Source organism: Musca domestica, unplaced genomic scaffold (genome assembly GCF_030504385.1).
Source record: "Musca domestica strain aabys unplaced genomic scaffold, Musca_domestica.polishedcontigs.V.1.1 39, whole genome shotgun sequence".
NCBI lineage: Eukaryota > Metazoa > Arthropoda > Insecta > Diptera > Muscidae > Musca > Musca domestica.
In genome coordinates, this window is record NW_026712326.1 from 2,148,337 (window position 1) to 2,582,487 (window position 434,151).

At 35.5% G+C, this 434,151-nt stretch overlaps 7 protein-coding genes and 1 long non-coding RNA gene across 11 annotated transcripts; 4 read left to right on the forward strand and 4 right to left on the reverse strand.

Annotated features, from left to right (window-relative positions):
• Positions 1 to 31,826: 31,826 nt before the first annotated feature.
• Positions 31,827 to 344,487, reverse strand: LOC101899607 (maternal protein pumilio). The gene is made up of 8 exons (XM_059126457.1): positions 343,554 to 344,487; positions 338,264 to 339,049; positions 282,949 to 283,169; positions 278,888 to 279,023; positions 267,221 to 267,339; positions 237,402 to 237,690; positions 237,241 to 237,336; positions 31,827 to 32,044 (listed from the first exon to the last, which is right to left on the reverse strand). Exons 1-8 carry the CDS (start codon positions 343,800 to 343,802, stop codon positions 32,039 to 32,041), a joined length of 1,902 nt encoding a protein of 633 aa, XP_058982440.1. The 5' UTR covers positions 343,803 to 344,487; the 3' UTR covers positions 31,827 to 32,038.
• On the forward strand, positions 81,249 to 88,939 carry LOC131804094 (uncharacterized protein DDB_G0271670-like). Of its 2 annotated transcripts, none has more exons than XM_059126459.1 (2): positions 81,249 to 81,325; positions 86,916 to 88,939. In XM_059126459.1, exon 2 carries the CDS (start codon positions 87,007 to 87,009, stop codon positions 88,699 to 88,701), a length of 1,695 nt encoding a protein of 564 aa, XP_058982442.1. In that variant the 5' UTR covers positions 81,249 to 81,325; positions 86,916 to 87,006; the 3' UTR covers positions 88,702 to 88,939. The 2 variants fall into 2 exon arrangements, with proteins under 2 accessions (XP_058982442.1, XP_058982441.1); XM_059126458.1 differs by lacking the exon at positions 81,249 to 81,325 and adding an exon at positions 81,333 to 84,130.
• A 21,949-nt stretch (positions 344,488 to 366,436) lies between the features above and the next one.
• LOC131804096 (uncharacterized) lies at positions 366,437 to 369,410 on the reverse strand. Its single transcript, XM_059126463.1, has 2 exons — positions 369,099 to 369,410; positions 366,437 to 366,757 (listed from the first exon to the last, which is right to left on the reverse strand). Exons 1-2 carry the CDS (start codon positions 369,361 to 369,363, stop codon positions 366,552 to 366,554), a joined length of 471 nt encoding a protein of 156 aa, XP_058982446.1. The 5' UTR covers positions 369,364 to 369,410; the 3' UTR covers positions 366,437 to 366,551.
• A 3,033-nt stretch (positions 369,411 to 372,443) lies between these two features.
• Positions 372,444 to 377,197, reverse strand: LOC101891363 (chromosomal protein D1). Of its 2 annotated transcripts, XM_059126460.1 has the most exons (4): positions 376,963 to 377,197; positions 376,308 to 376,898; positions 375,839 to 376,018; positions 372,444 to 373,531 (listed from the first exon to the last, which is right to left on the reverse strand). In XM_059126460.1, exons 2-4 carry the CDS (start codon positions 376,690 to 376,692, stop codon positions 373,083 to 373,085), a joined length of 1,014 nt encoding a protein of 337 aa, XP_058982443.1. In that variant the 5' UTR covers positions 376,693 to 376,898; positions 376,963 to 377,197; the 3' UTR covers positions 372,444 to 373,082. The 2 variants fall into 2 exon arrangements, with proteins under 2 accessions (XP_058982443.1, XP_058982444.1); XM_059126461.1 differs by lacking the exon at positions 375,839 to 376,018 and having other exon boundaries at positions 376,963 to 377,191.
• A 2,086-nt stretch (positions 377,198 to 379,283) lies between these two features.
• LOC101890848 (activating signal cointegrator 1 complex subunit 3) lies at positions 379,284 to 405,061 on the forward strand. The gene is made up of 9 exons (XM_005187914.4): positions 379,284 to 379,725; positions 379,796 to 381,459; positions 383,674 to 384,372; positions 384,434 to 385,671; positions 387,164 to 388,040; positions 397,894 to 398,902; positions 399,014 to 399,182; positions 403,880 to 404,293; positions 404,350 to 405,061. Exons 1-9 carry the CDS (start codon positions 379,580 to 379,582, stop codon positions 404,662 to 404,664), a joined length of 6,531 nt encoding a protein of 2,176 aa, XP_005187971.1. The 5' UTR covers positions 379,284 to 379,579; the 3' UTR covers positions 404,665 to 405,061.
• LOC131804097 (uncharacterized) lies at positions 392,476 to 394,324 on the reverse strand. The gene is made up of 3 exons (XR_009342895.1): positions 394,154 to 394,324; positions 393,990 to 394,081; positions 392,476 to 392,498 (listed from the first exon to the last, which is right to left on the reverse strand). It is a non-coding gene; the product is annotated as an uncharacterized LOC131804097 (long non-coding RNA).
• A 2,242-nt stretch (positions 405,062 to 407,303) lies between the features above and the next one.
• LOC101890675 (ficolin-1) lies at positions 407,304 to 410,152 on the forward strand. The gene is made up of 6 exons (XM_005187913.4): positions 407,304 to 407,450; positions 407,515 to 407,597; positions 407,667 to 407,683; positions 407,746 to 407,791; positions 409,254 to 409,796; positions 409,971 to 410,152. The coding sequence occupies exons 1-6, from the start codon at positions 407,352 to 407,354 to the stop codon at positions 410,089 to 410,091; spliced, it is 909 nt and encodes a 302-aa protein (XP_005187970.1). The 5' UTR covers positions 407,304 to 407,351; the 3' UTR covers positions 410,092 to 410,152.
• A 1,333-nt stretch (positions 410,153 to 411,485) lies between these two features.
• LOC101890384 (cardioactive peptide) lies at positions 411,486 to 412,934 on the forward strand. Of its 2 annotated transcripts, none has more exons than XM_005187911.4 (3): positions 411,486 to 412,181; positions 412,253 to 412,319; positions 412,379 to 412,934. In XM_005187911.4, the coding sequence occupies exons 1-3, from the start codon at positions 412,095 to 412,097 to the stop codon at positions 412,699 to 412,701; spliced, it is 477 nt and encodes a 158-aa protein (XP_005187968.1). In that variant the 5' UTR covers positions 411,486 to 412,094; the 3' UTR covers positions 412,702 to 412,934. The 2 variants fall into 2 exon arrangements, with proteins under 2 accessions (XP_005187968.1, XP_005187969.1); XM_005187912.4 differs by having other exon boundaries at positions 411,489 to 412,181; positions 412,256 to 412,319.
• Positions 412,935 to 434,151: the final 21,217 nt, after the last annotated feature.

Genomic DNA, 434,151 nt, shown 5'->3' on the forward strand with positions numbered 1-434,151 from the left:
AAAATGAAAAATGAAGCCAAAAAAAAAAAAAAAAAAAAAAAAAAAAACAGCAGAAAAAAACTAACTTCGTGATGATAGCCCACAAAAATTGGAAAAAGAAATAATCGACTTTAAAAGTTCAATAAACTCTGCGCTTAGTTACTAAAACGAAAATTGCGTTTAATTCGATTAGAAACTGGCAAACAAAAGGAAATTGAAGAGGGAGAAAAAATAGGCAAAGAAAGAAAAAAAAAAGTTTCGCATCTTAGCTACAAAATTTTGCCTAACAACAAACGTTGCTAGAAAAACAGAGTTTAAAACCCACAGCTATAATAGTCTTGAAACCTCTAAGAGAAAAGAAAAAGAAGAAGTTCATGTTCTTTGATCCAATGGAAGATTGTTGATATTTGGCCAGGCAGACAACCAAGAAGACCCAATAATCATTAGGGCGTAGGAAATTTGTTTTTTTTTGTCTTGATTCGGCCATTATGCCATCCCACCACCACTATCTAGCTCTTCTATCCACCGATCGTAATTATGACCATTATTACCTTTGTTATGGCCACATTTTCTATGAATAAATGATGAAAATAAAGCAGCAAACGCTTATGAAAAAATCAACAGGCTCCATAACTTCCAAATCGGAGTGGGGGGAATCAATCACAGTTTTTTGATGATTTCGATTTTGTTGATTTTTCGATTTGAATCGTTTCTTGAAACGCTTCACTAAAGTGCCATAAATTGTGTGTGCGAGTGTGTGTGTGTTATATTTTTTGTGCGTGTGCCGTGTGCTTTGATTAATTGAATTATTAATGAAAATTTAATCTACCCTCCAAGACAGGGCGCGCGCTGTTATGGCCAAACAGTAATAGCCATTAAATCGATAAAGCTTACCAGTGTTTAAATGTCTTGACCTGACCATATCTTTTCCAGTCACGCCATCTGGTTTTCTAATTGCTAACAGAAAGAATGGGGGGGGGGGGGGATAAGGGAGTCACCACCATTTATTGCTTCTTCTTTGAGAAATGAAAAGTGTTAAAATATATGTGATAGCTTGCGATAATTTTTAAATTCGGATAGTGCCAATGGGAAGCAATTCAAAATATGCCCTTAAACAAAATTCAAGAAAAAAAAAAAAAAATAGAAAATCAAAAAAAAAAAAAACAAGTTAAAAAACAATAAGTTCGACCGGGCCGTAATTTAAACACCCTCCAGCATTTGGAACGAATTTGGAAATTTTCAAAAAAAAAAAAAAAAAACAATTAAATCCCTAAATTTGTTAAAAATTTGAAAAATACCGAATATAGCCGTTATATTCGGGTCTATACGATGTTGACCTACATAGGCATTGTTTGTCATAAGCCATTACCATATTCAAAATCGGAACTTGAAATAAACGGTGAATAATGTAGCTAAAATCATCAAAATGTCGTATATAGGGAGGTACCGTTATATCGGAGCTGTGCGAAGACCTGGATCAGCATAGGCAATTTTCTGTCACCGGTTGTAGCATCCATTACGAACTTCAAATACGACATCTCAAACAATTTCGGTGGGTATTGTACCCAAAATTGTCAAAATGCCGAATATAGGGAGATACCGATATATGGGGTCTATACGAAGACGATGACCTGCATAGACAATATTCTGTCACAGACTGTAGTTCCCATTACGAACTCTAAATACCAAATTTAAAACAATTCCGGTAAATAAGTCGCTAAAATCATCAAAATACCGAATATCGGGAGGTACCGTTATATGGGGGCTATACGAAGACGTGAACCGGCACAGATAATTTTCTGTCTTAGACTGTAGTATCCATTTCGAACTTCAAATACCAAATTTGAAACCATTCCGGGGAATAATGTCGCTAAAATCATAAAAAATCCGAATATCGGGAGGTACCGTTATATGGGGGCTATATGAAAACGTGGACCTACATCACCCATTTACGAACTTAACCTGCCTACTGGAAAAATAAATATGTTTGCAAAATGTTCTCAGTGGTTTAGCCCACATATGTATACCCTTAGCCAATGCCCTTTTAAAGGAGTGGGTCGATTAATTCCATATTCGATACAGATCTCTGATTAGCCATTGTGGGGAAGGCACAAGAAGATGTGGGCCGATGTCTATCATGTTTACACCAAATCTAGTGTTGGACAAGAAATTGGGTGGCTTAAAATTTGAAGAGAATCGGATGCTCATTTCTAATTATATGAGGGTTTTTTTATTCAAAATGTTGACCCCTTTGTAGGGGAGGTACCAAAAGTGATGGACCGATATATTCCATCTTCACACCATAAATTGTGCTGGAGGTGAAATTGCGATGTTTGAAATTTAAAGAGAATCGAATGCTTATTTCGAATTTGATGACCGTTTTGTTATTTAAAAATTTTACCCCTTTGTAGGAGAGGTAACAGAAGGTGTGGGCCGATATCTGTCATAATCACACCAAATCTAGCGTTGGACCAGAAATAGAGATGTTTAAAATTTGAAGAGAATCGGATGCTCATTTCGAATTATGTGAGGGTTTTTTTTATTCAAAATGTTGAACCCTTTGTAGGGGAGGTACTAGAAGTAGTTGACGGGAATATACCATCTTTCCACCAAATCTAGTGTTAGAGGAGATATTCTTATTTCGGATTTTATGAGCGTTTTCTTATTGAAAATGCTTATTTTGGCGTTTTATGAGCTTCATGGTTACTCAAAATATAAGCCTGTTTGAAGGGGAGGTACCAGAAGGAGTGGGTAGATATATTCCATTTTACTACCTGATCTGGTGTTGGTAGAAATATTGCGATGTTTGAAATTTAAAGAGAATCGAATGCTTAATTCGGATCTTATGAGCGTTTTCTTATTGAAAATTTTGACCGCCTTCGTAGTGGTGGTACCAGAAGTAGTGGGCCGAGAAGTCCCAACTTTCCACAAGATCTTGTGTTTGTAGAAATATTGGGAAGCGTGAAATTTAAAGAGTATCAAATGCTTATTTTAGCGTTTTGTGATATTTATGGATATTCAAAATTTTGACCCGTTGTGGGGGAGGTGCCCTCCTACTGGCACCTCCCCCACAACGGGTCAAAATTTTGAGTATCCATAAATATCACAAAACGCTAAAATAAGCATTTGATATCTCTATCAACTTCAAAGCAGATGTTGCATTACTAAAAATATTAGGATGTGTAAAATTTTTAGGGAATCAAATGCTTATTTTAGCATTTTATGAGCTGCATGGTTATTTAAAATATAAGCCTGTTTGAAGGGGAGGAACCAGAAGGAGTGGGTCGATATATTCCATTTAAATTTTTACCGCCTTTGTAGTGGAGGTAGCAGAAGTAGTGGGCCGATATGTCCCAACTTTCAATCAGATCTTGTGTTTGTAGAAATATTGGGAAGCGTGATATTTGAAAAGAATCAAATGCTTATTTTAGCGTTTTGTGATATTTATGGATATTCAAAATTTTGACCCGTTGTGGGGGAGGTACCAGTAGGAGTGGGCCGATATCTATCAACTTCAAAGCAGATGTTGCATTGCTAAAAATATTTGGTTGTGTAAAAATTTTTAGAGAATCAGTTGCTTATTTCGAATTTTATGAGCTTTATGTTATTCAAAATACTGACCTCTTTGAAGGAGAGGTGCCACAAGGAGTGGGTCGATATATTCCATTTTCCCACCTAATCTGGTGTTGGTAGAAATATTGGGTTGTACGGTGATTGAAGGTGATCAGATGTTTATTTCCGCGTTTTATGAGCATCTTGCTTATTAAAAAGTTGTGATCCGTTGTGGGAGAGGTACCAGTAGGTGTGGGCCGATATCTAGCATATTCCCACTAAATCTTGTGTTGGGATGTTTGAAATTTTAAGAGAATCGGATGTTTATTTCGTATCTTATATCAGAAGTAGTTGACCGATATATTCAATCTTCACGCCAAATCTTGTGCTGGAGGAGATATTGCGATGTTTGAAATTTCAAGAAAATTGAATTCGTATTTCGGTGTTTATGAGCGACTTTTTATTCAAAATTTTGACCACCTTTGTAGTGGAGGTACCAGAAGTAGTGGGCCGATAAGTCCTAACTTTCCACCAGATCTTGTCTTAGTAATAATATTGGACTGTGTGAAATGTGAAGAGAATCCGGTGATTATTTCGAATTTTATGAGCTTCATGAATATTCAAAATGTTGACCCTTTGTGGGGGAGGTACCAGAAGGAGGGGAACGATATATTCCAACACCGGACCAGACCTTGGGTAAATAAAAATATTGTGATGTTTGTAATTTGAAGTGAACCGGATGCTTATTTTTTTCTTTTATGACCGTTTTGATTATTCAAAACTTTGACCCATTGTGGGGGAGATACCCGAAGGAATTGTGTGATCTCTACCGTTTTTATAACAGATCCCGTGCTTATGGAAATATTCAGATGTGCCAAGTCTAAATGGAATCGGATGTTAATTTTGCGTTTTATGATACTTTATGGATATTTAAAATTTTTACCTTTTGTGGGGGAGGTACTAGAAGGAGTGGAACGACATACTCTTACATCTTAGCACCATATCTTGGGTTTATAAAAATATTGGGATGTGTGAAATTTGAAGGCAATCGGTCTCTTACATCACATTTTATAAAGGTTATAATTATTTAAAGTTTTGATAAAACTTTGTGTTGGGGGTACCAGAAGGAGTGGACCAATATTGCACATTTCCGAACTCGATCTAAGTTTGACACAAATATTACGATGTATCAAGTTTGTACCAAATCGCATACTCCCTTCGAAAGTTACCGGGCGCACCAGCCAGCCAGCCAGCCAGCCAGCCAGCCAGCCAGACAGACGGACTGACGGAAATCGCTAGATCGACTCCAAATGCCCTGAAACGGATTTGGTCCAAAGAGACCTAGGCACGTTCTGACCTTATCAAATGATATATACCCTCTCTAGTCATATAGCTAAGGGTGTAAAGACCTATGGTCTAAACCCGTTTTTTTCTTTGAGCACATTTTGGCCATATCACATGACTTAGAGTGTAAACAATTAGCAGAATTTTGGCCATGAGCAGGACTGATTGAAAATGGCAGATTCAGAATATTTTCACAGGCAGAGCCACAGTATACTATTCTTACAAATTATGGCAATGCCATGGACTTTCTGAACATTTTCTCGGCAGAGCTTTTAAAGTCATAATCGCATTTGTAACCACCATCATTTTTCTACCTATTTTCCTGAATGTCAGGCCACTTCATGTGCCGTAAGTATCTCAATTATTTTATCAAAAAATGTCACATTTTAAAACGGCTGGCACCTCCGCCTGGCAGAATATTTGTCAAATTCGTAGAATGGCATAAGTACCCATTCCACCAAAAAAGAAAAAAATTGAAAAAAAAAACATGCGAGGCGACGATGATGTTGATGATGAAACCCATGTTAAATTCTGCGGAACCGAGTCTTTTGTGGTTTGGCCGGAGGAGACAACCTATTTCAGGGTTTCACCAAAAAAAAAAAAAAAAACCAACCAACGCGCAATATGCGCCGCTTCTGAATGAGGTGTAATTAAAGCCTGAAGTAATTAAAATTATTACTAATGTTTTGGAACAAGCCACAACAACAGCAGCAGCAAAAACAACCACAACAACAACAATGTGAATAAAATATTTTTGATGGTGATGATAGCTTTGAAATTCTAAACATAAAAATCCTAACGCATGACACAATGGATGGTTACATGCACGCATGCCTATGGTTCACAGTACATTCATACACCTCACGCTCACTCTCTTGGTTCCCATTTCCCCCCTGCCCATCGATCATCCTCTGCTGCTGATCATGTGAAATGATGAATGAGTATATCAACCTGTTTCCGAACATAAATGCGAACATTTAGCCAAATACAAAATGAAAAAAAAAACAGAGCCGGAGAAAAACAAATTAAATTAGAAAATTACAACAACAAAAAATAATAATAATAATAGTAATAACAACAAAAAACAGAGGAAAGTCAGAAACTCCATAGCTAAACAGGTGCAATGACCGACCAAACATAATTGTAATAAAAGAGGCGAGCGAGCATCAAGCGCGAACTCCACGCTTCCATAGTAGATGGAAAAATAAAAAAAAACACACACACACACATATCATAGCCCCGCCATACCATGCCAAGCCATTGCTCTGAACGCCCTGCTCTTGAATATGACTCAAGGAGGGATGTATAGGGGGGAAATTTTGAGGAAGTAGACGGATGTCAACATAGACGTTTTGCTTTAGTTTTCCGTAACATAATCACCAGCAACAGCTCAGGGTGGACAAAGAGAGAGAGAGAGAGAGAGAGAGAGAGAGGGGGGGGAGGATGGGTTTCCATCTAAACTTTGTTGAATACACCAAAAGCCAGCTAGACAGACAACAGCAAGCAGTTAGCAGCATTAAATAGCCCCGGGAAGAGTTACGTAAAAAAGAATGACGTTGACGCTACAAAAAAAGCAAAAGAAGCTCCAACTACCAAGAATGCCAGGCTACACCTTTCTTTTGAAATTCTGCTATCGTTTTTGTTCAGCTTTTGTTTTTTGTTGCTGTGGTCTTGTAATGCGCAAGAGTAACTGAACTTGACATTCGATGCATTGTGGAAGTGGCAAGTGGCGAAACAATGCAGCAACCGTGGCAGCAGCGGCGGCAGCAACTTTGCTTCTGGAAAATAATGAACTTTGCGATGATGAGCCAGCCAGCAAACCAGCCAGCCAGCCAACCATTGTTGTTGTTATTCGCTTTTTGTTTTGCTTTTAGTTTAAGTTTTTGTCTTGACTGAAACAGCTCCCTTTTTATAATGTCATGGTTCAGATAATATCTTAACCAAGTAATTGCAAATAACAACAAATAAAGTTAAAATGGCTAAAACTTTGGTTGTAACAAGAAATTGGTGTTGATTTCATCAAAAGATGCGCCAGGTACAATGGCGGGTAAACTTTATTCGAAAAAAAAAATAATAAATAAATGAAAAAATAAAACAAAAATAAAATTGTAAATAAATTACACTGTGCAACAAAAATTCAATTTTTTCAATAATTACGGGGGAAACCCAGCAGTTTTTGAAAGTAGAGCTAAGATGTAAAAAAAACAGCTAAGTTCGGACGGGCCGAATTTTTAATACCCTCCATCATTTTGAAGGATCTGAATAATTTCAAGAAAATCCATCGAAAAATGTCACATGAATGAAAACCGATATATGGAGGACCGATATATACGTGGGCCTGCATAATTAATTTTTAAAAGGCTGTAGTATCGATTCCGAACTTCAAATACGAAATTTGAAACAATTCCGTCGAATAATGTCGTTAATATCATTAAATTTGAAACAATTCCGTTGAATAATCAAAATACCGGATAAAGGGAGGTACCGTTATATTTGAGCTATACGAAGACGTGGACCTGCATGACAATTTTCCGGCATAGGTTGTGATACTCATTACTACTTCAAATAAGAAATTTAAAACAATTCCAGTCAAAAGTGTCACTAAAATCATCAAAATTCCGAATTTCGGGGATAACGTTACATGGGGGCTATACGATATGGTGGATCTATATAGACAATTCTCTTCCAGGGGTAAAGTGCTCTGGAGGAACTTCAGACAATTTCATAAAAACTGTTGCTACAAAAATCAAAATACCGGAAATCGGGAGGGGGATATACGATATCTTGGACCTATATACAGGGTTGCCCATATTCGACGGACCTTTGGGCCCTTTGGGCCCATTCCAATCGACGAGGCATGTCCGCAGGCAACATTCTTTGCATCAATTGAATTTTGTATGGGAACAAATGCAAATCAATGCGAATAATCCGTTGTAAAGTGGACCGAGTCATGCCCAACTGCTGAGAACGGCGTTTTTGGGATGTTCTTGGGGACCTCTCAACATTGGCACGTACGGCAGCGATATTTTCGGCCGTTCGCCTTGGTCGACTTTTATGTGGCCTCTTCGGATTAGAAAGAGCCTTACCAGTCGAAAATTTTTCGTATAAACGCTTAATGGTGTTCTTAGAAGGCGCACTTCTCACATTTTTTAATGATTTAAAATCACGTTAAGTTTTCACAATTGACTTTTTCTGTTGAATGTAATTTTCAACTATATCAGAGCGCTCGCGTGGCGTGTATTGGTTCATGGTAAAAATCTGCTTGGACTGACGCTTCAAGCGCGGTATGTCATTAAGCGATGTGACATCTCTGTCAAAAGTTATGGCGTTGCCAGATGGGTTCGTCGAATATGGGCAACCCTCTAGATAATTCTCTTACAGGCAGTAAAGTACACACAAAGAACTCCTTTTGTACAATTTTAGATAATTCCATTGAAAAACGTGCCTAAAATCGTCAAAATGCCAAATATCGCGGGCGATACGACATCGTGGAATGATATAACCCACCTTCGGACTTGAACTGCCTGCACACAAAATACTGATCTGTACTGTATTTTCAAAAAAAAAATATATTTTTTTTGCACAAAAAGGGTTTGCTTCAACTTTGCAAATCCTAATATTTGCGTCAGTTCTAGGTCAGGTGCAAAAATGGACAATATCGGTCCACTCCCCCGACAAATGGTAAAAGTTTTGAATAATTATAACTTTTATAAAATATGATGTAAGAATCCGATTGTCTTCAAATTTCACACATTCCAATATTTTTATAAACCTAAGATCTGGTGCTACGATGGAAAATATCGGTCCACGCCTTCTGATACTTCCCCCACAAAGGGTCAACATTTTGAGTATTCATGAAGCTCATAAAACACGAAATTAACATCCGATACCACTCAGACTTGGCACATCTCAATACTTCCATCAACACAGGATCTGTTATATAAACGGCAAAGATCGGACAATTCCTTCTGGTACCGCCTCCACAAAGGTTCAAAGTTGTGAATAACCAAAACGTTTATAAAATCCGAAATAAGCATTAGGTTCTCTTTATATTTCACACAACCTATTTATTCTACAAACACAAGATCTGTTGTAAAGATGGGCTACATCGGTCCACTCCTCTCGGTACCTCCCCCCACAAAGGCTCAAAATCTTGAATATCCATGAAGCTCATACAACGCGAAATTAAAATCCGATTACATTAAGACTTGGTACATTTCAATATTTCCATCAACCCACGATCTGTTATAAATATGGTAGAGATCGGACAATTTTTGCTGGAACCTCCCCAAAATATGTTGAAAAATAAAACGCCAAGGAAAAAAGCGAAATAACCATCCAACCCCCTTCAAATTCCAAACAATTGCTAATACGAGATATGTTTGTGAAGATGATATATGTCCCACAAAGGGTCACAATTTCCAATATTGGGTGAGGGTACATATCCGTCGGCAAAATCGACTGATACCCTTTTAACTTGTTTTTCTATAATTTTACTCTGCAATACCCAGTATCGGTTGTGGAAAATCCAAAGTGGACTTGATAGGCCTCGTTTGCGGTTCAAAACCCCAAAGAGGTTTCGGTTTCTTAGGCCAAACGTATTTAAGGCCCCAAAACCTCTCACTTTTTTAAACCTCAAGAATTTTTGAATAATTTACATTTGTTGTCTAATGCCATTATAAATCGTCTTTTTATGCTACCTACCATCATCTCTTGTCGGCGATTATTATACGTCATCTATAATTACATTTGTGGTAATTATAGGCGTAATTCGAATTGTTGTTGTTGCTACTGCTGTTATTGTTATTTTTTGTTGTATTTTCATACGTTTTTTGACTACGCACATCTTTACAATTAGTTTTAATGGCCAATTGTTAGGCCGTGGGCCTTTATCACACTACAACAGCACTAGGGAGGAGGGGGAGGTTGGTCGTAAACAAAAGACTAATTTTCTGTGGGCCTAGTAATTATGGAGCGTCGCAGCACAAAGCGCTCTTTGAATTCGATGTACCTTTTTAAATTGAAATAATTTTTTAAATATTTTTGTAATTATTTCACAAAAAAGAGGCGTACATAATTATTTTAACAAATTATGATTTTCGAAACAACAATAATAACAACAAAGGCAACTTGTGTACACGTGTGGAAGAAATGAGCTAAATATTCTTTTTTTTTATCTTGACAAACCTTCAAAGGGTTTCGCTATACTTTTAAAGCAAAAAAATCTTACATGAAGGTAGCCATAGGTTTTTTTTGTTTTGGAAATCTATACCAAAAATTCCTAAATATTATCCATGAGGATTAATAATTTTTTGATTTTATTTTCAAGTATTCCTGGCAAAGCAAAATTGTCCTGCGAAATTCAATTTGGAAAATTGTACATTTATGGTACAAAAGTAGTACCAAAAATGTATAATATGTGAAAGAAGTTGAGCTAGAAAAAGTGGGGTTTTTGGAATTTAGTACAAAAAAAAGTACTAAATATTGTACTGTTATACCGAATATTCTCTTTTCTTGGAACAATTTTCTGCCTGACGTTGCCAATAACTTTCTAAAAAAAAATAAAATGGTACCAGTAGTACTAAATTCGAAGGAGTTGAGCTACAATTCTTCAAAATGACGTATCCGTCACGGATGGTGTAAAGAGGCGCCATGTTTTGAAATTCGAGTTTAAAGGGTACAAAATGTACTAATCGGCACAAAATGATGCAGTACTTTTTTAAAGCGATCTATAAGTGCTAGAATTTTTTAATTTTGTACAAGAGCCACCCTTATGTTCCAAAAATGTTCCAAAATGGATGTCAAGCAAGATTTTCTAACATTCTTACATTACGGGTACGAAAAGTACTCAGTGCCTAGCTAGAACTTTGAAATTTTTTATAGTGACCATATTAATGAGACGAGGTGAAATAGGAAGTTTTTTTGGAACCTAAGACTTAGTGGTACAAAAAGTACTAAAAGGTACAACATTATTGTTTGGCCGTCGACAAGAGGCTTGAGATTTTCTACCCTGGGTATGCCCAACACCGGCTACGCGAAGTCATTTTTTAAGCTTCTCTTAAGTAACCAGCCTTCGTCCCGTACTTTAGATTTTTCGACCGGGTTCAAGGACCCATATCTCCGGATCCAAGAAAGATAATAACACACATTGTCACATTTTAAAATGGTTGTAGTGTCAACTATAATTTGGCATATGTTTCGTAGACTCAAAGTCTTTTTCGACTTTTGTGAGATTTTTTAAAACATCCAGGTCTAAAAATCGACAAATTTGATACATCTCCCGAAAAGTTATAAGTTATTGTGATTACTTTTTGATAGGTATTTTTATAAGCTTTCAAAAGTCACCTATCATCGAAATCGGTTTAGTGAATCCGGAACTAACCCGGGTCTTGAACCCGGATCTTGGATCAAATCTCCGATTTTGAAAAGGTTATAGTGTCAACTATAGTTTAGCATAAATTTCGTGAACACTCAAAATGGGTGCCTTTTTCGACTTTCGGGGGATTTTACAAAATATCCGAATCCAAAAAATCGATAATTTAGATACATATCCCGAAAAGCTTTAAAATTTTTTTAGATTGTGATCACTTTTTGGAAAGCTTTTTTCATTAGTTTTCAAATGTCACCCATCGTCCATATCGGTTTAGTGAATCCGGAACTAACCCGGGTCTTGAACCCGGATCTTGGGTCAAATCTCCGATTTTGAAAAGGTTATAGTGTCAACTATAGTTTGGCATAAAATTCGGGAACACTCAAAATTGGTCCTTTTTCAACTTTTGGGGGATTTTTCAAAATATCCGGGTCCAAATAAATCGATAATTTGGATACATTTCCCGAAAAGTTTTAAAATACCCTATCTTGAGAGGATTCTTCATTAGCTTTCAAATGACACCCATCGTCCATATCGGTTTAGTGGATCCGGATCTAACCCAGTTCTTGGACCCGGATTTTTGGGTCAAATATCTGAAAATAACACATATTTTCGCATTTTGAAAAGGGTTATAGTGTCAACTATAGTTTAGCATAAATTGCGTGAACACTCAAAATGTGTTCTTTTCCGACTTTCGGGGCATTTTTTAAAATATACGAATCCAAAAAATCGATAATTTAGATACATATCCCGAAAAGTTTTAAAACACCATATCTTGTGACCACTTGAGAGGATTTATCATTAGCTTTCAAATGACACCCATCGTACAGTTTAGTGGATCCGGATCTAACCCGGTTCTTGGACCCGGAGTTTTTGGTCAAATATCTGATAATAACACATATTGTGATATTTTGAAAAGGTTATAGTTTCAACTGTAATTTGGCATTTATATTTCGCGGACTCTCAAAATGGGTCCTTTTTCGACTTTTGGGGGATTTTTCAAAATATCCGGGTCCAAAAATCGATAATTTAGATACATATCCCGAAAAGCTTTAAAACACCATTTCTTTTGACCACTTGAGAGGATTTTTCATTAGCTTTCAAATGACACCCATCATCCATATCGATTTAGTGGATCCGGATCTAACCCGGTTCTTGGACCCGGATTTTTGGGTCAAATATCTGATAATAACACATATTGTGGCATTTTGAAAAGGTTATAGTTTCAACTATAATCTGACATATATTTCTTGGATGACACCTTTACGACTCTTGTGAGATTTTTTAAAATATCAGGATCCAAAATATCGATCATTTCAATACGTCCTCCGAAAAATTTTTAAAATCCCTATCTTGTGAAACTTGTTGCATATGTTTTTTCATTGGCTTTCAAATGACAACTATCGTCCGTATCGGTTTAGTGGGGCCGGATCTAACCCGGGTCCTGAACTTTGGGTCAAATATCTAGGTAAATGGGTCCGACCCCCAAGAAAAAAAATACTCTCTCGGATTCAAGCTGTAAATACTCTGGAAAATGTTTTTAAAAAATCAGAGAGTTTCTACTAAAGCGGAGTTAAGCCGAGGCCCATCCCTGCGTGCATCGATCGATCGATTTCTGGAAATTCATACTTCAAACCTACGAAAAGTACTAACATTTACTAAATTGCTGTTGGGCGTTTGAAATGAGGTAGAAGTGTGAAATTTTGGAAGAGGCGCTCATTACTAACGAGAAGGGCGGGATGTTTTAAGAAATTGGTACTTGGAGGTATAAAATATACTAAAACGTACAATATTGTTATCGTGTGGTCGGTAACAAGTGAATGTTTCAAATTTTGCAGAAGCGTAACGCAAGGCAGAAAAAAAGCTATTAAAAACAGCTCGTACTTTGAAATTTTGTGTGAGGGTTTGGCGAAGAGATTTGGATAAGTTACGTACGAAGCTTTAATATTTTTCATCAGGGTCAACTTGGGGTAAAGTTCTACAAGGTGTCTTTGTGCAATCACTGAAAGCCCGAACTCTTGCTGCGAAGAGGTAAAAAAAGCCTGGGATTTAAAAAGTTAATACCTCAAGGCAAAAAAATGTACTAAAAGGTACATAATTATTTGGAGCAGCTGGGACACTGGAATTTTGCATGAGGGTCACTCTGTGTTGAGAGTTGGGATTTTCGGAAATACCTACTTCAAGCGTACAAAAGGTACGAAAAGGTACAACATTGAACAATATTTTAAAATTTAAATACTTTTGTTGAGGATCACTTTTTGAGGAATTCTACTACTTCCAATGATCCTTTGGTAAAAAATTCTTTACAACCCATATTTGTAGCTCCAAAAAATACCTTTCAAATCAAAACCCTCAGTTCATATCGAACTAATACCTCCTTATCATGGAATTTGCCTCATGGCTGTAAGTGTTTCCCCGGGATCCAGGTAAGAGGAAGAGGATGTAAGAGACAAAAAAAAAAAACAACCACTTTACCCTTGTCACACAACGACAACACAGACGGTTTCCGTTTCCTGGCATCGAACCGTTAGTTTTCGCTCGATATTCAACAAAGACCGAACCTGCCATACATGTGTTACCACACCGAATATTAAGGTAAAGAAGGAAAAAACGAAAGAAAAAAATATGAAAAATACTTGAAGACGAAAAAAATATTCCAAAAATAGCAGCAACAACAACAAATCCCTAGCCATTTAGCGGAAAGCTTATTTTTTGCTAATATTTCTGGTTGTCTGGCTGTTCTGGTCGATTAAAGTGTCTGACATTCTTTCCACAACTTTGGTTATCTCTTCTTACTTATCCACCCTCCCACACTCCCACACACACACTCACATGAACATAGTTACGGTGATGAACACACGTGGATATTATCGATATTGTGTCGTTGTTGTTGCTGTATTATTTGGCATGTTTAACATATGCAAGAATGTATCCCCTCCCCTGCAACAAAATATAGCACTTTGTTACTTCCGGTTTTTTGGAGGATGGGTTCGTGGAATTTTCTTTTCGCTTTTATGAAAGGCTAAAGTAACTCTTATCTTTTGCCATTTTCCTCAGAGGAAGACATTTTCCTAGACGATAAGAGAGGTTAAACGCCAAATTCAAGGATATTTTCCAAGGAGGGGGCAAACTAGTCCTGTTGCCTTCTCCACACGCAAAGAAGGGAAGAAAGAAAAATGACGACAGACACTTTTTGGAAGGATACATTAATGGCGACATTATTTACTCCATTTAGCATAAAACCAATCTGACATGAAAATATGTTCAAATTTGTTGCTATTTTTTTTTTCTTGGCAGGCGATTGACTTAGGGAAAATTTAAGAATTAAGAAATAAATGTTCGAAACGCCTGGAAATATGCTTTAGTTTTGTAAAATTAATAACTTTTTGCAGTCTTGAAAATGAAAAATGTTCTAAAAATCACCGTTTGGGGGGAGTCAAGTGGATCCATAAAAATATTTTGACAATGGTTGTAGGACTTACGATCAGTTGGATCTTTCAAAAATATTAAAAAAAACTAAGTTTGTGCTCAAAAGGTACGGTCCAGTAAAAGTAGTTATCAAACTATTAGAGACAGCTCGAAATTTTTGGGAAGGAATCTTTAACTTTTGATATATATATATATATATATATATATATATATATATATATATATATATATATATATATATATATATATATTTTTTTTTTTTTGAAAATGTATGGAGTTTTGAAAAAAGAGAAAATGTAAGAAAATCTGAATGATATTTTGAAAATTGAAAACGCTTAAAGGTCTATAGGATTTTGAAAAAAAACAAATAAATAAAAAATGTGGAGGTCTCTAAGATTCATGAAAATGTTTCGAAGGCTATTGAATTCTTGACAGTGTTTTTCGTTGAAATATTTTAGAAAATGTTAGGATATATGTTTTATTTTAAAATATATTTGGAGGTGTGGTGGGATCTTTTGAAAATATTTCTAAAAAATTCTTTCGTTTCGTAAAAAAAATGTCTTTGAGATTTACTGAAAATATTTGGAGGTCCATGGAAACCTTAAAAAATATTCTAAAAAAAAAATGTTTAGAAATCTGTTGATCCTTTTTTTAGATTGAAGGTCTTTGGGATATTAAAAAAAGTATTTCGAAGTAATCTTCGTTTGGAGGTCTGTGGGATCTTAGGAAAATATTTGCAAAAATTCATGTTTGGAGGTCATTTTTGGTGCCATTGAAAAATAAACTTAATCGATGGTCTTTTAGTCATTTAAAAATTATCTTAAAAAATACCTTAGAAAACAATTGCTTAAAATCTACGACTCACGGTCGGTATGTCCTCTGAAAATGTTTATGAAATATTACCGCTTCTTGAGGCCATTCCATTTAAATATATTCTTAAGAAATTCATGATTAGATTTCTATGAGTAATTTTTAATATATTTTTAAAAATTCATTTTATTATTTTAAGAATATTCTTAAAAAAAAATCCAAGATTTTAAAAAAGAGTTTGAAAAATATTCGAAAAAAATCCACATATCTACCTACAGCAATTCGTTGAGAAATAATTTAAAAAAAAATGTATTTTGTAACTCCAGTTGTCCTTTGAAAAATATTCTAAAAAAATTTGGACCATTAAAAACTATATGTAAGAAATCCACGCTTAATCCATTTTATAATTTTAACAAAATCCTTAAAAATCCACATTTGTAGCTCAATAGGTCCTACGAAAAATATTCTAAAAAATCTCGTTGGGTTCTTTGAGAAATAATTTTAATAAATCCATGTTGCTCCCTAAAAACAGTTTTCTTAAAAATGCAATTTGATCATTTGAGAAATATCCTCAAAAACCCACGATGCTTCTTAGAATATATCTCAAACAAACTTACGTTGATCCTATGAAAAATATTTTTAAAAATGTCAAGTTGGGTTATGTGAGAAATAATTTGTAAAGAGCCACTTTGTAGCTCCAGTATCCAGTCCTTTGAAAAATATTCTAAAAAATCCACGTTAGATCCTTTGAGAAATTATATTAAAAGAAATTATATTAAAAGCTCTTCTGGTCCTTTGAAATTTTTTCCAAAAAAATCCATGTTGGGTCCTTTGAGAAATAATTAATAAAAAATCCAGGCTGGTAGCTCCAGAGGTCCTCCAAAAAATTATCTTTAAATCCACATTTGTCCTCTGAGGATATTCATAAAAATATACGTCTTTTTTTCAAAAAAAAAAAAAATAAATAAATAAAAATAAATAAATAAATAAAATAAAAACACCCCCACAAAATATCAGAAATATTCTTAAAAAATCCAGATTGGTTCTTTGAGAAATAATTTAGAAACAAGTATTTTTAATAAATATTCGAAAAAAATCTGCATTCGAAAAAATCTGCATTGGGTCTTTTGAGAAATATTTATAAAAATTCTATATTGGTAGCTCCAAAATTCATTCAAAATATATTCACATTTGTCCTCTTAAAATATCCATACAAAAATCGAAGTCTGTTTTATTTTAATATTCTTAAGAAAATCCATGTTGGATCTTGAGAAATATCCATAAAAAATGCAACTTGGTCCTTTGGAAAAAAATTTAAAAAAAATCCAAGTTGAGAAATATTTTTATAAAATGTGGTCAGTGGTCTTTGAAGAACATTCTAAAACTCCACGTGTGTTGCATCACTAGTCATTTGAAAATGTCCTTAAAAATCTTTATTTTTTTGAAAAAAAAAAAATCTTAAAAATAAGTTTTGGTTCTTTGATAAATTTTCTTACACTATCGACCTTGGTTCTTTGAAAAATATTATTAAAAAACTTCCTGTTTGTAGCGCAAGTTGTCATTTAGATAATATTCTCAGAATATTCACCTTGGTCTTTTGTGAAATATCGAGAAAAAAATCTACGTTTGTAGTTCAGTACTTCTTTGAGAAATAAATATTAGAAAAAATCAAGGTTTGTAGCTCTAGTGGTAAAAAAAGTATCTTCTACAGCCAAATATTTAAAAAAAATCAAGCTGATCATGTGGAGAAATACATTAAAATTCTAAAAAATCCAATATGAAGCTGCAATGGTCTCTTAAAAAATATTCCTACAAATCCATGTTGGTCCAAGACAAAATACCCTTTGGTCCTTTGAAAAAATTATTAAAATTTCACGTTTTTAGCTCTGGTGATAGTTTGAAAAATGTTCGAAAAATTCTAAAAAAAAATCCTAAAAAATTCAGGTTTGGCTCCAGTGGTGCCTTTACAAATATTTTTTTTTTTCTAAATCACATTCGGAAGATTTAAAAAAATATTCGTAAAACCAAACTTTAAAATATCTGGTTTTCATTACAAAAAAAAAAAAATAAAATAAAATAAAATAAAAATCAATTGAAAATGTACATATTTGTTTATTTATTTTTTTTTATTTATTTATTTGTCTAATTTTTTTGTGAAAGTTAAGTACAGCTATTAACAAAAACCAACCACAATCAATAACACACATTGCCTTTTCACAAAACCAAACCAAATCAAAAAAACTGTTACTAACAACAATAGTTAGTAACCCAATACTTAATTGAAAATAAGATCTCAATGAACTATTGAATGTTATGGCTATTTAGGGATTTGTCTTTCTGCATGTGAGTGTGTGTGCATGTGTGTGTGTGTGTAGCGTAATTATGTTTCACTTTTAGTTTCAATACCTTTTTACGCTTTTCACAATCCAATCCAATCTAATTGTTAACGTTACTAGACACGGCGTCATATGTTTAAAAAAAGTAGAAGTAGAAAACCACATCACATGGGATTGTATTACCAAGGTCTTGGTGAATGACAAGAAAAGCGGAAAGCTGAAAAAAGGAGAGGGGGAAACAAAATAGAAAACGGAAAAAAAGAAGGCAGTCCAACCAAGTCAATGTCTTGTCAGGCAGTCAGTCAAATGGCAAATACAAAAAAAATGAACGAAATACAATTTTTAGTAGTCGTTAATGTGGAAATGGTAAGGAATCGAAGATACAGTGGCGCCCAAGTAGATTATAACATATAGAGCATATGTTCCGCTATGAAAATGAGAGCCTTTATATCCATTTTTAACTAGAAAAAATGTTTGATATTCGTTATGAAGAGCTGGCGAACAATACATTTTCTAGAAAGAAATACCCCGAAGGACCATTTTGTATTTTATACAGGGAAGAGAAAAAATAGGTTCGGATTTCTTAGAGAACATTTAAAGAAATCCGTTAAGGTCTTATTTGTCTGGTCCCTAATTTTTCCTGGCAATTACACAAATACAGTGTGAGATAAAAAAACTGCAACCAACTTACGACTCCTGTCATTTCTCATTTCGAGGTAGAAAAAAAAAAATACCTCGAAGGACCATTTTGTATTTCAAATGGGAAATAGAAAAAATAGGTTCAGATTTTTTAGAGAATATTTAAAGAAATCCCTTAGGGATTGGATCTGGTCCCTAATTTTTCGGGTTGATTACACAAATACAGGGTGAGATGAAAAAACTGCAAACTGCAACTTCAGAATGCTATCATTGCTAAGCCACTTGTCCGACAGCTGTTAAAATTATACCAGTGATAGCTCATTATAATATTTACAAATGTACAAAAGCATTTTGGTGAGAATTTTCCAGAAAAAAAGTTATTCGTGATGGAATTCAAGCGTGGTAGTGTGATTTCTTTATATTTGGCTGGAAAACCTCAAATAGCTATCGTTAGAGCACTCCAGAATTTAAATGTGAATAAATCTTTTGTGTCTCGTACCATAGCTCGTTGCCGTGATACTGGTAGCCCGTAGCCTGACGTCAAGGAAGTGGACGGAAGAAAACAGCAGCAACATCAGCAGAAATGCTTCGAAAAGTAAAGAAGCAACTTGATCGAAACCCGCATCGCAGTGGCCGAAAAATGGCTCGTGAGCTGAACATATCGCAATATTCCATTCGGCAAATATTGAAAAATCCGCTCGGGGCAAAAAGTGCACGGACTTACACCGCAACAGAAAAAAATTAGACTCAGAAGAGCTAAAGAGTTGCTTCGCTTGGCCGAAAGTGGTGAACTACCGAATTTGCTTTTCTCCGCTCCGATGAGAAAACATTCGTTGTCCAGCAGTTTGTAAACAAACAAAATGATCCGCTCGTGTTTACTTGCCAAAGAGGTCAGCTGAAAATGTGCACCTTCGGTTGGCCACAAGAACTCAAGCGACGGCCATGGTGATGGTGTGGGCCGCCATAACAGCCGATGGTCGCTCTCCGCTCGTTTAATTAATCGACCGTGCCATCAGAATAAATGCCGAATATTATCGCGAAAATATTCTGGAGGGTGTATAAAAGGCTTGGGCACACAAACAATTTGGCCGCAGACCTTGGTCATTCCAACAGGACCCAGAACCATCACCAGCACTCAGTACGTGCCACCCAAGAATGGTTACAAAATGAGGTTCCTTGCTTCATTTCCAGCGCACAATGGCCACCAACATCTCCGGATACCAAGCCGTTGGACTATTGTGTCTGGAGTATTTTGGAAAGCAAGGTTGGCACTAAAAAATACCAAAGTGTCGATCACCTCAAGGAAGCACTTTGCCGGGAAGGGGCCAAAATACCGCATAGCAACATTCGGACAGCATGTGACGGTTTCAAGGCCATTATTCGTGCCAAAGGTGACCAATTCGAACAAATCTCAACTTATTCTAAAATTTGATGCTATTTCCGACATTTTTTACTTTCATCAATAAAATAAAAAAAAAAAATCATGGCAGTTTTTTTTATCTCACCCTGTATAATATAATCCTTCTCGAAGTGATTTTTTTGGTAAAAAGTATAAAAATGTCTCGGTCGGGTTTAGTGAAAATCGATTCAGAATTGGATATGCCTCCGAGATATTAGTTCCCTCTGAGTTATTCTTCCCAAATTATAACTGCTCTAAAGCCAGATGTTAATAGGTGGTATGATCTGCTTGAAATAAATTCCTTTGTTACGGGAGCTCTACAAAATATTCTGAAATTTGATGCTATTTCCGACCGATTTTTTGCTTTCATTCAATAAAATTAAAAAAAAGTAAAAATAATGGCGTTTGACCTTGTTGCAGTTTTTTTTATGTCACTCTGTATGCACGCAGTAATTCGCTGTGAACAGAAGTGCCCTAATCTCCATTTTTTAAATTTTAAAAATGTTTGATATTCCGAAAAAAAATCATAAAGAAATGAATTTATTTAACAAATGACATCGAAGGACCAATTTGCATTTCATACAGGAAAAGGAAAAGGGGGCTTCGAATCTTTAAGAGAATATTTGTGGAAATCCCTTAGTGTCTTCTTTGGTTGGTCCCTAATTTATCCTGGCGATTACAAAAATTTGTTATATTTCAAAAAAAAAAAAAAAAATAAATAAATAAATAAAATAAAATAAATAAAAAATTAAAGAAATTAAAAAAATAAAAAATATCATCTCGAAGGACCAAATTGAATTTTTTTATTTATAAGCCTGTGAGTGACCCATGAAACCAAATTTCGACTTCCACACCGATTTTCCATTATCTCATCCCAAAGACTTTTCAAAATTCCCCCTTTCGATCTATTTTAGTGAATATTCACTGTAGAATATACTATATTATCGATATGAAAGTAAAATATATTTTGTTGCTATTGTTGTTGTTGTTGCAGTACTGCTGTTGTTGTTGATGCAATGATATTTGATTTTCATAAATTGAAAAATAATCAAACACGATTCAAGTTTCTTAATACGATTGTATTACAGTCATGTCGTCGTCTGCTCCCCGACACTATTGAACATATGTTGGCTATGTTGTATGAGGAAATTTATAAGAAATTGTGGGGAGGTGTATGGAGGAAAAAAATCAAGAAGAAGAGGAGAAGTCTACCAAAATGGGAATAATATAGAAAACAAAGACAAGAAAAAAGAAACAATGAAAATCGATATAAATATTGAAGACATCAGTATATGTAAAGGAAAAAAATTATAACAGAAGACAATCATCAAGAGACACTAAAAAAAATGGAAATAGTTGCAGAACTAATTTACAAAGGTTCAATGGAGGGTAGTTATTTACAAAAAAATAATTTTCAAAAGACCAATCGAGCTAGAAAAAGCAATTCTCAAAATTTTAAAAAATATATATATTTAATAAATTATAAAATTAATTATTAAAAATATATTATAAATTGCTTTTGAATTAATTTTCAGAAGATAAATAGGTCTACAGAGTTCGATTTTTTTTCAAGGATCACTTCAGGTTAAAATATTGACCTTTTAAAGATTTTTTATTTTTTTATTATATAGATTTTTTATGTTTTTAGAAATATAGTGGAGGTGCAAACAAAGGATTACTTAACCATAGAGATAAATTTCTCCTAAAAGAATTCCAAAGTGGTCCTTTGACAAGTATTAAAAAAACATGTTGATTTCTTTGACAAATAATTGTGAAAAATCCATGCATCCATCCATGATTGACAAAAATCTTAAAAAAGTCACTTTCGACATTTTAGAAATATCCTTAAAAAATCAACGCTGGTCCTTTAGAAAATATCTTAAACAAATTTAAAAAAAAATAAAAAATAAATATATAATTTTTTTTTTGTAAAAAATGTCACACTGAGACCTTTGGGAAATGATTCACAAAAAATTCACTTTATTAGCTCCAATGGAGCTCTTTTGAAACATGTTCTAAAAAATCCCCTTTGGGTCCTTTGAGAAATAATATAAAAATTGCTTATTTGTAGCACAGGAGGTCCTTTAAAAAAATTCACATTGGCCCTTTTTAAATATCCATATAAAATATTTGGTCCTTTGAGAAATAATATTAAAAAAATCCATATTTGCTCCTTTAAGAAATATACTTAAAAATAATTAATGTTTCTTCTTCCAGTGGTCCTTTAAAAATATTCTAAAAAAACCTTTGAGAAAAAATATTAGGCAAGTTGGTCCTTTGAGAAATATTCTTAAAAAATTCAATTTGGTTGTTTGAGAAATATCCTTAAAAATAATTCATGTTTTTATCTCCAGCGGTCATTTAAAAAAAATCAACATTTGTGGCACAAGAAGTCCTTTAGAAAATGTCCTTAAAAATCATCCTTTTCTTGTTCGAGAATTTTCGTTTTACAAAACCAACCAACTTCCATTCCTCAGAATATTTTTCTAAGATTAGTTTTCAAGGATCAAAGTGGATATTTTAAGAATATTTATCTGACTGATTGACTGACGGACTTATTTGACGATTCATCAACGCTCAGACGAAACGGCTGAACCAAGAATCTTAATATTTTGCGAGAGGGTCACTCTTGGTCCGAAGGGGTCAGATAAGGCTAGCATTTTGGAAATTCGACCTACAACGGTACGAATAGTATTAAAAGGTACTAAATACCTTTGTATTTGAAGAAGCCGTAGAGCTAGAACTCTTAAATTTGGAATGAGAGCCACTGAAAGAGTGTATGATAAATGTACCAAAGGGTTTTTGGAAATTCGCACTACAAGTGTACAAAAAGTACTAAAATGTACTACATTTGGTACAATTCCGTAATATGTGAACGATTAGTGCTAAAAACTTCAAATTTGAAATGGGAATAAAGGTTGAGGAATAATTCGGAATGACGGTCAATGATGGAGTGTACGATAGATGTACCAAAGGGTTTTTGGAAACTCGCATTATAAGTGCACGAAAAGTACTAAAATGTACTACATTTAGTACCAATTCCATAACATGTGCTAAAAACTTAAAATTTGAAATGGTAATAAAGGTTGAGGAATAGAGACAATGTAAGAGGGTCGTTTTTAAAGTGTGTACTCATGCATACGAAGAGTACTAAACGGTACTAAATTTAGTGCAAATTGAATTTGGAGGAACGGGTGGAGCTGGAATCATGAAATTCAAAATTACTGGCGGAGTGTGTGTAGGAATGGGATTTGGAAGTAGTTTTCGGAACTTGTATTTATGTGTACGAAAAGTACGAAGTGGTACTAAATTTGGTACAATTTAGATTTGTGTGAACCGATAGAGCTGGAATGCTGAAATTGGGAAATAGGATTACGGGCCTCAGTTTTTTTCTATAGAAAAAAATCGGGCCTCAGTCAATGAGGCATTTTTTTCTATAGAAAAAAATCGGGCCTCAGTCAATGAGGCATTTTTTTCTATAGAAAAAAATCGGGCCTCAGTCAATGAGGCATTTTTTTCTATAGAAAAAAATCGGGCCTCAGTCAATGAGGCATTTTTTTCTATAGAAAAAAATCGGGCCTCAGTCAATGAGGCATTTTTTTCTATAGAAAAAAATCGGGCCTCAGTCAATGAGGCATTTTTTTCTATAGAAAAAAATCTGGCCTCAGTCAGTGAGGCATTTTTTTCTATAGAAAAAAATCTGGCCTCAGTCAGTGAGGCATTTTTTTCTATAGAAAAAAATCTGGCCTCAGTCAGTGAGGCATTTTTTTCTATAGAAAAAAATCTGGCCTCAGTCAGTGAGGCATTTTTTTCTATAGAAAAAAATCTGGCCTCAGTCAGTGAGGCATTTTTTTCTATAGAAAAAAATCTGGCCTCAGTCAGTGAGGCATTTTTTTCTATAGAAAAAAATCTGGCCTCAGTCAGTGAGGCATTTTTTTCTATAGAAAACAAATCGGGCCTCAGTCAGTGAGGCATTTTTTTTTTCTATAGAAAAAAAATCGGGCCTCAGTTGATGAGGCATTTTTTTTTCTATAGAAAAAAATCGGGCCTCAGTTGATGAGGCATTTTTTTCTATAGAAAAAAATCGGGCCCCAGTTGATGAGGCATTTTTTTTTTCTATAGAAAAAAATCTGGCCTCAGTCAGTGAGGCATTTTTTCTATATGAGTGGAGCTTTAATTCTGGATTATCCCATCGTACCATTTTTTCTCTCACTGTACCCTAGCAAAACCAACAACTTCAAACTCCATCTATCTCTAATGGTAATAGAAGACACTCTCGCGAAGAATATCGTAAAAGAAAACAAGTAAGAAAACTTGGCAACAACAACAAATCATATAAACTAAACTAAAACAACAACAACAAACATTTTCAATTCACTGAGCAATGAACGAAATTTGATCTTTGGCAAAAATGGAAATGATAAACTTGGCTCGCTGGTTGGCTGCTTGGTTGATGGAAGTTGGATGGATGGATGAATGGGTGAGGTGATGGACTGCTGTTGTTGCTGGGAAGAGTTCGTTTATAATGTGCAGACTTACATATGTTTTGTAACAAAAACAAGCAAACATCCACACACACACACACACACAAATTTACAACTCCCATCATTTTCTGAGCTTCTTCATCATATTTCGCAGGAAGAAGCTGGACGGACGTCATCAGTCCAATAAACTTCTTCAGTTTCAGTGTTTTCAGAGCAGCATATCGAATTTATTGTGGAAAAAAGCAGGGTTGCCATCCACTACAAAGGAAATTAATAATTTTTTTTTGCAAAACAAGAAAATGCAGATTGAAGGAAAAACTAGAAAAATATTAGAATTTTTTTCATGACTGAAAATTTTCATAAATGAAAAAATCCACCCTCCTCCAGGATTTTTTTTTTTTTTTTTTTTGAAGAAAAATTCATCCTCTTTCCCCGATGACAGATTAATAGCCAGTACCTGGGTTTTTACATTTTTTTTTTCATTTTTTTAAGGATCTGCAGATAGATTTAATAAAAAAGGACTATCCTTAGGTGTTGACGGCATTTTTTTTTAGATAGAAAATAATCTGTCCTCGGGATCCGAATACGTTTTTCTAAGGAGAAAATCTGCCCTTAGAACTCCGGGATTTTTTTTTTTTTTGAAAAAAAAAAATCTATCCTCCTCCCCCGAGTACAAATTAATAACCAGAACCTGGTTTCTTTCCATTTTTTTATTTTTTTAAAATTTAATAAAAAAGACTATCGTTAGGTACTGAAGGCATTTTTTTCGGTAGAAAATAATCTGTCCTCGGGATCCGAATATGTTTTTCTAAGGAGAAAATCTGTCCTAAGGATTCTAGATTTTTTTTTTTTGTTTTTTGAAGAAAAATTCATCCTCTTCCCCCGATTACAAATTAATAACCAGAACCAGGGTTTTTCCATCTTTTTCATTTTTTCAAGGCCTGAAGATAGATTATATAAAAAAGACTATCCTTAGGTATTGAAGGATTTTTTTTCGGCAGAAAATAATCTGTTCTCGGGATCCGAACACGTTTTTCTAAAGAGAAAATCTGCCCTTTTGACCTAGGATTTTTTTTTTTTAGAAAAATTCATCCTCTTCCCCCCATTACAAATTAATAGTCAGTACCTGGGTTTTTCCATTTTTTCAAGAATTGAAGATAGATTTAATAAAAAAAATATCCTTAAGTCCTGAAGGCATTTTTTCGGTAAAAAATAGTCTGTCCTCGGGATCCGAATACGTTTTTCTACGAAGAAAATCTGCCCTCAAAACCTGAGGCAATTTTTTCGATAAATAAATCAAGAATAGTGGCCAACTCTAACCAAATATTTGAAGCCGAGAAAATTGGTCGGTTACTGTTTTCTAAAAAAACACCAATTTTGAGCCATTTTTTTAGAAAAAAAGTTTGCCCCTGGATATGGGAAAAAAACCGAACAATTTTCTCCTCATCAAATATTTTCGACCAATTTTGATATTTGGTCAAATTTGGTCTCTTTTCCATTCATATAAAACCCATGTACAGATGTGTGTGTAACAATGAAAGCACGAAAGCAAGAAAAACGGAAGGAAGGAAGGAACTAACAAATAGCAATGGGTGTGTGTAAATCTATGTTGGAGATGGACCAAAATGCAAAACTATGTATTCAGATTACAGAGAGAGCGTAAAGGGAAAGGAGAAAAGAGAAAGGGGATGAGCGAGCTATGATGATGATGGAAAAAAAACTACAATCGCATAAATAAAAGCTGGTGTTGTCATTCAAATGCATATTAATCACTTTATATTTGCCAAACGAAAAAGACAACAGCTACGACGAGACGTTACAATCGCAAAGGATATACGGCGGGTGTTTTGAAAAAAAAATCGGAAATCTTATGAAAATCAAATCGGTCGAACAAATGTGAAATAGAAAAAAAAAATACAATCATCATTTGCCCAAGTGAGCGTAATGCGCTGAATAAAGTGTAACATTCTGCCAAGTCTGTCGATAAGTGCAACGAGACAAAGCAAGGACCTTTTCTAATTTCTTGGCATTGCTGCAGCAAAGCGTCAAAGGATTTGACGTTAAAACTTTAGTTTGTAAAACAAAAAAATGAACAAATATGTCTTCATTTATTTATGGATTTTTATTGGAATCTATGGTGCAGCCATTGAGGCGGGTGATGCCGATGAACAGTGAGTAACAAAATCTTAAAATATGAGAAAAAAAATCCTGGAAACGATTTTTTCTGTGGAAAAAAAATCCACAGTCCTGAGGACCGTTTTTTTTCTATAGAAAAATATGAGGCCGGATTTTTTTCTATAGAGAAAAAATGCCTCATCGACTGAGGCCGGATTTTTTTTCTATAGAAAAAAAAGCCTCATTAACTGAGGCCGAATTTTTTTTCTATAGAAAAAAAAGCCTCATTAACTGAGGCCGGATTTTTTTTCTATAGAAAAAAAAGCCTCATTAACTGAGGCCGGATTTTTTTTCTATAGAAAAAAAAGTCTCATTAACTGAGGCCGGATTTTTTTTCTATAGAAAAAAAAGTCTCATTAACTGAGGCCGGATTTTTTTTCTATAGAAAAAAAAGCCTCCTTAACTGAGGCCGGATTTTTTTTCTATAGAAAAAAAAGCCTCATTAACTGAGGCCGGATTTTTTTTCTATAGAAAAAAATTCTCAGTCCTGAAAACTGATTTTTTTCTATAGAAAAAAATTCTTTAGTCCTGAGGACCGCTTTTTTCTATAGAAAAAAAATTCCCCAGTCCTGAGTATCGATCTTTTTTTATAGAGCAAAATTCCTCAGTCCTTAGGACCGTTTTTTTTTCTATAGAAAAAAGTTCCTCAGTCCTTAGGAGCCATTATTTTCTATAGAAATAAAATTCCCCAGTCCTGAGGATCGTTTTTTTTTCTGTAGAAAAAAATTGCTCAGTCCGCCTGATATTTTTCTATACAAAAAAATTCCAGAATTTTTTATTTTTCTGCACTCACTCTTTCTCTCTCTCTCTCTCTCTCCCTTACAGTGTCCACATCAAATTGCATATGCCCAAATCGGGAGGTCGAAAATCTGTCCCACATCGCCATCCATTGAGGCACAAAAAGAATCCCCATCCGCCGCCGCCACCGCCCCATCATGGACATGCCCATATCTCAGCAATACCCACCCCCTTGGATATGACGGGCATTGGGGCAGGTACTGGACCCGGATTAACTCATGTCTTTCATGAAAGTTCCCATAATTATCCGCAATATTTACATGGTCATCAGTCGCCGAAACAATCCAGCATTCACGAACTGGATACTGGTGGCAATGAGTATTACACCACTGCTGATGGCAGTCCAATTGGTGAGGGAGGTGGCAGTGAGGGTGGTACCGCTGATGAAAATGCTGATTTTTTGTTAAATGAATATTTGTCTTCAAATTTTGCCTCCTTCCCCCAACCCACAACCTTTGAGGGTGAAATAATGTCCCAGCCATCGCCAACGAGTATGGCGGGTGCCAGCGAGCTGGCCTATCACCGGCAAAGAGTACGTGAAGCGTCACCCACAGCAACGAGCAGCAGCTATCACAATACTCTTCATCAGCCGTATTTGCATCCGCATCAACATCATCAGCACCATTATGACACTGTGTCCGCTAATGTGATTGCGGCTGATCAGGAGCAGGAATTGCAAGACAATGAGGTCTTGGGATCTCTGGGCCATACGACTACATCGCTGCTGGGCAATACGGCAGCCGAATGGTCCTCTACCATCAACAGTCATTTAGCTAAGCCACCCACCAGGACGGCATATTCCATAGCAGCTAAGGCAATGAAAAATGAGCAGTTGCTAAAGCAAATCATGCAACAACAGCAGCAACAACAAAAACATCCTTTGTCATCGTTTCCTTATCAACCGGAAATTGCAAATACCGTTGCTGGGACGACATCGGCCCATCTGAGGACAACTGCCAAGGACAAATACCGGGATGACAAATTACCACAAATTCTGATGGGTGGAGATGGCGGCCTGGACTCAATGACGGGCTATGACGATGTAGATTTGGTCACGGCCTATAGTGGTCAGCCGGCTAAAACCGAAATCAGTGGAGAAGGGGGCGATGGCATTAAGGCCTTAACGGTGGATGACATATGGTCCCAGTTACAGCGACAATATCTCAACAGATATACGCCTCAGGCCCAGCCGACGGTAAGAGGTGCTGGCTCGACGACCAGGAAACGTAAACGGAATTCGCAGAAATTAAAGACCAAGAAAAGGCAACACCAGCATCATCATAGTATACGGTCAACACCACCATCATCCTCCCTCCTCTCAACGTCTTCCTCATCATCATCCTCCTCCTCTTCTTTTCCCATTTTAAAATTTGACAATAATCATCAGCGATATAATCAAGAAGAGACACAGGCATCAAAACCGCTGTCATCGGGTAAAACCTACATTTCCTACACACCATACAGTTCATCCTCGCTGACCACTTTCCCCTCATATGGATCATCAGCATCACTGGCATCATCATCCCTGGCAGGGGATTCTGATTTATTTGATGGCCGGCGACCAAGTCGTCCCTATCACAGTTTCAACAAAGCCTCCCATTTTCAAAGCGACGATGATGAGGATGAGGAAAACTCACAGGCTGAGGATGAAGACAACAACACCAGCACCAATCCCGATGACGAAGATGAAACCAATGATGAGTTGACCATTCACAACTATCAGCAATCCGCTGAAGATGATGATACTACATCCAGTGATGAATTATTGCGCTACAAAAAATTTGGCAATAATCGCAGTCATCGCCAGAGTAGTCCATCGTCTTATGGCCAGACGAGTCAACGAGTCAGCACTCCGCACAATTATTTTGATTTATATGCTTCATATAGTACACCAGTAGCTGCTGCCACCATAGCAACGCATCCGAATGTGCTGGTGTCCACCTATCATCCCAATTTGTATCACGGCCAGTCGGCCACCATCACTCCCTCTTCCCAATCTTCATCCTCTTCTTCTTCTTCGGCTCCAAGTGACACGGTGGCCGGGCATGAATCAACTTCCTATCAATGGCGTGAACAACAACATTATCCATCCGCCGCCTATCAGACATATCAGCAACAATATAACCACCTCCACCAGAACAAACGTCCCCAGCAGCAACAGTTACAGTATCAGCCGGCCAGCAGTAATGCCTTACATTTGCCCAAGGCAACACAGGCCACAATTGTAGGGACAAAATCATCCTCCCCCACAGCGAGTGCAACACCAGCCACATCTGCCATATCGGCAAATGAGCAACGCTATAAGAAACGCAAAAATCGTTTGAAATCAAAACGCAATCGTATTGTGGTGACTTAAAATGGATTTTTGGAGTGGGGTACAGTACAAAAAGTACTGTATACACAGGATCTATTTGGTCCTTCGAGCTATCTATTGTTGTTAGATTTAAGTTATTTTCCAATGGGTTACGGGCGCTTTAGAAGTAAAATTCCCAAAAATTATTTGTTATACGAGTCATAGGCTCTTAGGTTGCTACCGAATATCAGAACATAAAAAAATATTTATTTATTAAAAAAATTAATAAAAAAAAATTAAAAAATTATTTAATTATTTTCAAAAATTGCGGGGGGGGGAGAAAATTCCTCAGCCTGATGACCGATTTTTTTCTATAGAAAAAAAAAATCCTCAGTCCTGAGATCGATTTTATCTATAGCAAAAAAATCCTCAGTCCTAAATAGCGAAAAAAAATCCTAAAATTTTATAGAACAAAATTTCTCAGTCCGACCGACTTTTTTCTATAGAAAAAAAAAAAAAATCCTCAGTCATGAGGATCGATTTTTTTCTATAGAAAAAAATTCCTCAGTCCTGAGGATCGATTTTTTTCTATAGAAAAAAATTCCTCAATCCTGAGGATCGATTTTTTTCTATAGAAAAAAATTCCTCAATCCTGAGGATCGATTTTTTTCTATAGAAAAAAATTCCTCAATCATGAGGATCGATGTTTTTCTATAGAAAAAAATTCTTCAATCCTGAGGATCGATGTTTTTCTATAGAAAAAAAAAATCCTCAGTCCTGAGGACCGATTTTTTTCTATAGAAAAAAAAAATCCTCAGTCCTGAGGACCGATTTTTTTCTATAGAAAAAAATTCCTCAGCCCGGAGGACCGATTTTTTTCTATAGAAAAAAATTCCTCAGCCCGGAGGACCGATTTTTTTCTATAGAAAAAAATTCCTCAGCCCGGAGGACCGATTTTTTTCTATAGAAAAAAATTCCTCAGCCCGGAGGACCGATTTTTTTCTATAGAAAAAAATTCCTCAGTCCTGAGGAGCGATTTTTTTCTATAGAAAAAAATTCCTCAGTCCTGAGGAGCGATTTTTTTTCTATAGAAAAAAATTCCCCAGCCCTGAGGACCAATTTTTTTTCTATAGAAAAAAATCCTCAGTCCTGAGGACCAATTTTTATTTCTATAGAAAAAAAATCCTCAGTTCTGATGACCGATTTTTTTCTATCATCAGCCCTCATTTCTCAGTACTGCGGACCAGTTTTTTGTCGAAAACTTTAACTCTCAAGCGAGTCACTAAAGGGGTGTTCTAGTTCTTTTTTTGGAATGATTTTTTTTCTATAGAAAAAAATCGGTCCTCATGACAGAGGATTATTTTCTATAGAAAAAAATCAGGACTGAGGATTTTTTTCTATAGCAAAAAATCGGTCCTCAGGACTGAGGATTTTTTTCTATAGCAAAAAATCGGTCCTCAGGACTGAGGATTTTTTTCTATAGCAAAAAATCGGTCCTCAGGACTGAGGATTTTTTTCTATAGCAAAAAATCGGTCCTCGGGACTGAGGATTTTTTTCTATAGCAAAAAATCGGTCCTCAGGACTGAGGAATTTTTTTCTATAAAAAAAATCGGTCCTAAGGACTGAGGAATTTTTTTTTTATAAAAAAATCGGTCCTCAGGACTGAGGAATTTTTTCTATATTTCTCTTTTTTGTCGAAAATTTTAACTCTCAAGCGAGTCAATAAAGGGGTGTTCTGGTTCTTTTTTCAAATATGTATAATTTCACCCTGTGCCATAACCAGTCTGGGTTGTGGAAAAGTGGACTAGATAGTACTCGTTTTTGGATCAAACCCCTAAAAATAGAGTATGGATTCTTCGGCCAAATGTTGTTAAGGTAAATTTGAAGTTGTGACGGTATACAAAGGTACCTCTATCGTTTCAGATTTATTTCGTATTATTTGGAATAGAGTTTTGAAATTTTCTAGGGATCTTTGGATTACATCCAGAATCATGGATACTGAAAATGGGTCATATCGATAAACTTTTTGGAACAGTTAACCTTGGAAGGATAATTCCGATTTCAAGTATTTTTTTACGTTTAGAGAAACTCATTCAGATGAAGAACGCAATTGTTAAGAACGCAATTCCTGTCTAGGAACTAACTGGTTCCTTGAGTTGCAGGGAATTCACTGAGTTTAAAGGAACTCATTGGATTCATAGGGACTCGGGGAGTTCACAGGAACAAACAAAGTTCATAGCAACTCATTTAGTTCAGAGAAACTTCACCAATTTACAGGATGTCATAGAGTATGTGGAGTTTCTACGAGCTCATAAATTTCGCATAAACTTCATGGAGTTTGAGTGATGGCATGTAGGTCCTACGAGCCTTTAGATGTCTAGAATAACTTACCGGCTATTTGAACAATAAATATTTGTTTTTAAATATTTTCATACCTGGAAAGAGAAAATGCAAATAAAAGTTAGCAAAATGTTTCAAATTTCTGGATTAAATCATAAAAGTGAGAATTATTTGTAAGACTATCGATATTCCAAAACCAGTTCATTTTTTTCAAAAATAAAAAAATCAGCCCCAGGGTCTCCTTTATTCAAATGACTCAAGCATTCACAAATATACCCCAGTCCCGTCTTTCATTCCCAACCATTCATCCCCCAGTCATTGCAGCCTACCCACGCAAGCAATGTCCTTCGGCCAGAGGATAATAAATATAGAACGTGCCGAAATACAAAACTTTGGGGAGAATAAATCAAAATTGGAAAATGGATAACAGACCAGACAGAAATATAAGCCGGGTGATAACGCCAGCAAAAAAAAAAAAAACAAACCAGGGAAAATATGATGCAAACAATGGGCGACCCTAAAGCGATGCATTAAATTGTGTAAAGACAAGAAATAATGACTGGCCAATGAAAAAGGAAAGGCAGGGAACGATAAAAATTATCAAATTAACAGCATAGACGAAACAAAGCACGACGCAAAAAAGGCTAATAAATTAACATCAATATTTAATACAAGTTTAATATTACAATAACGATAAATTACTCGTATTTTAATTATGTTCTTGTGATTGTCGTTCTCTTCCCCCCTAAACCACCATTGAATGCAATAAAACTCGAATGGCAGACACATGAACCAAATAGATGTGCATTTAGAACATCTAATGTTTCAAGTGCTCCACACCCCCTTTTTAATCCATCCTCCCATTTAATTTAGGACAACCGATACCATATGCCAACTCATTTGCAGTCATTCAAAAAGATGACATCAACTTCTCCCAGAAGAAAGTACAAACTGTGATGCGCAAAATGAAGAGTATGCCATTTAAATGTTTTGTCTATTGGCTGGCGCTGTTGCATTTTTTGCATTATCTCAACATGACAGCTGGCAAAGGGAAGCACTTGGAGAGTGATTGAAATTTTATAAAAGAAAACAAAAATAGGAACACTAATCTGTTTCAAGGGTAGGCCAATGAGTTGGCAGAAACTAATTGGGTTCAGTAGAACTAATTGGGTTCACGGGAACTAATTCAGTTCGTAGGAACTCACTGAGTTCACAGGAACTCCTTCAGTTCACAGGAACTCATTTGGTTCACAGGAAGTCCATGCCGTCACAGGAACTCCTTGAATTCACAGAATCTCCTTGAGTTCACAGGAACTCCACGAGTTCACAGGAACTACCTGAGTTCAGAGGAACTCATTCAGTTCACAGGAACTCCTTGAGTTCACACGAACTTCTTGAGTTCACAGGAACTCATCGATTTCACAGGAACTCCTTGAGTCCACAGGAACTCATGGAGTTCACAGGAACTCCTTGAGTTCACAGGAATTCCTTGAGTTCATGGAGTTCACAGGAACTCATTGAGGTAATAAGAAGTCTCTGAGTTCACAGGAACTCGTTGAGGTCACACCAACTTCACAGGAACTTTATAAGTTCATAGGAAACAATTGGGGAAATAGGAATTCATTGAGTTCACAGCAACTCCCTGAGCTCACAGGAACTCAGTGAATTCATAGGAAGTCTTTGAGTTCAATAGGAACTCCTTGACTTCACAGGAACTTCTTAAGTTTACAGGAATTTATTGAGTTCATGGAGTTCACAGGAATTCCTTGAGTTCGTGGAGTTCACAGGAACTCATTGAGGTAATAAGAAGTCTCTGAGTTCACAGGAACTCGTTGAGGTCACACCAACTTCACAGGAACTTTATAAGTTCATAGGAAACAATTGGGGAAATAGGAATTCATTGAGTTCACAGGAACTCCTTGAGTTCACAGGAACTCCTTGAGTTCACAGGAACTCCTTGAGTTCACAGGAACTCCCTGAGTTCATAGGAACTCCCTGAGTGAGGAAATATTTGAGTTCGCAGGAACTCCATGCGTTCACAGGAATAAATTGAGTTGACAGGAACTCATTGAGGTCATAGGAACTCCATGAGTTCTCAGGAGCTCCATGAGTTCTCGGGAACTCCATGAGTTCACAGGAACTCCCTGAGTTCACAGGAACTCCCTGAGTTCACAGGAACTCCCTGAATTCACAGGGACTCCCTGAATTTACAGGGACTCATTGAGTTCTATTGAATCAGAATAAATGCGCAATGGAATATTGAAAAGTATTGCTTTTATTGAGACAATATTTTATATTAATATAAAATTTATTTTCTATGACAAAGAAAGACTTCAAGGATTATTTGATTAAATAATAATGTTGAATTAAAGTAGTTATATGCAAAGTATTCTCAACATGCCTCCTCAACATATTATTTCTTCAATTGTATACAATGCCCATATTGGTAAAACAAAATATATGTTTTGGTTTGGGTACAGGTTTTGTAAGGGCATCCGCAATCATTTCTTTCGTTGATAAATAGCTTAACTTGACAGTCCCATCTTGTATCTTCTCCTTTATGAAGTGGTACTTGTAGTGTATATGTTTTGTTCTAGAATGGTGAGCACCAAATTCTGCCATTTTTTGTGCACTTTGAGAATCGGTGTTTATTATTATGGATTCCTCATTAGGAAAACCAATTTCTGCCAGCAGGTAACTCAAGTACGAGGCTTCTTTAGCCGCTTCCGTAAGAGCTACATATTCAGCCTCAGCACTGGATGTTGCAACTACTTTCTGTTTTTTAGATTCCCAAGAGATCACTCCTCCTGCTAGAATAAAACAAAATCCAGATTGAGATTTTCTATCATTGACATCTTGCGCCCAATTTGCATCACAAAAACCCTCGATAGGAGCTGACGTTTTCTTGTAAGAAATAACTGCATTTCTTGTAGTACTAAGATATCTTACTACTTGTAAAGCAGCAGAATAATGTTGTTTCCTCGGATCTGTTGAAAATTGCGATAACATATTAACAGCACACGTAATATCTGGCCTACTGTGCAGTGATATGTATAATAAATGTCCTATTAATTCTTGATATTGCTTTTCGTCAACTTTTTCTTTTTCTCCTGCAACTTGCGGTTCCTTTTCTAACTTCATATTAGCTATCATGGGCATCTTGACTGGTTTGCATTTCTCTAAATTATATTTCGTTACTAACAGTTTTATGTATCCTGATTGTGATATTGAAATTTCATTTTTCTTTACATATACTTCAAGACCAATGCAATGTTTTGGAATACCCATGTCTCGGATATTAAATTTTGACTGAAGTGTCTTAACAAATTTTTCTGTCAATATCTTGTTATTACACGCAATGACTATATCGTCAACATAGAGTGCAACAATCATGCAAGATTCTGCATTGTTGATGTAATACATACACTGGTCATACTTTGATCGGTTTAAACCAAACTCTAAAATTATAGCATCAATACATTTAAACCATTGTCTTCCAGATTGTTTGAGTCCATAGATAGATTTTTGTAACTTGCATACCTTATGTTTTGTTGCCTCTTCTACAAACATCTCTGGCTGCTCCATGTAGATTTCTTCGTCTAATGTTCCGTTTAAAAATGCTGAAGATACATCTAGTTGCCGTAGTTGAAGATTATGCTCCGCTGAAAGAGCATAAATCAATCTCAATGATGTCTGTCTTACAACCGGAGCAAACGTATCCACATAATCTATACCCATAACTTGGGAGTATCCTTTGGCGACCAGTCTTGCTTTGCGTTTTTCTACTGTTCCATCAGGTCTAATTTTTGATTTAAAGACCCATCTGCAACCAACAGCTTTTCTTCCTTCTGGTAAGTCACTTAATGTCCATGTTTTGTTTTTCATCAATGATGCGTATTCTTCATTAATAGCTTCATTCCATTCGGCAGCATGGTTTGATGATAATGCTTCTTTAATTGATCTTGGGTCCATACTTTTTTCATCAACCATATGGGACGATTCATTATTTTTCCTAAATGACCATGACCTTAGTCGATGTTTAATGGATTCAAGTGGTTCTTGACTGTTCGTTCCAACAGATTTGGTGTTATTGTTATCAGGTTTATCTGGCTTCTGATTGATTTTTTCTTTGGAAATTTCTATGTCAAACTCCTTATCATCACGTTCCAAAAGCCCGTCGTTTGATTCTTGCTCATCATCATTTGATATTTCATTATTAATATTGTCAAGAGTTTTGATTTCAAATTCATAAAATAAATCAGTATCAGCTTTTTTTGTATTCTTGAATAACTCGTTTTCGATGAATCTTACATCACAGCTCTTTATAACATTTTTGGTGCCCGGTCTCCACAACCGATATGACTTTGATTCATTTGAGTATCCCACTAATATATACTCATTACTTCTTGCTTCCCATTTGGATTTAGACTTCTTATTTAGGGCAAATGCTTTACATCCTATTTGCCGCAGATGTTTCACGCACGGTCTCTTACCTGTCCACAATTCTTCAGGGGTTTTTCCATTATTTAAATTTGTTGGACATCGATTTCTAATATATGCTGATGTATTTATAATTTCAGCCCACAAAGAAGTCGGTAGATCAGCCTCTAACATATAACAGCGACCCATCTCGACTAACGTCCGATTCATACGTTCGGCAACTCCATTCTGCTGTGGGGTGTATTCTACAGTAAGCTGACGATGAATACCACAATCTTTCAAGAACTTTGAAAATTTTTCGCTGACTAATTCTTTGGCATTATCACTTCGCAATATCTTAATTCTCTTTCCAGTCTCATTTTCTACAATTGCCTTAAATTCCTTAAAAGCCTCTAAATATTGATCTTTATGTCTGAGAAAATAGACAAAAACTTTTCGTGAGAAATCATCGATGAATGTTGCAAAATAAAGGCTTCTTCCCATTGACTCACACCTCATTGGACCACATAGGTCTGTATGAATAAGTTGCAACACATCGGTGGATGATTTTTCATTCTTTCGGGGAAAAGATTTTCTTGTTTGTTTTCCACGAATGCACGCTTCACAATCAATTTTTATTGTCTTCAAGCTAGGTAATCCTTTCACCATTTGAAAAGATGATAGCTTACTCAGATCTTTGCAGTTTAAATGACCATAACGCCCATGCCATAATTTAAACTCATTTTCAGCACTTTTACTCACAGAATTTGCGGCTATCTCCTTTTCAAATATGTTGACAGTATATATGCTATTTTTCTTACAGCCTTCTATCAGGATATTGCCCTTTCGCATAATAAATGCCTTATTTTCTTCCATTACTACTTTGCAACCTGAATCAGTGGCCTTACTGGTAGACAAGAGATTGTGCTTTAAATCTGGTACATATAAGACGTTATTTAAGTAAATGGCCTTTTCTCCGCTAACATTTACACAAATCGCCACTTTCCCTATGCCTTTGATATCTATTCCTTTATCATCCGCTAACTTGACGTTTCCAGTATAGCTCGTGTCAAGATTAAGAAAAAGAGATTTATCATTGCACATGTGTGATGATGCGCCACTATCTATTACCCATTCCTGTTTAGATCTGACAAAATATGCATTTTCTGTAGCGCCCAAAGAATTTTCCTTGTCTTCACTGGATCTTGAGTTCCATTCAATAGATATTTTCGCTCTGCAGTCTTTAGCCTTGTGTCCTTTTTTCTTACACCGAAAACATGTTATTGTCTTTTTGTACCTACCTTCCATTAGATTTGGGTTGTAATTCGGATACGTTTCTGCCTTCTTCTTGAAATGCTTTGCTTTCATTGCAGCATCTTGGCTTACTTCAACTTTTTCGCCAATTTCAAGCAACCTTGCCTTCAAGACATCAAGTTTTGGAAATTCGTTAGCAGTATCAACAGCCGCCTTAACGGCTGAAAATTTATCTGGTAACGCATCGACAATTACAACAGCTTGCAGATCTTCATCGAGTTCAACCCCCATTTCCGATATTGATGATGAACACGTTTCAAACTCGATAAAAAACTCAGAAATAGTTTGATTATCCGACATTTTCAAGTTCAGCAGTTTCCTATAACACTCAATTTTTTTTCTTGTTGTTTTGCGGTCGTATGTATCTTGAAGATGCTTCCACATTTCGCTTGACGTTTTTATATTCCTTACCGTGTTCACTATATTCGGTTCCAATGCTATCAAAATCTCGGCTCTTGCATCCATATCCTTTTCGATAAACCTTTGTAAAACTTCCATTTTTTCTTCAAATTCAGCTCGTTGTTCGTTTGTAGGATTTCTGGGGAGACTGCCTATATTTGGTGCTTTATCCACTCCCAACACAATGTTAAGCAGTCTGTTTTTGTGCAAAACAGCTTCCATCTGTGTCTTCCAGGTCAAATAATTATTTCCGTTGAATAACGGAATACGGCCATTATACGATGTCATTATTTGTTCTTCAGCACGAGATCTTAACTCACACAACCCAAAAATTGAATATATTTGTTCTCACCAAATTATTGTTTAAATTAATCCTTCAGATTTTTCCTTATATCCCCGTTATGGCGCTGGGCCCATAACCTATTGAATCAGAATAAATGCGCAATGGAATATTGAAAAGTATTGCTTTTATTGAGACAAAGAAAGACTTCAAGGATTATTTGATTAAATAATAATGTTGAATTAAAGTAGTTATATGCAAAGTATTCTCAACAAGTTCATATAAACTCAGTGGTACTTCAAAGGAAGTGACTGAAGTTCCAAAAGGAGTTCATTAGAACCCTTTGAGGCTCGTGGGACCAGGCTGAGTCCACTTCAAAGCGTTGAGTTCAATGAGTTCACTAGAACTCATGCGTGTTTTCCATCATCCCAAAAGAAAAAGGAGACATATGTCAAAAAATACAATACAGTATGAAGTCCTTGGAGAGTTGTTGGGGGAGAGGGGATAGGCCCTCCGTACTTAGAATGTGTGTGAGTGCACATTGAGAAATTTAATTGTGTACATCATACGAGTCTTATGACTTTTGCTTCCACAATCAACATGCTGGCTCATTTCATTTTTACCCACTCACTTTGTCCTCCTCCCCCCTCTTCGGAAAACAGCTATGTTTTTCTTCCCCCTCCCCCATTTTCACCCCAGCAATCAATAAAGACGACGACATTTGGCATATATGTGACATCCAACCCGAAAAATGTGACACCACCTACTACTATCCATATCACATAAAACACCCACAGAGAGCATTGGATTTTGATACATGCGAACGAATGATGTCAACTAACTAACGAACTAACTAACTAATAATGATGACGAGAGTGGAGGTCAAGCTGCCAGGGGAAGCGGTATTGTAACTCTGAACCACTAATCATTCAATGGTTGGCGTGGTGGCGGGGGGTCGTCACTGGATTAAGAAGTCGTCGTCTATCGTCGAGAAGGCGTTAAAGGTTACGACTCCGAATATCTCATATAACAACAATGCGATAGTGGAACAGCTCAATTTCATTTGTGAGTGGGTAATAAAATTAACGGGAACATATGTTGACCTATAATGCGTAATAAAGAGAGCGGCAGTCAATTGCTAATGTGGCGATGATATTGACGGCGGAAATCGAGGTGGAGTTGAAAGTGAATGTTCGGGGGGATTTCGAACGCAGGAAGGAGGGAGGTATATTTATTGTTTGACTTTGGCTTAACGTGGCAAATTAATTGTACATTTTTGTTAATAAAGATATCCAAATATCGTGTGACAGGGAGAGGGGGAAGAGGGTCTAGCATATGGACAACTGGAAATGAATTGGGCCTCATGGGGTTCCTGTGAACTCATGAAGTTCCTGGGGACTCAGGAAGTTTCTGTGTACTCAAGGAGTTGCTGTGAACTCGGGGAGTTCCTGAGAACTGATAGAGATCTTCTGAAGTCAGGGAGTTCCTGTGAATTCAGGGAGTTCCTGTGAACTCATGGAGTTCCTGTGAACTCGGTGAGTTTCTGTGAACTCCTGGAGTTCCTGTAAACTCATGGAGTTCCTGTGAACTCACGGAGTTCCTTTGAACTCCTGGAGTTCCTGTAAACTCATGGAGTTCCTGTAAACTCATGGAGTTCCTATAAACTCAATAATTCCATGTGAACTCAATGAGTTCCGGTGAACTCAGTGAGTTCCAGTGAACTCAGTGAGTTCCAGTGTACTCAGTGAGTTCCAGTGTACTCAGTCAGTTCCTGTGAACTTAATGAGTCCCTGTGAACTTAGCGGGTTCCTGTGAACTCAGGGTGTTTCTACAAACTCAAGGAATTCTTGTGCACTCAGGGAAATCCTGTGTACTCCACGTGATCCTTAGAACTTAAAAAGATCATGTGAGCTCCTATCAACTCAGGAGGATACCTGTCAACGAGTTCATATGAACTCACTGAGTAATTAAGACCAAGTTCAGTGAGTTCTTGTGAACTCAGGGAGTTTCTGTTAACTCAGGGAGTTCCCGTGAATTCAGTGAGTTCCTGTAAACTCAAGGAGTTTCTGTCAACTCAAGAATTTGTATGAACTCATGGAGTTCCTCTGAACTGGCGGAGTTCCTATGAGCTCGTGGTATTCCTATGAACTCGCGGAGTTTCTACGAACTCGCGGATTTCCTACGAACTCGCGGAATTCCTATGAACTCAGGAAGTTCCTGTGAACTCAGTAAATTCCTATAAACTCATGGAGTTCCTGTGAACTCCTGGAGTTTCTGTGAACTTATGGAGTTCTTGTGAACTCATGGAGTTCCTGTGAACTCATGGAGTTCTTATGAACTCGCGGAGTTCCTATGAACTCAGGGAGTTCCTGTGAACTCAGTAAATTCCTGTGAACTCGTGAAGTTCCTGTGAACTCATGGAGTTTCTGTGAACTTATGGATTTCTTGTGAACTCATGGAGTTCCTGTGAATTCGGTGAGTTCCTATGAACTCAAGGAGTTCCTATGAACTCAGGGAGTTTCTGTAAACTCAAGGAGTTTCTGTGAACTCAAGAAGTTCCTGTGAACTCAAGGAATTCTAGTGAACTCGCGGAGTTCCTATGAACTCGCGGAGTTCCTATGAACTCGGGGAGTTCCTATGAACTTAGGGAGTTCCTATGAACTCAGGGAGTTCCTGTGAACTCAGGGAGTTTCTGTGAACTCAGGGAGTTCCTGTGAACTGATGGAGTTCCTGTGAACTTATGAAGTTCCTGTGAAACACAGTGAGTTCATGTGAACTCAGGAAGTTCCTGTGAACTCAAGGAGTTCTTGTGAACTCAGTGAGTTCCTGTGAAGTCAGTGTGTTACTGTGAACTCAGTGAGTTCCTGTGAACTCAAAGAGTTCTTGCGAACCTAACGAGTTCCGGTGAACTAAGTCAGTCCTTGTGAACTCAAGGAGTTCCTCCGTTCTTCAATATTCATTGAATTAGCTTATGTCTTTGTTGGGTTCCTATTTGATCAGGGAGTTACACACTATTTTCCTTGACTAACTTTTGCTAATCACACACCATGATATTTTAAGGAACAATATCCCTTTACAAAACCTCAAACCCGCCCAACAATAACTGACATATGCAGATCTAAGTATATTTGTTTGTTGGTTCTTTGGTGTTGAGTGCTGATATATGTATGTCCTCACGTTGGCTGTTTACATGAATATTTGATGACTTTTTGGATGGCGTTGGTGGTGGTGGTGGTGTTTGGTGTCGACATTTGTGGGACATGTCATTTTCGTCAAAAACCCTTTCACAACTATGGGGGTAATGATATTACACACACACACCCACCCAGGGTGTGTGTGCTGGCGATGATGACAACTGCTTTTCACTACAAAACCCCTGCCCTCCTCCTCCAGTCCACCACTCAAATCGTAAAATCATCAGCAAAGGTATGACCAACCATTGTGCATATTTGAGGCTTAGTTAGTGAATTCGTTGTCATCTCCGATTCCCATGGGGGGGAATGGATGTGGACAGAGTCAACAACAGAGTGTCGCTAAAGGCGACACACCTTGGCTGCAATACGCACACACTCACACACATCTCTACATTTCCAACGTAAATAACGTATAATTTTGCAATTAATGAAATTTTAAATACTTGAGAACTTTACGCTGATGATGACGAGGACGATGACGAGTGGTGGCATTACTGTGTTCACTCTTATAATATAAGCAGCTTTCTCTGTGTGTGTGTGTGTAACAGACCCCCTCCCCTCCCCTGCTGTGTGCGACGCAAGCAAACCGCACACAAAACACCTTTACCTAACACGCTTTTAATTGTATTAATGTTATTAACTCGATTATTTCAAAGGTGTTACACGCTGTGTGTGCGTAAGAAGGGAGAATTGGTGGGGCGGGGAGGGGAATGGACGCCTGAATATTCATATGATGGACGTTGAAAGTTTTGGAAAATTGACGCTGACACTAGAGTTTAGTGTGTTAATAATGACCCCAGGGAAATTTCCAAATGTTGAGCTGTTAATTAGGTCAGGTGGTGCAGGGAATACGCGAATGAGGGCGGGGAGGGGGAGATTGGTATAATTTTGGATTTGCTGTCATTTTTTTTTTTTTGTGTTTTTTTGAAGGGTGGAGGATGATTATCAAAATAGTCATAGAAAATTGGAAGCCAGAGAAAAGCTATAGGGTATCTTCAAATAAAAAATCCAAAAATTGAGCTTCTGATTAAAATTCTGTAACTTTGGGGATCGGAAGTAATGACTCAAAATATTCCTTTGGAAGAATTTTTAAAAATTCCTACTAAAAACGGTGTCGATGAAAAGTACCTAAAACTTTGTTTTTGGCGTTCAATTCTAGACTTCTGAAATTAAAATCTTGAAATGTTGCACATAGGTCACCAGGGGGCAGAGGCATTAGGATAAGAGGTTGGTTTCAGAAATTTGTACAAAAAAGTACTGAATAGTGTACTGCTAGAGTTAGATATCGGCCATCTTCGCAGGAGATATTGTGTTGATAGAAATATTGTTGTTTCGGGTTTGAAAGGAATCGGATACAATATTTATGGCTAACCTAAATTTTGACATATTGTGGAAGAGGTATCAGAAGGAGCAGAACGATACATCCGATCTTCACACGAGATTGGGTGTTAGTAAAAATATTGTGATATGTGAAATTTGGAGAGAATCGGATGCTCATTTCCAATTTTCTGAGAAATATAATTTTTCCCATTTGCCCATTTTGCATTTTTTGAGAGATATAATTATTCGAAATTTTGACCCGTTGTGGGGGAGGTACCAGAAGATGTGGTCCGATATATCCCATCTTCACACCAGATCTTGTGTTATCAAAAATGTTGGGATTTGTGAATTTTTAAGAGGAACGGGTGCTTATTTCGCATTTTCTGAGAAATATAATTATTAAAAAATTTTGACCCGTTGTGGGGGAGGTACCAGAATCAGGGGTCCATATATATCCCATCTTCACACGAAAACTTCTGTTATAAGAAATTTTGGGTTTTATGGAATTTGAAAAGAAACGGATGCTAATTTCGCATTGCATGGGAGTTACAATTATTAAAAAAATTGACCCGTTGTGGGGGAGGCACCAGAAGCAAGGGTCCGATATATCCCATCTTCACGCCAGATCTTCTTTTATAAGAAATTCTGGGATTTATGGAATTTGAAAGAAACGGATGCTTATTTCGCATTGCATGGGAGTTACAATTATTAAAAAAGTTTGACCCGTTGTTGTGGGGGAGGTACAAGAAGCAGGGGTTCGATATATCCTATGTTCAGACCAGATCTTGTGTTATCAAAAATGTTGGGATTTGTGAATTTTAAAGAGGAACGGATGCTTATTTCGCATTTTATGAGAGATGTAATTATTCGAAATGTTGACCCTTTGTGGGGGAGGTAACAGAAGGAGTGCCCCAATATATCCGGTGTGTGAAATTTGAAGATAATCGGACTCTTATTTTATATTTTATACGAATTATAATTATTTAAGATTTTGACCCGTTGTGGGGAGAAGGTACGAGAAGGAGTGGGCCAATAATGCCCATTTGCGCACCTTGACTAGGACTGATAGAATTATTAAATTTTCGAAGTTTGCCCGAAATTGGAGGATCCCTTCCTTTTCTATATTGACAATTTCAAAATTTTCAATTTGAATTTTGACCTTTTGTGGGAGAGGTGCCAGACGGAGTGCACCGATATTGCCCATCTCCGAACTTGATCTAGGTTTGACAATAATATTACGATGTACCAAATTCGGAGCAAATTAGGTACTATCTTGAAGTGTTACCGTGGGCACAAGCCATACAGACAGATAGATGGACGGACGAACGGACACCGCTAGATCGACTCCAAACGGATTTAAGGAAACAGAACCATGGAAAGAAATTTCTATGAAGCACTTTTTGGCTGTATCAAACGATGGCTCTGTAGCCATATGGCTGAGGGCTATAAAAAGGAAAGAGGGGGAACAGGCTTGAAATGTTTTCCCTACATCGAAAATATTCCTCCCCTTTCAAGACCAGGATATTCCTCCAGGAATAATACTTTTTCTTCTTAATTTTATATTTCTGCTGATGGTGATGAATTAACCAATGCCCTTTTGCTGCTTCTAACATTTGGAATCCCCTTCCCTCCCCTCTCGCACATACTTCGGCACATATTCAATTATTTCGTACAAATTACTTGGAATATCTCTCGGTCTACTACTCCTTTTTCTGTCTTCCCTGGAAACTTTTCGAGAACAATAGAAGTAATCAAGTCCTTGGAGTATTAAAGAAATTATAAAACATGGACACACACAGATACGTACACTCACATACAACATGTGCCTATGGCAGGAAATCAAGTGGAAAGGGGGGAAGGAGTTACGCTGGACGGCTGGAAAAGAAATATGCCCAATAATCCAAATGCGTAGAGTCATAAGGAGTAAAGGGGGAACGGGGAGAGGAAAGGAATGGGCTTCAACTTGATGAATACGTGCATAGACATATGAAAAAAAGCCAAAGGATAATCTAATTAATGGGCCACCCGCATGATGATGAGAATACCGATGATGACAGCACAGCTATGCCAAGGAAAGGGGTGACGACGACGATGATGATGACTGAAAAATAGCCGAGGGATTTATGTGAGGAAGCATTAATTTAATTATAATCTAAACAATGACACTGACGACAGCAGCAGAATTTGGGTGCAGCAGCAGCTGTGGCAGCTAGGCACAGGGGGTGGGCAGCCAGTAATATGACACCAAGTCAATTCATAATCGCCATCAGTTAAAGGGGTCTTAACATTTTTGTCATTCCTTTTATTGTTTTGCTCTTATGCCATCATCATTGTCCTTTTTTGTGTCCGCGCTGTATTCTAGGTAGAGTTAAATAAATAGAAATGCTAAAAATGTAATGGACACCAATTGTTTGGGCTAGTTCCCTTTTTTTTCAATTATACTAATGAACAATTGACCTATTTTATTATTGCGGCAGTTTGCAGTAGTTGGCTGATATTTTTTGATGATAGGATTTCATGGGAACTCATAAAAGCCGCTTAAAATATTTGATTTTTTTTTTTTCTAGGAAAAAACACCACAAAATCCTTAAAAAAAAATCAATTTAAGCTAAAAATATTTTTTCCATCAAAAAAAATAATTAAGATTATAAAACTTACACTGTGCAACACAAAATATAATTATGGGGAAAATACAGCAGATTATGAAAGTAGAGTTAAAAAAAGGAAGACACCTGTATCGGCGTTTTGAAAGTTTACATCGCAAAGTAACCCCAACAGGGGGTGCAAGTTTCCTCCTCTTTCATACTTTTGGAAATTTTTGGATTAAGATTCCTCGAAATTCGAGCTTTTAGGTATATAGTGCCTTCAGCAATATTTCAGATAAAAATACTAAAAATAATTTGGTAAAAAATTGAAAAAATCCAAATAGTCAACAAAGGGGTCTTTTTGGTCCCTTTTCTGAAAAATGCGTAAAAAACTCCCTTTAAACGACAACCTGGCAAGTCAAAATATTCTACAAAATTATTTGCCATAAAATTCTACTATAGGTCCCAAAAGCCGTCAAGTGTCTAAAACCTAAACGCCAGAAATTTATATGTACTTAAAACAAATTTTAGCGTTAGAGCCTGTGTGAGTTTATTCGAAAATGTCCAACAAGTCTTCATTTTAGAAGTTTGACATAGAAGACGAAAATATTCTTCATCAAATTTTACTACTAGTCATCAAAGAAAAGAAATCTCTATTTCGATTCCATGCCAAAATATTTGTTGCATCAATGTTCCCAAATTTCCCGAAAAATATTCCCTCATTTTGTTTTCTTTAATTTTTTCCCGGACTTTTTTCGATTTATCTCCTGAAAATAGCACAAAACTTCATTTTAGGCGAAAAGTGTCTGAAGAAGAAACATTCTGCACAGAATTTTACTATAAATTTCAGAATAAACCATACATCTATGTACAATAGTTTTCATAAAAAATACATTCGAAATTTCTGTACAAGTGAAAATTATATGTTTGCCTTTTTTAATGTTGTAAAGACTAACTTTATGTGAGTTTGTGCAAAAATCTCCGACAAAACATCATTTTAGAAGGATGACCTTAAAGATGGAAATATTTTTCATTAAATTTCACCATTAGTCATCAAAGAAAAGAAATCTCTATTTCGATTCCATGCCAAAATATTTGTTGCATCAATGTTCCCAAATGTCCCGAAAAATATTCCCTCATTTTGTTTTCTTCAATTTTTTCCCGGACTTTTTTCGATTTAACGCCTGAAAGTCTCATAAAATTTCATTTTAGGCAGAAAGTGTCAGAAGGGAAACATTCTACACAGTATTTTACTATAAATCTCAGAATAGACCATACATCTAGGTGCAATAGTTTTCATAAAAAATTACATTCGAAATTTCTATACAAGTGAAAATTATGTGTTGGCTTTTTTTACTGTTTTATAGCCTGACCTTATGTGAGTTAGTGCAAAAATCTACGACAAAGCATCATTTTAGAAGGTCGACCTTAAAGACGAAAGTATTCCTCATCAAATTTGACTATAAGTCACCAAAGAAAAAAAATCGTTATTTCCACTGCATATCAAAAAAAAAAAAAAAAGAACGATCCAAGTTCCTAAAAAAAAAATTCCCTGATTTTTTGATCAATTTTTTCTTAGACTTTTTTCGATTTAACGCCTGAAAGTAACATAAAATTTCGTTTTAGGCAAAGGTTATCAAAAGAAGAAATATTCTATACAAAATTTCACCATAAATCTCAGAATAAACCATATATCTTGGTGCAATAGTTTTTACGGAAACTACATTCAAAATGTATGTAATAAAAGTGAAAATTATGTCTTGGCTTTTTTGTGCTGTTAATTTAACACGTATCCAATCCGAGTCAAAATCTCCCTTTATACTTCATTTTTTTTGGGGAAAGTGTCAAAGTAAGAATTAATCTAGATCAAATTTCATAGTGAATCTCTGAATAAAAGAAATGTGTATATTCAATTTGTACCGCAGAAAAAAATCACAGATTTCGATTTATATTAGAAACGCGTTAAAGTAACAGTAAAAAGTTAAACGCGTATTTCGATGGTAATTTCCTTAAAAATTATTAAACCTAGATAACGATTATAGGAAAATGTTTCATATGTCAACCCTAGGAACCCGCAGTGACAATATTATCAAAATTTAAGTATTCAGCTCATTTGCTTCACCAAATATCAAATTAAGTAACATTTAGTACGAATATTCAAAACTTTTCACATCTCTCCATTTTTGACACCAAGAGTGACCCAAAATTAGTACTTTTCGTACAATTATAATACGCATTTGCAAAACTCAGAACTATCCGAACAGCAGATACCAACAGAGACCTCATTATCAAATTTCAGGATTTCAGCTTTATACCTTCACTCAATACCAAATTTAGTTATATTAAGTACTTTTCGCATAATTTTAGTACTCTAATGCAAAATTGTTCCATATCTCAATTCTAGACACCAATAGTTATGGCAATATAAAATTTCACACTCCATAACCTCAACCGATTCAAAATTTACTACTATTTAGCATTTTTTGTAAAATTATAGTTACACATTTCCAAAACCACCTCCATATCTCAGTCCCAGATATCAACAGAGATCTCAACATCGCGATTCCAGCTCTATACCTTGTCCCAATATCCAATTTAGTACCACTTGGTAATTTCGAACAATTATAGTACACATTTCCAAGACCATCACCATATGTCAATTCCAGACACCAAAAGAGACGTGAATATCAAATTTGAAGACTACAGCCCCAATCCTTCACCCAATACCAAATTTAGCGGCATTGAGTACTTTGCGTACTCCTAAACCGTCAAATCTCAAACACAGATACCATCAGTAATCTAAATATCAAATTTCAGAATTTTATCTCTGTCCCTTCAACCAATACCAAATTTAGTACCATTCTGTAATTTTCGTACAAATTTAGGTGCAATTTCCAAACCAAACCGAACCTAACACCAAATTTCAGATTTCAAGCACTATCTGTTTATCCAATACAAAATTGTACCAAATATAGTACTATTTAGTACTTTTAATGCACTTGTAGTACACTTTTCTAAAACCAACTCTTTATCACAAACTTCCACAAACAAAATTTTAAAATTTCAGCCTAAAAAAAAATTCCGTTCTAAATCAAATTGTTCCAAAATGTTGGTACAATTTAGTGCAGCTCGCACACTTAGTACACGTTTTCAAAATCACATTTATAAACCAAAACTTATTTTCCAACCTTGATTTTCATATCAAGTTTCAAGTTTTTAGCTCTATCCGTTTACATAATACCAAATGCTACCCATTTAGATGTTCAGTGCGACTTTAGAACTTTTCGTAACCTTAAAGTTCAAATTTCCAAACACCCTTTGGTACATCTATCCTGCACTCCATCAGTGACTCTCATTCTAAATTTCAAAATTCTAACTCATTTACACAACTTTACGAACCAAGACTTCCACTCGTGCAACATTTAAAAATTCCAGCTTCAGCCGTTTCATCTGGACGTTGATTCGAGATCAGTTAGTCAGTTATTTCACTACTCTGTTGGTAACTTGTAGTGAAATTTGATGAGGCATATTTTTGTCTCTGGCGTCATTTTTCTAAGACGATACCTTAAAGTGCGTTTTATTACTCGTATATATGAACTCCTGGCATTCAGGTAAGATTTAATGCCAAATAATTTTGTAGAATATTTTGCCAAATTTTCAAAAACAAGGACCAAAAAGATCCCTTTTATCACTTGCACCAAAATAATCCTTGTATTATTATCTGCGCTATTGCCGAAGACAATATGTAGCTAACATGCACTGATTCCGAAAAATCTTAATCCGAAAGGATGGAAGAGGAGAGGTCCTCTATTTAGGTTACTGTGCGATGTAAACTATCAAAACTCCGATACAAATGTCTTCTACTTTTATACCCTCCACCATACTATGGAGGGTATATTATTATTCCCTCAACCATACTACGGAGGGTATATTAACTTTGTCATTCCGCTTGAAACTCCTCGAAATACTCATGTCAAACCCAACAAAGTATACATATTCTTGATCAGCGTAAAATTTTAAGTCGATTTAGGGATGTCCGTCTGTCTGTTCGCCTGTCTGTCTGTTGTAACCACGCTATCTTTCGAACGAATTGAGATAGAAGGCTAACATTTTGTACACATGTTTCTTTTGCCAGAAGGCAGGTTAAGTTCGTAAATGGGCCACGTAGGTCCACTTTTTCATATACTCCCTATATATCAGTACCTCCCTATATTCGGTATTTTGACGATTTTAGCGACATTATTCATCGGAATTGTTTCAAATTTGTTCGTAATGGGTACTATAGCCTATGACAGAAAATTGTCTGTGCAGGTCCACGTCTTCGTATAGCCCCCTTATAACGGTACCACCCAATATTCGGTATTTTAATGATTTCAGTGACATTATTAACCGGAATTGTTTTAAATTTGGTATTTGTAGTTCGAAATGGATACTACAGCCTATAACAGAAAATTGTCAGTGCAGGTCCACGTCTTAGTATGGCCCCCTTATAACGGTATCTCCCAATATTCGGTATTTTGATGATTTCAGCGACGTTATTAACCGGAATTGTTTCAAATTTGGTATTTGAAGTTCGTTATATGAACTACAGACAGAAAATTGTCTGTGCGAGTCCAGGTCTTCGCATAGGCCCCATATATCAGTACCTCCCTATATTCGGTATTTTGATGATTTTAGCGACATTATTCACCGGAATTGTTTCAAAATTGGTACTTGAAGTTCGTAATGAATACTACAGTCCAAGATAAAAAATTGTCTGTACAAGTCCATGTCTTCGTAAAGCCCCCATATAACGGTAACTCCCTATATTCGGTATTTTGATGATTTTAACGACATTATTCACGGGAATTTTTTCAAATTTGGTACTTGAAGTTAAAAATGGATACTACACCCTAAGACTGAAAATTGTCTGTGCAGGTCTACGTCTTCGTATAGCCCCCATATAACGGCAGCTCCCTATATTCGGTATTTTGAAGATTTTAGCGACATCATTCTCCGGAATTGCTTCAAAATTGGTATTTGAAGTTCGTTATGGGAACTACAGTCTGTGACAGAAAATTGTCTGTACGGGTCCAGGTCTTCGTATAGGCCCCATATATCGGTACCTCCCTATATTCGGTATTTTGACGATTTTAGGTCAATACCCACCGAAATTGTTTGAGATGTGGTATTTGAAGTTCGTAATGAATGCTACAGCCTGTGACAGAAAATTGTCTATGCTGGTCCAGGTCTTCGCACAGCTACGATATAACGGTACCTCCCTCTATACGATATTTTTATGATTTTAGCTACATTATTCACCGTTTATTTCAAGTTTCGAATTTGAATATGGTAATGGCTTATGACAAACAATGCTTATGTAGGTCCACGTCGTATAGACCCCAATATAACGGCTATATTCGGTATTTTTAAAAATTTTAACATAATTTTTTTTTTAAGGATTTTATTTTTTTGAAAATTTCCAAATTCGTTCCATACTGTGGAGGGTATTTAAAGTTCGGCCCGGCCGAACTTACTGCTTTTTAACTTATTAGCTCTACTTTCATAATCTGCTGTATTTTCCCGTATTTATTTTTAGTGTTACACAGTATTATTTTTCGAGGTCAAAAAATAAATTTCGATTTTTTTATTTTTCAAGGGTAACCAAATATGGAAATTAATTGGTTATATTTCTTACCCCTAACTCCATGGGAAAAAATACCTCAGTCGCTTTTATTCCTAAGAAAACAAATACCTTACCCAATTAAGGACTAGAGACTAAAATTCCCGACACTTTTATTTTCCCATATCATTGCTACATTCCCGCCTTCCCCCTACCTTCTCCCTTAGTCCTTCCACATAAACAATTACAATATATATTTTTTGTCAAATCATTCCAAAAGGATATTTCTTTCGCTCCTTCGAAATATTTCATAATTAATTGTGTTTTTCTAATGCCGATGTTACAGATGTTACAACGAAAATATTTTTGCAGCTGGAATAGCTGCTGATGTTGTTGTTGTGTTTTTGTTGGATGTCTTACAAATTGTTGCTGCTAACTAAATATTGTTGTTGCTGTTATTATTATTATCATTATAATTGTTGGCATTTTATTTCAAGTGTATATTATTATTATTATTGTTGTTGTTGTTATTATTATTGTTATTGTATACAAATATGGCTGCTGCCAACACATTGTTGGCGTTGTTGTGTGTGATGACCGACCAACCAGCTGTTGTTGCCAGGATTTTCAAGTGTTGGGTAAATATTCCTTGTTCACAATAGTTGGGATACAATGAACTGTGAAGGATCAGGGGGAGGGGACAAGGCAAGGTGGAAGGGGAGGGAATTGGGAAGGGGAAGTTGGGAAGCGAACGCAACAATTACACATGTTCGTATTTGTTCATTGTCAGACACAACGACACAGATACATTTATGTATATTTTTATACACACACACACACTCAGATTCACATGTGCGGTTGTGTGTGTGTGAAATACAAATACTTAGCCAAGAAGCAGAACAGCAACAACAACTTATTGCTTTGTAGTGCAAATATAAGAAGCAAAGCAAGCGACGAGTGTATGCACGCAGCATTAAAGGACGAATGAATGCTAGCTGTGATCTAATAGAAATGCAAATACGATTGGAGGATAGGAGGAGGAGGAGGGCAGAACGATAGAACAAATACAACAAATGCTATGAGAGATGGAGTATTTATTTATAATAGCTTACTTCATATGTGGATGGCGCGGCATATCTCAGCTCACATTTCAAGTTCAGTGTTAAAAGGATACGAGGGGTAGTTGGAAAAGTTGAGAATGGAATCAAATAAAAATAATAAAAATATAATTACAGGAAAAAAACCAGGAAGGTTATGAAAGTATAGATAAAAAAGAAGAGAAGGGCAGCGGCGTTTTAAAATTTTAAATCGCAAAGTAATCGAAGTAGATGGGAAAGTTCCCCCCTCTTAACAGTTTTGAAAATTTTAAGATTCCTTAGAATCTGTTGATTTTAGATATTTAGTGTCTTCAGCCATATTGCTGATAGAAATACGAGGAATATTGCGGTAAAATATTTTAACCTTAAAAAGTGTCAACAAAAGGGCCTTTTTGGTTCTTTTTTTCGAATATATGCTTAGAAGCTTCCTTTAAACGGCAACGAAGCTTCCTTTGTCACAAAATTCTACTATAGGTCTTAGAAGACGTCAAGAGTCTAAACCGTACCTGATTTTAGGATAAAAGCTGTACTTTATGCGAGTTTATGCACAAAACTCCTACAAAGCATCATTTTCGAAGGATGATATCAAAGACAAAAATATTCTTCATCAATAAAAGAGATTTGTATATCCACTGCATATCAAAACAAGTTAGAGAATAGTTAGTTCGGCCGGGCCGAACTTTGAATACCCTCCACCCTCCAATTTGGAAAAAAAATCTGTTGAAATCTTAAAAATACCGAATATAGCCTTTATATTGGGGTTTATACGACGTGGACCTACAGTGGCACTGTTTGTTATAAGGCATTACCATATTCATACGGAGACGTGGACCTGCATAGAGAATTTTCTGTCACAGACTTTAGTAACCATTACGAACTTTAAATACCACATTTCAAACAATTTCGGTGAGTATTGTACCTAAAATCGTCAAAATTCCGAACATAGGGAGGTAGGGTAGGGTAGGGCCTATACGAAGAACTGGACTTGCACAAACGATTTTCTGTTACAGACTGTAGTTCCCATTACGAACTCTAAATACGTAATTTGAAACTACTCTGGTGAATAATGACGCTAAAATCATCAAATTACCGAATATTGGGAGGTACCCTTGTACCGGGGCTATACGAAGACGTGGACCTACACAGACAATTTTCTGTCTTAGGCTGTAGTATCCATTACGAACTCCAAATACAAAATTTGAAATGATTCCGGTAAGTAATGTCGCTAAAACCACCAAAATACCGTATATGGGGGTAGCGTTATATGGGGACTACACGAAGACGTGGACCTGTACGGATAATTTTCTGTCACAGGCTGTAGTATCTATTTCGAACTCCAAATACCAAATTTGACACAATTCCGGTAAATAATGTCTCTAAAATAAGCAAAATACCGAATATCGGGAGGTACCGTTATATGGGGGCTATACTAAAACGTGGACCTACATGGACCATTTTCAATATCAAAAATCCTGCAGACATAACATACATTTGAGTAACATTTTATCAATCTACATCAATTCGTTCGGAAGCTAGAGTGATTTCCACAGACGAATAGACGGACGGACATCGCTAAATCGACACTTTGTGGGGTCTAAAATGTTTATTTCGAGGTGTTACAAACGGAGTGACAAACTTAATATACCCTACATACTATGGTGGAGGGTGTAAAAAATATGTGCATCAAAGTTCTCAGAAAAAAAATGGCTTTTCGAGTTGAAGGCAGAAAGTCCATAAATTTAGGCGAAAGGTGTCTAAAAAGGAAATATTCTACACTAAACTCCACTATAAACTTTAGAATAAACCTCAACAACCTAGGTACAATAGATTTTATTTAAATTACATCCAAAATTCAGACCCTAAAATGAAAATTATGTTTTTGCTTTTTTATTGTCAATTCAAAAAAAATATCCAATCTGTTTCAAAATCTCCGTTTATACCTTATTTTTTGGGAAAGTGTCAAAGGAAGAATTATTTAGATCATATGTTATTGTATGTCTCTGAAATAATATATTAAAAAAAAAAAAAAACAATCGTGTTTTAGTCCTTAAATAATCTGTGAATTCAGGACATTCGTATAAGGATTTCAATTGCAAATTCGTCCTAACCTTGATCCAAGTTCATTGACCAAATGCTTAAAGCAGTACTTTTTCGTTTTTCCATCCAACATTGATGTTCTAAACAACCCCCAAACGCAAAACATACCATTAAACAAAAAAACCCGACTTTCGAATGATTATCCATCGTCAGAATACAGTTGCTGGCCAGAATTTGACAAATATTTGCATGGCTTGCAATGTGTGTTCTGCTGACAACGATATACGATGAGGCCCATGCCTGTGAATCAAGTGGTGGTATCTGGCAATGAAAATAATAAACCTCATCAAACTCCAAATCCGAAACTCTTAAATCTTCTGCATGTGTGTTTACTCAACTTTGTTTGCCATCAAAAAGAGGTGTAGATTCACACCTTACAACAATCAAAAATCTGGGTAGAATCTAAGTTCGTAAGGCCACTCAATAGATGTCAACAATTAATATGCCCCATATTCTTGCCCTTCGGAAACTATTTATCCAGTCACTATGTCGTATAAGTATTAAGTTTCCTAAAAAAAAATAATCATACGTTCGATAGTCCAATAATTATTGTTAATCATACTCCTAGATGTAATTTGCCCAGAATTTGTCTCCGAATCGTAATTAGCTCTAGAGTTTATATTTTGTTTCTTTAAATATCGGATGACATTCAAATACACCCCATTCGAAAATATTCGAATATCCGATATATGCGAATATGCATCATTTACACAAAATAACAAGTGAAAAAGCAGTAAGTTCGGACGGGCCGAACTTTGAATACCCTCCACCATTTGGAACGAATTAGAACATTTTCAAAAAAAAAAAAATAAATAAAATAAAATCCATTAAAAATTCTGTTAAAATCTTTAAAATAACTAATATCGGAAGGTGCCTACATATGGGGGGATAAACGATATTGTGGACCTATATGGACAAATCTATTTTGGGGGGTAAAGCACTCACAAAAGAACTCCTTGTGTAGAATTTCGGACAATTCTGTTGAAAAATGTGGCTAAACTCATTAAAATACCGAATATCGTGGGAAACTGTTATATGGGGGCTATACAATATCGTGGACCTACATAGATAATTATCTTCCAGGGGATAAAGTACTCACAAAGAACTCCTTGTGTGGATTTTCAGACAATACTATTGGAAAATGTGGCTAAAATCATCAATATACCGAATATCGGGTACCGTTGTATAGGGGTTTATACGATATTGTGTACCTATATGGACCATTCCCTATCAGGGGATAAAGTGCTCACAAAGAACTCTTTGTGTGGAATTTCAGACAATTCCGTTAAAAAATATGTAAAATCATCTAAATACCGAATATCGGGGGTACCGTTATCTGAGGGATATACGATATCGTGGACCTATATAGACAATTCTCTCTCAGGGGATAAAATACTCACAAGGGACTTCTTGTGTGGAATTTCAGACAATTCCATTGAAAAATGCGGCTAACATCATCAAAATACCGAATATTGGGGGGTACCGTTATATGGGGGCTATACGATATCGTGGCCCATTTTCAAACTTGACCTGCCTGCGGACAAAAGATAGATCTGTGCAAAATTTTAGCTTCCTATCTTAATTCGTTTAGACTGTAGCGTGATTACCACAGACGGACGGACAGACGGACTTCGTCGTCTTAGAATTTTACGCTGATCAAGAATATATATACTTTGTTGGGTCTAAAATGATTATTTCGATGAGTTACAAACGGAATGACGAACTTAATATACCTTCCATACTATGTATGGTGGAGGGTATAATAAACATACGCTCTGTGGACCAATATTTATTATCAGTTATACGATCAGTAGGCCCAAACTGCCATATGGCTAGAGAGGGTATATAACATTCGATACGGCCAAAACGCGTTTAGTTATGGTTTTGGGCCCTAGGTCTCTTTAGACCAAATCCGTTTCAGGACATTTGGAGTTGATCTAGCGATGTCCGTTCGTCCGTCTGTCTAGGTGGTACGCACGATAACTCTCAAAGGGAGTATCCGATTTGGTCCAAACATACCACATCGTAATATTATTATCAAACTTAGATCGAGTTTGGATGTGGGCACTATCGGTCCACTCCTTTTGCTACCACACCAACTAAAGGGTGAATATTTCACATTACTCGAAATTAAAATCCGACTCCATTAGGACTTGCAACATCTCAATATTTCGATCAACACAGGATCTGTTATAAAGATGGTAGAGATCCGACCATTCTTTCTGGTACCTTCCCCACAAAGGGTCAAAATTTTGAATAACCAAAACGATCAAAAAATTCGAAATAAGCATCCGGTTCTCTTCAAATTTTACACATCATATTATTTCTACTAACATAAGTTCTGCTGTGAAAATGAGATATATCGACGCACTCTTCTGGTACCTCCCCAACAAAGGGTCAATATTTTGATTATCCATGAAACTTATAAAGCGTAAAATTAACATCCGATTCCATTCAGATCTGGTACATCTCAATATTTCTATCAAAACAAAATCTGTTATAAAGATCGTAGAGACCGGACAATTACTTCTGGTACCTCTCCCACAAATTGTCAAGCTTTGAATAACCAAAACGATCATTAAATACGAAATAAGCATCCGGTTATCTTCATATATCACACATATCATTATTTCTACGAACACAAGATCTGCTGTGAAGATCTGATATATCGGTCATCTCCTCCCTTTGTCCGGTCAAAATTTTGGATATCCATGAAGCTCATAAATCCCGAAATTAACATCTGATTTTATACAGACTTGGTATATCTCAATATTTATATCAACAAACTATCTCTTATAAAATGGTAGAGATTGGACCATTGTTCTGGTATCTCCCCCACAAAGGGTCAACATTACTAATGACCAAAACGATTATAAAATCTGAAATAAGCATTAGGTTCTCTTCATGCTTTACGCATCCCATTTTTTCTGCCAATACAAGATCTACTGTGAAGATTGGATATACCGGTCAACTCCTTGTGGCACCTTCCCCTTTTATTTATATAAGAAAAATCCTCAGGAAACTAAGGCTGATTTTTTTCTAAAGAGAAAAACTCCTCGGGAAACTGAGACTGAGTTTTTTCTATAGAAAGATCAGTTGAAGTATGAAAATGGAATACTTCGATAGACTACATCTGGTACCTCACGCACCTCAAAAATTGTCACATATCTCTTATGAAGTGAAGGCAGTACTCAGTATAGTCCGAACCTCGGACATCGAAAAAATTTATATCACATTTATTTAGGGCCGATACGAAATGAACAATATTGGCCCATTCCTTCAGAACCTACTCCATAGAGGATCAGTCGTTTGAATAATCATAACAGAAGTCAAAATATATGTCATTAATCGAACATTGCCTGAGGGTATACCTCTGTCGGCAAAATCGACTGATACTCTATATCTTGTTAAAAATAAAATTTCAAGGACAACTGCAAAACGTGTATTTTTTTAAAAGTAACTTTCCATAGACATTGCTGCAATTTGTATTTTTGCGAATACTTCCTCAAGGACTCTAAAAGACTAGGATTACTCTAAATACATTTGTAAGAACCGCAGCAAAACTTGGGATGTTTTAAAAATATTAATTTAGGTCGACAAGAAAACGTGTTTTTTTAGCAATCCTCTTTGAAAAAACTCAAAAATCTTCATTTTTAAAACATATTGTTTCGAATTTCAATTTGAAAAGGCCTTATGGTGGTATACGCATTATTTCCAGAAAATAATAATCATACGCTCTGAAGACCAATAATTATTATCAGTCATACGACAAGCTGGCCTTTGTATTGAAATGCTCACCGAGTAATGAAAAACTGCCAAAAACTCAGTTTTAAAAATGAATTCGGACTTATATTTTCAAATCTCATTTATGAAGCCTTTTTCAAAAGTGTTTACCAATTTCAATTTATGTACGCCTACAATTGTCTGCAATTGACTTAATTGTTTACTTTCAAAATTTCTCAAGTGAACTTTATAGTCCTTTCCTAAGGACCCCAAGCAAACCCTCACCCTCATTGCTTTTCTGAACCATAAAAAAATGGAAATTCCATTCAAGTAATGGGAATATTTCATTACATTCTTGTTACATGCAGCAAATCGAATTTCACTTCATTGGCTTTGAAGCTGCTGCTCCTCTGCTCCTGCTCCTCCTGCTCCACATGCTGCACATCCAATGCATCCTTTTAACGAAGCAATACAATTATGCTCAACAAAATGAGTCTAATAACTCGGGCAAATGAAGTTAAGTCTCGTAACACATTTATTTATATGTGCAACTTAAATTGCAATCATATTCCTTACAACAACAACAAATACAACAACAACAAATATAACAACAACAAATACAACAAGGACAACAACATGTACAATTTCCCTCCTATATGGAAACAATTGATTTAAATGATGTTCTAGAATTTCTTTATTGTCCTCCAGCTGCCCTCCTCACTTCATCTGTGTTTAACACTTCACTTCACGTAGTTCCTTCAACGAATGGCAATTCACAGAGCATTTGCTGCCTTTCTGACTCTCCCCATCCTTCTATGCAAAACAAAGCAGTCCATTTGGTTTTGATATCATTTCAGTTTATTCCTCTCCTTCCCCTTGTAATGCATTTTCGTATTATTTATTTTTATACCCTCCACCATAGTATGGAGGATATATTAGGTTTGTCATTCCGTTTGTAACACCTCGTAATACACATTTTAGACCCCACAAAGTATGTATATATTCTTCATCAGCATAAAATTCTATGTCGATTTAGCGATGTCCGTCCGTCTATCCGTCTGTAGAAATAACTCTAGCTTCCGAACGAATTGAAGTAGATTGATAAAATTTTGCTCAAATGTATGTCATGTCTGCAGGACTTTTGGTATTGAAAATGGGCCATGTAGGTCCACGTTTTGGTATAGCCCCCATATAACGGTACCTCTCGATATTCGATATTTTAACGATTTTAGCGACATTTTTCACCGGAATTATTTCAAATTTTGTATTTGAAGTTCGTAAATGATACTACAGCCTAAGACAGAAAATTTTCTGTGCAGATCCACGTCTTCGTAGAGCTCCCATATAAAGGTACTTCCCGATATTCGGTACATTGATTTTATCGACATTTTAACCAATTTTTTTTTTTTAAGTTTCGCATTTGAATATTGTAATGGCTTTTGACAAATGTTACCTACGCAGGTTCATGTCGTCGTATAGACCCCTATTACGTTAGCTACATTTGATATTTTTAAGATTTTAACAGAATTTTTTAACGGATTTTATTGTTTTTGAGAATTGCCAAATTCGTTCCAAATGATGGAGGGTATTCAAATTTCGGCCCGGCCGAACTTACAGCTTCTTGTTGTTTTTCCTATTTATATGTTGATGTTCTTTCCCTTTTTGGTTGGAAATGAACTCATGTCATAGGAAAAGGCTTTCAGACAGTTGGATAACAGCACTGGGCACCAGAAAAATTAATTAAAGGGAAAATACTGCAGATTATAAAAGTAGGACAAAAAGTAGGCACCTGTATCGGTGTTTTGAAAGTTTACATCAAAAAGTAACCAAAACTTAAGGGTATATATCCCCACTTCAGCACATTTGAAAATTATTGAATTCAAATTCCTCGGAATCCGTGCATTTTAGGCATATGGTGTCTTCGGCAATATCAAAGATAACATTACGAGGATTATTTTGATCGAAAATTTTGACCCTTGAGCAAATAAATAAAGGGGTCTTTTTGGTCTTTTTTTTTTAAATATGGTTAAAAACTCCCTTTAAACGGCAACATAGCAAGACAAAATATTCTACAAAATAATTTACCAGAAAATTCTACTATGGGTCCTAGAAAATATCAAGGATCTAAATCTTACAGAAACGTCAGCAATATCCCGGAAATATTAACAGTAAAAAAAGCAAACTCATACCTTTTGCTGCTAGTACATACATTTCGAATGTGATTTTCATAAAAATTATTGAACCTAGATATTCGGTTTATTCTGAGATTCATGGTGAAATCTTGCGTAGAATATTTCTTCTTTTTCGAAAAAATTAGGAAATATTTTCGATTTTCAATTTTTTTTTTTTTTTTTTGGAATTTTGATGCAGATATATTTTGATATACAAAGAAAGAGGAGATTTCTTTTCTTTGATGACTAATAGTAAAATTTGATGGGGAATATTTCATCCTCTGACACTTTTTCCAAAAAAAACAAATATAGGGGAAGATTTTGACTCGGAATGGATACATGTTAAATTAACAGAACAAAAAAGCAAAGACATAATTTTCACTTTTACTGCATACATTTCGAATGTGATTTTCATAAAAACTACTGAACCTAGATATTCGATTTATTCTGAGATTCATGGTGAAATCTTGCGTAGAATATTTCTTCTTTTGACAGGTTCCGCCCAAAACAAATCTTAATGTTAATTTCAGGCGCCAACTCGAAAAAAATTTGAGGAAAAATTAATAAAAAAAAAAAATTAGGAAATGTTCTGGTTTTTTTTTTTTTTTGGAATTTTGATGCACTTATATTATAATATACAAAGGAAGTGGAGATTTCTTTTCTTTGGTGGCTAATAGTAAAATTTGATGGGGAATATTTCTTCCTCTGGCACTTTTCCCAAAAAGTTAAAAATAGGGAAAGATTTTGACTCGGAATGAATACGTGTTAAATAACCAACACAAAGAAGCAAAGACAAATTTTATACTTTTACTGCATAAATTTCAAATGTGATTTCCATAAAAACTATTGAACTTTCATATCCGGTTTATTCTGAGATTAATAGTGAAATTTTGTGTAGAATATTTCTCCTTTTGACAAGTTCCGCCTAAAACGAAATTTCATGTTACTTTCAGCCGTCAACTCGAAAAAAAGTCAGGGGGAAAATTGATCAAAAAAAAGTTAGGAAATATTTTCGGATGTTTTTGGTGAACATTGAGGCGAATATTTTTTTGATATACATTGGAAATAGAGATTTCTTCTTTTTGATGACTTACAGTAAAATTTTATGAGGAAAATTTCTTCCCCTGACACCTTTCCCAAAAAATGAAGTGTAAAGGTAGATTTTCACTCTGATTAAATACTGGTAAATAAACAGCACAAAAAAGCAACGACACACAATTCTCACTTTTAGTACTTAAACTTTGACTGTAATTCTCAACAAAACTATTGCACCTAAATATATGGTTAATTCTGAGACTTGTGATGAAATTTTGTATAGAATATTTCTTCTTTTGACAACTTTCGCCTAAAATAAAATTTTATGCTACTTTCAGGTGCCAACTCGAAAAAGTTCGAGGAAAAATTTATGAAAACATTAGCAAATTTTCCTTTTTTTTAACATAAATTCAAATATTTTTTTTTTTTGATATACATTTGAAATAGCGATTTATTTTCTTTGCAGAATTAGGGTTAAAATTTTGTGAAAGAAAATTATCCTCTTGTTTTTATCTGCAATAATGCGGAAGGCACTGTTTACCTGAAATGCACACACTTCGAGGAATCTTAATCCGAAAATTTAAAAAAAAAAAATGTGGAAGATGGCTAAACTTGCCTCCTCAGTTTAGGTTACTTTTCGATGTAAACTTTCAAAACGCCAATGCACGTGTCTTCTTTATTTAGCTCTATTTTCATAATCTGCTAAATTTTCCTCACAATTATTAAAAAAAATAATTGAATTTGACGTCCAGTGCACTTGGAATTTTTTGAAGGCGACTTAAAAAAAATATATATTTTTAAAGGCACAAAAAATTGGATTTTTTGAAAAATAATTCTAAGGACAACAGCAAAATTCAGATTTTTTTTTTTTAATTTTTTTCCACAAAAAATCATTAAATTTATATTTTTAAGAATATTTCTTCAAGGACCCTAAAAGAACAAGGGTTTTTCAAGACATATTTTTTAAGGGTCACAACAAAAGGTGGATGTTTTAGAAATTTTGATTTAAGGACAAGAACAAAATGTGGATTTTTTAGGAATACTTTTTCAAGGACATCAACAAAAGCTAGAGATTTTAAAAAGATAATAGCGAATGCCTTGAAAAAAGATTTTTACCAGGATAACGAGAAAATTTTGAAATTATATTTTAATGGCTTCAAAAAAGCGTTGATTTTTTTAGAATTTTTTTGATGGCCAAAGCAAAACCTGCTTTTTTTAAGTAATATTTCTTTCCAAGACAAAAAATATTTCAAGAATATTACTTTAAAAAAAACCTTACTGTTTTTAAATATACCTCTTAAAGGGCCATAATAAAACAAGGGGGTTTTCAAAATAGCAAAAATGCAAGTACGAAACGAGATTTTTTTAGAAATACTATTTAAGAACTTCAAAAAACCCTTGAGATTTAAAAAATATTGTTTCGAAGACTCCAGCAAATAGTGAATGTTATAAAAAAAAACATTTTTACCAGGATTACAAGGGGAAGTGCATTTTTTAATATTTTTTGCAAAAAAAGTTGATTTTTTATTTTTTTATTTATTAATTATTTATCATTTTTATTTCTTTATTTATTTATTAATTATTTATTTATTTATTAATTATTTATCATTTTTATTTATTTATTTATTTATTTATTTTTTTTTTTTGAAGACCACAAAAAAAACCTGACGTTTTTAAAGTATTAAAGGAACATTTCTTCAAGGACCAAAGACAAAATGTGGATGTTTTAAGAATATTTCTTCAAGGGGAAGAGTAAAGAAGAATTTTTTAAATATGCTTCTTCAAGGACAACAAAACGACAATTTTTTCAGAATAGCTTTCTAAGGATAACAAGTTAAAAAGGCCCGGCCGAACTTTTAATACCCTCCACCATTTGCAACGAATTTGGAAAGTTTTAAAAAATAAAATCCTTAAAAAATTCTGTTAAAATTTTAAAAATACCGAATATAGCCGTTATATTGGGGTCTATACGATGTGGACCTACATAGGCATTGTTTGCCATAAGTCATTACTATATTCAAATTCGAAACTTGAAATAAACGGTGAATAATGTAGCTAAACTCATCAAATCCTTATCCTTATATACGATGTTATAAGGAGGTGCCGTTAAATTGGAGCTGTGCGAAGACCTGGACCAGTATAGACAATTTTCTGTCACAGGCTGTAACATCCATTACGAACTTCAAATACCACATCTCAAACAATTTCGGTGGGTATTGTACCTAAAATCGTCAAAATACCGAATATAGGGAGGTACTGATATATGGGTTCGTTATGGGGCCGAAGACCTGGACCCGCACAGACAATTTTCTGTCACAGACTGTAGTTCCCATAACGAACTTCAAATACCAATTTTGAAACAATTCCGGTGTATAATGTCGCTAAAATCATCAAAATACCGAATATCGGGAGGTACCGTTATATGGGGGCTATACGAAGACGTGGACCTGCACAGACAATTTTCGGTCTTACAGTGTAGTATCCATTTTTTTTCAAATACCAAATTTGAAACAATTCCCGTGAATAATGGCGCTAAAATCATAAAAATACCGAATATAGGGAGGTGCCGTTATATGGGGGCTATATGAAAACGTGGACCTACATGGCCCATTTACGAACTTAACCTGCCTACTGGAAAAATAAACAAGTGTGCAAAATTTTAGCCATCTATCTCAATTCATTCGAAAGATAGCGTGATTACAACGGACAGACAGACGGATAGACAGACAGACGGACATCACTAAATCGACTTAGAATTTTACGCTGATCAAGAATATATATACTTTGTTGGGTCTGAAATGAGTATTTCGAGGAGTTACAAACGGAATGACAAAGTGAATATAACCTCCATAGTATGGTGGAGGGTATAAAAAGAAAATACCCATTTTTTCTACAGTACTCAAGGTCTGGATTTTATTCAATATTTCTAAGAAAATTAAGATTTAAAACCAAAAAAAAAAAAAAAAAGATTAAAAAAATCAAGGAATATACAAGGATTCTTACAAAGGAGTGATTGTTTAAAAATATAATTTTAAGGACGACAATGAACCTTGGGTTTCTGTGGATTATATTACCCTAACAAACGAGAATATTTTTAAAAATTGTCTTCCACAACAATCAAAATAATGTGGACTTATTGAAAAAAAATTTCAAGGGACCTCAGCTAACTGTAGATTTTTCAACTAATATTAATTACGAACTATAACAAAAAGGTAAATTTTTCAAATTTATTTTCCAAGGACAACAACAGCTCGGGGATTTTTGTAATACAATTTTTCAAGGGCACCAACAAAACGGGTTATTTTCTCAATATTTTTAGGACCAACAAACAAAAAAACGTAGAATTTTCAAAAACATTTTTCAGGGACCAGTGGTTTCTTATATCCTCAGTCATATGGCAAAAGAATGGTATATATCATTTGATATGGCCAAAACCTTTGATACTTTTTAACTTGTTTTATTTTTTATTATTTTATTCAAAGGCCTTAGCAAACGTGGATCTTTTTCTAAATATTCCTTAGGGGCTACAATACTACAGGCATTTAAAAAAATCTTTATAGGACCTTAGCAGATCCTATATTATTCTTAAAAAATTTTAAACAACCCCAACATTTGTTAATAAAACTTCGTAGGATATTCAACTTAGATTATTTAATACAACATACATATGTAAATGTTGATATAAGTTTTTGCAATATTCTTTGCATGTGTGTGTGTGGAACAACTTGTATACAAAACTTTGTTTACTCAGAGCTATCATTGACATCCATCCTTCACTCATCCATTCACCCACACACACACGCATGGACATATGCCTTCTGGTGTTCAGCACCCTCTAAATCAAATAGAAATTGAAACGAGAAGTAGCCCTGCAACACATATCACAGTTTTTGGACATGAAGTCAAGGGTTTCACAATCTGCTGCTGGTCGTTGGCAAATAAAGTTCAAATGCAACTTTAACTAGGGACATGTCGATGATGATGGTTGCGGATGAGAGGATGATGATGATGATGACGAGGATGGAAGGTGTGATCTGCAAATATTGGGCGGTTAGCTGCAATTCGAATGCAATGCCATGTTGAAATCTTCATTTAAAGGTTAACGGCCATGTTTGTTGGCCAAACATGAAGGAGGGTGGGTGGTGGCGGAGATAAGGTAGAGGGTTTCCCCAAAAGTTCTACAACATCAAATTCAAATATTTTCATTGCCTCTTGTGTTGTTCCAAGCAACAACCACCTCCAGTTTAACATTTGCGCCCACGTTGTTTACGTTGTATGCGTTCTGTGTGGGCATATATTTGAGTTTTCAATTTGTCAAGTGTCAATGACCAGCAGCAGGACCAATTCGACAGGAATATAGGGGAGAAGTTTGAATGAATAAGTTCCCGTTTGGAAATTCTTGAGAAGAGTTCATTGATTTTGACAACGGAATATGAAAGGTTAAATGGGATTTTTAGGGAATATTTTCGAAGGATAAGATTTGGACTATATTGACTGCGTCCTACACTTTATATGAGAGAAGTGCGAAGTCTGAATGGAATCGGATATTAATTTCGCGTTTTATGGGCTTCATGGATATTTAAAATGTTGACCTTTTCTGGGGGAGGTACCAGAAGAAGAGGACCGATGTATCCCATTTTCACACAGATTGTGTGTTAGCATAATTAATGGGATGTGTGAAATATGAAGAGAACCAGAACCAGATAAGATGGAGTGTATCGGTCCACTCCTTCTGGTACCTCCCACACAAACGGTCAAAATTATAACGATTCCATTCAGACTTGGTACATCGAACTGTTTCTACTCACACAAGATTCGCTGTGAAGATGGAATATATCGGTCCACTCCTTCTGGAATCTCCACACAAAAGCTCAAAATTTTAAATATCCATGAAGCTCATAGCACGCGGAATATATATCCGATTCCATTCAGACTTGGCACATCTCAATATTTCTATTAGCACAAGATCTGTTATAAAGATGATACAGATCGGACCCATTGCTTCTTCCATTCGGCAAATACTCGGGGTAAAGCCATTGAAATTCCAAAAAGTGCAAGAACTTACACCGCAACAGAAAGAAAATAGACTCGAAAGAGCTAAAGAGTTGCTCCGCTTGGCCGAAGGTGGTGAACTGTCGAATCTGCTTTTCTCCGATGAGAAAACATTCGCCGTCCAGCAGTTTGTAAGCAAACAAAATGAACACGATCATTTTGTTTGCTTACAAACTGCCAAAGAGGTCAGCTGGAAATGTGCACCTTCGGATGGCCACCAGAACTCAAGCACCGGTGCCGGCGCCGACCATGGTGATGGTGTGGGCCGCCATAACAGCAGATGGTCGCTCTCCGCTCGTATTAATCGACCGCGGCATCAGAATAAATGCCGAATATTATCTCGAAAATATTCTGGAGGGTGTAATAAAGCTTTGGGCCCGCAAACATTTTGGCTGCAAACCTTGGACATTCCAACAGGACTCCGCACAATCGCACTCAGCACGCCCCACTTAATAATGGTTACAAAATGAGGTTCCTCGCTTCATTTCCAGGGCACAATGCCCACCAAAATCTCCGGATACCAATTTGTGTCTAGAGTATTTTGGAAAGCAAGGTTGGCACTAAAAAATACCAATACCGATCACCCCAAGCAAGCGTTTCGCCGGGAATAAGCCAAAATACCGCAGAGCAACTTTCAGGCAGCGTGTGACGGTTTCATTGGCCGTTTGAAGGTCATAATTCGTGCCAAAGGTGACCAATTCGAACAAATCTGAACTTATTTTAAATTTGATGATATTGCCGACATTTTTTTGTTTTCATTCAATAAAATTGAAAAAAAAAATAAAAATTATGGCGTTTGACTTTGCTGCAGTTTTTTTTATCTCATCCTGTATATACGTGGGTCCCCCAAAAAGACTACTATGTTGACTGGCGTAAGGTATAAGATGCCTTATCAAATTTATCCTCGTATTGCTATCTATAAAATTGTGGAAGACACTATGTAGCTAAAGTGAACGGAATTCAAAGAATCTTCCAACTAAAATTTCCAAATCTGTTAAAGAGGAACTGGCACCCTCTATCTTAGTTACATTGCGATGCTAACTTTCAAAACACCGATACACGTGTTTGCTTTTGTTGTTAACTCCACTTTCATAATCTGCTTTATTTTTCCCTTAATTATTTTTGTGTTACACAGTGTAATAGTTCTGTCAATTATTACTGTATAAGGACATTTTCGAGGGACTATGTGAGCTCTCAAGGTGCCATTTTTTCCAAAATTTTTTTAAAGGTTACAAAGGTTAAAAGTTGTAAACATATTTAGAAAGTTTTTTTGACAATTAAAAAACCCTCATACTATTCTATCACAAATTTCTGAGAATTTTTGAAATATTAAAAAATAATCTTCAGTATAAAAAAAAAACTGTTGTACAGCCAGACGAAAAGAAGCAGCACGGGATATATTTCAAAAGTTTTTCTTTTTTAAAAAATAATATTCAAAAATATTTAAAAAAGCTCTTAATTTGTTCCCCATATTTTAGCTAGAGAACTTCATATATTTTCCCAATAAACAAAATGCACAATTAGTTCTCTATCAATAACTGTCAACATTTAATACTATCCCAATAATATTCCAATATTTGATGCCGAATTTCAGCTGTAGTGCAGCAGCAGCAGCAGCAGCAGTGTGACACTTCAATTCATTTATTCGACCATTTCTCGTCTGCAGTTGGTCAACAACAAACAATTAAAACATTGCCATTGCGGATTTATTTTTTTTAGAATTGCATTTGAAATGTTAAGCAAAGAATGTTGCTGCCTGCCTAAACCCCCTTCTTCTTTTCCAGTCATTACTCCTTCCCATCCTACTACACTCTCTTGCCTTAAAAAAATAGTTTTAAATTTCAAATACAATTATTTTCAATTGTTTTCGTTTTAAAGCCAATATAAATATTTTATTTGTTAATTGGAATCGTTGTTGTTGCTGTTGTTGGTTTTTTTGTATTTTTTTGCTGACATTCAGTGTGATGGAGAAATTCATTTAAATTTTGTTTACCAATTTGTTACGCAAAGATAGAGAGAGAGAGAGAGGCTTTAAAAATAAAATTAAATGAAAATTGTTGTGGCACAATTTGGACGATAGTAAAACTATGGCCACATTCAAATATTGATTAGATTTTTTTTCTCTAGTTGGAAATAAATTTTTCTTTAAAATTTTAATATGTTTTAAACCGGTAGACCAGAAACCTGATGATTTTTTAATTTTATTTTTTGAGTTATTTTTTTAAGAAATATTTTTTACACAGACCAAAATCGAAAATTTAAAGATTTTTGAAACAAGGAAAATTAGGAGCATAACTTCTAAATTTAAACAGGACCCACAAGCCATAAAACGAGGATGATTAAAAAGGGTTAACTGACCACAAAAAGTGAGTTTTTTGAGCCTAAAGACAGACCCTATGTAAAGACAGACCCATGTAAATTTAAAAACCACAACACTTAGAGTTTTAAAAACGTTTTCCAGGACCCACAAACAGCGAAACCTTGGTTTTTTAGAAACGTCTTTTCCAAGACATACAGACCACAAAATTAAATTTATTTATTCAAACATTTACACAAAGATCCACACAGAACACAAGGCCTGCATTTTGGCATTTGGCTTTCAAAAGATCCAAAACCCAAGAAAAATTGATTTTTGAAAAATATTTTTCAATAACACACAAGCAATGAGAATTAATTTTTTTTTTTACGAATAATTTCAATGATCTAATGAACACAAAAATGGTTATTTTAGAAATAGTTTTTCAAGGATCCATATTTGTTAACAATATTGTTAGGAGTAGCCAAAGGGCAAGATACCTGAATTATTTTTCCTTAGAATATCTTTTTAATAACAGAGATCATCAATATTTTTACAATAATGATTTTTTAAGGATAATTTTCAAGGACCAGCTGGCATCAAAACGTGTTTTTTAGAGCCTTTTTCCAAACCACAGAATTTTGAATATTTCAGGAATGATTTGTTAAGTACCCACAGACCACGAAATTTTAATTTTTGAAGACAATTTTTATAAGGACCGATAATCCTTCAAACATGTTTTTTTTTTTTTTTTTTTTTTTTTTGAAGAATAATTCTTCAACGACCAACCGGCAAAACCTATTCAAGGACTCAAAACCCACGAAATTTTGAATATTTTAGAAATATTTTTTGATGTACCCAAAGACCACGAAATTTTAGTTTTTGAAGAAAATTTTTACAAGGATCCATGGTGCTGCAATTGTGAATTGTTAAGAATATCTTTTTAAGCACCTACAGACAACAAAATCTGGAATAAAATTTGCTTCTCAAGGACATATAAAATGTGGATGTTTCAAAAACCTTTATATGTTCCAAAAACAAAAAGGCAGGAATATTGGTAGGGAAAAACGAACAGTCATAGCATTACTCATTCTGCTACCTCCCCCACAAGATGTCAACATTTTTAAAGAAAATAATTTAATGCACGGAGAGGCAAAGGATAATCCGACTTTGCTCCAACTTTGCAAATCATGATATTTGCATCAGTGCTAGGTCAGATGAGAAAATTGAGATAAAAAAAACAGCAACAAAGAAAAATGCCATAATTTTTACAATTTTTTTTTAATTTTATTAAATGAAACCAAAACATGTCGGAAATTGTGTGTAATATTCGGCATTTATTCTGATGCCACGGTCGATTTATACGAGCGGAGAGCTACCATCGGCTGTTATGGCGGCCCACACCATCACCATGGTCTTGAGTTCCAATGGCCAACCGAAGGTGCACATTTTCAGCTGACCTCTTTGGTAAGTAAACACGATCATTTTGTTTGTTTACAAACTGCTGAACAACAAATGTTTTCTCATCGGCCAAGCGAAGCAACTCTTCAGCTCTTTCGAGACTATTTTCTTTCTCTGCTGTTGCGGTGTAAGTTCCTGCACTTTTTGGAATTTCAATGGCATTACCCCTAGCTCATTTTTCAATATTTGACGAATGGAATATTGCGATGTGTTCAGTTCACGAGCCATTTTGCGGCCACTGCGACGCGAGTTTCGATCAAGTCGCTTCTTTACTTTTCGAACTATTTCTGCTGATGTTGCAACGCTATCAGTATCACGTAACGAACGATGGTACGAGACACAAAAGATGTATTCATGATATTTAAGGGATCATCTTTTCCAGCACCAACAGACCATCGAATGTCGATATTTTAAAAAAAATATATAAACAATGATTTCTTAGGACCTACACATACTAAAACATAAATTTTCATGGTTTCTGATCTCATAAAAGGGGTATTAAATGTTAAAAGCAAATGTTCCAGGACCCATAAAAAATGAAATTCTAATGTTTAAAACTGTTTTTCTAGAACATTTAAAACGTGGACTTTTTAAATAAATTTTTCTCCAGGCTATAAACCAGGAATTTTTAAAAATATTTTTTTCAATTGCGCGGATATCGGGGCCCTAAAATTTTGAAAAAGACTCCAAAACATAAAGAGAGCGTAATTATTGTTAAATTAATTTTTTGAAGGATTTTTATAGCTTCACTCATATGGCTAGAGAGGGTATACAACATTTGATATGGCCAAAACGTGTCAGGACCAACTCCAGGACATTTGGAGTCGATCTAGCGATGTCCATCTGTATGTCTGGCTTCCTGGATAACTCCCGATTGATCGAAACTTGGTACATTACAATATTATCTCAAAATTAGACCAGCACCGGAGATGGGCAATATCGGTCAACACCTTCCGGTAACTCTACCAACAACCGTCAGCATTATCTAAGAAATTTTTTGCTGCACAGAAAGAAAAAGGATAATCCGATTGTGCTCTAACTTTCCAAATTCTTATATTTGCATCAATGCTAGGTCAGGTGCGAAATTCGACAATATCGGTCCACTCCATCAAGTACCTCCCCACAAAGGTTCAAAATTTTTAATAATTACAACTCTCATAAAATGTGACTTAAGAGTCCGATTATCTTCAAATTTTACACATTCCAATATTTTTGTTAACTCAAGGTCTGGTGCTAAGATAGAATATATCTGTCTACTCCTTCTGATACCTTCCCCACAAAAGTTCGAAATATCCAAAAAATATATATATTTTCTACACAGAACGAGAAAGGATAATCCGCTTTGCAAATCCTAATATTTGTATCAGTGCTAAGTCAGTTGCGAAATTCGACAAGTACCTCCCAACAAAGGTTCAAAATTTTGAAAAATTATGACTCTTATAAAATGTAATGCATAAGTCCGATTGTCTCCAAATTACATAGATCAAAATATTTTTTAAAAACCCAAGGACTGGAATGAAGATGAAATATAACGGTCAACTCCTCCTGGTACCTCTGCCACAAAAGGGTCAGCATTTTGAATATCCACGAAGCTCATAAGACAAGAAATTAACATCAGATTCCATTCAGACTTGGTACATCCCAATGCGAACATCAATTCGAGATGTGTAAAAAAGATCGGACCATTTCTTCTGGTACCTCTCCCACATAGGGCTCAAGATGTTGAAAAACAAAACGCCCAAAGGAAGCAAAATATCACTCATACAAACTATTTTGCTAGCACACTGCCTGTTGTAAAGATGGTAAATATCTGCGGACCCCTTCTGGTATCTCAACCACAAAACGTTACAATATTCAGTACTTTTATCTGTCATAACTTGCGAAGCAAGCCAGCGGTTCCTTACAACTTGTTGTACCTAAATATTTCTCTCAAACAGAAACCTGACATGAATATGGAATTTGTGATTCCGCATATAAAATTGGATATAATTGTTCGATTTCCTTCGACCATATCCAGAACCTCAAGCACACTTCAAAATTTTTTAAAAATTATCACATACCTCACATAAGCTGAAGGAAGTTACCAATATATTCCAAAGTCTACGTCGCAATATTTATATCATATTTACTTAGGCCCGATACAAAATGGACAATATTGGCCCATTTCTTCGGAACCTAATCCATAGAGGGTCAACAATTTGAGTTTTCATAACAGATGTCAAAATATATTTAAATAATCGAACATTGACTTAGGGTATAGATCTGCCGGCAAAACCGGCTGATAATTTTTAATTTGTTTTAATTGAACAATGGCAAAGAATTTTCGAAAAAAAAAACATATTTCAATGTCAATCATTTTTGGTAAAATTTTTTTCCATAAGGAAAGGAACCACAAAAGAAAGAAAATTTTAATTTATTATTACATTTTTAAAAATTCAAGACACAATTTCAATTCTCATTCCAAAAAAAAAAAAAACTATGGACAGACATACAGAGGTCGATTTTCGATTTCGCAAACTGCATATTTATCTGACACTTCCAGTTGAGTTCATTTATTGTTATTTACATTTTTCATATTTAAGGATTTATTATGGAAATATTGTTGTTATTATTTTTATTGTTGTTGTTATTGTATCCATTGTATCTTGAGTAAATATTACTATATTTCTATATATATTTATCATTGAGTATTAAAATAACAACAGCAACAATAATAACTAACGCATCAAGGCAAGCAATACTCTCTGGATGAGTCATAAATATGAAAGGATTATGGAAGGACAACGAAAACGATGACGACGATAAAGAAGTAGTTAGAGCAGAGCAGAGAAGAGAAGCCTTGTACAATGACATTGTTTTGGAAATGAATATTCTTTGTTTGTGTGTGTGTGTGTGTATCTCAATTTATATCTCTGCTAAGGAATGTAAATGTTTTGGCTGCTCCAAATAAATTGTTATACAAATGAAACGAAAAAAAATCCGGAAAAATGTCAAAGGACCTGCCAATGGTTCATGATTGCATTTCTAAATAGTTATAGATAGCTATGAATGTTTAATCGTAATATCCTCCTTTGCATGAGCCATAATAAAAGTCCATCACATATCCTTTGGCTTGGCCAGTATTTAGTCTGGCCTATCTATCTTTCTCTAGACTCTAGAGCAGGGCTAGGCAGAGAGCCTGAAAACTTTTTTGTGATTGTATGTGTTTTGAAATAACAAAATATTGCAAGTGTTTTATTGCCTCTCTTTACAGAGTGAGAAATAATTGGTTATTTTAAATTTTCAACTTCAAATTTTCTGTTTTCAAAACAACCTCGTTGGTAAAAAATTAATATTGTGACAGACAATTCGGAGATATATTTGTAGAATTATTTCAATTAGGATTCATTTTAAAATTAAAAAATATATAAGTTGACATTTTCAGAAATTTTATATAATTTTGATGTTATTTTTATTTAATAATTTCGGACATAACATGCTAACCATTTAAGTTGACCCTTTAAAAAGTAATACCGATTTCCACAGGCCGGCATACGCAAATAGTCGTAGAATTTAATGCTGATCAGAAACTCATTTCCTGCGATGGGTTCTAAAAGATTATTTGTATGAATTACAAACAGAATGATAAACATCACATCTTGCTATTTTTTCCTAAAATTGACTAAGACTGTAAATGTCATTTCATAGAAATCGGGGGTATGAAAATGTCTACTAATTTAGAAGGACAATTAATTTGTCGGTCAATATGAAATGAATTCCTACTCCTAACATGTGAATCCTTATACAAATTTTGTCAAAAATAAATCAATCAAATATATACATCTTAACAGTTGTAATTTTTATACTTTCGGAAATATTTGTTTCAAATATGTAGTAAGATATATTTATGTCATCCAATATTTCTTACGGTGTATTCATAAAAATATCCGACAGCACCTTCCTCATCGACTGCTCGAATAAAACTAAATATTCTCCGAAAACCAATTTGACATAAAATTCAAAACAAGTTATTTTTTACAGTTGTGTTGGTGAACACACAGATATCCCAAGGGATACTCTTTGCCTAGCCTTGCTCTAGAGCAGGGCAAGGCAGAGAGCCTCAAAAATTTTTTGTGATTGTATGTGTTTTGAAATAACAAAATATTGCAAGTGTTTTTTTGCCTCTCTTTGCACAGTGAGAAATATTTTGTTGGCTTTTTTTGATTTTTATATTTCGGGTTTCATAGCAAATTAAACTTTTCAACTCATTAAAAAAAAAACGATGTTATATTAAAACTATTAAATAAACTATAAATTATTTTGTAAGAGAATAGATAACACGAATGATGCAAAAAATATTTAATTAAAAAAAAAATATTTTCATAAAGTTTTATCAAATTATGGAAATGAAAATTATTAAAATAATGATAATAATATGAGTAATAACAATTTGTGTGGAGAACTAAATGATATATAGAACCTTTCTTATTCACTATCGAAATGAAACTGAAAATACTTCTTTGTGTGACCAAATCAAAACCCAAATTAGTCCATGGCCATCTTTGTCACACCTGTTTCAGAAATAAAAATTAAATATTCAAAAGTGTTGAAAAGTGCATTTGATTTGAACCAAATATTGCAAAGCCAATAAAAAATTCAATTAAAGAAGAAAAATCTTTAAAGCTCCCTGAAAATGTGTAGTATGTTACATTTATGTACACAATTATTTCTTACGGTGCATTCATAAAAATATCCGACAGCACATTCCTCGTCGACTGCTCGAACAATACTAAATATTCTCCCAAAACCATTTTGACAGAAAACTCAAAACAAGTTATTTTTTACAATTGTGTTGGTGAACACACAGACATCCCAAGGGATACTCTTTGCCTAGCCCTGCTCTAGAGAAAGAGTAGACTCTATTTGCCTTTTGCAATTAAATTCTGTCTATGTGTAGGTAGGTGTTTGTCTGACGGCTGGTGTTAATATTATAAAATATATTAAATAAATATTTTGTCATATGACAATCACATCAAAAGTCCGAACCTAGACATTTATTTGGAATTTTTTTTTAAGGATATCTTCTACAAGTGTTGCACTTGCAGTTTTGTGCAGAAGAATGTGTGTGTATTCGAAATTGATGACTTGATTAAATATTGATATGGTAATTACATTTGGGGAAGAGGGAAAATATAAAAAAATATTTGAAATTTTCGTTTACAAATATATATATATATATATATATATATATATATATATATATATATATATATATATATATATATATATATATATATATATATATATATATATATATAGAAATATTTTGAAGACACGATTAAATGGGAAATGTATAAATAATAAGGGTGTCTCAGGCAAATTTTATAATTTTCGCCCTTCAAAGTGTCATTCTTTAACATTTAAAAAATTGTTATTGTTCGCCGGTAGGAGGTACGCAGTTTGTAAAAATTATTTTACCAAAATAGTAAAATTTTTGCGATTTTGGGTCACAAAAATGCCCTAAAAAATAGTCAACTGTAAAGAGATAAATGGATAAATTTTCTGATAGGGTCTGTAAGTGATGCAAAGACAACAACCCGCCTTCGACCAGTTCGATCGACCGAAAATATCGCAAATGTACGCAATGATGTAGCTCAAAATCCATCCACCTCAATTCGACACTGAGCTCAAATTGGTGTCCCAAAATCCACTGTGCAGCGAATTTTGACTGCAAAGTTCAACTAGATCAGTAACTGAACATGGACATCGAAGGGAGTTCGTTAATTGGATATTGAATAGACAACATGAAAATGCTGATTTTGCCAAAAAATCATCTTCAGAAACGAGGGCAAATCTGTTGCATTTGGGGTGAGGCCGGACGTAACTTATGACTTTTTTACTCTAAGAAACCTGGATTTTTAGGAAATAATTTTTAGAGGCTTATAATACTTAAATGTGGATTTTATAGCGGAATCTAAGACTTAGAAGTGCATTTTTTAGGAATATTTTCTGAAGGACCAGCAGGCCTTGTGCGATTCACGAGAAACAAATGCATCTTCAACGTGTCACTGTGTGGTGTGGGTTTTGGGCTGGATAAAAAATAATATTAACAAGTTAAAAAGTAGTAAATTCGGCCGGGTCGAACTTTGAATACCCTCTACTACCATTTGGAACAAATTTGAAAATTTAAAAAAAAAAAAATAGAATCCGTTAAAAATTCTGTTTGAATTTAAAAAAAAAAAAAACACATAGAGTATTGTACCTAAAATCGTCAAAATACCGAATATAGGGAGGTACTGATATATGGGACCCATACGAAGACCTGGACCTCCAAAGAGAATTTTCTGTCAGAGACTGTAGTTCCCAATACGAACTCTAAATACCAAATTTGAAACAATTCCGGTGAATAATGTTGCTGAAATCATCAAAAAACAGAATATCAAGAGGTAACGTTGTATGGGGGCTATACGAAGACTTGGACGTGCATACAAAAATTTTTATTTCGAATTCAAATACGAAATTTTAAATAATTACGGTAAATAATGTCTCAAAAATCATGAAAACACCGAATATCGGGAGGTACTGTTATATGGGCGCTATACGAAAACGTGGACCGACATGGCCCATTTACGAATCTAACCTTCCTACTGGTTAACAATGCACGTATCCAAAATTTTAGCCTTCTATCTTAATTCGTTCGAAAGACAGGCAGACAAACGGACAGACAGACAGAGAGACGGACATCGCCAGATCATCTTAGAATTTTACGCTGATCCAGAATATACATATACTTTGTGGGGTCTATTATGAATATTTCGAGGAGTTACAAACGGAACGACAAAGTTAATATACCCTCCATAAAATGGTGGAGGGTATAAAAATAGTTTTTAGACGCTATTAAAGCTTTGGGTGGTCTGTGGCTAATATTAATAAATATCCATGGGAGCGTATGATTTATGTTACATACGCATTGGGTTCCGAGATTATATTTTAAAATGTCAAAAAACTTGTAAACATGGACTTTGCGGATACAGGGTGAGATGAAAAAACTGCAACCAACTTCAGATTGCTTTCATTTCTAAGTCACTAAGTCCGACAGCTGTTAAAATTATTCCAGTGACAACTCATTATATCGTAAGCGTACAAAAGCATTTTGGTGAGAATTTTCCAGAAAAAAAGTTTTTCGTGATGGAATTCAAGCGTGATAGTGTGATTTCTTTAAATTTGGCAGAAAAATCACAAGTGGCTATCGTTAGAGCACTCCAGCATTTAAATGTGAATAAAACTTTTGTGTCTCGTACAATCGCTCGTGACCGTGATACTGGTAGCGTAGGCCGAAGTCAAGGAAGTGAACGTGGACGGAAGAAAACAGCAACATCAGCAGAAATGCAACGAAAAGTAAAGAAGCGACTTAATCGAAACCCTCGTCGCAGTGGCCGAAAAATGGCTCGTGTGCTGAATATATCGCAATATTCCATTCGGCCAATATTGAAAAATGAGCTCGGGGTAAAGCCATTGAAATTCCAAAAAGTGCAAGAACTTACACCGCAACAGAAAGAAAATATACTGAAAACAGCTAAAGAGTTTCTTGGCTTGGCCGAAAGTGGTGAACTGCCGAATTTGGTTTTCTACGATGAGAAAACATTCGTTGTCGAGCAGTTTGTAAACAAACAAAATGATCGGGTTTTACTTGCCAAAGAGGTCAGCTGAAAATGTGCACCTTCGGTTGGCTAACAGAACTCAAGGGCCGCCATAACAGCCGATGGTCGCTCTCTGCTCGTATAAATCGACCGTGGGCATCAGAATATATGCCGAATATTATCGCAAAAATATTCTGGAGGATGTATTAAAGCCTTGGGCACGCAAACATTTTGGCCGCAGACTTTGGACAATCCAACAGGACTCATTCATCGCACTCAGGACTCATTCATCGCACACAATGGCCACCAAAATCTCCGGATATCAATCCGTTGGACTGTTATGTTTGGTGTATTTTGGAAAGCAAGGTTGGCATGGCACTAAAAAAATACCAAAGTGTCGATCACCTCAAGCAAGCGCTTCGCCGGGAATTGGCCAAAATACCGCAGAGCAACATTCGGACAGCCTGTGATGGTTTCATTGGCCGTTTGAAGACCATAATTCGTGCCAAAGGTGACCAATTCGAACAAATTTAAAGTTGTTCTAAAATTTGATGCTATTTCCGACATCTTATTTCAACAAAATTTAAAAAAAAACATGTAAAAATTATGGCGTTTGACCATGATGCAGTTTTTTTATTTCACCCTGTATACCCATATTTTAGGGTTAAAACCGTATTTCGTTCGAGTTTGTGCTATAATCTCCAGAAAATCATCATTTTAGCATGCCTTCAAAGACAAAAATATTTTTCATCAAATTTCACAAAGAACAGAAGTCTCCATTTCCATTGTATGCCAGAAATATTTTTGAATCAATGTTCCGAAAAAAAAAATAGCGAAACGCCAGGATTTCACATTTTAGGGTTATAGCCGTAGTTTATTTAAGTTTGTGCCAAAATCTCCAATAAGGCATCATTTTAGAAGGATGACTTCAAAGACAAAAATATTCTCCATCAATATTTACTATAAGCCATCAAGAAACAGAAGTCTCTATTTTCAGTGTATATCAAAAATATTTTGGAATCAATGTTCCGAAAAAATACAAAAAATATTTCTTAAATTTTTTATGAATATTTCTCCGGGCTTTTTTTCGTTCAGAAGCCTGAATGTGACATAAAATTTCATTTTATGCGCAAGGTGTCAAAAGAAGAAATATTCTTCACAAAATTTCACTATATATCTCAGAATAAACTATATACTTAGCGACAATGGTTTTTATAAAAATTGTATTTAAAATTATGCACTAAAAGAAAAAATATTTTTGATTAATTTTTCCTCAGACTTTTTTTCGATTTAACGCCTGAAAGTAACATAATTTTTCATTTTAGGTGCAATGTGTCAAAAGAAGAAATATTCTATGCGAAATTTTACTATAGATCTCAGAATATACCATATATTTAGGTACAATAGATTCTATGAAAATTACATTCAGAATTTATGGACTAAAAGAGAAAATTATGTCTTTCCTTTTTTCCACTGTTAATTTGACACATATTCAATCCAAGACAAAATCTCCCTCTAAACTTCATTTTTTGGGAAAAATGTCAAAGTAAGAATTATTCTACATCGAATTTCATTCTGAGTCTCTGAATACAAGAAATTTGTATAGCTAATATATACCATAAGAAATCGAATAAATTCTTGGATAATAAAAAGCTTAGTCTTTGACGATTTATATAATTAAATCCATGGCGTTATTCCGTTCGCATGATTAACATTAATTCTGTAGCGTGGAGCGTATGATAAATATAATTTCTCAATATTAATCATACGCGCCATACCACATGAAAGTGGATTGAATAAACTTGGAACTCGACATCTCCACTTATTTGAAATCCATTTCCGAAAATAAAACGCTGCCAAAAATTCTTGGAACACCTTTTGCAATACTATGTCATAAATACTCATTTACTCTCCTCCTTCCTCAATTTTTCAAGAAGTACCATAACGTCAAAAATGTGGACCTTGTTGGGTGAGGAAGACATGTAGCCCTTGAAGTTTTTGACGAATTAATTCAGAAAATCTATGATTATGGTGTAATCCCGTTCGTATGATTAACATTAATTCTATAGCTTGCGGCGTATAATAAATATATTTTCCAATATTAATCATACGCACCTGAAATTTGATTGAATATACTTCGTACTCAACATCTCCACTAATTTTAAATCCGTTTCCCATAATTAAACACCACCAAATGTGTTCGGAACATAATTTGCAACTTAATGTCCTGAATATGCATATGTCCATCTCGTTTCTCAAGAAGTACAAGAACATCATAAAGACGCCTCAACTTTCTTTCTTTTCCCATCGACAATGAAATGGAGCAATTAGCAATGCACGGAATAGATTTGCTACAACCCATTCCACCATCGCACCCCACCATTCACCCACGAAAATTGGTCCTTGAAACTATTCCACAAACACAGCATCTGCAGACTGACTGACTACCTTGACCCCTGAACTTCCAGCAATCTGGCCACCCACTCTCTCCCACTCTCTCTCCCCCTCCTCCCTCTCTCTCCCCCTCCTCCCTCTCTCTCCCCCTCCTCCCTCTCTCTCCCCAACTCCCAGCTAACAAATTGCAGCTGTTTAGTTTTGGCTTTTCACCCGAAACATAATAGTCATTATTTATTCAGAGCGAAGGAGCGAAGCAGCCAGGGTAAGATATGCTTAAATACCATCTCATTATCTTTTCAAGGTGCTGATGATGCTGAGAGATGCGAGAACGTTAAGCAGGAAGTTTAAGAGCAAATTTTCAGTTACTGGAATATTTTATGGCATGGCATGAAAGAAAAGAAACGAAAAGAAGAAAAAAATGCCATGGCCTGGAATGTTTGGCTGACAAATTGCCATTAACACTTTGTTTGCTAACCGCATCAAGAGCGTAGCACATAAAAACAGGCTGACTTACTCTCTCTCTCTCACCCCTCTCACCGTGAGAAATCTAACATGGTTAGAAATTTGTCACACTTGCCACCAATTTGTTATCTTTTGACTGAATATTGTACACCTTTTTCTTCATGGCAGCGAAAACATGTGGAAAATGAATGAATGAATAAAAAAATTAGTGATGGCGAGTCGTGAAAAGTTTGCCAAAACTTGAAGAGGGAGGTGGATTTTCCAACATTCCTTATCTTGTGGCTGCAACACAGCCATCTCCTCCCAAACAGCTGCTGGTAATGGCGGTAGACACAACAATTTGCCATTGAGTATCCTGGCTGTCTGTCTGTTTGTCCTGAATTCCATTTCCGCCAAAAAAAAAAGTTATTTTCTGCAGAGTCGCTTCGTTTCAGGGACAGAAAACAGGGAGGAGGATATTTAGGACATTTAAAAAAAAATATAAGTCGGTTTAGCCGACAGATATACCCTCAGCCTATATTCGATTATTTAAATATATTTTGACTTCTGTTATGTGTAACGCCCAAAAGTCATGCTTTCGTTTTTGGGGTACATTATTATTTTAAATACCATTTAGAAAGAAGTATACTTAAAATACAACATTGGAACCCCTGGTGGCAAATGGCGGAACTACGCAAAACTGTCAGATTGGGATCAGCTGCTGTCATGAGAAAACAACAATCGTTGTCCAGCCAAAAAGGTATAAAAGGAGACGCATTTCACACAATCGAGATCAGTCTTCTGTTGATGGCTGGTAAGTCAAGTGTGATTGGGAGGAAGAAAAGGCGCGCAACCTCGGTTGAATTGAGTCTTAGTAAGCCAAACAATAAGCCTTGACTATTTGTGGTGACTGGACTGGACTGAACGCAGGGTCAAGTGAGGGTTGTAGCAATACTCCCTATTCTTCGGGCTGCGTTGACGGCGACTGAACGCAGGGTCAAGTGAGGGTTGTAGCAATACTCCCTATTCTTCGGGCTGCATTGACGGCGACTGAACGCAGGGTCAAGTGAGGGTTGTAGCAATACTCCCTATTCTTCGGGCTGCGTTGACGGCGACTGAACGCAGGGTCAAGTGAGGGTTGTAGCAATACTCCCTATTCTTCGGGCTGCGTTGACGGCGACTGAACGCAGGGTCAAGTGAGGGTTGTAGCAATACTCCCTATTCTTCGGGCTGCGTTGACGGCGACTGAACGCAGGGTCAAGTGAGGGTTGTAGCAATACTCCCTATTCTTCGGGCTGCGTTGACGGCGACTGAACGCAGGGTCGAGTGAGGGCTGTAGCAATACTCCCTATTCTTCGGGCTGCGTTGACGGCGACTGACGTACTCATCGGGCTGCTGCTGTGCCAAAGCTGCCGCCACCCGATTCGTCGTGCGCGTATTCATCAGGCCGCCGCTGTGCCAAGCTGCCGCCACTACTACTCGCCGCTGACGTATTCATCGGGCCGCCGCTGTGCCAAAGCCGCCGCCACCCTATTCGCCGCTCGCCTATTCATCGGGCCGCCGCTGTGCCAAAGCCGCCGCCACCCTATTCGTCGCTCGCCTATTCATCGGGCCGCCGCCGTGCCAAGCTGCCGCCACTACTATTCGTCGCTCGCCTATTCATCGGGCCGCCGCTGTGCCAAGCTGCCGCCACTCTATTCGTCGCTCGCCTATTCATCGGGCCGCCGCTGTGCCAAGCTGCCACCACTGCTACCCGTTTATTAACATTTCGACTGAACTTTGTGATTTAGTGTTCTTCGTAAAACGTTCTGAACGTGATTTTATTGTGTTTAGTGTAGTGTTTAGTGTTATTTAAGGAAATAAATTTATAACGTGTTAAGAAAATATTTTTGCTTCGCTCTCTCTCTCTTTATGTCCTAACAAATAAATTTTTGTGACGACTCTGGCCCCCGCTGAACCTACCCCAGCTTCAAAGTGAAAACACGTCGTCACAATGGCGCCCGAGCAGGGACTATAAAAGAGAGAAAGAATAAATAAATGAGTGAACAATAATTAGACAAATACAGATGAAAACCCAGTGAAAAAAAAAAAAAAACAGTTAAAAAAAAAAAAAAAAAAAAAAAAAAAAAAAAAAAAAAAAATGTCAAACGAAAAGACAATGTTGAAGGTCTCCTGGGCCTATATGCTAAAGCAAGAAGACTTGGTAACATATCTTACTGAATTCAATCTTGATCCAGTTGGAAAAGTGGACGATCTCCGAAAAAGATGGGCTAAATTTCTCCACAACGACCATGAAGCCGATGTATACAGACGGCTTATAGAGTTGCAGAACAAACATGAAAGTACCAGTCCGACCAAATCGCCGACATTGCGAGCCGTCACAAAACAACCCCTTATAACCGTAACACCGTGTGGAGCAGAAGCAATAGTATTATCCCCAATAAAAACAGAGTACGCCCTTCCCCACATTTCCGCGGAAAGGTCACATGGAGAGTCAAGCACAGGGGTAACAAACGATCAAAAAGTACAGAAGATGTCGCCAACAAACCCCGAATATGGATTTCAAAAAGATTCTCCGCCCAAGCCATCCAATAATTCGTCGTTACTCGTAATTCTCGACCAAATCCGAAAATGGAATATTACTTTTGAAAATGGAATGGACCCTATTGGATTCGTAGAACGTGTAGAAGAAATGGCTGAAGTGTACATCGTGGAATTGAATAAAATAATTAAAGTAATGCCAGAGTTGTTACGAGGTAAAGCTTTAATCTGGCTAAGGAACAACAACCGACACTGGACTACCTGGAACGAATTTAAGAGTGATTTTCTGAAATTCTTTTTGCCACCGAGATACTTTGAGAAATTGGAGGATGAAATTAGGAGAAGGATACAGCGTAATAAGGAGCCGTTTAAGGAATATGTACTCTCTATACAGCATCTTATGCAGCACACCAATATGACCGAAGAACAAAAATTGGAACGAATTTTTAGAAACGCGCATTCGGATTATCAATGGTACATTCGCCGTAAAGACTTTACCACACTTTCGGAATTGATCTCCTTGGCAGACGAACTCGAAAGCATACCAAATAATTCTCGGTCAGAACAGCCTCGAAATCAACAAAACTATAATCGACGTGCGGACAACTCTAGAAATAACCTGTATTGCACCAATCAAGGTGACCAAGTGCTAAACGAAAGCTCATCCAATCCAGAAACGCAGCAGGATGAACCCCCGGCAAAGAAGAGTAACCAGAATGTTACATCATTGCAATGTGAAGAATATCGCCTTACTGCAACTGTCTTAATAGAGGGGAAAGCTATTAAAGCAACTGTCGACACTGGTGCCACTAGCTGTTTTATAAAAAGAGAATTTGCGGAAAAAATCAAGAAAAGGTTTACTTATTCACGGCATGAGGCAAATGTTATCCTCGCAGACGGCACCACGGTGAACATCACAAGATCAACAGTGTTACCTGTTACATTTGGAAACCAAAGCTCAGATGTTACATTTCTCATCATGCCGCAATTCAAGGAAAACATCATATTGGGATTGGAATTTCTAAAACAGTTCCACACGACCATTCACTGCGCCGGTATAAGTGTCAAATTAAGTAAGCCAACCACCTCAACGGAGCATTGTACCGTGGCTATAGGAGAGGAAACCCCATCAAAAGAGGTAATAGATACAATGACAGCTACGAATAATGTATCCCCCAGACCTAAATTCTTAAACGATGAATTGAGTAAAACGCAATGTGAGATCGTTGAAAATTTTCTGGCACAGGAACTCCCTAAGTTCCAACAATTAAATGGCCTATCGTCAATAGCTGAACATAAGATTGTAATGACCGACGATCGACCCATTAAATTAAGATATGCTCCGCGAAATCCTGCAATGCAAGCCGTGATTAATGCCGAAGTGAGAAAGCTCGAAGAACGAGGATGTATAGAGCCGTCTACAAGCCCATACTGTTTCCCCATCACATTAGTCAGAAAGAAAAATGGGAATTGGAGAACTTGTATGGATTTTCGCCAATTGAATAAACGTTCTGTTCCAGATGCCTACCCTTTACCCCGCATCGACACAATACTGAATCGACTACGGGATGCCAAATACGTGAGTAGCCTGGACCTTAAAGACGGATATTGGCAAATACCTATGGCGAAGGAGAGCAGAAAATACACGGCCTTTGCGGTAGCTGGTAAAGGTCTATATCAGTGGAAAGTGATGCCTTTCGGTTTGCATTCAGCACCGGCAACCTTCCAACGGGCATTAGATAGTGTGATTGGGCCTGAAATGGACCCCCACGCTTTTGCATACCTTGACGATATCATCGTCATTGGAAAAACGTTTGAGGAACACTTGCGGAACTTGAGAGAAGTGTTCAGAAGATTGCGATCAGCTAACCTGAGAATAAACATTGAGAAATGCGAATTTTTCAGGAAAGAAACGAAGTATTTAGGCCATGTTGTGAGTAGCGAGGGAATAAAGACGGATCCAGATAAAGTTGCCGCAATAGTGGAAATGAAACCTCCAACATCGGTAAAGGAGGTACGAAGATTTCTTGGAGTAGCATCTTGGTACCGAAGATTTGTCCCACAGTTTGCAACAATTTCACAACCATTGACTAGTCTTCTTAAAAAGGGAAAACATTGGAAATGGGGTCCCGAACAACAAGAAGCATTCTCAGACCTAAAAGCAAAGTTAACTGAAGCCCCCGTTCTGGCTTGTCCGGATTTCACAAAGACGTTCATATTGCAAACTGATGCCAGCAACTATGGCCTTGGAGCAGTTCTAACACAGGAGTTAGATAACGTGGAACGTGTCATAGCCTACGCCAGCAGACATTTAAAACAGGCTGAAAAGAACTACTCAGCGACTGAAAGGGAATGTCTAGCCATACTGTGGGGCATCAGACACATGAGACCCTATTTAGAGGGTTACCAGTTTATAGTTATTACCGATCATTTGGCCCTAAAATGGTTAAATTCTATTGAAAGCCCTACAGGTCGACTCGCACGTTGGGCTCTCGAGCTACAGCAATATAATTTTTTGATCAGATACCGTAGAGGAAAACAGAACGTTGTGGCAGATGCGCTTTCGAGAACACCTTTGGAAACGTTAGACCTAGCCACAGTAAAATATGACACCAGTCCGTGCCCATGGCTAGAAAAGTTGAAGGAAACCATAACCAAGAATCCGAAGAAGTATCCAGACTATACAATCATTGAGGGAAATGTTTATCGACATTTTCCCAAGCAAATAAACGATGAAGATTGCACACCATGGAAGCTGTGTGTGCCCACCGGATCAAGGATTCAGGTCCTTAGAGAAAATCATGACAGTGTCACCGGAGGTCATTTGGGAGTGCGAAAGACTAGCAACAAGGTGGCGAACCGATATTTTTGGCCTGGTATGTTCCAGGACATCAAACGTTATGTCCAGCAGTGCGAATGTTGCCAAAAATATAAAGTCAGCCAACAGAAACCAGCAGGGGAAATGTTGATAAGAATCCCGGAGGAACCATGGGCCACTATTTGTGCGGACTTCGTAGGACCCCTACCGCGATCTAAGCACGGTAACTCAATGCTACTCGTTATTATGGATAGATTCTCAAAATGGACGGAGTTGGTTCCATTGCGGAAGGCTACGACAGAGGGATTAATAAAGGCATGCAGAGAAAGAATTATTTCTAGATATGGGGTTCCAAAAATATTGATAACCGATAACGGAACCCAATTCACTAGCAACCAATTCGAAAAATTCCTAGCAGAAATGGGTATAAAGCATCAACTTACGGCTCCTTACACCCCGCAAGAGAACCCTACTGAAAGGACAAATCGGACAGTGAAAACAATGATAGCACAAGTTTCGAAACAACATAATACATGGGACGATAGGCTGCCCGAAATAATGTTAGCCATAAACACTAGTGCATCAGAATCCACTGGATATTCGCCGGCATACCTGACACAAGGAAGAGAACCGCGACTGCCCCAGGCATTATATGATCAGCTCACAACAGGAACTGGTGCTAGAATAGTCTTACCAGAAGACCGTGCCCAGGAGTTGAAAGAAATATTTAAGATAGTGCGTCGAAACTTGGCAAAAGCATCTCAAAACCAGCGGAGACAGTACAACCTTAGACGACGAGTTTGGAAACCAAAGATTGGGGAGCAAGTTCTAGTTCGTCTACATCCTCAGTCGAAGGCCGTCGAAAATTTCGCCGCCAAACTAGCGCCCAAATACGGAGGGCCGTTTGTCGTACAAAAATTCCAATCTCCAGTAATCGTTGTAGTCCGAGGAAAAGACAACATCACCCGCGTCGCGCACTTAAGTGAAATTAAGCCTTTTTATGAAGAACAAAATTAAATTGTAGACATAGAAGTAGAATGTTGATTGTAGTTCCACTTACGTTTATGTGATGCCATTTCATTATAATTTCTTATTTTATTTTTAGACATTAAATTGACAATACCCAAACTAATCAGTGTCCTAATATAAGCCCATACTTCAAAGACCATCGCAATTCTCAAAATTTCAACATCACGATGGAGCAAGATAGCCCCAACACGAAAAAATTCAAACGGGCGAAGGAGAAATTTCGAGCTCATCTGGAACAAGTCGAGGCTCAAAGGCGAAGGACAATATTTTTAGACGAAGGTCCTAGTACCAGCCGAAAGAGGAGAACAAATCAATACCGTAAGCCCAATCCAAGAAAGGGTAGCAGTCAATCCTCATCGCCCCAGCACCAAATATTTTACCGAATGTGCAGCACAACCCCGAATGACGTTCCACAGCAAAAGTGTAACACGACCGAAAACAACAGCGACGATATCAATGAAACTGACTCTTTGAACGAGGAAACCCAGCCTAGTAGTGACGTCCCGCGTACACCAACCTACGCCCCGTGTTTTGGTTCGCCAAATAGCTTTAAGCCGGCTTCCGATGTGCTCTCAACACCCACTTCAAGGTGCTCAGAAATGCCTGTTACACCGGGTAAAGAATGGTGTCGTGACTCAGATGACGCATCAACTCTTCCTCGGCCCAATATGGAGGAGTCGGGTGAATCTCAATCAAATTTCGAAATGGATGAAGAATGTCGGCGTATGTTTTACGGTTACTTAGAAACCTCAGTGACTCGGCGAGCACAGTCACCCTTATCCTCGAATAATTCCTCGCTGGATGAGTCGGATAACGAAGATCAACGTTCCTCGTCTCCGCCAAAAAAGTATGGTCTGGGATTTGTCCGTCAGAAAGATAGCCAATACAAATATCTCGGATTTCGCTGTTATGAGAGAACAGTTACTGTGCAGCTTTTGGTCCCCGACTCCGGGGAAAATCCAATATATGAAATAACCAACCCACCGCCGGATAATCATCGTACGCCCTCACCCACACCCGCGATAGGGGAAGAGATCAACACCGAAGATATCCATTCAATATCCAACACCTCACACAAACATGAGGAGGTTCCTACTTCATCCTCACATGCTTTCGCACATTTAGAAGAAGACTCCAGATCGACCGCAAGTAGTTTTGTGACAGTTTCCGAAGATCCTAGTTCTGAGTGGTGGACCCAATGGCAGACGCTGGTTGGTGTTCCTCCATCATCACCGCTATATAACATAACCGAACAAGCAAATCTGTTGCATAGTGATGACGTACAAATTCCATCGCAATCCAATGCTGCCGTCATATCGGACGATCACAGGTCCCCCAACGTGAAGGAAGATAAATCATTACCAGGAACGCCGGGACACGTTGTCGAACTGTCATCACCATCGATATCTTCCCGATCGTCATCCTCATCCTCATCAGCCTCGTCGTCTTTATCGTCATCCTCATCCTCATCAGCCTCGTCGTCTTCATCATCATCCACAAGCCAAACGATGACACCTCATCAGCCAACATTGTGTAGCAGTCAACCTTCCATCGATGAAGTGTTTATACCCAGTAAGGAGAATAATAGCACACCAAGTACAATCAAATTGCCAGTCACTGAAATCCCAACTGAGTCAACGCCATCGTCCTCGACAGACAATCCCGTGAACGATAACACATTTCTCGAACTGCCAAATTATCCCGAAAACCTACAAATCCGTATCGAGAAGTTTAAAAACAATTGGAAAAAGGGACACAAACTGAAGCGAATTGTTAAACAAGATGGCAAGCAGTACCGCATAATAATATCAGCAGACGGGGTAGTGAAGGTATCTCTCCGAACTTCTGCAATTGGTCTCTAACATACCTTCCTATTCGACCGAGATATAGTCGAACCAAAGTGCCCATGTCGGAGAAATAAAAGGTTACATAACACCCTAGGGCTTCCTGGCTATTGAAACCCAATAGCAATAGAGAAAGCAAATCAAGGAATCAAAAATCAGAGGGAGGAAGAGATGCCATGTAACGCCCAAAAGTCATGCTTTCGTTTTTGGGGTACATTATTATTTTAAATACCATTTAGAAAGAAGTATACTTAAAATACAACATTGGAACCCCTGGTGGCAAATGGCGGAACTACGCAAAACTGTCAGATTGGGATCAGCTGCTGTCATGAGAAAACAACAATCGTTGTCCAGCCAAAAAGGTATAAAAGGAGACGCATTTCACACAATCGAGATCAGTCTTCTGTTGATGGCTGGTAAGTCAAGTGTGATTGGGAGGAAGAAAAGGCGCGCAACCTCGGTTGAATTGAGTCTTAGTAAGCCAAACAATAAGCCTTGACTATTTGTGGTGACTGGACTGGACTGAACGCAGGGTCAAGTGAGGGTTGTAGCAATACTCCCTATTCTTCGGGCTGCGTTGACGGCGACTGAACGCAGGGTCAAGTGAGGGTTGTAGCAATACTCCCTATTCTTCGGGCTGCATTGACGGCGACTGAACGCAGGGTCAAGTGAGGGTTGTAGCAATACTCCCTATTCTTCGGGCTGCGTTGACGGCGACTGAACGCAGGGTCAAGTGAGGGTTGTAGCAATACTCCCTATTCTTCGGGCTGCGTTGACGGCGACTGAACGCAGGGTCAAGTGAGGGTTGTAGCAATACTCCCTATTCTTCGGGCTGCGTTGACGGCGACTGAACGCAGGGTCAAGTGAGGGTTGTAGCAATACTCCCTATTCTTCGGGCTGCGTTGACGGCGACTGAACGCAGGGTCGAGTGAGGGCTGTAGCAATACTCCCTATTCTTCGGGCTGCGTTGACGGCGACTGACGTACTCATCGGGCTGCTGCTGTGCCAAAGCTGCCGCCACCCGATTCGTCGTGCGCGTATTCATCAGGCCGCCGCCGTGCCAAGCTGCCGCCACTACTATTCGTCGCTCGCCTATTCATCGGGCCGCCGCTGTGCCAAGCTGCCGCCACTACTACTCGCCGCTGACGTATTCATCGGGCCGCCGCTGTGCCAAAGCCGCCGCCACCCTATTCGCCGCTCGCCTATTCATCGGGCCGCCGCTGTGCCAAAGCCGCCGCCACCCTATTCGTCGCTCGCCTATTCATCGGGCCGCCGCCGTGCCAAGCTGCCGCCACTACTATTCGTCGCTCGCCTATTCATCGGGCCGCCGCTGTGCCAAGCTGCCGCCACTCTATTCGTCGCTCGCCTATTCATCGGGCCGCCGCTGTGCCAAGCTGCCACCACTGCTACCCGTTTATTAACATTTCGACTGAACTTTGTGATTTAGTGTTCTTCGTAAAACGTTCTGAACGTGATTTTATTGTGTTTAGTGTAGTGTTTAGTGTTATTTAAGGAAATAAATTTATAACGTGTTAAGAAAATATTTTTGCTTCGCTCTCTCTCTCTTTATGTCCTAACAAATAAATTTTTGTGACGACTCTGGCCCCCGCTGAACCTACCCCAGCTTCAAAGTGAAAACACGTCGTCACATATGATTATTCAAATTGTTGACCCTCTATGGAGTAGGTTCCAAAGGAATGGACCTAAATAAATATGATATAAATATTGTGGCGTGTCAGGTTTGACCCTTTGGTTAATCAAAACTTTGACCCTTTGTGGGGGAGGTGCCAGAAGCAATGGTCCGATCTCTACCATCTTTATAACAGATCTTGTGTTGATGGATATATTGAGATGCACCAAGTCTGAATGGAATCGGATGTAAATTTCGCGTTTTATGAGCCTCATGAGTATTCAAAATTTCGACCCTTTTGTGGGGAGGTACTAGAAGGAGTGGTCTGATATATCCGATCTTAACAGCAGATCTTGGGTTAATAGAAATAATGGTATGTGCGAAATTTGAAGAGAATTAGATGCTTATTTCGCACTTTACGAGAGTTATAGTTATCAAAAACGTTGACCCTTTGTGGGGAAGGTACTTGATGGAGTGGACCGATGTTGTCCATTTTCGCACATGACTCAGCACTGATGCAAATATTAGGATTTGCAAAATTGGAGCTAAATCGGAGTATCTTTTATCTTTCTATGCAGTAAAACATTTTTTGAAATTTTCGACCTTTTATGGAGGAGGTCCCAGTATGAGTGGATATTGCCCATTTCCGAACTCAATCTAAATTTCACAATAATATTACGATGTTCCGAGTTTGGACCAATTCAGAGGCTCCCTTGAGAGTTCTCGTGCTCATCAGCCAGCCAGACAGACAGATGGGCGGACGGACATCGCTAGATCGACTCCAAATGTCTTGAAACGGAGTTGATCCAAAGAGACCTAGGGTCTAAAATCGTTATTTCGATGAGGCACGTTTTGGTCGTATCAAATGATTTATACCCTCTCTAGCCATATGCCTGGGGGTATAAAAAAATCAGAGGTCGAACTTAGAATTTGGCAATTTTCCAAAAATTGTCGTGAAACCAATGACCATTTTCCAAAATTAATTCCTACGCCACTATCCGCCACACTAAGGAGGCTTTGTGTTTTGAATTTTCACACATTTAGGAAAAATGGATTCTAGGCAAGGATATGATTCAGGAAGAATACAATTTTGCCAATTTTGCCAATTTTTTTTTTTCTTAGAAGGATCCTTATGGGGTGACCTAGCCATCACATCACTTACTTAGTTTTTTCCTAATAACCATATCTAAGGTTATAAGGTTTTTTTATCCTACTAGGAAAAAATAACTAAATGCTTTGTTAAGACCATTTTAGAGATAGTTAGGCTACTCTATGAGGATCCTTCTAAAAATAAAAATAAAAAAAAATAAGGAAAATAGTATTTTTTCTGGTCTTAAGAAAGTAATTTTAAGCCACGGTCCCCCACGCACTGTTCCATCAAATATTTTTGATGAAAATATTTAGGACGGATCAGGAAAAACCCCGGACTCTTACCAAGGATATAATCAAGAAAAAATATTCAAAGTCTATTCTTTTAAGTAAGATCTAAAATTTCAATGAAAATCCAAGCCATTCCCAAATCGCCCTACAGAAAAAACAACATCTACGCCACTGTCTCCCAAAATCGCCAAGGAGGCTTTATGTAAATTTTGTTTTTTGTCAGATAATTTTGTTCTCTTTTTTTCTTTTTTGGTCTGAAAAATTGCCTGTTGTGATGCTGCATAAATTAGTCAAGAGCAAATAAATATTAAAGAAAGTAACGAAATGATGTACCATGGAGTGGAATGAATAACATTCAGGACGAAGGAGACGACACTTTAATCTGATCTTAAATTTGGCCAACAGAGGCAAGCAAACGAATTTGCCACGAAGTTCTGTTGCTTTGGCTTGATTTTAATTTTCTTGGAAATTTTTTGCAATTTCAACAACGAAAAAAATAATACAAATTCGAGTGGGGAAATTTTTTTTTCTCAGGGGAACTTACACATTTTTATCTTGGCAATGTAATAATCCAGATTTGTTTGCTTACCTGCAAGAAAAAAGAAGAAAAAAAAACAAATATTTGAAAATTAACTGTAAATATAAACTGGGTGATTTAATAAAAAGCTAAATAAACTGGAATGGGATTCAATGGCGTATAATTGATATTAATTCAAGGAGATATGGTGGTGCGTATAAGTAATATTAGTAAAAAATAATGTTAAAGGGAGGATGTTTGGGCGCATAAATAATATTAATAATAAAACGTATACGCCACGGATGTCTGCTGGGGAAGAGATTCTTAAATTTTCTCTTTTTTTCGTAAAATGTCTCATAGCTTTTAAAAATATGTTTTCCCACATTTGACATTGATTTTCATTTAATGAAATTATAAATTCATTTAACCTTCATCAATTTCCAAAAAAAAAAAACCCGAACCCACAAAAGGATACCTTTAGAAGCCAAAAGCGTTTTAACCCTCTTCACAATAAAAATTCAATATATTCCTGGTTTGAACGACCCCCCCCCCCCCCCCCCCCCATTCACCATGAAATCTTTTCAAATGAAATCTCTGATTCAGTTATTCCAAAAGAGATTTGTTCACATAGCTCAGTGGAGAAATCGCTACACTTTATCTTCCTTTGTGGCTGGAGTCCTCTCTTTGACTCTTTGGCTGGGTGGATAGCTGACTGACTGCCTTGACAGTGATTGATGTATCCTTATCAATTATGTTAAACATAAGCTTTTTATTACTTCGGGCTGGTTTCTCCTCACCCCCTCTTCCAGGAAGATATTTTTTTTTTGTTATTCTTATGACATGGAGTAATATTTATTGCAAAAAATTGTGGTTGTACCTTTGGAGGAAAATACCTAAAAAATAAGTTTAAAAATTTCCCGGGTCATATAAGATATTGAGATATGTTTATGTGTGGTGTAAAATGGAGTCTGCTAAAATAACTCCAAAAAATTCACAAAAACACATAAAAGTATCAGTCGTTTTTTCCGACAGATGTATACCCTCAGCCAATGTTCGATTATTTAAATATATTTTGACTTCTGTTATAAATATTCAAACGATTGACCTTCTATGGAGTAGGTTCCGAAAGAATGGGCGAATATGGGCCATTTCGTATCGGACATAAATAAATATAATATAAAAATAGCAACGTGACAGGTTTGGTGCAAATATTAAGATGCCACTTCTGAATGTAATCGGATGTTAATTTTGCGTTTTATGAGCTTCATGTTTATTCAAAATGTTGACCCTTTGTGGGGGAGGTACCAAAAGAAGTGGTCCGATATAATCCATCTTCACAACAGATATTGTTTAAGCAGAAACAAAGAGATGTGTGAAATATGAAGAGAACCGGAGGCTCTTTTGTGGCTTTTGTGATCGTTTTGGTTATTCAAAACTTTGACCCTTTGTGAGGGAGGTACCAGAAGGAATGATCCGATATCTACCATCGTTATAACAGATTTTGAGTTGATGGAAATATTGAGATGTGCCAAGTCGGAATAGAATCGGATGTAAATTTCGAGTTTTATGAGCTTCATGAATATTCAAAATGTTGACCCTTTGTGTGAGAGGTACCAGAAGGAGTGGTCAGATGTATCCCATCTGCATAACAGATCTTGTGTTACTAGAAACAATGAGATGTGTGAAATAGGAAGAGAACCGGAGGCTTTATTGTGGCCCTTTGTGGGGGAGGTACTAGAAGATGTGGTCCTATCTCTACCATCTTTATAACAGATCTTGTGTTGATTTAAATATTGAGATTTGAAAAATCTGAACGGAATCGAATGTCAATTTCGCGTCATTGATATTCAATAATTAGACCCTTTGTGGGGGAGGTGCCAGAAGGAGTGCTCCGATATATCCCGTTTTCACAGCAGTTCTTGTGTTAGTAGAAATAATGATATGTGTGAAATGTGAAGAGAACCGGATGCTCATTTCGGATTTTATTATCGTTTTGTTTATTCAAAACTTTGACTACCTCTCCCAGTACCAGCAGAAGGAATGGTTCGATCTCTACCATCTTCATAACAGATCTTGTGCTGATAGAAATATTGGGATGTGCCAAGTCTGAATGGTTGGATGTAAAGATGTTAATTTCGCATTTTATGAGTTTCAAGGATATTCAAAATTTAGACCCTTTTGGGGGGGAGGTACTAGAAGGTGTGGATCAATATATAGTCCATCTTCGAACCCAATCTAAGTTTGACAATAATATTACAATGTACCAAGTTTGGACCAGATCGGATACTCCATTCGAGTATCGTGCGCATCAGCCAGCCATACAGCCGGACGGACATGGCTATATCGACTCCAAATATCCTGAAACGGATTTGATCCAAAAAGACCTAGTATCTAATATCGTTATTTCGATAAGGTATGATCTAGCCATATGGCTGTCGTGCTTTTGCAAGAATACATTATATCTCCATAGTAGATCTTAGGTTGCCTTACGTTTGTTTATTTAATATATTGATCCGTTAGAAGGAGTGGGCCGATATATCCCATCTTATTCAAGATTTTGATCTTTTTGGAGGAGGTACCAGAAGGTTTTAGCCGGTGTATCTTATGTTCATATAGTATAGTTGTTATAGTTAAAACATTGGGTTGTGCGAAATTTAAATGGGAATCTGATGCATATTTTGCTTTTATGAGCGTTTTAGATATTCCAGATATTGAACCTTTGTGCGAAGATATTGAAAGGAGTGGTCCGCTATATCCCATCTTCACATCAGATTTTGTTTTTGTAGAAATATTGCGATGTGCGAAGTTTGAAAATAATAGGATGCTTCTTTCACATTTTATGAGCGTTTTAGTTATTGAAAATTTTTACCCTGTGGAAGGAGTTGTCCGCTATATTCCATCTCTACACCAGATTTTGCAGCAGTACATTTCTCATGTTACGAACGTTTTAGATATTCCAAATTTGGACCCGTTGTGGGCCTAGTCCGATCTTGTCCATTCTCGCACCCGATCTTACAGTAATTCAAATATCAGGATTTGAAGTTTGAACAAAATCCCATTATCCGTTCTCTTCCTTTGCGGTAAATTATTTTCTATGAAAATTTTGACCATTTGTGGGGGAGGTACCAGAAGGAGTGGACCGATGTTGACCATCTCCGAATTCGATGTAATTTTGACAAAAACATTACGATCAACTCCAAATGTCCTGAAACGGCTTTGGTCCGAAGAGACCTAGGGTCTAAAACTGTTATTGCCACTAGGCACGTTTTGATCGTATCAACTGATACATGTCCCCTCAGCTATATGGCTGAGAGTATAAATATCCTCCAAATATTTTTGATCCCTGAGAATATAATTTAAAAAAATTAAAGTTTATCTTTGGAAAATTTCGCTCTATTTTAATTCTGTAAACAAACCAATTCATTAATAAACTATTTTCTAGATATAAATAAAAGAAAAAATGTTCTTTTAAAATTTAAAAAGAACAAATTTTTAAAATTTGGCTTATAAAAATTTATCTTCAATATATTTGTAATTTGTTGACTTAAATTTCCAAAGAATAGAAACATTTTACAGCAAATATTGCCAAAATTTCTTTTATTTCCATCATCAATTTGGCTAGGACACACACAGTGTCGACTCAGTTTTGTTTCTTGGCTTTCTGAACATGTTATTTTTGTTCTGCTGGTCCTAAATCTTATGTATTTTTAAATGGCAATTAATATTGCATTACAAATCACAGCTTCGATTTTCGTTTTTTGTGCTGCGAACTTGGCCAAAAAACACATGGTGCTTCTTCTTCCGTTTCAAATCTATTCAATTCCTTTTGAAGTTTTTTTTTTTTTTTGCCTCCTCACACACCATATAACAAGTGTTTGAGTGTGTGTGTGTGTGTTTGTATTTCAACGGCTTTTTTGCGTCTTATGCCTTTGGGTATCAATTTTCATAAATAATTTAGGCATATATTTGTTTCATCTCTCATAAAGCAAAACATATGTGACGACACACAAGACGCAGATACGCACAATTGTGTGCGTGTGCTCTTGCTGTTATATCCTCCACCATAGTATGGAGGGTATATTAAATTTGTCATTCCGTTTGTAACACCTCGAAATACACATTTTAGACCCCACAAAGTATATATATTCTGGATCGGCATGAAATTCTATGTCGATTTAGCGATTTCCGTCAGACTATCCCTCTGTCCGTCCGTTGAAATCGTTGAAATCACTCTAGCTTCCGAAAGAAATGTAGTAGGTTGATAAAATTTTACTTAAATGTGTATTATGGCTGCAGGACTTTTGGTATTGAAAATGAGTGATATAGGTCCACGTTTTGGTACAGCCGCCATATAATGGTACCTCCCTTTTTTCGGTATATTGGTGATTTAAGCGACATTATTCATCGGAATTGTTTCAAATTTAGTATTTGAAGTTCGCAAAGGATGCTACAGCCTATGACAGAAAATTGTCTGTACGGGGCCACGTCTTCGTATAGCCCCCATATAATGGTACCTCCATTTTTCGATATTTTGGTGATTTAAGCGACATTATTCACCGGAATTGTTTCAAATTTGGTATTTGAAGTTCGTAACGGATACTACAGCCTAAGGCAGAAAATTGTCTGTACAGGTCCACGTCTTCGTATAGCCCCCATATATAACGGTACCACCCGATATTCGGTATTTTGATGATTTTAGCGACATTATTCACTGGAATTGTTTCAAATTTGGTATTTGAAGTTCGTAACGGATGCTACAGCCTATGACAGAAAATTGTCTGTGCATGTCCACGTCTTCATATAGCTCCTATATAACGGTACCTCCTGATATTCGGTACTTTCATGATTTTAGCGACATTATTCACCGGAATTGTTTCAAATTTGGTATTTGATGTTCGTAATGGGTTCTACAGCTTACGACAGAAAATTGTCTGTGCATGTACGCGTCTTCATATAGCCCCCATATAATATCAGGAGGTATATTCGGTACTTTCATGATTTAAGCGACATTATTCACCGGAATTGTTTCAAATTTGGTATTTGAAGTTCGTAACGGATGCTACAGCCTATGACAGAAAATTCTCTATGCATGTCCTCGCCTTCCTATAGCCCCCATAAAACGGTACCTCCCGATATTCGGTATTTTGATGATTTGTGCGACATTATTTACCGGAATTGTTTCAAATTTGGTATTTGAAGTTCGTAACGGATGCTACAGCCTATGATAGAAAATTGTCTGTGCAGGCCCACGTCTTCGTATAGCCTCCATATAACGGTTCCTCCCGATATTCGGTATTTTGATGATTCTAGCGACATTATTCACCGGAATTGTTCCAAAATTAATATTTAAAGTTCGTAATAGATGCTACGGCTTAAGACAGAAAATGGGCCATGCAGGTCCACGTCTTCGTATAGCGCCCATATATAGCGGTACCTCCCGTTATTCGGTATTTTGATGATTTTCGCGACATTATTCACCGGAATTGTTTCAAATTTGGTCTTTGAAGTTCGTTATGGGTACTACAGCCTATGACAGAAATTTGTCTGTGCAGGTCCATGTCTTTGTATAGCCCCCATGTAACGGTACCTCCCGATATTCGGTATTTTGATGATTTTAGCGACATTATTCACCGGAATTGTTTAAAATTTGGTATTTGAAGTTTGTTATGGGTAATACAGCCTATGACAGAAAATTGTGTGTACGGGTCCACGTCTTCGTATAGCCTCCATATAACGATACCTCCCGATATACGGTATTTTGATGATTTTCGCGACATTATTGACCAGAATTGTTTCAAATTTGGTATTTGAAGTTCGTAACAGATACTACAGCCTATGACAGAAAATAGTCTGTGCAGGTCCACGTTTTCGTATAGCCGTCATATAACGGTACATCCCGATATTCTATATTTTGATGATTTTAGCGACATTATTTACTGGAATTGTTTAAACTTTGGTATTTGAAGTTCGTAACGGATACTACAGCCTATGACAGAAAATTGTATGCGCAGGTCCAAGTCTTGGTATAGCCCCCATATATAACGGTACCTCCCGATATTCGGTATTTTGATGATTTAAGCGACATTATTCACCGAATTTTTTTATTCACATTTCGAATATGAATATTGTAATGGTTTAATGGACTAAAGTTGCCGATGCAGGCCCACGTGGTTGTATAGACCCTAATATAACGTCTTCGGTATTTTTAAGATTTTAATAGAATTTTAAACGATTTTTTTTTTTAAATTGGCAAAATCGTTCCAAAGGTGGAGGGTATTCAAAAATCGACCCGGCTGAACTTACAGCTTTTTTACTTGTTTTTTTTTTTTTTTCAATTGAATTTTGAATTTGTAGGCTTTTATATAAAATTATATTTTGAAAGTATTCTCTGAATTCTCCATTCTTTCTCTACTGGATCTTCAAATAAATACTCGTCAAAATTCCTGAAATATACTGACATTCATTCAAATGCAGCGACTATTTTCCTTTCGGTGGTCTTTGCAAAAAATGGATTCAATTCCCTTTTGCATCGCAATATCCTTTTTGTAGGGCGCACATTTTTTTCTTTTTCCCAGTAGGTGTACTTAATTCTGGTCCCATGTCATGTCATACTCATATGTGGCGTGTGTATGTTTATGCTAAGTACTTTTTAATTTTATTCCTCTCCGTATGTGTTTGTTTTTCATGTATTTTCATGTATTTGAGCTGCCTTGTCTTCTTACAATTGACAACTTCGGCAATAATAAAAATCCTGACAGAAGAAATGTGTCAAAATTCCCCCAAGCAATTTTTGCTCTGGAGGAACAGTAGAGCAGGCATTGACATGTGCGTGCATACTGATTGATATATGTAAAGGACATGATGTCCTTTTGATTACAAGGACTTCTTCTAAACATTAATCAATATCGGGGATTCTCTATGGAATTGATTTTTTTTTTTTTCAAAATGTTTTTTAAAGATCCTTTGATATTTTTGATACTTCTCAAGGATAATTCTTCAGAATAATTCTCAAGGATCCTTAAACACAGAAACGTGAATTTTTAAGAATGATTTTGCGTTTTTCATTTTTCAAAAACTTTTTGATATTAAGAGAAGGATTCATTATATCCTCAGCCATATGGCTATAGAGGAGGTACATTTATATAATTTGAAACGGAAAAAACGTGCCGAAATCAAAAAAACGGTTCTAGACAATAGGTCCATTTGGACCGAATCTATTTCAGGAAATTTAGAGTCGATCTGGGGGTGTCTGACCGTCTGTCTGGCTGGTTGGTGGGCACGATAACTCTCGTGGGGAGTATCTGACTTGAGCAAAACTGGGTACATTGCAATATCATTATAAAACTTAGATCGAGTTCGGAGATGGAGCCTATGGAACCACTCCTTCTGGTATGTCCCGCGCATTTTCCAAGAAAATATTTTACTGCGTAGGAAGAGAAAGGAGAATTCAATTTGCTCTAACCTTGCAAATCCTAATATTTGCATTAATGCTAGGTCAGGTGCGAAAATTGACAATATCGGCCCGCTCCGTCAGGTACCTCCGCCATCAAAGGTTCAAATTTTTGAATAATTTTAACTCTCATAAAATGTGATGTGAGAGTTCGATTGTCTTCAAATTAAATATATCACAAAATTTTTAACTAACCCAAGGTCTAGTGTGAAGATGGAATATATAGGTCCACTCCTCCTGGGTACTACCCCCACAAAGGTTCAAAATTTTTAATATTCATGAAGCTCATAAAAAGCGAAATTAACGGTTCCTATTGTACCTCTCCCACAAAGGGTCAAATTTTTGAATCACCAAAACGGTTATAAAATCCAAAATAAGCATCCGTTTCTCCTTATATTTCACACATTCCATTATTTCTTCTCACATAATATCTGCTGTGAAGATGAGATATATCGGTCCACTGCTTCTGGTGTCTCCCCCTCAAAGGGTCAAAATTTTGCATATCCATGAAGCTCATAAAACGAGAGATTAAAATCCGATTCCATTCAGACTTGAGACATCTCAACATTTTCATCAACACAACAACTCATATAAAGATGGTAGAGATCGGACCACTCCTTCTAGTACCTCCCCCACAAAGGGTAAAAATTTTGAATATCCATGAAGCTCATAAAACGCAAAATTAATATCCGATTCCATTCAGGTACCTACCACAAAGGGTCAAAAATTTGAATAACCAAAACGATAATAAAATCCGAAATAATCATCCGGTTCTCTACAAATTTCACACATACAAACATTTTTGCTAACACAAGATCTGTTGAGAACATATATATATATATATATATATATATATATATATATATATATATATATATATATATATGTATATATATATATATATATATATATATATATATATATATATATATATATATATATATATATATATATATATATCTACGAATCCCTTTCTGATACTTCATCCACAAAGGCTCACAATTTTCAATAATTTTATCGGTCATAACTTGCGAAACAAGTCAGAGATTCTTTACAACGTGCTATATCTAAATACTTCCCTCAACCAGAAACCTGATATGAATTTATATTTATTTTTGCTAACACAAGATCTGTACCTCCCCCACAAAGGGTAAAAATTTTGAATATCCATGAAGCTCATAAAACGCAAAATTAATATCCGATTCCATTCAGGTACCTACCACAAAGGGTCAAAAATTTGAATAACCAAAACGATAATAAAATCCGAAATAATCATCCGGTTCTCTACAAATTTCACACATACAAACATTTTTGCTAACACAAGATCTGTTGAGAACATATATATATATATATATATATATATATATATATATATATATATATATATATATATATATATATGTATATATATATATATATATATATATATATATATATATATATATATATATATATATATATATATATATATATATATATATATATCTACGAATACTTTTTTTTTACTTCATCCACAAAGGCTCACAATTTTCAATAATTTTATCGGTCATAACTTGCGAAACAAGTCAGAGATTCTTTACAACGTGCTATATCTAAATACTTCCCTCAACCAGAAACCTGATATGAATTTATATTTATTTCGCATAAAATTGAATATAAGTGTTCGATTATATATCAGGTTCCTCACGCGCATTTTAACATTTTCGAAAAATTATAGTATAACTCATATAAAGTGAAGGAAGTAGTCGATATAGTCCAAGCCTGGCACTTCGCAATATTTATATCATATTTATTTAGGACCGATAGAAAATGGACAATATTGGGCCAATCCTTTGGTACCTACCCTATAGAGGGTCAACAATTTGAATATTCCTAACAGATGTCAAGTATTATTTAAATAATCAAAACCGAGCGATACTTTTAAACTTGTTTTAATTTCTTTTGGCACCCAGCCCTCTTTACTTTTATTTGATGGCACGGGCCAAGACAATATTAGCTGCCTATCAATTTATTTGATTTAAAAAAAATAAATCTAGTATATTATCCTGGTATATGCCATCAAATGTAAGTACTGAGAGGTCGTGAATATTTAACTCGTGTTCTTCTAATGCATGGATATATAAGTTCCAGTTAAGAAACCAACTACATTCATTTGACCTATTTTTTTTGTCTTATTCAACAAAAACCCCCGAAAGTAGGCTAAGGTCGCCTTGCTCTGATTTTTACTTTGCCTAAGATTTTTTTTCTATTTTTTTTTTCTTTTTTTGTTAATTTCCATTAAAAATAAATCGAAATGAATCATTTTTGTCATATTCCTAAGTTATTTATAAATATTTTGATGTCTTGCGAAACAACTGTGGCACCTCAGCAGGTGTGGTGTTGTTATAAATAAAAATCTGGTGACAAAATGTATATATATGTATAAAATATATCGATGAGCATGATTAGTTGATTCTTTCAATAGATTATCCCACAAAAACAAGATGTTATTCTTGGGTCTCGTCTTTGAAAAAATATTTTGTGACAGATGTATGTAGGTGTCTCATTAGACGGCGAAAATTAATTAGTTAGAAACACACAATGTATACAGCAGAGGTGAGCTATGACGACGATTGGGGTGAGGAAAATTTGGTCAAGACAATGAGTAAAATATTTTAAGACCATTTTTCTTCAAGGACTAAGAAGGACTAAAATTAAAAAAAACATGTATAAACTGAAATAAAAAGGATCAGTCGGTTTTGCCGATAAATGGATACCCCAGCCAAGGTTCCATTATTTAAATATATTTTGACTTGCGTTATTATTATTTAAATTGTTGATCCTCTGTGGAATATGTTCCAAAGGAATGGGCCAATATTGCCTATTTCGTAACGGACCTAAATAAATTTGATATAAATATTGCGACGTGCCAATCGACTACTTCCTTCACTTTACATGATATATGTAAGATATAATCGACCGAATTATTCCATTTTTATACCCCCACCATATGGAGGGTATATTAAGTTCGTCATTCCGTTTGTAGCTCATCGAAATAATAATTTTAGACCCTACAAAGTATATATATTCTTGATCAGCGTAAAATTCTAAGATTTAGCCCATCCGTCCGTATTTTGTGTGCAGGCAAGTTCGAAAATGGGCTATATCGGCCCACAATATGGTATAGCCCCCCTTATAACGATACCCTGCGATATTCGGCATTTTGATGATTGTAGTCAAAATCTATCTATGAAATTGTCTGAAAATCGACAAAAGGAGCTCCTTCTGAGTACTTTGCCCACTGGAAAAGTATTGTCTATATAGCTCCGAGATATCGTAAATTCCCCCATATAGCTGTACCTACCGATAATCGGTATTTTAATGATTTTAGCCACATTTTTTAATGGAATTGTCCGAAATTCTACACAAGTTCTCTCTAGTTCTCTGTATGTACTTTACTCCCTGAAAGAGAATTGTCTATATAAGTCCACGATATCGAATAGCCCCCAAACAATGATGCCCCCGATATTCGGCATTTTGATGATTTTTGCCACATTTTTCAATGGAATAGTCGGAAAATCAACACAAGGAATTCCCTCTGAGTACTGGAAGGCATTTATCTTTACAGATCTACGTTTTAGTACAGCACTCATGTAACGCTACACCGAGAAATTCGGCATTTCCAGGATTTTTGCGACCTTTTTCAATGGAGTAGTCGGAAAATCCACAAAAGTTGTTCCCTCTGTTCACAGGTCACAGTTCACACGTCTAGGTTTTAGTACAGCACCCATATAACGCTACCCCGAGATATTCGGTATTTCCAGGATTTTCGCGACATTATTCACCGGAATTGCGTCAAATTTCATATTTGAAGTTCGTAATGGGCACTACAACATATGACGGGAAATTGTCTATAGGTCCACGTCTACATATAGCTCACATATAACTGCACCACCGAATTCGGTATTTTCAGGATTTTCGTGACATTATTCACCGGAATTGCGTAATATTTTGTATTTAAAGTTCGGAATCGTTACTACAGTCTATCAGAAAAAAAAATACTTATCCAGCACCATGTCTTCGTATAGTCCCCATATATAGATTTTCATTTGTGCGGTATATTTAGACGGATTTTTTTTGAAAAATTTCAAGTTTCTTCCGAATGGTGGGGGGTATAAAAAGTTCGGCACGGCCGAACATAGCTACCTGTCATACTTCATCTAATATTGGTATGGGCATATTGGTATTGGATTTGTGAAATTTGAAGTGTTTTGGATTTTTATTTCGCTTTCTTTGAGCGTGGGGGGTGAGGTGCCAGAAGAAAGGGTGCGATCTCTACCATCTTTATAGCATATCTTATGAATGGAATCGGACGACCCTTTGTGGGGTAGGAAGACCCTTTGTGGGTTAATAAAATATTGGGATGTGGGAAATTTAAAGACAATCGGACTCTTATAACACATTGTATTAGAGCTATAATTATTCAAAATTTTGACCCTTTGTGGGGGAGGTATTTTTGATCGGTTCGGATCCCCCACAAAAGGTCGAAATTTTCAAAAAATATTTTTGGCACAGAAAGAGAATCGATAATTCGATTTTTCTCCAACTTTGCAAATCCTAATATTTGAGGCAGTGCTAGGTCAGGTGCGAAAATTGACACTATTGGTCCACTCCATAAAGTATCTTCCCCATAACAAGTCAATATTTTGAATAATTACAACTCTTGTAAAACATGATGTAAGAGTCCCATTGTCTTCAAATTTCACACATCCCAATATTTTTATAAACCCAAGATTTGGCGTTAAAATGGAATATATCGGTCCACTTCTTCCGGTACCTCGCCCACAAAATTTCGAAATTTTTAATATCCATTTAGCTTATAAAACATGAAATTAACATCCGATTCCAGTTAGACTTTTCACATCTAAATATTTCCACTAACACAAGATTTGTTAAAAAGATAGTAGAGAACGGAGTGGTACCTCCCACATAATGGGTGAAAGTTTTGAATAACAAAAGCGATCATAAAATCCGAAATAAGCTTCCGGATTTCTTCAAATTAAACACATCATAATATTTTTATTAATCCAAGGTCTGGTGTGAATATGGGATATATCGATCCTCCCCTTCTGATACTTCCTCCACAGAGATTAAAAATTTTAAGTATCCATGAAGCTCATTAAGCGGGAAATTAACATCCGATTCCATTCAAACTTGGCACATCTCAATATTTCCATTAACACAAGATTTGTTATAGGTAGGGATCGGACCATTTCTAACTGCCCCACATAGGGTTCAAGATGTTGAAAAACAAAACGCACAAAGAAAGCGAAATAAACATCCAACACTCCTCAAATTTTACACATACAAACATTTTTGCTAATAAAAGATCTGTTGTGAAGATGACATACATCTGCGAGCCCCTTCTTCTATCTTACCCACAAATGGTCAAAATTTCGATACTTTTATCTGTCTTAACTTAAAAAATATCACATGTGCACAATTGAAGGAAGTAACCAACCTCTTACCAGGTTACCCCATATTTATATCGTTTTTATTTAGGTCCGATACAAAATAGACAATATTGACCCATTCCCTCTGAACCCAACCCTCAGGGTCAACAATTTGAATAATCATAACAGAAGTCAATGACTGAGGGTATTATTTTGTCGACAGAACCGATTGATACATTTTAACTTGTTTCCATGGAAAAATGCCCTCTAGACAACAAAGCTTGAGAAATTTCATGTAGGAAAAAAACTCATTTTAACTTAGATTTGGTTTTTCGAGCAGAACAAATTTTTGAATTTAGTTTTTTTTTTTTTTTTTTTTTTTTTTTTTTTTTTTGAAGAATTCTGCGATTTTTCAATCTGGAAAAATCCCTAATACTGTCCTAATGTACTTTTAACATTCCAAATATATGTACGTCTTTGAGTTTATACCTCACTCTTAACATTTATATGGCCTCTCAAACGATAGCATAAACCATACATGTATCTATGTGTGAATGTGAGTATATCTTTGTATGTTCACAAAATATGTGTTAAAATCATGTTTTACTTTAATGGTCATAAATTCTATTGCTTGTGTGGTAGCTGGCCGGTATTTTTATATTCCCTGGTCGTATAGGAATGTGTGTGTGTGTGTGTGTACCATAAAGAACCTGATGACTTGAACGTTGCTCTTGTCTCTCATCGTCGTCGTTGTCGGTGGTTTACACATTGTTGTGTGTGAATAACGATGACTATCAAACAGCCTCGGCGACGAGTAATACCCTTCGTCCAAGGGTATGCCGATGAGAGCGGCATTCATGATGTATGGCTGTGTAACCATAACCGTTTCCGGTGTGCAATGATGGCAAGAGCTTTATGTTGGCGGAGATATGTTTTCTTATGTGTATGCAAGTGTATGAGTGCGTGTATGTGTGTGTGTGTGTGTGCGTTTATGCTGCATTTTAAACATCAACCTTAACCAAAGAAACTTTAGCGGTTTTCTTCCGGTATTTATAGGTATTTTTATGGCTGGTGTGCACAACCAGCAGCAACAAAAAACAAAAAACACAAGGAATTCTCTTGATATGCTGTTTTTTAAAGCTTCTATCAATGTGTTATGCTGTTGTTGTTGCTGCTGCTGCTGGTGTTTGATTGTATGTGAGCTGTGTAAAAATGATGTAAGCTTTTATTCTTTATTATTTGCTTTGCCAATGTTACAACCAACCAACATCTTATGAATAATGTTTTTATGTTTAACATGTTTATGTATTTGGTTGTTGTTGTTGTCGGGTTATTTTTTGTTGTTTCTTCAAATGTCCATAAATATTTTTATTATCGTTAGGAAGGTACAATGAATCAATTTTCTTCAAGTTATGAGAGATATTTCTTTTTTAAATTTCAAAATGACAGTTAAAAAAGGAGAACTACAATGTAGTAGGGAAATAGGATGGGGAGGATGATAATGAGGATTTGTAGCTGAAGAGTAAAGAGAGTTTTTAACAATATTTTAAAAAACGGTCGCAAAAGAACAATTTTTTTTTTTTTTGACTCGTGGGAGGTTTAAAATTTTCCAAAAAATAAAAAAAAATATATTCTTCGCATTTATTGATCTGCAATATTGCCAAAGACACTTTATACCTAAAATGCATGGATTTAGAGGAATCTGAATCTGAAAATTTCCAAAAGTGTAGAAGAGGGGGAACTTGACCCATCTCTTCATGTTATTTTGTGGTGCAAACTTTTAAAACGCCGACATACGTGTCTTCTTTTTTAGCTCTACTTTTAGAATCAGCTGGATTTTTCCGTAATTATTGAAAAAATAATCGGATACTTTCATCGAGAGTTATTGTGCACACCAGGCAGACAGACGGATAGACACTCCTAGATCGACTTCAAATGTCCCGAAACTGATTTTGTTCAAAGAAATCGAGGCCTAAACCCATTACTTCGATGAGACATGACTTTAAATACAAACTCTTCAGAACTGCAGGGACTATGTTTATCTAAGATTATATTTTTGTTGCAGAAAAACTCTTGAGACGCTGAGAATATTTTTTTTTTAATGCTTCAGTCCGCTGAGGATTGTTTAGTTTTTTATTTATTTTATTTGAAAAATACAAATATTCAAGCCTACAAGGACCTACATGGTCCAAAGAAATCTAGGCCTAAACCCGTTACTTAGATGAGACATGACGATCTTTTTTTTTTCAAACCCCGGATAATTACTTTAAATACAAACTCTTCAGAACTGCAGGCACTACGTTTATCTAAGATTACCTTTTTGTTGCAGAAATGCTCTTGAGGCGCTGAAGATTGTTTAGTTTTTTTCCTTTTTTTTTTTTTTTTTTTTGAAAAATACAAATATTCAATCCTACAAGGACTCTCTTTTTTTAATAAGGAATAGCAAAATTTTGATCCGCTTGGCGATTTTTTTATAAAACAAGTAAAAAAGCTTTAGGGTCGGTCGGGCCGAACTTTGAATGCCCTCCACCATTTGGAACGAATTTGGCAATTCTTAAAAACGATAAAATCCTTTAAAAAAAATCTGTTAAAATCTTAAAAATACCGAATGTAGCTGTTACTGTTTGGGTCTATACGACGATGTCTGTCACAGACTGTAGTTCCCATTACTAACTTCAAATATAAATTATAAATATACCGAATATCGGGAGGTACCGTTATATGGGGACTATACCAAAACAAGGAACTACATGGCCCAATACCAAAAGTCTTGCAGGCATAATATACATTTGAGTGAAATTTTATCAATCTACTTCAAATCGTTCGGAAGCTAGAGTGATTTCCACAGACGGACATAGAATAGAATCGACATAGAATTTTATGCTGTTCAAGAATATATATACTTTGTGGGGTCTGAATTGTATATTTCGAGGGGTTGCAAACGGAATGACAAACTTAATATATATCCTCCATACTATTGTGGGGGGTAAAGAAAGGTATTCATCGTCCTGGAATTTTTCTGTGAAAAATATTTTTTTGTATGGAAACAATTCTTTAGGCCCCTGAAATTACTTTTCTTAAAAAAAAAAACTTCTGCAGCTTCCAAAGAATTACTATTTTTAATTGGAATTAATCCTAAGGTCTTAGGACCTTCAGGATTTCATTTTTGCTATAAGAAATTATGCCCTAAAAAATATTTTTCAATGAAAAAAGTGCCGATCTCTCCCTTCTCAGCCCCACTGAAATTACGTTTTCTTTAATTCTGTTTTCTATAATTTTCTCTTAAAAAACATGTTTTTAGCGACAGAAAATCGTTGTTTTCTATAGATTCCTAGTCTCTGTGGGGACATTTTTTAATGGTCCCCGTCATCCTGAGACTGGAATTAGTTATTTTTTGATTAGTATTTTTTATAAAAAAAATCCTCAGATCCTATGTCCTTCAGGATTACTCGGAAAACTACTGCGTAAAAGAAAACCGTTATATGGGGACTATACGAAGACGTGAACCTGCTTACGAAATTTTTTGTCAGAGGCTGTAGTACCCATTACGAACATCAAACACAGAATTTAAAACAATTCCACTGAATAATGCACTAAATTCATCAAAATACCGAATATCGGGAAGTGCCGTTATATGGGGGCTATACGAAGACGAGGACCTGCATACGCTGTATTCCCCATTAAAATCTTTCAATACGAAATTTAAAACGATTCCGGTAAATAATGTTGTTAAAATCATCAATATAAGGGTATCGGAAGGTATCGGGAGGGCTATACGAAAACGTAGACCGATGTGGCCCATTTACGAACTTAACCTGCCTACTGGTAAACTATGTATACAGAAAATTCCAAAATTTAATCCGATTGGATATTATTTGTATTTTTTAATAAAATAAGTTTTCATTATCCTGCGATTTTTCAGTGAATTTTTTTTTTTATGGAAACAATTGTTCAGGCTCCTGAAATTGCCTTTTCTGAGAAAAAAAAACTTTGGAAGGTTCCAAAGAATTACTATATTTAAAGAGAAAAATTCTCAGGTCTTAGGTTCTTCAGGATTAAATGTTTGCTACAAGAAAAAATATCCATTCCCTAAAAACAAATTTTTAACAGGAAACTAATAAACTAGGCTCTGAAGTTTATTTGTATTCGAGAGACTGTGAGAAAAAGTAAAAAAAAAAAAATATGGCGCCTAAAGTAATATTATAAAAATTCCACTCGACCAGATTAGTTATGTTCAATAACAAGCCCAAGGACAGGAATGGAAATAAGACAGACAGCAAGCGTACATGTCTCAAAAAATCAACTTCAGCTCCCTGAATGAGGTTTACTTGTTTTCTATAGAAAAAAATCAACCTCAGATCCGGTCGGAGGTTTACTTTTTTCTGTAGAAAAGAAAGCAACCTCAGCTCTGGTCTAAGGTTTACCTTTTTCTATAGAAAAAAAATCAAACTCAGCTCCGTCTGAGATTTACTTTATTTCTTTAGAAAAAAATCAACCTCAACTCTGGTTTGAGCAGCTACAGTCTGAGGTTTGTTTGGTTCTATAGAATAAATTCTCATGTTCCTTCTACAAATTTTCTTTAAAATATGCAATTCTTGATTTCTGGAGACTTTTAGTATTTCAAAAAAAAATTCTTTACACTTTTCAGTACTCAGTTATTTAGTCTTCTTAGTCTTCAATTATTTAGTCACCTTAAAAAGGTATGGCATGCTTTTAGGCGTCATGCACATATACCAGCGACTTCTCTAAACGTTGTTTATTTTTTTTCTTTTATTTCCATTTTTTTTATTTTTGATAATCTATTTTTAATTAAAAACAACACTATTACCGGAAGTCAAACATTAATCTAAATTTCAACAATGCAATTTTTAATTAAACTTGGCAAATAAATGTCAGCAGAACAGAGCCGGGAACGACCAACCGACCGCAAAAACATAAAACATACAGGAGGCGCTTCCTACTACAATTCTCGAGGTGACACAAGGCGTATTCGTATTGAACCGAATCCGAGCAGCAACAGCAGCAGGAAAAAAAGGACAGAAAGAGAGAGGGGAGAGAGTGAGTGAGGAAAAAAATTGAATTGTTAACTGAAAATGTCAACAATTCACATAGCAATGCAATTTAATTGTTATTTCAACACTGACGACCAATGATGATTGGTAGTCTGAAAACCGCACAACACAAAACACCCAAGTGGATGTGTGAATATATGTGAGTGTGTCCGAGCCAAAAACAGGAACAGAAAAAGTCAAATGTCAACAAACAGGACATTCAATCAATAATATTACGATATGGGTAACCCACGTTGATGTTGACAACAACGACTGTCACTGCGATATTTTTGTTTTCCAATTTTTCTGTCATTTTTTTTCAACTGAAAACCACAATAAAAACCCATACGAATACCGTTCTCTGTTTTGAAGTGTGGCTATGTCCATGTGTGCGTGTGTGTTCAAATGATTGAGTCCAATTTTTGAACAATTGCTGTAAACGGGATTGTGGTGAGAAAAAATAGGCCAATCTTGTTTTTGTTGTTGTTGTCTCACAATTGAACCTCAAATACCCAGACCCGAATAGAAAACCAACTGTTAACTACAAGAGTCCAACCAAAATGTACGCTCACTCTGTTGGCCACAGCATTTGTTGGTAGCACCAAGCAACAAATAGGCCAAACAAAAAAATAGTTATGACAACGAATGTGATGAAGAGGGCCTGAACCAAAAAAAAAAACGGAATCACAGAAGTCAATAGCAACAATTTATTGTTTCTTTTTTAGTGTCGAAAGCAAGGACTTCTCTCGAAAGTGTTAGAAAATGGATTATATAAAGATCGCAGGTTGAATCTTTCTACAGGAAAACAGAGTCCTTATGGAAGTTATGAATTTTTCAATAGCTGTAGAAGATTTTCTATAGAAAAAAGTAAACCTCAGACGGAGAACTGAGGTTGATTTTTTTCTATAGAAAAAAAGTAAACCTCAGACGGAGAACTGAGGTTGAATTTTTTCTATAGAAAAAAGTAAGCCTCAGTGCGGGAACTGAGGTTGATTTTTTTCTATAGAAAAAAGTAAGCCTCAGTGCGGGAACTGAGGTTGATTTTTTTCTATAGAAAAAAGTAAGCCTCAGTGCGGGAACTGAGGTTGATTTTTTTCTATAGAAAAAAGTAAGCCTCAGTGCGGGAACTGAGGTTGATTTTTTTTCTATAGAAAAAAGTAAGCCTCAGTGCGGGAACTGAGGTTGATTTTTTTCTATAGAAAAAAGTAAGCCACAGTGCGGGAACTGAGGTTGATTTTTTTCTATAGAAAAAAGTAAGCCTCAGTGCGGGAACTGAGGTTGATTTTTTTCTATAGAAAAAAGTAAGCCTCAGTGCGGGAACTGAGGTTCATTTTTTTCTATAGAAAAAAGTAAGCCTCAGTGCGGGAACTGAGGTTGATTTTTTTCTATTTCTATAGAAAAAAGTAAACCTCAGAAGGAGAACTGAGGTTGATTTTTTTCTATTTCTATAGAAAAAAGTAAATCTCCGACGTAGAACTGAGTCTGTAGAAAAAGTAAACCTCAGACGGAGAACTGAGTTTGATTTTTTTTTTCTATAGAAAAAAGTAAGCCACAGACCGCAGCTATGCGCGGAGAACTGATGTTCATTTTTTTCTACAGAAAAAATTACACCTCAGTTGGGGAAATGAGGTTGATTTTTTTCTATAGAAAATCTTCCTCAGCTATTGAAAAATTCGTAACTTCCGTAAGGACTTCAGTTGCAAACTTGTGGTGTCTTATGTTGGGCGCCATCTTCGTACTTTAAATAATTTCACAGGCAACATTAATTTTCGTTATCCTAAATCGTTGGCAATGTCTTTAGACTCTTTAAAACGGGTGTAAACCGTGGGATTTATGTTGGGCGCCATCTTCCGACCTTCAATTATTTCTCATTAAATTTTCAACTTCCTCAGCCTAAATCGTTGGCAGTGTAATTTCCCTATTCAAGTCTGTCGTAAACCTGTGGGGACTTACGTTGGGCGCCATTTTCTGACCTTCAAAAATTTCACGGGCAACTGTCAGTTACCTCAGCCCCACGCTTATTTCAAGTTCCTCACCCCAAATCGTTCGGATTGTCTTTCTCCTATGCAAATCTGTTGTAAACATGTGGTGACTTCTGTTGGGCGCCATTATCCGACTTTCTATAATTTCGCAGGTAACTTCAACTTCTTCTGCCCAAATCGTTGGCATTGTCTTTTTCCCCATTCAAGTGTACGACAGACATATCTGTGGGGACATATGTTGGGCGTCATTCTCCGACTTTTAATAATTTCCCAGCTTCCTTTGGCCAAATTGCTGGCGCCTTCTTCCGTCGTTCACTAATTTCATAGCTATATTTCAACTTCCTCAGCCCAAGTCGTTGGCTTTGTCTTTGTCCAATTCAAGTCTATAGGGGCTTATGGAGACTAATGTTGGGTGCCATTTTCCGATCTTCACTAATTTCCCAGACAACTTTCATTGTTCTCGTCCTAAATCGTTGGCATTATCTTTAGCCTCTTCAAATGGGTTTTAAACTGTTGGGACCTATGTTGGGCGCCATCTTCTGACCTTCTCTAATTCCCAGATATCTTTTAAGTACCTTTAGATCAAATCGTTGGCATTGTCTTTCCCCTGTTCAAATCTGTTATAAAACTGTGGAGATTTATGTTAATAATTTCTCAAGAAACGTTCAAGTTTGGCATTGTGTTTCCTTTCCTTATGTTGGGCGCCATCTTCCGTCGTTCACTAAGTTCACAGACATTTACCAAATTCCCCAGCCAAAATCATTGGCATTGTCCTTCCCCTAAAAAAAACATGTTGAAAACTTGTGGGAACTTATGGTGGGCGCCATCTTTCGACATTCACTAATTGCACAGGTAACATTCAAATCGGTTGTAATCCTGTGGAGACTCATGTTGGGCCCCTTTTTTCTCAGCCCAAACGGTTGACATTGTGTTTCCTTAGTTCAAATCAATTATAAACCTATGGGGACATATTTTAGGTACCATCTTTCGACTTTCACGAACTCCCCAGGTAACTTTCAACTTCATCTGCCCAAATTGTTGGAATTATCTTCCCTCTATTCAAGCTGTGGTAAACTTGTGGGGCCTTATGTTGGTCGCCATCTTCAGACTTTCACTAATTTTACAGGCAACTATCAACTCCCGCAACTTGTTGGCATTGTCTCTTCCCCCTTTATCTGTCGAGAATCTGTGGTGATTTATGTTGGGAGCCATATTCCGACCATCACTAAGTTATTGGCAATTGTGTATAGCCCAAATTTATTTTCCAACATCATTTTCCTGTCGTAAGACCTGCAATTGAGCATAACTTATCTAATTGAGTGGATTTTTGTTAACCGCACGTTGGGCGCCATCCTTATTTTTGACTATGAATCCCTCGATTTTTTTTAAGCCAATTTTTAGATATATTTTCCCTTAAGGGTTATGTTGGGCGCCATTGTCCGACCTTTAATAATATCATATTCACTTTTCCACATTCCCATCCCTGATTGTTGCCAAGTTATTAATCCTATTTAAATCTCAATATGGGATGTTCATTGACCTAAACGTTTTCTAACCAGAGAATATTTGATTACAACGATTAATCCTGTCTCCTAAGCTACAGGCAATATTAGCTTCTTCAATTGTGAACTCTGATCGGGTAGAATTTTTTTTTGTTTTTTTTTTTTTTTTTTTTGAAAGCCATTTTCAGGATAAATTTTTTCTTAAGGATTATATTGGGCGCCATTTTCCGACCTTTACTAATATCATATATACATTTCAGCACTCCCATCCCTGATTGTTGCCAAGTTATTAATCCTATTTAAATCTCCTGAAATCAATCCCGGATATTCATTGACCTAAACGTTTCTTAACCAGAGAATATTTGATTACAACGATTAATCCTGTGTCCTAAGCTACAGGCAATATTAGCTTCTTCAATTGTTAACTCTTCCTCTGTTTTTTTTTTCTTTTTTTTGGGGGGGTGGGGTAAACTATGATCCTGGTGTTAATGAACTCTTCTCAAGACTCTCTCTTCACCTTCCAAATATCAAATCTAAGGAAGAAAACAAAAACAAAAAATTAAAATACTTCCTTTTATTCCCGCTCAACATTTGTGTTGATTCAAACAAGTTCAGCCTCCTTATGGCCAGGAAACCACACCACAAACATTGGCAGACCTCCTTTTCGCACCCCTTGGAAACCAATTCAGCCATGTGTGTGCGTAATGCCTGTGGCTTAAACTGAATGTGCCGCCATTGTTTTCTTGGCAAAGACCTGATGATGATGAAAGTAAACCAAGAAAAGAAACGTTTTATATTTTTTGGGTCGTCAAACAACCACCCACCAATTGGGCTAGAAAAAAATTCCATCCTAACCATGTTGAGGCCTGAGCCCATTGCTCCTTTTTCAGATTTTTATGTGTGAGTGTGGATGGAAGCATAAACCTACATTTTCGATAATAACACCAACCTGTTGTTGGCTTAAATGCTCCCTCCATACTATGGAGGGTATATTAATTTTGTCATTCGGTTTGTAACTCCTCGAAATACTCATGTCAGACCCAACAAAGTATATATATTCTTGATCAGCGTAAAATTCTAAGACGATATAGCCATGTCCGTCTGTCTGTGTGTCTATCTGTCTGTCCGTCTGTCTGTTGTAATCACGCTATCTTTCGAATGAATTGAGATAGATGGCTAAAATTTTGAACACATGTTTATTTTTCCAATAGGCAGGTTAAGTTCGTGAATGAGCCATGTAGGTCCACGTCTTCGTATAGCCTTCATATAAAGGTACCTCCCGATATTCGGTATTTTGATGATTTTAGCGACATTATTCACCGGAATTGTTTCAAAATTGGCATTTGAAGGTCGAAAAGTTCCTAAGACAGAAAATTGTCTGTGCAAGTCCACGTCTTCGTATAGCCTCCATATAACGGTACCTCCCGATATTTGGTATTTTGATGATTTTAGCGACATTATTAACCGGAATTATTTCAAATTTGGTATTTGAAGTTCGAAATGAATACTACACCCTTAGACGGAAAATTGTCTGTGCTGGTCCACGTCTTCGTATTGCCCCCATATTACGGTACCTCCCGATATTCGGTATTTTTATGATTTTAGCGACATTATTCACCGGAATTGTTTCAAATTTGATATTTGAAGTTCGTAGTGAATACTACACCAGAAGGCAGAAATTTGTCGGCGGAGGTCTACGTCTTGGTATAGCCCCCATATAACGGTACCTCCCGATATTCAGTATTTTCATGATTTTAGCGACATTATTCACCGGAATTGTTTCAAATTTGGTATTTGAAGTTCGAAATGGATACTACACCCTAAGACGGAAAATTGTCTGTGCAAGTCCACGTCTTCGTAAGTCCACGTCTTCGTAAGTCTTCGCAAGTCCACGTCTTCTTCTGTACCTCCCTATATTCGGTATTTTGATGATTTTAGCGTCATTATTGACCGGAATTGTTTCAAATTACGAATTTAGATTTCGTAGTGGGAACTACAGTCTGTGACAGAAAATTTTTTGTGCAGGTCCAGGTCTTCGTATAGGCCCCATATATCAGTACCTCCCTATATTCGGTATTTTGACGATTTTAAGTACAATACCCACGAAATTTGAACTTCGTAATGGATGCTAGAGCCTGTGACAGAAAATTGTCTATGCAGGTTCAGGTCTTCGTATAGCCTCCATATAACAGTACCTCCCGATATTCGGAATTTTGATGATTTTAGCTACATTATTCACCGTTTATTTCAAGTTTCGAATTTGAATGCGCCAATGGCTTATGACAAACAATGCCTATGTAGGTTCACGTTGTATAGACCCCAATATAACGGCTATATTCGGTATTTTTAAAATTTTAACAGATTTTTTTAAGGATTTTATTTTTTGAAAATTTCCAAGTTCGTTCTAAATGGTGGAGGGTATTCAAAGTTTGGTCCGGCGGAATTTACTGCTTTCTAACTTGTTGTTTTATTTCTTGTTGTTTTTGTGCTTTTTATTATTATTGCTGTTGATGAGGACAATGATAACGATGACGACTAGCACTCTAAGGATGATGATGATGATGGTGGTAGAGGTGGTGGTTGGTGCTACTCTTTACTGGTGCCAACTCCTTTGCGGTTGTTGTCGTCGTCGATGTTGTTGCTGTTGCTATTCTTTCCAGTCAACTTCATTAACAAGGAAGTTTACAACAGATTTCTGTTGAGGTTTTTCGAAAATGTTGTCGTTGTTGCAATGTTGATCCTTTAACAATTCCCATATTACAGGGATTTTAGACAACGAACCTAGCTACATACCTACCAATGTGCTCTGTCATATGTCGAACTCTGCAGTACCTCTCCTGCTCCTTTTTTCTCTCTCCCTCCCTCCATCCCTCTCTAAATACGTTTCAAAACCACTAGGAATCTTCATACATTGTGTGGGGGCTGTGTGTGCCTGTTGTCTCCAGAGTTTTACCGGTTACCACTTTTATCACCCACCCCTTCTCACTCTCCCCTTACATACTACACTTGGCAAAACCACAACATAGACCAACTAACTTGCAATGCTAGAAAAGGCTGGCTGATGGCCTAACTGACTGCCTAACTGACTAAAACACCCACACACACACTCTTACCCTCCCCATGCAGTTATTTGTTTGTTGGCCTGCACATGAAAACTTGAACCTTAATCCTATTCAAAGATTATGGCTTTAAAATCTCGACAAATGTTTCAGTGTGCGTGTGTGTGTCGGGGTGTGGTTTTGGTTCTAAATGAAACCCGTGTTTTGTGGGTGGGATGTCATCTTCTCCGGCTGCTGTCGTTGCAAGTGTTAGAATGTTGTCTTTTGGGAGCCCACATATTGAAATCAAGGCTTTTTATTTTATGCGACGGAGGCGGGTTGGGTTGGGCAGATTTTGTGATTTTAATAGTGTTTAATTAAGAGGAACACAATGTGGAGGCTTTGATTTTTTTCTTCGATGGGCCTAAAAGTATGCACCAAGAATTACATTTATAACTAAAATCTGATATCATACCCCCGAGGGTATTGGGAAATCGAAATATCTTCCAAACATCTCGGAGAAGTCGGATGTTTAAACATTGAAAAACATTGATTTTATTCTGACAACCCCAAAAGTATGCACCAGACATTACATTTATACCCAAAATCTGAAGTCATACCCCCAGGAGTATTGGGAAATATCTTCCAAACATCTCATACATGTCTTGGGTTTTTTAATTTTAAGGCATTGATTTTTTTCTTCGATGAGCCTAAAAGTATGCACCAGACATTACATTTATACCCAAAATCTGAAAATGATATCCCCAGAGTATTAAGAAATCGAAGAATATCTTCCAAACATATCAGAAACGTCATGGGTTTTTAAATTTTAAGGCATTGATTTTTTCTTCGATCTTATCTTATCTTAAAAGTGATACCCCAACGAATTGGGAAATCGAAATATCTCCCATATATCTCAGACATGTCATGGGTTTTTACATTGTAAGGCATTGATTTTTTCTTCGACGAGCCTAAAAGTAGGCAACATACATTAAATGTATACCTAAAATCTTTAAAGCGATACCCCAACGTTTTGGGAAATCGAAATATCTCCAATATATATCTCAGACTTGACGGGGGCATAAACAATAAAAAACCTTGATTCTATTCCGTTAACCCTAAAAGTATGCACCATACAATGTATTTGTTTCTAAAATATAAAAAAAACAATACCGAAGAACTTTAAATTGATATATCTCCGATATGCCGGCGTGTTTTATTTCTGGCTGGTGTGCACGATAACTCTCGAAGGGAGTAAGGGAGGATTTGGTAAAAAATTGGAATATTGTAATATTATTGTCAACCTTTGATCGAGTTCGTAGATGGGCACCTGCCCTTCTGGTACCTGCCAACAACAGGGCAAAATTCTCAAAAAAAAAAAAAAAATAAATATTTTCTGCACAGACAGTGAAAGAATAATCCGATTAAGCTCCAACTTTGCAAATCCTAATATTTGCATCAGTGCTAGGTCAGGAGCGAAAATGGACAATATCGCTTCACTCCATCAAGTACCTCTTCCCACAACGAGTCAATTTTTTTGAATAATTCCAACTCTCATAAAATGGGAAATAAGAATCAGGTTCTGTTTAAATTACACATATCCCAAATATTTCTTCCAACACCAGATCTGGTGGGAAGATGGGATATATCGGGCCACTCATTCTGGCCCGATATATCCTCCCACACAAAGGGTAAAAATTCTGTAGATCCTTGAAGCTCATAAAACGCCAAATTATTATCCGATTCCATTCAGACTTCGAACATCTCAATATTTCCAGCAACGCTAGATCTGTTATAAAAATGTTTGAGGTCGGAGACCAAGTCTTCTGGTACCTCCTGAATAACCAAAACGATCATAAAATCCGAAATAAGCATCCGATTGTCTTCATATTTCACACACCCTATTACTTCCACTAACACTAGATATGCTGTGAGGATGGGATATATCGGTCGACTCCTTCAGGTACCTCCCTCACAAAGGGTCGAAATTTTGAATATCCATGAAGCTCATAAAAAGTCAGATTTACTTCCGATTCCATTCGGACTTCGAACATTTCAATACCTCCATTAACACAAAATCTGTTATAAAGATGGTAGAGATCGGACCATTCCTTGTGGTACTATCCCCACAAAGGGTCAAAAATTTGAATAACCAAAGCGATTAAAAAAACCCTAAATAAGCATTCGATTCTTTTCATATTTCACACACCTAATTATTTCTTCTAACACAAGATATGCTGTGAGGATGGGATATTTCGGTCCACTCCTTCTGGTACCTCTCCCACAAAAGGGTCAAAATTTTGAATATCAATGAAGCTCATAAAAAGCGAGATTAACATCCGATTCCATTAAGACTTCGAACATCTCAATACCTCCATCAACACAAAATCTGTTATAAAGATGGTAGAGATCAGACCAATGCTTCTGGTACCTCCCCCACAAAGAATCAAAAATTTGAATAACCAAAGCGATCATAAAATCGGAAATAAGCACCCGGTTCACCTTATATTTCACACACCCAATTATTTCTACTAACACTAAAACTGATACGTAGATAGAATGCATCGAACCACTCCTCGTGGTACCTCCCCCACAAAGGCTTGAAATTTTGAAAATCCATGAAGCTCATAAAGAGTCAGATTAACATCCGATTCCATTCAGACTTGGTACATCTCAATATTTCCATCAACACAAGATTTGTTCTAAAGATGGTAGAGATCGGACCATTCCTTCTGGTACTTTCCCCACAAAGGGTCAAAAATTTGAATGACCAAAGCGATCATAAAATCGGAAATAAGCACCTGGTTCGCTTTATATTTCACACAACCCATTATTTCTTCTAACACAAGATATGCTGTGAGGATGGGATATATCGGCCCACTCCTTCTGGCACCTCTCCCACAAAAGGGTCGAAATTTTGAATATCCATGAAGCTCTTAAAAATCCAGATTAACATCCGATTCCATTCAGTCTTGGTACATCTCAATACTTCCAACAACACAAAATCTGTTATAAAGATGGTAGAGATCAGACCATTTCTTCTGCTACCTCCCCCACAAAAGGTTCAAGATTTTGAAAAAAAAAAAAAAAAACAAAACGCTCAAAGAAAGCGGAATTTCACATATCCAAATATTTTTGCTAATGCAGGATCTGCTGAGAACATGATATATATCTGCGAACCCCTTCTGGAACCTCAGGCACATTTTAACATTTTCTAAAAATCATGACATATCTGAAGGTATATATTCCAAACCTGGCACGCCACAATATTTATATCCATTTGAATGATCATAACAGGTGTCAAAATATGTTTAAATAATCGAACATTAGCATCGCCTGATTTTTTTAACTTTTTTTAATATAAAACCCAACACCTAATTGAAATATCGAAGATTTAACCATTTTTTATTTTTTCTATGGGCCTAAAAGTATGCTCCATATATTGCATTTTTTCTAAAAATCTTAAAAGCCACACCAAGCTTTTGGAAAATAGATATATCTTCGAAAACTCTTGGACATGTCGGGGTGTTTGACTTTGCGAGGCTTTGATTTCAATTTTTTCTTTCTGTGCCCCCAAAAGTATGCATTACACATTGAATTTATACTAAATAATAAGCTCATTTGAAAACAAAATATGTTTGGTGGGCTTCATTTTAAAGCGAATAAATAAATAAATCGACAATCGAAAAAAAATAAACCTGAAAGTATGCACCATATTTTTTTTTAAATATAAAATGCAACACCTAGTTGAAATATCCCGGACATGTCGGCGTCTTTTATATCTGTTTTTTATAATACCTTTTTAAAAAATTTTTTCAATGGGCCTAAAAGTATGCTCCTTATATTGCATTTCTTTTTCTTAAAATTCTGAAAGGACCTAGGTATTGGACAATAGATATGTCTTCGAAACATCCTACAAATGGCGGGGTGTATGACATTTCAAGGCTCTGATTAGATTTTTTCTCTGCCCCTAAAATTATGCAGCACCCATTAAATTTATATTCATATAATGAGCTCATTTGAAAGTAAAATAGGATAATTAAATTGACTGTTTGTTGAGCTTCATTTAAAATCCAATAATTAAATAAATCGACAATCGAAAAAAAAAAATTTGACCTCCAAACATTTATTTTTTTTTTTTTTTGTAAATTCCTTGGAAATATTTTTTCAAAATATTCCAACATTTATTTATTATGAAATTATGCTTTTAATTACGAAACCAAATTTTTATATTGGAATTACCAACAATAAAATATGATCCAGGTCCCAACAACCTCATAACAGGAGGAGGCAGCCAGGGTATCACCAACAGCAGCCGCTGTAATAACAATACCAACAATATGAAATATCCCGGACATGTCAGCGTCTTTTATATTTGTTTTTTATAATATTTTTTTAAAAAAAATTATTTTTTCAATGGGCCTAAAAGTATGCTCCATATATTGCATTTTTTTTTTTTCTTAAAATTCTAAAAGGACCAAGCTATTGGAAAATAGATATGTCTTCGAAACATCCTACAAATGTCGGAGTGTTTGACATTGCAAGGCTCTGATTAAATTTTTTTTTTCTGCCCCCAAAAGTATGCATCACACATTGAATTTATACTAAATAATAAGCTCATTTGAAAACAAAATATGAAAATTACATTGACTGTTTGGTGGGCTTCATTTTAAATCCAATAATTAAACAAATCGGCAATCAAAACAAATTTATTTGAAAAAAAATTGACCACCAAATATATATATTTTTTTTTTGTAAATTCCTTGGAAATATTTTCAAAATATTCCAACATTTATTTATTATGAAATTATGCTTTTAATTACAAAACCAAATTTTTATATTGGAATTACCAACAATAAAATATCAAACAGGTCCCAATAAACCTCTTAACAGGAGGAGGCAGCCAGGGTATCATCAACAGCAGCCGCTGTAATAACAATACCAACAAAAATCACAACCGCACAATTGCGGTCCATCCATCCACCGACCGACCGACCAACCAACCAACACCGTTCGTATTGGATGTAAAATAATAAGGGAAAATTGTGTTTTAATCAATTCTAATTTGTGGCAAAATAATTATTTTTTTGGTCAAAAAGTTCATTAAACAACACATGTCACAAATGATAAATGAGAGCAGGAGAGCAAGTGAATGGGGTAGGTCAATGGCGTATGTTCGACCATGTGTATTTGTTTGACTTTTTAAAATATGACTCCAAAATGTTTCCCAAAATAAATACCATGTGTAATGTAATAAATAACAATCAGCAATAATAATGACAACAACAACAGCAATACATCAGCATAAGTTGACAAACCTCATTGGAAAACATGCGTAAATCGCGGCCTGCTCGCCCCCCACTTCCACTTTGTGGAAAAAATCAGCTCTCCATAAAAACATAATTTGCATAATTTATATTGTCAAGATTCCAAAAACAATATTTTTGGGTTATGAACACACACACACAGGCATACACATGTTTGGAGGAATATCCTTTAATGATGTGGTCGGTCTCAATACCGTCCCTCGCTCATGAAAACAAATGATTTAAATTTGAAACCAATAAATTATTATTTAACAAATTCAATTTTGTAATTTTAATTATTTGAATCAATATATGAACTGGGAGTAGGTGCAAAACGGGATAAGTCACAATATCGAAAAAAAAAATTTTAAAAAATGACCCTATTGTCTTTCGACGACCCATTGCCAATGTGTGACTTTAATGACCCTCACTGGCAAGAGGTGACCTTAATTTCCCCTATGACATATAGGCGACCTTAAGGTCCCCCATGACATATAGGCGACCTTAAGGTCCCCTATGACATATAGGCGACTTTAAAGCCCCCTATGACATAAAGGCGACCTTAAGGTCCCCTATGACATATAGGCGACCTTAAGGTCCCCTGTGACATATAGGTGACCCTATGACATATAGGCGACCTAAAGGTTCCCTATGAAATATAGGCGACCTTAAGGTTCCCTATGAAATATAGGCGACCTTAAGGTCCCCTATGACACATAGGCGACCCTTATTTCCCCTATGACATATAGGCGACCTTAAGGTCCCTTATGACATATAGGCGACCTCAAGGTCCCCTATGACATATAGGTAACCTCAACATCAGCAGAAATGGTTCAAAAAGTAAAGTAGCGACTTGATCGAAACCCACATCGCAATGGCCGAAAAATGCATCGTGAGCTGAACACATCGCAATATTCCATTCGGCAAATATTGAAAAATAAGCTCGGGGTAAAGCCATTGCAATCCCTAAAAGTGCAAGCACTCACATCGCAACAGAAAGAAAATAGAAAATAGACTAAAGAGTTGCTTCGCTTGGCCGAAAGTGGTGAACTGCCGAATTTGGTTTTCTCCGATGAGAAAACGTTCGTTGTCCAGTAAACCAACAAAATGATCGTGTTTACTTGCCAAAGAGGTCAGCTGAAAATGTGCACCTTCGGTTGGCCACCAGAACTCAAGCGCCAGCCATGGTGATGGTATGGGCCGCCACAACAGCCGATGGTCGCTCTCCGCTCGTATTAATCGACCATGGCATCAGAATAAATACCGAATATTATCGCGAAAATATTCTGGAGGGTGTATTAAAACCTTGGACATGCAAACATTTTGGCCTCAGACCTTGATCATTCCAAGAGGACTCAGCACCATCGCACTCAGCACGCGCCACCCAAACATGGTTACAAAATGAGGTTCCTCGCTTTATTTCCAGCGCACAATTGCAACCAAAATCTTCGGATACCAATGCGTTGGACTATTGTATCTGGAGTATTTTGGAAAGCAAGGTCGGCACTAAAAAATACCAGTGTCGTTTACCTCAAGCAAGCGCTTCGCCGGGAATGGAACAAAATAACCCAGAGCAACATTCGGGCAGCGTGTGACGGTTTCATTGGCCGTTCGAAGGCCATAATTCATGACAAAGGTGACCAATTCGAACAAATCTAAACTTATTCTAAAATTTGATGTTATTTCCGAAATTTTTTGCTTTCATTCAAAACAAAAAAAAAATAGTTTAAAAAAAATGTCTGAGGGTGACCTTAAGGCCCCTATTGTCTATGGGAGATTTAAGGTCCCCCATTCTCTATAGGTGACCCATATTATCTATGGGCGACCTTTAGGTCCCCTATTGTCAATAGGTGACTTTAGGTCCCCTATTGTCAATAGATGACTTTTAGGTCCCCTGTTGTCAATAGGTGACCAATTCTTTATAAGTTACCCTAAGATCCTCCCCATTATCCTTTGTTAACTTGGCCGAATCACACTTTATATAAGTTTTACTGTATATTGCATACTTTTAGGCAAACAATTGTTATTATACTCTACAACACTATATGTTGGGGGTATTATAAGTTTGATTGAGCCAATTATGTAACACCTCGAAATTTTGGTTTCCCACATAAGGTAGTTTATATGGATTTTCCTGTCTCACCGAGCTGAGTCGATCTAGCTATGTATGTCCGTCCGTCCGTCTGTACATCTGTCAATGTTAATCAGAATAAAATCCTATTGCTTTTGGAGGTGATCGCGTAATATTTAGGCGTTGAAAAGGACCAATTTCCACCATTTTCCTGATGTTGCAGTTGCTCGACAGGTCGCAATTATAGACCAATCGAAGCGGAAGTTAGCATGTAGCTGGAACTTAGGGCTGGGCAGAAGCTATCCAATTTTGATGGCCATCGGGTAATATTTAGAGGGTGAAATAGACCATAACATTTGGGTTAAATAAAATTCAAAACTCGCATGGAGTTATATACTCAAAAGGCGAACTTCTGGCGTTTATGCTGATTTCGTTGACGAATATAGCCAAATATCGTGGACAAGCAAATCGTATAGATGGGATAGATCTTGCGATCGCAAATATTTAATGAAACAAAAACAGAAAAAATGTCCTGATCACACAATTGATGCCAATCGACACGCCTGAGAAGAGTGTTAAGGACAGGGAAGAATTCTAGCATTTTTGGATGACCATTGGATTATATTCAGCACGATGGAGCGTAAATATTGGGCAAATGTCCCTGGTCAAAATGCTAAGGGTAGTATCTGTTCCGTGACATAATTTCAAAAGCGAAATCTTCCAAAATGGATTTGAACATAAGGGGGTTTCTACCATATTGTTGTGTTGTAGGATATCACATCGTCGGCCCCACACGACTGTTTTTTTATAAATTTATTTTTCTTACCTCAAATTATTCCAAAATTTGAATAGCAAATATGATGCTTACCTGAAATGGAAATAAAAAAAACAAAATTAAAATATTTAATTGCAATTAAGGAAATGGTTTATAAATCGGTCTAAGTCAATTATGCTGAAATAGGGTTACATGTAAATCTATTTCGACCATTGGCCTTGCCATTAACCGTTGATAATATAATTCAAATAAATTCCTAGAATTTTCTAGGTCTCAGGATTCATAAAATTTATATTTAATTGAACAAAACCTGTACTGGCTGTAACAAATGCAGTGAGTGATGCATGCTTTAAGGAGCACATATTTCGTCCAAATTTAGGACTTTCATTTCTGACTCATAAAAAAGGTAAAAACAACAAGTTAAAAAGCAGTAAGTTCGGCCGGGCCGAACTTTTAATACCCTCCACCATTTGCAACGAATTTGGAAATTTTCAAAAAATAAAATCCTTAAGAAATTCTGTTAAAATTTTAAAAATACCGAATATAGCCGTTATTTTGGGGTCTATACGACGTGGACATACATAGGCATTGTTTGTCATAAGCCATTACCATATTCAAATTCGAAACTTGAAATAAACGGTGAATAATGTAGCTAAAATCATCAAATTACCGAATATCGGGAGGTACCGTTATATGGGGGCTACACGAAGACGTGGACCTGCACGGATAATTTTCCGTCTTAGGGTGTAGTATCCATTTTGAACTTCAAATACCAAATTTGAAACAATTCCGGTGAATAATGTCGCTAAAATCATAAAAATACCGAATATAGGGAGGTACCGTTATATGGGGGCTATATGAAGACGTGGACCTGCACAGACAATTTTCTGTCTTAGGGTATAGTATCCATTTTGAACTTCAAATACCAAATTTGAAACAATTCCTGTGAATAATGTCGCTAAAATCATCAAATTACCGAATATCGGGAGGTACCGTTATATGGGGGCTACACGAAGACGTGGACCTGCACGGATAATTTTCCGTCTTAGGGTGTAGTATCCATTTTGAACTTCAAATACCAAATTTGAAACAATTCCGGTGAATAATGTCGCTAAAATCATAAAAATACCGAATATAGGGAGGTACCGTTATATGGGGGCTATATGAAAACGTGGACCTACATGGCCCATTTACGAAAAATAAACATGTGTGCAAAATTTTAGCCACTTATCTCAATTCATTCGAAAGATAGCGTGATTACAACAGACAGACAGACGGACAGACAGACAGACAGACAGACGGACATCGCTAAATCGACTTAGAATTTTACGCTGATCAAGAATATATATACTTTGTTGGGTCTGATATGAGTATTTCGAGGAGTTACAAACGGAATGACAAAGTTAATATACCCTCCATAGTATGGTGGAGGGTATAAAAAAGAATTTAAGTTTCTGGTGAACATTTAAATAATGTGAACAACTCTAATTTAGAATTCAATCATTTCAATTTTTAATTCAAATCATACGATGAACCTCAAATATTCAAAAAAAAAATCTTAACTTAAATCTGTTCTCTATTTTATTCACAATTGCCAGATTAATTGTATTTCGAATGAAAAATAAAATCTCATCATAAGACAAGATAAAGGGGTTTCCTTTACCATTTTCCATTTTTTACCTCTCCTTCTGATTTAAATATGTCCTACACTCCCCTACCCCTGATTCCCTCAATTCAATTTGGCCCCGGCCTGTTGCATATTAATTAAATGAAAAAAAAACTCATTTTGATGGCATCGCAGCATCGCCCCACCGATATTGCACTTTATGTTTAACAAATTGAATTTTATCATTACAATTTACCTTCACACAAAGTTACTTTTGTTGTTGCCATTGTTGTTTTTTGTTGGTAGGTGGTGGCTTTTATATTTCATTATTATTTTTTCAATTCAATTTTTATTTTCAATTTGTCTTCTTTGCTTTTGTTTATGTCAATCGATACAAACAACAATCATTCAAAGTTGTAACAGAATTGTGTGTTGTACAACAGCAGCAGCAATTGTTGTTGTTGTTGTCTGTATGAAGAAAATTAATTAGCAACATGTCCACCACTGCAAACAACAAATCATTGCAATTAAAGGTAACTGAATTAGAAATATGTGTGTGTGTGTGTTGGTGACACGATGAGGAGTAATGTAATTGTATCGAATTGGATTGTTTTGCAATGAAATGTGCGATATGGAGGGAGGAAATAAGTGAAAAAAATAAGCAGAGTTATAATAACACTGTGTAACACAAAAAAAAAAGTATTTCAGAGGAAATCCAACAAATTACACTGGGCAACAAAATTATTATTACTTTTTTTTTCAAAAACTTTGAGGAAAATCCAGCAGATTTTGAAAGTAGAGCTAAATAGAGGAGACGCGTGTAGCGGCTATTTTAAAGTTTACATCGAAAAGTAGCCAAAGTAGAGGGGGCAAGTTTATGAAAATATTTTTGAAAATAAAATCAGATTTAAACCAGCAACCCAAACGAGCGGTTGTGTTTTATTTCTCAGGAGTGAGATTTGGAACTGATCTCAACACAGAGTGTTTGGTTTCTCTTCTCATTCACATGCATTTAAGGTATATAGTTTCCTCGGCAATATTGCAAATAAAAATATACCGAACAAGTTTCAAGAAATGGGTCTTTTCAGTCATTTTTTACAATATGGTTAAAAACTCGAAAATATCATTAAAACGGCGAAAATATGGCTAAAAACTTACACAAAACAGTAACGTAGCAAGTCAAAATATTCTACAAAATTATTTGTCATAAAATTCTACTATAGGTCCTAGACGACGTCAATGTAGATCAACAAAATATTTACATCAATGTTCCAACAAAAGTATATATTTGCTAATTTTTTGATAATTTTTTCCTGGCCTTTTTTTGATTTTACCTCCCTCGAAACTTGGTGGGGGAGGTACCAGACGGAGTAGACCGATATATTCTATCTTCACACCAGACCTTGGATTAATAAAAATATTGTTATGTGTGTAATTTGTGGAGAACCGGATGCTTATTTTGGATTTTATGATCGGTTTGCTCATTCAAAATTATTAACCTTTCTGGGGAAGGTAGCCGAAGGAATGGTCCTATCCCTACCATCTTTATAACAGATCTTGCGTTGATGGAAATATTGAGATGTGCCAAGTCTAAATGGAATCGGATGTTAATTTCATGTTTTAAGAGCGTCAGGGATATTCAAAATGTTGACCCTTTGTGGGGGAGGTACTTGATGGAGTGGCCCTAGCACTGATGTAAATATTAGGATATACAAAGTTGGAGCAAAATCGGATTATTTTTTCTCTAAATTATTTTTTTGAAAATGTTAACATTTTGTGGGCAGGTGCCAGATGGAACGGACCGATATTGCCCATCTTCGAACTCGATCTAAGTTTGATAATAATATTACGATGTATCAAGTTTGGACCAAATCGGATACTCCCTTCGAGAGTTATCGTGCGCACCAGTCAGCCAGACATACAGAGGGACGGACGAACGCACGGATATTGCGAGATCGTCTCCAAATGCCCTAACGGATTTGGTCCAAAGAGACCTTGGGTCTAAAACCGTTATTTCGATGAGGCACGTTTAGGCTGCATCAAATGAAATATACCTTCTCAAGCCATATGGCTGAGGGTATAATGACCAAAATACCAAATATCGGGAGGTACCGTTAAATTGGGGCTATACCAATTGGTGGACCTGTAGCCAATATTTCTTGCAAGGAGAGAACAGACCAACCAAGAACCCCAATCGTCAAGTTTCATCTAGTTTGGTTGGAAATTGTGACAGAAACCTTCAAAATACCGAAAATCGGGAGGTACGGTTGTATGGGACCCATACCAAATAGAAGACCTGAATCGAACATTTCTTGCAAGGAGAGAACAGATCTACCGAGGACCCAAATTGTCAATTTTCAGTTGATTTAGTTGAAAATTGCGGCAGAAATCTCAAAAATACCGAATGTCTAGAGGTATCGTTGTGTGGGCGCTATACCAATTAGTGGACATATAGCTGATAAATTGTGCAAGGAGACAACAGACCTTTCAAGAACCCCAAATGCCAAGATTTATCTAATATGGTCGGAAATTAGGCAGAATCCTTTAAAATACTGAAAATCGGGAGGTACCATCACATGGTAGGTACACCAATTAGTGGACCTGTAGCGAATATTTTTTTGCAAAGAGAGCACACACCAACCGAGAACCCCAATTGTGAGGTTTCAACTAATTTAGTTAGAAATTGAGGCAGAAACCTTCAAAATACCGAAAATCGGGAGGTATCGTTATATGGGGGCTATACCTATTAGTGGACCTGTATCGAATATTTTTTGCCAGGAGAGAACAGATCTACCGAGAACCCCAATTGTCAAGTTTCATTTAATTTGGTGGGAAATTGTGGCAGAAGCCTTCAAAATACCGAAAATCGAGAGGTACCGTTATATGGGAGCTATACCAATTAGTGGACCTGTAGCGAATATTTTTTGCAAGAACAGAACACACCTTCCGAGTACCTCAATTGTCTAGTTTCACCTAATTTTGTGGGAAATTGTGGCAGAAGCCTTAAAAATACCGAAAATCGGGAGGTACAGTTATATGGGCGCTATACCAATTAGTGGACCTGTAGCGAATATTTTTTGCAGAGAGAAAAAAAGGCCTACCAAGAACCCCAATTGTCGAATTTCATCGAATTTGGTTGGAAATTGTGGCAGAAACCTCCAAAATGCCGAAAACCGGGAGGTACGGTTATATGGGGGCTATAACAATTAGTGAACCTAAATCGAACATTTTTGGCAAAGAGAGAACAGACCTACCGAGAACCCCAATTGTCAAGTTTCATTTAATTTGGAGGGAAATTGTGGCAGAAGAGTTCAAAATACCGAAAATCGGGAGGTACTGTTATATGGGGGCTATACCAACCTGTGGACCTGTAGCGAACATTTTCTGCAATAATGGTACAAACCTTTAAAGAACCCCAAATGTCAAGTTTCGGTTAATTTGATTGGAATTTGTGGCAGAAACCTTCAAAATACCGAAAATCGGGAGGTACGCTTATAAGGGCGCGATACCAATTAGTGGACCTGCAGCGAATATTTTTTGTAAAGATAAGACAGAGCTATCGAGGACCCCAATTGTCAAGATTCATCAAATGTGGTTGGAAATTGTGACAGAAACCTTCAAAATACCGAAAATCGGAAGGTGATGATACATGGGCGACTATAGCAAATAGTGGACCTGTAGTGAATATTTTTGCAAGGAAAGAAGAGACCTGCCAAAAATGTCAATTGTCAAGATTCATCAAATTTGGTTGGAAATTTGTCTTAAATCATCAAAATACCGAAAATCGGTAATTACGGTTATATAGGGGCTATACCTAAACGTGAACCTGTAGCAAATATTTTTTACCAGGAGAAACTAGACATACGCAGTATCCCTAATGTCGAGTTTCATCTAATTTGGTTGGAAATTATGGCATAAATATGGCATAAATACCGAAAATCTGGAGGTATCGTTATATGGGGGCTGTACCTAAACATAGACCCACCATATAGCCCATTTTCAATACCAATCATCCTGCACATAATATAAGCCTTTGTGCCAAATTTCAAAGCTCTCTCTTGTTTTTCAGGACAATAATAGTCCTCCATAAAAATATATTTTCCTAACCGAAAAAATATTTGGTCCCTGCGTGCCCCCATTTCCCCACTTTGGCCAAAAATTGCATTATCACGATATGCTCCAATTGAATATCCGGTAAAAATAAATTAATTGAAATCAAGGAATAAAGTGACAACGGGAGTATAGTAAAATAAACACTACCACTCACTCGCCTGTTTTAAGTGGAACGCATAGTCATTTATCATGTCCTCTTTTTGCTGCTGAAGCATTTGATGACTGACTATCAGTCGTTAGTGTTGCTTTGCTCTGTTTTTTTTTTTTTAGGGAAACTTTATTCGATATTTACACAAAGGTGGTAGGTAGGTAGCATGCGGGCAGAGTAGTTAAGGGCTTTTTTTTGCTCTTCTCTTGTTGCCGATTTCTTTACAGTCAATTGCATTTTTAATCGCTTCTGGAAAAGATATCCTTGCACTTTTACTCTGGCCAGTTACACTGAAATGGAGTAGCTAGCTGTACACCCACCTTAAATAGTATCTGATGATAACGATGATGACGATACCATTTTGTTCTGCTCCTTTTTTCCAGGATTTTGTTTAACATTTTCGATTGAAAATTGTTGTTGTTTTTGTTTTTCTTGTTTCATTTTTAGCAAGCTACTATGTCAATTTGATTTGTTCTGTCCTCCCCCCTCCACACTCCTCCAAGTTGGTATCCTAACCGCAAGCCTGGGTGTATAGCCTTGACGCCCTTCGTTTTGTGTTCCACCCATACACCCACCCACCAGCCAAACAAACAACTTCAACAAATCGATACTGTCAAATGTTCGTTGCATTCTAAGGACTTCGGTTGTTGTTGTTGCTATTGTTGTATCCTTTGTTGGCCCCAACGAAGCAGAGAAGCAAAGAAGTATGACTGTGAGAAGTGTTGTTCTGTGAAAGTGTTTCCGTTTCTAAGTGAATGTTTCCGAGAGGAAGAGAGCGAGCAAGCGAAGTAGCGAGCGAAGGATGCTGCTTTAAATTTGATTGGTTTGGGTGTTGGTTTTTTGTTTCTTTTGTTTCGATTATTTCAAGTATTTGCTCTAAATACTTTAGAATCGATACATTGTTGAGGCGGAATTGGAAAACTGGAGACGTGTTGCATTTCTTGGGGGTTTGCGCGAAATGAGTTTTCGTAATGTGGCCACATTTGCTTACTAAATTCATTAGAAGGTAATGATGAAGTCCTTACCACACACACATTTGCTTACTAAATACATTACAAGGTATTGATGAAGTCCTTACCATACGGAGTCGTGAGAAAAAGAGTCCTCGGCATAAATTAGGTAACCACATTTCATTTTTCAATGAATTACTTATTAATGACAACACCTTACCCTTTTCATTACCATAGTGTCCATATGTAATAGGTTACTTATTGTTGAGTTGAAATGGAGGACTGAAGAAGATTGGCATGACATTGAAATAGAAAAATTCCTAGAGTAATTTTGTTAACCATAGGTGATTACTGAATGCATTACTAAGTAATGGCAAAAGCATCACCTTATATTTTCATAAAAAATAGCTCTCTCTCTTGAAATGGAGGACTAAAGAAGATTTGCATAGTTTTGAAATAAAAAAAATTGCTAGAAAAATTTGTTAATCATAAGTGATTACTGAGTGCATTATTAAGTAATGGCAAAATCACCACCTTGTGTTTTCATAAGAAATAGCTCTCTCTCTCTCTCTCGAAATGGAGGACTGAAAAAGATTGGCATGGCATTGAACTAGAAAAATTCCTAGAGGAATTTTGTTAACCGTAAGTGATTATTGAATACATTACTAAGTAATGTTTTAAAAAAATAGCTCTCTCTCTCTTGAAATGAAGGACTGAAGAAAAATTGCATGACTTTGAAATAGAAAAAAATCTTAGAGAAATTTTGTTAATCATAAGTGATTACTGAATGCATTATTAAGTAATGGCAAAATCATCACCTTATGCTTTCATAAGAAATAGCTCTCTCTCTCTCTCTCTCTCTCTCTCTTGAAATGGAGGACTGAAGAAGATTTGCATGACTTTGAGTAAAGCAAACTCCTAGAGAAATTTTGTTAATCATAAGTGATTACTGAATGCATTATTTAGTAATGGCAAAATCATCACAAAAAATAACTCTCACGGCAGAAATTTGCAACCACATTTCATACTTCAATGAATTATTAGCAGGTAATGACAACTCATTACCATTGTCATTACTAGGGTGTTCATGGGTAATTAGTTACCCATAATCGACTGAAAATGGTAAACTAGGGAACATAGGAAACTTGTTTGAACTAGGAAACAATCTTAGGAAAAAATAGTAAATCGCGCCAAGCCATTATTCAATGCATTACCAGGTTGTTCGTAGGCAATTGATTACCGATAATCAATTCAAAATGAAAAATTTTAGAACATTTTTCTGTAGATTTCGAAATGAATTTCCGTATGCAAAAAGAAAAAAAATTCCAGTGAACATTTGTTAGCCATAAGTGATTATTGAATGCATTACAAAGTAATGAAAAAGTCCTCACCTTTTGTTTTCATATAAAATAGGTCCCTCGACAGAAATTACTGTCAAGGATCATCAAGGCCAAAAACGTGGACTTTTTAAACAATTTTTTTCAGGAATAATCAGAGCCATTTAAGACATTTTTTTCAAGGATCATCAGGAAAATATTGCTTAAAAATTACATTTTTCTGGCTCCGATGATCCTTGAAAAATATTTTTTAAAAATTCCACATTTCTGATTCTTGAAAAATATTGTTGAAAAAATTCACGTCTCTGACTCTGATGATCCTTGAAAATTTTTTTAAAAATACACTTTTTTGGTTAAAATTTCGTTTTTCAATGAAATATTTACTTAATGACAACTGTCACTACCAGGGTATTCCCACATTAGATATTACTCACTCTCGAACTGAAGTGGAGAACTAGAAATGTGTAGTCCTTCACGGGTTTGAAATGAGAGTAATAAGTGGCTTGACATAGAACAACATTTTAAACTTAGTTTATCACAAATCATCAAAAATTTGATAAATACTTTTCATATTCCATGAATTGCTATGTAAAGACAATTCATTACCTTTCTTATTACCAAGGAGCTCAAATAATTACAATTTCACAGACATTTTCCTATACAGAGAATATATTCGATTCTTAAAAAAAATTGAAACAAATTCCGAGACCAACAACTTTTCTATTTTGTAAAGCCAATTTCCTAATTTTCTAAGAAGTGCTACCCTTTTCCTCCTGCCGTTGGCCCTTCAAACTTTATGCCCCGCATTAATTTCCAATTTTTAAAGTTGACCAAAATTTTGCCGCATACAATTGTTGTTTGTGTGTGTGTGTGTTTTCAACATTAACAGCCCAGCTTGTGTCCCCAATTTGCACCACAATTGCCACAATTGGTAATGCAATTGCTTTTTCTTCGCGCTGCAGCATCGTGTATTTTACTTCATAACATTTTAAAACAAATTAATTTTTATTCTTTTCGGGATGGTAGGTTCGTTCTTCCCAATTTTCAAGATTTCTTTTTCGGTCATTTGGCCAGCAATACAATATGCTAACCGTCGCAGTGGCATGGTATTTTCCCAATTTAAAGTAATTAAATTTTCATATTCAAGAAACGGCAATACGGGCAGGAATAAAGGAGCAGATGGAATTCGTTTTCTTTGGAAAAGATTTCAAGAAAAACCTAAAGAAAAAAATATCGTCAGAGGGACATATGATTTATTTATTTGTGGCATCTTCAGTATCGGACTGTAGATTCTTTAAAAAATATTCAACAAAATCCACATCGAGTGGTTAGGAAAATTTCTTAAAAAATCCCTTATTTCAGGTCTCTTGGTCCTTAAAAAATACTATGTTAAAATGAACAATTGTTGATCTGCAGGACTTTCAAAAATAGATTTTAAAAAACCACGATGATAGTTGGTCCTTGAAAAAATATTCTGTTGGTCCTTAAAAATTATTCTTTCTTGCTATGTTGGTCCTTAAAAAAATTTTCTGTTGGTGCTTGAAAAAATTTTACTTAAAAATCCACGATTATTGCTCTGTTGGTCCTTGAAAAAAATATTTTTTAAAAAACCACGATTATTGCTCTGCTGGTCCTTGAAAAATATTCTTTATAAATCCACAATTATTGCTCTGTTGGTCGTTGAACAAATATTCTCTAAAAATCCACGATTATTGCTCTGTTGATCCTCGGAAAAGATTATTAAAAAATCCACGATTATTGCTTTTGGTCCTTGAAAAAATATTCATTAAAAATCCACGATTATTGCTCTGTTGGTCCTTGAAAAAAAAAATCTTTAAAAATCCACGATTATTGCTCCGTTGATCCTTGAAAAAATATTTTTTAAAAATCCACGATTATTGCTATGTTGGTGCTTGAAAAAAAAATATTCTATAAAAAAATATTCTATAAAAATCCACGATTATTGCACGGCTGGTCCTTAAAAACTTATTTTTTAAAAATTCACGAATACCTCTCAATTTTTCCTTAAAAAATATTCTTTAAAAAATCCGCGATTATTGCTCTTGGTTTTTGAAAAAATATTCTTTAAAAATCCAGGATTATTGATCTGTTGGTCCTTGCAAAAATGTTCCCCAAAAACTCAGGATTATTCCTCTGTTGGTCCTTGGGAAAATATTTTTTAAAAATCCACGATTATTGTTCGGTTGGTCCTTGAAAACTATTCTTTTAAAATCCACGATTATTGCTCTGTTGGTCCTTGAAAAAATATTTTTTAAAAATTCACGATTATTGCTCTGTTGGTCCTTGAAAACTATTCTTTTAAAATCCACGATTATTGTTCTGTTGGTCCTTGAAAAAATATTCTTTAAAAATCCACGATTATTGCTCTGTTGGTCCTTGAAAAAATATTCCTTAAAAATCCACGATTATTGCTCTTTTGGTCCTTGAAAAAATATTCTTCAAAAATCCACGATTATTAGCCTGCTTGCCCTTGAAAAAATATTCCTTAGTTATCCTCGATTATTGCTCTGTTGGTCCTTGAAAAATATTCTTAAAAAATCCACGATTATTGCTCTGTTGGTCCTTGAAAAAATATTCTTTAAAAATCCACGATTATTGCTCTGTTGGTCCTTGAAAAAATATTTTTTAAAAATCCACGATTATTGTTCGGTTGGTCCTTGAAAACTATTCTTTTAAAATCCACGATTATTGCTCTGTTGGTCCTTGAAAAAATATTTTTTAAAAATTCACGATTATTGCTCTGTTGGTCCTTGAAAAAATATTCCTTAAATATCCACGATTATTGCTCTGTTGGTCCTTAAAAAAATATTCTTCAAAAATCCACGATTATTAGCCTGCTTGCCCTTGAAAAAATATTCCTTAGGAATCCTCGATTATTGCTCTGTTGGTCCTTGAAAAAATATTCTTTAAAAATACACGATTATTGCTCTGTTGGTCCTTGAAAAAATATTCTTTAAAAATCCACGATTATTGCTCTGTTGGTCCTTGAAAAAATATTCCTTAGGAATCCTCGATTATTGCTCTGTTGGTCCTTGAAAAAATATTCTTTAAAAATCCACGATTATTGCTCTGTTGGTCCTTGAAAAAAATTCTCTTTAAAAATCCACGATTATTGCTCTGTTGGTCCTTGAAAAAATGTTCTTTAAAAATCCACGATTATTGGTCCTTGAAAAAATATTCTTTAAAAATCCACGATTATTGGTCCTTGAAAAAATATTCTTTAAAAATCCACGATTATTGGTCCTTGAAAAAATATTCTTTAAAAATCCACGATAATTGGTCCTTGAAAAAATATTCTTTAAAAATCCACGGTTATTGGTCCTTGGAAAAATATTCTTTAAAAATCCAAGATTATTGCTCTGTTGGTCTTTGAAAAAATATTCTTTAAAAATCCATGAGTATTGCTCTGTTGGTCCTTGAAAAATGTTCCTTTTTTCAAAAATCCACGATTCTTGCTCTGTTGGTCCTTGAAAAAATATCATTTAAAAATCAAAGATTACTACCTTGGTCTTTGAAAAAATATTTAAAAATACACGCTTATCTGAAAATATTCTTTAAAAAATCCACGATTATTGCTCTGTTGGTCCTTTCAAAAAAATTATCTAAAATCACAGGTAACTGCTCTTTTGCTTTAAAAATCCAGGATTATTGGTCGTTGGGCCTTTGAAAAATATTTCGAAAAATCCTAATTATAATTGTACCGTTGGTCCCTAAATCTATACTTTAAAAAACCAACAATATAACACTTCAGCAACATATTTTTCCGGAAGAGAAGCTATTTAACTTAACTGTTATAAATGTGTTATACAGGGTCTTGTATCTATTAAAGAATTCTGAATATTTTTCAAGAGCAACGGAAATTCTCTTCGGAGCATTTAATTATTTTACTTCAAAAGAGAAAACTCCTCTTTAAGTTTATACGTATAAGAGTTTTTATGTTATACAAATAATCCTGCATTGAATTATCCTAAAAGGATAAATAAACAAAAATGACAAAACAAAGCTCTTTTGAATTTCAAGAGTAAAACTTAAACTGTTGCATTTACGGCATAAAAGAAGAGACAAATTCCAGCGCATAGCTAGATGTCCTTTGAAAGGAAATAGAACAATAATAAAAAAAATACCATGGAAGAATGAAGAAAAGGAAAACAACAAAACCACATTCCAGACAATAACTGTTGAATATTTTATTAGCATGCTGTGACGAGACGTAGTTTTTGTCATTTTTCTTTGGAAATACTTCAAATTGTGATGAAGGGGCGAATTGGAATCCACATTGTCTTAAAAGTCCTAAAAAGATTTTTTTTTTTTTGAATTCTGCTTTTGAATATATTCTCAAAGAACCCAATATGTCCTTAACGCCTCATAAAATCGCAAAATTACGTCATCCTTTTGTGTTGTGAAATGTCATCCTGGGTGGAAGAAAAAGAAAAAATAAAAGTAAACAAGGGAGTGTAGTGTAGTGCAAGCCAACACCCGGCTGTTGTGGGAAACTTTCACTGAAATTGATTTTTCCTTGACGTTGTGTTTTCTTTTCGATTATTTGCCCACACCAGCCAGAAGGAAAATGGAAAATAATAAAATGAAGGACCTGCGCAGTGGCCATGCCTGGCGACTACTCCCCAAAGAGACTTTGGCCCCAAGAGAAATAAATGATAAGGACTGCACCCAATATGACTCTCTCTCTCTGGTGGCATGGGAGCTATAACTCTCGCATGATTACGAAGTTATATCCCCGTTCACCCTTTTCTTTTTCGCATTTCACAAAAATTGTTGCTTTCGTTTGTGGACCTCCCTACCCTCGCCTAAAGACGAAACACAAAAATCGACCCCCACCAAACGGAAATTGCAACAAGTAGTTTTCAAAAACGCCGACAAAGATTTTTATCATTTCAGTTATAAATTAAAGGCAATGACGTTGTGTCAGCAACAATATCAAAAGTAATAAAAAATCGTATCCAGCAGACTGGTGATATATATGTGGTGTACATACATATCTATGTGTGGCTAGATAGACTGTGGGTGTTAAATCAATAAAATTTAATGGGTTCATTTCGTTGCACTTTGTCTTTAAGGAAATTCAATTTAAAAGGAGATTTTTAAGGATAATTTTGAGAGGACCAATGGACCAAAAATCGTCAAATCAAGGATCAACGGACCATTAACAATGAATATTTGAAGAATCTTCTTTCAAGGACCAAGAGAATATTTTCCAAAGGACCCACAGAGCAATAATCTTGGGTTGATATAGGATCAACAGGTCAATTATCCTTGATTTGTAAAAAATATTTTTTTCAAGGATCATCAGACCAATAATTGTGGATTTATAAAAAAAACGGATTTTCAAGGACCAACGGAGCAATAAGCGTGGATTTTTAAAAACTATTTTTTCATGGACCGACGAAGCAATAATCGTGGATTTTTAATGAATATTTTTTCAAGGACCAATAGAGCAACAATCGTGGATTATCCAATAATGGATTTTCAAGGACCAACAGAGCAACAATCGTGGATTATCCAATAATGGATTTTCAACGACCAACAGACCAATAATCGGGATTTTTAAATAATATTTTTCAAGAACCAACAGAAAATTTTCCCAAAGGACCCACAGAGCAATAATCGTAGATTTTTAAAGAATAATTCTCCAAGGACTAACAGACCAATAATCGAGGATTTTTAAAGAAAATCTTTTAAAAGACCAAAAGAATATTTTTCCAATCGGCAAGATAATATTTTTCCAAGGACCAAGATAATATTCGTGGATTATTAAGGAATATTTTTCAAGGACCAATAATCTTGGATTCTTAGAGAATATTTTTCAAGGACCAATAATTGTGGATTTTTAAGGGATATTTTTCAAGGACCAAGAATCGTGGATTCTTCATTTTTCAGGGATCAACAGACCAAAAATCTAGGAATTTTCAAGAATAGGTTTTCAAGGACCCACAGGTCATTAATCGTGGATTTTTAAAGAACAGATTTCCAAGGACCAACAAAATATTTTTCCAAGTACCCACAGAGCAATAATCCTGGATTTTTAAAGACTTTTTTTCAAGGACCAACAGAATATTTTTTCAAGGACCGATAGAGCAATAATCGTGGATTTTTTAAGAACAGTTTTTCAAGTACTAACAGGCCAATAATCGAGGATACTTTGACAGAACCAGTAATCGTGCTTTTGAAAGAAAAAATCTTCGAGGACCAATATTTTTTCGAGGACTATTAGGAATAGTTTTTAAACGCTAACAGAAAAATAATCGAGGATTTTTAAAAAATATTTTTCCAAGGACCGACAGAGCAGTAATCCTGGATTTAAAAAAAAAAATCAAGGACCGAGAGAGCAATAATCGTGGATTTTTAAAGAAGATTTTCAAGGACCAACAGACGAATAATCGAGGATATGGTTTGAAAGAATATTTTTTCAAAGGACCAACAGACCAATACACCTGGATTTTAAATAAATATTTTTGCAAGGACCAACTCAAATCAACTATACCGGGTTCTTAAAGAATATATTTTAAGGATCAAACCACGGTTAATCGTGGATTTTTTAAAAATATATATTTATCAATGACCAACGGATCAATTATCCTTATTATTATTATTATCGGACCAACAGAACAGTACACCTGGATTTTCAATGAATAATTTTTTAAGGACCAAGAGCAATAATTCTGGATCTTTAAAGGATATTTTTTCAAGGACCAACAGATTAATAATCAAGGATTTTTAGAAAAAGTTTTCTCAAGGATCAACAGAGCCATAATCGTGGATATTTTAAGAATATTTTTTCAAGGACCGACAGAGCAATAATCGTGGATTTTTACAGAATATTTTTTCGAAGGATCAACCGACCTATACACCTGGGTTTTAAATAAATATTTTTTCACGGACCAACGCATCAGTTATCCTGAAGTTTTAAAGAATTTTTCTCAAGGACCAACAGACCAATAATCCTGAATTTTTAAAGAATATTTTCTGAGGGACCTACAGACCAAAAATAGTAGATTTTTAAAGAATATTTTCCAGGATCTAGAGACCAATAATCGTGGATTTTTTAAAGAATAGATTTTCAAGGACTAACAGAGCCATAATCGTGGATATTTTAAGAATATTTTTTCAAGGACCGACAGAGCAATAATCGTGGATTTTTACAGAATAGTTTTTCAAGGACTAATAGACCAACAATCGAGGATATTATGCGGATTTGAAAGAATATTTTTTCACGGACCAACAGAACAGTACACCTGGATTTTCAATGAATAATTTTTTAAGGACCAAGAGCAATAATTCTGGATCTTTAAAGGATATTTTTTCAAGGACCAACAGATTAATATTCAAGGATTTTTAGAAAAAGTTTTCTCAAGGATCAACAGAATAATAAGCGTGGATTTTTAAAGAATATTTTTCAAGGACCAACAGAACAATTATCGAGAATTTTTAAAGAATATTTTTTTCAAGGACCAACAGACCAGTACACCTGGACTTTCAATAAATAATTTTTAGGACCAAGAGCAATAATCCTGGAGTTTTAAAGGATTTTTTTCAAGGACCAACAGATCAATAATCAAGGATTTTTAGAAAAAGTTTTCTCAAACACCAACAGAATAATAAGCGTGGATTTTTAAAGAATATTTTTCAAGGACCAACAGACCAATTATCGAGAATTTTTAAATATTTTTTCAAGGACCAACTGAATATTTTTTAAGGACCATCTATAATCGCGGATTTTTAACGAACATTTTTTAAAGGACCAACAGAGCAATAATCGAGGATTTTTAAGGAATATTTTGTTAAGAACAAACTGACCAATAATCGTGGATTTTTAAAGAATTGGATTTCAAAGACCATCGGACAAATAATCTTGGATTTTGAAAAAATTGGATTTTAATGACCAGCAGACCAATAATTGTGGATTTTTAAAGAATTGGATTTAAAGGACTAATAATCGTGGATTTAAAAAAAATATATATTTTTTAAGGACCAGCAGAGTGGTGGTGGATTTTTTAAAGACTGACCCATTATCCTAAATTTTTAAAGCATATTTTTTTAATGATTTTTTAAAGGTCCAATAAACAAACAATCGTGGATTTTGAGGGGATATTTTTTAAGGACCAACAGACCAATAATCGTGGACTTTTAAAGAATATTTTCCAAGGACCAAAAGGGGGCAATAGCATGGCTTTTTAAGAGCATTTTTGAAGCATAGAGATGTTTTAGAACATTTTTGTCGAATTTTAGGAATAATTTTGTATCGGTAACTACCACATACATTGTTATCTTGGCATAAACGACCTATAATATCCTGATTTATTTTTTAAACTTTATCTGCCAAAATTATATAAAAAAAAAAACATATTTTTTAATTGAAAAAATATATTGCCCCCATTTCTCTATCAAAACATTTCAAAAATCTCAAACACATTTCTCCATGAGAGTTATTTGCACTTCAAGGAAACCAGACAATTAAATTATAATTACAAATGTCGATAATGACGACGATGATGAGGATGATGTCATTTCAATGGCAATTCAAATAATGTCCAAGTGTCATTTATGGTGTGAACACAAATAGGCCTATATAAATATGTATACATTTATTTATCGCAATAAATATACGTCATAAATAAGAAGAGAAATGGTTTTGGGGTAGATAGGCAATGGGAGGAAAATACGTTGGAGTTTTGTCAAATAAAAAATATATTTAAGACACATCCACGAAAAAAATATATCAAAAATACCATGTTTGGTCCTTTGAAAAAAAATCTTAATGACAATTAGGAAAAATGTGAGGGATTTTTATCATATAAAAAAACATATTAAAAAAATTAAGAAAAAATATACAAAAAATGCCAGGGTTGTTCTTATGAAAAACATTCTTAATAATCATATGTTTAAAAAGTGGACCAATATTGTCCTCTTTCTTTACCAAAAATTCTAGATGTAATCCAAAAGCATGTGTAAAATTTCAAAGTTTTATACAAAATGCTAAGAAATATATCTCAAATGATCAGGGTTCTCTTGTATATGGTAAACATTTTATAAAAGCCTTAACAAAACTTGGCCAAAACACCCCTTGAAAAAAAAACCCTCACAAAATAGCCTTAAAAGATCCACGATTTTTTCCTGATATTCCCTCAGATTATACTGGAAAATATTTAATTTAATCCCTGATGGTCATTCACAAAATATTTATAAAATGTGCATGATTATATCCCTGAAGGTCCATGACAAAATATGCTTAAAAATCAACTATTATATTCTTGATGGTTCTTTATATAATATCCTTCAAAAACCCACGATTATATCCTTGAAGGTCCTTTACAAAATGCTCTTAAAAATCCACGATTATGCCAGCGACGATTTCTTACAACATATACCTAAAAATCGAATATTATTTTATTGATGGTCCTTTTCAAAACATCCTTAGAAATGCAACGGATTAGGGATATATCCATGTTCACTGAACATCCTTGAAAAACAACGATTATATCCCTTTAGGGGACCGTCGAAAAAAAATATTTCGAGGTCTTTTGATCCTCAAAAAAAAAAAAAAAATCAAAGTTCATAGGTCTTGTGGTCCTTAGAAAAAAAATCAAGGTCCTAAGTACTCAGAAAAAAAAATCAGTCCATACATGGGATGTTTTGGTCCTTTGAAAACGAATTCACAGTGATGATGGTCCTTCCCAAGAAAACATCCTTGAAAAATCCATAATTATATATCTGATTGTCCTTTTTTAATATATCCTTAAAAATCAACGATTATACTCCTACTGACCTATGACAAAAAAGCCTTAAAAATCAAATAATTTATTTCTGATTGATCTTCATGAAATATTCTTCAAAAATCCACGAAAATATCCTTGAAAGTCCTTTACAAAAAAATATCCTCAAATAATCAACAATTATAGCAATAATGGTCACTCATAAAATATCCTTAAAAAATTCTCCATTTTATTTCCGATGGTCCTTTAGTTTATACAGCAAAATTCCCACGATTGTGTCCTTGATTATCCCTCGAGATATTTCCTTAAAAAAAGTCCCTCATGGTTCTTCAAATAATATCCCAAAAAAATCCAAAATTATATCCCTAATATATAACCATCAAAAGGATTCCTAAAAATCCTGAAGGACCTTCACAAAATATCTTTGAAAAAATCACAATTATGTCCGTGATTGCACCTCACAAAATATCCTCAAATAACCAACCATTATATCGGTAATGGTTTCTTACAACATAACCTTAAAATCCACGAGCTGATTCCTGATGGTCCTTCATATTATACCGCAAATTCTCCACGATTATAGCCCTGGTCATCCCTCGAGATATTTCTTAAAAAATATATATATATTAGTTCCTTAGAAAAATATTCTTAAAAACCAAAATTACATCCCTGGGATATATCCTTCAAAAATATTGTGAAAAATCTAAGATTACCTAGAAAATGGCATTTAAAAAAATGTCCTTAAAGGACTCATAAAAATATATCTAGTTCTGCAGAAAGTGTTTCTCTCCAGTCTTTTAAAATTCCTCCAATTTCCGACCTAAAATACAAACATTACGTTCCGTAATACCATATTGTCTTTGGCGACATCGCTGGGATTTGATTTCCTTACGTTTATCCATATGTGAGTGTGTGTGCGAACGTGTGTTTGTTTGTAATTTTCGGCATTAATAATTTGAGGTTATGTCTCAAAATTTTAGAATAGAAGATTTTCAATGAATGACGAATGATTGTTGATGTTCTAATTATGTTGATTGGGGTTTATCTGTCTGCGTGCGTGCGAGTGTGTGTGTGTGTGTTTATTGTTCTTGTTGGTCTAATTAAAATTACATTATTTTGTTATGTTGCATAAAATGTAAGCACACACACAAACACATATGTATCTGCGGCAAGCATCAAAATCAGCAGCATAAGTATGGCCACACAATAGTTCCCACGGTATCTGAATATGCTGGTTTATGGCTGCATTGTTGTATGTAATGGGAACAGTAGAGGAATTAGTTCATTGGGACCACTCAACATTAAAATTAGATAAGGAGATAGGTATGAGGGGGACCTATATTGCAGATTTATTAATCCTTGTTAAAAATCCACGTTTGGTCCTTTGACAAAATGTTCACATTAGGCCCTCTAAAAATATTTTTGAAATTAAGCGTATGGTTCCTTGAAAAAAAAACTTTTACTTCCACATTAGAGGACAAGTAAGTTCCTCGGAAAATATTCTTAAGATTTTACGATAAGTCCTTTAACAAATAGTTTGTTAAATTTCCACTTCTAATCCTTCGAGATTTCCTTCTTAAAAATCAAAGTTTAGTCCTTTGAAAAATGTTCTTAAAAATTCACATTAGGCCTTCTACAAATATTTTTAAAATTAAGAGTTTAATTCTTTGTAAAAAATACCTTAAAATCCTCATTGGAGGACCTATAAGTCCCTCAGAAAATATTCTTAAGATTTTACGAAGATTTTTCTGAAAAGTCTATATTTCGTCCTTGAAAAAAAATATTCTTGAATTCCACCTTTAGTACTTTTAGGAATATTTCTTCAAGAATCAACGGCTCATATACATGAATTGCAAGGAATATTTTACAACAACCGGCAGAAATGTTTGGAGGTTCTTTAAAAAAAATAATATTCTTAAAAATGCACATTTAAAACTTCAGTGATCCTTCGAAACTTGTTGCAAAAAAAATCCATGTCCGTTGGTATGTGGGTATTTTGAAAAATAATCCTAATTTATCCACGTTCCGAGGTCTGGGTCTCCTATAAAGAATAAATATTCTAATAATGACCAAGATTTGAGGTTCCTGAGTCTTTTTTAAAGCATGTTTCGAGGTCAATAGTTCCTTTAAAATGTTCTGAAGAATCCACATTTCGATATCAGAGGGGTCCTTTGAAAAATATTTCTAGAAAACCACGTTCATAGGTCCAAAGTTTCCTTAAAAAATCTCGGGTTTCGATATCTGTGGATCGTCTTAAATTTGTTTATAAAAAATCCTTATTTCAAGGACTATGAATCATTCTTGAAAAAAATTCCTAAAAAATCCAAGTTTTTTATCCTATGAAAATATTTCTAGAAAACCACGTTTACAGGTTCAATGATCCTTGGGAAAATATTAAAAAAATTGGGGTTAGAGATCTGTGGATCGTCTTCAAATAGTTTATAAAAAATCCTTATTCCAACGGGCTATGGATCCTTTTTAAAATACTTATTTCAAGGACTATTATTTATTTTTCGATCGTTTGGGTCCTTTGAAAAATATTTTTAGAAAAATATTCTTTAAAAAAATCTCGGGTTTCGAAATCTGTGGATCGTCTTCAAATTGTTTATAAAAAATTCTTATCTCGAGGGCTATGGATCCTTCTTGGAAAAAATACTTAGCAAATCCAAGGTTTTTTGGTCTGTGGTTCGCTTAAAGCTACTAGAAAAGATTTACCTTTGGAGTCCTTAGAAAGGAAGGTCAGAAGAAAGAATTCCCATGACGACATTTGTGTGCCTTTAAAAAATTCAAGAAAGGACGTTTGTTTGTCCTCCATAATATCTACTTTCGGAGGTTTAGTGATCCTTAGAAAAAATTAACATTTGGACATCTGTTGGTCAGAAAAATAATCCATGTATGGACTTCTTTTTATCTTTAGAAAAAATCCACGTTAGAGTTTTTTGGATAGTCAGAAAAAAGACGTGATCGAATGTATTTTGATCCTTTGAAAAAATCTAAGTTTGTACGCATTGTGTGGACCAAAAGAGCCTTAAGGCTCCTATAAGAGATTTAACTTTGGAGTTCTTAGAAAGAAACGCCTGTAGGTGTGTTAGTCGGAAAAAAAAATCCCATAGAGACGTTGGTGTGCCTTTAGGAAAAGTCAAAGCATGGACGTACGTTTATCCTCAAAAATATCCACCTTTGGAGATGTACTGATCCTGCAAAGAAACTAACATTTGAGCATCTGTTGGTCCTTAGAAAAAATCCATGTGTTTTGATCCTCAGTCATTAGAAGTAAACCAAGTTTGGAGTTCTTTTGATCTTTAGAAAAAAAAAGGCATGATCGGATGTATTTTGGTACTTTATACGTCTCGTGTGGACCAAGAGTTGGAGGCCCATTGCTTCTTGGAAAAATGTTTTTCTGTCGTTTAAAGATTCGCTTTTAAAATCTTCTTGGACCTCATAAAAACCACTTTTGAAGCTATATTAGTTCTACGTTTGAAGGTCTTTGGCGCTTAGATCAAAAATTCACGAAAGGAAGTTTTTTAGTCCTTAAAAAAATCTAGATTTGGAATTCTGTTGATCCTGGAAAAAAGAATGCATGTTTGGAAGTCTTTGATTATCAAGAAAACAACAAAGTTTAAATGTCGATTTATCCTTAGAAAAAAATTCACGCTGGGAGTTCGTTTGATCCTTAGTAAAAATACATGATGGGACGAAATTTGGGCCTTTGAAAAGTTCTAGGTTTGTACGCCCTCTGCAGACCAAAAGACCTTCAACTTGGAAAAAAATCCAAGTTTGAATACCTTGAGGGTTCCCGTTCTCTTGGACCCACGTTTGAAGCTCTATTAATTCTACGTTGAAAGATCTTTTGGTCAACGTTAGAAGGTCTTTTGGTCCTTAGAGAAATTTGCATTTGAAGCTCTGTTAATCCTTGCAAAAAAAGGGCATGTTTGACAGTCTTTGGTGCTTAAGAAAAATAAACGTCTGATTTTTAGAATTAATCTACGTTTGAATAACTTTTGGTCCTTTACATTTTGAAGTATATTGGACGTAATTGCTCTGCAAGTCCTTAGAAAAAAATCCCCCAAACGCTTGGGGTGTTTTGGACCTGTTTGGGATGTTTTGGACCTCTGAAAAAGAATTTGCAGTGAGAGGTCTGTTGGTTTTTCTGAAAAAAAGTAGTTTTGGAGCTATGTTGATCCTTTAAAAATTTTCAAATATTGGTCTGTTGGTCCTTGGGAAAGAAATTAGTTCTGGAATTATGTGGATCCTTTAAAATTCTTCAAAAATCAATCTGTTGGTCATGAAGGTTTTGGAGCTATGTTGGTTTTAAACAATTCTAGCAGATTGTGTTTAAAAAAGGACACTTTGTAGGTCGTTTAGGTCTTGAAACAACGAGGTCTATTGGTTCACCGTAGGAAAAAAAAATTGACGTAAAGAAGTTGTCTGATTCTTGGAAAAAAAACATCGTAATAAAGCGGACATTTTGGTCCTTGGGAAAAATGCAATTTTTGAACTATTAGAATCCTTTAAAAATTTTCAAATATTGATTAAAAAATTATAATCCTCATCGGATTATAATTTTTTAATCGGTCCTTTTGGGGTCCTGTATGTTCTTAGAACCAAATTCAGTTTTGAAGTTATATTGGTCCTTAAAAATGTTCAAATACTGTATGGAAGGAAAAAATAAACTTTGTAGGTTGGTTGGTCCTTAGAGAAATCGAAGTAAGGGCCTCTATTAATCCTTGGAATCAATTCACATTTAGAGATTTATTTCTACATGAAAGATATCGACATAAGGATGTCTGCTGGTCCCCTTCACTGTAGAAAAAAATGACGTTAGTATGTCCGTTGGTTCTTAAAAAAAAACATAACAAAGCGGCTCGTTTGGTACTTGGGAAAAAACAGTTTTGGAACTATGTGGATCCTTGAAACATTTTCAAATATTTTTCTGTTGGCTCTGTATGTCCGAAGGACCAAATTCAGTTAAGAAATTATATTAGTCCGTAAAAAATCATCAAACATTCAATAATATTGAAAGTCATATTAAAAAGTTAATTTTGTCGGTTAGTCCTTAGAAAATAATCGAGGTAAGGACCAATATTAATCCTTGGAAAAAATGCACATTTAGAGATTTATTTTTATAGGGAAAATATCGACGTGAGGATGTCGGCTAGTCTATTCCACCGTCGAAAAAAATAAAAAAAAAAAAACATCGTAACAAAGCGGACCTTTTGGTCCTTGGAAAAATTTCATTTTTAGAATTATGTGGATAGTTTACAATTTTTCATAAATTTTTCCGTCGGTCCTGTATGTCCTTATAATAAAATTCAGTTGAGAAAACATATTAGTTTTTAAAAAATCTTGAAATATTGCATGGAAGTCATTTAAAAAGTACATGTTGTAGGTCGGATGGTGCCTGGAAAAAATTGAAGTAAGGATCTTTAAAAATTCACATTTTGAAATCCATTTCATCGCAGAAAAAATTGATGTAAGGATGTCGATTGGTCCTTAGAAAAAAATGGCGTGTCTTTAGGAAAAAATTGAAATTTTGGAACTATGTCGATCCGACCAAAATTTTCAAATATTGCTCTGTTGATCCTGTATGTCCTTTGGACGAAATTCAGTTTTGAAATTATATTGGTCCTTAAAAGTTTGTCCAAAAACGGTATGGAAATTATTTAAAAATTGTACACTTTGCAAAAATCACATTTAGAGATTTATTTCTCCGTAGAAAAAATCGACTAAAGGATATTTGCTGGAGGTCTTTTGATCCTTAGAAAAAAAAACAAGTTCGAATATCCTTTAGTTCTTAGAAAAACGATCAAGTTCCATAGGTCTTGTGCCGCTTAGAAATTCACCATTGGAGGTTTTAGAAAAAAAAATCAGTTTTGAAAGCCTATAAGTCCTTAGAAAAGATCCTTGACTGAAATATTTTGGTCCTTTGAAAAACAATTCTAGGTTAAAGGTCCATTGGTCGTTCTGAAAAATTTTACTTTCGAAGCTATATGGCTCCTTACAACAATTTTTGGAATATTGGTCTTTTGGTCCTGTTTTCATTAAAGATAAATGCTGACCCCTTAAAAATGTAGACTTCTGTTGGATGGTCTTAAGAATATAATGAAATATAGATTAATTTGTAAAAAATATAACCAACTCTAATGACCCAATTTCAATTAAAATTTTATTGAAAATATATAATTGAGGGCGTAATAATATTTTCACCCACACTGTAGCCCAGGTACAATCATTTGTAATGCAGAATTATCTCAATCTCTTTTGGGATTTCCATGTAGTTTACAATAGAACAATTATAATAATGATGATGATGATAATGATAATGCTAACAACAACAACAAAAATAGCAATAACAACAACAACAACAACAATAGCAATAACAACAATTACAACCACACCACCGGCGTTATTCATAATGATGTTATCTACATTGAATGATTTATTCGACAATACGAAACCAGGGCAGTGACGCCTATGCAAGTTAGGCATGCCACCTCCAACAGCAATTGCCCTGAATATCCCTTAATTAACTTATATCTGTCTGTCTGTCTGCCAGTTCGTCCCCATACAATATTTATTGATAAAATTTTGAAAATTCTAAAATTTGAATATCTTCTTTCACTCTCTCTTTGTGTGTGTGTGTGCGTTTAGCAGTGGTGGTGGAAGGATTCCCATCAATTGCCATTGAATATTTTATTGGGCCGAAGCCAAGAGCTAAGTGTTAATCATGTAATTTGATTTTGTGTCAGGGTTTAACTATAACAACTATAAATTTCATTATTATTGATGTTGTTGTAATGATTGTTGTAATGTTTATTTAAATTGAAATTTGATGTCATGGGCCGGCTGTCATGTTAGGATTTCCAAATCAGACCACACGCATTTGAATGGACGCAGGTACGCTCGCATTGTGGATAGGCGGCTCTGCTGGCCAATTCCAGACATAAATTGTGGCGAGTTTTAATTAAAATTCAAATTTCATATCAAAACAACAATTAATTGATATGTGTGAAGAATTGATTTGTACGCCAGGGTGATGATGACGAGTAGTTTTTGTTGCCATTTTGGTTGGCAGAATTCCAAAAATAAAAAAATTTAATTGGGCAGCAAAAGTAAGGCGAGGAAAGAAAACCTATGCATTTTTTTGTCAAAATTGTGACCTTTGTGCCTCATCGAAATAATGGTTTTAGACTCTAGGTCTCTTTGGACAAAATCCGTTTCAGGACAATTGGAGTCGATCTAGCGATGTCCGTTTGTCTGGCTGGTTGGTGCACACCATAACTGTAGAAGGGAGTATCCGATTTGGTTCAGACTTGGTACATCGTAATATTATTGTCTAACTTAGATCGAGTTCACAGATGGGCAATATCAGTCCACACCTCCTCCTAAAACTCTCCCCTCCCCCATAAAATGTCGAAATTTTCAAAGAAAATATATTATTGTACAGAAAGAGAAAGCATGATCCGATTTCGCTCCAACTTTGCAAATCTTAATATTTAAATCAGTTCTACGTCAGGTGCGAAAATGGACAATATCGGTTCACTCCATCAAGTACCTCCCCCACAGAAGGGTCAAAATTTTGAATAATTATAACTCTTATAAAATGTGATGTAAGAGCCTGACTGTCTTCAGATTTCACACATCCCAATATTTTTGTTAACCCAAAATCTGCTGTGAAGATGGAATATATCGGACCACTCCTTCTGGTACCTCCCCCACAAAAGGTCGAAATTTTCAAAAAAATATTCGCTGCACAGAAAGAGAAAGAATACTCCGATTTTGCTCCAACTTTGCAAATCTTAATATTTGCGTCAGTTCAAGGTCAGGTGCGAAAATGAACAATATCGGTCCACTCCATCAGGTACCTCCCCCACAAAGGATCAACATTTTTAATAATTATAACTCTTATAAAATGTGATGTAAGAGTCCGATTGTCCTCAAATTGCACACATCCCAATATTTTTATTAGCCTAAGGTCTGGTGTGAAGATGGGATATATCGGTCCACTCCTTCTAGTACCTCCCCCACAAAAGTTCGAAATTTTCAAAAAAAGATTTTACTGCACAGAAAGTGAAAGAATACTCCGATTTTGCTCCAACTTTGCAAATCCTAATATTTGCGTCAGTTCTATGTCAGGTGCAAAAATGGACAATATCGGTCCACTCCATCAAGTACCTCCCCCACAAAAGGTCAAAATTTTGAATAATTAAAACTCTTATAAAGTGAAATGTAAGAGCCTGACTGTATTTAAAATTACACACATCCCAATATTTTTATTAACCCGAGGTCTGGTGTGAAGATGAAATATATCGGTCCACTCTTTGTGCTACCTACCCCACAAGGGTCAAAATTTAGAATAACCATGAAGCTCATAAAACTCGAAATTTACATCCGATTTCCTTCAGACTTGATACATCTCAATATTTCCATCATCACAAGATCTGTAAGAAAGATGATAGAGATCGGCCCATGCCTTCTGGTACCTCCCCCCAAAAGGGTCAAAGTTTAAATCCGAAATAAGCATCCGGTTCTCATCAAATTTCACACATCCCATCATTTCCACTATCAAAAGATCTGCTGTGAAGATGGTACAGATCGGACCATTCCTTCTGGTACCTCCCCCACAAAGGGTAATAATTTTGAATATCCATGTAGCTTATAAAACGCGAAATTAAAACCCGATTCCATTCAGACTTGGTACATCTCAATATAATTATCAACACACGATATGTTAAAAAAATTGTGGAGATCGGACCATTCCTTCTTGTACCTCCCCCACAAAGGGTTAAAGTTTTGAATAAGCAAAGCGATTACAAAATCCGAAATAAGCATTCGGTTCCCTTCATATTCCACATATCCCATTATTTCTATTAACACAAGATCTGCAGTGAAGATGGTGTATATCGGTCAACTCCTTCTGGTAACTCTCCCACAAAGTGTCAACATTTTGAATATCCATGAAGCTCATAAAAACGCGAAATAAACATCAGATTCCAATCAGACTTGGTACATCTCAATACTTCCATCAACACAAAATTTGTCTTAAAGATGGAGTAGATCGGACCATTCCTTCTGGTACCTCCCCCACAGAGGGTCAACATTTTGAATAACCAAAACGATCATAAAATCCGAAATAAGCATCCGACTCTCTTCATATTTCACGCATCCCATTATTTCTTCTTATACAAGATCTGCTGTGAATATGGAATATATCGGTCCACTTCTTATGGTACCTCCCCCACAAAGGGTCAAAATTTTGAATAACCATGAAGCTCCTAAAACGCGAAATTAACATCCGATTCCATTCAGACTTGGCACATCTCAATATTTCTGTCACAACAAGATCTGTCATAAAGATGGCAGAGATCGGACCATTCCTTCTTGTACCTCCCCCACAAAGGGTTAAAGTTTTGAATAAGCAAAGCGATTACAAAATCCAAAATAAGCATTCGGTTCCCTTCATATTTCTCACATCCCATTATTTCTATTAACACAAGATCTGCTGTGAAGATGGTGTATATCGGTCCACTCTTTCTGGTACCTCCCTCACAAAGGGTCGAAATTTTGAAAATCCATGAAGCTCATAAAAAGTCAGATTAACATCCGATTCCATTCAGACTTGGTTCATCTCAATATTTCCTTCAACACAAGAGCTGTTATAAAGATCATAGAGATCGGACCATTTCTTCGGATACCTCCCACACAAAGGTTCAAATTTTTGAATAACCAAAACGATCATAAAATTCGAAATAAGCTTTCGGTTCCCATCATATTTCACACATCCCATTATTTCTACTAACACAACGTCTGTTCTGAAGATTATATATTAGCGAAACCCTTCTGGTACCTCACCCACAAAGGGTCACAGTTGTCAACACTTATATTTGTCATAATCGAAACAAGTCAGCGATACTTTACAACTTCCTATATCTAAATATTTTTCTCAACCAGGAACCTGAGATGAATATTGAATTTATCGGAATTTATGATTTCGCAAAAAATTGGATATAAATGTTCGATTTTCTTGTAATTTTACCCATACCAATATTTTTATCTGCATTAGATGAAGTATGAATATGGAATACTTCGGTCGGATATCTGGTACCTGACGCACATTTTAAACATTTTCTAAAAATTATCACATATCCCATATAAAGTAAAGGAAGTAGTCGGTATAGTCCAAACCTGGCACGCCGCATAATTTATATCATATTTATTTAGGTCCGATTCGAAATGGACAATATTGGCCCATTCCTTCGCAACCTACTCCATAGAGGGTCAAACATTTAAATAATCATAACAGAAGTCAAAATATATTTAAATAATTAATATTGGCTGAGGGTATACATGTCTCGGCAAAACCGACAGACCTTTTTCAAATTGCTTTTTTTTAATTTGACCCTCAAACTCAATCTATAAATAAAACCCATACACCCACATATATCCACCTTCGGAAAAATGTAACGTGAAACATTAATCAATGCCTAATTAATGGTCATCTTGTCTATTTTTCTTGTGCCAAAAAATTAGTTTTCATCATCAGCAAATTGACACCAAGGACGCACACACACACCAACGCAATATTTTTCTGAGTGGGTGTTGAAGAGGAGGGGTGCCGGCAGCCTTGGCAAATGTCCCTCACCAATTGTTATTGGAACTAAAAATTTCTTCTAAAATATTGACACACATTCAATTAACGTCAATATTTTAATTAGGAGATATTGTTGAGAAGAGGTGGTGATGATGGTGGTGGGGTAGCAAAGAGAGAGGAAAACAAGTATTGGCAATAAATATTGATGTCCATAAATTAAAAACGTCTAATTAACAACAATGACAATAATAATAACAACAACAACAAGGGTAACATTTGTTTGTTACAAATTAGAAAATAAACAAGTGATTAATTGTGATATTGAATAATGAGAAATTATTTGAATCCATTCACAGCGATTCGAAACCCACACACACATATACATACAAGACAAGACACAAGTATGCGATTACTTGAGATTAAAAATTGTAGAAAGAGAGAAAAGGTAAAGAGGGATTCTTCTCAAAATGTTAACCTTTTGTGAGGAGGTACCAGAAGAAATGGTCTGAAATATTTCATACTCAAATCAGATCTCTGGTTGAGAGAAATTTTTAGATATACCAAGTTCGGAAAGAATCGTTGACTTGTTTTGCAAGTTATGAGAGATTGCTTTAGAGAGTATAAGAAATTGTAATATCTGAGGGTATTTAAACAAAAAATTTTCAAGGGCCAAGGTGTCAATAAAACGAAATTTCGAAAGGTTGTCTTTGAGGCGACTAAGGGTATTTCCAACAGGACCAACATTTCCCCAAACAAGGCTTTTTCGAGTATATTTTTGCAAGAAACAACAGGACTCAAAACGACAGTTTTTACAGATTTTTTTATATATTCTTTTTATATATTTCTAAGGATATTTTTTACAGGACCAACAACAGCCATCTTACTAGAATTTTTAAGGATATTTTTCAAAGTAGCAATAGAACTGAAAACTAATTTTTCAATAGATTTTTTGAAAGGTATTTTCCAAATAAGCAACAGAACTTAAAATTATTTTTGTAATAATTTTTTTTCTAAGGACTTCTTGAAAAATATTTTAAATAATCAACAGCTCTTCCACCCACAATTTTTTTAGAGAAACAATAAACCAGGGATTTCGATTTTTTAACATCTTTTAGATATTTCCAATGTATGTCTAAGGACTATTTTTCAAAGAACCAATAGCTCTACAAAAAGAGGATTTCTAACGATATTTTTCCAAAGGACCAAGGGCTCTCCAATCGTGGATTTTCGAAGATGTTTTAAAAAAAAATCAAAGGTTTTTCTTAATATGTTATATAAAATATATTTCTAATGAATATTGTTGAAATGTCCAGATGTTTTAGGCATTTTCTTCAAAAGAACTACATAACTTCAAACTAGGATTCTTCAAAATGCCATTTTTGACTATTTAATAAAAATTCTTTGAATAATTTTTGAAGAACATTTCCCTAAGGGACATTTTTGAACAGAATTTTTTTAAATACTTTTCCAACATATTTCTAAGGATATATTTCGAAGAATCAAGAGCTCTCCAAAAGATTGTTTTTTTAGGATATCTTTCAGAGAAACAACGGAACTCAAAACGAAATTTTTAACAGATATATTTTTAATATTTTTTTAAGGATATATATCAAAGGATCAACAGCTCTCTAAACGGGCATTTCAAGCATATTTTTCAAAGGGTCAATAGCTCTTCAATTGAAATTTTTAAAGAGTGTTTTATTTATATTATGCCATAATATGTGTAAGGATAGTTTTCAAAGGACCAATAGCTCTCCAAATAGAATTTTCAAGGATATTTTTCAAAGAAAAGAAAAATAGACATTAAAACATTTAATATATGTAAGTCCAACAAATTTAATTAAAGGATATTTTTCAAAGCGCCATCACTTTTCCAAAGCAAAATTTTTAAGGATATTTTTTAATTTCCATTTTATTTTTCAAAAAAAAATCTAAATTACATTACAGAAAAAAATTATAAAATTTTTTTTTCATATGTTTTTAACATATTTCAAAGGAACAACAGCTTTGCAAACGAAGATTTTTTTAAATATTTTTCAAAGAAAAAAAAAAACAGAACTCAAATCAAAATTTTTTTTAACAGTTTTTTTATATATCGGGGATTTCAAGGATATTTTTCAAAGGGTCAATACCTTCTTAAATGAAATTTTTTTAACAGAGTTTTATTTATATTTTGCCAAAATATTTCTAAGTATATTTTTCAAATGATCAAAGGACTTTCTCCAATGTAGAAATTTCAAGGATATTTTTCAAAGAAAAAAAATTATCAAAATGTCATTTTTAAATAGGTTTTTTATATGTTTCCAACACATTTAAAAGGATATTTTTCAAAGGACCAACAGTTCTCCAAAGTAGAATTTTCTAGGATATATTAAAAAAAAAATAAATAAAAATTAAAATACAGACTTCAAAATTACATTTTTTAATAGTTTTTTTATATGTTTCCAACATATTTTAAAGGATATTTCTCAAAGAACCAACCGTTATCCAAACGAAGATTTTAGGGATATTTTTCAAAGGAAAAATATAATTCAAATAAAATATTCAAATAAATTGAAAATGAAATTGTTAAGGATTCCTGAAACGTATTGCTTCTTTAAATGAAGAAATTTTATAAAAATCGTTTTTTGTGACCCCGAAAAATATGTGTAAATATTCAGAATTTGCGGCTCTGGGTCTTGAAAATTTATTTAAAAAAAAAACCAGGCAGATTTTCTCTCAAAAATGAATTTTTCACAAAAGATCCACATGTGTTTATGCCCTTAATTATACCCTCAGTCACATGGCTAGAGGGGCATGTACAATTTCATACGACCAAAACGTGCCTCACCGTAATAATGGTTTTAGATCCTAGGTCTGTATGCACCAAATCCGTTTCAGGACATTTGGCGCCGATCTAGCTATGGCTGGTTGATGCACACGAGTAGAACTCCCTGGAAGGGAGTATACGATTTGGTCTAAACTTGGTACATCGTAATATTATTATCAAACCTAGATCAAGTTCAGAGATGGACAATATCGGTCCACTCCTTCTGGTCCTCCCCCACAAAAGGTCGAAATTTTCAAAAGAAAATTTTTTACTGCACAGAAATAGAAAGGATAATCCTATTTTTTTCCAACTTTGCAAAACTTATATTTGCATCAGTGCTAGGTTAGGTGCAAAAATGGACAGTATCGGTCCACTCCTTCTGGTACCTCCCCCACAAAAGGTTATACATGTTGAATATCAATGAAGCTCGAAATTAATATCCGATTTCATTCAGAGTTGGTAGGTCTCAATATTTCCACCTCATCCACAGAGGGATTACATTTATATATGCCATGAATTTGTACTACATTAATCATCGAGGACTTTAACAAAGTCTCCCCCAAATAAATTTTTATATATTTTGTTTTTAATTTTTTGTTTAAACTCACCCTCCAAAAAAAATATTGACACTAACCAAATATATACAGTAGTACTGTAGTATAGCATCTAAAATAATTGCTGATGATGATTTTACAGTTAATATTAAAAAAGTTTGCATACCTGTAAATAAACAAAAAGAAACGTGTAAATATTATTTCCATTATTAATAAATAATTGCATGAAAATAAATATTCAAACATAAACTAAAAATAATAATAATATTTGTTTCGAGTTGTCGGGTTTTTTTTTACTCGAATGTGTATTTATTTTTTTGGCGGTGGTGGTGGTAAGCCGCCAACATATCATTGAGGCAATAACTGGACGGGCATTTAAAACAAACTTAATAATTTCATTTGTAGTTCAAATATCCACTTCAATTTATTTATAAACAAGAATAAACATATGTTTATACAAATGTATGTAGTTTAATATATACATGAAATTAATTGAGGTCATTTGGGATTGTTGTTACGATTTTGTTTTTTCATTGAGGGAGAAAATCGTTTGTCGGAAGGGAAAAAACAGGAGCAACACAAAAATTTAAGGCTTGCGATTTTTCAAGAGGTACATTTTAATGAGTTAATAAGAGAGAGACAGATGGAAGAAAATAAAAAAAATTCTTACAAATGTTTAAAAAATATTTTTAAAAATACAGCGTTCTTATAAAGTGGGCAAGAAAATTCTGCGGATGTACGAAGAGGTCGAGGTGGACCAAAGTTTATTAGAAATGGTAAATCTAGTCAGAAAATTGAGTGCCATGTGGAGGCAGGCCATGGAAAATTAGATGAGATTAAAAATAATATCCATGTCTATTTTAGTTTTTGAAAAAATATTTTTTAAAAATCCACGTCTGGTTTAGTTTTTGAAAAAATATTTTTAAAAATTAACGTCCGTTTTAGTCTTTGAAAAAATATTTTTTAAAAATCCCCGTTTATTGTAGTTTTTGAAAAAACATTTTTTTAAAATCCACGTCGAATTTAGTATTTGAAAAAAAAAAATTTAAATCCACGTCGAATTAAGTCTTTGAAAAAATATTTTTTAAAAATCCACGTCGAATTAAGTCTTTGAAAAAATATTTTTTAAAAATCCACGTCGAATTAAGTCTTTGAAAAAATATTTTTTAAAAATCCCCGTTTATTGTAGTCTTTGAAAAAAACATTTTTTTTAAAAAAATCCACGTCGAATTTATTCTTTGAAAAAAAAAATTTTTAAAAATCCACGTCGAATTAAGTCTTTGAAAAAAAAATTTTTAAAAATCCACGTCGAATTAAGTCTTTGAAAAAATATTTTTTTAAAAATCCACGTTTATTGTAGTCTTTGAAAAAAACATTTTTTAAAAATCCACGTTTATTGTAGTCTTTGAAAAAATATTTTTTTAAAAATCCACGTTTATTGTAGTCTTTGAAAAAAACATTTTTTAAAAATCCACGTCGAATTTATTCTTTGAAAAAAAAAATTTTAAAAATCCACGTCGAATTAAGTCTTTGAAAAAAATATTTTTTAAAAATCCACGTCGAATTAAGTCTTTGAAAAAATATTTTTTTAAAAATCCACGTTTATTGTAGTCTTTGAAAAAATATTTTTTTAAAAATCCACGTTTATTGTAGTCTTTGAAAAAAACATTTTTTAAAAATCCACGTCGAATTTATTCTTTGAAAAAAAAATTTTTAAAAATCCACGTCGAATTAAGTCTTTGAAAAAAATATTTTTTAAAAATCCACGTCGAATTAAGTCTTTGAAAAAATATTTTTAAAAAATCCCCGTTTATTGTAGTCTTTGAAAAAAATATTTTTTTTAAAAAATCCACGTCGAATTTATTCTTTGAAAAAATATTTTTTAAAAATCCACGTCGAATTAAGTCTTTGAAAAAATATTTTTTAAAAATCCCCGTTTATTGTAGTCTTTGAAAAAAACATTTTTTTTTTAAATCCACGTCGAATTTATTCTTTGAAACAAATATTTTTTAAAAATCCACGTCGAATTAAGTCTTTGAAAAAATATTTTTTAAAAATCCACGTCGAATTAAGTCTTTGAAAAAATATTTTTTAAAAATCCCCGTTTATTGTAGTCTTTGAAAAAAATATTTTTTTTAAAAAATCCACGTCGAATTTATTCTTTGAAAAAAAATTTTTTAAAAATCCACGTCGAATTAAGTCTTTGAAAAAAAATTTTTAAAAATCCACGTCGAATTAAGTCTTTGAAAAAATATTTTTTAAAAATCCACGTCGAATTAAGTCTTTGAAAAAATATTTTTTTAAAAATCCACGTCGAATTTAGTCTTTGAAGATTTTTTTTTTAAAAATCCACGTCTGTTTTAGTCTTTGAAAAAAATATTTTTAAAAAATCCGCGTTTGTTTTAGTCTTTGAAAAAAATATTTATAAAAATCTTACGTTTATTTTAGTCTTTGAAAAAAATATAAAAAATCCATCTTTGTTTTAGTCTTTGAAAAAATATTTTTAAAAAATACACGTCTGTTTTAGTCCTTGAAAAAAAAATTACAATTTATTGATCCTTGAAATAATATTTATTAACACTCAAGAGTGTGTTTTGTGGGACTTAAAAAATATTTTATAAAAATAGACGTCCTGTTTGGTCCTTAAAAACAATTAAAGAAAAAGTTTCTTTTAAAAAAAAGAACATTATTTACGTCTGTTTTGATCCTTGAAAAACTGTTTTCAGAAAAAAGACATTGAAAAAAAAAACATTTCTTTTGGAAACTATGGCAGATTTGGCTCTTTAAAAAATATTTGTTAAAGACCCACGTCGGTTTTTGTCCGTAAGAAATATTTTCGAAAAATCCACTTTTTTGGTCTTTAAAAATGTTATTAAAAATCCCCCTTTTAAAATTTTTCAATACTTAAATGTTGAAAAAGATTCCTAATGGACCTTTATTTGCCCTCATTTCTCAAAGAAATTCCTAAGGACTTCCAGAAACCAACATATCTTGTAAGTCCTGTAGAAAAAATCTAGATGGATTGAAAACCCCATATAACCCACTCAAGGACCTAATTACTATTTCTGCATGTTAATCCTTCCATTACCCATTACAAATTAGCAGCTGACACACATTCTGCTGAATTCCAACTCTCTTATCGCTTCATTTAACCGTTCGTTCACATAAAAATCAACTTTTTATTATTTCGTCCTTAAATTATAATCAAATCCTTTCTCCCATTGCATTTTTATGCACGACCAAGTGACACCACTTGGTGGACTATATGTGTTGTGCCCATATAAATTCCCACTCAATTAAATAAGGATATCAGAAATTGTGTCATGTCCCAACAGCTAGATCCCAGCTCTATATGCCCACTTTTAATCTGGGTGGGTCGCCGGTTTTGTAACAAAAAAATAAAATATCCAACGATTTTATTTGCCACCACGCTTTCAATTTAATTCGTTTTTCATTTTAATTTTTTGTTTTTGGTTTTTGTTGTCTCCTGAAATTATTCCCATTATTGCTGTTGTTGTTTGCAGTTGGGTCACACAACATTCATGCGGATAAATGGACGAGGACATTTACGCTTCATTGGCTGCTGACTGGGCGGGCGGTGGCAGTAACAAAAACTTACAATCTTCATTATGCCGCCTTTTTGTTGTTCACCTTTCAACTATTACAACAAATGTACATATATTTGGAAAGGAGGGCTTTTGTTGTTGTTGTCGGTGTTGTTGCTGCTACACGATGATGTTATCGGATGTTATCCTGACAATGTTAATAACCATTTTGTAAAAATAAAATTTCCACCAGGGGCATCATGTTGACATTTTGGGAACGCTATTGAGAGTGGGAGAGTTATTGAAATTAATTTCTAAACTATTTTATGATGTGGATGAGGAGAGTTTAGGTACTGCTGGAGGTCACATTACCCAGGGTATACACCTAAACAAAACATGTACTCATTGTGGAATCCTTTGCCCGGGCTTTGGAATCCTGTAGCGCTCGAGAGACCTATCAACCTATTACCTTGCTTTTATTAATTTGTATTGAAATTTAATCGCCACAGTTTGGCCCTGTTGACCTGACCTAACATGAGCTGAGCTGTTTGTTGTTGTGTTCGAACACGACATTAAAACCTTGTTTATTATGTCGTCGTCGTCGAGTTATTTTCATGCGAATCGATCGACCCACCCACCGCTGCCATCGATGCCATGTTAAGGCGTTGTTTGATTGCTTTTTGTAGAGTATCGTTGGTCGGGAGTATCTTGTTGTTGTTGCTGGTGGTTTTTTTTTTTTTTTTGCCTTCTTTGGTTTTGTTGCAGTATCCGGATTTTGTGTTAATATATTTGTGGATTATTTTTTTGTTTGCATTGTGACCTGAAAAAAAAAGCGATGAGCATGACCCCGAGAGAATGGGAGGAGAGAAACGCGATGCTCACAATGTTATAAATTAATGGGCAAGGTGACTGATTTTTTAAAAACCAACGTGGGATTTTAAAAATATATTTTCTTCGAGGAATATCACAGATGTGGATTTTGAAAAAATATATTTTTAAGGACTAAAGCAGACGTAAATTTTTTAAAAATATTTTTTCTAGGACTAAAGCAGACGTGGATTTTTTAAAAATATTTTTTCAAGGATCAACACGAAACGTGGATTTTTTAAAAATATTTTTTCAAGGATCAACACAAAACGTGGATTTTTAAAAATATTTTTTCAAGGATCAACACGAAACGTGGATTTTTTAAAAATATTTTTTCAAGGATCAACACGAAACGTGGATTTTTTAAAAATATTTTTTCAAAGATCAACACGAAACGTGGATTTTTTAAAAATATTTTTTCATGGATCAACACGAAACGTGGATTTTTTAAAAATATTTTTTCAAGGATCAACACGAAACGTGGATTTTTTAAAAATATTTTTTCAAGGATCAACACGAAACGTGGATTTTTTAAAAATATTTTTTCAAAGATCAACACGAAACGTGGATTTTTTAAAAATATTTTTTCAAAGATCAACACGAAACGTGGATTTTTTTAAAAATATTTTTCAATGATCAACACGAAACGTGTATTTGTTAAAAACATTTTTTCAAGGATCAACACGAAATATTTTTGAGGGTAAACATTGGTGTGGATTTTTTAAAAATATTTTTTGGAGGTTTAATATGGGTGTGGATATTTTAAAAATATTTTTCAAGGATCAACACGAAACGTGTATTTGTTAAAAACATTTTTTCAAGGATCAACACGAAATATTTTTTGAGGGTTAACATTGGTGTGGATTTTTTAAAAATATTTTTTGGAGGTTTAATATTGGTGTGGATATTTTAAAAATATTTTTCAAGGACTAAAAGAGACGTGGACTTTTTAAAAATATTTTTTTCGAGGACTAAAACAGACGCGGATTTTTTTAAAATATTTTTTGCGAGGACTACAACAGACGTGGATTTTTTAGAAATATTTTTTTCGAGGACTAAAACAGACCTGGATTTTAAAAAAAAAAATTCTAGGCCTACCACAGACGTGGTTTTTTAAAATTTTTTTTCGAGGACGTGGATTTTTTAAAAATATTTTTTTTCGAGGACTAAAACAGACGTGGATTTTTTAAAAATATTTTTTTCGAGGACTAAAACAGACGTTGATTTTTTAAAAATATTTTTTTTGAGGACTAAAACAGACGTGGATTTTTTAAAAATATTTTTTTTGAGGACTAAAACAGACGTGGACTTTTTAAAAATATTTTTTTTTCAAGGACTAAAACAGACGTGGACTTTTTAAAAATATTTTTTTTCAAGGACTAAAACAGACGTGGACTTTTTAAAAATATTTTTTTCAAGGACTAAAGCAGACGTGGACTTTTTAAAAATATTTTTTTTCAAGGACTAAAACAGACGTGGATTTTTTAAAAATATTTTTTTCGAGGACTAAAACAGACGTGGATTTTTTAAAAATATTTTTTTCGAGGACTAAAACAGACGTGGACTTTTTAAAAATATTTTTTTTCAAGGACTAAAACAGACGTGGATTTTTTAAAAATATTTTTTTCGAGGACTAAAACAGACGTGGATTTTTTAAAAATATTTTTTTCGAGGACTAAAACAAACGTGGACTTTTTAAAAATATTTTTTTTCAAGGACTAAAACAGACGTGGATTTTTTAAAAATATTTTTTTCGAGGACTAAAACAGACGTGGATTTTTTAAAAATATTTTTTTCGAGGACTAAAACAGACGTGGACTTTTTAAAAATATTTTTTTTCAAGGACTAAAACAGACGTGGATTTTTTAAAAATATTTTTTTCGAGGACTAAAACAGACGTGGATTTTTTAAAAATATTTTTTTCGAGGACTAAAACAAACGTGGACTTTTTAAAAATATTTTTTTTCAAGGACTAAAACAGACGTGGATTTTTTAAAAATATTTTTTTCGAGGACTAAAACAGACGTGGATTTTTTAAAAATATTTTTTTCGAGAACTAAAACAGACGTGGACTTTTTAAAAATATTTTTTTTCAAGGACTAAAACAGACGTGGATTTTTTAAAAATATTTTTTTTCAAGGACTAAAACAGACGTGGATTTTTTAAAAATATTTTTTTCGAGGACTAAAAAAGACGTGGATTTTTTAAAAATATTTTTTTCGAGGACTAAAACAGACGTGGATTTTTTAAAAATATTTTTTTCGAGGACTAAAACAGACGTGGATTTTTTAAAAATATTTTTTTCGAGGACTAAAACAGACGTGGATTTTTTAAAAATATTTTTTTCGAGGACTAAAACAGACGTGGATTTTTTAAAAATATTTTTTTCGAGGAGCTTTTTAAATTTTTTTTAGTCTATATTTTTTATATCCTTGGGACCATCTAGATAATTGTTGCAGGGAACAGCAGACATCCTTGAGGTCCACAGGACCAATATTCGAAATATTGTATAGCTCCAAAAGTAAATTTTTTGAGGAGGACCAATGGACCTTCAACCGAGAATTTATTTTCAAAGAACCAAAACCAGGGACCCAGACAGGCATTTTTTCTAAGGACTAATAGACTTTTAAAACTATTTTTTTCTGAGACCTCCAATGTTTGTGTTTTCTAAGGACCAAAGGCTATTCAAACGTGTTTTTTTTTTTTCTAAGGATCAAAAGACCTCCAGCAGACATCCTAAAGTCGATTTTTCCATCTCTAAATGTGTTTTTTTTTTTCTAAGAGTTAATAGACCATCTTACTGACCTACAGAGTGCATACATACATAATTCCATACATAATTTGATTATTTTTTAAGGGCCAATTCAAAACAGAATTCCGATCTAAGGACATACAGGACCAACAGAGCAATATTTGAAAAAACATTTTTAGGATCGACATAGTTCCATCATTTATCATTTTTTCTGAGGACCAACCGACATCCTTACGTAAATTTTTTCTGCGGTGAAATAGATTTCAAAATGTGAATTTCTTAGAGATCCTTATTTTGACATTTCTTAGAGATCCTTATTTTGACATTGACATAGATTTCAAAATGTGAATTTCTTAGAGATCCTTATTTTGACATTTTCCATGGACCAACCGACCATAATTCATACCAAAGGTAACCAATTCGAACAAATCTAAACAATTTCTAAAATTTGATGCTATTTCCGACATTTTTGGCTTTCATTCAATAAAATTAAGAAAAATTAAAAAAAATATGGCACTTGACGTTGTTGCAGTTTTTTTATCCTACCCTGTATTTTCCATGTTTTTTTATTTTTATTTTTGTATATATCTTTTTATTCCATAAAAAAATATTTAAAACCATTTTCTCTTCTCATATCTCTGGCACACTCAAAAAGTTATTTAACTCAATTTCGCTGGTGTGCAGTCAGTCAGTCAAGTCAGTCAACACAAAATGCCTTCTCGGCGAAAAGTTTCGTCGTCAGTGTTTGTTTATTGAAACACTGGAAATTCAGTTTTCTCCCTAAAAACGATGAAGAAAATGTGAGGGGGAGGGGGGGAAACAGAAGCTAAAAATTTTTAGCATAACTTTCGACTAACAAAATAATGGGAGTCGTAGAGAAAAACAAAAAAGCACAGAAACTATCAACATTACTCTGGGATAGTCACAAGGACGAGGACAACGACAGTGATGATGATTCTGAGGATGGTGATGATGATGACGAAAAACTAAAGTGACTCGATTTTTCTGGCTTACAAGGCAATTGGAGTTGGAATTGTGCAGTGGGTAGCAATGGCTGCTTTGCTGGAAGTTTTTGTTAGAGAGAAAACAGACAGCTAGCTGTAAAGTTGTACAGCAACAACAAAAATGAAGCTGCGAAAAAAAAATCTCTCATAGGAGCATATCAAAGTTAAATTAAATTGTATTTTAAATTAAAAACTTTATCGTTATGCTATCCCAGCATCACACCCAAACACCATTGGAGAGGCCACGGCACACACGGACAGACACTCACACACACACGTTACGAAAACTTCCATTTTGCACGAAACCCCGTCTCTGGATTGAGGATTCACGCATTTTTGAAATGTGCGTGTCTAGAATGAATGCCGGTTGGTTGGTTGGTTCCTTCGTTGCCAGAGTTATGTCTGTAAAATACAATTTTTGTATTGGTTTAACTTTTCGCTGTTTCGAAACAGCTTTGCTTTTGAGTTGTGTTAAATAAACTTGTGGCCAACTGTGATACTCTCCGATTTTTTATTGGAGGGTGGGAGAGAGGAAGAAAATGAGATTTCGTGGGAAGTTGAGAAATAGTTTGGTACGGCGATGATCAGCATCATCATCATCATCATGGGTGGGTAGTAGCAAATGATGCCTTTTTTAGGATTGAGATTTTAGAAAAACTTAAATTTGGACAAAAATGAAAAAAAAATTAAAAAAAACATTTAAAAAAAATTAAAAAAAAATTAAAAAAAAAAAAATAAAAAAAATGTGGTCCTGGAAAAAAATTGTATATCATGTTTTTCCAAGGATGAAATATTAAATGAATATTTTTTATGGAATAAAAAAATGTATAAAAAAAATAAAAATAAAAAAAAACATGGAAAATACAGGGTAGGATAAAAAAAACTGAAACAAAGCCAAACGCCATAATTTTTACATTTTTTTAAATTTTAGTAAATGAAAGCCAAAAAAATGTCGGAAATAGCATCAAATTTTAGAATAACTTTAGATTTGTTCGAATTGGTCACATTTGACACGAATTATGGTCGGTTGGTCCTTGGAAAAAATCAAAGTAAGGATCTCGAAAAAAATTCACATTTTGAAATCTATTTCACTGCAGAAAAAATTGACGTAAGGATGTCGGTTGATCCTTACAAAAAAAAATAGTAAGAAGGCGTGTCTTAGGGAAACAATTGCAATTTTGGAACTATGTCGATCCTGAAAAAACATTTGAAATACTGCTCAGTTTGTCCTTTATGTTCTTAGATCGGAATTCTGTTTTGAAATTATATTTGTCCTTAAGAATCATCAAATTATTTATGGATGTCCTTCGAAAAAATTGCACTTTGTAGATCCGTATAATAATCTATAAATCCTTAGAAAAAAAATATTTAGATATTTATTTCCCTGTGGAAAAATTGACTTTAGGATGTCTGCTGGAGGTCTTTTGATCCTTAGAAAAAAAACACGTTTGGATATCCTTTGGTCCTTAGAAAATACAATTGGAGGTCTCAGAAAAAAACAACAGTTTTGAATGCCTATTAGTACTTAGAAAAATCCCTGTCTGGATGAGCCTGCATAAAAAAAATTCTTGGTTGGTCCTTCTGAAAAAATTTACTTTTGGAGCTTTACGATCCTAAAAAATTTTTGAAATATTGCTCTTTTTGTCCTTTATGTCCTTAGATCGGAATTCTGTTTTGAAATTATATTGGTCCTTAAAAAAATCATCAAATTATGTATGAATGTCCTTCAAAAAATTGTACTTTCAAGGTCAGTAAGATGATCTATAAATCCTTAGAAAAAACTCATTTAGATATTTATTTCTTTGGTCCTTAGAAAACACCATTGTAGGTCTCAGAAAAAAAAAACAGTTTTGAAAGCCTAATAGTCCTTAGCACGAGACAAAATTTGGCTGTTTAGGAAGGGGGAAAGGCAAGTTTGTAGTAGAAATGTTTAAGACTGAGTTACAATTTGTTTTTAATAGAAAAAGTTCTAAGAGTGCCCTAGTACTGGTCCTTAAAGACCCTTTTTTTTAAAAGTCCTCCGTTTTTAAAGGATTTCAATTTTTTGTTTTAAATTCTAAGTTTGTGGAGGTGCTGGAGAATATATTTAAAAAAATCCTTAGTTTCTAAAGGCTCAAAAAGAAAAATATTTTTAAAAAATCTTCATTTTGTAAAGGTTCTGGAAAAATATTTTTAAAAAATCTTCAGCTTGTGAAGGTATTGGAAAAATATATTGTTTTAAAAACCACATTTAATTGGAATATTTGGGATACAGTTTGCAAAGGTAGTGGAAAAAATATTTAAAAAAAATTCTCGGTTTGTAAAGGTCCCGGAAAATAATATTTTTTAAATCCACGTTTGATTGGAATACTTGCAAAAAATATTTTTAGAAAATTTACGCTTCATTGGTATCCTTGAAAAAAAATATCCACTTTTGAAAAAATATCTTTAAAAAAAAACATCCACTTTTGAAAAAATATTTTTTAAAAAATCTCCAGTTTGAAAAGGTCCTGAAAATAAATATTTAAAAAAAACGTTTGAATTGTATATTTGAAAAAATATTTTTAAAAAATCCTCAGCCCGAAAAGTTTCTGACAAAAAAAAGAATTAAAAAGCAACAAATTTGGCATACTTGAAAAATATTTTTTAAAAAATCCACATTTGATTGGGATTTGTGAAAAAATAATTGAAGCTTGGAGTAGAAATGTTTAAGACTAAAGCACAATTTCTTTTTAATGAAAATAGTCCTTAGAATGTCGTTGTGGTCATTGAAAAACTATTTTTAAAAATCCACAGTCTTTAAGAGTTCAAAAAAAGTATTTTTAAAAATTCGTAATACAATGATGTTCTAAAAAAAACTTTAAAAAAAATCCTCAGTTTTTAAAGTCTTAGAAAAAAATATTTTTCAACCAACTTTTAATTGGGATACTTGAAAAAATATTTTTAGAAAATCCATGTGTTATTGGGATCCTTGTAAAATAGTTTAAAAAAATCCGCGTTTAATTGAGATATTTGTAGAAATATTGAAAAAAAATCCTCAATCTGAAGAGGTCCTGGAAATAAAATATTTAAAAAATCAACGTTTGATTGGAATCTTTGAAAAATATTTAAAAAATCCTCAGTTCGAAATGGTCCTGGAAAAAATATTTTTAAAAAAACCAAGATTGATTGGGATCCTTGGAAAAATAGTTTTAAAATTCCACACTTAGTTGCGATCCTTGAAAACATATTTAAACAAAATCGACAATTGATTGTGATCGTTCAAAAAATATTTAAAAATTCAATGTTTGATTGGAATCCTTGAAAATACGTTTTTAAAAGATCCATGTCTCTTTTCGTAGAAAAGACATTCTTGAAAAATCCACGTTTGACTGGGATCCTTCAAAAAATAATTTTAAAAATCCACGTTTGATTGGATTCATTTAAAAAATATTTTAAAAAAATCCTCATTTGATTAGGAACCTAGAAGAAATATTTTTAAAAAATTCACTTTGGATTGGGATTCTTGAAAAAATATTTTGAAAAAATCAAATATTAGAACAGTGTTTGGCTTGCTTGTTTGGGATACCATAGTATTTTGTTGTTGCAAAAATCGTCAGGCAAAATCCCATTATTGTTGTTTTTATAAAAACAACGTTTGTTTATTAGTGGAGAACGATGGTAATGTTTACCAGGGGGTAAGGCAGGGAATACCTAGGTTTCGGAAAGAGCCACCAATCCTCATCAGTTCCCTTGTTTCTTGTCTGGGATATTCTCCCCAGAAGTTATTTAAAAAATAACTTCTATGACAAAAAACATTTTTTTTTACCCAAGTGACGAGATCGTAAGCTCAATAGAAGAGGAACAAAAGAATTACATAAAACTAAAATTCTTTTGGAAAATCTTCCTCTTCTATTGAGCTTACGATCTCGTCACTTGGGTAAAAAATGTTTTTTGTCATAGAAGTTATTTTTTAAATAACTTCTGGGGAGAATATCCCAGACAAGAAACAAGGGAACTGATGAGGATTGGTGGCTCTTTCCGAAACCTAGGTATTCCCTGCCTTACCCCCTGGTAAACATTACCATCGTTCTCCACTAATAAACAAACGTTGTTTTTATAAAAACAACAATAATGGGATTTTGCCTGACGATTTTTGCAACAACAAAATCAAATATTAAAAAAGTTTTGTTAAAGTCCTCCAAAAAAATTCAACGTTTTGTTGGGGTCCTTGAAAAAATATTTTTCAAAACTCCTTAGTTTGTTAAGGCCCTGGAAAAAATATTTTTAAAAAATCCACGTTTGAAAAATATTTAAAAAAAACACCTTTGATATTCAAAAAGTTTTCAGTTTCCAAAAGCGCTGAAAAAAAATTTTTTAAAAAAAATCCACGTTTGCTTGGGATCCTTGAAAAAATATTTTCTAAAAAACCAAATTTTGTTAAGGTCCTTGAAATAAATCAAAAAAAATCTATGTTTAGTTAGAGTTCTTTGAAAATTCATACGAAAAGGGTACAAAAGGTACTAAAAATGTAATACTTTGTATTATACCAAGAGAAGGAGCTAGAATTCTAAAATTTGGAATGAGAGTCACTGAAGGAGTACAGGATAGAGGCATCAAAGGATTCTTGAATATTCGAACTTTAAGGTTACGAAAAAATCTAAAATGGTACTGAACTTCTAAAATGGTACGTTTTGGTATTATGTAAACAGAAGGAGCTTAAAACTTTTAATTTGGTATGAGAATCAAAGTTGGCATTTGTGGTTTGGAAATGCGTCCTATGTTTGTACTGAAAGTACTAAATATTACTAAATTTCATACTGGATGAAGAAATAGAGCTAAAGTCCAGAAATTTAATGCGCTCTATATTTGTAAAAAAAAGTACTATATAGTACTAAATTTGGTATTATGTGAAGTATGAGGCTGAAATTCTCAAAGTTGATATTAAGACCTCTGTTGGTATCTGAAATTTAGATATAAATGTGGTTTATGGAAATACAATTGTAAGAAAAGTACGAAATTTGGTATTGCGTAATGGAAAAGAGCTAAAATCCTGGAATTTAATATAGATGTCACTGTTGGTGTCTGTAGTTAAGATATGGTGATGGGTTAGGAAATGCGTCTTATATATGAACAAAAAGTACTGAATGGTACCAAATTTTTTAGAAATCCGTCTTATATTTGTACGAAGAGTACTAAATGGTACTAAATCGGGTATGAGGCAAAAGAGTAGAGCTGAAATCTTTAAATTTGCTACAGGTGTCACTGTTGGTGTCTGTGGATGAGATATAAAGGTGGTTTTAAAAATTCGTACTATAATTGTACGAATAGTACGAAGTGGTACTAAATAGGATATTGAATAAAAGGATAGACCTGAATCCAATCATTTGGCATTGAAACGGTGATTGGCGGTGGTTTTGGAAATGTTTACAAATGTACTAAAAGTCTTGGTACAAATTTTGTTGGTGCCTAGGATAAAGAGATGTATATTCTTTAGGATATGCTTTTTTGTGAACCATGTTTATTGTGGCCCAATTTAGGATTCACGTCACCCCAATTTGTGCCAAGCTTTTAGCACATATTTTTATTTTTCCCCATTCCGCCATTATAGACATGCATCACATTTTCACATCTTTCATTTTTGTTTTTTTTTTTTCTTTGCTTTGTCGATGCTAGTAATTTGAAAAATAAAAGTTTTCGCTTTTTAGTTTAAATTGTTTTCCAAAACTCAAATTTTCCTTAGTTATGGAAGGCAACAACAGCAACAACAAATATGTAGTGGCACTGGTAGTGCCTTTCGCTAAATCTGTTCCCTTTTTCAGAATCGAACAAAAAAAAATCCCAACTCCTCCGCCCACTCCGATGGAAAACTTTGTAGTGCATCAACAGACTCTCTCCCTCTCCCCTTAAAACAAACACAACAACTTAACATTGTTCATGTTGTTCTTGTTGTCGGAGCAAACAACCCACGAACAAACGAGTGAACGAGTGAACAAAACAACCAACAAAAACTAGAAGCCAAGTTCCATCAAAAATTTACTCATGTACGAATTCTTTGGAACAATTTTATTTATAAATTCATCACATTTTGCCAAGAGAGAATGGCAATGCATAAAAACGAAAATTCATATTTTAGATGCGGCTGCTGGTGGCTCCTCCCCGCCACCCTTTGGAAAACATATGAATGTGTTTCCACCATCCAGACGCATGAATATAGTACCACTGCCACGCAGAGCCAAGCTCTGGATGTTTTTTTCCTCTTTTTGCGGCAATAATGGAAAAATAATTCGAAAGTTATGCCATAAAGTTGTTCCCTCCACTCTTTTGTGGTTTTCGTTTAATTTCTTTGGATTGGTTTTAAATTAAACCGAACGTCAAGGGGGTGGGGATGGAAAAATATGATTTAGTTTTGTGGTTAAATGGTATTTTGATTTGAGCTATACCGGTCCTCCTCCTCTGGGCAGCCAAAGGAATTTCTACTGAAAATTTCTTAATGACATAATTTCCCAATGACCTAAAAATTGTAAAGGAAATCAAATAATTTGAGGTAATCACAAAGAAAAAAGTTTGAAGATATTTTGCTCTAGAAATAACTGGACTCTCTATAAAAAAATTTCGAATTTTTCTCCCTTTGTGGGAGAGGTACCAGAGGAGGTGGGCCGATATATTTTATCTTCACACAAGATTTTGTGTTGATAAAAATATTGGGAAGTGTCGAATCTGAAAATAATCAGATGCTAATTTCTCGATTTATGAGCTCCATGGTTATTCAGAATTTTGACCCGCTGTGTGGGAGGTACCAGAAAGAGTGGACCAATATATTCCATTTTTACACCAGATCTTGTGTTGATAAAAATATAAGGATCTGCTAAATTTAAAGACAATCGCATGTTTATTTCGCATGTTATGACAGATATAATTATTCCAAATTTTGACCCGTTGTGGGGGAGGTACCAGAAAATGTGGACCAATATATCCCATTTTTACACGAAGATTTTGTGTTAGCAGAAATATTGGGATGTGTGAAATTTGAAGACAATCGAATGATTATTTCGCATGTTATGAGAGATATAATTATTATAAATTTCGACCCCCCTTGTGGGGGAGATGCCACAAGGAGTGGTCCTGTATATTCCATTTTCACACCAGATTTTGCCTTAGTAGCCTTATTGGGATGGGCGAGATTTAAATTGTATTAAATGTTTATTTCGCATTTAATAATCGTTTTGGTTATTCCAAATTTTGACCCCTTTGTGGGGGAGGTACCAGACGTAGTGGACCGACATATCCCGCCTTCACACCACATCTTGTGTTGACAGGAATATTGGGGCGTGTCAATTTTGAAAGGCTTTGGATGATCATTTCGGATTGTATGAGCTTCTTGGCTATTCAAAATTTTGACGCCATTGTGGGGGAGGTACCCGGAGAAATGGACCGATATATCCCACCTTCACACCAGATCTTGTATTGATAACATTTTTGAGGTAAGTGAAAATTTAAGAGATTCGGATTCTTACTTCACATTTTTTGAAGGATATAATTATTCCAAATTTTGGTCCTTCGTGAGGGAGGTACTCTTGGTAATGGTGGTCCTTCAGACTGAAAATTGTTTCTATTGGAAAAAAAATTATACTTTGATCTGAGAAAATTGCTTCTATAGAAAAAATACAATCGCCTGAATATTTTTATTCGATAGAAAACACACAGTACCATGTGCTAACGATTTTTTTTTTCTACAGAAAAAATGACCTTTCCGACCTAAGAAGATTGTTCTTCAGAAAAAATAATACCTCTGTCCTGAAAAGTTTTTTTCTGAAAAAAGACAGGAAAAATCGATCCCAAGCACTTGCATTTATTATTCTTTGGAAAATTTTCGGTCCAGGAATTGAGGATTTTTTTTTCAGAAAAAAAAATATCGAACGGTACCGAGGACTGAGGAAGCTGATGAATTTTTTCGATAGAAAAAATTCTGTTCCCACGAAAGGGAAATGGTCCTCAGGTCACATGCATGTTTTATTCTGTGTAAAAATGTCGATCCTCGGAAATTAAGATCGGTGCCGAGGACATAAAAAAAGATCGGTGCCGAGGACTGAGAAAGTTGTTTTGCATAGAAAAAACTCGATCTTCAGAGCTGATGAATGTTTTTCCGCAGAAAAAAATCTGTTCCCAAGAAAGAGGATTTTTCCATTAACAAAAAATGGTCCTCAGGTCAAAGGATTTTTTCGACAAAAAATTTTTTTCTGAGAGAAATTAGACTTAGAATTTTTTCCCATAGGAAAAAATTAAATATTTTTTATAGGAGAAAACACCCCCTGGGAGCTGTCCATTTTTTTTCAGTATCCTGTTGTCCAAAAAATGGTTCTCAGGCCTATGGATGTTTTTCCAGAGAAAAAATAGTTTCTGAAAAAATTGGGACTGTAAATTTTTCCCATAGAAAAATAAGAAATATTTTCCATAGAAAAAATAGTCTCCAGGACCTAAAGAATTGTTTTTCTATAGTCCTCAGTACTCGGTTGTCTATATAAAAATTTGCGATGAATAATTCTGAAAATTTTCCAGACCAGGCTTTCAAAGAATGCAGTTCATAAATATCCTCTTGCTCTCTCTCTCTCTGCCCAAACAGTAGGACATGTCACCTTGGGTGTTGCCTGTGTTGTTATCTGGACAATATGGGAGTGTGCGAATTTATGACCATGGTTAGTCAGACATTGCAGCTTGGTGTTCGTTGCGGGAATTTTTATGTCCCTTGTGGTATCCTCTCCCATCTACCCACCCCACCCGCAACGGTATCCCGTTGACAAGTTATACTTTAGGGAATTTCTAAATAATTTGCTATTAATTAACATAGTTTGTTTTCCGTCTCACTCTCTCCCCCATCCCTTCTCTTTTCACCATGGGTTTCAGCTTTAAATATCATTAAATGACAAATACAACAAAAAAGTTAGGGATGAAGGCAAAACACATGATTAACTGCAAGATAGAGCAAAAAAAAATAATTAATAGACAAGGAGGAAGGGGGTTGATGGTGGCCAAGTAAAAGATGTTCCCGGACAAACATTGCCATCATCATCAAAGTATTTGTTACGTCATTTATCAGCAGCGGGAACACCACCACCATTGGCACCATTATCAAGAACATTTCAACATTTCATTAACAAATGAAGTGCAAATACGAAAATTTGTTAACTTCCAGGGACATGGTTGGGGGGGGGGGGGGGACATTAACAGCAGGAAGTAATGGATTAAAGACAACAGCAACAACAACAACAACTAAAAAAATGCAAAGCATTGAAACACTTTTGGGAATAATTTGTTGAAATTATTCAAAGTTCTATGTAATCGTTTGTTGTAAATTTTATGTTTGTTTGTCAGGAAGTCCATAAATATCCTTAAGAGTAAATTACAATAGGATAATGATGATGGTGATGATGACGATGACGATGGCAACAGCGAGTGACTAAAATAAATACAGGGTTGGAGGAATTCTAATGATGGCATTGCTAATTTTCCGGCAGAAACACTTTAAAGGCTTGGAGGTTATTGGAATTGGAAGCGAAGATTGAAGGAAAAATCTTTATTTTATGAAAAGGATATTTAAATTTCGATATCAATACTGGAACTTTATTTTATCCAGAGAATTTTTTTAATAGAAAAAAACATATAAAAAAAAATCGTTCCTCAGAACTAAAGAATTTTTCTACAGAAAAAATCGTTCCTCCTGAGGAACTGAGGATTTTTTTATGTAGAAAAATCGCTCTTTAGAGGATTGGAATTTTTTTCTATAGAAGAAAATCAATCCTCAGAAGACTAAGAATTATTTTTTATAGGAAAAAATGGCCCTTCTTCTCTAGAAAAAGACATCGGTTCTCATATAGAAAAAATCGGGCCTCAGCGGTGAGGATGTTTTTCTATAAAAAATCGCTCTTTAGAGGATGGGGATTATTTTCTTTTCTATAGAAAAAAATCGATCCTCAGAGGACTAAGAATTATTTTTATAGGAAAAAATCGGCCCTTCTTCTCTAGAAAAAGACATCGGTCCACAGAGAAATTAGTTTTATCCAGAGAATTTTTAATAGAAAAAACAATATAAAAAATCTTTCCTCGGAACTGAGGAATTTTTTTTTATATAGAAAAAATCGGCCCTCAGCGGTAAGGATTTTTTTCTATAAAAAATCGCTTTTGAGAGGATGTGGATTATTTTTTTCTATTTTTTTTCTCTAGAAAAAGAAATCGGACCTCAGAGGATTATTTTTGTTTTTTTCTAAATAAAATTGGTCCTCAGAGGATTATTTTTTTCTATAGAGGCAAAAATCAGAGGATTCTATTTTTTATAGAAAAAATCGTTCCTGAAGATTGCTGAGGATTTTTCAGAAGAAAAAATGGTAATCAGGATATTTAGGGTATTTTTCAATAGAAAAAACCTCTACTCAGGACTGAGCATTATTTTTTTCTATAGGAAAAATCGCTACTAAGTTTTTAATACCTTTCGTGAAAATATAGGACGCATTTCCAAAAACCACCTCCATGTCTTTACATTAGATGCAGTAGAGACCTCAATATTAAATTTCGGGATCCCAGCTCTATCCCTTCACGAAATACCAAATTTAGTACAATTTAATACTTTTCGAAGAATTATAGTAGACATTTTTAAAGCCGCATCCATATCTTAACCAATCTACATTAAATTTCAGCTCTATTCCATCACCCAGTACCAAATTTAGTACTTCTTTTTTTCTATAGAAAAAAAAATTCCTCAAAACTGAGGATCGATTTTTTCTATAGCAAAAAATTCCTCATAACTGAGGATCGATTTTTTCTATAGAAAAAAATTCCTCATAACTGAGGATCGATTTTTTCTATAGAAAAAAATTCCTCATAACTGAGGATCGATTTTTTTCGAGGATCAATTTTTTTCTTTAGAAAAAAATCTATCCTCAGTTCTGAGGATTTTTTTTCTATAGAAAAAAATCCATCCTCAGTTCTGAGGATTTTTTTTTCTATAGAAAAAAATCCATCCTCAGTTCTGAGGATTTTTTTTCTATAGAAAAAAATCCATCCTCAGTTCTGAGGATTTTTTTTTATAGAAAAAAATCCATCCTCAGTTCTGAGGATTTTTTTTTATAGAAAAAAATCCATCCTCAGTTCTGAGGATTTTTTTTCTATAGAAAAAAATCCATCCTTAGTTCTGAGGATTTTTTTTCTATAAAAAAAAATCCATCCTCAGTTCTGAGGATTTTTTTTCTATAAAAAAAAATCCATCCTCAGTTCTGAGGATTTTTTTTCTATAGAAAAAAATCCATCCTCAGTTCTGAGGATTTTTTTTCTATAGAAAAAAATCCATCCTCAGTTCTGAGGATTTTTTTTCTATAGAAAAAAATCCATCCTCAGTTCTGAGGATTTTTTTTCTATAGAAAAAAATCCATCCTCAGTTCTGAGGATTTTTTTTCTATAGAAAAAAATCCATCCTCAGTTCTGAGGATTTTTTTTCAATAGAAAAAAATCGATCCTCAGTTCTGAAGATTTTTTTTTTTCTATAGAAAAAAATCGATCCTCAGTTCTGACGATTTTTTTTCTATAGAAAAAAATCGATCCTCAGTTCTGACGATTTTTTTTCTATAGAAAAAAATCGATCCTCAGTTCTGACGATTTTTTTTCTATAGAAAAAAATCCATCCACAGTTCTGAGGATTTTTTTTTTTATAGAAAAAAATCGATCATCAGTTCTGAGGATTTTTTTTTCTATAGAAAAAAATCGATCCTCAGTTCTGAGGATTTTTTTTTCTATAGAAAAAAATCGATCCTCAGTTCAGAACTGAGGATCGATTATCAAATTTCTCTGTGAAAAAAATCGACAGACCCATAGTAATGTTCTTTTTTTTAAAGCCGACAAAAACGAGAGTAATTTTTTCTTCGGCCGAAAATTACTAATTTTTTATCTTATTTTATTTTTTTTATTCTAAATAAAATTTATTTAACATTTTAAAATATAAATTAAATAATTATGTATTTTAAATATATGCCTTAAATATTTATACAAATAATTCAATTTGTATTTATTTTTGTTTTATTGTAGTTTATTTTCACAAATTTTTTGCTCCAATAATTTTTAGTTGTATACAAATTAAATCATATATTAATTATATATATTATAATGAACTCTCACACATAGTTTGTGGGAATGTGGGTGGTTGGGTATTTGTTTTTCAAAAAGTTGCGAATTTCCCATAAATTTCCGTTTGACAAATAGTTTAATTGTTCAATGGAATTTTATGATTATGTATGAAATTTTGTAATGTTTGTGTATGGGGTAGATGATAGGAAATATGGTTGGAAGGGGGGAAGGGATTGGAAGGAAGTCATTACGGACAAAATATTAATAAGTTTGGAGGTTTGAAAAAATATTGAAATTGCAACAAAATATTATTCGAATGTCCTTCTTGGGTATTGAGATTTTTCAGGAATTTTGCAACTACTCCACCCAGGCCAACATTTCTGGAAGAAAAAAATTGAAAACACTTGGAAAAATTAATTTTTAATGATTTATTTTTGTATAGAAGAAAAAACTCGGCCGAAATACCTCTGGCCTGACGAATTTTTTTCTATAGAAAAAAAATCAGTCCTCTGGTCTGGCGAATTTTTTTTATAGAAAAAAATCAGAGACCTCTGGCCTCACGAATTTTTTTCTATAGAAAAAAAATCAGTCCTCTAGTCTGGCGAATTTTTTTTATAGAAAAAAATCAGAGACCTCTGGCCTCACGAATTTTTTTCTATAGAAAAAAATTAGAGACCTCTGGCCTCACGAATTTTTTTCTATAGAAAAAAATCAGAGACCTCTGGCCTGACGAATTTTTTTCTATAGAAAAAAATCAGAGACCTCTGGCCTGACGAATTTTTTTTCTATAGAAAAAAATCAGAGACCTCTGGCCTGACGAATTTTTTTCTATAGAAAAAAATCAGAGACCTCTGGCCTGACGAATTTTTTTCTATAGAAAAAAATCAGAGACCTCTGGCCTGACGAATTTTTTTCTATAGAAAAAAATCAGAGACCTCTGGCCTGACGAATTTTTTTCTATAGAAAAAAATCAGAGACCTCTGGCCTGACGAATTTTTTTCTATAGAAAAAAATCAGAGACCTCTGGCCTGACGAATTTTTTTCTATAGAAAAAAATCAGAGACCTCTGGCCTGACGAATTTTTTTCTATAGAAAAAAATCAGAGACCTCTGGCCTGACGAATTTTTTCTATAGAAAAAAATCAGAGACCTCTGGCCTGACGAATTTTTTTCTATAGAAAAAAATCAGAGACCTCTGGCCTGACGAATTTTTTTCTATAGAAAAAAATCAGAGACCTCTGGCCTGACGAATTTTTTTCTATAGAAAAAAATCAGAGACCTCTGGCCTGACGAATTTTTTTCTATAGAAAAAAATCAGAGACCTCTGGCCTGACGAATTTTTTTCTATAGAAAAAAATCAGAGACCTCTGGCCTGACGAATTTTTTTCTATAGAAAAAAATTAGAGTCCTCTGGCCTCACGAATTTTTTTCTATAGAAAAAAATTAGAGTCCTCTGGCCTCACGAATTTTTTTCTATAGAAAAAAATTAGAGTCCTCTGGCCTCACGAATTTTTTTCTATAGAAAAAAATTAGAGTCCTCTGGCCTCACGAATTTTTTTCTATAGAAAAAAATTAGAGTCCTCTGGCCTCACGAATTTTTTTCTATAGAAAAAAATTAGAGTCCTCTGGCCTCACGAATTTTTTTCTATAGAAAAAAATTAGAGTCCTCTGGCCTCACAAATTTTTTTCTATAGAAAAAAATTAGAGTCCTCTGGCTTCACGAATTTTCTTCTATAGAAAAAAATTAGAGTCCTCTGGCTTCACGAATTTTTTTCTATAGAAAAAAATTAGAGTCCTCTGGCCTCACGAATTTTTTTCTATAGAAAAAAATTAGAGTCCTCTGGCCTCACGAATTTTTTTCTATAGAAAAAAATTAGAGTCCTCTGGCCTCACGAATTTTTTTCTATAGAAAAAAATTAGAGTCCACTGGCCTCACGAATTTTTTTCTATAGAAAAAAATTAGAGTCCACTGGCCTCACGAATTTTTATCTATAGAAAAAAATTAGAGTCCTCTGGCTTCACGAATTTTTTTCTATAGACAAAAATTAGAGTCCTCTGGCCTGACGAATTTTTTTCTATAGAAAAAAATGAGTCCTCTGGCCCGACGAATTTTTTTCTATAGAAAAAAATCAGAGTCCTCTGGCCCGACGAATTTTTTTCTATAGAAAAAAATTAGAGTCCTCTGGGCTGACGAATTTTTTTCTATAGAAAAAAATTAGAGTCCTCTGGGCTGACGAATTTTTTTCTATAGAAAAAAATTAGAGTCCTCTGGCCTGACGAATTTTTTTCTATAGAAAAAAATTAGAGTCCTCTGGCCTGACGAATTTTTTTCTATAGAAAAAAATTAGAGTCCTCTGGCCTGACGAATTTTTTTCTATAGAAAAAAATTAGAGTCCTCTGGCCTGACGAATTTTTTTCTATAGAAAAAAATGAGTCCTCTGGCCCGACGAAAATCAGAGTCCTCTGGCCTGACGAATTTTTTTCTATAGAAAAAAATTAGAGTCCTCTGGGCTGACGAATTTTTTTCTATAGAAAAAAATTAGAGTCCTCTGGCCTGACGAATTTTTTTCTATAGAAAAAAATGAGTCCTCTGGCCCGACGAATTTTTTTCTATAGAAAAAAATCAGAGTCCTCTGGCCTGACGAATTTTTTTCTATAGAAAAAAATCAGAGTCCTCTGGCCTGACGAATTTTTTTCTATAGAAAAAAATCAGAGTCCTCTGGCCTCACGAATTTTTTTCTATAGAAAAAATCAGAGTCCTCTAGCCTTACGAATTTTTTTCTATAGAAAAAAATCAGAGTCCTCTAGCCTTACGAATTTTTTTCTATAGAAAAAAATTAGAGTCCTCTGGCCTCACGAATTTTTTTCTATAGAAAAAAATTAGAGTCCTCTGGCCTCACGAATTTTTTTCTATAGAAAAAAATTAGAGTCCTCTGGCCTCACGAATTTTTTTCTATAGAAAAAAATTAGAGTCCTCTGGCCTCACGAATTTTTTTCTATAGAAAAAAATTAGAGTCCTCTGGCCTCACGAATTTTTTTCTATAGAAAAAAATTAGAGTCCTCTGGCCTCACAAATTTTTTTCTATAGAAAAAAATTAGAGTCCTCTGGCTTCACGAATTTTTTTCTATAGAAAAAAATTAGAGTCCTCTGGCTTCACGAATTTTTTTCTATAGAAAAAAATTAGAGTCCTCTGGCCTCACGAATTTTTTTCTATAGAAAAAAATTAGAGTCCTCTGGCCTCACGAATTTTTTTCTATAGAAAAAAATTAGAGTCCTCTGGCCTCACGAATTTTTTTCTATAGAAAAAAATTAGAGTCCACTGGCCTCACGAATTTTTTTCTATAGAAAAAAATTAGAGTCCTCTTGCCTCACGAATTTTTTTCTATAGAAAAAAATTAGAGTCCTCTGGCCTCACGAATTTTTTTCTATAGAAAAAAATTAGAGTCCTCTGGCCTCACGAATTTTTTTCTATAGAAAAAAATTAGAGTCCTCTGGCCTCACGAATTTTTTTCTATAGAAAAAAATTAGAGTCCTCTGGCCTCACGAATTTTTTTCTATAGAAAAAAATTAGAGTCCTCTGGCCTCACGAATTTTTTCTATAGAAAAAAATTAGAGTCCTCTGGCCTCACGAATTTTTTTCTATAGAAAAAAATTAGAGTCCTCTGGCCTCACGAATTTTTTTCTATAGAAAAAAATTAGAGTCCTCTGGCCTCACGAATTTTTTTCTATAGAAAAAAATTAGAGTCCTCTGGCCTCACGAATTTTTTTCTATAGAAAAAAATTAGAGTCCTCTGGCCTCACGAATTTTTTTCTATAGAAAAAAATTAGAGTCCTCTGGCCTCACGAATTTTTTTCTATAGAAAAAAATTAGAGTCCTCTGGCCTCACGAATTTTTTTCTATAGAAAAAAATTAGAGTCCTCTGGCCTCACGAATTTTTTTCTATAGAAAAAAATTAGAGTCCTCTGGCCTCACGAATTTTTTTCTATAGAAAAAAATTAGAGTCCTCTGGCCTGACGAATTTTTTTCTATAGAAAAAAATGAGTCCTCTGGCCCGACGAATTTTTTTCTATAGAAAAAAATCAGAGTCCTCTGGCCCGACGAATTTTTTTCTATAGAAAAAAATCAGAGTCCTCTGGCCTGACGAATTTTTTTCTATAGAAAAAAATTAGAGTCCTCTGGCCTGACGAATTTTTTTCTATAGAAAAAAATTAGAGTCCTCTGGGCTGACGAATTTTTTTCTATAGAAAAAAATTAGAGTCCTCTGGCCTGACGAATTTTTTTCTATAGAAAAAAATTAGAGTCCTCTGGCCTGACGAATTTTTTTCTATAGAAAAAAATTAGAGTCCTCTGGCCTGACGAATTTTTTTCTATAGAAAAAAATTAGAGTCCTCTGGCCTGACGAATTTTTTTCTATAGAAAAAAATTAGAGTCCTCTGGCCTGACGAATTTTTTTCTATAGAAAAAAATGAGTCCTCTGGCCCGACGAAAATCAGAGTCCTCTGGCCTGACGAATTTTTTTCTATAGAAAAAAATTAGAGTCCTCTGGCCTGACGAATTTTTTTCTATAGAAAAAAATGAGTCCTCTGGCCTGACGAATTTTTTTCTATAGAAAAAAATGAGTCCTCTGGCCCGACGAATTTTTTTCTATAGAAAAAAATCAGAGTCCTCTGACCTGACGAATTTTTTTCTATAGAAAAAAATCAGAGTCCTCTGGCCTCACGAATTTTTTTCTATAGAAAAAATCAGAGTCCTCTAGCCTTACGAATTTTTTTCTATAGAAAAAAATCAGTCCTCGGGCCTTACGAATTTTAATTATAGAAAAAAATCAGTCCTCGGACGAATTTTTTCTAAAATCAGTCCTCGGGCCTTACGAATTTTTTTCTATAGAAAAAAATCAGTCCTCGGGCCTTACGAATTTTTTTCTATAGAAAAAAATCAGTCCTCGGGCCTTACGAATTTTTTTCTATAGAAAAAAATCAGTCCTCGGGCCTTACGAATTTTTTTCTATAGAAAAAAATCAGTCCTCGGGCCTTACGAATTTTTTTCTATAGAAAAAAATCAGTCCTCGGGCCTTACGAATTTTTTTCTATAGAAAAAAATCAGTCCTGGGCCTTACGAATTTTTTTCTATAGAAAAAAATCAGTCCTCTGGCCTGACGAATTTTTTTCTATAGAAAAAAAATCGGTCCTCGGGCCTTACCAATTTTTTCCTATAGAAAAAAAATCGGTCCTCGGGCCTTACCAATTTTTTCCTATAGAAAAAAAATCGGTCCTCGGGCCTTACCAATTTTTTCCTATAGAAAAAAAATCGGTCCTCGGGCCTTACAAATTTTTTTCTATAGAAAAAAATCAGTCCTCGGGCCTGACGAATTTTTTCTAAAATCAGTCCTCGGGCCTGACGAATCTTTTTCTGTAGAAAAAAATGAGTCCTCTGGCCTCACGATTTTTATTTCTATAGAAAAAAATGAGTCCTCTGACCTCACAAATTTTTTTCTATAGAAAAAAATGAGTACTCCGGTCTCTCGAATTGTTCAACCCTTTGGCTTTTTGAATTTTTTTTTTCTGTGTATTTTAAAGCATTTACATTATTTACCCAATATATATTATTCTCACACAGAGCATTAAGGTACATAAAAAAATACAGCTCGGCGAGGCTTGGCTTCTCCTGCCTTTATTGTACTTGCTACTGTTGCTATTGGGCAAAGGGGGTCATTTGCTGTTGAATTTATGAGCATAAATAACTGATAATGAGTCATTGTTTTAAATATTTATACTATCGATGGCAAATATACAAGGCACACAAACATCCAGAACAAATAAGTATAACTCGATGTGAAATGATTTATTAAAATAGGGGAATACTTGTGGGAACAGAAATAATATTTAAATGGTTAATAAATAATCACGGAAAGGGCGCTACTCTCAAAATGGAAGAGGCCGAGAGAAAAAGACAGAGAGAGTTGTAAACCAAAGGGGAAATTATTTAGCGCCTCAAAGATATGCTATATTTTTTTAAAAGTTCTTATGTGGCCCCTAAAAGTAGGCAATTTCTAATCTCTTAGAGCATAGTTAAATAACTTGCCACACAGAGGCATTCTAATATTAGTTCGAAGACAATAACCACCAAATGATAATAAAAAAGGGAAGAAAAGGAAAAACTTTTCCTTGAATAGCAGAGAAAAAAAGCTTTTAACTTCACCAATGGAATGGCAATTTAATAAAACCCGACTACTAAAAGGCCTTTTAATCAATTTTCTAACCGTTTTATTCTGATGGAATAGATGATGTATTTTGCCGGGTGAAAGCAGGCTATAAACCTGTGACAGGGAATTTATGAATGGCAGGAGTTGAAGCTAAAATAGTAGGAGGTGAAATAGTTCAATGCGGTTGACTTACCACCAGAAGATTTTGATTTACTTTCCAAAAACCAAAGATGCTTACCTGAAAGAGAAAATGGAAAAAATATGTTAGTAAAATTACACTGTAGAACATAAAAAATAATAACGGATAAAACTCAACAGATTATGAAAGTAGAGCTAAAAAAATGTATTGGAGTTTTAAAAATTCATATTGCAAAATTATAAGACAACATTTTTACTTTTAGTACATAAATTTTGAATGTAATTGTCATAAAAACTATTGTACCCAGATATATGGTTCATTCTGAGATTTATAGTGAAATTTTGTGCAGAACATTTCTTCTTTTGACACCTTTCGCCTACAACGAAATTTTAGGTTACTTTCAGGCGTCAACTCGAAGAAAGTCCAAGGAAAACATTTTCAAAAAAATATATATGGAAATATATTTTTTTTTTTAACTCCGATGCAAACATGTTGTTTGATATGCAGTGGAAATAGAGATTTCATGTCTTTGGTGACTTATAGTAAAATTTGATGACGAACGTAGTTGTCTTTGAAGTCATCTATCTAAAATGATGATTTGTTGGAGATTTTTGCATAGAATCTAACAAAGTACGCCTTTAACCATAAAATGTGTTTTTAATATACATGAATTCCTGGCTCCTGACACCTGCTAGGACCTAAGTAGAATTTTATGACAAATAATTGTGTAGAACATTTTCAATTGCTAGGGATCATCCTAGCCTAAAGGAAGTTTTCCGAAAATTTCCAAAATTTTGGAAGAGGATGGCAAACTTGCCCCCTCTACTTTGGTTACTTTTCGACGTTAACTTAACTTTATACCCTCAGCCATATGGTTAGGATAGGGTATATATCATTTGATACGACCAAAACGTGCCTCATCGAAATAACGGTTTTAGACCCTAGGTCTCTTTGAACCAAATCAGTTTCAGGACATTTGGAGTAGATTTAGGGATGTCCGCCCGTCTGCCTGGCTAGTGCGCACGATAACTCTCGAAAGTAGTATCCAAATTGTTCCAAATTTGGTACATCATAATATTATTACCAAACTTAGATCGAGTTCGGAGATGGGCAACATCGGTCCACTCCTACTGGTGCCTCTCCCACAAAAGGTCGATATTTTCAACAACAACAACAACAAAATTTTAATGCACATAAAGAGAAAGAATAATCCGATTTTGCCCCAACTTTGCAAATCCCAATATTTGCAACAGTGCTAGGTCATGTATGAAAATGGAAAATATTGGTCCACTCTATCAAGTACCTCCCCACAAAGGGTAAAAATTTTGAATAATTATAACTCATTAAAATGTGATGTAAGAGTCCGATTGTCTTCAAATTACAAACATTACAATATTTGTATTAAACCAAGGTCTGGTGTTAAGATGGAATATATTGGTCCACTCCTTCTGGTACCTCCCCCAGAAAGGGTAAACATTTTGAATATCCGTGAAGATCATAAAACGCAAAATTAACATCCGATTCTATTCAGACTTGGCACATTTTTATATATTTATCAATACAACATCTGGTATAAAAGTGGTAAATATCGGACCATTCCTTCTGGTACCTCCCCCACAAAGGGTCAAAATTTTGAATAGTCAAAACGAGCATAAAATCAGAATTAAGCATCCGGTTCCCTTCAAATTTCACGCATTCCATTATTTCTACTAACACTAGATCCGCTGTAAAGATGAAATATAACGGTCCACTCCTTCCGGTGTCTCCCCCACAAAGGATCAAATTTTTGAATACCCATGAAGGTCATAAAACGCGAACTTAACATCCAATTCCATTCAGACTTGGCACATCTGTTATGAAGTTGATAGAGATCAGAGCACCCCTTCTGGTACCTCCCTACAATGGGTCAAAATTTTGAATATTTACATCCCTCATAAAAAGTGAAATAAGCATCCGACTCACTTAAAATTTCAAACATCCCAATCTATTAACAGAAGATCTGGTGTGAAAATGAGATATATCCAGAGAAATGAGCCTCCGATTCTTTTCAACCTTCACACATTTCAATATTTCTACTAACACAAGATATGGTGTGAAGATGATATATATCGGCCTACCCCTGGTGGTACCTCCCCCACAAATGATCACAATTTCAAATACTTAAATTATTCATAAGTTTCGGAACAAATCAGAGATTCCTTTCAAACCTATATCAACAAGAGATCTGATGTGAATGAACTACTTTGGAAAAATATACGGTTTGCTGTGATCCTGTGATGAAAAAATCCAGATTTCATTTGGTCCTTGCAAAAAAATATATATTTTAAAATAATCCACATTTTGTAAAGGGACTTAAAAAATATTTTTAAAGAGTCCGCTCGTTGTTGGGGTCCTTCAAAAAATCCTCTTTCTGTAATGGTTCTTGAAAAAATATGTTTAAGAAATCCGTGCTTTGATCCACGGTTTGTTAAGTTCCTTAGAAATATTTTTCTTTTTTAAATCCACAACTACTTTGGTCTATGAAAAAAAAATATTTACAAAACAAATCCACATTTGCAATGAGCCCTAACAAATATTCAAAAAAAAACACGTTCTTTGTTCTGGTCCTTGGAAAAATACCCTTAAAAAATCTTCGTTCTGTAGTGGACCATGAAAAAATATTTTAAAACAATCCGTGGTTTGTGGAGGCCTTTAAAAATCTTTGAAGAAATCTCAAATTCCTTTGGTCGTTAAACATTCTTCTTTGAAACAGATTTTCTTCGGTCCATGAAAAAAAATTATTTTAAAAAATCTCTTGGTCGTTGAACATTTTTTTAAATCCAGATTTCCTTTGGTTCTTCAAAAAAAAATTTCAAAAAATGGTAATGGTCCTTAAACCACGTTTTGTTGGGGGTCCTGAAAACAAAAGAATCTACGTTTCGTTGTGGGCCCTGAAAAAATATTTTTAAAAAATCCACACTTCCTGATCCACCCCTCGTATCTGACATGGAGAGGAAGAATAACACATATAAAAACATGTTCTATATTTGCTTCCTTTGTTTAACGGTTTTGTCGGGGAATGCTTTCAATATTCTTCGGCACCCACTCACACCACACACCCACCACTCGCCGTCAAGAACAATGGGAAAAACCATGAGTTGTTCTTCTTTACGTCATATCAATTCGCGTTATTTACCATTTTCTTTTGGCTGTTTTTTTTTTCTTCTTCTAGGATATTTTCTTCTATATTTCTATGTTCAGGCCAGCCGTGTTCGGCATGTTTTAATGGCGGATGTAATTGACTTCCTTCCGTATGGTGGGAGTTGTGCAGGAATAGTAATAACACCGTCAGACTGTTCTTCATTCCCAGCTGTTTTGCATACATTCAAGCAAACAACAGCTCTATGAAAATTTGTGTGTGTGTGTGTGGGCGTTGAAATAAAGGCCTGGAGGAGAGGGCGTGGCGAGAGCTATTAATGTATGCAATATCGTCTAATGCGTAGAACGTAAAACACCATTAGACCAAACGTCGTGGAAGCAAAGAAAGCTTAATTACATTTTGTTTACCTATCTATTAGAATAAATTGATTATTGTACGAGAGGCAAATGAGCTGTGCCGGAACACAGAGCGAGGTAGTAACAGCAGCTCAACGCTATAGACTAGGAAAATTAAATTCCTATTCCATATTTTTTCCGTTGTTTTTTTTTCTGTATTCCTTTAATGGCCAGGCATTTCTGATTCATTTCCAGTTTTGCCACAGGCAACATTAGTAGAAACTGTAGCCTAGAAATAGGCAATGTAGTTTTCAATGAAATTAAATCAGCCTAGAAGTATGCATTACAAAGTTACAACAGAAATAGGAGGAGGAATGGGAGATTTATCAAGAATAGAAAATATAGAGAGTGAAACTAGAAGAGAGTGGTGGAAACGTTTGCGCGAGTAGTTGCTTAGATTAATGGCTAAATTGAAAAGCAATTAAAAATTGAGATCATGGATAACTTGATTAGCCAACAGTTTTAGAGTCGGTGGACGGAAGAGGGGTTGTCTGAAAAAAAAATTATTATAAAAGGAATTAATTCCGACCAGGATAGACAACCATTCTAAAATCTAGTTTGCACTTCACAATAGAGTCATATTTCAAGTGACTAATTTCCATTTATATTCAGCATTTTTATAGCATACTTTAAGGGCTCGTCAGAGATAGAACTATTGAAAATTGTGACCATTTGTGGGAGAGGTACCAGAAGCAGTAGGACGATACATCCCATCTTCACACCAGATCTTGTGTTGATAAAAATATTGAGATGTGTGAAAGTTGAAGTGCATCGGATCCTAATCTCGCATTTTAAGAGCATTTTGGCTATGCAAAATTTTGACTCCTTTGTGGGGGAGGTACCAGAAGCGGTTGTCCGATATATTCCATCTTCACACCAGATCTTGTGTTAATAAAAATAATGAGATGTGTGAAATTTGAAGTGAATTGGATACTCAATTCGCATTTTATGAACATTGTTGGTATTCAAAATTTTGAACCCTTTGTGGGGGAGGTACCCAAAGGAGTAGGACGATATATTCCATCTCCATACCAGATCTTGTAACAGTAGAAATATTGAGATGTTAGAAATATGAAGAGAATCGGAGGCTAATTTCGCCTTTTGTGAGCGTTTTTGGGTATTCGAAATTTCGACCCTTTTGTGGGAGAGGTACCAGAAGGAGTGGACCTATACTTTCCATCTCCACACCAGATCTTGTGTTAGTAGAAATATTGGGATGTGCGACATTTGAAGATAACCGGATGGTAATTTCGCCTTTTATGGGCGTTTTGGTTATTCCAAGTATTTGACTCCTTTGTGGGGAAGGTACCAGAAGGGGTAGTCCGATATATTCCACCTTCTCACCAAATCTTGTGTTGGTTGATATATTGAGATGTTAGAATTTTGAAGATAATCGGACGCTAATTTCGTCTTTTATGAGCGTTTTTTGGTATTCTAAATTTCGACTCTTTTGTGTGGGAGGTACAAGAAGGAGTAGGCCGATGTATTCCATCTCCTAACCAGATCTTGTGTTAGTAGAAATATTGGGATGTCCGACATTTGAAGAGAACCGGATGCCAATTTCGTCTTTTATAAGCGTTTTAGTTATTCAAAATTTCGATCCCTTTGTAGGGGAGGTACCAGAAGGAGTAGGCCGATGTATTCCATCTCCTAACCAGATCTTGTGTTAGTAGAAATATTGGGATGTGCGACATTTGAAGAGAATCGGATACATATTTCGCGTTTTATGACCGATTTGGTTATTCAAAATTTTGACCCCTTGATGGGGGAGGTACCAGAAGGGGTAGTCCGATACATTCAACCTTCTCATCAGATCTTGTAATAGTAAAAATATTGAGATGTTAGAAATTTGAAGATAATCGGATGCTAATTTCGCCTTTTATGAGCGTTTTTATTATTCCAAATTTTGACCCCTTTGTGGGGGGAGGTACTAGAAGGGGTGCTCAGATATAATTTATCTTCTCACCAGATCTTGTGTTGGTAGGAATATTGAGATGGTAAAATTTGAGAGAGATGGTAAAAGAGAGAGAGATGAGAGTTTGGTTTATTCCAAATTTTGACCCCTTTGTGGGGGAGGTACCAGAAGGAGTGGTCTGATGTATTTTATCTTCACGTCAGACTTTGGGTTAATGAAAATATTGGGATGTGTATAATTCGAAGACAATCGGACGCAAATTTCACATTTTATGAGTGTTAAATCATTAAAAAATTTGAACCTTTGTGGGGGAGGTACTTGATGAAGTGGGCAGATATCGCTCATTTTCGCACCTGGTCTAGCACTGGGAAAAATATTGAGATTTGCAAAGTTTACGTAAAATAGTATGATCCTTTCCTGTTCTATGAGGTAAAGTATTTTCTATGAAAATGTTGACCTTTTGTGTGGGAGGTGTCAGAAGGAGTGGACCGGTATTGCCCATCGCCGAACTCGATCTAAGTTTGACAATAATATTACGACGTACCAAGTTTGGATCAAATCGAATACTCCCTTAGAGAGTTATCGTGCACACCAGCCAGACAGATAGACGGACGGACGGGCACCCCTTGACCGACTCCAAATGTCCTCAAACGAATTTGGCCCAAAGAGACCTAGGGTCTAAAATAGTTATTTCGATTAGGCATGTTTTGATGTTATCTAATGATATATATCCTCTGTAGCCATAAGGCTGACGTTACAAAAAAAATGTGTGAAGCGCCTAAAAGTATGCTGTACAAATGATAAAAAAATATGAAAAAGTTCAAATAACGTGTGAAACTAATATGAAGTGCAGGAAAGACAGACAGACACCCCTAGATCGACTTCAAATGTCCTGAACTGGATTTGGTCCAAATAAACCTAGGGTCTAAAATCGTTATTTCGATAAGACACGCTTTGACCGTATCAGAAGTTATGCACCCCCTGTAGCCAAATGGCTCAGGCTATAAAAATATGTGAAGCTCCTAAAAGTATGCTTCAAAAAATGCTAAATATAAATATAAAAATTTCACCGAATCTCATTGTTCTAAAAAAAGGGACAACCTTTGAAAATGAAAAAAATAATCCTCCGTTTAAATTTTTTTCCCAATAAATAAACATTTATCAAACCTCATATTACAAGCATTTATGTTATTGACACCAAGCAGATTCTCGAAACTCCTTTTCCCCTCCCAAACACATAGAATAAAACACATATTTTTTTTTCTCAATTTCAAATCCCCAAAATTTATCATCCATTCCCATTTGAAATTAATAGAGCGGAAATAATAACAATTACTACATTATGATAGCATCCAAACTTATTGCCCTTCCTCCTAACCATGCTGCTTCCCGCCCCCCTCCTTCTTCCTCCCTCTCCTCTTCCTCGATGGGCCCAGCCACCATGCTATTCACATGCACCGCATCAATTCACAATTAGAAATATGCTTCTGCCTAATTTATGCCCAATTGCCAAAAAAATGTTTATGGAATATGAATATCAATCGGGGGTTGGGAATGGGAGCCAAATGGGAGAAATATCCATTTCATTATCGATTTCCGTTGAATTAAAGTGCACAAAAAACGGAGCATCTCCTCCTCTCGTGTTTGCAACAAAGTTTCGAAAATAAATTTAATGCATAAATTGTTTGCCAAAGTAAGTGAGTGGAACAAACAGTATTTTTTGAAAGTTTTTTTTTTTTTTTTTGCAAAAGGCAATGGTGGCAAAAATGCAATTGGATGTGAATTAAGTCCTTTGTGAGTGTATGCATTGCAGCCCAAAAGCATGCAATGGCATTTGTTGATGTGAAAATCAAAGAAGCAGGGAGAGAGAGAGAGAGAGAGAGAGAGAGAGAAAGAAATGTTATTTACAGGATTAATGGTTTATAATGGGGTAATTCGATGGAGCCAATGTTTGGGTTATGAAAACAAATAGGAACATTGACATATACGAAGTTAAGAAAGAATCGGATATTTACTTCGCATTTTATAAGCGCTGTGGTTATTGACAATTTTGAGCCCTTTGTTGGGGAGGTACTAGAAGGAGTTGGCCAATACACCCCAGCTTCCCACCAAATCTTGTGCGGATAGATAAATTGGGATGTGTGAAATTTAAAGAGAACCGGATGCTAATTTCGCATCCTATGAGCATTCTGATTATTCAAAATTTTGACCCATTTGTGGGGAAGTACTAGAAGGAGTTGATCGATACATTCCATCTCCATACCAGATCTTGTGTCGACGGAAATACTATGGTGTGTGAAGTTAAGAAAGAATCGGATATTTACTTCGCATTTTATGAGCGTTGTGGTTATTGAAAATGTTGAGCCCTTCGTGAGGGAGGTACCAGAAGAAATGAAGCGATGTCTACCATCTTCACACCAGATCACACCAGATATGGGGATGTGTGAAATTTGGAGAGAATTGGATGCTTATTTCGTTTTTTATAAACGTTTTGGTTATTCAAAACTTTGACCCTTTGTGGGGGACGTACCAGAAGGAATGGTCCGATCTCTACCATCTTTATAACAGATTTTGTGTAGATAGACGTATTGAGATGTGCCAAATCTGAATGAAATCGGGTGTTAATTTTGAGTTTAATGAACTTCATGGATATTTAAAAATTTTGACACTTTGTGGGGGAGGTACCGGAAGGAGTGGACCTTTAAATCACATCTTCACACCAGACCTTTTATTAGTAGATATATTGGAATACGCGAAATTTGAAAAGAATACGGTGCTTATTTCGCTTTTCATAAGAGTTTTGGTTATTCAAAATGTTGACCCCTTTGTGGGAGAGGTTCCAGAAGAAGTTGGCCGATACAACCCAGCTTCACAAAAAATTTTGTGCTAATAGAAATATTGAGCTGTTTAGTGAGCGTTTTGGTTATTCAAAATTTTGAGCAATGTCTAAAATTTTCACACCATATCTTGCATTAGTAGAGATATTGGAATACGCGAAATTTCGAAAGAAGACGATGCATAATTCGCTATTTATGAGCGTTCTGGTAATTCAAAATTTTGACCCCTTTGTGGGGGAGGTTCTAGAAGGAGTTGGCCGATACAACCCAGCTTCGCACCAAATCTTGTGTTAGTAGAGATATTGAAATGTGTGAAATTTAAAGAGAATCGGATGCTTATTTCGTGTTTAGTAAGCGTTTTGGTTATTCGCAACTTTGACCCTGTGTGGGGGAGGTACCAGAAGGAATGGTTCAATTTCTTCTATCTTTATAACAGATCTTGCGTTGATAGAAATATTGGGATGTGTGAAATTTGAAGAGAATAGGATGTTAATTTCGAATTTTATGAGCTTCGTGGATCTTCAAAAATTTGACCCCTTGTGAAGAAGGTACCAGAAGGAGTGGATCGATATATCCTATCTTCACAGCAGATTTTGTGTTAGTAGAAATATAGGGATGTTTGTAATTTAAAGAAAATCGGCTGCTAATTTCGCATCCTATTGGGAGGTGTAAAATTAAAAGAGAATCGAATGCTAATTTCGCATCCCATGAGCATTTTGGTTATTCAAAATTCTGACCCCTAGAAGGAGTTGGCCGATACATTCCATCTTCACACTAGATCTTGTGTTGAATAAGATATTAGGATGTGTGACATTTTAAGACAACCGGATGTTTTTTGGCGTTTAATGAGCGTTTAAGTTAGTTAAAATTTTGACCCATTTGTGGGGGAGTTACCAGAGAGAGTGAACCGATATATTCCATCTTCAGACCAGACTTGTGATGTGTCGAGTTTGAAGGTAGTCGGATGCTCATTTCACATTTTACAAGTAACAATAATTCAAGAATTTTGACCCTTTGTGGGGTAGGTACTTAATGGAGCGGACCGATATTGTCCATTTTCACACCTGGCCTAGCGCTGATGCAAATACTAGGATTTGCAAAGTTGGAGAAAATATGGATCATCCTTTCTCGTTCTGTGCAGCAAAATATTTTTTTTTTTTTTTTTGGAAAATTTCGATTTTTTGTGGGGGATGTACCAGAAGGAGTGCACCAATATTGCCCATCTCCGTACTCAACCTTAGTTTGACAGCAATATTACGATGTACCAAGTTTAGGCCAAATCGAGTATTCCCTTTGAGTTATCGTGCGCACCAGCCAGCCATACAGACGGGCGAACGGACGGAGATCGCTAGATCGACTCCAAATGTCCTGAAACGGATTTGATCCAAAGAGACTTAGGGTCTAAAACTGTTATTTCGATGAGGCACGTTTTGGCCGTTGTAAATGATTTATACCCTCTCCAGCCATATGGCTGAGGGAATAATTAGTTGGCATAGCATCAAGCATGATTTATCGACCCCTCCTACTCTCTCTCTCTGCAGCTGCTTAATGTAAAAACTGTCTTCCCTATATTACTAGCTTATATACTTGTCTTTTTCCCCTCCAGATCTTGTGCCATCCTGGATTTAGCTTAGTAAAAACTCTCTTTTTTTGAAATTCTAGAGGGTATTCGCACCTTGATTCCGTATTAAAATCCCATATCTCTAAATCCAATATAGATATTACACATATTGCAGCATTTCTGAATTGTTAAAAATTCGGCTATAGTTTGGCACATATATAGTGGACTTACAAAATGAGTTTTTTTCCGAAAACATCTTCCGAAACGCTTTATATAACCCTATCCTGTGACAAATTGTTTGGATAGCATTTTTTAATTACCTTTCAAATCGGTATAGAGGATCTGGGTCAAATATCAAGGCAGCTGGGTGCATCCCAAAAAAAATACTTTACCTGTATCGGGATTCGAATACATAACTCTACACAAATTTTCAAAAAATAAACCGAGAGTTTTTAGTAAACTAGAGCTAAGCCGCCATCTATACCTCGTTTATGTAAACGTCCAGTCCTCTGCATCTCATATATATAGTCTTCCTGCCATCTACATACAACTCGTATTTTTTGTAGACTCGCTGCCCTCTATCTCTCATTAAAAAAAGACCTTCTCACTATACTTCGACATTAACAGCTCTTTGTTTACCCTGCCCTCTAAACAACGTGTGAAAAATACGTCCTGCCCTCTATATCTCATTTGAATATATTTCCTGGCCCCTATAATTCCCTTTATTGATGCCAGGCTCCTCTATCAAACTCCCACTTCTCTGAAAGCCTTTTTTCTTATTGCATCCTAAAAGTATGCTCCAAAAAAAAAAAAACACTTATATTCCCAATAAAAGGAAAATAAACTAATGGCAAATTAATTGGCAAAACATGGAGCATGTTTTATTACTCACCTCCCCCCAACACTTTTTTAAGGAAAACACTTCTATGATTTCAAATTCGGCAGTATCACAAAACTATTGAGAATAAATAATAATGTTGAACTTTTGCCAATGGGGGAGAGAGAAAATGGCAATAACAAACAAATAAGGAACAAAAAACCGAATCATTCCCAAAACAACAATCAAATTAAATGGAAAACAAAATCAAACTAAAACTTTTTCTCAGATCTCTGCTTGGCTGGCTGGGTGGTACTCCCTGATCACTGTTTGATTTGGAAATGAAAAGGAAAAAGTTAAGAGTTATTTGGCCTGAGTGAATGCGGACAAGAAGAAGAAGAAAAACAAGTTCATGAATCCCGGTACTAGGAGAAGCATCAAAGAAGGGGGGGGGGGGGGGGGGGCATGTCTTGTCTGACTGGAAATTTTTTTCTTCTCTTCTTGGTTGGGTCCATGTTTTATAGTTTCCCTGTGTTTTTGTTGGCAAAACCCTTCGCCTCGAGCATTTGGCTTTTGTACATCGGTTTTGACTTTAGCTATATTCCGAGCAAGAAAAACGGAAACACAAGCTAGTTTCCTTTTTTCTCCCAGGCAGCCAAGCAGTTGTTGTTTCAACTGCTTTCTTTGCGTCCTGGCTGGCTGTTCGGAGCAGAGGAAGGAAACAAAGGCAAATATCAAATGAAAACAACTTCCCAACTTGACGAAAAACCCAAGGCAAAGAATGCCAAGAAGGGAGAGGAAAAAGAAGAGGGGGAGGGGGAGCGCTCACAGCACAACAAGCAACAACAACAACAAGGTTTTAAGCAATTTTTACTTAATTATGAAACTTGTTAAATATTAATGAGTACAACTTCAAGGTAAGTCGCCGTCGTCGTCGTTGTTGTCTTGGAAAGAAGTCAAGTCAAAAATATAAAATAAAAAAAAATTATTTAGACAGAATCCCAAGAACTCATAATATTCCGTTTTATTGCCATTTCTTTATGTTTTTGATTTTCATCTTTGGCCAGCCGGCGAATGAACTGTAATTCATTAACATTCTCTAGTTTTTTCTTCTTCGGTTTTTTTTTTTTTCTTAGCTGCTTCTTGTCTTGGACATCGTCATCACTTGGGACAGTTGTTAAGAAGAATAATTAAGAAGAAATGTTAAAGTGGCAGTGATTATAAAAATGCAAAGAAACTAGTAGCAATTTGTTAGAGTACTTATAAAAGAGCATACTTCTAGGCGACTGCAGAGGTGGATGAGGAGCGCGAGACAGGAGTAGCAGATGATAAATAAATCCATGAAAGAATGAACTTTGAAATAAAGTAGTAAAGATATTTTAAGTAGAGACAAATCCATCAAAACTTTAGAGAGCACAGAATAGGATGAAGATCTTTAAAGGTGCATACTTTTAGGATTTATTTTTGTAAGAAATATTGAAAAATATATTTATAAAATAAAAATATTTAAATATATAATATATAATATACAGGGTGTCATTTCTAAGCAACTCGTCCGACAGCTGTTTAAATTATTCCAGTGACACCTCATTATATTGTTTACAAGCGTACAAAAGCATTTTGATGAGAATTTTCCGGAAAAAAATGTTATTCGTGATGGAATTCAAGCGTGATAGTGTGATTTCTTTATATTTGGCTGGAAAACCACAAATGGCTATCGTTAGAGCACTCCAGCATTTAAATGTGAATAAAGCTTTTGTTGCTCGTACCATCGCTCGTTACCGTGATACTGGTACTGGTAGCGTAGCCCGACGTCAAGGAAATGCACGGAAAAAACAGCAACATCAGCAAAAATGGTTCGAAAAGTAAAGAAGCGACTTGATCGCAACCCGCGTCGCAGTGGTCGAAAAATGGCTCGTGAGCTGAACATATCGCAACTAGGCATTCGGCAAATATTGAAAAATGAGGTCGGGATAAAGCCAGCTGAAAATGTGCACCTTCTGTTGGCCACCAGAACTCAAGCGCCGGCCATGGTGATGGTGTGGCCCGTCATAAACATCAGAATAAATTCCGAACATTATCGCGAAAATATTTTGGAGGGTGTAGTAAAGCCTTGGGCACGCAAACATTTTGGCCGCAGACCTTGGACATTCAAACAGGACTCAGCACCATCGCTCTCAGCACGCTCCACCAAAGAATGGTTACAAAATGAGGTTCCTCGCTTCATTTCCAGCGCTCAATGACCACCAAAATCTCCGGATACCAATCCGTTAGACTATTGTGTCTGGAGTATTTGGGAAAGCAAGGTTGGCACTAAAAAATATCAAAGTATCGATCACCTTAAGCATGCGCTTCGCCGGGAATGGACCAAAATACCGCAGAGCAACATTTTGGCAGCGAGTGACGGTTTTATCAACAAAAAAGTCAGTTTCATCAATAAAAAAGTCGAGTCCGAAAAACCCTATAACAACGACCTGCATAGGACTAGCAGTCTACTGAACAAAGTTTAGATGGCAGGGTGTCTATCAGAATGAATTGTGAAGGGCGGCACTCCATAAAACCAAAATTTAGATGATAAGCAGAATATTAGAGGAAGTGTGCAGGCCAGAGTTGATATAACTATTAATAAACCAATAGCCAAAACAGTGACCACTGAAACACCAGCAGAGAGAATGAGAGATCGCCGAGCCAGAACCCAGGCTTTGAAGGGGATGTGTGAACCGTCCATAAGAAAATAAATATTTAAAGTACTCTGCCAGCTTAAGGCGCTTCGGGTGAGTGTTCTTTACTTAATTTACTTTGTTAATATAACCCTCCAAGAGTGTCTCTAAGTGCAAACAATGTTTAGTGAATTTAGAAAGTCAGAAGCGTCGACAGATCTCCCGAAAATTAGATTTAAAGATTCTTATGATGGAAGGGGCCGATATGTCTCCCGAATATAATAATTACCGGATGAAGTGATCGAGAATGCCGAAAGGTCTACCGAACAGTAGAATTGAAGATTTTTCGTTCGAGATGGCCAAAAAGTCTCCCGAACAAAATAATTACCGGATAAAGCTATCGAGAGCGCCGAAAAGTCTCCCGAACAGTGAAATTGAAGATATTAACAATGGAATGTGCCGATAGTTCACCCGAAAGGTCTCCTGAACACTAGAGTTGATGATATTTACGATAGAGAGGGACGATAGTTCTCCCGAAAGGTCTCCTGAACACAAGAATTGAAGATATTTACGATTGAGAGGGACAAAAAGTCTGCCGAACACAATAATAAACGGATTAAGTCATCGAAACTGCCGAAAGATATCTCGAAAATTATATTTAAAGATTTTTATGATGGAGGGTCTCCCGAAAATAATAATAATAATAAGTGGATTAAGCCATCGAGATGCCCGAAAGGTTTCCGGAACACTAGAGTTGAGAATCTTTACGATCGAGAGGTCCGGGTAGCCCATCAAGTGGTTTTTCGGTCGTTCGCCTAGTAATTTGCCCAGATAAATACAGGTCAGGGGCAGGTATCATCACGGAACCGGCTGCCACCAAGAAGTCCGATTTTTCGGAGATCACGAGGGAGAAGCAGACCCATGGCGATACCGATTAAGTAGTAACTTTTAGCTGGACTGAATACGTGTTTATATAATAAACACAAAAAAGACACGATTTTGTAAAGAAAAGTTTGGTTTTTACTTCCTTCTCCCCCTCACTGAAAATATAAATTTCTTTGAAGAATCCTGCCCCTCCTGAATATACTGCAGCAGGAAGTGAAAAACCCGGCGTCACAGAGGACAGACTATAAATTAAAGTAGTATAGAGGTAAGTCTCGAAGAGATTAATTTTATATTGTCGAGAACCTTTTGTCCAACAAAAAAAATCCTTAAAATCTTTGACTTAATTCCTTCTTCATAGAAACATTTTTACTTTCTATATTTTAGTTACCATTCCCACATGTAGAGGGCAGGCGTCAATTAACGACGTGTAGTGAACAAACTGGCTACAAAGATGAACTGTAGAGGGCAGTGGGCCATAAAAATGAAATGTGAATAAAAGACTGAAATCAAAACAAAAACCAGTAACCAGTAAACCCTACACCACTTTGCTAATTTAGTTGAGCTCCACTTAATAATTAAAAGTTTTTATGGGAGAATTCAATCACACACGCTATGCTTATAATTATAATTTAAAATTCAAAGGACTAAATATGCCGAAACATTTGTATCTTTTAAATTCGAACTTGTATTGCCCATTTGGTGCAAAATTAATTTAAAATCATATAAAGATGTATATGGGAGCTATATCCAAGTCTAAACCGATCTCGATAAAATTTGGCAAAGATATTTCTGAGCTGTATTTGATATATTTCCCTGAATATCGTTGTTACGGAGTGCTTAATATGGCTGTGGGTAACAAATACAACAAATCGGATGAACAATATATATGGGAGCTATAGCTATATCTGAACCGATTTCGATCAAATTTGGCATACATATTTTCAGGCCTAATTTGGGTGTATATGCAAAATTCCATACAATTCGGGCTGATATTACACGTTTGGTGCACAATAAAAGGCGAATCGAACGAATATATATATGGGAGCTATATCTAAATTTTGACCGATTATCTCCAATTTCAATAGGGTTCGTCCTTGGGCCAAACCAATGATTTGTGCAAAATTTCATCTTAATCGGATAATGCATTTTGTTCACAAGAATACATGGACAGACGGACGGACTGACATGCATTAATCAACTCAGAAAGTGATTTTATGGAGATCCTCAAATATAACTATGGGTCTATCTCGCTTCTTTCTCCATGTTACAAACAAATGTACAAAGACATAATATCCTTACCACTATGTGGTGTAGGGTATAATCAAGCTATAGGAGGGCAGATAGACTAATTATTGGAACTGTAGATGGCAGACCGTGTATATTGATGAAAAACAGATGGCGCTGTTTATTAGTCGAGCTATAGATGGCAAGGAGTCTGTAAGGAAAACTCTAAATGAGAGGTTCGGCATATATGAGTTATAGATAGCATATGGTTTAAAGGACGAATGCTTTCAAGATGCCACGTGAGACTTCTTGGCATGTTCCAAAGATTTTCCTTTTGTTAAAAAAATTACTTCAAATCTTTAACCCTCTTTCCCATTTCCTCCCCCGACCACAACAAAAAAAATTGAAAAACACTATTACTTTCAATGGTTTACTTTCGCATCACCTTGCTCCCGAAAGGATAGCACTTGAGTAACCTACTTTAAGGACATTTGAGAATATACCAGGCAATACACAATACAAAACACGCCCTTAATTAAAATAAGTGCTAATGTAATGTTGGAAAAAAAAAAAAGCAGCAGCAGCTACTGGAAGCTAAAGTATGGCGTCATATTTGTTGACTGAACGTAAATTGTTGGTCGAATGGCAAAGGAAATAAAAGAAGCCGAAGAAGAAGGGAAAACACTTGAAGTATTTCAATTGAAGTGACATTTTTTCATTCTAGACATCACCATCATCAACGCCCATCAACATCATCATCATCACTACAATTATATGGCGATGACGACGGCGATGATTGTTATATGCCACGATTATATTTTGAATAATGCGTCCAATTTTCTCCCCCAAAAGAATAGCTGACAATTTCTTGTTGGGGATTTGTTTGTTTTCAGAAGACCTTTTGTTTGTTATGGCGGGAGGAGGGTGGTGAAAATATGTTTTTCTTGAAAGGGTTTTATTTTTTCGCAGTTCCTTTCGTTGATTTTTTTGTGTCTTTTTCTATGACATTCATTCCGGCAGCCTGATAGACATTTGTCAATCAAAATTATGAAGTCTTGTTATACAATCCTTTCCTTAATTGTGGTTAGTGGCGTGGGGTGGTAAAGGAGGAGTCATCTTTTCTATTAGTTGTCCTTTTGTGTGAAAACAAAACCCTGAATAAAGCATTCAATTCTCCCTTCGTCCTCTACCCACCTAAGCTGGTATTAGTTCAAAAAGCGGTTTTGTCAGAGACAAGCGATAGAAAAAAAAAATAAAATATTTTCTCATCTCTCCTAAGCTCCGCTAAAAGCTCTAAGCTGCAATGCCGGATGATAATACGCATTCATTATGCAAGGTGATAACTGCAAAGGAAAGATGAATAATTTTCTAAAGAAAATGACAGTTATTGTTTTTTTTGTCTCCCTTTTTTGGGTGGAGGCGTTGGCAGCCAGAATGAATGAATGAATGAAGCCTTACATAATGACGGTTAATGATGACAAATGGTTGGACAACAGATGGATACACAGAAAAATCCGACAGACAGACAGATGTCAGGCCGATGAAGAAAAGATGGTAGTGAGGAGGCCTTTCATGAATAGAAAATTAGAAAGCTTTGTGCGAGGTATTTTTTTTTTCGGAATTAATACCGGTTTTCAAAACTAGTTTCATTACTTTAAATGACATTCGCCTAAAAGCATGCTATCATTTGTGAAAAAAAATTAATTTTGAATTTAGAGAAATTGAAAAGAGGAGAGGAATGGAATGGAATGGAAGAATGCCTAATAAGGTTCTTAAAATGAACTATAGAGGGCGGGTAGTCGATGTAGATGACGTTCAGTCTATACAATGAAATGTAGAGAGCAATCTGTCGATTAGAGGCAATGTAGAGAGCAGGGGATGCTTACAGAGAAAAAAATCTAAAAAACGGCCATTAAATGAACTGTAGAGGGCGATCAATTTACTAAATATAGAGGGCAGACTGTCGATCAGAGGCAATGCGGTTTACAAAGATGGAGTCTATACGGCAAGCGCTCTATATCGACAAAATGAGGAAAGCAGATCGCAATGTTGTAACCGAGGTGCAAAAAGGTAAGGTGCTTATAGGAGATAAATGTAGAGGGCAGGAAGGCTATACGGACAAAATTTGAAGGCAGGGTGTTTCTTTAGACCCATAGTAGCAGACAAGGAGAAACTAATAAAAAAAGAGGAGAAGAATGTAAGAAAACTAAGGAGGAACTTAAGATGAACTATAGGGGGCGGGTAGTCGATGTAGACGAGATGTAGATGGCGCCCAGTCCATAAACATAATATAGAGGACAGACATTCAGACAGAAATACAGAAAGCAGATGGCAATGTTGTAACCGAAGTGCAAAAAAGGAGTGAAATGTAGAGGGCAGGAAGTCTATACAGATGAAATTCAGAGGGCAGAGTATTTCTTAAGAGCAATAGTAGGAGATAAGGAGAAACTAATTAAAAAGAAGAGAGGAATGTAAGAAAAACTAAGGGGGAGCTTAAGATGAAATGTAGAGGGCGGGCGGTTTGTTTACATAAACGAGGTATAGATGGCGCTCAGTATATAAAACGAAGTATAGAAGGCAAACAGTCGATTAGTGGCAATGTAGAGGGCAGAGGTTTACAAAGATAAAAACTAAGGAAGACCATTAGATGAACTATAGAGTGCAGTCAGCAGACACAGACGAGCTGTAGAAGGCGATCAGTCTTTAAAACGAAATATAGAGGGCAGACAGTCGATTAGAGGCACGATAGAGGGCAGGGGTTTACAAAGATGGAGTGTAGAGATCAGGCGCTCTATATTGACAACATAAGGAAAGCAGATCACAATGTAGTAACCGAGGTGCAAAAAGGTAAGGAGCTTATAAAAGTGAAATGTAGAGGGCAGGAAGTCTGTTTTTTTGTCTCCCTTTTTTTGGTGGAGGCGTTGGCAGCCAGAATGAATGAATGAATGAAGCCTTACATAATGACGGTTAATGATGACAAATGGTTGGACAACAGATGGATACACAGAAAAATCCGACAGACAAGCAGATGTCAGGCCGACGAAGAAAAGAGGATGAGGAGGCCTTTCATGAATAGAAAATTAGAAAACTTTGTGCGAGGTGTTTTTTTCGGAATTAATACCGGTTTTCAAAACTAGTTTCATTACTTTAAATGACATTCGCCTAAAAGCATGCTATCATTTGTGAAAAAAAAATTAATTTTGAATTTAGAGAAATTGAAAAGAGGAGAGGAATGGAATGGAATGGAAGAATGCCTAATAAGGTTCTTAAAATGAACTATAGAGGGCGGGTAGTCGATGTAGATGACGTTCAGTCTATACAATGAAATGTAGAGAGCAATCTGTCGATTAGAGGCAATGTAGAGAGCAGGGGATGCTTACAGAGAAAAAAATCTAAAAAACGGCCATTAAATGAACTGTAGAGGGCGATCAATTTACTAAATATAGAGGGCAGACTGTCGATCAGAGGCAATGCGGTTTACAAAGATGGAGTCTATACGGCAAGCGCTCTATATCGACAAAATGAGGAAAGCAGATCGCAATGTTGTAACCGAGGTGCAAAAAGGTAAGGTGCTTATAGGAGTGAAATGTAGAGGGCAGGAAGGCTATACGGACAAAATTCGAAGGCAGGGTGTTTCTTTAGACCCATAGTAGCAGACAAGGAGAAACTAATAAAAAAAGAGGAGAAGAATGTAAGAAAACTAAGGAGGAACTTAAGATGAACTATAGGGGGCGGGTAGTCGATGTAGACGAGATGTAGATGGCGCCCAGTCCATAAAACATAATATAGAGGACAGACATTCAGACAGAAATACAGAAAGCAGATGGCAATGTTGTAACCGAAGTGCAAAAAAGGAGTGAAATGTAGAGGGCAGGAAGTCTATACAGATGAAATTCAGAGGGCAGAGTATTTCTTAAGAGCAATAGTAGGAGATAAGGAGAAACTAATTAAAAAGAAGAGAGGAATGTAAGAAAAACTAAGGGGGAGCTTAAGATGAAATGTAGAGGGCGGGCGGTCTGTGTACATAAACGAGGTATAGGTGGCGCCCATTATATAAAACGATGTATAGAAGGCAAACAGTCAATTATAGGCAATGTTGAGGGCAGAGGTTTACAAAGAAAAAAAACTAAGGAAGACCATTAGATGAACTATAGAGTGCAGTCAGCAGACACAGACGAGCTGTAGAAGGCGATCAGTCTATAGAACGAAATATAGAGGGCAGACAGTCGATTAGAGGCACTATAGATGGAGTGTAAAGGTCAGGCGCTCTATATCGTAAAAATTAGGAAAGAAGATCGCAATGTTGTAACCGAGGTGCAAAAAGGTGATGTGCTTATAGGAGTGAAATGTAGAGGACAGAAAGTATGTATAGACGAAATTTGGAGGAAATATAAAGGGCAGTCTGTCGATCAGATCAGGGCAGGCATTTACAAAGATGGAGTGTATAGGTGAGTAGCTCTGTATCGTTAAAATGTGAAATGTAGAGGATAGAGTGTAGGAGACAAGGAGTCTTAGAATAACTGTAGTTTAGTAAAAACTCTCGAACTGTTTTCTAAAGTAGGTATTTGTATTCTGATTTCGGGAAAGTATTTTTATCTTGGCGACCAACCCGGAAATTCGACCCGAAAGAGTTTATAATTGTGAAATGTAGAAGACAGGGGTTTCCAGATATGGAAATATGGAAAGCAGATAACAGTGTAGCCGTTAAAGATGTTATAATTGTGATATGTAGAGGGCTAAAGTCTATGCAGGCGGAATTTGGAAGGCAGGTTGTCTCTTCAGACCAGAATAGTAGAAGGCAAGGAATCTTGAAACAACTTAAATTTAGTAAAAATGCTAGAATTTTTTCCGAAGGTTGGTATTTGTACCCTTATTTCGGGAAATTATTTTTTTCTTAAGAACGGACACGGAGTTTATAATTGTGAGTCTATATAGACAAAATTTGGAGGGTAATGTTTTTCTTCAGACCAATAGTAGGAGACAAGGGGACTTGGAACAACTCTAGTTTTGTAAAAACTTACGATTTTTTCTAGATGTATTTGTACTCTGATTTCGGGAAGGTTTTTTTTTTCTTGGGAACGGATCTGGATATTTGACCCAAAAGTCCGGGTCCAAGAACCGGTTTAGATCGTAATACCTGCCCAAAAAGTTGTCATATGGATGGATCTATTTAAACAGTCAGGGAGTCTATCTATAGCCGAGCAGAAGGACCGTCGAGAGTCTATCTTTAGACGAGAAGAACGACCGTCGAGAGTCTATCTTTAGACGAGCAGAAGGACCGTCGAGAGTCTATCTTTAGACGAGCAGAAGGACCGTCGAGAGTCTATCTTTGGACGAGCAGAAGGACCGTCAGAGAGTCTACCTTTAGACGACCTGTAGGACCATCAGGAGTCTACCTTTAGACGAGCTGAAGGATCATCAGGGAGTCTATCTTTAGACGAGCTGAAGAGACCGCTGAAGAACGGCCCCTCGGGGAGTCTTTCTGTAGGTGAGCTAAAAGGCAGCCCATCAAAGAGCCGATCTCTAGCCGGGGAAAATCTAGCAGATTATGGAAGTAGACTTAAAATAAGAAGACACGTGTATCGGCGTTTTTAAAGTTTACATCGAAAAGCAGCCTAAATTGAGGGGGCAAGTTCCCCCCTCTTCCAAACTTTTGCACATTTTTAGATTATGATTCCTCGGAATTCATGTATTTTCGGTTTATAGTGTCTTCGGCAAAATTTCAGATAGAAATACAAGGTATTTTTTGGTCGAAAATTTTAACCCTCAAACGTGTCAAAAAAAAAAGGGGGGGGGGGGTGGGTTGGTATTTTTCAACCAAATATTCTTCGTATTTTTATCTGCAACATTGCCGAAGATACTATATATCTAAAATGCACGGATTCCGAGGAATATTAATTCGGAAAATTACCAAAAGTGTTGAAGAGGGAGGAGGACATGCCCCCTCTATTTAGGTTAGTTAGCGGTGTAAACGTTCAAAATATGGATGCACATGTCTTTTTTAGCTCTTCTTTCATAATCTGCTAGATTTCCCCCATAATTTTTGAAATAATTGAATTTTGTCGCACAGTGTATTCAGATGAACGTAAGGGTTGCTAGTTAGTAAATAAAAGGTCTTTCCGTTATCTATATATGGGTGCGAAGCTCTTCTAGATCAAGAAATTTTTGTCCCACACCAAAGTCTCACTTTCCAAGAAATCCCCCTCATCCTACCTTCCTCCCTTTCCAAGTACTTCAAAAGCCTCTACAGTTAGCTAAATAGCTTGGAGACTACAAACGGCAAATCACATGAGCTATTAAAGAAGCCCACAAAAACAGATTCACATGCGGTTAACACGCACTAAAACGCATTAAGAGGGATAAAGGCGCTCGGTCGGTCGGTCGGTCATATGTGAGAAACTTCCAACCAAACAAAGTTCTAAGAAGATGAAAGAAAAAAGACAATCTTTGGGGGGAGAAACTTTGAGAGAAAAAAGGGAGAACACAAAACTTTCAACATATTTAAGTTTTTTTTTTGTCTTGTTAAGAAACACAAAGTTTTTCCTGGAACAGGGTCTTCTTGTTATTATGGCTTTAGGCTGGGGGGACAGACAGGGGGGGGGAGGATATGGCAAAATAGACAACCATGTTTAACCCTTTAATACTCTTTAACTTCATTTGAGGATTGGATGAGGGGTATGGTTTCTTCCTTCTGAATTGGGAAGACATCATATATGCCACACATATTTAGGAATTTCTCTCTCCTTATTCCCATCCGGCTAAATTGTCCTTGCACAGACACACACACACAGATATATATTTGTTGCCCGTTCGCTCTTCTGCTCATTCAAATTTTGCAGATAATAAAGTCGAAGCAACATTTTAAGAAGACAAGAAGTGTTAAAACCACATAAGCCCAAAAATGTTTAAACTCAGGATTAAAATGTTGAATCGTTCGTATCGAGGCGAGACGAGACGGTGGTTTCATGGCTGTCGGTTGAGGGTAAGGGTGATGACGAAAAAGGATCAAAAGTTTTCGACTTCATCGCAAAGTATTAATCCATGTGTGAGTGTAACAATTTTATGATGGCATTTAAGGAAAAATACCAAAATAAAAAGGATTTTCCAGATGCTTAGGAAAATGGAAGGAAAGCAAATGAGATGGAGAAAAAAAAATTGGAGGATAGAGGAAAATTTTTAGGGAAAAAATTTGAGTTGGGAAATATTTTAAGAAATATGTTGCTTTTTCTTCTATCGGATAATGAAACTAGTTGAGGTATTTGTATGAAACAATAGGAGGACGTATTGAAATACAATGAAAATCCAAGGATTGAAAACTCCGCAATTAAAAAAAAACAATATTTGTTTTTATGGGGAAAATAGCCCTTCCTTCTTCAGAAGTTCTTTCTTTGAGGCTACAAAAGCCTCTCTTCCCAGGAAGTTTTTTAAGGGTCTTTTGCCGTGAAAAAAATATCTCCTCCAAAGAGGAGGGATTTTTGCAACGGAAAAAGACACCCTCCTCTTTCTAAGATTTTTTTTTGGCTGTCGATAAAAGTTCCTCTCCTAGCGAGGACCCATAGACGGGCTGTGAATTTTTTTCTATAGAAAACAACGGACGATGAATTCCAAGGATTGAAAACTCCGCAATTAAAAAAAAAACAATATTTGTTTTTATAGGAAAAAAAAGCCCGCCCTCCTTCCAGGAGCAATTTCTTTGAGGCAACAAAAGCACTTCTTCCGAGGATATTTTTTAAGAATCTTTAACGGTGTAAAAATTCCTCCTCTAACGATGACTGATATTTTTTTTGCTATGGAAGAAGTCACGTTTAACTTTCGAGGAGTATTTTTTTGGCTGTCGATAAAAGTTTCTCCCCTAGCGAGGACCCCCAGAGGGGCTGCGAATTTTTCTATAGAAAACAACGGGGAAAAAATCCCTGGTAAAATTGTCCAAATATTTATTTTATAAAATTATTGCCTACTTTTAGGAGTCTCATTACCATCTCCGAGCGCTTTTACTCAGAACCTTTTCCGTTGGCATACCTCCTCCATAAAGGAGCGATTTTAGCTATGGAAAAAAGACCCTCTTCTTTCGATGAGTAATCGTTTTTCCTGTCAATAAAAGTGCCACCCCTAGCGAGGACAATCTGGGGGACAGTGAATTTTTTCTAAAGGATACCACGTTCACCTCCCTGTAGAAATTTTATGCTATAGGAAAAAAGTTCCTTCAATTCTTCAGTTGGTAAAATAAAAAAATTTATTCAGGAGTCTCAAAGTTTTTCTTTAAGGCATAAAAATTCCTCTCCTGCGGGAAGTGATTTTTTCCCCTGTGAAAAAATACCGCTCCCATTGAGGATTGATTTATTTTCTTCGGAAAAAGACCTTCCTCTTTGGAGGAGTAATTTTTTTCCTGTCGATTAAAGTCTCTCCTTTATCGAGGAACCCCTGGGGGACAGTGAACTTCTTTTTACAGAAAACCAAGCTCCTCCTCTCGGGTGAAATTCGTTGATGTAGGAAAATAAGTTTCTCCAATTCTTCAGTTGAAAAAATCGTCTAGATACTTGTTTTTAAAAAAGTATTGCATAATTTCAGGAGTCTCATAGTTTTTTAAGACAAAACAACTCCTCCTGCGGGTAGTGATTTTTTCCTCCCGAAAAAATACCTTCTCGATCGAGAAGCGATTTTTTGCTATGAAAAAAACACTCTTGTCTTTGAAGGTGTAATTTTTTCCTGTCGATAAAAATCAATCCTTTATCCAGGAAATTCTGGAGGACAGTGATTTTTTTCTATAGAAAACAACGTCCATTCTGCTAGGGGAAAATTCTCCAACTCTTCAGTTGGTCAAATTGTCCAATCATGTGTTTTAAAAAAAGTGTTGCCTACTTTCAGGAGTCTCGCTGCTGTCTTCCGGAGACTATAGAAAGCAACGACTCTACTACCTGGGAAATTTTGCTACAGAAAAAAGTTCCACCAACTCTTCAGTTGCTCGCATTGTCGAAATGTTTGTTTTTAAAAAATGTTGCCTACTTTCAGGAGTCTCGTTGCTGTCTTCAGGAAACTATAGAAAACAACGACTCTACTCCCGGAAGACATTTTTAGCTGTAGGAAAAAGTTCCACCAACTCTTTAGTTATTTCTTCAGTTAGTTTTAAAAAAGTATTGCCTACTTTCAGAATATTGTCAATTTTTTTCAAAAACAACATAGCTCCATCCTGGAAAAATTTTTTGCTATAGGAAGTTCCTCTAACTCTTCAGCTCGAAAAAATCGTTCAAATATTGCCTATTTTCAAGAGTCTCATTGTCGTCTTCAGAAGTCTATAGAGAAACAACGGACCTCCTCCGAGGAGAAATTTTTTTCTATTAGAAAAAAAGTCCCTCCGATTCTTTAGTTGGTCAAATCGTCCAAAGATTTATGTTGAGAAAAGTATTGCCTACTTTCAGGAGCCGTACTTAGAAGTCTATAGAAAAAAAAACAGCTTTCCTTCTCATGGTAGATTTTTTTGCTATTGTCTAAATATTTGTTTAAACAAGTAAAAAAGCTGTAAGTTCGGCTGTGGCGAACCTTGAATACCCTCCACCATTTGGAAGGAAGGCAATTTAAAAAAAAATAAAATCCAATAAAAATTCTGTTAAAATCTTAAAAATACCGAATGTAGCCGTTATATTAGGGTCTATAAGACCTCATAAACCTGCATAGGCAACTTTTGTCATAAGCCATTACAATATTCAAATGCGAAACTTGAAAAAAATAGGTGAATAATGTCGCTGAAATCATCAAAATACCGAATATTGGGTGGTGCCGTTGTATGGGGGCTATACGAAGACGTGGACCTGCACAGACAATTTTCTGTCTTAGGCTGTAGTATCCATTAAGATAACAAATAACAATAACAAATTTGAAACAATTCCGCTGAATAATGTCGCATAAATCATCAAAATACCGAATATAGGGATGTACCGTTATATGGGGGCTATACGAAGATGTGGGCCTGCACAGACAATTTCCTGTCGCAGGCTGTAGTATCCATTACGAACTTCAAATACCAAATTTTAAACATTTTCGGTAAATTATGTAGCTTAAATCACCAAAATACCGAAAATAGGGAGGTACCATTATATGGGGGCTATACGAAGGTGTGAGCTTGCAAAGACAATTTTCTGCTACAGGCTGTAGTATTCATTACGAACTTCAAATACCAAATTCGAAACAACTCCGTTGAATAATGTCGCTAAGATCATCAAAATACCGAAAATCGGGAGGTGCCGTTATATGGGGGCTATACGAAGACATAACCCTGCACAAACAATTTTCTGTCATAGGCTGTAGTATCCAGTACGAACTTCGAATACCAATTTTGAAACAATTCCGGTGAATAATGTCGCTAAAATCATCAAAATGCCGAATATCGGGAGATACCGTTACATGGGGGCTATACGAAGATGTGGACCTGTGCAGACAATTTTCTGTCATAGGATGTAGCATCCCTAACGAACATCAAATACCAAATTTGAAACAATTCCGGTGAATAATGTCGCATAAATCACCAAAATACCGAAAATTTGGAGGTACCATTATATGGGAGCTATACCAAATCGTCGACCTACATGGCCTATTTTCAATACCAAAAGTCCTGCAGACATTATATACATTTGAGTAAAATTTGATCAACCTACTTAATTTCGTTCGGAAGCTAGAGTGATTTCCATAGACGGACAGGCGCACGGACATCGCTAAATCGACATAGAATTTTATGCTGATCAAGAATATATTTACTTTGTGGGGTCTTAAATGTATATTTCGAGTTGTTATAAACGGAATGACAAACATAATATATGTTTTTTCAGTCGCATGCATGACTTTTTTTAACTTTTCACATCATCCGCTCCTCGTTTAGATGGCCAAGTCTTTCAACAATCCCAATGAATATTTAACTTCATTGTCGGATAATTTCTTTAAAATGAGTCATTTAATAATGTGATAGCTGCAGAGTACACTAGACAAACTAAACTTCGGAACTTTGGGGAAATTTACAAGCCATACACCCTCTCACATACAGGAAATCAAATGAAGTGTAGTTTACTTTCCAAAGTAGTCAAAGTTAAAAGGGTCAATTTGTATTTGGTAAGAATACCCTGGTGAACAATATATGTTTTTTTTTTTCGAAGTGAAAGGGAGAGGGAGGGAGGGTGGAGAGGAGAAAAGGCAGAGAGAAAATAAAACTTGTAACAAGTTGGTTATTTGCTTTCCATGGAAAATGTGGTCTCACAAAAGGTAAGGATTTCGAAAATTTGGGCAAACAACAAAAGTTCAAAGGATATTTATTTGAGGGTGGATGGGTGAGTGGGCGGATTGGTATTTTTGGTATTACAGATTTTCCTGGAATTAGATGTCCTTTGTAGAAATATTCAAACGCACACATACATATGTATGCAAAACTCCCATTCAAAGTAGTTAGTCCTTTCAAAATGTTATGCAGTCTTTTAAACTATTTAAGTCATGGCCAGCACAGAGAGAGAAAGAGATATAGCACATGTGGCCTGTGTTAACCACATTTCCATTATCTCAGCACATATCTAAATAATATTTCGAAAATATCTCAAAACGAGCTATCAAAAGCATAATTGTGCTAAACTGTTGTGAATTATAATTTTAATTGGGCGCCACAAATTATGCCATACATGATTACAACAAAGTTCAATATTAGCCTCAAAGTATGCAATGGAATTTTAAATGTTTATATATTTTATATAATATATATACTCAATAGGAATTTTCTTTAACAATGACATATTTGTATTAAAGAAAGATATTTGAAATTATTTTTATTTGGATTATCATAATTGTGGTCGGCATTGGAATATTTCAAGATTTGTTAATAAATAATTTTCAAATTATTTGTGTCAAGAAAAATTAACAATGTAATCTTTTCAGCAACAATGTAGTTGTTTATTTTTAGAACATATTAAGATTCTAACTTACCAAAAATTAGAAATATTTTCATTTTTATTTTTTTTTATTTACCTGAAAATATAGGGGAAAAAATGAAAAATGTTAGATATATTTGATATAAAAAATCGAAAATAAAAAATCCTTAATAACTTTGTGTGACAAAATAGTTGTTTTTATAATTATGGGGAATATCCAGCAGATAATATAAAAAGAGCTAAAAAAAGGTATCGGCGTTCTGAAAGTCTACATCGAAAAGTAAATAAAGACAGACCTCAGTTCCTCCCTCTTCCCCACTTTTTGTAATTTTCAGAATAAGATTCCTCGGAATCCAGACATTTTAGGTATATAGTATAATTTTGCAGACAAAAATAGGGGGAACTATTTCGGTCCACAATTTTGACCCTCGAGCGAGCCAAGAAATGCGTCTTTTTGTCAATTTTTTTAAATATGAGTAAAAACTTCCTTTAAACGCGATCGTAGCAGGTCAAAATATTCTACAAAATTATTTGTCATAGAATTCTTCTAGAAGACGTCAAGAGTCTAAAACTTACCTAAACGCCAGGAATTTCGTATATTTTAAAAACACATTTCAATTTGTGCAAAAACATTTTGAGAATTTGTGAAAAAATGTCCAATAAAGCAGCATTTCAGAATAACGACTTTGAAGACAAAAATATTCTTCATAAAATTTAACAATAAGTCACCAAAAAAAACCAGTAAAGAAAGTCTTAAAGTCGGGCGAGGCCGACTTGATGATACCCTAATTTAATTGAGCTCCACATAACAATTAAAAGTTTTTATGGGAGAATTCAATCATACACCCTATGATTATTATTATAATTTAAAGTTCAAAGGACTAAATATGCCGAAGCATTTGTATCTTTTAAATTCGGACTTGTATTGCCCATTTTGTGCAGAATTAATTTGAAATCAGATAAAGATATATATGGGAGCTATATCCAAATCTGAACCGATCTTGATAAAATTTGGCAAAGATATTTCTGTGCTGTATTTCATATATTTCCCTGAATATCGTTGTTACGGAGTGCATATACGGCTGTGGATAACAAAAAAACAAATCGGATGAACAATATATATGGAAGCTATAGCTATATCTGAACCGATCTTCACCAAATTTGACATAATAGCTTCTAGACTCAATTTGGTCGTAAGTGCCAAATTCCATCCCATTTGGACAAACATTAGACGTTTATGGGAGCTATATCCAAATCTGGACCGATCTCGATAAAATTTAGCAAAGGTATTTCTGAGCTGCATTTGATATATTTCCCCAAATATTGTTGTTACAGAATGCATATTACGTCTGCGGAGGACAAAAATAATAAATCGGATAAACAATATATATATGAGAGCTATAGCTATATCTGAACCGATTTCGATCAAATTTGGCATACTTATTTTCAGGCCTAATTTGGTTGTATGTGCAAACTGCCATACTATTCGGGCTGATATTACACAATAAAAGGCAAATCGGACGAAGATATGTATGGGAGCTATACCTAAATGTTGACCGATTATCTCCAATTTCAATAGGGTTCGTCCTTGGGCCAAACAAATGATATGTGCAAAATTTCATCTGGATAGGGCAATATATGCGGACTGTACTTTGTTTACAAAAATACATGGACAGACGGGCGGACAGACGGACGGACAGGCATGCATAAATCGACTCAGAATGTGATTCTATGCAGATCATCAAAAGGAACTATGGGTATATCTCGTTTTCTTTTGCCTGTTACAAACAAACGCACAAAGACATAATACCCTGACCACCTTGTGCTGTAGGGTATAAAAAAATTTACATTTTGTGGGTAAAGTTCCACAATGGGTTTGTTAATTTCGCGTTTCATGAATATTCAAAATGTTGAAACTTTACAAGGGAGGTACCAGAAGGAGTGGACCGATATATTCCATCTTCGCAACAGATCTTGTGTAAGGAGAAATAATGGGATGTGTAAATATAAAAAGAGTACCGGATGCTTATATCAGATTTTGTGATCGTTTTAGTTATTCAAAACTTTGACCCTTTGTGGGGGAGGTACCAGAAGGAGTGGACCGACATATTCCATCTACACACCAGACCTTAAAATAATAAAAATGTTGTGATGTGTGTAATTTGAAGACAACCGGACTCTTACATCACATTTTATAATAGTTATAATTATTCCAAATTTTGACCCTTTGTGGAGGAGGTACTGGATGGAGTGCACCGATGTTGCAAATTTTCCCACCTGACCTAGAACTGATGGAAATATTAGGATTTGCAAAGTTGGAGCAAAATCGGATTATCCTTTCTCTCTCTCTGTGCAGGAAAATATTTTCTTTGAAGATGTTGAGATTTTGTGGGGGATGTGCCAGAAGGAATGGACCGGTATTACCCATCTCCGAACTCGATCTAAGTTTGACAATAATATTACGATGTACCAACTTTGGATCAAATCGGATACTCCCTTGGATTGTTATCGTGCCCACTAGCCAGCCAGACCGACAGACGGATGGTCGGACATCGCTAGATCGACTCTAAATGTCCTGAAACGGATTTGGACCAAAAGACCTATGGTCTAAATCTGTTATTTCGATGAGGCACGTTTTGCCCGTATCACATGATATATACCCTATCTAGCCATATGGCTGAGGATATAAAGATAACTATAAATGATAGAGAAAAAAGTCCATAATAATGATAAATTTTCTTAAAAATTCGCACATGCATTGGTTCAGTGATGTCCGTAAGTAGGCGGAAAATGATGCATCTACTAAACTTGTCAGCGTTGCCAATCTTGTGTATCTTGTGAAATTGTGAGAATTTTATTCAAATGCAGATGTCGCTTGACATTCATAAGCTGAGAAGGTTGTTATTTGCAACATGGTCAGAGTTCGCGATATTGAAGTAGAAGCCCCATATTCTTCCTACTTATTTAGGAGTAGAAATATGTTATATCGTACATACATAAAACTGCATTTGTCTTTGCAATATATCTTAATTTGGAATATTTCTACTTATAAATAAGTAGGGGGAATATGGGGTATAAATAAGTAGGAGGAAGATGGGGCTTCTACGGCAGATGTCGCTTGAAATTGATATAGTGGATTGTAATTTGCAATTTGATTTTGGGATATTGCTGTTGAAACCTCTTACTTATTTTTAAGTAGAAATATCCAAAAATAAGATATTGATACAACAATTGTCGGTTTATGTCATACATGCAAACTACAATTGTCTTTTCAATATATCTTACTTTTGGATATTTCTACTTATAAATAAGTAGGAGGAGAATGGGGTATAAATAAGTAGGAGAAAGATGGGGCCTCTACAGCATATTTTAACATATTTCAGATTTCAAGTGAAAAATTTATTATTTTGTAGTTAGATTTTCTTAATTAATACTCATGATACAACCATATTATTTCGGCTAGACTTTCATCAAAATTTGTTTCCCTTTTGCAAATAGAAGCCAAAAAATTTTTCCAACTGAAAAAGTTTATATATTCCCCCAAATTTATGCAACAATCAGCATACAAAATAGCCTCTCTCATAATTTGTCCTGCCCTCATCCTAAGGGACATAATTTTTTAATCCATTGCTCTTCTCTCACCACCCAAGAGAATATCGAGCAATTAAATTTCATAATACAATTTATATATTTACTTTAGCGAATTTGTGTTACAATAAAAAAAGTAACAACAACACAATAATATATTGAATATATATTTAATTAAAACGGATGTCTCGCTGTATAGTCAAAAATTATTTATTTATTTGCACAACAACTTAAACACAAAAACACACGTATATGGATAAATATTGATAGTTTGAGTGGCAAAAATTATGGTAGAATAGAAAATAAACTGGAAATGTGACATTTAGATATGGATTAAGAGATTTTTATGTACCCTATATTAGATTTGACAGACAGTTCATAAAAAGAAGAGAATCAATGGAAATGTCGATGGAAAACTTAAATGGAATTGGTCTTTCGTATGACGTTATAATTCAGTGAATTTGTATTAGAATCCCCATTCTCCACCTACTTATATTTAACTAAACATTTTTCCAAATTTAAATATTGATATTGTTGAATATTGTCGACTATATGTATTGGTTGAGTTCATAAAAAGAAGAAAATGAATGAAAATGTCGATGGAAAACTTAAATGTACTTGGTCTTACGTATGACGTTATAATTCACTGAATTTGTATTAGGATCCCCATTCTCCACCTACTTATATTTAACTATACATTTTCAAAATTAAAACATTGATATTGTTGAATATTGTCGACTATATGTACAGGTTGAGATCACAAAAAGATGAAAATGGAATGTGGTCGATGGGAAAACTAAGATGGACTAGATCATCCGTATAACGTTATAATTCAGTGAATTTGTGTTAGAATCCCCATTCTCCACCTACTAACATATAACTAGAAATGATCAAGATTAAAATATTGAAACGACCAATGTCGGTTTTTTATACCCTCCACCATAGTATGGAGGGTATATTAAGTTTCTCATTCCATTTGTAACACCTCGAAATACACATTTTAGACCCCACAAAGAATATATATTCTTGATCAGCATAAAATTCTATGTCGAATTAGCGATGTCCGTCCGTCTGTGGAAACCACCCTAGCTTCCGAACGAATTGAAGAAGACAGAAAATTGTCTGTGCAGGTCAACGTCTTCGTAGAGCCCCCATATAACGGTACCTCCCAATATTCGGTATTTTAATGATTTTAGCGAATTTATTCGCCCGAATTGTTTCAAATTTGGTATTTAAAGTTCGTAATGGATACTACAGCCTATGACAGAAAATTGTCTGTGCAGGTCAACGTCTTCGTAGAGCCCCCATATAAAGGTACCCCCCGATATTCGGTATTTTAATGAGTTTATGGACATTTTTTCACCAGAATTGTTTCAAATTTGGTATTTGAAGTCCATAATGGATACTACCTCCCGATATTCGTTATTTTTATGATTTTATGGACATTTTTTTCACCAGAATTGTTTCAAATTTCGTATTTGAAGTCCATAATTGATACTACAGCCTAAGACAGAAAATTCTCTTTGCAGGTCAACGTCTTCGTAGAGCCCCCATATGACGGTACCTCCCGATATTCGGTATTTTGATTTTATCGACATTATAACCGATTTTTGTTATGTTTCGCATTTGAATATCGTAATGGCGTATGACAAATGTTACCTACGCAAGTTCATGTCGTCGTATAGACCCTAATATAATAGCTACATTCGGTATTTTTAAGATTTTAACAGAATTTTTAACGGATTTTTTTGTTTTTGAGAATTGCCAAATTCGTTCCAAATGGTGGAGGGTATTCAAAGTTCGGCGCGGGCGAAGTTACAACGTTTTACTTGTTTTTACTTCAAATCTGGGTCTTCAAATCCGTAGGTCTTCCTGACAATTTGTAAATTTGATTTTTAAAAGGGGTTGGGTGGAAACTATCAACTTATTCTACTTAATCTAGGATCCCCATCATCTTTAGCCCTATTCCTCCCTTTGCGACCCTATACATCCTTAAAATATCCCAAAATTCCGACTCATGTTACAAACTGAGTCTATAACCAATTAATCACTCCATTTCAAAGTAAAATCCATAGGTTCTTGTAGTAGAAAAACATTCACAAAAAATAATTGAGCAAAAAAATGAGAACTGAATTATTATCAAACACATGAAACGTGATATTTTGTCGATATGTTCTTATTTTGATATTGAATGAGAAAAAAAATCGATCTGCCATCATCTGTGCTGCACGTTTTTTTTTTTTTTTTTTGCAACCTCCACCCACCCAAATTCATTGATGGGTTTTATATGAAAAAAAATTCTTGACAAATGGAAAATGTGCGAATCTGTAAAGGCTGTCACTGGAGATATAAAAAAAAAGCTGGAAGTAAATAAAACGTGTTTTACGTGGGCCAGCATATTTATCACGTTTTTTATTTTGAAATTCAAAAAACATTTTTTGATAGAATATTTTGATGATGATAATAATATAAATGCAAATAGATTATTTGCGTGCTTCCAGAAAATTAGGTACGTTCGTGGAAATGCAATTTGCAGAGGGTTTTTTTATTATTAGTTGAGGGAAAATTATAAAATTCCAAAAAAAGAACCGGCAACATAGGGTAAGACATGAGCAACAGAGAGAGGAGAGAGATGCATAGATCTTTCTCGAGGGACCTCCAATTTTCTCTACAAAACCAGCTCTGATAGCGGTCGAATTTTTCTACTCTACTATAAATTATTAAAGTACCAATCTGTTAAGTATATACAAATTGTAAAGGTAAAGTTGCAGCATAATTACAAAATTTCACAATAATCTACACATGCTTTGGTTCAATGGTGTCTGTAAGTAGGGCGAAGATGGGGTTGCTGCTACAATATCGAAGCAGCACATTACACTTTTCAGCGTTGCCAATCTTTAGCATTTCTATCCCACTATTAATTTGTCAAAGCGGCAATTTGGAGAATATATACAGATGATAAAGTTAATAAGCAACATTTCACATTAATTTTCTAATGCATTAATTCAATGATGTCCGTAAGTAGAGGTAAGATGGTGTAGCTGCTACAATATCGGAGCATATTACACTTTTCAGCGTTGCCAGTCATTATAATCCGTTACGTGCAACATTTGCTAAGCAGAGACACAACCCCTGTGTTCTTCAAAATACTGGCAAATTATGAACTGAACAATGTAGTTAAGTATAGATGTCGCTAGATGTTGCTACGGCGAGTTGTTGATCTGTAGAAGAATATCGCTAATTTTCCAGCTTATTTGGCTGCCTCTAAAAAATTAGGTAAGTTCATGGAAATGCAATTTGTGGAGCACAAGGATTTACCGTTTGAGGAAAATATGACCACCAGAAAGGGTGCAATAAATCCCTCTAGAGACACATCAATTTTTTCAATAAAAACATCTCTGAGAGCTAGATACTTCTTTCAATAAACTATCAATTTGTCAAAGTTTCAATATGGAAAATTTTAACCAGTGATATGGGTAAAAATTTTCATTATGACAACGTTCCACAAAATTTGCCCATGTATTAATTCAATGATGTTCGTAAGTAGGGGGAAGATGGTGTTTCTACTACAAAACCGGATCATGTTACACTTTTCCGCGTTGCCAGTCTTTAGTATTTGTTACTTGTCCGCATTGATTAAGCAGAGGCACAACCCTAGTATTTTTCAAAGTAGTGTCAAGGACGTATAATAAAAAAGATGGGACATTTCGTTGTAGGCTTGATTCAATAGATGGCGTTGGTAGTGGGAAAATGTTATATCAGCGCATCATGACGTAGCATTATTTTTATACCCTCCACTTTGGAAAGGAGGATATATATTCATAATCAGCATAAAATTCTAAGTCGATTTAACGATGTCCGCATATCGGTCTGTCTGTCTGTTGAAATCACTATACGACCCACATTATTTGACGTAGGGCGGCAAAATTTAGCAGAATAATTTGTATTGTGTCTAGGATGGTTGGTATTGAAAATGAGATTTATCGGTCCACGTTTTGGTATAGTCCCCATGTAACGGTACCTCCCGATATCTGGTAATTTGATTATTTTTGCCACATTTTTTTTTAAGGATTTGTCTAAAAATTGGTATTTGTTGGTCATAATGGGTCCAGCTTCGGTGGCGAAACATTGCATGTATGGGTTCACGTTTTGATATAGCCCCCATATACCGGTACCTCCCGATATTCGGTAATTTAATGATTTTTGCCACATTTTTTCACGGATTTGTCTCAAAATTGGTATTTGTAGGTCATAATGGGTTCTAGCTCCTTCGACGAAACATTACATGTGTGGGTCCATGATTTGGTATAGCCCCCATATAATGGTTTTTGCCACATTTCTTCGCGAATTTGTCTAGAAATTGGTATTTGTTGGTCTTAATATTTTCTAGCTCTTTTGACGAAAGAAAGCCCCATATAGCCGTATTTCCCGATATTCGGTATTTTGATGATTTATGGCACATTTTCCCATGAATATGTCTAAAAATTGGTATATGTGGGTCATAATGGGCTCTAATGTTTCATTACCCTAAGGTGGAGGGTATTAAAAGTTTGGCCCGGCCGAACTTAATGTTATTTTTTTACTTGTTTAATCTAACAGACCTGAAGTTTTTATTGAGATTTCGACAATTTTTATCGATTCAATGATCCGCATTAGATTTTTGAGATCATGTCAATCATACCTAATGCTTTTTCAGCGGTTTTCGGCAATTTCGAAAAAAAGAAAAAATATTTCTGCAATATTTCTAATGTACTTTTGTCATGAAATGGGTCATTTATAGTCTAACCGGAACATTAATAGGCCATACGCATTTTTTCCAATCTTTAAAGTTTTATGTCTATGGTAGTGTTGAATCACCCTGCAGTTGAAAACCAAAGCAATGTAGTGAAGTACAAATGTTGACTGACGTTGCATAGTGTATTTTTGATCACAGGACTGTTTCTATTTTTATGCAGAAGCAGATATGTACCCTTAGCCTATGTTCGTCTATTAAAATATATTTTGAGATGTGTAATAGGTATTTAAAATTCTAACCCTTTTTAGAGGAGGAAAAATATATTGGGATCTGCACAATTTAAAGAATATCGAACATTTATTTGTAATTATAGGCGAGAAATTGTTAATCTAAATTGTTAACCTTTTGTGGGGGAGGTACGTGAAGGTGTGGGCCAATAAATTCCATATTCACATCAGTTCTCTGCTAAATAGAAATACTTATATATACCAAGATTCAAAAGAATCACTGACTTGTTTCTCATATTATGATAGACGTGTATACTAAAAATTGTGACCTTTTGTGGAGGAGATACCAGAAGGATTACGTCAATATCTATCAGCTTTACACCAAATCTTGCGTTACTAAAAATATTGGTTTGTTTGGAAATTTGAACTGAATCGGATGCTTATTAATCAAAATTTTGACTCATTTGTGGGGGAGGTACCAAAGGATTAGACCGATATCTATCATCTTCACACCAGATCTTGAGCTTGTAAAAATATTGGGTTATGGAAAATTTGAAAAGAATCTGATACTTATTTCACAATTTATGATCTTCATGATTTTTCAAAATATTGAGCCTTTGTGGAGGAGGTCCTCGAAGGAGTGGATCGATTTCTACCATCACCCAGATCTTGGGTTAGTAGAAATATTGGGATGTGTGAAATTTGAAGGGAATCGGATGCTTACTTCCCGTTTTATAAGCGTTTTGGTTATTCAAAAATTTTATCACCGATATTACCCGTCTTCATACCAGATCTTATCTTAATAAAAATATTGGCTTGTGCCCGATTTTTAGAGAATCGAATACTCATTTTGCTTTATATGACCATTTTGGTTATTCAAAAATTCCAACCCTTTGTGAGGTAGGTGAAGAAGGCCGATATTTATCATCTGCACACCAGATCTTCCGTTAATAGAAATATTGAGATGTGTGAAATTTCAAGAGAATCTGAAGCTTATTTCGAATTTTATGAGCGCAGATCTTGTTTAAATATAAATATGCCGCATGTGCCGAATTTTAAAAGAATCGAATGCTCATTTCACGTTTTATGAGTTCCATGAGTTATTGAAAATTTCGACCCCTTTGTAGAGGAGGTACTAGACGGAGAGGTCCATTCCATCCACTTTTCATAACAGATATTGTGTCGGCAAAAATATTGAAATGGACTCATATTTCACATTTTTTAAGAGTTATAATTATTCAAAATCTTGACCCATTGTGGGGGAGCTACTATATTGTCCATTTTTGCACCTAACCTAGCAATGATGAAAATATCAGGATTTGCAAAGTTTGAACAAAATTGAATGATCCGGTCTTGTTGGAGTTTGGAGCAAATCGGATACCTCCTTCGGGAGTTATCGTAACCACTTAGCCAACCAGACAATATCCTGAAACGGATTTAGTCCAAAGAAACCTAGGGTTTTAACCCGTTATTATAATGAGGCACGTTTGGGTCGTATCAAATAATATATACCCTCCCTCTGTAGGCATATGGCTGAGGGTATAAAAACCATGGCACGTTTTCTGTCCATAGAACACCTGCAAAGAGTCTGTCTATCGGACCTTGGACTTCCTATAAAAATCCTACTCTTCGAGAAATACCACTCGTGAGCAACTTTCACTCCCGAGTGAAAAAAGGCGAATCTGTGTTCTGTATAAGGCCAGGACATAAGGACATTCCAAAAATGAGATACGTTTTGGTCGTGACAAATGATATATTCGCTTCCTCTGGCTGAGAGTATAAAAATCACACCTCAGAAAAAATGCCTAATTGAGGGCTGGAAAATCAATATCACATCAAATCAGTCCTCGAGGTTCCTCGAATTTTTTTCTACCGAAAAAATACTTTTTTTTCCATATTTTCTGTCGCAAATAATCAATGTTTTCGGCGTCTATATCTATTTCCTCCCAAGAAAACTGCCAATTTTCCTAATGGTCATGTATTTCACACCATTCGCTGAAACTAATTTTACATTGTGTTTTCCAACACCTTCGATTAGTTTAGATGTTGCCCGGCCTATCATCATCCACCACTTTTGATTGGCCACTTTCGTTGGCGGAACTTTTTTTCTTTGCGATTGTGTTAACAAAATTATGATTTTCTTGGTATTGAATGTTACGAAAAGCGCCGCTATTGAGAAAACTAAAAATCAACACTAATATCTATCTGTCCGACCAAAGTTGGATTTCGCATAAAAATTTGTTATGCTCTGTTTAATGAACGTGGCGCAGAAAAGTGTTAAAAAACAACAACGCCAGCAAAGATTTCCAATTGAACAACAGCTACAAAGTTATTGTTGCTAATTTTTCAACACTTAACATTTTCATTTACCAGTCCGGCCGCCGTCTGTCTGTCCAGCTGTTTCAAATTGAAAAAAAAAAAAAAAAAAAAACTAATAATTATATTTTCGATTTCATTTTTAGACAATGAGCGTTTGAAGAGCTTTTTGGCCATAGAAACCGACAAGGAAAAAAATTAAATCGTAAATGAATCAATGGATGGCTAGTTGGCGTATAGATAATTTTAAGCGATTTTCTTTGGTCGGTTTTTTGTAAAGAAGTCAGGCCACCTGAGGGGTTTGTAAAGAAGTGAGGAAGGGCAGGTGCAGGGTTTTTTTTTTATATTTTTATTTTTTTTCCTTAAGTTTGTTGTGGCTTCCCTCTTTGTTGTTGGACATGGTCAGCTGGTACAACGCATCGCCACCATTCACCGTAAAATATATATTTTTGCGAAGTAGCCAGGTAATAAAACACCTGATTTAATGTGGCCCATAGAATTTGTAAATATTATTAAATTTTGTTTTATAACAAAAATAGTTGTATTTTGGGTTCAATAAAATTTGTTCGTTTTTTAAGTTGGCTGTTTAATTTAAAAATAATGTACGAACAATTAAATTGTTTACAAGAAATCAATAACACCTTTAATACATTTTTTTTTTCTTAAAGAGAAAATTCCCAGGAACTCGACATCAAGTTTTTCCGATAAAAAAAAAATAAACAAGTTAAAAAGAATTAATTGGTTCTGCCGACAGATGTATAACTCAGAAGGAGTGGGCTAGTATTGTTCATTTCGTATCTGACCTAAGTCTGATATGAATATTACAACGTGCGAGATTTGGGCTATATCGACCACTTTTTCTATAAAAAAAAATTCACCGTCAGCAGGGAACAAGTCTTTTCTATAGAGAAAAAATCACAGACCGCAGGGACCAAGTTTTTTCTATGGAAAAAAATTCACAGACCGTAGGGGTCAAGTTTTTTCTATAGAAAAAAATTCACAGACCGCAGGGATCAAGTTTTTTTCTATAGAAAAAAATTCACAGACCGCAGGGATCAAGTTTTTTTCTATAGAAAAAAATTCATAGACCGCAGGGATCAAGTTTTTTTTCTATAGAAAAAAATTCACAGACCGCAGGGATCAAGTTTTTTTCTATAGAAAAAAATTCACAGACCGCAGGGATCAAGTTTTTTTCTATAGAAAAAAATTCACAGACCGCAGGGATCAAGTTTTTTTCTATAGAAAAAAATTCACAGACCGCAGGGATCAAGTTTTTTTCTATAGAAAAAAATTCACAGACCGCAGGGATCAAGTTTTTTTTTATAGAAAAAAATTCACAGATCGCAGGGATCAAGTTTTTTTCTTTAGAAAAAAATTCACAGACCGCAGGGATCAAGTTTTTTTCTATAGAAAAAAATTCACCGGATCCTCGGTTCTGATTTTTTTCTATAGAAAAAAATTCACCGGATCCTCGGTTCTGATTTTTTTCTATAGAAAAAAATTCACCGGATCCTCGGTTCTGATTTTTTTTCTATAGAAAAAAATTCACCGGATCCTCGGTTCTGATTTTTTTTTCCGCAGGAACCAAGTTTTTTCTATAGAAAAAAATTCACAGACCGCAGGAACCAAGTTTTTTCTATAGAAAAAAATTCACAGACCGCAGGGATCAAGTTTTTTCTATAGAAATAAATTCACCGGACCCACGATTCTGATTTTTTTTCTATAGAAAAAAAATTCACCGGACCCTCGGTTCTGATTTTTTTCTAAAGAAAAAAATTCACCGGACCCTCGGTTCTGATTGTTTTCTATAGAAAAAACGGAACCCCAGGGGGGTCCAATGTTCTTCTATAGAAAAAATTCACCGGACCCCCAGGCGGGGGTCTAATGTATTTTTTTACCGTAGAAAATCAGACCCAGTTTTTTTATTCAATCACTTATTTTCCAAGTGGTTCTGGTTCCCACCATACAACTCCCTCCCCACTCTGGAAATAAAAAAAAACTGATTCAAACTAAAAGTCGCTTAAAATAACTTGCCACACGCGAATATCAATGAATACATTTAAACTCTATCTTTTAAGGGAGGAGAGGGAGGAAAACTGAAAGGATAAAGAAGAGTGTGTTATTTTTCACACTTTGACACCCAAAGTTTTGAGTTTCATGGCATGGCACAAAAAATGTGAAATAAAACCAACAAATTCATCATCGTCGAGCTATCAAGGAAAAACTTTGCCACAGAACTCCTCGCCGAGCAGGTGGAAAGGATAAAGGCGAAATGGAGGAATAAGTAAAAAAAAAACGGAAAAGAAAAATTTTGTCACTTGTTGTGTTTTTATTCGTTTTCGTTTTTATATGTTTACCCACACATACACATAGTCTCACAAACACACACATACTCACTGTGACACCACCCAACATACCAAAAATACAATACAGCTTGAGAACAATATTATAAAAATATAATTTTTCAACAATGCTTGAGAAACACTTATGTTCCACAAACATTTCTCAAGTCTGTCCCTTGTTGACAAATTAGTTTTGATTTTTTGTGAAAATTGTCAGCAAGAAATTATTTTCTTTGGCAAAAAACAAAATCACGCGAATTTAGGACCCATTTGTGGACCGAACCCTTAAGGTATGGATGAATAATAAATCCGGGAATCTTTCACATAAATTATTCCAATCCCATTTCAGATTGGAAGCATCAAAAAAGTTGCAGGAATTCAATAAATGTGTAGTCTTAGTGGAAGAGATGCAGAAGTTCAAATAAGGGAGAAGAAAGCGTCAGGCTATCAAGGCCACATGCGGCAGTGACTACTGGGATGTCCATCAAGAAAAAACGTTAAAAATGATTAAAAACTGAAAAAATAAATATTTTATACTATTACAAAAATAAGCTTATTATAATATTATTTTTGTAAGCTTATTCTACAATTTCAAGTATAAGCTTATAAATAAGGGTTCCGTTTCGATTATTCTATACTTGTTATACAAACATTTTTCAATGTTTTCTCAAGATTTTCTCAAGCTTAAGGCTTATGTTCATAAGCTTATTGTAATATTATTCTCAAGCCATTTTGGTATGTTGGGCATTGGGTTGCCGTGACAAAGTTGTTAGTTTAAGTAGGTATTAGTAAAGGAATTAACTTTTCGAAGGTTGACGGTATCGGTTTCGCTTTGATTTGTGTTTTCCTTTCGTTGTTGCTTTTTGGAAAACATTTATGTGTGGGGTAGTGTGTATGTGTGTGTGTGTGTTTTGGGGTAACCCAGTTTGTTTTGTTATGATGTGAAGTTTTCCAAAATTAAGGTATTGGAACGTACAGGCGAGACTACTGAGATCATGAATGGAGCTATAGTCAAGGCAAAAATTGGAGTTTGAGGTGTCAAAAAATTAGAAAGTTATGTAGAAGGGAAAAATATAAGGGGAGGGGAATATGGAAGGGAAATATTTTTTTTTTTTTTTGACTAAAGAGACTCTAATTTTCCTTCGCCCCACAACATCATTCGGCTCATAATTTCTGTCATATCTGAAAAAAAGTGAAACGCACAACAGGCAGGAAATATGGAGGGGGGATATTTTGTTTTTGGACTGGGGGAGACTCTATATTGTCTTCGGCTTACAAAATCTTTGGATCATAATCTCTGTCATTTTGGGAAAAGGTGAAAACCTCAAGAGGAGGGAAATATAGAGCGCGAATTTTTTTCTTGATAAAGGAGACCCTAAATTGTCTTCGGTTTATATAGCCTTTCCAGCCAAAATTTCTGTAATTTGTGGGTCTGAATATGGCCCATGAGGTTTAAGTTATTTGAAAGTCCTTGAGCTATTCCCGATTCAATTTGGAACCCCTCCATGGATATATCGCTCTGTTTTAAACTAGTATAGAAGGATACTCCTTAAAATGCAGCTATTTCCCTCCTTTCCGCTTGAGGTGCCCCAAAAATATCAAATATCAATGAATAAAAATTATTTACCAAAATTTCCACTCAGCACGATTTTTTCCTTAAAAAAAAAAAAAAAAAAAAAAAAAAAAAAATCATATCCTTCCTGCAGTGTATCGATTTAATACTCCCCATACATATGCAAAACAGCACAAAAAAAGCCATCACAAATTGGATATCATGTTTAACAAATAAATAAATAAATATTCATATTCAGGCATATCCTTTGGCTGACACCAGCCTTTCCCACCCCTCAACTACCCACTCCCACCTCACTTTTACCACAGGTGTGAAGATACTCATTGTTGAGAGAGCCGGTTATAGTTTCAAGTGTTTGCTTGAGAAGGGCTATCATCATTGTCGTCGTCGTCCTCGTAATATTTACCAAATGTCACGAATGACAAGTACACAATAACAACAACAACAAAAAGACAATCACTTTATGAAATATGAAAAACAAAAAATATTACTGCAGAGGAAGTGGAAAATTAAAGTGGAAAGGAAATTGATATGGAAAAATAAAAAAAAAAGAAACGGAGCAAGAAGCAAGCAACTTGAAATGGTGACGGCAAGTGGGGTGAGGGACCATGGGTAAGACACAAAATTGAGATTGGTGCCAAAAAAGAATGTTTATTTTCAAGAAAAAAACAAATCGGAACCCAGGGGTCCGGCGAATTTTTTTCAATAGAGAAAATCATTAGACCACCCATTGGTGTCTGGCGATTTTTTTCTATAGGTAAAACATTAGAACCACCTCCAGCACCCCCCCCCCCTTTTTGGTCCGGCGAATTTTTTCTATAGAGAAAACTTTGAACCTTCTCCTTGGGATCTGGCGAATTTTTTCTATAGAGAAAACTTAGACCCCTGCCTGGGGTTCTGATGAATTTTTTTCTATAGAAAAAACATTGGACCCCCCTGGGGGTCTGGTGAATTTTTTTCTATAGAAAAAAAACATTGGACCCCTTGGGGGTCTGGTGAATTTTTTTCTATAGAAAAAAAACATTGGACCCCTTGGGGGTCTGGTGAATTTTTTTCTATAGAAAAAAACATTGGACCCCCCTGGGGGTCTGGTGAATTTTTTTCTATAGAAAAAAAACATTGGAACCCCCTGGGGTCTGGTGAATTTTTTTCTATAGAAAAGGTCTTTGAATTTTTTCTGTGGAAAAATAAAATAAAAACAATTAAAAAAGTGGCTGAGCTCGGCCGGGCCAAGCTTTTAATACGCTCCACCATTTGGAAGGAACTTGAAACATTTCAAAAAAAAAACTTCCGGAAACTACCACTTAAATGAAAACTGTTATATGGAGACTATAACAAGATCCGTACCTGCATACAAAAATATTTTTCTTAGGCTGTAGCACCCATTAAGAACTTCAAATACGAAATTTGAAACAATTCCGGTAAATAATTTCGATAAATTCATAAAAATACCGAATATCGGGAGGTACCCTTATATGGGGGCTATACGAAGACGTGGACCTGCATATACAATTTTTTGTCACAGTCTGTAGCACCCATTACGAACTTCAAATACGAAATTTGAAACAATTCCGGTAAATAATTTCGCTAAAATCATGAAAATACCGATTATCGGGAGGTACCCTTATATGGGCTATACGCAGACCTGGACCTGCATACGAAATTTGTTTTCCGTAGGTTGTAGTAACCATTAAGATCTCCCAATACGAAATTTGAAACGATTCCGGTAAATACTGTCGCTAAAATAATGAAAATACCGAATATCGGGAGGTACCTTTATATGGGGGCTATACGAAGACGTGGACCTGCATACAAACATTTTTGTCATATGCTGTAGCACCCATAACGAACTTCAAATACGAAATTGGAAATAATTCCGGTAAATAATTTCGCTAAAATATGAAAATACCGAATATCGGGAGCTACCGTTATATGGGGGCTATGAGAAGACGTGGACCTGCATACGACATCGAACTTAACTTGCCTACTGGTAAACTATGGATGTATGCAAAATTTTAGCCTTCTTTCTCAATTCGTTCGAAAGATAGCATGATTAAAACAGACAGACGGACGGATGGACAGACGGACGGGTGGACAGACAGACGGGTGGACAGACGGACGCGTGGACAGACGGACGGACATCGCTAGATCGTCTTAGAATTTTATCCTGATCCAGAATAAACTTTGTAGGGTCTATTATGAATATTTCGAGGAGTTACAAACAGAATGACAAAGTTAATATACCCTCCATAGAATGGTGGAGGTTAAAATAGTTACTAACTTAAACATTGCCTACATTTAAGCGTTCTCTTTGCTTCTTTACATTCATCTAAAGCTAAATCAAGAATTACCATTGCAAATGCAGCAAATAAATCCGATTTTCTTTTTTTTTTTTTCTCTTCAATTTCAACTCCTTCACCAACCTAATCATCCCAGGAGTCAACCCACCAACATAACCCACCACCTCCCATTTTACAAAAAAAAAAAACAACTGCTGGGCAAATTAACTCCAGCACCAGATCAGAGGCAATAAATTCTACAACTAAATGCAATTGTTGGGAATTCAAAGAGAATCTGGACGACTGGGAGGGAAGGGAATGAAAAGGGAGAAATAGGAGCTATTTACGGCGGTCTTCAACAAATTGAACAAATGGGCCAACAAATGCAACTTCAGTTTTAAACGTTTCAAAGCGAGAGAGGCAAAGCAATGGAAGAAAAATGGATGAGAGGGAGAGGGAGAGGGGAAACACGCACACACACATTTAGCCGAGCATTACAATGACATTAATTCCCTGGGGAGCCATAAAATCTGGATGCCTATTGGTAAGGTTTAGAGGGTATGGGATAAGTGAGGGAGGTGTTACAAAACTTTGCATGGGTAACTTCAGGCAACATTTTAAATATTCAGGTCAATTGGATTGGAGGCCTGCCTTTCTAAGTCAGCATAAAACAATGAGGAAGGGCGGGAGGATGCAGGGGAATCGAATTAATAATTGCTGCAATCATTGCAAGTCATATGTTTAATTAAATGATGGCAGGTGGGAAAATAATTTTTCTCAATTTTTAATTGCAAATGTTAGGCACAAAGGTGGATAAAATTATCCACACTTGCGGATAAATTTTCCACATTCGTATATAAAATTATTCACGTTAAACGATAATATTATCAACGTTGGGGGATAGAGCTATCCAGATTGGAGGATTAAATTATCCACGTTTGTGAATTAAACCATTTAAAAAGTATCAGTCGGTTTTGCCGACAGATATATACTCTCAGCCATTGCTCGATTATTTAAATATATTTGACTTCTGTTATGATTATTGAAATTGTTGACCCCCTATGGGGTAGGTTCTGAAGGAATGGGTCAATATTTTCCATTTCGAATTGGACCTAAGTAAATATGATAAAAATATTGCGATATGAGAGAACCAGATGCTTATTTCGGATATTATCATCATTTTGGACATTTAAAACTTTAACCCTTTGTGGGGAAGGTACCAGAAGGAATGGTCCGATCTCTACTATTTTTATAACAGATCTAGTGTTGATGGATATATTGATATGTACCAAGTCTGAATGGAATCAGATGTTAATTTCGAGTTTTATGAGCTTCAAATATATTCAAAATTTTGACCCATTGTGGCGAAGGTACAAGAAGTGGTGGACTGATATATCCAATCTTCACAGCACATCTTGTGTTAGTGGAAATAATGGGATGTGTGAAATATGAAGAGAACCAGATGCTTGTTTTGGATATTATGATCGGTTTGGTTATTCAAAACATTGACCCTTTGTGGGGGAGGTACCAGAAGGATTGGTCCGATATATTTCATCTTCACACCAGAACTTGGGTTAGTAAAACTAATGGGGTGTGTGAAATAAGAAGAGAATCGGATGCTTATTTCGGATTTTATGATCGTTTTGGTTATTCAAAGCATTGACCCTTAGTGGGGGAGGTACCACAAGAAATGGTCCGATCTCTACAATCTTTATAACAGAGCTTGTGTTGATTGAAATATTAAGGTGGGCCAAGTCTGAATGAAATCAGATACAATTTCATGTTATATAAGCTTCATGGATATTCAAAATTTTGACCTTTTGTGGGGGAGGTATCAGAGGGAGTGGACCGATATATTCCATTTTCACAGCAGACCTTGGGTTAATAAAAATATTGGAATGCTTGAAAGTTGAAGACAATCGGACTCTTGCATCCCGCTTTATATGAGTTATAATTATTCGAAATGTTGACCCTTTGTGGGGGAGGTACTTAATAGAGTGGACCGATATTGTCCGTTTTCGCACATGACCTAGCACTGATGCAAACATTAGGATTGGCAAAGTTGGAGCAAAACCGGATAATTCCTTCTATGCAGTAAACTATTTTTTTAAAATTTCGCCATATTGGGATGGGGTACCAGAAGAAGTGGGCCGATATTGCCCATCCCTGAACTTGATCTAAGTTGGACAATAATATTACGATGTACCAAGTTTTGGCCAAATCGCATACTCACTTCGTGAGTTATCTTGCGCACCAGCCAGACGGATGGACGGACATCGCTAAATCGACTCCAAATGTCCTGAAACGAATTTGGTTCAAAGGGAGTTAGGGTCTAAAAAAAGTTATCCACGGTCGTGGATAAAGTTATCCATCAAAGATGGATAATCCTCTAGCCATAGAAAATCACTTCGGTCTATAGGAGACTCGTAAAAAGACATGTAGACATTCATGAAATACCTTTAAAATGTGCCATAGAAAATCTTAGAAGGTTCTCTAGCCATGGAAAGCCTACAAATGGTTCTCAAGTTATAGAAAACCTATAAAAAGCGTTAAAGCCATAGATACCCGTCAAAAGACATCTAAATATGGAAACCCCCTAAAAGGTCATCTAGCCTAGGAAGAAATGTGAGAAAGAATATGGAAGACCCAGTGGCTATAGGAGAGTTCTAAAAGGTTATCTAGTTTTTAAAGGACCTCTAAAAAGCTATCTGGCTATGTAAGAGGTGTGAACGGTCCTCCGGCCACAGAAAATCCCTAATGGCTCCTGTAGCAATGGTGAACGTGTAGAATGTCATTCAGCCCTAAAAGACCTCTAAAAGGTCACAGAAGATCTGTAAAAATACCTCTAGCCATGCAAGAGCTATGAACGGTTCTGCAGCTATGGAAGAAGTGTGAAAAATCTTTTTGCCACAAAAGACCTGTAAACATTCCTCTAGAAAACCTATGATAAATCATAGAAAACCTGTGGCCAGGGAAACAGAAAATTTCTAGAGGGTCCTCTAAAGGGAATACCTCTAAATTCCTATCTAGCCATGGGCGAAGGCATGGAGTGAAAGGGCAATCGTCCATAGAAGAGGCCCTAAAGTTTCTCTAGCGTGTGAAACAAGTGTGAAAGGTTGTTTAGCCATAGAGGGCCTCTGAAAGATCACAGAAGTCCTGTGAAAATAACTCTAGCTATGCAAGACCTATGAAAGATGGATAAGGATATCCACGTTGGTGGATAAGAATATGCACAATGGTGGATCAAGTTTGTTATCCACGTTGGTGGATATAGTTATCCATATTGGTGGATAAAATTATGCACGTTGGCGGATAAAATTATGTTAGTTGGTGGATAAATTTATCCACTTTGGCGGATAAACTTATCCACGTTGGTAGATAAAATTATCCACGTTGGTGGATAAAATTATCCACGTTGGTGGATAAAGTTATCCACGTTGGTGAATGGAATTATCCACGTTTGTGGATACAATTATCCACGTTTGTGGATAAAATTATCCACGTTGGTGGATACAATTATCCGCGTTGGTGGATAAAGTTATCCACGTTGGTGGATAAACGTATCCACGTTGGTGGATAAAATTATCCACGTTGGTGGATAAAATTATCCATGTTGGTGGATAAACTTATGCACGTTGGAGAATAAAATTATCCACGTTGGTGGATAAAGTTATCCACGTCAATGGATAAAGTTATCCACGTCAATGGATAAAGTTATCAACGTTGGAGGATGAAGTTATCCACGTAGGTGGATAACATTATCCACATCGGTGGATAAAATTATCCACACTGATGGATAAAATTATCCGCGTTGGTGGATAAAGTTATCCACGTTGGTGGATAAAATTATCCACGTTGTTGGATAGAGTTATCCACGTTGGTGGATAAAATTATCGACGTTGGTGGACAAAATTATCCACATTTGTGGTTAAACATTTGTCCACTTTTGTGGATAAAAAATTATCCACATATGTGGATAAAAATGTTATCCACGTTTGTGAATAAAAATATTATCCTTTTGAAACTGGAAAATATATCCCCTTTTGGGACTAGAAATTATTGGATAATTTTTTCAAATCTTATCCAAGTTACGTTTTATCCAATTTCCAAAATTTAAATTTCTAGTAAAAAATCCCCTACCATTGAAGTGGAAAATATGTGAGAAGCAGCTATTACTTGATAGCCCATAAAAGTCAATAACCAAAAAAATGGGAAAAAAGGAAAGGAAGCAGTAAGAAAACCCATCAAAAGAGACACCCACAAAATGCATAGAACCATTTCTTTTTTTTCCTGCACTGACGATTAGATTAGTGGCAAGAATTTTTACACGCATTGGTTGCCTTTGAACATTTCTAATTCACTGGCTGTCCAACAGTCCACCAACTTTGCTAGTCTATTCGATTTCCAAGCGAATCTATGGCAGCTGGCAAGTAAAGAATTGTAATGAAAAAAGGATGCAAGGAATGAGATGAAGTTAGCATTTCATCTGGTGGTTGGTTGGTGGGATTTTTTGTTCTTCACAGTAACAGACTCGAAGAATGCCAGTCAGTACTCAGCTCCTCTTCCTCCCCCCATCCTAGATTCCTTGCGGGCATAAATAGACAAAACTTTCCACACATGTGGTTTTTGAGTGGCAACATGTCTACCAAAAAAAAAAGCGGAAAAAATGGAAAGCGAATTGAACATGAAACTTGAGCAATATTGACTGCATTTCATTACAAAACCAGAAAGGAGACAGTGAAAAAAATCCAACTACTGAAATTTATTCCATTACATTGCATGGGCACACACACACACATATGTATTCTTATAGGGAGGTAGGGAGGAAAGTAGATTTTAATATTCCCCCAAGTTTTTGCGGGAAAGAAACAATTTCCCCATCCCTGCATTGCTTTAATGGCCAACAAAATTCCAAGACAAACAATTTTCAACACTTCTTCCTTTGCTGCTGCGGCTGGGAGGGACTGTTTCGGCCAACAAATTGCATTGGACATTGAAAACCAAAAGAAATGCCTCTCCTCTCTTAACCCGTCTTAGGGTTTCTTTCCCTCCATCCAAACCATGTGTAGAACGGGACATGACGGCTTGATAATTCCACAAGGAAATCAAATGACCATTAATATATTCCATAAAAAGGGATATAAATTATTCAATAAAAGCAAGAAATGTTTGCAAGTTGTTTTTTTTCGTTCTTCTTGGTATCTGCCATAGGGCAAATTAGACAGGAAGTACAAATTGAAGTTGGAAGGACTTGCACAGATACGAATACATGTGTGAAGTCCTTAATAAGCTGTGGATTCTTTTTTATTTCAAACATTTTTTGTGTTAGGTCTTGAATTTATTTTTTGGAGGAGAGAGAATGAATTTATTTAAATCGATACGTGTGTGGTGCATACTTTTAGGCAAACAATGTTGACAATCAGATGTTTATTGGCCACAGAAAAGTTCTAGAAGTTATCAGGACATTGAAGGACCTCTAAAAAGCTCTCTGGCTATGTAAGACGTGTGAAAGGTCCTCCGGCCTTAAAAAAAACCCCAATAGCTCCTCTAGCTATGGTGGTATCATATAATCCTAAAAGACCTCTAAAAGGTCAGAGAAGATCTGTCTAAAAACCTCTTGCCATGCAAGATCTATGAACGGTTCTGATGCGGCAAATTATGTTGACAATCAGATACCATAGGAGGCCAGTAATATATCCTCAAATTGTAGAAAAACTGTACAAGTCATCCAATCATAAAAAATCTATAAAGGGGCGCTTAGCCATCGAAGATCCGTATAAGGTCCTTTAGCTATGAAAACCCCAAAAAAAAATCGTCTAGACATAGAAGAAGTCTGCGATCTAAAGAAGGTCCTCTAGGCATGAAATAGCTCGAAAATGTACCATAGCCAAAGAAATGATACTCTGGCCACAGAAAATCTTAAAAGTTCCTCTAGACATGGAAGACCTGCAGAAGGTTCTCTAGTTATAGAATACCTGTAAAAAGTGATCCAGCCATAGAGGACCTCTGACCATGAAATACCGCTGATAGGTTCTCTAACCGAGGAAGACCTATGAGAGGTCCTCGAGACATCTAAAATGTCCTCTAGCTATAGAAGACCTGTAGAAAGAAAGCTCGAAAATGTACCATATCCATAGAGGTTATCATCTAGCCACCGAAAATCTTAAAAGTTCCTCTAGATATGGAAGACCTGTAGAAGGTTTTCTAGTTATAGAAACCTATGCTCCAGCCGTAGAGGACCTCTGACCATGAAATACCGCAGATAGGTTCTCTAACCGAGGAAGAACTATGAGAAGTCTTCGAGAAATCTAAAATTTCCTGTAGCTATAGAAGACCTGTAGAATGTCCTCTGCCATAAAAGACTTCTAGAAGACCCGCTGGTCAAAGAAAATTTCTAGAAGCTCCTCTAGACTTCTAAAAGGCTATCTGACCATGTATGTAAGACGTGTGAAAGGTCCTCCGGACATTGGATAAGTACTCTAGACATGGTGGATGTGTGAAATGTCCTTTAGCCATAAAATACCTCTAAAAATGACACAAAACACCCGTAAGAGGTCCTCCAGCAATAAAAGACCTCTAAAGGATTCTCCTGCCATGGGAGATATGTAAAAAGTGCTCTAGCCATGCAAGACTTGTAAAAAAAGCTATGGAAAAACCTTGAAAGGTCCACTTGCCACAAAAGTCGCGTAAAAAATACTCAGAGCATTGAAGACGTCTTTGAAACCCTCTCTAGCTATAGAAGACTTATAAAAAAAGTCCACATCGCTATGGGAGAAGTGTGAATGGTCCTTTAGCCACAAAAAGTCTCTAAAAGGTCGCAAAAGATCCGTAAGAGGTCATCCAGCAGCATAAGACATAAGAAGTTCCTACTGCCACAGAAGACATGTGAAAGGAGCTCTAACCATGCAACGCCTGTTGAAAGGTCTACCAGCTATGGAAAAACTGTGGAAGGTCCTCTTGCCTGTTAATTCTTCTAGGCATAAAAAACGTCTAAAAAGTTATCTTGGGTCATAGAAGACCTGTGAAAAGTTCTCCAGCTATGGAAGACCTCTAAAAAGTGCGTTAGCTAGCGCTGAGATACCTGTGAAAAAACCCGCTAGCCATAGAAGACCTTCAAAATAACTTCTACTCATAAACGACCTGCAAAGGTCCTTAAACTAAAATCCATAGAAGACGTCTAGGACGATGGAAGTCCTCAAATTGTTATATTTATGCATAGAAAGATTTTTTGGGGTCTTATACCCATGAGAAGTCCTGCAAAGACTTCAATTAGCTTCAAATTGCACTGCCTACTCACAGAACCAATAAAATTATTTTTCTCTTATAATCCCACACATAAACCATGGCGTCTTGAAATTACTTCCCTTGAATACCCCCAAATCTTAGACTCAATTCGAAATCTTAGATCTTTCTAATCCGTAAAAATCCTCTAGCCATAGAAAAAGACTTCGGTCTACAGAAGACTTGTAAAAGGACCTTTAGCCATGAAATACCTCTCAAATGTGCCACAGAAAATCCTAAAAGGTCCTCTAGCCATGGAAAGCCTACAAAAAGTTCTTGAGTCATAGAAAACCTATAAAAAGAGTTCCAGCCATAGAGACCCGTCAAAAGACATCTAAGCATGGAAACCCCCTAAAAGGCCAAATAGCCTAGGAAGAAATGCGAGAAGTCCTTGTTACATCTACAAGACGCTAGACCTGTAAAAAGTCCAGTGGCTATAGTAGAGTTCTAGAAGGTTATCTGGTTTTTGAAGGACTCTAAAAAGCTATCTGGCTATGTAAGAGGTGTGAAAGGTCCTTCGGCCATAGAAAAACCCTAATAGTTCCTGTAGCCATGGTGAGATGAGAAAGATGCTATAGCTATGGAAGACCTGTAAGAAGTCCCGTTACCATAAAAGAGTTCTTGAAGATTATCTGGTTTTTAAAGGACCTCTAAAAAGCTATCTGGCTATGTAAGAGGTGTAAAAGCTCCTCCGGCCATACAAAATTTCTAATAGCTCTTGTAGCCATGGTGAACTTGTAAAATGTCATTTAGCCATAAAAGACCTGTAAAAGGTCAAAGGAGACCTGTAAAAAGACCTCTAGCGATGCGAGACCTATGAACGCCTTTGCAGCTATGGAAGAAGTGTGAAAGGTCCTCTTGCCATAAAAGACCTGTAAAAATTCCTTTAGGCATAGAAGACCAATAAAAAGTCACCTGGCCACCGAAAACTTCTAGAGGGTCCTCTAGCCATTAATACCACTAAATGACTATCTAGCCAATGAATAGAAAATCCCTAATAGCTCCTATAGCCATGGTGAACGTGTAAAATGTCATTTAGCCATAAAAGACCTCTAAAATGCCACAGAACATCTGTAAAAAGACCTTTAACCATGCAAGAACTATGAACAGTTCTGCAGCTATGGAAGAAGTGTGGAAAGTCCTCTTGCCACAAAAGACCTGCAAACATTCCTCTAGGCATAGAAGATCTATAAAAAGTCACCTGGCCACCGAAAACTTCTAGAGGGTCCTCTAGCCATTAATACCACTAAATGACTATCTAGCCATTGAATAGTTGTATATGCCTATCTAGCCATGGAAGACGTGTGAAAGACGATCGGTCATAGAAGAACCCTTAAAGGTCATAAAAGACGTGTGAAAGGATCTCTAGCTAAGGAAGAGTAATGAGAAGTCCTCAAGACATCTTATATGTTCTCTAGCAATCTGCAAAAAAATCCCCTGTCCATAGAGGACTTAATATTGCCATAGCAGACCTCTAAAAGGTTCTCCTGCCACTGAAAACATGTAAAAAAAGAGCTCGAGCCATGTAAGAGCTGTAAAACGCCCAGCTCCAGCTATGGAAAACACTCTGAAAGGTCCTCGTGCCACAGGCCCTCTAGGCGTATTGACTCCTAAAAAGTGTTATAGCCATATAACACCCTCCAGCTGGCCACAGAAAACTTCTAGGGGTTCCTCTAGCCCTCAAAATACTTCTAAATGCCTATATAGCCATTGAATTGCTCTATATGACTATCTAGCCATGGAAGCCGTGTGAAAGGCGACCGCCATAGAAGAACCCTTAACTGTTCTCTAGCCATGAAACACGTGTGAAAGGTTGTTTAGCCATAGAGGGCCTCTGAAAGATCACAGATCACGCTTCTGCAGCTATGGAAACCCAGAAAAGGTCCTTTAGCTAATAAAGAACCGAGAAAGTTCCTCTTGCCACAAGAGACATGTGAAAATTCCTCTCTCAATAGAAAACCTCTAAAAATTTTTCCAGACATAAAAAACTTTTAAAAAGTCCTCTAGCCACAGAAAGCAGGTCATCGGTTCTCTAGCCATAGGAGACGTTAAAAATATCTTCAAGTCATAAAAATTTGCCAAAGTTCTTTAAATTAAACGGTCCTCCAGCCATAGAACTCCTATAACTAGGAAAGACCCTAAAAGGTATCATAGAATGTCGTTATAGGTTCTCACACCTATAGGAAGCCCATTTGAAGATAACGAATTAAAACTGCACTGCCTACCAAAAAAACTCTGAAAGGTTAAAGACTCCCCCCTTCAATCCCCCTTAATTTTTAGATCCAATTAAAAATCGAAGGTCCTTGTACTCACCTGTACATCAAAATTAGGAGGCTGTTGCTGCAATAGATTTCCGGGTGATTCCATTTGATTGGGACCTTGTTGACCTTGATGATTCATCATGGGACTCTGTAAGAAAAAATAATACCCCAATATGACTCAATATCCACAGCCTTCAAAAAATCGCAACTTACCTGTGCCATCTGCATACCACCCACACCGTTCATAACCGGTGGCTGTAGCTGATTCATTTGCGGCATTTGATGATGGGGAAACGACGAATTCATCTGTTGACCCTGGCCACCGGGACCACCGACTGCGGAATTTCCGGAAGAATTGCCGGGATGATCCATGCCGGCGGCGCCCAACATGTGATTGAAAGCATGTGGTGGAAATGCTGGATGTTGTGAGGGATCGAGTAGAGTTGGTTGACGTGGTAGGGTCTCTTCGGCTGGTGAGGGTTGGCGTGAGCCGGGTGTACGACTGGAAGTAGAGAAAAAATAAATAATTACAGTTATTAGTTTGAAGTTGTGAAAAATGTTAACTAACAGAATGTAAAATATCGAGGGAAATATTTGAGTACTGTACGCAATATATTATAGTAGGTGGTTGGTGGCTTCGATTAAAGCAAATATGTTCAAGTAGTTTGGACACGAACCCCGTAGTTATAAATGTAAGAGGGAAATATTTTGTGACTGTTAAACCGGTTGGGATATTTTTCCGTTTTCTAGCCAAGTTTCCCACCGTGTGTAGGCACTGCTAAAATAAACGTATATCTGCATGTGTAACATAGCTGGTCCATATGTCACAATTTTGGGACAAAATGTTAAACTACCTTAACAGAATAACAACGGACTTTAATAAAAACACATGTTTAACAATTGACACATATTTATTTGAAGGAATTGGATGGCTTGGATTTTTTAAATAATTTCCCGGAACGTAAACTACGGACATGAATATGGTCATAAAAATCCGTAGATCATTGAACACTTCTAAGTGGGTCCTCTAGACATTGAAGACCTATAGTAGGCTATCTGACCATGTAAGACGTGTGAAAGGTCTCCGGCCATAGGAAACCTCTAATAGGTCCTCTAGCCACGGAAGACGCGTGAAAGGTCCTTTAGCAACAAAACACATCTAAAAGTTCACAAAAGTCACCCGTAAGAAATGATCCACCTATAGAAGACCTGCGAAAGGTCCCTCTACCACTGAAGCCCTGTGAAAGGAGCTCAAGACATGCTGCGCCTGTAAAAATTCCCTACAGCTTTGGAAAAACTGTGAAAATTCCTATAGCCATAGAAGACGTCTAAAAAGTTATGTAGCCATAGAAGATCTTAAAAACACCCCCTAGCTATAGAAGACCTCCTTTATGCATTGAAGAACAATAAAAGGCTGTTTTAACATGTAAGTCATGTGAATGGACCTCCTGCCTTCATAGAAAATCGCTAATAGGTTCTCTAGCCATGGTGGAGGCGCGAAAGATACTTTAGCCATAAGAGACTTCTAAAAGCACACAAAAGAACGGTAAGAGGTCCTCCAGCATTAGAAGCCCTGTGAAAGTCGTGTGAATGGTTCTTTAGCCATAAAATAGCGCTACTAGGTCGTCCTCTAGCCACAGAAGACGTGTAAAAAGTCAGTTAGCCACAAAATACCCCTTAAAGGTCACAAACATTTTCCAGCAACATAAGACCTGTAAAATGCGATCCTGCCATATTTTTACAAGAATTTTTCGATTGGTATAAATACCTCCAAAGACATATTTTTTAAAGGAACAACAGACCTACAAGCATGGTTTTTCAAGGATATTTTTGAAGTAATTAAATACCTCCGAAAAGACCCCCCAATTTGTTATTTTGAGGATGGCCTTCGAAGGACATCAACAACATAAAAATAGCAAGAAACAACAACACGTTCTTTCCTATAAAGTCCAGCTATCTTCATAGAAAGGTGCTTCAAATCGTAAAAGACCTGTAAAAAGTGCCGCCCCAGGACCGATAAAACGCCGCCTAACCATGGAAGACACCTGAAAGGTTCCCTAGCCAAGGAAGGCCTATGAGAAAGAAGTCTTCGAAACATCTAATAGGTCTAAACCTATAAAAGACCTTGCAAAAATTACACTGACCACAGAAGGTCCTCTAGCCATAGCATGCCTCTAACAGGTTCTCCTGCCATGGAAGGCATGTAAAAGGAGCTCTAGCCATGCAGCGCCTGTAAAAGGTCCCCAAGCTATGGAAGAACTGTGAAAGATCCTCTTGACACAAAAGACCTATAAAAATTCCTCTAAGCCAGAAGACATCTAAAAAGTTCCATAGCCATAGATGACCTATGTAAAGTCCCCTGATCATAGAAAAATTCTAGAAGGTCCTCTAGACATTGAAGACCTCTAAAAGGCTATCTTACCATGTAAGTAATTGAAAAGTCCTTTAGCCATGATAGGTCGTCCTCTAGCCAAAGAAAATACCTAAAGGGTCCCCTAACCGAGTAAGACCTATGAGGAGTCCTCGAGACGTATTATAGGTCCACAAGCTATAAAAGGCCTTGCAAAAATTCCCCTGGTCATAGGAGACCTCTAGAAGGTCCTCTAGCCATAGCAGACCTCTAAAAAGTTTTCCTGCCATGGAAGACACGCAAAAGCAGCTCTAGCCATGCAGCGCCTGTAAGAGGTCCCCCAGCTATGGAAGAACTGTGAAAGGTCCTCTTGCCACAAAAGACCTGTAAAAAATGTCAATAGACATGGAAGACGTCTAAAAAGTTATGTAGCCATAAAAAGAAACCTTAAAAACACCCTCCAGCATAGAAGACCTATAAAAAGTGTCCTGACCATAGATAACTTCTAGTAGGTCCTCTAGCCATTGAAGACATCTAGTCATGGAACACGTGTGAAAGGTCCTCTTGCCACAGAAGATGTGTGATAAGAGCTCTTGCCACTATAAAAAAAAAACTGTGAAAGGTCCTCTTGTCACAAAAAAATATGTACAAATTTTCTCTAGGCATAGAAGACGTCTAAAAAGGCCTATAGCTATATAGAACCTATAGAAAACTTCTAGAAGGTCCTCTAGACATTGAAGACTTATGGCTAACTTACCATGTAAGACATGTGAAAAGTCCTCCGGCCAGAGAAAACCACTAATAGGTCCTCCAGCCATGGTGGGCATGTGGAATGTCCTATAGCCATAAACGATCTCTAAAAGGTCACAAAAGACTCGTAAGAGGTGCTTTAGCTATAGAAGAGCTGTGAAAGGTCCTCCTGCCACTGAAGACCTGTGAAAGGAGCTTAAGACATGCAACGCTTGTTTAAGGTCCCCCAGCTATGGAAAACTGTGAAAGGTCCTGCTGCCACACAAGACCTATAGTAATTCTTGTAGCCACAGAAATACCCTTTAAAATGCCCTCTAGCTATAGAATACCTATAAAAAACCCTGGTCATAGAAAACTGCTATCTTACCATGCAAGTTGTGTGAATGGTCCTCCGGCCACAGTTAACCACTAATAGGTACTCTAGCCATGGTGGACGTGTGAAATGTCTTTTAGCCACAAAATACCTCTAAAAGGTCACAAAAGACCCGAAAGAAGTCCTCCAGCTATAGAAGCCTTGTGAATGGTCCTCTTGTCACAGAAGTCGTGTGAAAAGGGCCATGCAACACGTGAAAAACGTCCTCCAGCTATGAAAAAACTGTGAAAGGTCTTCTTGCCACATGAGACCTGTATACATTTCTCTAGGCATAGAAGACGCCTAAAAAGTTCTATAGCCATAGAAGAGATATAAAAAAGTCACCTGGTCATAGAAAACTTCTAGAAGGTCCTCTAGACATTGAAGGCCTCTAAAAGGCTATCTGTGAAAGGTCCTCTTGCCACAGAAGACGTGTGAAAAGAGCTGTAGTCTGTAACCCATGGAAAAATTATGAAAGGTCCTCTTGGCATAAAAAATCTGTAAAAAATTCCTCTAGACATAGAAGACGACAAAAAAAAGTTCTATAGCCATAGCAGGCCTTTAAAACACCGTCTAGCTATAAAAGACATATAAAAGAAGTCCCCTGGTCATAGAAAACGTCTAGAAGGTCCTCCGGCCATAGAAAAACCCCCTAACAGGTCCTCTAGCCATGGTGGACATTTGGAAGGTCCTTTAGGCAAGACCTCTAAAAGGCAAATAAAAAATAACGGCTAGAAGTCCTCCAGCTATAGGAAATTGGAAATTGTGACCCTTTGTGGTTGAGCTACCGGAACGGGTTGGCAGATATCTATCATCTTCACAACAGATTTTGCATTAGCAAAAATGTTTGGATGTGTGAAATTTGAAGATATTTCGAGTTATACGAGCCTTTTGTTTTTTTTTTTTTAATTTTGAGTCCTTTGTGGAGTACCAGAAAGAGTGTGCCGATATATCCCTTTTTCAATGCAGATCTTGTGTTAGTAGAAATAAAGGGATATTTTGAACTTTTTAATATTTTTGGTTATTCAAAACGTTGACCCTTTGTGGGGGAGGTATCAGAAGGAATGATCCGATCTCCACCATCTTTGTAATAGATTATGTGTTGATGGAAATATTGAGATGTGCCAAGCCTGAATGGAATCGGATGTTAATTTCGTGTTTTGTGGGCTTCATGAAAATTCAAAATTTTGACCCTTGGTGGGGGGTGGTGGGTAGACTAATATATTCCATCTTCACAGCAGACCTTGTGATAGTAGAAATAATGGGAGGTGTGAAATTTGAAAACAATCGGTCTCTTACATCACATTTTATAAGAGTTGCAATTATTTAAAACTTTGACCCTCTGTGGGGGAGGTACTTGATGGACTGGACCGATATTGTCCATTTTCGCCACTGACGTAGCACTGACGCAAATATTAGGATTTGCAAAGTTGGAGCAAAATCGGATTATCGTTTCTCTTTCTGTGCAGAAAATATTTTTTTTTGAAAATTTCGACCTTTTGGGGGGGGAGGGAGGTACCAGAAGAAGTGGACCGATATATTCTTTTTTATCGCCAGACCTTGGGTTAATAAAAATATTGGGATTTGCCAAGTCTGAATGGAATCGGATGTTTACTTTTATAAGAGCTATATTTATTCCAAATTTTGACCCTTTGAGGGGAATGTACTTGATGTGGTGGACCGATATTGACCTAGCACTGATGCAAATATTGGGATTTGAAAAGTTGAGCAAAATATGATCATCCTTTCTCTTTCTGTGCAATAAAATATTTTCTTTGAAAATTTCGACATTTTCCAGAAGGGGTGAACCGATATTGCCCATCTCCGAACTCGATATAAGTTTGATAATAATATTACGATGTACCCGGTTTGGACTAAATCGAGAGTTATCGTGCGCAACAGCCAGCCAGACAGACAGACGGACCGACAATCAGACATCGCTAGATCGACTTCAAATGTCCTGAAACGGATTTGGTCCAAAGAGACGTTATTACGATAAGGCATATCCATATCCATAAAAAAATTACGATTTTTTTGCAAGACTTCCTTGAAAATAATAAAAATAAAGCTAGCTTCTATTCTGAGAATATTTTTCCACGATCCTTGAAATGTATATTTTTTTCAGAATATTTTTTTCAAAATTATTGAGCCCACACGAGTTTTTCCTACTCCAAGGACCCGCATACACAAATAATCTAGTTCTGCTCTAAGCCACTGACCCACATTTCACACATCAAAAGTGATATGTGACGTTTTTTTAAAACAAGATAATCAACCATTAATTGATATCATATTTTAAACAGAAAAAAAAAACAGAAAAAACAATAAAAATATCTAAATAACAAATCATTAACAAAACACAACAACTAAATAATCACCTGAGACAATAAAAAACAACAACAAATACTAGACAACAATCAATTAAATTGCCATAAATCTATTGACTGAAAATTGCAGTGATTTGAACGAACGAACGAACGAACAACAAAGCAGATCTGTCAATTTGCAAACAATAACTCAGAGTATGGCCACTGGAGAACCAAACCAGAGACTAGACCAGACTATAATGGGTGTATAAATCAATGAGACCCAGGCACAGCCAAATGCAACAACTCAACTACGAGTAACAAGGGTCTGTGTAGTTGTTGTAACTAAATGGCTGCATTGCAAAGGTAGCAATACAGGCTGCCTGCAGCTATAGTCACAATGGCCAGCCCACAAATACGAGAAACAAAAGACTTAAGCGCCAAACTTGTCAAGTTAAACAAATTCAAATGCAGCGGCTGAAATGCGCACGAGCGAGCGATGAATGAAATGATTGTTGTTGGTTTAGTGTTTTTTTTTTAACAGTAACATGGCATGGCAAATTAGATAAATAGGTGTATACAAATCATAAAACAATAAAAAATAATTATTATAAATTAGCATTTGCATAGCAAAACTTTACAATAATTTTCATAAAAGTCCAAGGGCCATTGAAGGGTCTCTTTTGGAAAAATAATCCTCAAGACGCATTTTAATTGCATTTTTCGAGAAAATTTTTAAAATCCACATAAAGTCGATTTCTGAAAAATATTTTCTAAGGATCCAAAAAACACTAAACTAGGATTTTTTAAGGACAGAACAAGAATTTTTTTCGGAAAATGTTTCGAACGACCAAGGAATTTTTTGTAAGGCAAAATTTAAGAATAGACTTGCATTTATAAAAAAACATTTTTCAAGATCCTTCAAACGGGGATTTTTAAGAATTTTTTTCAAAGACCTTAAAACGTGAATTTTTAATAATATTTTAAATATATTTTTCAATTTTTATAATATTTTTTAATAATAGTTTTTCTAACGGAAATTTTTGTTTATATTCTTCAAGGTCCTTCAAACCATATATTTTTTAAACCTTAATTTTTATAAATACAAATGTTTAAACTAGGACTTCTGATTATGAAAACTTTTTAAAGGGAATCGTGCATTTTTCTTCAAGGAAGATAAAAAAATATTTTTCTAAGGATCAACAGAACAGAACATAACGAGGATTTTTTACCAAAATCTTCTAAACGATAAATAATATTTTCAAGCCAAATTTTTAGAATAATTATTAGGACCCTTCCAGTTTGTGTTTTGAAGAATATATTTCAAGGGACATAGAGACTTTCAAATGTGAATTTTTAAAACCAGTTTTTCAAGGTCCTTTAAACGAAGGATTTTTATGAATCTTTTTCTAGGACATAAAGACTTTCAAACGTGATTTTTTATTAATATTTTTCAAGGTGCTTCTAGCTTGAATTTCAGTAAATAATTTTTAAGCCTCTTGAGAGATGAATTTTTAAGAATCTTTTTCAGGGGCATAAAAACTTTCAACCGTGGCCTTTTATAATATTTTTATTAGTTAATTTTTATCTGAATTTTTACGAATATTTTTCAATGACAATGACATTTTCAAAATAGGACTTCTGGTTATGAAAACTTTTTTTAAGGGAATCGTGTATTTTTCTTCAAGGTCAATCTACAATTTTTGTAAGACATCGTAAATTTTTTTACATAAAGACTTTCAAATGTGAATTTTAATGGCATTTTTCAAGATCCTTCAAAGGAGGATTTTTAAGATTATTTTTGAAGACATAAAGACTTTCAAACGTGATTCTTTATTAATATTTTTCCAGGTCCTTCTAATTTAAATTTCAGTAAATATTTTTAAGCTTAACTTTTAAGAATCTTTTACAAGGATATAAAAACTTTCAAACATGAAGTTTTGAAATATTTTTATAAGTTCATTTTTAGGAAGATTTCTCAAGGACTACTTTAAATGAAATGCTTACGAATATTTTTCAAGGGCAAATACCTTCAAAATAGGACTCCTGGTTATGACAACTTTTTTAAGGGAATCGTGTAATTTTCTTCAAGACCAATATAAAATGTTGGTAAAAGATATTCATTTTTTTTACATAAAGACTTTCAAATCTGAATTATTGATGAAATTTTTCAGTGTCGTTCACGTGAGGACTTTTAGGAATTTTTTTGAAGGACAAAGATTTTCAAACGTGAATTTTAATTTATACAGAGTGAGATGAAAATACTGCAACAAACTTCAGACTGCTGTCGTTTCTAAGCCACTCGTCCGACAGCTGTTAAAATTATTCCAATGACAGCTCATTACATTGTTTACAAGCGTACAAAAGCATTTTGGTGAGAATTTTCCAGAAAAAAAGTTATTCGTGATGGCATTCAAGCGTGAAAGAAAGAAATCACACTTTCTTTATATTTGGCTGGAAAACCACAATTGGCTATCGTTGGAGCACTCCAGCATTAAAATGTGAATAAATCTTTTGTGTCTCGTACCATAGCTCGTTACCGTGATACTGGTAGCGTAGCCCGACGTCAAGGAAGTGAACGGAAGAAAACAGCAACAGTGGCCGAAAAATGGCTCGTGAGCTGAACATATCGCAATATTCCATTCGGCAAATATTGAAAAACGAGTTCGGGGTAAAGCCATTGAAGTTCCAAAAAGAGCAAGAACTTACACCGCAACAGAAGGAAAAAAATAGACTCAAAAGAATTGCTTCGCTTGGCCGAAAGTGGTGAACTGCCGAATTTGGTTTTCTCCGATGAGAAAACATTCGTTGTAGCTGTTTGTCAACAAACAAAATGATTGTGTTTACTTGCCAAAGATGTCAGCTGAAAATGTGCACCTTCGGTTGGCCACCAGACGCGCCGGCGCCGGCCATGGTAATGGTGTGGGCCGCCATAACAGCCAATGGTCGCTCTACGCTCGTATTAATCGACCGTGGCATCAGAATAAATGTCGAATATTATCGCAAAAATATTCGGCAGGGTGTATTAAAGCCTAGGGATCATTTTGGCCGCAAACCTTGGACACGCGCCACCCAAGAATGGTTACAAAATGATGTTCCTCGCTTCATTTCCAGCGCACAATGACCACCAATATTTCCGGATACCAATACGTTGGGCTATTATTTTTTTGGAGTATTTTGGAAAGGTTGGTACTAAAAAATACCAAAATGTCGATCATTTCAAGCAAGCGCTTCACCGGGAATAGGCGAAAATACCGCAGATCAACATTCCGGCAGCTTGTGACAGTTTCATTGGCCGTTTGAAGGTCATAATTCGTGCCAAAGGTGACCAATTCGAACAAATCTAAACTTATTCTAAAAAATTTGATGCTATATCCGACATTTTTTGCTTTCATTCAATAAATTTTAAAAATTATGGCGTTTGACTTTGTTGCAGTTTTTTATCTCACCCTGTACTAGCCCACTCCTCCAGGTACCATTTTTTATACCCTCCACCATTCTATGAAGGGTATATTAATTTTGTCATTTCGTTTGTAACTCCTCGAAATATTCATAATAGACCCTACAAAGTATATATATTCTGGATCAGCGTAAAATTCTATAGCAATTCAGCCCTGTCCGTCCGTCTAAGACGATTTAGCCATGTCCGTCTGTCTGTTGTAATCACGCTATCTTTCGAAAGAATTGAGATAAAAGGCTAAGATTTCGCATACATGCATAGTTTACCAGTAGACAGGTTAAGTTCGTAAATGGGCCATGTCGGTCCACGTTTTCGTATAGCCCCCACGTTACAGCACCTCCCAATATTCGGTATTTTGATAATTTTAGCGACATTATTTACCGGAATCGTTTCAAATTTAGTATTTGAGGTTCGTATCAGATACTACAGCCTAAGACAGAGAATTGGTTGTGCAGGTCCAGGTCTAACCAGTTCGTACTGGATACTACAGCCTATGATAGAAAATTGTCTGTGCAGGTCCACGTCTTCGTATAGCCCCCACTTACCGGCATTTCCTGATATTCGGTATTTTGATGATTTTGGCGACATTATTCACCGGAATTGTTTCAAATTTGTTATTGGAAGTTCGTAATGGATACTACAGCCTAGGACAAAAAATGTCGTAAGCAGATCCACGTTTTCTTATAGCCCCCATATAACAGTACCTTCCGATATTCGGTATTTTGATGATTTTAGTACCTCCCGATATTAGGTATTTAGATGATTTTAGCAACATTATTCACCGGAATTGTTTCAAATTTGGTATTTGAAGTTCGTAACGGATACTACAGCCTGTGGCAGAAAATTGTCTGTGCAGGTCCATGTTTTGATATAGTCCCCACATAACGGCTCCTCCCAATATTCGGTGTTTCGATGATTTTAGGAAAAAAAATACCGGAACCGTTTCAAATTTGGGATTTGAAGTTCGTAACAGATACTACAGCCTGTGGCAGAAAATTGTCAGTGCAGGTCCATGTCTTCGTATAGCCCCCATATAACGCTGCCTCCCGATGTTCGGTATTTTGTTGATTTTAGTGACATTATTCACCAGAATTGTTTCAAATTTGGTATTTGAAGTTCGTAATGGATACTACAGCCTATGACAGAAAATTGTCTGTGCAGGTCCATGTTTTGGTATAGCCCCCACATAACGGCTCCTCCCAATATTCGGTGTTTCGATGATTTTAGCGACATTATTCACCAATTCAAGTTTCGCATTTGAATATTGTAATGGCTTATGCCAAAGGTTACCTATGCAGGTCCATGTCGTCGTATAGACCCTAATATAACAACTACATTCGGTGTTTTTAAGATTTTAACAGATTTTTTTAACGGATTTTATTGTTTTTGAAAATTACCAAATTTGTACCAAATGGTGGTGAGTATTTAAAGTTCGGCCTGGCCGAACTTACAATTTTTTAATCTTATTTTTTTTTTTTTTTGTTTTTTTTTTTTTTTTTTTTTGAACCTAATCTATCTCTATCCGATATTTTTTTCTTCATGTCATAAATTCCCCCATTTCGCCAACTGATAAATGCCCATAAAATGCAAATTATCTGCGGCGGTGGTAATGGTCATAAATAAAAGGTGAGTAATTAATAATGACAATAAACTACATGAAGTGAAACAATAGATAGCCATACTCGCAGCCAGCAATTTTTAGGTAGCAAGAATTTTTTTTGTCGTTACTTAAAAAAAGCAAAAACATGACTAACTATAAATTTTTGCCTCCCAATCCGATGGATGAATCACAAAACACTAATGCCTGAAGCTTTTTGCTAACCATCCCAAATCCCAATGAAAGGCTTAAATGTATCAATGGTTGGATGAATGGCAACGGCGAGCGAATGAATAAAAAAATACAGAAAATTGAATATGAATTTGAATGTGTGTTTTTTGGATACCTCCGATAAAAAAGAGAGTATTTTTTGTTTAGCGCCAAAATGACAAGGCATGGCTGGAGCGAGCAACACGTTTTTTTTTTTCAATTCACTTTCATTGGTTGTGTCACATTTCTCTTCTTTTTTTCAATAAAAAAAAAATAAATGCATTTTTAAATAAATAATTTTTTACTGTCAACTTATCGTTGTCATTTCGCTCTCAAATCGTTGTCATTTTCTGCGGATTTGCTCATAAATTAAAATGCTGTGATTTTTTCACCCTCCCCTCCCTCCCTCCATCATTCCGGCATTTTGCACACCTAATTTTGTTGTTGTTGATTCGTTTATCTGTTGTTTGCTTTGGCATTTTTTGCTGCCGCTGCTGCCGCTTATTATGACTTTAGAGGTCATTAACTTTTAGACAACAAGCCTAGAGCGGAGAGCAGAATAGAGTAGAATGCCGCAGAACATGTTGTATGACCATTACTTCTAATAGTCCAACTGAAATTGAATTAATTATCAGCTTTGTTTAATTGCTGCCGGATCATTTGTTTAATTTTTCTATTTTTTTTTCAATTCCAGACAAATTAAATAGTTTAAATGCCAGGGTACAAATTGTAATGGCATTATTAACTTGGAAATAATTATTATGACAGGGTTTTTCTATTTTTTCAATGGCATGAGGAGTGTGGGGGAAGAAAAATTTTTTTCAAACATCTGTTTGGATAACCCAGATGTGAGGTTTAGAGTTATTAATAAGATTTTAAAAAGTAGGACAATTTTGGAGCCTCTGATTACACTGTGCGACAAATTTCAATTTTTCCAATAACTACAGGGGAAATTCCACAGATTATGAAAGTAGAGCAAAAAATAGAAGACAGGTGTATCGGCGTTTTGAAAGTTTACTTCGAAAAGTAACAAAAATAGGGGGGGAAAGTTCCCCTCTCTGCGACACATACTTGAACATTTTCGAAATAAGATTCCTCGGAATCGGTGCATTTTAGGTATATAGTGTCTTCGGCAATATGGCAGATAACAATGCGATGAATATTTCGGTCAACAGTTTTAAACCTCAAGCGAGCCAACAAAGGGGTCTTTTTGGTCCATTTTTTTCAAATATGGTTAAAAACTCCCTTTTAACGACCTCGTAGCAAATCAAAAAATTCTACAGAATTATTTCTCATAAAATTCTACCATAGTTCCTAGAGGACGCCAAGAGTGTAAATCTTATCTAAATCACAAAAAAACGTAAATATTAAAAACACATTTTAGGGTTAAGGCCGTACTTTTTTTTTTGAATTTATGCAAAATTCTCCAACAAAGCAACACTTTAGAGGGATGAAATCAAAGATAACAAGTAAAAAAGCTGTAAGTTCGGCCGGCCAAACTTTGAATACCCTCCACCATTTGGAACGAATTTGGCCATTCTCAAAAACAATAAAATCCATTAAAATCTTAGAAATACCTAATGTAGCCGTTGTATTAGGGTCAATACGACGACATGGACCTTCATAGGTACTTTTTTCATAATGCCATTACAATATTCAAATGCGAAACTTAAAAAAAAATACAAAACTTAAAAAAATGCGAAACTTAAAAAAATTGGTGAATAATGTAGCTACAGTCATCAAAATTCCGATTATCGGGAGGTACCGTTATATGGGGCTATACGAAGATGTGGACTTGAAAAGACCACATGTCATAGGCTGTGGTATCCATTACGAACTTCAAATTAGAAACAATTCCTGTGAATAATGTCGCTAAAATCATCAGAATACCGAATATCGGGAGGTACCGTTATATGGGAGCTATACGAAGGCGTGTACCTGCACAAGCAATTTTCTGTCTTAGGCTGTAGTATCCATTACGAACTTCAAATACCAATTTTGAAAGAATTCCGGTGAATAATGTCGCTAAAATCATCAAAATACCGAATATCGGGAGGTACCGTTATATGGGGGCTCTACGAAGACGTGGACCTGCACAGACAATTTTCTGTCTTAGGCTGTAGTATCCATTACGAACTTCAAATAGCAAATTCGAAACAATTCCGGTGAATAATGTCGCTAAAATTATCAAAATACCGAATATCGGGAGGTACTGTTATATGGGGGCTATACGAAGACGTGGACCTGCACAGACAGTTTTCTGTCTTAGGCTGTAGTATCCATTTCGAACTTCAAATGCCAAATTTGAAACAATTCCGGTGAATAATGTAGCTAAAATCACCAAAATACGGAAAAAGGAAGGTACCGTTATATGGGGGCTTTACGAAAACGTGACGGACAGACAGACAGACGGACATCGCTAGATCGTCTTAGAATTTTACGCTCATCCAGAATATATATACTTTGTACGGTCTATTATGAATATTTCGAGGAGTTACAAACGGAACGACATATCTAATTACGACCCTTTGTGGATGAGGTACCAAAAGAGGTTCGCAGATATATGTCCTCCTTACAACATAACTTGTGTTAGAAGAAATAATGGAAAGTGTGTGTAATTTGAAGAGAACCGGATGCTTATTTCGAATTTTAAAATAGTTTGGGTTAATCAAAACTTTGACCCTATGTGGGGGAAGTACCAGAAGGAATAGTCCGATCTCTACCGTTTTCATAACAGATCCTGTGTTGAAAGAAATATTCAGATGTACCAAGTCTGAGTGGAATCGGAAATTGATTTCGTGTTCTATGAGCTTTATCAATATTAAAAATGTTTGAACCCCTTTGTGGGAGAGGTACCAGAAGGAATGGTCCGATCTCTACAATCTTTATAACAGATCTTGTGTTGATGGAAATATTAGGATGTACCAAGTCTCAATGGAATCGGATGTTAATTAATATGACCTTCATGTATATTCCAAATTTTGACCCCTTGTGTGGGGGAGGTACCAGAAGGAGTGGGCCGATAGTCCATCTACACAGCAAGTCTTGTGTTAGAAGAAACAATGGAATGAGTGTGAAATATGAAAAGAACCGGATGCTTATTTCGGATTTTATAATAGTTTTGGTTAATCAAAACTTTGACCCTATGTGTGGAAGGTACCAGAAGGTGGTCCAATCTCTACCCTATTTGTAACAGATCTTGTGTTGAAGGAAATATTCAGATATGCCAAGTCTAAATGGAATCGGATGTTATTTTCGTGTTTTGTGAGCTACATGGATATTGAAAATGTTGACCCCCTCTGTGAGGGAGGAACCAGAATGAGTGGACCGACATTTTCCATCTTCACACCAGACCTTGGGTTAATAAAAATATTGTGATGAGTGTAACTTGAATACAATCAGACGCTTATATCACATTTTATAAGAGTTATAATAATTCAACATATCGATCCTTTGTGGGCGAGGTACTTGATGGAGTGGACCAATATTGTCAATTTTCGCAACTGACCTAGTACTGACGCTAATATTAGGATTTGCAAAGTTGGAGCAACATCGGATTATCCTTTCTCTTTCTGTGCAGATATATACCTTTTTTTAAAAATTTCGACCTCCTGTGGGGGAGGTACCAAAAGGAGTGGACCGATATTGCCCTTCTCCGAACTCGATCTAAGTTTGACAAAAATATTACGATGTACCAAGTTCGGATACTTCATTCGAAAGTTATCGTGCGCAACAGCCAGCCAGACAGACAGGCGGTCGGACCGACATCGCTAGATGGACTCCAAATGTCTTAAAACGGATTTGGTCCAAAGAGACCTAGGGTCTAAACCAGTTATTTGAAAGAGGCTCGTTTTTACGTATCAAATAATATATACCCTCTCTAGCCATATGTATACCTAAAATGCAAGGATTCCAAGGAATCTGAATCCGAAAATTTTCAAAAAAAAGTGGAAGAGGCGGGAACTTGTCCCCTCTATATTTGAACAAAAATTTTACGAATGGTACCATATTCGATACAATTTGGTATTTGGTGAACAGATAATACTTGAAATCTGTAATTTGGTATTAGCTATTCATCTGTAGCTCGGACATATGGAGGTGGGTTTTGAAAATGGTGTACTACAATAGTACGAAAAGTACTGAAAGGTAATATATTTGGTATTAAGTGAAGGGATGGATGCACAATTCTGAAATTTCATATTCCTCGTACTTTTATCTGTAATATTGCCGAAGACACCATATATCTAAAATGCACGGATTCCGAGGAATCTTAATCCGAAAATTTCTAAAAGAGTGTAGAACAGGGGGAAATTCTGAAAGTTTTCTATACAGAGTAAGCCTTGTAGGGGTATTTTATAAAGAAAAGCCATTAAAAAAAGTCTTATATACGGATAAGACCTCTTGGAAGATTTCGATACCGAAAATATCTCTAGGAGGCCTTCTATGCCCAGAAGATGATTTCGTGGTACCTTTAAAATTACAAGATATTTTCAGGATCCTTTTGAAGTTAAAAAAAAAAACTTTTTAAGATCATTTGGAACTCCTTTTCAAGGGCCTTAAAAGTGTATTCTAAACAAAGAAGACAGGGTAAAGGAGTTTTATAAAAATAGCTCCTTGTATTAGTCTTCCATGCGTAGAATATCTCTTGGAGAACATCCATATGGAGCAACCCTTCCTTAAAGTCTTTGTAAAAATATTCTATCGATCAGAGACCTTGTAAAGATCTCCTTTACCGAAAAGATCTCCATAAAATTTTCCATAGAGATTTCTTCTTTTTTCTCTCTCACTCTCTTTCAATACCCCACCACCACTTAATTGAAACGTTTCCCCCCACCAATTCGGGTTGCCCTCAATTGGCATCATTTTTATTTTTAATTGCGGTTAATAGGTTAAACCTTTTTTTATTGTATCGCCAGCAAAAAATGATAATGACTGGCAAAAAGTGTAACACAAACCCCCATATCAAAGAAACGTGATACAATTGAACAGAGGGAAAAAAAGCACCAGGGCACAAAAAAAAACTGGAATTGGAAATAACAATCGCTAAAAATAGAAAAAATCCAAATTGAAAGAAATTGAAGTTATAATCAAAGTAACACGAGTATAGCAAAACGATGGGTGGAGAGCGGGGCATTACAAAAAAAAAACAGAACAACTCGAATGTCTCATTTGGAATCATAGAGTATCATTTGGGACACATATTTTTGTCCGGTTAGTAACAGAATTTAGTTGTCATCACCAGTGTTAGATTTTTGGTTTTGTACAATTACACTGTGCCACAAAGTTCAATTTTTTTCGGGGTAAATTCAACAGATTTTGAAAGTACAGCTAAAATTGAAAACACGTACATCGGCGGCAAATATAAATCTTAAGGTTGCGATTTAGGAAATTCTTGCTAAAAGGGTACGAAAAGTACCAAAATGTACTAAAAATTGAATAGTTTGTGTTGGACCAACAAACAAAACAAAGATTTGGAATCTTGGATTGAGAGTCACTAAAGAATCTATCCTTCAAAGGATTTTTGGAAATTCGAACTTTAATTTTACGAACAGTTCTAAAATGGTACTAAACTTCTATAATGGTACCATTTGATTAAAATTGAATACGGAATGAGATTAAATGGGCTGAAATTTGAAATGAGAGTCAGTTAGGGAGTGCAGGATGGATATACCAAAGAGTTTTTTGTAATTCGAACATTAAGGTCAAGAAAAGTTCCAAAATGTTACTAAACTTCTAAAATGGTACCATTTATTATTGGTCAAACGGAATGAGCTAGGATTCTAAAGTTTGCAATGAGGGTCACTGATGGAGTGCAGTTTTGATTTGCCAAAGGGATTTTGGAAATTCGAACTTTAAGGTTACAAAAAGTTCTAAAGTTGTACTAAACTTCTAAAATCGTACTATTTAATAAAAATTTAATAGTTTGTAGTGGACAAACAGGAAGAGCTAGAATTTTGAAATATGGAGTCACAGATTGATTGGAGGATAGATGTACCAAAGGGTTTTTGGAAAACCGAACTTTATGATTACGAAAAACAGTAAATTGTACTAAACCTCTAAAATGGTACCATTTAATTTAAATTGAATACTTTGTATTGGACAAACGGAATAAGCTAGAATTCTGAATTTTCAAATTAGAGTCACTAAAGAAGTCAGGACAGATATATCAAAGGGTTTTTGGAATCTCGAACTTTAAGGTTACGAAAAGTTCTAAAATTGTACCAAAAGTCTAAAATAGTACCATTTAATAAAAATTGAATAGTTTGTATTGGAAAAATGGAATGGGCTAGAATTCTGAAATTTTGAATGAGACTTGCTGATAGAGAGCAGGATTTTTGAAAAATCGAAATTTAAGGATACGAAAAATTCCAAAATGGTACTAAATTTCTAAAATGGCACCATTTATTAAAAGTTGAATTGTTTGTATTGGACAAATGAAATGAGCCAGAGTTATGAAATTTTGAATGAGACTCACTGATGGAGTGCAGGATAGATGTGTGAAATTTTGAATTAGGGTACCTGTTATAGGAAATAGGTTTGGTTTGAATAAAAAAGTAGCTTCTGAAAATGTGTACTACAAGTGCACGAAAAGTACTTAATAGTACTATATTTAGTACAATTTGGTATTGGGCGAACAGATAGTGCTTGAAATGTGAAATTTGGTATAAGGCTCGCTGTTCATGTGTAGCCTGGACATATGAAAGTGGTTTCAGAAATGTGTACTATAATTGTACAAAAAGTACTAAATTTTACTAAATAGGGTATTGGGCGAAGGGATAGAGCTGGAATACCGAAATTTGATATTGTGGTCCCTTTGGGTATCTGTGATTGAGATATGGGTTGGCTTTAGAAATATGAAGTATTATTGTACGAAAAATACCAAATAGTACTCAATTTGGTATTAGGCGAAGGAATGCAGCGGAAATCCCAAAAATTTGATATTGAGCTCACTGTTGGTGTCTGTGGTTTAAGTATGGCGGTGGTTTTGGAAATGTGAACTATGCTTGTACGAAAAGTAAAAAATGGTACTAAATTTGGTATTTGACGAAGAGACAAAGCTGAAATCGTCAAATTTAATATTAAGGTCTCTGTTGATATCTAGAATTGAGATATGTAGAAATATTACCGAAAATGTGCACCATTACTGTTCGAAAAACTAAATGGTACTAAATTTGGTATTGGGTGAAGGGCTTGAAATTCTCAAATTTTATATTTTTTGCTCTCTGTTGGTATCTGGAATCGAAATATGAAATTGGTTTTGAAAATGTGTACTATATTTGTACGAAAAGTACTAAATATTACTGAATTTTGTATCGGCTGAAGAGATAGAGCTGATGTTCTGAAATTCGATACAGATGACACTGTTGATGTATGGATTTTGGAAATGTGTATTGTGATTGTTCGAAAAGTACTAAATTGTACTAAATTGGGTTTTTGGGGAAGGGATAGAGCTGGAATCCCCATATTTGACATCGAGATCTCTACTGGTATCTGGGATTGAGATGTAAGGTGGTTTTGGAAATGTGTCGCATATTTTTGGAAAAAGTACTAGTTTCACACAAGTAAAAAAGCTATAAGTTCGGCTGGGCGTAACTTTGAATACCCTCCACCATTTGGAACGAATTTGGCAATTTCCAAAAAAAAAACGTTAAACAATTCTGTTAAAATCTTAAAAATATCAAATGTAGCGTCATATTAGGGTCTAAACGACGACGTGGACCTGCATAGGCAACTTTTGCCATAAGCCAATACAATATTCAAATGCGAAACTTTAAAAAAAATTGGCGAATAATGTAGCTAAAATCATCAATATAGGGAGGAACTATTATATGGGGGCTATACCAAAATGTGGACCTACACAGACAATTTTCTGTCTTAGTGTTGTAGTATATATTTCGAACTTCAAATATTAAATTTGAAACAATTTCGGTGAATAATGTCGCTGAAATCATCAAAATACCGAATATCGAGAGGAACCGTTATATGGGGGGCTATACCAAAACGTGGACCTACAAGGCCCACTTTTAATACCAAAATTCTTGCAGACATAATATACATTTGAGTAAAATTTTATCAATCTACTTCATTTCGTTCGGAAGCTAGAGTGATCTCCACAGACGGACAGAGGGATAGACGGACAGACGGCTAAATAGACATAGAATTTTATGCTGACCAAAAATATATATCGACTTTGTGGGTTCCAAAATGTATATTATATTTTAAGGTGTTACAAACGGAATGACAAACTTAAGATACCCTCCATACTATGGTGGAGGGTATAAAAAAACACAAAATAACCATTTCTTGACTCGACCAAAAATATTACCGAAGACACAATATACCTAAAATGCACGAATTCCGGGGAATCTCAATCGAAAAACTTCCAAAAGTGTGGAAAAGGAGGAACTTGGTTACTTTGCGATGTTAACCTTTAAACTTTCTATTTTCAGTTTTAGATAGTGAAAGTAATCTGCTAGACCTTCCTGATAATTAATTTGTGTTGCAGAGTGTCATTTATTTATTTTTTATTATTTTCTTTAGTTTTTTTTTTTTTTTTTGAACAATTATATATTTTTTTATATTTACTTTTTATTTTTTTAATATCTTATATTTTTATAACTTATTTTTTATACTTATTTATTTTTTTTTATTTTATAATTTGCTTATTTATTTAATTTTTGTCATTAATCTATTTTTTAATTTATTTTATAATATGTTTTATTATGTTTTTTATTTATTTTATGATTATATTATTATATATTAGTTTTTAATATTTATTATTATTTTATGATATTTATTTTGTTACTATTATTTATTTCATTATTATTATTTTAATAATTGTATTACTTATGGTTTATTATGTATATTTGTTTATTATTAATTTTGTTTATATTTTTTATATATTAGTTTTTAATATTTATTATTATTTTATTATTATTAATTTTATCATTTTTTACATTATTTATTTTTATTATTTTTTTTATTATTTATTTTTATTATTTTTATATTTTTTTAATCTTTTATTACTTATTTATATTTTATTATTATTTTGTATTTATTTATTTATTCTTTTTTGTTATATTAAATATTTTTTTATTTATTTTTTTTTCAAATTTATGTATTTTTAGATCGCAAATACCGATTTTTACCAATGACACCCAAATGTTTAGTTCCTCAAAATTATAACATTAAGACATTAAATATTTTGTTAATTACTTCACTTTGCATTTTACCATCAAACCTACCACACCAATGCAGCAGGCAGGCAGGCCGGCAGCTGATACATCAAACCACAACCGATATATCGCATTACCCATTCACTGCAATTACAAAATGTTGTAATACCGCCAGCCATGGGATGGCAACAGACAGAGTAATGACGATAATAATGGTGATGACAATTGCTAGGCTTGTAATGATGTTACACAGCCATACAGCCACTCAGCCGGCCAACCATCCACTCTTTTGGCTTTAACTGCAAAGCGCAGCATAATATCAAGTTTTAAATGATTATTTTGACCATGAATTTATTCGAGTTTTCGATGGCTGACTGACTGGCCAACACAGAGAGCGAGTCAGAGAAAAGTGTCAACCGGCATTTGTTTTTCTTAATTTGTTGTTGTTGCTGTTTTTTGCCATAGTCAAAACTGGTTATTACGTTATTTGGCCAAGTGTAATACCATTTATTTTTCGTTGTTGTTTTGTTGTGTGGCATAATTATCATTTTTCAACAGGTTGCTATGTAAGATAATATTATGTTTAACATAATTGCCAGCTTAATTTTTGGCTATTGTGTTTCAACATTATGCGCAAGAGGTGTGAAAAAAAAATATATTTTGAAAAAAAAAATCGGAAATATTTGAGCGAAGTCTTATTTAAACAGAAGGATGTGAACATTTTAAAACTTTTCGACCGATATAAGATTGGCAGTTATTGGAAAAATTTGGAATTTTAAGGGAAAGGTACCAGAAGGAGTAGACCGATATTGCCCGAAACTGATAAATATTTGAGAAAAAAATTGAAAAACCAAATTTGGATATTATTTTTGGGACAGGCAGACAGACGAAAGGATATGGTTAGTTAGACCTAAAATCTTCTGAAATGGATAATTCGTATCAAATTATATATACCCTCTGTGGCCATAAAATTAGGCACCTTTAGGAGCCCGTCATCCACGTTAACACCTTGAAATATTCAGACCTATTTTTTTTTTAAATAATTAGGAATTACGCCTTGGAGCCCGTCATTCTGACCTATATTTTAAGGAATAATTCGGAATTAGGCCTCGGCCGGAAAACTAAGCCTTTAATATTGACATTTTTCGATTTTTGAAAAAAAAGGTACTAAATGTGGTACAATTGATTTTAGATGAACGGATTGAAAATTTGGGAATTTTCTATGAGGGCTAGTGAAGGCATCTACAAGTGCACAATATGTAGTACAATGGTCCAAATTTCCAAGATCTTGCAAATGGAGTATACTAATATTTATTGATAGAAGACCTCTTCTATGGATAGAAGACCTCTTCTATGGATAGAAGACCTCTTCTATGGATAGAAGACTTCTTCTATGGATAGAAGACCTCTTCTATGGATAGAAGACCTCTTCTATGGATAGAAGACATCTTTTATGGATAGAAGACCTCTTCTATGGATAGAAGACCTCTTCTATGGATAGAAGACCTCTTCTATGGATAGAAGACCTCTTCTATGGATAGAAGACCTCTGCTATGGATAGAAGACCTCTTCTATGGATAGAAGACCTCTTTTATAGATTGAAAACTTCTTCTATGGATAGAAACCTCTTCTATGAATAGAAGACCTCTTCTATGGATAGGAACCTCTTCTATGCATAGAAGACCTCTTCTATGAATAGAAGACCTCTTCTATGAATAGAAGACCTCTTCTATGAATAGAAGACCTCTTCTATGGATAGAAGACTTCTTCTATGGATAGTCCTAGGGAAAAAATTAAAAAAAATCGACGATTGTATCTCAGATTTTTTTCGGAAAGTTCTACGATTATGGGCCTTTAAAAATCATTAGAAAAAATCTTTAAAATCCACAGTTGTAGGCCTTAAAAATCCTTTGATTCTTTAAAAGTCCACGATTTTGACGCTGATGGTCCTTGGAAAAATCTTAAAAAATCCACGATTGTAGTCCTTGGAAAAATCTTAAAAAATCCACGATTGTTGTCCTTGGAAAAATCTAGAAATCCACGATTGTGATCCTTGGAAAAATTCTTAAAAAAATCGATGATTGTACCTCAGATTTTTACAATTCGGAAATTTCTACGATTATGGGCCTCAAATAGCGTTAGGAAAAATCTTTATAAATCCACGGTTGTAGGCCCTAAAAAAATCCTTGGAATCTTTAAAAGTCCACGATTTTGATTCTAATAGTCCTTGGAACAATTCTTTAAAAATCCACAATTTTGACTCTAATAGTCCTTGGAACAATTCTTTAAAAATCCACGATTTGGTCTGTGAAGGCCCCTGGAAAAATCGTTAGAAATTCAAGATTTTTAACTGTGATGGTCTTTGGAAAAATTCTTTAAAAATCTACGATTACAGTCCTCAAGAATCCTTGGAAAAAATCCTCAAAAACTCCAAGACTGATTTTTCTGATTTTTCTGATTTTTCCAGCTCGGAAAGTTCTACGGATAATTTTTTTTTAAAAAATCTACGATTATCGCTTCAATAGTCCTCGAAAAAAATATTTATTAACACACTACTATAGCTCTAAAAGTACTTTGGAAAATTCTTTACAAATCCACAATTAAGGCTTTTATAGCCGTTCGAAAAAGAAGCTCTTTAATAATTCACGATTATTGTCCCAATAATATATGATTAATAAATTCATGATTATTGTCCTCAGGACTTCTGGGGAAAAATTCTTAAAATTCCACGATTATAGTCCTCAAGACCCATGGGGAAAAATTCTTTAATAATTCACTATTATTATCCTCAAGAGTCCACGTTAATAGCATTTCGAAATATATTTGCAAAAAAAAATCCACTAAAATAATTCTGGAATGGTAAATCTAGTCTCTGAGAAAAATGATTAAAAAATCCTCTTTAATGGCTTAGAGTCCTTAAAAAAAAGGTATATAAAAAATCCTCATTGATAGCTTAGAGAGTCCTGAAAAAATATTTTTTAACACTCCACGCTGATAGCTTGGTCAACCCTTGAAATTTGGCATGGTGGAGTCATTCATGGCATAAAAAGCAGTATGTTTGAAAATGTGTACCAAGGACTAATAGAGCTATTTTTTCCAAGGTCTATCAATTTTTTTCCAAGGTCCATAAAAAATTTAAAAAATCGACAATTGACGCTCCAATAGTTCTTTGATATCCTTTAACATCCATTAACAATATACGATTGTAAAAATCCATGACTGTAACTCGGAGAGTCCTTAGAACAATTTGTCACAAATTAATAATTATGGCTCTAAGGACTCCTTGCAAAAATCCTGACAACAAATACTCGATTGTAGCTCTAATAGTTCGTAAAAAAAATTCAAAAATCTTTAAATATTTCTTAAATGGTAGAAAAAAAGGTTAAGTCACTCAAAAATATGATTTAAAAAAGTCCTCGTTAATAGCTTATAGAGTCCTTGAGAAAAAAGATTTTGAAAAATCCTCGTTGATAGCTTAAAGGGTTCTTGAAAAACATTTGTTACGAAATTTTGTCATGGTGAAGTCACTTCTGATGTGAAAAGGTTGAAACGGCAGGATGTTTGGAGATTTGTACCGAAATGGTGCCAAATAAAAATTTTAAAATTTTTAAAAATCTTAAAATATTCAAAAATATTTCTCTGATATAAGAGAACTTTCGGATATCCCCCAAAAAGTGATTTTTTAGGAGTTTTTCGTTTAAGAAAAATTAAAATTGACTTTGAGTCCTGAAGAGTGATAACAGGTCAAAGCATTAAACATATTTTTAGGGAACATAAAATTCCGTCATTGTCCATTTCTTACTAAACATTTTTCTTGAAAATAAAAATGAATTATTGTGAAAGTCTCTTCCGAACTTCGTCTAGATACCCAAAACTTGTCTCTTAAATAAAAAATTGAGGAAAACTTGAAACCACTTAAGAAGCATTTCAACCCAAAACTTATGCCATATTTGACGACAATCAAAATCGTCGATAGGTAAATAACACTCCAAATAAATCACCATTAAAAGGAATTTGAAGAACTCTCCAATTCCAGGCAACAAAAGAACCGGTTGGTTACCTCTTCTATTTTTGGCATTCCAGACAAGAAAACACATACCTGCAACAACAACAACGGGAATAACTACGAAAAGTCTCGAAGAAAAGCGAAAAGTTAAGAGTAAGAGTTACGCAAGAAAATGAAATGAAAAAAAAAAACTACCAACGACAGAATGGAAAAGGAGGAAAAATCGTAAAAAATGTGGAAAAAAAGAGAGGGAGGAAGAAGAAAATCACTTAAGAAGTTTCCAATAGAAATATTACCGAGAAAAGGAGATGGTGAAAATGTCGAAAGAAAAAAACGTGGAAATAAATGAAAATGAAACTTGAAACTCTAAACCAAAATATGTTGTAATAACAAGACAAAACTTTGAGTTTACAAACACCAATACCACCACCACAACAAAAACAACAACAAAAAACGGCAGCAGAAACTACACAACAAGGAAACCAGAAACAGAATAATGCCATAACATCGTCAGACATTGGATAACTGCTGCAGCACAAGTGCCAAAGAAATCCATACCTCTTCACACAGACACACTCTCACACATGACGAGTCTGCTGGAAAAAGGGAAAACAAGAACAACAACAACAACAACAAAATATGCAGACACAATAGCAAATCAAGTTCTTGCTAGACAGCCGCCATACATTCAGACATTTGTGGGGTAGAGGCTAAGGAGAGTGGAGTGGAGGCCTGTAGCCAGACAGACAAACAGTCAGAATCAAAAGGAGAAGGAAACGAACAAGTTACTGGTAACCGGAAAACTATAAACAAGTTGAAGATGTTAACATGCGAAGCTAGTTGGATAATAACTAAGCCTGCCTATTGGCACACAAACACCAAATGGAAATTGGAAAATGTGTTGAAAAGTCTAGGATTCGTTTGTCTATGGGAGGGAGCACAGTGAGGACAAAAACAGAATTTTAAGTTCACAAAAAAAGATAACAATTTCCTCGAGTCATCGAAAAAGATTATTGATACACGATTATTGGGATCATTGAAGGTCTTTGATAAAGGGGAGGGAGCACAGTGAGAAAACATTTTTAAATTCACCAAAAATATAAAAAGTTCCTCAAGTCCTCGAAAAAGATTATTAAAGGTATACGATTATTGGGATCATTGAAGGTCCTTGATAAAAAAAAATCTTTCAAAAATTCATAGTTAAATATACTAGAAAAAATATATAAAAAATCATAGTTCAAGGGAGTTCCTAGAAAATTAATTTAAAAATTTACAATTGGAGGTCTTGAAAAGAATCTTTAAAAATCCACAATGGGAGGTCCTTGTAAAATATTGTGAAAAATCCACTACCACGGCTCTGATAGTCCACGATTATAACTCAGAAAGTCCTTGGAAAAATCCTTTAAAAATCCCCGATTGTAGTCCTTAAGAGGCCTATTAATTTTTTTTAATACATTTAAAAGAAAACACACACAATTGGAGGTCCTTGAAAAGAATCTTTAAAAATCCACGAAAAGAGGTCCTTGAAAAATAGTCTTAAAAAATTCACCATCTCGGCTCGGATAGTCTTTGAAAAAAAAACTGTAAAAATCCAAAATTAAAAATTGTTGAAAACTGCTTTAGAAACTCCAGGATTAAAAGTCTTCAAATATTTTTTAAGGACTAATAGAGCTATTTTTTCAAGTCCTATCATAAAAAAATCCAAGGTCCATTAAAAAAATTTAAATTTTGAAGTTTCTAGCTTTAATAGCCCTTGGAAAGAATTCTTTAAAAATGCACGATTGTAAAAAAACAATGCTTAAAACCCTGAGAGTCCTTAAGAAAATTCCTCAAAAATTAACAATTATAGCCCCATGGTGTGTCCTTGCAAGAAAATCTTGAAAGAAAAACCTCGATTACAGCTTTGATGGTCCTAGAAGAAAATTAAAAAAAAATCCTTTTTTGTTGTTCTCATGTGTACTTGGAAAACAATTTTTCAGAATCCACGAATATGACTAAGAAAGTCCTCGGGAAAATGCTTCACAAATTCACACAAATCATTGGGAAAAACTCCTTAATTATTGCCTTGTTCCTCGACGATTATAGCCTTGATAGTCCTGAAAAAATATCTTTAAATCTTGACGATTATGATTCTGCCCTTGAAAAGAAATTCTTCACAAATTCCTTAGTATAGTCCTGAAAAGTCATCTGAATAACTCCTTAATTATAGCCTCAAGTCCTTGGAACAAATTTCTTAAAATTATCCACAGCTTTGATAGTCCTTGAAAAATTTCTTTAAATTATAGCTGCGACAGTCCTTAATTATAAAATAAAATCCTTTAAGATTCCACAATTATAACTTTGAAAGTCATGGGAAAATCGTTAAACATTCTACGATTTAAGTCCCCAAGAGTCCTAGGATTTTTTTTTTAATCTCCACGATTATGACTCTGAAAAATTCTTTAAACATCCAGGATTATAGCCTACTATGGAAAAGAATCTTAAAACATCCAAAATTATACACCTGATAGTCCTCAGAAAATGTGATTCACAAATTTATTATAGTCCTCAAAAGTCCTTGGAAGAATTATTCAAAAGCCACGATTGTAGGACTCAAATAAAAAATCTAAAAAAATCATTAAAAATCCACGATTGTAGTCCTCAAAAGTTCTTAGAAAAAATCTTTAAAAATCCACGATTTTAGTCCACAAGCGTTCTTGGAGTCCCCAAGCGTCCTTTAATAATCGATTGTTTTTTCAAAAGTCCTTGGAAAAATTCTTTAAATATCTGCGATTGTTGTTTCATAAGTCCTTCAAAAAATCCTTAAAATCCTCCACCGTAGTCTTCAAGAGTCCTTCGAAACCTTTTATAAAAATCTACGATTCTCAAGATTCCGCGACATTTTATACTTTTTTTAATCCACAATTGCAGTTTTCAAATGTCCTTGGAAAAAAAACTTAAAAAATACACGATTGCAGTTTTCAAAGATCCTTGGAAAATTGTTTAAAAAGCCACGATTGTAGTCCTCAAGAAGCTTTGGAAAAAATCTTAAAAATTGTACGATTATAGCTCTTATATTCCTTGGTATTACTCAAGAGTGATTGGAGTTCTCAAGGGTCTTGAAAAATCCTTGGAAAAATATTAAATAAATATTCACTATCCTTGTCCTCAAGAGTCCTTGGAAAAAAAGTCTTTAAAAATCTAGGATTGTATTCCTCAGGGAAAATCTTAAAAAAAAATCCAGAATCGCATTCATCATGAGTCCTCGTGAAAAATCTTAAAAAATTCAGGATTGAAGTCCCTCATTGAAGAACCTTGGAAAATATTTAAAAATCTACGATAGAGGACTTTGAACAAAGTTAAAAAATCCACACTTAATTCTTGGATAATTCTTGAAAGAAATCTTTAAAAATGTCCGATTGGAATGGATCTTGAAAAATTGTTTAAAAATCCCAGATTGGAGGTCCTAGAAAAAAAAAATTGAAACACGATTGGAGGTCCTTGAAAAATTCTTATAATCTGGGAAAATCTTTTGGAAATAATCTTTAAAAATCCTAATTCGAGGACCTTAAGCAAGCCAATCCTCGATTGAAGGTCCTTGAAAACGTTAATGATCGATTGGAGGTTCTTTAAAAAGTCAATTCTTGAATATCCTCGATTATTGCTCTTATGAACCTTGGTGGAAAAAAATATTTAAAATCCATGTCCAGGATCCTTAGCAATCCTTGGAAAAAATTCTAGTCAATACCTGAGGATTGAGGGTATAGAAAATCATCAAATCATTAGTTTTTTAAAAATACTTCAGTGCCTGAGCTTTTCCTATAGAAAATAATACCCCTCAATGCCTGGCAGAAAAAAAATTTTCAGCTCCCGACTGATTTTCTTTTCTATAGAAAAAAAATACTCTCCAGTCTCTGAATGTTTCTTTCAATCCCTGAGAACGGTTTTTTTCCACAGAAAAAAACCCTCAGTCCTGAGAACGGATTTTTTTAGAAAAAAATGCCCCTCAGTTCCCAAGAACTGCTTTTTTTTCTATAGAAAAAAATGCCCCTCAGTTCCTGAGAACTGATTTTTTTTCTATAGAAAAAAATGCGCCTCAGTTCCTGAGAACTGATTTTTTTCTATAGAAAAAATGCCCCTCAGTTCCTGAGAACTGATTTTTTTCTATAGAAAAAAAAAATGCCCCTCAGTTCCTGAGAACTGATTTTTTTCTATAGAAAAAAAAAATGCCCCTCAGTTCCTGAGAACTGATTTTTTTCTATAGAAAAAAAATGCCCCTCAGTTCCTGAGAACTGATTTTTTTCTATAAAAAAAAATGCCCCTCAGTTCCTGAGAACTGATTTTTTTCTATAGAAAAAAAATGCCCCTCAGTTCCTGAGAACTGATTTTTTTCTATAGAAAAAAAATGCCCCTCAGTTCCTGAGAACTGATTTTTTTCTATAGAAAAAATGCCCCTCAGTTCCTGAGAACTGATTTTTTTCTATAGAAAAAAAAATGCCCCTCAGTTCCTGAGAACTGATTTTTTTCTATAGAGAAAAATAGATTTTTTATTAAAAGAAAACGTTGCCCTGATTTTGAGGATCAATTTTCTTTAAAGTTGCTGCTTTTCATTGTCCCACTGTATCTCTCTCCCACTCTCTCCCTCTCTTTCTCTCCTTGTCTCTAGAATGGTGTTATAATGTAACCATAATCAAGTCAATATGCCTCCAGTTTAGGAGTTATGTGACGATGATTGTTTTTGTTGTTGTCGTCGTCTAGTTGTTACTTTTGTGGCATTGTTTTTGTAACGCAAAAAAAAACGCCGGCTGGAATTGTCTGCTGAAAACTTCAACAAAACTAAGGCATTGCACACGACCACAACACCCAAACACAAACTACTCCATACAACACACACACACCAGCCAGGCAAGAGCTGAACCCAACCAGACCAGACCACACCAACTGGGAAAGGAGAGAATTTGAAGAAAACCAAGAAAACTCGAAACCTTGAAGAAACCAGTTCCATGGTTCTAATGTCAATGCCATTACGAACAAGTTGGGGAATTGGATTGGATTCGAATGTGTGAGGCATGGCTGGATGCAGCAGGCAGCAGCCGGCAAAAAGCAGCATGATGTTTGGTGGCTGGTTATTGTTGGCAATTGTGGTTGGTTGTTGTTGGTGTTGCTTGCAGCATGCAACAATGCAGCTTGTGGTACTAAACATACAACAATTATTCAAGCATAGCCTGAAGGGGGGTTGAAGAGAAGTTGGAAGGAAGGGAGTTTCGGTTGCAACCAGTCTATGAGTAAGTGGCACTCCATCCACACAATGTGTGATTGTGTAAACAGCAACAACAACAATGAGAGTTGACATAACCACAGATCAACAACAATAACAAGAGCTCCTCAACCCCACGGATCTTGTTACTTAACTTTTTGGCAGTAATGTATTGGAGAAGCAGAACCTAAAAGCGGATGTTTACTTCTGTTGTAGTAGGTTAGGTAATTGTGTCTGGAAGGAATGTAGAATCTGCATTCATGGATCCAAATAATTTCTATACATCGCAACACGTCGAAGGTGGTTAATGGAGAAAATTGCGATTCAATTGAAATTTTTAGAATTCCTTTTCGGATACTATTTTACTTCGAAAAAAGGACACAGCTAATGAAATATGTCATAGGTTCTATTGGACCAATACTTTGCCTTCTTATGGCACCGAGGATTTTTTTTTTGGGTTTAGCCTAAAAATATCGTATAGCCCGGATCCAGAGATAATCTCAAATCTCTAGCCTAATCTTCAAACCCATTTTGAATCCGCTCTTCAATCCCTTTTTAAAGTTAATTCAAAAAATCTTCGTTTACTTACTTGAATCCTTTGTCATCGTCAATGCCATTGACAACGCCATTCGTTGTGGTCACTTGATCATCCTTCTTCAGACCATTTGTATCAAATGGTGAGTTAGCCTTCTCTTTGTCGTCGTGAGACTGGAATGAGAAAAATAAAAAAATACATTTAGTAAAAAAGGACCAAAAGTCGTAAAATAAAAAAAAAATGATGAAAATGTTTAAAATGAAATTTCGTTTTGGGAATTTGTACTAAAAGGGTACGAAAAGTACAAAACTGTATTAAAAATTAAATATTTTGTGTTGGAAAGAGTTATAATTCTGAAATTTGGAATGAGACTCACTAATTGAGTGTAGAATAGATGTACCAAACGGTTTGTGGAAGTTCGAACTTTAAGGTTAAGAAAAGTTACAAAATGGTACCAAACTTCCAAAAGGGTACCATTTAATAAAAACTGAATGCTATATATAAGACAAACGGAAAGAGTCAGAAATTTAAATTTGAAATGGAAGTCACTGATGAAGTGCAGGATAGATTTTCCAAAGGGATTTTTGAAATTCGAACTTTAAAGTTACGAAAAGTTCTAAAATGGTATTTTGGATTTTTAAAAAAATATTTTTTGAAGTACAACATAAACGTGGATTTTTAAAAAAATTATTTTTTAAAGTCCAACATAAACGTGGATTTTTAAAAAAATATTTTTTGAAGTACAACATAAACGTGGATTTTTTAAAAAATTATTTTTTAAAGTCCAACATAAACGTGGATTTTTAAAAAAATTATTTTTTGAAGTCCAACATAAACGTGGATTTTTAAAAAAAATTATTTTTTGAAGTCCAACATAAACGTGGATTTAAAAAAAAAAATATTTTTTAAAGTCCAACATAAACGTGGATTTTTAAAAAAATATTTTTTGAAGTACAACATAAACGTGGATTTTTTAAAAAATTATTTTTTAAAGTCCAACATAAACGTGGATTTTTAAAAAAATTATTTTTTGAAGTCCAACATAAACGTGGATTTTTAAAAAAAATTATTTTTTAAAGTCCAACATAAACGTGGATTTTAAAAAAAAAATATTTTTTGAAGTCCAACATAAACGTGGATTTTAAAAAAAAAAAAATATTTTTTGAAGTCCAACATAAACGTGGATTTAAAAAAAAAAAAATATTATTTGAAGTCCAACATAAACGTGGATTTTTTTTAAATTATTTTTTGAAGTCCAACATAAACTTGAATTTTTTAAAAATTATTTTTTGAAGTCCAACATAAACGTGAATTTTTTAAAAATTATTTTTTGAAGTCCAACATAAACGTGGATTTTTAAAAAATTATTTTTTGAAGTCCAACATAAACGTGGATTTTTTAAAAATTATTTTTTGAAGTCCAACATAAACATGGATTTTTTAAAAATTATTTTTTGAAGTCCAACATAAACGTGGATTTTTTAAAAATTATTTTTTGAAGTCCAACATAAACGTGGATTTTTTAAAAATTATTTTTTGAAGTCCAACATAAACGTGGATTTTTTAAAAATTATTTTTTGAAGTTATCCATGAACGTGGATTTTTAAAAAATTATTTTTTGAAGTTATCCAAGAAAGTGGATTTTTAAAAAATTATTTTTTGAAGTTATCCATGAACGTGGATTTTTAAAAAATTATTTTTTGAAGGTATCCATGAACGTGGATTTTTTAAAAATTATTTTTTGAATTTATCCATGAACGTGGATTTTTTTAAAATTATTTTTTGAATTTATCCATGAACGTGGATTTTTTAAAAATTATTTTTTGAATTTACCCATGAACGTGGATTTTTTAAAAATTATTTTTTGAAGTTATCCATGAACGTGGATTTTTTAAAAATTATTTTTTTAAGGTATCCATGAACGTGGATTTTTTAAAAATTATTTTTTTAAGGTATCCATGAACGTGGATTTTTTTAAAAATTATTTTTTGAAGTTATCCATGAACGTGGATTTTTTAAAAATTATTTTTTTAAGGTATCCATGAACGTGGATTTTTTAAAAATTATTTTTTTAAGGTATCCATGAACGTGGATTTTTTTTAAAAATTATTTTTTTAAGTTATCCATGAACGTGGATTTTTAAAAAATTATTTTTTGAAGTTATCCATTATTAAAACACGAGGGAGAGAAAAGCAAACACGAGCCACGGCGGTTTGAATTCATGTAACTTTATTGAAGTATAGAGTAGAGGTAAGTATGACAGAGAAGTAAATCAAAAAGGAAAACAAAAGTATCTGACATTTCATGTGGATCTTATAATTCGTAAACAAATGCAATTAGTGGATCTGCTTCGTAGTTAGTGGATCTGCTTCGCTGTTGTAACACCTCCCCTCGAAGTAGATGCACTACTGGTTAGTAGATGATGTGATGTTAACCCCAGGTTAACCGAACAATATTGATGTTTGTTCTTGTTGAGTCCTTTTGTTAACATGTCGGCTGGCATGTTATCCGTTGAAATATATTCTAGAGTAATATCATTGTTTCGTAGACAATCGCGTACAAAATGGTGACGGATGTCGATATGTTTGGTCCGTGCACTATATCCACAATTCCGAATTAGCTTTTGTGCGCTCTGACTGTCGTTAAACAGGGTAACATTCTCGTTGTAGATACCTATATCGTTGAGTATATTTTTCAGGTAAAGGGCCTCCTTCGTTGCCTCTGCTACGGCAATGTACTCTGCTTCTGTACTCGAAAGAGAAACAGTTTTCTGCTTGCGCGCCTCCCAACTTATGGCGCTGCCTCCAAGTATGAAAGCGTAACCGGAATATGAACGGCGATCTGTCATATTCCCACCCCAATCTGCGTCAACAACACCATAAAGCTCAGTGTTGGTCTTTGTAAATAACAATCCATAATCGAGGGTTCCACGTATGTAACGCAAGATTCTTTTGGCTGATTTCCAGTGTTCCTGATTGTAGTTGGAATTAAATTGGCTCATGAAATTTACGGCGTAAGCAATGTCGGGCCTTGTTGTAACTGCGAGGTACATCAGCGCGCCTATTAATCGTTGATATGGAAATTTCGACATTATACCTTCGTCCTTCATCGCTGGTATAGACAGCTTACAATTTGCTTCCATAGGAGTCCATGCTGATTTACATTCGGCCATACCAAAACGATCCAAAATTAATTCTGCATAATTTCGTTGCGACAGGAACACTTGCTTTGACTTAAGTTTTTGCTGGAAGTCAATGCCTAAGCAACGCTTCACTGGACCAATATCTTTCATATCAAATGATTGTGATAAGGATAACTTTATGTCTCTTATCCACTCCGGAACATTCGAGGCTAATAGCAAGTCATCTACATATATGGAAAGTATGATAATTCTTTCACCTTCTTGCCTCGAAAATAAACATGGATCTTGCTTTGTTGGGTTAAGACCCAGTTGTTTTAACTTCTTTGTTAATCTGTAATACCACATTAGATCGGACTGACGCAGGCCGTACAATGCCTTCTTTAGAAGACACACAGGATCTTTTGCATTTTTCATTGCCTGCAGCCATCTATCTGCTGTCTCTTCGACGTTTCGGTCATGTTTAATAATTTGATTTGTACCAATAGACTTACCGGATTTCAACTTAGTCAATATTGGCATCAACTGCTCAGGGATTTTCATGTAAACATTTTCTTCTAATTTGCCGTTTAAATATGCTGTTACGACGTCCATTTGATGGATCTCCATATCAAATTCCGCTGCTAATGCTGTCAGCATTCTGATGGAAGAATAACGTGCTACAGGTGAGTAGGTCTCGTGAAAATCTTCACCTGGACGTTGGGAATAGCCTTTTGCCACTAGACGAACCTTTTTCTTGCCTGCGGTTGTTCCGTCATCTTTAGTTCGGAAGACTAGTCTGCTATCAATTACTTGCCTTTGGTTGGGGCGCTCGACGATTTCCCACGTATTGTTCTTGATTTGGGCTAAATACTCGTCCTCAATTGCTGCTCTCCAATCCGATGAATTTTGTGCTTCTCTGGTCTCACTTAGAGTAATAGGGTCTGCAACTATTGATAGATATGCCAATTCGCATTCTTCAAAACTTTCTTCTCCCGACTGACTTGTAGATGGATTTCCGTCCTCGTCTTCTGTATCGCTTTTCGAAGTACTTGCTGGCTGGAACAGTTTTTTGGGGCGTCCGCGAAGTCCCAATTTTCTCAGTCTTGGACGTCCTCTGCCGCGTCTGTCGTCTTTTTCGTTGTCTACACACTCGACAACTTCTTCCTCAGCTTCGGATTCGCTCTCCATTTCATTATTAACGACGTTATTTTCCGGTTCCACGATTTGGTTTGGACATTCAATTTCTATGCGTTTTTCACCATCGACATCAAAAAAGTCTGTATATGTGTCATTAAATCCGCTTTCATTTATAAATTTAACGTCACGACTTATTATTACGTCTCTTTTTCTTTGACACCACATTCGGTAGGCTTTTGATTCTGATGAATATCCAACAAATGTACACAGTTCTGATCGGGATTCAAATTTCCCTTTCGATGGATTTTTATTCAACACGTAGCCTTTACAACCGAATACTTTAAAATGCATCACTGTTGGCTTTTTATTTGTCCACAGATTATATGGTATTTCACCATTAGTCTTTGTAACACAACGATTTCTTATATAACACGCGGTATTTATGGCTTCAGCCCAAAACGACGGGGGCGACCCGGCATGACTCATCATACAGCGTGACATCTCGACGAGAGTCCTATTTTTACGTTCAGCCATCCCGTTTTGTTGTGGCGTGTGGGGAGTGGTCAACCGACGTTTTATACCATTTTTCACCAAATAAGAATCAAATTCATTGTTACAATATTCACGACCATTGTCCGATTGAAGCGCCTTTATCTTTTTACCCGTAAAGTTTTCTGCGGAAGCTTTATATTTTACGAAAGCTGAAAATACATCTGATTTTTTCTTTAAAAAGAACACTTCACAATATCGAGATTTTTCGTCAATAAATGTTACGAAATATTTCGCACCGGAATTAGATTGACACCTCATCGGTCCGCATACATCACTATGAACAATCTCGAGTAATTCGCTGCATCTATCGCCACTTTTCTTAGGAAAAACAGATCGGGTTTGTTTTTGGCTTATGCACACTTCACAAGTCGACAATTTAAGGTCTGGTTTAAAATTTAGTCCATAGATATTTTTACTTTTCGCCATATCTTTCAAGTCTCTTTCATTTAAATGTCCCATTTTATAGTGCCACATATCAAGTTCATTTCGAGGCTCTATAAAATTCGCTGTATTCTCATAATTTTGCATGTAATATAAATTTCCTATTCTTTCCGCACGTAAACACACTTTATTATTTTTATCTGTAACTATCGCACCGGTTTTCCCGAATTTAACTTCATAACCACTGTCTGTTATTTTAGATACTGATAATAAATTGGTACGTAAGTCCGATACATATAACACGTCTTTTAATTGTACGTCCGTATCGTTTCCGCGGCCATGCACTGTTATCTCTACATTTCCAATACCATTTATTTTTGTCGAATTATTATTCGCTAGATTTAGTGTTTGGTCCACTGTACACATCGCTTTAAAATAGTTTTTATTTGCACTCATATGTGATGTGCAGCCACTGTCTAAGCACCACCTCGTATTACCGTCGGGACACAAAAACACTGTTTCTGTTGTTGTAAAACAAACATTCGATTTTTTATTGCTGTTCTCTTCAGCATTCTGCACTGTCTGAGAGTTTTTATTTTTTGCTTTGCAGTTTCTCGCGTAATGTCCATTTCTACCACACTTGAAGCAACCACCACTATTTTGTTTCATTCTCTGTTGTCGCGATTTTTGTTGTTGCTCTTTCTTTGCATATAACGCATTACACTGATCTTTATTGTCTTCTTTTGATTTTCTCGATTCGGATTCTTCAATAATTTTAACACGGAGAATTTCTGGTTTTGGTAATTCGTCACGCGTTTCCACCGCACACCGAAAAGTTTCATATGAGTCTGGAAGACTATACAAAAGTAGAATTGCCAAAAGCTCGTCACCAATAGGGACACCAATTTCTTTTAGTTTGGCTACTGCATCAAAAAAGTCATTTAAATGAGCACGCACATTTTCACTCTCACGCATTCTTGATAGCGCCACTCGCTTTAATAGTGTAGCCTTTCTGGCGGGGCCTTTCGATTGGTAGGTTGATTCTAATCGTAACCACATTTGTCTTGCCGTGTGGCACTCTGCAATCAAACCTAACTCTGTTGGGCTCATGGCAAGCATAATATCTGCTGCCGCTTTCTGATCCTGCTTTGACCATTTCTCTGCCTCAGCAGTCTCCGTTGGACACTTAGCACTTTCGTCGACATATGACCACAAATCATTTTTTATTAAAATTGCACGCATTTGCATTTTCCACGTATCATAATTTTCCGCGTTTAACGGCTCTATACGCACGACACCGGCCATTTCGACTTTATTATTATTTTAATTGTTTTCCAATTAATTGTTCACAAAATTTTTTAAACTGACTTCACTCCGAGTCACACTATAAGTTTTTCACTTATTTAATTTGCTTTCTCTGCGTGGGACTGGGCCCATAACCTATTAAAACACGAGGGAGAGAAAAGCAAACACGAGCCACGGCGGTTTGAATTCATGTAACTTTATTGAAGTATAGAGTAGAGGTAAGTATGACAGAGAAGTAAATCAAAAAGGAAAACAAAAGTATCTGACATTTCATGTGGATCTTATAATTCGTAAACAAATGCAATTAGTGGATCTGCTTCGTAGTTAGTGGATCTGCTTCGCTGTTGTAACATCCATGAACGTGGATTTTTAAGAAATTATTTTTTGAAGTTATCCATGAACGTGGATTTTTAAAAAATTATTTTTTGAAGTTATCCATGAACGTGGATTTTTAAAAAATTATTTTTTGAAGTTATCCATGAACGTGGATTTTTAAAAAATTATTTTTTGAAGTTATCCATGAACGTGGATTTTTAAAAAATTATTTTTTGAAGTTATCCATGAACGTGGATTTTTAAAAAATTATTTTTTGAAGTTATCCATGAACGTGGATTTTTAAAAAATTATTTTTTGAAGTTATCCATGAACGTGGATTTTTAAAAAAATATTTTTTGAAGTTATCCATGAACGTGGATTTTTAAAAAATTATTTTTTGAAGTTATCCATGAACGTGGATTTTTAAAAAATTTTTTTTTGAAGTTATCCATGAACGTGGATTTTTAAAAAAATTTTTTTTGAAGTTATCCATGAACGTGGATTTTTAAAAAATTATTTTTTGAAGTTATCCATGAACGTGAATTTTTAAAAAATTTTTTTTTGAAGTTATCCATGAACGTGGATTTTTAAAAAATTATTTTTTGAAGTTATCCATGAACGTGGATTTTTAAAAAATTATTTTTTGAAGTTATCCATGAACGTGGATTTTTAAAAAATTATTTTTTGAAGTTATCCATGAACGTGGATTTTTAAAAAATTATTTTTTGAAGTTATCCATGAACGTGGATTTTTAAAAAATTATTTTTTGAAGTTATCCATGAACGTGGATTTTTAAAAAATTATTTTTTGAAGTTATCCATGAACGCGGATTTTTAAAAAATTATTTTTTGAAGTTATCCATGAACGTGGATTTTTAAAAAATTATTTTTTGAAGTTATCCATGAACGTGGATTTTTAAAAAATTATTTTTTGAAGTTATCCATGAACGCGGATTTTTAAAAAATTATTTTTTGAAGTTATCCTGAACGTGGATTTTTAAAAAATTATTTTTTGAAGTTATCCATGAACGTGGATTTTTAAAAAATTATTTTTTGAAGTTATCCATGAACGTGGATTTTTAAAAAATTAATTTTTGAAGTTATCCATGAACGTGGATTTTTAAAAAATTATTTTTTGAAGTTATCCATGAACGTGGATTTTTAAAAAATTATTTTTTGAAGTTATCCATGAACGTGAATTTTTAAAAAATTATTTTTTGAAGTTATCCATGAACGTGGATTTTTAAAAAATTATGTTTTGAAGTTATCCATGAACGTGGATTTTTAAAAAATTATGTTTTGAAGTTATCCATGAACGTGGATTTTTAAAAAATTATTTTTTGAAATTATCCATGAACGTGGATTTTTAAAAAAATATTTTTTGAAGTTATCCATGAACGTGGATTTTTAAAAAATTATTTTTTGAAGTTATCCATGAACGTGGATTTTTAAAAAATTATTTTTTGAAGTTATCCACGAACGTGGATTTTTAAAAAATTATTTTTTGAAGTTATCCATGAACCTGGATTTCTAAAAAATTATTTTTTGAAGTTATCCATGAACGTGGATTTTTAAAAAATTATTTTTTGAAGTTATCCATGAACGTGGATTTTTTAAAAATTATTTTTTGAAGTCCAACATAAACGTGGATTTTTTAAAAATTATTTTTTTAAGGTATCCATGAACGTGGATTTTTAAAAAATTATTTTTTTAAGTTATCCATGAACGTGGATTTTTTAAAAATTATTTTTTTAAGGTATCCATGAACGTGGATTTTTAAAAAATTATTTTTTTAAGGTATCCATGAACGTGGATTTAAAAAACAATAATTTTTTGAAGGTATCCATGAACGTGGATTTAAGACACAATAATTTTTTGAAGGTATCCATGAACGTGGATTTAAAAAACAATAATTTTTTGAAGGTATCCATGAACGTGGATTTAAAAAACAATAATTTTTTGAAGGTATCCATGAACGTGGCAAAATTTTCATTTTGAGTTTTCAAAATATATTCATTTTGCCAAAGGAATTTTTCATCCACCCCTTCAAAAATTTCCATTTTGTTGTCCCGCATTATTTATGAGAGAAGAAATTATTCGCAGTACAAGTGATTACAAAGCTATTAGCAGGTCTGAATAACTTCCGTTTCAATTACAATAAAAACGCACAAAGTACAAAAAGGGGGAACAGCTAATTCTCCCCCTCTCCATCCCTCTCTCTCGTAACCATTGCAGGGATGCTGTTTGGCGATTTACATGATGGGTGATAAATAGCAATTACTACTGTTTACCATGGTGGTCTACTCGTCGTTTACAATTGTACAAAAATATTCCGGAAAGGAAATAAGCCATCATAGAGGACGGGAAAACGAGAGCGGGGGAGATAAAAATGTCATGTAAATGTATTTTGTATACCACCTTCATTAAATGCAAAATTACCACCACCAATAACAACAACAGCAACAACAAATATGCGATAATAAAATAGATATGTGTGAACATTTCGAAAAGGGCATTGGCAAATAATGAGGTTATCTCTCGAATAAAGGAAGGTAAGAGAGGGTGCAGGTGCTGGCAGTTCACTCGTTCGGTCATCGAACGTTTGGTAATGTAACAATATTTATTTTAATGCACTTATTACGTGTGTGGGCAGGATCAATTACCTTTAATGAGTACCTGCCGGTGAGGGCAAATATTGGGAAAGTCTAATTGACAAAGACAGATATCTAATTCGGATTTCGATGTATCGATTTTTGATAATGAAGAGGCTAAGAGCCAAACTAGATTGTTGCGCAAAATCACCATCTCGTAATCGACGCTAGGAATTCATAAATATTAAAAACACAGGGTTAAAGTCGTACTTTCCAGGGTGAGATGGAAAAACTGCAACCAACTTTAGATTTCTAAGCCACTCGCCCGACAGCTGTTAAAATTATTCCAGTGACAGCTCATTATATTGTGTACAAACGTACAAAAGTATTTTGGTGAGAATTTTCCAGAAAAAAAGTTATTCGTGATGGAGTTCAAGCGTGATAGTTAGAATTCTTTATATTTGGCTGGAAAACAAAGGTGGCTATCGTTAGAGAACTCCAGCATTTAAATGCGAATAAATCTTTTGTGTTTCGTACCATCTTCGCTCGTTACCGTGATACTGGTAGTGACGTAGCCCGACTTCAAGGAAGTGGACGGAAGAAAACAGCAACATCAGCAGAAATGGTTCGAAAAGTAAAGAAACGACTTGATCGACCAACCGCGTCGCAGTGGCCGAAAAATGACTCGTGAGCTGAACATATCGCAATTATCCATTCGGCAAATATTGAAAAATAAGCTCGGGGTAAAGCCATTGAAATTCCAAAAAGTGCAAGAACTTATACCGCATCAGAAAGAAAATAAACTAAAAAGAGCTAAAGAGTTATTTCACTTGGCCGAAAGTGGTGAACTGCCGAATTTGGTTTTCTCCGATGACCGATGAGAAAACATTCGTTGTCCAGCAGTTTGTAAACAAACAAAATGATCGGGTTTACTTGCCAAAGAGGTCAGCTGAAAATGTGCACCTTCGGTTGGCCACCAGAACTCAAGCGCCGGTTATGGTGTAGGCCGCCATAACAACCGATGTTCGCTCTCCGCTCGTATTAATTGACCGTGGTCTCAGAATAAATGCCGAATATTATCGCGAAAATATTCTGGAGGGTGTATTAAAGCCTTGGGCACGCAAACATTTTGGCCGCAGACCTTGGACATTCCAACAGGACACACACATAGCACTCAGCACCCAAGAATGATTACAAAGTCAGGTTCCTCACATCATTTCCAGCGCACAACGGCCACGAAAATCTCCGGATACCAATCCGTTGGACTACCGTGCCTGGAGGATTTTGGAATGGAAGGTTGGCACTAAAAAATACCAAAAATTATCGATCACCGCAAGAAAGCATTTTGCCGGGAATGGACCAAAATACCGCAGAGCAACATTCGGGCTGCGTGTGACGGTCTCATTGGCCATTTCAAGGCCATAATTCGTTCCAAAGGTGACCAATTCGAACAAATCTAAACTTATTCTAAAATTTGATGCTACTTCCGAAATTTTTTGCTTTCATTCAATAAAATTTAAAAAAGCAACAAGTAAAATAGCTGTAAGTTCAGCCGCGCCGAACTTTGATAACCCTCCACCATTTGGTACAAATTTGGCAATTTTCAAAAAAAAAAATAGTATCCGTTAAAAATTCTGTAAAAATCTAAAAAATACCGAATGTAGCCGTATATTAGGGTCTATACGACGACGTGGACCTGCATATGCAATTTTTATCATAAGCCACTACAATATTCAAATGCGAAACTTGAAAAAAAATCTGTTTGTAATTTAGCTAAAATCATCAAAATACCGAATATAGGGAGGTACCATGGGGGTTATAGAACGTGGAACTGCACAGACAATTTTCTGGCATAGGCTGTAGTATCCATTACGAACTTCAAATACAAAATTTGAAATAATTCCGGTCAATAATGTCACTAAAATCATCAAAATACCGAATATCGAGAGGTACCGTGATATGGGGGCTACACGATCGATCGGTCGGATATCGGATAATGGCAGAAAATTGTCTGTGCAGGTCTACGTTTTATAACCTCCATGGTACTTCCCTATATACAAACAGTTTTTTTTTTTTTAAATTTAGCATTTGAATATTGTAATAGCTTATGACAAAGGTTGCCTATGCAGGTCCACGGCGTCGTATAGACCCTAATATGCGGCGGCTACTTTCGGTATTTTTAAAATTTTAACAGAATTTTTAATGGATTTTATTTTTTTGAAAATTGCCAAATTTGTATCAAATGGTGGAGGGTATTCAAAGTTCGAACCGGCCGAACTTACAGCTTTTTTACTTGTCTTATTTAATATATTATAACTTACCTTATCATTGTCATCGAATTTCAGTCCCTTAAAACGTGGTTCTAGACCGGACAAAGGACTCTCTTTGTTCGTTGGTGATCCACCCAAAACGTATTCGACCATTTTAACACCCAAACCACTTGTTGAATCACGAGGACTGCAAAGAGATAGGAATAGAAAGTTGATATTAAGGTTTAAAGGAATCAATAGATGGAGAATGATACTTAAGATGACCTAATAGTTTTTATCTAACTCAGATTAACAATGTGGGTCTACTCATTCCAGTACCTTCCTCACAAAAGTTCAATATTTAACAAAAAAATACATTTTCTTATATCAGAATTCTTTTCTTTTGTAAAAAATAATAAATATATTTCATATAGCTCAAAGTGATATAAAAGTGACCAAAAATGCAAAATTCGACGATCTTCATCTCCAACTTGTACCAAATTTTCTTTACCATTTATTACCCCTTCGTACTCATTTTAGTACGCATTTGAAAATTGCCTCTCTATATAAAAGCTACACACTCCCAGTGAATCTAATAACAAATTTTATTTTTCCAGCTCTTACAGTTCCTATGGAATTTCGTACAATTTGTACCCACAGGTATCCTTTCTAACCCAGAGTTACCCCCAAAGCAAAATTCATACATGACACATATGTCAGACGAGTTACAAACGTCATTAATCGAAATAATAATTTTAGACAAAACAAAGTGTATAGAACCTTGATCAGCGTAAAATTCTAAGACGATTTAGTCCTGTCATTCCGCCCATCTGCCCATCTGTGGTAATCACGCTAGAGACAAAACGAACCAATAGGAACCTAAAATTTTTCACAGATCTATCTTTTGTGTGCAGGCAAGTCAAGTTCGAAGATGGGCTATATCCGTCCTCGATATCGTATAGTACCACCCCCCCCCCCCCCAAATTTTCCATATTTTGATAATTTTAACCACATTTTTCAATGGAATTGTCTGAAATTCTACACAAGGAGTTCGTTGTGAGTACTTTATCCCCAAGAAGAAAATTGTCCATATAAGTCCACAATATCATATACCCCCATATAAAAGTAGCAAACACCCACCCCCCCCCCCCCTAATATTCGGTATTTTGATAAGTTCAACCAAATTTTTCAGTGGAATAGTCTTGAAAATCTACAAAAGGAGTTCCTTGTGAGAATATTACCCCCTGAAAATTGTCTATATAGGTCAACGATATTACATATCCCCTATATAACGGTTCCTCCCAATATTCGGTGGTATTTTGATGATTTTAACCATATTTTCCAACGGAATTGTCTAAAACTCCATACAAGGAGGTGATTACTTCTATCCCCAAGAAGAGAATTGTCTACATGGGTCCACGATAGCGGTTCCCCTCGATATTTTGATGTTTTCAAGCAAATTTATCAATGGAATTATCTTAAAATCCACACTAGGAGTTCCCTTTGAGTACCTTACCCCTAGAAGAGAATTGTCTACATAGGTCTACGTTATAGTATAGCGCCCATATAACGGTACACCCACATATTCGGTATTTTCATGATTTTTGCGACATTATTCACCGGAATTGTTTAAAAATTCGTATTTGAAGTTCGGAACCGTTACCGTTAACCGTTAAAATTACTTATATAGGACAACGACTTCATATAGCACCGATATAACGGTTTTCATTGGAGCGGTATTTTACGACGGAATTTTTCAAGTTTCTTCCAAATGCTGGAGTTCGGTAAAAGTTCGTCCCAGACCGAACATAGCTGCTTTTTTACTTTTGTTTTATCCTCACACATATGGCTACAGAGGGAATATATCATTTGATACGGCAATAACGGTTTTAGACCCTAGGTCTCTTTGGACCAAATCAGTTTCTGGACATTTGAAGTCGATCCAGCGATGTCGGTCCGTTCGTCTGTCTTTGGACCAAATTCGTTTCAAGATATTTGAAGTCGATCTAGTGATGTTCGTCCGTCTGTCTCGCTGGTTTTCGAACTCACGAAGGTAGTATCCGATTTGGTCCAAATTTGGTACATCGTACTATTATTATCAAACTTAGATCGAATTCGGAGATGTGCAATATCGGTCAACTCCTTCTGGTAACTCCCCCACAAAAGGTCGAAAATTTCAATGGTCCACTTCTTCTGGTACCTCACCCACAAAGGGTCAAAATTTTTAATATGCATGAGGCTCATGAAACACGAAATGAACATCCGATTCCATTCAAACTTCCCACATGTCAATATTTTCTACAACACAAGGTCTTTTATGAAGATGGTAGAGATCGCACCATTCCTTCCTGTACCTCCCCCACAAAGGGGCCAAATTTTTGAAAATCCTAAACGAGCATAACATCCAAACATCCGGTTCTCTTCAAATTTCACACTTCCCTTTATTTCTATTAACACAAGATCTACTGTGAAGATGGAATATATCGGTGTACTTCTTCTGGTACCGCCAAATTTTGAATATCCGGAACGAGCATAAAATCCAATATCCAATCGGTTCATTATTTCCACTAATACAAGAGCTGCTGTGAAGATGGGATATATTGACGTACTTCTTCTGGTACCTCCCCCACAAAGGGTCAACATTTTGAATATCCATGCAGGTCATAAAAAACGAAATGAACATCCGATAATTTTCAAACTTCCCACATGTCAATATTTTCTACAACACAAAGTGTGTTATAAAGATGGCAGAGATCGGGCCATTCCTTCTGGTACCTCCTCCACAAAGGGTCCAAATTTTGAATAACCAAAACGAGCATAAAATCCGAAATATTCATCCGGTTCTCTTCAAATTTCACACATTCCATTACTTCTACTAACACAAGATCTGCTGTGAAGATGGGATATACCGGCATACTTCTTCTGGTACCTCCCTCACAAAGGGTCGAAATTTTGAATATGTTATATAGATGATAGAGATTGGACCATTCCTTCTGGTACCTGCCCCACATCGAATATGGAATTTATCGGAATTTATGATTTCGCAAAAAATGGGATATAAATGTTCGATTTTCTTGTAATTTTTTCCTACTAATATTTGAATGAAAATGAAAAACCTTGGGTCGCCTTTATCTGGAACCTTACGCTTATTTTAATATATTTTAATAACTATCACATAATTATCACACCTTCTCGAGGCCTTCTGTACGGAGAATACCATCTACATGTTTTATATACAAAGAAACCCCTCTCTCGAGGTCTTCTATGCGGAGAAGACCTTCTCGTGGTCTTCTATACGGAGAAGACCTTCTCGAGGCCTCCTATACGGAGAAGACCTTCTCGAGGCCTCCTATACGGAGAAGACCTTCTCGAGGCCTTCTATGTACAGAGAAGACCTTCTCGAGGTCTCTTATACGGTGAAGACCTTCTCGAGGCCTCCTATACGGAGAAGACCTTCTCGAGGCCTTCTATGTACAGAGAAGACCTTCTCGAGGCCTCCTATGTACAGAGAAGACCTTCTCGAGGCCTCCTATACGGAGAAGACCTTCTCGAGGCCTTCTATGTACCGAGAAGACCTTCTCGAGGCCTCCCATACGGAGAAGACCTTCTCGAGGCCTCCTATACGGAGAAGACCTTCTCGAGGCCTCCTATACGGAGAAGACCTTCTCGAGGCCTTCTATACAGAGAAGACCTTCTCGAGGTCTTCTATATACAGAGAAGACCTTCTCGAGGCCTCTTATATAGAGAAGACCTTCTCGAAGCCTCCCATACGGAGAAGACCTTCTCGAGGCCTCCTATACGGAGAAGACCTTCTCGAGGCCTCCTATACGCAGAAGACCTTCTCGAGGCCTCCTATACGGAGAAGACCTTCTCGAGGCCTCCTATACGGAGAAGACCTTCTCGAGGTCTTCTATATACTGAGAAGACCTTCTCGAGGTCTTCTATACAGAGAAGGTCTTCTCAAGGTCTTCTATATACTGAGAAGACCCTCTTGAGGTGTTCTCGCTGTTCTCTCTTTTCCTTTCTCCCTCCCTTCTTCCTTTCCTACCTTCCTTCCTCTCTCTCTCTCTCTCTCTCTCTCTCTATCACTCTCTCTCTCTGCCTAAATGAGAAAACGCCAACTCCCTACTCACCTTAATATGCCAGCATTTCCACTCGCTGTCGTATCGGGCGCTTGTGGAAATGTACGTGGCCTCGGCAATATGGGTTCAGTCTGTGTTGACCATGGCGAATCTTTCCAAACATGTGGATCACCAATGTGCAGTGGATTCAAAGGGCCACTGGTAACACCAGCCGATGAGGCGCCTTTGCCATCCGATTTCTCCCATAGTTTTTTGGCAGTGGATGTTGTGATCTGCAAAAGAAAAGGACAAAGACAAAAAATTGAATAAAAATTTTAGAAAAAAAAAAAATTAAAGATAAAAAAATTAAATATCAGAAATAAAGGCATTGGCATTTTTTCAGCGGGTTTTTGTGGTTTATTTGTGGCAGCAACAACAACAACCAGAACAACTGAATTACTTGACATTTTCCAAGTTTCCGTTTTTAACCATTTAACCATGTTGTGTCATTTCCTCAGTTTGAATAAATTTCTCCCACCGGAACGGTTATTCTCACTGGCATTTGTGTGGGGAGGGGGGAAGCGGGTGTTTGGTAGGCAATGACAGGACATGTAAAAGCCACAGTCACCTCCTGTAAGTTTCCATTGAAAGTTAATTCCGTTCTATGGTACCTGTTTGCCACTCTATGTCATCAGTAAGTCAATCACCTCATTTAATCTGTGGCGGTACCCAGGGAATGAGGGAGAACTGGGAGACGGGGACGAGGTGGAAAAGTACGAAACGAAGTGAACAAGTGACTGACTGAGTGAGTGAGTGAATGACTCATTGCAAAATTGCAGGTTGCTTAATTTCTGCCCAATCATTGCACTCGGCAACAAAAAGCAGTGGCAGTCAGTTCCACGACGACAACAACGACGTGTCACGACAGCCAACAGAGCATTGCCAGTCAGCAGTCAGGGAGTTCTCCCTTGCTGGGCTAATGACATATTCCCAGTTCAGTTTGCAAAACAGCCCAAATCAAATGAAGGGTCGTTCTTCTTCGGCTTTTGTGATTTGATTTGTTGTGACTCATCCCCCCCCCCACCTTCTCCATCACCCCTCCTCCACCTCCTCCTCAACCACCAACTTTTCATAATTCCAAATATGTTTTGGAATTACATGGCAGCAAAAGACGTGGAGGTAGGCAGCAGTAGTTATTTGCCGCATGACCTAATTGCCATTGGTATTCACTCCGTAGTAGATGAATGAATGGATGATGTGATGAGGCTGAATAATGGCAACGGAAACCCAAACATCCACATCAGGGGAGCGCACAAGAAAAACGACGTGTTCAAGTATTTGAACCAGAATCTTTGACAAAACATCAACCAAGGAACGGTAAACAGGACAGGACACCACTGGAGGCATCTCTAACTCACTCAACCAGTTGTCAAAAAGGAAATCACAAATTATGTAGTCTAGGATTAGGGAGGGCTACAAAAACAAAGGAAAAATAAAAAGGCGGAAGAAATGAACTGAGAAAATTGGGATTCAAATATTTTTCATCGAAAGAGAATTTTTCTAGACCAAAGAACGTAGTAGAGAGACCCTCTGAAGGTGTTCTACCTAGAGAATACAGCCTTGTAGTCTTCTATCCACATAAGAACTTCTGGAGGCCTTCTATTCATAGCAGACCTTCACTTTATGCGCAGGAGACCTCTATATGAGAGAGAAGAACTATACGGGGTTTTCTATGCAGAGAAAGCCTACTCGAAGTCTTCTAAGAGGAGAAGAGCTTCTCGAGGTCTTCAACATAGAAGAAGAACCATCTCGAGCTCTTTTACACAGAGAAGACCTTCTCAAGGTTTCTATACAGATAAACCTTCTCGAGGTCTTCTATTTACGGAGAAGACCTTCTCGACCTGCACAAGGTCTTTTATACAGGAGAAGACCTTCCCGAGGTTTTCTATACAGGAGAAGATCTTCTCGAGGCCTCCTATTTATGGAGAAGATCTTCTCGAGGCCTCCTATTTATGGAGAAGACCTTCTCGAGGTCTTCTATATACGGAGAAGACCTTCTCGAGGTCTTCTATATACAGAGAAGACCTTCTCGAGGTCTTCTATATACGGAGAAGACCTTCTCGAGGTCTTCTACACAGAGAAGACCTTCTCGAGGTCTTCTATACACGGAGAAGACATTCTCGAGGTCTTCTATACAGGAGAAGACCTGCTCGAAGTCTTCTATATACGGAGAAGACCTTCTCGAGGCCTTCTATATACGGAGAAGACCTTCTCGAGGTCTTCTATATACGGAGACCTTCTCAAGGCCTTCTATATACGGAGAAGACCTTCCCGAGGTCTTCTATATACGAAGAAGGCCTTTCTGAGGTCTTCTATATACGGAGACGACCTTCTCGAGGTCTTCTATATGCGGAGAAGGCATTCTTGAGGTCTTGTATATACGGAGAAGACCTACTCGAGGTCTTCTATATACGGAGAAGACCTGTTCGAGGTCTTCTATATACGGAGAAGACCTTCTCGAGGTCTTCTATACAGGAGAAGACCTTCCCGAGGTTTTCTATACAGGAGAAGACCTGCTCGAAGTCTTCTATATACGGAGAAGACCTTCTCGAGGTCTTCTTTATACGGAGAAGACCTTCTCGATATGGAGAAGATCTTTTCGAGGTCTTTTATATACGGAGAAGACCTTCTCGAGGTCTTCTGCATACTGAGAAGACCTTCTCGAGGTTTTCTATATACGGAGAAGACCTGCTCGAGGTCATCTATATACGGAGAAGACCTTCTCGAGGTCTTCTATACACGGAGAAGACCTTCTCGAGGTCTTCTATGTATGGAGAAGACCTACTCGAGGTCTTCTATATATGGAGAAGATCTTCTCGAGGTCTTCTATATACAAAGAAGACCATCTCAAGGTCTTCTATATACGGAGAAGACCTTCTCGAGGTCTTCCATGTGCGGAAAAGACCTTCTACACCTGCACAAGGTCTTCTATACAGGAGAAGACCTGTCCGAGGTCTTCTACACAGGAGAAGACCTGTTCGAGGTCTTCTACACAGAGAAGACCTATCGAGGTCTTCTATTCTTGAGGTCTTCTATATATGTAGAAGACCTTCTCGAGGTCTTGTTTATATGGAGAAGACCTTCTCGAGGTCTTCTAAATAGGGAGAAGACCTTCCCAAGGTCTTCTATGCGGAAAAGACATACTCGAGGTCTTCTGTACGGAGTCGACATATTCGAGGTCTTCTATATACGGAGAAGACCTGCTCGATGTCTTCTATATACGGAGAAGACCTTCTCGAGGTCTTCTATATACGGAGAAGACCTTCTCGAGGTCTTCTATATATGGAGAAGACCTGTTCGAGGTCTTCTATACGGAGAAGACCTTCTCGAAGTCTTCTATATACAGAGAAGACCTTCTCGAGGTCTTCTATATACAGAGAAGTCCTTCTCGAGGTCTTCTATTCAGAAAAACCCCTACTCGAGGTCTTCTTTACAGAGGAGAGCTCCATGTGGCTCTTTTCGATGATATCTATGGATACACCCTGCAGTACGTCTAAAAAGATGCCCTATAGGACGTCTAAAAAGATGCCCTACAGAACGTCTGTAGAGACGACCTACAGGATGTCTGTAGAGACGACCTACAGGACGTCTATAGAGACGGTCCACGGAACGTTCATAGAGACGCCCCACGGAACGTCCATAGAGAAGCCCTACAGGACGGCTATAGAGACGCCCTACAGGACGTCTATAGAGACGCCCTACAGGACGTCTATAGAGACGCCCTACAGGACGTCTATAGAGACGCCCTACAGGACGTCTATAGAGACGCCCTACAGGACGTCTATAGAGACGGTCCACGGAACGTTCATAGAGACGCCCCACGGAACGTCCATAGAGAAGCCCTACAGGACGGCTATAGAGACGCCCTACAGGACGTCTATAGAGACGCCCTACATGACGTCTATAGAGACGCCCTACAGGACGTCTATAGAGACGCCCTACAGGACGTCTATAGAGACGCCCTACAGGACGTCTATAGAGACGCCCTACAGGACGTCTATAGAGACGCCCTACAGGTCGTCTATAGAGACGCCCTACGGGATGTCTATAGAGACGCCCTACAGGACGTCTATAGATACGCCCTACAGGATGTCTATAGAGACGCCCTACAGGACGTCTATAGAGACGCCCTACAGGACGTCTATAGAGACGCCCTACAGGACGTCTATAGAGACGCCCTACAGGACGTCTATAGAGACGCCCTACAGGACGTCTATAGAGACGCCCTACAGGACGTCTATAGAGACGCCCTACAGGACGTCTATAGAGACGCCCTACAGGACGTCTATAGAGACGCCCTACAGGACGTCTATAGAGACGCCCTACAGGACGTCTATAGAGACGCCCTACAGGACGTCTATAGAGACGCCCTACAGGACGTCTATAGAGACGCCCTACAGGACGTCTATAGAGACGCCCTACAGGACGTCTATAGAGACGTCCTACAGGACGTCTATAGAGACGCCCTACAGGACGTCTATAGAGACGCCCTACAGGACGTCTATAGAGACGCCCTACAGGTCGTCTATAGAGACGCCCTACGGGATGTCTATAGAGACGCCCTACAGGACGTCTATAGATACGCCCTACAGGACGTCTATAGAGACGCCCTACAGGACGTCTGTAGAGACGACCTACAGGACGTCTATAGAGACGGTCCACGGAACGTTCATAGAGACGCCCCACGGAACGTCCATAGAGAAGCCCTACAGGACGGCTATAGAGACGCCCTACAGGACGTCTATAGAGACGCCCTACAGGACGTCTATAGAGACGCCCTACAGGACGTCTATAGAGACGCCCTACAGGACGTCTATAGAGACGCCCTACAGGACGTCTATAGAGACGCCCTACAGGACGTCTATAGAGACGCCCTACAGGACGTCTATAGAGACGCCCTACAGGTCGTCTATAGAGACGCCCTACGGGATGTCTATAGAGACGCCCTACAGGACGTCTATAGAGACGCCCTACAGGACGTCTATAGATACGCCCTACAGGATGTCTATAGAGACGCCCTACAGGACGTCTGTAGAGACGTCTTTAAGGTCGTCTATGGAGACGTTTTTAAGTCCTTCTATGGAGACGCCTTTAAGTTCGTCTTTGGAGGCGCCTTTAAGACCGTCTATAGAGATGCATTAAGGCCGTCTATAGAGACGCCTTTGAGGCCGTCTATGGTAACGCCTTTTAGATATAGATACGCCCCTTAGGACGTCTTTAGAGGCGCGTTTAAGGCTGTCTATAGAGAGGCCTTTATAGACGTCAATGGAGAACCCTTTAAGGACATCTATAGAGACGCCCTTAAGGATGTTTATGGAGATGCCTTTAAGGACATCTATGGAGACGCCTTTATGGACATCTATGGAGAGGCCTTTAAGGGTATCTATAGAGATGCCTTCAAGGACATCTATAATGTTCGCCTGCCACTTATGAAATCATTTAATTTTTTAATCCTTTCGTGTCGATTCTACTCATCGTTTATTTCTCCGAAAAAAAAAATATCCATAAAAATGCCTCTTTACCGCAATACTTTAACATAAAATTAGTTGAGGAATTTTTGTACAAATTGTAGCTTCGAAGGACCTCTTTCAAAGTGTGATATGAAACCATATGCCGACTAAAATGTTTTCTAAACACGCGAGTCCGAGAACATATTTTTTTGTGTGCGTGTGTGTTGGAAATTTGACAACACTTCGAAAGGGGGGTTTACCCACCCTCCCCCCTTTGGATATCAATTTCTAAAAACGCAATCTGGCAATGACCATTTGCAAGGATTCCAAGGAATTCAACACCTTGCCAGTTGTTATGTAGCTGTTGCCTCTCAATGCAAATTTAATGGCCCGAAAGGCAATGACTTCATACTTTTTTAAAATTTTTAAAAAATAAATCTCAAAATGTTTTATGTTTTTTTTTTTATGTTCCACTAAATGTCTAAAAATTAAATGGCAGCATTGTTGTTGTTGTTTTTTCGAACATGTGTAATTTTCCAGTCAATATTTTTTGTTGGCCATAAATGAGAAGAGACCGAACCAAAAAAAAAATCGATATCGTTTGCATGAGCCACCGACTGAGTGGCTAGGCTATGCCATTTGTGTGTGTGGAGAGCAGGAGGTCGTTGAGGTGGTGGCTGCCTGACTGGCCGGCATTTACAAGGATGACGGACCGAGAGACGGACATATATGTCTAACTAATCGACCCAATGTTGCCTTTAAATGGTTGTCTAATCTTGACATAGTTTTGGTCATTGCACTCTGTCGCCGTAGTTTTTTTTCTATTTTTTTTCTATTTTTTTTTTTATTTTTTGTTTTTGTTGTTGCTGTTTGCTTAGCATTTGGCTTGTAAACGCTTACATGCGTGTTCAGTTCAATAGTCGTTCAAATAATTTGTTCTTTAGAGCGTGTGAATAAATAATGTTGAGAAATGTTGTTAAACATAAATAATAGGTAAGAAAAGTTCGCACAGATGGCGGATTTTTTACCCATTTTATTGAAGGACAAAATCTAAATTTTGGATTTTTTAAAAAAATTGAAGGTCAATAAAACGTGGATTCTTAAAAAAATTTAAGGGCAATAAAAAATTGGTAGATTCCTAAAAAAAATATTTTTTAAGGATATCCTGGCTGTCGTGTTTCTAGACGTCCTGTAGGCTGTCATTATAGGCGACCCAAGACAGCCTCGCGTTAGAATCATATTTGATTGATATTAAAATCTCTGTCCTTCAAGGATAACCCAAAAATTCAACTCTTCAAGTTCATATCTCAAGTTCATGCGTTTTCCTCCCAAAAAATCCTTCCTCCTTCAGGACCTATGCTGTCCCTCCCATTTTCCTCTCCCATTTCTCTACTAACCTCACTCTTGACACTCACTCAGTCAGTCTGGCAACTAATGAAATTGTCACCATATGAATACCACAAATCTCATCATATCCTTGTTATCATCAGCCATCCTTACCACTGAGTACGGTGTGTGTGATATCAACAATTTGCACTGACGGCACAATATTTGCATGTCCTACGTGTGACACCACCATATCATTTAGCCATAAAAGTTAGACACATAACCTGAAATACCTCACCTGAGACAACTGGACAATAAAACCAAGATAGGGAGTGTCACTAAAGTATTAAAGTGAGCTAGGGGGAGGGAATGGTTCTCTGAGAGTCATCAAAGGTCATGAAACTTATCATTGTTGTGTACTAATGTGGCCGGTGAATGTGACAGCATGTTTTCCACACCTGATATACGACGAGGAGGAGGAAGTGGTTAAAGTAAATCAAAGGTTATGAAAAAAAAGTAAAAAAGTTGTAAGTTCGGCCGGGTTGGACTTTGAATACCATCCACCATTGGGAAAGAATTTAGCAATTTTCAAAAAAAAATTCTGAAAATAAAATTTATGTTAAAATCTTAAAAATACCGAATGTAGCCGTTATATTAGGGTGTATACGACGAAGTGGGCCTGCATAGGCAACTTTTGTCATAGCCTGTAGTAACCATTACGAACTTTAAATACCAAATTTGAAACAATTCCGGTGAATAGTGTCGCTAAAATCATCAAAATTCCGAATATCGGGAGGTACCGTCATATGAGGGCTATACGAAGACTAGGATCTGCACAGACAATTTTCTGTCATAGCCTGTAGCATCCATTACGAACTTCAAATTCCAAATTTGAAACAATTCCGGTAAATAATGTCTCCAAATTCATCAATATACCGAATATAGGAAGGTGCCGTTATATGTGGGCCATACGAAGGCGTGGACCTACATGACCCATTTTCAATACCAAAAGTCGTGCAGACATAATATATATTTGAGTAAAATTGTATCAACCTAATTTATTTCGTTCTGAAGCTGGAGTGATTTTCACTAACGGACAGACGCATAGACAACAGACGGACGTGTCATCGCTAAATCGACATAGAATTTTATGCTGATCAAGTATATGTATGCTCGTGGGGTCTAAAATGTATATTTCGAGGTGTAACAAAGAAAATGACAAACTTAATATACCCTCCATATACCCTCCAGGGTATAAAAATATCCGCGCCTTATTGTGGTCCTTGAAAAAGGTAAAAAACCCACTGTCAGTTCGGTCTATGAAGACGTCCTTCAGGTCATCGAAAGAGACATCCTTCAGCTCCTTCAGGTCGTCCAAAAAAACGTAATTCCTTCAGGTCATCTACAGAGGCATCCCTCCTTCTGGTCGTCTATGAGAGTAGTCCTTCTGGTCGTCTATGAGAGTCGTCCTTCTGGTCGTCTATGAGAGTGGTCCTTCAGGTCGTCTATAGAGACGTCCTTGAGGTCGTCTATAGAGACGTCCTTGAGGTCGTCTATAGAGACGTCCTTGAGGTCGTCTATAGAGACGTCCTTGAGGTCGTCTATAGAGACGTCTTTGAGGTCGTCTAAAGAGGTCGTCGTCTATAGAGACGTCCTTCAGGTCGTCTATAGGAGACGTCTTTCAGATCGTCGTCTATAGGAGAAGTCCTTCAGTTCGTCTTCTATAGGAGACGTCCTTGAGGTCGTCGACTATAGGAGACGTCCTTCAGGTCGTCGTCTATACGAGAAGGCCTTCAGGTTGTCTATAGGAGACGTCCTTTAGGTCGTTGTCTATAGGGAACGTCCTTCAGGTCGTCTATAGAGACGTCCTTCAGGTCGTCGTCTACAGGAGACGTCCTTTAGTTCGTCGTCTATAGGAGACGTGCTTTAGGTCGTCGTCTACAGGAGACGTCCTTTAGGTCGTTGTCTGTAGGAGACGTCGTTTACGTCGTCGTATTTTAGGGTTGTCGATAGAGACGTCCTTGAAGTTGTCAATAGAGATATCCTTGAGGTCGTCTTTAGGTGACGACGTCCTTCAGCTCGTCGTCTGTGGGAGACGTCCTTTATGTCGTCGTCTGTGGGAGACGTCGTTTATGTCGTCTATAGGAGACGTATTTGAGGTCGTCGTCTCTAGGAGACGTCCTTCAAGTCGTCGTCTATAGGAGATGTCCTTCAGGTCGTCGTCTATAGGAAACGTCCTTGAGGTCGTCTATAGAGACGTTCTTGAGGTCGTCTATAGAGACGTCCTTGAGGTCGTCGTCTATAGGGGACGTGCTTTAGGTCGTCGTCTGAAGAGACGTCCTTGAGGTCGTCTATAGAGACGTCCTTCATAGGACGGCTAAGGAGAAGTCCTTCAGACCGTCAACAGAAAACGTCGTTCCGGTCGTTGTCTGTAGAGACGTCCCTGAGGTCGTCTGTAGGAGAATATTTTTGAAAAAAAGATCCTCTAAATAAACAATTGAATTTTAGAAAATTAGGGCGTATACTTGCTGACAATACTAATACGCCAGCGAGCCTTTAGACTTCCTTTGCCCCAAAAATATAAATGCATGGCTCTTTTTACCCTTTTTTTTCGTTAACATAATTTCACGTGTTTAGTTATTTTTTGGCACGTGTTGGTCAACATTATCCATTCTCCACATAAATAAGTAATTTTTTGGCCCGAAATTATTTTTAGCTCTCAACGTGGAGCAACAAAAATTGACATACTTTCACTGTAAATAAAAATCGGAAAATAAAAAAACAATCCAAAAAAATATGCCGGCATTTTTTTAGGCCGTGAAAACAATAAAATACGACAGGCTTTCAGCGGCACTGCCAGAAGACAACCAAAAAAAGAGTCGGCGAAGAAGAAAATTTAACAAAACCAAGAAAGTGATGACAAAAGAATGATGAAGATTTATTTGTTTTAAGCGCTGACTTAAATTGCAAATGGCCAACGAGCGTATAACAAATAATCTTAATAAAATGTGGCCAAAAAAGCAGCAACAACAACAAAAGCAACGAGCATGGCAAATATGATGGCATCAAGCCTGGCCAGTTAACCAGCCAAAATTTTATTTCAATTTTCAAAAAAAAAAGAAGAAAAAAACGAAGAACGAAAAAATAAACAATGGTCACGCATAAATTTAAAAGAACAACAACAACACAAACCCGAGGCAAAGCTTTAAATGTCAAAATCACGCTACAGGCCTCGCAAAAAAACTCCAAAAAACGTGCGTAACAAGAAACCGCACAGAAAAAAATAGAATGGCCAATACCATGACAGACCTACAAACAACTCCATGTGAATAGGCCCAAGCTGAATGTTTCATTTTTCTGATATTCTGGTTTTGTGTGTGTGGAGAGTGAAAAAGGGAGGGGTTCCCGTGGCAGAAGGGAGTTGACCACTTTTAAGATTGTAAAAATAAAACTGTGACTTGAACAACTCGAAGCTAAAATTCAACCAAAGAAAAAAAAATGAAACAATAAATGGCTAAATAAACATTTAGCCACCATATGGCTAAATGACACACTAATAAAAGAAGAAGACAAAAAAAAACGGCCAGCCATTCCGCCGGCCGGTCGGTATGTAGGCACCACACACGCACACACATACACAGATTTCAGAGAATTACTCATTTGTGTTATTTTTTCGACAACTGTTAAACACTTTTGCGATTGGATATTTTTTATGGAGTTGCGATTTCAACGACATAGCCCGGGTTTTGAAGAACACCATCAAGGACGGGGCCACAGCAAATCCCACTGAGAAACATTAGCACCTAGTCAGATATGTATCCGATTGGAGTACAGAAATTAAAAAAAAAATTTCTGTTCTAAAATCTTCTAAAATCTTCCAGTTTTGAAAATGCCTCTATTTTACGGATTTATAAAAATTAAAACAGGGGCACACCGAAGCTTCATGGATGTGTAAGACGGCTAACTGCAATTCAGTATTCGATTATCATTAAAGGCACCACCCCTCCCCCCGATTTTTCATGACCTTGAAGGTAAATTTAAATGTATTTAGCAAAGACCAGAAGAGGTGGGCCAATATCTATCATAAGCCCACCAGATCTTGTGTTAGCAAAAATATTGAAATGTGTGAAATTTTGAAGAGGATCGGATGCTTACTTCGCATTTTATGAGCGCTTTGGTTATTCAAACTTTTAACGGCTTTGTGGGGGGAGGTGCCAGAAGTAGTGGTCCGATATTTTCCAGTTTACATAAGTAGAGCTAAACAAGTAAAAAAAAAAAACATTAAGTTCGGCCGGGCCAAACTTTTAATACCCTCCACCTTAGGGTAAAGGAAACATTAGAAGAAATGTGGCAAAAACCATTAAAATGCTGAATATCGGGAGGTTTCGTTATATGGGGGCTATACCAAACCGTGGACCTACACATGCAAGGTTCCGCCAACGGAGCTGGAACCCATTTTAACCAACAAATACAAATTTTTAGACCAATCCGTGAAAAAATGTGGCAAAAATAATCAAAATACCGAATATCAGAAGGTACCGTTATATGGGGGCTATACCAAATCGAGGACCTATAATTATAATGACTCGCCACACGAACTGGGACCCATTATGACCAACAAATACCAATTTTTAGACAAATCCGTGAAAAAATGTGGCATAAATCATCAAAATACCGAATATCGGGAGGTACCGTAATATGGGGGCTATACCAAAACGTGGATCTATACATGGAATGTTTTGCCACACGTACAGGGACCCGTTATGACCTACAAATACCAATTTTCAGATAAATTCGGGAAAAAATGTGGCATAAATCATCAAAATACCGAATATCGGGAAGTACCGTTTTATGGGGACTATACCAGAACGTGGACCGATATATCTCATTTTCAATACCAACCATCCTAGACACAATACAAATTGCTCTGCTAAATTTTGGCGCTCTACGTCAAATAATGTGGGCTGTATCGTGATTTCAACAGACAGACAGACGGACAGACAGACGGACAGACAGACAAAGTATAAAAAGAAGATACGTGTACCCATGGTACAATGAAGAGAAGGTAGGTCAACTTTGAAAAAATTGCAAGTATAGAGGTCTAACTGTTTGGCTTCTAATGTCAGAATTACTATCAAAACAATAAAAAAGCAAACAACTTGTTGCATTGATTTTGAATAAATAATTTTTAACTGAATGAATGAATGGAATGGGGGCTATACGAAGGCGTGGACCTGCACAGACAATTTTCTGCCATAGGCTGTAGTATCCATTGCGAACTTAAAATACCAAATTTGAAATAATTCCGGTAAATAATGTCGCTAAAATTATCAAAATACCGAATATCGAGGGATACAGTTATATGAGGGCTATACGAAGACGTGGACCTACATGGCTCATTTTCTGTGTTAGGCTGTAGTATCCATAACGAACTTCAAATACCAAATTTGAAAGAATTCCGGAAAATAATGTCGATAAAATCATCAAAATACCGTATATCGGGGGGCTATACGAAGACGTGGACCTACATAGTCCATTTTCAATACCAAAAGTCCTGCAGACATAATACACATTTAAGTAAATTTTTATCAACTTACTTCATTTCGTTCGGAAGCTAGAGTGATTTCCACAGACGGACAGACGGACGGATATTAATAAATCGACATAGAATTTTATGCTGATCAAGAATATATACACTTTGTGGGGTCTAAAATGTATATTTCGAGATGTTACAAACGGAATGACAAACTTAATATACACTCCATACTATGGTGGAGGGTATAAAAAGGATATTTTAAAAAGTAAAAAGGAATTGCGTAAATTAATATTGAAATCATGAGAGTGGTTATCTCGGGGTGGCCATAGTTCCTCCTTCCTCTGTTATAGTTTGTAATGGGCCTTTAAAGTCATTGAGGGTCTTGGAACATAGAACCCTAAAGATTTTCATATATGTGGGGCCTTGAAAGCCTGCCTCGTATAAAGGGCCTCAACAGCATGTCGAATTATGGGACGGAGTTTATTGAAGTTCTTGTCCCCAGTCTAACTCCGTGGACCCTTTAAATACTTTTAAAACACAAACTAAGATATTCCAAACTTTTAATTCTTCAACTTTTTTATTTTTCTAATTTTTGAAGCCATATTCTAAAGTTCTAATTATTGCTCTATGTTTAAATATTTTCAAAAATAATTTAAATATTAAAAAAATGTCGATGTTCCAAGCTTTTATTCCCACATTTTTTATTTTTGGCTTTCAAACTTGCCTTAATCATATCCATTGCTATTTTCTTCTTAAAAATCGAAGAAGAAGAAGAAGAAAAAGAGGTCCAAAAACAACAAAACGTTTAAAATCCGCATTTTTTCTCATTATGGATTATAGACTGACTTAAATTTATTTTTATTTTATTGTTGTTGTTGTTGTTTCTTCATCTTCTTCTTTTTCTTCCACTTCTGGTTGAGTTTTTCTTCAATTATCTTTTTTGTTTTTTTTTTTTTGTTTTCATTGTGGATTTCATTCAATTAAGAACTTTCGTTGTTGTTGTTCATATTTGCCTTTTATGGATTCTTTCTGTGACTGCTATTCTTCTTCCCACTTTTGGCCAAAACGAGCGAAAAATTCCAACATATGTAACGCAGTCATACTCCACACTTAACTGCCATAGTTGGAAAGTAGGAGGAGGAGAAGAAGGAAGATTACCCACTTGAAAGTGCTGAAATTTTTTGTTGTTCTTGCTTTCTTCTACTTCTTAAGTACCCTGCTGCAACATGAAAGTACCTATGATGACGAAAACAACAACTACATAGGGAGTAGTAAGAGCTTTGGTAAGAACCAGGGACGTACACTGAAATGGTTTTCGAAATCAATGGGGGGTTAGGAAAAATTAACTTTTCTTTTTAAACAACCCAAAAATTATTAAAAAAAAATTACCCATATTGAAGTGTGGCCCAGTTCACCCACCCTTTCTACGTTCCTGATTAGAACCTCCATGCTACACACTGGTGGTTTTCCCATCCGGGTTTATATATATTTATTATCATGTCGAACTCTTGTTGGCGGCAACTGACGTTAATACGACACACCAGGCCGACAGACAGACAGAAGTTAGGGACGATGTTTAAGCATTTCGTTTTCTTCCCTTGCCCAATCCTGCTGCCAATCATCCAACCAACCAAGAAATAAATAAATGAATGAATGAATGTGCTCTGATGGTTGTCTGGATAATTTTTTGTGACTCTTTGCTTGATTGTTCTTTCTGGGTTGTGGAAGAAAGGTCTTTGTACTTCGGCATTTCCCTTTCAGGAAAAAGAAAAAAATAAATTAAAGAGGGCCTTAAAGATCTGCACACGAAAGGCGTCAAAGTTATTCGTATAGGTCACCGTGTATAGGGCCCTAAAAGGGGCTCGTATTAGGACACAAAGGTCCTGGTATAGATTATCTTAAATAAGGTTTTCAAAGCCTTGTTTTTGGGGCTTAAGAATCTTCGAAAAATGGTATCTTTGGTCTTTGGATTTGGAGTCCTTTAATGGGCTTACAAGACTTCGTATATAGACTTAATTCAACTTGTGTTTGTGGCTTTAAGAATAAGAGATAGGATCTCATTGTATATAGATAGACCTCAATGGTCTTTGTATATGGGACCTTAAAACGCATCCTATATAGGGCCTTAAAGGTGCTGGTATTAGGACGCAAAGGTCCAAGTGTAGATTGTCTTATGGATCTTCATATATAGTGCTTTAAAATTCCTCGTATATAGGGCATTTAGGGTCTTCAAACGTAGGAGCTCGAAAGCCCCTGTATATGTAGGACCTTTATAGGACTTTAGGGATATTCGAATAGAGCCTTAAATTCTTCGTATTAAGACCCTATCAATGACTTTTGTATATGGGGCCTCAAGGGTATTCGTATAAGGGGATTTAAAAGTCGTCGTCTTTGTATATAAGGCCTCAAAAGTCTTTATATATAGGGCCGGAAGGTCCTTGTATATAGATTCCTCATATATAAGATCTCAAAAATTCTTAAATAATGAGCCCTTAAATTCGTCGTATCGGAGTCTTAATGGCCTCAAAAGGCTTCTGCTAGAGAACTGTAAAATTCTTTGTCTGGGTCTTCTCCCAGAAGCCCTTAAAAATCTTTTCAAGAAGGCCTTAAAGGTCTTCTCCAGGATGACACTAAAGGTTTTCTCCCAAAAGGCCTTAAAGGCCTTCTCCATGAAGAAATTAAAGGTCTTCTCCAAGACCTTAAAGCTCTTCACCCAGAAAGCCTTAAAGGTATTCTCCAAGAAGACATTAAAGCTCTTCACCCAGAAGGCCTTAAAGGTATTCTCCCAGAAGGTCTTAAAACTCCTCTCGCAAAAGGGCTCAAAAGTGTTCTATAATGAAGCCATCCCCAGAAAGCATTAAAAACCTTTTCCAAGAATACCTTAAAGGTTTTCTGCCAGAAGGCCTTAAAGCTCCTCTCCTAGAAGCGCTCAAAAGTGTTCTAGAAGGAAGTCTTCTCCAGAAGACATTAAAGACCCTTTTCAAGAATGCATAAAGCTCTTAAAGGTTTTCACCAAGAAGGCCATAAAGGTCTACTCCTAGCAGGCCTTAAAGGTCTCTTCTAGAAGGCCATAAAGGTCTTCTCCTAGCAGGCCTAAAAGGTCTCTTCACTAGAAGGCCTTTAAAGTCTTCTAATAAAAGGTCTTAAAGATGTTCACGGGTTTGTTATACACAGTCCTATATATTTCTATATTCCTGTTGAGATCTAACCTTCCTTAAAAAGACTTTTTAAAGTAGCCTTAAAATTACATAATAAAAGTTAGTTCTGGTGTATACGTTACTTCGGTAATCATACACCCTAATGTATAACAAAAAAAATGTTGTTTTAGAATACCAAAAGGGCTTCCTTAGAGTACTAAAATGTTCCTCTTACAGAAGACCAGAAAAGACCACAAACGACTTTTTATGAAAGACAAGAAATGGTCGAAAATTTTCAAAAAAAAATATATACTGCACAGAGAGAGAAGGAATAATCCGATTTTGTTCCAACTTTGCAAATCCTAATATTTGTATCAGGTGCTCAATCCTCCCCCATAAAGGGTCACCATTTCTCAATATTTACTGAGCACAAGATCTATTATAAAGATGGTAGAGATCGGACCAATTGTTCTGGTATCTCCCACAAAGAGTCAAAGTTTTTAATAATCAACGATCAAAAATTCGGTTATATCTACTAACATAAGATCCGCAGTGAATATGGGATATATCGGTCCACTCCATCTAGTACCTCTACAAGAAGGATGAACATTTTGAATATCCATGGAGCTCATAAAAAGCGAAATTAACATCCGATTCCATTCAGGCTTCGTACATCTCAATATTTCCATCAACACAAGATTTGGTTCCTCCTTTACATAGGGCTCAAAAACAAAACACTTAAAGAAAGCGAAATAAGCATCCAACTCTCCTCAAATAGTTCTGTTTTATAGTTCCGACTTATTATTTTAAAAAACGCCGTTTTTGAATTGCCGAAAAGTAACCAAATTGAAGACAAAACAATATATTGTATTCTCAAATCCCATGTAGGTCTTGGTACGAAGCACCACAATTTTCCTGTTTCATGCTACTGAATTTCATGGCACATTGAATACCTACGGAATATACGTTGTGTAGTCATTCGTACTCTTTCTGTCATAGGAAACATTCAATAATTCAGTGTTGTCCGATTTTTTTATTTATATAGTTCCGATTTGACTCTATTTGACTACTGGTCTAAACTCTCTCCGTAATATAACAGGCCACATATTTCCTTAAAAAATTGTTTTAAAGAAGACCTAGACAATTTTTATCTAGAGAGGATCGAAACGAAAACAAAACGAAAAAATATATATTCTCAAATCCCACATAGGCAACAAAATTGCACCTGTTTCATGATACTGAATTCCTTGTCGTATACATTATGTCGTTAATTATACGCTCCAATTTTCTTGATAGGAGAGATTCAATAAACAAGAGATACTCCAAGAAATCCTGTGATTTATAAAAGAGTGTGCAGTTCCAATGCTACTGGACTTTATTTGTCTTTTGGGATACGGTACACCTCTGCCATTTGCTGCAGAAGAAATTTCATACAAAACTTGTTTTTTATAGAGGATTAAACACGTATTTTCATAAAAGACGTAAAACCATTAAGAAACCTTCCCACAGACGAGAAAATAGGTCTTCTTGTAATACCAAAAAAAAAAAAAAAACATTTGAAAGTGTTATATTATTCTTTCTACATAACTGTGGCCCAAATCCTCTTTGCTCTCTATTGATTGTTTTCTTGGCGTATGCGTTGTGTCAATCATCATACGCTCCGATGGTCGCCATTCCTTTAAACTACCTCATTTCTTGTATGAAATCTAAAGAGGAACTCAAAAGAAGAAGAGAAGGTTTCTGTGGAGGAAAACAGAAGAACTTCTCTGAGAAGAGCCGAGAATTCTAAGAACAGCAGATATTCTTCTTGAAGAAGTTCTTCTTGGAGTAGTTCTTCTCGGAGAGAAAATTATTTTCTCATGGAAAATTATCAAATATGTTCTTTAATAAATAAAAGATCCTTTTGTAAATATCACAAATAGATTCTATAGAAGAGGAGAAGGCTTTTGTTTTTTTAGGAGAACAGAGGGTATTTTTGGAGAAGAACAGAACGTCTTCTCTCAAAAAAAGCCGGATGTCCTTTCGAAGAAGAGCAGAAGATCTTCTCAGAAAAAAGCCAGATGTACTTTCGAAGAAGAGCAGAAGATCTTATTGGTGGAGAGCCCTTTCTGAGAAGAACAGAAGGTCTTCTCGAAGAAGTTCAAGAGAGTTTTTCTCAGGAAAAGGATCAATGATGTCATTTAATGTCTCAAGGGTATTCGTATAAGGTTTAAATAAAATATCCTTTTGTAAATATCATAAATATATTCGGAAAAATCACAAATATAAATCCTCTTTTCTCTCTATTGATTGTCTTCTTGGCGTATACGTTGTGACAATCATCATACGCTCCGATGGTCTTCATAGAAAATAATTCAACATTGCCGCATTTTTTACAAGAAATCTTTTAAAATATTTGTAACCCGTGTTCTACTACCCAAATTAAACTTTTTCTTGTAACCGATTCCGTTTCCTCAAAAAGGTCTTCCTTGAAACTTGTCTATATATATTTTTCATATTTTGCAATTTCGCAGTCTCTTTTTCCTTCTTGGAACATTTGAAAGAGGAAATAAAACGTCTAAATGATTCCTTAAGGCTGTTGATTGTTATTGCGCATTTCTTCCATGTTTGTTTTACATCAACAAAACAAAGAAAAAAAGGAAATATTTCAAGTGAGCAAGCAGAGCAGTAAGACGGTCTGCGGTAGGTTTCATTAGGATAATCACATACTGTGTTTTTTTCTGCTTTTTTTTTGGCTCGCGTTAAATTGAGTTTCAACACGTAAGAATTTAATTTGGCTTCTCGTCCTTTTTTTTTTTTTCTTTTGGACAATCATGAATGGACAAACATGTGAGACAGTATTTAGGTTTCTTTGCACTTCAAATTAAATATGACCCAAATGGAATTATTTTTTAGAGGTGTTAGCAATTTTGTTCAGCCTTTTCAGTAATAAAAAAATACTGAGAATCGAATAAATCGTAATTGTTAGCTTTGATCACATTGTCGTATACGTTGTGTCGTTATTCATACGCTCCCTTGTTCTCATTGGCATTAATATGTGATTTAAGAAAGAACGCTAGTTTTACAAAAACCAGTGAGTTATAAATGAATTTGAAAATATATTTGGGCTTCAATTAATCGTAGGAAATTTCCGTACATTGAACTGCTATCTGAGCAAAATCTTGAATTTTTATGCGGAACTCCAAAATCAAAAGTCTGTCATATTTCAAAGAAATGTTGAAAAAATCACATACGTTAATAAAATGACTTTTCCAATTAAAAATAATTTGGAGATTTTGAGTTCGATGACAGTAAGTCTTTATTAAGAAGTACAGTTGTGAAAAAATAAGCAAAGGATTTAAAATTTTATTGGAGAGCACATATGTCGATTTTTTTTTTTTTTTTTTTTTTTTTTTTTGAAGTTCGATTCGACGACTATATTTTTACCCTGCAATGATATTGTTATGTTAAAACTATGGAATAAAATTAAAATAAATAGAGTTTCGAGTACCCAAACCACTGATCATATTGTCGTATACATTGCGACGTTAATCATACGCTCTGTTGTGCGTATCTTCGTTAAAATCGTTTTATTGACTTTTTGTAATACTCAGAGTAAATATTTGACAGATTCTCATTTAAGGAATCTTTAAGAGCTTTCCAAGAGTTAAGTAGCGGATTTTTATACCCTCAGTCATATGGCCACAGAGGGTATATCATTTGATACGATCAATCCCGCTTCTTAGAATTAACGGTTTTAGTCTCTAAATCTCTTTGGACCAAATCCATTTCAGAACATCTGGAGTCGATCTAGGGGTCTCTGTCCGTCCATCCATCTCCCTGGCTGGTTGGTGCGAACGACAACTCTCGAAGCAAATATTAGATTTGGTCCAAACTTGGTTCATCGTAGTATTGCTATCAAACTCAGATCGAGCTCGGAGATTGGTAATATTGGACCACTCATTCTGATACCTTCCCCACAAAAGATCAAACTGTTCACAATAAATAATTCTCCCCATAGAAGAAGAAAAATCATCCGATATGGTTCACACTTTGCGAAACCTAATATTCTTATCAGTGCTAAATCAGGTGGGAAAATGGACAATATCGGACCACTCCATCAAGTACCTCCCCCACAAAGGGTCAACATTTGGAATAATCATAACTCTTCTACAATATGAAATATGAATGCGATTGCCCTCAAATTTCACACATGCCAATATTTTTGTTAATACAAGATCTGGTGCGGAAATGAAATATATCGGCCCGCTCCTTTTGATACATCCCCAACAATGTGGTCAAAATGTTGAAGAAGCAAAATGTTTCAAAAACGTGTTACGATTATAAGATTCCTTCCAAACTCGGCACATTTCAATGATTCTATCAGGCTTACATCTGGAGTAAAGTTGGAATATATCGGTCCACTCCTTCGGGTACCTCTCTCACAAAGGGGTTAAATTTTTGAATAAGCAAAATGATGATAAAACACGAAATGAGCGTCCGATTTCTTTTATACTCGGTTCATCTCAATATTTTTATCAACACAGGATCTGGTGTGAAAATGGGATATATCGGTCCACTCCTTTGGGAACTTCCCTCACACAGGGGTTATATTTTTGAATAATCAAAACGGTCATAAAATACGATATAAGCATCCGATTCTCTTCAAATCCCACAAATCCATATATTTTTACCAATACAAGATCTGGTGTGAAGATGGGATATATCAGACCACTCCTTGTGGTACCTCCCCCACAAAGAGGTCAAAATGTTGAAGAAGCAAAATGCTCCAAAAACTTGATACGATTATAGGATTCCTTCCAAACTCGACACATTTCAATGAATCTATGAACCCTAGATCTGCTGTAAAGTTGGAATATATCGGTCCACTCCTTCGGGTACCTCCCCCCACAAAGGCGTTAAATTTTAGAATAAGCAAAATGTACATAAAACGCGAAATGAGCGTCCAATTTCTTTTATACTCGGTTCATCTCAATATTTCTATCAACACAGGATCTGGTGTGAAAATGGGAGCACTCCTTCTGGTACCTCCCCTACAAAGGGATATTTTTGAATAAGCAAAATGTTCAAAAAAATACGAAAAAAGCATCCCACTCTCTTCTAATTTCGTACTTTCCAATATTTCTACTAACACAAGATCTGGCGTGAAGATGGGATATATTGGACCACTCCTTCTGGTATCTCCCCCACAAAGAAATCAAAATTTCGAATAAAAACATTGCTCATAAAATATGAAATAAACATCGATTCTCTTCAAATTTCACAAATCTTAATATTTTTATCAACACGAGATCTGGTGTGAAGATAGTGTACATCGGTCCACACCTTCTGGTATCTCCCCCAAAAAGGGGTCAAAATTTTGAATAAGCAAAACGCTCATAAAATTTGAAATAGATGTACAATTAGCTCCAAATTTCGCACGTTCCAATATTTTGACCAATACAAGATCTGGTGTGAATTTGGTATATGTCGGCCCACTCCTTCGGGTACCTCTCCCACAAAGGGGTCAAAATTTTGAATAATTATATCTCATACAAAATATGAAATAAGAGTCCAATTCTCTTCAAATTTCGCACATTCCAATATTTCTACCAACTCTCGGTCTGGTGTGAAGATGGAATATATCGGCCCACTTCTTCTGGTACCTCCCCCACAAAGGGGTCAATATTTTGAAAAAGCAAAACGCTCATAAAATGCGAAATGAGCATCCAATTTCTTTCAATCTCGGCACATCTCAATATTTCTACTAACACAAGATTTAGTGTAAAGATGGAATACATCGATCCACCCCTTCTGATACCTCCCCCACAAAGCCGGCAAAATTTTGAGTAAGCAAAACGCGAAACGAGCATCCAATTTCTTTCAAACTCGGTACATCCCAATATTTCTGTCAACACAGGAACTAGTGTGAAGATGGGATAAGTCGTTTCCCTCCTTCAGGTACCTCCCACACATAGGGGTCAACATTTTGAAAAAGGAAAACGGTCCTAAAATACGTAAAAAGCATCCGACTCTCTTCAAATTCCACACATCACAATATTTCTACTAAAACAAGATCTGGTGTGAAAATGAAGAATATCGATCCACTCTTTCTGATACCTCACCTACAAAGGGGTCAAAATATTGAAAATGGAAAACGCTCATAAAATACGAAATAAGTATTCGATTGTCTACAAATTTCATTTATGAGGAACATCTACATTTAATTTCCCAACCATATATTCACTCCCCTAAGAACACACTTTTGTGAAAAATTTGCAAAAATTAAATAATTGTTTGAAATACTTTGTTTTTCCCCCTTTTGGGCATTTCAGTGTTTTATTTTCAAATTTCAAGGAAAAAAATCTTTTGCATTCATATTCATTTTTTTATTCAAATCGAACCCAACTATGGTCTGTTGTGATTATTGCCATTCCAAGCCAAAAAAGAAAAAAAACAATTGCAAGACGAGATCCAGTCAAGCGGAAAATTGTTTTTCCCCCACATCGGCATTGGGCAGGGGTGTTAAAACAAAACAAAAAAAGAATAATAGCAATCCCCTAATATGCTATGAACATTGAGTCAGTCAATTCAATACTGAGCATAACCAATTATGGGTCTCTGACTCTCCCCCATCATAAAATCAAAAAAAAAAAAATTGTTGCAAACAATTGAAAACGGAAAATATATATTTTAATTTAAATATAAATAAGGTTTTATATGTTTTTAAAAGGGGGAGAGGATTAAATGTTTATGTATTTAAATATTTTTCTATTTAAATAGAAAGGGGAAACGGAAGAGGCCCACAGTTTCTATCCTAGCTGCGTTTTAAGGACGAAAACTAAAAATTATTTGCCAGAACAGGGAGAAAGTGGATTTGAGCACCAGTGTATGGTTATGTACCATTTTGACCCGTTGTGGTTGAGGTACAGAGTGAGATGAAAACCAGTAAAGAAAGTCTTAAAGTCGGGCGGGGCCGACTTTATGATACCCTACACCACTTTGCTAATTTAGTAGAGCTCCGCATAACAATTAAAAGCTTTTATGGGAAAATTCAACTTCAATTTCGGACTTGTATTGCCCATTTGGTGCAGAATTGATATGAAATCGGATAAAGATATATATGGGAGCTATATTCAAATCGGAACCGATCTCGATAACATTCAGCAAAGATATTTCTGAGCTGTATTTCACATATTTCCCTGAATATCGTTGTTAGGGAGTGCATATTACGGCTGTGGGTAAGAAATATAACAAATCGGATGAACAGTATATATGGGAGCTATAGCTATATCTGAACCGATCTTCACCAAGTTTCCCCCGATCCTACCACACTTTTAGGAATTTTCAGATTATGATTCCATGGAAATCGTGCATTTTAGGTATATAGTGTCTTTAGCAATATTGCAGATAAAAATAAGGGAAATATTTTGGTAGAAAATTTTAACCCTCAAGCGAGCCAAAAAAGGGGTCTTTTTGGTTCTTTTTTAAAAATGTGGTCAAATACTCCCTTTAAACGGCAACGTAGCAAGTCAAAATATTCCACAAAAGGAAGACCCCAAGAGTCTAACTCCTACTCAAAGGTCAGGAATTCAAATTCATTAAAAACACATTTTAGGGTTAAATTCGTACTTTTTGAGGGTTTATGCAAAAATCTCCAACAAAGCATAATTTTAGAAGGTTGACGTCAAAGACAACAATGTTCTTCATCAAATTTTACCATAAGTCACCAAAGAAAAGAAATCTCTATTTCCACTGCATAACATAAGAATATTGGATCCAAAAAACAAGGCCAAAAAAATCCCTAGTATTTTTGATCAATTTTTCTCGGACTTTTTTTGAGTTGACGCCTGAAATTGATATAAAATTTAATTTTGGGCGGAAGGTATTAAAAGAAGAAATATTCTACACAATATTTCGCCAAAAATCTCTGAATAAATCATATATCTAGGTACAATAGTTTTTATAAAAATTACATTTGAAAACGCTATAAAAAAATTTAAATTTAATTTTTCATTTTTATTTTTTCATGCTTTTTTATTTATTATTTTTTTCCTTTTTATTTATTTATTTATTTTCATTTTTTATTTATTTATTTTTTTTTTATTTACCATTTCCTGAGTCGTTAGCACCATTTCATCTCCATTTCGAGCATCGAACATGTATTCATGGAGAAATTTCATCATGGGGATAGAGTATTAGATTATAACGTCGACTAGAATATTTAAATATTTACAGCAAAATTTCACTCGAATTGTGGAACAACAACAAATACACTTTTCGTCGGAAAATGGAACTTTGGTTTTCACAGAAAATTCACAAAATAACACAATTGCAATTTTATTATTTTTTTATAAATAATATAATATACAATTGTTTGCTTTCTCAGCTAATGCCACATAGAAACATTTATTGCACTTTAAATGCTATAAAGAAAAAATATATAATTTTTAATTAAACACATATTTTTGGTTTTGCACTCGCACTTTTTTTTTGAATAAAATTAATGTAACCTGATATGTATTTTATATAGCCATGATCATTTTTATTTATTTTTTTGAAATTATTAAATATTTAAATTTTTTATATAAAATATATATGTTTTTATTATAAAATATTTGATTTATTTCCAGATTTTATTATGAAATAAAATTTTAACCATTGTTTATTGATTTTTTTTGCATGAATAAAATAAATCTAAATTTATATTTAAAATTTTTTATATTTTTTATATTATAATATTTTTTATATTTGCACCGATATGTTATTTATTTTTTTTTAATAATTTTTAGGACATTTTTATTTTAGAAAGTCGAATTTTTATTAATTTTCGCTTGGTTTTAAATTTTATGTAATTAAAATTTTAATTTATTCAAATTACACCCAGGATTTATTATTTAGTTTTAAGTTTTATAACTTAATTTTTTTACATTTTTCATATATGTTCAAAAATTATTTATTTTTTTAGTTTCCATTTTAAACTTAATTTTTTATATTTATTTTTTAATTTTTATATTAAATTATTCTGAAGAGATACGTATATTTTTTATTTATTTTTTTTTATTTTTTATTTATTTTTTATTTCTTGTATTTATTTTTTATTTATTTATTTTTTTTTTTGTTTATTTTACCTATTTTTTTATTTATTTTTAAATTTTTTTTTAATTTGTTTATCGCTATTAAATACTAAGAGTATTTCATTTTTTTTGTGTTATTTATTAATTAATTTGTTAATATCTTTCATTTTTTATTTTTTTTTTATAAAAAAAACATATTGTATTTTTTTTGTTATTTTTTTAATATAATTAAATTTACAAAAAAAAAAAATAAACAAATAAAATTTATTTTACAAATTTTATTTATTTTATTTTATAAATTTTATTTAACATGAGAACCCATTTTAATGAAATATTTACGTTTACGGCTGTTTATGTTTATATATTTTTTTTAAATTTTTTCGCTATTATTTTATAGTTAATTAGTTTCTTTTTTATTTACTTTTTTAAGTTTTTTATTTTCAATTTGTTATTATTGTTTTATTTTTATTTTTTTTATATTTTTTTAGTTTTTCGATTTTTATTTATTTTTTTTTTTGATTTTTACACTTTTTTTCTAATTTCGCTTTGGTATATTTTTCAATTTTTTTTTTAATTTTTTTCAATAAACATAAAATTAATATCTTATTTTTTTTTTCAAATTTTACATAAAAAATTTAATCAAATAAGTTCTACTTTATAAGTTTTGTTTTACATGAGTACATTTAATTTTTATTTATTATCTTCTAATTATTATACCAGTTTTTAATGAAATATTACTTTTTATGTTTATTTTTTTTTTTTAATTTTTTATCGCTATTAATTGTTAAGAGTATTTCATTTTTTTTATTATTTTATAGTTAATTAGTTTTTTTTATTTCATTTTTATTTACTTTTTTATTTTTAGTTTTATTATTATTATTAATTTTTTTATTATTTTTAATTTTTTTTATTATTTTTTCTTTTTTTAGTATTTACTGACTCATTTTTATTATATTATTTTCATTTGCTTTTATTCTTTGATTAATATTGATTGTTTACTTATAATTGTTTTAATTATTTGGTTTATATTATTATTTAATTTATTTCTTTATTTTAAGTATTGTTAACTTATTTTATTTATTTTTATTTTATCTTCCTATATTCAATTGACTTTGTCGTTACTAAGTATTTTTTTTTATTTTAATACCTTCTACACGAGAGTGCATGGGATTTTAAAAATTTCCTAAAATAACCTTTGTCCTTTAAGAATTTAATAAATAAACTATTAAATATACCATCGCGTATGTCAAGGTTCTCACAATTATTGTCAATTTTCCAATAGGGATTAAAAATAGAAATTATCCTTTTAAGTATTGGCACTTCAACGTTAAGTGGGCAATAACGTATAAAAAACAGTTGTACGATGTCGCACATAAATTAAAATGAATAAAAAAAACCATTACATATAAGAAATGGGAAGAAGAGGAATTTATTGATTTTTATTTCGGCTGGTATGCGATATTTCGGGATCTGGGTATGAAGAACCTTGACCTGAAAAATATAGATCCACTATTTATTTCAAAAGAATCGCTAAGTTGTTTCGCACGTTATGAGAGATTTAAGATGTAGTTATGACTCTTCGTGGGGAGGTATCAGAAAGAGCGGTCCGATATGAATTGGGCACGTATACCCTCTGTAGCCATATGGCTGAGGGTATAAAAATTTTGAACATCTTAGAGTCACCGCTCGCAAAACTAGAGCATTTTTGGATCATCCTGTAGCACCTGACCTTATTATTTTTTTTTCTTATTTTTTTAAATATTTTTATTTATTATCTTTTTGTTATATTTAAAAAAAAAAACATTTTTTAACCATTTTCAATTTTTTTATTATATTATGTTTGTTACTTTTGTTTCTTATGTATTCATTTAATTTATTATTTTTATTATATTTTTTATATTATATTATATTTTTTATTAAACTAAATTATTACTTTTTATTATTAAATTATTTATTTCATTATGTTTTTTTAATTTAAAAAGTTAAAAAAAAAAATATAATATAACAATTTTTTTTAACTTTTTAAATTTATTTTTTCTGTTATAACTTGTTATTTTTTTTAATTAATTTTGATTATTTATTTTAAATTTTCATCTTGTTTAAATGTTGATATTCAATATATATTTTGATCTGCACTTTTCCTTATTCTTTTATATTTAATGGTTGTTTATATTTTGTATATCGACATATTATATTTATATTAATAAAAATATATCTTATTAAATTATATTTTATATATTTGTACATTTATTATATCTTGTTATATCTTGTGTATATTATAAATATTAATATACTTATTGAAAATATTTCTTTATTATTTTTAAACATTTTGAATTTGTTTGCCATATTTGTTTTTAATTTTATTTATAATTTTTTTTTAATTATTTACAGTTTTTATTATAATTTTTTTTAAATGTTTTATCATATAGAGTTTATTTTATGGCATTTAGTTTTTAACCTATGTTTATTTTTTATTATTTGTTTTTTTAACATTTTCCCCTTCCTTAATTTTTTGTATTTTTATTTTATATTTCTTTAATTATTTTTATTATTAATTTATTATCATTAGTTATAATAATGTTATATAAATATATTTTTTAATTATTTTATTCACTTTTTTAATAAATAATATTTGTTTATTTATTATTCATTTACAAATTTTATAAAACAGAAAAATTTTTTTTGCATTTTTTTGTTATATTTTTTTCATTTTTATCAATTTTATTTATTATATTTTTATTATTTATAAATTTTTGTGTTTGCGATATTTGTTTTTAATTTTATTTATAACTTTTTTATTTTTTTTTTGGAGTTTTTATTATTATTATTTTAAAATGTTTATTTTTTATTATTTGTTTTTTTTTTTAATATTATTCCTCTTCCTTAACTTTTTGTATTTTTATTTTATATTTTTTTAATTACTTTTATTCATTATTTTTATTATTATTATTAAATTTTATTTATTATTTTCATTAATTTTTGCGTTTAATTATTTGAATTTTTTTAAATAATTTTTAATATTTATTCTTGTCTGCACCTCTCCTTCATTTTTTTGTATTTAGTGGTTCTTATATTTCATAGTCATATATTTTTTATATTTATATGTTTTTTTATATTTTCTTTATTGCTATTCATATTATGTAAATATATTTTTTAATTATTTAATTTACTTTTTTTAATAAATATTATTTGTTTATTTATTATACCTTTACAAATTTTATAAAAAAAAAATATTTTTTTATATTTTTTTCATTTTTATTAATTTTATTTATTATTTTTTATTATTTATACATATTTGTGTTTGCTATATTTGTTTTTAATTTTATTTATAACTATTTTAAAATTTTTTAAACTATTCCTCTTCCTTTACTTTTTGTATTTTTATTTCTTTTAATCACTTTTATTTATTATTTTTATTATTAATTTATTATTATTAAATTTTATTTATTATTTGCATTAATTTTTGTGATTAATTTTTTGATTTTTTCATATATTTTTAGTATTTTTTTTTAATTTTAATGTACACATAACAATTATTCTTGTCTGCACCTCTCCTTAATTTTTTATATTTAATGGTTTTTATATTTCATATGCTTATATATATTTTTTTATATTTGTTTTTTATTGATATTTATATTATATAAATATGTTTTTAATTATTTAATTTACTTTTTTTTATAAAAAAAATTGTTTCCTTTACAAAATTTATAAGATATTTTTTTTAATTTTTTTCTGTTATATTTTTTTAATTTTATTTATTATTGTGTTTTTTTTTATTATTTATACATTTTTGTGTATTTTGTGTAAATATTTATATTATTAATTATATTATGTTTTATAACTTTATTTATTTTTTTTTTGCTTTTGTAAATTATATTAATTTACTTATTTATATTTTTTGTGTTATAATAATATTTTATTTTTTTATATGTCTATATATATTATATAAATATATTTGTTTTTAATTATTAAATATACTATTTTAAATAAATAAAAAAATTTATAGGAATAATAAATAAACAAATTTATTATTCCTTTAAACAATTTATAAGATTTTTTTGTTATATTTTTTTAATGTTCATTAATTATATTTATCATTTTTTTATTATATTTTTTATTATTTATACATTTTTGTGTATTATTATTTATATTATTAATTATATTATATTTTTATTATTTTTTTATAATTTTATTTTATTTTTTTGCTTTTGTAAATTATATTAATTTACTATTTATATTTTTTGTGTTATAATATTTTTTTATTTTTTTTATATATATAAAATTAATTATATTAAATTTATATTTTTTATTAATTTTATTTATTATTTTTGTTAATTTTATTTATTATAATTCAAAATTTTTATTTGCTTTTTCTTGCTGTATTATATTTATTTGTTTATTTTTTTATTAATTAAATTATATTTATTTATGGTTTTTTATCATTTATTTCTTGATTTTTTTATTTGATTTTTTATTTATTTCTTTAATTTTTGAAATTTTCGCATCTGTTTTTTTTTTTTAATTTTGTTACTCAATATTTATTTTTATCACCACTTTTTCTTCCTGTTTTTTCATTAGCATTAATTCAATTTTAACAATGATCAAATAATTTATGCAGCCCAGTGTTGAGGGCGAAATTTCATAATTAACACCAGCGTCGAATTGAATATTCGGCCTATTTTCAATTTTGGGGAATAACTTTCATTTTTCTCTTTCTTTCTTTTTTTTTTTTTTTTGACACAGACAGACGGCGATTCACAAAATTCACTTTTTTCTTCTCTTCAATACAATTTACAAGCATAAAATATTGCTCCTGCTTCTTCTTCTTCTTCTTGCTATTTTTTTTTTTTTCCTTAGTTGGAGGCTTTTATTTTTGCTTCATGCTCATTAATTTTTCTAGAAAAATTTTCAAACATTCTTATTTGTTTTCACAAATTTTGTTAAAAATTTATTAGAAACCGGTCGTTGTTCGGTTGGTTGGCGGTCTTGAGAAAATCGCGCAAACATCGGAAATTAAAACCACAAAAATGTGCCGACAACAATGTTATAATTGAACGGCCATAGGCCCAACAGCATGGCCCGTCCTCCAGATGAGAAATACCCTCTTTTCCCCTTTCGCAAGAAATCAAACCTTTTTCAAAACCACGATGAAAAAAACACGCACCGTTCTCGTCGCGGCTACTTGACACAATCGATGGTTGACAACTGAACGCCACAGCGCGAAAAAAATTGCAAAACAAAACTCTCAGCCCCAAACCAACGAACGAGCGAGCGAAACCCGGAGAATGAGGAGAAACAAACGATGACAACAACATACAAATGTTATAAATAAAGCTCCATGCTAATACCACCACAACAACAACAAGGGCAATACCAACAAATAATAAACTAACTCAGTAAACAGCGAAAAAAAAAATAAATGCGAGCAGCAGACGATGTTAGCAAAAGGGGGTCGGACGTTAGTTTCGTTTGCCGCTTTATCGTGAAGAAGAGAACACAGCACATTGTCGTTGTTGATGTTGTTGTTCTTGTTGTTGTTGTGAGTAAACAATAACAACGAATTCGTACAAAGACCTCTAGGCCGTCAACAACAAATCATCATCGCCATCAGCACTAAAGAAACGTCATAACCAAAGTCAGATATGGAGGGTTGCCAAGTTGTGATTTTAAGAATATTTTTACACTGTACCATAGGTCATAAACTAGGGTTATTAAAAATATTTTTCACGGCCAAAACATGCCTTGTCGAAAAAACGGTTTTATACCCTAGGTCTCCTTGGATCAAATTTGTTTCAGGAAATTTGGGGTCAATCAGGGGGTGTCTTTCTATCCCTCGAGTGGGTTGCTGCGTAAGATAACTCTGGAAGGGAGTGTCCTATTTGGTCCAGACTTGGTACATCGCAATATTATTACCAAAGTTAGATCGAATTCGGAGATGGGTAATATCGGTCTACTCCTTCTGGTACCTCCCATACAAAAGAGGTTGAATATTTGAAAAAGGAAAGCGCTAATAAAATACGAAATAAGCATCTGATGCTCTTTAATTTTCACAAATCCTAATAATTCTACGAATACAAGATCTGGTGTGAAGATGGAGTATATAGGCCTACTCCATCCGGTGCTTCCCCCACAAAAGGGTCAAACTTTTAAATAATTATATCTCATATAAAATGTGAAATAAGCCTCCGATTATCGTCCAAGTTCGCACATCCTAATATTTCTACAAAGGCAAGATCTGGTACAAAGAACGGATAGAAAGGACAACACCTTCTGGTACCTCCCCCACAAAGGGGTCTAAAATTTTGAATAATAAAGCCGCTCATAAAACACAATATAAGCATCCGATTATATTCAAATTTCGCACATCCGAATATTTCTCCTAAGACAAGATCTGGGATTAAGATGGAATAAATCGGCCCGCTAATTCTGGTACCTCCCCCACAAAGGGGTCGAAATTTCGAATAAGCAAAACGTTCATAAAATACGAAATAAGCATCCGACCCTCTTCAAATTTCACACATACCAATATTGCTACCAACACAAGATCTGCTGCGAATATGGAATATATCGGCCCACTCCTTCTGGTACCTCCCCCACAAAGGGGTCAATATTTTGAATAACGAGAACGCTCACAAATTATGAAATAAGCATCCGATTATCTTCAAATTACATACATCGTAATATTTTTACTGACATAAGATCTGGTGTGAAGATAGTATATATGGGTCCACTCCTTCTGGTACCTCCCCCACAAAGGGGGCAAAATTTCGAATAAGCAAAACGTTCATAAAAAACGAAATAAGCATCCGACCCTCTTCAAATTTCACACATCCCAATATTTCTACTAACACAAGATCTGGTGTGAAGATGGAATACATCAGACTACCCCTTCTGGTACCTCCCCTACAAAGAGGTCAAAATTTGGAATAATTATAACTCGCATACAATGCGAAATAAGCATTCGATCTACTTCAAATTTCACACATCTCAATATTTCTACTAACACAAGATCTGATGTGAAGATGGGATATATCGGCCCACTCCTTCTGGTACCTCCCCCACAAAGCGGTGAAAATTTTGAATAAGCAAAACGCTCATAAAGTGAAAATTAAGCATCCGACGCTCTTCACATTCCACACATCCCAATATTTCTATCAACACAAGATGAGGTGTAAAGATGGGATATATCGGCCCACTCCTTCTGGTACCTCCCCCACAAAGGGATCGAAATTTCGAATAACCAGAACGCTTCTAAAGTGCGATATAAGCATTCGATCTACTTCAAATGCCGCACATCCCAATATTTCTACTAACACAAGATCTGGTGTGAAGATGGAATACATCAGACCACTCCTTCTCGTACCTCCCCCATAAAGGGGTCAAAATTTTGCATTAGAAAAAGGCTCATAAAACACGAAATAAGCATCCCACCCTCTTCAAATTACACACATCCCAATATTTCTACTGACACAATATCTGGTGTGAAAATGGGATATATCGGTCCACTCCTTCCGGCACCTCCCCCACAAAGGATTCAAAAATTTGCATTAGAAAAACCCTCGTAAAATACGAAATAAGCATCCGACTCTCTTCAAATTCCACACATCCCAATATTTCTATCAACACAAGATCTGGTATGAAGATGGTATACATCGGTCCACTCCTTCTGATACCTTCCCCACAAAGGGTCACAATTTTAATATTTATATATTTCATAACCCAACCGATTGATATTTTCTTCTTTTCTTAAAAAATGCTAAAAAAGTAAAAAAAAAACTTAAATCCAAATTTGGAGATGCGGGGCATCGATCCCCGTACCTCTCACATGCTAAGCGAGCGCTCTACCATCTGAGCTACATCCCCACGATGATATCTGCGGTAGACATGACCAACGCAATATGTTAAGCAGCCAACCAGCCACTCATTCACTTAGCAATAGTAGCCAACCTCCCCTACACCACCACCCATCAGACACACATGTTATCTCATATTATAAATTACTATCAGTCGGAGGTGAACAAAACACAGCACAACAATATGAATGAATGCCAAAACTATTATTGCAACAAAAACAACAACGTAGCGAAACCAAAACAGCAGCGATAACAATGTTTACGTTCACTTTTTTCGCACATTGATTTTTTTTTTCATCGACGGGTTATGGAATAAATTTAATGTGATGGCAACACTGTAGTTCGTAGCAATTTTTTACATTGTAAACCGAAAGCAACCGGGGAGAATAAAAAGTTTAACAATGAAAAGCCGTTAGATGTGTGAGAACACTAATTAGTTTTCCAAAAAAAGAGAGAGAGAATGAGAGCCGTCAGAGTTATACAGGTTGTTTCGGCAGATGCCAGGGAGAGACTTAAGTGGAGGTTAATTGAGACATTAATAAATAATTTGTGAAAAAAAAAAACGAATAAACCAAAAGACCGACCGCCCAGAGGATTTTCTAAACTTTGAAGACATTTTGGTGACACAAATCGAAGATCTTACTGAGTTGTGTTAAAGGGGCTGCCCGAAAAAAAAATTAAATTTTAGGAAACCTGAAAGGATAAACTTAGAAGACATTCTGGCTTCACTGTCGGAATTGTGTTACAGGAGCTGGCTGATAACATTGTACTTAAAAATTTATTTTTTTCTCCCAAAATTTAAGGAAACTCCGAGTAGATTTTGAAACTAGAGCTAACAAGTAAAAAAGGAGCTATGTTCGGCGGGAAGAACTTTTAAAATATTTTTCTTTTTCAAATTTTCAAAAAAACGTAGAACAATACCTCTCAAATTAAACCCCTTATATGAGGGCTATACGAAGACCTTCATAAGTCATTTTTTGTCAAAGGCTTTAGTACCCATTACGAACTTTAATTACGAAATTTACGGTGACTGATGCTGCCAAAATCATCAAAATACCGAACATCGGGAGGTACCGTAATATGGGATCTAAACGAAGACGTGACCCTTTATAAGTCATTTTTAGTCAGAGGCTGTAGTACCGATTCCGAACATCAAATGCAACATTTGAAAAAATTCCGATGAATAATGCCGCTAAAAGGCTGAGGCTGTAGTACCGATTCCGAACATCAAATATAAGATTTAAAAAAAAATCCGATGAATAATGCCCCTAAAATCATCAAAATATCGAATATCGGGAGGCATCATTATATGGGGGCTATACGAAGATGTAGACCTGCATAGGCGATTTTCAGACATAGGCTGTAGTACATATTACAAACTTCAACTACGAAATTTGAAATAATTCCGATAAAAAAATTTAGCTAAAAATCATCAAAATACGGAATATCGGGAGGTATTGTTATATGGGGGCTATACGAAGACTTAGACCCGCATACGAGATTTTCAATCATAGGCTGTAGACCCATTACGAACTTCAAATACGAAATTTGTTAACAAAGTTAATATACCCTCCATAGTATGGTGTAAGAGGATATCATCATCGAAATAACAGTTTTGACCCTAAGTATCTTTGAACCAAATCTGTTTTAGCACAATTGGAGTTGATCAAGGGGTGTTAGTCCGTCCGTCTGTTTGTCTGCTTGGTGCACACGATAACGCTCGAAGGGAGTATCCGATTTGGTCCAAACTTGGTACATCGTAATATTATTATCAAACTTAGATCGAGTTCGAAAATAAGCAGTATCGGTCCACTTCTTCTGCCACTTCCCCCACAAAACGACGAAATTTTCCTAAAAAATATTTTACTGCACAGGAAGGGAAAGGATAATCCGATTTTGCTCTAACTTTGCAAATCCTAATATTTGCACCTGTGCTAGGTCAGGTGCGAAAATGGTCCACTCCATCAAGTACCTCTCCCACAAAGGGTCAAAATCTTGAATAATTATAGCTCTTATAAATGTGATGTTAGCGTACGATTGCCTTCAAATTACACAAATGACAATATTTTTACTAACCCAAGTCCTGGTGTGAAAATGGGATATATCGGACCACTCCTTCTGATACCTCCCCCACGAAGGGTCACAATTTTAAATATCCATGAAGCTCATAAAATGCGAAATTAATATCCGATTCCATTCAGACTTAGTACAAGATCTGTTATGAAGATGGGAGGGATCGGACTATTCCTTCTGGTTACTCCACTACAAAGCGTTCAAAATTTTGAAAACTAAAACGCTCAAAGAAAGCGAAAGAAGCACCCAACTCTCTTTAAATTGGACAATATTTGACATTCCTTCCGAACCTACTCCATAGAGGATCAATAATTTGAATAATTGTAACAGAAGTCGAAATATATTTAAATAATCCAACATTGGCTGAGGGTATACATCTATCGGTAAAACCGACTGATATTTTTTATCTTGTTACATTTTGAAAATGTTCGAGTTAATATTCCTTGGAATTTATGCATTGAAGGGTATAGTGTTTTTGGCAATAACATATTTTTTTAATTTTACCCACCAAATACCAGAAATTTCTGCACTGTCTTAAAATTGCCCTTATTTTCTTTTTATCATTAAATCACAAGGTCTAATTCAGCCTTAAGTAGTGTTTAAACAAAGATATATATCTTTAAAAATAGCAGTCTTCATTTATCGAGAGATTCCCCTGATATCTATCCCCTCTCTCTCTCTCTCTCACACACACACACACAATTTTTGAACACATGAGTTTACTACTCCCATTCGATGTCATAATCTCCGCACACATGGCTGCTCCACAATTGTCACGTTTTGTTTTTACGGTTGTGTGTTTGGTTTTTTGCAAAAAAAAAAAAAAAAACAAATAAATGTCAAACTTTTCCAACTACCTACCGGCTAAACGCTAAGAAATATTAACAACAGCTGCAAAACTTTAATAATGCTCAGAATATGATTTTTCTTTGGCAAATTTTTTGGCTAAAATTACTTTTTCCACATAACATAGAGCAAGTATTTACATCAATTTTGCAAAACTCTTTAAGAGATTAAGTATGGACATAGGGGAGAGAAGGTTGAGAGAGAGCATTTGATGACACCATATTAGATCCCATGATAATTGGTTTTTATGTTGTTGTTATTTTCCAAAAAGAAACATAGCAAAAACGTGTAGCAGCAAATCCAAAATAATGTCTCATACACACACATAAAAGGTTAAAATACTCAAGCATAGAAATACCCCTTCTTCCCTCCCTTTTCCCCTCATCCACACTTTGCAAGCTGCTTAAATTAATCACACAAATCAACCATTATCGTGACCAACCGCAACAACAAATGTTCTTTAACCAAAACCAACAACAACAGACACTCACACACACTGTATTCTCCTATTCTCAAAGGGGCCACAATCAGAAAGAGAGACAGAGAGTGTGAGAGAGAGACTACAGCAAGTACATTGTAATTTACACACACTTGTAGTAAATAAATCATACGCATGTCGTGTTGTTGCTCTGTTGATGTTTGGAACGAATGAGTGCCGACTGCCTGACTGGATTATTACTCATTCGCTAGTCGTGCATTTACATACGTCGGGGAATTGTAGGGAGGTAGATAGATAGGTACATAGGTATTATATATGCATGACGTTGCTTGCTGTGTAGCCTCAGAGCTAGACCTGTAAGTAAATGTAAATTTGTTTGCTGTAAAAAAAAAATAGACAGATGGAAAAGTCTACAACCGATTATGTTTGTTGTGTGTTGAGCCAAAGAATTAGAGGCAGATACCAACAACAACAACAAGCATATGAATTTACAAAACAAGTTTTTTAGCAGTGTTTTTTTGCCAAAGCACGTTTTGTGCTCTTCGTCAGTCGCCGGTGTGTTGTTACGTTTATAGCAGCCTTTAGAAGGCCTATCGATTTTTTTATCATTAAAAACACCATGCCAGGGTTTCTATTGATGGGAATCCTTTTCTGAATGGGGAAAGAATATGAGTCCCAAAACATATTCCTTGTATAGAAAACCCCCTCAAGGTTTCATACAGAACTTCATACCGAAAGGCCCCAAAAATGTCATGATAAGGTCCATCTCTAAAAACAGTGGGTGCTTATTAATCTCTCTTTGGTCGTTTTGTTTTTGAAAATCTTAACAGATTTTGAATTGATGGGAATACAGGGTGAGATGAAAAAACTGCAACCAACTTCAGACTGCTGTCATTTCTAAGCTACTTTGCCCTCTGTAGCCTTAAGGATGATGAGCCATTCGAAAATGGGACCTCTGGCTTTTAAAATATTTCAAATCGAGGAGACCATTATTTGGAAATAGTTTCTGTCCCATAACCATAACTAATTCAAATCTGCAGACCACTGATTTACAGCACATAATTATTGCAGATAACTTATATTCAAACACGTCCGAGCATTTTCGTCGCACCACTTCAAAACAAAAGTATTTAAAAAATAATAAGAAAATAAAAAAAAAACACCGCTGTTTGTGATTGAGCGAAAAGTCGACACAAACAAAAAGCATAGCTAAAGAAAAACGACCAATGACGAAGTGTCTGCCTAGACCGGCTAATAATGGGTTCGAGTGGCGTAAAAATGTGGGCGACTGGGTGTTGAGTAGATATACACGTGGGGATGTAGCTCAGATGGTAGAGCGCTCGCTTAGCATGTGAGAGGTACGGGGATCGATGCCCCGCATCTCCAATAAAACTTTTGGAAAACCTTTTCATTCTTTTTGTTAATTTTTTAAAAATTATTTTTTTTCAAGGGATTTAGAGATATATATTAAAAATGAAATGTTAAAAATTAAACATAAAAATAGAATAAAAAAAATTAATTATATAAAATAAAATATAAAAAATTAAATATAAAAAATAATATATAAAAAATAAAATTAAAAATATTTAAAAAAGGTATAAAAAGAATGAAACAGTAAAAATTAAATATAAAAAATAATATATAAAAAATAATAAAAAATTAAATGTATAAAATAAAATATAAAAAATTTAATATAGAAAATTAAATATAAAAAATATATATAAAATAAAATATTAAAAATATTTAAAAAAAAATGTAAAAAATAAAATAGAAAAAATTATATATAAAAATTAATATATATAAAATAATTAAAAATTAAATTTAAAAACTAAAACAAAAAATACAAAAAAAATAGAATAAAAAAATTAATTATATAAAATAAAATATAAAAAATTAAATATAGAAAATTTAATATAAACATATATAAAATAAAATATTAAAAATATTTTAATAATATATAAAAGGAATGAAACAGTAAAAATTAAATGTAAAAAATAGTATATAAAAAATAATAAAAAAATTAATTTAAAAACTAAAATATTTTTTTTCATAAAAAAGAATTAAAAAAGTTAAATGTATAAAATAAAATATAAAAAATTTAATATAGAACATTAAATATGAAAAATATATATAAAATAAAATATTAAAAATATTAAAAAAAAAATTTAAAAAAATAAAATAGAAAAATGAATATATATAAAATAATTAAAAATTCAATTTAAAAACTAAAATAAAAAATACAAAAAAATATAAAAATATATAAAAAAAATATATAAAAAATAAAATATAAAATATAGGAAATAAAATATAAAAAATAAAAGCCCAGATGGTAGAGCACTTCCTAAGCATTTAAAACTTTTAAAATAAAATTGAATTTATTTCTAATAATTTTTAAAAATATTTTCACCAGGGATTTAGTGGAATATATAAAAAATAAAATAAAATCTAAAAAATAAAAATAAAATAAAAAATAAAATTAAAATATAAAAAATTAAACATAAAAAATAAAAAATTAAAATAAAATGAAAAATTAAATAAATAAAATACAAAAAATAAAATATAAAAAATAAAATATAAAATAAAATATAAAAAATAAAATATAAAAAATAGAATATAAAAAATTAAATAATAGAAATAAAAAAATAAAATATCACATTGTAGAGCGCTCTCTTAGCATGTGAGATGTACGTGGATCGATGCCACGCATCTCCAATAAAATTTTTAAACATAAAATTCCTTTACTTTTATTAATTTTTTAAAAATAGTTTTTTCCAAGGGATTTAGATATAAAAATATAAAAAATAAAATATAAAAAAATAAAAAAGTTAAAATATAAAAATATAAAAAATAAAATAAAAAAATATAATATATAAAAAAAATAAAATATAAACAAGTTAAAGAGCAGTAAGTTCGGCCGGCCCGAACTTTGAATACCCTCCACTATTTGGAAGGAATTTGGAAATTTTCAAAAAATAAAATCCGTTAAAAGTTCTGTTAAAATCTTAAATATACCCAATATAGCCGTTATATTGGAGTCTATACGACGTGAAGCTACATATGCATTGTTTGTCATAAGCCATTGCCGTATTCAAATTCGAAACTTGAAATATACGGTGAATAATTTAGCTAAAATCATAAAAATACCTAATATCGGGAGGTACCGTCGTATAACGGCTATACGTAGACTTGAACCTGCACAGACAATTTTCTGTCATAGGCTGTGGTATCCATTACGAACTTCAAATGCCAAATTTTGAAACAATTCTGGTGAAAAATGTCCCTAAAATCATCAAAATATCGAATATCGGGAGGTACCTTCATATGAGGGCTATACGAAGACGTGGACCTGCACAGACAATTTTCTGTTTTAGGCTGTAGCATTCATTACGAACTTCAAATACAAAATTTGAAACAATTCCGATGAATAATGTCGCTAAAATCATCAAAATAGCGAATACAGGGAGGTACCGTAATATGGAGGCTATACGAAGACGTAGACCTACACAGACAATTTTCTGTCACAGGCTGCAGTATCCATAACGAACTTCAAATGCCAAATTTCAAACAATTCCGGTGAATAATGTCGTTAAAATGATCAATATACCGAATATCGGGAGGTACCGTTATATGGGGGCTATACGAAGACTTGGACCTGCATACACAATTTTCTGTCATAGGCTGTAGCATTCATTACGAACTTCAAATGCCAAATTTCAAACAATTCCGATGAATAATGTCGCTAAAATCATCAAAATACCGAAAATCGGAAGATACCGTTATATGGGGCTATACGAAGACGTGGACCTGCATACACAATTTTCTGTCGTAGGCTATAGTATCCATTACGAACATCAAACACCAAATTTAAAACTATTCCGGTGAATAATGTAGCAGAAATCATAAAAATATCAAATATAGGGAGGGGCGGTTACATGGGGGCTATACGAAGACCTGGACCTGCATACACAATTTTCTGTCATAGGCTGTAGTATCCATTACGAACTTCAAATACCACATTTGAAACATTTCAGGTGAATTATGTCGCGAAAATCATCAAAATACCGCGGTACCACTATACAGGGGCTATGCGAAGACGTGGACCTGCAGAGACAATTTTCTGTCTTAGGTTGTAGTATCCATTACGAACTTTAAATACCAAATTTGAAACAATTCCGGTGAATTAATTCGTTAAAATCATCAAAATACCGAATATCGGGAGGTACCTTCATATGGGGGCCATATAAAAACGTGGACCTGCACAGACAATTTTCTGTCTTAGGCTGTAGTATCCATTACGAACTTCAAATGCCAAATTTGAAACAATTCCGATGAATAATGTCGCTAAAATCATCAAAATACCGAATATCGGGAGGCATCGTCATATGAGGGCTATACGAAGACGTGGACCTACATGGCCCATTTTCTGTCTTAAGCCGAAGTATCTATTACGAACTGTAAATACAAAATTTGAAACAATTCCGGTAAATAATGTTGCTAAAATCATCAAAATACCGAATATCGGGAGGTGCCGTTATATGGGGACTATATGAAGACGTGTACCTGCACAGACAATTTTCTGTCACAGGCTGTAGCATCCATTACGTACTTCAAATACCAAATTTGAAACATTTCAGGGGAATAATGTCGCTAAAATCATCAAAATACCGAATATCGAGGGGTACCGTCGTATTAGGGCTATACGAAGATGTGGACCTCCACAGACAATTTTCTGTCATAGGCTGTAGGTGTCCATTACAAACTTTGAATACCAAATTTGAAACAATTCCGGTGAATTAATTCGTTAAAATCATCAAAATACCAAATATCGGGAGGTACCATTATATGGGGGCTATAACCAAAACGTGGACCTACATGACCCATGACTCATACCAAAAGTCCTGCAGACATAATATACATTTGAGTAAAATTTTATCAACCCACTTTATTTCGTTCGGAAACTTGAGTGATTTCCACAGACGTATAGACGGAAGGGCATCGCTAAATCGACATACAATTTTATGCCGATCAAGAATATATATACTTCGTGGCGTCTAAAATGTATATTTCGAGGTGTTACAAACGGAATGACAAACGTAATATACTACCCTCCATACTATGGTGGAGGGTATAAAAATTAAATATAAAAAAAAATATAAAAAAATAAAAATTAAATACAAAAAAAAATAAAATATAAAAAAATATAATACACAAAAATATAAAATATAAATATTAATAATAAAAGTAATAATATAAAAAAATATATAAAAAATAAATTATAAAAAAATATTTTTCAATAAATAAAAAATTTAAGTATTTCGGGTACTCTTTAGTATTTTAATAAGGCAAACCCTTTAAAAACATTTTTATCAAATCATTTTGCACCAATTCTCAAATAATTCTTGGGGTTTTGAAAGAACATGCAAAAAATTAGGCTCACATGACAACAATAAAAAAAACATTTTTTTTAATTAATACTCAACATGGTTTGTGGTTTCGTTTTTTTCTTGTGTTTCTTTTGACTTTGATATTCTTATTTGGTTTTATTCAAAAACCAAAAAACGACATAAAAAAGGGGGGCTAATTACTGCTGCCATGAAATATCTACGCTGGTATGTATGGATGTATGTATGTATGTAATTGCATGTTGATTTACATTGCCAGGCCTTTTAAATGTTGAAATTATTATGTTAATCGCATATAATTTCCATATAATTAACCCTAAATAGAGTTTCATTAAAGATACACTTCGTAGGAAAAGTTTGCATACACCCCAGGAAGGGAACTTTTAATAGCAAAGCAAAGAAGTGTAAAAAAAATCAGCTAAGTTCGGCCGAGCTGAACTTTTAATACCCTCTCCAACTTTTGGAGGAAAATTGGAAAATTAAAAAAAAAAAAATAATAATAATAATAATTATATTCTTCGAAACAAATACTGACGAAATTATTAAGGTATTTTCATTTATTTATTTTTCTGAGTAGACTTTTAAATCCGCGGGTGTATGCAAACTTTTAGGAAACACTGTCTGTTACCACCTTCTCAACTAACTTCTCTCCTAAGCAATCTAGCTCTCCTTTAAAAAAGCCGATAAATTATTCGGTTTAGGTACGCACACATTTATACCATAAATAGCAACAAGAAGAACAAAAAACATCACTTCTTTGTTAGGTAAATGAGAATAAAATGAGTAATTAAATATACCGCTCCTAAGCCATTGAACATAGGGTTGCCAATGTTGAAGATCAGAAATTACTTAACAAATTTGGGAATTCCAAATATATTTTTTATATCATCCACCCACCAAAGTATGGAGGTATATTAAGTATGTCATTCCGTTTGTAACACCTCGAAATATGCATTTTAGACCTCAGGGTGAGATTAAAAAAAACTGCAACAAAGTCAAACGCCAAAATTTTTACATTTTTTTAATTTTATTGAATGAAAGCAAAAACTGTCGGAAATAGCATAAAATGTTAGAATATGTTTAGATTTGTTCAAATTGGTCAACTTTGGCACGAATTATGGCCTTCAAATGGACAATGAAACCGTCACACGCTGCCCGAATGTTGCTCTGCGGTATTTTGGCCCATTCCCGGCGAAGAGCTTGCTTGAGGTGATCGACACTTTGGTATTTTTTAGTGCCAACCTTGCTTTCAAAAATACTCCAGTTACAAAAGTCCAACTGATTGGTATCCGGGGAACCTTATTTTGTTACCATTCCTGGGTGGTGCGTGCTGAGTGCGATGGTGCTGATCCTATTGGAATGTCCAAGGTCTACGGCCAAAATGTTTGCGTGCCCAAGGCTTTACTACACCCTCCAGAATATTTTCCCGATAATATCAGACATTTATTCTGATGCCATGGCGGCCCACACCATCACCATGGCCGGCACTTAAGTTCTGGTGGCCAACCGAAGGTGCACATTTGTTTCTCATCCGTCTGTGGAAATTTCTTTTGCTTCCGAACGAAATGAAGTAGGTTGATAAAATGTTACTCAGATGTATGCTAGGTCTGTAAGACTTTTGGTAATGAAAATGGGCTACATAGGTCCACGTATTGGTATACCCTCCGACAGATGTACGATTTTTTGGGTGTTTTTTTTTTCTGTATTTTACCCTAATTTGCTGTAAATTTGCATCATGTGTTCGCATTATTTAGGAAACGTACTGTCCAAGTTTTGGTATAGACTTCATAGGACTGTACCTCCAGGTATTCGGTATTTTGATGATTTTAGCGGCATTATTCAACAGAATCGTTTCAAATTTCGTATTGGAAGTTCCTAATGGGTACTTCCTCCTTTTAAATCCACGATCTCGTGCAAAAAAGACTTTGAAAAAATATTTCAAAAAAGTACACGGTTTTTTTTGCCGGCAGACCCCCTAAAAATATTTTTTTAAAAATCTAAAATGAAAAAGTTTTCCTAAAAATATCAAGATTTTCGACCAAAAATCTGTTTGAAAATAATTCTCTTCTTAATCAAGAAGTCGCAGTATAATTCCAAACAAAATCCAATTCTTGGCCAAAAATTTATTTGAAGGGTGGACTGAAAAGTTATTGTCCATTTCATCCGCTGAATATTATCCGTCTTAAACTCAAACATCTTCCTAAATATTCCAGATCGGATAATTTTGAACAATTGCATTTTGAACCATTTTGGTAGAGTAATTGGAAACGGGGTTTTCACTACTCTCAGTTCTCGTGATCTGATCTCAAACTAAAAAAAATTACTTGATACTGGAATTGTGCGAAAATTTTGAAATTAGTAGAGAAACCTTCAAAATATTCAAAAATGATTACGTAATCCCCACTGAGAACACACAATGTCAAATCACAGCTGATTTAGTTGAAAATTCCAACCAAACCTACGAAATAACCAAACTAAAGAGACACCGGAGTGGATACACCTAAACGTGAAGCGATGTAGTCGTTCTAATTCAAAACACCACAAATTCAACCCAAAATAAACTATTTACACAAACTAGCTTAGAGGTGGATTAGTTAGAAATTGGGATTAAAATACCCAACAAGTTGTCCTGAGGAGCAAATGATAACGTCTCTGGCTACTACAAAAAATATATTATTTATGTATATCACAATAACGAATACAATCACAATACAATTGAAATGGAAACGTTAGACCGAAGTATTTTTTTTTAATTTAACAAAAATGTGTCATTCATTTTAGACACATTTGAAAATGATAAATGAGTTGCAAATGTCAATTCCTCTAACAATTTCGTAGATAATAAGATCTCCTCTTCAATTCTGTCATGGCACATTGTCATTTTCATTGTAAATAAATACTCCTTTAATAATCCTTTAACTAAGCAAAAAAAACATTATGGCAACCCTACTCATACAGAATATGTCAAATAAACGGAGCAGCTAACTTATCAAAAACTGACAATACGACACATTACTGGAAGTAAGACAAGAACAACTACTTTTTAATATTAAACTTCATTTAAATAATTTATTTTATTTCAGACATTTTCATATTTTTGTAATAAAAATAAGAGTAGGTGCTCTCACAACATTTTTCTCCAAGTTCTCAACGCAACAACAAAACGGAAACAAATTTATTAGCCACCCCATCATATTCAAAGGAAAAGCAAAGAGAGGGAGAGAGAGAGGGGCTGAAAGTTGTTCACACAACGTAAAAACAATAAAACGCAACCAACAAAAAAAAAAGAAGACGATATGCGGAAAGATAACTGGGGACTAGGGCACTAAAAAAAGCGTCATTATCAAAGCAAACAACAGACAGCAGACCCCACGACCTCAAACAACAAAGCAATGTTGAGAGAGACAGAGAGAGAGAGAGAGAGAGTGTACAAAGGAATAAACAACCGACCACCAATCAAACGCACATTGAAGCATTGGCAAAATAACGAAAAAAGAGAGGGTGGCGAGAAAAAAAAACTCAGGCAATGTCGATTCATAAGGGACCAACACATTGTGGACCCATTAAAAATAACAAAAACAAAAAGAGGAAACAAAGTCAACAAAAATTGCAAAAGATAATGAAATATTCATTACAAAACGAGAAAGAAATGTAAATCTCTGTGGTGCCCTCTCAACATGGCAAAGTGCGATGTTATGTTGATGACAAAACTTAGAGGAAATTTGGAAAATAAATAAAAAAAATCCAAATAAACTGCCTTTAAAGGTCTACACGGCTTCTATGCAGGTGACTAAAGGCTCTTCTCTTTTAGATGTCTCCTGAGGCGATCTCTGAAGCGAGTCTCTATAGACGACCTGAAGCGAGTCTCTATAGACGACCTGAAGCGAGTCTCTATAGACGACTTGAAGCGAGTCTCTATAGACGACCTGAAGCGAGTCTCTATAGACGACCTGAAGCGAGTCTCTATAGACGACCTGAAGCGAGTCTCTATAGACGACCTGAAGCGAGTCTCTATAGACGACCTGAAGCGAGTCTCTATAGACGACCTGAAGCGAGTCTCTATAGACGACCTGAAGGAAGTCTCCATAGACGACCTGCAGCGAGTCTCTATAGACGACCCGAAGCGAGTCTATATAGACAACCTTAAGGGAGTTTCTTTAGGCAACCTGAAAGGAGTCTCCGTAGACGACCTGAAGGGAGTATTCATAGACAACCTGAAGGGAGTCTCTCTAGACGACCTGAAGCGAGTCTCTATAGACGACCTGAAGCGAGTCTCTATAGACGACCTGAAGCGAGTCTCTATAGACGACCTGAAGCGAGTCTCTATAGACGACCTGAAGGGAGTCTCCATAGGCGACCTGAGGGAGTCTCTATAGACGACCTGAGGGAGTCTCTATAGACGACCTGAGGGAGTCTCTATAGACGACCTGAGGGAGTCTCTATAGACGACCTGAGGGAGTCTCTATAGACGACCTGAGGGAGTCTCTATAGACGACCTGAGGGAGCCTCTATAGACGACCTGAGGGAGTCTCTATAGACGACCTGAGGGAGTCTCTATAGACGACCTGAGGGAGTCTCTATAGACGACCTGAGGGAGTCTCTATAGACGACCTGAAGCGAGTCTCTAAAGACGACCTGAAGCGAGTCTCTATAGACGACCTGAAGCGAGTCTCTATAGACGACCTGAAGCGAGTCTCTATAGACGACCTGAAGCGAGTCTCTTTAGACCACCTGAATCGAGTCTCCATAAACGACCAGAAGGGAGTCTCTATAGAAGACATGAAGCGAGTCTCTATAGACTACCTGAAGTGGGACTCGACCTGAAGGGAGTCTCTTAGACGACCTGAATGCAGTCTCCATAGACGACCTGACGAGTCCTATTGACGACCTGAAGCGAGTCTCCATAGACGATCTAAAGCGAATCTCCATAGACGACCTAGAGGGAGTCTCCATAGACGACCTGAAGGCTGTCCCCATATACGACCGGCAGCGAGTCTCTATAGACGACCTGAAGCGAGTCTCTATAGACGACCTGAAGCGAGTCTCTATAGACGACCTGAAGGGAGTTTTCATAGACGACCTGAAGGGAGTCTCCATATACGACCTGAAGGGAGTCTCTATAGAAGACATGAAGGGAGTCTCTATAGACGACCTGAAGGGAGTCTCTGTAGACAATCAGAAGGGAGTCTCCGTAGATGACCTGAAGGGAGTCTCTATAGACGTCCTCTAAAGGGCGTCTCTATAGACGTCCTCTGAAGGGCGTCTCCATAGACGTCGCTTAAAGGGTGTCTCTTTAGACGTCGCTTAAGGGGCGTCTCTATAGACGTCGCTTAAAGGGCGTCTCTATAGACGTCGCTTAAAGGGCGTCTCTATAGACGTCGCTTAAAGGGCGTGTCTATAGACGTCGCTTAAAGGGCGTCTCTATAGACGTCCCTTAAAGGGCGTCTCTATGGACGTCCTCTTTAGGAAATCTCTAGACGTCCTCTAAAGGGCGTCTCTATAGACGTCCTCTGAAGGGACGTCGCTTAAAAGGTGTCTTTATAGACGTCGCTTAAAGGGCATATCTATAGACGTCCTCTAAAGGGCGTCTCTATAGACGTCCCTTAAAGGGCGTCTCTATAGACGTCCCTCTAAAGGGCGTCTCTATAGACATCCCTCTAAAGGGCGTCTCTATAAACGTCCCTTAAAGGGCGTCTCTATAGACGTCCTCGAGGGGCGTCTCTATAGACGTCCTCTGAAGGGCGTCTCTATAGACGTCCTTTATGGAGCTTCTCTATGGACGTCCTCTGTAGGAAGTCTCTAGACGTCCTCTAAAGGGCGTCTCTGTAGGCGCCTGACGGCCCTCTATGAACGATCTCGTCTTGAGTGTTCCCCTGGTCCACACTCCATCAATAATAACTCCCTGCTTTTGCAATTCGCCTTCTGTTGCAGAGGTTATGTTACACATGTTTGTGGTTTTTATTGTTTTTAATTTTTTTTTTGTCTTATTTTCATTTACTTTGCTGCATGAATTCTGAATTCTGTCTGCCGCCACGCTTTTTTCTGTTATTGTTTCTTTTCTTTTTTTCTTTGACAAGCTACAGAAGAAAGAACACGCGAAAATTTAATGCAAACGTGAAGTCCACAAAACAACAACAACAGCCAACCGCACAAACTTTTAAATGAAGAGGAAAGAAAAATGCCGGCTGCTTGTGTGCTTTTGTAGCGGTGTCGTATTGTTGTTGGTTTTTTTCATATTCACCTACCCCCCATCCCAATTGTCAGTTGGTAGTAAATTTTACACACAACACAAAGTAAACAGCTGAATTTTCTTAGTCATTTATTCCCTGGGTTTCCTCTCTCACTAAAAACCTTCGTTCTCTCTCTCTGTCTCTCTCTCTCTCTCAGTTATGTTACTGTTTATTTTTCTCATCACAGCTGAGCACGGTGTATGAACGAACGAACGAACCACTCCCTCCCTTCTTTTTAAACTTTTTTCTTTGGCGTGTGTGTGTGTGTGTGACAATGACACACGAGAAACAAAGATGTTTGACAGGATTACTCCTTGGCTGGGCAGGCAAGGCAAAAATGGAAAATAAACAGAGCCGCCGCCACCGCCGTTGATGGCAGCCAAGCAGTTCGTTCGTATTTGAAAATAAAAGGAAAACTTTTTGTTGTTAATGCCATGTTGCCAAATTTCACGGAGACCAAGTGCGGACATGGTGATGGGTTCTTTCTTCCCTTTGTTTTTTGGGAAGAAGCACACGAAGAAGAGATGATGCAGATGAACAAGAAGTAGTTCCTCGAATGAATTACCCATTGTATCTGTGATTCCTGTTTCCCCACACACGGATTGAGTTGAGTTCGCTTTTTTTGGCTTTGCTGGTCCCATTTTAATTGCTGTGATTATGAGAGTAAAATAAATGGGTTATGTGGAAAAATCGTGTCAGCCACATTACAATTATGCAAAGACATGTTCATATAACCATGCAGACACACAAAGACACATTCAAGGAATGTGTTTCTGATATTTGGAATTTTGTTCTAATTTGAGGACAAAAAAAGAGATCATAAGGAATTTTTAAGGAATGCTTTTCAGGAAATTGAATGTAAACAAATTACAGGAAACATCAAAAAATATTATCCACGCTATTGGAATAATGTAGACCTAATACCCGCGTTAAAAAATGATATTGCAAATATTATCCACGTTATCCATACAGAGATTATCCAACTACAGAGGAAATATTTTCCAAGTCATTGAAATACAGAGAAAATATTATCACAATATGGTGGAAATATTATCCACATTATCCAAATACAGAAAAAATATTGTCCATTTTACCCAAATATTATATACGCTATCCAAATAAGGAAAAAATATTATTCACGTTTTTCAAATAACGTGGAAAAATTATCCTTGTTATCCAAATACAGAGAATATATTATCCACGTTATCCAGATACAAAGGAAATATTATCCACGTTATCCCAATAATGTAAAAAGTATTATCCGCGTTTGAAAAATAATGTCAAAATGTTATCCAGTTTATCCAAATGACGAGAAAATATTATCCACGTTATCCAAATACAGAGAAAATATTATCCACGTTATCCAAATACAGAGAAAATATTATCCACACTATCCGAATACAGAGAAAATATTATCCACGTAATCCAAATACAGAGAAAATATTATCCACATTATCCGAATGCAGAGAAAATATTATCCACGTTATCCAAATGTCGAAATAATATTATCCACGTTATCCAAATACAGAGAAAATATTATCCACTTTATCCAAATACAGAGAAAATATTATCCACGTTATCCAAATACAGAGAAAGAAAATATTATCCACGTTACCCAAATACAGAAAAAATATTATCCATTTACGAAAATGCAGAGAAAATGTTATTCTCGTTATCCAAATACAGAGAAAAAATTTTTCACGTTATCCATATACAGAGAAAATATTATCCACGTTATCCAAATACAAATATAATATTATCGACATTATCCGAATACAAAGAAAATATTATCCACATTATCCGAATACAGAGAAAATATTATTCACGTAATCCAAATACAGAGAAAATATAATCCACGTTATCCAAATACAGAGAAAATATTATCCACGTTATCCAAATACAGAGAAAATATTATCCACGTTATCCAAATACAGAGAAAATATTATCCACGTTATCCAAATACAGAGAAAATATTATCCACGTTACCCAAATACAGAGAAAATATTATCCAAGTTATCCGAATGGAGAGAAAACATTATCCACGTTGTACAAATACTGAGAAAATATTATCCTTGTTATCTCAATACAAATATAATATTATCGACATTATCCGAATACAGAGAAAATATTATCCACATTATCCGAATGCAGAGAAAATATTATCCACGTTATCCAAATACAGAGAAAGAAAATATTATCCACGTTATCCAAATACAGAGAAAATATTATCCACGTTACCCAAATACAGAGAAAATATTATCCAAGTTATCCGAATGGAGAGAAAACATTATCCACGTTGTACAAATACTGAGAAAATATTATCCTTGTTATCTCAATACAAATATAATATTATCGACATTATCCGAATACAGAGAAAATATTATCCACATTATCCGAATACAGAGAAAATATTATTCACGTAATCCAAATACAGAGAAAATATAATCCACGTTATCCAAATACAGAGAAAATATTATCCACGTTATCCAAAAACAGAGAAAATATTATCCACGTTATCCAAATACAGAGAAAATATTATCCACGTTATCCAAATACAGAGAAAATATTATCCACGTTATCCAAATACAGAGAAAGACAATATTATCCACGTTACCCAAATACAGAAAAAATATTATCCATTTACGAAAATGCAGAGAAAATGTTATTCACGTTATCCAAATACAGAGAAAAAATTTTTCACGTTATCCAAATACAGAGAAAATATTATCCACGTTATCCAAATACAAATATAATATTATCGACATTATCCGAATACAGAGAAAATATTATCCACATTATCCGAATACAGAGAAAATATTATTCACGTAATCCAAATACAGAGAAAATATAATCCACGTTATCCAAATACAGAGAAAATATTATCCACGTTATCCAAATACAGAGAAAATATTATCCACGTTATCCAAATAAAGAGAAAATATTATCAACGTTATCCAAATACAGAGAAAATATTATCCACGTTATCCAAATACAGAGAAAATATTATCCACATTATCCGAATACAGGGAAAATATTATCCACGTAATCCAAATACAGAGAAAATATTATCCACGTAATCCAAATACAGAGAAAATATTATCCACGTGATCCAAATACAGAGCAAGTATTATCCACGTTATCCAAATACAGAGAAAATTTTATCCACGTTATCCAAATACAGAGAAAATTTTTTTCACGTTATCCAAATACAGAAAAAATATTATCCACGTTATCCAAATACAGAGAAAATATTTTCCACGTTATCCAAATACAGAGAAAATATTATCCACATTATCCGAATACAGGGAAAATATTATCCACGTAATCCAAATACAGAGAAAATATTATCCACGTTATCCAAATACAGAGAAAATATTATCCACATTATCCAAATACAGAGAAAATATTATCCACGTTATCCAAATACAGAGAAAATATTATCCACACTATCCGAATACAGAGAAAATATTATCCACGTAATCCAAATACAGAGAAAATATTATCCACATTATCCGAATGCAGAGAAAATATTATCCACGTTATCCAAATGTCGAAATAATATTATCCACGTTATCCAAATACAGAGAAAATATTATCCACTTTATCCAAATACAGAGAAAATATTATCCACGTTATCCAAATACAGAGAAAGAAAATATTATCCACGTTACCCAAATACAGAAAAAATATTATCCATTTACGAAAATGCAGAGAAAATGTTATTCACGTTATCCAAATACAGAGAAAAAATTTTTCACGTTATCCAAATACAGAGAAAATATTATCCACGTTATCCAAATACAAATATAATATTATCGACATTATCCGAATACAGAGAAAATATTATCCACATTATCCGAATACAGAGAAAATATTATTCACGTAATCCAAATACAGAGAAAATATAATCCACGTTATCCAAATACAGAGAAAATATTATCCACGTTATCCAAATACAGAGAAAATATTATCCACGTTATCCAAATACAGAGAAAATATTATCAACGTTATCCAAATACAGAGAAAATATTATCCACGTTATCCAAATACAGAGAAAATATTATCCACATTATCCGAATACAGGGAAAATATTATCCACGTAATCCAAATACAGAGAAAATATTATCCACGTAATCCAAATACAGAGAAAATATTATCCACGTGATCCAAATACAGAGCAAGTATTATCCACGTTATCCAAATACAGAGAAAATTTTATCCACGTTATCCAAATACAGAGAAAATTTTTTTCACGTTATCCAAATACAGAAAAAATATTATCCACGTTATCCAAATACAGAGAAAATATTTTCCACGTTATCCAAATACAGAGAAAATATTATCCACATTATCCGAATACAGGGAAAATATTATCCACGTAATACAAATACAGAGAAAATATTATCCACGTTATCCAAATACAGAGAAAATATTATCGACATTATCCGAATGCAGAGAAAATATTATCCACGTTATCCAAATACAGAGAAAATATTATCCACGTTATCCAAATACAGAGAAAATATTATCCACATTATCCAAATACAGAGAAAATATTATCCACGTTATCCAAATACAGAGAAAATATTATCCACGTTATCCAAATACAGGGAAAATATTATCCACATTATCCGAATGCAGAGAAAATATTATCCACATTATCCGAATACAGAGAAAATTATATCCACGTAATCCAAATACAGAGAAAATATTATCCACATTATCCGAATGCAGAGAAAATATTATCCACATTATCCGAATACAGAGAAAATTATATCCACGTAATCCAAATACAGAGAAAATATTATCCACGTTATCCAAGTACAGAGAAAATATTATCCACATTATCCAAATGCAGAAATAATATTATCCAAGTTTTCCAAATAACGTGGAAATATATCCACGTTATCCAAATACAGAGAAAATATTATCTACGTTATCCAAATACAGAGAAAATATTATCCACATTATCCGAATACAGAGAAAATATTATCCACTTTATCCAAATGCAGAGAAAATATTATCCACGCTATCCAAATGCAAAGAAAATATTATCCACATTATCCGAATGCAGAGAAAATATTATCCACATTATCCGAATGCAGAGAAAATATTATCCACGTAATGCAAATACAGAGAAAATATTATCCACATTATCCGAATACAGAGAAAATATTATCCACGTTATCCAAATACACAGAAAATATGATCTAGTTTATACAAATATTGCGAAAATATTATCCTCGTTTTCCAAATAAATGGGAAACTTTATCCCCATTAACTCAAATGTGTAAAAATAATTTCTAACGTTCCATAAAACCCAGGAATTTCTTAAGAAAATATTTTAACGAAATTTTGTTTCACAGAAAACCAGAATTTCTTCCTCAGGACCCACAGCTGAGAACAACTTGAATTCGTTGAGAATATTTTGCGAATCTTAAACTTGTTTCTCGAAAAGAAAAAAACGTAACAAAAACAATGTCAATGGGATGATGACTGGCAATATCAACACATTGCGACGGCTCATTAGAGGTTTTTTCTGCCTGCTTTTTTTTTGTCGTCACAGCTTCACGTGTCCATAATAAGTGTCTTCGAATGAATTAAAAAAAGGGTAGTCAACAGCCATGGACAACAACAAAAACACCACCACCATGTGTTTTTCCTTGCTGTTGTTGTTCTTCTTCTTCTTGTCTGTTTGTGAATTGCTTTCATTCCTTTTGCATTCATTTACATCTACTTTTTTTGCCAGCTCTTTATCCAGACCAGAAAGTGAAATAGTTAAGGCAAAGGGAATGACGAAGCAGACCATACCCGAGGGGGTACAACTTTGTGTTTCGCATGGATGGATGAATGTTTGTGCCACCATCTCACGACGAGTCAGTCAGTCAGTCAGCCTTTCAAAGCCAAACTGGCTGGCCTGCTGAATGCCTGAATTCACATCCAGGCAAAAGAATGAAAATGAAAACTTTCAAGAATGAGAAAATGGAACTATCTTCAGTTGCATGCATGCACATGGGATACATGTTCGTTCGAATAACCCTAGTCTCTTTGTGGTGATGGGGAATCAGCTTTGTAGTCTGAAGGTATACACAGTGGGGGTCATACATATGGACACATGTGTATGTGTCAGGTAGCACAGTGGGATCAAAAATAAACACTTTTTCAAGTTTATTTTCGAAAATACAAGGAAGTTTCCACCATGGAAATATTATCCACATGATCCACATAACTTGGAAATTTTATCCACGTTGTCAAATGAATGTGGAAATGTTATCCACGTTATCCAACGGCGGGGAAAATAATATCCACCTTATCCAAATAATGTTGAAACATTATCCAAATCATGTGAAAATATTATCTACGTTATCCAAAGGCAGAGAAAATAGTATCTACGTTATCCAAATACCGAGAAAATATTATCCATTTTATCAAAATGCAGAGAAATTATTATCCACGTTGTCCAAAGGCAGAGAAAATATTATCCACGTTATCCAAAGGCAGAGAAAATATTATCCACATTATCCAAAAACAGAGAAATTATTATACATGTTATCCAAATAACGTGAAAACATTATCCACATTATCCAAACACAGAAACAATATTATCCTCTTTATCCAAATGCAGAGAAAATATTATCCACGTTATCCAAATACTGAGGAAATATTATCCACGTTATCCAAATACAGAAAAAATATTATCCACGTTATCCAAATAACGTGGAAACATTATCCGCTTTATCCGTAAACAGAGGAAATATTATCCACGATATCTAAATACAGAGAAAGTATTATCCACTTTATCCGAAGGATGAGAAAATATTATCCACGTTATCCAAATACAGAAAAAATATTATCCGCGTTATCCAAATACTGAGGAAATTTTATCCACGATATCGAAATACAGAAAAAATATTATCCACGTTATCTAAATAACGTGGAAATATTATCCACTTTATCCAAAAACAGAAACAATATTATCCTCTTTATCCAAATGCAGAGAAAATATTATCCATGTTATCAAAATACTGAGGAAATATTATCGACGTTATCCAAATACAGAAAAAAATATTATCCGCATTATCCAAATACAGTGAAAATATTATCCACGTTTTTCAAATGGAAAAATTATCCTTGTTATCCATATTCAGAGAAAATATTATCCACGGTATCCAAATAACATGGAAACATTATCCACATTATCCAAATACAGAGAAAATATTATCCACTTTATTCAAATGCAGAGAAAATATTGTCCACGTTATCCAAATGCAGAGAAAATATTATCCACGTTATCCAAATAACGCGGAAACATTATCCACTTTATCCAAATACAGAGGAAATATTATCCACATTATCTAAATACAGAAAAAGTATTGTCCACTTTATCCAAAGGCAGAGAAAATATTATCCACTTTATCAAAATAACGTGGAAACATTATCCGCATTATCCAAATACAGTGAAAATATTATCCACGTTATCCAAATGCAGAAAAAATATTATCCGCGTTATCCAAAGGCAGAGAAAATATTATCCACTTTATCAAAATAACGTGGAAACATTATCCGCATTATCCAAATACAGTGAAAATATTATCCACGTTATCCAAATGCAGAAAAAATATTATCCGCGTTATCCAAAGGCAGAGAAAATATTATCCACCTTATCAAAATAACGTGGAAACACTATCCGCATTATCCAAATACAGAGAAAATATTATCCACATTATCCAAAAACAGAGAAATTATCCAAATGCAGAAAAAAATATTATCCGCGTTATCCAAAGGCAGAAAAAACATTATCCAAGTTATCCAAATGACGCGGAAACATTATCCACATTATCCAAATAGTGTGAAAATATTATCTACGTTGATAATACGCCACGAAAACCCTTACATTTTATAAAAATGTTCCAATTATCCCACAAAATACCAAGCCTTTTCCTTAGATTACAAAAACACAAAAAATAAATTCGACTTACCGCTGCTGCATTCCTTGAAGCGGCAGCTGCTGCGGCAGCTTGATTATTCATATATTGATTTTGTGGCATCATGCCCATGGCAGCGGCGGCTGCAGCCGCATGTGGCTGACCGCCCAAATACACCAATTCCCCTGGACCGGGTTGGCCGGGTGGCGGCGGTTTGGGCACACCGACACCGTTCATACCCACACCGGGATGGACACCGGGATGATCGTACATATTACCCGTGGCAGCCGCTTGCATATTCGGCGGCAATTGCATGTGTGGCATACCCGCTGCTATGGCTGCAGCGGCAGCGGCTGCAGCTGCTGGATTATTCATGGCATGATTCAAGAGGTTCGAATTGAATTGATGCGATTGCATTTGTGAGGGATGCGGTGGACCGTGCTGTTGATGCTGGGGATGCGGTGGCTGTTGATGAGCTGGATGCGGTGGTTGTTGCTGCTGCTGTTGTTGTTGTTGCTGCTGCTGTTGTTGATGCTGTTGCTGCTGCTGTTGTTGGTGATGTTGCGCCGCAGCGGCGGCGACTTGAGACATCATTTGGTTATGTTTTACAACGGCCGCTTGTTGCATTGCCGCCATACCGGCTGCAGCGGCAGCGGCGGCAGAATTGCCCATTTGATTGGGACCGCCCATGGAGGGATGTAGACCGCCATTTGTACCCATGCTGCCCATGCCGCCGCCCATACCGATGGGACCAATTGCGCCGGGACCACCACCGGGTGGAGCACCAGGAGCAGCGCTGGCCGGATTCATGGGTGGATTGTATTTCCATTTGTCGGGATTCTGCAAAAATATGAAAAAAAAAAAGGAAATGAAAATTATTAAAAAAAAGGAAAATTATTTTTTCAATAAAAAAATATTTACAATTTTCTAAGCCGACTTTAATTGTTAAGGTATTGATTTTGAATAGTTTAAAAATGGAAAAAAATAGATTCGAATAAATACTTGAAAATATCTAAAATTAAAAGGTATCTCTGTATGAGAAATAACCAAATTCTTGGGATGAAGGCCAAAATGCTTGCGATTCGGTTGAGATTTTAGGAAGGAGCGAAAGTTTGTCATTTGAATATTTTTTGGAAAGAGAAATTTCGCTATGTGAGCTTGGCCAAATTCCGAGCTAATTTGTTAGTTCTGTTGAAATTTCTAGACAAGAATATTTCGATTAGCCACTGAAGCTTTCAGGATATCTAGGCTCATGAAGAATATTCTCAATTTTGGACAAAATTCTCAAATTTCCGACAATCTTGGCATCCATGCAGAGTGGCTCCAATGGATGGATGACGCAACAGGAGACTGGAGTTTACTGAGAGGAACTAAGCGTCAGGAAACCATACCGACTAAATGACAATTGGAACGTCTTCCATTCAGATATCTTCTTTGCAATGCCAAAAGCTGTAGAATTGGTGAAAGGACAGTCGCAGAGTCATGCAGGTGTGACAGTCTCAATCGGTGCAGATAGTCGGGCGACCTGTCCTTAGGACAATAAAGAGATTCTCAATCAAATCCAACATAGTTAGCAAGTGTAGATCTACCTCAGAGGATAGCGAGACGATTATTAAGTTTTGTTGTATACCAGGACACTTTAATATCTTGGAAAATGAAGTGGATAATGAAATAGCTAGGAGAGGGAGGTTCTCAATCTAACTGATGTTACATTGACACACTCAGAAGGTCCTATGGGGATAAGGTTGCAAAAATTTGACTCTCTCTCTGTCTCTCCCTACATTCTCTCTTCAGAAAATCTGAGGTAAAAAGGCTTACTAGCCTCTATCGCACATGATATATGTCTAGCCATTGACTGGGAGAGGATGAAATTATGATCTGCGGACTATGTGAGGATGATGAAGAGGTGGCATCAATTGAGTGCATTCTCTGCAGTTGTTTCGACTTTCGGATCCAGACTTTGTGCTACAACCCACCTACTAAGTCGTACTACCGAGTAGCTGCGACCCTGGTCTATTTTCTCCAGCAATCTCAAAAGGCTATGGCATAGGCCACACAGACTGTTTGCAGAATATTTCCTGTTACGACTACATACATCTTCTCCTTCTTCTCTGTACTTCTTCTTCCATTTTCAAGGATGAACACAATGGACTATTGGTTCCGAGTAAAGTGACTGGCTCTCTTTCGCCGAATAGTCATGGAGGATATTTCGATAACATTGCCGAACTGAGAGAAGTTGCTACAAACCGGAGTGATTTTCGCTGGTTTGTAGCAACTTCTCATGACATAGTGGAAAACCAAAACGCTGAGGCTCCGTCAAGAGAGTGTTGCATCTACTTTTGTAACGAATTGTCTCTCTCTCTGTCTCTGATGAAGAACTGGACGTGAGGAGGGAAATTCATTGGTCCGCACCGATGGTGATCTGGCAGGTTATGTACCTACCAGCATCTCTATCACCCACGATGTCTCTGCCATCGTAAAAAAGCTGTGTGTTGGGCCGGGCCGAACTTTAAATACCCTCCACAATTTGGAAAAAATTTGGCAATTCTCCAATAAAAAAAATAATATCCGCTATAAAATACCGAATGTATCCGTTATATTAGGGTCTATACAACGACGTGGACCTGCACAGGCAACTTTTGAAATTACAATATTCAAATGCGAAACTTGCAAAAAAATCGGCGAATAACGTAAATAACGTAACGTATACCAGAACGTGGACCTGCACAGACAATTTTCTGCCAAATGCTGAGTATCCATTACGATCTTCAAATACCAAATTTAAGACAATTTCGGTGAATAATGTCGCTAAAATCGTTAAAATACCGAATATCGGGAGGTACTGTTATATGGGGGATATACGAAGACGTGGACCTGCACAGACAATTTTCCGTCATAGGATGTAGTATCCGTTACGAACTTCAAATACCAAATATGAAACAATTCAGGTGAGTAATGTCGCTAAAATCATCAAAATACCGAATATCGGGGGGTAACGTTATATAGGGGCTATTCGAAGACTTGGATTTTCACAGATAATTTTCTGTCTTAGGCTGTAGTATCCATTACGACCTTCAAATACCAAATTTGAAACAATTCCGGTGAATAATGTCGCTAAAATCACCAAAATACCGAATATCGGGAGGTACTGTTATATGGGGGATATACGAAGACGTGGACCTGCACAGACAATTTTCCGTCATAGGCTGTAGTATCCGTTACGAATTTCAAATATCAAATTTGAAACAATTCCAGTGAATAAAGTCTGTAAAATCATCAAAATACCGAATACCGGGAGGTGCAGTTATATGGGAACTATACGAAGGCTTGGACCTACACCGACAATTTTCTGTAATAAGATGTAGTATCCGTTACGAACTTCAAATATCAAATTTGAAACAATTCCGTTCAATAATGTCGCTTAAATCATCAAAATACCGAATATCGGGAGGTACCATTATATGGGGGGCCATACCAAAACGTGAACCTACATGGTCCCCCATTTTCAATACCAAAAGTCCTGCAGACATAATATACATCTGAGTAAAATTTTATCAACCTACTTCATTTCGTTCGAAAGCTAGAGTGATTTCTATAGACGAACATCGCTGAATCGACATAGAATTTTATGCTGATCAAGAATATATACACTTTGTGGGGTCTAAAATGTATATTTCGAGGCGGAATGACAAAAAGGAAGGGAAGGTAAAATCTTCTGATTAATTTTCGAACGAATTTTGCTCCCTCTCTAAAACGAACAAATCCTACTCGCTCTTATTCGAGCGAAACCGAAAAAAGAGTATGCTCGTTCCCCGAGTACTGCCACTAGTTTCGAGCTAGTTTCACTCTTTACACGAAGTCGAGTGAGTTTTTCGGAGGTCTGATGGAAATTAAGACTATTTATGCTGCCGAATTTTAAAGAGTAAAATCTGCTTGTTTACGAAGGAAATTCTGATGGCTGTCTAAAACGATCAAATCCTGCTCGGCCTTATTCGATAGAAACTCGAAAAAGAGTTAGCTGCTTTTTAGTTATGCTACTCCCAGGAGTGCTCCCACTCGACTTCGAGCGAGTTTCACTGTTTCCTCGAATTCGAGTAAATTTTTCGGAGATTGGCTGGATATAAAGACTATTTATGCTCACGAATTTTATGGACCGGCAAGAGTAGAATCTGCTCGCTTTCGAACGAATTTTGCTCCCACCCTAAAATGTGCAAGGCCTGCTCGGTCATATTCGAGCGAAACCGAGTAAAGAGAGTGCCACTATTTGTTTATTCTACTCCCAGAAGTGCTGCAATTCGAAGACTTCGCGCGAGTTTCACTCTTTCCTCAAATTCGAGTAAATTTTTCGGAGATTGGCTGGATATAAAGACTATTTATGCTGCCGAATTTTATGGACCGGCAAGAGTGGCATCTCCGAATTTTGCCGCCCCTCTAGAACGAGCAAAGCCTACTCATCCTTATTCGAGCGAGTCTGGTCTCCCTTATTCTATTTCCAGGAGTGCTTCCACTCGATTTCGAGCAAGTTTCACTCTTTACTCGAATGCGAGTGAATTTTTGTCGGAGGTCTGCTGGAAATGAAGACTATTTATGCTGAAGAATTTTATGGACCTGCAAGAGTAGAATCTGCTCGGTTTCGAACGAATTTTGCTCCCACCCTAAAACGAGCAAGGCCTGCTCGGTCATATTCGAGCGGAACCGAACAGAAGAGTTTTCTCTTTATTCTACACCCATGAGTGCTCCGATTTGACTACTTCGAGCGAGTTTCAATTTTCTGCTCGAATTCGAGTGATTTTTTCGGAGATCTGCTGGAAATTAAGACTATTTATGCTGCCGAATTTTATGGACCTGCAAGAGTAGAATCTGCTCGATTTCGAAGGAAATTGTGATCCCTCTCTAAAACGAGCAAAGCCTGCTCCACTCTTTTCGAGCGAAACCGAAAAGAGGAAATTTTCTCGTATTATTTATTCTATTCCCAAGGGAACTCCCAATCGATTTCGATCGAGTTTCATTCATTACTCGAACTGAAGTGAGTTTTTCGGAGGTCTGCTGGAAATGAAGACTATTTATGCGTCCGATTTTTGTGATCCTGCAAGAGCAGAATTTGCTCGTTTTTAAGCGAATTTCGCTCCCTTTCTAAACCGAACAAAGCCTGCTCGAGTTCTCTCTTTATTCTACTCCCAGGAGTATCTCCACTCGATTTCAAGCAAGATTCACTATTTACTGGCATTCGAGCGAGTTTTTCGGAGATCTGCTGGAAATTAAGACTATTTATGAGGCCGAATTTTATGGACCAATTTCCGAAGACCTATTAAAATTTACATTTTGTGGAAAAATCTCTACTTACATCAATGGTGTGTTCATCGCCACAGGCCCAGCGAGCCTGTTTCTGGGCAAATTGTGCAGCATATTCGGCTGCGGCGGCATCGTGGACATTGCCCGTGGCCGAGCCCATGCCTGGGGCCATGCCACCCGGCGAGGGACGGGGAAAAACATAGCCTACAGCTGCGGCAGCGGCAACATCGTCATTGTTGCGCGGTATGGTTTGATCGATGCCGCGCATGCTTCTATCATCATTGCTGCCCAATAACTTCATGTGTGTTAGTTGTTGTTGGTGCTGTTGCTGCTGTTGGTGTTGATGCTGCAAATACTGTTGCTGATAATGATGTTGTTGCTCCTGCTGGTGCTGTATGTAGTTTTGCGAATGCAGTTGCTGTTGTTGCTGGGGATGGGGTGGCAACTGTTGTTGTTGTTGTTGCTGCTGCTGTTGCTGATGATTATTCGACAACGGCGACGATGAAGATGTTAAAGGCGATGACGAAGTTAGAAGAAAATTTTGAAAAGAATGCCGCTGTTGGTGCTGCAGATTGCTGCTGTTGTTGGCTGACGCCGTCGTAGCTGCTGCTGCTGTTGCCACCGCTGCTCCGGAACCTGTAACGGCTGTAGATGAAGATGATACCGCCACTGCTGAGGCTGCTGATGCTGCTGCTGCTGCCGCCGTCACTGATGTTGAGGATGACGCCGGCTGGTGGTGGTGCTGGTAGTAGGAGGGCGGTGTGTTATAGTGGGCAGATGATGGCACCGTGGGCTCAATGGGGGCAAAGGAAATAGACGGAGTCGATAGCAGCTCTATTTTGAGGCCGTTTTCTTTTAACGTTGGGGAGGATGAAAAAATTGTGGTTGTTGCCGATTTTCGTTGGTTGTGATTTATGGGACGCTTTTCGAAGTGAGTGTTGATGGCGAGCGAGCGAGTGAAAAAGATGGGACTGCTGTTCTTCTTCAAAAAATCTTAGCTTTTAATTATTTTTTTTTTTTTTTTTTTTTGGAGACAATCAGACTTTTTGTTGTTGTTGTTTTTCTTTGATATTCCTATCTATAATACACAGTGTTGTTGTTGTTGTTCTTAAATGACCGATACGATCTGATTTCTTTGTACAAGCCCACACACTGCGTTCGCAATGAGCGTGGAAAGTTCAGAGAGTTACTTAAAAACTGACAAAACTTATTGAACTTTACACAAAAATTTACAGAAACGACACTGGCTTTGTTGTTAGGCGCTCTCACTCTCTCCCTCTCTTTCGCTCTCCAAAGCCAAGTTGTTGTTGAGTTTATTGATTACAATGCCGGCGACACGCGTTAATGTTACGGCGACGATTTTAAAAACACAGACACACTGAGATTTGACGCGACTAACACGACGCTATGTTTTCCACCGATTTTGATGTTGGATCGTTGTTGGTTTTTATGTATAAACAAAGTTGTTGTTGTTGTAATTTACACTTAAAAATTATTGTAATTATTTTTTTGTTGTTGTTAAAAATTTCGTTTTGTTGTTGTTGTTTGGTTTTATACACAGAAATAAATTACACAATGCAAATGATGCTGATGATGATGATATTTAAAAAATTAATGACATTGACGACGTTCGAAGATTACAACGACAGCGATGACGACGAGGACGAGAGAACAATGGCTGCTAACGGACAATAATGGCTAATTACAACGACAAATTTTTTTTGACCAAAAAAATTGACTTTTGTTTGGGCGCCAAATTTAGGCTCTCTTGCCGCAAGATTGATTGTTGTTATCAGCTGATACTCAAAACTTTGTTTCCGTTGACGGCGTTGAGATTAGAGCTGTGACTGGCTGTGTGGCTTTGAACAGATGATCAATTGTTTTCACTTTTTGTTGGTTTGCAAAAAAATGACTTGATGAATGAGAGATTGATTGGTTGTCGTCTTCGATCGCTTTTTATTATTTTTATATTTTTGAATTTGTAATAATAACTAAAGAATTATATTTTTTATACACAAATTTTTACACTGAAAAGAGAAGAAGAAAAAGGAAAAAGTTTCGGATTAGAAAGAGCGTAACATTCAAAATAGAAAATAGATAACTAAGATCAGAGCTATTCAAGAATAAGGGCACTCTCGCCAGTCCAATTTCTCAAAGTGTAAAAACAAAATTTATAATTTTTTTTGTATAATCGTGGAATCTTTATATATATAAAAAAAATAGTATTTTTAGTGTTCTCTAACATAATCTCTTTTTTTCTACGCCGACACCAGTAGATGCTCGTGTACACCAATGATTTAGATGATTAATCTTAGCTTTATAGTTCTCATTGTGACGTGATAAATCGTTCACTCGCACTCGTATTTATAATTTCTCTCACTCGTATTTATAATTACTCTCCCTCTGTTCTTTACATGCATTGGGTGGCTTGTAAAGGGTGTCCCAAAGAAACCAAATTAAAATTAAAAAATACGGGCCAGGTTCCCAATCAGTTGGACAATACTGATCAATTCGTATCTGTCCTAAGACTGATAAAAATTTGACAACGTGCCAGATTTAGACTATATAGAGACTACTTCCTATACTCTATACTATATGAAATATGTGCAACTTTGGAGAATGTGGAAATATGCGAGAAGTAACAGATATAGCGGACCGAAGTATTCCATTTTCATACTTCATCTAATACATGTAAAAATATTGGCATGTGGAAAATTTGATGGAAATCTAACATTTACATCAAATTTTATGCGGAATCATAAATTTCGATAAAGTACATATACATATCAGATTTCTGGTTAAGAGAAATACTTAGACATAGCTCGCTGACTTGTTTCGCAAGGTATGACAAATATAAGTATTGGAAATTGTGACCTCTTATGGGTGTGATACGGAGTTTGGCAGATGTATATCATCTTCACAACAGATCTTGTGTTAGCAGAAGTGTTTGTATTTTGGGAATTTGAGAAGATGGATGGATGGATTTGGATGCTTATTTCGCTTTCTTTGAGCGTTTTGTTTTTCAAAATCTTGAAACCTATGTGGGGGAGGTACCAGAAGAAATGGCGCGATCTCTTTAATACAGATAACAGATATTGTGTTGATGGAAATATTGAGATGAACCAAGTCTCAATGAATTCGGACGTTATTTGGGCTCCATGGATACTCAAAATGTTGACCCTTAGTAGGAGAGGTACCAGAGGGAGTGGACCGATATATGCTACCTTCACACCAGACCTAGGTTAATAAATGTATTGTCACGTGTGCAATTTGAAGAGAATCGGGTGCTTATTTCGGATTTTATGATCGTTTTAGTTATTTAAAAATTTAGCCCTTTGTGGGGGAGGTACCAGAAGGAATGGTCCGATCTCTACCATCTTTATAACAGATATTGTGTTCATTGAAATACTGAGATGCGCCAAATCTGAATGCAATCCGATGTTAATTTCGTGTTTTATGAGCTCCATGAATATTCAAAATGTTGCCCCTTTTGTGGGAGAGGTGTCAAAAGGAGTGCGGCGATATATCCCATTCTCATACCAGACCTTGGGTTAATAGAAATATTGTGATGTGCGCCATTTGAAGACAATCGGACTCTTTCATCACATTTTGTAAGAGTTATAATTATTCAAAATTTTGACCCTTTGTGGGGGAGGTACCAGAAGGAGTGCGCCGATACATCCCATTCTCATACCAGACCTTGGGTTAATAGAAATATTGTGATGTGTGTAATTTGAAGACAATCGGACTCTTTCATCACATTTTGTAAGAGTTATAATTATTCAAAATTTTGACCCTTTGTGGGGGAGGTACCAGAAGGAGTGCGACGATACATCCCATCTTCACAGCATATCTTGTGTTAGTAGAAGTGATGAGATGTGCGAAATATGAAGAGAGCCGGATGCTTGTTTCGGATTTTATAAACGTTTTGGTTATTCACAATTTTGACCCTTTGTGTGGGAAGTACCAAAAGGAGTGCGCCGATATATCCCATTCTCATACCAGACCTTGGGTTAATAGAAATATTGTGATGTGTGTAATTTGAAGACAATCGAACTCTTACATCACATTTTATAAGAGTTATAATTATTCACAATTTTGACCCTTTGTGGGTTAGGTACTTGATGGAGTGGACCGATATTGTCCATTTTCGCACCTAAGCTAGCACTGATGCAAATATTAGTATTTGCAAAGTTGAAGCAAAATCGAATAATCCCTTCCCTTTCTATGCAGCGAAGTATTTTTTTCTTTTTTAAAATTTCGAACTTTTGTGGGGGAGTTGCCAGAAGTTGTAGACCGATATTGCCCATCTCCGAACTCGATCTAAGTTTGATAATAATATTACGATGTACCAAGTTTGGGCTAAATCGAAAACACTCTTCGAGAGTTATCGGGCGCACCAGACAGGCGGAATGACGGACGGACATCGCTAGATAGACTCCAAATGTCCTGAAGCGGATTTGGCCCGGAGAGACCTAGGGTGTAAAACCATTACTTCGATGAGGCACATTTTGGCCAATGATATGTACCTTTTCTAGCCATACGGCTTAGGTTTTGCGCCATTTTTCACAACAAATAGGGTACACAAGCTACGAAAAAGACCCATTGGCGTTGCCATATTTGCAAATATTTTCCCATCGATTACTATTGATGTGGAGGAATGATCTATCGAGAAAAATGCTTTCAGAGGGAATAAAATTCCCAAAATCGAATATTCAGAATCGGAGATACATGATTGAACTGAATAATTAATTTTCCCAAATATTTTCGAACAATAATAATACAATCGAAAAAATTTACGTTTTTTTAAATATAACATGTGGAACTTTGGACAGCTTGCTAGGTATTTGAAATTATCCCCTATAGAAAAGTTTTGCTTCACATGACTCTCACTTAGAATGAAGTAATTCCAAGTCTCTTAAAAAGAGTAACGAAAATTCCTCATTGTCTCAATTGCCTAATTGAACTTGGACGCCAAATCAAATTGAGTAACACAAATAATAATAAAAAAATGCCCGGTTTGCATTATCAATTCTGCACATGTTGCAAAAATAAAACAACAACAAAAACCTACACACAACAACAACAGCAATCACAACATGTAGCGGCGTTAGCGTCAATAGCGGCGCCTTTACATAAAACAAAAGCAGAAGAAGAAGAAACAATAATAAATTTAATTAAATAATAAACATTGCAAACGAAGCTTCAAATAGTAAAGCAGCCAGGGAGAAGAAGAAGCAGAAGAGTAACAACAACAAGAAGAGGCAAATCACAGTCATATAAATCAAATAATAATTGGAACAGAAGCATAAACATGAATAGGAATAGGTAGAAGCAGCAGCAGCGGTAGCACCAGAAAATGCCGAAAAAAGGAAGAAGACGAAGAAAACTATTGCAGCACAATCTTCAAAATGTTGTCGTACAAAATCTGTCTCTCTCTCTCTCGCTCTCTCTCTCTCCCCAACCTGGAGACCATAAAAACTACACAGAATAAAGGATGGCTAGCACAGAGGGCAAAGAAAACAGCAAATAAAGGAATTGCAAAGAACCACAACAACAACAACGAGAACAACAAAACGAGGAATCTCCACCACGAGGAGGGGGTCTGTTTTTGAAATCCAATGGGAATCGGCAAATATGAAATGCAAAGCGAAAACAAAACCGTACGAATGTAATGTGAAGACGCGACGCTAACAGAACAGCCAGGCAGCCAGCCTGCCCTCCCGTTCGACCATCCATCCATCCATCCGTCAGCAAGAGTAAAATGACGATAATGAAAACAAGGAAAAACAAAATCATATGGATGTAGACAATATATGGATGTATGTAGGTATGAATGTACCGACATATATATAATGCCATGAGAATGAGAAATGAAATGTAGCCAGAAGAAGAAGAGGAACTACAACAAAAATAACATCGGCAGCAGCAGCAGCATACACAGAACCAAGACGAGACTCTGTGCGGCTGACTCGTCGACTGGCAAAAAGTAGCAACCAGCCAGCCAGCCAGGCAATGTCAATGGAACGGCAAAAATAGCAATGAAGAAGATGGATGTTGGAGCATAATGGCGCGCAGGAGAAAAAGAAAATATCGTTGACGGAGAGAAATAACTAAACTGTGAAATGCCCTTTCTCAAAATATGGCAGAGAGAGCTAGAGAAATGAGAGGCGTAATTGATTGTGTGAGAGAGGAAGAAATATTTTGGCAAAATTCTACCGAGAAAAGGAGGGTGATTTTAAAATACACACATTCAAGTGCAATTAAATAGCAATTATCATGACAAGGGAATGTAACAAAAATACGTAGCTATATGGCTACGGCTAAAACGTGCCTCATTGAAATAGCGCTTTTAGACCCTAGGTCTCTTTGGACAAAATCCGTCTCAGGTAATTGCAGTCGATCTAGCGATGTCCGTACGTTTTTCCCTCTGTTTGGCTGGCTGGTGCGCAAGATAACTCTCGAAGGAAGCTTCCAATTTAATTTAAACTTGGTACATCGTAATATTACGGTCAAACTTGGATAGACAACACCAGTCCACTCCTTCTGGTACCTCCCCCACAAAATGTCGACATCTTCAAAGAAAATAATTTATTGCACAGAAAGTGAAAGGATAATCAGATTTTGCTCCAAATTTACAAATCCTAATATTTGCATCAGTGCTAGGTCAGGTGTGAAAATGGACAATGTCGGTCCACTCCATCAAATACCTAACTTACCAAAAACCAATATTTTGAATAATTATAACTCTTATCAGTGAACAAGAGTCCGATGGTATTCAATTTACACACATCAAAATATTTGTATTAACCCTAGATGATGTCATAATGGGATATATCGGTCCATCCTTCTGGTACCTCCCCCACAAGGTGTTTAAGTTTCGAATAACCAAAACTATTATAAAATCTGCAATAAGCATTCAGTTCTCTTCACATATCACAAATTCCATTATTTCTACTAACACAAAATCTGCCCACATAATGGGTCAAAATTTACCTACATACCACAATCCTACAATCCAACAGTAATTTGAATTTCAAATTTCAGGATTCCGTCCCTATTGGTTCGACCAAATACAAATTGTTCCAAATTTAGTACCATTTAGTAAACTTAAGTACGAATTTCAAAAAGTCCCTACATACCCCGATCCTATACTCCAACAGTAAATCTAATTTCTAAATTTCAGAATTCCAGCCCTATCGGTTGACCAAATCTAAATTGTACCAAATTTAATACCATTTAGTACGAATTGCCACAGCTTTCTACATGCCCCAATACTACACTCCAGCAGTAAATCTTAATTCCAAATTTCAGGATTCCAGCTCTCTCGGTTCACCCAAATACAAATTGCACCAAATTTAGTACCATTTAGTACACATGAGTACGAATTTCCAAAAGTTTCTACATGCCCCGATCCTATACTCTAACAATAATCTTAATTCCAAATTTGAGGATTCCGTCCCTATTGGCTCTCCCAAATACAAATTGTACCAAATTTAGTACCATTTAGAACAAACAAGTACGAATTTAAAAAGTAAGTGTATAACTCAGTCCTACTGTGCATTGGTAATCTTATTTCTAAATCGGTTCATCAAAATCAAGCGCTTGCTTGAGTTGATCAACACTTTGCTATTTTTTAAGTGCCAACCTTGCTTTCCAAAATACCTCAGACACAATAGTCCAACGGATTGGTATCCGGAGATTTTGGTGGATATGTGCGCTGGAAATGAAGCGAGGAACCTCATGTTTTAACCATTCTTGGGTGGCGCGTGCTAAGTGCGATGGTCCTGAGTTCTGAGTCCTGTTGCAATGTCCAAGGTCTGCGGCCAAAGTGTTTGCGTACCCAAGACTTTAATACACCCTTCAGAATATTTTCGCGATAATATTCGGCGTTTATTCTGGTGCCACGGTCGATTAATACGAGCGGAGAGCGACCATCGGCTGTTATGGCGGCCCCACCATTACCATGGCTGGCGCCAGCACTTGAGTTCTGGTGGCTAACCGAAGGTGTACATTTTCAGCTGACCTCTATGGCAAGTAAGCACGATCATTTTGTTCGTTTACAAACTGGTGGACACTTTCGCCAAGCGAAGCAACTCTTTAGCTCTTTTGAGTCTATTTTCTTTCTGATGCGGTGTAAGTTCTTGCAATTTTTGGAATTTCAATGGCTTCACCCCGAACTCATTTTTCAATATTTGCGGAATGGAATATTGTGATATGTTCAGCTCACGAGCCATTGTTCGGCCACTGCGACGCGGGTTTCGATCAAGTCGCTTCTTTACTTTTCGTACCATTTTTGCTGATGTTGCTGCTTTCTTCCGTCCACATCCTTGACGACGGGCTACGCTACCAGTATTACGGTAACGACGGTTCAGGACATTTAAAGTCGATCTAGCGAAGTCCGTCTGTCCGTCTGTCTGTCTAGCTGGTGCGCACGATAACTCTCGAAGGGAGTATCCCCTTTGATCCAAACTTGGTACATCGTTATATTATTGTCAAACTTAGATCGAGTTCAAAGATGGGCAATATCGGTCCACTCCATCTGGTGCTTCCCCCACAAAAGGTTGAAATTTTCAAAAAAAAATATTTTATTACTCAGAAAGAGAGAGTATAATCCGATATTAATATTTTCATTAACCCAAGGTCTGGTGTAAAGATGGGATATATTGGTCTATTCCTTCTGGTACCTCCCCCACAAAGGGTCAACATTTTAATATTCATGAAGCTCATAAAACACGAAATTAACATCCGATACCATTAAGACTTGGTACATCTTAATGTTTCCATCAACACAAGATCTATTATAAAGATGGCAGAGATTGGACAATTTCTTCACATAGGGTTCTAGATTTTGAAAAACAAAACGTTCAAAGAATGCGAACTAACACCCAACCCTCTTCAATTTTCACACATCCAAATATTTTTGCTAAAGCAAGATATGTTGTTAAGATGATATATATCTCTCAACCCCATCTGGTACCTCACCCACAAAGGGTCACAATTTCCAATACCTTTATCTGTCATAACTTGCGAAACAAGTCGGCGATTACTTACAACTTGCTATATCTAAATATTTTTCTTTACCAGAAATCTGATATGAATATGTAATTAATCGAAATTTATGATTTAGCATAAAATTGGATATAAATGTACGATTTTCTTCAAGTTTTGCACATACCAATATTTTTATCTGTATTAGATGAAATATGAAAACGGAATGCTTCGTTTCGCTATATCCGGTACCTGAAGTATATTTCGACATTTTTTCAAAAATTTGAACATATCTCATATAAAGTACAGGAAGTAGTCGATATATTCCAAATTGGGCACGTTGTAATATTTATACCATTGGTCAATATTGGCCAACTGCTTCGAAACCTCACCCATAAAGGATCAGAGTTTGAATGATCCTAACTGAAGGCGCGGGGTATACATCTGTTGGAAAAACCGACTGATACTTTTTTACTTGTTCAGTTACAGAAAGTTAATCCGACGAAAAAAGAAAGTCTGTTGTAAACATACTTTTATTTTCATATGTATTGGTGGGATATATCTCAGAGACACATAGCATTTATCTCTCTAGGAAACGGAAAGCATCATAACTGGATTTGTCGTTCAACCAGATTTGTTGAATTTACCGGTATTTTTGTGCTCTTTTCATTTGCACAGCTGTATCAACACAATAACACAAAAATATGGCGTCTAAAGAGAGGTAATGCAAGAAAAAAACAAAAACTCAGAGAGAAATCTAGAGAGTGAGCAAATGAAAATAAAAGGAAGCAACAACAAAAAATCAAAGGAAAAGAAGAGTGAGTTATTTTTAATGGACACCGTGAGCGCATACCAAACACACTCGTGCACACACACACACACAAAGAGTAGGATATGGAAGAACCAAAAAGGGAGAACATGAAAAAAGGACACAAGCATGATGTGAAGAAATAAAAGGAAAAACGGGCAAAGAAATCATGATGATGATATGAGTAAATGGTGTTTGCTGAATTCTTCTAATCAGAATATTAAATGAAATGGAAATGTGAGGAGGAGAAAATTGCCAATTTATTTGACAAAATAATAAAAATATGTGTTTTAAAGTTTTTTTTGACAACTTTGGGTCGTTGATTCCTGACTGTGTTGAGACTTTTTGTTGGAATTGATTTTTACCGTTTTCTAAAGACCCGCCGCCGACAATGTACGAGAGGTTGCGGCCGCTGATGATGATGATGACAATCAAAAAATGCTTAGCAGCCAGCAAAATAAATTGAAGGTTATTTCCCTTGCAATTTTTGTTGTTTGGTTTATTTGATTGCTTGATTTTATGTTGTCGCGCGGTCGGAGTAGAGCTTTGTTGTTCCGCCGTCCCACCACAATCAATGGATATGCTTTTTTCTTGCAAAGAACTGGGAAAAAAGCGTTCTTATTTTTTGTGGAATTTTTATTTTAGGGAAATAGGGAGGCGATTACCGCAAGGGTAGCTGGCAAAATTATACAGAGAGCAGCAAGCAGCACCACTCTTTAGAAAACCAGGATTTTTTTTCTGTTAAAATTTCCTTGATTTTTTTTGTTTGCTCGTTTGATTGGTGGTTATAAAAATAAAACTATTTTGCACATTACAAAATTTTTACAAATTCGATAGAAATTTATTTTTTATTTAATTATATATTTTTTGGATATTAACAAAAATATACACAAAACTGATTATGGGTTTTGGTGGAATTTTTTTATACACACTTTTTTTTTTTTTTGTTACTAAAAACACAACACACACCGACCGTCGTCGTCGCTCACACTTGGGGCTCGCTCGAATTCTCACAAAACAAAAATATAAAATAATACCGAATGAAGAAAAATAATTAAATTATATGACAAAAACGAATTTGTTGTTGTTGTTGCTGTAGGTTTTTTTTTTTTTCGCGATTATGGGAATCTTTTTTCACGGCGTGGTTGGGCTGGCTATGCTGATGAGGATGATTAGTAGAGGTGGTGGTGGCTCAAAAAGTTGCCCATAAAAAATGGAAACTTTTTCACTTTCCGTTTTTTTTTTTGCTTCTTTGATTCTTACGCGTTATCTATTATTTTCGTTCTATTGGGGGAATTGGCCGAAAAAATTATTTGCAAATAATTTTCATGGAAAAAGAAGCTTTTCTTTTCGATTATGCTGATTTGCTGATTTTTGTTTGTTTATTTATTTATTTATTTTGTTGTATTTTCATTTTTTGTTTTCGGTATGCCACAATTTAATTTGATGATCGATTGATTGGTTGGTTGGCTGTTGTTGTTGTTGCTGTGGTATTCTTAATTATTTAGTTATATTTGTACAATTATTTACACAAATTTATTTTATCGGTTTGAAGAAGAATTTCTTCGTCGCGAGAACACACACAAAATGCTTCTGTTTTCAGTTGCGCCGCCGTTGCCTGCCAGACATTGGGATTTTGCGGTCTTTTTTTTTTAGTTGATTATTCACTCTCCCTTGGTTTGGTTTTCATATGATGATGCGGCTCTCCTTTTGTTGGATGGCCTCTCGCTCTCTGTGTTGCTCTCTTTATCACACGCCACAATAGCCATACATATGTGTAATGTTGCCTGTCTGGTGGTGCTCTCTCACCATGAGTTGTTCTCTAACCCCTTGTTGTCAGTGTTATTGGGCATTCTATTTGGCATTCTCTTGGTTTGGCATTGTTTTTATCATCAGTGGGCTTTCCTGTAACAGGGTTGCCAGATGCAATACATATTTGTTTGGTTGCATGGACGCAAATTGAATGGGAATTAATGAGTTTAGAGGAAAGAAGGATGAATAAAAGCAAATTAATTGTCCAATTCGAAAAATTCTAATTAGATAGAGCCATAGCAAAATTATTCAAGGTAATCTATGTCATGCAAACATATGATGTACATTTTTTCAGACAATTTCATTGGCAACATACAACTTTCAGAATTAAAAATGTAAATTTCCAAACTTTTGAAACGTACACACATCTGGTGTTCTGTGTGTAAAAAATATAAATAATACAGTGTGCAAATTTCAAGTTTTGCAAAAATTAGGGCGAAAATCCAGCAGATTATGAAAGTAGAGCTTTAAAAAAGAAGACACGTGTATCGGGGTTTTGAAAGTTTATAACGCAAAGTAACTTTATTAGGGGGACAAGTTTCCCATTCTCCTCTACACTTTTAATTTTTCGGCTTAAGATTCCTCAAAATCCGTCCATTTTAGATATATGGTGTTTTCGACAATATTGCAGACAAACATAAGAAAAATATTTTGGTGGAAAATTGTAACCCTCAAGCGAGCCAAGAAAGGGTTATTTTTCGGTTAAAGCCATACTTTTTATAAGTTTGTGCAAAATTCACCAATAAATCATCATTTTTGAGGGATGACCTCAAAGACGAAAATATCCTTGATCAAATTTTAATGCAATTCACCGAAGAAAATAAATCTCTATGTCCATAGTAAATGAAAAAATATTTGCATCAATATTGAAAAATAAGCTCGAGGTAAAGCCGTTGAAATTCAAAAAGTGCAAGAACTTACACCGCAACAGAAAGAAAATAGACTAAAAAGAGCTAAAGAATTGCTTCGCTTGGTCGATTGTTGGTGTACTGTCGAATTTGGTTTTTTCCGATGAGAAAACATTCGTTGTCCAGCCAAAGAGGTTAGCTGAAAATGTGCACATTCGGTGGGCCACCAGAACTCAAGCGCCGGCCATGGAGATGGTGTAAGCCGCCATAACAGCCGATGGTCGCTCTCCGCTCGTATTAATCGAAGGTGGCATCAGAATTTGACGAATATTATCGCGAAAATATTCTGAAGGGTGTATTAAAGCCTTCGACACGCAAACATTTTGACCGCAGACCTTGGACATTCCAACAAGACTCAGCACTCAGCACCATCGCACTCAGCATGCGCTACCCAAGAATGGTTACAAATTGAGGTCCCTCGCTTCATTTCCAGCGCACAATGGCCACCAAAATCTCCGGATACCAATCCCTTGGACTATTGTGTCTGAAGTATTTTGGAAAGCAAGGTTGGCACTTAAAAATACCAAAGTGTCGATCACCTCAAGAAAGCGCTTCGCCGGGAATGTGCCGAAATACCGCAGAGCAACATTCGGGCAGCGTATGACGATTTCATTGGCCGTTCGAAGACCATAATTCATGCCAAAGGTGACCAATTCGAACAAATCTAAACTTATTCTTAAAATTTAATGATATTTCCGACATTTTTTGCTTTCATGCAATAAAATCTAAAAAAAATATAATAATTATGGGTTTGACTTTGTTGCAGTTTTTATCTCTCCCTGTATAAATAAGAATGCATTAAAAAGTAAAAAAAATATATCGAACAATTTCGTTTTCATTTCATCATTTTTTATCATTATTTTTATTATTAATAGGACGAAACCTATTGAAATTGGTGAGAATCGGTTCAAATTTAGATATAGCTCTCATACATATATCTTCAACCGATTTCGACTTAATTGTACACTAAATGACTAATATCAGCAAAAATGGAGGGAATTGCAAGTAGAAGATTGCAGCCTAGAAGCAAGTATATCAAATTTGGTGAAAATCGGTTCAGATATAGCTATAACTCCCATATATATGTTTCATCCGATTTGGTGTTTCAAGTACCTCACATGCGTAATATGCACTCCACAACTTTGATCTGATCTAATGATCTTTGGTACCAGATATCATATACAGCTCGAAAATACCTCTGACAAATTTAAATCGAGATCAATTCAGATTTTTATATACCTTTGATATACATCTTCCGATTTTACGATTTTTGGTGGACAAAAATCGTAAATCGGAAGAAGATGTATATCAAAGGTATATAAAAATCTGAATTGATGATACATGTATTACTATGCTATGCTTTGAAGCCAAATTCCATAATCAAATCTTACATAACTTATGATTCTAATATTTTAGTTTCCTGTTTTAGATTATCTTATTTTTTGTAACCTCAAAAAAAAATCGCGTAAAAATTACGATACAACATTTGGCAAGCCTTTTCCCTATTAGAATCCTTTACAAGATATATATTTATATGCAAGTTGCTTTAGAGATCCCTTTCTTTAAAAAAAAAATTGTTCAAATTCATAGTTTACTTGCGTTCAATAACATATGTGAAGATATCAAATGGTAAAATTAGTATGGCAACCCTGCGAAACGCCGGAACCTACACTAGCACACCCAAAGGAAATACAATTGGACTCCTTGTTTGCAAAATACTTATTTTACATTTCATCTCTCTGACTCTCCGACACTGGCTGCTCACATGTCTCTCTATCGCTCTCGCTCCTCCTCCCTTTCTTTCCTTTCTGTTGTAAAAATATATTTTGGGGGTCTCACGGAGTGTCAACTACATATTGTGAATTGTTGTTTTTGGGGATTACACTTGTTTCATTCCTTCGTATTCTCTTCGTGTCGTGTAGTCGTTGTGGTTCTTGTTCTTGTTGTTCCGTGTACATTTGCACATTTTTGCTTTGTTCTGTTGTGTGTGGGGCATGTGTGTGTGTGTGCTGTTGCCGCATGACTGACTGTGTTTTGCTTATGGTTGGTGAAAGAAGAAACAACCAAACAATGACCGGAAAATACAAAGGGAAACATACAAAAAAGAAAACAATACAAAAGAAGAAAGAAAAAGGATGGTTGGTTCGTTCATTCCTTGCTTTGGTAGATGCAAGTAAAAAATAAAAGTTGTCGCCTGCAGAATGGAGTAGTGAGCGAACGATGGAGCAAAAACACAGTGTTGTCAAGTGGATTTTTCATAGAAAAACGCGTGTAATACCTGAGAAACTATTTAAAGAGTTATGTTAGACATTGTTGTGATATGTTTCCAGCCAAGGTGAGGAAAATTGTAAAGGAGAACATTTAAACGGGAAATATAATTATATTTTACACGATAATTAACCATTTCCTTGTTTTAATTAATGTTGTAAATCAGGCATTAACTATAAAAAAAAAACTTAGATAAATTGTCATCAACGTCAAATTCAACTATGAAATAAATATGTGCCAATTTGTTGTAAACGTAGCTTTGAATTTTTTAAAATTTCTGTCGGTATTTCGGCATTTGACAGCTAGAAACTACGCCGTTAGTAACAAGTTAGAAAAAGTTAAAAGTCGGGCGAGACCGACTATATGATACCCTACACCACTATGCATATAAAAGAATTTATATTGAGAATTTATTTGAAGTGATCACACAACCTATTAACTTTTGGCTTTAGAGCATTTACAACTTGGTTTCAGAGGAAACTAGGCATATTCAATTCTGAGTCTATTTTCACCAAATTTCGAGAAGGATTATATTAAAAAATATATATCGGAGCCGAGTTCCACCACATGGAACCTTACGTCCCGTAATTCATTCTATTTTGGCTGATATTAGCCATTATTTGCACAATAAACGTGGAATCGCATTAAGGATATATATGGGAGCTATATCCAAATCTGAGCCGATTCCGATAACATTTGACAAATGTATTTCCGAGCCCTATAAGATATCTGTTACCAAATATCATTGTTGTGGAGTGCATATTACGAATATGAAGGACTTAAAGACCGAATCGGATGAAACATACATATATATGGGAGCTAAAGCTATATCTGAACCGATTTTCACCAAATTTGATGTATTGGCTTCTATGATGAATTCCATTGTAAGTGCCAAATTTCAGGTCATTTGGACTGATATTGGTCATTTAGTGCACAACTAACCCGAAATCGTTTGAAGATATATATGGGAGCTATATCTGAATTTGAACCGATCTTGATAACATTTGGCAGGAGTATTTCCGAGCTCTTTAAAATATCTTGTATCAAATATCATTCTTGTGGGGTGCATGTTACGTATGTGAGGGACTTAAATACCAAATCGGATTAAACATATATATGGGAGCCATAGCTATATCTGAACCGATTTTCACCGGTTTGAACCGATTTTTCTATGCTAAATTCCGTTGTAAGTGCCAAATTTCAGGTCATTTGGACCGATATTGGTCATTTAAAGCGCAAGTAACCGAAATCGGTTGAAGATATATATGGTAGCTATATCTAAATTTGAAGCGATTCTCACCAATTGCAATAGGGTTCGTCCTTGGACCAAAAAAATATTGTTTGGGAAATTTCATCTAAATTGGATAATAAATGGGAATACATTGACGGACGAACGGAGGGACAGACAGACAGACGGACTGACATGCAAAAATCGACTCAGAAAGTGATTTTATTCAGATCCTCAAAGTAACTATGGGTCTATCTCGCTTCCTTCTCCATGTTACAAACAAATGCACAAAGACATAATACCCTTACCACTATGGAGAAGGGTATAAAAATCCTAAATTGATAGCATTGCCATAATTAAAAAGCGCTAAATTGACAACACTCACGATCGAAAATGAAAATGAGTTCAAGTAGTAATTGAGCACATTTTTGTATGCGCAGAAATTTCATGATATTTTGTATGGGTGTGGAGAATGGATGGATGGATAAAAACGCTAAATTGATAGCACTACTTTAAGGGGAGCAATGCCATAAAAATTAAAAAACGCTATATTGATAGCACTACATTTAGGAGAGCAATTCCACAAAATGCTAAATTAATAGCAATACTTTAAGGAGAACATTGTCAAAAAAATTGAAAAAAACGCTAAATTGATAGCACTACTTTCAGGAGAGCAATGTCATTAAAACGCTGAATTGACAACATTCACGTTCAAAATGAAAATGAATTCAAGTACTAGTGGAACACATTTTTGTATGCGCAGGAATTTCATGATATTTTTGTATGGATGTGAGGAATGGATAGATGGATAAAAAACAACGGTAAATTGACAGCACTACTTTCAGGAGAGCAATGTCATTAATTGAAAAAACGCTAAATTGACAACACTCGCAATCAAAATGAAAATGAATTCAAGCAGTAGTGGAGCACATTTTTGTATGCGCAGAAATTTCATGATACTTTTGTATGGATGTGAGGAATGTATGGATGGATGGATGGACAGAGGGATGGCATACCCATCGAGCCAACTAACCATCGTGTCGTACTATGGTGTTGCTGCTTGTGCCTGTGTGTGCTGGTATGGTGTTCTCGCACATTTATTTATTTTTGTCCATTGGCAGTTGGCAAAACGAGCCTGGAAATAAATGTTTAAAATGAATTATGCACTGCTTAACAACGGCGATGAGTACTCCACCAACACCATCGCTCTCATCAGCACCTGAGCCACTATGGATGATTGTTACCTAATCTGCGAAGTAGTATTCACCAACTGGTTGGCAGGATGAGAGAAGCAATGTTGCATTTTTTTTTTCAAAAGCCGGTTATAAATTTAGTCCATCGAAGAAGGTCTTGTAGAAAGATTGCTTCGAAGAAATCTTTTTTACAGAATGGAAGGACTGTCAAGGACCAAATTTGGTTTATGGAGTTTCCCTAACCGGCATTTCGTATTTTAAAAGACATGTCATCTCTGGATGGAAGAAATGGAAAAATCAAAGTATTATTTCATTGAGAATAAAAAACTTTCAGGAGAAGCATTTCTTGAGAAAGCGGATTTTAATGCAAATGGACTTCTTGAAAGACTGCTTCAGCGACAAATGGTGCCTATAGAAGAAGTGCTTTAGAAGACTGTGGAGGGCAACTTAATATTATAATATGATGCTGATAAATACCCTTGGTTAAAAAGGATAGTTATTCATTACCACCATTGTCATTCTAGAAAAAACGTCTTTAGAAAATATGCCTTAAAGAGCAATCCTAAAAGTGCATCGTGGGATAAACGCGTTTTAAGGAACTTTTTCTTAGGAAAATAGTCTTTAGAGAATCCCTTCAATAAGTGAATGCTACAGGCTCTGCCACGACGAGCAGGGGCAGGATGAAACGATCAACTATTTGCACTTCCACTGTCCAACTCTCTCCGGCGACAACAACAGGACAATATCTTCCACATGTTTCGGCAAGACGAGCAGGAAACTGAAACGATCAACCCTTTAACCCTCCCACTGACCAACTCACTTCGGTGTTAGGTATAGACTTGGAAGAACACATTATTCGCCTAAAAACTGGCAGTTGTACTTCAATTAGATAGAAGATTAAATTGTCTAAAAACGAGAAGATAATATCTCTCAACATGGATTAGAAAAAAATGCTCTTTCTCTTTTCCTTTCTTTTTTCTGTTTATAATGAACACATTGTACCAGTGTGTCTATCAGTAAAGCAGTTGTCATTGAGTCAGCTGCTTTCTTTAACCTAACCCGACAATTCCAACAAAGAAGCGTTTCTCATTATAAGGATGCTTTAAGCAGCTCGCTCAGGCAACCTATTTCAAGATGTACTTGCTTACGGAAAAAGTCCTCCACAGAACCCTTCTTTAGGCATTGGGTCCTCCAACAAACCTCTTCTCGTGAAAAGTGTACTTTAAGTTACCCTTTAGTGGAAAAAAGTGCGAGAAAGTTCCTCAAGTAACCATTTCGTAAAGGTTAGGTCCTTTAAGGAAACCTTTTAAGGAAAGGAGATCAGGGAAAGAATGGTTCAAGTTATTAAGGAAAAGATGCCTCAAAATACCTAAAAATTCTTATCCTAACAAAAATCTTTTTAGGCTAAAACTGCAGCAGCTAACCAGTTTCAAAATGGCGAAAAGTCCTTTCTAGAACCCATATTCCTCCAAGAATGCTTTTTCTCATGAAAAGTGTACATTAATGGGGACCATCCTTTAATGGGGACAATTTTTTTCAAGGAATCAGTTGGTTAGGTCCTTCAAAAAAAATTCCTATGGAAAGGAGGTCAAGGAATGTATAGTTCAAGGTATAAGGGAAAGTCTGCCTCAAAATGCCTAAATTCGTTGTCTTGAACAATCGGGTTATTTTCACAGCGAAGAGTGCTTCAAAAAACCTTTCCTAGATAAATCCTATTAAATGGAGGCTTCTTCAGGAACCCTTTCATAGGAAAAGAGTGCTAAAAGTGATCTTTCTCTAGAGTACCTACTCAAAAGTAACGTTATTTTGGGAAAATATAACCATTTTAGGCCCTCTAAAACCCCTTTCTTTAAACGACCTTCTCTTGGGAGAGGGGTTCTTCAATTTTTTCATTCTTAGGTATAGGATTCTTCATGTAATCCCTAGTTAGGTATACGATTCCGATACGATACGATTCACTGGTCCGTTTAAGTAGCCGAATTGTTAAACCTGGAGCTTTTACCAGATTAGCTGAATACAAACATCCATATGCTACAAAAACAACCACAGTTTACGAACGACTGAAACATCCAAAACGTTCGATCCGCACGAAATCTCAATGACAATGTTGCAGCAAACAATTGGGGGGGGGGGGAGGTAGTGCCGAATTTCTCTTCGGGCTTTGTCAGTGGTCAAGGACACAACTAGTTTGTAGTCTTCTTTTAGAACGAATTTAAGGGCTACACTTTTTATCAGATGTTGGAGTATCTAGATCAAGAAGTTCATCACTAAGGTCGGAGTACCATTCATCGGTCCTAAACAATACAGTATACCGTCGTTGGAGGCCAACACAATCAGTGAAAGATGAAGAACCTCGTTTGACTAGGTAAAACAATTTGTTTTTCTTCTTATCCCAGCTGCGTCTAGAAAGGTGAAGCCTCTTAATTCCTATGGAATGGTTCAGTACTTTCAATTCGTATTGTGCAGAACATCCTCACAGCATGTGGTTACACGATGCACAATTGCATATATTCCATATACACATCTGCATATTTTCAATAGCCGTGCTAAACTTGCCCAACTCACACCTTAAGATTTATGACTGTAGTTAGAACTTAGACATTGACTTCCAATGCTCCGTAATTACCCTTGCATTCTTCAGTTATGTACAAAACGTTGTTATATGGGTTATATGGGTAGGTACGTTATAATTCGAAGATTCAGCTGTATAAAATATCAATCAAGCCGATGTCCAAGTTTTAAACTCCATATTTTTCCTATCTTTTTTAATTCAGTTTTGCAATTGCTTTGTTTCAAAAGTGTTCTTTCTGAAAAATGAAACATTTTTACTGGATCTTTACAAATCAAATAAAACTTCCAAGAATTTCTTAACATTTACTAACGAGGAGTGAGCTTCATTCTGTACAAGTTGTCACCCCTCCATTGAATAGTGGATGAAGAAGACGTTAAATATTTATTCTCATATTAAAATTATTAACAAGCAGCTTTCTTAAAAAAGGCGGTTAATTTTCTTTTTTGAACTGTCATTGCTTGTTAGTTGGATATGACTTTAATCGAATAAAATCATCAACATTTATAATCGATTACTGTAATATATACGTTCTCATTGCATGGCAAAGTTCTTTCTCATTGGAAGGAGTTTTTGCATATTCTCTCTCACACATATTTATGCTGCATGAAATGCATTTTACACAGAACACACACACACAGATATCACAACTAAAAGAGCACAATGAGAACTTTTCACAGGGAAACGACGTTTGTCTAATAAAACATAATTAGTAAATACAGTTTATTATCAAATTACAGCAAACTATTTCATGAATTTAAATGATGAGTTGACTTGCAAAGACTCTGTTTACAGTAGTTGTTGGTGTTTTGCTTTGTTTTTCGTTGTTCTCTTTTGCTATTTCTGCTGCCACTGTCGCAGTTACTGTTTACACACATACACACTCACACACACTTACATGTGTTTTGCCGCACTTTAGTAACAAAAAAAACATGAAACGAAATAAAAGACAAACAAAAAATGTGGGGGTCTATCGCAAAAGGGAGTTTTTTCTCCTTCAAGAATTACACATTTTTTTCAGGCACCTCTAATTGCAGTACTCTTATTTAATATTCTACAATTGATTTTCATTTAGTTTTTGTTTTATTAAACAAAACACACACCTTTAGTATCGCTCGCTGCTTCTTTACACACTTGATTTGGCTCTGCTTGGATGCTAATTAGAATTATTTCTTATTTGCGGTCTCCTTGCAAAAGAACCAAACATCAACTACTACAATTGCCTGCTTATTCGATTAATTTTCTTTTTGGATTTGTTGTCGCGACAGAACACATTTTGGTCGATTGTTAGTTTGTTTGACTCGAATACGCTCACGGAAAATTGCAGAAGAAAAACGGAATCATCTACAATGTGAATATTTTCTGTAATTCTTTATTTATTTTTTTGTGTCCGATTTACAAGACTTTTTCCGCTGCGAATTAGGGAGAACTAAGTCGACTTTTGCGGTGAGGAATCAAATTGATTGCTCGGAATAATCGATGGCTAACGATGTCGATGGTGCTATTGATAGTTAAGAACGATAACGAATTATTCAATTTGAACTAAAGGTAGGGTTACCGTCGTCATTAAAATAAATGTAGAAAGGAAGTGTGAAGCGAAGCGGTTTTGAAGAAAATTTTTTTGTTAATTCTGTTATTAAAAGGTAAATTGCACACGGAAAAGAAACGTTAGTTCTAAAAGAAGAAAAGGAATCTATCGAGCTATATGATTTTTTTCAAAAACTATTTTTTAACCACACCTTTTATATTATGGCTCAATAAGAAAGGTTTCTTAACTTCAACTAGGAAAAATACAACCATGTACTGAAGTCCTATATAGTATGTTCCAGAACTGCAAGAATGGTAAAGTTTTGACTACGATAGCCGATTTTTGCTTTATGATATCGAAAAAAATGCAAAACTAGTAGATTATTGCATGTTCTGCAAAAGAGCAATAGTGTCAAGAATCTACTATTTTTGCATTTTTTCGATATCATAACGGAAATATTGGTTATCGCAGTAAAAATAGATTCTTGCAGATTCTTGAACATTCCACAAATACTCTGACAATAAATTTATTTAAAGTGAGAGAAAACTTTGATACGCTGAGACAGAAACGTTTTGATTTTCACATTGGTTTTCGCCTCCTGTTGCACTGTTCCAGAACTGCAGGAATGTGAAAAAAAATTTTTCGATATCATAAAGGGAAAGTTGGTTATTGGTCTGTTCCAGAACTGGAAGAATTTTACAACGATAACCGATTTGACCTTGATGATATCGAAAAAATTGCAAAACTAGTAGATTCTTGCACTTTCTGTATTTTTGGAGGCCTGGAACAGACTAATCATTTGATGCGACCAAAGTGTGTTTATCGAAATAACGGTTTTAGACCCTAGGACCAAATCCGTTTCGGGACATTTGGTGTCGATCTAGCTATGTCCGCTAGCTAGATCGAGTTCGGAGATGGGAAATATCAGTCCATTCCTTCTGATATCTCCCACACAAAATTTAACATTTTCAAAGAAAATAATTTACTGCACAGAAAGAAAAATGATAATCCGATTGTGCTCCAACTTTGCAATTCTTAATATTTGCATCAATGCTAGGTCAGGTGCGAAAATAGACAATATGGGACCACTCTATCAAGTACCTCCCCCACAAAGGGTCAACATTTGGAATAATGAAAACTCTTATAAAATTTGAACTAAGAGTCCGATTCTCTTCAAATTTCACACATCTCCATATTTCTACTAAAACAAGATCTGGTGTGAAGATGGAAAATACCGGACCACTCCTTCTAGTACCTCCCCCACAACGGTTTTTTTTCAAATAATGAAGGCTCTCATAAAATGCGAAAATAGCAATCGCTTCTCTTCAAGTTTCATAAATCGCAATATTTTTATGAATACAAGATCTGGTAGATATCGGGCTACCCCTTCTGTTATCTTTCCCGAAAAGGTTCATAACTTGCGAAACAACTCGGCGATTCTTTTTATAATTATTTAATTTTTTTCTCAATCAAAAATCTGAGGCTAATATGGAATTTATCGGTTCACTCCTTCTGGTACCCCCTCCCCCCAAAAATAGTTAAAAATACAAATAAAAAATTACTCCCAAAAATTGGTTGGGGGTGTCTAATTTTCTTCAAATTAGCACATCCAAATATTTTTATCAGTATTCGATAACGTGGAATACTTCGGTCCAATCGGTAATATTTATATCAGATATCGGTAATATTTATACAGAAATACGGACCAGAAACAATACCCGCTTTTTATCAGAAAGTGATGTTTTTTATCCTGAACCCGGTTTCCGGCCACGCTTTTTGGGAGCAGTAGCAGCAACATCATCAGCAAAGCCATTTTCTTTTTTAGCAGCAACATCTTTTCCTGGACGTCCTTGTCCACGGCCAGAGCGTGAAATGTTGAGATTTACACCGCCGGAAGAGGGGCGTCCAGGTGGATTTTTGACTTCGTCGTCGTCCATTTTATCATCGGAACCTAGAAAACAAAAAGAAACAAAATGAATATAGCGAATAAAGGTATTGAATGGCAAAATTAAGTTGGGGCTAGAAATTCAATGTCATCTACAGACCCACAATGCCCGGACCTGGTATAAATATAACGATCGAATGGGAAAAGTTACCGAAAGGAGATTTAAAACCCAACATTTAAATAATTTTAGAATGTAAGACATACGAAAAGCCACCTTAGCTGTAGATCTTTTGGCTACAATAGCTTCGTACTTAAAACATCTAAAATCGAAACCGCTATTTTTATGAGGCTAGTGTCGAAACGTTAATTGATGGCGAATTTTCAGGGCACAGCTTACCAAGACGACGGGTAACAAACACTTTGTTTAAAAATTATGCCCTAAACACCCAAAATATCCTATATCGAGAGGTGCCACTTCATGAAATCTCTGCCAAAACTTGGACCAAGTGATCATAGCTTCTATACTTCGGAAACACAAACACTCAAAATACTTAAAATTGTACAGTAATATAAAAAACTTCAAACCTTTGTGGGGGAGGTACAAGAAGGAATAATCCGATCTCTACCATCTTTATAACAGATCTTATGCTTATGGAAATGTTGAGATGTGTCAAGTTTGAATGGAATTGGATGTTAATTTTGCGTTTCATGAGCTTCATCATTATTCAAAATTTTGACCAATTATGGGAGAGCTACCAGGATTGAACCGATGTATTCTATCGTCACGCCAGACCTTGGGTTATTAAAAATATTGTGATGTGGGTAATTTGAAGAGAGCTTATTTGCTTATTTCGGATTTTATCATCGTTTTTGTTATTCAAAACTTCGACCCTTTGTGGGGGAAGTACCAGAAGGAATGACCCGATCTCTAACATCTTCAAAATAGATCTCGTGCCTTTGAAAATATTGAGATGTACCAAGTCTGAATGGAATCGGATGTTAATTTCACGTTTTATGAGCTTCATGGTTACTCCAAATTTTGACACTTTGTGGGGGAGAAGGAGTGGACAGGTATAACCCATCTTCTCACCGGACCCAGGTTTAATAAAAATATAGCGTTATGTGTAATTTGAAGAGAACTGAACGCTTATTTCGGTTTTTATGATCGCTTTGGTTATTCAAAAATGTTGAGCCTTTGTGGGGGAGGTACCAGAAGAAATGGTCCGATCTCTACCATTTTTATAACAGATCTTGTGCTTATGGAAATATCGAGATGTTCAAGGTCTGAATGGAATCGGATGTTAATTTCACGTTCTATGAGCTTCATGAAAATTCAAAATGTTAACCCTTTGTGGGGGAGCTGCCAGAAAGAGTGGTCTGATCTATTGCATCTTCACACCAGACCTTGGGTTAATAAAAATGTTGTGATGTTCTTAATTTGAAGACAATCGGAGGCTTACATCAAATTTTATAAGAGTTCTAATTATTCAAAATGTACCCTTTGTGGGGGAGGTACTTGATGCAGTGGACCGATATTGTCTATTTTCGCACCTGATTTAGCATTGATGTAAATGGTAGGATTCGCAAAGTTGGAGCAAAATCGGATTATCCTTTCTCTTTGTGTGCAGTAAATTATTTTATTTGAAAATGTTGCCATTTTTGTGTGGGAGGTACCAGAAGGAGTGGATCGATATTGCCCATATCCGGACTAGTTTTAATTTTGACAATAATATTACGATGTACCAAGTTTAGATCAAATTGGATACTCCCTTCGAGTGTTATCGTGAGCACCAACCAGTCACATAGACAGATAGACGTACGGACGGACATCGCTAGATCGACTCCAAATGTCTTGAAACGGATTTGGTGCAAACATACCTATGGTCTAAAACCGATTTCGATTGGGCACTTTTTGGCCGTATCACATGATATATACCCTCTGTAGCCATATGGCCGAGGATAAAAAAAACGTTCAAACGCGGTCCACAACATCTGGATGTAGTAGAGATGCAAACTAACCCCAAGTCTGGTAATGGAATCCTACAGCAACGCTGTCGCTTCAGAGTGGAGACAGTCAATTGAACTCTTGGTATGCCATCGCCCCATTCCAAGGAATAGAAAACTCTATCCTCATAATAGATTACTATAGAACTTCTCTTTGAAAGTCTAGACTTCCCAATGCCTTCAAAATACCATTCCCTTTGCTAACGAGAGTACACACCTTCTGTGTTATGAGATGAATACAACTTTGGATTCTGTCTTAAGATCCCAAAGACATTTACATGTCAAAGGAACATTTCATGCAATTGCCACAAATGGATCTTTTAAGTTAGACTAACTACAATTAAATAGTTGAGTTAAGTTTTGGGTTAATGGGACCTCTCATTGACAATAAAAAATCACTTACTCTCTGGGGACCTCTCAACACTGGCTCGTACGGCAGCGATATTCTCGGCCGATCGCCTTGGTCGACTTTTATATGGCCTCTTCGGATTAGAAAGAGCCTTACCAGTCGAAAATTGTTCGTATAAACGCTTAATGGTGTTCTTAGAAGGCGCACTTCTCACATTTTTTAATGTTTTAAAAGCTCGTTGAGTTTTCACAATTGACCTCTCCTGTTGAATGTAAATTTCAACTATTTCAGAGCGCTCGCGTGGCGTGTATTTGTTCATGGTAAAAATCAGCTTGGACTGACGCTTCAAACGCGGTATGTCATTAAGCGATGTGACATCTCTGTCAAAAGTTATGGCGTTGCCAGATGGGTCCGTCGAATATGGGCAACCCTGTATTGTAAAATATATAAATAGAAACGAATATATATATAAACGTATTGTTATGAAAGATTATCACAAAATATTTTTTATTTAATTGGACCCAAAACCTAAAAATGGTCAAAATTTGGCAATCGACCTATAGTTCTCAACTGAGGACCTAATTTAAAAGAAAATGTTATATATTTTTTTCAACTTTTCATTCGTTTTTTATTTATTTCTTACTTTTGATAGTTTTATGTGTCGTTTGGTAGTTTTTTCAATTTTAAACTTTTTCAAAACAACAAAAAAATCTTCCACCTCTTTACAATGTTTTTCTGGAACTTTATCACCATCTTCGCCTGTCTTCAACTTTCGTTAAACTGCCCTCACACAATCACACAACAAAGGATTCAAGGTAGATCTAACAGGTAACCGCATCGGCGAATTGCTACAACAAAGCAACTTTTGTGGTCCCCTCAAATGTCAAAATTGGCATCTAAGGCGAAAAACATAGATTCGCCATGACATTTAAAGGTTGCAGCAAATTTGTTTCAACCAATCAGAAACGAGGTGTTTGTTTACATTTTATTTTGTGTGCCTCTCGTCGTAAACGAATGTCGCAATAAAAGTTTTTATTGTAAAACAAATAAGAGTAAATAAGTATTAATATTAATAATATTAATTGTAGTATTGCGATATTTTTTAAACCAAGAAACTTATAATGACTATATTTTTCTGGTTTAAACCGAAAGTTTTCCGGAACTGCAAATGGCAAGAGTCGAATTCCTTGATGTGCTTTGGGAATCTTAGATGTTGAGGCTAACTTAATTCGTAAAGCTGCACTCCATTCTAACCTCCTTCCTTCATTTTCTTTTAACTTTTTTTACTGGTTTCACTCTAAACTAGCTTTTAAATTATTAAGGTACTTTTAGGGAAGACAACATAAACAAATTTGTTGTTGCATTCATTTAGGGCGAATTCATCATTACAACAATTTGTTTTGACATTTAATGGTGCCGTCAGCTGGGCTGATGCGATTACCTAGTACATCTACCTTGAAAGGATTATTTGAATTACGCCAAATTGTGATGCCGGTTGCAAAAATGGCTTGATGAAAATGCCGGCGCTTGTAAAGCCATTCATACATGTTGTTTGTCGACGGCCATTGATAATGAGCCGAGTAATACGAGGAATGAAGGCGGCACAAAATGTTTCGCTCAACTTTGTTGTTTTATATCACACACTAAAATGTATTAAGGGTGATTTAGACTACGTGAGTCTTTTTTGTTTGTAGCTTTACTTATTGCTAATATTTATTTTGTTCCAGTAGTTTTTTTAATAGTAAAACTAGCAAAGAAGAGTAATATTACATAATCTCTGAAAGAGCTTCTTAACCAAACAGTGCGGAAATGAAAAACTATAAAACATATCCGAATTAGATAACTATCCTTCAAAATCAACATTTTAGCCAATCAGAAGCTGCATACCATGCTATTATTTTTTAATCGAAGAAATTGATCAAAAAGCTCAATCTACTTACTAATAAATCACGATAACAAGATGAATTTAAAAAAAAAAGTTCTCATTTTACGCATGATACAATAAGGTGTTAGTACAGCTCTTTAAAAGTACTGAAATACAGTCCTGAGGCTATGCCATCTTTCTGTCAGAATTTTCTCATTTTTATAGGAGTTTCATAGCGCGAAAGAATAAAATGTTACATCTTTTATTATTAATTTACATTTTGCGCCACGCAATGTACGTTTCTTCCAATTATAGATTTTGAAAATATTTTATTTTTGTTCTTCAAAACATTAAATACAGGGTGGGACGAAAAAGCTGCAACAAAGTCAAACGCCATAATTTTATTGAATGAAAGCAAAAAATGTCGGAAATAGCATCAAATTTTAGAATAAGTTTAGATTTGGTCACCTTTGACACGAATTATGGCTTTCAAACGGCCAATGAAATCGTCACACGCTCTGCGGTATTTTGGCCCGTTCCCGGCGAAGCGCTTGTTTGAGGTGGTCGACGCTTTGGTGATTTTTAGTGCAAACCTTGCTTTCTAAAAAAATCCAGAGACAATAGTCCAACGGATTGGTATCCGGAGATTTTGGTGGCCATTGTGCGCTGGAAATGAAGCGAGGAACTTCATTTTTTAACCATTCTTGTGTGGCGCGTCCTGAGTGCGATGGTGCTGAGTCCTGTTGGAATGTTCAAGGTGTGCGGCCAAAATATTTGCGTGCCCAAGGCTTTAATACACCCTCCATAATATTTTCGCGTTAATATTCGGCATTTATTCTGATGCCACGGTGGTATGGTGGCCCAGGCGCTTGAGATCTGGTGGCCAACCGAAAGTGCACATTTTAAGCTGACCTCTTTGCCAAGTAAGAAACACGATCATTTTGTTTGTTTACAAACTGCTGGACAACGAATGTTTTCTCATCGGAAAAAACCAAATTCGGCAGTTCACTACTTTCATCCAAGCGAGGCAACTCTTTAGCTCTTTTGAGTCTATTTTCTTTCTGTTGCGGTGTAAGTTCTTGCACTTTTTCTTACGTCCACTTCCTTGCCGACGGGCTATACTACCAGTATCACGGTAACGAGCGATGATATGAGACACAAACGATTTATTTACATTTAAATGCTGGAGTGCTCTAACGATATCCACTTGTGGTCTTACAGCCAAATATAAAGAAATCACACTATCACGCTTGAATTCCATCACGAAAAACTTTTTTTCTGGAAAATTCTCGCAAAAATGATTTTATACGCTTGTAAACAATATAATGGGCTGTCACAGGAATAAATTTATCAGCTGTCGGACGAGTGGCTTAGAAATGACAGCAGTCTGAAGTTAGTTGCAGATTAATATATAGATCTCACATATTAGATCCATTCCCGCTTGCACATTTAAATCACTCTCACCCAACCTTACTGGATTGTTGTTTCTGTATGCCACTTCCTCATTTCCCATGTAATGCAAATATAGAACATCGTTTAAGGGTTCTTCTGATATATTTTTGTCAATATTTGTTTATTTTCTACATTTAATGGATTTCTTTAGAATTAAGTTGTTCAAAACTTCATTAAGAAATTTCTTAAAAAAAAAACTATACATACTATATGTTGAAATGCAAAATCAGCGTCCTGAACGAATTTTCTGTCATTGGATTATGATGATACGTAGCATAAATTTGAAAAATGGTTTTCTCTTTATGAAAATTATGAAAATAAACACAAACCATTTAATTTCAATAAATTATGGAATTATAATGAAGTTTTTCCCTCATAAAAGAAGAAAGAGTATTTGTTTTTGTCTTTTGATTTTCTTCAAAAGAAAAAACAAAATGAAATTAATTTTTCCGCTCATTTGTGTTAAAACTTATCTAAAATAGTTTCTTATAAAGACATTACTTGATAAATTTCATGTGTTCGCGCTATCGATTTGATGATGTGGAGAAAGTGATGTTTTTTACGGTAGTCCCCCAGGAGGAAATTGATAACTTGGTGACGGCGGGACTACTAGTCGCGATTGAATCGAAAACACATTATAATAATAATACAGTATTGTTTTTTGTTTGTTCTTTCTTAAAATATAGGCATACTGATTTTGTCCCACCACTACTTTTTTTTGTTTAGTCGCTGTCAACCTGTTCGGCATCATTGTCGTTATTTTTGTCCACCTCCTCTTCTTTGTCGTCTTTATTTGAGACGTTGTCTTCCTCCTCCTCATCATCGTCGTCCTTGTGTTTCTCCTCATCTTCTTCATCGTCTAGATCCTCATCTTTTTCATCATTTTTCTCGTCTTTCTTGGCAGCGGCATTTTTTGGTGGCCTGCCACGTCCTCTTCCAGTACCGCCCGCTGCAGGTTTAGGTTTATTGGCGCCTGAACCCGGTTTCCGACCACGTTTCTTGGGAGCAGTAGCAACATCATCAGCAGAGCCATTTTCTTTTTTAGCAGCAACATCTTTTCGTGGACGTCCTTGTCCACGGCCAGAGCGTGAAATGTTGAGATTTACACCGCCGGAAGAGGGGCGTCCAGGTGGATTTTTGACTTCGTCGTCGTCCATTTTATCATCGGAACCTAGAAAACAACAGGAAACCGAATGAATATGACGAATATAGGTATTGAATGTGAAAATTTAGTTGGAGGTAGAAAGTCAATGTCATCCACAATGTCCGGACCTGGTATAAATATAACGATCGAATGGGAAAAGATGCCCAAAAGGAGATTTGAAACCCAACATTTAAACAATTTTAGAATGTAAGAAATCCGAAAAGCCACCTTAGCAGTAGATCTTTTGGCCACAACAGTTACGTCCTTAAAACATTCAAAATCGAACCCGCTATTTATGGGATTAAAGTCGAAACGTTAATCGTTTGCGAATTTTCAGGTCACAGCTTACCAAGACGATGGATTACAAACACTTTGTTTGAAAATTATGCCTTAAACACCCAAAATATCCTGCCACTTCATGAGATCTCTATCAAAAATTGGACCTGGTGAGTTTAGAATCAACACTCTGGAAATTCAAACACCCAAAACACTTAAAATTGTAGGGTAATATTATATGTATATAGATACACAAAATATGTAGTCCATTTTCGGCAACAGTCCCACACACAACAATATTTTTCCTCCCTCCTTAGATCCGAAATTGAAAATGGTGGAGTTTGTAAAAGGACCAAGTCTTATAAATTAAAAAAGGTCATTTAATGGAAATTAAAAGTCAGCATGAAGTATGGATCAGTTGCAGGTCCTTAGAGGAGTGGACCGGTATATCCCATCTTCTCACCAGACCTTGGGTTAGTAAAAATATTGTGATATGTGTAATTTGAAGAGATCCAGAGGCTTATTTTCGATTTTATGATTGTTTTGGTTATTCAAAACTTCGACCCTTTGTGGGGGAGGTACAAGAAGGAATGGTCCCATCTCTACCATCTTTGAAATAGATCTTGTGCTTATGGAAATATTGAGATGTGCCAAGTCTGAATGGAATCGATGTTAATTTCATAGTTTCTTAAAATTTTGACCATTTGTGGGGGAGGTACCAGAAGGAGTGGACCGGTATATGCCATCTTCGCACCAGACCTTGGGTTAATAAAAATATTGTGATGTGTGTAATTTGAAGAGAACCGGATGCTTATTTTGGATTTTATGATTGTTTTGGTTATTCAAAACTTTGACCCTTTGTGGGGGAGGTACAAGAAGGAATGGTCCGATCTGTACGATCTTTATAACAGATCTTGTGTTGATGGAAATATTAATATGTGCTATGTCTGAATGGAATCGGGGGTTAATTTCACGTTTTATGAGCTTCATGGTTACTCAAAATGTTGAACCTTTGTGGGGGAGGTACCAGAAGAAGTGAACCGATTTATTCCATCTTCACACCAGACCTTGGATTATTAAAAATATTGTGATTGGTGTAGTTTGAAGACAATCGGACACTTACATCAAATTTTATAAGAGTTCTAATTATTCAAAATATTGACCCTTTGTGGGGGAGGTACTTGATGCAGTGGACCGATATTGTCCATTTTCACACCTGATTTAGCATTGATGCAAATAGTAGGATTCGCAAAGTTGGAGCAAAATCGGATTATCCTTTCTCTTTGTGTGCAATAAATTATTTTATTTGAAAATGTTGCCATTTTGTGTGGGAGGTACCAGAAGGAGTGGACCGATATTGCCTATATCCGGACTCGTTTTAAGTTTGACTATAATATTACGATGTACCAAGTTTGGATCAAATTGGATACTCCCTTCGAGAGTTATCGTGAGCACCAACCAGTCACATAGACAGATAGACGTACGGACGGACATCGCTAGATCGACTCCAAATGTCCAAACATACCTAGGTCTAAAACCTTTATTTCGATTGGGCACGTTTTGGCCGTATCACATTATATATACCCTCTGTAGCCATATGGCTGAGGATAAAAAAACGTTCAAACGCGGTCCACAACATCTGGATGTAGTAGAGATGCAAACTAACCCCAAGTCTGGTATTGGAATCCTACAGTAACGCTGTCGCTTCAGGGTGGAGACAGTCAATTGAACTCTTGGTATGCCATCGCCCCATTCCAAGGAGTAGAAAACTCTATCCTCATAATGGATTACTATAGAACTTCTCTTTGAAAGTCTAGACTTCCCAATGCCTTCAAAATACCATTCCCTTTGCTAACGAGAGTACACACCTTCTGTGTTATGAGATGAATACAACTTTGGATTCTGTCTTTAGATCCCAAAGACATTTACGTGTCAATGGAACATTTCATGCAATTGCCACGAATGGATATTTTTAGTTAGACTAACTACAATTAAATAGTTGAGTTAAGTTTTGGGTTAATGGGACCTCTCATTGAAAAAGAAATAAACATCACTTACTCTCATCACCACTATTTTGGACTTTTCTTGGACGACCTCGTCCCCGACCCGTTAATGACTTACTGGCTTCAACATTTGATTCGGCGGCATCACTTGAATAATCATTTCCTTGAGCATCAGACACATCCTCGTCGTTACTGATGGGAGTTTTTCTTGGGCGACCGCGTCCCCTGCCCGATCCTACAATAACAATGCTGTTCTTTTTAGCAGATTCTTAAGACATAGAGTGGAGTGTAAGGCAGAATGGAGTCTATACGCGTTGGCGAATTTGAATTTATTCAAGTTCGAGGGCTAACATTAAATTCGGCAAATCCCAAATATCCAAACTTATTTTGGGCATTAGACATTATTTATATAAATAAATCTCTTAGAATAGAACCCTAACTGCAAATAATGCCAGTATTTGAAATATCCCACTAGAAAAACGTACTTCCACTCGAGTCAATAAAAAAAATACAAAATAACTTACTCTCATCATCACTATTCTTGACCTTCCTTGGACGACCACGGCCTCGACCCGACTTAGACGGTTTACTGGTCTCAACTTTCGCCTTCTTAGCTGAAACAGCGGCATCACTTGAATCATCGTCGTCATCGACATCAGAAACATCGTCGTCATTATTAACCGGAATTTTCTTTGGACGGCCGCGTCCCTTGCCCGTGGCTACAATAACGGTACTGTTCTTTTTGGCAGATTTCGGACGGCCAACCGGTCTTTTGGGTTTTCCATTTTCCGTGGTAGCTGCCTCGCGTCCGCGTTTTTTCGGTACAGCTGCTGTCACAGGTGACGATGAACCTTCCTCAGATGAAGAAATATCATAATCACCAGAGGATTCTACTTTTGTATCTGCCATTTTTGTTGTATTTTTTTTGCCTTTGTTTATATATTGGTTTGCGCTAGTTATTGGACAGCCACCACAAGCGTCCGTTGATTATTTGGCGTTGACTTGGCTTCTTCTTCACTTATTTTCGCGCTCTTACAACTACGCTTTGTTTTCCTTTCGCTTTATACAGATTTTTTTCTTCACTTCGGGAGAATACCAGCGAAAAAAAATTCTGCCTAAATTGTAAGAAAATTTTATATATTTTTTCAACTTTTCATTCGTTTTTTATTTATTTCTTACTCTTGATAGTTTTATTTGTCGTTTGGTACAGTATTTTTTTCAATTTCAAACTTTTTCAAAACAACAAAAAAAATCTTCCACCTCTTTACAATGTTTCTCTGGAACTTTATCACCACCTTCGCCTGTCTTCAACTTTCGTTAAACTGCCCTCACACAATCACACAACAAAGGATTATTTGAATGACGCCAAATTGTGATGCCGGTTGCAAAAATGGCTTGATGAAAATGCCGGCGCTTGTAAAGCCATTAATATATGTTGTTTATCGACGGCCATTGATAATGAGCCGAGTAATACGAGGAATGAAGGCGGCACAAAATGTTTCGCTCAACTATGTTGTTTTAAATCACACTCTAAAATGTATTAAGGGTGATTTAGACTACGTGAGTCTTTTTTGTTTGTAGCTTTACTTATTGCTAATATTTATTTTGTTCCAGTAGTTTTTTTAATAGTAAAACTAGCAAAGAAGAGTAATATTACATAATCTCTGAGAGAGCTTCTTAACCAAACAGTGCGGAAATGAAAAACTATAAAACATATCCGAATTAGATAACAATCCTTCAATATCAACTGGAAGCGATGCTACTATTTCTTAATCGGAGAATTTACTCAACAAGCTCATTCTGCCTACTAATAAATCAAAGAACACATTTAATTAAATTTAAGAATAGAGAAAATTATCATTTCACGCATGATAAAATAAGGTGTTAGGACAGCTCCGCACGCGCCCCGCAATGTACGTTTCTTCCAATCTGTTCATCTGTCATGTCATTATAAACAAAGTAAAGGTCATATTTATTGCCGGATCCAAGGATGAACACTATTGAAATTGGAGATAATCGGTAAAAATTTAGACATATAAACCTTCGTCCAATATGATTTTAATTTTGCACCAAACGTGTAATATCAGCCGAAATAGTGTGGAATTTTGCACAGACGAGCAAATTAAGCCTGGAAATAAGTATGCCAAATTTGATCGAAATCGGATGTGATATAGCTATAGCTCCCATATATATTGTTCATTCGATTTCGTAACAACGATATTCGGGGAAATATATCAAACGCGGTTCAAAAATACTTTTGCCAAATTTTATCGAGATCGGTTCAGATTTGGATATAGCTCCCATATATATCTTTATCCGATTTCAAATTTATTGTGCACCAAATGGATAATATAAGCCCGATTTGGATAGGCACAAATGCCTATTTTTTTGTTATGTGAAGCTCTACTAAATATGCAAAGGGGTGCAGGGCATCATAAAATCTGGTACTGGCTGTTTTATCACAAAAATAAATACATACACACAATCGGCAAATGTCGGGCACACTTAGAAAAAAAAAATTAATCAGCTGGTAGCTCTGAGAGAACTACCTTGCTACAGCTGATATCAGACGATAAAGGTGAGGATATATAAGCAGCTTGAAGTCTTTGCCTGGCACATTTTGTTACATATCATAAAGTAATGCCAGAGACGCACTCGAATCCTGCCGTCGTTTCCCGTTATAAATTGAAATTAATATACCTAGCTGTGATGCCAAGCTTCTAATGGAACCCTCATCAGTGATCGAAAAAGTACATATCTATTTTACTCATGTATTTTACAACTGACATGTCATCCATGTATCACACGATGTGTGCAACTTCTACATAGGGAAAATTTGACACTACATATGTAAAACCCTATCGCCTGATAGAGCCTTCAAAAACAACATTTCACAAAAGGAGGAAACTTATTTTGTCCATATTTGCATGTTTTCTTCAATTTTTTTTGGAAAAATTTCAACATAATTTGTTAGAGAAACGATTAGTTCGAAATTTTAATTCTTATGTGAACATGACGTTATTCTCGACTCGTGTCCATGGCAGAAGAATACAGGTAGATGCATCAACGCTTGGGAGCATTGATATGCCAAAAAAATTAAATGTTTTTTTTTTTTCAAATATAAGTAGATTTTTATATACTTTCTTATACTACGTCATTCGGAGGCTATTATTATTCGCGTTTTTCAAAAATTTTTACAAATTTAAATAATTTTTCATTCAACATTTTCAATTCCAAAATTGGTTTGATAGTTCATTGATCAAGCAGCTGTGTCGACGCGTCTACCTATATTCTTCTACCATGCTTGTGCCATTGCGTTTATTTCAGCCTAAACTCTTGGTTCGTGTTGTTGCTATGCTGTCCGTCCGTCTCACCGTTTATTTGCTTGTTGTATTTGCTATTTCGTTTCGTATTGCAAACCGCAATGCTGTAATTAGTTGGCTGAGCAAAAAATAACAATTTTGCGAGAACTAGATCAGCAGTTCATTTCAGTGAATCGTTCAATTGAGAGCCTTTGGTGAACTACACAACACTGGTTCCAACCCAAATGAAGTTTGCAGATTAATAGTTTCACAACGTTTGGAAACCCAAAAGAAAAACAAAAACTTGTAGAATTGAATGAACGTAGCGAAAAAAGGATATTCAACAGTTGTGTATTGCATGTCAGTACAAAGTTTTGCGGCTTGGGTTGTGCAAGTTATACCTAGTAGGAGTAGGTGCGGTGGCATTCGCCAAATCTGCTGCCACTGTTAGATTAGAGTAAAGGAATTCGAAAGGCAGCCACATCACTTGCGAAATGTCTGAACGCTTGAAAGAAAAGGATCTGCCGCGTTTTAGTGGTGCACTGCGGGCAAATACCGATTTGGAAGCTAAACTACCAGTCGCTCTTGACACCGAGGAAGAAGATTCAAAACGCCAAGAAAGAAATTCGTTTTTGAAAACGTAAGTACTTGACCAGCGTTTTTTAGGGGATTCCCATATTAAGAGCAGTTTTCATTTTTCTTTTCTCAAGGCAAGGTGAAAAAGAACAAACCATTGCAGAGGTATTGAAGCAAATACCGCCAGATAGGCAAGATCAGGCGAAAATACATTTGCAAAAGTTAAGGAATTTGGTGCAAGAATGCATGGGTTATGACGAACAGCCCAAGGTGGTTGAACATGCCACCTTGTTTCTTTTTTGGTTAATGTTGGATCAGAAAGTCATTACTGTGGCGGCCACCATGCGTATACGTAGCATATTTGGCACCATATTCGGCAACAGGCTGGCCATAATACACCAAACAGTAAGATCTATACGTGAACTATTAGAAGATTACGAGGTGGAGGAGTTAAAGGATTGGAACAAGGGCAAGGGTAAAGCAAGGAAGGGTCAAATGCTTTGGGGTGACCACATAAAAGTGCAATTCCAGAATCTTCCACTGGAAGAACTGAGTAATCTTATGAATTTAGCACCTAATACGGGAAATAAAAATGCGGCATCTCTGGGCTTTTCCATGCAGTGGAATCAAATGGAGCCTTCAAACTCCAAATATCACAAAGTTGTGGAAACCTTTTTGGAAATGTCACAAAAGGAAGAACAATCACATTACATTATAAGCCTCACCGAGCTATTGAATTCCAAAAAGTCGAATATTGAGCTGCAAAATGACCTCATTGAGTTGTTGGGTTTTGATCATTTTGACTTGGTGCAACAGGTGTTGAAGGATCGCAATAAAATTGCTACGCAACTGCAGGAGTTGGAGCAGGAAGAAAAACGCAACAAACGTACGAAGCAGTTGCAGCAAAAACAACACACCAACAAGATGTCCAACGGAACGGTAATGCGTCCCACAGTTGCCTCACAAGTGGTTGTGCAGTCGGCCCTGGAAAAAGAGCTTAGTAAACAAACTCGTCGTGAGGAGAAAAAAATGCAACGTCTAATACAAAGTTTGGGTCGTTCTGACAATGAGGAAAACGATCAGGCGCAAGCTCTTAATCCCATGCAATTACGCCTACAACAACAAAAACGTTTGTTGGAAGTGGCCCAACATCAACCGCTCTTGAAGAGTACACAGGATATGAAAGATTTTCGTTCGACCTTGCCACCGCAAGTACGTTATCCCTATGTTTTCGATAGTCAATTGGAGGCCAAACAACATGCCGGCTTTATCGGTGGCAATCGTATATCGTTGCCTGACAATGCGGAACGCACAGACAATCGACAATATGAAGAGGTTAAAATACCCGCAACCGAACCGCCACCATTAAGTGTGGGCAACAATCGTATAAACATTTCGGACTTAGATGAGATTGGTCAAATGGCTTTTGCCAATTGCAAACAACTCAATCGCATACAATCGGTGGTCTATCCTGTGGCCTATCACAGCAATGAAAATATGTTGGTTTGCGCCCCAACTGGTGCGGGTAAAACAAATGTCGCCATGCTAACAATTGTGCATACCATACGTCAACATTTGGAGAATGGTATAATCAATCGTGATCAATTTAAAATTGTCTATATTGCACCAATGAAAGCTTTAGCCTCCGAAATGGTGGATAATTTTTCCAAACGTCTGAAAGAATTGAACATTGTGGTCAGAGAGTTGACGGGTGATATGCAATTGACCAAAACGGAAATGCAGCAAACACAGATTTTGGTTACCACGCCAGAGAAATGGGATGTTGTGACAAGGAAAGGTGAGTTAAAGTTTTTTTTTTTTATTTTGGTGGGGTAAATATATGGTCAGAGAGGAAGTTATCATTCTTTGAGCTTTCATTGCGCATTTTTATACCCTCAGTCATATGGCTAGAGAGGGAGGGTATATATCATTTGATTCGGCCAAAACGTGCCTCATCGAAATAACGGTTCTAGACCCTAAATCTCTTTGCACCATATCCGTTTCAGAATATTTGGAGTCGATCTAGCGATGTCCGTCCGTCCGCCTGTCCGTCCGTCTGTCTGGCTGGCTAGTGCGCACGATACCTCTCGAAGGATGTATTCGATTTGATCCAAACTTGGGACATCGTAATATCATTGTTAAACTTAGATCGAGTCCGGAGATGGGCAAAATCGGTCCACTCCTTCTGGCACAAAGGGTCAACATTTTGAATATCTATGAAGCTCATAAGACGCGAAATTAACATCCGATTCCATTCAGAATTGGCACATATTAATATTTCCATAAACACAAGATATGTTATAAAGATGGTCGAGATCGGTCCATTCCTTCTGGTACCACCCTCACAAAAGGTTGCAATTTTCTAAGAAAATATTCTACTGCACAAAGAGAGAAAGAATAATCCGATTTTGATCCAACTTTGCAAATCCAAATATTTGCATCAGTGCTAGGTCAGGTGAGATAATGGACCATATCAGTGCACTCTTTCTGGTACCTCCCCCACAAAAGGTCAAAATTTTGAATAATTATAACTTTTATAAAATGTGATGTGAGAGTCCGATTATCTGCAAATTACAAATATCGCAATATTTTTATTAACCCAAGATCTGGTGTGAAAATGGGATATATCGGTTCACTCCTTTTGGTACCTCCCCCATAAAGGGTCAAAATTTTAAATATTTATGAAGCTCATAAAACACGAAGCTAACATCCAATTCAATTCAGATTTGGTGCATCTCTATATTTCCATCAACACAAGATATGTTATAAAGATGGTAGAGATCGGGCTATTTCTTCTGGTACCTCCCCCACAAAGGGTCAAAGTTTTTGAATAACCAAAACATTCATAAAATCCGAAATAAGCATCCGAATCTCTTCAAATTACACACATCACAATATTTTTATTAACCCAAGTTCTGTGAAGATGGGATAAATCGGTCCACTCCCTCTGGTACCTCCCCCACAAAGGGTCAAAATTTTGAATATTCATCAAGCCCATAAAACGCGAAATTAACATCCGATGTCGTTCAGACTTGGCACATCTCCATATTTCCATCAACACAAGATCTCTTATAAAGATTGTAGAGATCGGACCATATCTTCTGGTACCACCCCCACAAAGGTTCAAAGTTTTGAATAACAGAAGCGGTCATAAAATCAGAAATAAGCGTCCGAATCTCTTCAAATTACACACATCACAATATTTTTATTAACCCCAAGTCTGGTGTGAAGATGGGATATATCGGTCAACTCCCTCTGATACCTCCCCCACAAAGGGTCAAAATTTTGAGTATTCATCAAGCCCATAAAACGCGAAATTAACATCCGATGTCGTTCAGACTTGGTACATCTCCATATTTCCATCAACACAAGATCTCTTATAAAGATGGTAGAGATCGGACCATATCTTCTGGTACCTCCCCCCACAAAGTGTCAACATTTTTGAATAACAGAAACGATCATAAAATCCGAAATAAGCATCCGAATCTCTTTAAATTACACACATCACAATATGTTTATTAACCCCAAGTCTAGTGTGAAGATGGGATATATCGGTCCACTCCCTCTGGTACCTCCCCCACAAAAGTTCAAAATTTTGAGTATCCATGAAGCCCATAAAACGCGAAATTAACATCCGATGTCATTCAGACTTGGTACACCTCAATATTTCCATCGACGCGAGATCTGTTGTAAAGATGGTAGAGATCGGATCATTTCCTCTCGTACCTCCCCCCACAAAGGGTCAACATTTTTGAATAACAGAAACGATCATAAAATCCGAAATAAGCATCCGAATCTCTTTAAAATACACACATCACAATATGTTTATTAACCCCAAGTCTAGTGTGAAGATGGGATATATCGGTCCAATCCCTCTGGTACCTCCCCCACAAAGGGTCAACATTTTTGAATTACCAAAACGATCATAAAATCCGCAATAAGCATTATGGTTCTCTACAAATTTCACACATGCCATTATTTTTATATTCTTTTCGAATTCTTTTCATTTCAGGTGCCGGGGATGTTGCTCTTATTAGCCTTGTTAAACTGTTGATTATTGATGAAGTACATTTGTTGCATGGCGAACGTGGTCCCGTTGTTGAGGCCCTTGTTGCCCGTACACTACGTTTGGTTGAATCCTCACAAAGTATGATACGTATTGTCGGTCTCTCTGCCACCTTACCCAATTATATCGATGTCTCCAATTTCCTACGTGTCAATCCGATGAAGGGTCTCTTCTATTTCGACGGTCGTTTTCGTCCAGTGCCTTTGGATACGGCATTTATTGGTGTGAAGGCGGTGAAACCATTACAGCAATTGGCCGATATGGATCAAATATGTTATCAAAAATGTTTGGAACAAGTACAACAGGGTCATCAGGTTATGGTCTTTGTGCATGCACGTAATGCCACGGTACGCACAGCGACAACTTTAAGAGAATTGGCGCAGCAAAATAAAACCAGTGCTGTATTTTTGCCGGATACAACGAGCAACAATTATGGTTTGGCCCAAAGAGCAATACAAAAATCGAGAAATAAGCAATTGGTGGAATTGTTTGCAGCCGGGTTTGCAATGCATCATGCCGGTATGTTGAGGACAGATCGTCAATTGGTTGAGAAATATTTTGGAGAAGGTCATATCAAGGTGTTGGTTTGTACTGCCACCTTGGCCTGGGGTGTTAATTTGCCGGCTCATGCTGTCATCATTAAGGGTAAGGCTAAGAAAATATTTTAATTTTAAATATTCATACCTCTATTTATTTGATTGCTTAGGTACCGATATCTATGATTCTAAACACGGCTCATTTGTGGATTTGGGTATATTGGATGTATTGCAAATATTTGGTCGTGCTGGTCGTCCACAGTTTGACAAGAGCGGCTTGGGTACCATCATTACCACCTATGACAAATTGAACCACTATCTATCCCTGTTGACCAATCAATTCCCCATTGAATCGAATTTTGTACAATTTTTGGCCGACAATCTAAACGCCGAAATAACCCTTGGCACCATCTCGAATGTTGAGGAAGCTGTCGAATGGCTAAGTTATACTTATCTGTTTGTGCGCATGCGTATCAATCCCCATGTCTATGGCATTGAATATGCCGAAGTTTTACAAGATCCCCTGTTGGAGACAAAGCGCCGGGCACTTATCATGGGTGCTGCCATGAGTTTGGACAAAGCCCGAATGATTCGTTTCAATCAGAGAACAATGGATTTCAATGTAACCGATTTGGGTCGCACAGCATCACATTTCTATATCAAATACGATACAGTGGAAATATTCAATGAACTGTTGAAACCCTTCATGTCGGAGGCCGAAATCTTTGCCATGATTTCGCAAGCCCAAGAATTCCAACAGCTTAAGGTGCGCGATGATGAAATGGAAGAACTGGATGAGCTACGTCACAACTACTGCAAAGTCAAGGCATTTGGTGGCAGTGAAAATGTCTGCGGCAAAGTGAATATTCTAATGCAAACCTACCTCTCGCATGGCTATGTGAAATCGTTTTCTCTGGTCTCCGACATGTCTTATATTGTACAGAATATTGTACGTATTTGTCGTGCCTTGTTCTCCATTGTGCTGCGTAACAATAATGCCATTCTGTCGGGTCGTATGCTTCAAATTTGTAAAATGTTCGAGAAACAGCAGTGGGACTTTGAAACGCCCATGCGTCAATTTGGTAATTTAAATGCGGAAACAATTGACAAATTGGAAAGTCGTGGCATAAGTTTGTATACACTGCGTGAAATGGAGCAGAATGAATTGAAGGAAATCCTACGTAATCCCCGAAATGCCGAACAGGTGTTGCGTGCCGCAAGGGAACTGCCAATGCTTGATATTGAGGCAACACTGCAGCCCATTACACGTACAGTGTTGCGCATTAAAATCGATATCTGGGCAAATTTCAATTGGAATGATCGTGTTCATGGCAAAGTTAGTGAGAGTTTTTGGCTGTGGATTGAGGATCCGGAAACGAATTTCATCTATCATTCGGAATTGTTTCAGGTGAGCTAAATTAATTAGATAATTTTAATAAGAATTGATTTTAGTGGCTACAATTTTTGGTTGGTTTTATGAGCTTCATGAATATTCAGAATTTAGACCCTTTGTTGGGGAGGTACCAGAAGGAGTAGACCGGTGTATTACATCTTCAGACCAGACTTAGGGTTAATAAAAATATTGTGATGTGTGTAATTTGCAGAGTATCAGATGCTTATTTCGGATTTTATGATCGTTGTGGTTATTCAAAACTTCGATCAATTGTGGGGGAAGTACTAGAATGAATGATCCGATCTCTACCATATTTATAACAGATCTTGTGTTGATTGAAATATTGATATGTGCCAATTCTGAATGGGATCGGATGTTAATTTCGGGTTTCATGAGCTCCATAAATATTCAAAATTTTGACCCTTTGTGGTGGAGGTACCAGAAGGAGTGAACCGATATATTCCATCTTCACACCAGTCCTTGGGTTAATAAAAATATTGTGATTTGGTAATTTGAAGAGAACCAGATGCTTATTTCGGATTTTATGATCGTTTTGGTAATTCCAAACCTCGACCCTTTGTGGGGGAGGTACCAGAAGGAACGGTCCGATCTCTACCACCTTTGTAACAGGTCTTGTGTTGATGGAAATATTAAGATGTACCAAGTCTGAATGGAGTCGGATGTTAATTTCGGGTTTTATGAGTTTCATGAATATTCAGAAATTTGACCCTTTGTGAGGGAGGTACCAGAAGGAATGGTCCGATCCCTGCCATCATTACAACAGATATTGTGTTGATGGAAATATTGATTTGTGCCAGTTCTGTATGGAATCGGATATTAATTTCGTGTTGAGCTTCATGAATATTCAATATTTTGCCTCTGTGAGGGAGGTACCATTTTCGCACCTGACCTAGAACTGATGCAAATATTTGGATGTGCAAAGTTGGAGCAAAATCGGATTATCCTTTCTCTTTCTGTGCAGTAAATTATTTTCTTTGAAAATATTGACATTTTGTGGCGGAGGTACTAGAAGGAGTGGACCGATTTTGCCCATCTCCGAACTCGATCTAAGTTTGACAATAATATTACAATGTGCCAAGTTTGGATCAACACGAATACTTCCTTCGAGAGTTCGAGCCAGACAGATGGACGGGCATCGCTAGATCGACTCCAAATGTTCTGAAACGGATTTGGTCCAAAGTGACCTAGGGTCTAATACCGTTATTTCGATGAGGCACTTTTTGGCCGTATCAAATGATATATACCCTCCTAGCCATACATACTGACTGAGGGTATAAAAATAATTTAATGCCCCACAGAGCCACACTCTTGACCATTTTAAAAAACTTTTTTCAGTGACCGACAGAGTGTGATCAGTAAGGTCTATAAGAATATTCTTCAATATCAAAGCGATCTATTTTAGTGTTCATTAAAAATATTTTTCTCAGTATAGCCTTATTCTTAAAAAAAATCTTTTTAAAATTCTCCAATCTTTCTTTCATTCCAGGCAACTCGCAAATTTGTTTACGGCGGTAAACCTCAACAGCTGGTCATGACTATACCATTGAAGGAGCCACTGCCGCCACAATATTATATACGTGTTGCCAGCGACACATGGCTGGGCAGTAATGCCTGGACAGCAATGACATTCAAACATCTTGTTCTGCCCGAACATCATCCACCATTGACAGAGCTCTTGCCATTAAATCCACTGCCAGTTAGTTGTTTACAAAATCCTTTGTATGAATCCCTCTACAACTTCTCCCATTTCAATCCAATACAAACACAAATATTCCATTGTCTGTATCACACCAACAATAATGTGTTGTTGGGTGCACCGACGGGTTCGGGTAAAACCATTGTTGCCGAAATTGCCATGTTTCGTGCCTTTAATATGTCACCCAAGGCGAAGGTTGTGTACATAGCTCCCCTAAAAGCTTTAGTCAAGGAACGCATCAGTGATTGGAAGAAACGTTTCGAGGCTGGTCCTCTGCGGAAAAAAGTGGTCGAACTTACCGGTGATACAACGCCCGATATACAGGCTATCCGGGAATCTCAGGTTATTGTTACAACCCCAGAAAAATGGGATGGTATCAGTCGTTCGTGGCAGACAAGAGAATATGTTCAGGATGTTGTGCTAATTGTTATCGATGAAATTCATTTGTTGGGTGAAGATCGTGGTCCGGTCATTGAAGTTATTGTCTCACGTACAAATTTCATTACATCGCATACGGGACGTAATATACGTATTGTGGGCCTGTCAACGGCATTGGCAAATGCTCAGGATTTGGCCAATTGGTTGGGCATCAAACAAATGGGCCTGTATAATTTTAAACCATCTGTGCGCCCGGTTCCTTTGCAGGTGCACATTAATGGATTTTCAGGTAAGCTTAAATTGTGGATTTCGTTCTTAAGAATATTTTGGAAGCTAAGTTAAAAAATCATGGCTAAAATCGTAGATTTGGTGGAGGAGGATTCATTTTTGAGGACTAGCCTTGATATAAGCTTGGATTTGGAGATTAATTATTAAAGACTGTCCACGCTTGTGGATTGGATTTTCGTAGGTCTACAACAAGCAGGAATTTTCAGATTGAATTTTACATTTTTTTTTCGAGGTCAATCATTGCTAAAATCATGGCTTTTTATACCCTCTGCCATATGGCTAGAGAGGGTAGATATCATTTGAAACGGCCAAAACGTGCCTCATCGAAATAACGGTTTTACACCCTAGGTTTCTTTAGACCAAATCCCTTTCAGGACATTTGGAGTAGACCTAGCGATGTCCGTCCGTCCGCCCGTCTGCCTGTCTGACTGGGTGGTGCGCACGATAGCTCTCGAAGGGAGTATTTGATTTGGTCCAAACATGGTACATCGTAATATTATTATCAAACTTAGATCGAGTTCGGAGATGGACAACATCGGTCCACTCCATCTGGTAGCTCCCCCACAAAAGGCCGAAAATTTCAAAAATAATATTTTCCTGCACAGACAGGGAAAGGATAATCCGATTTTGCCCCAACTTTGCAACTACTAATATTTGCATCAGTGCTAGGTCAGGCGCGAAAACGCTCCATCAAGAACCTCTCCCACAAAGGGTTGAAATTTTGAATAATTATAACTCTTATAAAATGTGATGTAAGTGTCCGATTGTCTTCAAATTACACACATCACAATATTTTCATAAAATCAAGGTCTGGTGTGATGGTGGAATATATCGGTTCACTCCTTCTGTTACCTCCCCCACAAAGGGTCAAAAATTTGAATATCCATGAAGCTCACAAAATACGAAATTAACATCCGATTCGATTCAGACTTGGCACATCTCAATATTTCCATCAACATAAGGTTTTTTTTATAAAGATGTTAGTGATCGGACCATTCCTTCCGGTACCTCCTCCACAAAGAGTCAAAATTGTGAATAACCAAAACTATCATAAAATCCGAAATAAGCATCCGGTTCTCTTCGAATTACACACATCACAATGTTTTTATTGACCCAAGGTCTGGTGTGAAAATGGTATATATCTGTCCACTCCTTCTGGTACCTCCCCCACAAAGGGTCAAAATTTTGAATATCCATGAAGCTCATAAAACACGAAAATAACATCCGATTCCATTCAGAATTAGCACATTTCAATATTTCTATAAACACAAGATCTGTTATAAAGATGGTAGAGATCGGATCATTTCTTCCGGCACCTTCCCCACATAGGGTTCAAAACTTTTGAAAAACAAAGCGCTCAAACAAAGCGAAATAAGCATCCAACTCTTCTCAAATTTTACCCATCCAAATATTTTTGCTAACGCAAGATCTGTTATGAACATGATATATGTCTGCCAATCCCTTCTGGTACCTCACCTACAAAGGTGCTTTGAAACCTCCCCCAGAAAGGGTCAACAGTTGGAATGATCATAACTCAAGGCTGGGGATATACATCTGTCGGCAAAACCGACTGATACTAGTTTACTTGTTAAATCAATATTTTCAAAGGTCGGATTTCAAAATTGATTTTGTGGCCTAATATTTCCAAAGGCCTACTATTATGGCCCAAACATGATTTCGATTTAGAATTTTATGCTGTTGTCGAAGACGATGACAATAGCAATATTCAATCATTTATTTTTTCTGAAGGGTATTCTAACCTTCCTATGGATTTTGACATAGAGAAGGGGAGAGATTCATTGCTGTATGAATTATATACATGGAGCATACATTTTTGTTGTTGTCTAGTATACGGATGAACGATTTTTCAACATTTAAACTCTGCTCCGGAGACTTCCGAGTAATAATAAAACTATAATTTGGAATTACATTATTTTATTGTATATATCCTAAGAGTTCCTTCGACGGCGTAACATCATTTTCGAATATGTCAAGGAATTGTAATGTCCAGAAAATGAATACCAATTGACACCACGGCCATGTTGGGCATCTCCATAGTGACCATTGAGATTGCTGACAAAAAAGAAAAAACAAAAAAAATATTTATTTTTTTTCAAATTTCAACAAAGAAAACTCAACCCCAACTTACCTCACATGACATGCACCATACCACCAGCCACCCATAAAGGCTTGGGCACAATTCGTACCATAATTATCATTATCCTGATCTTTAGTTGTAAATTTCAAACCAATGTGACCTTTTAGCGAATCTCCAGCCGTACCCGTATAACGTCCCGTCCTTTTGAGTACATACTTTTCCAATTCATTGCCAATTCGAAAGGCATCATATTTGGCAAAACCTTCGGCCTCATTTGTACCATTTGTCATCAGAATCAATAGCTCTTGAGGTCCCTGGTAGTTGGTTAGCGCATGCAATTTATCCAAGCCAATGAAAAATTCTCCATCGATATCACCGAACCCGTCTTTATATTCAGACCATGTGCGATAGAAATCTATAGAGCCATCATGTCGCCTTTGTATCACTGTCCAATCGCCACCATCATGGTGTGCATCGCATTCAACGAGAAAACTTTCATTGCTAAATTGTGGTAGACGTATGTAATAGTAGCCACTGCTTCCGGTGCAGGCTGTTACCTCGGCACAACTGGCAAAGGGGCCGTGGGATTGACTTTTTTTAGCGCGTGTTTGGAGAAAATGTAAGGAATTAAATTTTGTAAAAAAAATAAGGTTTTCTAAATTAGACTTACCATTTATATGGTAGGGCATCAACGCGTATATCAAAAATGGGTGAGTCTAGAAGATTACAATAAATAAAATATATATGAATGGTTAAATTGATTAATTTAATAAATAAAAATTAAATGAATTAATAAATTATAAATGAATTGAACAAAATAAATAAAAAAATACATAAATCAATAAAAAATATAAAAGTAAATAAAATAGATTGAGAAAAATCAACTAAATACAAATGGAATATATGGTGAACAATAACCGCAAAATCGAAAGATGTATATCGAAGGTATATAAAATATGAACCGATCTTGATAAAATTTGGCAGACGCCGTTTCGAGCTGTATCTAAATTCAGGTATCAAATATCATTGTTGTGGAGGGACTTAAAACCCCAAATCGGATAAAACATATATATGGGAGCTACAGCTATGTCTGAACTGATCTACACCAAATTTGAAGTACTGGCTTCTAGGATGAATTCTGTCGTAGTTCCCAAAATTTTTTTCAGAGTTGTATCTGATATCTGGTACCAAATATCATTTTTGTCGAATGCATATTACGCTTGTGAGGGACTTTATACCCCAAATCGGATAAAACATATATATGGGAGTTATAGCTATATCTGCACCGATTCCCAATAAATTTGAAGTACTGGCTTCTAAGATAAATTCAGTAATAAGTGCCAAAATTCAGTTCATTTGGGCTGATATTAGCCATTTGGGGCACAATAAACCTGATATTAGGTAAAGATATATATGGGAGCTATAGCTATATCTAAACCGATTTCACCAAATTTGATGTACTGGCTTTTATTTCGATTGGATTATCGGTAGCTTAGAAGAGCCAGGAGACGGGCATAGGATACTTTTAATCAGGGAAATGTGCTTAAAGTACTAAATGGTACTAAAATTTGAATCCATTGTTAATTTAGGATGGAGGTCGCAGACGGACTGTATGCACTAAAGGTTGTTGTTTTGAAATTCGAACTAAAAAGGACTATATTTTATGCCATTTAGTATGATGTGAACGAATGGAGCTACAATGTAAACTCTTTGGTGTAAGAATAGAGTTGGAGAACTAGGCTTGGATAAGGAGGTGGGTTTTTGAAATATGTTCTACTTGATGCTTGGGTCATGAATCTAGAAATTTAAAATATGTATATTGGGATCACTGCTAGGGTGTAGGGTTGAGACTTGAAGGTGAATTTGGAAATATGCACTAAAAAGTTCCATAAGTACTAAATTTGGTATTTATGAAAAAGGGGTAGAGAAATGTCCAATTCGGTATTTGGATCTCTTTATGAGATGGATTTTGAAGAACGTATCAAAAAGTACAAAATTTACTAATAGACATTAAATTTGGTATTTGGGGAACAAAATCTGGAATGAGGGTGTAGGAGCGATAACCCAAAGGTTATATAATAACTCGGAATGTAAGGGTAGCAAAAGTACTAAATGCACTAAATTCGTATAAAACACGGAAATAAATTTGATATAAAAACAAAAAAATATATAAGTATGTAAGATAATATGAAAAAATAAAATAAATACGAAATAAAAAATAAATACACACATACATCAAAAATATATATAATTTATAAATGAATTTAGTTTTTTTTCCTGGAAATTTTTGAGATGTTACTTCGGTTTGAAAAATTCTTTATAAACGGCTTTAATAACTTGCCTTTATTCTTCACTTGTTTGCTGAAATAAACAAAAAATAATTTTTACAGATTAAAGAAAATTTTGAAATTTTCAAGACCTTTATTATGCTCAGGACAATATATATGGCGTTTCAGATCTTAGACTGAGAGTATATTTCTTTAAAAAATAAAAAAAAGTTATTTGATTTTGATGAGGCCAACATGGCAAGTATCTGCAGAACGAAGAACCGCCTCTCTGTTCCCATTGAGATCTGAATTGTTGTAAGCCACTCTAGTGTACTGTAGGCTTTCTGGCGAGAATAATATAGGGTAAAAAACAGACTGGGAGCAAGTGTGGAGGATAGGAATGCCTATTACATTATTCTATTTAATATAGACAAATCTAAACCTAGGGGTGCTTTACATTTCGTCCCACGGGAGGCGACAATACTGAATATTGCAGGCATTGTCAAGATAAGGAGGAGATCGAGAAGTATTCCATTTTCATACTTCATCTAATACAGATTAAAATATTGGTATGTGCAATATTCGATAAATTACACATTCATATCAGATTTCTGGTTAAGAGAGATATTTAGATGTAGCAAGTTGTAAAGAATCGGCGATTTGTTTCGCAAGTTATGACAGATAAAAGTATTGAAAATTGGGACTCTTTGTGGATTAGGTACCAAAAGGGGTTGGCAGATGAATAACATCTTCACACAGATCCTGCGTTAGCAAAAATATTTGGGCGTGTGAAATTTAAAGAAAAAACCTGAACCCTATGTAGGGGAGGTACCAGAAGAAATTATCCGACCTTTAACATCTTTACAACAGATCTTGTGTTAATGGAAATATTGAGATGTTCCAAGTTTGAATGTAATCGGATGGTTATTTCGTGTTTTACTAGCCTCATGAATACTCAGAATTTTGACCCTTTGTGAGGGAGGTGCCAGAAGGAGTGGAACGACATATTCCATCTTCACACCAGACTTAGGGTTAATAAAAATATTGTGATGTATGTAATTTGAAGACAATCGGACTCTTACATCACTTGGACAAGTGTTATAATTATTCAAAATTTTGCCCCTTTGTGGGGGAGGTACTTGATGGAGTGGACCGATATTGTACATTTTCGCACCTGACCTAGCATTGATGCAAATATTAGGATTTGCAAAGTTGGAGCAAAATCGGATTATCATTTCTCTTTCTGTACAGTAAATTATTTTCTTTAAAAATGTTGACATTTTGTGTGGGAGGTACCAGAAGGAGTGGAAATATATTGATCATCTCCGGACTCGATCTAAGTTTGACAATAATATTTCCATGTACCAAGTTTGGATCAAATGGGATACTCTCTTCGAGAGTTATCGTGCACACCAGCCACCTAGACAGACATCGCTAGATCGACTCCAAATGTCCTGAAACGGATTTGGTCCAAAGACACCTAGGGTCTAAAACCGCTATATCGATGAGACACGTTTTGGCCGTATCAAATGATGTATTCTCTCTCTAGCCATATGGCTAAGGGTATAAAAATCTCTCAATTTACCTCACATTTAGATTATCCATTGTGTCCTTTATTTCACTGACATCATTGACAAGTTGCTTTACGATTTCGGTGTCCTCTAAATTGAAACAAACCTAATTTAGTAAAAAAAAACGGAATACACATATATTTCATATACAGTTCGCAGATATACATTTCTAACTCACACTCCCAGAAGAACCTAAAGCACGGTTTGGCAAAATGCAATTTATGATAAAAATCACTTGAAGTAGAAATATTTTAGCTAACATTTTCTTTTATTTTCGAAGTTAGTTAACGTCCGGCCAGTTTGCACGTTTAGATGGAACTAATGGCAATTACTGAAATATTATCCATTCTTAAGACATACAATTATGTTGATATTTTAACCCTTAGATCCACTTGTATCGAAATAAATGCTCTCGCCAGACATGTTCAGAGAATGCCATGAAGATTCAAGTGGATTTAAATTAATCACTGCCACTGAATATTGAATTTTGAATATAACATCAATCTCATGTGTGGTTTATTTTGTGTTGAGCTTAAATTGTTTGGTTTCTCATGTTTATGGATTAATATTGTACACAGTTTTTGTTTTCGGAGCTTCGTTCACACTTTAACGTAGAATTTGGAAACATGTTATCAGCGTGAAATTGTGGTTTTCCTACGGGGATTTTATTATTTTTTTGTTTTTTTGTGCTTCAAAAGAATTTTGGCTAGATTAAGTTTTGAAATTGAAACGAGAAAAAAAGCCATTAAAAATAGTATATTCCAGGGGAGGAGTATGCTGTTTTGAAAGTTCGAGGTGGAAGATTCGTAAACCAGCCACATGTAATATGCAAATGAACGATCCTAGAGTGTCAACCTGCGTGTCCGCCATATTTCTTCTACAACGTTCCCTGACTCTCAGAATAGAAACCAAATTTGCTTAGTGGCCGTCTTGCCAGGTAACCGCTCCACTCGGAGACCTGCTGGTCCATTGTGTTCATCCTAATAAGAAATTGGAAGAAAGAAAGAATAGTGACAACAAAAAAGCTGTAAGCTGTAGCTTGAATCATCAAAATACCAAACATCAGGACCATTATATGTGGGCTATACGAAGACGTGGACCTGCACAGACAATTTTCTGTTTTAGGCTGTAGTATCCATTGCGAACTTCAAATACCAAAATTTAAAACAATTCCGGTGAATAATGTCGCTAAAATCATTAAAATACCGAATATCGGGAGGTACCGTTATATGGGGGCTATAAGAAGGCCGGCACAGACAATTTTCTGTCTTAGGCTGTAGCATCCATTACGAACTTCAAATACCATAATGTGAATAATGTCGTTAAAATCAACAAAATACCGAATATCGGGAGGTACCGTTATATGGGGGCTATGCCAAAACGTGGACCTACATGACCCATTTTCAATACCGAAAGTCCTGTAGACATAATATACATTTGGGTGAAATTTTATAAATCTACTTCAATTCGTTCGGAAGCTAGAGTGATTTCCACAGACGGACAGACGAACGGACACTGCTAAATCGACATAGAATTTTATGCTGATCAAGAATATATACACTTTGTGGGGTCTATAATGTATATTTCAAGGTGTTACAAACGGAGTAACAAACTTAATATAACCTCCATACTATGATGGAGGGTATAAAAAGTATGGTGTTAGTGGTTTAATATATAATTATGAGAATTATCCACGGCTAGAGATCTTGCCGTGTCGTCTTTAGCCACTTAAATCTTCTGGCTAATTGAAGAATTATTGTAGGGTCAGTGTTAGAGAACGCAGACAAATCATGTGGCACTTGTTCCAACCTGTGTTTCACGTTAATGAGTGCTGGATTGTGGCAGAGCAGATGTTCGATCGTCTCAATTTCTTCGTCGTCCTGACATATTGTACAGTAATCAATGTCATCGCTGTCCCATCCCGATGTCATTGCCCTCACCTTGCAGTGACCTGTGATGATAGCCACCACAAGTATTTAGTCAGGCTTAGACAATGACAGTAACGACTTTGTTCTCTTCTCCGAGAGTGTGGGCCAGAGTCTTTTGGAGATGTTGCATCCCTTTTCGTCCAGCCATTTTTTGTTGAATTCTCTCCGAGTAGTGGTCATGAATTACCTGTAGGAGTTCTAAACTTTAATGATAGTCGATTTGGATCCTAGCCAATTCGTCTGCAGTCTCGTTGACTGGTGCGCACGATAACTCGCGAAGGGAGTATCCGATTTGGTACATCGTAATATTATTACCAAACTTAGATCGAGTTCGGAGATGGTCAATATCGGTCCACTCCTTCTGGTATCTTCCCCACAAAAGGGCGAAAATTCCAAAAATAATATTTTTCCTGCACATACAGAGAAAGGTTAATCCGATTTTGCTCTAACTTTGCAAATCCTAATATTTGTATCAGTTCTAGGCCAGGTGCGAAAATGGACAATATTGGTCCGCTCCATCAAGTACCTCCGCCACAAAGGGTAAACATTTTGAATAAATATAACTCTTACAAAATGTGATGAAAGCTTCCGATTGTTTTCAAATTACACACATTACAATATTTTTATTAACCTAAAGTCTGGTGTAAAGATGGACAATATCGGTCCACTCCTTCTGGTACCTCCCCCACAAAGGTTCAAAGTTTTGAATAACGAAAACGATCATAAAATCCGAAATAAGCATCCGATGCTCTTCAAATTACACACATCACAATGTTTTTATTAACCCAAAGTCTGGTGTGAAGATGGAATATATCGGACCACTCCTTCTGGTACCTCCCCCACAAAGGGTCAAAATTTTGAATATTCATAAAGCTCGTAAAACACGAAATTAGCATCCGATTCCATTCAGACTTGGGACATCTCAATATTTCTATCAACACAGGATTTGTTGTAAAAATGGTAGAGATCGGGTCATTCCTTCTGGTACCTCCCCCACAAAGGTTCAAAGTTTTGAATAACAAAAACGATCATAAAATCCGAAATAAGTTCAAGTTAAACACATCACCATGTTTTTATTAACCCATAGTCTGGTGTGAAGATGGAATATATCGGTCGGCTCCTTCTGGTATGTCCCCCACAAAGGGTCAAACATTTTGATTATCCATGAAGCCCATAAAACGCGAAAATAACGTCCGATTCATTCAGACTTCATACATCTCAATATTTCCATCAACACAAGATCTGTCATGAAGATGGTAGAGATCGAACCATTCCTTCTGGTACCTCCCCCACAAAGGGTTCTAGATTTTGAAAACAAAACGCTCAAGGAAAGCGAAATAAGCATCCAAATCCATCTGTCCATCTCCTCAAATTTCCCACATACAAACCTTGTTGCTAACACAAGATCAAGTTGTGAGGATGATATACATCTGCCAACCCCTTCTGGTACCTCACCCACAAAGGGTCACAATTCCCAATACTTATATCCGTCATAACTTGCGAAACAAGTCAGCAATTTTTTATAATTTGCTATATCTAAATATTTCTCTTAAATCGGAATTTATCTGTATCAGATGAAGTAGGAAAATTGAATACTTCCGTCCATACATATATACACATATTCCAAAAATGTGCAGATATCTCATATAAAGTATAGGAAGTAGTCCAAATCTGGAACGTTGTAACATTTATACCAGTCTTAGGTCAGATACGAATTGGTCAATATTGTCCAAACGCTTCGCAACCTCTCCCATAAAGGGTCAACAGTTAGAATAATCATAACTAAAGGCTGGGGGTATACATCTGTCGGCACAACAGACTGATACTATTTTACTTTTAGATGTCTAAACTCGATTATCGCCACGTCCTTGGAGCAAATAATTTATCAGCGCCAATTTTGATGACATATAAATTATTAAATTTCCCCGTTTCTAATGTTTCTAAATTGTTTTTGAATACAGTATTAACAAATCGCCTTTTATCCTTACAGGAAAACACTATTGTCCACGTATGGCCACCATGAATCGTCCCACATTCCAGGCAATACGTTCCTACTCGCCAACCGATCCGGCCATTGTTTTTGTCTCGTCTCGACGACAAACACGTCTGACTGCCTTAGATTTAATCACATTTGTGGCGGGTGATGAAAATCCCAAGCAATTCCTCAACATGGAAGAGTATGAAATGCAACAAATTCTACAGGACATTAAGGACTCGAATTTGAAATTCTGTTTGGCCTTTGGCATTGGTTTGCATCATGCCGGTTTGCAGGAACAAGATCGCAAGACGGTTGAGGAGCTGTTTCTCAATCGTAAAATCCAGGTTCTCATTGCCACAGCAACACTGGCCTGGGGTGTTAATTTGCCAGCTCACTTGGTTGTCATCAAGGGCACGGAATACTTTGATGGCAAGGTAAAGAAATACGTTGATATGCCCATAACAGATGTCCTACAAATGATGGGTCGTGCCGGTCGGCCTCAGTTCGATAATGAAGGCGTGGCCGTGGTATTGGTTCACGATGTCAAGAAAAACTTTTACAAAAAGTTCCTCTACGATCCATTCCCAGTGGAGTCAAGTCTGCTCGAGGTATTGCCGGAGCACATTAATGCAGAAATTGTTGCAGGCACCGTACAAACGAAACAGGCTGCCTTGGATTATTTGACATGGACTTTCTTCTTCAGAAGATTGTTACGAAATCCCACATACTACAATTTAGAAGGTCTGGAACCCAGTCAAGTCAACACCTTCCTATCTTCGTTGGTGGAAAAGGTCATTTATGAATTGGAGGCAGCCGCCTGTGTAATGCAAAACGAACATTTGTTGCTGCCAACATTTTTGGGACGCATTGCTTCATTTTACTATTTGTCGTATCGCACAATGAAACATTTCCTAGATGATTTGGAACCGCAAATGTCGACATCGGATATTTTGCTTGCCATAGCTGATTCCTATGAATTTGATCAACAGCCTGTACGTCATAATGAAGATAAATACAATGAGTAAGTTGGGAAAAATATAATATGCACACCCACACCCACATACACACATATCTGTATATCAAATGAAAATTATCTCAAAATGTTAATTGTATTTTATTTTCTCCTCTACAGAGAAATGGCCGATGTTGTTCGCTATCGTCCACGTTCGCCCACATGGGATTCTCCCTACACCAAAACGTTCCTGTTACTTCAAGCTCATTTCTCACGATTGTCACTGCCTAATTCCGATTATTTAACAGATACCAAGTCGGCTTTAGATAATGCAACGCGTGTTATGCAGGTATGTATTAAAAAAAGTAGGCGATAAAAACTTTGCTGTGGAGAAAATCTGTCGATAAGAACTTTGTAATAGAAATATTAAGAAATATTGTCGATAACAACATTTTTATGGAGAAAAGTTGTCGAAAACAACTTTTCTATGGAGAAAGTTGTCGAAAACAACTTTTCTATGGAGAAAGTTGTCGATAACAACTTTTCTTAGGAGAAAATATGTCGATAACAACTTTTCTATGGAGAATAGTTGTCGATAACAACTTTTCTATGGAGAATAGTTGTCGATAACAACTTTTCTATGGAGAATAGTTGTCGATAACAACTTTTCTATGGAGAATAGTTGTCGATAACAACTTTTCTATGGAGAATAGTTGTCGATAATAACTTTTCTATGGAGAATAGTTGTCGATAACAACTTTTCTATATAGAAAAGTTGTCGATAACAACTTTTCTATGGAGAAAAGTTGTCGATAATAACTTTTCTATGGAGAAAAGTTGTCGAAAACAACTCTTTTGTGGAGAAAAGTTGTCGATAACAACTCTTTTGTGGAGAAAAGTTGTCGATAACAACTCTTTTGTGGAGAAAAGTTGTCGATAACAACTTTTTTGTGGAGAAAAGTTGTCGATAACAACTTTTCTACGGAAAAAAGTTGTCGATAACAACTTTTCTATATAGAAAAGTTGTCGATAACAACTTTTCTATATAGAAAAGTTGTCGATAACAACTTTTCTATGAAGAAAGGTTGTCGATAACAACTTTTCTATGGAGAATAGTTGTCGATAACAACTTTTCTATAGATAAAAGTAGTCGATATCAACTTTTTTGAGGAGAATAGTTGTCGATAACAACTTTTCTACGGAAAAAAGTTGTCGATAACAACTTTTCTACGGAAAAAAGTTGTCGATAACAACTTTTCTACGGAAAAAAGTTGTCGATAACAACTTTTCTACGGAAAAAAGTTGTCGATAACAACTTTTCTACGGAAAAAGGTGTCGATAACAACTTTTCTACGGAAAAAGGTGTCGATAACAACTTTTCTACGGAAAAAAGTTGTCGATAACAACTTTTCTACGGAAAAAAGTTGTCGATAACAACTTTTCTACGGAAAAAAGTTGTCGATAACAACTTTTCTACGGAAAAAAGTTGTCGATAACAACTTTTCTACGGAAAAAAGTTGTCGATAACAACTTTTCTACGGAAAAAAGTTGTCGATAACAACTTTTCTATGGAGAAAAGTTGTCGATATCAACTTTTCTATGGAGAAAAGTTGTCGATATCAACTTTTCTATGGAGAAAAGTTGTCGATAGCAACTTTTCTATGGAGAAAAGTTGTCGATAGCAACTTTTCTATGGAGAAAAGTTGTCGATAACAACTTTTCTATGGAGAATAGTTGTCGATAACAACTTTTCTATATAGAAAAGTTGTCGATAACAACTTTTCTATGAAGAAAGGTTGTCGATAACAACTTTTCTATGGAGAATAGTTGTCGATAACAACTTTTCTATGGATAAAAGTAGTCGATATCAACTTTTTTGAGGAGAATAGTTGTCGATAACAACTTTTCTACGGAAAAAAGTTGTCGATAACAACTTTTCTACGGAAAAAAGTTGTCGATAACAACTTTTCTATGGAGAAAAGTTGTCGATAGCAACTTTTCTATGGAGAAAAGTTGTCGATAGCAACTTTTTTATGTAGAAAAGTTGTCTATGGAGAAAGTTGTCAATAACAACTTTTTTTTAGAGAAAAATAGTCGATAATAAATTTTCTCTGGAGAAAAGTAGTCGATATCAACTTTTTTGAGGAGAAAAGTTGTCGCTTACAACTTTTTTTTGGGGGAAAAAGCCGTCGATAACAACTTTTCTCTGGAGAAAAGTTGTCGGTAATAGCTTTTCTCTGCAGAAAAAATGTCGAGAAAAGTTGTCGATAGCAACTTTTCTATGGAGAAAAGTTGTCGATAACAACTTTTTTATGTAGAAAAGTTGTCTATGGAGAAAGTTGTCGATAACAACTTTTTTTTAGAGAAAAATAGTCGATAATAAATTTTCTCTGGAGAAAAGTAGTCGATATCAACTTTTTTGAGGAGAAAAGTTGTCGCTTACAACTTTTTTTTGGGGGAAAAAAGTTGTCGATAACAACTTTTCTCTGGAGAAAAGTTGTCGGTAATAGCTTTTCTCTGCAGAAAAAATGTTGATAACAGCTTTTCTCTGGAGAATATTTGTCGATAACAACTTTTTGAGGAGAAAATTGTCGATAATAACTTTTTTGTGGAGAAATGTTGTCGATAATAACTTTTATGTGGATAAAAGTTGTCGATAACAACTTTTTGTGGAGAAAAGTTGTCGATAACAACTTTTTTGTGGAGAAAAGTTGTCGATAAAAACTTTTTTGTCGAGAAAAGTTGTCGATAGCAACTTTTTTGTGGAGAAAAGTTGTCGATAACCACCTTCTTTTGTAGAGAAAAGTTATCGATAACAACTTTTTTTCTACGTAGAAAAGTTGTCGATAACAACTTTTCTATGGAGAATAGTTGTCGATAACAACTTTTCTATATAGAAAAGTTGTCGATAACAACTTTTCTATGAAGAAAGGTTGTCGATAACAACTTTTCTATGGAGAATAGTTGTCGATAATAACTTTTCTATGGATAAAAGTAGTCGATATCAACTTTTTGAGGAGAATAGTTGTCGATAACAACTTTTCTACGGAAAAAAGTTGTCGATAACAACTTTTCGACGGAAAAAAGTTGTCGATAACAACTTTTCTACGGAAAAAAGTTGTCGATAACAACTTTTCTACGGAAAAAGGTGTCGATAACAACTTTTCTACGGAAAAAAGTTGTCGATAACAACTTTTCTACGGAAAAAAGTTGTCGATAACAACTTTTCTACGGAAAAAAGTTGTCGATAACAACTTTTCTACGGAAAAAAGTTGTCGATAACAACTTTTCTACGGAAAAAAGTTGTCGATAACAACTTTTCTATGGAGAAAAGTTGTCGATAGCAACTTTTCTATGGAGAAAAGTTGTCGATAGCAACTTTTCTATGGAGAAAAGTTGTCGATAACAACTTTTTTATATAGAAAAGTTGTCTATGGAGAAAGTTGTCAATAACAACTTTTTTTAGAGAAAAATAGTCGATAATAAATTTTCTCTGGAGAAAAGTAGTCGATATCAACTTTTTTTTGGGGGAAAAAAGCCGTCGATAACAACTTTTCTCTGGAGAAAAGTTGTCGGTAATAGCTTTTCTCTGCAGAAAAAATTTTGATAACAGCTTTTCTCTGGAGAATATTTGTCGATAACAACTTTTTGAGGAGAAAATTGTAGATAATAACTTTTTTGTGGAGAAATGTTGTCGATAATAACTTTTATGTGGATAAAAGTTGTCGATAACAACTTTTCTATGGAGAATAGTTGTCGATAACAACTTTTTTGTGGAGAAAAGTTGTCGATAAAAACTTTTTTGTCGAGAAAAGTTGTCGATAGCAACTTTTTTGTGGAGAAAAGTTGTCGATAACCACCTTCTTTTGTGGAGAAAAGTTATCGATAACAACTTTTTTTCTACGTAGAAAAGTTGTCGATAACAACTTTTTTGTGGAGAAAAGTTGTCGATAACAACTTTTTTGTGGAGAAAAGTAGTCGATAACAACTTTTCTATAGAGAATAGTTGTCGATAACAACTTTTCTATGGAGAATAGTTGTCGATAACAACTTTTCTATGGAGAATAGTTGTCGATAACAACTTTTCTATGGAGAATAGTTGTCGATAACAACTTTTCTATGGAGAATAGTTGTCGATAACAACTTTTCTATGGAGAATAGTTGTCGATAACAACTTTTCTATGGAGAATAGTTGTCGATAACAACTTTTCTATGGAGAATAGTTGTCGATAACAACTTTTCTATGGAGAATAGTTGTTATCGACAATAGTTGTCGAGAACAACTTTTCTATGGAGAATAGTTGTCGATAACAACTTTTCTACGGAAAAAAGTTGTTTAGAAAAAAGTTTTTTTTTAGAAAAGTTGTCTATGGAGAAAGTTGTCGATAACAACTTTTTTTCGAGAAAAATAGTCGATAATAAATTTTCTCTGGAGAAAAGTAGTCGATATCAACTTTTTTGAGGAGAAAAGTTGTCGCTTACAACTTTTTTTGGGGGAAAAAAGCCGTCGATAACAACTTTTCTCTGGAGAAAAGTTGTCGGTAATAGCTTTTCTCTGGAGAATATTTGTCGATAACAACTTTTTGAGGAGAAAATTGTCGATAACAACTTTTTGAGGAGAAAATTGTCGATAATAACTTTTTTGTGGAGAAATGTTGTCGATAATAACTTTTTGTGGAGAAAAGTTGTCGATAACAACTTTTTGTGGAGAAAAATTGTCAATAACAACTTTTTTGTGGAGAAATTTGTCGATAACAACTTTTTTTGTGGAAAAAAGTTGTCGATAGCAACTTTTTTGTCGAGAAAAGTTGTCGATAGCAACTTTTTTGTGGAAAAAAGTTGTCGATAACAACTTTTTTGTAGAGAAAAGTTGTCGATAGTAGCTTTTCTCTGCAGAAAAATTGTCGATAACAGCTTTTCTCTGTCGATACCAACTTTTCTATGGAGAAAAGTTGTCGATAACAGCTTTGCTATGAAGAAAAATTGTCGATAACAACCTTTCTAAAATCGTATATATAATTTATTTCATAACTCTCTCTCTTCTAGGCCATGGTCGATTATACAGCCGAACGTGGATGGCTTTCACCTTCTCTAAAAATTCAACAGATTATGCAAAGTGTAATACAGGCCAGATGGTTCGATGAAAGTGAATTCCTAACACTGCCGCATGTTAACAATGCCAATGTTCATTTGTTCTACAATATTTCCCATAATTATGAGTATCTGACACTGCCGGTTCTGAAAGACATTTGTCGAAATGATTATGAAAAGTTGGCCGGGCCGCTAAGAGATATGTTTGAAGAACCAGAAATCGAGCAGATCTATAGGGTTATACAGGATTTACCGGAGATTGCTGTTAACATTTATGTGCAGGGTCGTAATTACGAACAAGAAGAGTCAATGCGACCCGTGAGTACAGATCCCAAATCGAATGTCTGGACCGAAATACATCCAAATGAGGTGAGTTGACGAAACTACTAGAAAATGGATTCAATAATGAATTTCCTGTTTTGTAGGACTATGTTCTTTGCATTGACATGGAACGTTTGAATGCCAAGCGCCAATTCAACACTGCAATACATTGTCCGAAATATCCAAAGGGTAAGAAGGAGGCTTGGTTTATGACACTGGGCTCTCAGGGCAACGACGAATTGCTGGCCATGAAACGCATAAATATGCGTGGTCTAAAATCCTCCAATCGCATAACCTTCCAATGTCCCCCGCGCCGTGGACGTTTGTTGTTAACACTCTATTTAATGTCGGATTGCTTGATAGGATTCGATCAACAATTCGACCTACAATTTGAGGTTGTCGATCCGAAACAAGTATAGAGGCGGGGTTTTGTTGCCGAAAAGTAAATAAATTTCATCTCTAAAAGACTTGACAGCTTTAAAAGTATTGAATGTATAAAGTTAATCTAACCTTAACAAGGAACGTAATATATTGACCTTACAGTAGCTAGATCTTGTGAAAACGGAACCACGTTCTAAAGAAGAATTAAAAAACTAAAAGAAATTAAACAAATAGTTAAAGCTTGTTTTTTTATTATAAATTCTTATTATATAACTATATAATTAATAATATAATCGTATATACATAAGCATATACTTTTTATATTTATATTTGATACATATAGAATTATATTAGTCTATTGCATTTTGTGTGTTGAAAATTCGTAAAAACAAATTAGAAGAAAGTAATAAATACAAATGGATTTTTAAAATTCAATATTTTGTTTGTTTTTTATTTTGTACTGGTCAAAGTGTGGTAAGTTCCTTAAGGAAATTTATAACCATGTTATCGAACTTCGGAAGATGCCAAGAAGATAATGAAAACTTTTCACTAAATACTTTTCACCATTTTCTTGGCTAGGTTCTAAACCTTCTGTTTTTTCGACTGCATTTCTTCATTGGAATGTGGTTATCGTTAACTTTTCTCTATAGAAAAGGAGTCGCCGTCGATTATTATCCATAGAAAAGTTGTTATCGACAACTTTTCTCCATAGAAAAGTTGTTATCGACAACTTTTCTCCATAGAAAAGTTGTTATCGACAACTTTTCTCCATAGAAAAGTTGTTATCGACAACTTTTCTCCATAGAAAAGTTGTTATCGACAATTTTTCTCCATAGAAAAGTTGTTATCGACAACTTTTCTCCATAGAACTTTTCTCCATAGAAAAGTTGTTATCGACAACTTTTCTCCATAGAAAAGTTGTTATCGACAACTTTTCTCCATAGAAAAGTTGTTATCGACAACTTGTCTCCATAGAAAAGTTGTTATCGACAACTTGTCTCCATAGAAAAGTTGTTATCGACAACTTGTCTCCATAGAAAAGTTGTTATCGACAAATTTTCTCTATAGAAAATTTTGTTAACGACAACTTTTATCTATAGAAAATTTTGTTATCGACAACTTTTATCTATAGAAAATTTTGTTATCGACAACTTTTATCTATAGAAAATTTTGTTATCGACAACTTTTCCCCATAGAAAAGTTGTTATCGACAACTTTTCTCCATAGAAAAGTTGTTATCGACAACTTTTCTCCATAGAAAAGTTGTTATCGACAACTTTTCTCCATAGAAAAGTTGTTATCGACAACTTTTCTCCATAGAAAAGTTGTTATCGACAACTTTTTTTCCATAGAAAAGTTGTTATCGACAACTTTTTTCCATAGAAAAGTTGTTATCGACAACTTTTCTCCATAGAAAAGTTGTTATCGACAACTTTTCTCCATAGAAAATTTGTTATCGACAACTTTTCTCCATAGAAAAGTTATCGACAACTTTTCTCCATAGAAAACCTGTTATCGACAACTTTTCTCCATAGAAAACCTGTTATCGACAACTTTTCTCCATAGAAAACCTGTTATCGACAACTTTTCTCCATAGAAAACCTGTTATCGACAACTTTTCTCCATAGAAAACCTGTTATCGACAACTTTTCCCCATAGAAAACCTGTTATCGACAACTTTTCTCCATAGAAAACCTGTTATCGACAACTTTTCTCCATAGAAAACCTGTTATCGACAACTTTTCTCCATAGAAAACCTGTTATCGACCACATTTCTCCATAGAAAATTTGTTATCGACAACTTTTCTCTATAGAAAAGGTGTTATCGACAACTTTTCTCTATAGGAAAGGTGTTATCGACAACTTTTTTCTATAGAAAAGGTGTTTTCTCCATAGAAACGTTGTTATCGAGACCATATCTCTATCTCTACAACTTTTCGCTATTGATAAGTTTTTATCGAAAATTTTTCTCTATAGAAATGTTGTTATCGACAATATATCTTTTTAGAAATGTAGGACTCGACAACTTCTCTCATTTCAAACTCATTGACACCCATTTCAAATAGATGATTTCTTACCTAAGCCTTCCTCGAACATAAATATTTTTTGTATTCAGTAGCTTGTCTCACCATTCTCTTACAATGTTACACTTTTTCATCGCTCAATAAAAATTCCGTACCATAATATATACATACAGTGAAATCCCCTAGTACCCAAAAAAGGCTTATTGAAAGATCGACGATATATTGTCTATTGCCCGTGGATGATAGCCTATATAAGTCGGTGGCTCGTCTATAGCTTAAATTTCGTCGAAATTCCATTCATGTTGTACTTTTTAATACGGAATGCAAGTTGTGAGTGGATTTCGATTAAAATACAGCTTTATGAAAAATCCCTTTTATGCATACGTTCTATGAAACACCAATTTAAAAAAAATCCCCGTTCTCCTCGTTTTAGCCCCCAGTGGTGTTTATTATAATTAGTATTGATAGCAGCGTAGATAATGCTAAAATACATACATAAATTTCCACAATATTTGGCAAACTTAATTAGAATTTTGAGGTGTGGCATGGAGTTCCCCATTGCAAAACCACCATTTGGTGTTGATAATACAAGAACCTTTTTTAAAAATTAATATAAATACGAATACTTTCCCAAATCCTTGGACAGTTGTTTATCAAATGTCGACTAAAAAACACAAAAAAAAAAAACTAACGCTTTAAAAATGGCTAAACCAAGTTTTTTCATTCAAATAATTTTCGTCATAATTTGCATTGTGGCGGCGGCGATTGCTATGCGGTGTGAAGATAATGTAGGAAATAATGTAAGTTTCAAATAGCCCCTAACTTTCTTCAAAATTTTACATTTAGATCTTCATCGCTTTACAGGGTCTCTATGGATGGGACGACACCAAAAAAATGCTAAGGGACATAGATGATATTAAAAATGCCATAGGCTCCATCAACTTAAGGTATTCTCATTTTAAATCACTTTGATTTGAGAGACGACATTAACTTTTCATTTTATTTTGTTCTTCCAGCAAACACACAGCCAAAGGTATACAGCTTCATGTGCCTTGGGTATAACAAATTCCAAGTAAAATTTAATATTTCTTTCAGATTTGCCTATGTTCGATATTCGTGTTGATTCATTGCCCTACAAATGGTATGAAATTGGCAAATTCCCACAGGGAAATATACATATTTAGAAAAGGCGCGAAAAAGGAATTCGTCGACTAAATGAGAAAAATAGTGACTGACATCACTTCCATAGAGAAAAGTAATCGATAAGAACTTTTATACATAAACAGGTTGTCGACAACAACTTTTCTATAGAATATTGTTGTCGATAAGAACTTTTATACATAAACAGGTTGTCGATAACAACTTTTCTATGGAGAAAAGTTGTCGATAACAACTTGTTGTTGTCGATAACAACTTTTCTATGGAGAAAAGTTGTCGATAGCAACTTTTCTATGGAGAAAAGTTGTCGATAGCAACTTTTCTATGGAGAAAAGTTGTCGATAGCAACTTTTCTATGGTGAAAAGTTGTCGTCAACAACTTTTCTATGGAGAATAGTTGTCGATAACAACTTTTCTATGGAGAAAAGAAAAAAGTTGTCAATAACTACTATTCTGTGGAGAAAAGTTGTCGATAACTACTATTCTGTGGAGAAAAGTTGGCGATAACTACTATTCTATGGAGAAAAGTTGGCGATAACTATTATTCTCTGGAGAAATGTTGGCGATAACAACTTTTCTGTGAAGAAATGTTTGGCGATAACAACTTTTCTGTGGAGAAAAATTTCGCGATAACAACTTTTCTATGGAGAAGAGTTGTCGATAACAACTTTCTATGGAAATAGGTTGCCTATAAGAACTATTCTATAAAGAAAGGTTGTCGATAACAACTTTTCTATGGAGAAAAGTTGTCGATAACAAATTTTCTATGGAGCAAAAGTTGTCGATAATGACTTTTTTATGGAGAAAATTTGTCGATAACAACTTTTCTATAGAGAAAAGTTGTCGATAACAACTTTTCTATGGAGAAAGGTTGGCAATAACAACTTTTCTATGGAGAAAAGTTGTCGATAATGACTTTTCTTTGGAGAAAAGTTTGGCGATAACTACATTTCTCTGGAGAAAAAGTTGTTGATTCTATGGAGAAAAGTTGTCGATAAGAACTATTCTATAAAGAAAGGTTGTCGATAGCAACTTTTCTATGGAGAGAGGTTGTCGATAACAACTTTTCTGTGAAGATAGGATGCAGATAACAACTTTTCTATAGAGAAAAGATGTCGATAACGGCTTTTCTATGAAGAAAAGTTGTCGATAACAGCTTTTCTATGGAGAAAAGTTGTCGATGACAACGTTTCAATGGAGAAAAGTTATCGATAACAACTTTTCTGTGGAGAGAAGTTGTGGATAACAATATTTCTCTTAGGAAAAGCTGGCGACAACAACTTCTCTATATAAAATTGTTGTCCATATAAACGTATCCGTAAAAAAACCGTCGATAAAAATCATTTCTATGAAGAACATTTATCGATAAAAATATTTTTATTTAAAAAAATGTCAATAAAAATTTTCATTGAAAACAGAATTTCAAAAATTTTCCCCCACTTTAGCCAAACTCATGGTCCATATTCGTCGTGTGCCGAAATCACTGCCTGCACGGAACGCAGTGGCTACTACTACATACGCATTCCACAGTACAACAATGAAAGTTTTCTCGTCGAATGTGACGCCCATACGGAAGGCGGTGACTGGACGGTAATACAAAGACGTGAAGATGGCTCTACGGATTTCTACAGGACATGGGCCGAATATAAAGTCGGATTCGGCGAGGTTGATGGAGAATTTTTCATTGGCATGGATAAACTATTTGCCCTGACAAATTACCAGGGACCTCAGGAGCTGTTGATTCTAATGGTGAATGGCACAAATGAAGCTAAGGGTTATGCTAAATATGATAGTTTCCGGATAGCCAATGAAGTGGAAAAATACAAACTGATACGAACTGGACAATATACCGGAACCGCGGGGGATTCCTTGAAAGGGCACATCGGTGCAAAATTCTCAACAAAAGATCAGGACAATGATGTACATGCGGAGGGAAATTGCGCCGTCTTATACATGGGTGCCTGGTGGTACACAAAATGTCACTCAAGGTTTGTAAATGAAACTCTTGTTATACATAATTGGTATGTTCCAGAATTTAATTTTTTACAGCTGATTTTTTTTTCAAAAAAAAAATGCAAATATAGCTGTTTCTTGCAGATTCTGGAACAGATCACATATTTTAGAAAATAAGATATTTTTTCAATATTTTAATTGATTTTCAGCAATTTAAATGGTCATTATGGCGACAAGAGCTACGCCAAAGGTGTGGATTGGTATTCGTTTACGGGTCACCACAATTCCTTGGTCTACGCTAAAATGATGCTGCGCCGTAAAAGAGGTTAAATTAAATAAAATAATTACCATATTTTTTAACTGAAAAATTATTTTGTTAAATAAACAAAAATGCGAACTAATAAAGTTGCCTAGAAACCATAAAAACTTGTCGATAACAACTTAAGTATACAGAAATTTTTTTGATAACAAGTTTTCTATGGAGAAATGTTGTCGATAACAAATTTTCTATCTAGAGAAGTGGCGATAACAAATTTCTGTGGAGAAAAGTTTTTCATAACAACTTTTGAATGGAGAAAAGTTATCGATAACAACTTTTCGGTGGAGAAAAGTTTTCGATAACAACTTTTCTATGGAGAACAGTTGTCGACAACAAAATTTCTACGGGGAAAAGTTGTCGATAACAACCTTTCTATGGAGAAATGTTGTCGATAACAACTTTTTTATGCAACATCGATAACAACTTTTATATGGAGAAAAGTTGTCGATAACAACTTTTCTGTGGAGAAAAGTTGTCGATAACAACTTTTCTGTGGAGAAAAGTTGTCGATAACAACTTTTCTATGGAAAAAAGTTTTCGATAACAACTTTTCTATGGAGCAAAGTTGTCGATAACAACTTGTCTGTGGAGGAAAGTTGTCGATAACAATTTTTCTATGGGGAAAAGTTGTCGATAACAACTTTTCTATCGAGAAAGGTTGTCGATAACATTTTTTCTATGGAGAAAGGTTGTCGATAACAACTTTTCTATGGAGGAAAGTTGTCGATAACAACTTTTCTATGGAGGAAAGTTGTCGATAATAACTTTTCTATGGAGGAAAGTTGTCGATAACAACTTTTCTATGGAGAAAAGTTGTCCATAAATACTTTTCTATCGAGAAAAGTTGTCGATAAAAACTTTTCTAAGGGGAAAAGTTGTCGATAACAACTTTTCTATGGAGAAAGATTGTCGATAACAACTTTTCAATGGAGAAAGGTTGTCGATAACAACTTTTCTATGGAGGAAAGTTGTCGATAACAACTTTTCTATGGAGAAAGGTTGTCGATAACAACTTTTCTATGGAGAAAGGTTGTCCATAAATACTTTTCTATCGAGGAAAGTTGTCGATAACAACTTTTCTATGGAGAAAAGTTGTCCATAAATACTTTTCTATCGAGAAAAGTTGTCGATAACAACTTTCCTATGGAGAAAAGTTGTCGATAACATTTTTTCTATGGAGAAAGGTTGTCGACAACAACTTTTCTATGGAGAAAGTTGTCCATAAATACTTTTCTATCGAGAAAAGTTGTCGATAAAAACTTTTCTAAGGGGAAAAGTTGTCGATAACAACTTTTCTATGGAGAAAGATTGTCGATAACAACTTTTCTATGGAGAAAGGTTGTCGATAACTGCTTTTTTTATAGAGAAGATTAAACGATAGCCTCTTTTCTATGAAGAAAGGTTGTCGATAACAACTTTTCCCTGGGGAAAGTTGTTATTTAGGAATAAGTCCTTACAAAAAATTATTAAAATTGAATTATTGAAATCTGACTTTAAACCAGCCACAATTTGACCTATGATAAGAAATATCCTATTAATAATACAGGACATTAACAGGAACACCATGACCAACAACCAAACCGAAATATTGTGTGAGGTGGTGGTGGTGGGGGGAGGTCAAGATTATTGGCGTTATGTGCACTGCCAACCCAAGGCTAAAACGGAGAAACAGAGAATGAAGAAAAACTCCGTGGAAAACACAAAAATCAATTACCACCAACCAAAATGACCACCAAAACACTTTAAACGCCCGGCAGGAGATCGGCCAATCGACCAAAGCGTTGTTGGTCGAAGCATTTATGCAGCTGTGCGCTGTGTAAAAGGTCAGTGTGTTGAGCGGGCAGCAAAAGGAGCCCGGCTGCAGAGCTATTCCTGAAGTAATAAGATGCAGTGATTTTCCGAGTTTTCACTTAAACGGCGTTTGGACGTTGTGGCGAAAGGTGGTCAGTTTTGAGCTAAGGAGAATACTAAATATATTTGGAATTTTTTGAAAAATAAAAGAAAAGTTTTCAAAATGTCTTGGAATGGATTTTTGTTGGTTGGCCTGTTTACCCTGTATCTGTGGTTCGATGTGACCCAGGCCGAGGTGAATTTGAATAATGTAAGGTTGGGGCTGCAAGTAAATTGAGATTTTAATAAAATGTTTTAATTTTTTTTTGGTGAATTCACCAGCAGCACAAGCTGAGCGGCATTATCCAGTGGAAATATGAAAAGCGTCCATTTTGCAATGCCTTTACGGGTAAGTTCGGCGAGCCACAATAGACTATAAGCCATGAAATTCCTTTGCTCTTTTTACAGGCTGTGGCAAGAAACGAACCTCCTCCCATCCACCCTCCTATCCGGTGATAAAACGCAACGACATCGACGATAAAAGCTCCTTCGCCAACAACGACTACGTTTCCGAGGGCCTATCCGATTTGATTGACATAAATGCCGAACCGGCCGTGGAAAATGTCCAAAAACAAATCATGTCGCAGGCCAAGATCTATGAGGCCATTAAGGAGGCCAGCAAAGAGATATTCCGTCAAAAGAATCGTCAACGCCAACAGCAACAACTGCAAGAAGCCAATCGTCTCATGGGCCAGGATGGGGAGAAATTGGATGAAAGTGAAAATCTTTAGGAGCTGAAAGCCTAAAATTGTTGAATTTCCAAAAATTCTTAATGGTGATTGGACGCAAAAAATTATAATAATTTGATCGATCGAGCTGAGGAATAGAGGCATGCTGGACTTATTTTAGAGATACGATAAAAATACGAAACGAAAATTCCCAAATTTTGATTAAACAGAGCGGTTTATTACTAATTATTACTAATTATGAAATATTGTAAAATAAATTAACAATTGCAAGAGTTTCGAATGCTGTTTTAAATATCGAAGGCGAAGAAAATTTTCAAAACATTTTGGAAATGGTCCTATGGGGTAATCGGTATACAAGGACTTCATGTGGAAAACAAGGGGTCACGGAAATTAGGTGAAACTTGAAAATTCGGGGTTCTTGGTAGGTCTGTTTTATCCTTGCGAGAAATGTTCGCTACAGGTTCACTAATTGCTATAGCCCCCTTATAACGGAACCTGCCGATTTTCGGTATTTTGAAGGTTTCTGCCACAATTTTGCAATCAAATTAGCTGAAACTTGACATTTGAGGTTTTAGAAAAAAAAAATGTTCGCTAGAGGTTTACTAATTGGCATAGCCTCCATATAACGGTGCCTCCCGATTTTCGGTATTTTGAGGTTTTTTTTTTTTCCAAAATTTCCAACCAAATCAGCTGAAACTTGGCATTTGGGGTACTCGGTAGGTCTGTTCTCTACTTGCAAAAAATGTTCGCTACAGGTCCACTAATTGGTATAGCCCCCATGTAACAGTACCTCTGGATTCTCGGCATTTTAAAGTTTTCTGTCACAATTTTCAACCAAATTAGATGAAACTTAAGAATTGAGGCCTTCGGTAGTTCCGTTCTCTCCTTGAAAAAAAAAAAAAAAAACGTTCGCTACAGGTTCACTAATTAGTATAGCCGCCAAATAGCGGTACCTCCCGATTTTCGGTATTTTGAAGGTTTCTGCCACAATTTCCAACCAAATTAGATGAAACTTGACATTTGGGTTTTTTGGAAGATATGTTCTCTCCTTGCAAAAAACGTATGCTAAAGGTCTACCAATAGGTATAGCGCCCATACAGCGGTACCTCCCGATTTTCGGTATTTTTGAAGGTTTCTGCCACAATTTCCAACCAAATTAGATGAAACTTGCGAATTGGGGTTCTCGATAGGTCTGTTAACTTCCTACATAAAATGTACGCTACAGATCCACTAATTTGTATAGCACCTACATAACTGTACCTCCCGATTTTCGGAATTTTAAAAGTTTCCGCAACAATTTCCAACCAAATGAGCTGAATCTTGACATTTGGGGTTCTTGAAATGTCTGTACCATCCTTGCAGAAAATGTTCGCTACAGGTCCACTAATTGGTATAGCCCCCCTCTAATGGTATCTACCGGTTTTCAGTATTTTGAAGGCTTCTGCCACAATTTCCAACAAAATTAGAAGAAACTTGCGAATTGGGGTTCTCGATAGGTCTGTAAATTTCCTTGCAAAAATTTTTCGACTTCGGACCACTAATTGCTATAGCCCCCATATATTGGTACTTTCCGATATTCGATATTTTGAGGGTTTCTGCCACAATTTCCAACCAAATTAGATGAAACTAGACATTTGGGGTTCTTGAAATGTCTATACCATCCTTGCAGAAAATGTTCGCTACATGTCCACTAATTGGTATAGCCCCCCTCTAATGGTATCTACCTATTTCGGTGAAGGCTTCTGCCACAATTTCCAACTAAATCAGCTGAAACTTGACATTTGGGGTTCTCGGTAGGTCCAGTCCTATAGCCACCATTAACGGTACCTTCCGATTTTCGGTATTTTGAATTTTTCTGCTGTCCGGAGATGGGCAATATCGGTCCACTCATTCTGCAATCTCCCCCACAAAATGTCAAAATGTTCAAAGAAAATAATTTACTGCACAGAAGGAGAAAGCATAATCGGATTTTGCTCCAACTTTGCAAATCCTAATATCTGTATCAGTGCTAGGTCTGGTGCGGAAATGGACAATATTGGTCCACTCCATCCAGTACTTATAAAATTATAACTCTTATAAAATGTGATGTAAGATTCCGATCATATGCAAATTACACACATCTCAATAGTTTTATTAAGCCAAGGTGTAGTGAGAAGATGGAATATATCGGCCCACTCCTTCTGGTACCTCCCCCACAAAGGGTCAAAATTTTGAATTTTCATGAAGCTCATAAAACACCAAAATTAACATCCGATTCCATTCAGACATGGCACATCTCAATATTTCTATCAACACAAGATTTGTTATAAGGATGGGAGAGATCGGACCATTTCTTCTGGTACCTCCCACACAAAGGGTCAAAATTTTGAATAACCAAAACGATAAAAAAAATCCGAAATTAACATCCGGTTCTCTTCAAATTACACACATCACAATATTTTTATTAACCCTAGGTCTGGTGTGAAATTGGGATATAATGGTCTTGGTACCTCTGCATTAGATGAAGTCTGAAAATGGAATACTTCGGTCCGCTATATCTGTTACCTTAGGCATATTTCCACATTTTCCAAAAATTTGCACAGAGAAAAAAATTGTATAGCAGGAAGTCGATATAGTCTAAATCCGGTACGTTGTAATAACAAACAAAATGATCGTGTTTATTTGCCAAAGAGGTCAGCTGAAAATGTGTACCTTCGGTTGGCCACCAGAACTCAAGCGTCGGCGCCGTCCATGGTGATTGTGTGGGCCGCCATAACAGCCGATGGTCGCTCTCCGCTCGTATTAATCGACCGCGAAAATATTCTGGAGGGTGTATTAAAGCCTTAAGCACGCAAACATTTTGACCGCAGACCTTGGACATTCCAACAGGACTCAGCACTCAGCACCATCGCACTCAGCACGCGCCACCCAAGAATGGTTACAGAATGAGATTCCTCGCTTCCAAATTCCAGGGCACAATGGCCACCAAAATCTCCGGATACCATTCCGTTGGACTATTGTGTCTGGAGTATTTTGGAAAGCAAGGTTGGCACTAAAAAATACCAAAGTGTCGATCATCTCAAGCAAGTGCTTCGCCGGGAATGGGCCAAAATACTGCAGAGCAACATTAGGGCAGTGTGTGATGGTTTCCTTGGCCGTTTGAAGGCCATCATTCGTGCCAAAGGTGACCAATTCGAACAAATCTAAACTTATTCTAAAATTTGATGCTATTTCCGACATTTTTTGCTATTTTCATCAGTTTATCAAATAAAGTACGGCATTAACCCTAAAACGAGTTTTAATATTTATGAATTTTTGACATTTAGGTAAGCTTGTAACTATTGATGCTTTCTGGGACCTCTCTACTATTTTCACTTTTTACGATCCCGTTTAAAGGGAGCTTTTAACTAAATGTTAAAAAAGGACCAAAAAGATCCATTTTGTAGTTGTCCCCTTTTTATACCCTACACCACAAAGTGGTCAGGGTATTATGTCTTTGTGCATTTGTTTGTAACAGGCAAAAGGAAACGAGATAGACCCATAGTTCTTTTGATGATCTGCATAGAATCACTTTCTGAGTTGATTTATGCATGTCAGTCCGTCTGTCCGTCCGTCCGTCCGTCCGTCTGTCCATGTATTCTTGTGAACAAAATGCAGGTCGCATTTATTATCCGATTGAGATGAAATTTTGCAAACAACATTTGTTTGGCCCAAGGACGAACCCTATTGAAATTGGAGATAATCGGTAAAAATTTAGATATGGCTCCCATATATATCTTCGTCCGATTTGCCTTTTATTGTGCACCAAACGTGTAATATCAGCTCGAATAGTAGGGAATTTTGCACATACAACCAAATTAGGCCTGAAAATAAGTATGCCAAATTTTATCGAAATCGGTTCAGATATAGCTATAGCTCCCATATATATTGTTCATCCGATTTGTTATTTTTGTCCTCCGCAGCCGTAATATGCACTCTGTAACAACAATATTTGGGGAAATATATCAAATGCAGCTCAGAAATATCTTTGCTAAATTTTATCGAGATCGGTTCAGATTTGGATATAGCTCCCATATATAACTTCGTCCGATTTACCATTTATTGTGCACCAAACGTCTAATATTTGTCCAAATGGGATGGAATTTGGCACATACGACCGAATTTAGTCTAGAAGGTAGTATGCCAAATTTGGTGAAGATCGGTTCAGATATAGTTATAGCTCCCATATATATTGTTCATCCGATTTATTGTATTTGTTACCCACAGCCGTAATATGCACTCCGTAACAACGATATTCAGGGAAATATATCAAATACAGCTCAGAAATATCTTTGCCAAATTTTATCGAGATCGGTTCAGATTTGGATATAGTTCCCATATATATTTTTATCCGATTTCAAATTAATTTCGCACCAAATGGGCAATACAAGTCCGAATTTAAAAGATACAAATGCTTCGGCATATTTAGTCCTTTGAATTTTAAATTATAATTATAACCATATTGTGTATGATTGAATTCTCCCATAAAAACTTTTAATTATCAAGTGGAGCTCAACTAAATTAGCAAAGTGGTGTAGGGTATCATAAAATCGGCCCCGCCCGACTTTAGGACTTTCTTTACTGGTTTGATTACTTTGCGATCTAAGCTGTCGAAAGCCCCATACATCTGTTTTCTATTTTTTTGCTCTACTTTCATGATCTCCTGTTTTTTTTTTTAATTTTAATTAATTTTTAATTTTTTTTTCGTTGCACAGTGTAATTTAATTTTTCGGAAATTTTTCTATAAAAATTACTTAAAACCCTTGACATATGTATTTTTTCCAAAAAAAAAAAAAAAAAAAAATTAGGCCATTTTTATTATTTTTTTATTGTCCCACTGTGCAATCCCACGCGTGAGGCTACAAAACTTCAAAAAAATAATCTACAAACAAAACATCAAGTTCTTGGTTGCATGTTCTAATCTAAAAGTTAAAAGAGAGAGAGGGCGAGAGAGCACAAATTATATCTCTGTTGCAAATAAAATAACAAAATTTCGAAAAATATTTCCTAGACTCCGTAGGGCTAGTCATCATCAAACTCTCCAAAGAACAGGAAATTCAAAAATACAAAAGAGATGCCAATGTTTGTAACGGCCGGCCATCCCATGTCTACCAAACGGAAGATGTGTGCCGGCAAAATATTGTGGCTATTTTTAAAAATCCTACTCATCAAAAATATTGAGAGAACAAAAGAGAGAGAGAGGGAGAGAGTTGGAATTTAAATTTTGAATATTGCGTTTTTCGGTAATCGCATAAAAGAGCCCAGAGAAAAACATACAGAAAACCAAATGGAAAATTCGAAGGAAAACTTTGGCCCGCATCGACCGGTGAGCCATAAAAACGCAGCAGCGGCAATTTCGAAAGTGCTCTCAAGGCGATCGGTAGCATTTGCAGTTGAAACGCGGAAAACGTTGAATTGGTGAAGTGAAATAATATATATTTTTGGCTTTCACATAGAAGTGAGGAAAAAAGAAAATTGTTGGGGAAAAAAAAACTTGATTTGATTTGAAAATATCAAAAAAAAATTAAAATTTCAATTCAAAATTAAATAAATAATAATTTAAAAATTAAAAAAATGTGAGTAAAACCAAAGAAGGAATAAAAGAAAGGATTCTTTCAAAAAAATTTCAGTGAAACGCATAAACTAAAAAAAAAGTGCCGAATCTATTTTTGAACTTAAAAGCATTTGAACAGCATTGCGAAAGGTGACAATTTCGAACAAAAAGTGAACCTTGAACAAATTAAACTTTGCATAACGCACATTTTTTCAAAAATCAAAAAAAAAAAGTTAAAGAAAAGAGAAAAAGAGATACAAAATTTTAAAAATTTTATAAATAATAACTTGATAATTAAAAAAATAAAAAAAAGTCGGCCTGGGCCGACTATATGGTACCCTACACAACTATGCATATGTAGTAGAGCTCCCGTAACAAAATAATTTAATAATTTTACATTTTAATCTTTTATACCAAATAATATTACTATACAGTGTATGCTTTCACTTCGAGAAGAATTATATTAAAACAAGAAAAATTGCTATAAGTTCGGCCGGGCCAAACTTTGAATACCCTCCACCATTTGAAACAAATTTGGTAATTTTCAAAAAAAAAAAATCTGTTAAAATCTTAATTATACTGAATGTAGCCATATATTAGGGTCTATACGAGGACGTAGACCTGAATAGGCAACTTTTGTCATTAGCTACTACAATATTCAAAAGCGAAACTTAAACAAAAAATCTGTTCATAATGTAGCTGAAATCATCAAAATACCGAATATAGGGATGTACCATGGGAGTTATAAAACGTGGAATTGTGCCGACAATTTTCTGTCATAGGCTGTAGTATCCAATACGATCTTCAAATACTAAATTTGAGAAAAAATTCTGGTTAATAATGTCGCTAAGATCATCAAACTGCCGAATTTCGGGAGGTATCGTTATATGGAGGCTATACGAAGAGATGGACCTGCACGGACCATATTCCTGACCTGCACAGGCAGTTTTCTGTCATAGGACGTAGTATTCATTACGAACTTCAAATACCAAATTTGCAACAATTCCGGTAAATAATGTCGCTAAAATCATGAAAATATCGAATATGGGGGGCGGGTAACGTTATATGGGGGCTATACCAAAACGTGGACCTACATGGCCCATTTTCAATACCAAAAGTCCTGCAGACATAACATACATTTGGGTAAATTTTTATCAATCTACTTCAATTCGTTCGGAAGCTAGAGTGATTTCCACAGACGGATAGACGGACAGATGGACAGACGGACGGACAGATGGATAAATCGACATAGAATTTTATTCTGATCAAGAATATATATACTTTGTGGGATCTAAAATGTATATTTCTGAAAGACAAACTATTGTGAGGGTATAAACATATATATATCGGAGCCGAGTTCCGCCAAAACGATACGTACGTACGTCCCGAAATTCACTGCATTTGGGCTGATATCAGCCATTATTTGCACAATAAACCTGAAATCAGATTAAGGATATATATATGGGAGCTACATCCAAATTTTAGCCAATCTCGATAAAATTTGGCAAAAGTATTTCCGAGCTCTTTAAGATATCTGGTACCAAATATCATTGTTGTCAAATGCATATTACGAATGTAAGGGACTTAAAGACACCAAGTCGGATGAAACAGGTACAGGGTGAGATAAAAAAAAACTGCAACAAAGTCAAACGCCATAATTTTTACATTTTTTTTTTTAAATTTTATTGAATGAAAGCAAAAAATGTCGGAAATAGGAAAAATCAAATTTTAGAATATGTCTAGATTTGTACGAATTAGTCACCTTTGGCACGAATTGTGCCATTTATTGAATGAAAGCAAAAAATGTCGGAAATAGGAAAAATCAAATTTTAGAATATGTTTAGATTTGTACGAATTGGTCACCTTTGGTACGAATTATGGCCTTTAAACGGCCAATTAAACCGTCACACGCTGCCCAAATGTTACTCTGCGGTATTTTGGCCCATTCCCGGCGAAGCGCTTGCTTGAGGTGATCGACACTTTGGTACTTTTTAGTGCCAACCTTGCTTCCGAAAATACTCCAGACACCATAGTCCAACGGATTGGTATCCGGAGATTTTGGTGGCCATTATGTGCTGGAAATGAAGAGAGGAAGCTCATTTTGTAACCATTCTGGGGTGGGGCGTGCTGAGTGGGATGGTGCTGAGTGCTGAGTCCTGTTGGAATGTCCAAGGTCTGCGGCCAAAATGTTTTTGCGTGCCCAAGGCTTTAATACACCCTCCAGAATATTTTCGCGATAATATTCGGCATTTATTCTGATGCCATGGTCGATTAATACGAGCGCAGAGCGAACATCGGCTATTATGGCTGCCCACACCATAACCATGGCCGGCGCCTGAGTTCTGGTGGCCATCCGGGGGGTGCACCTTTTCAGCTGACCTCTTTGGCAAGTAAAGACGATCATTTTGTTTGTTTACAAAAATGCTGGACAACAAATGTTTTCTCATCGAAGAAACCCAAATTCGGCAGTTCACCACTTTTGGCCAAGCGAAGCAACTCTTTAGCTTTTTTGAGTCTATTTTCTTCCTGTTGCGGTGTAAGTTCTTGCACATTTTTGGAATTTCAATGGCTTTACCCCGAGCTCACTTTACCGAATGGAATATTACGATATGTTCAGATAACGAGCTATTTTTTGGCCACTGCGACGCTGGCTTCGATCAAGTCGCTTCTTTACTTTTCGAACCATTTCTGCTGATGTTGGTGTTATCTTCCGTCCACTTCCTTGACATCGGGCTACGCTACCAGTATCACGGTAACGAGCGATGGTACGAGACACCAAAGATTTATTCACATTTAAATGCTGGAGTGCTCTAACATTAACCACTTGTGGTTTTCCAGCCAAATATAAAGAAATCACACTATCACGCTTGAATTCCATCACGGATAACTTTTTTTCTGGAAAATTCTCACCAAAATGCTTTTGTACGCTTGTAAGAAATATAATGAGCTATCACTGGAATAATTTTAACAGCTGTCGGACGAGTGGTTTAGAAATGACTGTCTGTCTGAAGTTGGTTGTAGTTTTTTCATCTTAGCCTGTTTTTTGACTTAAATTATGTCAAAATGTTTACCCTTTATGGAGGAGAGACCGCAGTAGTGGATTCTCCGAAAAATTCCATATTCACATCAGTTCTCTGGTTGAGAAAAATATGTAAATATACCAAGTTTGAAAAGAATCGCCGAATTTAGAGATAAAAGTATGAGAGATATAAATATTGAAAATTGTACTCACTTTGTGGGAGAGGTACCAGAAGGGGTGTACCGACATCTTTCATCTTTACATCAGCTCTTGCATTCATAAAAATATTCGGTTATGTGAAATTTGAAGAGAATTGAATGCTTTTTTTTTATTTATTTATGAGAGAATTATTCACAATTTTGGCCCGTTATGGGGGAGGTATCAGAAGGAGTGGTCCGACATATTCCATCTTCACATTAGATCTTGTGTTAGGGAAAATATTGGGATGTGCTGAGATTAAAAAAATCGGATGCCCGTATGGCGCTTTATGAGCTTCGGGGTTATTCACAATTGTAACCCCTTTTGTGGGGGAGGTACAAGAAGGAATGGTCCAATATCTACCATCTTTATAAAAGATCTTGTGTTGACAGAAAAATTTAAATGAACCAAGTTTAAATGGAATCTGATGTTAATTTTGCTTTTTAGCGGCTTCATAGATATTCAAAATTTTGATCCTTTGTGAAGGAGTGGTCCGATATATTCCATCACCACACCTGATATTGTGTTGATAGAAATATTGCGATGTGCCGATTTTGAAAATAATCGGATGCTCCTTTCGCTTTTTTGGGCTTCATGGTTATTCACAATTTTGACCCCTTTTGTGGGGCAGGTACCAGAAGAAGTGTTCCGATATATACCATCTTTACACCAGATGTTGTGTTAGCAAAGGTATTGCGATGTGCGAAATTTGAAGAGAATTGGATGCTTGTTTCGCATTTTATTAGAGTTTATTATTATTCTAAATTTTGACCCTTTGTGGGAGAGGTACTTGAGGTAGTGGACCGATATAGTTAATTTTTGCACCAAACGTTGTATAAGTAAAAATATTGGGTTGTGCCGAGTTTTAAAATAATCAGATACTCCTTTGGCGTTTTACAAGCTTCGTGCTTATTCAAAATTTTGACCTCTTTTGTGGGGGAGGTACCTGAAGGAGTGTACCGAGATATTTCATCTTCACACCAGATGTTGTGTTAGTAAAGGTATTGCGATGTGCGAAATTTGTAGAGAATCGAATGATTTTTTTGCATTTTATTGGAGATATAATTATTCTAATTTTTGACCCTTTGTGGGGGAGGTACTTGAGGTAGTGGACCGATATAGTTAATTTTCTCACCAGATTTTGTGTTAGTAAAAATATTGATATATGTGAAATTTGAAGACAATCGGACTCTTTCGTAATATTTTGAAAGAGTTATAATTATTCAAAACTTCGACCCTTTGTGGGGGGAGGTACTTGATGGAGTGGAACACTATTGTCCATTTTCGCACCAAACCTTGTGTTAGTGAAAATATTGGGATGTGCCGAGTTTGAAAACAATCGGATGCTCCTTTGGAGTTTTACGATCTTAGTGCTTATTCAAAATGTTGACCTCTTTTGTGGGGGAAGTACCAAAAGGAGTGGTCCGATATATACAATCTTTATACCATATTTTGCGTTTGTTAAAATATTGGGATATGTGAAATTTGTAGAGAATCGGATGATTATTTCGCATTTTATTTGAGTAAAAGTTATTCCAAATTTTGACCCTTTATGGGGGAGGTACTTGAGTTAGTGGGCCGATATAGTTAATTATTTCACCAGATTTTGTGTTAGTAAAAATATTGATATGTGAGAAATTTGAAGACAATAGGACTCTTATATAATATTTTGAAAGAGTTATAATTATTCAAAATCTCGAGGTACTTGAGGGGAGGGTACTTGATAGTGTGTAGAGATATTTTGTCGATTTTCGCATCTGACCTAGCACTGATACAAATATTAGAATTTGCAAAGTTGGAGCAACATCTCTGCGCAGCAAAATATTTTTGAAAATGTCGAACTTTTGTGGGGGAGGAATTAGATGGAGTGGACCGATATTGCCGATCGAGTTCGGAGATGGTTTTGATAATAATATTACGATATACAAAATTTGGTCCAAATCGAATACTGCCTTCGAGAATTGTCGTGTGCACCAGCCAAATGGACGGACATCGCTAGATCGACTCCAAATTTCCGGAAACGGATTTGGTCGAAAGAGAGGTTACCCCTTTTCTAGCCATTTGGCTCAGGGCATAGCCATTTTTAAGCCTTATTGACCCAAAAGTATATAGAAATCCAAGAGTACAACTCCTTTGATGATATCCAATTATAGCAGCCAACCATGAGCCATTTACTTGTCTGCTTGATTTCCCTCAATTGCAATGTGAATTTCCCGACATCAATGTTTGTTGTTGTTGTTGCTGTCGATGTTTTTTCCTCAAAAATTTCTGAGTATTTTCACTAAAAATAAAACGCATCTATTTTGGTTAGATTACTTTTATTTTCTTTTTCTTTTTTTTTTCGTTTCTTTGCTTTAGGGGCATTTCCATTCCGGCTAGCCACTCTCCCTCCATCATGGGCCTCGTTCGCATCGAGTATGTGGACTTGTGTGCCGGGGGAAAATATGCGTTGAAGTGTTGAAAAAATGAGAAAATATAATAAAAACATTCTAGATTCACTTTCCATAAATTTCCAGGTGCTGTTCTCGATGAGACAGCAGGAGTGGGTTGATGTAGATGATGATGATGACAAACAGGAATCTCTTATATTTTGTTTTTGAAAAAAAATTCAAAAAAACATATATCGTCTGATAGGCCTCATAATATGTTGTTTATTAGTCATAATATATATTTTTTTTCTGAAAAATGTTTCTTTTTTTTACAAAATTTTATTTGGCTTGTGTTGTAAAGTTTTTTTTTGAAAAAAAAAAGAGAAACACATAAAACACCCCAAAGGTGGGAGACAACATCGAATTGCGTTGCCGCCGTTGTTTCGAAAGAATTTCATTTCATTTGAATTTTGTTTTTTTTTTTTCAATTTTATTTTTTGATTTCGCCACAGTGAAAAGTGACAATATTGCGCGATGTTATTTTTATCCAAAATGTTCAAAGAAGACGCGTCGTCGTCGTCGTTGTCCTCTTCTTCGTCGGCAACAGCATCACTTGAAAACGTACGAAAGCAAATAATTTGACCTGCATAAACAATGTCGCCCCCATACCCCATCCCTGGGGGGCGATCTGCGGCTCCTTCGTATTTCAAATAATTAGAAATTCGTCGGTTTGTTTGCTTTTTTTAGGTTATTTGTAATAAGAATTCGTATTGTTGTGAGGCGGTTTTGAAAATGAGTGGTTTTTGTCAAATTTGATTGATGTGCTGAGGCTTTTTAAAATTTGTGGCATTTTTTTTTTAACCAAACGGTTAAGGAAATTGGGTTAGGAAAAAATATTACTAGGAAAGGTATTTAAAATATTTAGAACAATATTTTGGATATTTTTTATTTTAAGGAATATTTTTTGAAGAGCTAACTGATACTTAGAGATGAATTTAATAAAAAAGCAAGTTTAAAAAGCTTTAAGTTCGGCCGGGCCGAACTTTGAATACCCTCCACCATTTGGAACGAATTTGGCAATTTTCAAAAAAAAAAAAAAAAAAAAAAAAAAACAAAAGATCCGTTAAAAATTCTGTTAAATTATTTAAATAACCAAATTTAGCCATCATATTAGGGACGACATGGACCTGCATAAGCAACTTTTGTCATAAGCCATTAAAATATTCAAATGCGAAACTTGAAACAAATCTGTGCTAAAATCATCAATATAGGGAGGTACTATTATATGGGGGCTATACCAAAATGTGGACCTGCACAGACAATTTTCTTTCATAGGCTGTAGTATCCATTACGAACATTAAATACCAAATTTGAAACAAATTCGGTGAATAAGGTCGCTAAAATCAACAAAATACCGAATATAGGGAGGTACTTTCATATGGGGGCTATACCAAACTGTGGACCTGCACAGATAACTTTTCTGTCATAGGCTGAAGTATCCGTTACGAACTTCAAATACCAAATTTGAAACAAATCCGGTGAATAAGGTCGCTAAAATCATCAAAATACCGAATATGGGGAGGTACTGATATATTGGCTTTTAAGAAGGCCTGGACCTGCACAGACAATTTTCTGCCTTAGGCTGTAGTATCCATTACGAACTTCAAATACCAAATTTGAAACAATTCCGGTGAAAAATGTCGCTAAAATCAACAAAGTACCGAATATAGGGAGGTACCGTTATATGGGGGCTATACGAAGACGTGGACCTGCATATAAAAATGTTTGTCATAGGCTGTAGTACCCATTACGAACTTCAACTATCAAATTTTAAACAATTCAGGTGAATAATGTCACTAAAATCATCAAAATACCGAATATGAAAAGGTACCATTATATGGGGGCTCTACGAAGAGGTGGACCTGCAAAGACAATTCTCTGTCTTAGGCTGTAGTATTCATTACGAACTTCAAATACCAAATTTGAAACAAATCCGGTGAATAATGTCGCTAAAATTATCAAAATACCGAATATCGGGAGGTACTGATATATGGGCTTTCACGAAGGCCTGGACCTGCACAGACATTCTTCTGTCTTAGGCTGTAGTATACATTACGAACTTCAACTACCAAATTTGAAACAATTCCGATGAATAATGTCGCTAAAACCATCAAAATACCGAATATAGGGAGGTCCCGTGATATGGGGGCTAAACGAAAACGTGGACCTACATGGCCCATTTTCAATACCAAAATTCCTGCAGACATAATATACATTTGAGTAAAATTTGTATCATCATTTTATTATTTTCGCACCTCATCTAGCACTGATGCAAATTTTAGGATTTGCGGAAAATCGCAGTAAATTATTTTCTTTGAAAATTTTGGCATTTTGTGGGGAAGGTACCAAAAGGAGTGAACCGATATTTCCCATCTTCACACCAGACCTTGGGTTAATAAAAATATTGTGATGTGTGGACAAAAGCAAACCGGATACTTATTTCTGATTTTTTGATCCGTTTGGTTTGGTTTGTGGGGGAGGTACCAGAAGAAATTGTCCGATTTCTACCCTCTTTATAACAGATTTTGTGTTGATGGAAATATAAAGGTATATCAAATCTGAATGGAATCGAACGTTATTTTCGCGTTTTATGAGATTCATGGTTATTCAAAATTGTAACCCTTTGTGGGAAAGGTACCAGAAGGAATGGACCAATGTATCCAATCTTCACACCAGACCTTGGGTTAGTAAAAATATTGCGATGTGTGTAAGTTGGAGATAGTCGGACTCTTACATCACATTTTATAAGAGTATAATTATTCAAAATTGTAACCCTTTGTGGGGGAGGTACCAGCAGGAATGGTCCGATCTCTAGCATCTTTATCAGATCTTGTGTTGATAGAAATATTAAGGTATATCAAATCTGAAAGGAATAGGATGTTAATTTCGCGTTTTATGAGAGTCGTGGTTATTCAAAATTCGATTTTTACGAGCTTCATGGTTTTTATAAAATTCAAACCCTTCGTGGGAGAGGTACCAGAAGGAGTGTTCCGATATATCCCATCTTCACAGCAGATCTTGTGTTAGTGGAAATAGTGGAATATGTGAAATATTAAGGGAACCGAAAGCTAATTTCGGATTTTATAATCGTTGTGGTTATTCAAAATTTTGACCCCTTTGTGGGGGAGGTACCAGAAGGCTTAGATAGATATATTCCATCTTCACAACAGACCTTCGGTTAGTAAAAATATTGCGTTGTGTGTAATTTGAAGACAATCGGACACTTACATCACATTTTACAAGAGTTATAATTATTCCAAATTTTAACCCTTTGTGGGGGGGAGTTACTTGATGGAGTGGACCTATGTTGTCCATTTTCGCACCTGACCTAGAACTGATGTAAATATTATGATTTGCAAAGTTGGAGCAAAATTGGATTATCCTTTCTCTTTCTGTGCAGTAAAATATTTTCTTTGAAAATATTGACATTTTGTGGGGGAGGTACCCGTTGGAGTTGACCTATATTACCCATCTCCGAATTCGAGCTAAGTTTGCCAATAATATTACGATGTGCCAAGTTTGGGCCAAATCGGATACTCCCTTTGAGAGTTATCTTGCTCACCAGCCAGACAGAGAGACGGACGGATCATCGGACATAGCTATATCGACTCCAAATGTCCTGAAACAGATTTGGTCCAAAAAGACCTAGATTCTAAAACCGTTATTTCGATGAGGCACTTTTTGGTCGTATCAAATGATATAGTATACCCTCTGTAGCCATATGACTGAGGGTATAAAAAAAGGGATAGGTTGTTTTGAAAATACCCAAACTTGGGACATATAAATTTATATATTTCTCAATTTTGATAGATTTTTAAGAGGATGAGATTCATTCATTGATTGGTTTTTAAAAATATTATAAAAAATAAAAATATTTAAATATAATATTGGCTATTTTTTTCAAAATAGTTTCGAAGGACCAATAATATTTGGTATTTGAAAATACTTTTAAAAGGTCCTAAAATTGTGAAATTTTTAGAAAATATCTACAGATCAATAATAGTAAAATTTTAAGCCTCGATTTAAATAAAATATTTTTGACCAATTATTGTAATGCTTAAAAATAATAGCGAATTAAAATTAAAATAAATAAAATATCAATAAATTATAATAGAACAGTGTTGGCTTTTTTGTTCGGGATACCGTAGTATTTTGTTGTTGCAAAATGGTCAGGCTTTATCCCTTTTTTGTTGTTTTTATAAAATCAACGTTTCTTTATTGGTGGAGAACGATGGCAGTGTTTACCAGGGGGTAAGGCAGGGAATACCTAGGTTTCGGAAAGAGCCACCAATCCTTGTCAGTTCCCTTGTTAAATCCTCCACCATACTATGGAGGGTATATTGACTTTGTCATTCCGTTTGTAACTCCTCGAAATACTCATGTCAGACCCAATAAAGTATATATATTCTTGATCAGCGTAAAATTCTAAGTCGATTTAGCGATGTCCGTCTGTCTGTCTGTCCGTCTGTCTGTCTGTCTGTTGTAATCACGCTATCTTTCGAATGAATTGAGATAGATGGCTAAAATTTTGCACACATGTTTATTTTTCCAGTAGGCAGGTTAAGTTCGTAAATGGGCCATGTAGGTCCACGTTTTCATATAGCCCCCATATAACGGTACCTCCCGATATTCGGTATTTTGATGATTTTAGCGACATTATTCACGGGAATTGTTTCAAATTTGGTATTTGAAGTTCAAAATGAATGCTACACCCTAATATAGAAAATTGTCTGTGCAGGTCCACGTCTTCGTATATCTCCCATATAACGGTACCTCCCTATATTCGGTATTTTGATGATTTTAGCGACATTATTCACCGGAATTGTTTCAAAATTGGTATTTGAAGTTCGTAATGAATACTACAGTCTAAGATATAAAATTGTCTGTGCAAGTCCATGTCTTCGTATAGCCCCCATATAACGGTACCTCCCGATATTCGGTACTTTGATGATTTTAACGACATTATTCACGGGAATTGTTTCAAATTTGGTATTTGAAGTTCGTTATAGGAACTACAGTCTGTGACAGAAAATTGTCTGTGCGGGTCCAGGTCTTCGTATAGGCCCCATATATCAGTACCTCCCTATATTCGGTATTTTCATGATTTTAGCGACATTATTCACCGGAATTGTTTGAAAATTGGTATTTGAAGTTCGTAATGAATACCACAGCCTGTGACAGAAAATTGTCTCTGCTGGTCCAGGTCTTTGCACAGCTCCAATAGACCGGCACCTCCTTATATACGATATTTTGATGATTTTAGCTACATTATTCACCGTTTATTTCAAGTTTCCAACTTGAATATGGTAATGGCTTATGACAAACAATGCCTATGTATGTCCACGTCGTATAGACCCCAATATAACGGCTATATTCGGTATTTTTAAAATTTTAACAGAATTTTTTAAGGATTTTATTTTTTAAAAATTTCCAAATTCGTTGCAAATGGTGGAGGGTATTAAAAGTTCGGCTCGGCCGAACTTAGTGCTTTTTAACTTGTTTTTTGTCTGGGATATTCTCCCCAGAAGTTATTTTAAAAATAACTTCTTTGACGAAAAACATTTTTTACCCAAGTGACGAGATCGTAAGCTCAATAGAAGCGGAACCAAAGGAATTAAATAAAACTAAAATTCTTTTGGAAAGTCTTCTAAATCTTACAACCGCATTTATAAAAATTTACATCTTTATAAATATAATAAATATAAAAATAAATAAAATATTAATAAATTATGATTCCGAATTTCTAATAAAGTGTAGAAGTGGTTTAAAAAATAGCAAATTTTAAAACATTTTTTCCTCTACAGCAACATATACACCCACAATACAAACTATATCAAACACACTATTACACACACACACGCACTCACTCATTCAACAACAATTTTTGGACGGCCAACAATTTCAAATATTTCGCAACGAAATTCCAAATGTTTCTTTCATTTGTTTATAAATTCAAATAAGTGAAATAAATATTTTGGAAAAATGGGGTTAACGAAACAATTTTTTTTCAAAAAAAAAAAAAAAAAACTGGGATACGAAGAAAAAGGAAAATCTGGTCGAAAATAAAGATGACATAAAATTCCGTTGTTGTCGGAAAAATGATGTAAATAATTTCAAAAATAATAAATAAATATAAAATATTATAACGTTATAATCTCTACCATATCTACGACAGCATGCAATAATAATAAATTGTAAATTATGGCTCATTGTCAGTGAATATAGGCCAATAAGGAGTTCAATTTCAAAAATTACATGTCACACATGTACTTGTGTGGATGTGCGAATTTCCCCCGGTTGATGGCACTTCAATACCAAAACAAAACAAAAAAAAAAAAAAATGGACATCTGTTATATAGTATTAACATATGTTCCTGTCTATAACAGCTAGTGTTCAAGACAATTAATTCAATAATAGAGCTTTTTGACAATAAACATAAACAAAGATAATGTAAATATTTACATTATTTGCAAAATTAAACGCCAAAATATTAAAATGTTAAAAAAAGATTTAATTTAGAAGAGGCCGAAAAATACATACTCTAAAAAAATCAAGGATTTTTAGATTTTTTTTTCGATATTGAAAAATTATGTTTAAAAACTGCCTTTAAACAGATTCGTAGCAGATTACAATATTAAACACGTTGAAAATCAGTAAGCTCGGCCGGGCCGAACTTTGAATATCCTCCATCATTTGGAACGAATTTGGAAATTTTCCAAAAATAAAATCCTTAAAAAATTTTGTTAAAATTTTAAAAATACCGAATATAGCCGTTATATTGGGGTCTATACGACGTGGACCTACATAGACATGAAATAAACGGTGAATAATGTAGCTAAAATCATCAAAATATCGTATATATAGGGAGGTACCGTTATATCGGAGCTGTACGTAGACCTGGATCAGCACAGACAATTTTCTGTCACAGGCTGTAGCATTCATTACGAACTTCAAATACGACATCTCAAACAATTTCGGTGGGTATTGCACCTAAACTCGTCAAAATACAGAATATATGGGGCCTATACGAAGACCTGGACCTGCATAGACAATTTTCTGTCACAGACCGTAGTTCCCATTACGAACTCTAAATACGTAATTTGAAACAATTCCGGTGAATAATGTCGCTAAATATTGGGAGGTACCGTTATATGGGGCTAACGAAGACATGGACCTGCACAGACAATTTTCTGTCTTAGGTTGTAGTATCCATTTCGAACTTCAAATACCAAATTTGAAACAATTCCGGTGAAAAATGTCGCTAAAATCATCAAAATACCGAATATCGGGAGGTACCGTTATATCGGAGCTGTGCGTAGACCTGGATCAGCATAGACAATTTTCTGTCACAGGCTGTAGCATCCATTACGAACGTCAAATACCAAGTTTGAAACAATTCCGGTGAATAAGGACGCTAAAATCATCAAAATACCGAATATTGGGAGGTACCGTTATATGGGGGCTATATGAAAACGTCGACCTACATGGCCCATTTACGAACTTAACCTGCCTACTGAAAAAATAAACAGGTGTGCAAAATTTTAGCCTTCTATATCAATCAAGATAGCGTGATTACAACAGACAAGAGGACAGACAGACAGACATCTCTAAATCGACTTAGAATTTTACGCTGATCAAGAGTATATACACTTTGTTGGGCCTGACATGAGTATTTCGAGGAGTTACAAACGGAATGACAAAGTTAATATACCCTCCATAGTATGGTGGGAGGGGAAAAAAAATGTTTTCCTAAAATTCTACAATAGGTCCTGAAAGACGTCTAAATCTTATCCAAACGCTAGGAACTCTTATATATTTTGGGGAGACATATTAGGGTTACTGTCGTACTTTGCGTAACTCTATGCAAAGTTTACATGGCAAAGTAGTCTACATTTTGGGGGGTGGCAAATTCCCGCCTCTCTTCCACGCTTTTGGATATTTTCCGATTAAGATTCCATTGAATTCGTTCACTTTAGGTATAAAGTGTCTTTAGCAATATTACAGATAACAATACGAAGATTATTTGGAAGGAAATTTTAATCCTCAAGCGAGTCAATAAAGGGGTATTTTTGGTACTTTTTTCAAAATATTGTTAAAAACTCCCCTTAAAGTCAAAATATTCCACAAAATTGTTTGTCATGAAATTCTACTATGGGGTCTAGAAGACGTCAAATGTATAAGTCTTATCTAAAAGCAAGAAATTCATATAAATTAAACACACATTTTAGGGTTAAAGCCATACTTTATGTGAGTTTATGCAAAAATCTCCAACAAAACATGATTTTAGAAGGATGATGTCAAAGAAAAAAATATTCCTCATTAAATTTCACTATAAGTCACCAAAGAAAAGAATTTTAAATTTTTATTATATATCAAAAAAATATTTGCATCAAAGTTCAAAAAAACAAAAATAAATTTTCTGATTTTTTTTTTTTAATTAATTTTTCCTAGGACTTTTTTCGATTTGACGCCGGAAAGTCGCATAAAATTTCGTTATAGACAAAAAATGTCAAAAGATAAAATATTCTACACAACATTTCACTATAAATCACAGAATAAATCATAATTCTAGGTGTAATAGTTTTTATAAAAAATTACATTGAAAATGTATGTATCAAAAATGACAATCACAGGATAAGATGAAAAAACTTCAGACTGCTGTCATTTCTAAGCCACTCGTCCGACAGCTGTTAAAATTATTCCAGTCACAGCTCATTCTATTGTTTACAAGCGTTCAAATGCATTTTGGTGAGAATTTTCCAGAAAAAAAGTAATTCGTGATGGAATTCAAGCGTGATAGTGTGATTTCTTTATATTTGGCTGGAAAACCACAAGTGGCTATCGTTAGAGCACTCCATCATTTAAATGTGAAATAAATCTTTTGTGTTTCGTATCATTGAAAGAAGCACTAAAAAATACCAAAGTGTCGATCGCCTCAAGCAAGATCTTCGCCGGGAATGGGCCAAAATACCGCAGAACAACATTCGGGCAGCATGTGACGGTTTCATTGGCCGTTTAAAGGCCATAATTCGTGCCCAAGGTGACCAATTCGAACAAATCTAAACTTATTCTAAAATTTTTACGCTATACAATTTTTCTGCTTTGGTTCAATAAAATTAAAAAAAAAAAAAAACAAGTAAAAAGCTGTAAGTTTGGGCTGGCCGAACTTTGAAAAAAATCCGAAAATAAAATCCGTTACAAAATTCTGTTAAAATCTTAAAAATGCCGAACGTAGCCGTATATTAGGGTCTATACGACGACGTGGACCTGCATAGGCAACTTTTGTCACAAGCTATTACAATATTCAAATTCGAAACTTGAAAAAAATCTGCATATAATGTCGCTAAAATCATCAAAATACCGAATATCGGGGGGTACCGTTATATGGGGGCTATACGAAGACGTGGACCTGCACAGACAATTTTCTGTCACAGGCTATAGTATCCATTACGAGCTTCAAATGGGAAATTTGAAACAATTCCGGTAAATAATGTCGCAAAAATCATTAAAATACCGAATATCGGGAGGTACCGTTATATGGGGGCTATACGAAGACGTGGACCTGCACAGACAATTTTCTGTCATAGGCTATAGTATTCATTACGAAATTCAAATGCCAAATTTGAAATAGTTCTGGTAAATATGTAATGTCGCTAAAATCAGGAAAATACCCAGGAGGTACCGTTATATGGGGGCTATACGAAGACGTGGACCTACATGCCTCATTTTCTGTTTTAGGATGTAGTATCCATTACGAATTTCAACTACCAAATTTGAAACAATTCCAGTAAATAATGTCGCTAAAATTATCAAAATACCGAATATCGGGAGGTACCGTTATATGGCGGCTATACGAAAATTTGGACCTACATGACACATTTTTAATACCAAAAGTCCTGCAGATATAATACACATTTGAGTAAAATTTTATCAACCTACTTAATTTCGTTCGGAAGCTAGAGTGGTTTCCACAGACGGACGGATGGACGGATATCGCTAAATCGAGAGAGAGAGAGAGAGAGAGAGCTCGGAAAAACTCTTGCCAAATTTTATCAAGATCGGTTCAGATTTGGATATAGCTCCCATATATATCTTCAAACGATTTTGGATTAATTGTGCATCAAATGGCCAATATCAGTCCAAAAGTATTGAATTTTGGTACATCCGACCGAATTTAGTCTACAAGCAAGTACATCGAATTTGGTGAAAATCGGTTCAGATATAGCTATAGCTCTCATATATTGGTTTCAACCGATTTGGGGTCTTAAAGTCC

Bases quoted from the DNA above. Each gene is read 5' to 3' on its own strand.
- LOC101899607 (XM_059126457.1), bottom strand. From the start codon at position 343,802: ATGAAGTTATTGGGCAGCAATGATGATAGAAGCATGCGCGGCATCGAT. The intron at 339,050-343,553 runs GTAAGTAGAGAT...ATATTTTTGCAG, and splicing joins GCGATGAACACACCATTGAT to AATCCCGACAAATGGAAATA. The intron at 267,340-278,887 runs GTAAGTTATAAT...TTCTCATTCCAG, and splicing joins AATTCGATGACAATGATAAG to TCTCACGACGACAAAGAGAA.
- LOC101890848 (XM_005187914.4), top strand. From the start codon at position 379,580: ATGTCTGAACGCTTGAAAGAAAAGGATCTGCCGCGTTTTAGTGGTGCA. The intron at 388,041-397,893 runs GTAAGCTTAAAT...TTATCCTTACAG, and splicing joins GCACATTAATGGATTTTCAG to GAAAACACTATTGTCCACGT. The intron at 398,903-399,013 runs GTAAGTTGGGAA...TCTCCTCTACAG, and splicing joins AATGAAGATAAATACAATGA to AGAAATGGCCGATGTTGTTC.
- LOC101891363 (XM_059126460.1), bottom strand. From the start codon at position 376,692: ATGGCAGATACAAAAGTAGAATCCTCTGGTGATTATGATATTTCTTCA. The intron at 376,019-376,307 runs GTAAGTTATTTT...TTGTTATTGTAG, and splicing joins CAAGAATAGTGATGATGAGA to GATCGGGCAGGGGACGCGGT. The intron at 373,532-375,838 runs GTAAGTGATGTT...GTTGTTTTCTAG, and splicing joins CCAAAATAGTGGTGATGAGA to GTTCCGATGATAAAATGGAC.
- LOC101890675 (XM_005187913.4), top strand. From the start codon at position 407,352: ATGGCTAAACCAAGTTTTTTCATTCAAATAATTTTCGTCATAATTTGC. The intron at 407,792-409,253 runs GTATGAAATTGG...CCCCCACTTTAG, and splicing joins GATTCATTGCCCTACAAATG to CCAAACTCATGGTCCATATT. The intron at 409,797-409,970 runs GTTTGTAAATGA...ATTGATTTTCAG, and splicing joins TACACAAAATGTCACTCAAG to CAATTTAAATGGTCATTATG.
- LOC131804094 (XM_059126459.1), top strand. From the start codon at position 87,007: ATGGAGCAAGATAGCCCCAACACGAAAAAATTCAAACGGGCGAAGGAG.
- LOC101890384 (XM_005187911.4), top strand. From the start codon at position 412,095: ATGTCTTGGAATGGATTTTTGTTGGTTGGCCTGTTTACCCTGTATCTG. The intron at 412,182-412,252 runs GTAAGGTTGGGG...TGAATTCACCAG, and splicing joins CCGAGGTGAATTTGAATAAT to CAGCACAAGCTGAGCGGCAT. The intron at 412,320-412,378 runs GTAAGTTCGGCG...CTCTTTTTACAG, and splicing joins ATTTTGCAATGCCTTTACGG to GCTGTGGCAAGAAACGAACC.
- LOC131804096 (XM_059126463.1), bottom strand. From the start codon at position 369,363: ATGAACAAATACACGCCACGCGAGCGCTCTGAAATAGTTGAAATTTAC. The intron at 366,758-369,098 runs GTAAGTGATTTT...TTTGTTTTCTAG, and splicing joins TGTTGAGAGGTCCCCAGAGA to GTTCCGATGATAAAATGGAC.